The sequence below is a fragment of the Amia ocellicauda genome, chromosome 14 (assembly GCF_036373705.1).
Source record: "Amia ocellicauda isolate fAmiCal2 chromosome 14, fAmiCal2.hap1, whole genome shotgun sequence".
Classification (NCBI taxonomy): Eukaryota; Metazoa; Chordata; class Actinopteri; order Amiiformes; family Amiidae; genus Amia; species Amia ocellicauda.
The window spans coordinates 6,843,169-7,402,948 of NC_089863.1; the positions used below are offsets into that span (position 1 = coordinate 6,843,169).

Genomic DNA, 559,780 nt, shown 5'->3' on the forward strand with positions numbered 1-559,780 from the left:
AGAAGCTGAAAGTCTGGGAACATTTAAAAATAGACTGGATAGGATCCTTGGATCACTCAGTTATTAATGGACACCAAATGAGCACGATGGGTCGAATGGCCTCCTCTCGTTTGTAAACTTTCTTATGTTCTTATGATAGGAATTCAACGAAAAGCAGATAGTCTGCGAGGTTGACAGGATTATTTTAAACTGAGCGTAATTTTACCATATTTTACAGTAGCTCGTTGAGGACATGAAAAAAAGCCCCCATGGTTATCTAGTGATCACGACATAACGTGTTGTTTTGTCGTGATCACGAGTTAATGTTACCTCTCGCGATCAGAGAAAGCGGAAGTGATGTCATTTTCATGAGACAGTGCAGAGACTGCGGCGGTGCTGTCAACACATTGGGGTTTATTGAAGGACTACACATCAAAGCACTGCGACACAGGGGCTTTAAATACTCTATTCAATTAAACATCGAACTGCACGGGGACTGGAGGGGGACAACACAAAACGTGCAAATGTGATATAGGTGCATTTAATCAAAGTAATCAAAGTGAAAACGTACAGTGGACTGAGACAGCGACATATATAACCGTTAAAACTGTATAAACCCATACACATGCTTATCAAAAGGACCACTGTGCGGTGATTCAGACCACTCGGTCCATGTGGTCAGGACCTCAGCAAGTGTACAGCAGATGAAGGCTTAAAATATATCATTTCAAGCAGGCATAACTATAGTCAATGGTTAACAGACTTAACCCCACCATTGTACGGAATAATAATAACAGGAAAGGCATAAGTATTATAGTAATAACAATAAATACTAACAGCGCATTTGAAAAGCCCCAGTCGGGATTCAGCCCGCGGCACCACGACACATTACCTGTCTAGAAGCGCTTTAAAGCTGTTCTGAGGGGCTACGTCATTTGCAAAGTGTTCATTATGCAGAATGAGTGTATTTACGCATAGGCACACATAAAATATGCTAATATGAACATGTTAATGATTATTGTAATTTTAGTTTGGATCGTTTTTATGAGCAGTGCGCGGTGTCCCACTCGGCCGAACTACTGGCGCCGCGGACACTCAGTCACAGCGGCCACTTCTGAGAGACTATTAACCTGAACCGCATGTCTTTGCACTGGGTGGAAATGGCAGGAAAACACAATACACTTAGAAAAGAAGCGAGATACGCAGAGTAAGCAAACTTCTCAGAAGCTTAAATGCAGGCCAGTGGGTAGCCTATACATCAACCAAGAAGTTGTGTTGTAATGAAGTTCGCGACAGTTTCAGGATCACTTCAATTATTGAAAAGCATAAAACAATGTGTCTGCATTAGCCTTGTTGAAAATAAACCCCAATGTGTTGACAGCACCGCCGCAGTCTCAGCACTGCCTCATGAACATGACATCACTTCCGCTTTCTCTGATCGCGAGAGGTAACGTTATCTCGTGATCACGAGTTAACGGGAGTCAATTTATCTCACCGTACATATTAACAGAAACTGTTCTGTTTACCGATAACCTTTTATTAATGTTTTATGTACAATATGGCTATTTTTGATATAGCTATTTTATTATTCATTTATTTATACTACACCTCGTAACGTATGTTTACTAAATTAATAGAAAATCGGGTTGAATATATACACAAACACCCGTTAGATACATTTATTTCAGTTTAGAACAGTTGGTTTTTGCCATAAAGCAAGTTTGTTTAGAGGTACATGTACATACAACACAATCGATGATTATATGATAAATAGCTATAGCATAATTGATGAGAGAGAGAGAGAGACGTACACATAGTGTAGGATATATATATATACAGCGTGCTCTGTTCACCCGTCAATGCGCATATTTAAGCTGTTTTTTCTGGTTTGATCTTAAACAGTGTATTCTCCACCATCCCATATGTCAGCAAAAAGCACCCAGCGTTGTTACAGTGTTTCCCGTATACTGTGTATGTAAAAGTTACATTTCAAACGTATTTCTTTCTGTTCTTAAACCTGGGATAACTGTAATATATGCATGATTAAATAACACCACGTATTATCATTGTCTCAAAGATTTTGTTTTTTTATTTTCTTACAAAAAACAGTAAGGCAGTATATAAGGATAAACATTACTAAGAAGAAAAAAATACTGTGAACAGTTGAGCTGGAAGTGTGACAAATAAAAACGAATTCAATGCGGCTAACTGTATTTTCGATCTGCTGATATTGTATCAAGGAAAAATACAATTACATTGTTTCAAATTGCACTACATATGTTACTTTGAGAAATATACACAGCACTTGCATTAGTAAACTACCGAATATAAAAACAAAGAAAACTGCTCACAATAAATTAAACCCATTTACGCTCGCCGTTTGGAGTCTGGAATGGCAGCAAAACTATTATCTGTGTAATCACATGACAGCTCTACCTGTAAAACCCAGCCTTGAATCTATGATCGTTAGACAAGCTTCTGTGTTTTTAGGTCATGTAACGGGAGCGTTACAAGAACGTGCTATGATAACTTTACTTCCAGATCACGTCACAGTGAGGTTGGAATAACTAATTACGTTAGCCGAACGTTACCATAACGTTATCCGGGATAGCGGCCGCCATTACTGTAGTTACAATGTCAGAATGCAGACGAGCTGCGTCAGGACGTCACAGTACATGCCGTGTGACCAGTTTGGAACTCAGCCGATACGATATAGGAGACTGCGCTCCTGAAACTAGTCCGGCACAGGCGGAGGTGTAGCCACTTGTTAGAGACTCTTTTTTTCTTATTGTAAAAAAAAACAATGATTTACTCAAATGCATTTAACCATATATATATATATATATTTAAACATTACATTTAGATGTGTTGGATAAATAATGATAATGCTTCAAACTGTTGTTATCTCCAGGATAGTCAGACCAGTAATCCAGGCGGGAGAGGACCAGTGACTGGACGAGCAGCTGCGTCGAGTAGTCGGTGAGGAAGGGACGGATTCGGTGTATGTTGCTCAGGAAGAATCTACAGGTGTGTGTCAGTGTGGTGATGTGCTGGGTGTAGGAGAGTGCAGGATTGAGGGTGACTCCTAGGTTTTTAGCGGTAGAAGAAGGAGAGAGTGTGGTGGATTCCAAGGGGATCAAGATGGAGAGATCAGCAGAAGGTGAGGAAGAGTGGGGGAAAACAGGAGATCCGATTTGGAGAGGTTGAGCTTGAGGTGGTGCGAGTGCATCCAGGCGGAGATAGCAGACAAGCAGGAAGAGATATGAGATGGGATGAGACAGTCAGAAGAGGGAAAAGACAGGAAGATCTGGTTGGGGGGTGGATGAGGAGCCTTGCCATGTCACTTGGTTTGTCCGGTCGCTGAGGTAGGAGGGGAACCAGGTGAGAGCCGTCCCAGAGATTCCAAGGTCAGCGAGGCAGGAGAGGTCAAGTGCTGCGGAGAGGTCAAGGAGGATGAGGACTGAGGCCGCTCGAGCACAGCTGAGGGAGTCAGTGACTGTCAGGAGAGCCGTCTCAGTGGAGTGAGCTGTGCGGAAGCCAGATTGCAGAGGATCAAGGAGTGAGTGTTGGGACAGAAAGTCAGAGAGCTGACAGTGGACCGCCCGCTCGAGAGTCTTTGAGAGGAAGGGGAGTAGGGAGACAGAGCGGTAGTTCTGAGGAGTGGTGGCATCAAGGGTTGGTTTCTTCAGGAGTGGGATGACAGCAGCTTGTTTAAATGAAAAGGGGAAACAGACAGAGAGGAGTGAGGAGTTGAGGAGGGAGGAGATGAAGGGGAGAAGATCAGGAGCGGTCGCTTGGAGGAGGCAAGAAGGGAGAGGGTCCAGGGCACACGTTGTAGATTTGTGATGTAGAAGGAGAGCGGAAACATCAGAGTCCGAGAGAGGTGAGAATGAAGAAAAGGAAGCTTGATAGGTGGGAGGTTTGGGTGTGATGGGAGAAGAGGGGGGAGTGTTGATGAGCTTGCGGATGTCTGCAATCTTGGAGGAGAAGAAGGAGGTGAAATCATCAGCAGTGAGAGATGAGGGAGGAGGAGGGGGAGGGGGGCAAGGAGGGAGGAGAAGGTGGAGTAGAGTTTGTGGGGGTTGTTGACAGTGGATTCGAAGAGTGATTGAAAGTAAGACTTCTTGGCTGAGGTGAGTAAGGAGGAGAATGTAAACAGTAGAGAGCGTTAGAGTTTGAGGGCAGCTGGGAGTTTGGTCCTTTTCCACTTCTGTTTGGCGGCACGCAGATTAGTTCGGGTTGAGTGGAGAACAGCAGAGAGCCAAGGCTCAGGAGGGGAGGGACGGGCAGGACGAGACATGAGAGGACAGAGAGAGTCACGGGAGGAGGTGAGGGAGGAGAACAAACAGGAGGTAGGACAGTTGACAGATAGATGGGAAAAACAGTCACCGGAAGGTAAGAGTGAGGGCAGTGGAAGCAAGGGTGGAGGGGAAGACAGAGCAGAGATTACGGCGGAAGGTGACAGAGGGAGTGGGTGGAGTGGGAAGGGAGGGGAGAGAAAGGGAGAAGGAGAAGTGGTGGTCTGAGATGTCCATGGGTGTCATAGAGAGTGTCGAAGGGGAGCAGCCTCTAGAGAAGATGAGGCCTAGCTGTCGGCCGGCCCTGTGAGTCGGGGGAGACAGGGATAGAGAGAAGTTACTAAGGGAGAGGGAGTATAGGGGAAATCAAAATAAACAATACAATTGCTATTGTTTGGATGGAGAAAGTGAGGAGTCCATGTAGACTCCTAGGTCTTTCTCATGCGTTACTTCATCTAGTTCTATTCCTCCTATAGTGTAATTATAGTGGACATTTTTGTTACCTGCATGTTTTACCTTGCACTTGTCCACATTGAATTTCATCTGCCAGGTGTCGGCCCACAACTGAATATTATCTAAGTCCCTTTGAATAGCCTGTGCTGCCGAAATTGTATCTGCTGAGCCACCTATTTTAGTATCATCTGTAAATTTGACAAGTTTGCTAACTATCCCAGAGTCAAGATCATTAATATAGATTAGAAAAAGCAAAGGCCCTAGTACTGATCCCTGTGGAACTCCAATAACAACCTCACTCCAGTTAGAAGCGACTCCTCTAATCGACACCCTCTGTTTCCTAGACATCAACCAGTTCATAATCCATCTACTTACATTACCCTGAATGCCTACAGCTTCCAATTTGAGGATCAGTCTTTGGTATGGAACCTTATCAAAAGCTTGTTCAAAATCTAAGTATATCATATCATATGCTTTCACATGATCTATAGCTGCAGTTGCATGTTCAAAAAATTCTAATAAATTAGTAAGACATGATCTGCCTCATGTTGACTATCTCCAAGAATATGGTTTTCATTAAGATGCTCCTCTATTTTCTGTCTAATCATTTTCTCCAACATTTTACAGGTGATGCAGGTGAGACTGATTGGTCTGTAATTTCCTGCCTCAGTTTTGTCCCCTTTCTTGTGGATTGGTTTGACATTTGCTGTCTTCCAGTCAGTTGGCACATCCCCTGTTCTAAGTGTCATTTGGAACATTTGAGTTAGCGGCCTATAAATAATTTCCCTATTTCTTTAAGTACTGTTGGAAATATACCATCATATGATAGTCCTTCCTTGGTATGCGCTAAGGGGTGGGTCAGGCATAGGAAAATGTGCTGTAAAATGATAAAACTGCTAATGTTTACAGACAGGGCTTACTACCGTCCTCACAGTAACCATGGCAATATCAGCTATAGCAGAGGTATACAACCCAACTGCGGACTCCTGCGTTTCTCATTGTTGGCCACGAGACGTTTTGTTGATTGATTGATTCTGTTCTAATTCTTGAAGGATTGATATTATGTTTTGCAATTTTTCCATATGACAGAAAATACCAGCTTTCCATGCAGGACACACACCTTAAAGATCAGTAGCATTGCTGCGCAGATGTTGGACCAGTGCCACAGACTGGTGTTGTTGTGGAGGCTGTAGTTTTCAATCCAGTGTGGCAACTCTGTCTCTGCGTATAAAGAGCACACGGGTCAAAGGGCATGCTGGGAAAGACGAGGAGCGTTGCTAATGACGGGCAATTGTGGCATGGGTGGGGAGAGAGCGAGAGAGAAGGAGAGAAGAGTTTCTCACACTAGTGCCAAACACACAAACTGGAGTTTGGTAGATTCCTACATTTGTTTCGGCTGTGTCTCCCTACTTGCTTTAAAGGTGCAAACAGCACAATGGATTTTTAGTTCAGTCACTGGGCTCAGATAAAAAATAAATGCTTTATATTAAATAGGATGCTATTTAAATGGGCATTGTGTGACAAAAAGCAATGCAACTGGTAGGGTCATAAACTTTACCAGTCAGACAGTGAGCCATTGTGTAATTCATGATGTGAAACCAGAGCCCCCGTGGACGCTGCACAGCCGGGAAGAGAGATGTCATATGGGAAAGTGACAGGGTTTATTCACAGAGGTGAACACGCAGGGTCACAATAACAATAAGGGTAATTCCCTAGGAGGAAGTCTGTGAATAAAAAAAGTCAAACCAACTAAAAGAGAAGGAGCACTGTATGGAATGGCAAGCAAAGACACAGTAGGGTTTGGAGGAGCAAAGACTTGGCAACATGGGTTCCATGGGTTTGACCTGTTGTTATTACACGTCTGCCTTTATAATTACACAATTACCAACATTGTAAGTGTGGGTAATTGCACTGTTATTACACAATAAATACATATGTAATTACTATGTACTTATAGACCAAATGTGTGTCCGAATAATTAACTGTAGGACAAACACATAACTATTTCATAATTATAATAACTATTACTATTAATAATAATAATCTCTTCTCCATATTTTCTTTCCTTTGATAATGATACAAATCTATCTTCTTTACAATTGATTTTTCTTTGTTTTTGTTCCATTGTTTTCTTTCTTTCTTTCTTTCTTTCTTTCTTTCTTTCTTTCTTTCTTTCTTTCTTTCTTTCTTTCTTCTTTCTTCTCATCATAATACGAATTCTGGAACATTCTATCCTCTTTCCTTATTTTGTCTGTTTTTTTATATTATTATTATAGTTTACTGCTCCTTAATTATTTTATCCCTGTCTTATCTCCCGTTGTCTCATTACTCATTGATCCAGAGAGGGGGGGGCCTCCCTGGCAGGATAAGGAGAAGTAAATCTGAGACGTGGGATCCCTGCAGCCTGAGAATTCCACTCATAACTGGCAAGAATGCAAAACACAAGTCTGGGACAACGGGGCGATAATACCAGGTGGGAAGGCTGTCTATTCAAGCACATCTGGAATCTGTTATTGCATGAACTTCACAACTATCACTTACACTGGCCACTGTATGTGGACCTAATCACCAGCAGCACGGGTTCATGTCTCTCTTCATTCTGCCCCATGTTCCTTATATAAGGGTACTGTGTGAGAATCCTGTCTAATGGGGTACCTTGTTGCACTGCATGTTTGATTAACTGTATCCCCGCTGATATTCATTTACATTAAGAAAATCCTTGACCAGGTTGACTCCTGCAGAGACACAGTCCAATCCAGCAGGGTTTTGTGGAGGAACATTGAAATCATTTTGTGCTTCTGTGCTTTGTGTGCTTTGACCCTGGCAGTTTCGAGCAAGAACTATTAATTTGCCTGAATTCTTTCCAATGAATTATGAGAACCTGTTATTTTCTAACTTCTCAGTTACTCTTTTTAGTTAATCAGCAACTTACATTCTCTACTTGTTTCTTATTAAAGTTTAAGTATTTCAAACCTATCTTTGTTTTCTGCAAATGACCTTCCAAATGTAATTGTCAATTTAGAGGATAATAATTATTACTCATGAGAAATAATTGTAATAATATTGATGAGATGGGTAGACTTATTTTAGAATGCCAATGAAATTACGATCATAGTTATTTCAATGACCAATCAGACACTGTTTGTAAAATGTCAAACCACTTGAGAGTATGTCCCAGAATGCATATATAAGCTTTGTACTTCCTTGAAAATTTTGGAAAAACAACATTGTACTTGTTTAATACTTTCTGTTGCTGTGTTCTGCTGTTTTTCCCGTACACGTAATACATTTTGATTAGATCTGCCAACTCCAAATCTTTATTCCAGCAGGTTTTCCAGCCCTGGTCCTGCAGAGACACAGTCCAGTCCAGTAGGGTCTACAGTAGTGCTGGGCGGTATACCGGTTCATACCGAATACCGGTGTTTATTTTTGTTATGATATGAATTTTTAATATACCGCAATACCGGTGTATGTCGCTTAAACAACGTTCGGAACGCGGCGCTGGCTCCAATCTGGGCCCTATAGCACTGTCCACACAGCGCCAGCACCTGTCTTTACTATAGTCCAGATGGTGGGCCCTACAATCTGGGCCCTACAGTAGCCCTGCTCCTATAAATGCACCTTAAAGACCACAACAATAACACACACACACGTGACACGTGGACACGTACTGGCCCTTTTGTTTAGTTACTGATAATCTAAAAGGGAAAATAATAAGTGACTGATGTGCCCCCCCTCCACCCAACCACTCCACCACCCCACCACCCCACCACACACACCCAGTCCCAGCAGTCTATATAAGCCTCCCTCCTGCGATTCCTCTCCCTTCACTCTGCCTCCTCTCCGCTGACCCGCCTGACTCACTCGGTCTGTAGGCACTATGATTCTCTGGGACTCTCCCAGACTGATATTGGTTCTGGCCTGGATGTGTGGTGGTCTTTCAGCGCTGGGAAACAGGAATCGCAGGTATGGGGGAACACGAGGGGGTCCATTTGTGGACAACATGCAATAGAGTCTATCTAGCCTGAAAGTCAGCCCTACAGGCAGGTGCTATAGTTGAGCCAGTGCAGAATAATGTGTTTATAAGTACTGCACCGAGCTGGATAAGGTTTTACAGTGGAAGTGGATTAGTCTGTATAGCCCAGTCTGTAAGTTATGTTACTGAGGAATGTACACAATCTTTCTTTCCTTTTTGTATTAATATATACTTAACTACAGATTTAAACTGAAGGCACACACATTTTGTTGACTGTTATTGTTCAGGACAAGAATTCAAGCACCTTCACTCCCTTTAGATGCTTTAAATGATCATTTCATTTTTCATTTTCTATATGTATATGTATTTTGTTCACCCTGGCTCAGAGAGCAATGAGGAATATTGTCCTGAGTTCTTCTGTTTTGTCAACTGTACTTTCTAAACTTCTGAAGAGTAAAAACATCTGCATTTGACATCATACAGAGCAAGTACATTTAAAATAGTGTATAATATATATATATATATATATATATATATATATATATATATATATTGTAGCACGTAATGGGGTACACCTGTCTAATGTTCTGTACGGTGTTGAGACAGAGTCATAGATGATTAGTCTTTTTGGGGACCTTGTAGGAACATCTCAGTGTAATCGTGGGATGGACCTTGTCAAATGAAGGCCCTATCTTGCTCTTTTGTTAATATTTGATCGGGTTGTGTTTTATATCACCTAGGGTAGGGTCCCATACGTTTTTTTGCATTAACTGTGGGTTCACAATTAAAATTCTATTGTCTCTTTAAAGTGTTGAGTAAATTGTGTAAATCAAAGTGAAAATAATCCCATTTAAATGCATCAACTGTAGCACAACAAAATGTGAAAATGTCCGAGGCACTGTATAGCATGGGGTTTGAGATATCGCAGAATGCTGGGCTGGTTCACTTCTCTCATAGCAGGTGCCTAAATTACTCATATCATGCCATGTCTTTTTCCTCCACAGAAATGACTATGAAGGACAGACAGATGTTGACAGCAGTGAGTAGAAATCCCCTGTTCTTATCTCCTATCAGCTGATGTAGCTCACTGGGGAAAGCCATTATGATGCTCCATAAAAGTTCCCTCTGACCCTGGGGGAGTGAGAGCGCGGCCATCCCCACCTAACGGGGCAAAGACAGAAACGACCAATTTAGTGAATGCTTGGGACAGCCGCAGAACAACCCTGTTCAACCTGACAAAATCCTATAGAAATTAAATTGGATGAGGATTTAACTACCTTGAATTGAATCCTGGACTTTATTTTGTCCCATCTTGTACTTTAAATTACTTCAATTAGGACTTATAGTGCAAGTTCTGATTGATTACTATTGATTATGAATAATAATCATAATAATAATAACACACTGTTACTCACCTTCACTCCCTCTCTCTCTCTCTCTCTCTCTCTCTCCAGCAGTCCTGACTTCTTGTGACTTCAATGATGACGCTTCCCCGTTCTGTGACTTCCGGCAGGGGGGCGGCAACCACAGTGATTGGATACGGCACCGTGGCCCCACCCCCACCAATGGGACCAGTCCCAGTGGAGACTACCCCAGCGGCGGTGAGTGAGGGCTGCTGGGAGAGGACCACCTTGACGATGCCACCAGACACTGCTCTAACCCATTTTCTCGCCACTGCAATACAGCTGTGCAGGATTATAATAACACTTTACACAATTACAACACCAGTGTACTAGTATAGCTGCACTGTACAACATTTCAACAGCATTGCACTAGTATAGCTACACTGTACACAATTACAACAGCATTGCACTAGTATAGCTACACTGTACACAATTTCAACAGCATTGCACTAGTATAGCTACACTGTACACAATTACAACAGCATTGCACTAGTATAGCTACACTGTACACAATTTCAACAGCATTGCACTAGTATAGCTACACTGTACACAATTACAACAGCATTGCACTAGTATAGCTACACTGAACACAATTTCAACAGCACTGCACTAGTACAGCTACACTGTACACAATTACAACAGCATTGCACTAGTATAGCTACACTGTACACAATTACAACAGCATTGCACTAGTATAGCTACACTGAACACAATTTCAACAGCACTGCACTAGTACAGCTACACTGTACACAATTACAACAGCATTGCACTAGTATAGCTACACTGTACACAATTACAACAGCATTGCACTAGTATAGTTACACTGAACACAATTTCAACAGCATTGCACTAGTATAGCTACACTGAACACAATTACAACAGCATTGCACTAGTATAACTACACTGTACACAATTTTCATCAGCATTACACTAGTATAGCTACAGTGTACAGAATTACAACACCATCGTATACCAGTGTACCTACACTATGCACGACAACATATTGATATTACTACAGCTATCCAATAATAGGCCAAATAATTACATTTTTCACTATCACTATCTCTCTCTCTCTCTCTCTCTCACACACAGAAAGCTACTACATCTACCTCAAGGCTGACAACGTAAGCAACAGCCAGGGGGCTCGGCTGCTCAGCCCGGTTCTGCTGGCACCAGGCAGTGATCTGTGCGTGCAGTTCTGGTTCTACAAGTACGGGCTGGACTCCCAGAACAGCCTGGCGGTGCTGGTGCTGCAGCCTGGGGGGAAGCAGGAGAGCCTGTGGGAGGACATGGGCGCCCAGAGCCACTCCTGGCTGGCCAGTGCAGTCACGGTGCCCACCATCCCTGGGCAACAAGTCACTGTGAGTCTGACTGGGTGCAGGAGCGCTGCTAGTGTTCATGGGATTACTGCTACCAAGGCTAATATTACTACTGCTACTATTGGGCATTTACTGCTTCTGTTTCTAGCGTTACCTACTACTTCTTTTGTACAGCACTCCTCCTGTGTGAAGACCATAACATGGATGTGTGTGTCTGTGTGTGTCTGTGTCTATCTGTGTGTGTGTCTCTGTGTGTGTTTCTGCCTCGGCTTGCAGGTGGTGTTCGAGGCCATGCGTGGGATGAGTGCGTCATGTGACACTGCGCTGGACAACATCACCATCAGCAGTGGAGCCTGTCCCAGTAAGCCTCAGTGTGTCAGTCTGGCAGCCCGCTAGTGAATCAGCTTATAAGTCGGTTTAGTAGCCGGTTGGTGTGTCAGTTGGGTCACAGCTATATAGTGTGTTGAAACAGTGTGACTGCCCACCACAGGCATTGCCCATTGTGAGGCAACGGGGTCCCTGGCTGCTACCCCAAAGGTAGGGGGCGCTACTGCAAGTTCTCTCTGTCTCTCTGACAGGGCTGTGTGGATAACTGTCCTGACTGTAGAGTCCACTGCCTCGATACCAACAGACTCCCATCTCCCTCTCTGTCTCTCCCACTCCTCTCTCTGTAGGTAGGGAGTGCCAATGAGTCTCTCTTTCTCTCCATGTCGCCTCTCTCGCTCATCTCCCTCCCTCTCTCTCAGCTTCTTGCATGTTTCATGGCATTAATTTCTCCCTTTTCTGTCCAACCCAGCTCTGAAATGCTCACCAAACATCTCCCGGTTTCTTTTAAAACAGCTTCACCATCTACAACAACCAAACCTACTACAGCATCGACTGTGTCTACAGCCAAACCCTCCAGTACAACCACTAGTAAACCCCCAGGTAAGAGCAGCCTGTATTGCATGGCTCCAGGACCAGCACTGAGAGCCACTTGACTTATGAAACGCTGAGAACTTCTCCTGCTGCTTCTAGTCAGACAGTGTAGACGTCTGCTCAGTGTGACTTACTGGCTCAAAGATGGAGATAAAGTCCAGAATTAGCCCTGGAGAAACACAGTCCAGTCCAGTCCAGCTGGGTCTCCAACCCTGACTGTTGAGACCTTCAGCCCAGTTCTCAGTGATATAACTACCCACCACAGGCATTGCCCATTGTGAGGCAACGGGGTGCCTGGTTGCTATCCCAAAGGTAGGGGGCGCTACTGCGAGTTCTCTCTGTCTCTCTGACAGGGCTGTGTGGATAACTGTCCTGACTGTAGAGTCCACTGCCTCGATACCAACAGACTCCCATCTCCCTCTCTGTCTCTCCCACTCCTCTCTGTAGGTAGGGAGTGCCAATGAGTCTCTCTTTCTCTCCATGTCGCCTCTCTCGCTCATCTCCCTCCCTCTCTCTCAGCTTCTTGCATGTTTCATGGCATTAATTTCTCCCTTTTCTGTCCAACCCAGCTCTGAAATGCTCACCAAACATCTCCCGGTTTCTTTTAAAACAGCTTCACCATCTACAACAACCAAACCTACTACAGCATCGACTGTGTCTATAGCCAAACCCTCCAGTACAACCACTAGTAAACCCCCAGGTAAGAGCAGCCTGTATTGCATGGCTCCAGGACCAGCACTGAGAGCCACTTGACTTATGAAACGCTGAGAACTTCTCCTGCTGCTTCTAGTCAGACAGTGTAGACGTCTGCTCAGTGTGACTTACTGGCTCAAAGATGGAGATAAAGTCCAGAATTAGCCCTGGAGAAACACAGTCCAGTCCAGTCCAGCTGGGTCTCCAACCCTGACTGTTGAGACCTTCAGCCCAGTTCTCAGTGATATAACTACCCACCACAGGCATTGCCCATTGTGAGGCACAGGGCACATGTGGAGATTAAATGGCTGATGCAGTGTGTGTCTTGCAGTTTCATGTCTCCCTCTCTCCCCCTCTATAGGAGTGAAGATCACATTGTTACCCCCAGCACTCACTTTTTTTAATCACATTTCCTGTTTCATAAAGACAATTGGAGCTTTTAATACAAAGTTTGTGTTTCCTTACGCCTAACAAGAGAAAAATTACCAAATTGACTTTTGCAACGTAATGTACATTCTTTAGCCTTAGGCATCCTTAGGATTGATTTGTAAATTATTGTAATAATTATTATTATTATTATTGTCCTTCTTAAAAACTCTCTCTCTCTCTCTCTCTCCAGCTGAGACGACCGTCATCCTGATCGGAGTGCTGGTGCCGCTGGCAGTGATCAAGCTGGCGGTTTGTGTCTCCTCTGTCTGCCACTCTCCGTGTCTCCGCCATTAATCTTTGTTTCTCCTCTATGTCTGCCACTCTGTCGTTCTCATTCTGTCTCTGTCCTCCCCCTCTCTCTCTGTCCAGCGACTGTATTAAAGCCCCTCTCTCCCTCTCTCTCTACAGTAAGAAGCAATGGAGGTATCGCTCATCGGATATGGACTTGAGAGGAGTGGAGAGTGAGTGTCTTTCCCTGTGACTCTGACCATTCAGGGTAGGCAAGAATAGATTAAACACAGAGACAGAGCAGCGTTTGTGTGTGTGTTAGTGTGAACAACTGCAAAGACCATACAAAATGCTGAAGACACAATGAACGCAAGTGTATAAAATCTCCTCTCCTTGGCTCTGCAGATCTCAGCAATTTGCCAGAGAAAACCAATGTGTCCAGATTTTAAAGAGGCGGGGATCACGATCTCTCTTCAAGACCCCCAGCCAACGTCGCTCCTGGAATCCCCTTCCAAAACCACCGCGAAAAAGGACTGAAGAGGAGGCCAACGAGAAAAATCACATCATTGTACTGTATATTCACATGAAGTGGTGAATGATCAAATTATTAATGAGGAAACATTGATTTGAGATACCTGTTCTATGAAATAATGTTCTACACGGTTAACCTTACACCCTCTGATCCAATTCCTCCATTTGTTGTTTTATTTTATTAGTGCTATATTGTCGTTTAATTGTATGATGATTTATTCTGTATTAACTTAATCAGAAGCCATAGGGACATGTGACCAGACTGGGATCTGTGTACGTCAATACAGACCCTGGAGGATTATAACATGCGGATATTTATAAAAAAAGTTGTGTGCGTCTCATTGCCGCGAAGTGTCAGTGATTATTATTAGTCTCCACATGAGAACAGTCTTATTTCCTTGCCAAATCTTTAATATTCTTCTTATGTTCATCTAAATACTTCTCACAGTTCTACACAGACCCAGTGGGTCACCATGATCCGCAGCATGATGCCTGTGCCTTTTGGTATGGATATGATCCATAGTTATTTAAAATCGATGGAAAATCACATTGACAATGAAGGAACCCTCGCATATTCTATTCCAGGCTCAGCTCTTGGACTTTTGTCATCTCCTGGAATTCACTCTATACCATCTCTGATCTTTTTTCACCATGTGTCCAGTATATATAATGTATACCGAGAGAGACAGACAGAGAGACAGAGTCAAAGGAAGGGCCTGTGACCAGAGGAGATGGGAGGATGAGTTCAGGAGCTGTGCTGCCGGGCCAGGCGTTGGTAGATCAAAACAAGTACAAACATGTGGGGGAGGCCTTCATCCAGCAGTGGACCGGCAAAGACGGGTGATGAGGAGGAGGATGTAGAACAACTCCAGGATTATGCAAATTAGGTTGAGTCAGTCAGTCACAGGGGGGTAAAAAAAAGGACACAGAGATAGAGAGGTTTGACAAAAAACAACAGGCTGCCACCTGTCAGCCAATCAGCTTTATTCACCAGCCTGGGAGCTAACCAATCAACAAACAATACCCACAATGCCTCAGAGCTTTTCTCTTTTTTAAATTCTCCAGCATTTTCTTTTCTTGTGGAACAGAAATTGGCGACGACGCACAATAACAGGAATGCACAGTAATACAAAACAAACAAGACAAACTTCTCAAATAAGTTAAAATGGAAATAAAGTGCTTCAACGCAGACTGGCGCCGATTGTTAAAAACAAACGTACATCCTACACGAGGAAAATAAAACGCAAACGGACCGAGAGGTCGAAAGAACAGAATCCTTTTTCGTTGTTTCCTTTGCTTGTCCAGTGGAGTGCTACCCTGGTCTCAGCGGTGATGGATGCATTGTTTTAGAGCTCAGAACCAGGTCATGTTCTGGTCACACATGCAGAGACTTTTCCTACAGGGTCACGTGTCCCTGTCTGGAATGTTCAGTATCTCTGTACCCCCCACAATTTTCATATAAATCCTGTTGACGTACCCATGAGAGATAGAGAAAGGCAAGTAGAGTGGACATATAGGGGAAACACTATGGAGGTAATTTAAAACTGTGCAAGAGACTGTGATAGTACAAGACAGGGACAGTAAAGAGTGAAAGTGTGAGTGTAAGACAGCATGTACACTGTCAATTATCCCAGAGGAGTGAAATCGACCGTCTCCATCTTCCACGACAACACAAGCCATCATGACAGAGAGACAGACGTGCACATACGCACAAAGATACACAGGCACACACACGCACACATGCAGATACGCACGCACGCACTCAGACACGCACAAACTCACGGACAGGCATGCAGACAGTCCCACGCAGACACAGGCACGCACACGCCTGCTCACAAGCACGCGTGCAGATACACACAAAGACACAGGCACGTACACGCATGCTCACAGGCACACATGCAGACACGCACGCTCACAGACACACACTCGCACACACACAGAGATACTGAGGGATGAATCGGTATGAGGCTCGGAGGAGGAGAGTCTCGGTCTTAGCGTGTCTTTATCTCACCCTCATCGAAATCACGCCAACCCCCACAGTACAGCACAGGCACACGTATACAGCACTCCAATCAACAGCATGTCATTCTTAGCAGTATTATTATTATTGTTAATATGAATAGTAGTACTAATTAGTACTAGTTAGTACCATTTACTGGTGAAGTTGTGCTCCAATAAGTGTGTTCACTAGAGGTGTATATGTACAGTACAGTGTCTCAAATGAATGTCTCAACAAGAACAACAATAACTACCGTACAGACTCCAGCATGGTTTGTGTATTAGGACTGAACTGCGAACAGCCACAGGAACAAGTGGGGGCCCGTCTGGCTAACAAAACACACTGACTGCATCGGTACGAAACTCCACGTCTGTGAACCGACAGCATTTGTAAGAGCGAATCGTAATTCCAAGATGATTCGTCCCGTCCAGTCCGAGACACCTCCCCAAAACACAGCGGATGACGTCAAATAATAATACAAAAAAAACACATACAAAAAAATTAAATAAGTAAAAAAAAAAAAAAAAAAAACGCAATTTCCAGTTCGCACCTGGAGTCCACCCAGTCGATGAAAAGTCTGTGTCTGTTGGCTACTGATACCTGTCCGTCCGTCCCTGTCTCTGTCCGTCCTTAACTGACAGGCTCCAGCACCAATACTTTGCACTCCCTCTTGGCGATCTTGTCCAGCGAGAGGACAGCTTTCTCCTGGGGGTGGTACAGCGGCCGGCCAATGGGGGAGCCCACAGGGGGCGTGATGGCCCGGCGCTCCATAACACTGCCGGTCCTGCAAGGGACAGACAGACAGCAGGGGTCAGAGCTATACAGTCAGCTGTGCGGTGCGTGAACACTGAGGCATTGTGGGAGTCTGGAACAGTATTTATGGTACAGTGAATATACAGTTAGCAAAGTGTGTGTGTACAGTACAGTGTGTATGAAGTAAAAATAGTATACAGTACAGTGTGTATAGTAAGATTAGCATACAGTACAGTGTTTGCAGTGAAATTCATATGCAGTAGTGTCTAATAAAATGAGTATACAGTAAAGTGTGTGCAGTAAATGTAGCATACAGTACAGTGTGTGCAGTAAAATTTGTATACAATAGTGTGTGCAGTAAAATTAGCATGCAGTACAGTGTCCAGTAAAATTACTATGGAGTAGTGCATCCAGTAAAATTAGTATACACTGCAGTATGTCCAGTACAATTAGTATACACTACAGTGTCCAGTAAAATTAGCATGCAGTTCAGTGTGTCCAGTAAAATTAGCATGCAGTTCAGTGTGTCCAGTAAAATTAGTATACAATACCATTTAGGTATCAAGGTGAACCGCTGGTACCGGTACTACCGCCCACCACCAGTATATAGTACAGTACAGAGCAGTGCAGGTCGTGTGTCGGTACCTCATGAGGTGCGAGCGCGAGGGCTGCTGGTGGGAGAAGGACTGCGAGCGGCCCAGGCTGGCCTGGTGTCTGTCCAGCAGGTCCCGGACAGCCGGGGACGATGGGCTGCTCTTGCGGGACAGGGGCCGGGCCTCGGGTGGGGGGTTGGACACTGATGCTGTGAACTGCAGCTTTAGCTTCATGTGCTGACTGAGCTGGAGGAGGGGAGGAGGAGATGGAGGGGAGGGTAGAGAGAGAGAGAGGCAGCCAGGGGCAAAGGGAGGGAATCAAGGGGGAAATAAAGGCAGGAGAGAAAGGAGGAGGTGAGGAGTGAGAGAGAAAGGAGGGGGTAATTGGTTAGAGAGAGAGAAAGATTGAGGGGGAGCAAAAGAGAGAAAGAGAGAGGCATTTCAGATTTGAAATGTTAGTATCCATTCAGATGTGTTCATGCACTAGTTGTCTTTTTCAGGTTAAGAGCTTTGAGATACATTGAAAGTCATTATAGTGAATACAAAGCAATAGAGGACAGGGCTGTGGCAGCAGAGAGAGAGAGAGAGAGAGAGAGAGATGGATGGATGAGTAGATAGATGGAAAGAGGTGGGAGGGGGGAGGGTGGGATGGTACCTCGAAGAGCCCGGACCGCAGAATCTGGAAGGCCACTGTAAAGGACAGCGTGCTGCCGCGGCGACAGTAACCCAGGTTACTGAGGGGGGTGTGGCACACCACGGAGCTGACCGACTGACACTCGTCCGCACACTGAGCACGACCTGAGAGAGAGAGGGAGGGAGAAGGTGAGTGGAGGATTAGGGACATCAGTTTAAACAGACACACACACACACACACACACACACACACACACACACACACACACACACACACACACACACACACACAGGCAGCCCCCTCTAACTCTTCCTCACCCACTCTTTCCTATCCCTTGCTCCCTACCTCCCCTTCACCTTTAAACTTTGCACTTCTCTCTTCTTCTATCTCTACCCTACTTCCCTCCCTCTCTCTGGTCCCCTCTCTCTCTCACCACTGTGGGCTCCCTCGGGCGTCCACACCAGCCTGACCGCCAGGAAGTCCTGCAGGTTGTTGAGCAGGGTGTACCTGACCCGGAAGTGCTCCCTGACCTTGACCGGGGACTCGCAGCTTGCGGTCATCACAAAGCGCGGCCTGTCCAGACGGATACTGGGCAGCCTGGGAGAGGGGGAGACAGAGAGAGAGGGAGAAACAGTAAAAAAGGAAAATGGAGGGGCCAGAAGTTAATACAGACCCTGGGGATTACAATGCATAGAGAGGAGAGAGAGGGAGACAATATCACTATCAGAGAGAGACGGACTGACCTGTAGTGGGTGTAGATGCTGTTGGTGAAGGGCAGTTTTGGAGTGGACCACTGCAGCACAGCAACCAGGGGCACCTCCAGACCCTGAGAGAGGCACACACAAACACAAATATCACTGACACCGTTACTGAGACTCTCACACACTCAATGCACCTTCCAGAGAGAGCCAGCGACTGATCTGTGCCCCCACCCCTCCATCTCTCACCTCTTTGTTGTCCTCCTGGGCCTGCTCGTTCACCTGCAGCTGAAACAGGAAATTGTGCTCCTCCAGGGCGCTGAGCATGCTGGGAAGGCGGCAGGAGAGGCTGTCCATCCTATAGAAGGAGGCCATGGCCACCTCGCCCGATTGATGGCTGTACGGCGGACGGGAAACAGGAAGCAGGTGGAAACGTTACGATGGGTTTGGACTGACACACAGCCACCGACTGACACGTATGACAGGCAGACAGAGGGGGTGGGGGGGGGGAACTGACCAGACGTTGTCCACCAGCAGGACGGACCCGTCGGGCATCATGGGCAGGTAGGAGGCGTTGAAGTTGGGCAGGATGCGGACGTCCCGGACGCACACCTCCTCCTGGGATGAGGCGTTGAGCACTGGCACAGACACAGGGGGGCATTAGGACGGCAACACACACATGGCAGAGGCTGGGGTCTCTAGGTTTTCCGTTCGTCCAGTCCAAATATAATTAGTCTCTCTTTCAACACCCCCGCCCCGCTTTCCCACCCTGACGAATCCTTCAAAAATCTGTGTAAAAAGTGGGGACTTGAATCAAGTCTTCAAAATCATGAAAGGCATCGACCACATCAAACCAGAGGAGCTTTTCCAGATCAGCAGAGACACACGCACCCGGGGACACAAATGGAAATTGGGCTTCAAGGCATTCAAGACAGAAAACAGGAGACACTTCTTCACACAGAGAGTCGTTACAATCTGAATAAACTCCCCAGCGATGTGGTTGAAGTGACAATTTGGGAACATTTAAAAATAGACTGGATAGGATCCTTGGATCACTCAGGTAGTAATGGACACCAAATGAGAACAATGGGTCGAATGGCCTCCTCTCGTTTGTAAACTTTCTTATGTTCTTAGTGACATCACACACACACACACACACACACACACTCCTGTGCCATCCCCTACCTTTCAGCACGGTGAGGTGCTTCCCTGAGACGGTCATCTGCTGGCACTTTACGGAGGGCGGCGGCAGGACGGTCAGGGTGGTGCTCACTGCGGGGGACAGGTCAGAGGGGAGAGAGAGGTCAAAGGGCGTCCGTCGTCACCCCCGCACTGGCTACTTCCATCCCTTCTCACACTTCCTTGTCCTCCCGATTCCTTCAGTATTTCAACCCTTTTTATGATTGGACTGTAAGTACCTCTCTACCAATGGCTACCCTCCCCCTCGGCACACACAGGGTGTGGCTCCATTATGTGTGCACTTCCATCGGCTCGTTTGCTTGAGGTTGTGCGCTTATTGTGTTAACCGTGCTTTGAAAATGTCTCGTGACAAGTGTATGTCGCCCTTAACTGGGTATCTGCTAAAGAGTAATAATAATAAAATAAAATAATAATAATAATGGCGGTCAGTTATTCTGGTGTGTAGTTGGTTGGGATTGTGTATCCTGGTTCCTGCAGGGCTGGAGGCCGTGTGACAGAGTGGTGCATTGTGGGGACCTACACCGCACTGTGATTGGATAGGCTAACAGGACCGGCCCTGCAGTTGGAGGACTGTATGCTCAACTCTGCGCCGTGATTGGACAGCGCAACTAGAGCATGAGTTGACGCACAGTGTCCCGCTGAGACAGTATAAAAACAATCTTACAAATAAGGATCTGGAAATGTTTCGTTTTGTATATAAGCATCGTTTCATATTGTCTGGCTTCTTATTATAAAAATAAATGAATACATCGATAGATAGACAAATAAATAAATAAATAAATAAATAAATAAATAAATAAATAAATAAATGTAGTAGTCCCACTGAGTCCATTTTGGTTCATCTTACTATGCCTTGAGTGTGTACTGTATATAAAAGTTAACTAATTAAATGCCATTCTTAATTATATAGCTATAGATAGAACAATAACCTCAGCCTGTGTTTTGCAGCTGAGGTTGAGTATTGCAGATTACACTGAATTATGTACTTTTTCTTTTTTTTTTTTGCTATATGCGGGCCATTTCAACACATGGTTAAATCAATATTTTGGACATGTGGCCCAAGATAGAAGTTGAGCTGCACACCTTTGTCTTATTTGAATCACACTTCCTGTTTCTCAATGGTGTTTCTCATCTTTCAATTCAAAGTTTTACTTTCCATATGGCCCACAACAGAAAAATGCAAATTGCCCAAGTCTTTTGCACTGTAGTGTAGATACATGTATATATAAAGATTAATTGTATTATTAGCAAGAGGTGTTGCAACAAACTGTCTCTGTAACTGGGCTACTTGCCAGGAAGTAACTTGATCTTTTGACTGAGTGGTTGAGGTTTCCCTTCTCGGTACTAGTTTGAGAGTTGTTGTTTTTTCCTATCACTTTCCATATTAAGGGGAAGTCTGTCTCGCTTAGCTTGAGTTCAAACCACAAACGTGTCCGACAGCTGGAGGCGTCTGCAAGATCGCACATAAGGTTCTGCTTTGTCTGTAGTAAACAAGACAGGTGTGAGAGACAGAGTAAACTGTGGTGCTAAGGGACTTTCACAAAGGAGCATAAAGCCTTTAAATGTCATCAGTGTCTCAGTCCTGGGTATTTAAAACCCTACAGACTGCAGGGCTGTGATGGGGCATTGTAACAGAACTCCAACGCTGTGATTGGATGGTGAGACAAAAACCGGGTGGAGGGGTGAGACTAACCCTGTGCCTTGAAGGTGTTCAGGTCCTCACGGAAGGTGTGGGTGGGGCTGCGGTGCTGCAGGATGGTGAGGTAGCCGTGCTCCCGAACCTCGGCCTTCTCCACGTCGCGCTTCCACACCGTCACTATCACCTGAACACACACACAGAGAGCATTACCACACTGTCACTATCGCCCGAACACACACACCAAAAACATACTGGAAAAACTAAAGAAAAGAACACATAATAATGTATCTCTGATTACCTGACCCCTGACATTTGACCCTCACCTTGACCTTGAGCGTGTTGACCGGCAGCTTGTCCAGGGACACCGTAAGGGGGAAGATGACCTCATCGCTGAGGACCACCGGCTCGTCCAGGGGAGACTGCCAGACGGACACGCGCACACACACACACACACACACACACACACACACAGAGACAGACAGACACACAGTTAGTGCATCAATCACACAATCGCATCACTCCCAGGAGGGGGTCCCAAGGGTTTTCTAACACTGTGGCCCAGCGCTTTGTGGTATTGAGGCGTTGCAGACCACCATGATATGAATTATAGAAAATACACACACACGCCCTGATGAAATCCAATAAAACACAAATGTGTTTTTGTTAAAGAATAAAAATAAAGAATAAAACAATGACATTTAGACCTGCAGTGTTTGAAAGCGAGGCCCACAAATCAAAAAGAAGGAACGTCTGAAAAGAGAAATAAAGGAGAGAGAGACAGAAGGCACTTCACATTTCCTGACTGCAGCGGAGTCGGCCTGGGGAAGAACACGCTGTTTTTTTTAGCAGAGACACGCATCGCAACTCAGTCACCCAGCACAACGAGAGGCTGACTGACGTGTACATCCACCTCGGCACCGAGTCCCACCCACCGACTCCGTCAATAAAGGTGTGGGCTGAAGCCAGGATGTACACAGAGGAACTTCCCCAAGCCTGTTGACACAAGCCGCCACGGCAGCAGCACACAGGCGTGCTCCCAGCCGGCCCTATAGGCTGAACACGCCAGATAGAATCCCTATTCCGGGTCACATGAAAGACTGCACCCAAGCCCCTGTGGGTAACTTCTTATATCCTGATTATTATTAATGTTATTTATTTAACTTGTTTAACTCTCTTATCCAGGGAGACCGTTTACACAAGACGCATTTAAAAGCAGTATTACAATCAGTATAAAATACCATAAGCACACATCGCAACACAACATAAGAACATAAGAGCATAAGAAAGTTTACAATTGAGAGGAGGCCATTCAACCCATCGTGCTCGTTTGGTGTCCATTGATAACTAAGTGATCCAAGGATCCTATCCAGTCTGACTTTAAACATTCCCAAATTGTGGCTTCAACCACATCACTGGGGAGTTTGTTCCAGAGTGTGATGACTCTCTGTGTAAAGAAGTGTCTCCTATTTTCCGCTTTGAATGCCTTGAAGCCCAATTTCCATTTGTGTCCCCGGGTGCGTGTGTCCCTGCTGATCTGGAAAAGCTCCTCTGGTTTGATGTGGTCGATGCCCTTCATGATTTTGAAGACTTGAATCAAGTCCCCACGTAGTCTCCTCTGTTCCAGGGTGAAAAGGTTCAGTTCCTCAGTCTCTCAGTAGGACATTCCCTTCAGACCTGGAATAAGTCTGGTTGCTCTCCTCTGAACTGCCTCTAGAGCAGCGATATCTTTCTTGAAGTGTGGAGCCCAGAACTGTCCACAGTATCCAGATGAGCTCTAACTAGTGCATTGTACAGTCTGAACATCACTGCCCTTGTTCTCAATTCTACACGTTTGACAAAATACCCTAGGTACACAGAGAACAGTGTCTGTTGTCTTTCTGTACAGGATCACGTGTTCACGGAGTCCCGAGATCTTGAGCGTGACGGTGGGTGGCGTAACGGAACTGGAATTGAACGGGAGGCTAATTGATCAGATGTGTGACCGACCCCAGGGCTTCATGAGAACGATCCTCGGGATCACAAGTGGAGCCATTCAGGAGAAAAAGGGAAATGGGATTTTACGACAACAACAACTCTCTCCAACAAAGAGTTTATTCAAGCACCGCTCAGAATACGTGACTCCACACTGGGTTTGGTTTGCAATAGAACATCGCACAAAGTGCCGTCGCTGCACAGTGCACAGTGATGAACTGCACTGTGGTGTGGCATAGTGTTGTGTCAGTTACTAAAAGGACATCATATGCAAGACTAGAGCAGAGACACCCAAACTACAGGCCGCAGCCACACCAGGTTTGGTTGCACTGCAGAAAGGTACGGCATACATAATTTAGGAATAAATCAATCTTAATAATCAATCCTCTCATTACTAGTTTGGAAGTCTAAACACACAAAAAATACTTCTGATTTGGAAAGGTAGTGATGAAAACATTTTAAATGAGTTTGGTATGAAGTGTTCTGACTGAAGTTGCTTAATATGTCAAGAGTCCGGAGCCGTGATGAAGGAGTACGATGTCAGATGACATTACGAAACAAAACAAGTCTCGACACCCACCAAATCCCAGGCCTTGTTTGGCTTTCCCACGTTATTTCATTGGGCTAGAGATGAGTGTTGCCCTCCGGCTGGGGTCTAGCAAGGTTATTGGCCCTCCAGGCGTTCAAGTTTGGGCACCGTTAGACTAGAGTCATTCCCCATTGGGAAATATGTGTCAATAAAACAGCTAGTAAAACACTGCTCAATAATTGGAGTGCACTGAATCACCAAACAAAGCCCAATATTGCAAAACACAGACCACTTTCCAGGTGACTAATTGTGTGCAGTGTTTAACACCACATTGATACATAGAAAATCCATGAATAAGAAAAGCTGAATTCATTACCCGAACTTTATCTAACTGAGCTCAGCACAGTTCCTGGCTGAACAAGGCCAGATCACATTCATAATAAACATCCTCATATGTTCGCAGACAGGCAGACGCAGAGAAAGCAACTGCTGTGATTGCATTGCATTGTGTCCGTTTATTTATTTATGTATGCAAAAGCCATCCTCTCTACTCAAAGACACTCTGCATTGACAGCCTCACGGCCCGAAGCCATACATTTATCACAGTGCTTTTGTCAACCAAAACAAACATGATTTAGCAAAGCAATTGTGCGCAGGGCGTTTGCATGATCTCACGTACAGCCCTTCAATTGAACAACCCAACACTGTCATCATAACCGTCCGATACAGCGCCTGTTATTAACGGCACCTCTACTCTGGCGCCGCTACATTGTTACGCCCTCCGTGCGATCAATAGAGAGCAGACAGATGGACACAGTGGACAGTGGACAGACACAGAGACGGACACACGGCACAGACACAGACACAGTGGACAGACACAGAGACGGACACACGGCACAGACACAGTGGACAGACACAGTGGACAGACACAGAGACGGACACACGGCACAGACACAGTGGACAGACACAGAGACGGACACACGGCACAGACACAGTGGACAGACACAGAGACGGACACACGGCACAGACACAGTGGACAGACACTGCACAGACACAGATACAGAGACGGACACAGTGGACAGACACAGGGATGCTGTGTGAAACGCTGTGAAAGTGCGGTTTCTGAACACCAGCTACACAGGAAACGGCAACTTCCTAGTTGATAAACACTCAGCGTTGGGCTGCCTGTATTGTAAACACGCGTTATTACCATTAATATTGCCTGGTTTTGCATGCCGTGCTGGTTTGGGTATTTTAACCCCGCATACCTGCACTGGCGCCCGCCGGTACTCCCTCCCGCCGCTGCCGTTGTTGTTGTGGATGAGCAGCGGCTTGCACTCTCGGAAGCCCCGGCTACGGGCGTCCGCTCTCCCCGGCGCTGCCCCCTCGTCCTCGGCCTCCGCTGCCCCCTCGTCCCCGCTGCTGTGGTAGTCGTGGTGGGGCTGGGGCCGCGGTCGGCTCTCGCCTGGGCTCACGCTGGCCACCGCGCACAGAGAGCCGGCCAGCTCCTGCCAAGCCCGGCTGCTGGGGGGGTCCGTCCCGGAGCCTCCCACGCCGCCTCCAGCACCTCCACCCCCGCCGCCGCCGCCGCCGCCGCCGGTCCCCCCGTCTCGGCACCGCAGCACCAGCAGGAAGCGCACGGTCTCGCCGAGGTAGAGGTGGCTCCTGCGGGGGAGAGAGCGGTACCGCGCCGGGTCCGACAGGTCCGAAATGGGCACTGCGGGGAAATACATGAAATACTCGCACTGGGACTCCATCATCAGAACCATGATTACTGCCTTTTTATATAAAACTGTTAAAATTAAAATAACGTCCCCGGTTGATCGGTCTTCTCGCCCCCCGCATCACGGAGCAGCGCAGCCCGCCTCCCCGCTTTGACACATCTCACCTCCACAATGCAGCACCGCGCAGGCCGGAGCAGCCGAGCGCCGAGACAGCACAGGAGGTGGCTGCGGTAAAAAGGACAGGGCAGGGGAGAGCAATCTATCCCCGAGAAACAGCACATACATACATACACACACACACAAAGAAAAATCATAACACGTTTTGTTTATCGTTGAGGAGGATTTTGCCTATAGGGACATTTTCACTAGCTCTTTAGCAATATGATATTAAAGTAAATCAAGTAAAATTCATTGAAATAATAATGAAAACAAAATATATAAGATGGTGTTTTATTTCATTTTTCTTCCAAATTTTGCTTATCTTCTGGCGAGTGCTAAGAATGTGGTTGGTGCACTGTGCCACTTTATCTTGACGTGTATAATTCATATTTTTGTATTTAAAGTAGCTCATTTAAACATTCATTAACATATACAGACGGGTGACAAATTAAAGGACAAAACAACATATAGTGTCTCAGTAAGGTGTTGGGCCACCATGAGCTGCCAGAACAGCTTCAATGCTCTTGGCACAGATTCTACGAGTCTCTGGACTCTACTGGAGGGATGAACACCATTCTTCCAAAAGATATTCCCTCATTTGGGGTTTTGATGATGGTGGTGGAGAGCGCTGTCTAACACATCAGTTCAAAATCTCCCATAGGTGTTCAATTGGGTTGAGATCTGGTGACTGTGAAGGCCATAGCATATGATTCACATAATTTTCATACTCATCAAACCATTCGGTGACCCTCATGCCCTGTGGATGGGGGCATTGTCATCCTGGAAGAGACCACTCCCATCAGGATAGAAATGTGTCACCATAGGATAAAGGTGATCACTCAGAATAACTTTGTAATTATTTGCAGTGACCCTTCCCTCTAAGGGGACAAGTGGACGCAAACTAGGCCAGGAAAATGCCCCCCACAGCATAACAGAGCCTTCGGGGTCAGCAGTCAGGCCTGTACCGTTCTCTTGGTGTCGCCACTCATGCACTCACCCACTTGTCGAGAATATGGTGAAACGTGATCCTTTCCTCTTGCCATCTTGATTGAAAATCGAAGTCAACTGGGCCTTCTCAGCATTTGTATACATGCCACAGAGCATGATAGGATGTTAATTGTTAATTGTATCATGCATTACACCTGTTTTGAGGAATCTGCATTCGTTATGTTCCTCCACTCATTTACTCAGGTTTTTCCTTTAATTTGTCACCTGTCTGTACATTTGTCTAATAATAATAATACAGTTAATATTATGTGTTTGTATAATTAGTTTTTGTATTCTCAATTCACACACTCATGAAAAAGATGTACAGTTAAGTTCCCCTTTTTAGGCTCATAGAGCCATGTCATCCTGAAATGTGCGATTTTGACAGATCTGTTCCAAACAACTATGACAAAACACCAAACACACACTCTTTCTCTCACACACATACACATACACACACACACACACACACACATACACACACATGCACATGCATGTCTCTCTCGCTGGCATTTTCCACTTCAAACCATGTGGTAAAGACAGTAAAGAGCTTAGAATCATCAAGTGGGGTCAGGGTCAGGGTTTGGTGTTGGGGGGAGGGGGGTTATAGGTTTATAGTCAGGGTTTATCAGTGTCTTCATTCAGTGGCTAAAGAAACTGTCAATTTGGACTACTTTAGCTAATTAAGTAACTGACTCGGCTCACTTGGTATAAAAAACAGACCACTGTGTACTGTACTGAACAGAAGCTCTAATATTCAGATATGTGCAATATTTTCTGTCTGGCCTCGAGTGCTGCCAGCAGTAAAGTGCCCAGTGTCTCTGTCTCTCTCTGATACACACAGACACACACTATAGTTTCCCCTCTCTGTCTGTCTCTCCCACTCTCTTTCTGTTGCTTTAGATTCGCCATACTATATTATCTGTATTAGTGACCCCTCCCCCATCTCTGTCTCTCTCTCTCTCTTGCTCTCTTTCTCTCTCTCTCTTTAGATTCAATCTACTGTGATGTCTGCTGTGACTGGTAATGACCCTCCCATCTCTCTCTCTCTCTCTCTCTCTCTCTCTCTCTCGGTCAGTTTAGATTCACTGCACTATATTGTCTGCTGGGACTGCATTAATGACTCCCCATCTCTCTCGCGCTCTCTTGCCCCCAGTGCAGTCAGATTCAGCCCTGATTATAAAATGCAAATGTACCTTTGCCTTACAACATTGCACACACCATATCAATAAATAACCATCAGTGTACAAAACAATCTTCCCTTCTAGCGCACACACAACACAGCTGCAACACACGGCTGACCTGCCACATACCCTACTCCCTTACACACATACACACACCCACACAGACACACACACGGGTGGTGGGGGACAGTGACTAATAACATACAACTGTGTTTTTAGCACTGGATGTGTGTATAAGAGGCCAGTCTATACACCCCCCACCCACTTTGGTTTCCCAGCCAGAGGAGCTTTGAATCTTTGACTGTCACAAAACAAAACAAGGAACAGAGTGAATTTCCTCCTAAACTGCCTGACAATTGGAGCTATTCAAATTCCACATCTGGGGTGGCCATATGTCCTGTTTGATAGGCGACAGTTCTGCTTTCTTCTGCTCTGTCCCCTGTCCTCTATTTTGCATTTGAGATGTCCAACCAGCCAACTTTAATTTGTGGGCCTCCATTGGTGAATATATTGCCTCCAAAAATCCTGTCCTCCCTTCTACTGACCACCTTACCTTATTTGATATCACCCTAAATTCAAAAGATATGCACTTTCACTTCACGGTCCAACGAGTGCTGAATACAGGCCACAATTATAAACACTAGTTGTTCCTAAAATTGTGAGTAAATATGGAACTGTGTGGTAGTCTTTACAGCTGTGATTATGATGAATTAGCACTACATTTGGTTAAACAAATAGTCACTATGTACTAAATGCAAAAGTTCTCTATTAAAGGCCACCTTATACACAGCTCTTATCAGTAGATATGGCTGGCCATGAAGCAAGACTGAATTCAAACGGCTGGTCTCACTCATGAGCGAAAGCATTAATTATCTTTGGAATATCAGGCCCCTTCATTAATGCAAATCAGAATACAACTTCATAACCCTTTCTTCTCAGGTAGTGTGAAGTGTGTCCACAAGGGGGTGCTGTGGTGGGGATTTGTTTAGAGTTTTCCGTTTGGCATCTATAGCATCTTTATTATTATTATTTGATTTCTTAGCAGATTATTGATAATCCTACAATCACATCGGACATTTCTTTTTAAATGATCCCAATGAGTCCGGTTTTCACTTTTTTCATTTCTTTTTTATTAATTCATTTTTTAATTTCAATCTGTTACAGTGGTAGAAAACAAAACAAAACTTCACTCACTCACACGAGTTCAAAGGTCAGTTTTTCAAGTAATACAATACTATAAAATAAAACAAAGTCAAATAAACGTAAAACGTGCTTTGATGTGAGTTTCCTTTGAAGTACCTTCCCGGCGTATTCGAAACCGTTGAAACAGTTTGAAGGGGGAAGAAATAATCCCCTGATTGCTTTCAAGAAAATAGCGGGCCTACAGTTCAGTTAATCTTCTACCTGTAGTACACCATTCCAGATTCACTGCAGAATGTGTGACATTTGAAAACCACTTCCATTGCACTATCCATTTTTACAGATGTAGGTCTCAGTAAACGTAAAACATTCACAAAACAAATAATGAAAAATCTAAAACAAACGACAAATGCAGATGTCTAAATCTTACTCAACCCTCAAAGCTAAGACAACATAGTTCATTTGTTCAACCACCCGCTTCCCACGCACCCAATTTTAAATATAATTGTTAAAATCATCACAATCAATGAAAACCAACCCCGCCCTGCTAGCCCTTCTAGCAGCCACTGCTGTAGTCCCACGATTGTCCACTAGAGGGCAAGAGAAGACAACTCTTTGGTGACTGGACTGGGCTCTGACTTGACATATATATACGCCTTCATACACCTGGTGTGATCTGTTGTTTAATATATATAAACACCCCCTATACATTTCTTTCTGTACATTAAAACAAATAATTATAACAAAAATAAAATTTTCCACCAATGACACAAGAATGATGAATGGCTGACTGACTGTGATCGAGGCTTTAAACACATGCGATCCTATTGGACGTTGGATTTCATCTCCCATGGCTTCACACAGGTTCTGGCCAATTACTATAAAGTATGACATCAGTTTGTATAAGGGGCCTTCAGCTTATTTTTGCAGAACAGAATAAGTAAGGTAACACAGTCTTAGAACTACTACTAAAACTGAGCTAATGAGGGCAATTAACAATACTTGGTTCCCCAGTTTTAACACAGGCAGTGTGTTGATGTATTTAGACACACAGTAACCTACAGATATAAAAACTACACAAAATGTAGCAGTATGTTTTACATTTGATAAACCACTACTGTATATAGCACCAACAACTGCAATTTCATGAGAGTTTCAGCTGTGGTTGAAGTGACAAGCTGAAACAGGTAAGGGCTGAATTGCAAACAGCGCTGTGACACAGAGCAAGCCTGATACTTTTTGTCCAGATGGGCTTGCTGTAGTGCGTTCAGTATGAAGCCTACTGTGCTTTGATCAGCATCCAACATGTACAATGATTAGATCTGAAAATGTGGACACTAAAACACAATGAGTTTGTTTTCTGTTTGCTCTTCTGTCCAAGAGTGAGTGTTAAGTGTGGCTTTAAGACACCAACCTAATGTCACAATGAGTTTGCTTTATTTTGTTTCCTCTTCTGTCCGTGTGTGAGTCAGTAAGTGTGGCTCTGTGTGATGTGCTTCAATAAACATGCTTTAATAAAACCGCTTGCAACACGCTCTGAGAGAAACCTGTAGGACAATGGCAGAGCTTGGATAGCAACATAGTCTTTTAGGGACTATCTGGACAAAAAGGGCCGGGACTTGACTGTGTAGCACCACTGCTGTAATTCATACCCAGGTCAATTTGTTTCCGATAGCACAGCATTGTGAACGACTGAAACTTGCATGGAAACTGAGCCACTGACACACGAGGGGCCAAACAAGTCTTAATGCAAGCCACCTAATACTTGATCACAGAGCAGTCAGCCAAATAAATACAGACGCGCACACACTTAGAGAAAACAAACAAACCAACAAACGGGTGAATAAAAAACACCATAATAAATAAATCCAGTTGTTTTGAAGGTCCTGTGTTTGGCGTGTCTCTTTCTAAAGCACTGACCCCGTGACAAAATGTTATTATTAATTGAGTTCCCTGTTTTGTAGTGCATGTAATTCCACAAAGATTCCAACCCCCCAAACATTACATTATTTGTCATTTAGCAGACACTCTTATCCAGGGTGACTTACATTTGAACCCATTCATACAGCTGGGCATTTTACTGGAACAATCTAAGTGAAGCATCTTGCTCAAGTGTACAACAGCACTGCCCCACCCAGGATTAGAACCCACACCCTTCCAGTTATGAGTCCAGAGCCCTACTCCACAGTGCTGCCAAACCTATCAAAAGGCAAGTGTCCTCCTTGGATACTGGTTTCTTGCCCAGCTAGGAAGGCTGAGCTTCATAAATTGAGCGGTTTATAAAAGTACCTATAGCAGCTTGACTGTCACACAAAATGGGGGAATACAGTCACAGTCTTTCTCTGTCCTAGATTTTCCTAAAGTACATGCAGTTTCATCTGTAGATCTCTCCTCTTTAGATTAAACGACTACGCCAAAAGACCAGGTCTCCCAAAGCACGAGATGGACAATTTGGGAGATCTCCAGACCCAGGGGAGAACTGCTGCACCAACACAACACTATTCGGAGGTCCAACAGCCCTGGTACCGTTTAATACTGTGATACAACTTTATATCGAGGCTTATTCAAGGTCAGTTCGGCATTCAGCCCATTTGTCCGCTGTGGCAGTAAACTCCAAGGCGCGCCATATGTTGTCAGGACAGCTGCTGCACTTGTAAGACACAGGAAAGCTTGGATTAGAGCAGCTGCAAGATAATAGGAAGCATACTTCCCATGCATAAATTACAGCTGTGTGTTTCGAGTGTTATTTTTTACCACGTATTTGTAATAGGAGAAACACCCTCTAGTGGTTGAACTGGGGATTTTTAAATCAATTTTTTCTCACCCATCCACTTCAGATTTCTAGCAACCAAAGCTGTGTTACGGTTAGTGACGGCCAACGTCTATCTGTGTCTCAGCTGTATTATTATTATTATTATTATTATTATTTATTTCTTAGCAGATGCCCTTATCCAGGGCGACTTAGAAAATATAAGAGCATTATAAAAGTGCAATAATACAGCTGTACTAACCAGTATTGCAATATTGTATTCTACTCTGCGTTGTTTCAAGGGAATCCTGGGAATCGGCAGGAGGACAACGTTCAGGGTAAACGAGAGGGATGGTGCTGTCAAGTGCCAGAGTCACGCAGGAGCCTACAAAACTTGTGCCAACATAACCCCAATAGAGGGCTTAAGCAGATCGGGGGGTGGGGGTGGGGGTGGGGGTGAGGGGTAGGGGTAGGGGTAGGGGTCTCAAACTGGGCCCATCTCTAGACTATTGCCCCCATGGGCTTGCTCAGAGTCTGCGATCTCAAGGACGAAGAAGGCCAAAGCTTTGTTGCAAAAAACAGTTCCTTGTCCCGGGTTCCTGTAAATAATGAAAGTGGGATTTGTGTTCGCGATGAAGTGGTCTCCCCTGCCACCAGGCTTCTGCCCCATTGAAGTCAGTCCAGTACTCTAATTAAGGGACACCCGATCTCTCTAATACTGGAGTCACTGGATACTGAGCTCCCCCCACCCCCCCAAGGGCTCATTATCTCAGCTCACATTCCAGTCCGAGACTCAGATCCTCGCCTGCCGTTGTCTTGATCAGATTGCGCCTGGCTATCCGTCACTGCTCCCTTCCCCCCATCTCCGGACCCCTCTGGATTTGGAATGGCTCAGAACTGTTTCATTCAGGCAAGCTGCTTCAATTTGATAGGGGGAGAGAGTGAGTGAGGGGGTAAAAGAGCAAGTGAGGGGCTTACTTCCTTGTCTGGGCAAGCAGTACGATCCTGACCCTCATGCTGGTTCGGGGGGGGGGAGGGTGGTGGTTGGTATGACGTTGAGCTGAACACGGACGAACACTTCCGGAGACCTGCCCCCGGGTTGGGTTGGTTGTCCTCTGGTGTCTGTGTTGGGAGAGTAGGGATGCAGCCCTTGTTGGCAGAGCCCCCTAACCCAACCCCATTCCCCTTCACCTCCGTGGGGCTATGTTGGCACAACGTCAGGGCTAAAAGAGGGGGTGAGACTTGTAAATTCCCCATCATTGGATTTGATGGCACTTGCCAATAGGGGTTCACTACAGTACCAGTATACGCCATCTGCTGCCCTGCGCTGTTCCCAGCAGATGGCGCTAGCTATCTCTGTGCCACGCCCCCTCTCTTTTCCCCTTCCGCTTCCCCTGCCCGCAAAGTCCGATTGCTCTTCAGCTCCCCAGGCGCTGCCCCCACCTTGGGAATCTCCTTCTTGGGGCTCTGAGCTGGGGCCACCCCTGGGGGTGTGGGGAACTGCTTGGCATACAGTAGGTCTTTATACTGGATCTCCGGGCGCACCATGCGCAGACAGGACTCCCTCGTGGCATTGTCCAGGCCGGGGTTGAGTTCGTAACCCAGGATTTTAACCACACCACTCTGGAAGGGCCTGATGTTCTTGTCCTGGATGCGGCCGGCTTCCACGGGACGCCCCCCGTCCAGCAGGCAGAGGTGGGACAGCTGCTCTCGCCGGGCCCGCAGCTCGGCCACCTCGCGGTCCATCTTGGGCTGGCCGAGGCGCTCCACTTTCTCCCAGAAGGTCTTGTTGAAGGCCCTGTAGAGGTGCCAGTCAAGTGCATTCCACTCCCTCAGCTTCTGCTTCTGCTCCTCAGTTAACGCCAGCATGGCAGGCCTGCCCGATACGCTCGTCCTCTGCTGCTGGGCGTTCAGGCTGAAGGAGACAACGGCATCCAGGGGCCAGCAGAGGGCATGGCGCAGGAGGACCATGGACTGGTCGAAGTATTCCGACAAGAGGATCAGCTGGAAATTGTGGCGGACCTCCCTCTCTCCGGCACTGGCCAGCGAGACACTGTAGTTAGCGTCATGGGGCAGGCCAAAGTCGAACCACAGCAGGTTGCGGGCATAGTGGTTGTTTTGCAGGCGGGGCTCGTAGTAGTGCCAGGGATTGTCTGCAAAGTCACCCAGCCCCTTTGCCCGCTTGAAGGCTGGCGCCACCGCCTTGTAGTAGGTGTAGGACGACTCGGCAAGAGCTGCGGGGTCCCGGAGGATGGTGAAGTAGAAGGTGTCCCTGGGCATCACCTTCTCCACCTGTGGTAGGGAAAGGGGGAGGGGGGAGAGGGTGCGGTAAGGAGAGTGGTAAAGTGTGGGATTAGAAAAAGGCACAGAAAGAGAGAGAGGCAAAAGAGTCAGTTTACCAGCTGACCACTCCTCTGTACTGTTTTTGTGTCTCGATGACATGACATTTTGGGCTGTGTCTTGCACTGCACTGTAGCACAATATGTAACTACTGGACTCAGCTATAACAACCTCTACTACTACTAAAGCTACTAATAATAATAATGTCAGTAGCTGCAACTACTGTGATGAATCTACAACTTAAACCATTTGAATGACAAAGCAATCACAGTGCGAGACAATATGGACATATATTTGTACACACGTGACATCTAGAGGCCATCATTCAGGGGACTGGGAGCGGAGTCTACCTCCCTACGGCAATAATCCTATCAGAACCCCCTGCCCCCTTCGCAAATGTGTACCTCAGACTTTCTGAAGCGCATGTGGTTTCCCATGATGCTGAAATCCCGGGGCCCAGATTCCTTGTACCCCTTCACCCGGAAGGCTTTGAAGGGCAAGGGGTAGCCGAACTGGTATCTGGGGGGCAGGGCAAAGTGGAGCCCCCTCTCATCCCCGAAGCGGTACAGAATGTTGAGCACGGTGCTGCTGGCCGTCTTGTGGGTCTTCAGGAACATGATGTGGGTGTGCAGTCTGCAGGGGGCGCCCAAGGCCAGCTGCAGGGGGTTCCTGTGGTCGCTGCCCGGGAACAGGGATGCCCGCTCCAGCAGGAGACTGGAAACCAAGATGGGCCGTTTGTCATTAGGCAGGTTGCTTTCAAACGCATTAAAGAACATTTGCAAAGAGACGGTTCTGGACAGAGAGACACAGAGCAAATTTAAGGCCTTGACTATATTCACTGTATGCACTCGGTGGGCCTTATAGTACACTATAGACTAAAGAGACTGGAGCTGGCGCTGTGTGGACTATAGTACAGGGCCCGGACTGGAGCCAGCAGCAGATATAGACTGTGTGTTTTCACCTCTTATTGAAGTTGATGCCCAGCAGCTGCCCGGTGAAGACTATGACCATGAAGACCCCCAGGGCTTTCCACAGCAGACCCAGCCGGCAACAGCCAAACCAGCGCATCCTCCTGAGAGAGAGAGAGAGAGAGAGAGAGAGAGAGAGAGAAATTCAATTGTGTGTGTGTGTAAGAGGTGGGTGGGCAGGAATAAATACAGATACCCCGCAGTACATTAACTCTGAGTGAGAGAGATTAAAAAAGACAAAGAAAAAGAGTGAGAGAAAACCAAACTGAGAGAGAAAGAGAGAACGATGTAAAAAATGTATAAGGTATAATGGAATAAGGTATCAATATGGGAAATTACTGAGCAGTCAATCTGGCCATCTGTGACTCATAAAGAAGCCACTTCAGAGGATTCAAATGTAAGAGAGGGAGAAACAACGCAGAGAGAGAGAGAGAGAGAGAGCCCTGCATACAGACAGTCAATCTGATCAAATCCACAGTTAACGGTATCCCATTATTGTAGTGTCAAACAATTGAAAACAGCGCAATCAAAACGTTTGAAACCGTCGAAAAGGAGCCGTATAAAATTAACCAACCATTGAAACAAAGTGGCGAACAAATTGTCAACAGCATCATTCTGCCTAGTTCAAATGCATCTCCGATTCTCTTGTTCTCCCGTTTTCCTGTGTGCCTCTATTCCATGTATTCGAACAGAACCGCTGTCAATACAGGCAAAAAATGGCATCTGTCAGTGAGCCTTAAAGTCGATGGCAGAGTGATCGATTGTGTATACAGCCGCACACCTGCAAGAAGAAAATCCCAGATCTGACTCGTCTACTGCTTTCAATGTATAGGCGTACTACACCACTTTGAGTCCGACATCCTTAAATCACCTTACCCCCCCCCCCCAAAGTATGCACGATGCACATGGTTCAAATACCCCCGCAATGCCGACAGTCCCTAGACGAGGTGGCCGAGTGGTTAAGGCGATGGACTGCTAATCCATTGTGCTCTGCACGCGTGGGTTCGAATCCCATCCTCGTCGGTTCCCTTTTATCAACACATTCTAAACAAACATTCTATGTATCCATGCACTCTAAATGGTAGCTGTTTATATTGAAACAATGACTGTAACAAAATAAACCACCGATTTACTAATTCAACATCTATTATTATTTACAGAGGTAGAACTCCTCTACAAGGGATGACACGAGTTTACAAACCATAAAAGCGTAGGCATTCCCGTATTTATATGAAAATGCATGTATTTATCTAATTCATATACTGAATGTGTTTATGTTTTAAAAACCTGCTTAAAGGGGCGTCGTGTTCAAACGAATACTGTCAACAAGACGCGCTGACAACGATAACTGCACAAAGATGCATTATTATTGTTGTTATTAGCTTATTATTATTATTATTATTATTATTATATTTAGTGTTAATGGTAAGGATGCCGTGGCCACCCAGGCACCAGTTCACATGCCAATAATGGTACCACACCTGAACCGCTATAATAAACAATAGATGGATAGACAGAAGAAGACAAAAAAAATGCAATATGCTTGATCAGTGTCAGAGATGCCTGACTGAGAGCAGAAACCGCAGCAGATCTGCTTCCCCGCAGCCTCCTTCGGCACCGCCGCGGCCCCCTGTGGGCCACCCGAGCGGTCCGTCCCCTTACCTCGCCCTGCGTCTGAGCGCCATGGCAGTCCGCGGCCGGGGATGGAGACGCAGCGCATCCCGGAGGAGCGGCGCCGGGCTCCGAGAGCAGAGAGGCGGCGGGAGAGAGTGGATCGAGAGCGGTCCTGGGCTGAGGACGTGTGCGCCGCTGCTCTGGCTCTCTCCCCGGCTCTGTGTGTGCGCTTCAGCGGAGGGACAGAGAGGCGGGGGCTGAGCATGGTCGGGGCACACTTGGGCACGGATTGACGTCACGCAGCAGCCAGTCTCTGCGCTCGGTGGACTGCCGGAGAGATGCTAATAAGCCAGCACTCAATTCAAGAAGTGGAGAGAGAGAGAGCGGCAGTAACAGGAACTGTGTTACCAGACACGCACCCCCGCCCCCTCTCAACCGCAGAAGCACAAGCGCAGCACATACACGCACACCAAAACAGAAGGGTGCCACCTGAAACCAGTGCGACTTCAAAACTAATTTCCTGAAGCTCAGAAAGAACTTCTAAACAACATCGCGGTTTTGTGCTTATCTTTTTTTTAAGCAAAACTCAAGTCTAGCTGGCTACAGGAAATACGTTTAAAGTATGAGAATGAAGTTACATTTTTCCAGGGATCTTAACCTTCACATTCTACAATGCTCTGCAGACTCCAGCAGTGACCGTCTTTGCACGCACTTCAGTTCCTGCAGTGATAGCGTCTCTGTTCATCCCAGAGAGAAAAAAAGTAAAATATATTACTATAACTTTAAATATCAGAATTACTTTTTATACATGTTAACTTCTTAAGCGTTTGTTGCCTTTACCGGAATACGTACAAATAGATAACAGTATAATTGCACACAGGTACAGTCACAGAGCGCCTGGTGACGCATAAAGCTTCCCTGCGGCTATGGAGAGCTATTTTTATAAAGACTGGATCCTGAGATGTATTTGTAAGTAGTATTTGGTTATTTGTATTATTTCACCTATAGTTTTGTTTGGCCACTTGGGTATGTGTTTGGGACACCTCTCACAAACGGCCTCGTACAGTGGGTTTTGTTTCTCCTATCAACACACAAATTGGTACAGTTCTTGTTGAGACGCCACTGAAAGGAAAAAGTTGAGCTTCAGTGAGCTATACATAGAGGTGCCTTCTTTAGGTGATGTGAAACATGGCTTTGCATATTTAAACAACGTGCAGAAAAAAAACAACGTTTTTTTTATCTTGTGTTATGTGTATTGTGTTGCTCCAAGCGATGTTCTGAGCACAAAATAAGAAAATTTAAATTGGGCCAGTCCTTTTAGAGGGAAATTCCCATTTTTTAATGTCAGCTGAAGAAGTTAAACAGTAACAAAACACTGTATATTAAATAATCAATAAGAGTGAATCACACAAAATAAATGTGTATTACAGATTACCAGTTTATTTAGTGTTTCACCACTAAATTCAAGGGTGAGAAAATAAATGAGTTTGGCTTTCAATCGCTTATAAATATTGAAATCATAGCATTGGAAACACTTGTTGTTTTTGGTTCCAATAAAGCACATCAAAGTTTGAATGTGTGTGTCCAGAGAGAGAGAGAGAGAAAGAAAAAGAGAGTCTAAAACAGTCTCCAAAATAAAGAGACAGACACCAAATTAAATTAATTACAGTAATGACAGGTTGTCAAATTATTTATAAAAAAAAAGTTTTAGCTAGTTTGATATTGTTTCATATGCGCTGTATTACCTTTCTATTGCAGAACGTACCAGTACGTCAATACTCCCAGAGGACCACCTCACTGAGAACGTACCGGTACGCTCTTACTACTCAAAGGGTTATAAGGAGTCATGGTGAGGTGATGAGCATCGCAGTGGTTGGTTCAGGGCTGTCACACTCCTGGACACAGTCAGACATACAAACTGGACTCCACCCTGAGGTCTGGAAAATAAACAACACAAACCTGTAGTTGTGTGTGTGTGTGTGTGTGTGTGTGTGTGTGTGATACTGCTGCCCTACAATGGACTGGTCACCCAGCCAGGTCTGGCTCTGGCTCACTGTGACTCTGTACTGGATGAAGCAGTTACTGAAGACGTGGGAATGGATATTGATTTGCCAACCTTCATGAAACCGAAATTCCTAACTTCCCCATAGAAAAAGTACAGCTAACGTCAGTTCTGGTGGCAAAAGGCGCCACAATGCAGAAGCAGCATAAAGCAAAACAGTGAACACAGAGTTGGCATGACTGAAAATCACATGTTAATGCAGCTCCCCCCTCTCTGTCTCTCTCGCTCTGTCTCTCTCTCTCCCTCCTTTCCTGGGTGATTTGCGTGCCAATCAGAATGAAAGCCTTCTCCTTCAGAATGCCGCAAAATTGAATTGGGTACAAAAACACATAGCTGAAGAATGATGCGCTTTTATTGCTCTCTCTCTCGCTCTCGATATCTGCGAGCCTCTTAATTAGACAGCGCCATGCCAATAGGGGTTTGAATGGCAGGACGGGGGAGGCTGTAAACAATAAAAGGGTGGATTTAAAAAAGATAACAAATCCCAGTTCTGTAAACATCTGGCTCATTTCTTGCTGCTCGCTGCAGAAATCCATAGCACAGCCGTCAACTCTCAGGCATGTCACGGGAGACTCCCAGAATCTGAGCCCTGCTGCTGGACAGCCCCTGCAATAGAATCTCTCCTCTATTCATCCAGCAATCTATTCGATTCCCAGCCAAATATCTAAAGAAACTGTTGGCGTTTAGGACCCAGGGGGTGATACAGGGTGGAGGAAGTCATGCAGGGGACCCTGAAAGCTTCAGCAATTAATGCAGTAGGCAGAGATTTGTTTGGGTGATTTTTATTTTTCAAAAAATAGTATGGTCCTATAGTAAGAGTTTAAATAGTCTGGGCCCCTAAAGTATAGTCCACACACTGCTGGATCCAATCTGTGCCCTATGCTGCAGTTTCACTCAATAAACACACACACACACACACACACACACACACAATATGCCAGCTCACCTACAGTCACATTCACAGGGTGACAATTTGTAACCCATTTATATAAATATATCTCTGTATCTGTAGATAAATAGATATACAGATATGCATCTATATATAATCATCTCATCTGTGTGGGCGCATTATAAACTGACACTTTTCCCCCTGAACCCTAGGTTCATTAAATGCTAATACCAAACCCTAAAGGATAGGTTTGGACCGTGACCTCTCTGTTTGCTCAGTGCTCTTACAATGGCCGTCTCCTCTTAGCACAGTTGCCCTTGTCTGGTCTACACTGCCGGGTGGGGAGTAATTGCTAATAAGATCTTTATTCTCTTGCAGATATATTTAGCTTTAATGCTGCCTAATCGCGGGACAGGCAGCCACGGAGCATCGCTGACACAGACTCCACCTGCTGACGACAATGTATTTATGCATGTCAATCACTCATGCATGTCAGTTTTCCCTGTCAGCATTGGGATCCCGTGATGTTTGTGTGCTTTATCTGTGTTTTTTTTTTTAAAGAGTGAGAATCAGACTGCAGTCTCCACTGATGTTGTTTGGCTACGGTCACCTAATCACGTGTACACACTCTCCAAAGCACACCACATGGGGTGGATTTGGTTACAAGGTAGGAAAGAGGATTTAGTGCTGGCCAAATCAAGTTGGCAAATCGCAAATCGCAGTTGTACCCTTTGGTGTTTTGATTTATAAATAGTTGAAAGTGGCTTCTCACAAAAAAACAGGGTATAGCTTTTTGTTCTTTGCCGATCATGGGTAGGGCAAAGTTATGATGTGGTCTAGTCCTTAATCTGAAAATAAACCCCAAAACAGTGATGATAATGCCTCACGCAGGTGTTTCCAGTAAGAAAGGAAAACATATATATACATATATATATACATATAATATAATATCATATATAATAAAAACAGTTGTATGTATAACAAAGATATTTTGAGGTGCTGAAAGTGTGTGTGTGTTTATACTTGGTCGTTTATGCTACCTGCTGATGTCACACAAAACTTATTTGCATTTTGTTTTTCTAAACCAGTCACCAGTTTCTTAATAATAACAATAATAATAATAATAATAATAATAATAATAATAAATAGGCATTTGCTGGGCTGTTGCACTGTCCACTGTACTGTGAGCTGTTGTGCAGAGACTGAAGAAGTGTGTGCGTGTGTGTGTGCATGCCTGAGAGAGACAGACGAACACAGCAAGCTGTGAATCAGTACATGAACATCACACTGAGCAACAGAGAGCGAGGGAGAGAGAGGGAGATCATTAAAACAGTCACTACAGTACATTAAAACAGTAGTGTGGCTGAGAGCTAGACAGATAGATAGAGAGAGACAGTGAGAGGGGGGAAGGGAGAGAGAGAGAGAGAGGGCTGAATATAGTACATTAACACTGCACTGAGCCAGAGAGAGAAAAAGAAAGAAATAACTTATATTTTATGTGTGTGTGTGTGTGTGTGTCTGAGAGAGAGAGGGGGCTGAATACAGACACACATGACATAACAGTGAGACGCAGAGAGAGAGAGGGAGAGACAGAAATTCAATTTTGTGTATGTGTGACAGAGGGGGGTGGGCAGAAGTTAATATAGACACACTGGACTCTGCAGAAAATTAATCCTTCCCTGAATCTGAGAGAGAGAGAGAGAGAGAGAGAGAGAGAGAGAGTGATGAAGAAATGGAGAGAAAGAGAGCGAGATGCCCTGTTTGTATGTGTGTGAGAGCGACATAAGAGGTTGGGTGAGTGGGTTGTGGTAGGCTAAAAAAAAAATGTTTTTACAGCAGCTGTGGTTGCATACAGAGAGAAGAGAGAGAGAGAGAGAGAGAGAGGTGTATCAATCCTGGGAATGACAGAGCAGTCAATCGGGGCATCTGTGACTCATGCGAAGGCCACTTTCAGAGCTTTAATATTTGATAGGGCAGGAGGCCACTTTGTAGAATCAGGTTTGTATTATTCAACAGTGGCGGATAGTTAATCTTCACTGTGGTGGAGCCAGAGAGAGAGGGAGGGAGGGAGGGAGAGACGGAGTGAGAGTGAACTCTGAATGCAGACACAATGTTCAGTGCATTAACACCAAGCTAACAGGGTGAGGGAGAGATGGAGAGGTGGGGTACTAAGTAGAGACAGATTATGGGAGCTTAATGGTCATACATTGGCTACCAAAGACTATTAGAGAGAGAGAGAGAGAGAGAGAGAGCGAGAGAGAGGGGAACAAAAGCATGTTATACTTTTGGGTTTGTGCCTCAGATTTCAAGGAGGAATGATAATTATGTTGATCATGTTGATGATGATGTTTTTTTAAATTCTGGATGGCCCTGGAGTAGGAGAAGGAGAAAGAGATTGAATTCAATAGAAAGGGGGATAGATTTAAAAAGTAGAATCATACCACAAAGAGCAAAGAGAGAAGCAGAGAGGAAGGGGGGGCAAGGACAGAGATGAAAGAGAACTCAAAAGTAGAGAAGGATGAATGACGGAAATTAAAAAAAGAAAAAGAAAAAAAAAGAAAGAGGAGAATATAAAGTGGAAGACATAGATGTTACTAGCAGCTCCTCCTCCCACAGAGTCTGTGCAGTGGAGAAAGAGATGCCATTGTTTTTGTCTCGTCCTGTAGTGACCTGTACTGGATTGTAGTGGACTATTGATTGGTCCTGTAGTGACCAATAGTGTATTATGGTGGACTGCAGTGTCCTGTCCTGTAGTGACCGGTAATGGACTGCAGTGTGTGGTCCTGCCCTGATCTGTTGGATTGCTATATTAAGACTGAGGCAAGGCCAGACGGGACAAGGCCCAAATTCCATGACTTCATTATAAGTATTTGGAGAACAAACTAAAATATGCAAGTGCCTCTGGCTTTCAACGCCAAGGCTGCCTATCTCTGCTCCACATCACGGTCTTGGGAAATTTCAGTCCTGCAGCTTTCTGTTCCCACCCAGCTCTCCATGATGACTTAAACATGTCTTTAGCTGATCATCTGCGTCCTCGGGGCATATAAACAGTCCAGAGATTTCAAGGAAAAGGCACAATTGATAGGAGGCACATTAATCTTTCCAACCTTGTGGAAGTTTAAGCATTTATGCTCCTCCAACTTGCAATTAAGGGGTTCACGTAAAGAGAGAGGGGAAGAGGGAGAGGGGGAGAAGTAAACCCTACAATCTAAGTGTTGAGTGATTCCCTCAGTTCTTTCCAAGCACTGATTATTATGATGATGATTATGATAGCAATAGTAAAAGCAATAATAATGTAGCAGCTCCTCTGTTCTCTCTGTCACCGCAGCGTACGGATCTGCAGATCTTCAAATAAACAGTTGTGAATGCAAGACCACAGACGGGCTCGTTTCACTTTAATTACACTGCAAACCACGTAATTAGGAGCGTCTCGTTCACTTCAATCGCTTCCCTGAAAAACTGCTGTGCCAACTTGCAGGGCTCGGCACTTCTTGATGCCGAGTGGGGGATGGGGCTAGTGTTGGGGGGGAAATGAATGCCTTTATATAATCTAGTGTAATTACTCCCCTCTCCCATCCAATTAAGAGACAAGTGGTGGAGGTAGGCGTAGGACGCTGTAGTACTGCAAACCGCATGAACTCCGTGTGGATGCAATTTCTAAAGCTGTTAAAGTGCTCCAGTGACAGCTTCCGGCTCCCAGCAGCATTGGCACCCAAGGGAATGATGTCCTCTCCGTGTTAATGCCATTAAAAACTACGTCATTCTAAACTGATATACTTAACTTGGAAACTTGCATTTGCAACCTGTGTGTTACCAGGAGTTTTAAAGCATTCTGTCTGCTCATAATTAATATCTACATTTTATGGTAGCGTTTGAAAACCAACGTTGCTTTGGATAAAAAAACATATGAGTTATTTAATTATAATGTAGCAATCAATTATTATCATGTTTCTTAGCTGACGCTCTTATCCAGCCACACTTACAATTTATCACATTATTTTTACATGTACGATTACCCATTTATACATTTATTTTGGGGGCAGTTAGATGGGTAAAGGGCAATTTCCCCCACCTGGGATTGAGCCCCAATCAACACTCCTCAATGCTGCCCTGCTTATATACCTACAATATATAAATATATGTTTTTAAATACAGGTGGACAATGCGATGTACTATCCAGCATTATAATACATGAATAGTAGAAGAAATAAACCAATCAAAACAACATAGGACAACACTGATTTCTTTACTTATTAGTAGTGGTCTCTTATTCAGCCTTTTCTACTAGTTTCGGCCAGAGTCTGTCTTTGTGACGTAACTCTGCTGCTGAGTTATGTCACACAGGCAGACTTCAGCCCCCCCCCCCCCCCCCACACACACACACACACCATTCTTTGCGTATGTGTTATTTCGGTGGGAGGGGTGTGACCAGTCTGCTGGGAGTGACGTCACACAGACGCCTTGGCAAGATTAAATCAAGAATGTTGGCGCTGCGAGTCGCTCGCAGAAGCATTAGCGCATGTCTGCGAATGGAAATCGCGCTGCTAAACTATCGCGGTATTAAATCTGACCCGCAAAACGACCTTCTGGCAGCTCCTTTCTTGCACAACGCGAGAGAGTAACACAGCTTTCACACAGCCGCTACTACAACACTACACCACTGTACTCAGCCGCGCTTTCATTTTTAGTTAGATGCTACTCTCGTCTAAGTTTTAATGTAAACCCCATGATGTACAGTTGTGTAGTTTGCTATTAGCGGCTGGTTAAAATTGTAGTTAATCCCGCCCAACAATACAGTGGAAGTGGTTACATTTTCGCTGTATTAAATCAAGAAAATATCTGCCGAGAAAACTCCCTGACAATGCGCTCTCAGCTGCTCCAGTTTCAGACACTGCGGATTGTCTAAAACCTCTCGCTGTTAAGGCCCAGTGGAGAGAAAGCCCGTCCGGCACAGGTTTGCGCAGGCGCAGCTCCGGGTTCATTCACAGCCTCCACGGCTGTGTTCAGTGGAGATAACTGGTGTACAGTGCGCTAATAATACATTAGATGTTGCGCCCAACATCCACATAAACGATATGTTGCTTATTATTCGTGCACACAGAGAAAATATGTTGATATTAAATGTCATTTTATATTGTGTTTTGTTCAGGAATGTGTCAGTGTTCGATTCGTTTTGGTTTCATGACTTGTTTAACTCGTTTATCTGCCCTGGCTTTCTTCCTTTCTTTCCTGTCTTAACAATTGATTCCTTCTTATCAGATCTTTCGTGGGAAAAGTGCTACTATCGAGTGTATATTATTGCACCTCACTCGTACTCACTACAATGATGTATATTCAGCCTATACCCTATGTAAGGGGGGTCTTTCCATGCTTGATACATTTGGATACAACGCACTCACGGATTGAATGTGGATTTTGATGGATCATGTTGTAGCCGACGTTGGGACAGTACAGTATTTCTACAGTCACGCATCTCTCTCTATAGGCTGCTCGGGGGCGTTTCTCGACTGACAGTTATAAGGGCTGGAAAACGGTGTTTACAGACGCGTAATGGGGGGGAGTTTGGACGCTGTTCTCCGTCGCTTCGTACGTATTTGATCGTAATATTTTTACGGGGGCTGACAGAAAATACAGGGGGGCTGAAGCCCCACTGAATAGGGTCTAGCGACGCCCGTGGGCTATATGTATATTTGGGAGTGAAGGCGACTTTTAAGACACGAACACTGAATCGCTGTATAATTGCTCTTATGAATATGTACACAAAAAGGTAAAGCGTCTGGAGACTCTGGATGACATTTATAGAATATTGTTACAGGCATATATGGTTGTATAACTTGCAAGCCAGTACACATACAAGTGTGTGACGTTTATGCACTGCACGTTGGGTGGTTAAAAAACTCAAACCAAAAAAAAAAAAAACCTTTCACAATGTAGCGCAAACATTTAGGATTTTAAGAAAATATTATTCTAGAAAAATATGAACTATTTGAACAATCAATTATCTAGTAGCAGGTCACCAACGTTATGCCGTTATCCTAGACACAGTAGCCTATATAACATGGAAATGATAACGATACACTACTGTACCGTTCTGCACCGTTACATTGACACACACACAACAAGGTTGAAACAAGGTTGCAATGTTAATAGCAATTACCACTAATTGATCGATTTAATTGTCAGAAGAACCAGTAAAACTATTCAATGTAATGTTTCCTAGGTTTTCGAAGGGGAGATATGGCCAATTTCTTATATATATATATATATATATAACAACCGCAACAGCATAACGAAACCCGCAATGTAGCCTCAGTCAATCATTCATTACTAATCACAGATCACACACGCATGACGCAATTCTCTATACAAGAGGAAGTGGACTATTATGACAATTAAAATTATAATGGCAGATACCGATGCCCGCCCTACACTTTCAGATCCATCGGAACTTTCTAGACCTTCCAATCACCTTTTCAGGACGGGGGTCTGGGGGTCCTCCACCAGAAAATGTAAAAAATTAAATACCTGCAATGAGCGATTCTGAGTCATTTCGACAACTTATATCAATATCCCCATGAAATATAGATTTGCTTCACAACGACATATCACAATGGGACACATCCAGTGAACAATCACACATCAACCGACATTATACCGGCAAACTAGGGGCCGGATTTAATAAAATCTTTGACCCCCCCGCCAATACAAAACTACAGAACTGAACTCAGTTGTGGCTTCATTCTTCAGTTAATCGTTTATTCTAATAATTCATGTAACCACTATGATGTTCATTTGTATTAGCCAGTGAGTCAGTTTTTATTGAATGCACCGCGCTACACATATTATTATTATTATTATTATTATTATTATTATTATTTGTTTATTTATTGTCAGTCTTACAAAACAGAGCAATACAAAGTGCACATGGCCAGTAAACTCTGATTTAAAGCGGCCCTGAATAAGAGATTTGCATTGTTCTGGTATTCACATATAACAGAAGATATCAGCATTGATCCACCGGCTACAGATAACGCCTGGATAAGGTGACTTTGTTTTTATTTCATATTTTTTTCTCCTACTCATATTTGTAGCCGCTATACAGGTTTGTAATTGTGTTTCAGCCGGTAGATTCATGCTTTCGATTTACAGCGCGGAGCGGAAGATTTCTGTACCTTCAGGAGCCATCGCTGGGCCGAATTAAATCACAACTTTGACCCACCCGCTAATAGCAAACTACACACCTGTACATCACAGCGGTTACATTTCTGATTAGAAGAAAGGGTCATCTTACTGAAAATGAAGCCGCAACTGAGTAGTTGTGTAGTTTGCTATCAGCGGGTGGTTTTGATTGAATCCCGCTGTCTCTCCGCCTCTGTTTGATCTTGAGCAACAAGCGCCCTGATTGGCTCGCGGTTTCTCTCGCGCTGCCCGCCCATCCCAGAAGCCACGCCCCCAGGATCAGGCTCCTCCCCCTCGCAGCTCCTCATATTTTAGATTTTATTCAGCTGCGAGATTCCCTCCTGCGGCTCTTCCGCGACGTTTTGATTTAATTCTGCCCCTTTTCAAGACTACTACTGGCGATGGCGCAGCAGCCTGCCAGATCATTAGTTTGTTAAGAGTGCTATATGATACAGTCAGGCAGGACTCCGAGTTCATTTCGTATATGCCTTACTGGAAGTTCCCACACATTCTCACACACCGAGCAGGATACAGGGTGTATTTGAAAATTGCTTTACTTCTTTCTTTTTTCCCCAAAGTTCCTTTATAATGTTAGGAGCTCGCAAGTGCTTATTAACTAAGACAATTTAATTGCCTGCCTACACACACAACTGCAGTTGTATCACCCCCCCCCCCCCCTCCAAACTACTTAATCTTGGGTTGGGTTGGATTTTAAAGTGTCAATTTAGGATATAATAAGTAGGTCTCAGTTCCACGAAGAAATTCTGCAAAATTCTGCCAGTGCTCTGGCAACACAATCTTCCCGAGTAGACAGCAATGCTACAGCCTGTTACAGTTTCCAGGGGTGGGGGTGAAATGTGAGGCCTTTGATGTTCCGTCACACCTCAAATAAATTAAATGGTTTGAATAAATTATGGTTTGAACTCCAATAACTGTACCCCCTTCTAATACAAATATCAACTGTTGGGATGATAATAATAAATGCATTTTTGGAGATACTTGCCATTAGAAACTCTGCACACTCACTTGTTGGAAAGGTGGCATCCTATGATGGTGCGGTGTTGAAAGTCACTGAGCTCTTCAGTACAGCCCATTCTACTGCCAATGTTTGTCTATTGCTCTTATATTTTGTAAGTCGCCCTGGATAAGGGCTTCTGCAAATAAATACATAAATATAATAATAATAATAATAATAATAATATATATTTTTTTAACAAAAACTTTTTCCACAGGTCATAGCCTTTAGTTTGGTGGGTTAGTGTAGTACCAGAACACCTCTCTGCTACGGATATAACACATGTATTCCTTATTTGATGGTAAAACCCACTAAACTCTCTTTAAAGTGATCTGTCTAGTTGTGCTACATGTAATTTATGGAACTACACCATCCCAGCTCCTCCATCACCCCTGCTTATCTTTATCACATGCAGCTGGACCCTGATATCCACCGTTCCTAAGTATAGTGCTAGCTGCAATTAATTAATTAATTCAATGTAACAATGTACTTCTTTACACGCTTGAGTTTTTCAGGTGGAAGTTGAAAGCATTTATAGCCTTATATCTATGTGGATCAAGGCCCGCTTCTGACAGATACATAATTTATGTTATGATTTTATTGTAGTAAGTTAAAAAATTTAACTAATGAAACTGTAATATAAAAGCTCATCAGGATCTGAGACAATAAGATAAGATCTCCAGACTACACTCAGCAAAACCACTCTACAGGGTGAACACAGAGTGATCTAAAGAAACTTAAATCAAGCCTTATACATACACACACACACACACACACAAAACACTTGATCATTGTATTTACTTAATCTTACACTCATCTATTGTTTAATTTTTCTATTTGATATTGTCTCTAACTCATTTTAATTCATTGTATTGAGTAGTAGTAGATTACTGAGATTATACTGATTATTTGACTTTGTTGAATTTGTCTGCATTTCCATTTATTTTAATGTAATCTATGTTTGGGATATCTGGGGTATTAAAACAGTCAAGGTCTCAATGTGTTTCTCATTATTAGACATTTATAAGTAGCTCTGTGTGAAGAACAATACTGTTACAGATTTTATTTTTATTTATTAATTTTATTTTTCATTAAAGCATTTTAAAATCACTTGTTATTTCAACATTTTAAATTTGGACTGCTGAGATCTGGGAGCTCTTGGACGGTGCTAATACACAATGGTTGGAAAAGTAGCATATTACTCCAAAGGCCACGATACACTATGACATTTCCATGAAATCCGATTGCATGAAATCGCACGATTTCATCGGGTGAAATCAGATGAAATCGTGACGCAATCGCATGATATATAAATGGCGTTTTGTAGCGAGACTACGTGGTGAAGTTTGGAGTTTTGAAAGAGAATAGCAAGAAAGAAAATCGAGATTGTAAATACTTTCTGTACAGGCATATTTAGTTATGGCAGCTTCAGCCATGCTGTACATTGTGGCAAAAAGAAGACGGCTTCACTGAAGTCTATGTAAGTGTACACAGTGATCGAATTGGGTTAGAGTTTATGGGGGGTCCTCTAATCCTGTGGGGGTGGGGTATTGCCAAAAAAAATCTTTTCATAATGACATTATCCTTCAAGAAAAGACTATGGGCATAAATACGTAAATAAGTATTTTATAATCTCCCTTTAAAAAAACAACCATTACAATGATAACCTATTTTTTTGTTTTTAATGTTCCTAGAACTCGCAGTGATAAAATAAGGAAGATATGGTTTAGGCAACAATTACCAAAAAAAGTTGGTAACACATTTCTTCGCAGACGCGAACAGACTACATGCAAATAGGCTGACATTAAATGAAACAGTGTAAGCAGTATTTTCTGTTCAATCATAATGAGGAGAAATGAATAACTTAAATAATTTCATTCAGAATGAGGACGTTTGTTCCATGTAACCAAGTTTTTCAGAGTAACGTTAGCACAGCTACCTACAATTATCTGATAGATAAGATCAAACAAAACAAAACCAAAAATCAGCTAGAGGCTACCAATGAGCTGCTGTTCAGCACGAAGGTGAACAATGCGATAGTTATAGTAACTAAAGTTAAACAATGCTAACTCAGAGAAGAATGTGATGTCTACACTTACTCAGCTGGTGAAAACTCGAGAAGATCTGAGGTCCGGACCACAGCGACCTCTGAACAGTGGTCAGGACCTCGGAACCTGTATGCATATGAACACTTTAATACTATTTGATTTTGATTTTCTGTTTTTTTTTTTTTTTTTTTTTTATAAGAAATACCTATATCGGCTACTTAGTGATTAACATACTTAGGGCCGGATTAAATCAAAACTTTGACCCACCTGCTAATAGAAAACTACAGAACTGTACTCAGTTGCGGCTCCATTTTTATTAAGATGCCTCTTTCTTCTAATCATAAATGTCATCGGTATGATGTACAGGTTTGTAGTTTGCTATTAGCAGGTGGGTCGAATTTTTGATTTAATCCGACCCTTAATCACTTCCCCGTTATTGTACGGAATAATAACAGTAAACACATTATTATTATTATTATTATTATTATTATTATTATTATTATTATTATAACAGTAGGGCTAATAGTACTTGTAATAGTAATATTATATGTTTGTGATTATTATGATAGTTGTTTGGACATGTGCAAGTCGACAATATATTTTACAGTACATGGATTTTAGACGGTGTGTCCAAGAAAACAAAACAAAACATAAAACCCATCCCAGTTTGAGCTATGTGATCTGGACCACTACTTGGACCACAGTGCCGAGGTCCGGACCACTCGGTCGCTGTGGACCTCGGACCACAAAATGCTCCGCTGCCTCAGTCGCTGCTGTAACTGATTCCAAAACTGCGAGTTGTCGCACGAGTCAATGTCGGGAACGAATTGACCTGCTCCCTACTGCTTAGAACGTCTAAGAACGTCTTTAGAACGTCACTGAAGAAAAACAATCGATTCTGGAACACTGATGACATTCGGAAGAAGCCGACAAAGTCGTCTCGTGTCAGGGCATTAATTTCGACAAAACATAATATTTTTATTCAATGAAATATCGGGACCCCCCAAGTTTAAAGTTTTCACTCTTATGGGGGGTCTCTTACCCGTTATAGGGGGTCCCGGACCCCCCCAGCCCCCCCTCAATTCGAACACTGGTGTACACTCAGTATTTGTTGCAGAAATTAATTAAAGCAATACTAGTTTCAGTATTGTACTATGTAAAAATATATTTGCATGAACGAACGAAAAAACTAGCAGAAATTGAGTAATGTATTTAAATGGAAATTTGAACATAAAACATAAAAATGATTGTTATAAATGACATCAAAGTGTTAATTTGCGGGGTAATCGCTCCGTGTCCACTCAATCTGACTACAGTTGTAGACACTTGTAATACTACACAATGCCTGTGTTTTTCAAGCACATGAAAGACTGTAGACTGTAGGTGAGGTAGAGATTGCGACTTAAACGTGATTTGCGTTTATGCAGCTAAAACACTTTAGGCATATTTTATACATATATTCTGGAAAATCACGAACAAGTATCCACAGTGTATTGAGGAACACAGAGTAATCAAATTCGTTCAAACTGACCAGCTCTGCGCTTCTAGTGTTAAATTATAAAGGCGAATCACGCAAGAGATCACATCACAAGTAATGGTACAGTATATGCGCATTACTGCAGGATTACAGCCGCTAATGGGAAAACTAAACTGGATTCAAACTCGATTCCTAAAGAAATATTGAAGACAAAGGAAAGGGTTTCTGTTTGATTTGCATGCAATGCTTTTGTTACAAGGGCAGTGTGAGTAGGCCTACAGTATCATTTGTGAGCACAACACACGTTTGCTGTAGCAATTATAATTTTGTTTGCTGATTATAATTTGGTGTTTTATACAAAAAGTATACATTCCTATTTTATTTTTGACCGTTAACGTTACAGCATTGTTATACTGTAATATTAATGACTAGTTTTTATTAAATTGTGTGGCACAACCACTTAAAGTCTTAAAGTTACACTTATTTTAATTTTAATCAACCAATGTCCATTGATTAACTGATCAAATATTTGAATCGACTGACAACATATATATATATATATATATATATATATATATATATATATACACTCACCTAAAGGATTATTAGGAACACCATACTAATACTGTGTTTGACCCCTTTTCACCTTCAGAACTGCCTTAATTCTACGTGGCATTGATTCAACAGGGTGCTGAATTTTTATTTTATTTTTCATTAAAGCATTTTAAAATCACTTGTTATTTCAACATTTTAAATTTGGACTGCTGAGATCTGGGAGCTCTTGGACGGTGCTAATACACAATGGTTGGAAAAGTAGCATATTACTCCAAAGGCCACGATACACTATGACATTTCCATGAAATCCGATTGCATGAAATCGCACGATTTCATCGGGTGAAATCAGATGAAATCGTGACGCAATCGCATGATATATAAATGGCGTTTTGTAGCGAGACTACGTGGTGAAGTTTGGAGTTTTGAAAGAGAATAGCAAGAAAGAAAATCGAGATTGTAAATACTTTCTGTACAGGCATATTTAGTTATGGCAGCTTCAGCCATGCTGTACATTGTGGCAAAAAGAAGACGGCTTCACTGAAGTCTATGTAAGTGTACACAGTGATCGAATTGGGTTAGAGTTTATGGGGGGTCCTCTAATCCTGTGGGGGTGGGGTATTGCCAAAAAAAATCTTTTCATAATGACATTATCCTTCAAGAAAAGACTATGGGCATAAATACGTAAATAAGTATTTTATAATCTCCCTTTAAAAAAACAACCATTACAATGATAACCTATTTTTTTGTTTTTAATGTTCCTAGAACTCGCAGTGATAAAATAAGGAAGATATGGTTTAGGCAACAATTACCAAAAAAAGTTGGTAACACATTTCTTCGCAGACGCGAACAGACTACATGCAAATAGGCTGACATTAAATGAAACAGTGTAAGCAGTATTTTCTGTTCAATCATAATGAGGAGAAATGAATAACTTAAATAATTTCATTCAGAATGAGGACGTTTGTTCCATGTAACCAAGTTTTTCAGAGTAACGTTAGCACAGCTACCTACAATTATCTGATAGATAAGATCAAACAAAACAAAACCAAAAATCAGCTAGAGGCTACCAATGAGCTGCTGTTCAGCACGAAGGTGAACAATGCGATAGTTATAGTAACTAAAGTTAAACAATGCTAACTCAGAGAAGAATGTGATGTCTACACTTACTCAGCTGGTGAAAACTCGAGAAGATCTGAGGTCCGGACCACAGCGACCTCTGAACAGTGGTCAGGACCTCGGAACCTGTATGCATATGAACACTTTAATACTATTTGATTTTGATTTTCTGTTTTTTTTTTTTTTTTTTTTTTATAAGAAATACCTATATCGGCTACTTAGTGATTAACATACTTAGGGCCGGATTAAATCAAAACTTTGACCCACCTGCTAATAGAAAACTACAGAACTGTACTCAGTTGCGGCTCCATTTTTATTAAGATGCCTCTTTCTTCTAATCATAAATGTCATCGGTATGATGTACAGGTTTGTAGTTTGCTATTAGCAGGTGGGTCGAATTTTTGATTTAATCCGACCCTTAATCACTTCCCCGTTATTGTACGGAATAATAACAGTAAACACATTATTATTATTATTATTATTATTATTATTATTATTATTATTATTATAACAGTAGGGCTAATAGTACTTGTAATAGTAATATTATATGTTTGTGATTATTATGATAGTTGTTTGGACATGTGCAAGTCGACAATATATTTTACAGTACATGGATTTTAGACGGTGTGTCCAAGAAAACAAAACAAAACATAAAACCCATCCCAGTTTGAGCTATGTGATCTGGACCACTACTTGGACCACAGTGCCGAGGTCCGGACCACTCGGTCGCTGTGGACCTCGGACCACAAAATGCTCCGCTGCCTCAGTCGCTGCTGTAACTGATTCCAAAACTGCGAGTTGTCGCACGAGTCAATGTCGGGAACGAATTGACCTGCTCCCTACTGCTTAGAACGTCTAAGAACGTCTTTAGAACGTCACTGAAGAAAAACAATCGATTCTGGAACACTGATGACATTCGGAAGAAGCCGACAAAGTCGTCTCGTGTCAGGGCATTAATTTCGACAAAACATAATATTTGTATTCAATGAAATATCGGGACCCCCCAAGTTTAAAGTTTTCACTCTTATGGGGGGTCTCTTACCCGTTATAGGGGGTCCCGGACCCCCCCAGCCCCCCCTCAATTCGAACACTGGTGTACACTCAGTATTTGTTGCAGAAATTAATTAAAGCAATACTAGTTTCAGTATTGTACTATGTAAAAATATATTTGCATGAACGAACGAAAAAAACTAGCAGAAATTGAGTAATGTATTTAAATGGAAATTTGAACATAAAACATAAAAATGATTGTTATAAATGACATCAAAGTTTTAATTTGCGGGGTAATCGCTCCGTGTCCACTCAATCTGACTACAGTTGTAGACACTTGTAATACTACACAATGCCTGTGTTTTTCAAGCACATGAAAGACTGTAGACTGTAGGTGAGGTAGAGATTGCGACTTAAACGTGATTTGCGTTTATGCAGCTAAATCACTTTAGGCATATTTTATACATATATTCTGGAAAATCACGAACAAGTATCCACAGTGTATTCAGGAATACAGAGTAATCAAATTCGTTCAAACTGACCAGCTCTGCGCTTCTAGTGTTAAATTATAAAGGCGAATCACGCAAGAGATCACATCACAAGTAATGGTACAGTATCTGCGCATTACTGCAGGATTACAGCCGCTAATGGGAAAACTAAACTGGATTCAAACTCGATTCCTAAAGAAATATTGAAGACAAAGGAAAGGGTTTCTGTTTGATTTGCATGCAATGCTTTTGTTACAAGGGCAGTGTGAGTAGGCCTACAGTATCATTTGTGAGCACAACACACGTTTGCTGTAGCAATTATAATTTTGTTTGCTGATTATAATTTGGTGTTTTATACAAAAAGTATACATTCCTATTTTATTTTTGACCGTTAACGTTACAGCATTGTTATACTGTAATATCAATGACTAGTTTTTATTAAATTGTGTGGCACAACCACTTAAAGTCTTAAAGTTACACTTATTTTAATTTTAATCAACCAATGTCCATTGATTAACTGATCAAATATTTGAATCGACTGACAACATATATATATATATATATACACTCACCTAAAGGATTATTAGGAACACCATACTAATACTGTGTTTGACCCCCTTTCGCCTTCAGAACTGCCTTAATTCTACGTGGCATTGATTCAACAAGGTGCTGAAAGCATTCTTTAGAAATGTTGGCCCATATTGATAGGATAGCATCTTGCAGTTGATGGAGATTTGTGGGATGCACATCCAGGGCACGAAGCTCCCGTTCCACCACATCCCAAAGATGCTCTATTGGGTTGAGATCTGGTGACTGTGGGGGCCAGTTTAGTACAGTGAACTCATTGTCATGTTCAAGAAACCAATTTGAAATGATTCGACCTTTGTGACATGGTGCATTATCCTGCTGGAAGTAGCCATCAGAGGATGGGTACATGGTGGTCATAAAGGGATGGACATGGTCAGAAACAATGCTCAGGTAGGCCGTGGCATTTAAACGATGCCCAATTGGCACTAAGGGGCCTAAAGTGTGCCAAGAAAACATCCCCCACACCATTACACCACCACCACCAGCCTGCACAGTGGTAACAAGGCATGATGGATCCATGTTCTCATTCTGTTTACGCCAAATTCTGACTCTACCATCTGAATGTCTCAACAGAAATCGAGACTCATCAGACCAGGCAACATTTTTCCAGTCTTCAACTGTCCAATTTTGGTGAGCTTGTGCAAATTGTAGCCTCTTTTTCCTATTTGTAGTGGAGATGAGTGGTACCCAGTGGGGTCTTCTGCTGTTGTAGCCCATCCGCCTCAAGGTTGTACGTGTTGTGGCTTCACAAATGCTTTGCTGCATACCTCGGTTGTAACGAGTGGTTATTTCAGTCAAAGTTGCTCTTCTATCAGCTTGATTCAGTCGGCCCATTCTCCTCTGACCTCTAGCATCAACAAGGCATTGTCGCCCACAGGACTGCCGCATACTGGATGTTTTTCCCTTTTCACACCATTCTTTGTAAACCCTAGAAATGGTTGTGCGTGAAAATCCCAGTAACTGAGCAGATTGTGAAATACTCAGACCGGCCCGTCTGGCACCAACAACCATGCCACGCTCAAAATTGCTTAAATCACCTTTCTTTCCCATTCAGACATTCAGTTTGGAGTTCAGGAGATTGTCTTGACCAGGACCACACCCCTAAATGCATTGAAGCAACTGCCATGTGATTGGTTGGTTAGATAATTGCATTAATGAGAAATTGAACAGGTGTTCCTAATAATCATTTAGGTGAGTGTATATGTGCGTGTGTGTGTTATTGTAATGAAGTATGGTTTGTATTATTATTATTAGCAATGGTACGCTATCCTGAGACATCAAAACATTTGCATTTGACAACTTAAAAAGAAAAAGAAGTGAACAAAGACTAATCAAGGCTAACTTATCACTATACAGTGTACAGTATACACCACTTCAAAATGTTAATGCTTTTAGGGTCCCAGAACACACCCCTTCAGAATGTATCATCTTAAGTGCCCTAGATCACGCCCACTAGAAAGGGGCCCCTGTCAAGTGCAAGGTCTACTCATGGTCTAATCCCCCTCAGCCCTGCCTTTCAAAAAGGTTCCCCCTATTCTACTTCCAGCATTGTTAGTATGACCATTTTTATAGGCTTACCTATAAAACAGTGCTACTGGTGGTTGTTGCAACTTGTTACAACATGCCTATAAGATTACATCATAACCCTTCTGTAAACATCTGTAAATGGGCCATTGCTCACAGGATGTCCATACTTCTGCAAGGACTCAGTCCGAGCTTACAGATAACATTGGCCACCTCTAAACAAAGCTAACATAACTTTATTTATAAATGAGCAATAACAGCCCACAGGAGCGTTGTTAATGTAGGCGTACAGGTCTGTAAACTAATTGTCTGTCAAAAGTGACAGATCTAAAGCCAACGTATTACATGTACTGAATGCATTACAATCAGAAGATAAAATGTGTTATAAGCCATCAGACAACAAAGCTGAGATATTCATCTTCCTTTGAGCCTGTATCAGGTATATATATATATATATATATATATATATATATATATATATATATATATATATATATATATTATATTATATTACGGTTAAAAAAACACTTGCTAAAAATAACATAACTGCTTAGGCTGTTAATCACAAATCAATAATAAAGATTCATCATCAACTGCCATTGGTTAAAGTTGATCTATTTAGATAGGTCAGGTTATCATTCCATTATAAACAATCTGCAGTTCAAATAATTATGCACGTAAGGAGGGTGGGCATACTGGGAACAACGGACCACTTATTAGCACCACGCAGCTAATCAGTAATGGATGCCAGTTAGTGTCCGGTTTCTATCACCAACACTGATATGAATATGGTATCAAGGGAAAAGCATTTCTACAACAGCAATGTACAAATCCACACACGCCAGAGCTGGGGTCAATAGTAATTAGAGTCATTAACCATTTCAGCTAGTCTGAATGATAATTACTGTGATATTTCGCCGAATTACAATGATGCTGTATGATTGTAATGACAATTAAGATGACATGCATAGTTTTACAAACGGGGGAATGGCATTAGCTACCATGGGTTAGTAAGCTCAACCACGGTCTGATTTGTTTAAAATATAAAGTCCGTGTCCCCTTTTCTGCTCAGAATTATGTATGTAGTTACTCGATTTCTTAGCAGACCCCCTTATCCAGGGTGACTTAAAATTGTTACAAGATATCACATTATTATGTATGTAAGGAATCACACAGTTCTGTCTGAAGTAACATTCAGATTGTGCTTTCACACATTTACCAACCGTATGCTGTCATAGCCTCGGGCTCGTTGGCTTTGACTTTAAACTACCTAACGAGGGTCTCCTTCCACTCAACGCAACATTTTTTGCAATATATTAGTCATCTTGACAAATACACACACACACACACACACACACACACACACACACACACACACACACACACACACACACACACACACACACACACACACGATGAGGCTTGTTGATATGTTTTAGTATTACACTATCTATATATAGTACTAATACATCATATCAACGGTACTCAGCGACACGTCGTCGAAAAAGCATTCCTGGAAACTCAATTACCGACCCTACATCGTTCAGTGGCATTAGAGACGGGATCGGACTGAGTGGGCAGGAGTTTAAAGAACTTTCTGATCATTTTTAGGGGTTGGGGGAGAGAGGGAGAAAGCAATACACAAAAGACTGTCTGTCAAGTTATTTTCGGTGCAAGAAAACCGCACCGCTAAGTTCATACCATATTTGTTTTCCCCTCCCATCAAGTTAGGCCACTTACCCCAGTTTTGTCAACTTTCCTTCACTATACTGGTTCACACGGTCCGCTCTCTGCCCCAGGTCAGTCGCGATGAGCACCCCGCACACAGGGCACCACACGCCCGCATGACCGCCTCGCTGCGTCCGGAGCTGCTCCGGGGAGGTTCGCGTCTGAGATTTTTTGTTTTTCCGTCTGAGAAGTAGCTCGGTCCGTTTTTCTCCCAGTCACCCGTCCGCTCGCTTTTCCTTTCTTTCGTGTCTATGAAGGCAGCACAGCGGGTCCTGCCTGCTCCCCTCCACAATGTGTGCCTGGACAATCAATTACCCCGACAACCCTCCTCCCTCTCTCTCTCTCTCTCTCTCTCTCTCTCTCTCTCTCTCTCTCTCTCTCTCTCCTTCCCCTCCCATTTCTCCCCCGACTCCCCCTCTCCCTCCCTCCTGTACCGAATTAGGCTTGCTCCCCCCTCCTCTCTCTCTCTCTATTTATGGACTATGTACAAGGCTAGAACAGGGACAATGTATTCATCATATACCATTTCAAAGCAAACTTTCCCTCTTTGTAAAAAGCACATTCGTAATTCGTAGTAAGTGGTGCTTGTAATTTTAGAACAGCAACAAAGTTTGTTTTGTGCAACCAAAATAAAACAAAGTAAATCAAAACAACAATAACAGTAATATGCCTAATAATAATAATAATAATAATAATAATAATAATAATAATAATAATGACAGTCAAACTGGGCGGCCATTCAACCCATTTGCTTATAATTAAGTTGTTGGGAGTCTGCAGACCTGCTTAAGATCGAGTGTATTAACTGTAAAGCAAGTTATAGCTACTGCAGTATGTTTCAATATTAATTATGTTGAACTTTTAAACCAATATATAAAAGAAGCAGTTTGCCATTGGTTTCGGTTGACACCTTTGCAAGAGTTGTTTTGCATATTACACCCAGAACAGTGATCGTGGTGTGCTCACATGTTGACTCGCAGCTCGCTACTCGCTTTTCCCAGATGTGTTACAAACAACTCGTAACAGCCTCTAACACTCAAAGCATTGGCACTTTACTCTCATTTTTGTGCTGTATTCCTCTTGGACAATCCCGTGAAAACGAGTAGTCTATATAGTGTGTTTGTTCTCTTTCAAATGCATGTGCTGTGCCCTTAGGGACATTGTGCTAACGTACTTGGTTTGTTGAATGCGTATCTAATGTGTTCCTGACTCTAGGTGCTGCATGCTTATTGACAACACATGTTGTACCCATGCACTGGATTGTCATGTTTACAATACTTTAATGGGTTTTAAAAAATACTATAATTTAGATAAGATATGAAAGGTGCAGGTATAAATGCTTTACACTTGGAACATATTGATATATTAAAAAATAAAATACATGCCATATACACTACCGGTTGAAAGTTTTAGAACACCTATTTTTTTCATTTTTAATTGAAATTTATGCAGTTTAATGTCTCAATGTAATCTGAAATTAACACATACAACAAACAATCTCAAACAATTTGAGATAAAAAAAAATCATGGGATCATTTTGTTTAACAAAATTTAACCCCTTAAACTGACAAACCCCTCCGGTACCCTTAAAAGGGCACCAAATCTGTGTGATTCTCTTTAATCCCAATTTGTACTCTTCACTCTTGTGTTGTTTGCCAAGTGTTTGGTATCCCATGAAAGTTGAGACTCTCAGCTTTCTAACGATGTGAAGCATTCTCTGATGTGCAAATCTGATCTGTCCCCCCCCACCGGATTCTAAAATGGGGGGTGGCGGGATATACATAATTTCAGAAAATATTGACAATTATGACACATTCTGGAACCAGACAGTCCACTGATAAAAACAAGACCATCCACGTTTTGGTAGAAGCAACACACACCCATAGAGAGCTCAGAATGTCAAGATGGAAAACTCTGTTTACAGTGTACTAATACACAATGGTTTTACATAATTGGATCTGAACTTCTCTGTGTTTGATAGAACATCAAATAATATATACTGAATTAATTAATCGTTAGGTTGTTCTGAACAAAACAAGCCTATTTGAAATCCGATCGCTGTGCGCAACACTGCCAAATAATGCTTAACAGGGTGTAGTAACACAGTATATAACTGAAATGCACATTACTTTTCAGTTTTTGCTAACCTAAACTTAAAAAAAAAAAGTTTATTGCTTACCTTAGTACCATTTCAGGTTATTCACTTAAAGTTGATGATACTAAAACAGGTGGCTCAGCAGATACAATCTCTGCAGCACAGGTTATTCAAAGTGACTATTCAGTTGTGGGCCGACACCTGGCAGATGAAATTCAATGTGGACAAGTGCAAGGTAATACATGCAGGTAACAAAAATGTCCACTATAATTACACTATGGGAGGAACAGAACTAGATGAAGTAACGCATGAGAAAGACCTAGGAGTCTACGTGGACTCCTCACTTTCCCCATCCAAACAGTGTGGGGAATCAATAAAAAAGGCAAACAGAAAGCTAGGGTATATTGTCAAAAGTGTAGAATTGAGAACAAGGGCAGTAATGTTCAGACTGTACAATGCACTAGTTAGATCTCATCTGGATACTGTGGACAGTTCTGGGCTCCACACTTCAAGAAAGATATTGCTGCTATAGAGACAGTTCAGAGGAGAGCAACCAGATTTATTCCATGGGTAGAATGGCCTACACTTGTTTGTAAACTTTCTTATGCTCTTATGTTCTTATGATCACTTCAGAGTGTGGGGGAACCTCTCATTCATTGTCAAGATCATTAACACTTTAAACACAAACACATGGTTGCAATACAATCCTCCCTTAATGTTCTGCTAGTTGCTTTGATTTTTATCTATATAAGTGCTGGAACAACAGGAAATAAAGGGGGTGTCTGAGGGGGTGCAATTATTCTCAAAATGAGCCCAGAAGGCCAACATACTGCTGAAACTCCATTCTTCAAATTCCACTTTTTTGCCTTGGTCTACAAGCAGATATATATGGACACAAGTCTGACCGTAATATTGTGATCAACTGTGTGATCGTCTCTCTCTCTCTCTCTCTCTCTCTCTGTCTCTGTCTCTCTCACACACACACACGCACACACACTTTATTTAATAATAATAATAATAATAATAATAATAATAATAATAATAATAATAATAATAAATACATAAGGTTAAGAAATGTATGTAGAGTACTGTGCAAAAGTTTTTAGATTTATTCCTGATCAGTGCTTGTTATTTTCTTATGTGTACTTTATTATAATTATTTTTTAAATATATAATTTCCTGGAGTTAAACAGTTTCAGAGTAGAACGAACAATTAGAAGGCGATTAATAAGGATTTTAAATTCTCCTAATTAAAATTGCGTTTCAATAACACGATTCAAGGGAACATGAACTAGTAGCAAATCAGACAGCAAGGCAAATTCACTCATTAATATCCAGTTAGAGTGGATCTTTATTCGAATTCAGCCAAACTTAATGTAGGAAATCAATAATAAGTAAGCACTAATTGTTCGTTCTACTCTGATACCCAGGTGGCCAGGTTCACTGTGCTGTTCCCTAACCACAACAGCTATACAAGTATAAAATGAAACCTATTTTAAGTAGCCTTCAACTGTTGCTGCCAGCTGTCATGACTAATTGTATAAAACTTTAAACATACATAATAAATAATACAAAATAGTTGTGTGTATATATATATATATATATATATAGCCTGTACATTATATATACACATATGCATGTTCTTTGGCTCTACAATAAGTGAATGCACTCATGGTTACAAATGCTCAAGTGGAGAACGTATAATGAGGGGGGTGAATTGACACGAGGATGAACTGTTGCGGGACGAATTGACAGGGACGAATTGACATGGACCCCTGTGGGGGCCAACCATCACTTCCAGGACTCCTTGTTCTTCTTTATGCTGAAGATAGTTCTTAATGACTGTCGCTGTATGTTTGGGGTCGTTTTCATGCTGCAGAATAAATTTGGGGCCAATCAGATGCCTCCCTGATGGTATTACATGATGGATAAGTATCTGCCTGTACTTCTCAGCATTGAGGAGGCCATTCATTCTGACCAAATCCCCAACTCCATTTGCAGAAATGCAGCCCCGAGGAACCTCCACCATGCTTCACTGTTGCCTGCAGACACTCATTCATGTACCGCTCTCCAGCCCTTCGGCGAACAAACTGCCTTTTGCTACAGCCAAATATTTCACATTTTGACTCATCAGTCCAGAGCATCTGCTGCCATTTTTCTGCACCCAAGTTCCTGTGTTTTCGTGCATAGTTTATTTGCTTGGCCTTGTTGCCACGACAGAGTTATGGCTTTTTGTCTGCAAGTCTTCCATGAAGGTCACTTCTGACCAGACTTCTCCGGACAGTAGATGGGTGTACCAGGGTCCCACTGTTTTCTGCCAATTCTGAGCTGATGGCACATCCGATTGCGAAGGGAAGTAAGCATGATGTGTCTTTCATCTGCTGCAGTAAGTTTCCTTGTCCGACCACTGCGTCTACGGTCCTCAACATTGCCCGTTTCTTTGTACTTCTTCAAAAGAGCTTGGACAGCACATCTGGAAACCCCTGTCTGCCTTGAAATGTCTGCCTGGGAGAGACCTTGCTGATGCAGTATATCTACCTTGTGTCTTGTTGTTGTGCTCAGTCTTGCCATGGTGTATGACTTTTGACAGTAAACTGTCTTCAGCAACCTCACCTTGTTAGCTGAGTTTGGCTGTTCCTCACCCAGTTTTATTCTTCCTACACAGCTGTTTCTGTTTCAGTTCATGATTGTGTTTCAACCTACATATTGAATTGATGATCATTAGCACCTGTTTGGTATAATTGTTTAATCATACACCTGACTATATGCCTACAAAATCCCTGACTTTTACCTAGAAGAATTGATGCTGTTCTGAAGGCAAAGGGTGGTCACACCAATTATTTGATGTAGATTTTTCTTCTGTTCACTCACTTTGCATTTAGTTAATTGATAAATATAATCTATTAACATGTCTATTTTTGAAAGCATTGTTACTTTACAGCATTTTTTCACACTTGCCTAAAACTTTGGCACAGTACTGTATATATTTGTGGATTACATGTGCACAACTTTTCTCCTCTCCCTCTACTTTGTCTCTCTTTCTCAGTCTCAACTACTGTACAAAAAACAAAACTGTAGGCCTACTCATTACTGGTAATATTGCATCGCCTCCCCCCCCCCATCTCCTTTCCATTCTCTCTTATACATTTTGTTCCCCCTAAGAACAAAAGTGCCATTCATTCAGTGGCTCCCAGTGCTCAGGGGTCTCCAGTCACATCACGAGGCTACATGGACCCCCTCGGCTCAGCACAACAAAGTGACTCCGGCTTATCCTTCCTGCATCTGACTCCCCCCCCTTTCAACAGTTCAGCAGAGTGACATGAACACCCCCTGAAGAGACGGCAGCATGGGACCTGCTCAGGCTCCCCGCCAACAAACCTGGACCGTGGAAATAACTGCAAAGGTCTGAATTTCCCTTCACCTCCATCTCACCCGCACTGTGGAATTCGCTGCCTGGTTATTGTTGAAGAGGCTCAGACACTGTAGCAGGCCTGAACTATTGCCTGGTGCAAAAGCGAAGCCCCAGAAACGATTACCAAAGCCTTTTTTGTTGATTTGGATTCTAAAAAGTGTAAAGAATCTCCCAACTCCCAAAAACTAGAACTAAAACAAAACAAAGAAGCTGTCAGGTTCTCTTTTCCCTTCCATGCCCCTGAGTACAAAATATTTCCACAAAAAATGTTGATCCCCCATATTAGGGGGCCCCTTGCCTTATCGGGGCCCTAAGTCTGCTAATAGCTGGTGGTGATATCCTAACCCCCTGTAAAAATTGTGTGCATTGTGCAATGTTTGGGAAATTACGCGTGGCAACTTGGACTGTTAAATTACTTTACAATACTGAGCATCGGTTTCTGTTCAGTCTGAATGCAACGCCCGCCAGGCACGTTATGGCCCCTTTTCAGGACATTGCAACGCAGGACGTAACAGTTTGCGTAACTTTTACCCTCTCCGACAGCTAAAGGGTTGATCTGAAACCCCAATTAGGAGGAAATAACTGAGGGTCTGCTGGGAAACTGAGCGGCAGAACATGTGGAGATCAAGGGAAAGGTGCCGTGACCTTTTGAAACAGTGGCCCATTGTATCCACACAGTATTGTGTTGCGTCTCTGGGTCTGTTGCTGTAACTCAAGTCCTTCCTCTCTCTGATTAATTCATGCCCCCAACCCCCATCCGGTCCATTAGCTCGCCTTTTCCAGTGCAGGGCTATCAGTGCACACTGTCCAGCAGCAGCAATCTCAGGAAACTTTCCCTGCTGCCCGTATCCACATATCCAAGCCCTTGATATAATCTCTATGCCTCAGTGCATTCTCTGCTGCCCTCCCCACGTCCACTATAGCTGTTTTATAATCTGTGATCCACATAAAAAGGGGGACGCTTATTAGTCAGTCTAACTGAATCAGCCCCACCGAGGTCAATAGAATTAGCTCAATTGAATTACTTGGCCTTCGGGCCTCAGCCGAAGGAGGCGGGCAGCTTTATCAGATGTGCTCGTCTCATGGGTTCAGCTTTCAGCACTCTCATGCATTGGCTTTCTGCCTCAAGTGTTTCAGATCCCTGGGAGGTAATGTGGAGTAAACCAACCCGAGGGCTGCTGTGTGATACCGTTAGAAAATAAGGCATCTTTGGAAAGGAAGACTGGAGTTGCAATTTCTCAAACCCTTTCTATGTGGGACTGTCTCCAGGAAAGCAATACTATACTATAGCAAGTGTAGAGTAATACTATACTATATGATGATGATGATGATGATTATTATTTGTATTATTGTTGTAATAATAATAACAACAGCAACAACAACAACATTCCAATGTTTAGAACTTTGAACATGAGACGTAACAACGCATGTTACTTGCTATTAAAGACAATCTGCAAGGAATTGCAAAATGACTGAATGATTTTCAAACTGAGAAGTTGTTTTGCAGGGAAACGTAAAACCTCATTAAGGTAACTTAATTAATTTCATCCACAGGGGGTTTATTACAGTAAATGTAGTGAGTGTAGAAACGTAGAAAAACGTAGAAACATTACCACAGATTAATCACTTTGCAACCAACTTCCAATTTTTAAAATCATAACAATCAATTCATAACAATGTGTAAATGTAGCATTTTATTCCCACCACAAAATTAATAAAGAAAAAAACCTGATGCTCTTCTCTACCAAACAGCTACCCGTCCAGTGGTTCCGCTAGTACCAGAAGAAAGGTTGGCACCACACTTAGCATTGAGTGTATGTGTGGGGATTTCTGTGCAGTGTGCTTTTCTCCAGCCGAGTGTGTGTGACAGAGAAGGTGTGTGTGTGTGATTCTGTGTGTCAGGACTTGACTCTGTGGGTGTGTGTGATTCTAGTTGTCAGGATTTGACTCTCTGTGTGTCTGTGTGTCAGGACTTGCCTGTGTATGTGTTACTGGCCCGGGGTAATAGAAAGACTCAATAGCAGATGGGGCTGGATCGTGTTTCTAATGACTCTTCAACCAGACATCAGTGCAGCACATGTGTAAACTATTACCACCTCTCTAGAGTCTGTGCCCTCATCCCACCCGCCACTTACTGTTCCTCTCCTTCCTTCTTCCGGGTTCCCATCTGGCTGCCTGGCTAGTCCCGACTAATCCGTGCAACGTCGTCGACCTCTGTAATTAGCCAGGATTTATTGATTTGTGGCACGTAATTAAAAACAAATTGAGAAAGTGGTGCTTGGAGAGTGAGGCTCAAGGACTTTGCCAATTGGGGATGTTTGCGTGTATGAGGAGGTGAACTTGCTCCTCACGAAGCCATCTTAAACGCCTCATTTTATAATTAAAATTGGTCATTTCATTAAGTTTATTTGTGTTACATTTTAATTAAGATCTTGTTAAATCAGGTTCAAACAACAACATGTACATGTTTCCATTTATTTTCTTTAATTTATTTATGTTTACATTACAGAAGTTGACTTACTTGTCTTGGGGCTGTGCAATGCCAAGGGCATCATATTATATTTTATATTTAAAGGCAGGGGCAGGCAAGGGCAAATTTTATCTATGGGGAGTATAATTGTAAGCAGTGGAATATCGGTTATTGGGAGAATGTAATACTTTTAAGTTTAAGTTGATTTTATTTTAACATTACTTGTGATGTCTAGACGACTGGGTCAGAACATCTCCAAAACTGCAGCTCTTGTGGGGTGTTCCTGGTCTGCAGTGGTCAGTACCTTTCAAAAGTGATCCAAGGAAGGAAAAGCGGTGAACCGGCGACAGGGTCATGGGCGGCCAAGGCTCATTGATGCATGTGGGCAGCAAAGGCTGGCCCGTGTGGTCCGATCCAACAGACGAGCTACTGTAGCTCAAATTGCTGAAAAAGTGAATGCTGGTTCTGATAGAAAGGTGTCAGAACACACAGTGCATCGCAGTTTGTTGCGTATGGGGCTGCGTAGCCGCAGACCAGTCAGGGTGCCCATGCTGACCCCTGTCCACTGCCGAAAGCGCCTACAATGGGCACGTGAGCTTCAGAACTGGACCACGGAGCAATGGAAGAAGGTGGCCTGGTCTGATGAATCACAAGTTCAAGGTGTTGACTTGAACTCGTGATTCAATCGGCAACGATTTGTTGGCAATGACCCATTCACACAGACCTTGCCAGCAACAATATGCCGGCAAATTGCTGGCAATTGTTTCAGTGTGAATGGGGTTTAAGTGAGCTGGATGCTTCATTAAACTTCCTCCTTTATACAAACTACGCAGGTTTCTGTTAAGACTAAAGTATGTATCTGTTTACTGTTTTGTGAATGTATTTTCAGTTACATTTCGTTTTTTGTTACAGAGAGTCCTGAATATGTTTATATTTGTTCTGTAGTTTGTTTTGACTTATTTGTGCTTACTTTGATTTTTGGTGCATCCTGTTATATTACAACACTAATTTGGAATAAATCTACATGCCTACAATACTCCTTTGAGTTCCCACATAATTTTGTCTCTCCCCCATTGAGCAACTGGGAGGGCTCCGATACATTGTGCAATCACTGCTGACATTAGATGGTGACAGTGAAACACTTGTTTGGATTACTGTCCCCGTTGACTGCTTTAAGTAGACTCAACACACGGCAAGAAATACATAAACAATTATGCAAAATAAGACCTCTGAGTTGTAGGAGTAGTAGTAGGCCTTGTGGTAGCTGTAGAGCTGCAGCAGTAAAAGGAACAGCTGAAATCTGGATACACGTTAATAATAAAAAATCTGTACAGTTAAACAAAGCATTTTAAATCTTTGTAAAGAATCTCAACATGATTTTAAAGCGTTCCCAAAGTTTTGCACTGTGTTACTGTGTTAGTAGTTGCATTATTATGGTTATTATAATTATTATTAGGAGGAGGAGGAGGATAGTAGTAGTAGTAGTCATAGTAGTAATAATAATCATCACCAAAATCAATTAATATAACGAAACAAAAAACAATGTCTTTTTTATGGTTTCTCTCACCCCTGTACCTTTTTCCTGTTCCCCCTTCTCACCCTTCTTATATTTCCTCTCTTTCACTCATTTGCTTTATTTCTATACTCCTACCTTCTTTTTGCTTCCTTTATCTGACTTACTTATTTCCACCGGCCTGAGTTTGGCTCATTAATAAAGGCATTGTGATTGTTTAAGTGCCTCCCAGTGAAAGTAGATTCCCATCTTGTGTAAGTCATGCAACCTTATTTTGGAAAATATATACACAGATTCATGTACCTTCTTAACTGAGAAATGTAGGATTGTGGTAAAGGTCAGGAGACAGCTTTGAAGTTCTGTGTTTTACGACACAGGCCTGTGCTCACCAAAGTACGACAAACTGACATATGGACTGTCATGCCCCATCTCCACAGAGACTAGCACCAAATTCAAATTAAATATTTGTTTTGTGAAACACAGACAAGGTACTTTATACATTCCATAAACCAGAGCAACAAACTCAAATACAACTACATGCTGCTAAGAGAAGTGTTACCCAGCTTCTCCTTCAGTTTAATAACAAACAAGAAAAGGTGACTTAAACCTAACTTAATGACACTTAAGTAATTCTACCTCAGAACCAAAACATGCTCAAGCCATGTTTGGCCTTAAAAGAAAGAGCATTAGCTAAAACAACCATTGGACCATTTATATTTCACATACAACACAACATTAACATTCGGTAAGAGAATTATTCACACATCCTAATTGATCCTCCACTGACATGGGCATCAGACCAGCCCCCCGCCGGGATTCCTAAAATACTCAAATTTAACATTACCGAGAAAGAACACCTGGCTTGTTTGGTATCAACTGTAAGGTCATGCTTTAAGGGAATTGAAAATGTAATTGATAGAAGTAAAACTTGAAAATATAGAGAGTTAGAAACTCTAGGTAACATTTGAACCATTTTTCACATTCCTCAAAGCCATCACACCCCAATACACATCCTGTAGGAATCAAGGGAGAGGAATGGCAAAGACTGCTTCGGTTCAAATTTCATTTTATTACCCAAACCTGACCAATCAGAAGTTTCCACCAAAAACCTGAAAGCTTTGCAACTATCCTCAAGTCGACGCAGTCTGCCAGCCCTCCCCGCTTTTGACTATCTGCATAACTGAATCTCAGTAAACCACACAGGTAGTATATTTTGTGTACTAGTCAAGAATTAGCTAAATCACGGTTACATAAAACCTAGTGCATGAGATCTAACTTGTAGGAACGGCTAGTGTAATCATAATTCTTGTTTGTGATTTTACATGTTGTGTGCCTCAAAACTTGAGTATTGGATAGATCTCATCTCAATCTCACTTTTAATATGATCCACCCTGCTTTTCTCTGTCCTATCTTTGCAAATACATATTGTCTATTTACGTTTTGAATAAACCTATACAGTGAGGGAAAAAAGTATTTGATCCCCTGCTGATTTTGTATGTTTGCCCACTGACAAAGAAATAATCACTCTATAATTTTAATGGTAGGTGTATTTTAACAGTGAGAGACAGAATAACAACAACAAAATCCAGAAAAATGCATTTCAAAAAAGTTATAAATTGATTTGCATGTTAATGATTTTCTTGATTTTGTTGTTGTTATTCTGTCTCTCACTGTTAAAATACACCTACCATTAAAATTATAGACTGATCATTTCTTTGTCAGTGGGCAAACGTACAAAATCAGCAGGGGATCAAATACTTTTTTCCCTCACTGTATCTGTATAAAACAGCCTCAAGGTCAATTCATGCAGATCAACCTCACTGCTAATCTGAGTTTCTATTAGTTAAAGTATTGTGGTAACTTGACCGCTGTGGGTTATATGTATGGGGTCACTAGATAACACTACTTTATTCAGCAATTATTATTTCTTCTGATATCGATACCAGATAAACAAACCACACTTTAATGTCCTAGGTCAATCAAAAGTACTTACTAATAAAACAATAAGTGTAATTTCAAAATTTTGGCTGTATCTTATCAGATCAGCATCCTTTCATTTCAGTAAATTATTTACACATGTATACGGTGGAGTTTTTATTGTCAGAAGCCATATTCTACTACTTTGAAAGAAATCCTCAAGTGGGTAGAAGTTTGTAATTTGCAATTTGATGGTTGGTTGAATATTGGATTGGGTCTGGGCCACGGTTAACAAGCAGCAGACACCATATGTGTTAATCATCAACTGTATGCATGGTAAATCAACATACATCAAGTCTAATAAAAACATTGACCCTCCTGCTGTTTGCAATTTATAGCCTAATGCAGTACTTTATTTTATGTGTACAAGAATCAAATAAAAACAAAAATACAGAACTCATTACCATCCGGTGATTACATAGTGCTGTTGTGTAGTTCCTTGTTTTATCTACATTTTCTATGACTTAACAAAGCAGTACATGCAATTTCACTTCCACAGAGGTAGACTTTAATAATATGTATGTATTTATTCATAACAGACACCCTTATCATCAGCTTAATATCACAGTTTACATATACACATTTCAAAACCTTACACAGTACAGTAATACAATCAGTAAAACATACAATAAACAGACAACCTAGAGGACCAGAGAGGTCTGGACGGAGTGCAAGGAGAGATGAGAGTCTGTAGGTAGCTGGGTACAGTCTGGTCGAAGCAACTGTAGATTAGGGCCAAAGTCTGGACCTGGATGCCGGCCGAGATCTGGTGCCGGTGGAGGGAGCACAGTCGTGGGGCAGCATGTGGGACACCAGACCACCAGATCAGCAGCCCAGTTCTGGTTGAGCTGGAGCAGGCAGGGAGCAGATGCAGGCAGGACGGCCGGCCAGTAGGGAGCGGCAGTAATCCAGGCGGGTGAGGACCAGGGTCTGGACGAGCAGCTGAGACGAGTAGGTGGTAAGGAAGGGACAGAGAGTATAATATACTATACTATCAGAAGCCTGCTTAGGGAGCTCTGGAACTGCGTGCTTGTGGCTAATGAGGCACACGGTCATTTTCAATAAAGCTGACTTTATCTGAACCCCATAATTACCAATTAAGACATTCTCCCCATATGATGGAACATGGTGGATGACCTTCCCACTGAAGTCATAACAGCAGAGTCCTTGACCTCCTTCTGGTGCTTACTCAAAACACATATTTTCAGACTGTACCTGTAATTTAGTCATTCATTCTCCTGTAAGATAACACTGTACAATGTTTTATCATACTACTTGCCTTGCACTGCTAGTACTCATATTTTGATTTCCCCTCTGCTGCCTTTCCCTTTGCCCTTGACTGTGACCTAACATCTTGTCCACACTTGGCTTTTACAATCCAGGATGTAAGACTGATATATTGTATACACTTGGGCAAATTGGAATTCATAAAATCTATTATGCTTTGAATTGCACTGTATTATGTAAATTGAAATTTGTAATGTTTTATGCCTTGAACTGCACTGTATTTTTGCACTTTATATTGCGCTTATATTTTGTAAGTTGCCCTGGATAAGGGCGTCTGCTAATAAATAAATAAATAAATAAATAATAATAATGGCTAATAAACACAGACTAAACTTGGATGCCACAGTTATTATTAATAAATTGTGCTTAATATGATGGTAGTGTTTAAATGACAATAGAGCTATGCATTGTGGGAAATGTTTGTTTTAATACTCAAATTGGTTCAAACACCAATATAGAAAGACGGGCAACAGGCCTATTTGGGGCATTTTGTCCCATCATAGAAAACATCCACATTATTCAACCTTAACATTAAATCCAATTATCAATCTGTAAACTACTGGCATAAGATCTTGACTTTGCCCTTTCTGATACACTGACTTACAGTGGGGGAAAAAAATATTTGATCCCCTGCTGATTTTGTACGTTTGCCCACTGACAAAGAAATGATCAGTCTATAATTTTAATGGTAGGTGTATTTTAACAGTGAGAGACAGAATAACAACAACAAAAATCCAGAAAAATGCATTTAAAAAAACCTTATAAATTGATTTGCATGTTAATGAGGGAAATAAGTATTTGACCCCTTCGACTTAGTACTTGGTGGCAAAACCCTTGTTGGCAATCACAGAGGTCAGATGTTTCTTGTAGTTGGCCACCAGGTTTGCACACATCTCAGGAGGGATTTTGTCCCACTCCTCTTTGCAGATCCTCTCCAAGTCATTAAGGTTTCGAGGCTGACGTTTGGCAACTCGAACCTTCAGCTCCCTCCACAGATTTTCTATGGGATTAAGGTCTGGAGACTGGCTAGGCCACTCCAGGACCTTAATGTGCTTCTTCTTGAGCCACTCCTTTGTTGCCTTGGCTGTGTGTTTTGGGTCATTGTCATGCTGGAATACCCATCCACGACCCATTTTCAATGCCCTGGCTGAGGGAAGGAGGTTCTCACCCAAGATTTGACGGTACATGGCCCCGTCCATCGTCCCTTTGATGCGGTGCAGTTGTCCTGTCCCCTTAGCAGAAAAACACCCCCAAAGCATAATGTTTCCACCTCCATGTTTGACGGTGGGGATGGTGTTCTTGGGGTCATTCCTCCTCCTCCAAACACGGCGAGTTGAGTTGATGCCAAAGAGCTCGATTTTGGTCTCATCTGACCACAACACTTTCACCCAGTTCTCCTCTGAATCATTCAGATGTTCATTGGCAAACTTCAGACGGGCCTGTACATGTGCTTTCTTGAGCAGGGGGACCTTGCGGGCGCTGCAGGATTTCAGTCCTTCACGGCGTAGTGTGTTACCAATTGTTTTCTTGGTGACTATGGTCCCAGCTGCCTTGAGATCATTAACAAGATCCTCCCGTGTAGTTCTGGGCTGATTCCTCACCGTTCTCATGATCATTGAAACTCCACGAGGTGAGATCTTGCATGGAGCCCCAGACCGAGGGAGACTGACAGTTATTTTGTGTTTCTTCCATTTGTGAATAATCGCACCAACTGTTGTCACCTTCTCACCAAGCTGCTTGGCGATGGTCTTGTAGCCCTCATTAACATGCAAATCAATTTATAACTTTTTTGAAATGCGTTTTTCCTGATTTTTTTGTTGTTATTCTGTCCCTCACTGTTAAAATACACCTACCATTACAATTATAGACTGATCATTTATTTGTCAGTGGGCAAACGTACAAAATCAGCAGGGGATCAAATACTTTTTTCCCTCACTGTAAATGTAACAGATTTTACAGTATTGTAACTATGCTGCAGACATATTTACAGTACACATATAACAGAAAATCAGATTAAACACTGAATTAAATATGTTTATGTATTATTAACATGTCATATGAGTAAAAAAAACATGTCCGTCATCGTATTTTATAGCAATACTTTATACTGATTACAAATCCACACTAGATAAGATACCAGGTACCAGGTACGCAATAGATAATGTACCAGGTTTTGGTTTGGTCTCCCAGATGGCCCAGGATAACCTCCCCAGCATGAGCGGCTTAACGGCTCCCGGTTATAGCCCGGGACTGTGGATTAGGAGGGGGGCTGGCATTGGGATACACAAACCCGCATGGCACTGGGAGGAAGAGACTTTCTGCCGTTAGCAAAGCATGTGTTCAAGTAATCTCCCTCCATCTGCAACTAATGCTACTGGTATAACATCTTCGTGATCGTTATGATCTCTCAGCAGTCCCGAAGGCGATTAGCATGGGTCATAAAACACACACATGGCACGCAACACTTCACAAGGATCCAGGAGGACATTACAAACGTATAAGTGCTATTGGACATAAATTAAACTATCGCCAGGGTCAAAATACAGCGAGCTCCTGCTGAGGGATGATTCAAGTGCAGACGGGGCTGGGTGGGGGCTCAAAGCAGGCGATATTGACAGGCTTGATAGGTAAGTGCAAGTGAATAAAGAGAGGCTGGGGGTCATGGGGAATTTGGAAAAAATATATACTCCGGACTATTAAGAGGCGCAATAGTTTTAATAAATGCGCAGGTATCCATTCGACTCCCGATCAGAAATAATACCATTACTACTACTAAGAAATGCATACTAGTACTGTTTACTCTAATTCTACTACTCCATTCAAAATAGATCGTGCATTGTACTTAAAAGGGTTATTCTGAATGGTGTTTTTGTTATATTGTACTGGTTTTTTTCTATTGTCTATCGCTGATCACTGGTCGTCTTGATGTATTTGACGTGCGAAAAGTCGTGCGATTTAACAGCATTTGCTTAATTCCCCATTTTAAACAAAAGCGCCTGGTGTTCAATGGGAAGTGGTTAAGTATCTGGATCGCACAGACCGCAGAGATTGTTCACGGTCAGGGGAATAAAACAAGTGTCACCAGGGCTCAGACTGAGGAACATGAAGAGAGAGAGAGAGGGAGAGGGAGAGGGAAAGGGAGAGAGAATTTTCAATACATCGGTTGAGCGCTTTATTTTGCGAATAGTGCCATCTAGCGGCGAATGCTTATTTTATGCAATATAATCATTTGAATGTCCTTTAATCTCATACTGTTTGGAAGCATGGCCGTTTCGAAGTTTGAGACCCCCAGTAACCCCGACCCTCCAATTTTGATTTTAGTAAATTGTAGTTTATCTGTGATCCGTTAATTGATGTTAATCACAAGGTGTATACACCTGTATCACCTTTAAAACGTTTAACTGCGCTGAATATGTTAAATTAATCAACCATTAGAAAAAAAAAGAAAAATAATTTGCCCCTTTTGAAAGTCATGCTAATGTTGTACAGTGCGTATAGAAAGTCTACACCACCTTCAACTTTTTTCACATTTTATCGTGTCAGTGCCTCAGAGTTTCATGCATTCAAATGGCACCCCCCGTATCTACACACCATGCTCTGTCCACACTGGTGATAGAAATATGTTTTCAGTGAGGAAAAATAATAACTGATATAAGAAAAGAAGTAATCTTAAGACTACTGAATGTAAATGTAGTTACCCAGGACTAATGGAAACCGCACTCTGAGAAACCAGTTAACCTTTTAATAAAAAAATAATAATGCAAGAATGAAAATGAGAAAATATGATGGTAGCCTGCATGTAAATATATATCATAATGAAAATAATACAATTCAATTGTAGAATGATTGCAGCAGCTCTTTGGAAAATAGACCATGACTATTTAGATCTGTAAACACACACTGTAAAGTTGTGTTTGGAGTTTGATGTCGTGCAAAACGCAGATCCGCCGACGAGGATGGGATTCGAACCCACGCGTGCAGAGCACAATGGATTAGCAGTCCATCGCCTTAACCACTCGGCCACCTCGTCTGCTAAACTCTTCTTTAACTACAATTCATCTCCCGGTGCCTCTAAACAACAGACGTAAACTCCCCCCTCCACAGCATGGCATGTCTGATTGAATGCACACCTCTAGGTGCAGGTTTCTAAAAGCCCCGGGAAGCCTATAGGCTGCAGCAAACTTCCACCGATGGCGACACACATTCAATTTCCTGCACAATGCAGCGGCAACATAAAAACGTGCAAAACATGCATCAGTACCAAACGAACATCACCGCATACGGTTTATACGCGTTTCCCTTCAAGAGCCCGTCATTTATGAGCTAGTAGAGTGGAAGGACGCACCGCAGAGCAGCAACAATGAGCAGATGCAGTGCTCGAATTGGGTTAGAGCTCATGGGGGGTCCCCTAATCCTGATAGAGGGTGTGTTGCCGAAAACAAAAGTTGTATCTTCTTCGTAATGACATTTTCCTTCAACACTATAGACATGCATACGTTAATACATCTCTTATCATCTCACTTTAAAATAACAACCATTACAATGATAACCACTGACATGGCAACCTCTCAATACGACAGGAAACTATATTGCTTGTGCGAATCGTTCTAAAAATGCGTCTCATCAGTCAAAAGATTGATACATGTCACTGTGTTGTGTTGTCATTTACCAAAAAACGAATGCTGCCACAAAATATACTCATTAGAAAAAAGTACCAAAAAAGTAGTAATAGCGAACATAGCCGGACACCCTGCCCAGCCCCCGCGGCAGAGCAGTGCGAAAAGCCCGCTAAACATGAAAGACAAATGTGTCACACATTGTCCACTTTTACTTAAACCTTATGCAGAATAATACTGCGCAGTGGACTCGTAGTCTGTTTGCACGCAGACACAAGACTTCACCTGAATCGACGTCTTTTGACGAAACTAGATTAAATGCATAGGATTTGATCATTGAAATCATCATGACAATAACTTCATACATACAAGCATGCGTGCATGCATGCTTACATACATCCAGACATACAAAGCGGTAAGACAGGGCCCTTCCCCGGGTAGCGTGTGTAGCGGAGTGCAGGTGGACCCAGGGGCGTTGTGCGGCGCTGATTCCCTCAAACGAAAACAAATGATAATAAGGCACACGTGCAAGCTTAATAATAACAGTTGGGAATAAGAAATGAGACAATGAGGTGAAAGCAAATCAAAACACAAAATAAAAGGCAATATAATGCCAACCAAAATACACAACCATATTGAATAGAGAGAAGCGAATGATGAATGTAATAAAAATGAGAGATTAGAAGAGCTCATTAACACCGTCCGAAACATGAACTTTACATTCCTGATGCTATCTGGGCTGTACGTGCACCTTCCCCAAGGGTGAGAGCTTTGCCTCTTGTTTTATGGAGGTGTAGATCTTAATGTCATTGCTTTCGTTTCATTCCATGTTCTAATTGCACCAAGGTGTGGCTCTTTGGCTGCTGAAGTGCCCACCAGTAACTTGGGCTTTGCGGGGAATTGATTGAGGGTGGTGTGGTCACTTGAAATCTTGATAGTGGGGCCTTTTCTCATATACCTCGCCCCAGGACCAAAAATTCAGCGCTGGCATTTCAGCCACACCAGCCCCCACCCAAGACCCAAAGCAAGCAGACACGCCCTGCACCCTCGCAGGCCATCTCCCACCATGCACACCGCCACCCCGGCTATTGCACTCGAGGGTAATGACAACATTTTGAGACAGGACGGAACAGGATTGCAACGTAATGGAAAGAGATGAACACTTTATTGAGGCAGCATCATTGCTCTTCTGTAAAAGGCTGCCGTGATCCGACGAGGATGGGATTCGAACCCACGCGTGCACAGCACAATGGATTAGCAGTCCATCGCCTTAACCACTCGGCCACCTCGTCTGCCGACAGCGCTCCCCGTTGACATGCAAAGTACATTTCAAGAAAAGTAACGTGTGAAATGGAACGACGAGGTGCAACTAGGAAAGCACCATGACTTTAATGGCTAAAGGAAGCTGGCAACGGTGGGATTCTAACCCAGGCCTCCAAAGAGACTGGAGCTTAAACGAAGCGCCTTAGACCACTCGGCCACGTTACCACACACAGCACTATGTCTACGGTCACACCTGCTTCAGTCGTCTCACGTGGTGGACGCTTCTGCGTATCAACATTTTCAACAGCGCTGTTGACCTTTGCTGCTGTTGAAGATGCACCGAGTACATTAAGCATGAAAACATCCCAATCTGTACGGGCTCGAAAGGATTGTATTGTGACCCGCACATACTGCGCAGTGGACTCGTAGTCTGTTTGCACGCAGACACAAGACTTCACCTGAATCGACGTCTTTTGACGAAACTAGATTAAATGCATAGGATTTGATCATTGAAATCATCATGACAATAACTTCATACATACATGCATGCGTGCATGCATGCTTACGTACATCCAGACATACAAAGCGGTAAGACAGGGCCCTTCCCCGGGTAGCGTGTGTAGCGGAGTGCAGGTGGACCCAGGGGCGTTGTGCGGCGCTGATTCCCTCAAACGAAAACAAATGATAATAAGGCACACGTGCAAGCTTAATAATAACAGTTGGGAATAAGAAATGAGACAATGAGGTGAAAGCAAATCAAAACACAAAATAAAAGGCAATATAATGCCAACCAAAATACACAACCATATTGAATAGAGAGAAGCGAATGATGAATGTAATAAAAATGAGAGATTAGAAGAGCTCATTAACACCGTCCGAAACATGAACTTTACATTCCTGATGCTATCTGGGCTGTACGTGCACCTTCCCCAAGGGTGAGAGCTTTGCCTCTTGTTTTATGGAGGTGTAGATCTTAATGTCATTGCTTTCGTTTCATTCCATGTTCTAATTGCACCAAGGTGTGGCTCTTTGGCTGCTGAAGTGCCCACCAGTAACTTGGGCTTTGCGGGGAATTGATTGAGGGTGGTGTGGTCACTTGAAATCTTGATAGTGGGGCCTTTTCTCATATACCTCGCCCCAGGACCAAAAATTCAGCGCTGGCATTTCAGCCACACCAGCCCCCACCCAAGACCCAAAGCAAGCAGACACGCCCTGCACCCTTGCAGGCCATCTCACACCATGCACACCGCCACCCCGGCTATTGCACTCGAGGGTAATGACAACATTTTGAGACAGGACGGAACAGGATTGCAACGTAATGGAAAGAGATGAACACTTTATTGAGGCAGCATCATTGCTCTTCTGTAAGAGGCTGCCGTGATCCGACGAGGATGGGATTCGAACCCACGCGTGCACAGCACAATGGATTAGCAGTCCATCGCCTTAACCACTCGGCCACCTCGTCTGCCGAGAGCGCTCCCCGTTGACATGCAAAGTACATTTCAAGAAAAGTAACGTGTGAAATGGAACGACGAGGTGCAACTAGGAAAGCACCATGACTTTAATGGCTAAAGGAAGTTGGCAACGGTGGGATTCTAACCCACGCCTCCAAAGAGACTGGAGCTTAAACGAAGCGCCTTAGACCACTCGGCCACGTTACCACACACAGCACGATGTCTACGGTCACACCTGCTTCAGTCGTCTCACGTGGTGGACGCTTCTGCGTATCAACATTTTCAACAGCGCTGTTGACCTTTGCTGCTGTTGAAGATGCACCGAGTACATTAAGCATGAAAACATCCCAATCTGTACGGGCTCGAAAGGATTGTATTGTGACCCGCACATACTGCGCAGTGGACTCGTAGTCTGTTTGCACGCAGACACAAGACTTCACCTGAATCGACGTCTTTTGACGAAACTAGATTAAATGCATAGGATTTGATCATTGAAATCATCATGACAATAACTTCATACATACATGCATGCGTGTATGCATGCTTACATACATCCAGACATACAAAGCGGTAAGACAGGGCCCTTCCCCGGGTAGCGTGTGTAGCGGAGTGCAGGTGGACCCAGGGGCGTTGTGCGGCGCTGATTCCCTCAAACGAAAACAAATGATAATAAGGCACACGTGCAAGCTTAATAATAACAGTTGGGAATAAGAAATGAGACAATGAGGTGAAAGCAAATCAAAACACAAAATAAAAGGCAATATAATGCCAACCAAAATACACAACCATATTGAATAGAGAGAAGCGAATGATGAATGTAATAAAAATGAGAGATTAGAAGAGCTCATTAACACCGTCCGAAACATGAACTTTACATTCCTGATGCTATCTGGGCTGTACGTGCACCTTCCCCAAGGGTGAGAGCTTTGCCTCTTGTTTTATGGAGGTGTAGATCTTAATGTCATTGCTTACGTTTCATTCCATCTTCTAATTGCACCAAGGTGTGGCTCTTTGGCTGCTGAAGTGCCCACCAGTAACTTGGGCTTTGCGGGGAATTGATTGAGGGTGGTGTGGTCACTTGAAATCTTGATAGTGGGGCCTTTTCTCATATACCTCGCCCCAGGACCAAAAATTCAGCGCTGGCATTTCAGCCACACCAGCCCCCACCCAAGACCCAAAACAAGCAGACACGCCCTGCACCCTCGCAGGCCATCTCCCACCATGCACACCGCCACCCCGGCTATTGCACTCGAGGGTAATGACAACATTTTGAGACAGGACGGAACAGGATTGCAACGTAATGGAAAGAGATGAACACTTTATTGAGGCAGCATCATTGCTCTTCTGTAAAAGGCTGCCGTGATCCGACGAGGATGGGATTCGAACCCACGCGTGCACAGCACAATGGATTAGCAGTCTATCGCCTTAACCACGCGGCCACCTCGTCTGCAGAGAGCGCTCCCCGTTGACATGCAAAGTACATTTCAAGAAAAGTAACGTGTGAAATGGAACGACGAGGTGCAACTAGGAAAGCACCATGACTTTAATGGCTAAAGGAAGTTGGTAACGGTGGGATTCTAACCCACGCCTCCAAAGAGACTGGAGCTTAAACGAAGCGCCTTAGACCACTCGGCCACGTTACCACACACAGTACGATGTCTACGGTCACACCTGCTTCAGTCGTCTCACGTGGTGGACGCTTCTGCGTATCAACATTTTCAACAGCGCTGTTGACCTTTGCTGCTGTTGAAGATGCACCGAGTACATTAAGCATGAAAACATCCCAATCTGTACGGGCTCGAAAGGATTGTATTGTGACCCGCACATACTGCGCAGTGGACTCGTAGTCTGTTTGCACGCAGACACAAGACTTCACCTGAATCGACGTCTTTTGACGAAACTAGATTAAATGCATAGGATTTGATCATTGAAATCATCATGACAATAACTTCATACATACATGCATGCGTGCATGCATGCTTACATACATCCAGACATACAAAGCGGTAAGACAGGGCCTTTCCCCGGGTAGCGTGGCCGAGCGGTCTAAGGCGCTGGATTAAGGCTCCAGTCTCTTCGGAGGCGTGGGTTCAAATCCCACCGCTGCCAGCAGCCATGTTTTTGCCCGTCTTCAACGACCTGGTTGACGACTTTGCTAGGTTTCAGCAAGACTCCCAGGCGGCATCCAAATGAACCAAAAACACACAGTGGTCTGTATACAGTTGTGAATGTGGCCCCACAGGATCTTAATGCAGTGTTTCGTAGATGCAGGGTCAAGACCGGGGTCGTGGATGGACAAGCGGCGCACGCAACCTGGGAGCAGAAACACACAGACGCACACCTGACGTTCATTTCTTATGGCCCAAGTACCCGAGGAACGCTTGCTGATGGAGTGCAGGTGGACCCAGGGGCGTTGTGCGTCGCTGATTCCCCCAAACGAAAACAAATGATAATAAGGCACACGGGCAAGCTTAATAATAAAAGTTGGGAATAAGAAATGAGACAATGAGGTGAAAGCAAATCAAAACACAAAATAAAAGGCAATATAATGCCAACCACAATACACAACCAGCGCTGTTGACCTTTGCTGCTGTTGAAGATGCACCGAGTACATTAAGCATGAAAACATCCCAATCTGTACGGGCTCGAAAGGATTGTATTGTGACCCGCACATACTGCGAAGTGGACTCGTAGTCTGTTTGCACGCAGACACAAGACTTCACCTGAATCGACGTCTTTTGACGAAACTAGATTAAATGCATAGGATTTGATCATTGAAATCATCATGACAATAACTTCATACATACATGCATGCGTGCATGCATGCTTACATACATCCAGACATACAAAGCGGTAAGACAGGGCCTTTCCCCGGTTAGCGTGGCCGAGCGGTCTAAGGCGCTGGATTAAGGCTCCAGTCTCTTCGGAGGCGTGGGTTCAAATCCCACCGCTGCCAGCAGCCATGTTTTTGCCCGTCTTCAACGACCTGGTTGACGACTTTGCTAGGTTTCAGCAAGACTCCCAGGCGGCATCCAAATGAACCAAAAACACACAGTGGTCTGTATACAGTTGTGAATGTGGCCCCACAGGATCTTAATGCAGTGTTTCGTAGATGCAGGGTCAAGACCGGGGTCGTGGATGGACAAGCGGCGCACGCAACCTGGGAGCAGAAACACACAGACGCACACCTGACGTTCATTTCTTATGGCCCAAGTACCCGAGGAACGCTTGCTGATGGAGTGCAGGTGGACCCAGGGGCGTTGTGCGTCGCTGATTCCCCCAAACGAAAACAAATGATAATAAGGCACACGGGCAAGCTTAATAATAAAAGTTGGGAATAAGAAATGAGACAATGAGGTGAAAGCAAATCAAAACACAAAATAAAAGGCAATATAATGCCAACCACAATACACAACCAGCGCTGTTGACCTTTGCTGCTGTTGAAGATGCACCGAGTACATTAAGCATGAAAACATCCCAATCTGTACGGGCTCGAAAGGATTGTATTGTGACCCGCACATACTGCGAAGTGGACTCGTAGTCTGTTTGCACGCAGACACAAGACTTCACCTGAATCGACGTCTTTTGACGAAACTAGATTAAATGCATAGGATTTGATCATTGAAATCATCATGACAATAACTTCATACATACATGCATGCGTGCATGCATGCTTACATACATCCAGACATACAAAGCGGTAAGACAGGGCATTTCCCCGGGTAGCGTGGCCGAGCGGTCTAAGGCGCTGGATTAAGGCTCCAGTCTCTTCGGAGGCGTGGGTTCAAATCCCACTGCTGCCAGCAGCCATGTTTTTGCCCGTCTTCAACGACCTGGATGACGACTTTGCTAGGTTTCAGCAAGACTCCCAGGCGGCATCCAAATGAACCAAAAACACACAGTGGTCTGTATACAGTTGTGAATGTGGCCCCACAGGATCTTAATGCAGTGTTTCGTAGATGCAGGGTCAAGACCGGGGTCGTGGATGGAAAAGCGGCGCACGCAACCTGGGAGCAGAAACACACAGACGCACACCTGACGTTCATTACTTATGGCCCAAGTACCCGAGGAACGCTTGCTGATGGAGTGCAGGTGGACCCAGGGGCGTTGTGCGGCGCTGATTCCCTCAAACGAAAACAAATGATAATAAGGCACACGTGCAAGCTTAATAATAAAAGTTGGGAATAAGAAATGAGACAATGAGGTGAAAGCAAATCAAAACACAAAATAAAAGGCAATATAATGCCAACCAAAATACACAACCATATTGAATAGAGAGAAGCGAATGATGAATGTAATAAAAATGAGAGATTAGAAGAGCTCATTAACACCGTCCGAAACATGAACTTTACATTCCTGATGCTATCTGGGCTGTACGTGCACCTTCCCCAAGGGTGAGAGCTTTGCCTCTTGTTTTATGGAGGTGTAGATCTTAATGTCATTGCTTTCGTTTCATTCCATCTTCTAATTGCACCAAGGTGTGGCTCTTTGGCTGCTGAAGTGCCCACCAGTAACTTGGGCTTTGCGGGGAATTGATTGAGGGTGGTGTGGTCACTTGAAATCTTGATAGTGGGGCCTTTTCTCATATACCTCGACCCAGGACCAAAAATTCAGCGCTGGCATTTCAGCCACACCAGCCCCCACCCAAGACCCAAAGCAAGCAGACACGCCCTGCACCCTCGCAGGCCATCTCCCACCATGCACACCGCCACCACGGCTATTGCACTCGAGGGTAATGACAACATTTTGAGACAGGACGGAACAGGATTGCAACGTAATGGAAAGAGATGAACACTTTATTGAGGCAGCATCATTGCTCTTCTGTAAAAGGCTGCCGTGATCCGACGAGGATGGGATTCGAACCCACGCGTGCACAGCACAATGGATTAGCAGTCCATCGCCTTAACCACTCGGCCACCTCGTCTGCAGAGAGTGCTCCCCGTTGACATGCAAAGTACATTTCAAGAAAAGTAACGTGTGAAATGGAACGACGAGGTGCAACTAGGAAAGCACCATGACTTTAATGGCTAAAGGAAGTTGGTAACGGTGGGATTCTAACCCACGCCTCCAAAGAGACTGGAGCTTAAACGAAGCGCCTTAGACCACTCGGCCACGTTACCACACACAGTACGATGTCTACGGTCACACCTGCTTCAGTCGTCTCACGTGGTGGACGCTTCTGCGTATCAACATTTTCAACAGCGCTGTTGACCTTTGCTGCTGTTGAAGATGCACCGAGTACATTAAGCATGAAAACATCCCAATCTGTACGGGCTCGAAAGGATTGTATTGTGACCCGCACATACTGCGCAGTGGACTCGTAGTCTGTTTGCACGCAGACACAAGACTTCACCTGAATCGACGTCTTTTGACGAAACTAGATTAAATGCATAGGATTTGATCATTGAAATCATCATGACAATAACCTCATACATACATGCATGCGTGCATGCATGCTTACATACATCCAGACATACAAAGCGGTAAGACAGGGCCTTTCCCCGGGTAGCGTGGCCGAGCGGTCTAAGGCGCTGGATTAAGGCTCCAGTCTCTTCGGAGGCGTGGGTTCAAATCCCACCGCTGCCAGCAGCCATGTTTTTGCCCGTCTTCAACGACCTGGTTGACGACTTTGCTAGGTTTCAGCAAGACTCCCAGGCGGCATCCAAATGAACCAAAAACACACAGTGGTCTGTATACAGTTTTGAATGTGGCCCCACAGGATCTTAATGCAGTGTTTCGTAGATGCAGGGTCAAGACCGGGGTCGTGGATGGACAAGCGGCGCACGCAACCTGGGAGCAGAAACACACAGACGCACACCTGACGTTCATTTCTTATGGCCCAAGTACCCGAGGAACGCTTGCTGATGGAGTGCAGGTGGACCCAGGGGCGTTGTGCGTCGCTGATTCCCCCAAACGAAAACAAATGATAATAAGGCACACGGGCAAGCTTAATAATAAAAGTTGGGAATAAGAAATGAGACAATGAGGTGAAAGCAAATCAAAACACAAAATAAAAGGCAATATAATGCCAACCACAATACACAACCAGCGCTGTTGACCTTTGCTGCTGTTGAAGATGCACCGAGTACATTAAGCATGAAAACATCCCAATCTGTACGGGCTCGAAAGGATTGTATTGTGACCCGCACATACTGCGAAGTGGACTCGTAGTCTGTTTGCACGCAGACACAAGACTTCACCTGAATCGACGTCTTTTGACGAAACTAGATTAAATGCATAGGATTTGATCATTGAAATCATCATGACAATAACTTCATACATACATGCATGCGTGCATGCATGCTTACATACATCCAGACATACAAAGCGGTAAGACAGGGCCTTTCCCCGGGTAGCGTGGCCGAGCGGTCTAAGGCGCTGGATTAAGGCTCCAGTCTCTTCGGAGGCGTGGGTTCAAATCCCACTGCTGCCAGCAGCCATGTTTTTGCCCGTCTTCAACGACCTGGATGACGACTTTGCTAGGTTTCAGCAAGACTCCCAGGCGGCATCCAAATGAACCAAAAACACACAGTGGTCTGTATACAGTTGTGAATGTGGCCCCACAGGATCTTAATGCAGTGTTTCGTAGATGCAGGGTCAAGACCGGGGTCGTGGATGGAAAAGCGGCGCACGCAACCTGGGAGCAGAAACACACAGACGCACACCTGACGTTCATTACTTATGGCCCAAGTACCCGAGGAACGCTTGCTGATGGAGTGCAGGTGGACCCAGGGGCGTTGTGCGGCGCTGATTCCCTCAAACGAAAACAAATGATAATAAGGCACACGTGCAAGCTTAATAATAAAAGTTGGGAATAAGAAATGAGACAATGAGGTGAAAGCAAATCAAAACACAAAATAAAAGGCAATATAATGCCAACCAAAATACACAACCATATTGAATAGAGAGAAGCGAATGATGAATGTAATAAAAATGAGAGATTAGAAGAGCTCATTAACACCGTCCGAAACATGAACTTTACATTCCTGATGCTATCTGGGCTGTACGTGCACCTTCCCCAAGGGTGAGAGCTTTGCCTCTTGTTTTATGGAGGTGTAGATCTTAATGTCATTGCTTTCGTTTCATTCCATCTTCTAATTGCACCAAGGTGTGGCTCTTTGGCTGCTGAAGTGCCCACCAGTAACTTGGGCTTTGCGGGGAATTGATTGAGGGTGGTGTGGTCACTTGAAATCTTGATAGTGGGGCCTTTTCTCATATACCTCGACCCAGGACCAAAAATTCAGCGCTGGCATTTCAGCCACACCAGCCCCCACCCAAGACCCAAAGCAAGCAGACACGCCCTGCACCCTCGCAGGCCATCTCCCACCATGCACACCGCCACCACGGCTATTGCACTCGAGGGTAATGACAACATTTTGAGACAGGACGGAACAGGATTGCAACGTAATGGAAAGAGATGAACACTTTATTGAGGCAGCATCATTGCTCTTCTGTAAAAGGCTGCCGTGATCCGACGAGGATGGGATTCGAACCCACGCGTGCACAGCACAATGGATTAGCAGTCCATCGCCTTAACCACTCGGCCACCTCGTCTGCAGAGAGTGCTCCCCGTTGACATGCAAAGTACATTTCAAGAAAAGTAACGTGTGAAATGGAACGACGAGGTGCAACTAGAAAAGCACCATGACTTTAATGGCTAAAGGAAGTTGGCAACGGTGGGATTCTAACCCATGCCTCCAAAGAGACTGGAGCTTAAACGAAGCGCCTTAGACCACTCGGCCATGTTACCACACACAGCACGATGTCTACGGTCACACCTGCTTCAGTCGTCTCATGTGGTGGACGCTTCTGCGTATCAACATTTTCAACAGCGCTGTTGACCTTTGCTGCTGTTGAAGATGTACCGAGTACATTAAGCATGAAAACATCCCAATCTGTACGGGCTCGAAAGGATTGTATTGTGACCCGCACATACTGCGCAGTGGACTCGTAGTCTGTTTGCACGCAGACACAAGACTTCACCTGAATCGACGTCTTTTGACGAAACTAGATTAAATGCATAGGATTTGATCATTGAAATCATCATGACAATAACTTCATACATACATGCATGCGTGCATGCATGCTTACATACATCCAGACATACAAAGCGGTAAGACAGGGCCTTTCCCCGGGTAGCGTGGCCGAGCGGTCTAAGGCGCTGGATTAAGGCTCCATTCTCTTCGGAGGCGTGGGTTCAAATCCAACCGCTGCCAGCAGCCATGTTTTTGCCCGTCTTCAACGACCTGGTTGACGACTTTGCTAGGTTTCAGCAAGACTCCCAGGCGGCATCCAAATGAACCAAAAACACACAGTGGTCTGTATACAGTTGTGAATGTGGCCCCACAGGATCTTAATGCAGTGTTTCGTAGATGCACGGTCAAGACCGGGGTCGTGGATGGAAAAGCGGCGCACGCAACCTGGGAGCAGAAACACACAGACGCACACCTGACGTTCATTACTTATGGCCCAAGTACCCGAGGAACGCTTGCTGATGGAGTGCAGGTGGACCCAGGGGCGTTGTGCGGCGCTGATTCCCTCAAACGAAAACAAATGATAATAAGGCACACGGGCAAGCTTAATAATAAAAGTTGGGAATAAGAAATGAGACAATGAGGTGAAAGCAAATCAAAACACAAAATAAAAGGCAATATAATGCCAACCAAAATACACAACCATATTGAATAGAGAGAAGCGAATGATGAATGTAATAAAAATGAGAGATTAGAAGAGCTCATTAACACCGTCCGAAACATGAACTTTACATTCCTGATGCTATCTGGGCTGTACGTGCACCTTCCCCAAGGGTGAGAGCTTTGCCTCTTGTTTTATGGAGGTGTAGATCTTAATGTCATTGCTTTCGTTTCATTCCATCTTCTAATTGCACCAAGGTGTGGCTCTTTGGCTGCTGAAGTGCCCACCAGTAACTTGGGCTTTGCGGGGAATTGATTGAGGGTGGTGTGGTCACTTGAAATCTTGATAGTGGGGCCTTTTCTCATATACCTCGCCCCAGGACCAAAAATTCAGCGCTGGCATTTCAGCCACACCAGCCCCCACCCAAGACCCAAAGCAAGCAGACACACCCTGCACCCTCGCAGGCCATCTCCCACCATGCACACCACCACCCCGGCTATTGCACTCGAGGGTAATGACAACATTTTGAGACAGGACGGAACAGGATTGCAACGTAATGGAAAGAGATGAACACTTTATTGAGGCAGCATCATTGCTCTTCTGTAAGAGGCTGCCGTGATCCGACAAGGATGTGATTCAAACCCACGCGTGCACAGCACAATGGATTAGCAGTCCATCGCCTTAACCACTCGGCCACCTCGTCTGCCGAGAGCGCTCCCCGTTGACATGCAAAGTACATTTCAAGAAAAGTAACGTGTGAAATGGAACGACGAGGTGCAACTAGGAAAGCACCATGACTTTAATGGCTAAAGGAAGTTGGCAACGGTGGGATTCTAACCCACGCCTCCAAAGAGACTGGAGCTTAAACGAAGCGCCTTAGACCACTCGGCCTCGTTACCAGACACAGCACGATGTCTACGGTCACACCTGTTTCAGTCGTCTCACGTGGTGGACGCTTCTGCGTATCAACATTTTCAACAGCGCTGTTGACCTTTGCTGCTGTTGAAGATGCACCGAGTACATTAAGCATGAAAACATCCCAATCTGTACGGCTCGAAAGGATTGTATTGTGACCCGCACATACTGCGCAGTGGACTCGTAGTCTGTTTTCACGCAGACACAAGACTTCACCTGAATCGACGTCTTTTGACGAAACTAGATTAAATGCATAGGATTTGATCATTGAAATCATCATGACAATAACTTCATACATACATGCATGCGTGCATGCATGCTTACATACATCCAGACATACAAAGCGGTAAGACAGGGCCTTTCCCCGGGTAGCGTGGCTGAGCGGTCTAAGGTGCTGGATTAAGGCTCCAGTCTCTTCAGAGGCGTGGGTTCAAATCCCACCGCTGCCAGCAGCCATGTTTTTGCCCGACTTCAACGACCTGGTTGACGACTTTGCTAGGTTTCAGCAAGACTCCCAGGCGGCATCCAAATGAACCAAAAACACACAGTGGTCTGTATACAGTTGTGAATGTGGCCCCACAGGATCTTAATGCAGTGTTTCGTAGATGCAGGGTCAAGACCGGGGTCGTGGATGGAAAAGCGGCGCACGCAACCTGGGAGCAGAAACACACAGACGCACACCTGACGTTCATTACTTATGGCCCAAGTACCCGAGGAACGCTTGCTGATGGAGTGCAGGTGGACCCAGGGGCGTTGTGCGGCGCTGATTCCCTCAAACGAAAACAAATGATAATAAGGCACACGTGCAAGCTTAATAATAACAGTTGGGAATAAGAAATGAGACAATGAGGTGAAAGCAAATCAAAACACAAAATAAAAGGCAATATAATGCCAACCAAAATACACAACCATATTGAATAGAGAGAAGCGAATGATGAATGTAATAAAAATGAGAGATTAGAAGAGCTCATTAACACCGTCCGAAACATGAACTTTACATTCCTGATGCTATCTGGGCTGTACGTGCACCTTCCCCAAGGGTGAGAGCTTTGCCTCTTGTTTTATGGAGGTGTAGATCTTAATGTCATTGCTTTCGTTTCATTCCATCTTCTAATTGCACCAAGGTGTGGCTCTTTGGCTGCTGAAGTGCCCACCAGTAACTTGGGCTTTGCGGGGAATTGATTGAGGGTGGTGTGGTCACTTGAAATCTTGATAGTGGGGCCTTTTCTCATATACCTCGCCCCAGGACCAAAAATTCAGCGCTGGCATTTCAGCCACACCAGCCCCCACCCAAGACCCAAAGCAAGCAGACACGCCCTGCACCCTCGCAGGCCATCTCCCACCATGCACACCGCCACCCCGGCTATTGCACTCGAGGGTAATGACAACATTTTGAGACAGGACGGAACAGGATTGCAACATAATGGAAAGAGATGAACACTTTATTGAGGCAGCATCATTGCTCTTCTGTAAGAGGCTGCCGTGATCCGACGAGGATGGGATTCGAACCCACGCGTGCACAGCACAATGGATTAGCAGTCCATCGCCTTAACCACTCGGCCACCTCGTCTGCCGAGAGCGCTCCCCGTTGACATGCAAAGTACATTTCAAGAAAAGTAACGTGTGAAATGGAACGACGAGGTGCAACTAGGAAAGCACCATGACTTTAATGGCTAAAGGAAGTTGGCAACGGTGGGATTCTAACCCACGCCTCCAAAGAGACTGGAGCTTAAACGAAGCGCCTTAGACCACTCGGCCATGTTACCACACACAGCACCATGTCTACGGTCACACCTGCTTCAGTCGTCTCATGTGGTGGACGCTTCTGCGTATCAACATTTTCAACAGCGCTGTTGACCTTTGCTGCTGTTGAAGATGCACCGAGTACATTAAGCATGAAAACATCCCAATCTGTACGGGCTCGAAAGGATTGTATTGTGACCCGCACATACTGCGCAGTGGACTCGTAGTCTGTTTGCACGCAGACACAAGACTTCACCTGAATCGACGTCTTTTGACGAAACTAGATTAAATGCATAGGATTTGATCATTGAAATCATCATGACAATAACTTCATACATACATGCATGCGTGCATGCATGCTTACATACATCCAGACATACAAAGCGGTAAGACAGGGCCTTTCCCCGGGTAGCGTGGCCGAGCGGTCTAAGGTGCTGGATTAAGGCTCCAGTCTCTTCGGAGGCGTGGGTTCAAATCCCACCGCTGCCAGCAGCCATGTTTTTGCCCGTCTTCAACGACCTGGTTGACGACTTTGCTAGGTTTCAGCAAGACTCCCAGGCGGCATCCAAATGAACCAAAAACACACAGTGGTCTGTATACAGTTGTGAATGTGGCCCCACAGGATCTTAATGCAGTGTTTCGTAGATGCAGGGTCAAGACCGGGGTCGTGGATGGACAAGCGGCGCACGCAACCTGGGAGCAGAAACACACAGACGCACACCTGACGTTCATTACTTATGGCCCAAGTACCCGAGGAACGCTTGCTGATGGAGTGCAGGTGGACCCAGGGGCGTTGTGCGGCGCTGATTCCCTCAAACGAAAACAAATGATAATAAGGCACACGTGCAGGCTTAATAATAACAGTTGGGAATAAGAAATGAGACAATGAGGTGAAAGCAAATCAAAACACAAAATAAAAGGCAATATAATGCCAACCAAAATACACAACCATATTGAATAGAGAGAAGCGAATGATGAATGTAATAAAAATGAGAGATTAGAAGAGCTCATTAACACCGTCCGAAACATGAACTTTACATTCCTGATGCTATCTGGGGTGTACGTGCACCTTCCCCAAGGGTGAGAGCTTTGCCTCTTGTTTTATGGAGGTGTAGATCTTAATGTCATTGCTTTCGTTTCATTCCATCTTCTAATTGCACCAAGGTGTGGCTCTTTGGCTGCTGAAGTGCCCACCAGTAACTTGGGCTTTGCGGGGAATTGATTGAGGGTGGTGTGGTCACTTGAAATCTTGATAGTGGGGCCTTTTCTCACATACCTCGCCCCAGGACCAAAAATTCAGCGCTGGCATTTCAGCCACACCAGCCCCCACCCAAGACCCAAAGCAAGCAGACACGCCCTGCACCCTCGCAGGCCATCTCCCACCATGCACACCGCCACCCCGGCTATTGCACTTGAGGGTAATGACAACATTTTGAGACAGGACGGAACAGGATTGCAACGTAATGGAAAGAGATGAACACTTTATTGAGGCAGCATCATTGCTCTTCTGTAAAAGGCTGCCGTGATCCGACGAGGATGGGATTCGAACCCACGCGTGCACAGCACAATGGATTAGCAGTCCATCGCCTTAACCACTCGGCCACCTCGTCTGCAGAGAGCTCTCCCCGTTGACATGCAAAGTACATTTCAAGAAAAGTAACGTGTGAAATGGAACGACGAGGTGCAACTAGGAAAGCACCATGACTTTAATGGCTAAAGGAAGTTGGCAACGGTGGGATTCTAACCCACGCCTCCAAAGAGACTGGAGCTTAAACGAAGCGCCTTAGACCACTCGGCCACATTACCACACACAGCACGATGTCTACGGTCACACCTGCTTCAGTCGTCTCACGTGGTGGACGCTTCTGCGTATCAACATTTTCAACAGCGCTGTTGACCTTTGCTGCTGTTGAAGATGCACCGAGTACATTAAGCATGAAAACATCCCAATCTGTACGGGCTCGAAAGGATTGTATTGTGACCCGCACATACTGCGCAGTGGACTCGTAGTCTGTTTGCACGCAGACACAAGACTTCACCTGAATCGACGTCTTTTGACGAAACTAGATTAAATGCATAGGATTTGATCATTGAAATCATCATGACAATAACTTCATACATACATGCATGCGTGCATGCATGCTTACATACATCCAGACATACAAAGCGGTAAGACAGGTCCTTTCCCCGGGTAGCGTGGCCGAGCGGTCTAAGGCGCTGGATTAAGGCTCCAGTCTCTTCGGAGGCACGGGTTCAAATCCCACCGCTGCCAGCAGCCATGTTTTTGCCCGTCTTCAACGACCTGGTTGACCACTTTGCCAGGTTTCAGCAAGACTCCCAGGCGGCATCCAAATGAACCAAAAACACACAGTGGTCTGTATACAGTTGTGAATGTGGCCCCACAGGATCTTAATGCAGTGTTTCGTAGATGCAGGGTCAAGACCGGGGTCGTGGATGGAAAAGCGGCGCACGCAACCTGGGAGCAGAAACACACAGACGCACACCTGACGTTCATTACTTATGGCCCAAGTACCCGAGGAACGCTTGCTGATGGAGTGCAGGTGGACCCAGGGGCGTTGTGCGGCGCTGATTCCCTCAAACGAAAACAAATGATAATAAGGCACACGTGCAAGCTTAATAATAAAAGTTGGGAATAAGAAATGAGACAATGAGGTGAAAGCAAATCAAAACACAAAATAAAAGGCAATATAATGCCAACCAAAATACACAACCATATTGAATAGAGAGAAGCGAATGATGAATGTAATAAAAATGAGAGATTAGAAGAGCTCATTAACACCGTCCGAAACATGAACTTTACATTCCTGATGCTATCTGGGCTGTACGTGCACCTTCCCCAAGGGTGAGAGCTTTGCCTCTTGTTTTATGGAGGTGTAGATCTTAATGTCATTGCTTTCGTTTCATTCCATGTTCTAATTGCACCAAGGTGTGGCTCTTTGGCTGCTGAAGTGCCCACCAGTAACTTGGGCTTTGCGGGGAATTGATTGGGGGTGGTGTGGTCACTTGAAATCTTGATAGTGGGGCCTTTTCTCATATACCTCGCCCCAGGACCAAAAATTCAGCGCTGGCATTTCAGCCACACCAGCCCCCACCCAAGACCCAAAGCAAGCAGACACGACCTGCACCCTCGCAGGCCATCTCCCACCATGCACACCGCCACCCCGGCTATTGCACTCGAGGGTAATGACAACATTTTGAGACAGGACGGAACAGGATTGCAACGTAATGGAAAGAGATGAACACTTTATTGAGGCAGCATCATTGCTCTTCTGTAAAAGGCTGCCGTGATCCGACGAGGATGGGATTCGAACCCACGCGTGCACAGCACAATGGATTAGCAGTCCATCGCCTTAACCACTCGGCCACCTCGTCTGCCGAGAGCGCTCCCCGTTGACATGCAAAGTACATTTCAAGAAAAGTAACGTATGAAATGGAACGACGAGGTGCAACTAGGAAAGCACCATGACTTTAATGGCTAAAGGAAGTTGGCAACGGTGGGATTCTAACCCACGCCTCCAAAGAGACTGGAGCTTAAACGAAGCGCCTTAGACCACTCGGCCTCGTTACCAGACACAGCACGATGTCTACGGTCACACCTGTTTCAGTCGTCTCACGTGGTGGACGCTTCTGCGTATCAACATTTTCAACAGCGCTGTTGACCTTTGCTGCTGTTGAAGATGCACCGAGTACATTAAGCATGAAAACATCCCAATCTGTACGGCTCGAAAGGATTGTATTGTGACCCGCACATACTGCGCAGTGGACTCGTAGTCTGTTTTCACGCAGACACAAGACTTCACCTGAATCGACGTCTTTTGACGAAACTAGATTAAATGCATAGGATTTGATCATTGAAATCATCATGACAATAACTTCATACATACATGCATGCGTGCATGCATGCTTACATACATCCAGACATACAAAGCGGTAAGACAGGGCCTTTCCCCGGGTAGCGTGGCTGAGCGGTCTAAGGTGCTGGATTAAGGCTCCAGTCTCTTCAGAGGCGTGGGTTCAAATCCCACCGCTGCCAGCAGCCATGTTTTTGCCCGACTTCAACGACCTGGTTGACGACTTTGCTAGGTTTCAGCAAGACTCCCAGGCGGCATCCAAATGAACCAAAAACACACAGTGGTCTGTATACAGTTGTGAATGTGGCCCCACAGGATCTTAATGCAGTGTTTCGTAGATGCAGGGTCAAGACCGGGGTCGTGGATGGAAAAGCGGCGCACGCAACCTGGGAGCAGAAACACACAGACGCACACCTGACGTTCATTACTTATGGCCCAAGTACCCGAGGAACGCTTGCTGATGGAGTGCAGGTGGACCCAGGGGCGTTGTGCGGCGCTGATTCCCTCAAACGAAAACAAATGATAATAAGGCACACGTGCAAGCTTAATAATAACAGTTGGGAATAAGAAATGAGACAATGAGGTGAAAGCAAATCAAAACACAAAATAAAAGGCAATATAATGCCAACCAAAATACACAACCATATTGAATAGAGAGAAGCGAATGATGAATGTAATAAAAATGAGAGATTAGAAGAGCTCATTAACACCGTCCGAAACATGAACTTTACATTCCTGATGCTATCTGGGCTGTACGTGCACCTTCCCCAAGGGTGAGAGCTTTGCCTCTTGTTTTATGGAGGTGTAGATCTTAATGTCATTGCTTTCGTTTCATTCCATCTTCTAATTGCACCAAGGTGTGGCTCTTTGGCTGCTGAAGTGCCCACCAGTAACTTGGGCTTTGCGGGGAATTGATTGAGGGTGGTGTGGTCACTTGAAATCTTGATAGTGGGGCCTTTTCTCATATACCTCGCCCCAGGACCAAAAATTCAGCGCTGGCATTTCAGCCACACCAGCCCCCACCCAAGACCCAAAGCAAGCAGACACGCCCTGCACCCTCGCAGGCCATCTCCCACCATGCACACCGCCACCCCGGCTATTGCACTCGAGGGTAATGACAACATTTTGAGACAGGACGGAACAGGATTGCAACATAATGGAAAGAGATGAACACTTTATTGAGGCAGCATCATTGCTCTTCTGTAAGAGGCTGCCGTGATCCGACGAGGATGGGATTCGAACCCACGCGTGCACAGCACAATGGATTAGCAGTCCATCGCCTTAACCACTCGGCCACCTCGTCTGCCGAGAGCGCTCCCCGTTGACATGCAAAGTACATTTCAAGAAAAGTAACGTGTGAAATGGAACGACGAGGTGCAACTAGGAAAGCACCATGACTTTAATGGCTAAAGGAAGTTGGCAACGGTGGGATTCTAACCCACGCCTCCAAAGAGACTGGAGCTTAAACGAAGCGCCTTAGACCACTCGGCCTCGTTACCAGACACAGCACGATGTCTACGGTCACACCTGTTTCAGTCGTCTCACGTGGTGGACGCTTCTGCGTATCAACATTTTCAACAGCGCTGTTGACCTTTGCTGCTGTTGAAGATGCACCGAGTACATTAAGCATGAAAACATCCCAATCTGTACGGGCTCGAAAGGATTGTATTGTGACCCGCACATACTGCGCAGTGGACTCGTAGTCTGTTTGCACGCAGACACAAGACTTCACCTGAATCGACGTCTTTTGACGAAACTAGATTAAATGCATAGGATTTGATCATTGAAATCATCATGACAATAACTTCATACATACATGCATGCGTGCATGCATGCTTACATACATCCAGACATACAAAGCGGTAAGACAGGGCCTTTCCCCGGGTAGCGTGGCCGAGCGGTCTAAGGTGCTGGATTAAGGCTCCAGTCTATTCGGAGGCGTGGGTTCAAATCCCACCGCTGCCAGCAGCCATGTTTTTGCCCGTCTTCAACGACCTGGTTGACGACTTTGCTAGGTTTCAGCAAGACTCCCAGGTGGCATCCAAATGAACCAAAAACACACAGTGGTCTGTATACAGTTGTGAATGTGGCCCCACAGGATCTTAATGCAGTGTTTCGTAGATGCAGGGTCAAGACCGGGGTCGTGGATGGAAAAGCGGCGCACGCAACCTGGGAGCAGAAACACACAGACGCACACCTGACGTTCATTACTTATGGCCCAAGTACCCGAGGAACGCTTGCTGATGGAGTGCAGGTGGACCCAGGGGCGTTGTGCGGCGCTGATTCCCTCAAACGAAAACAAATGATAATAAGGCATACGTGCAAGCTTAATAATAAAAGTTGGGAATAAGAAATGAGACAATGAGGTGAAAGCAAATCAAAACACAAAATAAAAGGCAATATAATGCCAACCAAAATACACAACCATATTGAATAGAGAGAAGCGAATGATGAATGTAATAAAAATGAGAGATTAGAAGAGCTCATTAACACCGTCCGAAACATGAACTTTACATTCCTGATGCTATCTGGGCTGTACGTGCACCTTCCCCAAGGGTGAGAGCTTTGCCTCTTGTTTTATGGAGGTGTAGATCTTAATGTCATTGCTTTCGTTTCATTCCATGTTCTAATTGCACCAAGGTGTGGCTCTTTGGCTGCTGAAGTGCCCACCAGTAACTTGGGCTTTGCGGGGAATTGATTGAGGGTGGTGTGGTCACTTGAAATCTTGATAGTGGGGCCTTTTCTCATATACCTCGCCCCAGGACCAAAAATTCAGCGCTGGCATTTCAGCCACACCAGCCCCCACCCAAGACCAAAAGCAAGCAGACACGCCCTGCACCCTCGCAGGCCATCTCCCACCATGCACACCGCCACCCCGGCTATTGCACTCGAGGGTAATGACAACATTTTGAGACAGGACGGAACAGGATTGCAACGTAATGGAAAGAGATGAACACTTTATTGAGGCAGCATCATTGCTCTTCTGTAAAAGGCTGCCGTGATCCGACGAGGATGGGATTCGAACCCACGCGTGCACAGCACAATGGATTAGCAGTCCATCGCCTTAACCACTCGGCCACCTCGTCTGCCGAGAGCACTCCCCGTTGACATGCAAAGTACATTTCAAGAAAAGTAACGTGTGAAATGGAACGACGAGGTGCAACTAGGAAAGCACCATGACTTTAATGGCTAAAGGAAGTTGGCAACGGTGGGATTCTAACCCACGCCTCCAAAGAGACTGGAGCTTAAACGAAGCGCCTTAGACCACTCGGCCATGTTACCACACACAGCACGATGTCTACGGTCACACCTGCTTCAGTCGTCTCATGTGGTGGACGCTTCTGCGTATCAACATTTTCAACAGCGCTGTTGACCTTTGCTGCTGTTGAAGATGCACCGAGTACATTAAGCATGAAAACATCCCAATCTGTACGGGCTCGAAAGGATTGTATTGTGACCCGCACATACTGCGCAGTGGACTCGAAGTCTGTTTGCACGCAGACACAAGACTTCACCTGAATCGACGTCTTTTGACGAAACTAGATTAAATGCATAGGATTTGATCATTGAAATCATCATGACAATAACTTCATACATACATGCATGCGTGCATGCATGCTTACATACATCCAGACATACAAAGCGGTAAGACAGGGCCCTTCCCCGGGTAGCGTGGCCGAGCGGTCTAAGGTGCTGGATTAAGGCTCCAGTCTCTTCGGAGGCGTGGGTTCAAATCCCACCGCTGCCAGCAGCCATGTTTTTGCCCGTCTTCAACGACCTGGTTGACGACTTTTCTAGGTTTCAGCAAGACTCCCAGGCGGCATCCAAATGAACCAAAAACACACAGTGGTCTGTATACAGTTGTGAATGTGGCCCCACAGGATCTTAATGCAGTGTTTCGTAGATGCAGGGTCAAGACCGGGGTCGTGGATGGACAAGCGGCGCACGCAACCTGGGAGCAGAAACACACAGACGTTCATTACTTATTGCCCAAGTACCCGAGGAACGCTTGCTGATGGAGTGCAGGTGGACCCAGGGGCGTTGTGCGGCGCTGATTCCCTCAAACGAAAACAAATGATAATAAGGCACACGTGCAAGCTTAATAATAACAGTTGGGAATAAGAAATGAGACAATGAGGTGAAAGCAAATCAAAACACAAAAAAAAAGGCAATATAATGCCAACCAATATACACAACCATATTGAATAGAGAGAAGCGAATGATGAATGTAATAAAAATGAGAGATTAGAAGAGCTCATTAACACCGTCCGAAACATGAACTTTACATTCCTGATGCTATCTGGGCTGTACGTGCACCTTCCCCAAGGGTGAGAGCTTTGCCTCTTGTTTTATGGAGGTGTAGATCTTAATGTCATTGCTTTCGTTTCATTCCATGTTCTAATTGCACCAAGGTGTGGCTCTTTGGCTGCTGAAGTGCCCACCAGTAACTTGGGCTTTGCGGGGAATTGATTGAGGGTGGTGTGGTCACTTGAAATCTTGATAGTGGGGCCTTTTCTCATATACCTCGCCCCAGGACCAAAAATTCAGCGCTGGCATTTCAGCCACACCAGCCCCCACCCAAGACCCAAAAGCAAGCAGACACGCCCTGCACCCTCACAGGCCATCTCCCACCATGCACACCGCCACCCCGGCTATTGCACTCGAGGGTAATGACAACATTTTGAGACAGGACGGAACAGGATTGCAACGTAATGGAAAGAGATGAACACTTTATTGAGGCAGCATCATTGCTCTTCTGTAAGAGGCTGCCGTGATCCGACGAGGATGGGATTCGAACCCACGCGTGCACAGCACAATGGATTAGCAGTCCATCGCCTTAACCACTCGGCCACCTCGTCTGCCGAGAGCGCTCCCCGTTGACATGCAAAGTACATTTCAAGAAAAGTAACGTGTGAAATGGAACGACGAGGTGCAACTAGGAAAGCACCATGACTTTAATGGCTAAAGGAAGTTGGCAACGGTGGGATTCTAACCCACGCCTCCAAAGAGACTGGAGCTTAAATGAAGCGCCTTAGACCACTCGGCCACGTTACCACACACAGCACGATGTCTACGGTCACACCTGCTTCAGTCGTCTCATGTGGTGGACGCTTCTGCGTATCAACATTTTCAACAGCGCTGTTGACCTTTGCTGCTGTTGAAGATGCACCGAGTACATTAAGCATGAAAACATCCCAATCTGTACGGGCTCGAAAGGATTGTATTGTGACCCGCACATACTGCGCAGTGGACTCGTAGTCTGTTTGCACGCAGACACAAGACTTCACCTGAATCGACGTCTTTTGACGAAACTAGATTAAATGCATAGGATTTGATCATTGAAATCATCATGACAATAACTTCATACATACATGCATGCGTGCATGCATGCTTACATACATCCAGACATACAAAGCGGTAAGACAGGGCCTTTCACCGGTAGCGTGGCCGAGCGGTCTAAGGCGCTGGATTAAGGCTCCAGTCTCGTCGGAGGCGTGGGTTCAAATACCACCGCTGCCAGCAGCCATGTTTTTGCCCGTCTTCAACGACCTGGTTGACGACTTTGCTAGGTTTCAGCAAGACTCCCAGGCGGCATCCAAATGAACCAAAAACACACAGTGGTCTGTATACAGTTGTGAATGTGGCCCCACATGATCTTAATGCAGTGTTTCGTAGATGCAGGGTCAAGACCGGGGTCGTGGATGGACAAGCGGCGCACGCAACCTGGGAACAGAAACACACAGACGCACACCTGACGTTCATTACTTATGGCCCAAGTACCCGAGGAACGCTTGCTGATGGAGTGCAGGTGGACCCAGGGGCGTTGTGCGGCGCTGATTCCCTCAAACGAAAACAAATGATAATAAGGCACACGGGCAAGCTTAATAATAAAAGTTGGGAATAAGAAATGAGACAATGAGGTGAAAGCAAATCAAAACACAAAATAAAAGGCAATATAATGCCAACCAAAATACACAACCATATTGAATAGAGAGAAGCGAATGATGAATGTAATAAAAATGAGAGATTAGAAGAGCTCATTAACACCGTCCGAAACATGAACTTTACATTCCTGATGCTATCTGGGCTGTACGTGCACCTTCCCCAAGGGTGAGAGCTTTGCCTCTTGTTTTATGGAGGTGTAGATCTTAATGTCATTGCTTTCGTTTTATTCCATCTTCTAATTGCACCAAGGTGTGGCTCTTTGGCTGCTGAAGTGCCCACCAGTAACTTGGGCTTTGCGGGGAATTGATTGAGGGTGGTGTGGTCACTTGAAATCTTGATAGTGGGGCCTTTTCTCATATACCTCGCCCCAGGACCAAAAATTCAGCGCTGGCATTTCAGCCACACCAGCCCCCACCCAAGACCCAAAGCAAGCAGACACACCCTGCACCCTCGCAGGCCATCTCCCACCATGCACACCGCCACCCCGGCTATTGCACTTGAGGGTAATGACAACATTTTGAGACAGGACGGAACAGGATTGCAACGTAATGGAAAGAGATGAACACTTTATTGAGGCAGCATCATTGCTCTTCTGTAAAAGGCTGCCGTGATCCGACGAGGATGGGATTCGAACCCACGCGTGCACAGCACAATGGATTAGCAGTCCATCGCCTTAACCACTCGGCCACCTCGTCTGCAGAGAGCTCTCCCCGTTGACATGCAAAGTACATTTCAAGAAAAGTAACGTGTGAAATGGAACGACGAGGTGCAACTAGGAAAGCACCATGACTTTAATGGCTAAAGGAAGTTGGCAACGGTGGGATTCTAACCCACGCCTCCAAAGAGACTAGAGCTTAAACGAAGCGCCTTAGACCACTCGGCCACATTACCACACACAGCACGATGTCTACGGTCACACCTGCTTCAGTCGTCTCACGTGGTGGACGCTTCTGCGTATCAACATTTTCAACAGCGCTGTTGACCTTTGCTGCTGTTGAAGATGCACCGAGTACATTAAGCATGAAAACATCCCAATCTGTACGGGCTCGAAAGGATTGTATTGTGACCCGCACATACTGCGCAGTGGACTCGTAGTCTGTTTGCACGCAGACACAAGACTTCACCTGAATCGACGTCGTTTGACGAAACTAGATTAAATGCATAGGATTTGATCATTGAAATCATCATGACAATAACTTCATACATACATGCATGCGTGCATGCATGCTTACATACATCCAGACATACAAAGCGGTAAGACAGGGCCTTTCCCCGGGTAGCGTGGCCGAGCGGTCTAAGGTGCTGGATTAAGGCTCCAGTCTCTTCCGAGGCGTGGGTTCAAATCCCACCGCTGCCAGCAGCCATGTTTTTGCCCGTCTTCAACGACCTGGTTGACGACTTTGCTAGGTTTCAGCAAGACTCCCAGGCGGCATCCAAATGAACCAAAAACACACAGTGGTCTGTATACAGTTGTGAATGTGGCCCCACAGGATCTTAATGCAGTGTTTCGTAGATGCAGGGTCAAGACCGGGGTCGTGGATGGACAAGCGGCGCACGCAACCTGGGAGCAGAAACACACAGACGCACACCTGACGTTCATTACTTATGGCCCAAGTACCCGAGGAACGCTTGCTGATGGAGTGCAGGTGGACCCAGGGGCGTTGTGCGTCGCTGATTCCCTCAAACGAAAACAAATGATAATAAGGCACACGGGCAAGCTTAATAATAAAAGTTGGGAATAAGAAATGAGACAATGAGGTGAAAGCAAATCAAAACACAAAATAAAAGGCAATATAATGCCAACCAAAATACACAACCATATTGAATAGAGAGAAGCGAATGATGAATGTAATAAAAATGAGAGATTAGAAGAGCTCATTAACACCGTCCGAAACATGAACTTTACATTCCTGATGCTATCTGGGCTGTACGTGCACCTTCCCCAAGGGTGAGAGCTTTGCCTCTTGTTTTATGGAGGTGTAGATCTTAATGTCATTGCTTTCGTTTCATTCCATGTTCTAATTGCACCAAGGTGTGGCTCTTTGGCTGCTGAAGTGCCCACCAGTAACTTGGGCTTTGCGGGGAATTGATTGAGGGTGGTGTGGTCACTTGAAATCTTGATAGTGGGGCCTTTTCTCATATACCTCGCCCCAGGACCAAAAATTCAGCGCTGGCATTTCAGCCACACCAGCCCCCACCCAAGACCCAAAGCAAGCAGACACGCCCTGCACCCTCGCAGGCCATCTCCCACCATGCACACCGCCACCCCGGCTATTGCACTCGAGGGTAATGACAACATTTTGAGACAGGACGGAACAGGATTGCAACGTAATGGAAAGAGATGAACACTTTATTGAGGCAGCATCATTGCTCTTCTGTAAAAGGCTGCCGTGATCCGACGAGGATGGGATTCGAACCCACGCGTGCACAGCACAATGGATTAGCAGTCCATCGCCTTAACCACTCGGCCACCTCGTCTGCAGAGAGCGCTCCCCGTTGACATGCAAAGTACATTTCAAGAAAAGTAACGTGTGAAATGGAACGACGAGGTGCAACTAGGAAAGCACCATGACTTTAATGGCTAAAGGAAGTTGGCAATGGTGGGATTCTAACCCACGACTTCAAAGAGACTGGAGCTTAAACGAAGCGCCTTAGACCACTCGGCCACGTTACCACACACAGCACGATGTCTACGGTCACACCTGCTTCAGTCGTCTCATGTGGTGGACGATTCTTCGTATCAACATTTTCAACAGCGAGGGTGGACCCAGGGGCTTTGTGCGTCGCTGATTCCCTCAAACGAAAACAAATGATAATAAGGCACACGGGCAAGCTTAATAATAAAAGTTGGGAATAAGAAATGAGACAATGAGGTGAAAGCAAATCAAAACACAAAATAAAAGGCAATATAATGCCAACCAAAATACACAACCATATTGAATAGAGAGAAGCGAATGATGAATGTAATAAAAATGAGAGATTAGAAGAGCTCATTAACACCGTCCGAAACATGAACTTTACATTCCTGATGCTATCTGGGCTGTACGTGCACCTTCCCCAAGGGTGAGAGCTTTGCCTCTTGTTTTATGGAGGTGTAGATCTTAATGTCATTGCTTTCGTTTCATTCCATGTTCTAATTGCACCAAGGTGTGGCTCTTTGGCTGCTGAAGTGCCCACCAGTAACTTGGGCTTTGCGGGGAATTGATTGAGGGTGGTGTGGTCACTTGAAATCTTGATAGTGGGGCCTTTTCTCATATACCTCGCCCCAGGACCAAAAATTCAGCGCTGGCATTTCAGCCACACCAGCCCCCACCCAAGACCCAAAGCAAGCAGACACGCCCTGCACCCTCGCAGGCCATCTCCCACCATGCACACCGCCACCCCAGCTATTGCACTCGAGGGTAATGACAACATTTTGAGACAGGACGGAACAGGATTGCAACGTAATGGAAAGAGATGAACACTTTATTGAGGCAGCATCATTGCTCTTCTGTAAGAGGCTGCCGTGATCCGACGAGGATGGGATTCGAACCTATGCGTGCACAGCACAATGGATTAGCAGTCCATCGCCTTAACCACTCGGCCACCTCGTCTGCCGAGAGCGCTCCCCGTTGACATGCAAAGTACATTTCAAGAAAAGTAACGTGTGAAATGGAACGACGAGGTGCAACTAGGAAAGCACCATGACTTTAATGGCTAAAGGAAGTTGGCAACGGTGGGATTCTAACCCATGCCTCCAAAGAGACTGGAGCTTAAATGAAGCGCCTTAGACCACTCGGCCACGTTACCACACACAGCACGATGTCTACGGTCACACCTGCTTCAGTCGTCTCATGTGGTGGACGCTTCTGCGTATCAACATTTTCAACAGCGCTGTTGACCTTTGCTGCTGTTGAAGATGCACCGAGTACATTAAGCATGAAAACATCCCAATCTGTACGGGCTCGAAAGGATTGTATTGTGACCCGCACATACTGCGCAGTGGACTCGTAGTCTGTTTGCACGCAGACACAAGACTTCACCTGAATCGACGTCTTTTGACGAAACTAGATTAAATGCATAGGATTTGATCATTGAAATCATCATGACAATAACTTCATACATACATGCATGCGTGCATGCATGCTTACATACATCCAGACATACAAAGCGGTAAGACAGGGCCCTTCCCCGAGGAACGCTTGCTGATGGAGTGCAGGTGGACCCAGGGGCGTTGTGCGGCGCTGATTCTCTCAAACGAAAACAAATGATAATAAGGCACACGGGCAAGCTTAATAATAAAAGTTGGGAATAAGAAATGAGACAATGAGGTGAAAGCAAATCAAAACACAAAATAAAAGGCAATATAATGCCAACCAAAATACACAACCATATTGAATAGAGAGAAGCGAATGATGAATGTAATAAAAATGAGAGATTAGAAGAGCTCATTAACACTGTCCGAAACATGAACTTTACATTCCTGATGCTATCTGGGCTGTACGTGCACCTTCCCCAAGGGTGAGAGCTTTGCCTCTTGTTTTATGGAGGTGTAGATCTTAATGTCATTGCTTTCGTTTCATTCCATGTTCTAATTGCACCAAGGTGTGGCTCTTTGGCTGCTGAAGTGCCCACCAGTAACTTGGGCTTTGCGGGGAATTGATTGAGGGTGGTGTGGTCACTTGAAATCTTGATAGTGGGGCCTTTTCTCATATACCTCGCCCCAGGACCAAAAATTCAGCGCTGGCATTTCAGCCACACCAGCCCCCACCCAAGACCCAAAGCAAGCAGACACGCCCTGCACCCTCGCAGGCCACCTCCCACCATGCACACCGCCACCCCGGCTATTGCACTCGAGGGTAATGACAACATTTTGAGACAGGACGGAACAGGATTGCAACGTAATGGAAAGAGATGAACACTTTATTGAGGCAGCATCATTGCTCTTCTGTAAAAGGCTGCCGTGATCCGACGAGGATGGGATTCGAACCCACGCGTGCACAGCACAATGGATTAGCAGTCCATCGCCTTAACCACTCGGCCACCTCGTCTGCAGTGTGCGCTCCCCGTTGACATGCAAAGTACATTTCAAGAAAAGTAATGTGTGAAATGGAACGACGAGGTGCAACTAGGAAAGCACCATGACTTTAATGGCTAAAGGAAGTTGGCAACGGTGGGATTCTAACCCACGCCTCCAAAGAGACTGGAGCTTAAACGAAGCGCCTTAGACCACTCGGCCACGTTACCACACACAGCACTATGTCTACGGTCACACCTGCTTCAGTCGTCTCACGTGGTGGACGCTTCTGCGTATCAACATTTTCAACAGCGCTGTTGACCTTTGCTGCTGTTGAAGATGCACCGAGTACATTAAGCATGAAAACATCCCAATCTGTACGGGCTCGAAAGGATTGTATTGTGACCCGCACATACTGCGCAGTGGACTCGAAGTCTGTTTGCACGCAGACACAAGACTTCACCTGAATCGACGTCTTTTGACGAAACTAGATTAAATGCATAGGATTTGATCATTGAAATCATCATGACAATAACTTCATACATACATGCATGCGTGCATGCATGCTTACATACATCCAGACATACAAAGCGGTAAGACAGTGCCTTTCCCCGGGTAGCGTGGCCGAGCGGTCTAAGGCGCTGGATTAAGGCTCCAGTCTCTTCGGAGGTGTGGGTTCAAATCCCACCGCTGCCAGCAGCCATGTTTTTGCCCGTCTTCAACGACCTGGTTGACGACTTTGCTAGGTTTCAGCAAGACTCCCAGGCGGCATCCAAATGAACCAAAAACACACAGTGGTCTGTATACAGTTGTGAATGTGGCCCCACAGGATCTTAATGCAGTGTTTCGTAGATGCAGGGTCAAGACCGGGGTCGTGGATGGACAATCCGCGCACGCAACCTGGGAGCAGAAACACACAGACGTTCATTACTTATGGCCCAAATACCCGAGGAACGCTTGCTGATGGAGTGCAGGTGGACCCAGGGGCGTTGTGCGGCGCTGATTCCCTCAAACGAAAACAAATGATAATAAGGCACACGTGCAAGCTTAATAATAAAAGTTGGGAATAAGAAATGAGACAATGAGGTGAAAGCAAATCAAAACACAAAATAAAAGGCAATATAATGCCAACCAAAATACACAACCATATTGAATAGAGAGAAGCGAATGATGAATGTAATAAAAATGAGAGATTAGAAGGGCTCATTAACACCGTCCGAAACATGAACTTTACATTCCTGATGCTATCTGGGCTGTACGTGCACCTTCCCCAAGGGTGAGAGCTTTGCCTCTTGTTTTATGGAGGTGTAGATCTTAATGTCATTGCTTTCGTTTCATTCCATCTTCTAATTGCAGCAAGGTGTGGCTCTTTGGCTGCTGAAGTGCCCACCAGTAACTTGGGCTTTGCGGGGAATTGATTGAGGGTGGTGTGGTCACTTGAAATCTTGATAGTGGGGCCTTTTCTCATATACCTCGCCCCAGGACCAAAAATTCAGCGCTGGCATTTCAGCCACACCAGCCCCCACCCAAGACCCAAAGCAAGCAGACACGCCCTGCACCCTCGCAGGCCATCTCCCACCATGCACACCGCCACCCCGGCTATTGCACTCGAGGGTAATGACAACATTTTGAGACAGGACGGAACAGGATTGCAACGTAATGGAAAGAGATGAACACTTTATTGAGGCAGCATCATTGCTCTTCTGTAAAAGGCTGCCGTGATCCGACGAGGATGGGATTCGAACCCACGCGTGCACAGCACAATGGATTAGCAGTCCATCGCCTTAACCACTCGGCCACCTCGTCTGCAGAGAGCGCTCCCCGTTGACATGCAAAGTACATTTCAAGAAAAGTAACGTGTGAAATGGAACGACGAGGTGCAACTAGGAAAGCACCATGACTTTAATGGCTAAAGGAAGTTGGCAACGGTGGGATTCTAACCCACGCCTCCAAAGAGACTGGAGCTTAAACGAAGCGCCTTAGACCACTCGGCCATGTTACCACACACAGCACGATGTCTACGGTCACACCTGCTTCAGTCGTCTCATGTGGTGGACGCTTCTGCGTATCAACATTTTCAACAGCGCTGTTGACCTTTGCTGCTGTTGAAGATGTACCGAGTACATTAAGCATGAAAACATCCCAATCTGTACGGGCTCGAAAGGATTGTATTGTGACCCGCACATACTGCGCAGTGGACTCGTAGTCTGTTTGCACGCAGACACAAGACTTCACCTGAATCGACGTCTTTTGACGAAACTAGATTAAATGCATAGGATTTGATCATTGAAATCATCATGACAATAACTTCATACATACATGCATGCGTGCATGCATGCTTACATACATCCAGACATACAAAGCAGTAAGACAGGGCCTTTCCCCGGGTAGCGTGGCCGAGCGGTCTAAGGTGCTGGATTAAGGCTCCAGTCTCTTCGGAGGCGTGGGTTCAAATCCCACCGCTGCCAGCAGCCATGTTTTTGCCCGTCTTCAACGACCTGGTTGACGACTTTGCTAGGTTTCAGCAAGACTCCCAGGCGGCATCCAAATGAACCAAAAACACACAGTGGTCTGTATACAGTTGTGAATGTGGCCCCACAGGATCTTAATGCAGTGTTTCGTAGATGCAGGGTCAAGACCGGGGTCGTGGATGGACAAGCGGCGCACGCAACCTGGGAGCAGAAACACACAGACGCACACCTGACGTTCATTACTTATGGCCCAAGTACCCGAGGAACGCTTGCTGATGGAGTGCAGGTGGACCCAGGGGCGTTGTGCGTCGCTGATTCCCTCAAACGAAAACAAATGATAATAAGGCACACGGGCAAGCTTAATAATAAAAGTTGGGAATAAGAAATGAGACAATGAGGTGAAAGCAAATCAAAACACAAAATAAAAGGCAATATAATGCCAACCAAAATACACAACCATATTGAATAGAGAGAAGCGAATGATGAATGTAATAAAAATGAGAGATTAGAAGAGCTCATTAACACCGTCCGAAACATGAACTTTACATTCCTGATGCTATCTGGGCTGTACGTGCACCTTCCCCAAGGGTGAGAGCTTTGCCTCTTGTTTTATGGAGGTGTAGATCTTAATGTCATTGCTTTCGTTTCATTCAATGTTCTAATTGCACCAAGGTGTGGCTCTTTGGCTGCTGAAGTGCCCACCAGTAACTTGGGCTTTGCTGGGAATTGATTGAGGGTGGTGTGGTCACTTGAAATCTTGATAGTGGGGCCTTTTCTCATATACCTCGCCCCAGGACCAAAAATTCAGCGCTGGCATTTCAGCCACACCAGCCCCCACCCAAGACCCAAAGCAAGCAGACACGCCCTGCACCCTCGCAGGCCATCTCCCACCATGCACACCGCCACCCCGGCTATTGCACTCGAGGGTAATGACAACATTTTGAGACAGGACGGAACAGGATTGCAACGTAATGGAAAGAGATGAACACTTTATTGAGGCAGCATCATTGCTCTTCTGTAAAAGGCTGCCATGATCCGACGAGGATGGGATTCGAACCCACGCGTGCACAGCACAATGGATTAGCAGTCCATCGCCTTAACCACTCGGCCACCTCGTCTGCAGAGAGCGCTCCCCGTTGACATGCAAAGTACATTTCAAGAAAAGTAACGTGTGAAATGGAACGACGAGGTGCAACTAGGAAAGCACCATGACTTTAATGGCTAAAGGAAGTTGGCAACGGTGGGATTCTAACCCACGCCTCCAAAGAGACTGGAGCTTAAACGAAGCGCCTTAGACCACTCGGCCATGTTACCACACACAGCACGATGTCTACGGTCACACCTGCTTCAGTCGTCTCATGTGGTGGACGCTTCTGCGTATCAACATTTTCAACAGCGCTGTTGACCTTTGCTGCTGTTGAAGATGCACCGAGTACATTAAGCATGAAAACATCCCAATCTGTACGGGCTCGAAAGGATTGTATTGTGACCCGCACATACTGCGCAGTGGACTCGTAGTCTGTTTGCACGCAGACACAAGACTTCACCTGAATCGACGTCTTTTGACGAAACTAGATTAAATGCATAGGATTTGATCATTGAAATCATCATGACAATAACTTCATACATACATGCATGCGTGCATGCATGCTTACATACATCCAGACATACAAAGCGGTAAGACAGGGCCCTTCCCCGAGGAACGCTTGCTGATGGAGTGCAGGTGGACCCAGGGGCGTTGTGCGGCGCTGATTCCCTCAAACGAAAACAAATGATAATAAGGCACACGTGCAAGCTTAATAATAACAGTTGGGAATAAGAAATGAGACAATGAGGTGAAAGCAAATCAAAACACAAAATAAAAGGCAATATAATGCCAACCAAAATACACAACCATATTGAATAGAGAGAAGCGAATGATGAATGTAATAAAAATGAGAGATTAGAAGAGCTCATTAACACCGTCCGAAACATGAACTTTACATTCCTGATGCTATCTGGGGTGTACGTGCACCTTCCCCAAGGGTGAGAGCTTTGCCTCTTGTTTTATGGAGGTGTAGATCTTAATGTCATTGCTTTCGTTTCATTCCATCTTCTAATTGCACCAAGGTGTGGCTCTTTGGCTGCTGAAGTGCCCACCAGTAACTTGGGCTTTGCGGGGAATTGATTGAGGGTGGTGTGGTCACTTGAAATCTTGATAGTGGGGCCTTTTCTCACATACCTCGCCCCAGGACCAAAAATTCAGCGCTGGCATTTCAGCCACACCAGCCCCCACCCAAGACCCAAAGCAAGCAGACACGCCCTGCACCCTCGCAGGCCATCTCCCAGCATGCACACCGCCACCCCGGCTATTGCACTTGAGGGTAATGACAACATTTTGAGACAGGACGGAACAGGATTGCAACGTAATGGAAAGAGATGAACACTTTATTGAGGCAGCATCATTGCTCTTCTGTAAAAGGCTGCCGTGATCCGACGAGGATGGGATTCGAACCCACGCGTGCACAGCACAATGGATTAGCAGTCCATCGCCTTAACCACTCGGCCACCTCGTCTGCCGAGAGCGCTCCCCGTTGACATGCAAAGTACATTTCAAGAAAAGTAACGTGTGAAATGGAACGACGAGGTGCAACTAGGAAAGCACCATGACTTTAATGGCTAAAGGAAGTTGGCAACGGTGGGATTCTAACCCACGCCTCCAAAGAGACTGGAGCTTAAACGAAGCGCCTTAGACCACTCGGCCACGTTACCACACACAGCACGATGTCTACGGTCACACCTGCTTCAGTCGTCTCACGTGGTGGACGCTTCTGCGTATCAACATTTTCAACAGCGCTGTTGACCTTTGCTGCTGTTGAAGATGCACCGAGTACATTAAGCATGAAAACATCCCAATCTGTACGGGCTCGAAAGGATTGTATTGTGACCCGCACATACTGCGCAGTGGACTCGTAGTCTGTTTGCACGCAGACACAAGACTTCACCTGAATCGACGTCTTTTGACGAAACTAGATTAAATGCATAGGATTTGATCATTGAAATCATCATGACAATAACTTCATACATACATGCATGCGTGCATGCATGCTTACATACATCCAGACATACAAAGCGGTAAGACAGGGCCCTTCCCCGAGGAACGCTTGCTGATGGAGTGCAGGTGGACCCAGGGGCGTTGTGCGGCGCTGATTCTCTCAAACGAAAACAAATGATAATAAGGCACACGTGCAAGCTTAATAATAACAGTTGGGAATAAGAAATGAGACAATGAGGTGAAAGCAAATCAAAACACAAAATAAAAGGCAATATAATGCCAACCAAAATACACAACCATATTGAATAAAGAGAAGCGAATGATGAATGTAATAAAAATGAGAGATTAGAAGAGCTCATTAACACCGTCCGAAACATGAACTTTACATTCCTGATGCTATCTGGGGTGTACGTGCACCTTCCCCAAGGGTGAGAGCTTTGCCTCTTGTTTTATGGAGGTGTAGATCTTAATGTCATTGCTTTCGTTTCATTCCATCTTCTAATTGCACCAAGGTGTGGCTCTTTGGCTGCTGAAGTGCCCACCAGTAACTTGGGCTTTGCGGGGAATTGATTGAGGGTGGTGTGGTCACTTGAAATCTTGATAGTGGGGCCTTTTCTCACATACCTCGCCCCAGGACCAAAAATTCAGCGCTGGCATTTCAGCCACACCAGCCCCCACCCAAGACCCAAAGCAAGCAGACACGCCCTGCACCCTCGCAGGCCATCTCCCAGCATGCACACCGCCACCCCGGCTATTGCACTTGAGGGTAATGACAACATTTTGAGACAGGACGGAACAGGATTGCAACGTAATGGAAAGAGATGAACACTTTATTGAGGCAGCATCATTGCTCTTCTGTAAAAGGCTGCCGTGATCCGACGAGGATGGGATTCGAACCCACGCGTGCACAGCACAATGGATTAGCAGTCCATCGCCTTAACCACTCGGCCACCTCGTCTGCCGACAGCGCTCCCCGTTGACATGCAAAGTACATTTCAAGAAAAGTAACGTGTGAAATGGAACGACGAGGTGCAACTAGGAAAGCACCATGACTTTAATGGCTAAAGGAAGTTGGCAACGGTGGGATTCTAACCCACGCCTCCAAAGAGACTGGAGCTTAAACGAAGCGCCTTAGACCACTCGGCCACGTTACCACACACAGCATTATGTCTACGGTCACACCTGCTTCAGTCGTCTCACGTGGTGGACGCTTCTGCGTATCAACATTTTCAACAGCGCTGTTGACCTTTGCTGCTGTTGAAGATGCACCGAGTACATTAAGCATGAAAACATCCCAATCTGTACGGGCTCGAAAGGATTGTATTGTGACCCGCACATACTGCGCAGTGGACTCGTAGTCTGTTTGCACGCAGACACAAGACTTCACCTGAATCGACGTCTTTTGACGAAACTAGATTAAATGCATAGGATTTGATCATTGAAATCATCATGACAATAACTTCATACATACATGCATGCGTGCATGCATGCTTACATACATCCAGACATACAAAGCGGTAAGACAGGGCCTTTACCCGGGTAGCGTGGCCGAGCGGTCTAAGGCGCTGGATTAAGGCTCCAGTCTCTTCGGAGGCGTGGGTTCAAATCCCACCGCTGCCAGCAGCCATGTTTTTGCCCGTCTTCAACGACCTGGTTGACGACTTTGCTAGGTTTCAGCAAGACTCCCAGGCGGCATCCAAATGAACCAAAAACACACAGTGGTCTGTATACAGTTGTGAATGTGGCCCCACAGGATCTTAATGCAGTGTTTCGTAGATGCAGGGTCAAGACCGGGGTCGTGGATGGACAAGCGGCGCACGCAACCTGGGAGCAGAAACACACAGACGCACACCTGACGTTCATTACTTATGGCCCAAGTACCCGAGGAACGCTTGCTGATGGAGTGCAGGTGGACCCAGGGGCGTTGTGCGGCGCTGATTCCCTCAAACGAAAACAAATGATAATAAGGCACACGTGCAAGCTTAATAATAACAGTTGGGAATAAGAAATGAGACAGTGAGGTGAAAGCAAATCAAAACACAAAATAAAAGGCAATATAATGCCAACCAATATACACAACCATATTGAATAGAGAGAAGCGAATGATGAATGTAATAAAAATGAGAGATTAGAAGAGCTCATTAACACCGTCCGAAACATGAACTTTACATTCCTGATGCTATCTGGGCTGTACGTGCACCTTCCCCAAGGGTGAGAGCTTTGCCTCTTGTTTTATGGAGGTGTAGATCTTAATGTCATTGCTTTCGTTTCATTCCATCTTCTAATTGCACCAAGGTGTGGCTCTTTGGCTGCTGAAGTGCCCACCAGTAACTTGGGCTTTGCGGGGAATTGATTGAGGGTGGTGTGGTCACTTGAAATCTTGATAGTGGGGCCTTTTCTCATATACCTCGCCCCAGGACCAAAAATTCAGCGCTGGCATTTCAGCCACACCAGCCCCCACCCAAGACCCAAAGCAAGCAGACACGCCCTGCACCCTCGCAGGCCATCTCCCACCATGCACACCGCCACCCCGGCTATTGCACTCGAGGGTAATGACAACATTTTGAGACAGGACAGAACACGACTGCAACGTAATGGAAAGAGATGAACACTTTATTGAGGCAGCATCATTGCTCTTCTGTAAGAGGCTGCCGTGATCCGACTAGGATGGGATTCGAACCCACGCGTGCACAGCACAATGGATTAGCAGTCCATCGCCTTAACCACTCGGCCACCTCGTCTGCCGAGAGCGCTCCCCGTTGACATGCAAAGTACATTTCAAGAAAAGTAACGTGTGAAATGGAACGACGAGGTGCAACTAGGAAAGCACCATGACTTTAATGGCTAAAGGAAGTTGGCAACGGTGGGATTCTAACCCACGCCTCCAAAGAGACTGGAGCTTAAACGAAGCGCCTTAGACCACTCGGCCACGTTACCACACACAGCACGATGTCTACGGTCACACCTGCTTCAGTCGTCTCACGTGGTGGACGCTTCTGCGTATCAACATTTTCAACAGCGCTGTTGACCTTTGCTGCTGTTGAAGATGCACCGAGTACATTAAGCATGAAAACATCCCAATCTGTACGGGCTCGAAAGGATTGTATTGTGACCCGCACATACTGCGCAGTGGACTCGTAGTCTGTTTGCACGCAGACACAAGACTTCACCTGAATCGACGTCTTTTGACGAAACTAGATTAAATGCATAGGATTTGATCATTGAAATCATCATGACAATAACTTCATACATACATGCATGCGTGCATGCATGCTTACATACATCCAGACATACAAAGCGGTAAGACAGGGCCTTTCCCCGGGTAGCGTGGCCGAGCGGTCTAAGGCGCTGGATTAAGGCTCCAGTCTCTTCGGAGGCGTGGGTTCAAATCCTACCGCTGCCAGCAGCCATGTTTTTGCCCGTCTTCAACGACCTGGTTGACCACTTTGCTAGGTTTCAGCAAGACTCCCAGGCGGCATCCAAATGAACCAAAAACACACAGTGGTCTGTATACAGTTGTGAATGTGGCCCCACAGGATCTTAATGCAGTGTTTCGTAGATGCAGGGTCAAGACCGGGGTCGTGGATGGACAAGCGGCGCACGCAACCTGGGAGCAGAAACACACAGACGCACACCTGACGTTCATTACTTATGGCCCAAGTACCCGAGGAACGCTTGCTGATGGAGTGCAGGTGGACCCAGGGGCGTTGTGCGGCGCTGATTCCCTCAAACGAAAACAAATGATAATAAGGCACACGTGCAAGCTTAATAATAACAGTTGGGAATAAGAAATGAGACAATGAGGTGAAAGCAAATCAAAACATAAAATAAAAGGCAATATAATGCCAACCAATATACACAACCATATTGAATAGAGAGAAGCGAATGATGAATGTAATAAAAATGAGAGATTAGAAGAGCTCATTAACACCGTCCGAAACATGAACTTTACATTCCTGATGCTATCTGGGCTGTACGTGCACCTTCCCCAAGGGTGAGAGCTTTGCCTCTTGTTTTATGGAGGTGTAGATCTTAATGTCATTGCTTTCGTTTCATTCCATGTTCTAATTGCACCAAGGTGTGGCTCTTTGGCTGCTGAAGTGCCCACCAGTAACTTGGGCTTTGCGGGGAATTGATTGAGGGTGGTGTGGTCACTTGAAATCTTGATAGTGGGGCCTTTTCTCATATACCTCGCCCCAGGACCAAAAATTCAGCGCTGGCATTTCAGCCACACCAGCCCCCACCCAAGACCCAAAGCAAGCAGACACGCCCTGCACCCTCACAGGCCATCTCCCACCATGCACACCGCCACCCCGGCTATTGCACTCGAGGGTAATGACAACATTTTGAGACAAAACGGAACAGGATTGCAACGTAATGGAAAGAGATGAACACTTTATTGAGGCAGCATCATTGCTCTTCTGTAAGAGGCTGCCGTGATCCGACGAGGATGGGATTCGAACCCATGCGTGCACAGCACAATGGATTAGCAGTCCATCGCCTTAACCACTCGGCCACCTCGTCTGCCGAGAGCGCTCCCCGTTGACATGCAAAGTACATTTCAAGAAAAGTAACGTGTGAAATGGAACGACGAGGTGCAACTAGGAAAGCACCATGACTTTAATGGCTAAAGGAAGTTGGCAACGGTGGGATTCTAACCCACGCCTCCAAAGAGACTGGAGCTTAAATGAAGCGCCTTAGACCACTCGGCCACGTTACCACACACAGCACGATGTCTACGGTCACACTTGCTTCAGTCGTCTCATGTGGTGGACGCTTCTGCGTATCAACATTTTCAACAGCGCTGTTGACCTTTGCTGCTGTTGAAGATGCACTGAGTACATTAAGCATGAAAACATCCCAATCTGTACGGGCTCGAAAGGATTGTATTGTGACCCGCACATACTGCGCAGTGGACTCGTAGTCTGTTTGCACGCAGACACAAGACTTCACCTGAATCGACGTCTTTTGACGAAACTAGATTAAATGCATAGGATTTGATCATTGAAATCATCATGACAATAACTTCATACATACATGCATGCGTGCATGCATGCTTACATACATCCAGACATACAAAGCGGTAAGACAGGGCCCTTCCCCGGGTAGCGTGTGTAGCGGAGTGCAGGTGGACCCAGGGGCGTTGTGCGGCGCTGATTCCCTCAAACGAAAACAAATGATAATAAGGCACACGTGCAAGCTTAATAATAACAGTTGGGAATAAGAAATGAGACAATGAGGTGAAAGCAAATCAAAACACAAAATAAAAGGCAATATAATGCCAACCAAAATACACAACCATATTGAATAGAGAGAAGCGAATGATGAATGTAATAAAAATGAGAGATTAGAAGAGCTCATTAACACCGTCCGAAACATGAACTTTACATTCCTGATGCTATCTGGGCTGTACGTGCACCTTCCCCAAGGGTGAGAGCTTTGCCTCTTGTTTTATGGAGGTGTAGATCTTAATGTCATTGCTTTTGTTTCATTCCATCTTCTAATTGCACCAAGGTGTGGCTCTTTGGCTGCTGAAGTGCCCACCAGTAACTTGGGCTTTGCGGGGAATTGATTGAGGGTGGTGTGGTCACTTGAAATCTTGATAGTGGGGCCTTTTCTCACATACCTCGCCCCAGGACCAAAAATTCAGCGCTGGCATTTCAGCCACACCAGCCCCCACCCAAGACCAAAAGCAAGCAGACACGCCCTGCACCCTCGCAGGCCATCTCCCACCATGCACACCGCCACCCCGGCTATTGCACTCGAGGGTAATGACAACATTTTGAGACAGGACGGAACAGGATTGCAACGTAATGGAAAGAGATGAACACTTTATTGAGGCAGCATCATTGCTCTTCTGTAAAAGGCTGCCGTGATCCGACGAGGATGGGATTCGAACCCACGCGTGCACAGCACAATGGATTAGCAGTCCATCGCCTTAACCACTCGGCCACCTCATCTGCAGAGAGAGCTCATCGTTGACATGCAAAGTACATTTCAAGAAAAGTAACGTGTGAAATGGAACGACGAGGTGCAACTAGGAAAGCACCATGACTTTAATGGCTAAAGGAAGTTGGCAACGGTGGGATTCTAACCCACGCCTCCAAAGAGACTGGAGCTTAAACGAAGCGCCTTAGACCACTCGGCCACGTTACCACACACAGCACGATGTCTACGGTCACACCTGCTTCAGTCGTCTCATGTGGTGGACGCTTCTGCGTATCAACATTTTCAACAGCGCTGTTGACCTTTGCTGCTGTTGAAGATGCACCGAGTACATTAAGCATGAAAACATCCCAATCTGTACGGGCTCGAAAGGATTGTATTGTGACCCGCACATACTGCGCAGTGGACTCGTAGTCTGTTTACACGCAGACACAAGACTTCACCTGAATCGACGTCTTTTGACGAAACTAGATTAAATGCATAGGATTTGATCATTGAAATCATCATGACAATAACTTCATACATACATGCATGCGTGCATGCATGCTTACATACATCCAGACATAAAAAGCGGTAAGACAGGGCCCTTCCCCGGGCAGCGTGTGTAGCGGAGTGCAGGTGGACCCAGGGGCGTTGTGCGGCGCTGATTCCCTCAAACGAAAACAAATGATAATAAGGCACACGTGCAAGCTTAATAATAAAAGTTGGGAATAAGAAATGAGACAATGAGGTGAAAGCAAATCAAAACACAAAATAAAAGGCAATATCATGCCAACCAAAATACACAACCATATTGAATAGAGAGAAGCGATTGATGAATGTAATAAAAATGAGAGATTAGAAGAGCTCATTAACACCGTCCGAAACATGAACTTTACATTCCTGATGCTATCTGGGCTGTACGTGCACCTTCCCCAAGGGTGAGAGCTTTGCCTCTTGTTTTATGGAGGTGTAGATCTTAATGTCATTGCTTTCGTTTCATTCCATCTTCTAATTGCACCAAGGTGTGGCTCTTTGGCTGCTGAAGTGCCCACCAGTAACTTGGGCTTTGCGGGGAATTGATTGAGGGTGGTGTGGTCACTTGAAATCTTGATAGTGGGGCCTTTTCTCATATACCTCGCCCCAGGACCAAAAATTCAGCGCTGGCATTTCAGCCACACCAGCCCCCACCCAAGACCAAAAGCAAGAAGACACGCCCTGCACCCTCGCAGGCCATCTCCCACCATGCACACCGCCACCCCGGCTATTGCACTCGAGGGTAATGACAACATTTTGAGACAGGACGGAACAGGATTGCAACGTAATGGAAAGAGATGAACACTTTATTGAGGCAGCATCATTGCTCTTCTGTAAAAGGCTGCCGTGATCCGACGAGGATGGGATTCGAACCCACGCGTGCACAGCACAATGGATTAGCAGTCCATCGCCTTAACCACTCGGCCACCTCGTCTGCCGACAGCGCTCCCCGTTGACATGCAAAGTACATTTCAAGAAAAGTAACGTGTGAAATGGAACGACGAGGTGCAACTAGGAAAGCACCATGACTTTAATGGCTAAAGGAAGTTGGCAACGGTGGGATTCTAACCCACGCCTCCAAAGAGACTGGAGCTTAAACGAAGCGCCTTAGACCACTCGGCCACGTTACCACACACAGCATTATGTCTACGGTCACACCTGCTTCAGTCGTCTCACGTGGTGGACGCTTCTGCGTATCAACATTTTCAACAGCGCTGTTGACCTTTGCTGCTGTTGAAGATGCACCGAGTACATTAAGCATGAAAACATCCCAATCTGTACGGGCTCGAAAGGATTGTATTGTGACCCGCACATACTGCGCAGTGGACTCGTAGTCTGTTTGCACGCAGACACAAGACTTCACCTGAATCGACGTCTTTTGACGAAACTAGATTAAATGCATAGGATTTGATCATTGAAATCATCATGACAATAACTTCATACATACATGCATGCGTGCATGCATGCTTACATACATCCAGACATACAAAGCGGTAAGACAGGGCCTTTACCCGGGTAGCGTGGCCGAGCGGTCTAAGGCGCTGGATTAAGGCTCCAGTCTCTTCGGAGGCGTGGGTTCAAATCCCACCGCTGCCAGCAGCCATGTTTTTGCCCGTCTTCAACGACCTGGTTGACGACTTTGCTAGGTTTCAGCAAGACTCCCAGGCGGCATCCAAATGAACCAAAAACACACAGTGGTCTGTATACAGTTGTGAATGTGGCCCCACAGGATCTTAATGCAGTGTTTCGTAGATGCAGGGTCAAGACCGGGGTCGTGGATGGACAAGCGGCGCACGCAACCTGGGAGCAGAAACACACAGACGCACACCTGACGTTCATTACTTATGGCCCAAGTACCCGAGGAACGCTTGCTGATGGAGTGCAGGTGGACCCAGGGGCGTTGTGCGGCGCTGATTCCCTCAAACGAAAACAAATGATAATAAGGCACACGTGCAAGCTTAATAATAACAGTTGGGAATAAGAAATGAGACAGTGAGGTGAAAGCAAATCAAAACACAAAATAAAAGGCAATATAATGCCAACCAATATACACAACCATATTGAATAGAGAGAAGCGAATGATGAATGTAATAAAAATGAGAGATTAGAAGAGCTCATTAACACCGTCCGAAACATGAACTTTACATTCCTGATGCTATCTGGGCTGTACGTGCACCTTCCCCAAGGGTGAGAGCTTTGCCTCTTGTTTTATGGAGGTGTAGATCTTAATGTCATTGCTTTCGTTTCATTCCATCTTCTAATTGCACCAAGGTGTGGCTCTTTGGCTGCTGAAGTGCCCACCAGTAACTTGGGCTTTGCGGGGAATTGATTGAGGGTGGTGTGGTCACTTGAAATCTTGATAGTGGGGCCTTTTCTCATATACCTCGCCCCAGGACCAAAAATTCAGCGCTGGCATTTCAGCCACACCAGCCCCCACCCAAGACCCAAAGCAAGCAGACACGCCCTGCACCCTCGCAGGCCATCTCCCACCATGCACACCGCCACCCCGGCTATTGCACTCGAGGGTAATGACAACATTTTGAGACAGGACGGAACACGACTGCAACGTAATGGAAAGAGATGAACACTTTATTGAGGCAGCATCATTGCTCTTCTGTAAGAGGCTGCCGTGATCCGACTAGGATGGGATTCGAACCCACGCGTGCACAGCACAATGGATTAGCAGTCCATCGCCTTAACCACTCGGCCACCTCGTCTGCCGAGAGCGCTCCCCGTTGACATGCAAAGTACATTTCAAGAAAAGTAACGTGTGAAATGGAACGACGAGGTGCAACTAGGAAAGCACCATGACTTTAATGGCTAAAGGAAGTTGGCAACGGTGGGATTCTAACCCACGCCTCCAAAGAGACTGGAGCTTAAACGAAGCGCCTTAGACCACTCGGCCACGTTACCACACACAGCACGATGTCTACGGTCACACCTGCTTCAGTCGTCTCACGTGGTGGACGCTTCTGCGTATCAACATTTTCAACAGCGCTGTTGACCTTTGCTGCTGTTGAAGATGCACCGAGTACATTAAGCATGAAAACATCCCAATCTGTACGGGCTCGAAAGGATTGTATTGTGACCCGCACATACTGCGCAGTGGACTCGTAGTCTGTTTGCACGCAGACACAAGACTTCACCTGAATCGACGTCTTTTGACGAAACTAGATTAAATGCATAGGATTTGATCATTGAAATCATCATGACAATAACTTCATACATACATGCATGCGTGCATGCATGCTTACATACATCCAGACATACAAAGCGGTAAGACAGGGCCTTTCCCCGGGTAGCGTGGCCGAGCGGTCTAAGGCGCTGGATTAAGGCTCCAGTCTCTTCGGAGGCGTGGGTTCAAATCCTACCGCTGCCAGCAGCCATGTTTTTGCCCGTCTTCAACGACCTGGTTGACCACTTTGCTAGGTTTCAGCAAGACTCCCAGGCGGCATCCAAATGAACCAAAAACACACAGTGGTCTGTATACAGTTGTGAATGTGGCCCCACAGGATCTTAATGCAGTGTTTCGTAGATGCAGGGTCAAGACCGGGGTCGTGGATGGACAAGCGGCGCACGCAACCTGGGAGCAGAAACACACAGACGCACACCTGACGTTCATTACTTATGGCCCAAGTACCCGAGGAACGCTTGCTGATGGAGTGCAGGTGGACCCAGGGGCGTTGTGCGGCGCTGATTCCCTCAAACGAAAACAAATGATAATAAGGCACACGTGCAAGCTTAATAATAACAGTTGGGAATAAGAAATGAGACAATGAGGTGAAAGCAAATCAAAACATAAAATAAAAGGCAATATAATGCCAACCAATATACACAACCATATTGAATAGAGAGAAGCGAATGATGAATGTAATAAAAATGAGAGATTAGAAGAGCTCATTAACACCGTCCGAAACATGAACTTTACATTCCTGATGCTATCTGGGCTGTACGTGCACCTTCCCCAAGGGTGAGAGCTTTGCCTCTTGTTTTATGGAGGTGTAGATCTTAATGTCATTGCTTTCGTTTCATTCCATGTTCTAATTGCACCAAGGTGTGGCTCTTTGGCTGCTGAAGTGCCCACCAGTAACTTGGGCTTTGCGGGGAATTGATTGAGGGTGGTGTGGTCACTTGAAATCTTGATAGTGGGGCCTTTTCTCATATACCTCGCCCCAGGACCAAAAATTCAGCGCTGGCATTTCAGCCACACCAGCCCCCACCCAAGACCCAAAGCAAGCAGACACGCCCTGCACCCTCACAGGCCATCTCCCACCATGCACACCGCCACCCCGGCTATTGCACTCGAGGGTAATGACAACATTTTGAGACAAAACGGAACAGGATTGCAACGTAATGGAAAGAGATGAACACTTTATTGAGGCAGCATCATTGCTCTTCTGTAAGAGGCTGCCGTGATCCGACGAGGATGGGATTCGAACCCATGCGTGCACAGCACAATGGATTAGCAGTCCATCGCCTTAACCACTCGGCCACCTCGTCTGCCGAGAGCGCTCCCCGTTGACATGCAAAGTACATTTCAAGAAAAGTAACGTGTGAAATGGAACGACGAGGTGCAACTAGGAAAGCACCATGACTTTAATGGCTAAAGGAAGTTGGCAACGGTGGGATTCTAACCCACGCCTCCAAAGAGACTGGAGCTTAAATGAAGCGCCTTAGACCACTCGGCCACGTTACCACACACAGCACGATGTCTACGGTCACACTTGCTTCAGTCGTCTCATGTGGTGGACGCTTCTGCGTATCAACATTTTCAACAGCGCTGTTGACCTTTGCTGCTGTTGAAGATGCACCGAGTACATTAAGCATGAAAACATCCCAATCTGTACGGGCTCGAAAGGATTGTATTGTGACCCGCACATACTGCGCAGTGGACTCGTAGTCTGTTTGCACGCAGACACAAGACTTCACCTGAATCGACGTCTTTTGACGAAACTAGATTAAATGCATAGGATTTGATCATTGAAATCATCATGACAATAACTTCATACATACATGCATGCGTGCATGCATGCTTACATACATCCAGACATACAAAGCGGTAAGACAGGGCCCTTCCCCGGGTAGCGTGTGTAGCGGAGTGCAGGTGGACCCAGGGGCGTTGTGCGGCGCTGATTCCCTCAAACGAAAACAAATGATAATAAGGCACACGTGCAAGCTTAATAATAACAGTTGGGAATAAGAAATGAGACAATGAGGTGAAAGCAAATCAAAACACAAAATAAAAGGCAATATAATGCCAACCAAAATACACAACCATATTGAATAGAGAGAAGCGAATGATGAATGTAATAAAAATGAGAGATTAGAAGAGCTCATTAACACCGTCCGAAACATGAACTTTACATTCCTGATGCTATCTGGGCTGTACGTGCACCTTCCCCAAGGGTGAGAGCTTTGCCTCTTGTTTTATGGAGGTGTAGATCTTAATGTCATTGCTTTTGTTTCATTCCATCTTCTAATTGCACCAAGGTGTGGCTCTTTGGCTGCTGAAGTGCCCACCAGTAACTTGGGCTTTGCGGGGAATTGATTGAGGGTGGTGTGGTCACTTGAAATCTTGATAGTGGGGCCTTTTCTCACATACCTCGCCCCAGGACCAAAAATTCAGCGCTGGCATTTCAGCCACACCAGCCCCCACCCAAGACCAAAAGCAAGCAGACACGCCCTGCACCCTCGCAGGCCATCTCCCACCATGCACACCGCCACCCCGGCTATTGCACTCGAGGGTAATGACAACATTTTGAGACAGGACGGAACAGGATTGCAACGTAATGGAAAGAGATGAACACTTTATTGAGGCAGCATCATTGCTCTTCTGTAAAAGGCTGCCGTGATCCGACGAGGATGGGATTCGAACCCACGCGTGCACAGCACAATGGATTAGCAGTCCATCGCCTTAACCACTCGGCCACCTCATCTGCAGAGAGAGCTCATCGTTGACATGCAAAGTACATTTCAAGAAAAGTAACGTGTGAAATGGAACGACGAGGTGCAACTAGGAAAGCACCATGACTTTAATGGCTAAATGAAGTTGGCAACGGTGGGATTCTAACCCACGCCTCCAAAGAGACTGGAGCTTAAACGAAGCGCCTTAGACCACTCGGCCACGTTACCACACACAGCACGATGTCTACGGTCACACCTGCTTCAGTCGTCTCATGTGGTGGACGCTTCTGCGTATCAACATTTTCAACAGCGCTGTTGACCTTTGCTGCTGTTGAAGATGCACCGAGTACATTAAGCATGAAAACATCCCAATCTGTACGGGCTCGAAAGGATTGTATTGTGACCCGCACATACTGCGCAGTGGACTCGTAGTCTGTTTACACGCAGACACAAGACTTCACCTGAATCGACGTCTTTTGACGAAACTAGATTAAATGCATAGGATTTGATCATTGAAATCATCATGACAATAACTTCATACATACATGCATGCGTGCATGCATGCTTACATACATCCAGACATAAAAAGCGGTAAGACAGGGCCCTTCCCCGGGCAGCGTGTGTAGCGGAGTGCAGGTGGACCCAGGGGCGTTGTGCGGCGCTGATTCCCTCAAACGAAAACAAATGATAATAAGGCACACGTGCAAGCTTAATAATAAAAGTTGGGAATAAGAAATGAGACAATGAGGTGAAAGCAAATCAAAACACAAAATAAAAGGCAATATCATGCCAACCAAAATACACAACCATATTGAATAGAGAGAAGCGATTGATGAATGTAATAAAAATGAGAGATTAGAAGAGCTCATTAACACCGTCCGAAACATGAACTTTACATTCCTGATGCTATCTGGGCTGTACGTGCACCTTCCCCAAGGGTGAGAGCTTTGCCTCTTGTTTTATGGAGGTGTAGATCTTAATGTCATTGCTTTCGTTTCATTCCATCTTCTAATTGCACCAAGGTGTGGCTCTTTGGCTGCTGAAGTGCCCACCAGTAACTTGGGCTTTGCGGGGAATTGATTGAGGGTGGTGTGGTCACTTGAAATCTTGATAGTGGGGCCTTTTCTCATATACCTCGCCCCAGGACCAAAAATTCAGCGCTGGCATTTCAGCCACACCAGCCCCCACCCAAGACCAAAAGCAAGAAGACACGCCCTGCACCCTCGCAGGCCATCTCCCACCATGCACACCGCCACCCCGGCTATTGCACTCGAGGGTAATGACAACATTTTGAGACAGGACGGAACAGGATTGCAACGTAATGGAAAGAGATGAACACTTTATTGAGGCAGCATCATTGCTCTTCTGTAAGAGGCTGCCGTGATCCGACGAGGATGGGATTCGAACCCACGCGTGCACAGCACAATGGATTAGCAGTCCATCGCCTTAACCACTCGGCCACCTCGTCTGCAGAGAGCGCTCATCGTTGACATGCAAAGTACATTTCAAGAAAAGTAACGTGTGAAATGGAACGACGAGGTGCAACTAGAAAAGCACCATGACTTTAATGGCTAAAGGAAGTTGGCAACGGTGGGATTCTAACCCATGCCTCCAAAGACACTGGAGCTTAAACGAAGCGCCTTAGACCACTCGGCCATGTTACCACACACAGCACGATGTCTACGGTCACACCTGCTTCAGTCGTCTCATGTGGTGGACGCTTCTGCGTATCAACATTTTCAACAGCGCTGTTGACCTTTGCTGCTGTTGAAGATGTACCGAGTACATTAAGCATGAAAACATCCCAATCTGTACGGGCTCGAAAGGATTGTATTGTGACCCGCACATACTGCGCAGTGGACTCGTAGTCTGTTTGCACGCAGACACAAGACTTCACCTGAATCGACGTCTTTTGACGAAACTAGATTAAATGCATAGGATTTGATCATTGAAATCATCATGACAATAACTTCATACATACATGCATGCGTGCATGCATGCTTACATACATCCAGACATACAAAGCGGTAAGACAGGGCCTTTCCCCGGGTAGCGTGGCCGAGCGGTCTAAGGCGCTGGATTAAGGCTCCAGTCTCTTCGGAGGCGTGGGTTCAAATCCCACCGCTGCCAGCAGCCATGTTTTTGCCCGTCTTCAACGACCTGGTTGACGACTTTGCTAGGTTTCAGCAAGACTCCCAGGCGGCATCCAAATGAACCAAAAACACACAGTGGTCTGTATACAGTTGTGAATGTGGCCCCACAGGATCTTAATGCAGTGTTTCGTAGATGCAGGGTCAAGACCGGGGTCGTGGATGGACAAGCGGCGCACGCAACCTGGGAGCAGAAACACACAGACGCACACCTGACGTTCATTACTTATGGCCCAAGTACCCGAGGAACGCTTGCTGATGGAGTGCAGGTGGACCCAGGGGCGTTGTGCGTCGCTGATTCCCTCAAACGAAAACAAATGATAATAAGGCACACGGGCAAGCTTAATAATAAAAGTTGGGAATAAGAAATGAGACAATGAGGTGAAAGCAAATCAAAACACAAAATAAAAGGCAATATAATGCCAACCAAAATACACAACCATATTGAATAGAGAGAAGCGAATGATGAATGTAATAAAAATGAGAGATTAGAAGAGCTCATTAACACCGTCCGAAACATGAACTTTACATTCCTGATGCTATCTGGGCTGTACGTGCACCTTCCCCAAGGGTGAGAGCTTTGCCTCTTGTTTTATGGAGGTGTAGATCTTAATGTCATTGCTTTCGTTTCATTCCATCTTCTAATTGCACCAAGGTGTGGCTCTTTGGCTGCTGAAGTGCCCACCAGTAACTTGGGCTTTGCGGGGAATTGATTGAGGGTGGTGTGGTCACTTGAAATCTTGATAGTGGGGCCTTTTCTCATATACCTCGCCCCAGGACCAAAAATTCAGCGCTGGCATTTCAGCCACACCAGCCCCCACCCAAGACCAAAAGCAAGCAGACACGCCCTGCACCCTCGCAGGCCATCTCCCACCATGCACACCGCCACCACGGCTATTGCACTTGAGGGTAATGACGACATTTTGAGACAGGACGGAACAGGATTGCAACGTAATGGAAAGACATGAACACTTTATTGAGGCAGCTTCATTGCTCTTCTGTAAGAGGCTGCCGTGATCCGACGAGGATGGGATTCGAACCCATGCGTGCACAGCACAATGGATTAGCAGTCCATCGCCTTAACCACTCGGCCACCTCGTCTGCCGAGAGCGCTCATCGTTGACATGCAAAGTACATTTCAAGAAAAGTAACGTGTGAAATGGAACGACGAGGTGCAACTAGGAAAGCACCATGACTTTAATGGCTAAAGGAAGTTGGCAACGGTGGAATTCTAACCCACGCCTCCAAAGAGACTGGAGCTTAAACGAAGCGCCTTAGACCACTCGGCCACGTTACCACACACAGCACGATGTCTACGGTCACACCTGCTTCAGTCGTCTCATGTGGTGGACGCTTCTGCGTATCAACATTTTCAACAGCGCTGTTGACCTTTGCTGCTGTTGAAGATGCACCGAGTACATTAAGCATGAAAACATCCCAATCTGTACGGGCTCGAAAGGATTGTATTGTGACCCGCACATACTGCGCAGTGGACTCGTAGTCTGTTTGCACGCAGACACAAGACTTCACCTGAATCGACGTCTTTTGACGAAACTAGATTAAATGCATAGGATTTGATCATTGAAATCATCATGACAATAACTTCATACATACATGCATGCGTGCATGCATGCTTACATACATCCAGACATACAAAGCGGTAAGACAGGGCCCTTCCCCGGGTAGCGTGTGTAGCGGAGTGCAGGTGGACCCAGGGGCGTTGTGCGGCGCTGATTCCCTCAAACGAAAACAAATGATAATAAGGCACACGTGCAAGCTTAATAATAACAGTTGGGAATAAGAAATGAGACAATGAGGTGAAAGCAAATCAAAACACAAAATAAAAGGCAATATAATGCCAACCAAAATACACAACCATATTGAATAGAGAGAAGCGAATGATGAATGTAATAAAAATGAGAGATTAGAAGAGCTCATTAACACCGTCCGAAACATGAACTTTACATTCCTGATGCTATCTGGGCTGTACGTGCACCTTCCCCAAGGGTGAGAGCTTTGCCTCTTGTTTTATGGAGGTGTAGATCTTAATGTCATTGCTTTCGTTTCATTCCATCTTCTAATTGCACCAAGGTGTGGCTCTTTGGCTGCTGAAGTGCCCACCAGTAACTTGGGCTTTGCGGGGAATTGATTGAGGGTGGTGTGGTCACTTGAAATCTTGATAGTGGGGCCTTTTCTCACATACCTCGCCCCAGGACCAAAAATTCAGCGCTGGCATTTCAGCCACACCAGCCCCCACCCAAGACCCAAAGCAAGCAGACACGCCCTGCACCCTCGCAGGCCATCTCCCACCATGCACACCGCCACCCCGGCTATTGCACTCGAGGGTAATGACAACATTTTGAGACAGGACGGAACAGGATTGCAACGTAATGGAAAGAGATGAACACTTTATTGAGGCAGCATCATTGCTCTTCTGTAAAAGGCTGCCGTGATCCGACGAGGATGGGATTCGAACCCACGCGTGCACAGCACAATGGATTAGCAGTCCATCGCCTTAACCACTCGGCCACCTCGTCTACAGAGAGCGCTCATCGTTGACATGCAAAGTACATTTCAAGAAAAGTAACGTGTGAAATGGAACGACGAGGTGCAACTAGGAAAGCACCATGACTTTAATGTCTAAAGGAAGTTGGCAACGGTGGGATTCTAACCCACGCCTCCAAAGAGACTGGAGCTTAAATGAAGCGCCTCAGACCACTCGGCCACGTTACCACACACAGCACGATGTCTACGGTCACACCTGCTTCAGTCGTCTCATGTGGTGGACGCTTCTGCGTATCAACATTTTCAACAGCGCTGTTGACCTTTGCTGCTGTTGAAGATGTACCGAGTACATTAAGCATGAAAACATCCCAATCTGTACGGGCTCGAAAGGATTGTATTGTGACCCGCACATACTGCGCAGTGGACTCGTAGTCTGTTTGCACGCAGACACAAGACTTCACCTGAATCGACGTCTTTTGACGAAACTAGATTAAATGCATAGGATTTGATCATTGAAATCATCATGACAATAACTTCATACATACATGCATGCGTGCATGCATGCTTACATACATCCAGACATACAAAGCGGTAAGACAGGGCCCTTCCCCGGGTAGCGTGTGTAGCGGAGTGCAGGTGGACCCAGGGGCGTTGTGCGGCGCTGATTCCCTCAAACGAAAACAAATGATAATAAGGCACACGTGCAAGCTTAATAATAACAGTTGGGAATAAGAAATGAGACAATGAGGTGAAAGCAAATCAAAACACAAAATAAAAGGCAATATAATGCCAACCAATATACACAACCATATTGAATAGAGAGAAGCGAATGATGAATGTAATAAAAATGAGAGATTAGAAGAGCTCATTAACACCGTCCGAAACATGAACTTTACATTCCTGATGCTATCTGGGCTGTACGTGCACCTTCCCCAAGGGTGAGAGCTTTGCCTCTTGTTTTATGGAGGTGTAGATCTTAATGTCATTGCTTTCGTTTCATTCCATCTTCTAATTGCACCAAGGTGTGGCTCTTTGGCTGCTGAAGTGCCCACCAGTAACTTGGGCTTTGCGGGGAATTGATTGAGGGTGGTGTGGTCACTTGAAATCTTGATAGTGGGGCCTTTTCTCACATACCTCGCCCCAGGACCAAAAATTCAGCGCTGGCATTTCAGCCACACCAGCCCCCACCCAAGACCCAAAGCAAGCAGACACGCCCTGCACCCTCGCAGGCCATCTCCCACCATGCACACCGCCACCCCGGCTATTGCACTCGAGGGTAATGACAACATTTTGAGACAGGACGGAAAAGGATTGCAACGTAATGGAAAGAGATGAACACTTTATTGAGGCAGCATCATTGCTCTTCTGTAAGAGGCTGCCGTGATACGACGAGGATGGGATTCGAACCCACGCGTGCACAGCACAATGGATTAGCAGTCCATCGCCTTAACCACTCGGCCACCTCGTGCAGAGAGCGCTCCCCGTTGACATGCAAAGTACATTTCAAGAAAAGTAATGTGTGAAATGGAACGACGAGGTGCAACTAGGAAAGCACCATGACTTTAATGGCTAAAGGAAGTTGGCAACGGTGGGATTCTAACCCACGCCTCCAAAGAGACTGGAGCTTAAATGAAGCGCCTTAGACCACTCGGCCATGTTACCACACACAGCATGATGTCTACGGTCACACCTGCTTCAGTCGTCTCATGTGGTGGACGCTTCTGCGTATCAACATTTTCAACAGCGCTGTTGACCTTTGCTGCTGTTGAAGATGTACCGAGTACATTAAGCATGAAAACATCCCAATCTGTACGGGCTCGAAAGGATTGTATTGTGACCCGCACATACTGCGCAGTGGACTCGTAGTCTGTTTGCACGCAGACACAAGACTTCACCTGAATCGACGTCTTTTGACGAAACTAGATTAAATGCATAGGATTTGATCATTGAAATCATCATGACAATAACTTCATACATACATGCATGCGTGCATGCATGCTTACATACATCCAGACATACAAAGCGGTAAGACAGGGCCTTTCCCCGGGTAGCGTGGCCGAGCGGTCTAAGGCGCTGGATTAAGGCTCCAGTCTCTTCGGAGGCGTGGGTTCAAATCCCACCGCTGCCAGCAGCCATGTTTTTGCCCGTCTTCAACGACCTGGTTGACGACTTTGCTAGGTTTCAGCAAGACTCCCAGGCGGCATCCAAATGAACCAAAAACACACAGTGGTCTGTATACAGTTGTGAATGTGGCCCCACAGGATCTTAATGCAGTGTTTCGTAGATGCAGGGTCAAGACCGGGGTCGTGGATGGACAAGCGGCGCACGCAACCTGGGAGCAGAAACACACAGACGCACACCTGACGTTCATTACTTATGGCCCAAGTACCCGAGGAACGCTTGCTGATGGAGTGCAGGTGGACCCAGGGGCGTTGTGCGTCGCTGATTCCCTCAAACGAAAACAAATGATAATAAGGCACACGGGCAAGCTTAATAATAAAAGTTGGGAATAAGAAATGAGACAATGAGGTGAAAGCAAATCAAAACACAAAATAAAAGGCAATATAATGCCAACCAAAATACACAACCATATTGAATAGAGAGAAGCGAATGATGAATGTAATAAAAATGAGAGATTAGAAGAGCTCATTAACACCGTCCGAAACATGAACTTTACATTCCTGATGCTATCTGGGCTGTACGTGCACCTTCCCCAAGGGTGAGAGCTTTGCCTCTTGTTTTATGGAGGTGTAGATCTTAATGTCATTGCTTTCGTTTCATTCCATCTTCTAATTGCACCAAGGTGTGGCTCTTTGGCTGCTGAAGTGCCCACCAGTAACTTGGGCTTTGCGGGGAATTGATTGAGGGTGGTGTGGTCACTTGAAATCTTGATAGTGGGGCCTTTTCTCATATACCTCGCCCCAGGACCAAAAATTCAGCGCTGGCATTTCAGCCACACCAGCCCCCACCCAAGACCAAAAGCAAGCAGACACGCCCTGCACCCTCGCAGGCCATCTCCCACCATGCACACCGCCACCACGGCTATTGCACTTGAGGGTAATGACGACATTTTGAGACAGGACGGAACAGGATTGCAACGTAATGGAAAGACATGAACACTTTATTGAGGCAGCTTCATTGCTCTTCTGTAAGAGGCTGCCGTGATCCGACGAGGATGGGATTCGAACCCATGCGTGCACAGCACAATGGATTAGCAGTCCATCGCCTTAACCACTCGGCCACCTCGTCTGCCGAGAGCGCTCATCGTTGACATGCAAAGTACATTTCAAGAAAAGTAACGTGTGAAATGGAACGACGAGGTGCAACTAGGAAAGCACCATGACTTTAATGGCTAAAGGAAGTTGGCAACGGTGGAATTCTAACCCACGCCTCCAAAGAGACTGGAGCTTAAACGAAGCGCCTTAGACCACTCGGCCACGTTACCACACACAGCACGATGTCTACGGTCACACCTGCTTCAGTCGTCTCATGTGGTGGACGCTTCTGCGTATCAACATTTTCAACAGCGCTGTTGACCTTTGCTGCTGTTGAAGATGCACCGAGTACATTAAGCATGAAAACATCCCAATCTGTACGGGCTCGAAAGGATTGTATTGTGACCCGCACATACTGCGCAGTGGACTCGTAGTCTGTTTGCACGCAGACACAAGACTTCACCTGAATCGACGTCTTTTGACGAAACTAGATTAAATGCATAGGATTTGATCATTGAAATCATCATGACAATAACTTCATACATACATGCATGCGTGCATGCATGCTTACATACATCCAGACATACAAAGCGGTAAGACAGGGCCCTTCCCCGGGTAGCGTGTGTAGCGGAGTGCAGGTGGACCCAGGGGCGTTGTGCGGCGCTGATTCCCTCAAACGAAAACAAATGATAATAAGGCACACGTGCAAGCTTAATAATAACAGTTGGGAATAAGAAATGAGACAATGAGGTGAAAGCAAATCAAAACACAAAATAAAAGGCAATATAATGCCAACCAAAATACACAACCATATTGAATAGAGAGAAGCGAATGATGAATGTAATAAAAATGAGAGATTAGAAGAGCTCATTAACACCGTCCGAAACATGAACTTTACATTCCTGATGCTATCTGGGCTGTACGTGCACCTTCCCCAAGGGTGAGAGCTTTGCCTCTTGTTTTATGGAGGTGTAGATCTTAATGTCATTGCTTTCGTTTCATTCCATCTTCTAATTGCACCAAGGTGTGGCTCTTTGGCTGCTGAAGTGCCCACCAGTAACTTGGGCTTTGCGGGGAATTGATTGAGGGTGGTGTGGTCACTTGAAATCTTGATAGTGGGGCCTTTTCTCACATACCTCGCCCCAGGACCAAAAATTCAGCGCTGGCATTTCAGCCACACCAGCCCCCACCCAAGACCCAAAGCAAGCAGACACGCCCTGCACCCTCGCAGGCCATCTCCCACCATGCACACCGCCACCCCGGCTATTGCACTCGAGGGTAATGACAACATTTTGAGACAGGACGGAACAGGATTGCAACGTAATGGAAAGAGATGAACACTTTATTGAGGCAGCATCATTGCTCTTCTGTAAAAGGCTGCCGTGATCCGACGAGGATGGGATTCGAACCCACGCGTGCACAGCACAATGGATTAGCAGTCCATCGCCTTAACCACTCGGCCACCTCGTCTACAGAGAGCGCTCATCGTTGACATGCAAAGTACATTTCAAGAAAAGTAACGTGTGAAATGGAACGACGAGGTGCAACTAGGAAAGCACCATGACTTTAATGTCTAAAGGAAGTTGGCAACGGTGGGATTCTAACCCACGCCTCCAAAGAGACTGGAGCTTAAATGAAGCGCCTCAGACCACTCGGCCACGTTACCACACACAGCACGATGTCTACGGTCACACCTGCTTCAGTCGTCTCATGTGGTGGACGCTTCTGCGTATCAACATTTTCAACAGCGCTGTTGACCTTTGCTGCTGTTGAAGATGTACCGAGTACATTAAGCATGAAAACATCCCAATCTGTACGGGCTCGAAAGGATTGTATTGTGACCCGCACATACTGCGCAGTGGACTCGTAGTCTGTTTGCACGCAGACACAAGACTTCACCTGAATCGACGTCTTTTGACGAAACTAGATTAAATGCATAGGATTTGATCATTGAAATCATCATGACAATAACTTCATACATACATGCATGCGTGCATGCATGCTTACATACATCCAGACATACAAAGCGGTAAGACAGGGCCCTTCCCCGGGTAGCGTGTGTAGCGGAGTGCAGGTGGACCCAGGGGCGTTGTGCGGCGCTGATTCCCTCAAACGAAAACAAATGATAATAAGGCACACGTGCAAGCTTAATAATAACAGTTGGGAATAAGAAATGAGACAATGAGGTGAAAGCAAATCAAAACACAAAATAAAAGGCAATATAATGCCAACCAATATACACAACCATATTGAATAGAGAGAAGCGAATGATGAATGTAATAAAAATGAGAGATTAGAAGAGCTCATTAACACCGTCCGAAACATGAACTTTACATTCCTGATGCTATCTGGGCTGTACGTGCACCTTCCCCAAGGGTGAGAGCTTTGCCTCTTGTTTTATGGAGGTGTAGATCTTAATGTCATTGCTTTCGTTTCATTCCATCTTCTAATTGCACCAAGGTGTGGCTCTTTGGCTGCTGAAGTGCCCACCAGTAACTTGGGCTTTGCGGGGAATTGATTGAGGGTGGTGTGGTCACTTGAAATCTTGATAGTGGGGCCTTTTCTCACATACCTCGCCCCAGGACCAAAAATTCAGCGCTGGCATTTCAGCCACACCAGCCCCCACCCAAGACCCAAAGCAAGCAGACACGCCCTGCACCCTCGCAGGCCATCTCCCACCATGCACACCGCCACCCCGGCTATTGCACTCGAGGGTAATGACAACATTTTGAGACAGGACGGAAAAGGATTGCAACGTAATGGAAAGAGATGAACACTTTATTGAGGCAGCATCATTGCTCTTCTGTAAGAGGCTGCCGTGATACGACGAGGATGGGATTCGAACCCACGCGTGCACAGCACAATGGATTAGCAGTCCATCGCCTTAACCACTCGGCCACCTCGTGCAGAGAGCGCTCCCCGTTGACATGCAAAGTACATTTCAAGAAAAGTAATGTGTGAAATGGAACGACGAGGTGCAACTAGGAAAGCACCATGACTTTAATGGCTAAAGGAAGTTGGCAACGGTGGGATTCTAACCCACGCCTCCAAAGAGACTGGAGCTTAAATGAAGCGCCTTAGACCACTCGGCCATGTTACCACACACAGCATGATGTCTACGGTCACACCTGCTTCAGTCGTCTCATGTGGTGGACGCTTCTGCGTATCAACATTTTCAACAGCGCTGTTGACCTTTGCTGCTGTTGAAGATGTACCGAGTACATTAAGCATGAAAACATCCCAATCTGTACGGGCTCGAAAGGATTGTATTGTGACCCGCACATACTGCGCAGTGGACTCGTAGTCTGTTTGCACGCAGACACAAGACTTCACCTGAATCGACGTCTTTTGACGAAACTAGATTAAATGCATAGGATTTGATCATTGAAATCATCATGACAATAACTTCATACATACATGCATGCGTGCATGCATGCTTACATACATCCAGACATACAAAGCGGTAAGACAGGGCCTTTCCCCGGGTAGCGTGGCCGAGCGGTCTAAGGTGCTGGATTAAGGCTCCAGTCTCTTCGGAGGCGTGGGTTCAAATCCCACCACTGCCAGCAGCCATGTTTTTGCCCGTCTTCAACGACCTGGTTGACGACTTTGCTAGGTTTCAGCAAGACTCCCAGGCGGCATCCAAATGAACCAAAAACACACAGTGGTCTGTATACAGTTGTGAATGTGGCCCCACAGGATCTTAATGCAGTGTTTCGTAGATGCAGGGTCAAGACCGGGGTCGTGGATGGACAAGCGGCGCACGCAACCTGGGAGCAGAAACACACAGACGCACACCTGACGTTCATTACTTATGGCCCAAGTACCCGAGGAACGCTTGCTGATGGAGTGCAGGTGGACCCAGGGGCGTTGTGCGACACTGATTCCCTCAAACGAAAACAAATGATAATAAGGCACACGTGCAAGCTTAATAATAACAGTTGGGAATAAGAAATGAGACAATGAGGTGAAAGCAAATCAAAACACAAAATAAAAGGCAATATAATGCCAACCAATATACACAACCATATTGAATAGAGAGAAGCGAATGATGAATGTAATAAAAATGAGAGATTAGAAGAGCTCATTAACACCGTCCGAAACATGAACTTTACATTCCTGATGCTATCTGGGCTGTACGTGCACCTTCCCCAAGGGTGAGAGCTTTGCCTCTTGTTTTATGGAGGTGTAGATCTTAATGTCATTGCTTTCGTTTCATTCCATCTTCTAATTGCACCAAGGTGTGGCTCTTTGGCTGCTGAAGTGCCCACCAGTAACTTGGGCTTTGCGGGGAATTGATTGAGGGTGGTGTGGTCACTTGAAATCTTGATAGTGGGGCCATTTCTCATATACCTCGCCCCAGGACCAAAAATTCAGCGCTGGCATTTCAGCCACACCAGCCCCCACCCAAGACCCAAAGCAAGCAGACACGCCCTGCACCCTCGCAGGCCATCTCCCACCATGCACACCACCACCCCGGCTATTGCACTCGAGGGTAATGACAACATTTTGAGACAGGACGGAACAGGATTGCAACGTAATGGAAAGAGATGAACACTTTATTGAGGCAGCATCATTGCTCTTCTGTAAGAGGCTGCCGTGATCCGACAAGGATGTGATTCGAACCCACGCGTGCACAGCACAATGGATTAGCAGTCCATCGCCTTAACCACTCGGCCACCTCGTCTGCCGAGAGCGCTCCCCGTTGACATGCAAAGTACATTTCAAGAAAAGTAACGTGTGAAATGGAACGACGAGGTGCAACTAGGAAAGCACCATGACTTTAATGGCTAAAGGAAGTTGGCAACGGTGGGATTCTAACCCACGCCTCCAAAGAGACTGGAGCTTAAACGAAGCGCCTTAGACCACTCGGCCTCGTTACCAGACACAGTACGATGTCTACGGTCACACCTGTTTCAGTCGTCTCACGTGGTGGACGCTTCTGCGTATCAACATTTTCAACAGCGCTGTTGACCTTTGCTGCTGTTGAAGATGCACCGAGTACATTAAGCATGAAAACATCCCAATCTGTACGGCTCGAAAGGATTGTATTGTGACCCGCACATACTGCGCAGTGGACTCGTAGTCTGTTTGCACGCAGACACAAGACTTCACCTGAATCGACGTCTTTTGACGAAACTAGATTAAATGCATAGGATTTGATCATTGAAATCATCATGACAATAACTTCATACATACATGCATGCGTGCATGCATGCTTACATACATCCAGACATACAAAGCGGTAAGACAGGGCCTTTCCCCGGGTAGCGTGGCTGAGCGGTCTAAGGTGCTGGATTAAGGCTACAGTCTCTTCAGAGGCGTGGGTTCAAATCCCACCGCTGCCAGCAGCCATGTTTTTGCCCGACTTCAACGACCTGGTTGACGACTTTGCTAGGTTTCAGCAAGACTCCCAGGCGGCATCCAAATGAACCAAAAACACACAGTGGTCTGTATACAGTTGTGAATGTGGCCCCACAGGATCTTAATGCAGTGTTTCGTAGATGCAGGGTCAAGACCGGGGTCGTGGATGGAAAAGCGGCGCACGCAACCTGGGAGCAGAAACACACAGACGCACACCTGACGTTCATTACTTATGGCCCAAGTACCCGAGGAACGCTTGCTGATGGAGTGCAGGTGGACCCAGGGGCGTTGTGTGGCGCTGATTCCCTCAAACGAAAACAAATGATAATAAGGCACACGTGCAAGCTTAATAATAAAAGTTGGGAATAAGAAATGAGACAATGAGGTGAAAGCAAATCAAAACACAAAATAAAAGGCAATATAATGCCAACCAAAATACACAACCATATTGAATAGAGAGAAGCGAATGATGAATGTAATAAAAATGAGAGATTAGAAGAGCTCATTAACACCGTCCGAAACATGAACTTTACATTCCTGATGCTATCTGGGCTGTACGTGCACCTTCCCCAAGGGTGAGAGCTTTGCCTCTTGTTTTATGGAGGTGTAGATCTTAATGTCATTGCTTTCGTTTCATTCCATCTTCTAATTGCACCAAGGTGTGGCTCTTTGGCTGCTGAAGTGCCCACCAGTAACTTGGGCTTTGCGGGGAATTGATTGAGGGTGGTGTGGTCACTTGAAATCTTGATAGTGGGGCCTTTTCTCATATACCTCGCCCCAGGACCAAAAATTCAGCGCTGGCATTTCAGCCACACCAGCCCCCACCCAAGACCCAAAGCAAGCAGACACGCCCTGCACCCTCACAGGCCATCTCCCACCATGCACACCGCCACCCCGGCTACTGCACTCGAGGGTAATGACAACATTTTGAGACAGGACGGAACAGGACTGCAACGTAATGGAAAGAGATGAACACTTTATTGAGGCAGCATCATTGCTCTTGTGTAAGAGGCTGCCGTGATCCGACTAGGATGGGATTCGAACCCACGCGTGCACAGCACAATGGATTAGCAGTCCATCGCCTTAACCACTCGGCCACCTCGTCTGCCGAGAGCGCTCCCCGTTGACATGCAAAGTACATTTCAAGAAAAGTAACGTGTGAAATGGAACGACGAGGTGCAACTAGGAAAGCACCATGACTTTAATGGCTAAAGGAAGTTGGCAACGGTGGGATTCTAACCCACGCCTCCAAAGAGACTGGAGCTTAAACGAAGCGCCTTAGACCACTCGGCCACGTTACCACACACAGCACGCTGTCTACGGTCACACCTGCTTCAGTCGTCTCACGTGGTGGACGCTTCTGCGTATCAACATTTTCAACAGCGCTGTTGACCTTTGCTGCTGTTGAAGATGCACCGAGTACATTAAGCATGAAAACATCCCAATCTGTACGGGCTCGAAAGGATTGTATTGTGACCCGCACATACTGCGCAGTGGACTCGTAGTCTGTTTGCACGCAGACACAAGACTTCACCTGAATCGACGTCTTTTGACGAAACTAGATTAAATGCATAGGATTTGATCATTGAAATCATCATGACAATAACTTCATACATACATGCATGCGTGCATGCATGCTTACATACATCCAGACATACAAAGCGGTAAGACAGGGCCTTTCCCTGGGTAGCGTGGCCGAGCGGTCTAAGGCGCTGGATTAAGGCTCCAGTCTCTTCGGAGGCGTGGGTTCAAATCCCACCGCTGCCAGCAGCCATGTTTTTGCCCGTCTTCAACGACCTGGTTGACCACTTTGCTAGGTTTCAGCAAGACTCCCAGGCGGCATCCAAATGAACCAAAAACACACAGTGGTCTGTATACAGTTGTGAATGTGGCCCCACAGGATCTTAATGCAGTGTTTCGTAGATGCAGGGTCAAGACCGGGGTCGTGGATGGACAAGCGGCGCACGCAACCTGGGAGCAGAAACACACAGACGCACACCTGACGTTCATTACTTATGGCCCAAGTACCCGAGGAACGCTTGCTGATGGAGTGCAGGTGGACCCAGGGGCGTTGTGCGGCGCTGATTCCCTCAAACGAAAACAAATGATAATAAGGCACACGTGCAAGCTTAATAATAACAGTTGGGAATAAGAAATGAGACAATGAGGTGAAAGCAAATCAAAACATAAAATAAAAGGCAATATAATGCCAACCAATATACACAACCATATTGAATAGAGAGAAGCGAATGATGAATGTAATAAAAATGAGAGATTAGAAGAGCTCATTAACACCGTCCGAAACATGAACTTTACATTCCTGATGCTATCTGGGCTGTACGTGCACCTTCCCCAAGGGTGAGAGCTTTGCCTCTTGTTTTATGGAGGTGTAGATCTTAATGTCATTGCTTTCGTTTCATTCCATCTTCTAATTGCACCAAGGTGTGGCTCTTTGGCTGCTGAAGTGCCCACCAGTAACTTGGGCTTTGCGGGGAATTGATTGAGGGTGGTGTGGTCACTTGAAATCTTGATAGTGGGGCCTTTTCTCATATACCTCGCCCCAGGACCAAAAATTCAGCGCTGGCATTTCAGCCACACCAGCCCCAACCCAAGACCCAAAGCAAGCAGACACGCCCTGCACCCTCACAGGCCATCTCCCACCATGCACACCGCCACCCCGGCTATTGCACTCGAGGGTAATGACAACATTTTGAGACAAAACGGAACAGGATTGCAACGTAATGGAAAGAGATGAACACTTTATTGAGGCAGCATCATTGCTCTTCTTTAAGAGGCTGCCGTGATCCGATGAGGATGGGATTCGAACCCACGCGTGCACAGCACAATGGATTAGCAGTCCATCGCCTTAACCACTTGGCCACCTCGTCTGCAGAGAGCGTTCCCCATTGACATGCAAAGTACATTTCAAGAAAAGTAACGTGTGAAATGGAACGACGAGGTGCAACTAGGAAAGCACCATGACTTAAATGGCTAAAGGAAGTTGGCAACGCTGGGATTCTAACCCACGGCTCCAAAGAGACTGGAGCTTAAACGAAGCGCCTTAGACCACTCGGCCATGTTACCACACACAGCACGATGTCTACGGTCACACCTGCTTCAGTCGTCTCATGTGGTGGACGCTTCTGCGTATCAACATTTTCAACAGCGCTGTTGACCTTTGCTGCTGTTGAAGATGCACCGAGTACATTAAGCATGAAAACATCCCAATCTGTACGGGCTCGAAAGGATTGTATTGTGACCCGCACATACTGCGCAGTGGACTCCTAGTCTGTTTGCACGCAGACACAAGACTTCACCTGAATCGACGTCTTTTGACGAAACTAGATTAAATGCATAGGATTTGATCATTGAAATCATCATGACAATAACTTCATACATACATGCATGCGTGCATGCATGCTTACATACATCCAGACATACAAAGCGGTAAGACAGGGCCTTTCCCCGGGTAGCGTGGCCGAGCGGTCTAAGGTGCTGGATTAAGGCTCCAGTCTCTTCGGAGGCGTGGGTTCAAATCCCACCGCTGCCAGCAGCCATGTTTTTGCCCGTCTTCAACGACCTGGTTGACGACTTTGCTAGGTTTCAGCAAGACTCCCAGGCGGCATCCAAATGAACCAAAAACACACAGTGGTCTGTATACAGTTGTGAATGTGGCCCCACAGGATCTTAATGCAGTGTTTCGTAGATGCAGGGTCAAGACCGGGGTCGTGGATGGAAAAGCGGCGCACGCAACCTGGGAGCAGAAACACACAGACGCACACCTGACGTTCATTACTTATGGCCCAAGTACCCGAGGAACGCTTGCTGATGGAGTGCAGGTGGACCCAGGGGCGTTGTGCGGCGCTGATTCCCTCAAACGAAAACAAATGATAATAAGGCACACGTGCAAGCTTAATAATAACAGTTGGGAATAAGAAATGAGACAATGAGGTGAAAGCAAATCAAAACACAAAATAAAAGGCAATATAATGCCAACCAATATACACAACCATATTGAATAGAGAGAAGCGAATGATGAATGTAATAAAAATGAGAGATTAGAAGAGCTCATTAACACCGTCCGAAACATGAACTTTACATTCCTGATGCTATCTGGGCTGTACGTGCACCTTCCCCAAGGGTGAGAGCTTTGCCTCTTGTTTTATGGAGGTGTAGATCTTAATGTCATTGCTTTCGTTTCATTCCATCTTCTAATTGCACCAAGGTGTGGCTCTTTGGCTGCTGAAGTGCCCACCAGTAACTTGGGCTTTGCGGGGAATTGATTGAGGGTGGTGTGGTCACTTGAAATCTTGATAGTGGGGCCTTTTCTCATATACCTCGCCCCAGGACCAAAAATTCAGCGCTGGCATTTCAGCCACACCAGCCCCCACCCAAGACTCAAAGCAAGCAGACACGCCCTGCACCCTCGCAGGCCATCTCCCACCATGCACACCGCCACCCCGGCTATTGCACTCGAGGGTAATGACAACATTTTGAGACAGGACGGAACAGGACTGCAACGTAATGGAAAGAGATGAACACTTTATTGAGGCAGCATCATTGCTCTTCTGTAAGAGGCTGCCGTGATCCGACTAGGATGGGATTCGAACCCACGCGTGCACAGCACAATGGATTAGCAGTCCATCGCCTTAACCACTCGGCCACCTCGTCTGCCGAGAGCGCTCCCCGTTGACATGCAAAGTACATTTCAAGAAAAGTAACGTGTGAAATGGAACGACGAGGTGCAACTAGGAAAGCACCATGACTTTAATGGCTAAAGGAAGTTGGCAACGGTGGGATTCTAACCCACGCCTCCAAAGAGACTGGAGCTTAAACGAAGCGCCTTAGACCACTCGGCCACGTTACCACACACAGCACGATGTCTACGGTCACACCTGCTTCAGTCGTCTCATGTGGTGGACGCTTCTGCGTATCAACATTTTCAACAGCGCTGTTGACCTTTGCTGCTGTTGAAGATGCACCGAGTACATTAAGCATGAAAACATCCCAATCTGTACGGGCTCGAAAGGATTGTATTGTGACCCGCACATACTGCGCAGTGGACTCGTAGTCTGTTTGCACGCAGACACAAGACTTCACCTGAATCGACGTCTTTTGACGAAACTAGATTAAATGCATAGGATTTGATCATTGAAATCATCATGACAATAACTTCATACATACATGCATGCGTGCATGCATGCTTACATACATCCAGACATACAAAGCGGTAAGACAGGGCCTTTCCCCGGGTAGCGTGGCCGAGCGGTCTAAGGTGCTGGATTAAGGCTCCAGTCTCTTCGGAGGTGTGGGTTCAAATCCCACCGCTGCCAGCAGCCATGTTTTTGCCCGTCTTCAACGACCTGGTTGACGACTTTGCTAGGTTTCAGCAAGACTCCCAGGCGGCATCCAAATGAACCAAAAACACACAGTGGTCTGTATACAGTTGTGAATGTGGCCCCACAGGATCTTAATGCAGTGTTTCGTAGATGCAGGGTCAAGACCGGGGTCGTGGATGGACAAGCGGCGCACGCAACCTGGGAGCAGAAACACACAGACGCACACCTGACGTTCATTACTTATGGCCCAAGTACCCGAGGAACGCTTGCTGATGGAGTGCAGGTGGACCCAGGGGCGTTGTGCGGCGCTGATTCCCTCAAACGAAAACAAATGATAATAAGGCACACGTGCAAGCTTAATAATAACAGTTGGGAATAAGAAATGAGACAATGAGGTGAAAGCAAATCAAAACACAAAATAAAAGGCAATATAATGCCAACCAAAATACACAACCATATTGAATAGAGAGAAGCGAATGATGAATGTAATAAAAATGAGAGATTAGAAGAGCTCATTAACACCGTCCGAAACATGAACTTTACATTCCTGATGCTATCTGGGCTGTACGTGCACCTTCCCCAAGGGTGAGAGCTTTGCCTCTTGTTTTATGGAGGTGTAGATCTTAATGTCATTGCTTTCGTTTCATTCCATATTCTAATTGCACCAAGGTGTGGCTCTTTGGCTGCTGAAGTGCCCACCAGTAACTTGGGCTTTGCGGGGAATTGATTGAGGGTGGTGTGGTCACTTGAAATCTTGATAGTGGGGCCTTTTCTCATATACCTCGCCCCAGGACCAAAAATTCAGCGCTGGCATTTCAGCCACACCAGCCCCCACCCAAGACCAAAAGCAAGCAGACACGCCCTGCACCCTCGCAGGCCATCTCCCACCATGCACACCGCCACCCCGGCTATTGCACTTGAGGGTAATGACAACATTTTGAGACAGGACGGAACAGGATTGCAACGTAATGGAAAGAGATGAACACTTTATTGAGGCAGCATCATTGCTCTTCTGTAAAAGGCTGCCGTGATCCGACGAGGATGGGATTCGAACCCACGCGTGCACAGCACAATGGATTAGCAGTCCATCGCCTTAACCACTCGGCCACCTCGTCTGCAGAGAGCGCTCCCCGTTGACATGCAAAGTACATTTCAAGAAAAGTAACGTGTGAAATGGAACGACGAGGTGCAACTAGGAAAGCACCATGACTTTAATGGCTAAAGGAAGTTGGCAACGGTGGGATTCTAACCCACGCCTCCAAAGAGACTGGAGCTTAAACGAAGCGCCTTAGACCACTTGGCCATGTTACCACACACAGCACGATGTCTACGGTCACACCTGCTTCAGTCGTCTCATGTGGTGGACGCTTCTGCGTATCAACATTTTCAACAGCGCTGTTGACCTTTGCTGCTGTTGAAGATGCACCGAGTACATTAAGCATGAAAACATCCCAATCTGTACGGGCTCGAAAGGATTGTATTGTGACCCGCACATACTGCGCAGTGGACTCCTAGTCTGTTTGCACGCAGACACAAGACTTCACCTGAATCGACGTCTTTTGACGAAACTAGATTAAATGCATAGGATTTGATCATTGAAATCATCATGACAATAACTTCATACATACATGCATGCGTGCATGCATGCTTACATACATCCAGACATACAAAGCGGTAAGACAGGGCCTTTCCCCGGGTAGCGTGGCCGAGCGGTCTAAGGTGCTGGATTAAGGCTCCAGTCTCTTCGGAGGCGTGGGTTCAAATCCCACCGCTGCCAGCAGCCATGTTTTTGCCCGTCTTCAACGACCTGGTTGACGACTTTGCTAGGTTTCAGCAAGACTCCCAGGCGGCATCCAAATGAACCAAAAACACACAGTGGTCTGTATACAGTTGTGAATGTGGCCCCACAGGATCTTAATGCAGTGTTTCGTAGATGCAGGGTCAAGACCGGGGTCGTGGATGGACAAGCGGCGCACGCAACCTGGGAGCAGAAACACACAGACGCACACCTGACGTTCATTACTTATGGCCCAAGTACCCGAGGAACGCTTGCTGATGGAGTGCAGGTGGACCCAGGGGCGTTGTGCGTCGCTGATTCCCTCAAACGAAAACAAATGATAATAAGGCACACGGGCAAGCTTAATAATAAAAGTTGGGAATAAGAAATGAGACAATGAGGTGAAAGCAAATCAAAACACAAAATAAAAGGCAATATAATGCCAACCAAAATACACAACCATATTGAATAGAGAGAAGCGAATGATGAATGTAATAAAAATGAGAGATTAGAAGAGCTCATTAACACCGTCCGAAACATGAACTTTACATTCCTGATGCTATCTGGGCTGTACGTGCACCTTCCCCAAGGGTGAGAGCTTTGCCTCTTGTTTTATGGAGGTGTAGATCTTAATGTCATTGCTTTCGTTTCATTCCATCTTCTAATTGCACCAAGGTGTGGCTCTTTGGCTGCTGAAGTGCCCACCAGTAACTTGGGCATTGCGGGGAATTGATTGAGGGTGGTGTGGTCACTTGAAATCTTGATAGTGGGGCCTTTTCTCATATACCTCGCCCCAGGACCAAAAATTCAGCGCTGGCATTTCAGCAACACCAGCCCCCACCCAAGACCAAAAGCAAGCAGACACGCCCTGCACCCTCGCAGGCCATCTCCCACCATGCAAACCGCCAACCCGGCTATTGCACTCGAGGGTAATGACAACATTTTGAGACAGGACGGAACAGGATTGCAACGTAATGGAAAGAGATGAACACTTTATTGAGGCAGCATCATTGCTCTTCTGTAAGAGGCTGCCGTGATCCGACGAGGATGGGATTCGAACCCATGCGTGCACAGCACAATGGATTAGCAGTCCATCGCCTTAACCACTCGGCCACCTCGTCTGCCGAGAGCGCTCATCGTTGACATGCAAAGTACATTTCAAGAAAAGTAACGTGTGAAATGGAACGACGAGGTGCAACTAGGAAAGCACCATGACTTTAATGGCTAAAGGAAGTTGGCAACGGTGGGATTCTAACCCACGCCTCCAAAGAGACTGGAGCTTAAATGAAGCGCCTTAGACCACTCGGCCACGTTACCACACACAGCACGATGTCTACGGTCACACCTGCTTCAGTCGTCTCATGTGGTGGACGCTTCTGCGTATCAACATTTTCAACAGCGCTGTTGACCTTTGCTGCTGTTGAAGATGCACCGAGTACATTAAGCATGAAAACATCCCAATCTGTACGGGCTCGAAAGGATTGTATTGTGACCCGCACATACTGCGCAGTGGACTCGTAGTCTGTTTGCACGCAGACACAAGACTTCACCTGAATCGACGTCTTTTGACGAAACTAGATTAAATGCATAGGATTTGATCATTGAAATCATCATGACAATAACTTCATACATACATGCATGCGTGCATGCATGCTTACATACATCCAGACATACAAAGCGGTAAGACAGGGCCCTTCCCCGGGTAGCGTGTGTAGCGGAGTGCAGGTGGACCCAGGGGCGTTGTGCGGCGCTGATTCCCTCAAACGAAAACAAATGATAATAAGGCACACGTGCAAGCTTAATAATAACAGTTGGGAATAAGAAATGAGACAATGAGGTGAAAGCAAATCAAAACACAAAATAAAAGGCAATATAATGCCAACCAAAATACACAACCATATTGAATAGAGAGAAGCGAATGATGAATGTAATAAAAATGAGAGATTAGAAGAGCTCATTAACACCGTCCGAAACATGAACTTTACATTCCTGATGCTATCTGGGCTGTACGTGCACCTTCCCCAAGGGTGAGAGCTTTGCCTCTTGTTTTATGGAGGTGTAGATCTTAATGTCATTGCTTTTGTTTCATTCCATCTTCTAATTGCACCAAGGTGTGGCTCTTTGGCTGCTGAAGTGCCCACCAGTAACTTGGGCTTTGCGGGGAATTGATTGAGGGTGGTGTGGTCACTTGAAATCTTGATAGTGGGGCCTTTTCTCATATACCTCGCCCCAGGACCAAAAATTCAGCGCTGGCATTTCAGCCACACCAGCCCCCACCCAAGACCAAAAGCAAGCAGACACGCCCTGCACCCTCGCAGGCCATCTCCCACCATGCACACCGCCACCCCGGCTATTGCACTCGAGGGTAATGACAACATTTTGAGACAGGACGGAACAGGATTGCAACGTAATGGAAAGAGATGAACACTTTATTGAGGCAGCATCATTGCTCTTCTGTAAAAGGCTGCCGTGATCCGACGAGGATGGGATTCGAACCCACGCGTGCACAGCACAATGGATTAGCAGTCCATCGCCTTAACCACTCGGCCACCTCGTCTGCAGAGAGCGCTCCCCGTTGACATGCAAAGTACATTTCAAGAAAAGTAACGTGTGAAATGGAACGACGAGGTGCAACTAGGAAAGCACCATGACTTTAATGGCTAAAGGAAGTTGGCAACGGTGGGATTCTAACCCACGCCTCCAAAGAGACTGGAGCTTAAACGAAGCGCCTTAGACCACTCGGCCATGTTACCACACACAGCACGATGTCTACGGTCACACCTGCTTCAGTCGTCTCATGTGGTGGACGCTTCTGCGTATCAACATTTTCAACAGCGCTGTTGACCTTTGCTGCTGTTGAAGATGCACCGAGTACATTAAGCATGAAAACATCCCAATCTGTACGGGCTCGAAAGGATTGTATTGTGACCCGCACATACTGCGCAGTGGACTCCTAGTCTGTTTGCACGCAGACACAAGACTTCACCTGAATCGACGTCTTTTGACGAAACTAGATTAAATGCATAGGATTTGATCATTGAAATCATCATGACAATAACTTCATACATACATGCATGCGTGCATGCATGCTTACATACATCCAGACATACAAAGCGGTAAGACAGGGCCTTTCCCCGGGTAGCGTGGCCGAGCGGTCTAAGGTGCTGGATTAAGGCTCCAGTCTCTTCGGAGGTGTGGGTTCAAATCCCACCGCTGCCAGCAGCCATGTTTTTGCCCGTCTTCAACGACCTGGTTGACGACTTTGCTAGGTTTCAGCAAGACTCCCAGGCGGCATCCAAATGAACCAAAAACACACAGTGGTCTGTATACAGTTGTGAATGTGGCCCCACAGGATCTTAATGCAGTGTTTCGTAGATGCAGGGTCAAGACCGGGGTCGTGGATGGACAAGCGGCGCACGCAACCTGGGAGCAGAAACACACAGACGCACACCTGACGTTCATTACTTATGGCCCAAGTACCCGAGGAACGCTTGCTGATGGAGTGCAGGTGGACCCAGGGGCGTTGTGCGTCGCTGATTCCCTCAAACGAAAACAAATGATAATAAGGCACACGGGCAAGCTTAATAATAAAAGTTGGGAATAAGAAATGAGACAATGAGGTGAAAGCAAATCAAAACACAAAATAAAAGGCAATATAATGCCAACCAAAATACACAACCATATTGAATAGAGAGAAGCGAATGATGAATGTAATAAAAATGAGAGATTAGAAGAGCTCATTAACACCGTCCGAAACATGAACTTTACATTCCTGATGCTATCTGGGCTGTACGTGCACCTTCCCCAAGGGTGAGAGCTTTGCCTCTTGTTTTATGGAGGTGTAGATCTTAATGTCATTGCTTTCGTTTCATTCCATCTTCTAATTGCACCAAGGTGTGGCTCTTTGGCTGCTGAAGTGCCCACCAGTAACTTGGGCATTGCGGGGAATTGATTGAGGGTGGTGTGGTCACTTGAAATCTTGATAGTGGGGCCTTTTCTCATATACCTCGCCCCAGGACCAAAAATTCAGCGCTGGCATTTCAGCCACACCAGCCCCCACCCAAGACCAAAAGCAAGCAGACACACCCTGCACCCTCGCAGGCCATCTCCCACCATGCAAACCGCCAACCCGGCTATTGCACTCGAGGGTAATGACAACATTTTGAGACAGGACGGAACAGGATTGCAATGTAATGGAAAGAGATGAACACTTTATTGAGGCAGCATCATTGCTCTTCTGTAAGAGGCTGCCGTGATCCGACGAGGATGGGATTCGAACCCATGCGTGCACAGCACAATGGATTAGCAGTCCATCGCCTTAACCACTCGGCCACCTCGTCTGCCGAGAGCGCTCATCGTTGACATGCAAAGTACATTTCAAGAAAAGTAACGTGTGAAATGGAACGACGAGGTGCAACTAGGAAAGCACCATGACTTTAATGGCTAAAGGAAGTTGGCAACGGTGGGATTCTAACCCACGCCTCCAAAGAGACTGGAGCTTAAATGAAGCGCCTTAGACCACTCGGCCACGTTACCACACACAGCACGATGTCTACGGTCACACCTGCTTCAGTCGTCTCATGTGGTGGACGCTTCTGCGTATCAACATTTTCAACAGCGCTGTTGACCTTTGCTGCTGTTGAAGATGCACCGAGTACATTAAGCATGAAAACATCCCAATCTGTACGGGCTCGAAAGGATTGTATTGTGACCCGCACATACTGCGCAGTGGACTCGTAGTCTGTTTGCACGCAGACACAAGACTTCACCTGAATCGACGTCTTTTGACGAAACTAGATTAAATGCATAGGATTTGATCATTGAAATCATCATGACAATAACTTCATACATACATGCATGCGTGCATGCATGCTTACATACATCCAGACATACAAAGCGGTAAGACAGGGCCCTTCCCCGGGTAGCGTGTGTAGCGGAGTGCAGGTGGACCCAGGGGCGTTGTGCGGCGCTGATTCCCTCAAACGAAAACAAATGATAATAAGGCACACGTGCAAGCTTAATAATAACAGTTGGGAATAAGAAATGAGACAATGAGGTGAAAGCAAATCAAAACACAAAATAAAAGGCAATATAATGCCAACCAAAATACACAACCATATTGAATAGAGAGAAGCGAATGATGAATGTAATAAAAATGAGAGATTAGAAGAGCTCATTAACACCGTCCGAAACATGAACTTTACATTCCTGATGCTATCTGGGCTGTACGTGCACCTTCCCCAAGGGTGAGAGCTTTGCCTCTTGTTTTATGGAGGTGTAGATCTTAATGTCATTGCTTTTGTTTCATTCCATCTTCTAATTGCACCAAGGTGTGGCTCTTTGGCTGCTGAAGTGCCCACCAGTAACTTGGGCTTTGCGGGGAATTGATTGAGGGTGGTGTGGTCACTTGAAATCTTGATAGTGGGGCCTTTTCTCATATACCTCGCCCCAGGACCAAAAATTCAGCGCTGGCATTTCAGCCACACCAGCCCCCACCCAAGACCAAAAGCAAGCAGACACGCCCTGCACCCTCGCAGGCCATCTCCCACCATGCACACCGCCACCCCGGCTATTGCACTCGAGGGTAATGACAACATTTTGAGACAGGACGGAACAGGATTGCAACGTAATGGAAAGAGATGAACACTTTATTGAGGCAGCATCATTGCTCTTCTGTAAAAGGCTGCCGTGATCCGACGAGGATGGGATTCGAACCCACGCGTGCACAGCACAATGGATTAGCAGTCCATCGCCTTAACCACTCGGCCACCTCATCTGCAGAGAGAGCTCATCGTTGACATGCAAAGTACATTTCAAGAAAAGTAACGTGTGAAATGGAACGACGAGGTGCAACTAGGAAAGCACCATGACTTTAATGGCTAAAGGAAGTTGGCAACGGTGGGATTCTAACCCACGCCTCCAAAGAGACTGGAGCTTAAATGAAGCGCCTTAGACCACTCGGCCACGTTACCACACACAGCACGATGTCTACGGTCACACCTGCTTCAGTCGTCTCATGTGGTGGACGCTTCTGCGTATCAACATTTTCAACAGCGCTGTTGACCTTTGCTGCTGTTGAAGATGCACCGAGTACATTAAGCATGAAAACATCCCAATCTGTACGGGCTCGAAAGGATTGTATTGTGACCCGCACATACTGCGCAGTGGACTCGTAGTCTGTTTGCACGCAGACACAAGACTTCACCTGAATCGACGTCTTTTGACGAAACTAGATTAAATGCATAGGATTTGATCATTGAAATCATCATGACAATAACTTCATACATACATGCATGCGTGCATGCATGCTTACATACATCCAGACATAAAAAGCGGTAAGACAGGGCCCTTCCCCGGGTAGCGTGTGTAGCGGAGTGCAGGTGGACCCAGGGGCGTTGTGCGGCGCTGATTCCCTCAAACGAAAACAAATGATAATAAGGCACACGTGCAAGCTTAATAATAACAGTTGGGAATAAGAAATGAGACAATGAGGTGAAAGCAAATCAAAACACAAAATAAAAGGCAATATAATGCCAACCAAAATACACAACCATATTGAATAGAGAGAAGCGAATGATGAATGTAATAAAAATGAGAGATTAGAAGAGCTCATTAACACCGTCCGAAACATGAACTTTACATTCCTGATGCTATCTGGGCTGTACGTGCACCTTCCCCAAGGGTGAGAGCTTTGCCTCTTGTTTTATGGAGGTGTAGATCTTAATGTCATTGCTTTCGTTTCATTCCATCTTCTAATTGCACCAAGGTGTGGCTCTTTGGCTGCTGAAGTGCCCACCAGTAACTTGGGCTTTGCGGGGAATTGATTGAGGGTGGTGTGGTCACTTGAAATCTTGATAGTGGGGCCTTTTCTCATATACCTCGCCCCAGGACCAAAAATTCAGCGCTGGCATTTCAGCCACACCAGCCCCCACCCAAGACCAAAAGCAAGAAGACACGCCCTGCACCCTCGCAGGCCATCTCCCACCATGCACACCGCCACCCCGGCTATTGCACTCGAGGGTAATGACAACATTTTGAGACAGGACGGAACAGGATTGCAACGTAATGGAAAGAGATGAACACTTTATTGAGGCAGCATCATTGCTCTTCTGTAAAAGGCTGCCGTGATCCGACGAGGATGGGATTCGAACCCACGCGTGCACAGCACAATGGATTAGCAGTCCATCGCCTTAACCACTCGGCCACCTCGTCTGCCGAGAGCGCTCATCGTTGACATGCAAAGTACATTTCAAGAAAAGTAACGTGTGAAATGGAACGACGAGGTGCAACTAGGAAAGCACCATGACTTTAATGGCTAAAGGAAGTTGGCAACGGTGGGATTCTAACCCACGCCTCCAAAGAGACTGGAGCTTAAATGAAGCGCCTTAGACCACTCGGCCACGTTACCACACACAGCACGATGTCTACGGTCACACCTGCTTCAGTCGTCTCATGTGGTGGACGCTTCTGCGTATCAACATTTTCAACAGCGCTGTTGACCTTTGCTGCTGTTGAAGATGCACCGAGTACATTAAGCATGAAAACATCCCAATCTGTACGGGCTCGAAAGGATTGTATTGTGACCCGCACATACTGCGCAGTGGACTCGTAGTCTGTTTGCACGCAGACACAAGACTTCACCTGAATCGACGTCTTTTGACGAAACTAGATTAAATGCATAGGATTTGATCATTGAAATCATCATGACAATAACTTCATACATACATGCATGCGTGCATGCATGCTTACATACATCCAGACATACAAAGCGGTAAGACAGGGCCCTTCCCCGGGTAGCGTGTGTAGCGGAGTGCAGGTGGACCCAGGGGCGTTGTGCGGCGCTGATTCCCTCAAACGAAAACAAATGATAATAAGGCACACGTGCAAGCTTAATAATAACAGTTGGGAATAAGAAATGAGACAATGAGGTGAAAGCAAATCAAAACACAAAATAAAAGGCAATATAATGCCAACCAAAATACACAACCATATTGAATAGAGAGAAGCGAATGATGAATGTAATAAAAATGAGAGATTAGAAGAGCTCATTAACACCGTCCGAAACATGAACTTTACATTCCTGATGCTATCTGGGCTGTACGTGCACCTTCCCCAAGGGTGAGAGCTTTGCCTCTTGTTTTATGGAGGTGTAGATCTTAATGTCATTGCTTTTGTTTCATTCCATCTTCTAATTGCACCAAGGTGTGGCTCTTTGGCTGCTGAAGTGCCCACCAGTAACTTGGGCTTTGCGGGGAATTGATTGAGGGTGGTGTGGTCACTTGAAATCTTGATAGTGGGGCCTTTTCTCATATACCTCGCCCCAGGACCAAAAATTCAGCGCTGGCATTTCAGCCACACCAGCCCCCACCCAAGACCAAAAGCAAGCAGACACGCCCTGCACCCTCGCAGGCCATCTCCCACCATGCACACCGCCACCCCGGCTATTGCACTCGAGGGTAATGACAACATTTTGAGACAGGACGGAACAGGATTGCAACGTAATGGAAAGAGATGAACACTTTATTGAGGCAGCATCATTGCTCTTCTGTAAAAGGCTGCCGTGATCCGACGAGGATGGGATTCGAACCCACGCGTGCACAGCACAATGGATTAGCAGTCCATCGCCTTAACCACTCGGCCACCTCGTCTGCAGAGAGCGCTCATCGTTGACATGCAAAGTACATTTCAAGAAAAGTAACGTGTGAAATGGAACGACGAGGTGCAACTAGGAAAGCACCATGACTTTAATGGCTAAAGGAAGTTGGCAACGGTGGGATTCTAACCCACGCCTCCAAAGAGACTGGAGCTTAAACGAAGCGCCTTAGACCACTCGGCCATGTTACCACACACAGCACGATGTCTACGGTCACACCTGCTTCAGTCGTCTCATGTGGTGGACGCTTCTGCGTATCAACATTTTCAACAGCGCTGTTGACCTTTGCTGCTGTTGAAGATGCACCGAGTACATTAAGCATGAAAACATCCCAATCTGTACGGGCTCGAAAGGATTGTATTGTGACCCGCACATACTGCGCAGTGGACTCCTAGTCTGTTTGCACGCAGACACAAGACTTCACCTGAATCGACGTCTTTTGACGAAACTAGATTAAATGCATAGGATTTGATCATTGAAATCATCATGACAATAACTTCATACATACATGCATGCGTGCATGCATGCTTACATACATCCAGACATACAAAGCGGTAAGACAGGGCCTTTCCCCGGGTAGCTTGGCCGAGCTGTCAAAGGTTCTGGATCAAGGCTCCAGTCTCTTCGGAGGCGTGGGTTCAAATCCCACCGCTGCCAGCAGCCATGTTTTTGCCCGTCTTCAACGACCTGGTTGACGACTTTGCTAGGTTTCAGCAAGACTCCCAGGCGGCATCCAAATGAACCAAAAACACACAGTGGTCTATATACAGTTGTGAATGTGGCCCCACAGGATCTTAATGCAGTGTTTCGTAGATGCAGGGTCAAGACCGGGGTCGTGGATGGACAAGCGGCGCACGCAACCTGGGAGCAGAAACACACAGACGCACACCTGACGTTCATTACTTATGGCCCAAGTACCCGAGGAACGCTTGCTGATGGAGTGCAGGTGGACCCAGGGGCGTTGTGCGTCGCTGATTCCCTCAAACGAAAACAAATGATAATAAGGCACACGGGCAAGCTTAATAATAAAAGTTGGGAATAAGAAATGAGACAATGAGGTGAAAGCAAATCAAAACACAAAATAAAAGGCAATATAATGCCAACCAAAATACACAACCATATTGAATAGAGAGAAGCGAATGATGAATGTAATAAAAATGAGAGATTAGAAGAGCTCATTAACACCGTCCGAAACATGAACTTTACATTCCTGATGCTATCTGGGCTGTACGTGCACCTTCCCCAAGGGTGAGAGCTTTGCCTCTTGTTTTATGGAGGTGTAGATCTTAATGTCATTGCTTTCGTTTCATTCCATGTTCTAATTGCACCAAGGTGTGGCTCTTTGGCTGCTGAAATGCCCACCAGTAACTTGGGCTTTGCGGGGAATTCATTGAGGGTGATGTGCATGCAAAGTACATGTCCAGAAAAGTAACGTGTGAAATTGAATGACGAGGTGCAACTAGGAAAGCACCATGACTTTAATGGCTAAAGGAAGTTGGCAACGATAGGATTCTAACCCACGCCTCCAAAGAGACTGGAGCTTAAATGAAGCGCCTTAGACCACTCGGCCACATTACCACACACAGTACGATGCCTACGGTCACACCTGCTTCAGTCATCTCACGTGGTGGACGCTTCTGCGTATCAACATTTTCAACAGCGCTGTTGACCTTTGCTGCTGTTGAAGATGCACCGAGTACATTAAGCATGAAAACATCCCAATCTGTACGGGCTCGAAAGGATTGTATTGTGACCCGCACATACTGCGCAGTGGACTCGTAGTCTGTTTGCACGCAGACACAAGACTTCACCTAAATCGACGTCTTTTGACGAAACTAGATTAAATGCATAGGATTTGATCATTGAAATCATCATGACAATAACTTCATACATACATGCATGCGTGCATGCATGCTTACATACATCCAGACATACAAAGCGGTAAGACAGGGCCCTTCCCCGGGTAGCGTGTGTAGCGGAGTGCAGGTGGACCCAGGGGCGTTGTGCGGCGCTGATTCCCTCAAACGAAAACAAATTATAATAAGGCACACGTGCAAGCTTAATAATAACAGTTGGGAATAAGAAATGAGACAATGAGGTGAAAGCAAATCAAAACACAAAATAAAAGGCAATATAATGCCAACCAAAATACACAACCATATTGAATAGAGAGAAGCGAATGATGAATGTAATAAAAATGAGAGATTAGAAGAGCTCATTAACACCGTCCGAAACATGAACTTTACATTCCTGATGCTATCTGGGCTGTACGTGCACCTTCCCCAAGGGTGAGAGTTTTGCCTCTTGTTTTATGGAGGTGTAGATCTTAATGTCATTGCTTTTGTTTCATTCCATCTTCTAATTGCACCAAGGTGTGGCTCTTTGGCTGCTGAAGTGCCCACCAGTAACTTGGGCTTTGCGGGGAATTGATTGAGGGTGGTGTGGTCACTTGAAATCTTGATAGTGGGGCCTTTTCTCATATACCTCGCCCCAGGACCAAAAATTCAGCGCTGGCATTTCAGCCACACCAGCCCCCACCCAAGACCAAAAGCAAGCAGACACGCCCTGCACCCTCGCAGGCCATCTCCCACCATGCACACCGCCACCCCGGCTATTGCACTCGAGGGTAATGACAACATTTTGAGACAGGACGGAACAGGATTGCAACGTAATGGAAAGAGATGAACACTTTATTGAGGCAGCATCATTGCTCTTCTGTAAAAGGCTGCCGTGATCCGACGAGGATGGGATTCTAACCCACGCGTGCACAGCACAATGGATTAGCAGTCCATCGCCTTAACCACTCGGCCACCTCATCTGCAGAGAGAGCTCATCGTTGACATGCAAAGTACATTTCAAGAAAAGTAACGTGTGAAATGGAACGACGAGGTGCAACTAGGAAAGCACCATGACTTTAATGGCTAAAGGAAGTTGGCAACGGTGGGATTCTAACCCACGCCTCCAAAGAGACTGGAGCTTAAATGAAGCGCCTTAGACCACTCGGCCACGTTACCACACACAGCACGATGTCTACGGTCACACCTGCTTCAGTCGTCTCATGTGGTGGACGCTTCTGCGTATCAACATTTTCAACAGCGCTGTTGACCTTTGCTGCTGTTGAAGATGCACCGAGTACATTAAGCATGAAAACATCCCAATCTGTACGGGCTCGAAAGGATTGTATTGTGACCCGCACATACTGCGCAGTGGACTCGTAGTCTGTTTGCACGCAGACACAAGACTTCACCTGAATCGACGTCTTTTGACGAAACTAGATTAAATGCATAGGATTTGATCATTGAAATCATCATGACAATAACTTCATACATACATGCATGCGTGCATGCATGCTTACATACATCCAGACATAAAAAGCGGTAAGACAGGGCCCTTCCCCGGGTAGCGTGTGTAGCGGAGTGCAGGTGGACCCAGGGGCGTTGTGCGGCGCTGATTCCCTCAAATGAAAACAAATGATAATAAGGCACACGTGCAAGCTTAATAATAACAGTTGGGAATAAGAAATGAGACAATGAGGTGAAAGCAAATCAAAACACAAAATAAAAGGCAATATAATGCCAACCAAAATACACAACCATATTGAATAGAGAGAAGCGAATGATGAATGTAATAAAAATGAGAGATTAGAAGAGCTCATTAACACCGTCCGAAACATGAACTTTACATTCCTGATGCTATCTGGGCTGTACGTGCACCTTCCCCAAGGGTGAGAGCTTTGCCTCTTGTTTTATGGAGGTGTAGATCTTAATGTCATTGCTTTCGTTTCATTCCATGTTCTAATTGCACCAAGGTGTGGCTCTTTGGCTGCTGAAGTGCCCACCAGTAACTTGGGCTTTGCGGGGAATTGATTGAGGGTGGTGTGGTCACTTGAAATCTTGATAGTGGGGCCTTTTCTCATATACCTCGCCCCAGGACCAAAAATTCAGCGCTGGCATTTCAGCCACACCAGCCCCCACCCAAGACCAAAAGCAAGAAGACACGCCCTGCACCCTCGCAGGCCATCTCCCACCATGCACACCGCCACCCCGGCTATTGCACTCGAGGGTAATGACAACATTTTGAGACAGGACGGAACAGGATTGCAACGTAATGGAAAGAGATGAACACTTTATTGAGGCAGCATCATTGCTCTTCTGTAAAAGGCTGCCGTGATCCGACGAGGATGGGATTCGAACCCACGCGTGCACAGCACAATGGATTAGCAGTCCATCGCCTTAACCACTCGGCCACCTCGTCTGCAGAGAGCGCTCATCGTTGACATGCAAAGTACATTTCAAGAAAAGTAACGTGTGAAATGGAACGACGAGGTGCAACTAGGAAAGCACCATGACTTTAATGGCTAAAGGAAGTTGGCAACGGTGGGATTCTAACCCACGCCTCCAAAGAGACTGGAGCTTAAATGAAGCGCCTTAGACCACTCGGCCACGTTACCACACACAGCACGATGTCTACGGTCACACCTGCTTCAGTCGTCTCATGTGGTGGACGCTTCTGCGTATCAACATTTTCAACAGCGCTGTTGACCTTTGCTGCTGTTGAAGATGCACCGAGTACATTAAGCATGAAAACATCCCAATCTGTACGGGCTCGAAAGGATTGTATTGTGACCCGCACATACTGCGCAGTGGACTCGTAGTCTGTTTGCACGCAGACACAAGACTTCACCTGAATCGACGTCTTTTGACGAAACTAGATTAAATGCATAGGATTTGATCATTGAAATCATCATGACAATAACTTCATACATACATGCATGCGTGCATGCATGCTTACATACATCCAGACATACAAAGCGGTAAGACAGGGCCTTTCCCTGGGTAGCGTGGCCGAGCGGTCTAAGGTGCTGGATTAAGGCTCCAGACTCTTCGGAGGCGTGGGTTCAAATCCCACCGCTGCCAGCAGCCATGTTTTTGCCCGTCTTCAACGACCTGGTTGACGACTTTGCTAGGTTTCAGCAAGACTCCCAGGCGGCATCCAAATGAACCAAAAACACACAGTGGTCTGTATACAGTTGTGAATGTGGCCCCACAGGATCTTAATGCAGTGTTTCGTAGATGCAGGGTCAAGACCGGGGTCGTGGATGGACAAGCGGCGCACGCAACCTGGGAGCAGAAACACACAGACGCACACCTGACGTTCATTACTTATGGCCCAAGTACCCGAGGAACGCTTGCTGATGGAGTGCAGGTGGACCCAGGGGCGTTGTGCGTCGCTGATTCCCTCAAACGAAAACAAATGATAATAAGGCACACGGGCAAGCTTAATAATAAAAGTTGGGAATAAGAAATGAGACAATGAGGTGAAAGCAAATCAAAACACAAAATAAAAGGCAATATAATGCCAACCAAAATACACAACCATATTGAATAGAGAGAAGCGAATGATGAATGTAATAAAAATGAGAGATTAGAAGAGCTCATTAACACCGTCCGAAACATGAACTTTACATTCCTGATGCTATCTGGGCTGTACGTGCACCTTCCCCAAGGGTGAGAGCTTTGCCTCTTGTTTTATGGAGGTGTAGATCTTAATGTCATTGCTTTCGTTTCATTCCATCTTCTAATTGCACCAAGGTGTGGCTCTTTGGCTGCTGAAGTGCCCACCAGTAACTTGGGCTTTGCGGGGAATTGATTGAGGGTGGTGTGGTCACTTGAAATCTTGATAGTGGGGCCTTTTCTCATATACCTCGCCCCAGGACCAAAAATTCAGCGCTGGCATTTCAGCCACACCAGCCCCCACCCAAGACCAAAAGCAAGCAGACATGCCCTGCACCCTCACAGGCCATCTCCCACCATGCACACTGCCACCCCGGCTATTGCACTCGAGGGTAATGACAACATTTTGAGACAGGACGGAACAGGATTGCAACGTAATGGAAAGACATGAACACTTTATTGAGGCAGCATCATTCCTCTTCTGTAAGAGGCTGCCGTGATCCGACGAGGATGGGATTCGAACCCATGCGTGCACAGCACAATGGATTAGCAGTCCATCGCCTTAACCACTCGGCCACCTCGTCTGCAGAGAGCGCTCCCCGTTGACATGCAAAGTACATTTCAAGAAAAGTAACGTGTGAAATGGAACGACGAGGTGCAACTAGAAAAGCACCATGACTTTAATGGCTAAAGGAAGTTGGCAACGGTGGGATTCTAACCCATGCCTCCAAAGAGACTGGAGCTTAAACGAAGCGCCTTAGACCACTCGGCCACGTTACCACACACAGCACGATGTCTACGGTCACACCTGCTTCAGTCGTCTCATGTGGTGGACGCTTCTGCGTATCAACATTTTCAACAGCGCTGTTGACCTTTGCTGCTGTTGAAGATGTACCGAGTACATTAAGCATGAAAACATCCCAATCTGTACGGGCTCGAAAGGATTGTATTGTGACCCGCACATACTGCGCAGTGGACTCGTAGTCTGTTTGCACGCAGACACAAGACTTCACCTGAATCGACGTCTTTTGACGAAACTAGATTAAATGCATAGGATTTGATCATTGAAATCATCATGACAATAACTTCATACATACATGCATGCGTGCATGCATGCTTACATACATCCAGACATACAAAGCGGTAAGACAGGGCCTTTCCCCGGGTAGCGTGGCCGAGCGGTCTAAGGCGCTGGATTAAGGCTCCAGTCTCTTCGGAGGCGTGGGTTCAAATCCCACCGCTGCCAGCAGCCATGTTTTTGCCCGTCTTCAACGACCTGGTTGACGACTTTGCTAGGTTTCAGCAAGACTCCCAGGCGGCATCCAAATGAACCAAAAACACACAGTGGTCTGTATACAGTTGTGAATGTGGCCCCACAGGATCTTAATGCAGTGTTTCGTAGATGCAGGGTCAAGACCGGGGTCGTGGATGGACAAGCGGCGCACGCAACCTGGGAGCAGAAACACACAGACGCACACCTGACGTTCATTACTTATGGCCCAAGTACCCGAGGAACGCTTGCTGATGGAGTGCAGGTGGACCCAGGGGCGTTGTGCGTCGCTGATTCCCTCAAACGAAAACAAATGATAATAAGGCACACGGGCAAGCTTAATAATAAAAGTTGGGAATAAGAAATGAGACAATGAGGTGAAAGCAAATCAAAACACAAAATAAAAGGCAATATAATGCCAACCAAAATACACAACCATATTGAATAGAGAGAAGCGAATGATGAATGTAATAAAAATGAGAGATTAGAAGAGCTCATTAACACCGTCCGAAACATGAACTTTACATTCCTGATGCTATCTGGGCTGTACGTGCACCTTCCCCAAGGGTGAGAGCTTTGCCTCTTGTTTTATGGAGGTGTAGATCTTAATGTCATTGCTTTCGTTTCATTCCATCTTCTAATTGCACCAAGGTGTGGCTCTTTGGCTGCTGAAGTGCCCACCAGTAACTTGGGCTTTGCGGGGAATTGATTGAGGGTGGTGTGGTCACTTGAAATCTTGATAGTGGGGCCTTTTCTCATATACCTCGCCCCAGGACCAAAAATTCAGCGCTGGCATTTCAGCCACACCAGCCCCCACCCAAGACCAAAAGCAAGCAGACATGCCCTGCACCCTCACAGGCCATCTCCCACCATGCACACTGCCACCCCGGCTATTGCACTCGAGGGTAATGACAACATTTTGAGACAGGACGGAACAGGATTGCAACGTAATGGAAAGACATGAACACTTTATTGAGGCAGCATCATTGCTCTTCTGTAAGAGGCTGCCGTGATCCGACGAGGATGGGATTCGAACCCATGCGTGCACAGCACAATGGATTAGCAGTCCATCGCCTTAACCACTCGGCCACCTCGTCTGCCGAGAGCGCTCATCGTTGACATGCAAAGTACATTTCAAGAAAAGTAACGTGTGAAATGGAACGACGAGGTGCAACTAGGAAAGCACCATGACTTTAATGGCTAAAGGAAGTTGGCAACGGTGGAATTCTAACCCACGCCTCCAAAGAGACTGGAGCTTAAACGAAGCGCCTTAGACCACTCGGCCACGTTACCACACACAGCACGATGTCTACGGTCACACCTGCTTCAGTCGTCTCATGTGGTGGACGCTTCTGCGTATCAACATTTTCAACAGCGCTGTTGACCTTTGCTGCTGTTGAAGATGCACCGAGTACATTAAGCATGAAAACATCCCAATCTGTACGGGCTCGAAAGGATTGTATTGTGACCCGCACATACTGCGCAGTGGACTCGTAGTCTGTTTGCACGCAGACACAAGACTTCACCTGAATCGACGTCTTTTGACGAAACTAGATTAAATGCATAGGATTTGATCATTGAAATCATCATGACAATAACTTCATACATACATGCATGCGTGCATGCATGCTTACATACATCCAGACATACAAAGCGGTAAGACAGGGCCCTTCCCCGAGGAACGCTTGCTGATGGAGTGCAGGTGGACCCAGGGGCGTTGTGCGGCGCTGATTCCCTCAAACGAAAACAAATGATAATAAGGCACACGTGCAAGCTTAATAATAAAAGTTGGGAATAAGAAATGAGACAATGAGGTGAAAGCAAATCAAAACACAAAATAAAAGGCAATATAATGCCAACCAAAATACACAACCATATTGAATAGAGAGAAGCGAATGATGAATGTAATAAAAATGAGAGATTAGAAGAGCTCATTAACACCGTCCGAAACATGAACTTTACATTCCTGATGCTATCTGGGGTGTACGTGCACCTTCCCCAAGGGTGAGAGCTTTGCCTCTTGTTTTATGGAGGTGTAGATCTTAATGTCATTGCTTTCGTTTCATTCCATCTTCTAATTGCACCAAGGTGTGGCTCTTTGGCTGCTGAAGTGCCCACCAGTAACTTGGGCTTTGCGGGGAATTGATTGAGGGTGGTGTGGTCACTTGAAATCTTGATAGTGGGGCCTTTTCTCACATACCTCGCCCCAGGACCAAAAATTCAGCGCTGGCATTTCAGCCACACCAGCCCCCACCCAAGACCCAAAGCAAGAAGACACGCCCTGCACCCTCGCAGGCCATCTCCCACCATGCACACCGCCACCCCGGCTATTGCACTCGAGGGTAATGACAACATTTTGAGACAGGACGGAACAGGATTGCAACGTAATGGAAAGAGATGAACACTTTATTGAGGCAGCATCATTGCTCTTCTGTAAAAGGCTGCCGTGATCCGAAGAGGATGGGATTCGAACCCACGCGTGCACAGCACAATGGATTAGCAGTCCATGGCCTTAACCACTCGGCCACCTCGTCTGCAGAGAGCGCTCATCGTTGACATGCAAAGTACATTTCAAGAAAAGTAACGTGTGAAATGGAACGACGAGGTGCAACTAGGAAAGCACCATGACTTTAATGGCTAAAGGAAGTTGGCAACGGTGGGATTCTAACCCACGCCTCCAAAGAGACTGGAACTTAAATGAAGCGCCTTAGACCACTCGGCCACGTTACCACACACAGCACGATGTCTACGGTCACACCTGCTTCAGTCGTCTCATGTGGTGGACGCTTCTGCGTATCAACATTTTCAACAGCGCTGTTGACCTTTGCTGCTGTTGAAGATGCACCGAGTACATTAAGCATGAAAACATCCCAATCTGTACGGGCTCGAAAGGATTGTATTGTGACCCGCACATACTGCGCAGTGGACTCGTAGTCTGTTTGCACGCAGACACAAGACTTCACCTGAATCGACGTCTTTTGACGAAACTAGATTAAATGCATAGGATTTGATCATTGAAATCATCATGACAATAACTTCATACATACATGCATGCGTGCATGCATGCTTACATACATCCAGACATACAAAGCGGTAAGACAGGGCCTTTCCCTGGGTAGCGTGGCCGAGCGGTCTAAGGTGCTGGATTAAGGCTCCAGACTCTTCGGAGGCGTGGGTTCAAATCCCACCGCTGCCAGCAGCCATGTTTTTGCCCGTCTTCAACGACCTGGTTGACGACTTTGCTAGGTTTCAGCAAGACTCCCAGGCGGCATCCAAATGAACCAAAAACACACAGTGGTCTGTATACAGTTGTGAATGTGGCCCCACAGGATCTTAATGCAGTGTTTCGTAGATGCAGGGTCAAGACCGGGGTCGTGGATGGACAAGCGGCGCACGCAACCTGGGAGCAGAAACACACAGACGCACACCTGACGTTCATTACTTATGGCCCAAGTACCCGAGGAACGCTTGCTGATGGAGTGCAGGTGGACCCAGGGGCGTTGTGCGTCGCTGATTCCCTCAAACGAAAACAAATGATAATAAGGCACACGGGCAAGCTTAATAATAAAAGTTGGGAATAAGAAATGAGACAATGAGGTGAAAGCAAATCAAAACACAAAATAAAAGGCAATATAATGCCAACCAAAATACACAACCATATTGAATAGAGAGAAGCGAATGATGAATGTAATAAAAATGAGAGATTAGAAGAGCTCATTAACACCGTCCGAAACATGAACTTTACATTCCTGATGCTATCTGGGCTGTACGTGCACCTTCCCCAAGGGTGAGAGCTTTGCCTCTTGTTTTATGGAGGTGTAGATCTTAATGTCATTGCTTTCGTTTCATTCCATCTTCTAATTGCACCAAGGTGTGGCTCTTTGGCTGCTGAAGTGCCCACCAGTAACTTGGGCTTTGCGGGGAATTGATTGAGGGTGGTGTGGTCACTTGAAATCTTGATAGTGGGGCCTTTTCTCATATACCTCGCCCCAGGACCAAAAATTCAGCGCTGGCATTTCAGCCACACCAGCCCCCACCCAAGACCAAAAGCAAGCAGACATGCCCTGCACCCTCACAGGCCATCTCCCACCATGCACACTGCCACCCCGGCTATTGCACTCGAGGGTAATGACAACATTTTGAGACAGGACGGAACAGGATTGCAACGTAATGGAAAGACATGAACACTTTATTGAGGCAGCATCATTGCTCTTCTGTAAGAGGCTGCCGTGATCCGACGAGGATGGGATTCGAACCCATGCGTGCACAGCACAATGGATTAGCAGTCCATCGCCTTAACCACTCGGCCACCTCGTCTGCCGAGAGCGCTCATCGTTGACATGCAAAGTACATTTCAAGAAAAGTAACGTGTGAAATGGAACGACGAGGTGCAACTAGGAAAGCACCATGACTTTAATGGCTAAAGGAAGTTGGCAACGGTGGAATTCTAACCCACGCCTCCAAAGAGACTGGAGCTTAAACGAAGCGCCTTAGACCACTCGGCCACGTTACCACACACAGCACGATGTCTACGGTCACACCTGCTTCAGTCGTCTCATGTGGTGGACGCTTCTGCGTATCAACATTTTCAACAGCGCTGTTGACCTTTGCTGCTGTTGAAGATGCACCGAGTACATTAAGCATGAAAACATCCCAATCTGTACGGGCTCGAAAGGATTGTATTGTGACCCGCACATACTGCGCAGTGGACTCGTAGTCTGTTTGCACGCAGACACAAGACTTCACCTGAATCGACGTCTTTTGACGAAACTAGATTAAATGCATAGGATTTGATCATTGAAATCATCATGACAATAACTTCATACATACATGCATGCGTGCATGCATGCTTACATACATCCAGACATACAAAGCGGTAAGACAGGGCCCTTCCCCGGGTAGCGTGTGTAGCGGAGTGCAGGTGGACCCAGGGGCGTTGTGCGGCGCTGATTCCCTCAAACGAAAACAAATGATAATAAGGCACACGTGCAAGCTTAATAATAACAGTTGGGAATAAGAAATGAGACAATGAGGTGAAAGCAAATCAAAACACAAAATAAAAGGCAATATAATGCCAACCAAAATACACAACCATATTGAATAGAGAGAAGCGAATGATGAATGTAATAAAAATGAGAGATTAGAAGAGCTCATTAACACCGTCCGAAACATGAACTTTACATTCCTGATGCTATCTGGGCTGTACGTGCACCTTCCCCAAGGGTGAGAGCTTTGCCTCTTGTTTTATGGAGGTGTAGATCTTAATGTCATTGCTTTCGTTTCATTCCATCTTCTAATTGCACCAAGGTGTGGCTCTTTGGCTGCTGAAGTGCCCACCAGTAACTTGGGCTTTGCGGGGAATTGATTGAGGGTGGTGTGGTCACTTGAAATCTTGATAGTGGGGCCTTTTCTCACATACCTCGCCCCAGGACCAAAAATTCAGCGCTGGCATTTCAGCCACACCAGCCCCCACCCAAGACCCAAAGCAAGCAGACACGCCCTGCACCCTCGCAGGCCATCTCCCACCATGCACACCGCCAACCCGGCTATTGCACTTGAGGGTAATGACAACATTTTGAGACAGGACGGAACAGGATTGCAACGTAATGGAAAGAGATGAACACTTTATTGAGGCAGCATCATTGCTCTTCTGTAAAAGGCTGCCGTGATCCGACGAGGATGGGATTCGAACCCACGCGTGCACAGCACAATGGATTAGCAGTCCATCGCCTTAACCACTCGGCCACCTCGTCTGCAGAGAGCGCTCCCCGTTGACATGCAAAGTACATTTCAAGAAAAGTAACGTGTGAAATGGAACGACGAGGTGCAACTAGAAAAGCACCATGACTTTAATGGCTAAAGGAAGTTGGCAACGGTGGGATTCTAACCCATGCCTCCAAAGAGACTGGAGCTTAAACGAAGCGCCTTAGACCACTCGGCCATGTTACCACACACAGCACGATGTCTACGGTCACACCTGCTTCAGTCGTCTCATGTGGTGGACGCTTCTGCGTATCAACATTTTCAACAGCGCTGTTGACCTTTGCTGCTGTTGAAGATGTACCGAGTACATTAAGCATGAAAACATCCCAATCTGTACGGGCTCGAAAGGATTGTATTGTGACCCGCACATACTGCGCAGTGGACTCGTAGTCTGTTTGCACGCAGACACAAGACTTCACCTGAATCGACGTCTTTTGACGAAACTAGATTAAATGCATAGGATTTGATCATTGAAATCATCATGACAATAACTTCATACATACATGCATGCGTGCATGCATGCTTACATACATCCAGACATACAAAGCGGTAAGACAGGGCCTTTCCCCGGGTAGCGTGGCCGAGCGGTCTAAGGCGCTGGATTAAGGCTCCAGTCTCTTCGGAGGCGTGGGTTCAAATCCCACCGCTGCCAGCAGCAATGTTTTTGCCCGTCTTCAACGACCTGGTTGACGACTTTGCTAGGTTTCAGCAAGACTCCCAGGCGGCATCCAAATGAACCAAAAACACACAGTGGTCTGTATACAGTTGTGAATGTGGCCCCACAGGATCTTAATGCAGTGTTTCGTAGATGCAGGGTCAAGACCGGGGTCGTGGATGGACAAGCGGCGCACGCAACCTGGGAGCAGAAACACACAGACGCACACCTGATGTTCATTACTTATGGCCCAAGTACCCGAGGAACGCTTGCTGATGGAGTGCAGGTGGACCCAGGGGCGTTGTGCGTCGCTGATTCCCTCAAACGAAAACAAATGATAATAAGGCACACGGGCAAGCTTAATAATAAAAGTTGGGAATAAGAAATGAGACAATGAGGTGAAAGCAAATCAAAACACAAAATAAAAGGCAATATAATGCCAACCAAAATACACAACCATATTGAATAGAGAGAAGCGAATGATGAATGTAATAAAAATGAGAGATTAGAAGAGCTCATTAACACCGTCCGAAACATGAACTTTACATTCCTGATGCTATCTGGGCTGTACGTGCACCTTCCCCAAGGGTGAGAGCTTTGCCTCTTGTTTTATGGAGGTGTAGATCTTAATGTCATTGCTTTCGTTTCATTCCATCTTCTAATTGCACCAAGGTGTGGCTCTTTGGCTGCTGAAGTGCCCACCAGTAACTTGGGCTTTGCGGGGAATTGATTGAGGGTGGTGTGGTCACTTGAAATCTTGATAGTGGGGCCTTTTCTCATATACCTCGCCCCAGGACCAAAAATTCAGCGCTGGCATTTCAGCCACACCAGCCCCCACCCAAGACCAAAAGCAAGCAGACACGCCCTGCACCCTCGCAGGCCATCTCCCACCATGCACACCGCCACCCCGGCTATTGCACTCGAGGGTAATGACAACATTTTGAGACAGGACGGAACAGGATTGCAACGTAATGGAAAGACATGAACACTTTATTGAGGCAGCATCATTGCTCTTCTGTAAGAGGCTGCCGTGATCCGACGAGGATGGGATTCGAACCCATGCGTGCACAGCACAATGGATTAGCAGTCCATCGCCTTAACCACTCGGCCACCTCGTCTGCCGAGAGCGCTCAACGTTGACATGCAAAGTACATTTCAAGAAAAGTAACGTGTGAAATGGAACGACGAGGTGCAACTAGGAAAGCACCATGACTTTAATGGCTAAAGGAAGTTGGCAACGGTGGAATTCTAACCCACGCCTCCAAAGAGACTGGAGCTTAAACGAAGCGCCTTAGACCACTCGGCCACGTTACCACACACAGCACGATGTCTACGGTCACACCTGCTTCAGTCGTCTCATGTGGTGGACGCTTCTGCGTATCAACATTTTCAACAGCGCTGTTGACCTTTGCTGCTGTTGAAGATGCACCGAGTACATTAAGCATGAAAACATCCCAATCTGTACGGGCTCGAAAGGATTGTATTGTGACCCGCACATACTGCGCAGTGGACTCGTAGTCTGTTTGCACGCAGACACAAGACTTCACCTGAATCGACGTCTTTTGACGAAACTAGATTAAATGCATAGGATTTGATCATTGAAATCATCATGACAATAACTTCATACATACATGCATGCGTGCATGCATGCTTACATACATCCAGACATACAAAGCGGTAAGACAGGGCCCTTCCCCGGGTAGCGTGTGTAGCGGAGTGCAGGTGGACCCAGGGGCGTTGTGCGGCGCTGATTCCCTCAAACGAAAACAAATGATAATAAGGCACACGTGCAAGCTTAATAATAACAGTTGGGAATAAGAAATGAGACAATGAGGTGAAAGCAAATCAAAACACAAAATAAAAGGCAATATAATGCCAACCAATATACACAACCATATTGAATAGAGAGAAGCGAATGATGAATGTAATAAAAATGAGAGATTAGAAGAGCTCATTAACACCGTCCGAAACATGAACTTTACATTCCTGATGCTATCTGGGCTGTACGTGCACCTTCCCCAAGGGTGAGAGCTTTGCCTCTTGTTTTATGGAGGTGTAGATCTTAATGTCATTGCTTTCGTTTCATTCCATGTTCTAATTGCACCAAGGTGTGGCTCTTTGGCTGCTGAAGTGCCCACCAGTAACTTGGGCTTTGCGGGGAATTGATTGAGGGTGGTGTGGTCACTTGAAATCTTGATAGTGGGGCCTTTTCTCATATACCTCGCCCCAGGACCAAAAATTCAGCGCTGGCATTTCAGCCACACCAGCCCCCACCCAAGACCAAAAGCAAGCAGACACGCCCTGCACCCTCGCAGGCCATCTCCCACCATGCACACCGCCACCCCGGCTATTGCACTCGAGGGTAATGACAACATTTTGAGACAGGACGGAACAGGATTGCAACGTAATGGAAAGAGATGAACACTTTATTGAGGCAGCATCATTGCTCTTCTGTAAAAGGCTGCCGTGATCCGACGAGGATGGGATTCGAACCCACGCGTGCACAGCACAATGGATTAGCAGTCCATCGCCTTAACCACTCGGCCACCTCGTCTGCAGAGAGCGCTCCCCGTTGACATGCAAAGTACATTTCAAGAAAAGTAACGTGTGAAATGGAACGACGAGGTGCAACTAGGAAAGCACCATGACTTTAATGGCTAAAGGAAGTTGGCAACGGTGGGATTCTAACCCACGCCTCCAAAGAGACTGGAGCTTAAAGGAAGCGCCTTAGACCACTCGGCCATGTTACCACAAACAGCACGATGTCTACGGTCACACCTGCTTCAGTCGTCTCATGTGGTGGACGCTTCTGCGTATCAACATTTTCAACAGCGCTGTTGACCTTTGCTGCTGTTGAAGATGCACCGAGTACATTAAGCATGAAAACATCCCAATCTGTACGGGCTCGAAAGGATTGTATTGTGACCCGCACATACTGCGCAGTGGACTCGTAGTCTGTTTGCACGCAGACACAAGACTTCACCTGAATCGACGTCTTTTGACGAAACTAGATTAAATGCATAGGATTTGATCATTGAAATCATCATGACAATAACTTCATACATACATGCATGCGTGCATGCATGCTTACATACATCCAGACATACAAAGCGGTAAGACAGGGCCTTTCCCCGGGTAGCGTGGCCGAGCGGTCTAAGGTGCTGGATTAAGGTTCCAGTCTCTTCGGAGGCGTGGGTTCAAATCCCACCGCTGCCAGCAGCCATGTTTTTGCCCGTCTTCAACGACCTGGTTGACGACTTTGCTAGGTTTCAGCAAGACTCCCAGGCGGCATCCAAATGAACCAAAAACACACAGTGGTCTGTATACAGTTGTGAATGTGGCCCCACAGGATCTTAATGCAGTGTTTCGTAGATGAAGGGTCAAGACCGGGGTCGTGGATGGAAAAGCGCCGCACGCAACCTGGGAGCAGAAACACACAGACGCACACATGACGTTCATTACTTATGGCCCAAGTACCCGAGGAACGCTTGCTGATGGAGTGCAGGTGGACCCAGGGGCGTTGTGCGGCGCTGATTCCCTCAAACGAAAACAAATGATAATAAGGCACACGTGCAAGCTTAATAATAACAGTTGGGAATAAGAAATGAGACAATGAGGTGAAAGCAAATCAAAACACAAAATAAAAGGCAATATAATGCCAACCAAAATACACAACCATATTGAATAGAGAGAAGCGAATGATGAATGTAATAAAAATGAGAGATTAGAAGAGCTCATTAACACCGTCCGAAACATGAACTTTACATTCCTGATGCTATCTGGGCTGTACGTGCACCTTCCCCAAGGGTGAGAGCTTTGCCTCTTGTTTTATGGAGGTGTAGATCTTAATGTCATTGCTTTCGTTTCATTCCATGTTCTAATTGCACCAAGGTGTGGCTCTTTGGCTGCTGAAGTGCCCACCAGTAACTTGGGCTTTGCGGGGAATTGATTGAGGGTGGTGTGGTCACTTGAAATCTTGATAGTGGGGCCTTTTCTCATATACCTCGCCCCAGGACCAAAAATTCAGCGCTGGCATTTCAGCCACACCAGCCCCCACCCAAGACCAAAAGCAAGCAGACACGCCCTGCACCCTCGCAGGCCATCTCCCACCATGCACACCGCCACCCCGGCTATTGCACTCGAGGGTAATGACAACATTTTGAGACAGGACGGAACAGGATTGCAACGTAATGGAAAGAGATGAACACTTTATTGAGGCAGCATCATTGCTCTTCTGTAAAAGGCTGCCGTGATCCGACGAGGATGGGATTCGAACCCACGCGTGCACAGCACAATGGATTAGCAGTCCATCGCCTTAACCACTCGGCCACCTCGTCTGCAGAGAGCGCTCATCGTTGACATGCAAAGTACATTTCAAGAAAAGTAACGTGTGAAATGGAACGACGAGGTGCAACTAGGAAAGCACCATGACTTTAATGGCTAAAGGAAGTTGGCAACGGTGGGATTCTAACCCACGCCTCCAAAGAGACTGGAGCTTAAATGAAGCGCCTTAGACCACTCGGCCACGTTACCACACACAGCACGATGTCTACGGTCACACCTGCTTCAGTCGTCTCATGTGGTGGACGCTTCTGCGTATCAACATTTTCAACAGCGCTGTTGACCTTTGCTGCTGTTGAAGATGCACCGAGTACATTAAGCATGAAAACATCCCAATCTGTACGGGCTCGAAAGGATTGTATTGTGACCCGCACATACTGCGCAGTGGACTCGTAGTCTGTTTGCACGCAGACACAAGACTTCACCTGAATCGACGTCTTTTGACGAAACTAGATTAAATGCATAGGATTTGATCATTGAAATCATCATGACAATAACTTCATACATACATGCATGCGTGCATGCATGCTTACATACATCCAGACATACAAAGCGGTAAGACAGGGGCTTTCCCCGGGTAGCGTGGCCGAGCGGTCTAAGGCGCTGGATTAAGGCTCCAGTCTCTTCGGAGGCGTGGGTTCAAATCCCACCGCTGCCAGCAGCCATGTTTTTGCCCGTCTTCAACGACCTGGTTGACGACTTTGCTAGGTTTCAGCAAGACTCCCAGGCGGCATCCAAATGAACCAAAAACACACAGTGGTCTGTATACAGTTGTGAATGTGGCCCCACAGGATCTTAATGCAGTGTTTCGTAGATGCAGGGTCAAGACCGGGGTCGTGGATGGACAAGCGGCGCACGCAACCTGGGAGCAGAAACACACAGACGCACACCTGACGTTCATTACTTATGGCCCAAGTACCCGAGGAACGCTTGGTGATGGAGTGCAGGTGGACCCAGGGGCGTTGTGCGTCGCTGATTCCCGCAAATGAAAACAAATGATAATAAGGCACACGTGCAAGCTTAATAATAACAGTTGGGAATAAGAAATGAGACAATGAGGTGAAAGCAAATCAAAACACAAAATAAAAGGCAATATAATGCCAACCAAAATACACAACCATATTGAATAGAGAGAAGCGAATGATGAATGTAATAAAAATGAGAGATTAGAAGAGCTCATTAACACCGTCCGAAACATGAACTTTACATTCCTGATGCTATCTGGGCTGTACGTGCACCTTCCCCAAGGGTGAGAGCTTTGCCTCTTGTTTTATGGAGGTGTAGATCTTAATGTCATTGCTTTCGTTTCATTCCATGTTCTAATTGCACCAAGGTGTGGCTCTTTGGCTGCTGAAGTGCCCACCAGTAACTTGGGCTTTGCGGGGAATTGATTGAGGGTGGTGTGGTCACTTGAAATCTTGATAGTGGGGCCTTTTCTCATATACCTCGCCCCAGGACCAAAAATTCAGCGCTGGCATTTCAGCCACACCAGCCCCCACCCAAGACCCAAAGCAAGCAGACACGCCCTGCACCCTCACAGGCCATCTCCCACCATGCACACCGCCACCCCGGCTATTGCACTCGAGGGTAATGACAACATTTTGAGACAGGACGGAACAGGATTGCAACGTAATGGAAAGAGATGAACACTTTATCGAGGCAGCATCATTGCTCTTCTGTAAGAGGCTGCCGTGATCCGACGAGGATGGGATTCGAACCCACGCGTGCACAGCACAATGGATTAGCAGTCCATCGCCTTAACCACTCGGCAACCTCGTCTGCCGAGAGCGCTCCCCGTTGACATGCAAAGTACATTTCAAGAAAAGTAACGTGTGAAATGGAACGACGAGGTGCAACTAGGAAAGCACCATGACTTTAATGGCTAAAGGAAGTTGGCAACGGTGGGATTCTAACCCATGCCTCCAAAGAGACTGGAGCTTAAATGAAGCGCCTTAGACCACTCGGCCAGGTTACCACACACAGCACGATGTCTACGGTCACACCTGCTTCTGTCGTCTCATGTGGTGGACGCTTCTCCCTATCAACATTTTCAACAGCGCTGTTGACCTTTGCTGCTGTTGAAGATGCACCGAGTACATTAAGCATGAAAACATCCCAATCTGTACGGGCTCGAAAGGATTGTATTGTGACCCGCACATACTGCGCAGTGGACTCGTAGTCTGTTTGCACGCAGACACAAGACTTCACCTGAATCGACGTCTTTTGACGAAACTAGATTAAATGCATAGGATTTGATCATTGAAATCATCATGACAATAACTTCATACATACATGCATGCGTGCATGCATGCTTACATACATCCAGACATACAAAGCGGTAAGACAGGGCCTTTCCCCGGGTAGCGTGGCCGAGCGGTCTAAGGCGCTGGATTAAGGCTCCAGTCTCTTTGGAGGCGTGGGTTCAAATCACACCGCTGCCAGCAGCCATGTTTTTGCCCGTCTTCAACGACCTGGTTGACGACTTTGCTAGGTTTCAGCAAGACTCCCAGGCGGCATCCAAATGAACCAAAAACACACAGTGGTCTGTATACAGTTGTGAATGTGGCCCCACAGGATCTTAATGCAGTGTTTCGTAGATGCAGGGTCAAGACCGGGGTCGTGGATGGAAAAGCGGCGCACGCAACCTGGGAGCAGAAACACACAGACGCACACCTGACGTTCATTACTTATGGCCCAAGTACCCGAGGAACGCTTGCTGATGGAGTGCAGGTGGACCCAGGGGCGTTGTGCGGCGCTGATTCCCTCAAACGAAAACAAATGATAATAAGGCACACGTGCAAGCTTAATAATAACAGTTGGGAATAAGAAACGAGACAATGAGGTGAAAGCAAATCAAAACACAAAATAAAAGGCAATATAATGCCAACCAAAATACACAACCATATTGAATAGAGAGAAGCGAATGATGAATGTAATAAAAATGAGAGATTAGAAGAGCTCATTAACACCGTCCGAAACATGAACTTTACATTCCTGATGCTATCTGGGCTGTACGTGCACCTTCCCCAAGGGTGAGAGCTTTGCCTCTTGTTTTATGGAGGTGTAGATCTTAATGTCATTGCTTTCGTTTCATTCCATCTTCTAATTGCACCAAGGTGTGGCTCTTTGGCTGCTGAAGTGCCCACCAGTAACTTGGGCTTTGCGGGGAATTGATTGAGGGTGGTGTGGTCACTTGAAATCTTGATAGTGGGGCCTTTTCTCATATACCTCGCCCCAGGACCAAAAATTCAGCGCTGGCATTTCAGCCACACCAGCCCCCACCCAAGACCCAAAGCAGGCAGACACGCCCTGCACCCTCACAGGCCATCTCCCACCATGCACACCGCCACCCCGGCTATTGCACTCGAGGGTAATGACAACATTTTGAGACAGGACGGAACAGGATTGCAACGTAATGGAAAGAGATGAACACTTTATTGAGGCAGCATCATTGCTCTTCTGTAAAAGGCTGCCGTGATCCGACGAGGATGGGATTCGAACCCACGCGTGCACAGCACAATGGATTAGCAGTCCATCGCCTTAACCACTCGGCCACCTCGTCTGCAGAGAGCGCTCCCCGTTGACATGCAAAGTACATTAAAAGAATAATAACGTGTGAAATGGAACGACGAGGTGCAACTAGGAAAGCACCATGACTTTAATGGCTAAAGGAAGTTGGCAATGGTGGGATTCTAACCCACGCCTCCAAAGAGACTGGAGCTTAAACGAAGCGCCTTAGACCACTCGGCCACGTTACCACACACAGCACTATGTCTACGGTCACACCTGCTTCAGTCGTCTCACGTGGTGGACGCTTCTGCGTATCAACATTTTCAACAGCGCTGTTGACCTTTGCTGCTGTTGAAGATGCACCGAGTACATTAAGCATGAAAACATCCCAATCTGTACGGGCTCGAAAGGATTGTATTGTGACCCGCACATACTGCGCAGTGGACTCGTAGTCTGTTTGCACGCAGACACAAGACTTCACCTGAATCGACGTCTTTTGACGAAACTAGATTAAATGCATAGGATTTGATCATTGAAATCATCATGACAATAACTTCATACATACATGCATGCGTGCATGCATGCTTACATACATCCAGACATACAAAGCGGTAAGACAGGGCCCTTCCCCGAGGAACGCTTGCTGATGGAGTGCAGGTGGACCCAGGGGCGTTGTGCGGCGCTGATTCCCTCAAACGAAAACAAATGATAATAAGGCACACGTGCAAGCTTAATAATAACAGTTGGGAATAAGAAATGAGACAATGAGGTGAAAGCAAATCAAAACACAAAATAAAAGGCAATATAATGCCAACCAAAATACACAACCATATTGAATAGAGAGAAGTGAATGATGAATGTAATAAAAATGAGAGATTAGAAGAGCTCATTAACACCGTCCGAAACATGAACTTTACATTCCTGATGCTATCTGGGCTGTACGTGCACCTTCCCCAAGGGTGAGAGCTTTGCCTCTTGTTTTATGGAGGTGTAGATCTTAATGTCATTGCTTTCGTTTCATTCCATCTTCTAATTGTACCAAGGTGTGGCTCTTTGGCTGCTGAAATGCCCACCAGTAACTTGGGCTTTGCAGGGAATTGATTGAGGGTGGTGTGGTCACTTGAAATCTTGATAGTGGGGCCTTTTCTCATATACCTCGCCCCAGGACCAAAAATTCAGCACTGGCATTTCAGCCACACCAGCCCCACCACAAGCAGACACGCCCTGCACCCTCGCAGGCCATCTCCCACCATGCCCACCACCACCCCGGCTATTGCACTCGAGGGTAATGACAACATTTTGAGACAGGACAGAACAGGATTGCAACGTAATGGAAAGAGATGAACACTTTATTGTGGCAGCATCATTGCTCTTCTGTAAGAGGCTGCCGTGATCCGACAAGGATGTGATTCGAACCCACGCGTGCACAGCACAATGGATTAGCAGTCCATCGCCTTAAACACTCGGCCACCTCGTCTGCCGAGAGCGCTCCCCGTTGACATGCAAAGTACATTTCAAGAAAAGTAACGTGTGAAATGGAACGACGAGGTGCAACTAGAAAAGCACCATGACTTTAATGGCTAAAGGAAGTTGGCAACGGTGGGATTCTAACCCATGCCTCCAAAGAGACTGGAGCTTAAACGAAGCGCCTTAGACCACTCGGCCATGTTACCACACACAGCACGATGTCTACGGTCACACCTGCTTCAGTCGTCTCATGTGGTGGACGCTTCTGCGTATCAACATTTTCAACAGCGCTGTTGACCTTTGCTGCTGTTGAAGATGTACCGAGTACATTAAGCATGAAAACATCCCAATCTGTACGGGCTCGAAAGGATTGTATTGTGACCCGCACATACTGCGCAGTGGACTCGTAGTCTGTTTGCACGCAGACACAAGACTTCACCTGAATCGACGTCTTTTGACGAAACTAGATTAAATGCATAGGATTTGATCATTGAAATCATCATGACAATAACTTCATACATACATGCATGCGTGCATGCATGCTTACATACATCCAGACATACAAAGCGGTAAGACAGGGCCTTTCCCCGGGTAGCGTGGCCGAGCGGTCTAAGGCGCTGGATTAAGGCTCCAGTCTCTTCGGAGGCGTGGGTTCAAATCCCACCGCTGCCAGCAGCCATGTTTTTGCCCGTCTTCAACGACCTGGTTGACGACTTTGCTAGGTTTCAGCAAGACTCCCAGGCGGCATCCAAATGAACCAAAAACACACAGTGGTCTGTATACAGTTGTGAATGTGGCCCCACAGGATCTTAATGCAGTGTTTCGTAGATGCAGGGTCAAGACCGGGGTCGTGGATGGACAAGCGGCGCACGCAACCTGGGAGCAGAAACACACAGACGCACACCTGACGTTCATTACTTATGGCCCAAGTACCCGAGGAACGCTTGCTGATGGAGTGCAGGTGGACCCAGGGGCGTTGTGCGTCGCTGATTCCCTCAAACGAAAACAAATGATAATAAGGCACACGGGCAAGCTTAATAATATAAGTTGGGAATAAGAAATGAGACAATGAGGTGAAAGCAAATCAAAACACAAAATAAAAGGCAATATAATGCCAACCAAAATACACAACCATATTGAATAGAGAAAAGCGAATGATGAATGTAATAAAAATGAGAGATTAGAAGAGCTCATTAACACCGTCCGAAACATGAACTTTACATTCCTGATGCTATCTGGGCTGTACGTGCACCTTCCCCAAGGGTGAGAGCTTTGCCTCTTGTTTTATGGAGGTGTAGATCTTAATGTCATTGCTTTCGTTTCATTCCATCTTCTAATTGCACCAAGGTGTGGCTCTTTGGCTGCTGAAGTGCCCACCAGTAACTTGGGCTTTGCGGGGAATTGATTGAGGGTGGTGTGGTCACTTGAAATCTTGATAGTGGGGCCTTTTCTCATATACCTCGCCCCAGGACCAAAAATTCAGCGCTGGCATTTCAGCCACACCAGCCCCCACCCAAGACCAAAAGCAAGCAGACACGCCCTGCACCCTCGCAGGCCATCTCCCACCATGCACACTGCCACCCCGGCTATTGCACTCAAGGGTAATGACAACATTTTGAGACAGGACGGAACAGGATTGCAACGTAATGGAAAGAGATGAACACTTTATTGAGGCAGCATCATTGCTCTTCTGTAAAAGGCTGCCGTGATCCGACGAGGATGGGATTCGAACCCATGCGTGCACAGCACAATGGATTAGCAGTCCATCTCCTTAACCACTCGGCCACCTCGTCTGCCGAGAGCGCTCATCGTTGACATGCAAAGTACATTTCAAGAAAAGTAACGTGTGAAATGGAACGACGAGGTGCAACTAGGAAAGCACCATGACTTTAATGGCTAAAGGAAGTTGGCAACGGTGGGATTCTAACCCACGCCTCCAAAGAGACTGGAGCTTAAATGAAGCGCCTTAGACCACTCGGCCACGTTACCACACACAGCACGATGTCTACGGTCACACCTGCTTCAGTCGTCTCATGTGGTGGACGCTTCTGCGTATCAACATTTTCAACAGCGCTGTTGACCTTTGCTGCTGTTGAAGATGCACCGAGTACATTAAGCATGAAAACATCCCAATCTGTACGGGCTCGAAAGGATTGTATTGTGACCCGCACATACTGCGCAGTGGACTCGTAGTCTGTTTGCACGCAGACACAAGACTTCAACTGAATCGACGTCTTTTGACGAAACTAGATTAAATGCATAGGATTTGATCATTGAAATCATCATGACAATAACTTCATACATACATGCATGCGTGCATGCATGCTTACATACATCCAGACATACAAAGCGGTAAGACAGGGCCTTTCCCCGGGTAGCGTGGCCGAGCGGTCTAAGGTGCTGGATTAAGGCTCCAGTCTCTTCGGAGGCGTGGGTTCAAATCCCACCGCTGCCAGCAGCCATGTTTTTGCCCGTCTTCAACGACCTGGTTGACGACTTTGCTAGGTTTCAGCAAGACTCCCAGGCGGCATCCAAATGAACCAAAAACACACAGTGGTCTGTATACAGTTGTGAATGTGGCCCCACAGGATCTTAATGCAGTGTTTCGTAGATGCAGGGTCAAGACCGGGGTCGTGGATGGACAAGCGGCGCACGCAACCTGGGAGCAGAAACACACAGACGCACACCTGACGTTCATTACTTATGGCCCAAGTACCCGAGGAACGCTTACTGATGGAGTGCAGGTGGACCCAGGGGCGTTGTGCGTCGCTGATTCCCTCAAACGAAAACAAATGATAATAAGGCACACGGGCAAGCTTAATAATAAAAGTTGGGAATAAGAAATGAGACAATGAGGTGAAAGCAAATCAAAACACAAAATAAAAGGCAATATAATGCCAACCAAAATACACAACCATATTGAATAGAGAGAAGCGAATGATGAATGTAATAAAAATGAGAGATTAGAAGAGCTCATTAACACCGTCCGAAACATGAACTTTACATTCCTGATGCTATCTGGGCTGTACGTGCACCTTCCCCAAGGGTGAGAGCTTTGCCTCTTGTTTTATGGAGGTGTAGATCTTAATGTCATTGCTTTCGTTTCATTCCATGTTCTAATTGCACCAAGGTGTGGCTCTTTGGCTGCTGAAGTGCCCACCAGTAACTTGGGCTTTGCGGGGAATTGATTGAGGGTGGTGTGGTCACTTGAAATCTTGATAGTGGGGCCTTTTCTCATATACCTCGCCCCAGGACCAAAAATTCAGCGCTGGCATTTCAGCCACACCAGCCCCCACCCAAGACCCAAAGCAAGCAGACACGCCCTGCACCCTCGCAGGCCATCTCCCACCATGCACACCGCCACCCCGGCTATTGCACTCGAGGGTAATGACAACATTTTGAGACAGGACGGAACAGGATTGCAACGTAATGGAAAGAGATGAACACTTTATTTAGGCAGCATCATTGCTCTTCTGTAAAAGGCTGACGTGATCCGACGAGGATGGGATTCGAACCCATGCGTGCACAGCACAATGGATTAGCAGTCCATCGCCTTAACCGTCCATCGCCTTAACCACTCGGCCACCTCGTCTGCCGAGAGCGCTCCCCGTTGACATGCAAAGTACATTTCAAGAAAAGTAACGTGTGAAATGGAACGACGAGGTGCAACTAGGAAAGCACCATGACTTTAATGGCTAAAGGAAGTTGGCAACGGTGGAATTCTAACACACGCCTCCAAAGAGACTGGAGCTTAAACGAAGCGCCTTAGACCACTCGGCCACGTTACCACACACAGCACGATGTCTACGGTCACACCTGCTTCAGTCGTCTCATGTGGTGGACGCTTCTGCGTATCAACATTTTCAACAGCGCTGTTGACCTTTGCTGCTGTTGAAGATGCACCGAGTACATTAAGCATGAAAACATCCCAATCTGTACGGGCTCGAAAGGATTGTATTGTGACCCGCACATACTGCGCAGTGGACTCGTAGTCTGTTTGCACGCAGACACAAGACTTCACCTGAATCGACGTCTTTTGACGAAACTAGATTAAATGCATAGGATTTGATCATTGAAATCATCATGACAATAACTTCATACATACATGCATGCGTGCATGCATGCTTACATACATCCAGACATACAAAGCGGTAAGACAGGGCCCTTCCCCGGGTAGCGTGTGTAGCGGAGTGCAGGTGGACCCAGGGGCGTTGTGCGGCGCTGATTCCCTCAAACGAAAACAAATGATAATAAGGCACACGTGCAAGCTTAATAATAACAGTTGGGATTAAGAAATGAGACAATGAGGTGAAAGCAAATCAAAACACAAAATAAAAGGCAATATAATGCCAACCAAAATACACAACCATATTGAATAGAGAGAAGCGAATGATGAATGTAATAAAAATGAGAGATTAGAAGAGCTCATTAACACCGTCCGAAACATGAACTTTACATTCCTGATGCTATCTGGGGTGTACGTGCACCTTCCCCAAGGGTGAGAGCTTTGCCTCTTGTTTTATGGAGGTGTAGATCTTAATGTCATTGCTTTCGTTTCATTCCATCTTCTAATTGCACCAAGGTGTGGCTCTTTGGCTGCTGAAGTGCCCACCAGTAACTTGGGCTTTGCGGGGAATTTATTGAGGGTGGTGTGGTCACTTGAAATCTTTATAGTGGGGCCTTTTCTCACATACCTCGCCCCAGGACCAAAAATTCAGCGCTGACATTTCAGCCACACCAGCCCCCACCCAAGACCCAAAGCAAGCAGACACGCCCTGCACCCTCGCAGGCCATCTCCCACCATGCACACCGCCACCCCGGCTATTGCACTTGAGGGTAATGACAACATTTTGAGACAGGACGGAACAGGATTGCAACGTAATGGAAAGAGATGAACACTTTATTGAGGCAGCATCATTGCTCTTCTGTAAGAGGCTGCCGTGATCCGACGAGGATGGGATTCGATCCCTCGCGTGCACAGCACAATGGATTAGCAGTCCATCGCCTTAACCACTCGGCCACCTCGTCTGCAGAGAGCGCTCCCCGTTGACATGCAAAGTACATTTCAAGAAAAGTAACGTGTGAAATGGAACGACGAGGTGCAACTAGGAAAGCACCATGACTTTAATGGCTAAAGGAAGTTGGCAACGGTGGGATTCTAACCCACGCCTCCAAAGAGACTGGAGCTTAAACGAAGCGCCTTAGACCACTCGGCCACGTTACCACACACAGCACGATGTCTACGGTCACACCTGCTTCAGTCGTCTCACGTGGTGGACGCTTCTGCGTATCAACATTTTCAACAGCGCTGTTGACCTTTGCTGCTGTTGAAGATGCACCGAGTACATTAAGCATGAAAACATCCCAATCTGTACGGGCTCGAAAGGATTGTATTGTGACCCGCACATACTGCGCAGTGGACTCGTAGTCTGTTTGCACGCAGACACAAGACTTCACCTGAATCGACGTCTTTTGACGAAACTAGATTAAATGCATAGGATTTGATCATTGAAATCATCATGACAATAACTTCATACATACATGCATGCGTGCATGCATGCTTACATACATCCAGACATACAAAGCGGTAAGACAGGGCCCTTCCCCGGGTAGCGTGGCCGAGCGGTCTAAGGTGCTGGATTAAGGCTCCAGACTCTTCGGAGGCGTGGGTTCAAATCCCACCGCTGCCAGCAGCCATGTTTTTGCCCGTCTTCAACGACCTGGTTGACGACTTTGCTAGGTTTCAGCAAGACTCCCAGGCGGCATCCAAATGAACCAAAAACACACAGTGGTCTGTATACAGTTGTGAATGTGGCCCCACAGGATCTTAATGCAGTGTTTCGTAGATGCAGGGTCAAGACCGGGGTCGTGGATGGACAAGCGGCGCACGCAACCTGGGAGCAGAAACACACAGACGCACACCTGACGTTCATTACTTATGGCCCAAGTACCCGAGGAACGCTTGCTGATGGAGTGCAGGTGGACCCAGGGGCGTTGTGCGTCGCTGATTCCCTCAAACGAAAACAAATGATAATAAGGCACACGGGCAAGCTTAATAATAAAAGTTGGGAATAAGAAATGAGACAATGAGGTGAAAGCAAATCAAAACACAAAATAAAAGGCAATATAATGCCAACCAAAATACACAACCATATTGAATAGAGAGAAGCGAATGATGAATGTAATAAAAATGAGAGATTAGAAGAGCTCATTAACACCGTCCGAAACATGAACTTTACATTCCTGATGCTATCTGGGCTGTACGTGCACCTTCCCCAAGGGTGAGAGCTTTGCCTCTTGTTTTATGGAGGTGTAGATCTTAATGTCATTGCTTTCGTTTCATTCCATGTTCTAATTGCACCAAGGTGTGGCTCTTTGGCTGCTGAAGTGCCCACCAGTAACTTGGGCTTTGCGGGGAATTGATTGAGGGTGGTGTGGTCACTTGAAATCTTGATAGTGGGGCCTTTTCTCATATACCTCGCCCCAGGACCAAAAATTCAGCGCTGGCATTTCAGCCACACCAGCCCCCACCCAAGACCCAAAGCAAGCAGACACGCCCTGCACCCTCGCAGGCCATCTCCCACCATGCACACCGCCACCCCGGCTATTGCACTCGAGGGTAATGACAACATTTTGAGACAGGACGGAAAAGGATTGCAACGTAATGGAAAGAGATGAACACTTTATTGAGGCAGCATCATTGCTCTTCTGTAAGAGGCTGCCGTGATCCGACGAGGATGGGATTCGAACCCACACGTGCACAGCACAATGGATTAGCAGTCCATCGCCTTAACCACTCGGCCACCTCGTCTGCAGAGAGCTCTCCCCGTTGACATGCAAAGTACATTTCAAGAAAAGTAACGTGTGAAATGGAACGACGAGGTGCAACTAGGAAAGCACCATGACTTTAATGGCTAAAGGAAGTTGGCAACGGTGGGATTCTAACCCACGCCTCCAAAGAGACTGGAGCTTAAACGAAGCGCCTTAGACCACTCGGCCACGTTACCACACACAGCACGATGTCTACGGTCACACCTGCTTCAGTCGTCTCATGTGGTGGACGCTTCTGCGTATCAACATTTTCAACAGCGCTGTTGACCTTTGCTGCTGTTGAAGATGCACCGAGTACATTAAGCATGAAAACATCCCAATCTGTACGGGCTCGAAAGGATTGTATTGTGACCCGCACATACTGCGCAGTGGACTCGTAGTCTGTTTGCACGCAGACACAAGACTTCACCTGAATCGACGTCTTTTGACGAAACTAGATTAAATGCATAGGATTTGATCATTGAAATCATCATGACAATAACTTCATACATACATGCATGCGTGCATGCATGCTTACATACATCCAGACATACAAAGCGGTAAGACAGGGCCCTTCCCCGAGGAACGCTTGCTGATGGAGTGCAGGTGGACCCAGGGGCGTTGTGCGGCGCTGATTCCCTCAAACGAAAACAAATGATAATAAGGCACACGTGCAAGCTTAATAATAAAAGTTGGGAATAAGAAATGAGACAATGAGGTGAAAGCAAATCAAAACACAAAATAAAAGGCAATATAATGCCAACCAAAATACACAACCATATTGAATAGAGAGAAGCGAATGATGAATGTAATAAAAATGAGAGATTAGAAGAGCTCATTAACACTGTCCGAAACATGAACTTTACATTCCTGATGCTATCTGGGCTGTACGTGCACCTTCCCCAAGGGTGAGAGCTTTGCCTCTTGTTTTATGGAGGTGTAGATCTTAATGTCATTGCTTTCGTTTCATTCCATGTTCTAATTGCACCAAGGTGTGGCTCTTTGGCTGCTGAAGTGCCCACCAGTAACTTGGGCTTTGCGGGGAATTGATTGAGGGTGGTGTGGTCACTTGAAATCTTGATAGTGGGGCCTTTTCTCATATACCTCGCCCCAGGACCAAAAATTCAGCGCTGGCATTTCAGCCACACCAGCCCCCACCCAAGACCCAAAGCAAGCAGACACGCCCTGCACCCTCGCAGGCCATCTCCCACCATGCACACCGCCACCCCGGCTATTGCACTCGAGGGTAATGACAACATTTTGAGACAGGACGGAACAGGATTGCAACGTAATGGAAAGAGATGAACACTTTATTGAGGCAGCATCATTGCTCTTCTGTAAAAGGCTGCCGTGATCCGACGAGGATGGGATTCGAACCCACGCGTGCACAGCACAATGGATTAGCAGTCCATCGCCTTAACCACTCGGCCACCTCGTCTGCAGAGAGCGCTCCCCGTTGACATGCAAAGTACATTTCAAGAAAAGTAATGTGTGAAATGGAACGACGAGGTGCAACTAGGAAAGCACCATGACTTTAATGGCTAAAGGAAGTTGGCAACGGTGGGATTCTAACCCACGCCTCCAAAGAGACTGGAGCTTAAACGAAGCGCCTTAGACCACTCGGCCACGTTACCACACACAGCACTATGTCTACGGTCACACCTGCTTCAGTCGTCTCACGTGGTGGACGCTTCTGCGTATCAACATTTTCAACAGCGCTGTTGACCTTTGCTGCTGTTGAAGATGCACCGAGTACATTAAGCATGAAAACATCCCAATCTGTACGGGCTCGAAAGGATTGTATTGTGACCCGCACATACTGCGCAGTGGACTCGAAGTCTGTTTGCACGCAGACACAAGACTTCACCTGAATCGACGTCTTTTGACGAAACTAGATTAAATGCATAGGATTTGATCATTGAAATCATCATGACAATAACTTCATACATACATGCATACGTGCATGCATGCTTACATACATCCAGACATACAAAGCGGTAAGACAGTGCCTTTCCCCGGGTAGCGTGGCCGAGCGGTCTAAGGCGCTGGATTAAGGCTCCAGTCTCTTCGGAGGCGTGGGTTCAAATCCCACCGCTGCCAGCAGCCATGTTTTTGCCCGTCTTCAACGACCTGGTTGACGACTTTGCTAGGTTTCAGCAAGACTCCCAGGCGGCATCCAAATGAACCAAAAACACACAGTGGTCTGTATACAGTTGTGAATGTGGCCCCACAGGATCTTAATGCAGTGTTTCGTAGATGCACGGTCAAGACCGGGGTCGTGGATGGACAAGCGGCGCACGCAACCTGGGAGCAGAAACACACAGACGCACACCTGACGTTCATTACTTATGGCCCAAGTACCCGAGGAACGCTTGCTGATGGAGTGCAGGTGGACCCAGGGGCGTTGTGCGGCGCTGATTCCCTCAAACGAAAACAAATGATAATAAGGCACACGGGCAAGCTTAATAATAAAAGTTGGGAATAAGAAATGAGACAATGAGGTGAAAGCAAATCAAAACACAAAATAAAAGGCAATATAATGCCAACCAAAATACACAACCATATTGAATAGAGAGAAGCGAATGATGAATGTAATAAAAATGAGAGATTAGAAGAGCTCATTAACACCGTCCGAAACATGAACTTTACATTCCTGATGCTATCTGGGCTGTACGTGCACCTTCCCCAAGGGTGAGAGCTTTGCCTCTTGTTTTATGGAGGTGTAGATCTTAATGTCATTGCTTTCGTTTCATTCTATCTTCTAATTGCACCAAGGTGTGGCTCTTTGGCTGCTGAAGTGCCCACCAGTAACTTGGGCTTTGCGGGGAATTGATTGAGGGTGGTGTGGTCACTTGAAATCTTGATAGTGTGGCCTTTTCTCATATACCTCGCCCCAGGACCAAAAATTCAGCGCTGGCATTTCAGCCACACCAGCCCCCACCCAAGACCCAAAGCAAGCAGACACGCCCTGCACCCTCGCAGGCCATCTCCCACCATGCACACCGCCACCCCAGCTATTGCACTCAAGGGTAATGACAACATTTTGAGACAGGACGGAACAGGATTGCAACGTAATGGAAAGAGATGAACACTTTATTGAGGCAGCATCATTGCTCTTCTGTAAGAGGCTGCCGTGATCCGACAAGGATGTGATTCGAACCCACGCGTGCACAGCACAATGGATTAGCAGTCCATCGCCTTAACCACTCGGCCACCTCGTCTGCCGAGAGCGCTCCCCGTTGACATGCAAAGTACATTTCAAGAAAAGTAACGTGTGAAATGGAACGACGAGGTGCAACTAGGAAAGCACCATGACTTTAATGGCTAAAGGAAGTTGGCAACGGTGGGATTCTAACCCACGCCTCCAAAGAGACTGGAGCTTAAACGAAGCGCCTTAGACCACTCGGCCTCGTTACCAGACACAGCACGATGTCTACGGTCACACCTGCTTCAGTCGTCTCATGTGGTGGACGCTTCTGCGTATCAACATTTTCAACAGCGCTGTTGACCTTTGCTGCTGTTGAAGATGCACCGAGTACATTAAGCATGAAAACATCCCAATCTGTACGGCTCGAAAGGATTGTATTGTGACCCGCACATACTGCGCAGTGGACTCGTAGTCTGTTTGCACGCAGACACAAGACTTCACCTGAATCGACGTCTTTTGACGAAACTAGATTAAATGCATAGGATTTGATCATTGAAATCATCATGACAATAACTTCATACATACATGCATGCGTGCATGCATGCTTACATACATCCAGACATACAAAGCGGTAAGACAGGGCCTTTCACCGGGTAGCGTGGCTGAGCGGTCTAAGGTGCTGGATTAAGGCTCCAGTCTCTTCAGAGGCGTGGGTTCAAATCCCACCGCTGCCAGCAGCCATGTTTTTGCCCGACTTCAACGACCTGGTTGACGACTTTGCTAGGTTTCAGCAAGACTCCCAGGCGGCATCCAAATGAACCAAAAACACACAGTGGTCTGTATACAGTTGTGAATGTGGCCCCACAGGATCTTAATGCAGTGTTTCGTAGATGCAGGGTCAAGACCGGGGTCGTGGATGGAAAAGCGGCGCACGCAACCTGGGAGCAGAAACACACAGACGCACACCTGACGTTCATTACTTATGGCCCAAGTACCCGAGGAACGCTTGCTGATGGAGTGCAGGTGGACCCAGGGGCGTTGTGCGGCGCTGATTCCCTCAAACGAAAACAAATGATAATAAGGCACACGTGCAAGCTTAATAATAAAAGTTGGGAATAAGAAATGAGACAATGAGGTGAAAGCAAATCAAAACACAAAATAAAAGGCAATATAATGCCAACCAAAATACACAACCATATTGAATAGAGAGAAGCGAATGATGAATGTAATAAAAATGAGAGATTAGAAGAGCTCATTAACACTGTCCGAAACATGAACTTTACATTCCTGATGCTATCTGGGCTGTACGTGCACCTTCCCCAAGGGTGAGAGCTTTGCCTCTTGTTTTATGGAGGTGTAGATCTTAATGTCATTGCTTTCGTTTCATTCCATGTTCTAATTGCACCAAGGTGTGGCTCTTTGGCTGCTGAAGTGCCCACCAGTAACTTGGGCTTTGCGGGGAATTGATTGAGGGTGGTGTGGTCACTTGAAATCTTGATAGTGGGGCCTTTTCTCATATACCTCGCCCCAGGACCAAAAATTCAGCGCTGGCATTTCAGCCACACCAGCCCCCACCCAAGACCCAAAGCAAGCAGACACGCCCTGCACCCTCGCAGGCCATCTCCCACCATGCACACCGCCACCCCGGCTATTGCACTCGAGGGTAATGACAACATTTTGAGACAGGACGGAACAGGATTGCAACGTAATGGAAAGAGATGAACACTTTATTGAGGCAGCATCATTGCTCTTCTGTAAAAGGCTGCCGTGATCCGACGAGGATGGGATTCGAACCCACGCGTGCACAGCACAATGGATTAGCAGTCCATCGCCTTAACCACTCGGCCACCTCGTCTGCAGAGAGCGCTCCCCGTTGACATGCAAAGTACATTTCAAGAAAAGTAATGTGTGAAATGGAACGACGAGGTGCAACTAGGAAAGCACCATGACTTTAATGGCTAAAGGAAGTTGGCAACGGTGGGATTCTAACCCACGCCTCCAAAGAGACTGGAGCTTAAACGAAGCGCCTTAGACCACTCGGCCACGTTACCACACACAGCACTATGTCTACGGTCACACCTGCTTCAGTCGACTCACGTGGTGGACGCTTCTGCGTATCAACATTTTCAACAGCGCTGTTGACCTTTGCTGCTGTTGAAGATGCACCGAGTACATTAAGCATGAAAACATCCCAATCTGTACGGGCTCGAAAGGATTGTATTGTGACCCGCACATACTGCGCAGTGGACTCGAAGTCTGTTTGCACGCAGACACAAGACTTCACCTGAATCGACGTCTTTTGACGAAACTAGATTAAATGCATAGGATTTGATCATTGAAATCATCATGACAATAACTTCATACATACATGCATGCGTGCATGCATGCTTACATACATCCAGACATACAAAGCGGTAAGACAGTGCCTTTCCCCGAATAGCGTGGCCGAGCGGTCTAAGGCGCTGGATTAAGGCTCCAGTCTCTTTGGAGGTGTGGGTTCAAATCCCACCGCTGCCAGCAGCCATGTTTTTGCCCGTCTTCAACGACCTGGTTGACGACTTTGCTAGGTTTCAGCAAGACTCCCAGGCGGCATCCAAATGAACCAAAAACACACAGTGGTCTGTATACAGTTGTGAATGTGGCCCCACAGGATCTTAATGCAGTGTTTCGTAGATGCAGGGTCAAGACCGGGGTCGTGGATGGACAATCCGCGCACGCAACCTGGGAGCAGAAACACACAGACGTTCATTACTTATGGCCCAAGTACCCGAGGAACGCTTGCTGATGGAGTGCAGGTGGACCCAGGGGCGTTGTGCGGCGCTGATTCCCTCAAACGAAAACAAATGATAATAAGGCACACGTGCAAGCTTAATAATAAAAGTTGGGAATAAGAAATGAGACAATGAGGTGAAAGCAAATCAAAACACAAAATAAAAGGCAATATAATGCCAACCAAAATACACAACCATATTGAATAGAGAGAAGCGAATGATGAATGTAATAAAAATGAGAGATTAGAAGGGCTCATTAACACCGTCCGAAACATGAACTTTACATTCCTGATGCTATCTGGGCTGTACGTGCACCTTCCCCAAGGGTGAGAGCTTTGCCTCTTGTTTTATGGAGGTGTAGATCTTAATGTCATTGCTTTCGTTTCATTCCATCTTCTAATTGCAGCAAGGTGTGGCTCTTTGGCTGCTGAAGTGCCCACCAGTAACTTGGGCTTTGCGGGGAATTGATTGAGGGTGGTGTGGTCACTTGAAATCTTGATAGTGGGGCCTTTTCTCATATACCTCGACCCAGGACCAAAAATTCAGCGCTGGCATTTCAGCCACACCAGCCCCCACCCAAGACCCAAAGCAAGCAGACACGACCTGCACCCTCGCAGGCCATCTCCCACCATGCACACCGCCACCCCGGCTATTGCACTCGAGGGTAATGACAACATTTTGAGACAGGACGGAAAAGGATTGCAACGTAATGGAAAGAGATGAACACTTTATTGAGGCAGCATCATTGCTCTTCTGTAAGAGGCTGCCGTGATCCGACGAGGATGGGATTCGAACCCACGCGTGCAAAGCACAATGGATTAGCAGTCCATCGCCTTAACCACTCGGCCACCTCGTCTGCAGAGAGCGCTCCCCGTTGACATGCAAAGTACATTTCAAGAAAAGTAACGTGTGAAATGGAACGACGAGGTGCAACTAGAAAAGCACCATGACTTTAATGGCTAAAGGAAGTTGGCAACGGTGGGATTCTAACCCATGCCTCCAAAGAGACTGGAGCTTAAACGAAGCGCCTTAGACCACTCGGCCATGTTACCACACACAGCACGATGTCTACGGTCACACCTGCTTCAGTCGTCTCATGTGGTGGACGCTTCTGCGTATCAACATTTTCAACAGCGCTGTTGACCTTTGCTGCTGTTGAAGATGTACCGAGTACATTAAGCATGAAAACATCCCAATCTGTACGGGCTCAAAAGGATTGTATTGTGACCCGCACATACTGCGCAGTGGACTCGTAGTCTGTTTGCACGCAGACACAAGACTTCACCTGAATCGACGTCTTTTGACGAAACTAGATTAAATGCATAGGATTTGATCATTGAAATCATCATGACAATAACTTCATACATACATGCATGCGTGCATGCATGCTTACATACATCCAGACATACAAAGCAGTAAGACAGGGCCTTTCCCCGGGTAGCGTGGCCGAGCGGTCTAAGGTGCTGGATTAAGGCTCCAGTCTCTTCGGAGGCGTGGGTTCAAATCCCACCGCTGCCAGCAGCCATGTTTTTGCCCGTCTTCAACGACCTGGTTGACGACTTTGCTAGGTTTCAGCAAGACTCCCAGGCGGCATCCAAATGAACCAAAAACACACAGTGGTCTGTATACAGTTGTGAATGTGGCCCCACAGGATCTTAATGCAGTGTTTCGTAGATGCAGGGTCAAGACCGGGGTCGTGGATGGACAAGCGGCGCACGCAACCTGGGAGCAGAAACACACAGACGCACACCTGACGTTCATTACTTATGGCCCAAGTACCCGAGGAACGCTTGCTGATGGAGTGCAGGTGGACCCAGGGGCGTTGTGCGTCGCTGATTCCCTCAAACGAAAACAAATGATAATAAGGCACACGGGCAAGCTTAATAATAAAAGTTGGGAATAAGAAATGAGACAATGAGGTGAAAGCAAATCAAAACACAAAATAAAAGGCAATATAATGCCAACCAAAATACACAACCATATTGAATAGAGAGAAGCGAATGATGAATGTAATAAAAATGAGAGATTAGAAGAGCTCATTAACACCGTCCGAAACATGAACTTTACATTCCTGATGCTATCTGGGCTGTACGTGCACCTTCCCCAAGGGTGAGAGCTTTGCCTCTTGTTTTATGGAGGTGTAGATCTTAATGTCATTGCTTTCGTTTCATTCCATGTTCTAATTGCACCAAGGTGTGGCTCTTTGGCTGCTGAAGTGCCCACCAGTAACTTGGGCTTTGCGGGGAATTGATTGAGGGTGGTGTGGTCACTTGAAATCTTGATAGTGGGGCCTTTTCTCATATACCTCGCCCCAGGACCAAAAATTCAGCGCTGGCATTTCAGCCACACCAGCCCCCACCCAAGACCCAAAGCAAGCAGACACGCCCTGCACCCTCGCAGGCCATCTCCCACCATGCACACCGCCACCCCGGCTATTGCACTCGAGGGTAATGACAACATTTTGAGACAGGACGGAACAGGACTGCAACGTAACGGAAAGAGATGAACACTTTATTGAGGCAGCATCATTGCTCTTCTGTAAGAGGCTGCCGTGATCCGACTAGGATGGGATTCGAACCCACGCGTGCACAGCACAATGGATTAGCAGTCCATCGCCTTAACCACTCGGCCACCTCGTCTGCCGAGAGCGCTCCCCGTTGACATGCAAAGTACATTTCAAGAAAAGTAACGTGTGAAATGGAACGACGAGGTGCAACTAGGAAAGCACCATGACTTTAATGGCTAAAGGAAGTTGGCAACGGTGGGATTCTAACCCACGCCTCCAAAGAGACTGGAGCTTAAACGAAGCGCCTTAGACCACTCGGCCACGTTACCACACACAGCACGATGTCTACGGTCACACCTGCTTCAGTCGTCTCATGTGGTGGACGCTTCTGCGTATCAACATTTTCAACAGCGCTGTTGACCTTTGCTGCTGTTGAAGATGCACCGAGTACATTAAGCATGAAAACATCCCAATCTGTACGGGCTCGAAAGGATTGTATTGTGACCCGCACATACTGCGCAGTGGACTCGTAGTCTGTTTGCACGCAGACACAAGACTTCACCTGAATCGACGTCTTTTGACGAAACTAGATTAAATGCATAGGATTTGATCATTGAAATCATCATGACAATAACTTCATACATACATGCATGCGTGCATGCATGCTTACATACATCCAGACATACAAAGCGGTAAGACAGGGCCTTTACCCGGGTAGCGTGGCCGAGCGGTCTAAGGCGCTGGATTAAGGCTCCAGTCTCTTCGGAGGCGTGGGTTCAAATCCCACCGCTGCCAGCAGCCATGTTTTTGCCCGTCTTCAACGACCTGGTTGACCACTTTGCTAGGTTTCAGCAAGACTCCCAGGCGGCATCCAAATGAACCAAAAACACACAGTGGTCTGTATACAGTTGTGAATGTGGCCCCACAGGATCTTAATGCAGTGTTTCGTAGATGCAGGGTCAAGACCGGGGTCGTGGATGGACAAGCGGCGCACGCAACCTGGGAGCAGAAACACACAGACGCACACCTGACGTTCATTACTTATGGCCCAAGTACCCGAGGAACGCTTGCTGATGGAGTGCAGGTGGACCCAGGGGCGTTGTGCGGCGCTGATTCCCTCAAACGAAAACAAATGATAATAAGGCACACGTGCAAGCTTAATAATAACAGTTGGGAATAAGAAATGAGACAATGAGGTGAAAGCAAATCAAAACACAAAATAAAAGGCAATATAATGCCAACCAAAATACACAACCATATTGAATAGAGAGAAGCGAATGATGAATGTAATAAAAATGAGAGATTAGAAGAGCTCATTAACACCGTCCGAAACATGAACTTTACATTCCTGATGCTATCTGGGCTGTACGTGCACCTTCCCCAAGGGTGAGAGCTTTGCCTCTTGTTTTATGGAGGTGTAGATCTTAATGTCATTGCTTTCGTTTCATTCCATCTTCTAATTGCACCAAGGTGTGGCTCTTTGGCTGCTGAAGTGCCCACCAGTAACTTGGGCTTTGCGGGGAATTGATTGAGGGTGGTGTGGTCACTTGAAATCTTGATAGTGGGGCCTTTTCTCATATACCTCGCCCCAGGACCAAAAATTCAGCGCTGGCATTTCAGCCACACCAGCCCCCACCCAAGACCAAAAGCAAGAAGACACGCCCTGCACCCTCGCAGGCCATCTCCCACCATGCACACCGCCACCCCGGCTATTGCACTCGAGGGTAATGACAACATTTTGAGACAGGACGGAACAGGATTGCAACGTAATGGAAAGAGATGAACACTTTATTGAGGCAGCATCATTGCTCTTCTGTAAAAGGCTGCCGTGATCCGACGAGGATGGGATTCGATCCCACGCGTGCACAGCACAATGGATTAGCAGTCCATCGCCTTAACCACTCGGCCACCTCGTCTGCAGAGAGCGCTCATCGTTGACATGCAAAGTACATTTCAAGAAAAGTAACGTGTGAAATGGAACGACGAGGTGCAACTAGGAAAGCACCATGACTTTAATGGCTAAAGGAAGTTGGCAACGGTGGGATTCTAACCCACGCCTCCAAAGAGACTGGAGCTTAAATGAAGCGCCTTAGACCACTCGGCCACGTTACCACACACAGCACGATGTCTACGGTCACACCTGCTTCAGTCGTCTCATGTGGTGGACGCTTCTGCGTATCAACATTTTCAACAGCGCTGTTGACCTTTGCTGCTGTTGAAGATGCACCGAGTACATTAAGCATGAAAACATCCCAATCTGTACGGGCTCGAAAGGATTGTATTGTGACCCGCACATACTGCGCAGTGGACTCGTAGTCTGTTTGCACGCAGACACAAGACTTCACCTGAATCGACGTCTTTTGACGAAACTAGATTAAATGCATAGGATTTGATCATTGAAATCATCATGACAATAACTTCATACATACATGCATGCGTGCATGCATGCTTACATACATCCAGACATACAAAGCGGTAAGACAGGGCCCTTCCCCGGGTAGCGTGTGTAGCGGAGTGCAGGTGGACCCAGGGTCGTTGTGCGGCGCTGATTCCCTCAAACGAAAACAAATGATAATAAGGCACACGTGCAAGCTTAATAATAACAGTTGGGAATAAGAAATGAGACAATGAGGTGAAAGCAAATCAAAACACAAAATAAAAGGCAATATAATGCCAACCAAAATACACAACCATATTGAATAGAGAGAAGCGAATGATGAATGTAATAAAAATGAGAGATTAGAAGAGCTCATTAACACCGTCCAAAACATGAACTTTACATTCCTGATGCTATCTGGGCTGTACGTGCACCTTCCCCAAGGGTGAGAGCTTTGCCTCTTGTTTTATGGAGGTGTAGATCTTAATGTCTTTGCTTTCGTTTCATTCCATCTTCTAATTGCACCAAGGTGTGGCTCTTTGGCTGCTGAAGTGCCCACCAGTAACTTGGGCTTTGCGGGGAATTGATTGAGGGTGGTGTGGTCACTTGAAATCTTGATAGTGGGGCCTTTTCTCATATACCTCGCCCCAGGACCAAAAATTCAGCGCTGGCATTTCAGCCACACCAGCCCCCACCCAAGACCCAAAGCAAGCAGACACGCCCTGCACCCTCGCAGGCCATCTCCCACCATGCACACCGCCACCCTGGCTATTGCACTCGAGGGTAATGACAACATTTTGAGACAGGACGGAACAGGATTGCAACGTAATGGAAAGACATGAACACTTTATTGAGGCAGCTTCATTGCTCTTCTGTAAGAGGCTGCCGTGATCCGACGAGGATGGGATTCGAACCCATGCGTGCACAGCACAATGGATTAGCAGTCCATCGCCTTAACCACTCGGCCACCTCGTCTGCCGAGAGCGCTCATCGTTGACATGCAAAGTACATTTCAAGAAAAGTAACGTGTGAAATGGAACGACGAGGTGCAACTAGGAAAGCACCATGACTTTAATGGCTAAAGGAAGTTGGCAACGGTGGAATTCTAACCCACGCCTCCAAAGAGACTGGAGCTTAAACGAAGCGCCTTAGACCACTCGGCCACGTTACCACACACAGCACGATGTCTACGGTCACACCTGCTTCAGTCGTCTCATGTGGTGGACGCTTCTGCGTATCAACATTTTCAACAGCGCTGTTGACCTTTGCTGCTGTTGAAGATGCACCGAGTACATTAAGCATGAAAACATCCCAATCTGTACGGGCTCGAAAGGATTGTATTGTGACCCGCACATACTGCGCAGTGGACTCGTAGTCTGTTTGCACGCAGACACAAGACTTCACCTGAATCGACGTCTTTTGACGAAACTAGATTAAATGCATAGGATTTGATCATTGAAATCATCATGACAATAACTTCATACATACATGCATGCGTGCATGCATGCTTACATACATCCAGACATACAAAGCGGTAAGACAGGGCCCTTCCCTGGGTAGCGTGTGTAGCGGAGTGCAGGTGGACCCAGGGGCGTTGTGCGGCGCTGATTCCCTCAAACGAAAACAAATGATAATAAGGCACACGTGCAAGCTTAATAATAACAGTTGGGAATAAGAAATGAGACAATGAGGTGAAAGCAAATCAAAACACAAAATAAAAGGCAATATAATGCCAACCAAAATACACAACCATATTGAATAGAGAGAAGCGAATGATGAATGTAATAAAAATGAGAGATTAGAAGAGCTCATTAACACCGTCCGAAACATGAACTTTACATTCCTGATGCTATCTGGGGTGTACGTGCACCTTCCCCAAGGGTGAGAGCTTTGCCTCTTGTTTTATGGAGGTGTAGATCTTAATGTCATTGCTTTCGTTTCATTCCATGTTCTAATTGCACCAAGGTGTGGCTCTTTGGCTGCTGAAGTGCCCACCAGTAACTTGGGCTTTGCGGGGAATTGATTGAGGGTGGTGTGGTCACTTGAAATCTTGATAGTGGGGCCTTTTCTCACATACCTCGCCCCAGGACCAAAAATTCAGCGCTGGCATTTCAGCCACACCAGCCCCCACCCAAGACCCAAAGCAAGCAGACACACCCTGCACCCTCGCAGGCCATCTCCCACCATGCACACCACCACGCCGGCTATTGCACTCGAGGGTAATGACAACATTTTGAGACAGGACGGAACAGGATTGCAACGTAATGGAAAAAGATGAACACTTTATGGAGGCAGCATCATTGCTCTTCTGTAAGAGGCTGCCGTGATCCGACTAGGATGGGATTCGAACCCACGCGTGCACAGCACAATGGATTAGCAGTCCATCGCCTTAACCACTCGGCCACCTCGTCTGCCGAGAGCGCTGCCCGTTGACATGCAAAGTACATTTCAAGAAAAGTAACGTGTGAAATGGAAAGACGAGGTGCAACTAGGAAAGCACCATGACTTTAATGGCTAAAGGAAGTTGGCAACGGTGGGATTCTAACCCACGCCTCCAAAGAGACTGGAGCTTAAATGAAGCGCCTTAGACCACTCGGCCACGTTACCACACACAGCACGATGTCTACGGTCACACCTGCTTCAGTCGTCTCATGTGGTGGACGCTTCTGCGTATCAACATTTTCAACAGCGCTGTTGACCTTTGCTGCTGTTGAAGATGCACCGAGTACATTAAGCATGAAAACATCCCAATCTGTACGGGCTCGAAAGGATTGTATTGTGACCCGCACATACTGCGCAGTGGACTCGTAGTCTGTTTGCACGCAGACACAAGACTTCACCAGAATCGACGTCTTTTGACGAAACTAGATTAAATGCATAGGATTTGATCATTGAAATCATCATGACAATAACTTCATACATACATGCATGCGTGCATGCATGCTTACATACATCCAGACATACAAAGCGGTAAGACAGGGCCTTTCCCCGGGTAGCGTGGCCGAGCGGTCTAAGGCGCTGGATTAAGGCTCCAGTCTCTTCGGAGGCGTGGGTTCAAATCCCACCACTGCCAGCAGCCATGTTTTTGCCCGTCTTCAACGACCTGGTTGACGACTTTGCTAGGTTTCAGCAAGACTCCCAGGCGGCATCCAAATGAACCAAAAACACACAGTGGTCTGTATACAGTTGTGAATGTGGCCCCACAGGATCTTAATGCAGTGTTTCGTAGATGCAGGGTCAAGACCGGGGTCGTGGATGGACAAGCGGCGCACGCAACCTGGGAACAGAAACACACAGACGCACACCTGACGTTCATTACTTATGGCCCAAGTACCCGAGGAACGCTTGCTGATGGAGTGCAGGTGGACCCAGGGGCATTGTGCGTCGCTGATTCCCTCAAACGAAAACAAATGATAATAAGGCACACGGGCAAGCTTAATAATAAAAGTTGGGAATAAGAAATGAGACAATGAGGTGAAAGCAAATCAAAACACAAAATAAAAGGCAATATAATGCCAACCAAAATACACAACCATATTGAATAGAGAGAAGCGAATGATGAATGTAATAAAAATGAGAGATTACAAGAGCTCATTAACACCGTCCGAAACATGAACTTTACATTCCTGATGCTATCTGGGCTGTACGTGCACCTTCCCCAAGGGTGAGAGCTTTGCCTCTTGTTTTATGGAGGTGTAGATCTTAATGTCATTGCTTTCGTTTCATTCCATCTTCTAATTGCACCAAGGTGTGGCTCTTTGGCTGCTGAAGTGCCCACCAGTAACTTGGGCTTTGCGGGGAATTGATTGAGGGTGGTGTGGTCACTTGAAATCTTGATAGTGGGGCCTTTTCTCATATACCTCGCCCCAGGACCAAAAATTCAGCGCTGGCATTTCAGCCACACCAGCCCCCACCCAAGACCCAAAGCAAGCAGACACGCCCTGCACCCTCACAGGCCATCTCCCACCATGCACACCGCCACCCCGGCTATTGCACTCGAGGGTAATGACAACATTTTGAGACAGGACGGAACAGGATTGCAACATAATGGAAAGAGATGAACACTTTATTGAGGCAGCATCATTGCTCTTCTGTAAGAGGCTGCCGTGATCCGACGAGGATGGGATTCGAACCCACGCGTGCACAGCACAACGGATTAGCAGTCCATCGCCTTAACCACTCGGCCACCTCGTCTGCAGAGAGCCCTCCCCGTTGACATGCAAAGTACATTTCAAGAAAAGTAACGTGTGAAATGGAACGACGAGGTGCAACTAGGAAAGCACCATGACTTTAATGGCTAAAGGAAGTTGGCAACGGTGGGATTCTAACCCACGCCTCCAAAGAGACTGGAGCTTAAATGAAGCGCCTTAGACCACTCGGCCACGTTACCACACACAGCACGATGTCTACGGTCACACCTGCTTCAGTCGTCTCATGTGGTGGACGCTTCTGCGTATCAACATTTTCAACAGCGCTGTTGACCTTTGCTGCTGTTGAAGATGCACCGAGTACATTAAGCATGAAAACATCCCAATCTGTACGGGCTCGAAAGGATTGTATTGTGACCCGCACATACTGCGCAGTGGACTCGTAGTCTGTTTGCACGCAGACACAAGACTTCACCTGAATCGACGTCTTTTGACGAAACTAGATTAAATGCATAGGATTTGATCATTGAAATCATCATGACAATAACTTCATACATACATGCATGCGTGCATGCATGCTTACATACATCCAGACATACAAAGCGGTAAGACAGGGCCCTTCCCCGGGTAGCGTGTGTAGCGGAGTGCAGGTGGACCCAGGGTCGTTGTGCGGCGCTGATTCCCTCAAACGAAAACAAATGATAATAAGGCACACGTGCAAGCTTAATAATAACAGTTGGGAATAAGAAATGAGACAATGAGGTGAAAGCAAATCAAAACACAAAATAAAAGGCAATATAATGCCAACCAAAATACACAACCATATTGAATAGAGAGAAGCGAATGATGAATGTAATAAAAATGAGAGATTAGAAGAGCTCATTAACACCGTCCAAAACATGAACTTTACATTCCTGATGCTATCTGGGCTGTACGTGCACCTTCCCCAAGGGTGAGAGCTTTGCCTCTTGTTTTATGGAGGTGTAGATCTTAATGTCTTTGCTTTCGTTTCATTCCATCTTCTAATTGCACCAAGGTGTGGCTCTTTGGCTGCTGAAGTGCCCACCAGTAACTTGGGCTTTGCGGGGAATTGATTGAGGGTGGTGTGGTCACTTGAAATCTTGATAGTGGGGCCTTTTCTCATATACCTCGCCCCAGGACCAAAAATTCAGCGCTGGCATTTCAGCCACACCAGCCCCCACCCAAGACCCAAAGCAAGCAGACACGCCCTGCACCCTCGCAGGCCATCTCCCACCATGCACACCGCCACCCTGGCTATTGCACTCGAGGGTAATGACAACATTTTGAGACAGGACGGAACAGGATTGCAACGTAATGGAAAGACATGAACACTTTATTGAGGCAGCTTCATTGCTCTTCTGTAAGAGGCTGCCGTGATCCGACGAGGATGGGATTCGAACCCATGCGTGCACAGCACAATGGATTAGCAGTCCATCGCCTTAACCACTCGGCCACCTCGTCTGCCGAGAGCGCTCATCGTTGACATGCAAAGTACATTTCAAGAAAAGTAACGTGTGAAATGGAACGACGAGGTGCAACTAGGAAAGCACCATGACTTTAATGGCTAAAGGAAGTTGGCAACGGTGGAATTCTAACCCACGCCTCCAAAGAGACTGGAGCTTAAACGAAGCGCCTTAGACCACTCGGCCACGTTACCACACACAGCACGATGTCTACGGTCACACCTGCTTCAGTCGTCTCATGTGGTGGACGCTTCTGCGTATCAACATTTTCAACAGCGCTGTTGACCTTTGCTGCTGTTGAAGATGCACCGAGTACATTAAGCATGAAAACATCCCAATCTGTACGGGCTCGAAAGGATTGTATTGTGACCCGCACATACTGCGCAGTGGACTCGTAGTCTGTTTGCACGCAGACACAAGACTTCACCTGAATCGACGTCTTTTGACGAAACTAGATTAAATGCATAGGATTTGATCATTGAAATCATCATGACAATAACTTCATACATACATGCATGCGTGCATGCATGCTTACATACATCCAGACATACAAAGCGGTAAGACAGGGCCCTTCCCTGGGTAGCGTGTGTAGCGGAGTGCAGGTGGACCCAGGGGCGTTGTGCGGCGCTGATTCCCTCAAACGAAAACAAATGATAATAAGGCACACGTGCAAGCTTAATAATAACAGTTGGGAATAAGAAATGAGACAATGAGGTGAAAGCAAATCAAAACACAAAATAAAAGGCAATATAATGCCAACCAAAATACACAACCATATTGAATAGAGAGAAGCGAATGATGAATGTAATAAAAATGAGAGATTAGAAGAGCTCATTAACACCGTCCGAAACATGAACTTTACATTCCTGATGCTATCTGGGGTGTACGTGCACCTTCCCCAAGGGTGAGAGCTTTGCCTCTTGTTTTATGGAGGTGTAGATCTTAATGTCATTGCTTTCGTTTCATTCCATGTTCTAATTGCACCAAGGTGTGGCTCTTTGGCTGCTGAAGTGCCCACCAGTAACTTGGGCTTTGCGGGGAATTGATTGAGGGTGGTGTGGTCACTTGAAATCTTGATAGTGGGGCCTTTTCTCACATACCTCGCCCCAGGACCAAAAATTCAGCGCTGGCATTTCAGCCACACCAGCCCCCACCCAAGACCCAAAGCAAGCAGACACACCCTGCACCCTCGCAGGCCATCTCCCACCATGCACACCACCACGCCGGCTATTGCACTCGAGGGTAATGACAACATTTTGAGACAGGACGGAACAGGATTGCAACGTAATGGAAAAAGATGAACACTTTATGGAGGCAGCATCATTGCTCTTCTGTAAGAGGCTGCCGTGATCCGACTAGGATGGGATTCGAACCCACGCGTGCACAGCACAATGGATTAGCAGTCCATCGCCTTAACCACTCGGCCACCTCGTCTGCCGAGAGCGCTGCCCGTTGACATGCAAAGTACATTTCAAGAAAAGTAACGTGTGAAATGGAAAGACGAGGTGCAACTAGGAAAGCACCATGACTTTAATGGCTAAAGGAAGTTGGCAACGGTGGGATTCTAACCCACGCCTCCAAAGAGACTGGAGCTTAAATGAAGCGCCTTAGACCACTCGGCCACGTTACCACACACAGCACGATGTCTACGGTCACACCTGCTTCAGTCGTCTCATGTGGTGGACGCTTCTGCGTATCAACATTTTCAACAGCGCTGTTGACCTTTGCTGCTGTTGAAGATGCACCGAGTACATTAAGCATGAAAACATCCCAATCTGTACGGGCTCGAAAGGATTGTATTGTGACCCGCACATACTGCGCAGTGGACTCGTAGTCTGTTTGCACGCAGACACAAGACTTCACCAGAATCGACGTCTTTTGACGAAACTAGATTAAATGCATAGGATTTGATCATTGAAATCATCATGACAATAACTTCATACATACATGCATGCGTGCATGCATGCTTACATACATCCAGACATACAAAGCGGTAAGACAGGGCCTTTCCCCGGGTAGCGTGGCCGAGCGGTCTAAGGCGCTGGATTAAGGCTCCAGTCTCTTCGGAGGCGTGGGTTCAAATCCCACCACTGCCAGCAGCCATGTTTTTGCCCGTCTTCAACGACCTGGTTGACGACTTTGCTAGGTTTCAGCAAGACTCCCAGGCGGCATCCAAATGAACCAAAAACACACAGTGGTCTGTATACAGTTGTGAATGTGGCCCCACAGGATCTTAATGCAGTGTTTCGTAGATGCAGGGTCAAGACCGGGGTCGTGGATGGACAAGCGGCGCACGCAACCTGGGAACAGAAACACACAGACGCACACCTGACGTTCATTACTTATGGCCCAAGTACCCGAGGAACGCTTGCTGATGGAGTGCAGGTGGACCCAGGGGCATTGTGCGTCGCTGATTCCCTCAAACGAAAACAAATGATAATAAGGCACACGGGCAAGCTTAATAATAAAAGTTGGGAATAAGAAATGAGACAATGAGGTGAAAGCAAATCAAAACACAAAATAAAAGGCAATATAATGCCAACCAAAATACACAACCATATTGAATAGAGAGAAGCGAATGATGAATGTAATAAAAATGAGAGATTACAAGAGCTCATTAACACCGTCCGAAACATGAACTTTACATTCCTGATGCTATCTGGGCTGTACGTGCACCTTCCCCAAGGGTGAGAGCTTTGCCTCTTGTTTTATGGAGGTGTAGATCTTAATGTCATTGCTTTCGTTTCATTCCATCTTCTAATTGCACCAAGGTGTGGCTCTTTGGCTGCTGAAGTGCCCACCAGTAACTTGGGCTTTGCGGGGAATTGATTGAGGGTGGTGTGGTCACTTGAAATCTTGATAGTGGGGCCTTTTCTCATATACCTCGCCCCAGGACCAAAAATTCAGCGCTGGCATTTCAGCCACACCAGCCCCCACCCAAGACCCAAAGCAAGCAGACACGCCCTGCACCCTCACAGGCCATCTCCCACCATGCACACCGCCACCCCGGCTATTGCACTCGAGGGTAATGACAACATTTTGAGACAGGACGGAACAGGATTGCAACATAATGGAAAGAGATGAACACTTTATTGAGGCAGCATCATTGCTCTTCTGTAAGAGGCTGCCGTGATCCGACGAGGATGGGATTCGAACCCACGCGTGCACAGCACAACGGATTAGCAGTCCATCGCCTTAACCACTTGGCCACCTCGTCTGCAGAGAGCCCTCCCCGTTGACATGCAAAGTACATTTCAAGAAAAGTAACGTGTGAAATGGAACGACGAGGTGCAACTAGGAAAGCACCATGACTTTAATGGCTAAAGGAAGTTGGCAACGGTGGGATTCTAACCCACGCCTCCAAAGAGACTGGAGCTTAAACGAAGCGCCTTAGACCACTCGGCCACGTTACCACACACAGCACGATGTCTACGGTCACACCTGCTTCAGTCGTCTCACGTGGTGGACGCTTCTGCGTATCAACATTTTCAACAGCGCTGTTGACCTTTGCTGCTGTTGAAGATGCACCGAGTACATTAAGCATGAAAACATCCCAATCTGTACGGGCTCGAAAGGATTGTATTGTGATCCGCACATACTGCGCAGTGGACTCGTAGTCTGTTTGCACGCAGACACAAGACTTCACCTGAATCGACGTCTTTTGACGAAACTAGATTAAATGCATAGGATTTGATCATTGAAATCATCATGACAATAACTTCATACATACATGCATGCGTGCATGCATGCTTACATACATCCAGACATACAAAGCGGTAAGACAGGGCCTTTACCCGGGTAGCGTGGCCGAGCGGTCTAAGGCGCTGGATTAAGGCTCCAGTCTCTTCGGAGGCGTGGGTTCAAATCCCACCGCTGCCAGCAGCCATGTTTTTGCCCGTCTTCAACGACCTGGTTGACGACTTTGCTAGGTTTCAGCAAGACTCCCAGGCGGCATCCAAATGAACCAAAAACACACAGTGGTCTGTATACAGTTGTGAATGTGGCCCCACAGGATCTTAATGCAGTGTTTCGTAGATGCAGGGTCAAGACCGGGGTCGTGGATGGACAAGCGGCGCACGCAACCTGGGAACAGAAACACACAGACGCACACCTGACGTTCATTACTTATGGCCCAAGTACCCGAGGAACGCTTGCTGATGGAGTGCAGGTGGACCCAGGGGCGTTGTGCGGCGCTGATTCCCTCAAACGAAAACAAATGATAATAAGGCACACGTGCAAGCTTAATAATAACAGTTGGGAATAAGAAATGAGACAATGAGGTGAAAGCAAATCAAAACACAAAATAAAAGGCAATATAATGCCAACCAATATACACAACCATTTGAATAGAGAGAAGCGAATGATGAATGTAATAAAAATGAGAGATTAGAAGAGCTCATTAACACTGTCCGAAACATGAACTTTACATTCCTGATGCTATTTGGGCTGTACGTGCACCTTCCCCAAGGGTGAGAGCTTTGCCTCTTGTTTTATGGAGGTGTAGATCTTAATGTCATTGCTTTCGTTTCATTCCATCTTCTAATTGCACCAAGGTGTGGCTCTTTGGCTGCTGAAGTGCCCACCAGTAACTTGGGCTTTGCGGGGAATTGATTGAGGGTGGTGTGGTCACTTGAAATCTTGATAGTGGGGCCTTTTCTCATATACCTCGCCCCAGGACCAACAATTCAGCGCTGGCATTTCAGCCACACCAGCCCCCACCCAAGACCCAAAGCAAGCAGACACGCCCTGCACCCTCGCAGGCCATCTCCCACCATGCACACCGCCACCCCGGCTATTGCACTCGAGGGTAATGACAACATTTTGAGACAGGACGGAAAAGGATTGCAACGTAATGGAAAGAGATGAACACTTTATTGAGGCAGCATCATTGCTCTTCTGTAAGAGGCTGCCGTGATCCGACGAGGATGGGATTCAAACCCTCGCGTGCACAGCACAATGGATTAGCAGTCCATCGCCTTAACCACTCGGCCACCTCGTCTGCCGAAAGCGCTCCCCGTTGACATGCAAAGTACATTTCAAGAAAAGTAACGTGTGAAATGGAACGACGAGGTGCAACTAGGAAAGCACCATGACTTTAATGGCTAAAGGAAGTTGGCAACGGTGGGATTCTAACCCACGCCTCCAAAGAGACTGGAGCTTAAACGAAGCGCCTTAGACCACTCGGCCATGTTACCACACACAGCATGATGTCTACGGTCACACCTGCTTCAGTCGTCTCATGTGGTGGACGCTTCTGCGTATCAACATTTTCAACAGCGCTGTTGACCTTTGCTGCTGTTGAAGATGCACCGAGTACATTAAGCATGAAAACATCCCAATCTGTACGGGCTCGAAAGGATTGTATTGTGACCCGCACATACTGCGCAGTGGACTCGTAGTCTGTTTGCACGCAGACACAAGACTTCACCTGAATCGACGTCTTTTGACGAAACTAGATTAAATGCATAGGATTTGATCATTGAAATCATCATGACAATAACTTCATACATACATGCATGCGTGCATGCATGCTTACATACATCCAGACATACAAAGCGGTAAGACAGGGCCCTTCCCCGGGTAGCGTTTGTAGCGGAGTGCAGGTGGACCAAGGGGCGTTGTGCGGCGCTGATTCCCTCAAACGAAAACAAATGATAATAAGGCACACGTGCAAGCTTAATAATAACAGTTGGGAATAAGAAATGAGACAATGAGGTGAAAGCAAATCAAAACACAAAATAAAAGGCAATATAATGCCAACCAAAATACACAACCATATTGAATAGAGAGAAGCGAATGATGAATGTAATAAAAATGAGAGATTAGAAGAGCTCATTAACACCGTCCGAAACATGAACTTTACATTCCTGATGCTATCTGGGGTGTACGTGCACCTTCCCCAAGGGTGAGAGCTTTGCCTCTTGTTTTATGGAGGTGTAGATCTTAATGTCATTGCTTTCGTTTCATTCCATCTTCTAATTGCACCAAGGTGTGGCTCTTTGGCTGCTGAAGTGCCCACCAGTAACTTGGGCTTTGCGGGGAATTGATTGAGGGTGGTGTGGTCACTTGAAATCTTGATAGTGGGGCCTTTTCTCACATACCTCGCCCCAGGACCAAAAATTCAGCGCTGGCATTTCAGCCACACCAGCCCCCACCCAAGACCCAAAGCAAGCAGACACGCCCTGCACCCTCGCAGGCCATCTCCCACCATGCACACCGCCACCCCGGCTATTGCACTCGAGGGTAATGACAACATTTTGAGACAGGACGGAACAGGATTGTAACGTAATGGAAAGAGATGAACACTTTATTGAGGCAGCATCATTGCTCTTCTGTAAGAGGCTGCCGTGATCCGACAAGGATGTGATTCGAACCCACGCGTGCACAGCACAATGGATTAGCAGTCCATCGCCTTAACCACTCGGCCACTTCGTCTGCCGAGAGCGCTCCCCGTTGACATGCAAAGTACATTTCAAGAAAAGTAACGTGTGAAATGGAACGACGAGGTGCAACTAGGAAAGCACCATGACTTTAATGGCTAAAGGAAGTTGGCAACGGTGGGATTCTAACCCACGCCTCCAAAGAGACTGGAGCTTAAACGAAGCGCCTTAGACCACTCGGCCTCGTTACCAGACACAGCACGATGTCTACGGTCACACCTGTTTCAGTCGTCTCACGTGGTGGACGCTTCTGCGTATCAACATTTTCAACAGCGCTGTTGACCTTTGCTGCTGTTGAAGATGCACCGAGTACATTAAGCATGAAAACATCCCAATCTGTACGGCTCGAAAGGATTGTATTGTGACCCGCACATACTGCGCAGTGGACTCGTAGTCTGTTTGCACGCAGACACAAGACTTCACCTGAATCGACGTCTTTTGACGAAACTAGATTAAATGCATAGGATTTGATCATTGAAATCATCATGACAATAACTTCATACATACATGCATGCGTGCATGCATGCTTACATACATCCAGACATACAAAGCGGTAAGACAGGGCCGTTCCCCGGGTAGCGTGGCTGAGCGGTCTAAGGTGCTGGATTAAGGCTCCAGTCTCTTCAGAGGCGTGGGTTCAAATCCCACCGCTGCCAGCAGCCATGTTTTTGCCCGACTTCAACGACCTGGTTGACGACTTTGCTAGGTTTCAGCAAGACTCCCAGGCGGCATCCAAATGAACCAAAAACACACAGTGGTCTGTATACAGTTGTGAATGTGGCCCCACAGGATCTTAATGCAGTGTTTCGTAGATGCAGGGTCAAGACCGGGGTCGTGGATGGAAAAGCGGCGCACGCAACCTGGGAGCAGAAACACACAGACGCACACCTGACGTTCATTACTTATGGCCCAAGTACCCGAGGAACGCTTGCTGATGGAGTGCAGGTGGACCCAGGGGCGTTGTGCGGCGCTGATTCCCTCAAACGAAAACAAATGATAATAAGGCACACGTGCAAGCTTAATAATAAAAGTTGGGAATAAGAAATGAGACAATGAGGTGAAAGCAAATCAAAACACAAAATAAAAGGCAATATAATGCCATCCAAAATACACAACCATATTGAATAGAGAGAAGCGAATGATGAATGTAATAAAAATGAGAGATTAGAAGAGCTCATTAACACCGTCCGAAACATGAACTTTACATTCCTGATGCTATCTGGGCTGTACGTGCACCTTCCCCAAGGGTGAGAGCTTTGCCTCTTGTTTTATGGAGGTGTAGATCTTAATGTCATTGCTTTCGTTTCATTCCATCTTCTAATTGCACCAAGGTGTGGCTCTTTGGCTGCTGAAGTGCCCACCAGTAACTTGGGCTTTGCGGAGAATTGATTGAGGGTGGTGTGGTCACTTGAAATCTTGATAGTGGGGCCTTTTCTCATATACCTCGACCCAGGACCAAAAATTCAGCGCTGGCATTTCAGCCACACCAGCCCCCACCCAAGACCCAAAGCAAGCAGACACGACCTGCACCCTCGCAGGCCATCTCCCACCATGCACACCGCCACCCCGGCTATTGCACTCGAGGGTAATGACAACATTTTGAGACAGGACGGAACAGGATTGCAACGTAATGGAAAGAGATGAACACTTTATTGAGGCAGCATCATTGCTCTTCTGTAAAAGGCTGCCGTGATCCGACGAGGATGGGATTCGAACCCACGCGTGCACAGCACAATGGATTAGCAGTCCATCGCCTTAACCACTCGGCCACCTCGTCTGCAGAGAGCGCTCCCCGTTGACATGCAAAGTACATTTCAAGAAAAGTAACGTGTGAAATGGAACGACGAGGTGCAACTAGGAAAGCACCATGACTTTAATGGCTAAAGGAAGTTGGCAACGGTGGGATTCTAACCCACGCCTCCAAAGAGACTGGAGCTTAAACGAAGCGCCTTAGACCACTCGGCCATGTTACCACACACAGCACGATGTCTACGGTCACACCTGCTTCAGTCGTCTCATGTGGTGGACGCTTCTGCGTATCAACATTTTCAACAGCGAGGGTGGACCCAGGGGCTTTGTGCGTCGCTGATTCCCTCAAACGAAAACAAATGATAATAAGGCACACGGGCAAGCTTAATAATAAAAGTTGGGAATAAGAAATGAGACAATGAGGTGAAAGCAAATCAAAACACAAAATAAAAGGCAATATAATGCCAACCAAAATACACAACCATATTGAATAGAGAGAAGCGAATGATGAATGTAATAAAAATGAGAGATTAGAAGAGCTCATTAACACCGTCCGAAACATGAACTTTACATTCCTGATGCTATCTTGGCTGTACGTGCACCTTCCCCAAGGGTGAGAGCTTTGCCTCTTGTTTTATGGAGGTGTAGATCTTAATGTCATTGCTTTCGTTTCATTCCATGTTCTAATTGCACCAAGGTGTGGCTCTTTGGCTGCTGAAGTGCCCACCAGTAACTTGGGCTTTGCGGGGAATTGATTGAGGGTGGTGTGGTCACTTGAAATCTTGATAGTGGGGCCTTTTCTCATATACCTCGCCCCAGGACCAAAAATTCAGCGCTGGCATTTCAGCCACACCAGCCCCCACCCAAGACCCAAAGCAAGCAGACACGCCCTGCACCCTCGCAGGCCATCTCCCACCATGCACACCGCCACCCCGGCTATTGCACTCGAGGGTAATGACAACATTTTGAGACAGGACGGAACAGGATTGCAACGTAATGGAAAGAGATGAACACTTTATTGAGGCAGCATTATTGCTCTTCTGTAAGAGGCTGCCGTGATCCGACGAGGATGGGATTCGAACCCATGCGTGCACAGCACAATGGATTAGCAGTCCATCGCCTTAACCACTCGGCCACCTCGTCTGCCGAGAGCGCTCCCCGTTGACATGCAAAGTACATTTCAAGAAAAGTAACGTGTGAAATGGAACGACGAGGTGCAACTAGGAAAGCACCATGACTTTAATGGCTAAAGGAAGTTGGCAACGGTGGGATTCTAACCCACGCCTCCAAAGAGACTGGAGCTTAAATGAAGCGCCTTAGACCACTCGGCCACGTTACCACACACAGCACGATGTCTACGGTCACACCTGCTTCAGTCGTCTCATGTGGTGGACGCTTCTGCGTATCAACATTTTCAACAGCGCTGTTGACCTTTGCTGCTGTTGAAGATGCACCGAGTACATTAAGCATGAAAACATCCCAATCTGTACGGGCTCGAAAGGATTGTATTGTGACCCGCACATACTGCGCAGTGGACTCGTAGTCTGTTTGCACGCAGACACAAGACTTCACCTGAATCGACGTCTTTTGACGAAACTAGATTAAATGCATAGGATTTGATCATTGAAATCATCATGACAATAACTTCATACATACATGCATGCGTGCATGCATGCTTACATACATCCAGACATACAAAGCGGTAAGACAGTGCCTTTCCCCGGGTAGCGTGGCCGAGCGGTCTAAGGCGCTGGATTAAGGCTCCAGTCTCTTCGGAGGCGTGGGTTCAAATCCCACCGCTGCCAGCAGCCATGTTTTTGCCCGTCTTCAACGACCTGGTTGACGACTTTGCTAGGTTTCAGCAAGACTCCCAGGCGGCATCCAAATGAACCAAAAACACACAGTGGTCTGTATACAGTTGTGAATGTGGCCCCACAGGATCTTAATGCAGTGTTTCGTAGATGCACGGTCAAGACCGGGGTCGTGGATGGACAAGCGGCGCACGCAACCTGGGAGCAGAAACACACAGACGCACACCTGACGTTCATTACTTATGGCCCAAGTACCCGAGGAACGCTTGCTGATGGAGTGCAGGTGGACCCAGGGGCGTTGTGCGGCGCTGATTCCCTCAAACGAAAACAAATGATAATAAGGCACACGGGCAAGCTTAATAATAAAAGTTGGGAATAAGAAATGAGACAATGAGGTGAAAGCAAATCAAAACACAAAATAAAAGGCAATATAATGCCAACCAAAATACACAACCATATTGAATAGAGAGAAGCGAATGATGAATGTAATAAAAATGAGAGATTAGAAGAGCTCATTAACACCGTCCGAAACATGAACTTTACATTCCTGATGCTATCTGGGCTGTACGTGCACCTTCCCCAAGGGTGAGAGCTTTGCCTCTTGTTTTATGGAGGTGTAGATCTTAATGTCATTGCTTTCGTTTCATTCCATCTTCTAATTGCACCAAGGTGTGGCTCTTTGGCTGCTGAAGTGCCCACCAGTAACTTGGGCTTTGCGGGGAATTGATTGAGGGTGGTGTGGTCACTTGAAATCTTGATAGTGGGGCCATTTCTCATATACCTCGCCCCAGGACCAAAAATTCAGCGCTGGCATTTCAGCCACACCAGCCCCCACCCAAGACCCAAAGCAAGCAGACACGCCCTGCACCCTCGCAGGCCATCTCCCACCATGCACACCGCCACCCCGGCTATTGCACTCGAGGGTAATGACAACATTTTGAGACAGGACGGAACAGGATTGCAACGTAATGGAAAGAGATGAACACTTTATTGAGGCAGCATCATTGCTCTTCTGTAAGAGGCTGCCGTGATCCGACAAGGATGTGATTCGAACCCACGCGTGCACAGCACAATGGATTAGCAGTCCATCGCCTTAACCACTCAGCCACCTCGTCTGCCGAGAGCGCTCCCCGTTGACATGCAAAGTACATTTCAAGAAAAGTAACGTGTGAAATGGAACGACGAGGTGCAACTAGGAAAGCACCATGACTTTAATGGCTAAAGGAAGTTGGCAACGGTGGGATTCTAACCCACGCCTCCAAAGAGACTGGAGCTTAAACGAAGCGCCTTAGACCACTCGGCCTCGTTACCAGACACAGCACGATGTCTACGGTCACACCTGTTTCAGTCGTCTCACGTGGTGGACGCTTCTGCGTATCAACATTTTCAACAGCGCTGTTGACCTTTGCTGCTGTTGAAGATGCACCGAGTACATTAAGCATGAAAACATCCCAATCTGTACGGCTCGAAAGGATTGTATTGTGACCCGCACATACTGCGCAGTGGACTCGTAGTCTGTTTGCACGCAGACACAAGACTTCACCTGAATCGACGTCTTTTGACGAAACTAGATTAAATGCATAGGATTTGATCATTGAAATCATCATGACAATAACTTCATACATACATGCATGCGTGCATGCATGCTTACATACATCCAGACATACAAAGCGGTAAGACAGGTCCTTTCCCCGGGTAGCGTGGCTGAGCGGTCTAAGGTGCTGGATTAAGGCTCCAGTCTCTTCAGAGGCGTGGGTTCAAATCCCACCGCTGCCAGCAGCCATGTTTTTGCCCGACTTCAACGACCTGGTTGACGACTTTGCTAGGTTTCAGCAAGACTCCCAGGCGGCATCCAAATGAACCAAAAACACACAGTGGTCTGTATACAGTTGTGAATGTGGCCCCACAGGATCTTAATGCAGTGTTTCGTAGATGCAGGGTCAAGACCGGGGTCGTGGATGGAAAAGCGGCGCACGCAACCTGGGAGCAGAAACACACAGACGCACACCTGACGTTCATTACTTATGGCCCAAGTACCCGAGGAACGCTTGCTGATGGAGTGCAGGTGGACCCAGGGGCGTTGTGCGGCGCTGATTCCCTCAAACGAAAACAAATGATAATAAGGCACACGTGCAAGCTTAATAATAAAAGTTGGGAATAAGAAATGAGACAATGAGGTGAAAGCAAATCAAAACACAAAATAAAAGGCAATATAATGCCAACCAAAATACACAACCATATTGAATAGAGAGAAGCGAATGATGAATGTAATAAAAATGAGAGATTAGAAGAGCTCATTAACACCGTCCGAAACATGAACTTTACATTCCTGATGCTATCTGGGCTGTACGTGCACCTTCCCCAAGGGTGAGAGCTTTGCCTCTTGTTTTATGGAGGTGTAGATCTTAATGTCATTGCTTTCGTTTCATTCCATGTTCTAATTGCACCAAGGTGTGGCTCTTTGGCTGCTGAAGTGCCCACCAGTAACTTGGGCTTTGCGGGGAATTGATTGAGGGTGGTGTGGTCACTTGAAATCTTGATAGTGGGGCCTTTTCTCATATACCTCGACCCAGGACCAAAAATTCAGCGCTGGCATTTCAGCCACACCAGCCCCCACCCAAGACCCAAAGCAAGCAGACACGACCTGCACCCTCGCAGGCCATCTCCCACCATGCACACCGCCACCCCGGCTATTGCACTCGAGGGTAATGACAACATTTTGAGACAGGACGGAACAGGATTGCAACGTAATGGAAAGAGATGAACACTTTATTGAGGCAGCATCATTGCTCTTCTGTAAAAGGCTGCCGTGATCCGACGAGGATGGGATTCGAACCCACGCGTGCACAGCACAATGGATTAGCAGTCCATCGCCTTAACCACTCGGCCACCTCGTCTGCAGAAAGCGCTCCCCGTTGACATGCAAAGTACATTTCAAGAAAAGTAACGTGTGAAATGGAACGACGAGGTGCAACTAGAAAAGCACCATGACTTTAATGGCTAAAGGAAGTTGGCAACGGTGGGATTCTAACCCATGCCTCCAAAGAGACTGGAGCTTAAACGAAGCGCCTTAGACCACTCGGCCATGTTACCACACACAGCACGATATCTACGGTCACACCTGCTTCAGTCGTCTCATGTGGTGGACGCTTCTGCGTATCAACATTTTCAACAGCGAGGGTGGACCCAGGGGCTTTGTGCGTCGCTGATTCCCTCAAACGAAAACAAATGATAATAAGGCACACGGGCAAGCTTAATAATAAAAGTTGGGAATAAGAAATGAGACAATGAGGTGAAAGCAAATCAAAACACAAAATAAAAGGCAATATAATGCCAACCAAAATACACAACCATATTGAATAGAGAGAAGCGAATGATGAATGTAATAAAAATGAGAGATTAGAAGAGCTCATTAACACCGTCCGAAACATGAACTTTACATTCCTGATGCTATCTGGGCTGTACGTGCACCTTCCCCAAGGGTGAGAGCTTTGCCTCTTGTTTTATGGAGGTGTAGATCTTAATGTCATTGCTTTCGTTTCATTCCATGTTCTAATTGCACCAAGGTGTGGCTCTTTGGCTGCTGAAGTGCCCACCAGTAACTTGGGCTTTGCGGGGAATTGATTGAGGGTGGTGTGGTCACTTGAAATCTTGATAGTGGGGCCTTTTCTCATATACCTCGCCCCAGGACCAAAAATTCAGCGCTGGCATTTCAGCCACACCAGCCCCCACCCAAGACCCAAAGCAAGCAGACACACCCTGCACCCTCGGAGGCCATCTCCCACCATGCACACCGCCACCCCGGCTATTGCACTCGAGGGTAATGACAACATTTTGAGACAGGACGGAACAGGATTGCAACGTAATGGAAAGAGATGAACACTTTATTGAGGCAGCATCATTGCTCTTCTGTAAGAGGCTGCCGTGATCCGACGAGGATGGGATTCGAACCCATGCGTGCACAGCACAATGGATTAGCAGTCCATCGCCTTAACCACTCGGCCACCTCGTCTGCCGAGAGCGCTCCCCGTTGACATGCAAAGTACATTTCAAGAAAAGTAACGTGTGAAATGGAACGACGAGGTGCAACTAGGAAAGCACCATGACTTTAATGGCTAAAGGAAGTTGGCAACGGTGGGATTCTAACCCACGCCTCCAAAGAGACTGGAGCTTAAATGAAGCGCCTTAGACCACTCGGCCACGTTACCACACACAGCACGATGTCTACGGTCACACCTGCTTCAGTCGTCTCATGTGGTGGACGCTTCTGCGTATCAACATTTTCAACAGCGCTGTTGACCTTTGCTGCTGTTGAAGATGCACCGAGTACATTAAGCATGAAAACATCCCAATCTGTACGGGCTCGAAAGGATTGTATTGTGACCCGCACATACTGCGCAGTGGACTCGTAGTCTGTTTGCACGCAGACACAAGACTTCACCTGAATCGACGTCTTTTGACGAAACTAGATTAAATGCATAGGATTTGATCATTGAAATCATCATGACAATAACTTCATACATACATGCATGCGTGCATGCATGCTTACATACATCCAGACATACAAAGCGGTAAGACAGGGCATTTACCCGGGTAGCGTGGCCGAGCGGTCTAAGGCGCTGGATTAAGGCTCCAGTCTCTTCGGAGGCGTGGGTTCAAATCCAACCGCTGCCAGCAGCCATGTTTTTGCCCGTCTTCAACGACCTGGTTGACGACTTTGCTAGGTTTCAGCAAGACTCCCAGGCGGCATCCAAATGAACCAAAAACACACAGTGGTCTGTATACAGTTGTGAATGTGGCCCCACAGGATCTTAATGCAGTGTTTCGTAGATGCAGGGTCAAGACCGGGGTCGTGGATGGACAAGCGGCGCACGCAACCTGGGAGCAGAAACACACAGACGCACACCTGACGTTCATTACTTATGGCCCAAGTACCCGAGGAACGCTTGCTGATGGAGTGCAGGTGGACCCAGGGGCGTTGTGCGGCGCTGATTCCCTCAAACGAAAACAAATGATAATAAGGCACACGTGCAAGCTTAATAATAACAGTTGGGAATAAGAAATGAGACAGTGAGGTGAAAGCAAATCAAAACACAAAATAAAAGGCAATATAATGCCAACCAATATACACAACCATATTGAATAGAGAGAAGCGAATGATGAATGTAATAAAAATGAGAGATTAGAAGAGCTCATTAACACCGTCCGAAACATGAACTTTACATTCCTGATGCTATCTGGGCTGTACGTGCACCTTCCCCAAGGGTGAGAGCTTTGCCTCTTGTTTTATGGAGGTGTAGATCTTAATGTCATTGCTTTCGTTTCATTCCATGTTCTAATTGCACCAAGGTGTGGCTCTTTGGCTGCTGAAGTGCCCACCAGTAACTTGGGCTTTGCGGGGAATTGATTGAGGGTGGTGTGGTCACTTGAAATCTTGATAGTGGGGCCATTTCTCATATACCTCGCCCCAGGACCAAAAATTCAGCGCTGGCATTTCAGCCACACCAGCCCCCACCCAAGACCCAAAGCAAGCAGACACGCCCTGCACCCTCGCAGGCCATCTCCCACCATGCACACCGCCACCCCGGCTATTGCACTCGAGGGTAATGACAACATTTTGAGACAGGACGGAACAGGATTGCAACGTAATGGAAAGAGATGAACACTTTATTGAGGCAGCATCATTGCTCTTCTGTAAGAGGCTGCCGTGATCCGACAAGGATGTGATTCGAACCCACGCGTGCACAGCACAATGGATTAGCAGTCCATCGCCTTAACCACTCAGCCACCTCGTCTGCCGAGAGCACTCCCCGTTGACATGCAAAGTACATTTCAAGAAAAGTAACGTGTGAAATGGAACGACGAGGTGCAACTAGGAAAGCACCATGACTTTAATGGCTAAAGGAAGTTGGCAACGGTGGGATTCTAACCCACGCCTCCAAAGAGACTGGAGCTTAAACGAAGCGCCTTAGACCACTCGGCCTCGTTACCAGACACAGCACGATGTCTACGGTCACACCTGTTTCAGTCGTCTCACGTGGTGGACGCTTCTGCGTATCAACATTTTCAACAGCGCTGTTGACCTTTGCTGCTGTTGAAGATGCACCGAGTACATTAAGCATGAAAACATCCCAATCTGTACGGCTCGAAAGGATTGTATTGTGACCCGCACATACTGCGCAGTGGACTCGTAGTCTGTTTGCACGCAGACACAAGACTTCACCTGAATCGACGTCTTTTGACGAAACTAGATTAAATGCATAGGATTTGATCATTGAAATCATCATGACAATAACTTCATACATACATGCATGCGTGCATGCATGCTTACATACATCCAGACATACAAAGCGGTAAGACAGGTCCTTTCCCCGGGTAGCGTGGCTGAGCGGTCTAAGGTGCTGGATTAAGGCTCCAGTCTCTTCAGAGGCGTGGGTTCAAATCCCACCGCTGCCAGCAGCCATGTTTTTGCCCGACTTCAACGACCTGGTTGACGACTTTGCTAGGTTTCAGCAAGACTCCCAGGCGGCATCCAAATGAACCAAAAACACACAGTGGTCTGTATACAGTTGTGAATGTGGCCCCACAGGATCTTAATGCAGTGTTTCGTAGATGCAGGGTCAAGACCGGGGTCGTGGATGGAAAAGCGGCGCACGCAACCTGGGAGCAGAAACACACAGACGCACACCTGACGTTCATTACTTATGGCCCAAGTACCCGAGGAACGCTTGCTGATGGAGTGCAGGTGGACCCAGGGGCGTTGTGCGGCGCTGATTCCCTCAAACGAAAACAAATGATAATAAGGCACACGTGCAAGCTTAATAATAAAAGTTGGGAATAAGAAATGAGACAATGAGGTGAAAGCAAATCAAAACACAAAATAAAAGGCAATATAATGCCAACCAAAATACACAACCATATTGAATAGAGAGAAGCGAATGATGAATGTAATAAAAATGAGAGATTAGAAGAGCTCATTAACACCGTCCGAAACATGAACTTTACATTCCTGATGCTATCTGGGCTGTACGTGCACCTTCCCCAAGGGTGAGAGCTTTGCCTCTTGTTTTATGGAGGTGTAGATCTTAATGTCATTGCTTTCGTTTCATTCCATGTTCTAATTGCACCAAGGTGTGGCTCTTTGGCTGCTGAAGTGCCCACCAGTAACTTGGGCTTTGCGGGGAATTGATTGAGGGTGGTGTGGTCACTTGAAATCTTGATAGTGGGGCCTTTTCTCATATACCTCGACCCAGGACCAAAAATTCAGCGCTGGCATTTCAGCCACACCAGCCCCCACCCAAGACCCAAAGCAAGCAGACACGACCTGCACCCTCGCAGGCCATCTCCCACCATGCACACCGCCACCCCGGCTATTGCACTCGAGGGTAATGACAACATTTTGAGACAGGACGTAACAGGATTGCAACGTAATGGAAAGAGATGAACACTTTATTGAGGCAGCATCATTGCTCTTCTGTAAAAGGCTGCCGTGATCCGACGAGGATGGGATTCGAACCCACGCGTGCACAGCACAATGGATTAGCAGTCCATCGCCTTAACCACTCGGCCACCTCGTCTGCAGAGAGCGCTCCCCGTTGACATGCAAAGTACATTTCAAGAAAAGTAACGTGTGAAATGGAACGACGAGGTGCAACTAGAAAAGCACCATGACTTTAATGGCTAAAGGAAGTTGGCAACGGTGGGATTCTAACCCATGCCTCCAAAGAGACTGGAGCTTAAACGAAGCGCCTTAGACCACTCGGCCATGTTACCACACACAGCACGATGTCTACGGTCACACCTGCTTCAGTCGTCTCATGTGGTGGACGCTTCTGCGTATCAACATTTTCAACAGCGAGGGTGGACCCAGGGGCTTTGTGCGTCGCTGATTCCCTCAAACGAAAACAAATGATAATAAGGCACACGGGCAAGCTTAATAATAAAAGTTGGGAATAAGAAATGAGACAATGAGGTGAAAGCAAATCAAAACACAAAATAAAAGGCAATATAATGCCAACCAAAATACACAACCATATTGAATAGAGAGAAGCGAATGATGAATGTAATAAAAATGAGAGATTAGAAGAGCTCATTAACACCGTCCGAAACATGAACTTTACATTCCTGATGCTATCTGGGCTGTACGTGCACCTTCCCCAAGGGTGAGAGCTTTGCCTCTTGTTTTATGGAGGTGTAGATCTTAATGTCATTGCTTTCGTTTCATTCCATGTTCTAATTGCACCAAGGTGTGGCTCTTTGGCTGCTGAAGTGCCCACCAGTAACTTGGGCTTTGCGGGGAATTGATTGAGGGTGGTGTGGTCACTTGAAATCTTGATAGTGGGGCCTTTTCTCATATACCTCGCCCCAGGACCAAAAATTCAGCGCTGGCATTTCAGCCACACCAGCCCCCACCCAAGACCCAAAGCAAGCAGACACACCCTGCACCCTCGGAGGCCATCTCCCACCATGCACACCGCCACCCCGGCTATTGCACTCGAGGGTAATGACAACATTTTGAGACAGGACGGAACAGGATTGCAACGTAATGGAAAGAGATGAACACTTTATTGAGGCAGCATCATTGCTCTTCTGTAAGAGGCTGCCGTGATCCGACGAGGATGGGATTCGAACCCATGCGTGCACAGCACAATGGATTAGCAGTCCATCGCCTTAACCACTCGGCCACCTCGTCTGCCGAGAGCGCTCCCCGTTGACATGCAAAGTACATTTCAAGAAAAGTAACGTGTGAAATGGAACGACGAGGTGCAACTAGGAAAGCACCATGACTTTAATGGCTAAAGGAAGTTGGCAACGGTGGGATTCTAACCCACGCCTCCAAAGAGACTGGAGCTTAAATGAAGCGCCTTAGACCACTCGGCCACGTTACCACACACAGCACGATGTCTACGGTCACACCTGCTTCAGTCGTCTCATGTGGTGGACGCTTCTGCGTATCAACATTTTCAACAGCGCTGTTGACCTTTGCTGCTGTTGAAGATGCACCGAGTACATTAAGCATGAAAACATCCCAATCTGTACGGGCTCGAAAGGATTGTATTGTGACCCGCACATACTGCGCAGTGGACTCGTAGTCTGTTTGCACGCAGACACAAGACTTCACCTGAATCGACGTCTTTTGACGAAACTAGATTAAATGCATAGGATTTGATCATTGAAATCATCATGACAATAACTTCATACATACATGCATGCGTGCATGCATGCTTACATACATCCAGACATACAAAGCGGTAAGACAGGGCATTTACCCGGGTAGCGTGGCCGAGCGGTCTAAGGCGCTGGATTAAGGCTCCAGTCTCTTCGGAGGCGTGGGTTCAAATCCCACCGCTGCCAGCAGCCATGTTTTTGCCCGTCTTCAACGACCTGGTTGACGACTTTGCTAGGTTTCAGCAAGACTCCCAGGCGGCATCCAAATGAACCAAAAACACACAGTGGTCTGTATACAGTTGTGAATGTGGCCCCACAGGATCTTAATGCAGTGTTTCGTAGATGCAGGGTCAAGACCGGGGTCGTGGATGGACAAGCGGCGCACGCAACCTGGGAGCAGAAACACACAGACGCACACCTGACGTTCATTACTTATGGCCCAAGTACCCGAGGAACGCTTGCTGATGGAGTGCAGGTGGACCCAGGGGCGTTGTGCGGCGCTGATTCCCTCAAACGAAAACAAATGATAATAAGGCACACGTGCAAGCTTAATAATAACAGTTGGGAATAAGAAATGAGACAGTGAGGTGAAAGCAAATCAAAACACAAAATAAAAGGCAATATAATGCCAACCAATATACACAACCATATTGAATAGAGAGAAGCGAATGATGAATGTAATAAAAATGAGAGATTAGAAGAGCTCATTAACACCGTCCGAAACATGAACTTTACATTCCTGATGCTATCTGGGCTGTACGTGCACCTTCCCCAAGGGTGAGAGCTTTGCCTCTTGTTTTATGGAGGTGTAGATCTTAATGTCATTGCTTTCGTTTCATTCCATGTTCTAATTGCACCAAGGTGTGGCTCTTTGGCTGCTGAAGTGCCCACCAGTAACTTGGGCTTTGCGGGGAATTGATTGAGGGTGGTGTGGTCACTTGAAATCTTGATAGTGGGGCCTTTTCTCATATACCTCGCCCCAGGACCAAAAATTCAGCGCTGGCATTTCAGCCACACCAGCCCCCACCCAAGACCCAAAGCAAGCAGACACGCCCTGCACCCTCGCAGGCCATCTCCCACCATGCACACCGCCACCCCGGCTATTGCACTCGAGGGTAATGACAACATTTTGAGACAGGACGGAACAGGACTGCAACGTAATGGAAAGAGATGAACACTTTATTGAGGCAGCATCATTGCTCTTCTGTAAGAGGCTGCCGTGATCCGAATAGGATGGGATTCGAACCCACGCGTGCACAGCACAATGGATTAGCAGTCCATCGCCTTAACCACTCGGCCACCTCGTCTGCCGAGAGCACGCCCCGTTGACATGCAAAGTACATTTCAAGAAAAGTAACGTGTGAAATGGAACGACGAGGTGCAACTAGGAAAGCACCATGACTTTAATGGCTAAAGGAAGTTGGCAACGGTGGGATTCTAACCCACGCCTCCAAAGAGACTGGAGCTTAAACGAAGCGCCTTAGACCACTCGGCCACGTTACCACACACAGCACGATGTCTACGGTCACACCTGCTTCAGTCGTCTCACGTGGTGGACGCTTCTGCGTATCAACATTTTCAACAGCGCTGTTGACCTTTGCTGCTGTTGAAGATGCACCGAGTACATTAAGCATGAAAACATCCCAATCTGTACGGGCTCGAAAGGATTGTATTGTGACCCGCACATACTGCGCAGTGGACTCGTAGTCTGTTTGCACGCAGACACAAGACTTCACCTGAATCGACGTCTTTTGACGAAACTAGATTAAATGCATAGGATTTGATCATTGAAATCATCATGACAATAACTTCATACATACATGCATGCGTGCATGCATGCTTACATACATCCAGACATACAAAGCGGTAAGACAGGGCCTTTCCCCTGGTAGCGTGGCCGAGCGGTCTAAGGTGCTGGATTAAGGCTCCAGTCTCTTCGGAGGCGTGGGTTCAAATCCCACCGCTGCCAGCAGCCATGTTTTTGCCCGTCTTCAACGACCTGGTTGACGACTTTGCTAGGTTTCAGCAAGACTCCCAGGCGGCATCCAAATGAACCAAAAACACACAGTGGTCTGTATACAGTTGTGAATGTGGCCCCACAGGATCTTAATGCAGAGTTTCGTAGATGCAGGGTCAAGACCGGGGTCGTGGATGGAAAAGCGGCGCACGCAACCTGGGAGCAGAAACACACAGACGCACACCTGACGTTCATTACTTATGGCCCAAGTACCCGAGGAACGCTTGCTGATGGAGTGCAGGTGGACCCAGGGGCGTTGTGCGGCGCTGATTCCCTCAAACGAAAACAAATGATAATAAGGCACACGTGCAAGCTTAATAATAACAGTTGGGAATAAGAAATGAGACAATGAGGTGAAAGCAAATCAAAACACAAAATAAAAGGCAATATAATGCCAACCAAAATACACAACCATATTGAATAGAGAGAAGTGAATGATGAATGTAATAAAAATGAGAGATTAGAAGAGCTCATTAACACCGTCCGAAACATGAACTTTACATTCCTGATGCTATCTGGGCTGTACGTGCACCTTCCCCAAGGGTGAGAGCTTTGCCTCTTGTTTTATGGAGGTGTAGATCTTAATGTCATTGCTTTCGTTTCATTCCATATTCTAATTGCACCAAGGTGTGGCTCTTTGGCTGCTGAAGTGCCCACCAGTAACTTGGGCTTTGCGGGGAATTGATTGAGGGTGGTGTGGTCACTTGAAATCTTGATAGTGGGGCCTTTTCTCATATACCTCGCCCCAGGACCAAAAATTCAGCGCTGGCATTTCAGCCACACCAGCCCCCACCCAAGACCAAAAGCAAGCAGACACGCCCTGCACCCTCGCAGGCCATCTCCCACCATGCACACCGCCACCCCGGCTATTGCACTCGAGGGTAATGACAACATTTTGAGACAGGACGGAACAGGACTGCAACGTAATGGAAAGAGATGAACACTTTATTGATGCAGCATCACTGCTCTTCTGTAAGAGGCTGCCGTGATCCGAATAGGATGGGATTCGAACCCACGCGTGCACAGCACAATGGATTAGCAGTCCATCGCCTTAACCACTCGGCCACCTCGTCTGCCGAGAGTGCGCCCCGTTGACATGCAAAGTACATTTCAAGAAAAGTAACGTGTGAAATGGAACGACGAGGTGCAACTAGGAAAGCACCATGACTTTAATGGCTAAAGGAAGTTGGCAACGGTGGGATTCTAACCCACGCCTCCAAAGAGACTGGAGCTTAAACGAAGCGCCTTAGACCACTCGGCCACGTTACCACACACAGCACGATGTCTACGGTCACACCTGCTTCAGTCGTCTCACGTGGTGGACGCTTCTGCGTATCAACATTTTCAACAGCGCTGTTGACCTTTGCTGCTGTTGAAGATGCACCGAGTACATTAAGCATGAAAACATCCCAATCTGTACGGGCTCGAAAGGATTGTATTGTGACCCGCACATACTGCGCAGTGGACTCGTAGTCTGTTTGCACGCAGACACAAGACTTCACCTGAATCGACGTCTTTTGACGAAACTAGATTAAATGCATAGGATTTGATCATTGAAATCATCATGACAATAACTTCATACATACATGCATGCGTTGCATGCATGCTTACATACATCCAGACATACAAAGCGGTAAGACAGGGCCTTTACCCGGGTAGCGTGGCCGAGCGGTCTAAGGCGCTGGATTAAGGCTCCAGTCTCTTCGGAGGCGTGGGTTCAAATCCCACTGCTGCCAGCAGCCATGTTTTTGCCCGTCTTAAACGACCTGGTTGACCACTTTGCTAGGTTTCAGCAAGACTCCCAGGCGGCATCCAAATGAACCAAAAACACACAGTGGTCTGTATACAGTTGTGAATGTGGCCCCACAGGATCTTAATGCAGTGTTTCGTAGATGCAGGGTCAAGACCGGGGTCGTGGATGGACAAGCGGCGCACGCAACCTGGGAGCAGAAACACACAGACGCACACCTGACGTTCATTACTTATGGCCCAAGTACCCGAGGAACGCTTGCTGATGGAGTGCAGGTGGACCCAGGGGCGTTGTGCGGCGCTGATTCCCTCAAACGAAAACAAATGATAATAAGGCACACGTGCAAGCTTAATAATAACAGTTGGGAATAAGAAATGAGACAATGAGGTGAAAGCAAATCAAAACATAAAATAAAAGGCAATATAATGCCAACCAATATACACAACCATATTGAATAGAGAGAAGCGAATGATGAATGTAATAAAAATGAGAGATTAGAAGAGCTCATTAACACCGTCCGAAACATGAACTTTACATTCCTGATGCTATCTGGGCTGTACGTGCACCTTCCCCAAGGGTGAGAGCTTTGCCTCTTGTTTTATGGAGGTGTAGATCTTAATGTCATTGCTTTCGTTTCATTCCATGTTCTAATTGCACCAAGGTGTGGCTCTTTGGCTGCTGAAGTGCCCACCAGTAACTTGGGCTTTGCGGGGAATTGATTGAGGGTGGTGTGGTCACTTGAAATCTTGATAGTGGGGCCTTTTCTCATATACCTCGCCCCAGGAACAAAAATTCAGCGCTGGCATTTCAGCCACACCAGCCCCCACCCAAGACCCAAAGCAAGCAGACACGCCCTGCACCCTCACAGGCCATCTCCCACCATGCACACCGTCACCCCGGCTATTGCACTCGAGGGTAATGACAACATTTTGAGACAAAACGGAACAGGATTGCAACGTAATGGAAAGAGATGAACACTTTATTGAGGCAGCATCATTGCTCTTCTTTAAGAGGCTGCCGTGATCCGATGAGGATGGGATTCGAACCCACGCGTGCACAGCACAATGGATTAGCAGTCCATCGCCTTAACCACTTGGCCACCTCGTCTGCAGAGAGCATTCCCCATTGACATGCAAAGTACATTTCAAGAAAAGTAACATGTGAAATGGAACGACGAGGTGCAACTAGGAAAGCACCATGACTTAAATGGCTAAAGGAAGTTGGCAACGGTGGGATTCTAACCCACGCCTCCAAAGAGACTGGAGCTTAAACGAAGCGCCTTAGACCACTCGGCCATGTTACCACACACAGCACGATGTCTACGGTCACACCTGCTTCAGTCGTCTCATGTGGTGGACGCTTCTGCGTATCAACATTTTCAACAGCGCTGTTGACCTTTGCTGCTGTTGAAGATGCACCGAGTACATTAAGCATGAAAACATCCCAATCTGTACGGGCTCGAAAGGATTGTATTGTGACCCGCACATACTGCGCAGTGGACTCGTAGTCTGTTTGCACGCAGACACAAGACTTCACCTGAATCGACGTCTTTTGACGAAACTAGATTAAATGCATAGGATTTGATCATTGAAATCATCATGACAATAACTTCATACATACATGCATGCGTGCATGCATGCTTACATACATCCAGACATACAAAGCGGTAAGACAGGGCCTTTCCCCTGGTAGAGTGGCCGAGCTGTCTAAGGTGCTGGATTAAGGCTCCAGTCTCTTCGGAGGCGTGGGTTCAAATCCCACCGCTGCCAGCAGCCATGTTTTTGCCCGTCTTCAACGACCTGGTTGACGACTTTGCTAGGTTTCAGCAAGACTCCCAGGCGGCATCCAAATGAACCAAAAACACACAGTGGTCTGTATACAGTTGTGAATGTGGCCCCACAGGATCTTAATGCAGAGTTTCGTAGATGCAGGGTCAAGACCGGGGTCGTGGATGGAAAAGCGGCGCACGCAACCTGGGAGCAGAAACACACAGACGCACACCTGACGTTCATTACTTATGGCCCAAGTACCCGAGGAACGCTTGCTGATGGAGTGCAGGTGGACCCAGGGGCGTTGTGCGGCGCTGATTCCCTCAAACGAAAACAAATGATAATAAGGCACACGTGCAAGCTTAATAATAACAGTTGGGAATAAGAAATGAGACAATGAGGTGAAAGCAAATCAAAACACAAAATAAAAGGCAATATAATGCCAACCAAAATACACAACCATATTGAATAGAGAGAAGTGAATGATGAATGTAATAAAAATGAGAGATTAGAAGAGCTCATTAACACCGTCCGAAACATGAACTTTACATTCCTGATGCTATCTGGGCTGTACGTGCACCTTCCCCAAGGGTGAGAGCTTTGCCTCTTGTTTTATGGAGGTGTAGATCTTAATGTCATTGCTTTCGTTTCATTCCATCTTCTAATTGCACCAAGGTGTGGCTCTGTGGCTGCTGAAGTGCCCACCAGTAACTTGGGCATTGCGGGGAATTGATTGAGGGTGGTGTGGTCACTTGAAATCTTGATAGTGGGGCCTTTTCTCATATACCTCGCCCCAGGACCAAAAATTCAGCGCTGGCATTTCAGCCACACCAGCCCCCACCCAAGACCAAAAGCAAGCAGACACGCCCTGCACCCTCACAGGCCATCTCCCACCATGCACACCGCCACCCCGGCTATTGCACTCGAGGGTAATGACAACATTTTGAGACAGGACGGAACAGGATTGCAACGTAATGGAAAGAGATGAACACTTTATTGAGGCAGCATCATTGCTCTTCTGTAAGAGGCTGCCGTGATCCGACGAGGATGGGATTCGAACCCATGCGTGCACAGCACAATGGATTAGCAGTCCATCGCCTTAACCACTCGGCCACCTCGTCTGCCGAGAGCGCTCATCGTTGACATGCAAAGTACATTTCAAGAAAAGTAACGTGTGAAATGGAACGACGAGGTGCAACTAGGAAAGCACCATGACTTTAATGGCTAAAGGAAGTTGGCAACGGTGGGATTCTAACCCACGCCTCCAAAGAGACTGGAGCTTAAATGAAGCGCCTTAGACCACTCGGCCACGTTACCACACACAGCACGATGTCTACGGTCACACCTGCTTCAGTCGTCTCATGTGGTGGACGCTTCTGCGTATCAACATTTTCAACAGCGCTGTTGACCTTTGCTGCTGTTGAAGATGCACCGAGTACATTAAGCATGAAAACATCCCAATCTGTACGGGCTCGAAAGGATTGTATTGTGACCCGCACATACTGCGCAGTGGACTCGTAGTCTGTTTGCACGCAGACACAAGACTTCACCTGAATCGACGTCTTTTGACGAAACTAGATTAAATGCATAGGATTTGATCATTGAAATCATCATGACAATAACTTCATACATACATGCATGCGTGCATGCATGCTTACATACATCCAGACATACAAAGCGGTAAGACAGGGCCTTTCCCCTGGTAGCGTGGCCGAGCGGTCTAAGGTGCTGGATTAAGGCTCCAGTCTCTTCGGAGGCGTGGGTTCAAATCCCACCGCTGCCAGCAGCCATGTTTTTGCCCGTCTTCAACGACCTGGTTGACGACTTTGCTAGGTTTCAGCAAGACTCCCAGGCGGCATCCAAATGAACCAAAAACACACAGTGGTCTGTATACAGTTGTGAATGTGGCCCCACAGGATCTTAATGCAGAGTTTCGTAGATGCAGGGTCAAGACCGGGGTCGTGGATGGAAAAGCGGCGCACGCAACCTGGGAGCAGAAACACACAGACGCACACCTGACGTTCATTACTTATGGCCCAAGTACCCGAGGAACGCTTGCTGATGGAGTGCAGGTGGACCCAGGGGCGTTGTGCGGCGCTGATTCCCTCAAACGAAAACAAATGATAATAAGGCACACGTGCAAGCTTAATAATAACAGTTGGGAATAAGAAATGAGACAATGAGGTGAAAGCAAATCAAAACACAAAATAAAAGGCAATATAATGCCAACCAAAATACACAACCATATTGAATAGAGAGAAGTGAATGATGAATGTAATAAAAATGAGAGATTAGAAGAGCTCATTAACACCGTCCGAAACATGAACTTTACATTCCTGATGCTATCTGGGCTGTACGTGCACCTTCCCCAAGGGTGAGAGCTTTGCCTCTTGTTTTATGGAGGTGTAGATCTTAATGTCATTGCTTTCGTTTCATTCCATATTCTAATTGCACCAAGGTGTGGCTCTTTGGCTGCTGAAGTGCCCACCAGTAACTTGGGCTTTGCGGGGAATTGATTGAGGGTGGTGTGGTCACTTGAAATCTTGATAGTGGGGCCTTTTCTCATATACCTCGCCCCAGGACCAAAAATTCAGCGCTGGCATTTCAGCCACACCAGCCCCCACCCAAGACCAAAAGCAAGCACACACGCCCTGCACCCTCGCAGGCCATCTCCCACCATGCACACCGCCACCCCGGCTATTGCACTCGAGGGTAATGACAACATTTTGAGACAGGACGGAACAGGACTGCAACGTAATGGAAAGAGATGAACACTTTATTGAGGCAGCATCATTGCTCTTCTGTAAGAGGCTGCCGTGATCCGAATAGGATGGGATTCGAACCCACGCGTGCACAGCACAATGGATTAGCAGTCCATCGCCTTAACCACTCGGCCACCTCGTCTGCCGAGAGCGCGCCCCGTTGACATGCAAAGTACATTTCAAGAAAAGTAACGTGTGAAATGGAACGACGAGGTGCAACTAGGAAAGCACCATGACTTTAATGGCTAAAGGAAGTTGGCAACGGTGGGATTCTAACCCACGCCTCCAAAGAGACTGGAGCTTAAACGAAGCGCCTTAGACCACTCGGCCACGTTACCACACACAGCACGATGTCTACGGTCACACCTGCTTCAGTCGTCTCACGTGGTGGACGCTTCTGCGTATCAACATTTTCAACAGCGCTGTTGACCTTTGCTGCTGTTGAAGATGCACGAGTACATTAAGCATGAAAACATCCCAATCTGTACGGGCTCGAAAGGATTGTATTGTGACCCGCACATACTGCGCAGTGGACTCGTAGTCTGTTTGCACGCAGACACAAGACTTCACCTGAATCGACGTCTTTTGACGAAACTAGATTAAATGCATAGGATTTGATCATTGAAATCATCATGACAATAACTTCATACATACATGCATGCGTGCATGCATGCTTACATACATCCAGACATACAAAGCGGTAAGACAGGGCCTTTCCCCGGGTAGCGTGGCCGAGCGGTCTAAGGCGCTGGATTAAGGCTCCAGTCTCTTCGGAGGCGTGGGTTCAAATCCCACTGCTGCCAGCAGCCATGTTTTTGCCCGTCTTCAACGACCTGGTTGACCACTTTGCTAGGTTTCAGCAAGACTCCCAGGCGGCATCCAAATGAACCAAAAACACACAGTGGTCTGTATACAGTTGTGAATGTGGCCCCACAGGATCTTAATGCAGTGTTTCGTAGATGCAGGGTCAAGACCGGGGTCGTGGATGGAAAAGCGGCGCACGCAACCTGGGAGCAGAAACACACAGACGCACACCTGACGTTCATTACTTATGGCCCAAGTACCCGAGGAACGCTTGCTGATGGAGTGCAGGTGGACCCAGGGGCGTTGTGCGGCGCTGATTCCCTCAAACGAAAACAAATGATAATAAGGCACACGTGCAAGCTTAATAATAACAGTTGGGAATAAGAAATGAGACAATGAGGTGAAAGCAAATCAAAACATAAAATAAAAGGCAATATAATGCCAACCAATATACACAACCATATTGAATAGAGAGAAGCGAATGATGAATGTAATAAAAATGAGAGATTAGAAGAGCTCATTAACACCGTCCGAAACATGAACTTTACATTCCTGATGCTATCTGGGCTGTACGTGCACCTTCCCCAAGGGTGAGAGCTTTGCCTCTTGTTTTATGGAGGTGTAGATCTTAATGTCATTGCTTTCGTTTCATTCCATGTTCTAATTGCACCAAGGTGTGGCTCTTTGGCTGCTGAAGTGCCCACCAGTAACTTGGGCTTTGCGGGGAATTGATTGAGGGTGGTGTGGTCACTTGAAATCTTGATAGTGGGGCCTTTTCTCATATACCTCGCCCCAGGACCAAAAATTCAGCGCTGGCATTTCAGCCACACCAGCCCCCACCCAAGACCCAAAGCAAGCAGACACGCCCTGCACCCTCACAGGCCATCTCCCACCATGCACACCGTCACCCCGGCTATTGCACTCGAGGGTAATGACAACATTTTGAGACAAAACGGAACAGGATTGCAACGTAATGGAAAGAGATGAACACTTTATTGAGGCAGCATCATTGCTCTTCTTTAAGAGGCTGCCGTGATCCGATGAGGATGGGATTCGAACCCACGCGTGCACAGCACAATGGATTAGCAGTCCATCGCCTTAACCACTTGGCCACCTCGTCTGCAGAGAGCATTCCCCATTGACATGCAAAGTACATTTCAAGAAAAGTAACATGTGAAATGGAACGACGAGGTGCAACTAGGAAAGCACCATGACTTAAATGGCTAAAGGAAGTTGGCAACGGTGGGATTCTAACCCACGCCTCCAAAGAGACTGGAGCTTAAACGAAGCGCCTTAGACCACTCGGCCATGTTACCACACACAGCACGATGTCTACGGTCACACCTGCTTCAGTCGTCTCATGTGGTGGACGCTTCTGCGTATCAACATTTTCAACAGCGCTGTTGACCTTTGCTGCTGTTGAAGATGCACCGAGTACATTAAGCATGAAAACATCCCAATCTGTACGGGCTCGAAAGGATTGTATTGTGACCCGCACATACTGCGCAGTGGACTCGTAGTCTGTTTGCACGCAGACACAAGACTTCACCTGAATCGACGTCTTTTGACGAAACTAGATTAAATGCATAGGATTTGATCATTGAAATCATCATGACAATAACTTCATACATACATGCATGCGTGCATGCATGCTTACATACATCCAGACATACAAAGCGGTAAGACAGGACCTTTCCCCGGGTAGCGTGGCCGAGCGGTCTAAGGTGCTGGATTAAGGCTCCAGTCTCTTCGGAGGCGTGGGTTCAAATCCCACCGCTGCCAGCAGCCATGTTTTTGCCCGTCTTCAACGACCTGGTTGACGACTTTGCTAGGTTTCAGCAAGACTCCCAGGCGGCATCCAAATGAACCAAAAACACACAGTGGTCTGTATACAGTTGTGAATGTGGCCCCACAGGATCTTAATGCAGTGTTTCGTAGATGCAGGGTCAAGACCGGGGTCGTGGATGGACAAGCGGCGCACGCAACCTGGGAGCAGAAACACACAGACGCACACCTGACGTTCATTACTTATGGCCCAAGTACCCGAGGAACGCTTGCTGATGGAGTGCAGGTGGACCCAGGGGCGTTGTGCGTCGCTGATTCCCTCAAACGAAAACAAATGATAATAAGGCACACGGGCAAGCTTAATAATAAAAGTTGGGAATAAGAAATGAGACAATGAGGTGAAAGCAAATCAAAACACAAAATAAAAGGCAATATAATGCCAACCAAAATACACAACCATATTGAATAGAGAGAAGCGAATGATGAATGTAATAAAAATGAGAGATTAGAAGAGCTCATTAACACCGTCCGAAACAAGAACTTTACATTCCTGATGCTATCTGGGCTGTACGTGCACCTTCCCCAAGGGTGAGAGCTTTGCCTCTTGTTTTATGGAGGTGTAGATCTTAATGTCATTGCTTTCGTTTCATTCCATCTTCTAATTGCACCAAGGTGTGGCTCTGTGGCTGCTGAAGTGCCCACCAGTAACTTGGGCATTGCGGGGAATTGATTGAGGGTGGTGTGGTCACTTGAAATCTTGATAGTGGGGCCTTTTCTCATATACCTCGCCCCAGGACCAAAAATTCAGCGCTGGCATTTCAGCCACACCAGCCCCCACCCAAGACCAAAAGCAAGCAGACACGCCCTGCACCCTCACAGGCCATCTCCCACCATGCACACCGCCACCCCGGCTATTGCACTCGAGGGTAATGACAACATTTTGAGACAGGACGGAACAGGATTGCAACGTAATGGAAAGAGATGAACACTTTATTGAGGCAGCATCATTGCTCTTCTGTAAGAGGCTGCCGTGATCCGACGAGGATGGGATTCGAACCCATGCGTGCACAGCACAATGGATTAGCAGTCCATCGCCTTAACCACTCGGCCACCTCGTCTGCCGAGAGCGCTCATCGTTGACATGCAAAGTACATTTCAAGAAAAGTAACGTGTGAAATGGAACGACGAGGTGCAACTAGGAAAGCACCATGACTTTAATGGCTAAAGGAAGTTGGCAACGGTGGGATTCTAACCCACGCCTCCAAAGAGACTGGAGCTTAAATGAAGCGCCTTAGACCACTCGGCCACGTTACCACACACAGCACGATGTCTACGGTCACACCTGCTTCAGTCGTCTCATGTGGTGGACGCTTCTGCGTATCAACATTTTCAACAGCGCTGTTGACCTTTGCTGCTGTTGAAGATGCACCGAGTACATTAAGCATGAAAACATCCCAATCTGTACGGGCTCGAAAGGATTGTATTGTGACCCGCACATACTGCGCAGTGGACTCGTAGTCTGTTTGCACGCAGACACAAGACTTCACCTGAATCGACGTCTTTTGACGAAACTAGATTAAATGCATAGGATTTGATCATTGAAATCATCATGACAATAACTTCATACATACATGCATGCGTGCATGCATGCTTACATACATCCAGACATACAAAGCGGTAAGACAGGGCCCTTCCCCGGGTAGCGTGTGTAGCGGAGTGCAGGTGGACCCAGGGGCGTTGTGCGGCGCTGATTCCCTCAAACGAAAACAAATGATAATAAGGCACACGTGCAAGCTTAATAATAACAGTTGGGAATAAGAAATGAGACAATGAGGTGAAAGCAAATCAAAACACAAAATAAAAGGCAATATAATGCCAACCAAAATACACAACCATATTGAATAGAAAGAAGCGAATGATGAATGTAATAAAAATGAGAGATTAGAAGAGCTCATTAACACCGTCCGAAACATGAACTTTACATTCCTGATGCTATCTGGGCTGTACGTGCACCTTCCCCAAGGGTGAGAGCTTTGCCTCTTGTTTTATGGAGGTGTAGATCTTAATGTCATTGCTTTTGTTTCATTCCATCTTCTAATTGCACCAAGGTGTGGCTCTTTGGCTGCTGAAGTGCCCACCAGTAACTTGGGCTTTGCGGGGAATTGATTGAGGGTGGTGTGGTCACTTGAAATCTTGATAGTGGGGCCTTTTCTCATATACCTCGCCCCAGGACCAAAAATTCAGCGCTGGCATTTCAGCCACACCAGCCCCCACCCAAGACCAAAAGCGAGCAGACACGCCCTGCACCCTCGCAGGCCATCTCCCACCATGCACACCGCCACCCCGGCTATTGCACTCGAGGGTAATGACAACATTTTGAGACAGGACGGAACAGGATTGCAACGTAATGGAAAGAGATGAACACTTTATTGAGGCAGCATCATTGCTCTTCTGTAAGAGGCTGCCGTGATCCGACGAGGATGGGATTCGAACCCATGCGTGCACAGCACAATGGATTAGCAGTCCATCGCCTTAACCACTCGGCCACCTCGTCTGCCGAGAGCACTCATCGTTGACATGCAAAGTACATTTCAAGAAAAGTAACGTGTGAAATGGAACGACGAGGTGCAACTAGGAAAGCACCATGACTTTAATGGCTAAAGGAAGTTGGCAACGGTGGGATTCTAACCCACGCCTCCAAAGAGACTGGAGCTTAAATGAAGCGCCTTAGACCACTCGGCCACGTTACCACACACAGCATGATGTCTACGGTCACACCTGCTTCAGTCGTCTCATGTGGTGGACGCTTCTGCGTATCAACATTTTCAACAGCGCTGTTGACCTTTGCTGCTGTTGAAGATGCACCGAGTACATTAAGCATGAAAACATCCCAATCTGTACAGGCTCGAAAGGATTGTATTGTGACCCGCACATACTGCGCAGTGGACTCGTAGTCTGTTTGCACGCAGACACAAGACTTCACCTGAATCGACGTCTTTTGACGAAACTAGATTAAATGCATAGGATTTGATCATTGAAATCATCATGACAATAACTTCATACATACATGCATGCGTGCATGCATGCTTACATACATCCAGACATACAAAGCGGTAAGACAGGGCCCTTCCCCGGGTAGCGTGTGTAGCGGAGTGCAGGTGGACCCAGGGGCGTTGTGCGGCGCTGATTCCCTCAAACGAAAACAAATGATAATAAGGCACACGTGCAAGCTTAATAATAACAGTTGGGAATAAGAAATGAGACAATGAGGTGAAAGCAAATCAAAACACAAAATAAAAGGCAATATAATGCCAACCAAAATACACAACCATATTGAATAGAGAGAAGCGAATGATGAATGTAATAAAAATGAGAGATTAGAAGAGCTCATTAACACCGTCCGAAACATGAACTTTACATTCCTGATGCTATCTGGGCTGTACGTGCACCTTCCCCAAGGGTGAGAGCTTTGCCTCTTGTTTTATGGAGGTGTAGATCTTAATGTCATTGCTTTTGTTTTATTCCATGTTCTAATTGCACCAAGGTGTGGCTCTTTGGCTGCTGAAGTGCCCACCAGTAACTTGGGCTTTGCGGGGAATTGATTGAGGGTGGTGTGGTCACTTGAAATCTTGATAGTGGGGCCTTTTCTCATATACCTCGCCCCAGGACCAAAAATTCAGCGCTGGCATTTCAGCCACACCAGCCCCCACCCAAGACCAAAAGCAAGCAGACACGCCCTGCACCCTCGCAGGCCATCTCCCACCATGCACACCGCCACCCCGGCTATTGCACTCGAGGGTAATGACAACATTTTGAGACAGGACGGAACAGGATTGCAACGTAATGGAAAGAGATGAACACTTTATTGAGGCAGCATCATTGCTCTTCTGTAAAAGGCTGCCGTGATCCGACGAGGATGGGATTCGAACCCACGCGTGCACAGCACAATGGATTAGCAGTCCATCGCCTTAACCACTCAGCCACCTCATCTGCAGAGAGAGCTCATCGTTGACATGCAAAGTACATTTCAAGAAAAGTAACGTGTGAAATGGAACGACGAGGTGCAACTAGGAAAGCACCATGACTTTAATGGCTAAAGGAAGTTGGCAACGGTGGGATTCTAACCCACGCCTCCAAAGAGACTGGAGCTTAAATGAAGCGCCTTAGACCACTCGGCCACGTTACCACACACAGCACGATGTCTACGGTCACACCTGCTTCAGTCGTCTCATGTGGTGGACGCTTCTGCGTATCAACATTTTCAACAGCGCTGTTGACCTTTGCTGCTGTTGAAGATGCACCGAGTACATTAAGCATGAAAACATCCCAATCTGTACGGGCTCGAAAGGATTGTATTGTGACCCGCACATACTGCGCAGTGGACTCGTAGTCTGTTTGCACGCAGACACAAGACTTCACCTGAATCGACGTCTTTTGACGAAACTAGATTAAATGCATAGGATTTGATCATTGAAATCATCATGACAATAACTTCATACATACATGCATGCGTGCATGCATGCTTACATACATCCAGACATAAAAAGCGGTAAGACAGGGCCCTTCCCCGGGTAGCGTGTGTAGCGGAGTGCAGGTGGACCCAGGGGCGTTGTGCGGCGCTGATTCCCTCAAACGAAAACAAATGATAATAAGGCACACGTGCAAGCTTAATAATAACAGTTGGGAATAAGAAATGAGACAATGAGGTGAAAGCAAATCAAAACACAAAATAAAAGGCAATATAATGCCAACCAAAATACACAACCATATTGAATAGAGAGAAGCGAATGATGAATGTAATAAAAATGAGAGATTAGAAGAGCTCATTAACACCGTCCGAAACATGAACTTTACATTCCTGATGCTATCTGGGCTGTACGTGCACCTTCCCCAAGGGTGAGAGCTTTGCCTCTTGTTTTATGGAGGTGTAGATCTTAATGTCATTGCTTTCGTTTCATTCCATCTTCTAATTGCACCAAGGTGTGGCTCTTTGGCTGCTGAAGTGCCCACCAGTAACTTGGGCTTTGCGGGGAATTGATTGAGGGTGGTGTGGTCACTTGAAATCTTGATAGTGGGGCCTTTTCTCATATACCTCGCCCCAGGACCAAAAATTCAGCGCTGGCATTTCAGCCACACCAGCCCCCACCCAAGACCCAAAGCAAGCAGACACGCCCTGCACCCTCGCAGGCCATCTCCCACCATGCACACCGCCACCCCGGCTATTGCACTCGAGGGTAATGACAACATTTTGAGACAGGACGGAACAGGATTGCAACGTAATGGAAAGACATGAACACTTTATTGAGGCAGCATCATTGCTCTTCTGTAAGAGGCTGCCGTGATCCGACGAGGATGGGATTCGAACCCACGCGTGCACAGCACAATGGATTAGCAGTCCATCGCCTTAACCACTCGGCCACCTCGTCTGCCGAGAGCGCTCATCGTTGACATGCAAAGTACATTTCAAGAAAAGTAACGTGTGAAATGGAACGACGAGGTGCAACTAGGAAAGCACCATGACTTTAATGGCTAAAGGAAGTTGGCAACGGTGGAATTCTAACCCACGCCTCCAAAGAGACTGGAGCTTAAACGAAGCGTCTTAGACCACTCGGCCACGTTACCACACACAGCACGATGTCTACGGTCACACCTGCTTCAGTCGTCTCATGTGGTGGACGCTTCTGCGTATCAACATTTTCAACAGCGCTGTTGACCTTTGCTGCTGTTGAAGATGCACCGAGTACATTAAGCATGAAAACATCCCAATCTGTACGGGCTCGAAAGGATTGTATTGTGACCCGCACATACTGCGCAGTGGACTCGTAGTCTGTTTGCACGCAGACACAAGACTTCACCTGAATCGACGTCTTTTGACGAAACTAGATTAAATGCATAGGATTTGATCATTGAAATCATCATGACAATAACTTCATACATACATGCATGCGTGCATGCATGCTTACATACATCCAGACATACAAAGCGGTAAGACAGGGCCCTTCCCCGGGTAGCGTGTGTAGCGGAGTGCAGGTGGACCCAGGGGCGTTGTGCGGCGCTGATTCCCTCAAACGAAAACAAATGATAATAAGGCACACGTGCAAGCTTAATAATAACAGTTGGGAATAAGAAATGAGACAATGAGGTGAAAGCAAATCAAAACACAAAATAAAAGGCAATATAATGCCAACCAAAATACACAACCATATTGAATAGAGAGAAGCGAATGATGAATGTAATAAAAATGAGAGATTAGAAGAGCTCATTAACACCGTCCGAAACATGAACTTTACATTCCTGATGCTATCTGGGGTGTACGTGCACCTTCCCCAAGGGTGAGAGCTTTGCCTCTTGTTTTATGGAGGTGTAGATCTTAATGTCATTGCTTTCGTTTCATTCCATCTTCTAATTGCACCAAGGTGTGGCTCTTTGGCTGCTGAAGTGCCCACCAGTAACTTGGGCTTTGCGGGGAATTGATTGAGGGTGGTGTGGTCACTTGAAATCTTGATAGTGGGGCCTTTTCTCACATACCTCGCCCCAGGACCAAAAATTCAGCGCTGGCATTTCAGCCACACCAGCCCCCACCCAAGACCCAAAGCAAGCAGACACGCCCTGCACCCTCGCAGGCCATCTCCCACCATGCACACCGCCACCCCGGCTATTGCACTCGAGGGTAATGACAACATTTTGAGACAGGACGGAACAGGATTGCAACGTAATGGAAAGAGATGAACACTTTATTGAGGCAGCATCATTGCTCTTCTGTAAAAGGCTGCCGTGATCCGACGAGGATGGGATTCGAACCCACGCGTGCACAGCACAATGGATTAGCAGTCCATCGCCTTAACCACTCGGCCACCTCGTCTGCAGAGAGCGCTCCCCGTTGACATGCAAAGTACATTTCAAGAAAAGTAACGTGTGAAATGGAACGACGAGGTGCAACTAGGAAAGCACCATGACTTTAATGGCTAAAGGAAGTTGGCAACGGTGGGATTCTAACCCACGCCTCCAAAGAGACTGGAGCTTAAACGAAGCGCCTTAGACCACTCGGCCATGTTACCACACACAGCACGATGTCTACGGTCACACCTGCTTCAGTCGTCTCATGTGGTGGACGCTTCTGCGTATCAACATTTTCAACAGCGCTGTTGACCTTTGCTGCTGTTGAAGATGCACCGAGTACATTAAGCATGAAAACATCCCAATCTGTACGGGCTCGAAAGGATTGTATTGTGACCCGCACATACTGCGCAGTGGACTCGTAGTCTGTTTGCACGCAGACACAAGACTTCACCTGAATCGACGTCTTTTGACGAAACTAGATTAAATGCATAGGATTTGATCATTGAAATCATCATGACAATAACTTCATACATACATGCATGCGTGCATGCATGCTTACATACATCCAGACATACAAAGCGGTAAGACAGGGCCTTTCCCCGGGTAGCGTGGCCGAGCGGTCTAAGGTGCTGGATTAAGGCTCCAGTCTCTTCGGAGGCGTGGGTTCAAATCCCACCGCTGCCAGCAGCCATGTTTTTGCCCGTCTTCAACGACCTGGTTGACGACTTTGCTAGGTTTCAGCAAGACTCCCAGGCGGCATCCAAATGAACCAAAAACACACAGTGGTCTGTATACAGTTGTGAATGTGGCCCCACAGGATCTTAATGCAGTGTTTCGTAGATGCAGGGTCAAGACCGGGGTCGTGGATGGACAAGCGGCGCACGCAACCTGGGAGCAGAAACACACAGACGCACACCTGACGTTCATTACTTATGGCCCAAGTACCCGAGGAACGCTTGCTGATGGAGTGCAGGTGGACCCAGGGGCGTTGTGCGTCGCTGATTCCCTCAAACGAAAACAAATGATAATAAGGCACACGGGCAAGCTTAATAATAAAAGTTGGGAATAAGAAATGAGACAATGAGGTGAAAGCAAATCAAAACACAAAATAAAAGGCAATATAATGCCAACCAAAATACACAACCATATTGAATAGAGAGAAGCGAATGATGAATGTAATAAAAATGAGAGATTAGAAGAGCTCATTAACACCGTCCGAAACATGAACTTTACATTCCTGATGCTATCTGGGCTGTACGTGCACCTTCCCCAAGGGTGAGAGCTTTGCCTCTTGTTTTATGGAGGTGTAGATCTTAATGTCATTGCTTTCGTTTCATTCCATCTTCTAATTGCACCAAGGTGTGGCTCTTTGGCTGCTGAAGTGCCCACCAGTAACTTGGGCATTGCGGGGAATTGATTGAGGGTGGTGTGGTCACTTGAAATCTTGATAGTGGGGCCTTTTCTCATATACCTCGCCCCAGGACCAAAAATTCAGCGCTGGCATTTCAGCCACACCAGCCCCCACCCAAGACCAAAAGCAGGCAGACACGCCCTGCACCCTCGCAGGCCATCTCCCACCATGCAAACCGCCAACCCGGCTATTGCACTCGAGGGTAATGACAACATTTTGAGACAGGACGGAACAGGATTGCAACGTAATGGAAAGAGATGAACACTTTATTGAGGCAGCGTCATTGCTCTTCTGTAAGAGGCTGCCGTGATCCGACGAGGAAGGGATTCGAACCCATGCGTGCACAGCACAATGGATTAGCAGTCCATCGCCTTAACCACTCGGCCACCTCGTCTGCCGAGAGCGCTCATCGTTGACATGCAAAGTACATTTCAAGAAAAGTAACGTGTGAAATGGAACGACGAGGTGCAACTAGGAAAGCACCATGACTTTAATGGCTAAAGGAAGTTGGCAACGGTGGGATTCTAACCCACGCCTCCAAAGAGACTGGAGCTTAAATGAAGCGCCTTAGACCACTCGGCCACGTTACCACACACAGCACGATGTCTACGGTCACACCTGCTTCAGTCGTCTCATGTGGTGGACGCTTCTGCGTATCAACATTTTCAACAGCGCTGTTGACCTTTGCTGCTGTTGAAGATGCACCGAGTACATTAAGCATGAAAACATCCCAATCTGTACGGGCTTGAAAGGATTGTATTGTGACCCGCACATACTGCGCAGTGGACTCGTAGTCTGTTTGCACGCAGACACAAGACTTCACCTGAATCGACGTCTTTTGACGAAACTAGATTAAATGCATAGGATTTGATCATTGAAATCATCATGACAATAACTTCATACATACATGCATGCGTGCATGCATGCTTACATACATCCAGACATAAAAAGCGGTAAGACAGGGCCCTTCCCCGGGTAGCGTGTGTAGCGGAGTGCAGGTGGACCCAGGGGCGTTGTGCGGCGCTGATTCCCTCAAACGAAAACAAATGATAATAAGGCACACGTGCAAGCTTAATAATAACAGTTGGGAATAAGAAATGAGACAATGAGGTGAAAGCAAATCAAAACACAAAATAAAAGGCAATATAATGCCAACCAAAATACACAACCATATTGAATAGAGAGAAGCGAATGATGAATGTAATAAAAATGAGAGATTAGAAGAGCTCATTAACACCGTCCGAAACATGAACTTTACATTCCTGATGCTATCTGGGCTGTACGTGCACCTTCCCCAAGGGTGAGAGCTTTGCCTCTTGTTTTATGGAGGTGTAGATCTTAATGTCATTGCTTTCGTTTCATTCCATCTTCTAATTGCACCAAGGTGTGGCTCTTTGGCTGCTGAAGTGCCCACCAGTAACTTGGGCTTTGCGGGGAATTGATTGAGGGTGGTGTGGTCACTTGAAATCTTGATAGTGGGGCCTTTTCTCATATACCTCGCCCCAGGACCAAAAATTCAGCGCTGGCATTTCAGCCACACCAGCCCCCACCCAAGACCAAAAGCAAGAACACACGCCCTGCACCCTCGCAGGCCATCTCCCACCATGCACACCGCCACCCCGGCTATTGCACTCGAGGGTAATGACAACATTTTGAGACAGGACGGAACAGGATTGCAACGTAATGGAAAGAGATGAACACTTTATTGAGGCAGCATCATTGCTCTTCTGTAAAAGGCTGCCGTGATCCGACGAGGATGGGATTGGAACCCACGCGTGCACAGCACAATGGATTAGCAGTCCATCGCCTTAACCACTCGGCCACCTCGTCTGCAGAGAGCGCTCATCGTTGACATGCAAAGTACATTTCAAGAAAAGTAACGTGTGAAATGGAACAACGAGGTGCAACTAGGAAAGCACCATGACTTTAATGGCTAAAGGAAGTTGGCAACGGTGGGATTCTAACCCACGCCTCCAAAGAGACTGGAGCTTAAACGAAGCGCCTTAGACCACTCGGCCATGTTACCACACACAGCACGATGTCTACGGTCACACCTGCTTCAGTCGTCTCATGTGGTGGACGCTTCTGCGTATCAACATTTTCAACAGCGCTGTTGACCTTTGCTGCTGTTGAAGATGCACCGAGTACATTAAGCATGAAAACATCCCAATCTGTACGGGCTCGAAAGGATTGTATTGTGACCCGCACATACTGCGCAGTGGACTCCTAGTCTGTTTGCACGCAGACACAAGACTTCACCTGAATCGACGTCTTTTGACGAAACTAGATTAAATGCATAGGATTTGATCATTGAAATCATCATGACAATAACTTCATACATACATGCATGCGTGCATGCATGCTTACATACATCCAGACATACAAAGCAGTAAGACAGGGCCTTTCCCCGGGTAGCTTGGCCGAGCTGTCAAAGGTGCTGGATTAAGGCTCCAGTCTCTTCGGAGGCGTGGGTTCAAATCCCACCGCTGCCAGCAGCCATGTTTTTGCCCGTCTTCAACGACCTGGTTGACGACTTTGCTAGGTTTCAGCAAGACTCCCAGGCGGCATCCAAATGAACCAAAAACACACAGTGGTCTATATACAGTTGTGAATGTGGCCCCACAGGATCTTAATGCAGTGTTTCGTAGATGCAGGGTCAAGACCGGGGTCGTGGATGGACAAGCGGCGCACGCAACCTGGGAGCAGAAACACACAGACGCACACCTGACGTTCATTACTTATGGCCCAAGTACCCGAGGAACGCTTGCTGATGGAGTGCAGGTGGACCCAGGGGCGTTGTGCGTCGCTGATTCCCTCAAACGAAAACAAATGATAATAAGGCACACGGGCAAGCTTAATAATAAAAGTTGGGAATAAGAAATGAGACAATGAGGTGAAAGCAAATCAAAACACAAAATAAAAGGCAATATAATGCCATCCAAAATACACAACCATATTGAATAGAGAGAAGCGAATGATGAATGTAATAAAAATGAGAGATTAGAAGAGCTCATTAACACCGTCCGAAACATGAACTTTACATTCCTGATGCTATCTGGGCTGTACGTGCACCTTCCCCAAGGGTGAGAGCTTTGCCTCTTGTTTTATGGAGGTGTAGATCTTAATGTCATTGCTTTCGTTTCATTCCATGTTCTAATTGCACCAAGGTGTGGCTCTTTGGCTGCTGAAATGCCCACCAGTAACTTGGGCTTTGCGGGGAATTCATTGAGGGTGATGTGCATGCAAAGTACATGTCCAGAAAAGTAACGTGTGAAATTGAATGACGAGGTGCAACTAGGAAAGCACCATGACTTTAATGGCTAAAGGAAGTTGGCAACGATAGGATTCTAACCCACGCCTCCAAAGAGACTGGAGCTTAAATGAAGCGCCTTAGACCACTCGGCCACATTACCACACACAGTACGATGCCTACGGTCACACCTGCTTCAGTCATCTCACGTGGTGGACGCTTCTGCGTATCAACATTTTCAACAGCGCTGTTGACCTTTGCTGCTGTTGAAGATGCACCGAGTACATTAAGCATGAAAACATCCCAATCTGTACGGGCTCGAAAGGATTGTATTGTGACCCGCACATACTGCGCAGTGGACTCGTAGTCTGTTTGCACGCAGACACAAGACTTCACCTGAATCGACGTCTTTTGACGAAACTAGATTAAATGCATAGGATTTGATCATTGAAATCATCATGACAATAACTTCATACATACATGCATGCGTGCATGCATGCTTACATACATCCAGACATACAAAGCGGTAAGACAGGGCCCTTCCCCGGGTAGCGTGTGTAGCGGAGTGCAGGTGGACCCAGGGGCGTTGTGCGGCGCTGATTCCCTCAAACGAAAACAAATGATAATAAGGCACACGTGCAAGCTTAATAATAACAGTTGGGAATAAGAAATGAGACAATGAGGTGAAAGCAAATCAAAACACAAAATAAAAGGCAATATAATGCCAACCAAAATACACAACCATATTGAATAGAGAGAAGCGAATGATGAATGTAATAAAAATGAGAGATTAGAAGAGCTCATTAACACCGTCCGAAACATGAACTTTACATTCCTGATGCTATCTGGGCTGTACGTGCACCTTCCCCAAGGGTGAGAGTTTTGCCTCTTGTTTTATGGAGGTGTAGATCTTAATGTCATTGCTTTTGTTTCATTCCATCTTCTAATTGCACCAAGGTGTGGCTCTTTGGCTGCTGAAGTGCCCACCAGTAACTTGGGCTTTGCGGGGAATTGATTGAGGGTGGTGTGGTCACTTGAAATCTTGATAGTGGGGCCTTTTCTCATATACCTCGCCCCAGGACCAAAAATTCAGCGCTGGCATTTCAGCCACACCAGCCCCCACCCAAGACCAAAAGCAAGCAGACACGCCCTGCACCCTCGCAGGCCATCTCCCACCATGCACACCGCCACCCCGGCTATTGCACTCGAGGGTAATGACAACATTTTGAGACAGGACGGAACAGGATTGCAACGTAATGGAAAGAGATGAACACTTTATTGAGGCAGCATCATTGCTCTTCTGTAAAAGGCTGCCGTGATCCGACGAGGATGGGATTCTAACCCACGCGTGCACAGCACAATGGATTAGCAGTCCATCGCCTTAACCACTCGGCCACCTCATCTGCAGAGAGAGCTCATCGTTGACATGCAAAGTACATTTCAAGAAAAGTAACGTGTGAAATGGAACGACGAGGTGCAACTAGGAAAGCACCATGACTTTAATGGCTAAAGGAAGTTGGCAACGGTGGGATTCTAACCCACGCCTCCAAAGAGACTGGAGCTTAAATGAAGCGCCTTAGACCACTCGGCCACGTTACCACACACAGCACGATGTCTACGGTCACACCTGCTTCAGTCGTCTCATGTGGTGGACGCTTCTGCGTATCAACATTTTCAACAGCGCTGTTGACCTTTGCTGCTGTTGAAGATGCACCGAGTACATTAAGCATGAAAACATCCCAATCTGTACGGGCTCGAAAGGATTGTATTGTGACCCGCACATACTGCGCAGTGGACTCGTAGTCTGTTTGCACGCAGACACAAGACTTCACCTGAATCTACGTCTTTTGACGAAACTAGATTAAATGCATAGGATTTGATCATTGAAATCATCATGACAATAACTTCATACATACATGCATGCGTGCATGCATGCTTACATACATCCAGACATAAAAAGCGGTAAGACAGGGCCCTTCCCCGGGTAGCGTGTGTAGCGGAGTGCAGGTGGACCCAGGGGCGGTGTGCGGCGCTGATTCCCTCAAACGAAAACAAATGATAATAAGGCACACGTGCAAGCTTAATAATAACAGTTGGGAATAAGAAATGAGACAATGAGGTGAAAGCAAATCAAAACACAAAATAAAAGGCAATATAATGCCAACCAAAATACACAACCATATTGAATAGAGAGAAGCGAATGATGAATGTAATAAAAATGAGAGATTAGAAGAGCTCATTAACACCGTCCGAAACATGAACTTTACATTCCTGATGCTATCTGGGCTGTACGTGCACCTTCCCCAAGGGTGAGAGCTTTGCCTCTTGTTTTATGGAGGTGTAGATCTTAATGTCATTGCTTTCGTTTCATTCCATCTTCTAATTGCACCAAGGTGTGGCTCTTTGGCTGCTGAAGTGCCCACCAGTAACTTGGGCTTTGCGGGGAATTGATTGAGGGTGGTGTGGTCACTTGAAATCTTGATAGTGGGGCCTTTTCTCATATACCTCGCCCCAGGACCAAAAATTCAGCGCTGGCATTTCAGCCACACCAGCCCCCACCCAAGACCAAAAGCAAGAAGACACGCCCTGCACCCTCGCAGGCCATCTCCCACCATGCACACCGCCACCCCGGCTATTGCACTCGAGGGTAATGACAACATTTTGAGACAGGACGGAACAGGATTGCAACGTAATGGAAAGAGATGAACACTTTATTGAGGCAGCATCATTGCTCTTCTGTAAAAGGCTGCCGTGATCCGACGAGGATGGGATTGGAACCCACGCGTGCACAGCACAATGGATTAGCAGTCCATCGCCTTAACCACTCGGCCACCTCGTCTGCAGAGAGCGCTCATCGTTGACATGCAAAGTACATTTCAAGAAAAGTAACGTGTGAAATGGAACGACGAGGTGCAACTAGGAAAGCACCATGACTTTAATGGCTAAAGGAAGTTGGCAACGGTGGGATTCTAACCCACGCCTCCAAAGAGACTGGAGCTTAAATGAAGCGCCTTAGACCACTCGGCCACGTTACCACACACAGCACGATGTCTACGGTCACACCTGCTTCAGTCGTCTCATGTGGTGGACGCTTCTGCGTATCAACATTTTCAACAGCGCTGTTGACCTTTGCTGCTGTTGAAGATGCACCGAGTACATTAAGCATGAAAACATCCCAATCTGTACGGGCTCGAAAGGATTGTATTGTGACCCGCACATACTGCGCAGTGGACTCGTAGTCTGTTTGCACGCAGACACAAGACTTCACCTGAATCGACGTCTTTTGACGAAACTAGATTAAATGCATAGGATTTGATCATTGAAATCATCATGACAATAACTTCATACATACATGCATGCGTGCATGCATGCTTACATACATCCAGACATACAAAGCGGTAAGACAGGGCCCTTCCCCGGGTAGCGTGTGTAGCGGAGTGCAGGTGGACCCAGGGGCGTTGTGCGGCGCTGATTCCCTCAAACGAAAACAAATGATAATAAGGCACACGTGCAAGCTTAATAATAACAGTTGGGAATAAGAAATGAGACAATGAGGTGAAAGCAAATCAAAACACAAAATAAAAGGCAATATAATGCCAACCAAAATACACAACCATATTGAATAGAGAGAAGCGAATGATTAATGTAATAAAAATGAGAGATTAGAAGAGCTCATTAACACCGTCCAAAACATGAACTTTACATTCCTGATGCTATCTGGGCTGTACGTGCACCTTCCCCAAGGGTGAGAGCTTTGCCTCTTGTTTTATGGAGGTGTAGATCTTAATGTCTTTGCTTTCGTTTCATTCCATCTTCTAATTGCACCAAGGTGTGGCTCTTTGGCTGCTGAAGTGCCCACCAGTAACTTGGGCTTTGCGGGGAATTGATTGAGGGTGGTGTGGTCACTTGAAATCTTGATAGTGGGGCCTTTTCTCATATACCTCGCCCCAGGACCAAAAATTCAGCGCTGGCATTTCAGCCACACCAGCCCCCACCCAAGACCCAAAGCAAGCAGACACGCCCTGCACCCTCGCAGGCCATCTCCCACCATGCACACCACCACCCCGGCGATTGCACTCGAGGGTAATGACAACATTTTGAGACAGGACGGAACAGGATTGCAACGTAATGGAAAGAGATGAACACTTTATTGTGGCAGCATCATTGCTCTTCTGTAAGAGGCTGCCGTGATCCGACAAGGATGTGATTCGAACCCACGCGTGCACAGCACAATGGATTAGCAGTCCATCGCCTTAAACACTCGGCCACCTCGTCTGCCGAGAGCGCTCCCCGTTGACATGCAAAGTACATTTCAAGAAAAGTAACGTGTGAAATGGAACGACGAGGTGCAACTAGAAAAGCACCATGACTTTAATGGCTAAAGGAAGTTGGCAACGGTGGGATTCTAACCCATGCCTCCAAAGAGACTGGAGCTTAAACGAAGCGCCTTAGACCACTCGGCCATGTTACCACACACAGCACGATGTCTACGGTCACACCTGCTTCAGTCGTCTCATGTGGTGGATGCTTCTGCGTATCAACATTTTCAACAGCGCTGTTGACCTTTGCTGCTGTTGAAGATGTACCGAGTACATTAAGCATGAAAACATCCCAATCTGTACGGGCTCGAAAGGATTGTATTGTGACCCGCACATACTGCGCAGTGGACTCGTAGTCTGTTTGCACGCAGACACAAGACTTCACCTGAATCGACGTCTTTTGACGAAACTAGATTAAATGCATAGGATTTGATCATTGAAATCATCATGACAATAACTTCATACATACATGCATGCGTGCATGCATGCTTACATACATCCAGACATACAAAGCGGTAAGACAGGGCCTTTCCCCGGGTAGCGTGGCCGAGCGGTCTAAGGCGCTGGATTAAGGCTCCAGTCTCTTCGGAGGCGTGGGTTCAAATCCCACCGCTGCCAGCAGCCATGTTTTTGCCCGTCTTCAACGACCTGGTTGACGACTTTGCTAGGTTTCAGCAAGACTCCCAGGCGGCATCCAAATGAACCAAAAACACACAGTGGTCTGTATACAGTTGTGAATGTGGCCCCACAGGATCTTAATGCAGTGTTTCGTAGATGCAGGGTCAAGACCGGGGTCGTGGATGGACAAGCGGCGCACGCAACCTGGGAGCAGAAACACACAGACGCACACCTGACGTTCATTACTTATGGCCCAAGTACCCGAGGAACGCTTGCTGATGGAGTGCAGGTGGACCCAGGGGCGTTGTGCGTCGCTGATTCCCTCAAACGAAAACAAATGATAATAAGGCACACGGGCAAGCTTAATAATAAAAGTTGGGAATAAGAAATGAGACAATGAGGTGAAAGCAAATCAAAACACAAAATAAAAGGCAATATAATGCCAACCAAAATACACAACCATATTGAATAGAGAGAAGCGAATGATGAATGTAATAAAAATGAGAGATTAGAAGAGCTCATTAACACCGTCCGAAACATGAACTTTACATTCCTGATGCTATCTGGGCTGTACGTGCACCTTCCCCAAGGGTGAGAGCTTTGCCTCTTGTTTTATGGAGGTGTAGATCTTAATGTCATTGCTTTCGTTTCATTCCATCTTCTAATTGCACCAAGGTGTGGCTCTTTGGCTGCTGAAGTGCCCACCAGTAACTTGGGCTTTGCGGGGAATTGATTGAGGGTGGTGTGGTCACTTGAAATCTTGATAGTGGGGCCTTTTCTCATATACCTCGCCCCAGGACCAAAAATTCAGCGCTGGCATTTCAGCCACACCAGCCCCCACCCAAGACCAAAAGCAAGCAGACATGCCCTGCACCCTCGCAGGCCATCTCCCACCATGCACACCACCACCCCGGCTATTGCACTCGAGGGTAATGACAACATTTTGAGACAGGACGGAACAGGATTGCAACGTAATGGAAAGACATGAACACTTTATTGAGGCAGCATCATTGCTCTTCTGTAAGAGGCTGCCGTGATCCGACGAGGATGGGATTCGAACCCATGCGTGCACAGCACAATGGATTAGCAGTCCATCGCCTTAACCACTCGGCCACCTCGTCTGCCAAGAGCGCTCATCGTTGACATGCAAAGTACATTTCAAGAAAAGTAACGTGTGAAATGGAACGACGAGGTGCAACTAGGAAAGCACCATGACTTTAATGGCTAAAGGAAGTTGGCAACGGTGGAATTCTAACCCACGCCTCCAAAGAGACTGGAGCTTAAACGAAGCGCCTTAGACCACTCGGCCACGTTACCACACACAGCACGATGTCTACGGTCACACCTGCTTCAGTCGTCTCATGTGGTGGACGCTTCTGCGTATCAACATTTTCAACAGCGCTGTTGACCTTTGCTGCTGTTGAAGATGCACCGAGTACATTAAGCATGAAAACATCCCAATCTGTACGGGCTCGAAAGGATTGTATTGTGACCCGCACATACTGCGCAGTGGACTCGTAGTCTGTTTGCACGCAGACACAAGACTTCACCTGAATCGACGTCTTTTGACGAAACTAGATTAAATGCATAGGATTTGATCATTGAAATCATCATGACAATAACTTCATACATACATGCATGCGTGCATGCATGCTTACATACATCCAGACATACAAAGCGGTAAGACAGGGCCCTTCCCCGAGGAACGCTTGCTGATGGAGTGCAGGTGGACCCAGGGGCGTTGTGCGGCGCTGATTCCCTCAAACGAAAACAAATGATAATAAGGCACACGTGCAAGCTTAATAATAACAGTTGGGAATAAGAAATGAGACAATGAGGTGAAAGCAAATCAAAACACAAAATAAAAGGCAATATAATGCCAACCAAAATACACAACCATATTGAATAGAGAGAAGCGAATGATGAATGTAATAAAAATGAGAGATTAGAAGAGCTCATTAACACCGTCCGAAACATGAACTTTACATTCCTGATGCTATCTGGGGTGTACGTGCACCTTCCCCAAGGGTGAGAGCTTTGCCTCTTGTTTTATGGAGGTGTAGATCTTAATGTCATTGCTTTCGTTTCATTCCATCTTCTAATTGCACCAAGGTGTGGCTCTTTGGCTGCTGAAGTGCCCACCAGTAACTTGGGCTTTGCGGGGAATTGATTGAGGGTGGTGTGGTCACTTGAAATCTTGATAGTGGGGCCTTTTCTCACATACCTCGCCCCAGGACCAAAAATTCAGCGCTGGCATTTCAGCCACACCAGCCCCCACCCAAGACCCAAAGCAAGCAGACACGCCCTGCACCCTCGCAGGCCATCTCCCACCATGCACACCGCCACCCCGGCTATTGCACTCGAGGGTAATGACAACATTTTGAGACAGGACGGAACTGGATTGCAACGTAATGGAAAGAGATGAACACTTTATTGAGGCAGCATCATTGCTCTTCTGTAAAAGGCTGCCGTGATCCGACGAGGATGGGATTCGAACCCACGCGTGCACAGCACAATGGATTAGCAGTCCATGGCCTTAACCACTCGGCCACCTCGTCTGCAGAGAGCACTCATCGTTGACATGCAAAGTACATTTCAAGAAAAGTAACGTGTGAAATGGAACGACGAGGTGCAACTAGGAAAGCACCATGACTTTAATGGCTAAAGGAAGTTGGCAACGGTGGGATTCTAACCCACGCCTCCAAAGAGACTGGAGCTTAAATGAAGCGCCTTAGACCACTCGGCCACGTTACCACACACAGCACGATGTCTACGGTCACACCTGCTTCAGTCGTCTCATGTGGTGGACGCTTCTGCGTATCAACATTTTCAACAGCGCTGTTGACCTTTGCTGCTGTTGAAGATGCACCGAGTACATTAAGCATGAAAACATCCCAATCTGTACGGGCTCGAAAGGATTGTATTGTGACCCGCACATACTGCGCAGTGGACTCGTAGTCTGTTTGCACGCAGACACAAGACTTCACCTGAATCGACGTCTTTTGACGAAACTAGATTAAATGCATAGGATTTGATCATTGAAATCATCATGACAATAACTTCATACATACATGCATGCGTGCATGCATGCTTACATACATCCAGACATACAAAGCGGTAAGACAGGGCCCTTCCCCGGGTAGCGTGTGTAGCGGAGTGCAGGTGGACCCAGGGGCGTTGTGCGGCGCTGATTCCCTCAAACGAAAACAAATGATAATAAGGCACACGTGCAAGCTTAATAATAACAGTTGGGAATAAGAAATGAGACAATGAGGTGAAAGCAAATCAAAACACAAAATAAAAGGCAATATAATGCCAACCAAAATACACAACCATATTGAATAGAGAGAAGCGAATGATGAATGTAATAAAAATGAGAGATTAGAAGAGCTCATTAACACCGTCCGAAACATGAACTTTACATTCCTGATGCTATCTGGGCTGTACGTGCACCTTCCCCAAGGGTGAGAGCTTTGCCTCTTGTTTTATGGAGGTGTAGATCTTAATGTCATTGCTTTCGTTTCATTCCATCTTCTAATTGCACCAAGGTGTGGCTCTTTGGCTGCTGAAGTGCCCACCAGTAACTTGGGCTTTGCGGGGAATTGATTGAGGGTGGTGTGGTCACTTGAAATCTTGATAGTGGGGCCTTTTCTCACATACCTCGCCCCAGGACCAAAAATTCAGCGCTGGCATTTCAGCCACACCAGCCCCCACCCAAGACCCAAAGCAAGCAGACACGCCCTGCACCCTCGCAGGCCATCTCCCACCATGCACACCGCCAACCCGGCTATTGCACTTGAGGGTAATGACAACATTTTGAGACAGGACGGAACAGGATTGCAACGTAATGGAAAGAGATGAACACTTTATTGAGGCAGCATCATTGCTCTTCTGTAAAAGGCTGCCGTGATCCGACGAGGATGGGATTCGAACCCACGCGTGCACAGCACAATGGATTAGCAGTCCATCGCCTTAACCACTCGGCCACCTCGTCTGCAGAGAGCGCTCCCCGTTGACATGCAAAGTACATTTCAAGAAAAGTAACGTGTGAAATGGAACGACGAGGTGCAACTAGAAAAGCACCATGACTTTAATGGCTAAAGGAAGTTGGCAACGGTGGGATTCTAACCCATGCCTCCAAAGAGACTGGAGCTTAAACGAAGCGCCTTAGACCACTCGGCCATGTTACCACACACAGCACGATGTCTACGGTCACACCTGCTTCAGTCGTCTCATGTGGTGGACGCTTCTGCGTATCAACATTTTCAACAGCGCTGTTGACCTTTGCTGCTGTTGAAGATGTACCGAGTACATTAAGCATGAAAACATCCCAATCTGTACGGGCTCGAAAGGATTGTATTGTGACCCGCACATACTACGCAGTGGACTCGTAGTCTGTTTGCACGCAGACACAAGACTTCACCTGAATCGACGTCTTTTGACGAAACTAGATTAAATGCATAGGATTTGATCATTGAAATCATCATGACAATAACTTCATACATACATGCATGCGTGCATGCATGCTTACATACATCCAGACATACAAAGCGTTAAGACAGGACCCTTCCCCGGGTAGCGTGGCCGAGCGGTCTAAGGCGCTGGATTAAGGCTCCAGTCTCTTCGGAGGCGTGGGATCAAATCCCACCGCTGCCAGCAGCCATGTTTTTGCCCGTCTTCAACGACCTGGTTGACGACTTTGCTAGGTTTCAGCAAGACTCCCAGGCGGCATCCAAATGAACCAAAAACACACAGTGGTCTGTATACAGTTGTGAATGTGGCCCCACAGGATCTTAATGCAGTGTTTCGTAGATGCAGGGTCAAGACCGGGGTCGTGGATGGAAAAGCGGCGCACGCAACCTGGGAGCAGAAACACACAGACGCACACCTGACGTTCATTACTTATGGCCCAAGTACCCGAGGAACGCTTGCTGATGGAGTGCAGGTGGACCCAGGGGCGTTGTGCGGCGCTGATTCCCTCAAACGAAAACAAATGATAATAAGGCACACGTGCAAGCTTAATAATAACAGTTGGGAATAAGAAATGAGACAATGAGGTGAAAGCAAATCAAAACACAAAATAAAAGGCAATATAATGCCAACCAAAATACACAACCATATTGAATAGAGAGAAGCGAATGATGAATGTAATAAAAATGAGAGATTAGAAGAGCTCATTAACACCGTCCGAAACATGAACTTTACATTCCTGATGCTATCTGGGCTGTACGTGCACCTTCCCCAAGGGTGAGAGCTTTGCCTCTTGTTTAATGGAGGTGTAGATCTTAATGTCATTGCTTTCGTTTCATTCCATCTTCTAATTGCACCAAGGTGTGGCTCTTTGGCTGCTGAAGTGCCCACCAGTAACTTGGGCTTTGCGGGGAATTGATTGAGGGTGGTGTGGTCACTTGAAATCTTGATAGTGGGGCCTTTTCTCATATACCTCGCCCCAGGACCAAAAATTCAGCGCTGGCATTTCAGCCACACCAGCCCCCACCCAAGACCAAAAGCAAGCAGACACGCCCTGCACCCTCGCAGGCCATCTCCCACCATGCACACCGCCACCCGGGCTATTGCACTCGAGGGTAATGACAACATTTTGAGACAAGACGGAACAGGATTGCAACGTAATGGAAAGAGATGAACACTTTATTGAGGCAGCATCATTGCTCTTCTGTAAAAGGCTGCCGTGATCCGAAGAGGATGGGATTCGAACCCACGCGTGCACAGCACAATGGATTAGCAGTCCATCGCCTTAACCACTCGGCCACCTCGTCTGCAGAGAGCGCTCCCCGTTGACATGCAAAGTACATTTCAAGAAAAGTAACGTGTGAAATGGAACGACGAGGTGCAACTAGGAAAGCACCATGACTTTAATGGCTAAAGGAAGTTGGCAACGGTGGGATTCTAACCCACGCCTCCAAAGAGACTGGAGCTTAAACGAAGCGCCTTAGACCACTCGGCCATGTTACCACACACAGCACGATGTCTACGGTCACACCTGCTTCAGTCGTCTCATGTGGTGGACGCTTCTGCGTATCAACATTTTCAACAGCGCTGTTGACCTTTGCTGCTGTTGAAGATGCACCGAGTACATTAAGCATGAAAACATCCCAATCTGTACGGGCTCGAAAGGATTGTATTGTGACCCGCACATACTGCGCAGTGGACTCGTAGTCTGTTTGCACGCAGACACAAGACTTCACCTGAATCGACGTCTTTTGACGAAACTAGATTAAATGCATAGGATTTGATCATTGAAATCATCATGACAATAACTTCATACATACATGCATGCGTGCATGCATGCTTACATACATCCAGACATACAAAGCGGTAAGACAGGGCCTTTCCCCGGGTAGCGTGGCCGAGCGGTCTAAGGTGCTGGATTAAGGCTCCAGTCTCTTCGGAGGCGTGGGTTCGAATCCCACCGCTGACAGCAGCCATGTTTTTGCCCGTCTTCAACGACCTGGTTGACGACTTTGCTAGGTTTCAGCAAGACTCCCAGGCGGCATCCAAATGAACCAAAAACACACAGTGGTCTGTATACAGTTGTGAATGTGGCCCCACAGGATCTTAATGCAGTGTTTCGTAGATGAAGGGTCAAGACCGGGGTCGTGGATGGAAAAGCGCCGCACGCAACCTGGGAGCAGAAACACACAGACGCACACATGACGTTCATTACTTATGGCCCAAGTACCCGAGGAACGCTTGCTGATGGAGTGCAGGTGGACCCAGGGGCGTTGTGCGGCGCTGATTCCCTCAAACGAAAACAAATGATAATAAGGCACACGTGCAAGCTTAATAATAACAGTTGGGAATAAGAAATGAGACAATGAGGTGAAAGCAAATCAAAACACAAAATAAAAGGCAATATAATGCCAACCAAAATACACAACCATATTGAATAGAGAGAAGCGAATGATGAATGTAATAATAATGAGAGATTAGAAGAGCTCATTAACACCGTCCGAAACATGAACTTTACATTCCTGATGCTATCTGGGCTGTACGTGCACCTTCCCCAAGGGTGAGAGCTTTGCCTCTTGTTTTATGGAGGTGTAGATCTTAATGTCATTGCTTTCGTTTCATTCCATGTTCTAATTGCACCAAGGTGTGGCTCTTTGGCTGCTGAAGTGCCCACCAGTAACTTGGGCTTTGCGGGGAATTGATTGAGGGTGGTGTGGTCACTTGAAATCTTGATAGTGGGGCCTTTTCTCATATACCTCGCCCCAGGACCAAAAATTCAGCGCTGGCATTTCAGCCACACCAGCCCCCACCCAAGACCAAAAGCAAGCAGACACGCCCTGCACCCTCGCAGGCCATCTCCCACCATGCACACCGCCACCCCGGCTATTGCACTCGAGGGTAATGACAACATTTTGAGACAGGACGGAACAGGATTGCAACGTAATGGAAAGAGATGAACACTTTATTGAGGCAGCATCATTGCTCTTCTGTAAAAGGCTGCCGTGATCCGACGAGGATGGGATTCGAACCCACGCGTGCACAGCACAATGGATTAGCAGTCCATCGCCTTAACCACTCGGCCACCTCGTCTGCAGAGAGCGCTCATCGTTGACATGCAAAGTACATTTCAAGAAAAGTAACGTGTGAAATGGAACGACGAGGTGCAACTAGGAAAGCACCATGACTTTAATGGCTAAAGGAAGTTGGCAACGGTGGAATTCTAACCCACGCCTCCAAAGAGACTGGAGCTTAAACGAAGCGCCTTAGACCACTCGGCCTCGTTACCACACACAGCATGATGTCTACGGTCACACCTGCTTCAGTCGTCTCATGTGGTGGACGCTTCTGCGTATCAACATTTTCAACAGCGCTGTTGACCTTTGCTGCTGTTGAAGATGTACCGAGTACATTAAGCATGAAAACATCCCAATCTGTACGGGCTCTAAAGGATTGTATTGTGACCCGCACATACTGCGCAGTGGACTCGTAGTCTGTTTGCACGCAGACACAAGACTTCACCTGAATCGACGTCTTTTGACGAAACTAGATTAAATGCATAGGATTTGATCATTGAAATCATCATGACAATAACTTCATACATACATGCATGCGTGCATGCATGCTTACATACATCCAGACATACAAAGCGGTAAGACAGGGCCCTTCCCCGGGTAGCGTGGCCGAGCGGTCTAAGGTGCTGGATTAAGGCTCCAGACTCTTCGGAGGCGTGGGTTCAAATCCCACTGCTGCCAGCAGCCATGTTTTTGCCCGTCTTCAACGACCTGGTTGACGACTTTGCTAGGTTTCAGCAAGACTCCCAGGCGGCATCCAAATGAACCAAAAACACACAGTGGTCTGTATACAGTTGTGAATGTGGCCCCACAGGATCTTAATGCAGTGTTTCGTAGATGCAGGGTCAAGACCGGGGTCGTGGATGGACAAGCGGCGCACGCAACCTGGGAGCAGAAACACACAGACGCACACCTGACGTTCATTACTTATGGCCCAAGTACCCGAGGAACGCTTGCTGATGGAGTGCAGGTGGACCCAGGGGCGTTGTGCGTCGCTGATTCCCTCAAACGAAAACAAATGATAATAAGGCACACGGGCAAGCTTAATAATAAAAGTTGGGAATAAGAAATGAGACAATGAGGTGAAAGCAAATCAAAACACAAAATAAAAGGCAATATAATGCCAACCAAAATACACAACCATATTGAATAGAGAGAAGCGAATGATGAATGTAATAAAAATGAGAGATTAGAAGAGCTCATTAACACCGTCCGAAACATGAACTTTACATTCCTGATGCTATCTGGGCTGTACGTGCACCTTCCCCAAGGGTGAGAGCTTTGCCTCTTGTTTTATGGAGGTGTAGATCTTAATGTCATTGCTTTCGTTTCATTCCATCTTCTAATTGCACCAAGGTGTGGCTCTTTGGCTGCTGAAGTGCCCACCAGTAACTTGGGCTTTGCGGGGAATTGATTGAGGGTGGTGTGGTCACTTGAAATCTTGATAGTGGGGCCTTTTCTCATATACCTCGCCCCAGGACCAAAAATTCAGCACTGGCATTTCAGCCACACCAGCCCCCACCCAAGACCCAAAGCAAGCAGACACACCCTGCACCCTCGCAGGCCATCTCCCACCATGCACACCGCCACCCCGGCTATTGCACTCGAGGGTAATGACAACATTTTGAGACAGGACGGAACAGGACTGCAACGTAATGGAAAGAGATGAACACTTTATTGAGGCAGCATCATTGCTCTTCTGTAAGAGGCTGCCATGATCCGACTAGGATGGGATTCGAACCCATGCGTGCACAGCACAATGGATTAGCAGTCCATCGCCTTAACCACTCGGCCACCGCGTCTGCCGAAAGCGCTCCCCGTTGACATGCAAAGTACATTTCAAGAAAAGTAACGTGTGAAATGGAACGACGAGGTGCAACTAGGAAAGCACCATGACTTTAATGGCTAAAGGAAGTTGGCAACGGTGGGATTCTAACCCACGCCTCCAAAGAGACTGGAGCTTAAATGAAGCGCCTTAGACCACTCGGCCACGTTACCACACACAGCACGATGTCTACGGTCACACCTGCTTCAGTCGTCTCATGTGGTGGACGCTTCTGCGTATCAACATTTTCAACAGCGCTGTTGACCTTTGCTGCTGTTGAAGATGCACCGAGTACATTAAGCATGAAAACATCCCAATCTGTACGGGCTCGAAAGGATTGTATTGTGACCCGCACATACTGCGCAGTGGACTCGTAGTCTGTTTGCACGCAGACACAAGACTTCACCTGAATCGACGTCTTTTGACGAAACTAGATTAAATGCATAGGATTTGATCATTGAAATCATCATGACAATAACTTCATACATACATGCATGCGTGCATGCATGCTTACATACATCCAGACATACAAAGCGGTAAGACAGGGCCCTTCCCCGGGTAGCGTGTGTAGCGGAGTGCAGGTGGACCCAGGGGCGTTGTGCGGCGCTGATTCCCTCAAACGAAAACAAATGATAATAAGGCACACGTGCAAGCTTAATAATAACAGTTGGGAATAAGAAATGAGACAATGAGGTGAAAGCAAATCAAAACACAAAACAAAAGGCAATATAATGCCAACCAAAATACACAACCATATTGAATAGAGAGAAGCGAATGATGAATGTAATTAAAATGAGAGATTAGAAGAGCTCATTAACACCGTCCGAAACATGAACTTTACATTCCTGATGCTATCTGGGCTGTACGTGCACCTTCCCCAAGGGTGAGAGCTTTGCCTCTTGTTTTATGGAGGTGTAGATCTTAATGTCATTGCTTTCGTTTCATTCCATGTTCTAATTGCACCAAGGTGTGGCTCTTTGGCTGCTGAAGTGCCCACCAGTAACTTGGGCTTTGCGGGGAATTGATTGAGGGTGGTGTGGTCACTTGAAATCTTGATAGTGGGGCCTTTTCTCATATACCTCGCCCCAGGACCAAAAATTCAGCGCTGGCATTTCAGCCACACCAGCCCCCACCCAAGACCCAAAGCAAGCAGACACGCCCTGCACCCTCGCAGGCCATCTCCCACCATGCACACCGCCACCCCGGCTATTGCACTCGAGGGTAATGACAACATTTTGAGACAGGACGGAACAGGATTGCAACGTAATGGAAAGAGATGAACACTTTATTGAGGCAGCATCATTGCTCTTCTGTAAAAGGCTGCCGTGATCCGACGAGGATGGGATTCGAACCCACGCGTGCACAGCACAATGGATTAGCAGTCCATCGCCTTAACCACTCGGCCACCTCGTCTGCAGAGAGTGCTCCCCGTTGACATGCAAAGTACATTTCAAGAAAAGTAACGTGTGAAATGGAACGACGAGGTGCAACTAGGAAAGCACCATGACTTTAATGGCTAAAGGAAGTTGGCAACGGTGGGATTCTAACCCACGCCTCCAAAGAGACTGGAGCTTAAACGAAGCGCCTTAGACCACTCGGCCATGTTACCACACACAGCACGATGTCTACGGTCACACCTGCTTCAGTCGTCTCATGTGGTGGACGCTTCTGCGTATCAACATTTTCAACAGCGAGGGTGGACCCAGGGGCTTTGTGCGTCGCTGATTCCCTCAAACGAAAACAAATGATAATAAGGCACACGGGCAAGCTTAATAATAAAAGTTGGGAATAAGAAATGAGACAATGAGGTGAAAGCAAATCAAAACACAAAATAAAAGGCAATATAATGCCAACCAAAATACACAACCATATTGAATAGAGAGAAGCGAATGATGAATGTAATAAAAATGAGAGATTAGAAGAGCTCATTAACACCGTCCGAAACATGAACTTTACATTCCTGATGCTATCTGGGCTGTACGTGCACCTTCCCCAAGGGTGAGAGCTTTGCCTCTTGTTTTATGGAGGTGTAGATCTTAATGTCATTGCTTTCGTTTCATTCCATGTTCTAATTGCACCAAGGTGTGGCTCTTTGGCTGCTGAAGTGCCCACCAGTAACTTGGGCTTTGCGGGGAATTGATTGAGGGTGGTGTGGTCACTTGAAATCTTGATAGTGGGGCCTTTTCTCATATACCTCGCCCCAGGACCAAAATTTCAGCGCTGGCATTTCAGCCACACCAGCCCCCACCCAAGACCCAAAGCAAGCAGACACGCCCTGCACCCTCGCAGGCCATCTCCCACCATGCACACCGCCACCCCAGCTATTGCACTCGAGGGTAATGTCAACATTTTGAGACAGGACAGAACAGGATTGCAACGTAATGGAAAGAGATGAACACTTTATTGAGGCAGCATCATTGCTCTTCTGTAAGAGGCTGCCGTGATCCGACGAGGATGGGATTCGAACCCATGCGTGCACAGCACAATGGATTAGCAGTCCATCGCCTTAACCACTCGGCCACCTCGTCTGCCGAGAGTGCTCCCCGTTGACATGCAAAGTACATTTCAAGAAAAGTAACGTGTGAAATGGAACGACGAGGTGCAACTAGGAAAGCACCATGACTTTAATGGCTAAAGGAAGTTGGCAACGGTGGGATTCTAACCCACGCCTCCAAAGAGACTGGAGCTTAAACGAAGCGCCTTAGACCACTCGGCCACGTTACCACACACAGCACGATGTCTACGGTCACACCTGCTTCAGTCGTCTCATGTGGTGGACGCTTCTGCGTATCAACATTTTCAACAGCGCTGTTGACCTTTGCTGCTGTTGAAGATGCACCGAGTACATTAAGCATGAAAACATCCCAATCTGTACGGGCTCGAAAGGATTGTATTGTGACCCGCACATACTGCGCAGTGGACTCGTAGTCTGTTTGCACGCAGACACAAGACTTCACCTGAATCGACGTCTTTTGACGAAACTAGATTAAATGCATAGGATTTGATCATTGAAATCATCATGACAATAACTTCATACATACATGCATGCGTGCATGCATGCTTACATACATCCAGACATACAAAGCGGTAAGACAGGGCCCTTCCCCGAGGAACGCTTGCTGATGGAGTGCAGGTGGACCCAGGGGCGTTGTGCGGCGCTGATTCCCTCAAACGAAAACAAATGATAATAAGGCACACGTGCAAGCTTAATAATAAAAGTTGGGAATAAGAAATGAGACAATGAGGTGAAAGCAAATCAAAACACAAAATAAAAGGCAATATAATGCCAACCAAAATACACAACCATATTGAATAGAGAGAAGCGAATGATGAATGTAATAAAAATGAGAGATTAGAAGAGCTCATTAACACTGTCCGAAACATGAACTTTACATTCCTGATGCTATCTGGGCTGTACGTGCACCTTCCCCAAGGGTGAGAGCTTTGCCTCTTGTTTTATGGAGGTGTAGATCTTAATGTCATTGCTTTCGTTTCATTCCATGTTCTAATTGCACCAAGGTGTGGCTCTTTGGCTGCTGAAGTGCCCACCAGTAACTTGGGCTTTGCGGGGAATTGATTGAGGGTGGTGTGGTCACTTGAAATCTTGATAGTGGGGCCTTTTCTCATATACCTCGCCCCAGGACCAAAAATTCAGCGCTGGCATTTCAGCCACACCAGCCCCCACCCAAGACCCAAAGCAAGCAGACACGCCCTGCACCCTCGCAGGCCATCTCCCACCATGCACACCGCCACCCCGGCTATTGCACTCGAGGGTAATGACAACATTTTGAGACAGGACGGAACAGGATTGCAACGTAATGGAAAGAGATGAACACTTTATTGAGGCAGCATCATTGCTCTTCTGTAAAAGGCTGCCGTGATCCGACGAGGATGGGATTCGAACCCACGCGTGCACAGCACAATGGATTAGCAGTCCATCGCCTTAACCACTCGGCCACCTCTTCTACAGAGAGCGCTCCCCGTTGACATGCAAAGTACATTTCAAGAAAAGTAACGTGTGAAATGGAACGACGAGGTGCAACTAGGAAAGCACCATGACTTTAATGGCTAAAGGAAGTTGGCAACGGTGGGATTCTAACCCACGCCTCCAAAGAGACTGGAGCTTAAACGAAGCGCCTTAGACCACTCGGCCATGTTACCACACACAGCACGATGTCTACGGTCACACCTGCTTCAGTCGTCTCATGTGGTGGACGCTTCTGCGTATCAACATTTTCAACAGCGAGGGTGGACCCAGGGGCTTTGTGCGTCGCTGATTCCCTCAAACGAAAACAAATGATAATAAGGCACACGGGCAAGCTTAATAATAAAAGTTGGGAATAAGAAATGAGACAATGAGGTGAAAGCAAATCAAAACACAAAATAAAAGGCAATATAATGCCAACCAAAATACACAACCATATTGAATAGAGAGAAGCGAATGATGAATGTAATAAAAATGAGAGATTAGAAGAGCTCATTAACACCGTCCGAAACATGAACTTTACATTCCTGATGCTATCTGGGCTGTACGTGCACCTTCCCCAAGGGTGAGAGCTTTGCCTCTTGTTTTATGGAGGTGTAGATCTTAATGTCATTGCTTTCGTTTCATTCCATGTTCTAATTGCACCAAGGTGTGGCTCTTTGGCTGCTGAAGTGCCCACCAGTAACTTGGGCTTTGCGGGGAATTGATTGAGGGTGGTGTGGTCACTTGAAATCTTGATAGTGGGGCCTTTTCTCATATACCTCGCCCCAGGACCAAAAATTCAGCGCTGGCATTTCAGCCACACCAGCCCCCACCCAAGACCCAAAGCAAGCAGACACGCCCTGCACCCTCGCAGGCCATCTCCCACCATGCACACCGCCACCCCGGCTATTGCACTCGAGGGTAATGACAACATTTTGAGACAGGACGGAACAGGATTGCAACGTAATGGAAAGAGATGAACACTTTATTGAGGCAGCATCATTGCTCTTCTGTAAGAGGCTGCCGTGATCCGACGAGGATGGGATTCGAACCCATGCGTGCACAGCACAATGGATTAGCAGTCCATCGCCTTAACCACTCGGCCACCTCGTCTGCCGAGAGCGCTCCCCGTTGACATGCAAAGTACATTTCAAGAAAAGTAACGTGTGAAATGGAACGACGAGGTGCAACTAGGAAAGCACCATGACTTTAATGGCTAAAGGAAGTTGGCAACGGTGGGATTCTAACCCACGCCTCCAAAGAGACTGGAGCTTAAATGAAGCGCCTTAGACCACTCGGCCACGTTACCACACACAGCACGATGTCTACGGTCACACCTGCTTCAGTCGTCTCATGTGGTGGACGCTTCTGCGTATCAACATTTTCAACAGCGCTGTTGACCTTTGCTGCTGTTGAAGATGCACCGAGTACATTAAGCATGAAAACATCCCAATCTGTACGGGCTCGAAAGGATTGTATTGTGACCCGCACATACTGCGCAGTGGACTCGTAGTCTGTTTGCACGCAGACACAAGACTTCACCTGAATCGACGTCTTTTGACGAAACTAGATTAAATGCATAGGATTTGATCATTGAAATCATCATGACAATAACTTCATACATACATGCATGCGTGCATGCATGCTTACATACATCCAGACATACAAAGCGGTAAGACAGGGCCCTTCCCCGAGGAACGCTTGCTGATGGAGTGCAGGTGGACCCAGGGGCGTTGTGCGGCGCTGATTCCCTCAAACGAAAACAAATGATAATAAGGCACACGTGCAAGCTTAATAATAACAGTTGGGAATAAGAAATGAGACAATGAGGTGAAAGCAAATCAAAACACAAAATAAAAGGCAATATAATGCCAACCAAAATACACAACCATATTGAATAGAGAGAAGCGAATGATGAATGTAATAAAAATGAGAGATTAGAAGAGCTCATTAACACCGTCCGAAACATGAACTTTACATTCCTGATGCTATCTGGGGTGTACGTGCACCTTCCCCAAGGGTGAGAGCTTTGCCTCTTGTTTTATGGAGGTGTAGATCTTAATGTCATTGCTTTCGTTTCATTCCATCTTCTAATTGCACCAAGGTGTGGCTCTTTGGCTGCTGAAGTGCCCACCAGTAACTTGGGCTTTGCGGGGAATTGATTGAGGGTGGTGTGGTCACTTGAAATCTTGATAGTGGGGCCTTTTCTCACATACCTCGCCCCAGGACCAAAAATTCAGCGCTGGCATTTCAGCCACACCAGCCCCCACCCAAGACCCAAAGCAAGCAGACACGCCCTGCACCCTCGCAGGCCATCTCCCACCATGCACACCGCCACCCCGGCTATTGCACTTGAGGGAATGACAACATTTTGAGACAGGACGGAACAGGATTGCAACGTAATGGAAAGAGATGAACACTTTATTGAGGCAGCATCATTGCTCTTCTGTAAAAGGCTGCCGTGATCCGACGAGGATGGGATTCGAACCCACGCGTGCACAGCACAATGGATTAGCAGTCCATCGCCTTAACCACTCGGCCACCTCGTCTGCCGAGAGCGCTCCCCGTTGACATGCAAAGTACATTTCAAGAAAAGTAACGTGTGAAATGGAACGACGAGGTGCAACTAGGAAAGCACCATGACTTTAATGGCTAAAGGAAGTTGGCAACGGTGGGATTCTAACCCATGCCTCCAAAGAGACTGGAGCTTAAACGAAGCGCCTTAGACCACTCGGCCACGTTACCACACACAGCATTATGTCTACGGTCACACCTGCTTCAGTCGTCTCACGTGGTGGACGCTTCTGCGTATCAACATTTTCAACAGCGCTGTTGACCTTTGCTGCTGTTGAAGATGCACCGAGTACATTAAGCATGAAAACATCCCAATCTGTACGGGCTCGAAAGGATTGTATTGTGACCCGCACATACTGCGCAGTGGACTTGTAGTCTGTTTGCACGCAGACACAAGACTTCACCTGAATCGACGTCTTTTGACGAAACTAGATTAAATGCATAGGATTTGATCATTGAAATCATCATGACAATAACTTCATACATACATGCATGCGTGCATGCATGCTTACATACATCCAGACATACAAAGCGGTAAGACAGGGCCTTTACCCGGGTAGCGTGGCCGAGCGGTCTAAGGCGCTGGATTAAGGCTCCAGTCTCTTCGGAGGCGTGGGTTCAAATCCCACCGCTGCCAGCAGCCATGTTTTTGCCCGTCTTCAACGACCTGGTTGACGACTTTGCTAGGTTTCAGCAAGACTCCCAGGCGGCATCCAAATGAACCAAAAACACACAGTGGTCTGTATACAGTTGTGAATGTGGCCCCACAGGATCTTAATGCAGTGTTTCGTAGATGCAGGGTCATGACCGGGGTCGTGGATGGACAAGCGGCGCACGCAACCTGGGAGCAGAAACACACAGACGCACACCTGACGTTCATTACTTATGGCCCAAGTACCCGAGGAACGCTTGCTGATGGAGTGCAGGTGGACCCAGGGGCGTTGTGCGGCGCTGATTCCCTCAAACGAAAACAAATGATAATAAGGCACACGTGCAAGCTTAATAATAACAGTTGGGAATAAGAAATGAGACAATGAGGTGAAAGCAAATCAAAACACAAAATAAAAGGCAATATAATGCCAACCAAAATACACAACCATATTGAATAGAGAGAAGCGAATGATGAATGTAATAAAAATGAGAGATTAGAAGAGCTCATTAACACCGTCCGAAACATGAACTTTACATTCCTGATGCTATCTGGGCTGTACGTGCACCTTCCCCAAGGGTGAGAGCTTTGCCTCTTGTTTTATGGAGGTGTAGATCTTAATGTCATTGCTTTCGTTTCATTCCATGTTCTAATTGCACCAAGGTGTGGCTCTTTGGCTGCTGAAGTGCCCACCAGTAACTTGGGCTTTGCGGGGAATTGATTGAGGGTGGTGTGGTCACTTGAAATCTTGATAGTGGGGCCTTTTCTCACATACCTCGCCCCAGGACCAAAAATTCAGCGCTGGCATTTCAGCCACACCAGCCCCCACCCAAGACCCAAAGCAAGCAGACACACCCTGCACCCTCGCAGGCCATCTCCCACCATGCACACCACCACCCCGGCTATTGCACTCGAGGGTAATGACAACATTTTGAGACAGGACGGAACAGGATTGCAACGTAATGGAAAAAGATGAACACTTTATTGAGGCAGCATCATTGCTCTTCTGTAAGAGGCTGCCGTGATCCGACTAGGATGGGATTCGAACCCACGCGTGCACAGCACAATGGATTAGCAGTCCATCGCCTTAACCACTCGGCCACCTCGTCTGCCGAGAGCGCTCCCCGTTGACATGCAAAGTACATTTCAAGAAAAGTAACGTGTGAAATGGAAAGACGAGGTGCAACTAGGAAAGCACCATGACTTTAATGGCTAAAGGAAGTTGGCAACGGTGGGATTCTAACCCACGCCTCCAAAGAGACTGGAGCTTAAATGAAGCGCCTTAGACCACTCGGCCACGTTACCACACACAGCACGATGTCTACGGTCACACCTGCTTCAGTCGTCTCATGTGGTGGACGCTTCTGCGTATCAACATTTTCAACAGCGCTGTTGACCTTTGCTGCTGTTGAAGATGCACCGAGTACATTAAGCATGAAAACATCCCAATCTGTACGGGCTCGAAAGGATTGTATTGTGACCCGCACATACTGCGCAGTGGACTCGTAGTCTGTATGCACGCAGACACAAGACTTCACCAGAATCGACGTCTTTTGACGAAACTAGATTAAATGCATAGGATTTGATCATTGAAATCATCATGTCAATAACTTCATACATACATGCATGCGTGCATGCATGCTTACATACATCCAGACATACAAAGCGGTAAGACAGGGCCTTTCCCCGGGTAGCGTGGCCGAGCGGTCTAAGGCGCTGGATTAAGGCTCCAGTCTCTTCGGAGGCGTGGGTTCAAATCCCACCACTGCCAGCAGCCATGTTTTTGCCCGTCTTCAACGACCTGGTTGACGACTTTGCTAGGTTTCAGCAAGACTCCCAGGCGGCATCCAAATGAACCAAAAACACACAGTGGTCTGTATACAGTTGTGAATGTGGCCCCACAGGATCTTAATGCAGTGTTTCGTAGATGCAGGGTCAAGACCGGGGTCGTGGATGGACAAGCGGCGCACGCAACCTGGGAACAGAAACACACAGACGCACACCTGACGTTCATTACTTATGGCCCAAGTACCCGAGGAACGCTTGCTGATGGAGTGCAGGTGGACCCAGGGGCATTGTGCGTCGCTGATTCCCTCAAACGAAAACAAATGATAATAAGGCACACGGGCAAGCTTAATAATAAAAGTTGGGAATAAGAAATGAGACAATGAGGTGAAAGCAAATCAAAACACAAAATAAAAGGCAATATAATGCCAACCAAAATACACAACCATATTGAATAGAGAGAAGCGAATGATGAATGTAATAAAAATGAGAGATTAGAAGAGCTCATTAACACCGTCCGAAACATGAACTTTACATTCCTGATGCTATCTGGGCTGTACGTGCACCTTCCCCAAGGGTGAGAGCTTTGCCTCTTGTTTTATGGAGGTGTAGATCTTAATGTCATTGCTTTCGTTTCATTCCATCTTCTAATTGCACCAAGGTGTGGCTCTTTGGCTGCTGAAGTGCCCACCAGTAACTTGGGCTTTGCGGGGAATTGATTGAGGGTGGTGTGGTCACTTGAAATCTTGATAGTGGGGCCTTTTCTCATATACCTCGCCCCAGGACCAAAAATTCAGCGCTGGCATTTCAGCCACACCAGCCCCCACCCAAGACCCAAAGCAAGCAGACACGCCCTGCACCCTCACAGGCCATCTCCCACCATGCACACCGCCACCCCGGCTATTGCACTCGAGGGTAATGACAACATTTTGAGACAGGACGGAAAAGGATTGCAACATAATGGAAAGAGATGAACACTTTATTGAGGCAGCATCATTGCTCTTCTGTAAGAGGCTGCCGTGATCCGACGAGGATGGGATTCGAACCCACGCGTGCACAGCACAACGGATTAGCAGTCCATCGCCTTAACCACTCGGCCACCTCGTCTGCAGAGAGCCCTCCCCGTTGACATGCAAAGTACATTTCAAGAAAAGTAACGTGTGAAATGGAACGACGAGGTGCAACTAGGAAAGCACCATGACTTTAATGGCTAAAGGAAGTTGGCAACGGTGGGATTCTAACCCACGCCTCCAAAGAGACTGGAGCTTAAACGAAGCGCCTTAGACCACTCGGCCACGTTACCACACACAGCACGATGTCTACGGTCACACCTGCTTCAGTCGTCTCACGTGGTGGACGCTTCTGCGTATCAACATTTTCAACAGCGCTGTTGACCTTTGCTGCTGTTGAAGATGCACCGAGTACATTAAGCATGAAAACATCCCAATCTGTACGGGCTCGAAAGGATTGTATTGTGACCCGCACATACTGCGCAGTGGACTCGTAGTCTGTTTGCACGCAGACACAAGACTTCACCTGAATCGACGTCTTTTGACGAAACTAGATTAAATGCATAGGATTTGATCATTGAAATCATCATGACAATAACTTCATACATACACGCATGCGTGCATGCATGCTTACATACATCCAGACATACAAAGCGGTAAGACAGGGCCTTTACCCGGGTAGCGTGGCCGAGCGGTCTAAGGCGCTGGATTAAGGCTCCAGTCTCTTCGGAGGCGTGGGTTCAAATCCCACCGCTGCCAGCAGCCATGTTTTTGCCCGTCTTCAACGACCTGGTTGACGACTTTGCTAGGTTTCAGCAAGACTCCCAGGCGGCATCCAAATGAACCAAAAACACACAGTGGTCTGTATACAGTTGTGAATGTGGCCCCACAGGATCTTAATGCAGTGTTTCGTAGATGCAGGGTCAAGACCGGGGTCGTGGATGGACAAGCGGCGCACACAACCTGGGAACAGAAACACACAGACGCACACCTGACGTTCATTACTTATGGCCCAAGTACCCGAGGAACGCTTGCTGATGGAGTGCAGGTGGACCCAGGGGCGTTGTGCGGCGCTGATTCCCTCAAACGAAAACAAATGATAATAAGGCACACGTGCAAGCTTAATAATAACAGTTGGGAATAAGAAATGAGACAATGAGGTGAAAGCAAATCAAAACACAAAATAAAAGGCAATATAATGCCAACCAATATACACAACCATATTGAATAGAGAGAAGCGAATGATGAATGTAATAAAAATGAGAGATTAGAAGAGCTCATTAACACTGTCCGAAACATGAACTTTACATTCCTGATGCTATTTGGGCTGTACGTGCACCTTCCCCAAGGGTGAGAGCTTTGCCTCTTGTTTTATGGAGGTGTAGATCTTAATGTCATTGCTTTCGTTTCATTCCATCTTCTAATTGCACCAAGGTGTGGCTCTTTGGCTGCTGAAGTGCCCACCAGTAACTTGGGCTTTGCGGGGAATTGATTGAGGGTGGTGTGGTCACTTGAAATCTTGATAGTGGGGCCTTTTCTCATATACCTCGCCCCAGGACCAAAAATTCAGCGCTGGCATTTCAGCCACACCAGCCCCCACCCAAGACCCAAAGCAAGCAGACACGCCCTGCACCCTCGCAGGCCATCTCCCACCATGCACACCGCCACCCCGGCTATTGCACTCGAGGGTAATGACAACATTTTGAGACAGGACGGAAAAGGATTGCAACGTAATGGAAAGAGATGAACACTTTATTGAGGCAGCATCATTGCTCTTCTGTAAGAGGCTGCCGTGATCCGACGAGGATGGGATTCAAACCCTCGCGTGCACAGCACAATGGATTAGCAGTCCATCGCCTTAACCACTCGGCCACCTCGTCTGCCGAAAGCGCTCCCCGTTGACATGCAAAGTACATTTCAAGAAAAGTAACGTGTGAAATGGAACGACGAGGTGCAACTAGGAAAGCACCATGACTTTAATGGCTAAAGGAAGTTGGCAACGGTGGGATTCTAACCCACGCCTCCAAAGAGACTGGAGCTTAAACGAAGCGCCTTAGACCACTCGGCCATGTTACCACACACAGCATGATGTCTACGGTCACACCTGCTTCAGTCGTCTCATGTGGTGGACGCTTCTGCGTATCAACATTTTCAACAGCGCTGTTGACCTTTGCTGCTGTTGAAGATGCACCGAGTACATTAAGCATGAAAACATCCCAATCTGTACGGGCTCGAAAGGATTGTATTGTGACCCGCACATACTGCGCAGTGGACTCGTAGTCTGTTTGCACGCAGACACAAGACTTCACCTGAATCGACGTCTTTTGACGAAACTAGATTAAATGCATAGGATTTGATCATTGAAATCATCATGACAATAACTTCATACATACATGCATGCGTGCATGCATGCTTACATACATCCAGACATACAAAGCGGTAAGACAGGGCCCTTCCCCGGGTAGCGTGTGTAGCGGAGTGCAGGTGGACCCAGGGGCGTTGTGCGGCGCTGATTCCCTCAAACGAAAACAAATGATAATAAGGCACACGTGCAAGCTTAATAATAACAGTTGGGAATAAGAAATGAGACAATGAGGTGAAAGCAAATCAAAACACAAAATAAAAGGCAATATAATGCCAACCAAAATACACAACCATATTGAATAGAGAGAAGCGAATGATGAATGTAATAAAAATGAGAGATTAGAAGAGCTCATTAACACCGTCCGAAACATGAACTTTACATTCCTGATGCTATCTGGGGTGTACGTGCACCTTCCCCAAGGGTGAGAGCTTTGCCTCTTGTTTTATGGAGGTGTAGATCTTAATGTCATTGCTTTCGTTTCATTCCATCTTCTAATTGCACCAAGGTGTGGCTCTTTGGCTGCTGAAGTGCCCACCAGTAACTTGGGCTTTGCGGGGAATTGATTGAGGGTGGTGTGGTCACTTGAAATCTTGATAGTGGGGCCTTTTCTCATATACCTCGCCCCAGGACCAAAAATTCAGCGCTGGCATTTCAGCCACACCAGCCCCCACCCAAGACCCAAAGCAAGCAGACACGCCCTGCACCCTCGCAGGCCATCTCCCACCATGCACACCGCCACCCCGGCTATTGCACTCGAGGGTAATGACAACATTTTGAGACAGGACGGAAAAGGATTGCAACGTAATGGAAAGAGATGAACACTTTATTGAAGCAGCATCATTGCTCTTCTGTAAGAGGCTGCCGTGATCCGACGAGGATGGGATTCAAACCCTCGCGTGCACAGCACAATGGATTAGCAGTCCATCGCCTTAACCACTCGGCCACCTCGTCTGCCGAAAGCGCTCCCCGTTGACATGCAAAGTACATTTCAAGAAAAGTAACGTGTGAAATGGAACGACGAGGTGCAACTAGGAAAGCACCATGACTTTAATGGCTAAAGGAAGTTGGCAACGGTGGGATTCTAACCCACGCCTCCAAAGAGACTGGAGCTTAAACGAAGCGCCTTAGACCACTCGGCCATGTTACCACACACAGCATGATGTCTACGGTCACACCTGCTTCAGTCGTCTCATGTGGTGGACGCTTCTGCGTATCAACATTTTCAACAGCGCTGTTGACCTTTGCTGCTGTTGAAGATGCACCGAGTACATTAAGCATGAAAACATCCCAATCTGTACGGGCTCGAAAGGATTGTATTGTGACCCGCACATACTGCGCAGTGGACTCGTAGTCTGTTTGCACGCAGACACAAGACTTCACCTGAATCGACGTCTTTTGACGAAACTAGATTAAATGCATAGGATTTGATCATTGAAATCATCATGACAATAACTTCATACATACATGCATGCGTGCATGCATGCTTACATACATCCAGACATACAAAGCGGTAAGACAGGGCCCTTCCCCGGGTAGCGTGTGTAGCGGAGTGCAGGTGGACCCAGGGGCGTTGTGCGGCGCTGATTCCCTCAAACGAAAACAAATGATAATAAGGCACACGTGCAAGCTTAATAATAACAGTTGGGAATAAGAAATGAGACAATGAGGTGAAAGCAAATCAAAACACAAAATAAAAGGCAATATAATGCCAACCAAAATACACAACCATATTGAATAGAGAGAAGCGAATGATGAATGTAATAAAAATGAGAGATTAGAAGAGCTCATTAACACCGTCCGAAACATGAACTTTACATTCCTGATGCTATCTGGGGTGTACGTGCACCTTCCCCAAGGGTGAGAGCTTTGCCTCTTGTTTTATGGAGGTGTAGATCTTAATGTCATTGCTTTCGTTTCATTCCATCTTCTAATTGCACCAAGGTGTGGCTCTTTGGCTGCTGAAGTGCCCACCAGTAACTTGGGCTTTGCGGGGAATTGATTGAGGGTGGTGTGGTCACTTGAAATCTTGATAGTGGGGCCTTTTCTCACATACCTCGCCCCAGGACCAAAAATTCAGCGCTGGCATTTCAGCCACACCAGCCCCCACCCAAGACCCAAAGCAAGCAGACACGCCCTGCACCCTCGCAGGCCATCTCCCACCATGCACACCGCCACCCCGGCTATTGCACTCGAGGGTAATGACAACATTTTGAGACAGGACGGAACAGGATTGCAACGTAATGGAAAGAGATGAACACTTTATTGAGGCAGCATCATTGCTCTTCTGTAAGAGGCTGCCGTGATCCGACAAGGATGTGATTCGAACCCACGCGTGCACAGCACAATGGATTAGCAGTCCATCGCCTTAACCACTCGGCCACTTCGTCTGCCGAGAGCGCTCCCCGTTGACATGCAAAGTACATTTCAAGAAAAGTAACGTGTGAAATGGAACGACGAGGTGCAACTAGGAAAGCACCATGACTTTAATGGCTAAAGGAAGTTGGCAACGGTGGGATTCTAACCCACGCCTCCAAAGAGACTGGAGCTTAAACGAAGCGCCTTAGACCACTCGGCCTCGTTACCAGACACAGCACGATGTCTACGGTCACACCTGTTTCAGTCGTCTCACGTGGTGGACGCTTCTGCGTATCAACATTTTCAACAGCGCTGTTGACCTTTGCTGCTGTTGAAGATGCACCGAGTACATTAAGCATGAAAACATCCCAATCTGTACGGGCTCGAAAGGATTGTATTGTGACCCGCACATACTGCGCAGTGGACTCGTAGTCTGTTTGCACGCAGACACAAGACTTCACCTGAATCGACGTCTTTTGACGAAACTAGATTAAATGCATAGGATTTGATCATTGAAATCATCATGACAATAACTTCATACATACACGCATGCGTGCATGCATGCTTACATACATCCAGACATACAAAGCGGTAAGACAGGGCCTTTACCCGGGTAGCGTGGCCGAGCGGTCTAAGGCGCTGGATTAAGGCTCCAGTCTCTTCGGAGGCGTGGGTTCAAATCCCACCGCTGCCAGCAGCCATGTTTTTGCCCGTCTTCAACGACCTGGTTGACGACTTTGCTAGGTTTCAGCAAGACTCCCAGGCGGCATCCAAATGAACCAAAAACACACAGTGGTCTGTATACAGTTGTGAATGTGGCCCCACAGGATCTTAATGCAGTGTTTCGTAGATGCAGGGTCAAGACCGGGGTCGTGGATGGACAAGCGGCGCACGCAACCTGGGAACAGAAACACACAGACGCACACCTGACGTTCATTACTTATGGCCCAAGTACCCGAGGAACGCTTGCTGATGGAGTGCAGGTGGACCCAGGGGCGTTGTGCGGCGCTGATTCCCTCAAACGAAAACAAATGATAATAAGGCACACGTGCAAGCTTAATAATAACAGTTGGGAATAAGAAATGAGACAATGAGGTGAAAGCAAATCAAAACACAAAATAAAAGGCAATATAATGCCAACCAATATACACAACCATATTGAATAGAGAGAAGCGAATGATGAATGTAATAAAAATGAGAGATTAGAAGAGCTCATTAACACTGTCCGAAACATGAACTTTACATTCCTGATGCTATTTGGGCTGTACGTGCACCTTCCCCAAGGGTGAGAGCTTTGCCTCTTGTTTTATGGAGGTGTAGATCTTAATGTCATTGCTTTCGTTTCATTCCATCTTCTAATTGCACCAAGGTGTGGCTCTTTGGCTGCTGAAGTGCCCACCAGTAACTTGGGCTTTGCGGGGAATTGATTGAGGGTGGTGTGGTCACTTGAAATCTTGATAGTGGGGCCTTTTCTCATATACCTCGCCCCAGGACCAAAAATTCAGCGCTGGCATTTCAGCCACACCAGCCCCCACCCAAGACCCAAAGCAAGCAGACACGCCCTGCACCCTCGCAGGCCATCTCCCACCATGCACACCGCCACCCCGGCTATTGCACTCGAGGGTAATGACAACATTTTGAGACAGGACGGAAAAGGATTGCAACGTAATGGAAAGAGATGAACACTTTATTGAGGCAGCATCATTGCTCTTCTGTAAGAGGCTGCCGTGATCCGACGAGGATGGGATTCAAACCCTCGCGTGCACAGCACAATGGATTAGCAGTCCATCGCCTTAACCACTCGGCCACCTCGTCTGCCGAAAGCGCTCCCCGTTGACATGCAAAGTACATTTCAAGAAAAGTAACGTGTGAAATGGAACGACGAGGTGCAACTAGGAAAGCACCATGACTTTAATGGCTAAAGGAAGTTGGCAACGGTGGGATTCTAACCCACGCCTCCAAAGAGACTGGAGCTTAAACGAAGCGCCTTAGACCACTCGGCCATGTTACCACACACAGCATGATGTCTACGGTCACACCTGCTTCAGTCGTCTCATGTGGTGGACGCTTCTGCGTATCAACATTTTCAACAGCGCTGTTGACCTTTGCTGCTGTTGAAGATGCACCGAGTACATTAAGCATGAAAACATCCCAATCTGTACGGGCTCGAAAGGATTGTATTGTGACCCGCACATACTGCGCAGTGGACTCGTAGTCTGTTTGCACGCAGACACAAGACTTCACCTGAATCGACGTCTTTTGACGAAACTAGATTAAATGCATAGGATTTGATCATTGAAATCATCATGACAATAACTTCATACATACATGCATGCGTGCATGCATGCTTACATACATCCAGACATACAAAGCGGTAAGACAGGGCCCTTCCCCGGGTAGCGTGTGTAGCGGAGTGCAGGTGGACCCAGGGGCGTTGTGCGGCGCTGATTCCCTCAAACGAAAACAAATGATAATAAGGCACACGTGCAAGCTTAATAATAACAGTTGGGAATAAGAAATGAGACAATGAGGTGAAAGCAAATCAAAACACAAAATAAAAGGCAATATAATGCCAACCAAAATACACAACCATATTGAATAGAGAGAAGCGAATGATGAATGTAATAAAAATGAGAGATTAGAAGAGCTCATTAACACCGTCCGAAACATGAACTTTACATTCCTGATGCTATCTGGGGTGTACGTGCACCTTCCCCAAGGGTGAGAGCTTTGCCTCTTGTTTTATGGAGGTGTAGATCTTAATGTCATTGCTTTCGTTTCATTCCATCTTCTAATTGCACCAAGGTGTGGCTCTTTGGCTGCTGAAGTGCCCACCAGTAACTTGGGCTTTGCGGGGAATTGATTGAGGGTGGTGTGGTCACTTGAAATCTTGATAGTGGGGCCTTTTCTCACATACCTCGCCCCAGGACCAAAAATTCAGCGCTGGCATTTCAGCCACACCAGCCCCCACCCAAGACCCAAAGCAAGCAGACACGCCCTGCACCCTCGCAGGCCATCTCCCACCATGCACACCGCCACCCCGGCTATTGCACTCGAGGGTAATGACAACATTTTGAGACAGGACGGAACAGGATTGCAACGTAATGGAAAGAGATGAACACTTTATTGAGGCAGCATCATTGCTCTTCTGTAAGAGGCTGCCGTGATCCGACAAGGATGTGATTCGAACCCACGCGTGCACAGCACAATGGATTAGCAGTCCATCGCCTTAACCACTCGGCCACTTCGTCTGCCGAGAGCGCTCCCCGTTGACATGCAAAGTACATTTCAAGAAAAGTAACGTGTGAAATGGAACGACGAGGTGCAACTAGGAAAGCACCATGACTTTAATGGCTAAAGGAAGTTGGCAACGGTGGGATTCTAACCCACGCCTCCAAAGAGACTGGAGCTTAAACGAAGCGCCTTAGACCACTCGGCCTCGTTACCAGACACAGCACGATGTCTACGGTCACACCTGTTTCAGTCGTCTCACGTGGTGGACGCTTCTGCGTATCAACATTTTCAACAGCGCTGTTGACCTTTGCTGCTGTTGAAGATGCACCGAGTACATTAAGCATGAAAACATCCCAATCTGTACGGCTCGAAAGGATTGTATTGTGACCCGCACATACTGCGCAGTGGACTCGTAGTCTGTTTGCACGCAGACACAAGACTTCACCTGAATCGACGTCTTTTGACGAAACTAGATTAAATGCATAGGATTTGATCATTGAAATCATCATGACAATAACTTCATACATGCATGCATGCTTACATACATCCAGACATACAAAGCGGTAAGACAGGGCAGTTCCCCGGGTAGCGTGGCTGAGCGGTCTAAGGTGCTGGATTAAGGCTCCAGTCTCTTCAGAGGCGTGGGTTCAAATCACACCGCTGCCAGCAGCCATGTTTTTGCCCGACTTCAACGACCTGGTTGACGACTTTGCTAGGTTTCAGCAAGACTCCCAGGCGGCATCCAAATGAACCAAAAACACACAGTGGTCTGTATACAGTTGTGAATGTGGCCCCACAGGATCTTAATGCAGTGTTTCGTAGATGCAGGGTCAAGACCGGGGTCGTGGATGGAAAAGCGGCGCACGCAACCTGGGAGCAGAAACACACAGACGCACACCTGACGTTCATTACTTATGGCCCAAGTACCCGAGGAACGCTTGCTGATGGAGTGCAGGTGGACCCAGGGGCGTTGTGCGGCGCTGATTCCCTCAAACGAAAACAAATGATAATAAGGCACACGTGCAAGCTTAATAATAAAAGTTGGGAATAAGAAATGAGACAATGAGGTGAAAGCAAATCAAAACACAAAATAAAAGGCAATATAATGCCAACCAAAATACACAACCATATTGAATAGAGAGAAGCGAATGATGAATGTAATAAAAATGAGAGATTAGAAGAGCTCATTAACACCGTCCGAAACATGAACTTTACATTCCTGATGCTATCTGGGCTGTACGTGCACCTTCCCCAAGGGTGAGAGCTTTGCCTCTTGTTTTATGGAGGTGTAGATCTTAATGTCATTGCTTTCGTTTCATTCCATCTTCTAATTGCACCAAGGTGTGGCTCTTTGGCTGCTGAAGTGCCCACCAGTAACTTGGGCTTTGCGGAGAATTGATTGAGGGTGGTGTGGTCACTTGAAATCTTGATAGTGGGGCCTTTTCTCATATACCTCGACCCAGGACCAAAAATTCAGCGCTGGCATTTCAGCCACACCAGCCCCCACCCAAGACCCAAAGCAAGCAGACACGACCTGCACCCTCGCAGGCCATCTCCCACCATGCACACCGCCACCCCGGCTATTGCACTCGAGGGTAATGACAACATTTTGAGACAGGACGGAAAAGGATTGCAACGTAATGGAAAGAGATGAACACTTTATTGAGGCAGCATCATTGCTCTTCTGTAAAAGGCTGCCGTGATCCGACGAGGATGGGATTCGAACCCACGCGTGCACAGCACAATGGATTAGCAGTCCATCGCCTTAACCACTCGGCCACCTCGTCTGCAGAGAGCGCTCCCCGTTGACATGCAAAGTACATTTCAAGAAAAGTAACGTGTGAAATGGAACGACGAGGTGCAACTAGGAAAGCACCATGACTTTAATGGCTAAAGGAAGTTGGCAACGGTGGGATTCTAACACACGCCTCCAAAGAGACTGGAGCTTAAACGAAGCGCCTTAGACCACTCGGCCATGTTACCACACACAGCACGATGTCTACGGTCACACCTGCTTCAGTCGTCTCATGTGGTGGACGCTTCTGCGTATCAACATTTTCAACAGCGCTGTTGACCTTTGCTGCTGTTGAAGATGCACCGAGTACATTAAGCATGAAAACATCCCAATCTGTACGGGCTCGAAAGGATTGTATTGTGACCCGCACATACTGCGCAGTGGACTCGTAGTCTGTTTGCACGCAGACACAAGACTTCACCTGAATCGACGTCTTTTGACGAAACTAGATTAAATGCATAGGATTTGATCATTGAAATCATCATGACAATAACTTCATACATACATGCATGCGTGCATGCATGCTTACATACATCCAGACATACAAAGCGGTAAGACAGGGCCTTTCCCTGGGTAGCGTGGCCGAGCGGTCTAAGGTGCTGGATTAAGGCTCCAGACTCTTCGGAGGCGTGGGTTCAAATCCCACCGCTGCCAGCAGCCATGTTTTTGCCCGTCTTCAACGACCTGGTTGACGACTTTGCTAGGTTTCAGCAAGACTCCCAGGCGGCATCCAAATGAACCAAAAACACACAGTGGTCTGTATACAGTTGTGAATGTGGCCCCACAGGATCTTAATGCAGTGTTTCGTAGATGCAGGGTCAAGACCGGGGTCGTGGATGGACAAGCGGCGCACGCAACCTGGGAGCAGAAACACACAGACGCACACCTGACGTTCATTACTTATGGCCCAAGTACCCGAGGAACGCTTGCTGATGGAGTGCAGGTGGACCCAGGGGCGTTGTGCGTCGCTGATTCCCTCAAACGAAAACAAATGATAATAAGGCACACGGGCAAGCTTAATAATAAAAGTTGGGAATAAGAAATGAGACAATGAGGTGAAAGCAAATCAAAACACAAAATAAAAGGCAATATAATGCCAACCAAAATACACAACCATATTGAATAGAGAGAAGCGAATGATGAATGTAATAAAAATGAGAGATTAGAAGAGCTCATTAACACCGTCCGAAACATGAACTTTACATTCCTGATGCTATCTGGGCTGTACGTGCACCTTCCCCAAGGGTGAGAGCTTTGCCTCTTGTTTTATGGAGGTGTAGATCTTAATGTCATTGCTTTCGTTTCATTCCATGTTCTAATTGCACCAAGGTGTGGCTCTTTGGCTGCTGAAGTGCCCACCAGTAACTTGGGCTTTGCGGGGAATTGATTGAGGGTGGTGTGGTCACTTGAAATCTTGATAGTGGGGCCTTTTCTCATATACCTCGCCCCAGGACCAAAAATTCAGCGCTGGCATTTCAGCCACACCAGCCCCCACCCAAGACCCAAAGCAAGCAGACACGCCCTGCACCCTCGCAGGCCATCTCCCACCATGCACACCGCCACCCCGGCTATTGCACTCGAGGGTAATGACAACATTTTGAGACAGGACGGAACAGGATTGCAACGTAATGGAAAGAGATGAACACTTTATTGAGGCAGCATCATTGCTCTTCTGTAAAAGGCTGCCGTGATCCGACGAGGATGGGATTCGAACCCACGCGTGCACAGCACAATGGATTAGCAGTCCATCGCCTTAACCACTCGGCCACCTCGTCTGCAGAGAGTGCTCACCGTTGACATGCAAAGTACATTTCAAGAAAAGTAACGTGTGAAATGGAACGACGAGGTGCAACTAGGAAAGCACCATGACTTTAATGGCTAAAGGAAGTTGGCAACGGTGGGATTCTAACCCACGCCTCCAAAGAGACTGGAGCTTAAACGAAGCGCCTTAGACCACTCGGCCATGTTACCACACACAGCACGATGTCTACGGTCACACCTGCTTCAGTCGTCTCATGTGGTGGACGCTTCTGCGTATCAACATTTTCAACAGCGAGGGTGGACCCAGGGGCTTTGTGCGTCGCTGATTCCCTCAAACGAAAACAAATGATAATAAGGCACACGGGCAAGCTTAATAATAAAAGTTGGGAATAAGAAATGAGACAATGAGGTGAAAGCAAATCAAAACACAAAATAAAAGGCAATATAATGCCAACCAAAATACACAACCATATTGAATAGAGAGAAGCGAATGATGAATGTAATAAAAATGAGAGATTAGAAGAGCTCATTAACACCGTCCGAAACATGAACTTTACATTCCTGATGCTATCTTGGCTGTACGTGCACCTTCCCCAAGGGTGAGAGCTTTGCCTCTTGTTTTATGGAGGTGTAGATCTTAATGTCATTGCTTTCGTTTCATTCCATGTTCTAATTGCACCAAGGTGTGGCTCTTTGGCTGCTGAAGTGCCCACCAGTAACTTGGGCTTTGCGGGGAATTGATTGAGGGTGGTGTGGTCACTTGAAATCTTGATAGTGGGGCCTTTTCTCATATACCTCGCCCCAGGACCAAAAATTCAGCGCTGGCATTTCAGCCACACCAGCCCCCACCCAAGACCCAAAGCAAGCAGACACGCCCTGCACCCTCGCAGGCCATCTCCCACCATGCACACCGCCACCCCGGCTATTGCACTCGAGGGTAATGACAACATTTTGAGACAGGACGGAACAGGATTGCAACGTAATGGAAAGAGATGAACACTTTATTGAGGCAGCATTATTGCTCTTCTGTAAGAGGCTGCCGTGATCCGACAAGGATGGGATTCGAACCCATGCGTGCACAGCACAATGGATTAGCAGTCCATCGCCTTAACCACTCGGCCACCTCGTCTGCCGAGAGCGCTCCCCGTTGACATGCAAAGTACATTTCAAGAAAAGTAACGTGTGAAATGGAACGACGAGGTGCAACTAGGAAAGCACCATGACTTTAATGGCTAAAGGAAGTTGGCAACGGTGGGATTCTAACCCACGCCTCCAAAGAGACTGGAGCTTAAATGAAGCGCCTTAGACCACTCGGCCACGTTACCACACACAGCACGATGTCTACGGTCACACCTGCTTCAGTCGTCTCATGTGGTGGACGCTTCTGCGTATCAACATTTTCAACAGCGCTGTTGACCTTTGCTGCTGTTGAAGATGCACCGAGTACATTAAGCATGAAAACATCCCAATCTGTACGGGCTCGAAAGGATTGTATTGTGACCCGCACATACTGCGCAGTGGACTCCTAGTCTGTTTGCACGCAGACACAAGACTTCACCTGAATCGACGTCTTTTGACGAAACTAGATTAAATGCATAGGATTTGATCATTGAAATCATCATGACAATAACTTCATACATACATGCATGCGTGCATGCATGCTTACATACATCCAGACATACAAAGCGGTAAGACAGGGCCCTTCCCCGAGGAACGCTTGCTGATGGAGTGCAGGTGGACCCAGGGGCGTTGTGCGGCGCTGATTCCCTCAAACGAAAACAAATGATAATAAGGCACACGGGCAAGCTTAATAATAAAAGTTGGGAATAAGAAATGAGACAATGAGGTGAAAGCAAATCAAAACACAAAATAAAAGGCAATATAATGCCAACCAAAATACACAACCATATTGAATAGAGAGAAGCGAATGATGAATGTAATAAAAATGAGAGATTAGAAGAGCTCATTAACACCGTCCGAAACATGAACTTTACATTCCTGATGCTATCTGGGCTGTACGTGCACCTTCCCCAAGGGTGAGAGCTTTGCCTCTTGTTTTATGGAGGTGTAGATCTTAATGTCATTGCTTTCGTTTCATTCCATCTTCTAATTGCACCAAGGTGTGGCTCTTTGGCTGCTGAAGTGCCCACCAGTAACTTGGGCTTTGCGGGGAATTGATTGAGGGTGGTGTGGTCACTTGAAATCTTGATAGTGGGGCCATTTCTCATATACCTCGCCCCAGGACCAAAAATTCAGCGCTGGCATTTCAGCCACACCAGCCCCCACCCAAGACCCAAAGCAAGCAGACACGCCCTGCACCCTCGCAGGCCATCTCCCACCATGCACACCGCCACCCCGGCTATTGCACTCGAGGGTAATGACAACATTTTGAGACAGGACGGAACAGGATTGCAACGTAATGGAAAGAGATGAACACTTTATTGAGGCAGCATCATTGCTCTTCTGTAAGAGGCTGCCGTGATCCGACAAGGATGTGATTCGAACCCACGCGTGCACAGCACAATGGATTAGCAGTCCATCGCCTTAACCACTCAGCCACCTCGTCTGCCGAGAGCGCTCCCTGTTGACATGCAAAGTACATTTCAAGAAAAGTAACGTGTGAAATGGAACGACGAGGTGCAACTAGGAAAGCACCATGACTTTAATGGCTAAAGGAAGTTGGCAACGGTGGGATTCTAACCCACGCCTCCAAAGAGACTGGAGCTTAAACGAAGCGCCTTAGACCACTCGGCCTCGTTACCAGACACAGCACGATGTCTACGGTCACACCTGTTTCAGTCGTCTCACGTGGTGGACGCTTCTGCGTATCAACATTTTCAACAGCGCTGTTGACCTTTGCTGCTGTTGAAGATGCACCGAGTACATTAAGCATGAAAACATCCCAATCTGTACGGCTCGAAAGGATTGTATTGTGACCCGCACATACTGCGCAGTGGACTCGTAGTCTGTTTGCACGCAGACACAAGACTTCACCTGAATCGACGTCTTTTGACGAAACTAGATTAAATGCATAGGATTTGATCATTGAAATCATCATGACAATAACTTCATACATACATGCATGCGTGCATGCATGCTTACATACATCCAGACATACAAAGCGGTAAGACAGGTCCTTTCCCCGGGTAGCGTGGCTGAGCGGTCTAAGGTGCTGGATTAAGGCTCCAGTCTCTTCAGAGGCGTGGGTTCAAATCCCACCGCTGCCAGCAGCCATGTTTTTGCCCGACTTCAACGACCTGGTTGACGACTTTGCTAGGTTTCAGCAAGACTCCCAGGCGGCATCCAAATGAACCAAAAACACACAGTGGTCTGTATACAGTTGTGAATGTGGCCCCACAGGATCTTAATGCAGTGTTTCGTAGATGCAGGGTCAAGACCGGGGTCGTGGATGGAAAAGCGGCGCACGCAACCTGGGAGCAGAAACACACAGACGCACACCTGACGTTCATTACTTATGGCCCAAGTACCCGAGGAACGCTTGCTGATGGAGTGCAGGTGGACCCAGGGGCGTTGTGCGGCGCTGATTCCCTCAAACGAAAACAAATGATAATAAGGCACACGTGCAAGCTTAATAATAAAAGTTGGGAATAAGAAATGAGACAATGAGGTGAAAGCAAATCAAAACACAAAATAAAAGGCAATATAATGCCAACCAAAATACACAACCATATTGAATAGAGAGAAGCGAATGATGAATGTAATAAAAATGAGAGATTAGAAGAGCTCATTAACACTGTCCGAAACATGAACTTTACATTCCTGATGCTATCTGGGCTGTACGTGCACCTTCCCCAAGGGTGAGAGCTTTGCCTCTTGTTTTATGGAGGTGTAGATCTTAATGTCATTGCTTTCGTTTCATTCCATGTTCTAATTGCACCAAGGTGTGGCTCTTTGGCTGCTGAAGTGCCCACCAGTAACTTGGGCTTTGCGGGGAATTGATTGAGGGTGGTGTGGTCACTTGAAATCTTGATAGTGGGGCCATTTCTCATATACCTCGCCCCAGGACCAAAAATTCAGCACTGGCATTTCAGCCACACCAGCCCCCACCCAAGACCCAAAGCAAGCAGACACGCCCTGCACCCTCGCAGGCCATCTCCCACCATGCACACCGCCACCCCGGCTATTGCACTCGAGGGTAATGACAACATTTTGAGACAGGACGGAACAGGATTGCAACGTAATGGAAAGAGATGAACACTTTATTGAGGCAGCATCATTGCTCTTCTGTAAGAGGCTGCCGTGATCCGACAAGGATGTGATTCGAACCCACGCGTGCACAGCACAATGGATTAGCAGTCCATCGCCTTAACCACTCAGCCACCTCGTCTGCCGAGAGCGCTCCCCGTTGACATGCAAAGTACATTTCAAGAAAAGTAACGTGTGAAATGGAACGACGAGGTGCAACTAGGAAAGCACCATGACTTTAATGGCTAAAGGAAGTTGGCAACGGTGGGATTCTAACCCACGCCTCCAAAGAGACTGGAGCTTAAACGAAGCGCCTTAGACCACTCGGCCTCGTTACCAGACACAGCACGATGTCTACGGTCACACCTGTTTCAGTCGTCTCACGTGGTGGACGCTTCTGCGTATCAACATTTTCAACAGCGCTGTTGACCTTTGCTGCTGTTGAAGATGCACCGAGTACATTAAGCATGAAAACATCCCAATCTGTACGGCTCGAAAGGATTGTATTGTGACCCGCACATACTGCGCAGTGGACTCGTAGTCTGTTTGCACGCAGACACAAGACTTCACCTGAATCGACGTCTTTTGACGAAACTAGATTAAATGCATAGGATTTGATCATTGAAATCATCATGACAATAACTTCATACATACATGCATGCGTGCATGCATGCTTACATACATCCAGACATACAAAGCGGTAAGACAGGTCCTTTCCCCGGGTAGCGTGGCTGAGCGGTCTAAGGTGCTGGATTAAGGCTCCAGTCTCTTCAGAGGCGTGGGTTCAAATCCCACCGCTGCCAGCAGCCATGTTTTTGCCCGACTTCAACGACCTGGTTGACGACTTTGCTAGGTTTCAGCAAGACTCCCAGGCGGCATCCAAATGAACCAAAAACACACAGTGGTCTGTATACAGTTGTGAATGTGGCCCCACAGGATCTTAATGCAGTGTTTCGTAGATGCAGGGTCAAGACCGGGGTCGTGGATGGAAAAGCGGCGCACGCAACCTGGGAGCAGAAACACACAGACGCACACCTGACGTTCATTACTTATGGCCCAAGTACCCGAGGAACGCTTGCTGATGGAGTGCAGGTGGACCCAGGGGCGTTGTGCGGCGCTGATTCCCTCAAACGAAAACAAATGATAATAAGGCACACGTGCAAGCTTAATAATAAAAGTTGGGAATAAGAAATGAGACAATGAGGTGAAAGCAAATCAAAACACAAAATAAAAGGCAATATAATGCCAACCAAAATACACAACCATATTGAATAGAGAGAAGCGAATGATGAATGTAATAAAAATGAGAGATTAGAAGAGCTCATTAACACCGTCCGAAACATGAACTTTACATTCCTGATGCTATCTGGGCTGTACGTGCACCTTCCCCAAGGGTGAGAGCTTTGCCTCTTGTTTTATGGAGGTGTAGATCTTAATGTCATTGCTTTCGTTTCATTCCATGTTCTAATTGCACCAAGGTGTGGCTCTTTGGCTGCTGAAGTGCCCACCAGTAACTTGGGCTTTGCGGGGAATTGATTGAGGGTGGTGTGGTCACTTGAAATCTTGATAGTGGGGCCTTTTCTCATATACCTCGACCCAGGACCAAAAATTCAGCGCTGGCATTTCAGCCACACCAGCCCCCACCCAAGACCCAAAGCAAGCAGACACTACCTGCACCCTCGCAGGCCATCTCCCACCATGCACACCGCCACCCCGGCTATTGCACTCGAGGGTAATGACAACATTTTGAGACAGGACGGAACAGGATTGCAACGTAATGGAAAGAGATGAACACTTTATTGAGGCAGCATCATTGCTCTTCTGTAAAAGGCTGCCGTGATCCGACGAGGATGGGATTCGAACCCACGCGTGCACAGCAAAATGGATTAGCAGTCCATCGCCTTAACCACTCGGCCACCTCGTCTGCAGAGAGCGCTCCCCGTTGACATGCAAAGTACATTTCAAGAAAAGTAACGTGTGAAATGGAACGACGAGGTGCAACTAGAAAAGCACCATGACTTTAATGGCTAAAGGAAGTTGGCAACGGTGGGATTCTAACCCATGCCTCCAAAGAGACTGGAGCTTAAACGAAGCGCCTTAGACCACTCGGCCATGTTACCACACACAGCACGATGTCTACGGTCACACCTGCTTCAGTCGTCTCATGTGGTGGACGCTTCTGCGTATCAACATTTTCAACAGCGAGGGTGGACCCAGGGGCTTTGTGCGTCGCTGATTCCCTCAAACGAAAACAAATGATAATAAGGCACACGGGCAAGCTTAATAATAAAAGTTGGGAATAAGAAATGAGACAATGAGGTGAAAGCAAATCAAAACACAAAATAAAAGGCAATATAATGCCAACCAAAATACACAACCATATTGAATAGAGAGAAGCGAATGATGAATGTAATAAAAATGAGAGATTAGAAGAGCTCATTAACACCGTCCGAAACATGAACTTTACATTCCTGATGCTATCTGGGCTGTACGTGCACCTTCCCCAAGGGTGAGAGCTTTGCCTCTTGTTTTATGGAGGTGTAGATCTTAATGTCATTGCTTTCGTTTCATTCCATGTTCTAATTGCACCAAGGTGTGGCTCTTTGGCTGCTGAAGTGCCCACCAGTAACTTGGGCTTTGCGGGGAATTGATTGAGGGTGGTGTGGTCACTTGAAATCTTGATAGTGGGGCCTTTTCTCATATACCTCGCCCCAGGACCAAAAATTCAGCGCTGGCATTTCAGCCACACCAGCCCCCACAGCAAGCAGACACGCCCTGCACCCTCGCAGGCCATCTCCCACCATGCACACCGCCACCCCGGCTATTGCACTCGAGGGTAATGACAACATTTTGAGACAGGACGGAACAGGACTGCAACGTAATGGAAAGAGATGAACACTTTATTGAGGCAGCATCATTGCTCTTCTGTAAGAGGCTGCCGTGATCCGAATAGGATGGGATTCGAACCCACGCGTGCACAGCACAATGGATTAGCAGTCCATCGCCTTAACCACTCGGCCACCTCGTCTGCCGAGAGCACGCCCCGTTGACATGCAAAGTACATTTCAAGAAAAGTAACGTGTGAAATGGAACGACGAGGTGCAACTAGGAAAGCACCATGACTTTAATGGCTAAAGGAAGTTGGCAACGGTGGGATTCTAACCCACGCCTCCAAAGAGACTGGAGCTTAAACGAAGCGCCTTAGACCACTCGGCCACGTTACCACACACAGCACGATGTCTACGGTCACACCTGCTTCAGTCGTCTCACGTGGTGGACGCTTCTGCGTATCAACATTTTCAACAGCGCTGTTGACCTTTGCTGCTGTTGAAGATGCACCGAGTACATTAAGCATGAAAACATCCCAATCTGTACGGGCTCGAAAGGATTGTATTGTGACCCGCACATACTGCGCAGTGGACTCGTAGTCTGTTTGCACGCAGACACAAGACTTCACCTGAATCGACGTCTTTTGACGAAACTAGATTAAATGCATAGGATTTGATCATTGAAATCATCATGACAATAACTTCATACATACATGCATGCGTGCATGCATGCTTACATACATCCAGACATACAAAGCGGTAAGACAGGGCCTTTCCCTGGGTAGCGTGGCCGAGCGGTCTAAGGCGCTGGATTAAGGCTCCAGTCTCTTCGGAGGCGTGGGTTCAAATCCCACTGCTGCCAGCAGCCATGTTTTTGCCCGTCTTCAACGACCTGGTTGACCACTTTGCTAGGTTTCAGCAAGACTCCCAGGCGGCATCCAAATGAACCAAAAACACACAGTGGTCTGTATACAGTTGTGAATGTGGCCCCACAGGATCTTAATGCAGTGTTTCGTAGATGCAGGGTCAAGACCGGGGTCGTGGATGGACAAGCGGCGCACGCAACCTGGGAGCAGAAACACACAGACGCACACCTGACGTTCATTACTTATGGCCCAAGTACCCGAGGAACGCTTGCTGATGGAGTGCAGGTGGACCCAGGGGCGTTGTGCGGCGCTGATTCCCTCAAACGAAAACAAATGATAATAAGGCACACGTGCAAGCTTAATAATAACAGTTGGGAATAAGAAATGAGACAATGAGGTGAAAGCAAATCAAAACATAAAATAAAAGGCAATATAATGCCAACCAATATACACAACCATATTGAATAGAGAGAAGCGAATGATGAATGTAATAAAAATGAGAGATTAGAAGAGCTCATTAACACCGTCCGAAACATGAACTTTACATTCCTGATGCTATCTGGGCTGTACGTGCACCTTCCCCAAGGGTGAGAGCTTTGCCTCTTGTTTTATGGAGGTGTAGATCTTAATGTCATTGCTTTCGTTTCATTCCATGTTCTAATTGCACCAAGGTGTGGCTCTTTGGCTGCTGAAGTGCCCACCAGTAACTTGGGCTTTGCGGGGAATTGATTGAGGGTGGTGTGGTCACTTGAAATCTTGATAGTGGGGCCTTTTCTCATATACCTCGCCCCAGGAACAAAAATTCAGCGCTGGCATTTCAGCCACACCAGCCCCCACCCAAGACCCAAAGCAAGCAGACACGCCCTGCACCCTCACAGGCCATCTCCCACCATGCACACCGTCACCCCGGCTATTGCACTCGAGGGTAATGACAACATTTTGAGACAAAACGGAACAGGATTGCAACGTAATGGAAAGAGATGAACACTTTATTGAGGCAGCATCATTGCTCTTCTTTAAGAGGCTGCCGTGATCCGATGAGGATGGGATTCGAACCCACGCGTGCACAGCACAATGGATTAGCAGTCCATCGCCTTAACCACTTGGCCACCTCGTCTGCAGAGAGCATTCCCCATTGACATGCAAAGTACATTTCAAGAAAAGTAACATGTGAAATGGAACGACGAGGTGCAACTAGGAAAGCACCATGACTTAAATGGCTAAAGGAAGTTGGAAACGGTGGGATTCTAACCCACGCCTCCAAAGAGACTGGAGCTTAAACGAAGCGCCTTAGACCACTCGGCCATGTTACCACACACAGCACGATGTCTACGGTCACACCTGCTTCAGTCGTCTCATGTGGTGGACGCTTCTGCGTATCAACATTTTCAACAGCGCTGTTGACCTTTGCTGCTGTTGAAGATGCACCGAGTACATTAAGCATGAAAACATCCCAATCTGTACGGGCTCGAAAGGATTGTATTGTGACCCGCACATACTGCGCAGTGGACTCGTAGTCTGTTTGCACGCAGACACAAGACTTCACCTGAATCGACGTCTTTTGACGAAACTAGATTAAATGCATAGGATTTGATCATTGAAATCATCATGACAATAACTTCATACATACATGCATGCGTGCATGCATGCTTACATACATCCAGACATACAAAGCGGTAAGACAGGGCCTTTCCCCGGGTAGCGTGGCCGAGCGGTCTAAGGTGCTGGATTAAGGCTCCAGTCTCTTCGGAGGCGTGGGTTCAAATCCCACCGCTGCCAGCAGCCATGTTTTTGCCCGTCTTCAACGACCTGGTTGACGACTTTGCTAGGTTTCAGCAAGACTCCCAGGCGGCATCCAAATGAACCAAAAACACACAGTGGTCTGTATACAGTTGTGAATGTGGCCCCACAGGATCTTAATGCAGAGTTTCGTAGATGCAGGGTCAAGACCGGGGTCGTGGATGGACAAGCGGCGCACGCAACCTGGGAGCAGAAACACACAGACGCACACCTGACGTTCATTACTTATGGCCCAAGTACCCGAGGAACGCTTGCTGATGGAGTGCAGGTGGACCCAGGGGCGTTGTGCGTCGCTGATTCCCTCAAACGAAAACAAATGATAATAAGGCACACGGGCAAGCTTAATAATAAAAGTTGGGAATAAGAAATGAGACAATGAGGTGAAAGCAAATCAAAACACAAAATAAAAGGCAATATAATGCCAACCAAAATACACAACCATATTGAATAGAGAGAAGCGAATGATGAATGTAATAAAAATGAGAGATTAGAAGAGCTCATTAACACCGTCCGAAACAAGAACTTTACATTCCTGATGCTATCTGGGCTGTACGTGCACCTTCCCCAAGGGTGAGAGCTTTGCCTCTTGTTTTATGGAGGTGTAGATCTTAATGTCATTGCTTTCGTTTCATTCCATCTTCTAATTGCACCAAGGTGTGGCTCTGTGGCTGCTGAAGTGCCCACCAGTAACTTGGGCTTTGCGGGGAATTGATTGAGGGTGGTGTGGTCACTTGAAATCTTGATAGTGGGGCCTTTTCTCATATACCTCGCCCCAGGACCAAAAATTCAGCGCTGGCATTTCAGCCACACCAGCCCCCACCCAAGACCAAAAGCAAGCAGACACGCCCTGCACCCTCGCAGGCCATCTCCCACCATGCACACCGCCACCCCGGCTATTGCACTCGAGGGTAATGACAACATTTTGAGACAGGACAGAACAGGATTGCAACGTAATGGAAAGACATGAACACTTTATTGAGGCAGCATCATTGCTCTTCTGTAAGAGGCTGCCGTGATCCGACGAGGATGGGATTCGAACCCATGCGTGCACAGCACAATGGATTAGCAGTCCATCGCCTTAACCACTCGGCCACCTCGTCTGCCGAGAGCGCTCATCGTTGACATGCAAAGTACATTTCAAGAAAAGTAACGTGTGAAATGGAACGACGAGGTGCAACTAGGAAAGCACCATGACTTTAATGGCTAAAGGAAGTTGGCAACGGTGGAATTCTAACCCACGCCTCCAAAGAGACTGGAGCTTAAACGAAGCGCCTTAGACCACTCGGCCACGTTACCACACACAGCACGATGTCTACGGTCACACCTGCTTCAGTCGTCTCATGTGGTGGACGCTTCTGCGTATCAACATTTTCAACAGCGCTGTTGACCTTTGCTGCTGTTGAAGATGCACCGAGTACATTAAGCATGAAAACATCCCAATCTGTACGGGCTCGAAAGGATTGTATTGTGACCCGCACATACTGCGCAGTGGACTCGTAGTCTGTTTGCACGCAGACACAAGACTTCACCTGAATCGACGTCTTTTGACGAAACTAGATTAAATGCATAGGATTTGATCATTGAAATCATCATGACAATAACTTCATACATACATGCATGCGTGCATGCATGCTTACATACATCCAGACATACAAAGCGGTAAGACAGGGCCCTTCCCCGGGTAGCGTGTGTAGCGGAGTGCAGGTGGACCCAGGGGCGTTGTGCGGCGCTGATTCCCTCAAACGAAAACAAATGATAATAAGGCACACGTGCAAGCTTAATAATAACAGTTGGGAATAAGAAATGAGACAATGAGGTGAAAGCAAATCAAAACACAAAATAAAAGGCAATATAATGCCAACCAAAATACACAACCATATTGAATAGAGAGAAGCGAATGATGAATGTAATAAAAATGAGAGATTAGAAGAGCTCATTAACACCGTCCGAAACATGAACTTTACATTCCTGATGCTATCTGGGGTGTACGTGCACCTTCCCCAAGGGTGAGAGCTTTGCCTCTTGTTTTATGGAGGTGTAGATCTTAATGTCATTGCTTTCGTTTCATTCCATCTTCTAATTGCACCAAGGTGTGGCTCTTTGGCTGCTGAAGTGCCCACCAGTAACTTGGGCTTTGCGGGGAATTGATTGAGGGTGGTGTGGTCACTTGAAATCTTGATAGTGGGGCCTTTTCTCACATACCTCGCCCCAGGACCAAAAATTCAGCGCTGGCATTTCAGCCACACCAGCCCCCACCCAAGACACAAAGCAAGCAGACACGCCCTGCACCCTCGCAGGCCATCTCCCACCATGCACACCGCCAACCCGGCTATTGCACTTGAGGGTAATGACAACATTTTGAGACAGGACGGAACAGGATTGCAACGTAATGGAAAGAGATGAACACTTTATTGAGGCAGCATCATTGCTCTTCTGTAAAAGGCTGCCGTGATCCGACGAGGATGGGATTCGAACCCACGCGTGCACAGCACAATGGATTAGCAGTCCATCGCCTTAACCACTCGGCCACCTCGTCTGCAGAGAGCGCTCCCCGTTGACATGCAAAGTACATTTCAAGAAAAGTAACGTGTGAAATGGAACGACGAGGTGCAACTAGAAAAGCACCATGACTTTAATGGCTAAAGGAAGTTGGCAACGGTGGGATTCTAACCCATGCCTCCAAAGAGACTGGAGCTTAAACGAAGCGCCTTAGACCACTCGGCCATGTTACCACACACAGCACGATGTCTACGGTCACACCTGCTTCAGTCGTCTCATGTGGTGGACGCTTCTGCGTATCAACATTTTCAACAGCGCTGTTGACCTTTGCTGCTGTTGAAGATGTACCGAGTACATTAAGCATGAAAACATCCCAATCTGTACGGGCTCGAAAGGATTGTATTGTGACCCGCACATACTGCGCAGTGGACTCGTAGTCTGTTTGCACGCAGACACAAGACTTCACCTGAATCGACGTCTTTTGACGAAACTAGATTAAATGCATAGGATTTGATCATTGAAATCATCATGACAATAACTTCATACATACATGCATGCGTGCATGCATGCTTACATACATCCAGACATACAAAGCGGTAAGACAGGGCCTTTCCCCGGGTAGCGTGGCCGAGCGGTCTAAGGCGCTGGATTAAGGCTCCAGTCTCTTCGGAGGCGTGGGTTCAAATCCCACCGCTGCCAGCAGCCATGTTTTTGCCCGTCTTCAACGACCTGGTTGACGACTTTGCTAGGTTTCAGCAAGACTCCCAGGCGGCATCCAAATGAACCAAAAACACACAGTGGTCTGTATACAGTTGTGAATGTGGCCCCACAGGATCTTAATGCAGTGTTTCGTAGATGCAGGGTCAAGACCGGGGTCGTGGATGGACAAGCGGCGCACGCAACCTGGGAGCAGAAACACACAGACGCACACCTGATGTTCATTACTTATGGCCCAAGTACCCGAGGAACGCTTGCTGATGGAGTGCAGGTGGACCCAGGGGCGTTGTGCGTCGCTGATTCCCTCAAACGAAAACAAATGATAATAAGGCACACGGGCAAGCTTAATAATAAAAGTTGGGAATAAGAAATGAGACAATGAGGTGAAAGCAAATCAAAACACAAAATAAAAGGCAATATAATGCCAACCAAAATACACAACCATATTGAATAGAGAGAAGCGAATGATGAATGTAATAAAAATGAGAGATTAGAAGAGCTCATTAACACCGTCCGAAACATGAACTTTACATTCCTGATGCTATCTGGGCTGTACGTGCACCTTCCCCAAGGGTGAGAGCTTTGCCTCTTGTTTTATGGAGGTGTAGATCTTAATGTCATTGCTTTCGTTTCATTCCATCTTCTAATTGCACCAAGGTGTGGCTCTTTGGCTGCTGAAGTGCCCACCAGTAACTTGGGCTTTGCGGGGAATTGATTGAGGGTGGTGTGGTCACTTGAAATCTTGATAGTGGGGCCTTTTCTCATATACCTCGCCCCAGGACCAAAAATTCAGCGCTGGCATTTCAGCCACACCAGCCCCCACCCAAGACCAAAAGCAAGCAGACACGCCCTGCACCCTCGCAGGCCATCTCCCACCATGCACACCGCCACCCCGGCTATTGCACTCGAGGGTAATGACAACATTTTGAGACAGGACGGAACAGGATTGCAACGTAATGGAAAGACATGAACACTTTATTGAGGCAGCATCATTGCTCTTCTGTAAGAGGCTGCCGTGATCCGACGAGGATGGGATTCGAACCCATGCGTGCACAGCACAATGGATTAGCAGTCCATCGCCTTAACCACTCGGCCACCTCGTCTGCCGAGAGCGCTCATCGTTGACATGCAAAGTACATTTCAAGAAAAGTAACGTGTGAAATGGAACGACGAGGTGCAACTAGGAAAGCACCATGACTTTAATGGCTAAAGGAAGTTGGCAACGGTGGGATTCTAACCCACGCCTCCAAAGAGACTGGAGCTTAAACGAAGCGCCTTAGACCACTCGGCCATGTTACCACACACAGCACGATGTCTACGGTCACACCTGCTTCAGTCGTCTCATGTGGTGGACGCTTCTGCGTATCAACATTTTCAACAGCGCTGTTGACCTTTGCTGCTGTTGAAGATGCACCGAGTACATTAAGCATGAAAACATCCCAATCTGTACGGGCTCGAAAGGATTGTATTGTGACCCGCACATACTGCGCAGTGGACTCGTAGTCTGTTTGCACGCAGACACAAGACTTCACCTGAATCGACGTCTTTTGACGAAACTAGATTAAATGCATAGGATTTGATCATTGAAATCATCATGACAATAACTTCATACATACATGCATGCGTGCATGCATGCTTACATACATCCAGACATACAAAGCGGTAAGACAGGGCCTTTCCCCGGGTAGCGTGGCCGAGCGGTCTAAGGTGCTGGATTAAGGCTCCAGTCTCTTCGGAGGCGTGGGTTCAAATCCCACCGCTGCCAGCAGCCATGTTTTTGCCCGTCTTCAACGACCTGGTTGACGACTTTGCTAGGTTTCAGCAAGACTCCCAGGCGGCATCCAAATGAACCAAAAACACACAGTGGTCTGTATACAGTTGTGAATGTGGCCCCACAGGATCTTAATGCAGTGTTTCGTAGATGAAGGGTCAAGACCGGGGTCGTGGATGGAAAAGCGCCGCACGCAACCTGGGAGCAGAAACACACAGACGCACACCTGACGTTCATTACTTATGGCCCAAGTACCCGAGGAACGCTTGCTGATGGAGTGCAGGTGGACCCAGGGGCGTTGTGCGGCGCTGATTCCCTCAAACGAAAACAAATGATAATAAGGCACACGTGCAAGCTTAATAATAACAGTTGGGAATAAGAAATGAGACAATGAGGTGAAAGCAAATCAAAACACAAAATAAAAGGCAATATAATGCCAACCAAAATACACAACCATATTGAATAGAGAGAAGCGAATGATGAATGTAATAAAAATGAGAGATTAGAAGAGCTCATTAACACCGTCCGAAACATGAACTTTACATTCCTGATGCTATCTGGGCTGTACGTGCACCTTCCCCAAGGGTGAGAGCTTTGCCTCTTGTTTTATGGAGGTGTAGATCTTAATGTCATTGCTTTCGTTTCATTCCATCTTCTAATTGCACCAAGGTGTGGCTCTTTGGCTGCTGAAGTGCCCACCAGTAACTTGGGCTTTGCGGGGAATTGATTGAGGGTGGTGTGGTCACTTGAAATCTTGATAGTGGGGCCTTTTCTCATATACCTCGCCCCAGGACCAAAAATTCAGCGCTGGCATTTCAGCCACACCAGCCCCCACCCAAGACCAAAAGCAAGCAGACACGCCCTGCACCCTCGCAGGCCATCTCCCACCATGCACACCGCCACCCCGGCTATTGCACTCGAGGGTAATGACAACATTTTGAGACAGGACGGAACAGGATTGCAACGTAATGGAAAGAGATGAACACTTTATTGAGGCAGCATCATTGCTCTTCTGTAAAAGGCTGCCGTGATCCGACGAGGATGGGATTCGAACCCACGCGTGCACAGCACAATGGATTAGCAGTCCATCGCCTTAACCACTCGGCCACCTCGTCTGCAGAGAGCGCTCCCCGTTGACATGCAAAGTACATTTCAAGAAAAGTAACGTGTGAAATGGAACGACGAGGTGCAACTAGGAAAGCACCATGACTTTAATGGCTAAAGGAAGTTGGCAACGGTGGGATTCTAACCCACGCCTCCAAAGAGACTGGAGCTTAAACGAAGCGCCTTAGACCACTCGGCCATGTTACCACACACAGCACGATGTCTACGGTCACACCTGCTTCAGTCGTCTCATGTGGTGGACGCTTCTGCGTATCAACATTTTCAACAGCGCTGTTGACCTTTGCTGCTGTTGAAGATGCACCGAGTACATTAAGCATGAAAACATCCCAATCTGTACGGGCTCGAAAGGATTGTATTGTGACCCGCACATACTGCGCAGTGGACTCGTAGTCTGTTTGCACGCAGACACAAGACTTCACCTGAATCGACGTCTTTTGACGAAACTAGATTAAATGCATAGGATTTGATCATTGAAATCATCATGACAATAACTTCATACATACATGCATGCGTGCATGCATGCTTACATACATCCAGACATACAAAGCGGTAAGACAGGGCCTTTACCCGGGTAGCGTGGCCGAGCGGTCTAAGGTGCTGGATTAAGGCTCCAGTCTCTTCGGAGGCGTGGGTTCAAATCCCACCGCTGCCAGCAGCCATGTTTTTGCCCGTCTTCAACGACCTGGTTGACGACTTTGCTAGGTTTCAGCAAGACTCCCAGGCGGCATCCAAATGAACCAAAAACACACAGTGGTCTGTATACAGTTGTGAATGTGGCCCCACAGGATCTTAATGCAGTGTTTCGTAGATGCAGGGTCAAGACCGGGGTCGTGGATGGACAAGCGGCGCACGCAACCTGGGAGCAGAAACACACAGACGCACACCTGACGTTCATTACTTATGGCCCAAGTACCCGAGGAACGCTTGGTGATGGAGTGCAGGTGGACCCAGGGGCGTTGTGCGTCGCTGATTCCCTCAAACGAAAACAAATGATAATAAGGCACACGGGCAAGCTTAATAATAAAAGTTGGGAATAAGAAATGAGACAATGAGGTGAAAGCAAATCAAAACACAAAATAAAAGGCAATATAATGCCAATCAAAATACACAACCATATTGAATAGAGAGAAGCGAATGATGAATGTAATAAAAATGAGAGATTAGAAGAGCTCATTAACACCGTCCGAAACATGAACTTTACATTCCTGATGCTATCTGGGCTGTACGTGCACCTTCCCCAAGGGTGAGAGCTTTGCCTCTTGTTTTATGGAGGTGTAGATCTTAATGTCATTGCTTTCGTTTCATTCCATCTTCTAATTGCACCAAGGTGTGGCTCTTTGGCTGCTGAAGTGCCCACCAGTAACTTGGGCTTTGCGGGGAATTGATTGAGGGTGGTGTGGTCACTTGAAATCTTGATAGTGGGGCCTTTTCTCATATACCTCGCCCCAGGACCAAAAATTCAGCGCTGGCATTTCAGCCACACCAGCCCCCAGCCAAGACCCAAAGCAAGCAGACACGCCCTGCACCCTCGCAGGCCATCTCCCACCATGCACACCGCCACCCCGGCTATTGCACTCGAGGGTAATGACAACATTTTGAGACAGGACGGAAAAGGATTGCAACGTAATGGAAAGAGATGAACACTTTATCGAGGCAGCATCATTGCTCTTCTGTAAGAGGCTGCCGTGATCCGACGAGGATGGGATTCGAACCCACGCGTGCACAGCACAATGGATTAGCAGTCCATCGCCTTAACCACTCGGCCACCTCGTCTGCCGAGAGCGCTCCCCGTTGACATGCAAAGTACATTTCAAGAAAAGTAACGTGTGAAATGGAACGACGAGGTGCAACTAGGAAAGCACCATGACTTTAATGGCTAAAGGAAGTTGGCAACGGTGGGATTCTAACCCATGCCTCCAAAGAGACTGGAGCTTAAATGAAGCGCCTTAGACCACTCGGCCAGGTTACCACACACAGCACGATGTCTACGGTCACACCTGCTTCTGTCGTCTCATGTGGTGGACGCTTCTCCCTATCAACATTTTCAACAGCGCTATTGACCTTTGCTGCTGTTGAAGATGCACCGAGTACATTAAGCATGAAAACATCCCAATCTGTACGGGCTCGAAAGGATTGTATTGTGACCCGCACATACTGCGCAGTGGACTCGTAGTCTGTTTGCACGCAGACACAAGACTTCACCTGAATCGACGTCTTTTGACGAAACTAGATTAAATGCATAGGATTTGATCATTGAAATCATCATGACAATAACTTCATACATACATGCATGCGTGCATGCATGCTTACATACATCCAGACATACAAAGCGGTAAGACAGGGCCTTTCCCCGGGTAGCTTGGCCGAGCGGTCTAAGGCGCTGGATTAAGGCTCCAGTCTCTTTGGAGGCGTGGGTTCAAATCACACCGCTGCCAGCAGCCATGTTTTTGCCCGTCTTCAACGACCTGGTTGACCACTTTGCTAGGTTTCAGCAAGACTCCCAGGCGGCATCCAAATGAACCAAAAACACACAGTGGTCTGTATACAGTTGTGAATGTGGCCCCACAGGATCTTAATGCAGTGTTTCGTAGATGCAGGGTCAAGACCGGGGTCGTGGATGGAAAAGCGGCGCACGCAACCTGGGAGCAGAAACACACAGACGCACACCTGACGTTCATTACTTATGGCCCAAGTACCCGAGGAACGCTTGCTGATGGAGTGCAGGTGGACCCAGGGGCGTTGTGCGGCGCTGATTCCCTCAAACGAAAACAAATGATAATAAGGCACACGTGCAAGCTTAATAATAACAGTTGGGAATAAGAAATGAGACAATGAGGTGAAAGCAAATCAAAACACAAAATAAAAGGCAATATAATGCCAACCAAAATACACAACCATATTGAATAGAGAGAAGCGAATGATGAATGTAATAAAAATGAGAGATTAGAAGAGCTCATTAACACCGTCCGAAACATGAACTTTACATTCCTGATGCTATCTGGGCTGTACGTGCACCTTCCCCAAGGGTGAGAGCTTTGCCTCTTGTTTTATGGAGGTGTAGATCTTAATGTCATTGCTTTCGTTTCATTCCATCTTCTAATTGCACCAAGGTGTGGCTCTTTGGCTGCTGAAGTGCCCACCAGTAACTTGGGCTTTGCGGGGAATTGATTGAGGGTGGTGTGGTCACTTGAAATCTTGATAGTGGGGCCTTTTCTCATATACCTCGCCCCAGGACCAAAAATTCAGCGCTGGCATTTCAGCCACACCAGCCCCCACCCAAGACCCAAAGCAGGCAGACACGCCCTGCACCCTCACAGGCCATCTCCCACCATGCACACCGCCACCCCGGCTATTGCACTCGAGGGTAATGACAACATTTTGAGACAGGACGGAACAGGATTGCAACGTAATGGAAAGAGATGAACACTTTATTGAGGCAGCATCATTGCTCTTCTGTAAAAGGCTGCCGTGATCCGACGAGGATGGGATTCGAACCCACGCGTGCACAGCACAATGGATTAGCAGTCCATCGCCTTAACCACTCGGCCACCTCGTCTGCAGAGAGCGCTCCCCGTTGACATGCAAAGTACATTTCAAGAAAAGTAACGTGTGAAATGGAACGACGAGGTGCAACTAGGAAAGCACCATGACTTTAATGGCTAAAGGAAGTTGGCAATGGTGGGATTCTAACCCACGCCTCCAAAGAGATTGGAGCTTAAACGAAGCGCCTTAGACCACTCGGCCACGTTACCACACACAGCACTATGTCTACGGTCACACCTGCTTCAGTCGTCTCACGTGGTGGACGCTTCTGCGTATCAACATTTTCAACAGCGCTGTTGACCTTTGCTGCTGTTGAAGATGCACCGAGTACATTAAGCATGAAAACATCCCAATCTGTACGGGCTCGAAAGGATTGTATTGTGACCCGCACATACTGCGCTGTGGACTCGTAGTCTGTTTGCACGCAGACACAAGACTTCACCTGAATCGACGTCTTTTGACGAAACTAGATTAAATGCATAGGATTTGATCATTGAAATCATCATGACAATAACTTCATACATACATGCATGCGTGCATGCATGCTTACATACATCCAGACATACAAAGCGGTAAGACAGGGCCTTTCCCCGGGTAGCGTGGCCGAGCGGTCTAAGGCGCTGGATTAAGGCTCCAGTCTCTTCGGAGGCGTGGGTTCAAATCCCACCGCTGCCAGCAGCCATGTTTTTGCCCGTCTTCAACGACCTGGTTGACGACTTTGCTAGGTTTCAGCAAGACTCCCAGGCGGCATCCAAATGAACCAAAAACACACAGTGGTCTGTATACAGTTGTGAATGTGGCCCCACAGGATCTTAATGCAGTGTTTCGTAGATGCAGGGTCAAGACTGGGGTCGTGGATGGAAAAGCGGCACACGCAACCTGGGAGCATGCATGCGTACAAAGCGGAAAGACAGGGCCCTTACCCGCGTAGCTTGGCCGAGCTGTCAAAGGCGCTGGGTTAAGGCACCAGTCTCTTCGGAGGCGTGGGTTCAAATCCCACCGCTGCCAGCAGCCATGTTTTAGCCCGTCTTCAACGACCTGGTTGACGACGTTGCTAGGTTTCAGCAAGACTCCCAGGCGGCATCCAAATCAAACAAAATAACACAGTGGTCTGTATACAGTTGTGAATGTGGCCACACAGGATCTTAATACAGTGTTTCGTAGATGCAGGGTCAAGACCGGGGTCATGGATGGAAAAGCGGCGCACGCAACCTGGGAGCAGAAACACACAGACGCACACCTGACGTTCATTACTTATGGCCCATGTACCCGAGGAACGCTTGGTGATGGAGTGCAGGTGGACCCAGGGGCGTTGTGCGGCGCTGATTCCCTCAAACGAAAACAAATGATAATAAGGCACACGTGCAAGCTTAATAATAACAGTTGGGAATAAGAAATGAGACAATGAGGTGAAAGCAAATCAAAACACAAAATAAAAGGCAATATAATGCCAACCAAAATACACAACCATATTGAATAGAGAGAAGTGAATGATGAATGTAATAAGAATGAGAGATTAGAAGAGCTCATTAACACCGTCCGAAACATGAACTTTACATTCCTGATGCTATCTGGGCTGTACGTGCACCTTCCCCAAGGGTGAGAGCTTTGCCTCTTGTTTTATGGAGGTGTAGATCTTAATGTCATTGCTTTCGTTTCATTCCATCTTCTAATTGTACCAAGGTGTGGCTCTTTGGCTGCTGAAATGCCCACCAGTAACTTGGGCTTTGCAGGGAATTGATTGAGGGTGGTGTGGTCACTTGAAATCTTGATAGTGGGGCCTTTTCTCATATACCTCGCCCCAGGACCAAAAATTCAGCACTGGCATTTCAGCCACACCAGCCCCACCACAAGCAGACACGCCCTGCACCCTCGCAGGCCATCTCCCACCATGCACACCGCCGCCACCCCGGCTATTCCACTTGAGGGTAATGACAAAATTTTGAGACAGGACGGAACAGGATTGCAACGTAATGGAAAGAGATGAACACCTTTTCGAGGCAGCATCATTGCTATTCTATAAAAGGTTCCCATGATCTCACGAGGATGGGACTCGAACCCACGCGTGCATAGCACAATGGATTAGCAGTCTATCGCCTTAACCACTCGGCCACCTCGTCTGCAGAGAGCGCTCCCCGTTGACATGCAAAGTACATTTCAAGAAAAGTAACGTGTGAAATGGAACGACGAGGTGCAACTAGGAAAGCACCATGACTTTAATGGCTAAAGGAAGTTGGCAACGGTGGGATTCTAACCCACGCCTCCAAAGAGACTGGAGCTTAAATGAAGCGCCTTAGACCACTCGGCCACGTTACCACACACAGCACGATGTCTACGGTCACACCTGCTTCAGTCGTCTCATGTGGTGGACGCTTCTGCGTATCAACATTTTCAACAGCGCTGTTGACCTTTGCTGCTGTTGAAGATGCACCGAGTACATTAAGCATGAAAACATCCCAATCTGTACGGGCTCGAAAGGATTGTATTGTGACCCGCACATACTGCGCAGTGGACTCGTAGTCTGTTTGCACGCAGACACAAGACTTCACCTGATTCGACGTCTTTTGACGAAACTAGATTAAATGCATAGGATTTGATCATTGAAATCATCATGACAATAACTTCATACATACATGCATGCGTGCATGCATGCTTACATACATCCAGACATACAAAGCGGTAAGACAGGGCCCTTACCCGGGTAGCTTGGCCGAGCTGTCAAAGGCGCTGGGTTAAGGCACCAGTTTCTTCGGAGGCGTGGCTTCAAATCCCACCGCTGCCAGCAGCCGTGTTTTTGCCCGTCTTCAACGACCTGGTTGACGACTTTGCTAGGTTTCAGCAAGACTCCCAGGCGGCATCCAAATGAAACAAAAACACACAGTGGTCTGTATACAGTTGTGAATGTGGCCACACAGGATCTTAATGCAGTGTTTCGTAGATGCAGGGTCAAGACTGGGGTCGTGGATGGAAAAGCGGCGCACGCAACCTGGGAGCAGAAACACACAGACGCACACCTGACGTTCATTACTTATGGCCCAAGTACCCGAGGAATGCTTGCTGATGGAGTGCAGGTGGACCCAGGGGCGTTGTGCGGCGCTGATTCCCTCAAACGACAACAAATGATAATAAGGCACACGTGCAAGCTTAATAATAACAGTTGGGAATAAGAAATGAGACAATGAGGTGAAAGCAAATCAAAACACAAAATAAAAGGCAATATAATGCCAACCAAAATACACAACCATATTGAATAGAGAGAAGTGAATGATGAATGTAATAAAAACGAGAGATTAGAAGAGCTCATTAACACCGTCCGAAACATGAACTTTACATTCCTGATGCTATCTGTGCTGTACGTGCACCTTCCCCAAGGGTGAGAGCTTTGCCTCTTGTTTTATGGAGGTGTAGATCTTAATGTCATTGCTTTCGTTTCATTCCATCTTCTAATTGTACCAAGGTGTGGCTCTTTGGCTGCTGAAATGCCCACCAGTAACTTGGGCTTTGCGGGGAATTCATTGAGGGTGATGTGCATGCAAAGTACATGTCCAGAAAAGTAACGTGTGAAATTGAATGACGAGGTGCAACTAGGAAAGCACCATGACTTTAATGGCTAAAGGAAGTTGGCAACGATAGGATTCTAACCCACGCCTCCAAAGAGACTGGAGCTTAAATGAAGAGCCTTAGACCACTCGGCCACGTTACCACACACAGTACGATGCCTACGGTCACACCTGCTTCAGTCATCTCACGTGGTGGACGCTTCTGCGTATCAACATTTTCAACAGCGCTGTTGACCTTTGCTGCTGTTGAAGATGCACCGAGTACATTAAGCATGAAAACATCCCAATCTGTACGGGCTCGAAAGGATTGTATTGTGACCCGCACATACTGCGCAGTGGACTCGTAGTCTGTTTGCACGCAGACACAAGACTTCACCTGAATCGACGTCTTTTGACGAAACTAGATTAAATGCATAGGATTTGATCATTGAAATCATCATGACAATAACTTCATACATACATACATGCGTGCATGCATGTATGCGTGCATGAATGCTTACATACATCCAGACATACAAAGCGGTAAGACAGGGCCATTCCCCGGGTAGCGTGGCCGAGCTGTCAAAGGCGCTGGGTTAAGGCACCAGTCTCTTCGGAGGCGTGGCTTCAAATCTCACCGCTGCCAGCAGCATTGTTTTTGCCCGTCTTCAACGACCAGGTTGACGACGTTGCTAGGTTTCAGCAAGACTCCCAGGCGGCATCCAAATGAAACAAATACACACAGTGGTCTGTATACAGTTGTGAATGTGGCCACACAGGATCTTAAAGCAGTGTTTCGTAGATGCAGGGTCAAGACTGGGGTCGTGGATGGAAAAGCGGCGCACGCAACCTGGGAGCATGCATGCGTACAAAGCGGAAAGACAGGGCCCTTACCCGGGTAGCTTGGCCGAGCTGTCAAAGGCGCTGGGTTAAGGCACCAGTTTCTTCGGAGGCGTGGCTTCAAATCCCACCGCTGCCAGCAGCCGTGTTTTTGCCCGTCTTCAACGACCAGGTTGACGACGTTGCTAGGTTTCAGCAAGACTCCCAGGCGGCATCCAAATGAAACAAAAACACACAGTGGTCTGTATACAGTTGTGAATGTGGCCACACAGGATCTTAATGCAGTGTTTCGTAGATGCAGGGTCAAGACTGGGGTCGTGGATGGAAAAGCGGCGCACGCAACCTGGGAGCAGAAACACACAGACGCACACCTGACGTTCATTACTTATGGCCCAAATACCCGAGGAACGCTTGGTGATGGAGTGCAGGTGGACCGAGGGGCGTTGTACGGCGCTGATTCCCTCAAACGAAAACAAATGATAATAAGGCACACGTGCAAGCTTAATAATAACAGTTGGGAATAAGAAATGAGACAATGAGGTGAAAGCAAATCAAAACACAAAATAAAAGGCAATATATAATGCCAACCAAAATACACAACCATATTGAATAGAGAGAAGTGAATGATGAATGTAATAAAAACGAGAGATTAGAAGAGCTCATTAATACCGTCCGAAACATGAACTTTACATTCCTGATGCTATCTGGGCTGTACGTACACCTTCCCCAAGGGTGAGAGCTTTGCCTCTTGTTTTATGGAGGTGTAGATCTTAATGTCATTGCTTTCGTTTCATTCCATCTTCTAATTGCACCAAGGTGTGGCTCTTTGGCTGCTGAAGTGCCCACCAGTAACTTGGGCTTTGCGGGGAATTGATTGAGGGTGGTGTGGTCACTTGAAATCCTGATAGTGGGGCCTTTTCTCATATACCTCGCCCCAGGACCAAAAATTCAGCGCTGGCATTTCAGGCACACCAGCCCCCACCCAAGACCCAAAGCAAGCAGACACGCCCTGCACCCTCACAGGCCATCTCCCACCATGCACACCGCCACCCCGGCTATTCCACTCGAGGGTAATGACAACATTTTGAGACAGGACGGAACAGGATTGCAACGTAATGGAAAGAGATGAACACTTTATTGAGGCAGCATCATTGCTCTTCTGTAAAAGGCTGCCGAGATCCGACGAGGATGGGATTCGAACACACGCGTGCACAGCACAATGGATTTGCAGTACATCGCCTTAACCACTCTGCCACCTCGTCTGTGGAGAGCGTTCCCCGTTGACATGCAAGGTACATGTCAAGAAAAGTATTTCGATTTAAATCAAGCGAGGGTGATTGCGTGGGTTGGAAGTGCGTGAATGGACTCTTTCAGCAACACCTCATACACGAGTAACATGTGAAATTGAACGACGAGGTGCAACTAGGAAAGCACCATGGTTTAACGGCTAAAGGAAGTTGGCAACGGTGGGATTCGAACCCACGCCTCCAAAGAGACTGGAGCCTAAATCCAGCGCCTTAGACCGCTCTGCCACGTTACCACTGCGCAGTGAACTCGTAGTCTGCTTGCACGCAGAAAGAAGACTTCACCTGAATCGAAGTCTTTTGACGAAACTAGATTAAATGCATAGGATTTGATCATTGAAATCATCATGACAATAACTTCATACATACATGCATGCGTGCATGCATGTATGCGTGCATGAATGCTTACATACATCCAGACATACAAAGCGGTAAGACAGGGCCATTCCCCGGGTAGCGTGGCCGAGCTGTCAAAGGCGCTGGGTTAAGGCACCAGTCTCTTCGGAGGCGTGGTTTCAAATCCCAACACTGCCAGCAGTCGTGTTTTTGCCCGTCTTCAACGACCTGGTTGACGACTTTGCTAGGTTTCAGCAAGACTCCCAGGCGGCATCCAAATGAACCAAAAACACACAGTGGTCTGTATACAGTTGTGAATGTGGCCCCACAGGATCTTAATGCAGTGTTTCGTAGATGCAGGGTCAAGACCGGGGTCGTGGATGGACAAGCGGCGCACGCAACCTGGGAGCATGCATGCGTACAAAGCGGAAAGACAGGGCCCTTACCCGGGTAGCTTGGCAGAGCTGTCAAAGGTGCTGGATTAAGGCTCCAGTCTCTTCGGAGGCGTGGGTTCAAATCCCACCGCTGCCAGCAGCCATGTTTTTGCCCGTCTTCAACGACCTGGTTGACGACTTTGCTAGGTTTCAGCAAGACTCCCAGGCGGCATCCAAATGAACCAAAAACACACAGTGGTCTGTATACAGTTGTGAATGTGGCCCCACAGGATCTTAATGCAGTGTTTCGTAGATGCAGGGTCAAGACCGGGGTCGTGGATGGACAAGCGGCGCACGCAACCTGGGAGCAGAAACACACAGACGCACACCTGACGTTCATTACTTATGGCCCAAGTACCCGAGGAACGCTTGCTGATGGAGTGCAGGTGGACCCAGGGGCGTTGTGCGTCGCTGATTCCCTCAAACGAAAACAAATGATAATAAGGCACACGGGCAAGCTTAATAATAAAAGTTGGGAATAAGAAATGAGACAATGAGGTGAAAGCAAATCAAAACACAAAATAAAAGGCAATATAATGCCAACCAAAATACACAACCATATTGAATAGAGAGAAGCGAATGATGAATGTAATAAAAATGAGAGATTAGAAGAGCTCATTAACACCGTCCGAAACATGAACTTTACATTCCTGATGCTATCTGGGCTGTACGTGCACCTTCCCCAAGGGTGAGAGCTTTGCCTCTTGTTTTATGGAGGTGTAGATCTTAATGTCATTGCTTTCGTTTCATTCCATGTTCTAATTGCACCAAGGTGTGGCTCTTTGGCTGCTGAAGTGCCCACCAGTAACTTGGGCTTTGCGGGGAATTGATTGAGGGTGGTGTGGTCACTTGAAATCTTGATAGTGGGGCCTTTTCTCATATACCTCGCCCCAGGACCAAAAATTCAGCGCTGGCATTTCAGCCACACCAGCCCCCACCCAAGACCCAAAGCAAGCAGACACGCCCTGCACCCTCGCAGGCCATCTCCCACCATGCACACCGCCAACCCGGCTATTGCACTCGAGGGTAATGACAACATTTTGAGACAGGACGGAACAGGATTGCAACGTAATGGAAAGAGATGAACACGTTATTGAGGCAGCATCATTGCTCTTCTGTAAAAGGCTGCCGTGATCCGAACCCACGCGTGCACAGCACAATGGATTAGCAGTCCATCGCCTTTACCACTCGGCCACCTCGTCTGCAGAGAGCACTCCCCGTTGACATGCAAAGTACATTTCAAGAAAAGTAACGTGTGAAATGGAACGACGAGGTGCAACTAGGAAAGCACCATGACTTTAATGGCTAAAGGAAGTTGGCAACGGTGGGATTCTAACCCACGCCTCTAAAGAGACTAGAGCTTAAACGAAGCGCCTTAGACCACTCGGCCACGTTACCACACACAGCACGATGTCTACGGTCACACCTGCTTCAGTCGTCTCACGTGGTGGACGCTTCTGCGTATCAACATTTTCAACAGCGCTGTTGACCTTTGCTGCTGTTGAAGATGCACCGAGTACATTAAGCATGAAAACATCCCAATCTGTACGGGCTCGAAAGGATTGTATTGTGACCCGCACATACTGCGCAGTGGACTCGTAGTCTGTTTGCACGCAGACACAAGACTTCACCTGAATCGACGTCTTTTGACGAAACTAGATTAAATGCATAGGATTTGATCATTGAAATCATCATGACAATAACTTCATACATACATGCATGCGTGCATGCATGCTTACATACATCCAGACATACAAAGCGGTAAGACAGGGCCCTTCCCCGGGTAGCGTGGCCGAGCGGTCTAAGGCGCTGGATTAAGGCTCCAGTCTCTTCGGAGGCGTGGGTTCAAATCCCACCGCTGCCAGCAGCCATGATTTTGCCCGTCTTCAACGACCTGGTTGACGACTTTGCTAGGTTTCAGCAAGACTCCCAGGCGGCATCCAAATGAACCAAAAACACACAGTGGTCTGTATACAGTTGTGAATGTGGCCCCACAGGATCTTAATGCAGTGTTTCGTAGATGCAGGGTCAAGACCGGGGTCGTGGATGGAAAAGCGGCGCACGCAACCTGGGAGCAGAAACACACAGACGCACACCTGACGTTCATTACTTATGGCCCAAGTACCCGAGGAACGCTTGCTGATGGAGTGCAGGTGGACCCAGGGGCGTTGTGCGGCGCTGATTCCCACAAATGAAAACAAATGATAATAAGGCACACGTGCAAGCTTAATAATAACAGTTGGGAAGAAGAAATGAGACAATGAGGTGAAAGCAAATCAAAACACAAAATAAAAGGCAATATAATGCCAACCAAAATACACAACCATATTGAATAGAGAGAAGCGAATGATGAATGTAATAAAAATGAGAGATTAGAAGAGCTCATTAACACCGTCCGAAACATGAACTTTACATTCCTGATGCTATCTGGGCTGTACGTGCACCTTCCCCAAGGGTGAGAGCTTTGCCTCTTGTTTTATGGAGGTGTAGATCTTAATGTCATTGCTTTCGTTTCATTCCATCTTCTAATTGCACCAAGGTGTGGCTCTTTGGCTGCTGAAGTGCCCACCAGTAACTTGGGCTTTGCGGGGAATTGATTGAGGGTGGTGTGGTCACTTGAAATCTTGATAGTGGGGCCTTTTCTCATATACCTCGCCCCAGGACCAAAAATTCAGCGCTGGCATTTCAGCCACACCAGCCCCCACCCAAGACCCAAAGCAAGCAGACACGCCCTGCACCCTCGCAGGCCATCTCCCACCATGCACACCGCCACCCCGGCTATTGCACTCGAGGGTAATGACAACATTTTGAGACAGGACGGAAAAGGATTGCAACGTAATGGAAAGAGATGAACACTTTATTGAGGCAGCATCATTGCTCTTCTGTAAGAGGCTGCCGTGATACGACGAGGATGGGATTCGAACCCACGCGTGCACAGCACAATGGATTAGCAGTCCATCGCCTTAACCACTCGGCCACCTCGTCTGCAGAGAGCGCTTCCCGTTGACATGCAAAGTACATTTCAAGAAAAGTAACGTGTGAAATGGAACGACGAGGTGCAACTAGGAAAGCACCATGACTTTAATGGCTAAAGGAAGTTGGCAACGGTGGGATTCTAACCCACGCCTCCAAAGAGACTGGAGCTTAAAAGAAGCGCCTTAGACCACTCGGCCATGTTACCACACACAGCATGATGTCTACGGTCACACCTGCTTCAGTCGTCTCATGTGGTGGACGCTTCTGCGTATCAACATTTTCAACAGCGCTGTTGACCTTTGCTGCTGTTGAAGATGTACCGAGTACATTAAGCATGAAAACATCCCAATCTGTACGGGCTCGAAAGGATTGTATTGTGACCCGCACATACTGCGCAGTGGACTCGTAGTCTGTTTGCACGCAGACACAAGACTTCACCTGAATCGACGTCTTTTGACGAAACTAGATTAAATGCATAGGATTTGATCATTGAAATCATCATGACAATAACTTCATACATACATGCATGCGTGCATGCATGCTTACATACATCCAGACATACAAAGCTGTAAGACAGGGCCCTTCCCCGGGTAGCGTGGCCGAGCGGTCTAAGGTGCTGGATTAAGGCTCCAGACTCTTCGGAGGCATGGGTTCAAATCCCACCGCTGCCAGCAGCCATGTTTTTGCCCGTCTTCAACGACCTGGTTGACGACTTTGCTAGGTTTCAGCAAGACTCCCAGGCGGCATCCAAATGAACCAAAAACACACAGTGGTCTGTATAAAGTTGTGAATGTGGCCCCACAGGATCTTAATGCAGTGTTTCGTAGATGCAGGGTCAAGACCGGGGTCGTGAATGGACAAGCGGCGCACGCAACCTGGGAGCAGAAACACACAGACGCACACCTGACGTTCATTACTTATGGCCCAAGTACCCGAGGAATGCTTGCTGATGGAGTGCAGGTGGACCCAGGGGCGTTGTGCGGCGCTGATTCCCTCAAACGATAACAAATGATAATAAGGCACACGTGCAAGCTTAATAATAACAGTTGGGAATAAGAAATGAGACAATGAGGTGAAAGCAAATCAAAACACAAAATAAAAGGCAATATAATGCCAACCAAAATACACAACCATATTGAATAGAGAGAAGTGAATGATGAATGTAATAAAAACGAGAGATTAGAAGAGCTCATTAACACCGTCCGAAACATGAACTTTACATTCCTGATGCTATCTGTGCTGTACGTGCACCTTCCCCAAGGGTGAGAGCTTTGCCTCTTGTTTTATGGAGGTGTAGATCTTAATGTCATTGCTTTCGTTTCATTCCATCTTCTAATTGTACCAAGGTGTGGCTCTTTGGCTGCTGAAATGCCCACCAGTAACTTGGGCTTTGCGGGGAATTCATTGAGGGTGATGTGCATGCAAAGTACATGTCCAGAAAAGTAACGTGTGAAATTGAATGACGAGGTGCAACTAGGAAAGCACCATGACTTTAATGGCTAAAGAAGTTGGCAACGATAGGATTCTAACCCACGCCTCCAAAGAGACTGGAGCTTAAATGAAGCGCCTTAGACCACTCGGCCACATTACCACACACAGTACGATGCCTACGGTCACACCTGCTTCAGTCATCTCACGTGGTGGACGCTTCTGCGTATCAACATTTTCAACAGCGCTGTTGACCTTTGCTGCTGTTGAAGATGCACCGAGTACATTAAGCATGAAAACATCCTAATCTGTACGGGCTCGAAAGGATTGTATTGTGACCCGCACATACTGCGCAGTGGACTCGTAGTCTGTTTGCACGCAGACACAAGACTTCACCTGAATCGACGTCTTTTGACGAAACTAGATTAAATGCATAGGATTTGATCATTGAAATCATCATGACAATAACTTCATACATACATACATGCGTGCATGCATGTATGCGTGCATGAATGCTTACATACATCCAGACATACAAAGCGGTAAGACAGGGCCATTCCCCGGGTAGCGTGGCCGAGCTGTCAAAGGCGCTGGGTTAAGGCACCAGTCTCTTCGGAGGCGTGGCTTCAAATCTCACCGCTGCCAGCAGCATTGTTTTTGCCCGTCTTCAACGACCAGGTTGACGACGTTGCTAGGTTTCAGCAAGACTCCCAGGCGGCATCCAAATGAAACAAATACACACAGTGGTCTGTATACAGTTGTGAATGTGGCCACACAGGATCTTAAAGCAGTGTTTCGTAGATGCAGGGTCAAGACTGGGGTCGTGGATGGAAAAGCGGCGCACGCAACCTGGGAGCATGCATGCGTACAAAGCGGAAAGACAGGGCCCTTACCCGGGTAGCTTGGCCGAGCTGTCAAAGGCGCTGGGTTAAGGCACCAGTTTCTTCGGAGGCGTGGGTTCAAATCCCACCGCTGCCAGCAGCCGTGTTTTTGCCCGTCTTCAACGACCAGGTTGACGACGTTGCTAGGTTTCAGCAAGACTCCCAGGCGGCATCCAAATGAAACAAAAACACACAGTGGTCTGTATACAGTTGTGAATGTGGCCACACAGGCTCTTAATGCAGTGTTTCGTAGATGCAGGGTCAAGACTGGGGTCGTGGATGGAAAAGCGGCGCACGCAACCTGGGAGCAGAAACACACAGACGCACACCTGACGTTCATTACTTATGGCCCAAATACCCGAGGAACGCTTGGTGATGGAGTGCAGGTGGACCGAGGGGCGTTGTACGGCGCTGATTCCCTCAAACGAAAACAAATGATAATAAGGCACACGTGCAAGCTTAATAATAACAGTTGGGAATAAGAAATGAGACAATGAGGTGAAAGCAAATCAAAACACAAAATAAAAGGCAATATATAATGCCAACCAAAATACACAACCATATTGAATAGAGAGAAGTGAATGATGAATGTAATAAAAACGAGAGATTAGAAGAGCTCATTAATACCGTCCGAAACATGAACTTTACATTCCTGATGCTATCTGGGCTGTACGTACACCTTCCCCAAGGGTGAGAGCTTTGCCTCTTGTTTTATGGAGGTGTAGATCTTAATGTCATTGCTTTCGTTTCATTCCATCTTCTAATTGCACCAAGGTGTGGCTCTTTGGCTGCTGAAGTGCCCACCAGTAACTTGGGCTTTGCGGGGAATTGATTGAGGGTGGTGTGGTCACTTGAAATCCTGATAGTGGGGCCTTTTCTCATATACCTCGCCCCAGGACCAAAAATTCAGCGCTGGCATTTCAGGCACACCAGCCCCCACCCAAGACCCAAAGCAAGCAGACACGCCCTGCACCCTCACAGGCCATCTCCCACCATGCACACCGCCACCCCGGCTATTCCACTCGAGGGTAATGACAACATTTTGAGACAGGACGGAACAGGATTGCAACGTAATGGAAAGAGATGAACACTTTATTGAGGCAGCATCATTGCTCTTCTGTAAAAGGCTGCCGAGATCCGACGAGGATGGGATTCGAACACACGCGTGCACAGCACAATGGATTTGCAGTACATCGCCTTAACCACTCTGCCACCTCGTCTGTGGAGAGCGTTCCCCGTTGACATGCAAGGTACATGTCAAGAAAAGTATTTCGATTTAAATCAAGCGAGGGTGATTGCGTGGGTTGGAAGTGCGTGAATGGACTCTTTCAGCAACACCTCATACACGAGTAACATGTGAAATTGAACGACGAGGTGCAACTAGGAAAGCACCATGGTTTAACGGCTAAAGGAAGTTGGCAACGGTGGGATTCGAATCCACGCCTCCAAAGAGACTGGAGCCTAAATCCAGCGCCTTAGACCGCTCTGCCACGTTACCACTGCGCAGTGAACTCGTAGTCTGCTTGCACGCAGAAAGAAGACTTCACCTGAATCGAAGTCTTTTGACGAAACTAGATTAAATGCATAGGATTTGATCATTGAAATCATCATGACAATAACTTCATACATACATGCATGCGTGCATGCATGTATGCGTGCATGAATGCTTACATACATCCAGACATACAAAGCGGTAAGACAGGGCCATTCCCCGGGTAGCGTGGCCGAGCTGTCAAAGGCGCTGGGTTAAGGCACCAGTCTCTTCGGAGGCGTGGCTTCAAATCCCAACACTGCCAGCAGTCGTGTTTTTGCCCGTCTTCAACAACCAGGTTGACGACGTTGCTAGGTTTCAGCAAGACTCCCAGGCGGCATCCAAATGAAACAAAAACACACAGTGGTCTGTATACAGTTGTGAATGTGGCCACACAGGATCTTAAAGCAGTGTTTCGTAGATGCAGGGTCAAGACTGGGGTCGTGGATGGAAAAGCGGCGCACGCAACCTGGGAGCATGCATGCGTACAAAGCGGAAAGACAGGGCCCTTACCCGGGTAGCTTGGCCGAGCTGTCAAAGGTGCTGGATTAAGGCTCCAGTCTCTTCGGAGCCGTGGGTTCAAATCCCACCGCTGCCAGCAGCCATGTTTTTGCCCGTCTTCAACGACCTGGTTGACGACTTTGCTAGGTTTCAGCAAGACTCCCAGGCGGCATCCAAATGAACCAAAAACACACAGTGGTCTATATACAGTTGTGAATGTGGCCCCACAGGATCTTAATGCAGTGTTTCGTAGATGCAGGGTCAAGACCGGGGTCGTGGATGGACAAGCGGCGCACGCAACCTGGGAGCAGAAACACACAGACGCACACCTGACGTTCATTACTTATGGCCCAAGTACCCGAGGAACGCTTGCTGATGGAGTGCAGGTGGACCCAGGGGCGTTGTGCGTCGCTGATTCCCTCAAACGAAAACAAATGATAATAAGGCACACGGGCAAGCTTAATAATAAAAGTTGGGAATAAGAAATGAGACAATGAGGTGAAAGCAAATCAAAACACAAAATAAAAGGCAATATAATGCCAACCAAAACACACAACCATATTGAATAGAGAGAAGCGAATGATGAATGTAATAAAAATGAGAGATTAGAAGAGCTCATTAACACCGTCCGAAACATGAACTTTACATTCCTGATGCTATCTGGGCTGTACGTGCACCTTCCCCAAGGGTGAGAGCTTTGCCTCTTGTTTTATGGAGGTGTAGATCTTAATGTCATTGCTTTCGTTTCATTCCATGTTCTAATTGCACCAAGGTGTGGCTCTTTGGCTGCTGAAGTGCCCACCAGTAACTTGGGCTTTGCGGGGAATTGATTGAGGGTGGTGTGGTCACTTGAAATCTTGATAGTGGGGCCTTTTCTCATATACCTCGCCCCAGGACCAAAAATTCAGCGCTGGCATTTCAGCCACACCAGCCCCCACCCAAGACCCAAAGCAAGCAGACACGCCCTGCACCCTCGCAGGCCATCTCCCACCATGCACACCGCCACCCCGGCTATTGCACTCGAGGGTAATGACAACATTTTGAGACAGGACGGAAAAGGATTGCAACGTAATGGAAAGAGATGAACACTTTATTGAGGCAGCATCATTGCTCTTCTGTAAGAGGCTGCCGTGATACGACGAGGATGGGATTCGAACCCACGCGTGCACAGCACAATGGATTAGCAGTCCATCGCCTTAACCACTCGGCCACCTCGTCTGCAAAGAGCGCTTCCCGTTGACATGCAAAGTACATTTCAAGAAAAGTAACGTGTGAAATGGAACGACGAGGTGCAACTAGGAAAGCACCATGACTTTAATGGCTAAAGGAAGTTGGCAACGGTGGGATTCTAACCCACGCCTCCAAAGAGACTGGAGCTTAAAAGAAGCGCCTTAGACCACTCGGCCATGTTACCACACACAGCATGATGTCTACGGTCACACCTGCTTCAGTCGTCTCATGTGGTGGACGCTTCTGCGTATCAACATTTTCAACAGCGCTGTTGACCTTTGCTGCTGTTGAAGATGTACCGAGTACATTAAGCATGAAAACATCCCAATCTGTACGGGCTCGAAAGGATTGTATTGTGACCCGCACATACTGCGCAGTGGACTCGTAGTCTGTTTGCACGCAGACACAAGACTTCACCTGAATCGACGTCTTTTGACGAAACTAGATTAAATGCATAGGATTTGATCATTGAAATCATCATGACAATAACTTCATACATACATGCATGCGTGCATGCATGCTTACATACATCCAGACATACAAAGCTGTAAGACAGGGCCCTTCCCCGGGTAGCGTGGCCGAGCGGTCTAAGGTGCTGGATTAAGGCTCCAGACTCTTCGGAGGCATGGGTTCAAATCCCACCACTGCCAGCAGCCATGTTTTTGCCCGTCTTCAACGACCTGGTTGACGACTTTGCTAGGTTTCAGCAAGACTCCCAGGCGGCATCCAAATGAACCAAAAACACACAGTGGTCTGTATACAGTTGTGAATGTGGCCCCACAGGATCTTAATGCAGTGTTTCGTAGATGCAGGGTCAAGACCGGGGTCGTGAATGGACAAGCGGCGCACGCAACCTGGGAGCAGAAACACACAGACGCACACCTGACGTTCATTACTTATGGCCCAAGTACCCGAGGAATGCTTGCTGATGGAGTGCAGGTGGACCCAGGGGCGTTGTGCGGCGCTGATTCCCTCAAACGACAACAAATGATAATAAGGCACACGTGCAAGCTTAATAATAACAGTTGGGAATAAGAAATGAGACAATGAGGTGAAAGCAAATCAAAACACAAAATAAAAGGCAATATAATGCCAACCAAAATACACAACCATATTGAATAGAGAGAAGTGAATGATGAATGTAATAAAAACGAGAGATTAGAAGAGCTCATTAACACCGTCCGAAACATGAACTTTACATTCCTGATGCTATCTGTGCTGTACGTGCACCTTCCCCAAGGGTGAGAGTTTTGCCTCTTGTTTTATGGAGGTGTAGATCTTAATGTCATTGCTTTCGTTTCATTCCATCTTCTAATTGTACCAAGGTGTGGCTCTTTGGCTGCTGAAATGCCCACCAGTAACTTGGGCTTTGCGGGGAATTCATTGAGGGTGATGTGCATGCAAAGTACATGTCCAGAAAAGTAACGTGTGAAATTGAATGACGAGGTGCAACTAGGAAAGCACCATGACTTTAATGGCTAAAGGAAGTTGGCAACGATAGGATTCTAACCCACGCCTCCAAAGAGACTGGAGCTTAAATGAAGCGCCTTAGACCACTCGGCCACATTACCACACACAGTACGATGCCTACGGTCACACCTGCTTCAGTCATCTCACGTGGTGGACGCTTCTGCGTATCAACATTTTCAACAGCGCTGTTGACCTTTGCTGCTGTTGAAGATGCACCGAGTACATTAAGCATGAAAACATCCCAATCTGTACGGGCTCGAAAGGATTGTATTGTGACCCGCACATACTGCGCAGTGGACTCGTAGTCTGTTTGCACGCAGACACAAGACTTCACCTGAATCGACGTCTTTTGACGAAACTAGATTAAATGCATAGGATTTGATCATTGAAATCATCATGACAATAACTTCATACATACATACATGCGTGCATGCATGTATGCGTGCATGAATGCTTACATACATCCAGACATACAAAGCGGTAAGACAGGGCCATTCCCCGGGTAGCGTGGCCGAGCTGTCAAAGGCGCTGGGTTAAGGCACCAGTCTCTTCGGAGGCGTGGCTTCAAATCTCACCGCTGCCAGCAGCATTGTTTTTGCCCGTCTTCAACGACCAGGTTGACGACGTTGCTAGGTTTCAGCAAGACTCCCAGGCGGCATCCAAATGAAACAAATACACACAGTGGTCTGTATACAGTTGTGAATGTGGCCACACAGGATCTTAAAGCAGTGTTTCGTAGATGCAGGGTCAAGACTGGGGTCGTGGATGGAAAAGCGGCGCACGCAACCTGGGAGCATGCATGCGTACAAAGCGGAAAGACAGGGCCCTTACCCGGGTAGCTTGGCCGAGCTGTCAAAGGCGCTGGGTTAAGGCACCAGTTTCTTCGGAGGCGTGGCTTCAAATCCCACCGCTGCCAGCAGCCGTGTTTTTGCCCGTCTTCAACGACCAGGTTGACGACGTTGCTAGGTTTCAGCAAGACTCCCAGGCGGCATCCAAATGAAACAAAAACACACAGTGGTCTGTATACAGTTGTGAATGTGGCCACACAGGATCTTAATGCAGTGTTTCGTAGATGCAGGGTCAAGACTGGGGTCGTGGATGGAAAAGCGGCGCACGCAACCTGGGAGCAGAAACACACAGACGCACACCTGACGTTCATTACTTATGGCCCAAATACCCGAGGAACGCTTGGTGATGGAGTGCAGGTGGACCGAGGGGCGTTGTATGGCGCTGATTCCCTCAAACGAAAACAAATGATAATAAGGCACACGTGCAAGCTTAATAATAACAGTTGGGAATAAGAAATGAGACAATGAGGTGAAAGCAAATCAAAACACAAAATAAAAGGCAATATATAATGCCAACCAAAATACACAACCATATTGAATAGAGAGAAGTGAATGATGAATGTAATAAAAACGAGAGATTAGAAGAGCTCATTAATACCGTCCGAAACATGAACTTTACATTCCTGATGCTATCTGGGCTGTACGTACACCTTCCCCAAGGGTGAGAGCTTTGCCTCTTGTTTTATGGAGGTGTAGATCTTAATGTCATTGCTTTCGTTTCATTCCATCTTCTAATTGCACCAAGGTGTGGCTCTTTGGCTGCTGAAGTGCCCACCAGTAACTTGGGCTTTGCGGGGAATTGATTGAGGGTGGTGTGGTCACTTGAAATCCTGATAGTGGGGCCTTTTCTCATATACCTCGCCCCAGGACCAAAAATTCAGCGCTGGCATTTCAGGCACACCAGCCCCCACCCAAGACCCAAAGCAAGCAGACACGCCCTGCACCCTCACAGGCCATCTCCCACCATGCACACCGCCACCCCGGCTATTCCACTCGAGGGTAATGACAACATTTTGAGACAGGACGGAACAGGATTGCAACGTAATGGAAAGAGATGAACACTTTATTGAGGCAGCATCATTGCTCTTCTGTAAAAGGCTGCCGAGATCCGACGAGGATGGGATTCGAACACACGCGTGCACAGCACAATGGATTTGCAGTACATCGCCTTAACCACTCTGCCACCTCGTCTGTGGAGAGCGTTCCCCGTTGACATGCAAGGTACATGTCAAGAAAAGTATTTCGATTTAAATCAAGCGAGGGTGATTGCGTGGGTTGGAAGTGCGTGAATGGACTCTTTCAGCAACACCTCATACACGAGTAACATGTGAAATTGAACGACGAGGTGCAACTAGGAAAGCACCATGGTTTAACGGCTAAATGAAGTTGGCAACGGTGGGATTCGAACCCACGCCTCCAAAGAGACTGGAGCCTAAATCCAGCGCCTTAGACCGCTCTGCCACGTTACCACTGCGCAGTGAACTCGTAGTCTGCTTGCACGCAGAAAGAAGACTTCACCTGAATCGAAGTCTTTTGACGAAACTAGATTAAATGCATAGGATTTGATCATTGAAATCATCATGACAATAACTTCATACATACATGCATGCGTGCATGCATGTATGCGTGCATGAATGCTTACATACATCCAGACATACAAAGCGGTAAGACAGGGCCATTCCCCGGGTAGCGTGGCCGAGCTGTCAAAGGCGCTGGGTTAAGGCACCAGTCTCTTCGGAGGCGTGGCTTCAAATCCCAACACTGCCAGCAGTTGTGTTTTTGCCCGTCTTCAACAACCAGGTTGACGACGTTGCTAGGTTTCAGCAAGACTCCCAGGCGGCATCCAAATGAAACAAAAACACACAGTGGTCTGTATACAGTTGTGAATGTGGCCACACAGGATCTTAAAGCAGTGTTTCGTAGATGCAGGGTCAAGACTGGGGTCGTGGATGGAAAAGCGGCGCACGCAACCTGGGAGCATGCATGCGTACAAAGCGGAAAGACAGGGCCCTTACCCGGGTAGCTTGGCCGAGCTGTCAAAGGTGCTGGATTAAGGCTCCAGTCTCTTCGGAGGCGTGGGTTCAAATCCCACCGCTGCCAGCAGCCATGTTTTTGCCCGTCTTCAACGACCTGGTTGACGACTTTGCTAGGTTTCAGCAAGACTCCCAGGCGGCATCCAAATGAACCAAAAACACACAGTGGTCTATATACAGTTGTGAATGTGGCCCCACAGGATCTTAATGCAGTGTTTCGTAGATGCAGGGTCAAGACCGGGGTCGTGGATGGACAAGCGGCGCACGCAACCTGGGAGCAGAAACACACAGACGCACACCTGACGTTCATTACTTATGGCCCAAGTACCCGAGGAACGCTTGCTGATGGAGTGCAGGTGGACCCAGGGGCGTTGTGCGTCGCTGATTCCCTCAAACGAAAACAAATGATAATAAGGCACACGGGCAAGCTTAATAATAAAAGTTGGGAATAAGAAATGAGACAATGAGGTGAAAGCAAATCAAAACACAAAATAAAAGGCAATATAATGCCAACCAAAATACACAACCATATTGAATAGAGAGAAGCGAATGATGAATGTAATAAAAATGAGAGATTAGAAGAGCTCATTAACACCGTCCGAAACATGAACTTTACATTCCTGATGCTATCTGGGCTGTACGTGCACCTTCCCCAAGGGTGAGAGCTTTGCCTCTTGTTTTATGGAGGTGTAGATCTTAATGTCATTGCTTTCGTTTCATTCCATGTTCTAATTGCACCAAGGTGTGGCTCTTTGGCTGCTGAAGTGCCCACCAGTAACTTGGGCTTTGCGGGGAATTGATTGAGGGTGGTGTGGTCACTTGAAATCTTGATAGTGGGGCCTTTTCTCATATACCTCGCCCCAGGACCAAAAATTCAGCGCTGGCATTTCAGCCACACCAGCCCCCACCCAAGACCCAAAGCAAGCAGACACGCCCTGCACCCTCGCAGGCCATCTCCCACCATGCACACCGCCAACCCGGCTATTGCACTCGAGGGTAATGACAACATTTTGAGACAGGACGGAACAGGATTGCAACGTAATGGAAAGAGATGAACACTTTATTGAGGCAGCATCATTGCTCTTCTGTAAAAGGCTGCCGTGATCCGAACCCACGCGTGCACAGCACAATGGATTAGCAGTCCATCGCCTTAACCACTCGGCCACCTCGTCTGCAGAGAGCACTCCCCGTTGACATGCAAAGTACATTTCAAGAAAAGTAACGTGTGAAATGGAACGACGAGGTGCAACTAGGAAAGCACCATGACTTTAATGGCTAAAGGAAGTTGGCAACGGTGGGATTCTAACCCACGCCTCTAAAGAGACTAGAGCTTAAACGAAGCGCCTTAGACCACTCGGCCACGTTACCACACACAGCACGATGTCTACGGTCACACCTGCTTCAGTCGTCTCACGTGGTGGACGCTTCTGCGTATCAACATTTTCAACAGCGCTGTTGACCTTTGCTGCTGTTGAAGATGCACCGAGTACATTAAGCATGAAAACATCCCAATCTGTACGGGCTCGAAAGGATTGTATTGTGACCCGCACATACTGCGCAGTGGACTCGTAGTCTGTTTGCACGCAGACACAAGACTTCACCTGAATCGACGTCTTTTGACGAAACTAGATTAAATGCATAGGATTTGATCATTGAAATCATCATGACAATAACTTCATACATACATGCATGCGTGCATGCATGCTTACATACATCCAGACATACAAAGCGGTAAGACAGGGCCCTTCCCCGGGTAGCGTGGCCGAGCGGTCTAAGGCGCTGGATTAAGGCTCCAGTCTCTTCGGAGGCGTGGGTTCAAATCCCACCGCTGCCAGCAGCCATGTTTTTGCCCGTCTTCAACGACCTGGTTGACGACTTTGCTAGGTTTCAGCAAGACTCCCAGGCGGCATCCAAATGAACCAAAAACACACAGTGGTCTGTATACAGTTGTGAATGTGGCCCCACAGGATCTTAATGCAGTGTTTCGTAGATGCAGGGTCAAGACCGGGGTCGTGAATGGACAAGCGGCGCACGCAACCTGGGAGCAGAAACACACAGACGCACACCTGACGTTCATTACTTATGGCCCAAGTACCCGAGGAATGCTTGCTGATGGAGTGCAGGTGGACCCAGGGGCGTTGTGCGGCGCTGATTCCCTCAAACGACAACAAATGATAATAAGGCACACGTGCAAGCTTAATAATAACAGTTGGGAATAAGAAATGAGACAATGAGGTGAAAGCAAATCAAAACACAAAATAAAAGGCAATATAATGCCAACCAAAATACACAACCATATTGAATAGAGAGAAGTGAATGATGAATGTAATAAAAACGAGAGATTAGAAGAGCTCATTAACACCGTCCGAAACATGAACTTTACATTCCTGATGCTATCTGTGCTGTACGTGCACCTTCCCCAAGGGTGAGAGCTTTGCCTCTTGTTTTATGGAGGTGTAGATCTTAATGTCATTGCTTTCGTTTCATTCCATCTTCTAATTGTACCAAGGTGTGGCTCTTTGGCTGCTGAAATGCCCACCAGTAACTTGGGCTTTGCGGGGAATTCATTGAGGGTGATGTGCATGCAAAGTACATGTCCAGAAAAGTAACGTGTGAAATTGAATGACGAGGTGCAACTAGGAAAGCACCATGACTTTAATGGCTAAAGGAAGTTGGCAACGATAGGATTCTAACCCACGCCTCCAAAGAGACTGGAGCTTAAATGAAGCGCCTTAGACCACTCGGCCACATTACCACACACAGTACGATGCCTACGGTCACACCTGCTTCAGTCATCTCACGTGGTGGACGCTTCTGCGTATCAACATTTTCAACAGCGCTGTTGACCTTTGCTGCTGTTGAAGATGCACCGAGTACATTAAGCATGAAAACATCCCAATCTGTACGGGCTCGAAAGGATTGTATTGTGACCCGCACATACTGCGCAGTGGACTCGTAGTCTGTTTGCACGCAGACACAAGACTTCACCTGAATCGACGTCTTTTGACGAAACTAGATTAAATGCATAGGATTTGATCATTGAAATCATCATGACAATAACTTCATACATACATACATGCGTGCATGCATGTATGCGTGCATGAATGCTTACATACATCCAGACATACAAAGCGGTAAGACAGGGCCATTCCCCGGGTAGCGTGGCCGAGCTGTCAAAGGCGCTGGTTTAAGGCACCAGTCTCTTCGGAGGCGTGGCTTCAAATCTCACCGCTGCCAGCAGCATTGTTTTTGCCCGTCTTCAACGACCAGGTTGACGACGTTGCTAGGTTTCAGCAAGACTCCCAGGCGGCATCCAAATGAAACAAATACACACAGTGGTCTGTATACAGTTGTGAATGTGGCCACACAGGATCTTAAAGCAGTGTTTCGTAGATGCAGGGTCAAGACTGGGGTCGTGGATGGAAAAGCGGCGCACGCAACCTGGGAGCATGCATGCGTACAAAGCGGAAAGACAGGGCCCTTACCCGGGTAGCTTGGCCGAGCTGTCAAAGGCGCTGGGTTAAGGCACCAGTTTCTTCGGAGGCGTGGCTTCAAATCCCACCGCTGCCAGCAGCCGTGTTTTTGCCCGTCTTCAACGACCAGGTTGACGACGTTGCTAGGTTTCAGCAAGACTCCCAGGCGGCATCCAAATGAACCAAAAACACACAGTGGTCTGTATACAGTTGTGAATGTGGCCACACAGGATCTTAATGCAGTGTTTCGTAGATGCAGGGTCAAGACTGGGGTCGTGGATGGAAAAGCGGCGCACGCAACCTGGGAGCAGAAACACACAGACGCACACCTGACGTTCATTACTTATGGCCCAAATACCCGAGGAACGCTTGGTGATGGAGTGCAGGTGGACCGAGGGGCGTTGTACGGCGCTGATTCCCTCAAACGAAAACAAATGATAATAAGGCACACGTGCAAGCTTAATAATAACAGTTGGGAATAAGAAATGAGACAATGAGGTGAAAGCAAATCAAAACACAAAATAAAAGGCAATATATAATGCCAACCAAAATACACAACCATATTGAATAGAGAGAAGTGAATGATGAATGTAATAAAAACGAGAGATTAGAAGAGCTCATTAATACCGTCCGAAACATGAACTTTACATTCCTGATGCTATCTGGGCTGTACGTACACCTTCCCCAAGGGTGAGAGCTTTGCCTCTTGTTTTATGGAGGTGTAGATCTTAATGTCATTGCTTTCGTTTCATTCCATCTTCTAATTGCACCAAGGTGTGGCTCTTTGGCTGCTGAAGTGCCCACCAGTAACTTGGGCTTTGCGGGGAATTGATTGAGGGTGGTGTGGTCACTTGAAATCTTGATAGTGGGGCCTTTTCTCATATACCTCGCCCCAGGACCAAAAATTCAGCGCTGGCATTTCAGCCACACCAGCCCCCACCCAAGACCCAAAGCAAGCAGACACGCCCTGCACCCTCGCAGGCCATCTCCCACCATGCACACCGCCACCCCGGCTATTGCACTCGAGGGTAATGACAACATTTTGAGACAGGACGGAAAAGGATTGCAACGTAATGGAAAGAGATGAACACTTTATTGAGGCAGCATCATTGCTCTTCTGTAAGAGGCTGCCGTGATACGACGAGGATGGGATTCGAACCCACGCGTGCACAGCACAATGGATTAGCAGTCCATCGCCTTAACCACTCGGCCACCTCGTCTGCAGAGAGCACTCCCCGTTGACATGCAAAGTACATTTCAAGAAAAGTAACGTGTGAAATGGAACGACGAGGTGCAACTAGGAAAGCACCATGACTTTAATGGCTAAAGGAAGTTGGCAACGGTGGGATTCTAACCCACGCCTCTAAAGAGACTAGAGCTTAAACGAAGCGCCTTAGACCACTCGGCCACGTTACCACACACAGCACGATGTCTACGGTCACACCTGCTTCAGTCGTCTCACGTGGTGGACGCTTCTGCGTATCAACATTTTCAACAGCGCTGTTGACCTTTGCTGCTGTTGAAGATGCACCGAGTACATTAAGCATGAAAACATCCCAATCTGTACGGGCTCGAAAGGATTGTATTGTGACCCGCACATACTGCGCAGTGGACTCGTAGTCTGTTTGCACGCAGACACAAGACTTCACCTGAATCGACGTCTTTTGACGAAACTAGATTAAATGCATAGGATTTGATCATTGAAATCATCATGACAATAACTTCATACATACATGCATGCGTGCATGCATGCTTACATACATCCAGACATACAAAGCGGTAAGACAGGGCCCTTCCCTGGGTAGCGTGGCCGAGCGGTCTAAGGCGCTGGATTAAGGCTCCAGTCTCTTCGGAGGCGTGGGTTCAAATCCCACCGCTGCCAGCAGCCATGTTTTTGCCCGTCTTCAACGACCTGGTTGACGACTTTGCTAGGTTTCAGCAAGACTCCCAGGCGGCATCCAAATGAACCAAAAACACACAGTGGTCTGTATACAGTTGTGAATGTGGCCCCACAGGATCTTAATGCAGTGTTTCGTAGATGCAGGGTCAAGACCGGGGTCGTGGATGGAAAAGCGGCGCACGCAACCTGGGAGCAGAAACACACAGACGCACACCTGACGTTCATTACTTATGGCCCAAGTACCCGAGGAACGCTTGGTGATGGAGTGCAGGTGGACCCAGGGGCGTTGTGCGTCGCTGATTCCCGCAAATGAAAACAAATGATAATAAGGCACACGTGCAAGCTTAATAATAACAGTTGGGAATAAGAAATGAGACAATGAGGTTAAAGCAAATCAAAACACAAAATAAAAGGCAATATAATGCCAACCAAAATACACAACCATATTGAATAGAGAGAAGCGAATGATGAATGTAATAAAAATGAGAGATTAGAAGAGCTCATTAACACCGTCCGAAACATGAACTTTACATTCCTGATGCTATCTGGGCTGTACGTGCACCTTCCCCAAGGGTGAGAGCTTTGCCTCTTGTTTTATGGAGGTGTAGATCTTAATGTCATTGCTTTCGTTTCATTCCATCTTCTAATTGCACCAAGGTGTGGCTCTTTGGCTGCTGAAGTGCCCACCAGTAACTTGGGCTTTGCGGGGAATTGATTGAGGGTGGTGTGGTCACTTGAAATCTTGATAGTGGGGCCTTTTCTCATATACCTCGCCCCAGGACCAAAAATTCAGCGCTGGCATTTCAGCCACACCAGCCCCCACCCAAGACCCAAAGCAAGCAGACACGCCCTGCACCCTCGCAGGCCATCTCCCACCATGCACACCGCCACCCCGGCTATTGCACTCGAGGGTAATGACAACATTTTGAGACAGGACGGAAAAGGATTGCAACGTAATGGAAAGAGATGAACACTTTATTGAGGCAGCATCATTGCTCTTCTGTAAGAGGCTGCCGTGATACGACGAGGATGGGATTCGAACCCACGCGTGCACAGCACAATGGATTAGCAGTCCATCGCCTTAACCACTCGGCCACCTCGTCTGCAGAGAGCGCATCCCGTTGACATGCAAAGTACATTTCAAGAAAAGTAACGTGTGAAATGGAACGACGAGGTGCAACTAGGAAAGCACCATGACTTTAATGGCTAAAGGAAGTTGGCAACGGTGGGATTCTAACCCACGCCTCCAAAGAGACTGGAGCTTAAAAGAAGCGCCTTAGACCACTCGGCCATGTTACCACACACAGCATGATGTCTACGGTCACACCTGCTTCAGTCGTCTCATGTGGTGGACGCTTCTGCGTATCAACATTTTCAACAGCGCTGTTGACCTTTGCTGCTGTTGAAGATGTACCGAGTACATTAAGCATGAAAACATCCCAATCTGTACGGGCTCGAAAGGATTGTATTGTGACCCGCACATACTGCGCAGTGGACTCGTAGTCTGTTTGCACGCAGACACAAGACTTCACCTGAATCGACGTCTTTTGACGAAACTAGATTAAATGCATAGGATTTGATCATTGAAATCATCATGACAATAACTTCATACATACATGCATGCGTGCATGCATGCTTACATACATCCAGACATACAAAGCGGTAAGACAGGGCCCTTCCCCGGGTAGCGTGGCCGAGCGGTCTAAGGCGCTGGATTAAGGCTCCAGTCTCTTCGGAGGCGTGGGTTCAAATCCCACCGCTGCCAGCAGCCATGTTTTTGCCCGTCTTCAACGACCTGGTTGACGACTTTGCTAGGTTTCAGCAAGACTCCCAGGCGGCATCCAAATGAACCAAAAACACACAGTGGTCTGTATACAGTTGTGAATGTGGCCCCACAGGATCTTAATGCAGTGTTTCGTAGATGCAGGGTCAAGACTGGGGTCGTGGATGGAAAAGCGGCACACGCAACCTGGCAGCATGCATGCGTACAAAGCGGAAAGACAGGGCCCTTACCCGCGTAGCTTGGCCGAGCTGTCAAAGGCGCTGGGTTAAGGCACCAGTCTCTTCGGAGGCGTGGGTTCAAATCCCACCGCTGCCAGCAGCCATGTTTTTGCCCGTCTTCAACGACCTGGTTGACGACGTTGCTAGGTTTCAGCAAGACTCCCAGGCGGCATCAAAATCAAACAAAATAACACAGTGGTCTGTATACAGTTGTGAATGTGGCCACACAGGATCTTAATACAGTGTTTCGTAGATGCAGGGTCAAGACTGGGGTCATGGATGGAAAAGCGGCGCACGCAACCTGGGAGCAGAAACACACAGACGCACACCTGACGTTCATTACTTATGGCCCATGTACCCGAGGAACGCTTGGTGATGGAGTGCAGGTGGACCCAGGGGCGTTGTGCGGCGCTGATTCCCTCAAACGAAAACAAATGATAATAAGGCACACGTGCAAGCTTAATAATAACAGTTGGGAATAAGAAATGAGACAATGAGGTGAAAGCAAATCAAAACACAAAATAAAAGGCAATATAATGCCAACCAAAATACACAACCATATTGAATAGAGAGAAGTGAATGATGAATGTAATAAAAATGAGAGATTAGAAGAGCTCATTAACACCGTCCGAAACATGAACTTTACATTCCTGATGCTATCTGGGCTGTACGTGCACCTTCCCCAAGGGTGAGAGCTTTGCCTCTTGTTTTATGGAGGTGTAGATCTTAATGTCATTGCTTTCGTTTCATTCCATCTTCTAATTGTACCAAGGTGTGGCTCTTTGGCTGCTGAAATGCCCACCAGTAACTTGGGCTTTGCAGGGAATTGATTGAGGGTGGTGTGGTCACTTGAAATCTTGATAGTGGGGCCTTTTCTCATATACCTCGCCCCAGGACCAAAAATTCAGCACTGGCATTTCAGCCACACCAGCCCCACCAAAAGCAGACACGCCCTGCACCCTCGCAGGCCATCTCCCACCATGCACACCGCCGCCACCCCGGCTATTCCACTTGAGGAAAATGACAAAATTTTGAGACAGGACGGAACAGGATTGCAACGTAATGGAAAGAGATGAACACCTTTTCGAGGCAGCATCATTGCTATTCTATAAAAGGTTCCCATGATCTCACGAGGATGGGACTCGAACCCACGCGTGCATAGCACAATGGATTAGCAGTCTATCGCCTTAACCACTCGGCCACCTCGTCTGCCGAGCGTGCTCCCCCTTGACATGCAAAGTACATTTCAAGAAAAGTAACGTGTGAAATGGAACGACGAGGTGCAACTAGGAAAGCACCATGACTTTAATGGCTAAAGGAAGTTGGCAACGGTGGGATTCTAACCCACGCCTCCAAAGAGACTGGAGCTTAAATGAAGCGCCTTAGACCACTCGGCCACGTTACCACACACAGCACGATGTCTACGGTCACACCTGCTTCAGTCGTCTCATGTGGTGGACGCTTCTGCGTATCAACATTTTCAACAGCGCTGTTGACCTTTGCTGCTGTTGAAGATGCACCGAGTACATTAAGCATGAAAACATCCCAATCTGTACGGGCTCGAAAGGATTGTATTGTGACCCGCACATACTGCGCAGTGGACTCGTAGTCTGTTTGCACGCAGACACAAGACTTCACCTGAATCGACGTCTTTTGACGAAACTAGATTAAATGCATAGGATTTGATCATTGAAATCATCATGACAATAACTTCATACATACATGCATGCGTGCATGCATGCTTACATACATCCAGACATACAAAGCGGTAAGACAGGGCCCTTACCCGGGTAGCTTGGCCGAGCTGTCAAAGGCGCTGGGTTAAGGCACCAGTTTCTTCGGAGGCGTGGCTTCAAATCCCACCGCTGCCAGCAGCCGTGTTTTTGCCCGTCTTCAACGACCTGGTTGACGACGTTGCTAGGTTTCAGCAAGACTCCCAGGCGGCATCCAAATGAAACAAAAACACACAGTGGTCTGTATACAGTTGTGAATGTGGCCACACAGGATCTTAATGCAGTGTTTCGTAGATGCAGGGTCAAGACTGGGGTCGTGGATGGAAAAGCGGCGCACGCAACCTGGGAGCATGCATGCGTACAAAGCGGAAAGACAGGGCCCTTACCCGGGTAGCTTGGCCGAGCTGTCAAAGGCGCTGGGTTAAGGCACCAGTTTCTTCGGAGGCGTGGCTTCAAATCCCACCGCTGCCAGCAGCCGTGTTTTTGCCCGTCTTCAACGACCAGGTTGACGACGTTGCTAGGTTTCAGCAAGACTCCCAGGCGGCATCCAAATGAACCAAAAACACACAGTGGTCTGTATACAGTTGTGAATGTGGCCACACAGGATCTTAATGCAGTGTTTCGTAGATGCAGGGTCAAGACTGGGGTCGTGGATGGAAAAGCGGCGCACGCAACCTGGGAGCAGAAACACACAGACGCACACCTGACGTTCATTACTTATGGCCCAAATACCCGAGGAACGCTTGGTGATGGAGTGCAGGTGGACCGAGGGGCGTTGTACGGCGCTGATTCCCTCAAACGAAAACAAATGATAATAAGGCACACGTGCAAGCTTAATAATAACAGTTGGGAATAAGAAATGAGACAATGAGGTGAAAGCAAATCAAAACACAAAATAAAAGGCAATATATAATGCCAACCAAAATACACAACCATATTGAATAGAGAGAAGTGAATGATGAATGTAATAAAAACGAGAGATTAGAAGAGCTCATTAATACCGTCCGAAACATGAACTTTACATTCCTGATGCTATCTGGGCTGTACGTACACCTTCCCCAAGGGTGAGAGCATTGCCTCTTGTTTTATGGAGGTGTAGATCTTAATGTCATTGCTTTCGTTTCATTCCATCTTCTAATTGCACCAAGGTGTGGCTCTTTGGCTGCTGAAGTGCCCACCAGTAACTTGGGCTTTGCGGGGAATTGATTGAGGGTGGTGTGGTCACTTGAAATCCTGATAGTGGGGCCTTTTCTCATATACCTCGCCCCAGGACCAAAAATTCAGCGCTGGCATTTCAGGCACACCAGCCCCCACCCAAGACCCAAAGCAAGCAGACACGCCCTGCACCCTCACAGGCCATCTCCCACCATGCACACCGCCACCCCGGCTATTCCACTCGAGGGTAATGACAACATTTTGAGACAGGACGGAACAGGATTGCAACGTAATGGAAAGAGATGAACACTTTATTGAGGCAGCATCATTGCTCTTCTGTAAAAGGCTGCCGAGATCCGACGAGGATGGGATTCGAACACACGCGTGCACAGCACAATGGATTTGCAGTACATCGCCTTAACCACTCTGCCACCTCGTCTGTGGAGAGCTTTCCCCGTTGACATGCAAGGTACATGTCAAGAAAAGTATTTCGATTTAAATCAAGCGAGGGTGATTGCGTGGGTTGGAAGTGCGTGAATGGACTCTTTCAGCAACACCTCATACACGAGTAACATGTGAAATTGAACGACGAGGTGCAACTAGGAAAGCACCATGGTTTAACGGCTAAAGGAAGTTGGCAACGGTGGGATTCGAACCCACGCCTCCAAAGAGACTGGAGCCTAAATCCAGCGCCTTAGACCGCTCTGCCACGTTACCACTGCGCAGTGAACTCGTAGTCTGCTTGCACGCAGAAAGAAGACTTCACCTGAATCGAAGTCTTTTGACGAAACTAGATTAAATGCATAGGATTTGATCATTGAAATCATCATGACAATAACTTCATACATACATGCATGCGTGCATGAATGCTTACATACATCCAGACATACAAAGCGGTAAGACAGGGCCATTCCCCGGGTAGCGTGGCCGAGCTGTCAAAGGCGCTGGGTTAAGGCACCAGTCTCTTCGGAGGCGTGGCTTCAAATCCCAACACTGCCAGCAGTCGTGTTTTTGCCCGTCTTCAACAACCAGGTTGACGACGTTGCTAGGTTTCAGCAAGACTCCCAGGCGGCATCCAAATGAAACAAAAACACACAGTGGTCTGTATACAGTTGTGAATGTGGCCACACAGGATCTTAAAGCAGTGTTTCGTAGATGCAGGGTCAAGACTGGGGTCGTGGATGGAAAAGCGGCGCACGCAACCTGGGAGCATGCATGCGTACAAAGCGGAAAGACAGGGCCCTTACCCGGGTAGCTTGGCCGAGCTGTCAAAGGCGCTGAGTTAAGGCACCAGTTTCTTCGGAGGCGTGGCTTCAAATCCCACCGCTGCCAGCAGCCGTGTTTTTGCCCGTCTTCAACGACCAGGTTGACGACGTTGCTAGGTTTCAGCAAGACTCCCAGGCGGCATCCAAATGAAACAAAAACACACAGTGGTCTGTATACAGTTGTGAATGTGGCCACACAGGATCTTAATGCAGTGTTTCGTAGATGCAGGGTCAAGACTGGGGTCGTGGATGGAAAAGCGGCGCACGCAACCTGGGAGCAGAAACACACAGACGCACACCTGACGTTCATTACTTATGGCCCAAGTACCCGAGGAACGCTTGCTGATGGAGTGCAGGTGGACCCAGGGGCGTTGTGCGGCGCTGATTCCCTCAAACAAAAACAAATGATAATAAGGCACACGTGCAAGCTTAATAATAACAGTTGGGAATAAGAAATGAGACAATGAGGTGAAAGCAAATCAAAACACAAAATAAAAGGCAATATAATGCCAACCAAAATACACAACCATATTGAATAGAGAGAAGTGAATGATGAATGTAATAAAAATGAGAGATTAGAAGAGCTCATTAACACCGTCCGAAACATGAACTTTACATTCCTGATGCTATCTGGGCTGTACGTGCACCTTCCCCAAGGGTGAGAGCTTTGCCTCTTGTTTTATGGAGGTGTAGATCTTAATGTCATTGCTTTCGTTTCATTCCATCTTCTAATTGTACCAAGGTGTGGCTCTTTGGCTGCTGAAATGCCCACCAGTAACTTGGGCTTTGCGGGGAATTGATTGAGAGTGGTGTGGTCACTTGAAATCATGATAGTTGGGCCTTTTCTCATATACCTCGCCCCAGGACCAAAAATTCAGCGCTGGCATTTCAGCCACACCAGCCCCCACCCAAGACCCAAAGCAAGCAGACACACCCTGCACCCTCGCAGGCCATCTCCCACCATGCACACCGCCACCCCGGCTATTCCACTCGAGGGTAATGACAACATTTTGAGACAGGACGGAACAGGATTGCAACGTAATGGAAAGAGATGAACACTTTATTGAGGCAGCATCATTGCTCTTCTGTAAAAGGCTGCCGTGATTCGACGAGGATGGGATTCGAACCCTCGCGTGCAGAGCACAATGGATTAGCAGTCCATCGCCTTAACCACTCGGCCACCTCGTCTGCCAAGAGCGCTCCCCGTTGCCATGCAAAGTACATGTCATGAAAAGCATTTCGATTTAAATCAAGCGATGGCGTGAATGGACTCTTTCAGCAACACCTCATACACGAGTAACGTGAAATTGAACGACGAGGTGCAACTAGGAAAGCACCATGATTTAACGGCTAAAGGAAGATGGCAATGGTGGGATTCGAAACCATGCCTCTAAAGAGACTGGGGCCTAAATCCAGCACCTTAGACCGCTCGGCCACGTTACCACTGCACAGTTGACTCGTAGTCTGTTTGCACGCAGACACAAGACTTCACCTGAATCGACGTCTTTTGACGAAACTAGATTAAATGCATAGGATTTGATCATTGAAATTATCATGACAATAACTTCATACATACATGCATGCGTGCATGCATGTATGCGTGCATGCATGCCTACATACATCCAGACATACATTGCGGTAAGACAGGGCCCTTACCCGGGTAGCTTGGCCGAGCGGTCAAAGGCGCTGGGTTATGGCACCTGTCTTTTCCGAGGCGTGGGTTCAAATCCCACCGCTGCCAGCAGCCGTGTTTTTGCCCGTCTTCAACGACCAGGTTGACGACGTTGCTAGGTTTCAGCAAGACTCCCAGGCGGCATCCAAATGAAACAAAAACACACAGTGGTCTGTATACAGTTGTGAATGTGGCCACACAGGATCTTAATGCAGTGTTTCGTAGATGCAGGGTCAAGACTGGGGTCGTGGATGGAAAAGCGGCGCACGCAACCTGGGAGCAGAAACACACAGACGCACACCTGACGTTCATTACTTATGGCCCAAGTACCCGAGGAACGCTTGGTGATGGAGTGCAGGTGGACCCAGGGACGTTGTGCGGCGCTGATTCGCTCAAACGAAAACAAATGTCTGGAGCCTAAATTACACAGGGGCCAACATCTGGTAGGGGGGTCCAGGGGCATGCCCCCCCGGGCTGCTTTTTTTTGTAAAATGATTAAAAAAAACTAAAATTTTAAGATAGGATTGAAGCAATTTACAAGGATGAGGAGGGCAATTAATAAAAATACAGCACAAATGAACACATAATTTCTACAGTTTGCTATTTACAAAATATATACATCTTCTCCACCCCCCTCACCCCCAAAAGTGCTTCATTATGGATACATGAGCGTTTGTTCTGTGTAAAAGGGAATGGTGTTGGTAAACTAAATATGCAAAAATAAAGAAAATGCATGATTGGACAGAATTGGTACACATTTCCTAAAGAGCACCTACCCATATGCCCTTGCCTGCCTAATCATATCTCTCTCTCTTCCTTCCTTTTTTTTTCTTCAATCTATCTGTATATTTGCACTCACCCTCTCTCTCTCTCTCCTGAACAGATTAAAATAGTTCAATTCTACAGTTGTAATGGGTGTTGCTAAAACGTTTAACAAACTCATCCATTTCTAAAGACTTTGCCCTCCTTGATTCAATGCTCAAAGCTCCAAGATGACTCAAACGGTCATCTCCCATTGTTGTTCTTAGGTGTTTTTTAATAAGCTTGAGTGCAGAGAAGCTTGTTTCACATGCTGCACTGCTGACTGGTGTCACAATGGCTATCTTACACAATTGGAAAAGGTAATGGAATACCTCTTTAAAATGTTCCAGAAATACCACAAACTCAAGATCGATGGTCATACTCTGCATTCATTTTTTTTCTTTCCTTTCCAAAAGCCTCCTAGTTTCATATAGCTCATGTTTCAGATCTACAGCTCTTGATTCAAAAATCTCTGCAAATGTAAACAGAGGGTCCTCATCTAAAAATATGCTGCTTTTAGGGTGAAGTGCTTGGATTCCTTTCATTATTGTGCTGTTTGTTTTTGAGTAGTTCAAACTTTTGCAGTTCACCAATCATGATGTTGAGTTGAGGACCTGAAAGAATATCCTTCTTCTAAAGACTTCCAAGTCACCTTGCCCAATTCTACACTCACCAGTTGGAGAAGTGATTACAGATCCATAAAGCCTACTGCATGTCTTCTGTTGTCTTTTTTGTATTGTTTACAAATTGACATTACATTTCTGAGCAATGTCCTCCAGCTCTCTCCACAGGTCTTCAAAAAAAGCCTTATTTCTTTACTGTTGCAATGTATCAAGTAGAGCCTGAACAAGATCAGCAGCTGCTGCCAGGTCCAATGAAAGAGACTGAAACACGTCAGACAAGAACTTGGACTGGCCAAGCACTTTACAGAAGGTTACCAGAAGCCAAATGAAAGTCAGATCAATTTGTGCAAGTAGTCCCCGTGCTTCCACTGACCGGTCACCACTGTTTTCAAGAATGATCTCCTGAAGAACGCGTAATACTGCAGGGAGCCTATCTGTAAGTTTACGTCAGGCTGAATGTCTGCATGCCCACCTAGTGTCATTCTGGATAATTGTACTAGTGTACTTGGCATTACCACATCCACATTCGTTTCTGTATTAGAGGGTTATGTTTAGCTATTTCCTGCAAGATGGCTAAAAAGTTACATTTGTTGTGAGAATTCTCACATTCTCTATGACCTCTTTTTGCAATATTCTGTGGGGCGGTTAGTCGGAGCACATCTGCAATAGTTTTGATGTATGTAAGGATTTCAGTAATGTTTTCCCCCCTCTCCTTGTTGATTGAATTGAGCATGGATGAACTGGTTTGCTCACGAATTTGGTGCACTTTACATGAAAAATTGCATTACAATGGTGCTCAGATTTATAATGATATCTAAAGCCATCATCCCAACACAAGGCTTTTTTCCAGTTACAGTAGCCTGACATGGACATGAAAAGAGATTCTGGAACATTGGGAAAGGAAAAATGACAGCATGCATAGCAATAAACAGAGTCTTTGCTTATAGAGTACTCAAGTCAGGGATTGTCTCTGTACCAGGACTCATTAAATGCCCTCCTCCTGGTTCCATGCATTGTTCTGTGGAAGATCTTCAGCTGAGGTCTGTCTGCTCTGGATTATGAAATGTCGCGAAAGAAGTAAGGACAGTATAAAAATCAATCCTCCCAGTAGCCCATGTAGACTCGCAACCTAGTAATGCATTTATATGGCATATTCTCAAAACCTTGACATGCTTAGCTATATTTCAGATTTACAGAATGTAAACAGTGGCATACCGTCAGATCCCGAGGGAACAGAAAAACTGCTTGATGGGGTTGGAAGGGTCTCAGGGTTGTTGGTTCCTTGTTCATCATTGTGGCTGTCTTCTTCTGAATAATACCATACCATATAATGTACGGTACATTAAACTTAACCACAAGCCCAGTTTTACATCACAAGATCATGACACTGTCATACATTTACTACATTTGTACAATTACATATATTGCTGTCAGACATATACCTATTATGCATTTCTCAGCTGTGCCTATACCTGCTACTAACCTGGTGAAGGATGATAAGAGTTGCTCTGACTCTGACCTCCACTGGCCTCTGTTATCTCAGTTGTGGTGAAGAGATGATCAGAGCTCCTCTGACTGTGGCCCTGACTCTGATTTGCCTCAGTACACACAAGAGAGGAGATGCCCTCAGTAGACTGGCTCCCACTGTCTGGCTGGCTGGGCTACCTATTTGCAAGGAAGCTCTGAATATCTTGTGGTGTTTTAATGTCTAATCTCTGACATCAATGTGTTCCCTAATATGTCTGTAAACAAATACAATTGCAGAACTCAAAATTAACTTGATGGAGATCATTAATGGCATGACATGACCTTCTGTAAATAACATTAGCAAAGCCTAGTTACCCACGGCAGCTGTTGTCTGTTTTTCAACTCTGACCCCTTCTAAAACCAATAACCAAGAATGCATCACCCTGTCTGTATGTTTACATGGGGTGTGAAACACAGACTTAAGTCATTCTCTATGCAGAATCTGACCATATAGCCAATGAATGCTCAAACATTCTGCAGATTCTTTGCAGAATGACTACGTGTCGCACCCCATGTAAACACAGATTTAATATTTTGGAATCATTGTAGGACATTAAAAACTAGGCAGTAAGTGACTGGGTTTTATTTATGTAGTTACTGAATTGAATAGGTACTCTAGGTATGTGACAAAATTTAAATGTCACCAATTACTCCGGTTTAAAAAATGAAATTTGGCACAAAAACCATGCCTGTACCTTCATTATTAAGGAAGTTATAACCAATTAACACTCAGATAATTCTACTATTTTCTTCCATTTATTTACCATTGAACTTAAATAACTGATCGAAAAAAATTTAAAATCTCCATTAAAATTAAAGATAATTAAATGAAACTTTCAGCAATACCAGACTAAAGCATCTTAAACAGAATGAGACAGTGAACTTTTTGGTAGACAGAGGAATTAATTTAATTGAATAATTAACTGACGTCAGTTTGTCAAAAAGCAAAACAAAAAAACAGGTATTCGCTTTATGTTCCCGATTCCAATAAATAAACAGCTAAAACAGCTAAACTGGATCGTTTGTTGTGTGGACATATTTCAACCTCGACTCCAAAATATAAAAGTGCATACACGTGACCGGGGGGTGCACGGTGCCATACTTTGTATTCAACTAGAAACTCCTACCTTATCGGCGGAAACATGATTTCCAATGAAGATGCATATTTCTAGCATGCCCACAAATTGAGAATTGTGCATCCTCACCAGTTTCACTTACAGAGACCCACCGACATAGAGCTTTGATTGACAAGCACCAGAAACCTAGTCTAGTTTTAATGTATAATATCAGGTGATATGTAATTTTCACTGGCGATATGTGGTTGTGAAGCAAAGATATGTTTGAGTCCAAATCTTCCTTGATTTCATGGAGATTTTGAGCTATGTTTTTTGACATCAAAATGATTCAGAATCGTCAGAGCAGTCCTTGGAGGTGTGACAACTACTGAAGCAGTGGAAGAGGTTGCACTTAAGAGAAGGGCTATTATGTCAAGATTAAAAGGACCCAAGAACCTTGGCGACCAACAAGTGTCAGGGTCTCTCAGGGGAGGCCCGCAGGGTAAGGGAGTTAGGACCCAGGTGCAGTTTATGTAGAGTGGGCAGACAAGACAAAGGGGCTAGGCAAAGACATGGTCGAGGAAACAAGCAATGGTCGTGGGATTGGGCAGACAGACTAGCAAAGGCAAGATGGAATCATAAAATGTAAAGACAGGCAATGATAATCAAAGAGCCGAGGAGACAAGGAGCAAGGAGACAGCTTGGAATTGTAGCAAATGCTGAAGAGATTTCCCCCGAGTGAGCGCAGTGAGGGGTTTAAGACAGGGAGCAGGAACTGGGAAGAAAGGTGCAGAGCCAATGAAAACAGAGGAAGAGTGAACCAGTGCACATGGGAGACCGGAATGTTAATAGGGTGATTGATAGGTGAACAAAGAGGAGAAAGGAAAGAGAGGGAGACAGCAGCCTCCAGCGGAGAGAGAGGGCAAGGGCCCAGAACCATGACAACAACACGTTGTGCTCCCCACTACGTTTAAGATTTTTGTATTGGGACAATTACATGACCATACTGGCCATTTTTGGGTTGAGAAGACATGTGGAGGTGGTTTTATTGGACTACAATGCAGGCTACAACTGGTTTCCATGGACTGACTTTCCTTGGAGCGAGCTGCTAATGGTCATGAACATACAGTGAGGGAAAAAAGTATTTGATCCCCTGCTGATTTTGTACCTTTGCCCACTGACAAAGAAATGATCAGTCTATAATTTTAATGGTAGGTGTATTTTAACAGTGAGAGACAGAATAAAAACAAAAAAATTCAGAAAAACGTATTTAAAAAAAGTTATACATTGATTTGCATGTTAATGGAGGGAAATAAGTATTTGATCCCCTATCAATCAGCAAGATTTCTGGCTCCCAGGTGTCTTTTATAGAGGTAATGACCTGAGATTAGGAGCACTCTATTAAAGGGAGTGCTCCTAAGCTCAGCTCGTTACCTATATAAAAGACACCTGTCCACAGAAGCAATCAATCAATCAGATTCCAAACTCTCCACCATGGCCAAGACCAAAGAGCTGTCCAAGGATGTCAGGGACAAGATTGTAGACCTACACAAGGCTGGAATGGGCTACAAGACCATCACCAAGCAGCTTGGTGAGAAGGTAACAACAGTTGGTGTGATTATTCGCAAATGGAAGAAACACAAAATAACTGTCAGTCTCCCTCGGTCTGGGGCTCCATGCAAGATCTCACCTCCTGGAGTTTCAATGATCATGAGAACGGTGAGGAATCAGCCCAGAACTACACGGGAGGATCTTGTTAATGATTTCAAGGCAGCTGGGACCATAGTCACCAAGAAAACAATTGGTAACACACTATGGTGTGAAGGACTGAAATCCTGCAGTGCCCGCTAGGTTCCCCTGTTCAAGAATGCACATGTACAGGCCCGCTGAAGTTTGCCAATGAACATCTGAATGATTCAGAGAACTGGGTGAAAATGTTGTGGTCAGATGAGACCAAAATCGAGCTCTTTGGCATCAACTCAACTCGCTGTGTTTGGAGGAGGAGGAATGACCCCAAGAACACCATCCCCACTGTCAAACATGGAGGTGGAAACATTATGCTTTGGAGGTGTTTTTCTGCTAAGGGGACAGGACAACTGCACCGCATCAAAGGGACGATGGACAGGGCCATGTACTGTCAAATCTTGGGTGAGAACCTCCATCCCTCAGCCAGGGCATTGAAAATGGGTCGTGGATGGGTATTCCAGCATGACATTGACCCAAAACACACAGCCAAAGCAACAAAGGAGTGGCTCAAGAAGAAGCACATTAAGGTCCTGTAGTGGCCTAGCCAGTCTCCAGACCATAATCCCATAGAAAATCTGTGGAGGAAGCTGAAGGTTCGAGTTGCCAAACGTCAGCCTCAAAACCTTAATGACTTGGAGAGGATCTGCAAAGAGGAGTGGGACAAAATCCCTCCTGAGATGTGTGCAAACCTGGTGGCCAACTACAAGAAACGTCTGACCTCTGTGATTGTCAACAAGGGTTTTGCCACCAAGTACTAAGTCGAAGGGGTCAAATACTTATTTCCCTCATTAACATGCAAATCAATTTATAACTTTTTTGAAATGCGTTTTTCTGGATTTTGTTGTTGTTATTCTGTCTCTCACTGTTAAAATACACATACTATTAAAATTATAGACTGATAATTTCTTTGTCAGTGGGCAAACATACAAAATCAGCAGGGGATCAAACTTTTGTCACTCACTGTATAATTTCTACTATGTTTGATCTGTAATTTTAGATTGTATTGCACTTTTATAATGCTCCCCCATGAAGTCACACTGGATATGGGTGTCTGCTAAGAAATTAATAATATAATTTATCCCAGACTGATGCAGATATTACGTAGAGCTCTGTGCTGGCCAACAGTATACCATATAGAAATATATATTCATAATTTAGCCATCTATATTATTTCTAAGCTGTTGGAATGTACTGTGTTTGATCTTGCTTACAGCCTATTTGAATTACAGTTCCTTAAAGATGAGGAAGGTGAAGAAGGACAAAGGAGTTGTTGGATAAGATGCTGTCTGTGATTGTGAACTTGAATATTTGTTAACATGTCTACACTTGAATATCAAGGTTTCAAGCATATGGTGTTAATCTGGATCTGATTATTTCTATTCATAGGCTGATCCCTGATGCCTTTGGTGCAATACACTTATTTCTGAAAAGAAAAGACCCCCCTCACTGGCTCGGTAGCGCAGCCACACAGAGGGTCTGCGGCTCTGTGTCAATGCATGACAGCGGCGGGCAGGAATACTGATGTTCGATCCTAAAAAATCAATTAGACAAATAATTCCTTTGCTGCCCGAACTGTAGCTCTCAGTTTAAATAATCTCTTTAATCTCTAAGAATTCGTTCTCTCCGAAAGCCTGCCTTATTAAGATCGCTCCACCTCTACTGGATCTGCTTGGAACAGCACTGTCATTGTTGGGGGCATGTCCACTGTCATTTCATTGGGTGGAATAAAGTATATTCAGATTCTTAGCCAGCTAACTTCAGGTTAACCTGCCAGGGAGTAGGTTTGAGATGCTGGATGTGTTGCTGTGATAACACAGTTGGCTGAACTTTAAGCTCACTTCAGAGAAACTTAGCTGGCTAACCTACTACTGACGTTTGGAGACTTTCAGTGGGAGACAGTGAGTCAACCGTATGAAGAAGCTTCAGTTTAATGGATCTAATGAAAGAATAAACTCACACATACACTTTTGACCACACAGAAACACTCAAATATTCACGCATACAGTTAGGTCCATAAATATTTGGACAGTGACACATTTGTACACCACTACAATGGATTTGAATGGAAACAATCAAGATGTGCTTCAAGTGTAGACTTTAATCTTAAATTTTAGGGGTAACATTGAAATTGGGTGAAAGGTGTAGGAATTACACTGATTTTTATATGTGGTCCCCCCAATTTTAGGGGCTCAAAAGTAAATGGACAATTGGCTGCTCACATGTCTCAGCTGTTATTCCCTCATTAGTTCAATTACAGGTAAGCAGATAAAAGGTCTAGATTTGGTTTCAAGTATGGCATTTGCATTTGGAATCTGTTGCAGTTAACCCTCAATATGAAGTCCAAAGAGCTGCCACTGCGAGTGAAACAAGCCATCATTAGGCTGAGAAATCAAAACAAACCAATCAGAGAGATAGCAAAAACATTAGGTGTGGCCAAATCAACTATTTTATACATTCTTAAAATAAATAACACACTGGTGAGCTCAGGAACACCAAAAGGCCCAGAAGACCACAGAAAACAAATGTGGTGGATGACAGAATAATTATTTTCCTGGTGAAGAAAAACCCCTTCACAACAGTTGACCAGATCAAGAACACCCTCCAGGAGGTAGGCGTATCTGTGTCAAAGTCAACAATCAAGAGAAGACTTCACCAGAGTAAATACATAGGGTTTACCACAAGATGTAAACCATTGGTAAGCCCCAAAAACATGAAGACCAGAATAGAGTTTGACAAAAAAACATCTAAAGAACCTTGTACAGTTCAACATCATATGGACAGATGAGACAAAAATCAACTTTTCCAGAATGATGTTAATAGAAGAGTTTGGAGAAGGGAAGGAACTGCTCATGATCCGAAGCATACCACCTAATCTGTGAAGCATGGTGGAGGTAGTGTTATGGCATGTATAGCTGCCCAGGGAACTGGTTTCCTTATTTATTGATGATGTGACTGCTGACAAAAGCAGCAGGATGAATTTTGAAGTGTTTATGGCTATATTCACAGTGCAGATGGACAATGACCCGAAGCATACTGTGAAAGCAACCCAAGACTTTTTTAAGGTGAAGAAGTGGAAAGTAGTAATATAGGGCACTTTTTCGAAAGGGGGGACTGCGGTGGGGGCCCTTCCTAGGGGGGTTAAGGGGGATTTGACCTTTTGACCTTGAACTTGAGTTGAACTCGGGGGGTCACTTCCTAGGGGGTGCGGGGGTGCTTGTACCGCGTCACAGAATAATTACCATATTGATGGGTTCCAAAGGAATGTGCAGGGTGGTGGGGGTCTTCAACTGTTTTTCAAACCCTCCAAAAGATTTGTCTTTAAGCCAGACTGATTCTTTAGTAAAATTGCTATTTTTCTCTATACGTGTGAAGCTCCAAAAGAACGCTATGTATACCCCTCAGATTCTTTAGAAAACATAGATATTTTTCCCTACGCTAGTGAAGCTCCAAAAGAGTTCTATTAAAGCCCTCCCGATTCTTTAGTAACATAGATACTTCCACTTAAGCGAGATTCGCGAGGCTGTCTTCAACAGGGCCAAAGCTGTTACCTCTTTCAAATGGACAAGGGTTATGTCAGTCTGGAGCTTTTTGAGCAAGTGGGGGTAGCGAGGAGATGTCTACATCTTTAGTAACCTCGGATCGGTGAAGAATTAGTATATTTGGGGGCGGAGTTGACAGGGCACTGAAGAAATAGCCTATCACGTTAGAGTTTGGTTTGAATAATTTAAATATTTGGGGGCGGGGTTAACAGGGCACTGATGACAGGTGGGGTCTGTTTTCAATTTAAGAAGCGGCTCTGTTTACATTTGAGGCGATGGGCCCCCCTAACCCCGGATAATGAAATGTGGCGAGAGATAGCGATCTGTAGAAGCGGTGGGGCTGTGGGCAGCTTGAGAGACACAAGATGGACTGAACTTTAGAAAATCCTGAATATAAGCAAAATGAAAAGAAATGTAATACAGAAAATGTAAATTAAAACTTTCAGTAGTCGGTATAATCTCAGTAAATACTACACCTATCCAAGACCAATATTTTCCAGCATATATCAAACATATTATTTAAAGAACAGATACAATGTAAAGATTGAATAAATGTGTGTGTGTGTGTGTGTGTGTGTGTGTGTGTGTGTGTGTTCACCTGGTGATGTAAAAGCAATGTAACGTTAAGTTAAGTTAAGAAATCCTTAACTATAGAAGAGTTATAGAATATATATGTTATATAAGAAGCATATACTATATATGTAGAAACTGGGACATTTCAATACAACTCAATAAAAGCAGCATTTGTAATAATATTAGTAATCAAACATCAAATTATTATGTAATATAAACCATTCACGCATTAAGATTAAGTAAATACACTCTATACGATCTCAGCACATCCTGTGTGTGTGTGTGTGTTTGTGTGTGTGTGTGTGTGTGTGTGTTTACACATATACCGAGTGCAGGCTGGAACGCTTATTTCAAGGGCTCAGATTCTGATGAGAACGAGCTGTTATCTAGCCGCTTGTATTAAAAAAAAAAAAAGTTTAACTTAACACAATAATGTGATAAAGAACGATGTTGGAAACCTGTAACTATAAGGCTATCAAAATATAAGAGTTATTCTTAACCATTAGGCTGTATGAAGATATAAAAACATGATAACGATTTAATTAACGAATGATGGTTACCACAAAACATTTAGGAATCTGGAGGTACATACAGCCGCTATGGTGTTAAAAGATAACACGTGTGGTAGTGGTGGGGGATGTTGTAACATCAATCACGCGTAGAGAGAGAGAGAGAGATTTTGGTTCTAAAATGTAATAAAATATAATAAGAGATGTATACAAACCTAGAAAAGACAACTTTATTTATTTCATTTTAAACGTGTGTATTTAATGTTGATGTCACAATGTTTAGGCTCGACTGTTTATATAAATATATTCTTTACACAGTTTTAAACACGTAGGGATATATATTATATATCCAAATAAATGGAAAGACCTACAGAAAACTTTATTAAACATGTCAATAACAAGCGTTGTACATGATGTACAACATACGATAGATATGTGTAATTTACAGAACATTTGAAGATATTAAGGTTAAATAAATCTAATAAGCCCGATATTTTCATGAACAAACTTAGATAACTTATCCTCGAGCGCCACCCTACGGATTGTCAAAGACATTTTTTCAAGCGCGTGAACGGAAAGTTTGCGGGGATTGCGGTGGTCATCAGCACATTCACGCGCACAGCGCAGTGTTTAAATGCGGGTCGCCGGCGGAGATTCAGTCCATTTGGTCAACACGCTGCCTGCACGGACCAGAACACACAAAGAGACATCAGGATGCCCGGCCACGACCAGTTGATGGAGATTTGTGGGATGCACATCCAGGGCACGAAGCTCCCGTTCCACCACATCCCAAAGATGCTCTATTGGGTTGAGATCTGGTGACTGTGGGGGCCAGTTTAGTACAGTGAACTCATTGTCATGTTCAAGAAACCAATTTGAAATGATTCGACCTTTGTGACATGGTGCATTATCCTGCTGGAAGTAGCCATCAGAGGATGGGTACATGGTGGTCATAAAGGGATGGACATGGTCAGAAACAATGCTCAGGAAGGCCGTGGCATTTAAACGATGCCCAATTGGCACTAAGGGGCCTAAATTGTGCCAAGAAAACATCCCCCACACCATTACACCACCACCACCAGCCTGTACAGTGGTAACAAGGCATGATGGATCCATGTTCTCATTCTGTTTACGCCAAATTCTGACTCTACCATCTGAATGTCTCAACAGAAATCGAGACTCATCAGACCAGGCAACATTTTTCCAGTCTTCAACTGTCTAATTTTGGTGAGCTTGTGCAAATTGTAGCCTCTTTTTCCTATTTGTAGTGGAGATGAGTGGTACCCGGTGGGGTCTTCTGCTGTTGTAGCCCATCCGCCTCAAGGTTGTACGTGTTGTGGCTTCACAAATGCTTTGCTGCATACCTCGGTTGTAACGAGTGGTTATTTCAGTCAAAGTTGCTCTTCTATCAGCTTGAATCAGTCGGCCCATTCTCCTCTGACCTCTAGCATCAACAAGGCATTTTCGCCCACAGGACTGCCGCATACTGGATGTTTTTCCCTTTTCACACCATTCTTTGTAAACCCTAGAAATGGTTGTGCGTGAAAATCCCAGTAACTGAGCAGATTGTGAAATACTCAGACCGGCCCGTCTGGCACCAACAACCATGCCACGCTCAAAATTGCTTAAATCACCTTTCTTTCCCATTCAGACATTCAGTTTGGAGTTCAGGAGATTGTCTTGACTAGGACCACACCCCAAAATGTTTTGAAGCAACTGCCATGTGATTGGTTGGTTAGATAATTGCATTAATGAGAAATTGAACAGGTGTTCCTAATAATCCTTTAGGTCAGTGTATGTCTGACAATCATAACATCTTGACCAGACATGCTTTGAATTATGGCGAGGTTAGAATGGGTCCCTACTTTCTGGATGGTTTTTCAGAGAAAAATGGGGTTCGTACGGCTTATGAGTTTGCCGGTTGTATTTACCACGGTTGTCCTCGGTGCTTTGACGCAAATACTTTTAATCCTGTCACTCATCAAATCTGTGGAGATATGCACTTTGATTTCTTACAAAGAATCGAGACTCTAAAAAACACCTATGGTTTAACTGTGAAAGTGATGTGGGAACATGATGTGGACGGCTATGAAAAAACAGGACGGTAGTGTACGAACGTTTATGAAAACCTTTGATTTTCCTGAACGTCTCGAACCGAGAGATGCTTTGTTCGGAGGGCGCACTAACGCAATCTGTTTACATTACGAGGCGAAGGCTGAGGAGAGAATAGATTACTATGATTTCACTAGCCTGTATCCCTTTGTCAACAAGACAAAAATTTACCCCGTAGGACACCCCACCATAATTTATCGTGACTTTCTCAATCTCTTAATCAAGGTCACGATGTATCCACCCAGGGGGCTTTTCTTGCCAGTTTTGCCTTATAGAGCTTCGGGAAAATTGATGTTTCTGCTATGTAGAACGTGCATTGAAACTGAAAACCAGACGGTGGAGTGTCCGCATGAGGATGATGAGAGGTCATTGACAGGGGTGTGGTGCAGCGTGGAGCTTAATAAAGCTATTGAGAAAGGATACAGTGTCGGTAAAGTGTATGAGGTCTGGCATTTCTCTGAAAAATCTGACACGCTTTTTGTCGATTACATCATGACACACCTTAAAGGGAAGCAGGAGGCTTCCGGCTACCCTTCATGGTGTACTGATGAAACCAGTAAAGAGAGCTATATTCAGAAATATCTTGAAAAAGAGGGAATCAGGTTGGATCCGAGCAACATAACTGTAAACCCAGCAAAGAGACAGATATCAAAACTGATTCTAAATAGTCTGTGGGGTAAATTTGGAGAGCGGTCTAATAGAATAAACACTACCTTGATTAAAGATCCGCCACAGTTTCTTAAATTTCTGTTTTCCAAAGAGCATGATGTGTCACACTTTAGCTTTGTAACTGACAGAGTAGCTCAGGTTCAGTGGCGATGACCTCAAGATTTCCCGACCAAGCCGGGGAATGTCAACGTTTTTATAGCTGTTTTTACAACAGCTTATGCTAGATTAGAATTGTATAGTTTAATGGAGCGTCTGCATGAGCGAACTTTATATCACGATACGGACTCTGCAGTCTTTGTCACCAGACCGGGTGATTGGATGCCGCCGCTTGGAGATTATCTGGGCGAGTTAACAAATGAGCTAGACCCCCAAGATCACATCGTAGAGTTTGTTTCTGGGGGTCCAAAGACATACGCTTATAAAACAGCTTCAGGAAAGAGCTGTATGAAGGTGAAAGGTATAACTTTGAATCACACTAACAAGAAACTGATCAATATCAAGTCTAACGACTTTGGTTCAAAATTGTGTTGCAGGCCTAGATCAAGGAATTCAACCTCAAGAGGTGATTACTTCCGGAAATCAGATCGTCCGAAATAATAAGGTGTACACTCTCGAAAACAGGCCACTACAGAAAAGGTTTCGGGTAGTGTACAACAAAAGAGTTCTTTTGCCAGACTATAATACGCTACCCTATGGATATTGATGGGGGATTCGATAACAGACTTCAACACCCCTTTTCATGTATTATATCAGGTCCTTCCAATTCTGGTAAAAGTTTTTTTCTTAAAAGGCTTTTAGAGAATTCTGAAACGGCTATAACACAAACTCTCGATAACATAGTTTGGTGTTACTCATGTTGGCAACCTCTATACGATGAGCTAATGGTTAAAATTAAAAAATGTAATTTGTGGAAGGTGTCCCCGCATCGCTTTGTGATGATGATTTGTTACCCAGTGACAATTTAATAGTGATAGACGATCTCATGGAAACGGCTAGTGACAATAGCAAAGTGGAGAAAGCTTTTACAAAATATACACACCATAGAAATTTGAGCATCGTCTATCTAGTCTAATTATTTTTTTCAAGGTAAAAAGAGTCGAACGATCAATTTAAATGCTAATTATATTATTCTTTTCAAAAATCCTAGAGATAAGCTGCAGGTGAACACTTTGGCCCGGCAAATGTACCCCAGACAATCTAAATTCTTTTTGGAATCATTCGAAGACGCAACTAAAAACCCTTACGGATACTTGCTAGTGGATTTAAAAGCGCAAACTCCCGAAGACTATCAACTCGGGTTTGCTGCCCCCAGATTGGCCTGTAGTCTACGTGCTAAAGAGAAGAAATAAAAAATAGAATGTCAGCTAGGATAAGAAGAAACCTACCGCTTTTAAAGATATTATATGAGGGTAATCCTCGTCAGAGGAAAGCTGTGTTGTTGGCCGCCCCTTCTGATCTGATAGAAACTGTAGAACTGTCTCAGAAATAAGTGGAGAAGTCGCGGAGATAAAGCAAATAGAACTTTAATCGAGCTGGCTCGGAAGCTCCACGTCAGAAATAATTCCTTCAGTGAGACTTAATGTTTACAAACATGAGTACAACTTTATAGGAAAAATGACGTAACATCTTATGGCCATTCATCCAATCAGAAGATACAGGTCCGGGTCTGTTTTACGATCTGTCCTCCCGTGAAGAGGTGATGGATCCAAAGCAGATGTCCGTCTTTGATGTGCACTAGGAAGATGCGATCCCACAGTCATCATTTACCTAGTGTCAATCGTTCTTTAACAGAAACAATTCCTGCCTATCTGGAGAAATGATTAAGTCATAAACAAATTCTCAGCAGACATCTGTAGGCTATTTCAGCAACTGTGTAATCTTTCATTAGTGACAGGAGTTTCTATCAAATCGACCTTGTTGACCCTTTACTTGTCCTGCTAAATCGAATCTGCTCAGTCTGTATACAAAACTACTTCTACTGCTAGTATTAATATAAAACATTATATAATAATCACAAAAACACTTTCTTCAACTTCATATACAGAGTCTTCAGAAACTTTATGTGAAATCGCCTTAAACGTTCTATGGGGCAATATACCTTTAACAGCTTTTCAACTGGGTGAACTAAAACAACAAAAGTCTGTTATAAAGATCCTCACTAACAAGAAGTTATCCGTTAAAAAGAAGAGAAAGGCTGTTAACCAGAAAGGTGGTTTTATTGGACCCCTCTTGAGCATAGCCTTGCCTTTCTTAACCAACCTTCTAGCTTCCAGATCTGTATAGTAGCGATGAAATACACCCAAAAAATGTTTTTGGTACCTCAAGAACAACTTGACAAACTAACAAAAACCCCGCCGCCTCCAGAATCCCTCCGACAGACTGTGGAAAATAATCTAGACTCTGAAATGAAGTCTATATTATCGCGATGCAATTTAAACCCTTATGAAAAAGTACAGCTTTATACAGCCGCCTTACAGAGATATCTGAGTATCGTTAAACAGGGTGCAAAAAGCCAGAGTACTCTAACTTTAATGTTGCCTTCGGAGAAAGAGCAGCTTTCTGAAAGTAGTGCGGTTATTGAAACAGAAGAAGAACACCCTGTAGAAGCAGATATGGTTTTATCAGATGTATTGAAAAGCATGCCTGTAAGAAGTCAAAGAAATGCAAAATATATTCTACATAAAATGTTTAACACCCCTCGGGTGACCTCCTGGAATAACCAAGGTGAATTTATTTTTAAAGGTCGGGTGATTAAAGGATCGCACATGTTTGATCTGATCAAGAATGTAACGAGTTCTAATAAGATTCTGGATAGTAGGAGGCCTACGGGGTGGAGAGATTTCCTCCAAGCTTTGGCGTGTCTGAACATGCCTCAATCAACAATCCCTAACCAAACCACCCGTAACAAAATCTGCCTCTATAAGGCCAGTGAAAGTGATTGGGTTGAACCCCCCGCCAGAAAGAAAAGAATGAAACCTGCATCAAAACATAGATGGACACCTTATTAATGGTATAAATGTATACTTGCAGTTGGAAAGGGGAAAGCAAAGTCTTTGTATGTAACGTTTGATACTTTTATTGTATATCCATATTTTGACATGTATTACACAATTTTTACAACATGATATATTCTTATTCTGTAATGTTTTTTTTAACATTTTATAATGTAATGATTATATCGGATTATGTCAAATAAAAATGCTTTTGTATTAAGCTTTTCTTTTCTTTAACACGCATGACATTTTTTTAAATCTTTACAAGAACAGACATTCTGTATACATGTTAGGTATTTAACATAGTTATTATTAGGACACAATGTTTGAACAAACCAGGGCCATACAGCATCATAACATTTGTGTAGGGGAGACCTTTAGCTCTATGATATAAGAAAAACACACAGTGTTGACCGCAGTTTGTAGTCTGTAGACTTTGCACTTGGCGACAGTTATAAACCGGTTCTTTACAATTGTTAATTAAAAAGTTGTTGATTATAGCTGGAAAATGAATAAAATCTGGAGGGTTTCCGTAAGAATCAAAAAATTCGCCACGATGATCTTCCGTCAGATAAATAGCCAGCCACTTCTCTCCAGGCATGGTTTCAGGGTGAGTGTTAATTATAAACATGGCAGGTAAGTTCTTTAGCTTCAATTCAGGTAACTGATTGCAGGCATAGACTCAGAAACAGAAACAGAAACAGCTTCTTAGTGTAGGGGTTACAGTTCATGAGAGCCATGAGCTCTCTGGTGTTCATGGTTAATAATAATCATAGAGCACATTCCTTCTCTGATTCACTTCTATAATATTGTCAAACACGGCGTACACAACCATATTTACAGTACCGGCTAGGGGTTGCTTAAAACATATTTCCAGTATCATGTTTCCTGTTATCACCAGGGAGAAATGTTGCCCGCATTCTTCATCGGGGGTTAGGTTGAAGGCATACAAAGTGTAGCCGTTGCCATCAACGTACAAAGCTATAAATTCTGCATTATAATGTTTAAAATTAAATTGATTCTTTGTATATGACCCTGTAAATGCGTCATTATCCACCAGCCCGATAATGACATGTTTTGGGAGCTGTCCGAGGAAGAGGTTTTCCTGATTCATAACACGAGTTCCTGCCGCGATGCTGTGCACTTTCATATAGACTCTTTCAATGGGGTACTTGGCGTTAGTGGTCATTAGAGCCTGAGCGTGGCCTAGTTTATCTGCCGGTGAAACAGACACCTTTTTAACAAACAGAGATGCCGATAAAATAATGAGTTTATATTTTTCATCATCATCGCTCATCAGACAAAATTCATTTTTGTTCCGAATCATTTTTATCTTAATATCAACCCGGTTGAGCATCAGTTTCTCTTGAAAAAATATGTCTGAGTGAACATGACCAAAAAGCTCAATTGTTTTACTTGCTGTAGAAAATGTTGCTCTTTTTTTCAGACCCGCGTTGGTGCCACCTGGATCCTTGACATCCATGGCGGCCGGTGTGTCTTTGGCAAACAGCCCGGGGCTGAACTGTTTGTTTAGAGTCTCCTCGCTATAATTAAGTATACACTCCATCAGTGCTCTATAGGGGTATGTATTACTGCTTTGACTTATCAGTCTATCCCCCAGGGTTACATCCACTTGCGAGAAGATGGTGGCCACCGGGTAGTTGATAACCCCCACTTTGGCCTCCCTCTCGATAGCCTGTCCTTCTTCAGTCACAATTTTACAAGTGAGTAAAATAAGGGTATTATTCAAATCTAAATAATCTTCACCATTACCGGTAATGAAAAATTCCAGAGGGGCGGATTCTGAAATGGCCGAAAGAGGCGGAATCTCCACATAGATGCTTTTATCGATACTTGTTTGTGTGTAAGGGACCATAAACAGATCCGGTTCTGATTTCACACATTCTTCCGACATGTTGTGTACAAAAGCCATGATTAAAATAAATATCCCGAACAGGTTCTTGACTTTCTTTTAGGTTTTCTTTTAATGGTCTTCTTCTTCTTCTTCTTTTTTGACTGCCTACTCTTACGAGTTCTACTACGGTCTGTCCCTGAATAAGTAAGTCTCTGTCTTTTGTTAGCTACCACTCTCCACCCTCTGGGTGGGCGTCGTCTTTTACGAGAGCCTCTGGCCAGGACCATTAGACCCGAACCCTCCTGATTATCATTGTTGTTGGATCTGGCCATAGCGCTGCTGATCACATCGCTTACGATGTGTTTGGCGGCTGATTTAAGATGCGGTTTCGCTATATCAAAACCTCTCCTGAGAAGAGGCATAGCCATCCTGAAAAGTCCTCGAAAGAGTCCACCTATTCCGCTCCCATACATCACATTAGCCCCAGCGAACCCTGGCAAACCGTTACTGGCCTGCATTTTGTAATAGTTCACATAGTCTTTAGGATCGACATAATCCCTCATGATAGTCATTTTAGCCGTGTACACAATGTTTCACAGGTCGAAAATGTAGTTTGCTTATAACCTTACCAAAACGGAAGGGTATGTCAATATTCTGATCCGATTTCACTTCAATCGTAATATTGTCAAAATGAGTCTTGGAGACAGGTACGTAGTGTGGCTTGTCATAAGTAATTGTGATCACATCATTGTTTTTACCCTTAATATGTACATTTCTTAAAGGGGGGACGTAACTGTCCCCCACCCTCTGGTGTGAAATTATGTCCGTGTAGATATAAAGGGTGTAAAATCCTGCGTGGATATCCGTGGGGTATGGAGCTATTATATCCTTAAATTCATCCTCCTTGTTGGCGTAAAACCCTAAAATCCGGCCTAGGTTACCGCTGGTTTTAATTCTTATCGTAGATGCGGACTCCATGTAAACTTTATTTTTAATCGAACTGTAATGTAATCTGACAGGTTGTTTCCCTCCAGAGATCTGTTTGTTCATATCTTCTAATAATTTTTCAATATTTTCATAATAACCGTTTTGTAATGTGAAAGTCCACTGTTTTTTAATTCCGACGTCCAAAATTGAAAAGACCGAGTCTTCATCGCGTACTACAGCCCAAGTGTGGGGGTACTGTATTTCCGTCAATCCCACCTCCCAGGGCCCCCGCAGTTCTATAGGTTTTACAAGTTTGACCGTAAAACTAGAAATGGTGTTGTTAGGATAAATGTCGAGGGACGTGTTACTAGGCAGCGTCACATAGAATCTTCCCTCTTCCATCTTCATGACCCATAATGAAAGATCCTCAATGAGCTTTCACTTGTATACCGGCCGTATATCCCGCACCGCACTAGCCAAAACCCAGTTATTGAACTTTGCAGGCCACCCCGCCCATTTTACCAACACATATTTTTTCCTGTTTTCATTTTTTTTCCCTAAAATCTTTTCTACTCTGAATACACTATCATTCCCCACTACAATATTTTGTAACTCCTCCTCAAAAAAAGTACCTTCTATAGACTCCCCGTCGTAGTCTTTTAACCTGTACACCGGCGGGGTTCGAGGCACACGTTCGGTAATGGTGAAATATTCATCCGAAAAAGTTTGCTCATAACCTTTTACAAAGGGTCTCCGTAGCTTTGAAACTCTTACAACATCTCCTACTTTGAACTTGTAAACCTGTTTCTTTGAGGCTTTAAACGGACCATAGACATTTTTAAAGACCTTAAAAGAATTACTCTTATCCACCTCTACAGGTCTCATTTTAATACTTCTATGATAACTGTGGTTGTAAGCATTCACAAACTCTTGAACTCTATCGAGATACGTTCGAGTACTGTTAGCTGTGAAGTATCTCCACATTTTTGTCTTTATAGTTCTGTTAAATCTCTCCACAATCGAGGCCTTAAGCTCGTTTCCTGTGGTGAAATTATGTATTTTGTGTCTTTTCAAAAGATTCTAGAATTCCCTATTGAGAAACTCTTTACCTTTATCAGACTGTAGTTTTTTAGGACAGCGCCCCTGCAAGAGTATATCTTTAAAGGCCTGCATAACAACAACGCCGGTTTTATTCCTCAACACTCGCACCCACGCATATTTTGATAATATGTCTATACACGTCAACATGAATGTGTGCCCTTTATTATGTTTTGATAAATTTGACATATCCACTAGATCCACCTGCCATTGTGAATCTATGTCTGAAACATACACACGATTTCTTTTAAAGTTAATTCTAGCCGGTTTATGTAGGGTGTAAGCATCTTGCGCAGACAACCACTCGTCCACACTTATCTTATCTGCCTTAATACCCTGCTCTGATAGCCCTCTCCGGCTGACCCGACCCCCCAAACTCCCTACTTTGGCGGGGTTGTAGTACAAATCCTTCATCCTAGGAGCTTGTCGAGACATTCTGTAAGAGCACACAAAAACAATGACCAAAGTATTTAAAAAATGGCTCTTTTATTCATTTTCAGAGTACAAACCCATTTTTAAGCAATTGAGAAAAGTATAACACATACAGCAATTTTTCCCATTGTTTAAACAGATATCAACTGATTGGTTACTTGCTCTATTTCCACTACTACACCAGCTTTTATTTATAAGTACACACATCGATTACATACATGTATAAAACAATGATATGTGCTATTTTAAAAATAAACAACCATTCATTAAACATGACTTGTAAAAGATTATATAAATGTTGAGGAAATGGTCTAACATCGTTCCTTGCAACAGCGATCATAGCCGCCCAGTTTTCATACCCCTCAGTCTTTTTCACATCATCCATTAAATGCTCCAGGTTTGAAAGTTGAGCATCGTCGACATTCAAAGCTGTAGAGAAAAGGCGCTAGTCGGCCACTTTCTTTTCCAATACTTTGTACAATAGGGCCGTCAGATTTGTCACGGTTTGTTGGCGACAAATCCGGTTACAGAAACAATCCAGAGCATTCCCCATCTTCAGGTGCTTTCAGTTGCTTTCAGCCTCTGAGTCGGTTTCGTATAGATCAAATTCCTTCTCCTTTACTTTCTTTATGGAAGAAATATTCCTTCAGCTTGCCGGAGGTTTTTCTGCTGCTCTCATCCAACTCGTCAAACAGCTGGTTGAGTTTCTCTCTGATGTATGGCTCCTTTTTCAGCTCCAACAAAATTTCATCTACAATTTTCTGGACCTGCACGGGACAGACATGCAGATGATGATAAGATAATGCTTTGACTAGCGCTGGTTTCAACCAAGGTTTGTTCAGTTTTTTGTAAATATCCTTGAAATAGAGATGGAAATAATATGTTTCTGGTTCAAACAGACAGCTGTGTCTCATCTGGCTAGGATGATTCACTTCACACCCCAGGCAGACTTCTTTCAGGGCTCGATCGATGAGAGCATTCAGTATATACACCAGGGCGTTCTTAATAATTCTACTTACTTCAGCGCGGACCTCTGGTCTAAAACCGTCGCCTTCGTCACGCCCCCCGGCAGGTTTGATGATCATTGGTTCGCTCAGCGCTGGTTGAGGTGTTTCTAGAGCCATAGTACAGCTCTCCTGAGACGTCGCCACAAAATCAGCGATGTTCGGGGTCTCTTGAGCCGGGGAGTCGGTGGTGTTAGTCGTTACTTCCATTGAACAGCGGGCTGTTTCGTCTTGAGGTAGTGGCGGGTAGCCGCGGTAAGAGCGCTCAGGCTGGTATAAAATGTCAGGATTGTAGGACCAAGGGAGGTCCTCGTTCGTAAGAGGGCTGTAGAGTCTCGTAACAGACATGCTCTTTTAATCTAAACCAAGAGCAAGGGGGGTGGCTACTTTCATACAATATTTTTACTACGTCATGTATTACATCACAGTTAGACGGGTGGGGGCGTGGGGGTAATGTCGACAAAGTCCTTGTCGATGTCTTTGGCAGCATGCAACCAACCCCCGCCACATTTTTGCCCGTCCTTGCTGTTGAAATAAAGTCAAACTCTACATATTTCCTCAAGACCTCAAAACCCTCATTAATTTCTTTTATGACCGTTTTCATTTTCCACCAATCCTGGGCGTAGAAATCAATTTCAGTAACATATTCATTTTCATCCTCAGGATCCATAAAAATAGGTTCAGCATCGTAAAAAAAGCTAATTTGTTTGGCATAGCGTGTTTTCCTAAACACTATTCTGTTGTACCCTGTCATAGTTAGAGTCATTACAGTTCTACTATGATTCACAGATAGAGCGCTTTCCCAGTCGTGACTTTCAAACATCAGAGGCAGCGGTGCAGTTTCACGATCTCTATTCCACTGTTTCAACGCCTCTAACGCTTTATCCACATCCCCTTCCCTTGTCCAGTCCTTTACATGCATCCAATCCTCGTAAGCGTACTCAATTCTGGTTACAAAAGGCGTAGACATCTCCTCACCAGCTCTTAACTCAAAAAGCTCCAGACTGACATATCCCTTGTCCATTTTAAAACAGTATCCATGCCTTTTCTCATCATCCTCCAGAACCCAGATTCGGTCGAGTCTCACATCATATCGTGAAGGAACCCTAGCCCGGGTTTTCCTCTCGGGTGTTTTCTCGTAGATACAGTCGGACATGCTGAAGACCCAGAATCACTTCACACGTGTAAAGAGAAAAACATCTATTTTACTAAAGAATCAGTCTGGCTTAAAGACAAATCTTTTGGAGGGTTTGAAAAACAGTTGAAGACCCCCACCACCCTGCACATTCCTTCGGAACCCATCAATATGGTAATTATTCTGTGACGCGGTACAAGCACCCCCGCACCCCCTAGGAAGGCCCCCCACCCCCTAGGAAGGGACCCCCCGAGTTCAACTCAAGTTCAGGTCAAAGGTCAAATCCCCCACAGCCCCCCCTTTTGAAAAATTACCCTATAGTACTACTGTGGAATGTTCTGCAATGGCCAAGTCAATCACCTGACCTGAATTCATTTGAGCAGCATTTCACTTGCTGAAAGCAAAACTGAAGGCAAAATGCCCCAAGAACAAACAGGAACTAAAGACAGCTGCAGAACACACTTGGCAGAGCATCACCGGGAAGAAACCCAGCATGTGGTGATGTTTATGGGTTCCAGACTTCAGGCAGTCATTGACTGCAAATGACTTCCAACCAATTATTGAAACTCACAATTTAATTCATGATTATGTTAATTTGTCCAATTACTTTTGAGCCCCTAAAATTGTGGGGGACCACATATAAAAATGGTTGTAATTCCTACACTGTTCACCCAATTTCAATGTAACCCTCAAATTAAAGATGAAAGTCTACACTTAAAGTACATCTTGATTGTTTCAAATCCATTATGGTGGTGTTCAGAGCCAAAATGATGTCAATTGGGTCACTTTCCAAATATTTATGGACCTAATTCTATGTAACCCAATACTTCACTTTTCTTTAGTGTAAGTAGAGCTTCTAATATTATTTCCAAAAACTAAATTAATCATATAGGTTTAAAGGAGACTGGTTATGTAATTCATATGCACCCTTTGGTTTCAATACTTTAGGAAAAATTGGTAGAATAACATTAAATTAGATAACAAGACTCATGTGATCAGTTGGCCAAACTTTGCTATGTATTTCAGTACAATTTCACAATGTGCAATTACAACAATGGTTATGATATCTCATCAGAGGCGATGGTAGGAATTGATGACATTGGGGCTTAGCCCAGAGTCCCAGCCCAGTTTGGGAACATCCAAAAAAAACAAGATTTTCAACAGCTAAATACATCAATCTGGTGCACTTTTTTGCACCTCTCAGCCACCACACAAGACAGTTATTTTAACAAAACTGCTTAGACATGTCTACTTTAGAATATGTACACTATTGGAGACTTGTCCTATTAAACAATCATGTTATTTTATTGCTTCATTGTAACCCCCACCCCCCGGCCTTAAATTTATTTCATCTGTATGCATACCGCCCGATTTTAACTGGCAAGATGGGGAAAAACGACTCTCACTTATGTATCGGGGATTTATGCCAGTGACAGACAAAAATTAAATACCATGGCGGATCATTCCACATGGTTACACCAAAGTTCTTTAAAATATACACTGTCATTAATTATTATTACCCATATCCCCCACCCTTTTTTTAATTTAAAATGTTCCATTGGTTTAAATGTATTATATATATATGAAAGGACTTTTTATCAAAATATTTTAGAAAGTTTATTCTTTTATCCTTTTTTCACGCATTTCTAGCTTAATTATCACCGTCATTGTATGAAGCACAATTTACATATTTTTGAAAGGTAAATTATAGAAAAATAAATCCAAAAATGTAAAAGAATAAAACAGATTTTATACGGCCCTACATATAACTAGCAAGATAACTCTGTGTTGCATTTGCAAGGAGGGGCTGAAGTCCTGGAAGCCCACCCCTAACGACGCCACTGGATCTCATACCAATTTGTTTTTTGTAAAGTATCAAATAAAAGAGAGGAAAAAAAAAATAATCTCTGTACACTTTTGTCAATAGTTCCTACCACCCGCAGTGTGGAGGAGTTCTCTCCAAGATTTGTTTCTGGTCAGTGAAGCAGGAATGACACAGTAGACCGTTAAAGTAATCTTCTAGAGTCTTGTAGAATGTCTCCAAAGGGGGAAACAAAAAACAGCCTGTACACAATTGTACAGGACAGTTGTTTAATTACAGAACACAAATCAAAACGATGGCATCATTTTTTAATGAAATTAATCCTTGTATAAGGAGCACATGGTTTACTTTTTTCTTAACCACATTACAAAACGCGTCCAAACAGTTACACAGTACTACATGTTTTTCACATAAATTCTGTTTCTAGGAAAATAAAACATAAAATAAAACGTATCTCTTGTTTCTTCCCCTTGTACTCATATCGATCATAAATTCCTGACTGGTTTTATTATGGATTTTGTTTTTCATTAGGCTTATACTTTTTACAGAAAAAAGGTGGGATATAGGCCTATAGGCCTAACTCACAAGGATTCTTAATTTCTTTTCCACAAATTATACAACCATCTGACCTTTATTCAGTTTCCAATTCTCCCCAAATTTCTCAGTAATCTGCTTTTGTTTATATATTTTATATATATTCTTTGAGAGATGCCTTTCTGTTGTGTCAAAATCTAGACCTTCTCTTTCGATTCACAACCCGCTCAGGAAAAGGAAATTAATTAACATAACGCATTGTCTTTAAGGGACCGTCAATAAAGTGCGGACTGCAATGAAACCTGGTGTTACTTAGGGATCATCCCACAAGAACAAAAGATAACCAGGGTTACATTCTCTCCCTCTAAACTGCATGAGTTTCACCATGCAACTTTACTTTTGTAGTCTGAAACTGGGGTTCACTTGGTTCAAGAGTTGTATAAGATCTTTTCCTAATCCTTCAAAAAAATGAATTGACGATTAACAGCAAGGGTTTACCAAGCTCATCATCAAATGTTTAGGTTGGTGTCTTTCTCTACTGGATTTTCCAACTTCAGTATGGTCACTTGCATTCAACTCCTGTTGAGGCTCTTCTTCAACTTGAGACTTGGAATCAAAAATTGGAACTTCCTCTAACTCTGTGATTTTGTCCTGTGCCATGGGTGCGTTGGCACAAGAAAAAATACCAACATTTTTAATTTCCAATATGCCACTCTGATTTAAATATTTATTAAGAAGAACACAGATAAAAAAAAAACAGCAACAATTATCACAACAAAACAGTACATCAAGGGACATATATTAATAAACTAAAGCCAGTTTAAAATGCCTTTAAGCCCGGGCCATATATTTTATTTATTTATTTATTTATTTATTTATTTATTTATTTATTTATTTATTAGCAGACACCCTTATCCAGAGCAATACAAAGTGCAATAATACAGTACAGTTCAAAACATGATGCAATTTACAAATTCCAGTTTACACAAGTGTATAGGAAATATACAGTAAACAATACAAGTCCTACATCCTAGATTGTAACAGCTGATAAGTGCAGACAAGATTTGAAGTCATCAAGGGAAAGGGGGCATAGGGGAAATCAAAATAAACAATGAGTACTAGTAATGTAAAGCAAGAAGTATGACAAAACATTGAATAAGTGAAATTTTACAGGAGAGTAAATTACAAGTACAGTCTGAAAAGATGCATCTTGAGTAATCACCGGGAAGGAGGTCAGCTGTCTTGACTTCAAAGGGAAGGTCGTTCCACCACTTAGTAGCCAGAGATGTAAAGGAGCAGCTCTGGGGGAAGGGGAGTGGAGAGGAGGCAAGGTTGCTGTTGTTGTCGTTCGCCACAGGACATCTACACAAGCCAGCACAGCAGTTGCCAAGCTCAGCTCAGCTAAGAATTTGTTGTTTGAAGGCTATTATTATTTAGCATTGTTGTGAGCTATTGATCAGTGTAACTGCATGTCTGTCACTGTCTGTATTCAGATCAAAAGCGAACATTAATTGTGACATTAATAGCATTCCTGTCTGGGAGGGACTTGCAAGATCCTGACAGAATTGTGTAATTCAATGCAACACAGGTGTATACCCTCATAATTAGTTACAGGTATATTATGTAACAGCCCCCAGGACCTCTGTGCCAGCAGTCAGTGCCAGCAGCCTTCAGTGCCCCCTTTCGAAGGGCCCCATCTTCAAAGGGCAGGGACTTTAGCTGTGGGACTCCAGCAAGGAGAAGACTGCGAGGTGACACCGCACATCAATGATGATCTCTCCAATTCCAGTCTTGTTCTCTCCTTCCTCTCGGCGTGCACCTGCTCGCCATTGCCTCCCTAATCCCTCTAAACTCATCTCACTGCCTCTCCCCTCCTCCAGTCTCTGGAGGCCTGTGGAACTGCCACTTAGCTTCCAACAAGGCCGACTTCATCTCCGCTTTTGCCTTCCTCCACTCTCTGCATTTCCTGGCTCTCACTGATACATGGATCTCCCCTGAGAACTCAACCACCCCTGCCACCCTATCCTCTCTGTTCGTCCTGTCCCACTCCCCTCATCATACTGGGCGGGGAGGAGGGGCAGGGTCCCTACATTCCCCTTCTCTCCTCATCTCTGTCCCCTCCCTTCCCTCTTCTATCACAACTAACAGCTTTGAATTCCATCCAGTGGAACTCACCTCTCCCTTGTAGTTCTCTACCACCTTCCTGGTCCACTAGCCTTCTTCCTGGATGAACTGGACTTCCTTCTTTCCATCATTGTCCTCACCTACCATCCTCCTGGATGACTTCAACATACACCTCTCCAACTCTGCTTGATCTCTTCCGCTCCTCCACTCTTTCCACTGCTCTCCTTCCCCATCTCCCCCAACTCACAGGGCAGGCCGCCAGCTAGATCTCATCTTCTCTAGAGTCTGCTCCCCTTCGACGCTCTCCATGACATCTCTGACCACCACTTAATCTCCTTCTCCCTTTCCCTCCCACTAAATCTCCTACTAATCAACCTTCCTTTTCTTCATTCTCACTTCTCTCCTCCTAGGTCACAAACCCAGGACGTGTGCCTTGAACCCTCTCCCCACTTACCTACTCTAAGCGACTGCTCCTGATCTTCTACACTTCATCTCCCCCCTCACTCCTCTCTGGCTGTTTCCCCTCTGCATTTAAACAAGCTGCTGTCATCCCACTCCTCAAGAAACCAACCCTTGACCCTACATCTCCCCAGAACTATTGTCCTGTCTCCCTACTCCCCTTCCTCTCAAAGACCTTACAGCGTGCTGTCCACTGTCAGCTCTCTGCAACTCTTTCCCATCACTCTCTTCTTGATCCTCTGTTTGTCTGCTATCTCCGCCTGGATGCACTCACAGCACCTCAAGCTCAACCTCTACAATTTGGATCTGCTAATTTTCCCCCACTCCTCCTCACCTTATGCTGACCTCTGGGTTTGAAGGGGATGTACGAGGGTCTGAAGGCAGCTTGGTGCAGTCTGGTCCAGAAATCGGTAGGTGAGGGACAATGTCTTGAACTGAATGCGTGCTGGGATCGGGAGCCAGTGGAGGGAGTGGAGCAGTGGAGTAGCGTGTGCGAATCAGGGCAGAGAGAATACCAGACAAGCTGCAGGGTTCTGGATGAGCTGGAGCGGGTGGGTAGTAGTTGCAGGCAGGACAGCCAGGAGGGAGTTTACAGTTTACAGTTGATTACAGTATTACAGTACTGTACGATATACACATCAGGAGTTTTTCTGTCATCTTCCTTGACCTTTTAATTATCTCCATTTATAGAAGTGTAAGACAACCCTTCTCTGGTGGTTAAGGAAGAGTCAGGAGGCTGCCATTGTAGATACAGTGGTTTCAAACAACTCAGTGTGTTTGAGGGAGATCCAGAGTACAAATATACAAGAAAATCAAATATTTCAGAATGTACAAAGTGTCAGTCTGGCAACTACTGACAAGGTCTTGAATCAACACCAACTAAGGATGAAACACCTGTACAGTGACAGAGTGAAGGAGATCAGGTTCCAGTCTGTACAGGTCTGTGCTCATCACAGTAATACATTTCTAATACAAATGTGTTAAATCCAGAGTGAGCAGACGTGGTAGGAGCTTATCGGTCACAGAGCCACAGTCAGTGTTCAGGCCAGAGAGGTAGGATATTGCCATGTGTGCAGCCATCTCAAGAGAAGGTGTTCTTCACTGTTGGCCCATACAATACATCTCACCTAACTGCATTCCCGACCTCTTGTACAATATAATTGTACACCCTGAAGAGAGAGAGATGATAAGGCCTGATATATCAAACTTTTTAACAATTACATTTTTTTGCTTATTTATGTAAAAAAAAAAAATGTTCTTGTTGTGACCAGCTGGGTCCTGACTATCTTGATTCATATTTACTGTAAAGTATTTCCAGCTTCACTCTATCTATCAAGAACACTAATGTAACTGAATATAGTAAAATCTTTCCTCAAAGTATTTTTTGATATGAGTCACTCAGAGAGCATGAGTTCAGCTCTTGCTGTGATGAAAATATGTACTGACTATCTATGCTTTATTTTACAAACAATCAGAAGAAGACAAGCAGAGCATGTGCAGGACTGACCATGTCATATTGATGCTCATAAATAGTGTTTATTGTGCCATTGTGAAATGACTGGTGGAAAGAACTTTTCATTAGATGACAGATGATACTGTTTCGATGGACTGATTTGATTTTGTGACTTAGACTGATTTGATTTGCTGTTTAGCTAATGATTTGTGTCATTTGGGCCAAACATGCTTCAGTTTGGGGTGTGTGTTAATTGTTTTGAAAAAGTTGTAAAGTGGGGTGACTTTGGTCAGATAACAGGTGAAGCATTGATGTAGAGGAAATGTTTGTTGTTTTTAGTTTGAGTTATTGTGAAGTATGTTTTTTCGTAAAGGTTTTTCCATTATAATGTATTATGTAAACAAATTCTTAAAAACTAAACATAACATACACTCCTTAATTCAGATGAATGAGTTTCCTTTCTTTGTGAGGTTGTGCATCTCCCTTACTATACATGCACAGCTCCTATAGTCTCCTATAGAGCTAGGAGGGTAGGCTCGATTTAAATGACCTTGTACACATCACTTGTATTTGTATTACCCCATTCACACTGAAACAATTGCCGGCAAGGTCTGTGTGAATGGGTCATTTCCGACAAGGGTCCTTGTCACAACACTGGCAGCACTGGGGAGTATAGGCAACACTGTGAAGTAGTGGTTAGGGCTGTGCCCTCATAACTGGATGGTTGTGGATTCAGATCCTGGGTGAGGCATTGCTGTTGTACCCTTGAGCAAGACACTTTGTTTAGATTGCTCCAGGAAAATGCCCAGTTGTATAAATAAGTTGCCCTGGATAAGAGTGTCTGCTAAGTGATGATAATGTAGCTATGATGTGATTGGGTCAAATTCAGTATAGAAACTGCACCCATATCCAGAAGCAGTTCAGCGTGGTGCTCCAGAAGGTGATGTCAAAGAGGGTCTTAATGCAGTATTTCAGAGATGCAGGAACAAGGAACAAGACTGGGTTCATAAATGGGATAGACCCACACACAACCTGGGAGAAGAAACACACAAACACACACGTGACTTTCATTATTGTGTCCTGCAAGCTAAAATAATCTTACAGATAGATTGTTGACATTGTTTGTCAGTTGTGTCAGTTCTAGTAAAATAATAATACAGATTTAATCTTTCTCAGTTATATGAATTAAGGGATTCATGCTTTAATGAAAGTCATGTGTGTAAGCGTGAGATCCAGATGTTCTGATTAATAACATGTTAATTCAAGTCCTGCGATTATTTTGCTTTTTTTGAGGGCACCAGTCAAAAACTAGGAGACAACTGAAATCAGTTTCAGTGACAGCTATCCAGACCACTAGTAAAGAATTTCAGTTCCACAATGATCGAAATTATTGCCTACCCTGGGTATGCATTTGTACACCATGGCTGTAACAGGAAGTGTGTGATTAATGATTAATGGTTATTTAAAATATTATGGTTATGGGGTGAAAGCAGGATCCCTTAGTATTGGGGTATACATGGCAACCTGGACTCCAAGTTGGGTTACCTATAAAAATGATAATACCCAAACAGACATTTATATGGCACAAGAAAGTGTACAAACTGAAATAAATATTGAATGTCCATTGAAACAAGTGTGACATATTAGTAGTAGAATATGTATCAAGAATTTCCTTTTTAATTTTGGCCCTATCTTTTCCCCTTTATATTTCTTCCTGGCGTCAATCATTCTCGAAGAGGGGTGAAGTGACTACATGATCTACTAACTTTGCCTAGTGTTGGTGTCGAGAGGTCAGCGTATGGGAGCAGCTCACTTCATCCCTGTTAATATGCCCCACGACCAGGCTCGTATTAAGGTATTTGGAGGCCCAGTGCTACTGACATTTCAGGGGTCCCCCTTGGAGACCCCCTCTCCAATAATACTGTACAATCAGCTGACAGTCCCGCACTCTACGCTCATGCACAATCTCATACAAAACCAACACAATCACCAATCATGTCATTCCAATAGGCAGAGCACAGCGGTGCCACTCACATCACAGTAGCTATGGCATGCAAAATAGTATGGTCGGCCCTACCACTAGCTCTCATTACTGACCGCAGTATTTCCAATTAAATCAACACTAGTTGTAGTTGATGGGAGCACGTCATCAGGCAGCGCAGCATGATCTGACATTAGACAGAAACACAGTGTATTCAGCGCTACACTAATCGTGTGGCCTACAGCAGGCAAATATTTGGCACTACTCTCAAGCCTCCCTAACATTACAAAGTATAAAAACACATTTGACTTAACCATTGCTAGATTTTATGCCTTCTTGCCTTCAAACTACCGCGGAAAAAGTTAGCTTGACGTTTGATACTAGTTTGATTTTTGACTCGCACTACCCGACATGAATGAAAAGAGCTGTATCTCCCCGTCTTCAAACCAACTTTCACATGAAGAGGACTAATTGTGAATTCTTTCACAGCCTTTATTTTACTTGTGAATCATAAGAATAATTTGTGAAAATCAATAACATCACATATATGCAACCAAACTCCCGGAATCATTGAAAATAATCTGTATCTCCCTAACCACAGCAGATACAGGGTTAAAATATATTATTATTTAAAAAATACCAATTGTGAATTGTTTCACAGTCTCTGTTTTACCTGTGAATACTAAGAATAATTTGTGACATGCCTGAAATTGCTTGATATCCCTAAGCACCACTAACAATAGTGTATCATCGGGTGCTCCCATAGTCACTAGCATTTTAAAAATAACTTTATGTGAAGAAGACCAGTTGTTAATTGTTTCAGAATGTTTTGTACCTGTAAATAGTATGGATTTAAAATTAAAATCAATAATACAAACAAAAATCATAAGAGACACTTTGGGAATCTTCACAGTCTGTTTTATTTATGCCTAGTAATATGCTGTGAAAATAAATAACATCTCTCACACATATAAGTCTTCATTATTATTTTTGTCATTTAGCAGACGCTCTTATCCAGGGCAACTTACATTTGTACCAATGTATACAGCTGGGCATTTTACTGGAGCAATCTAAGTGAAGTACCTTGCTCAAGGGTACAACAGCACTGCCCCACCCAGGATTAGAACCCACAATGCTGCGAATACTGATCATGAATAACAAAGACAATAAGAACAATAACAAAACATATTCGTAAACACAACTTTTCCATAGACATTTGAAAGAAACCTAACATAAAAAGTACCCTAATAAAGCAACTTATTGATTTAAATTATTCTAGTTGTTGTGGTTGGGGAGATACAGCCATTTATAGGCTATGTGTGTGTCATCCTCACTCACCCATTCCACTGTTTGCCACCAGAGGTCGTCATCTCCCGAGTTCAAAACCATTCTCTCCATTCCATTTGCATCAGTCACTCCAGTTACCATGTGCACATGCTAACTTCTATCTTCAACACTATTGACTCCGCACCTCACATCCCTGTCCTCTGCTTCATCCAGGTCTCTATTTAAACCCCTGCATCTCCACAAATCAATGCTCAGTTTTGTTCTTCCTCGTGTAGTCAATTCTAAGTATTCCAGATCTCTTTTCTTGCTCCTTGTTCTCAACTCTTGCTTGTTTCTCGGATTTTCCCTAAGGACTTGTTTGCTCATTCGCCTGACTCATCGCCTGCCTTTTGACTATTCTCTTGCCTGTCTCTTCGGATCCTGTCTGCCTGCCCTCGACACTTCTTCTCTCTGCGCCTGGGTTCTCTAGTCTGGTGTACCGGTCACCCGTGACAATCTGCAGTGTGTTATTGATTTTCACAAATCACTCTTATGATTCACAAGTAAAACAAAGGCTGTGCAAGAATTCACAATTGGTCTTCTTTACATTGCAGTTGATTTCAAAATGCTAGCTATTATGGTTGGGGAGATACAGCCATTTTACGCATGGCTATGTGCACATATGTGGTATGTTATTGATTTTCACAAATTATTCTTATGATTCACAAGTAAAATAAAGGCTGTGAAAGAATTCACAATTGGTCCTCTTCATGTGAAAGTTGGTTTGAAGACGCTAGCTGTTGTGGTTGGGGAGATACAGCCATTTATAGGCAATGTGCAGTGTGTTATTGATTTTCCCTACAAGGCAAGGTGAGGAACATCCTCAGTGCAATATTCACATTTGGAAATACAAATTGCAGCTGTTTCTTCCGCAGCATTTGGAGCAAGTTCCTTGGAGATGTGTCACTTGTGTCCTTTGAGAAATTAATGAACTGTATCAATTCATCAACAAAGTCCTCCTGTAGATCAGGGGTTCCCAAACTGTGGGGCGCAGGGAAAGAGTGTAAAAAGTCAAGACGAGACTCAAGAAATCCCCGAGGGGATCTGACAACTGTTGATTGCTGCGCCGCTGAAATCGAATTGGATAAACTGATCTCTTTTGCATCGACCTCTCTCTGTGAAATTACTTTTTCTACACTTACACATATTAAAACAAACTGTTCTGTCCGACTCACAAGAGTGGAAACTTGGTCTCGGTTATTTATTGGATTCTTCCATATCCAGTCCTGGCCAATCAGAGTAGAGGATTGTCAGGCAGCAGCGTCTGTAAAAACCGCTGATTGGTAGCTTCAGATCAAAATACACAGCAGTTTATATGAGGTGATAATTACGGTAAAATAAATACATTAGAATAACTTGCAGCCCCAAAATGTCATTGAGTGAGAACGAGCTCACCAGAACTCTCTGCTGCAATATTTTGGAAACGCATTAACAAAAAATACATTAAATGCAAAATAATTCAATGTGACAATTTTTGCAATTGCAAGAAGTTCTGAACTTTATATTAAAATACTCATCTAACACAACAACTTTATTAAATACATTCAGAAATATACCTGTGCATTCAATTTCCAGTGAAAACAAAATATACAGCAATAGCTGGCTGTGTGTGTTTTAATAATATTAGTTTGTTTGTTGCTCCTCTTCCTTTTCTGTCATTACTAGTTTTGCAGAAGGGTGTTTGGCTTTTAGGTGGGTTAATATACCAGCTGTAGATTTCTGGTATATTAATTGCACTGCACATATTATACACTTAACAGTGTTTTAATTTACTTTGTCAAAGTATTTCCATGCAGAAATTATCTGAGACAAAACCATTGGTCGCGCTCTCGTAGCGCCACAGATCTGCAGAATTCCACCGATCCCATTGGCGGAGTCGAGCAGATCTGTGATTGTCAGCCAATCACAGACAAAAAATAACAAATCCCACCCTCCTGTCAATCTTCATTACAGCTTCATAGAGAGCCAATCAACCATTCGGGTGGGGATGGCGGGGGGTGGGCGCAAGCTGTAACACAAACACCAGTGGGTATAGATAGCATAAGATTTTTTTATTGCGTCACATAACTACGGCATGCCACAAGGACAAAAAATGTTTTACAAAAAGGCAAATTGTTTAGTTTAGTCATGCTTTTTTTTTTATTATCCAACCATTATCAGTTTGAGTTTACAGGGAGGGCGGGGTGCCCCTAGGAGGCGGGGCCCTGGGCTTCAGCCCATGTAGCCCATTGGCTTAACGGGGGCCTGCCCGCAACAACATTTGTAACCCAGAGCGCATTAACGTATTGTAGACCCATTGAACATATGACTTAAATACATTTTACCACCTTCCGCCTCCTCTCCAACTTATATTTTTTATGTTGCGCATTTCACTCTCAGCGCCCTACTTGCGATGAACCAGCAGAAGATGAAGAGCTGTATCACTACATGACAGATGGTACATGCAGTACCCTGCAAGCATCCACCCTCATGATTGATGGGAGATATGCACGACACAAAGGTAGATGGGGATGTAGGGCTGGACGGGGCAGTCATGCATTTACATGGAACCTGGCACAGAGGATGGAGGGAGGGGGTATAGAGGGTCAAAGAAAAGGAGACAGTATCTCGGAGGTACTGATTTCACTATAGCTTCTAATTCAATGAGACAAAATTTGTTTTTGTATTTTACTGGTCATCATCTGTAATGCTCTGTGTTGTTGGTATGGTGGGACCAATAGCTTCCACTTTAAATATCAAGTCACACAGCCAACAGGTCACAGTAAACTGACATGCTAATACATTGAATATTAGCAAGATACCTGTCCTGAAAACTGTGAAGAAGGTATGTTTTACAAAAGGAGTATTGTATTTATTTGATACTTCCAGTAAAATTTGTCACATTATTAAGTATAGCAAGCTAAATGATGGGCGTGTTATTTACAGTGAGGGAAAAAAGTATTTGATCCCCTGCTGATTTTGTACGTTTGCCCACTGACAAAGAAATGATCAGTCTATAATTTTAATAACATAATAACAACAAAATCCAGAAAAATGCATTTCAAAAATCAGCAGGGGATGAAATACTTTTTCCCCTCACTGTAGCTGCAGCAGGAGGTGATCAATTGTAGTGCCTTTATTTACCTAAATTGAGGTCCAAAATTAGTATGACAGACATGGCACAGAAAAAGTGACCACGAGACAAAATGTGTGCATGATTTTATGTGCATGTGTGCACATGTGCGTCTTGGTGTGTCTGTACATGTGGGTATTGTGCATACATGTACAAATGTGCATCTACATACTCACCTACAATGATCTGAGCAAATGGCATGAGAGTTATGATAATACTGAAGCCCACTGTGGAGAGAGAGATAGAGAGAGAGAGAAAAACATAGAGGAAGAGAGAGAGAGAGAGAGAGAGAGAGAGAGAGAGAGCGAGAGAAAGAGAGAGAGAGAACACACTGAGTAAGGTCCTGGCCTATATCTAATATATAACTGTATACATTTCACAGTGAGAAAAGTGTGATCACTTTTAGTGCAATGCAATGTTGTGGCCAGACAAGACATTTTTGCACATGAATTGTAAATAATGTTCACCCGACGATTACACTAATACAATTACAAATAGCAAAACTGACAAATTGGAAGTACTGTGTAAAACCACTAGCGTGTTTAAGAACATTACCGTAGTTTCATGGTATAAACAAATATGTTGTACACCAATACATAGTTTCAAGTGATTTGTTGAGTTCTGTGTATAACCCCTTTTCTTATTATGTGTGTTGAGGTGAAGAACTCACAATTAATGTTATTGATTCAGACCCACAATATTCATTGAATCACACTGGAAACAAATAATACATGAAGCCTAAAGCTGAGATATTACAGGATGTCACAGAGAAGCGTAGACATAATTCCTACTACTTTGCCCACTGAAAGCCTTGATAAGGACTTTTAAATTATGTACAATTCTGAATAAATCCAGAGATGTACCAAGATAGGGCACTGTTTCAAATCCACAGTACAGGATTATTCCCAGGAGAATATCGTAACACACAGCCGGTGTTAAGTAGGCATGTTTCTTACAGTTTCCTCTACAAATATCAGTTACAGTTTAGATTGAGTGGCATAAATAGATATTTAATAGGTATTTAACTATTAATCTTTATGTGTCCAACAAACACGCTATTGCATTCTCTTGGTGAACAGGGGCGTCGCAAGGGGGTAGGCATCCTAGGCAATTGCTCTGCTCTTGAATGGTTATTAGCTATATCTATACATGTCCCATATGGAAAAAACATTGCACTCAATGTATCACTTATTTCTTTCTCTTGACCTTTTAATCGAACATTTAGTGCAGTCTGGAGCAATTTAATGTAACAAAGCCTAAAAAGGTCACATGGTGTTTTACTGTAAAGAACACAGTAATATACAGGCGACAACACGTGGAGTAACATAGTGTAATGTGTGAGGTACTTCACTGTAAATTATATGGTAAATTAGAGGGATATTTACAGAATTTATTTACAATATACTTATGCTTTCCTTTGTGCTTCATCTCCATTTTTGTGCTGATTAGGCAAGGTTATATATATATATATATATCTCACATTACATTATTTGTCATTTGGCAGACACTCTTATCCAGGGCAACTTACATTTGTACCCATTTAAACAACTGGGTATTTTACTTGAGCAATCTAAGTGAAGTACAGGTTACAACAGCACTGCCCCACCCAGGATTTGAACCTTCCAGTTATGAGCCCAGAGCCCTAATCACTACTCCACAGTGCTGCCTATATACATAAATTAGGTCCAGTTGTATTGGTTTTGCATATTCATGTTGTGACTGTAACAACATGTAAAGATGTGATTAAATAACAGTCATATATATATATATATATATATATATATATATATATATACACTCACCTAAAGGATTATTAGGAACACCTGTTCAATTTCTCATTAATGCAATTATCTAACCAACCAATCACATGGCAGTTGCTTCAATGCATTTAGGGGTGTGGTCCTGGTCAAGACAATCTCCTGAACTCCAAACTGAATGTCTGAATGGGAAAGAAAGGTGATTTAAGCAATTTTGAGCATGGCATGGTTGTTGGTGCCAGACGGGCCGGTCTGAGTATTTCACAATCTGCTCAGTTACTGGCATTTTCACGCACAACCATTTCTAGGGTTTACAAAGAATGGTGTAAAAAGGGAAAAACATCCAGTATGCGGCAGTCCTGTGGGCAAAAATGCCTTGTTGATGCTAGAGGTCAGAGGAGAATGGGCCGACTGATTCAAGCTGAAGAGCAACTTTGACTGAAATAACCACTCGTTACAACCGAGGTATGCAGCAAAGCATTTGTGAAGCCACAACACGTACAACCTTGAGGCGGATGGGCTACAACAGCAGAAGACCCCACCGGGTACCACTCATCTCCACTACAAATAGGAAAAAGAGGCTACAATTTGCACAAGCTCACCAAAATTGGACAGTTGAAGACTGGAAAAATGTTGCCTGGTCTGATGAGTCTCGATTTCTGTTGAGACATTCAGATGGTAGAGTCAGAATTTGGCGTAAACAGAATGAGAACATGGATCCATCATGCCTTGTTACCACTGTGCAGGCTGGTGGTGGTGGTGTAATGGTGTGGAGGATGTTTTCTTGGCACACTTTAGGCCCCTTAGTGCCAATTGGGCATCGTTTAAATGCCACGGCCTACCTGAGCATTGTTTCTGACCATGTCCATCCCTTTATGACCACCATGTACCCATCCTCTGATGGCTACTTCCAGCAGGATAATGCACCATGTCACAAAGGTCGAATCATTTCAAATTGGTTTCTTGAACATGACAATGAGTTCACTGTACTAAACTGGCCCCCACAGTCACCAGATCTCAACCCAATAGAGCATCTTTGGGATGTGGTGGAACGGGAGCTTCGTGCCCTGGATGTGCATCCCACAAATCTCCATCAACTGCAAGATGCTATCCTATCAATATGGGCCAACATTTCTAAAGAATGCTTTCAGCACCTTGTTGAATCAATGCCACGTAGAATTAAGGCAGTTCTGAAGGCGAAAGGGGGTCAAACACAGTATTAGTATGGTGTTCCTAATAACCCTTTAGGTGAGTGTACATGTTACCAGAGGGTGGAAGAAACACAGAATGGTATTAGTATTGTCCACCTCCCTGCACTATGGCCTACTAACCTGTCATTCCATGCTCTTGCTTCTTGGATGGATTAAACTGCAACGATTCATACGTGTCTTCTGTCTTGAGTCCTGCCAAGTCCTCATACTCGTTGAGCTCAGCTCGCTTTGGTGGTTCAGTCTGTGCCATTCTTAGCACTTCCTCTCAGTACAAAATGAGACTTGAAAATATGTCTGTCCTGCTCTTGCTTTCTCTGCAGGATGAAGTAAGGGATGCGCTGGTGGTACTAAGGGTAAGTGGTGGGTGGACGGCCCCTCCTGATTTTAGGAAGAATTTAAATCATGATGATGACGTCTGTTACTTTCCAAATCTTGTTGCTGTTGCAGCCTACTTATCTTCTGTATTTCTCCTTTTTTAGAGATACAAATTAATTCAATTCATGGCATTTTTGAGAGAGTGGAGGTGGAGGCAATGTCTCTCAAAAACACCATGAATTGAATTAATTTGTACTTGCTTTATATCAGCATCTGTTGAGTCTAACTTTTTATATTGTACTTTGCTGGCAGTGTTATCACTGAAGGGCAGTTTGTTGATTCAAGTATTTATTTTTATTTCTTGGAAGACACCCTGATCCAGGGTAACTTACAAAATATAAGCACGAAATTGTTATTTCTCCCAGTTACTGTAAATATCTTAAACTCTGGACCCTGCAGAGTAAATCAACTTCTGAGTTTTGGGATTTTTCTTTATGAAAGACATGCCTTAATTCAGGATTTGACATACAGCATCATGGGCAGACTGGGACCAAAAATCAGCCCAGGAGATTTAAGTGGACCGGACCACATTTCTGCAAAAAAAAAAAAAAATCAACATACTGAAATAATGAAGTCAGCCCATGCAGTGTTCCGTCATGATGAAGTATCAGTTTGTAAAACTTTTTTTTAATTGTTAGGGCAAACTTTTCTAAATTGTAAGCTATAACAACTACCAGGTTTTCACATATTATAGTCAAGTTAGGTATGGCAAAGTATAGGCTTGCCATGATTTAGAAGTCACAAATAGGCAAATATCCTATTAAACATATCAATCTTTTCCATCAACTAAATATTGTTCTATTCATGTGACAATGACAAAGAGGGGAACAATTGCCACCATCATATGACCACACCACCCCCCATGTTATTCAAGTGAGGAGGGGGCCTATTTCCCCCTCTCCCCACACAGGACAGGACAGGCTTCCTTGGCAGCACAGGGTCCCCCCATCCATGGCATCAGCCTCTGAACCAGGCTCTGCATTGCCACCAATCCTGGTGAGGGAGAGAAACCAAAGGAAATTCAGGAGGATCATTTGAGGCCGGGTAAGTGAAACCACACTACAGATGTGGTCTCATTCACTTCCGTCTGCCATCCTTTTCCCCCAGCAGGTCTCTCCACAGGTGCACTACTCTCCGTCTCAGGCCCAGCTGACTGCAGGGGACACACAGCATTTCTACCAGCCCTGCAAGATAAGTATAAGTAGTATGAAAATCAGTCCATTATCTATACTTTGATTTAACTTTTCCTCAGGATGCTATATTCAGATTACGAAGAAACAGCCAGCAGCCAGGAAATGTGCAGCAAACATCAACTAAAACAAGAGTTTTCCACAGAATCAGGGTACTTATCCAGCTGTGAACAATTCCCCTGTTCCAATCAGCAGCTTCCTCTGTTCCTCAAGGCTCCCTCTTCCTGGCCGCCCTTCGATTGCAGTGATGATGTGTGTGTGTGAGGGAGCCAGATGCCCAGTTAATAACAAGTGTGTCATTCTAAGCATGTAATGGGCAGAAAAAAACAAAAAAACTATAAATAAAGCATAGACCAGCGACCCACGCAGGTCCAAACAGACTGGCCCACCGGGGATTCTCCCCAAATCTTGGGAATTACATCAATCCATTATCACCAAACCAAGCTAAAAAAAGTGTGACATTCATCAGATCATTGATATATACTGCAGCTGTGCTGTATGTGGTCATCCATTCATCCATCCATTATCAATAACCTGCTTCATCTAGTAGACAGTCGAGGCGAGCTGCAACCCAGTCTAGCAGGGCCTGCATGGTCTTGGTAACAACTCCACTCAAGTATTAGCTCATGCATTTGAAGAAGAGTAAATAGAAAATATGTGTTTGTTGTTTTAAACTGTTTGAGCACCAGCTCAATTAAAATTTACTGATTTACTCATCTATGCATCTGTTCATGTATTTAAACTTAGCTGGGAGGGCATTTTATAACATTCATTTTATTTTAAATACATATTTTTTGCTTAATTCTTATTGCATAATTGTTTGGTGTTTACACTAAAATTAAGAGCTAGACCAAATCAAAACTTTGACCTTTCTGTGAATTGCAAAGTACAAACCTGTTCCCTATCCTGTTGTTAGATGCCACTTTCCACTACATATACATGCAGAGACATGATAGGGGTATAAGTCTGCAAATTTCAATACACGGGTAGGTCAAAGTCTTCGTTTGGTCTAACCCTATCTAATATCTTAAAAAACAGGAATTCCAAAGAAAAACCTAGAAAAAACAGGATGTTTAAAAAACATGGATATATACTTGCACTATGTTTTCTCTCTGAGCCACAAAGGTAAATGAAATAAAATAGAAATAGGAATTAAAGAAAATAAACAAAATTTTAATTCTCTCGTAAGAGTTTTGTCGTTTAGTGCCAGGGAAACATGTCATGCAGTCGATATGCTTTGTTCTTCTGGCAAATCCAGCGGTAGTCTCCGGCACAGCTTTGTGTAGGTGTGGGGGTGGCCTCTGTGGTGACACATGGACAGGGGGTTACAAATTCATATTCATCTTCATCTTCTTCCTGACAGAGAATGTGAGAGGAGATCAAGTGAAGTAAAGATAAATAAAAATGAAATGAAAATAAATGAAATAAAAATATATTTATGAAGAAAGAGAGGAAAATAGAGATCCTTTGCCATCAATGCAAACACACACAAAGAAACAAAGTCTAATATTAAATTTTTTAAATTAAACTTGCAGCTGGCCTTGCTGGCCTTGCAGCCAGACACCTGATAATAATCTAGCTGCAAGGCCTCTGTGACTTATGCTGACATGGCTATGCTAATGACATGCATATGTAGCATATGCATGTTGGAGCCCTCGTTCGGATTGTAACTGCATTGATACAAGCGCTCTGCAGCACATAGCTCCACCAGCAAAGCGAAAAAGCAGCTATGCCAAAAGAGCCGACAGAGGGATTATGTCATTGCAATTAGGTTATTGTACAAGCAGGTGCCTTCATTTCTGTGGGAAATGGGAAAATTAAACAATAAACTAATGTTCCGATGATTACAGCAGCTTTACCCCAAATGTGTAATTCGAAAACTCAGGAAACTTCATGACAGGGAAAAGATCTCTCATGTCCTCATCCTAGGGGGTTTAATCCAGAATTTGCCATCATTTGCTTGCAATTCCAGCCAGTCCTGGTATAAAACAGTCACCGGAGGAACTCAATTTTAGTGACATATTATGAACCCTTTTACAATACTGTTGCAAAAAGCATGAATGATTTGTATGGCGGTTGCTGAGTGGGGTAAAGTATGATACTGATTAGGGTGTTTGATACTGAAGGGCAGCCAGGAGAGACTCTACTGATTCATCAGCACAGTGGGGGATATATATAAGAGAAATGGATTCACTGGGTGAGAGAGATGGGTAAACACTGCAGAAACGGTGATGTGAAGAATCCCGTTCATCATGGACCAGATGAAAGAGAATAAGGAGACGGGGGCCAGGTCACATACTCTGCCTTCAGTTTCAAATGCAATTCACAGCACAAACACTAGAGGGCAAAGTTCCTTCACTTGCCATTTCTTCTTCAGCAGAGGCAAGTGTAGCATTTCTTTGGTCACAGAAGTCAATGGCAGACTGGCAGCTGCCCCTCTCCTCAGAGAAGAAATAAAACGTATTCTCGTGGAGTAGCCAGCTTTCCTTACTGGATGAACATCCTACAGACACAGAAGGAGATTATGCATCAAGGGGTGTACACCTACATTTCCAACACTTTCTCCAAACTGAATGAAATGGTAAAAGCTAGCCCACACAAAGAAGAGCAATAGTGTTTGAAGGGTGTGAGGCAGAACACTTTTCTCACCAGCTCACTTGTTAGTTAATTAAATCTATACCTGAAACACTGACCAATTTACAGTATGATGTTTTGCTGTGTACAGTTTAATAACATATGATAATGATGATTGATTATTATTATTATTAACATCCATCCATGTTAATCCATGCTTCATGCAGTACAGGGTCACTATGATTACAAAATAATTCACATAAACGCTCACCAGCAACTGACACCTTTGCGCTCAGGAACTCTCGACTGAAATTAAAGTCTGGGGAGAAAAGCAAAGGGCAAACCATTCAGTTCTTCAGATTTTGAATATGAATATCCTGCTTAGTCTTAAATCCAGTGTATCATGTTGGGATCAGTGCAGGGGAAGTATTCCCATATTCAAATCAGCCTCTGTCTGGAATAGCACAAAGAGATACAGAAATAAATGAGTGTATCTGCAAACAAACGAAGAATACGTGAGGTCAGGGAAAGAGTGAAAATGTTCAAATGACAATGGGCGAAATGAAGGCAAAACCAGAAGATGGCCACATAGAAGATGGGAAGATGAAATAATAACATTTACAGATGTGGCAAAATTCAAGCCTGAAGAACCCCGAAACACGGAAATTTCAATCAAAACTCAAAATAAAATATATATATGTAATAAACCAAAGATGGGTCGGTCTGGCTTTGTGTATGTTCATCAGTCTTTTTGTGTAAATGTCATGTGTTAAAGTATTCAACACATAATAAATTAATGTTTGTTTTTTACTTCGTTGACAGTGTTCAGTACAGTACTTTTATGGATACTGTAAACCTGTTTCATCAATACCATATCTGGATGATTTTAATTTTAATTAAATATATATATTAATGCAACTTATTATTTATTTAATTATTTCTCAGAGGAGGTAGCAGAAGGAAAAAAACAGATGAGCCGTTTGCAGGTTCTGATTTGAATTCTCCTATATGGAAAACATATTGGTCCACACTGTATCATGAGAGTAAAGTCCTCTTATTTGAAGGGTGGCTATCAAATGTGTATGATACAGGTTCACACTCACTGTTGAGTTCCCATTTCATACTTTTAACTGGGACTGTCAGATGTCATCATGCTGCAAATTGAAAAAGTAGATCTCGTGTCAAGAAAAGGTTGGGCACCCCCCATTTACAGCATCCAAGCTGTTTTGAGCAAGTTTTGACAGCACACGTACAGCTGAGGCTCTCCAAATCTATCCACTCACCGCTCTGAAGCTGTTGACCAATGACATGGATTTATGAGGCTAGAATACACCCCTAGCAGAAACGGGGCATGGTTTTGGCATAACTGCGTTAGGAAAAAAAAAGTCACCCTCCAAACACTGGCTTTTTAATGATGCTCACCTTCCTGTTCTGGGTTAGAGGGCAACTGCCACAGAGCTGTTGTGCCAGCTTCTAGAGTTGGGTTTCAGGTCTCTGAGCAGGACTGAGAACAACGCCACCTCCCTGTAGTGGTCACACTATGTAATTACGCCATATATAAGCTGGCAATACCCACCACCCATAAATTACAGCATCGAAATGCTACCATTTACCCGTGATAGAGTCATAGTACCCCCACTGTACGCCAACTGTACCTTCTTATAACAGAACCAGTACTATCTGCTACAATAGATTTTGCTTATTGTATTTAACACAGAGAGTGTCTATATGCAATGCCCTGAAGAAGAAACAAGAAAACAAACAAACAGCAGAAGTGAAGATGGTTTAATTCTCACAGTGGACCGCCACCAGCACCAGAATGATCCCCAGCAGCACAGCATTGAGGAGGAGCAGGAGGAGGAAAAGCAGCTGCCTGTGCTTCAGCCTTCCAGGAAACAAGTCTGCAACACAAGAAATCAGAAATGAGTGGAAATCACAAGTCCATGATGGTGCAGGTCTATAGTGTATGGCCTTTATGTTATATCTCTTTACATTTCCTTACAAGGACTGCAAGTCACCTTGAACCATAAGCTTCAGCCAATCATATTAATATGTCTGTTCCTGCTGAGTAAAACACAATAAGGAAGATGTTAATCTTTTACAGAACACCACGCACCCCGACCCTCACTCTATCTCTCTCTCTCCCTATCTCTCTCTCTCTCTCTCTCTCTCTATCTCTCTCTATCTCTCTCTCTCTCTCTCTCTCCCTTTCTCTCACACACATGCACTTGAAGAAGTTCAAAATTTAGCAAGATAGTTAAAGCTGCTAACAGTTGCTGCTCCTCAGAAGAATGTGGCTACTTCTGCTTCCTCAAATTAGAAACAAAATCATTTTGGAAGCCCACACTTTCTATAGTTCAAACCTGATAGAGAAAACAATGGGATTTCTTTATTTTCTTTATTGTAATGTACTTTTTTTTTTACCAAATAATGTTATGCACTAATAAATAATGATTGTGTGTTTTCAAGATGATTGATGAAGACCAAACATTATTGAATGTGAAGTTTTAGTAAATGGTTTCAGAGGGGACAGGCAGAGAATAAGTGACTGAAAGACCAAGCACATCAGAGTGAAGGACAAACCATACAACCACCCATGCAGTGAGTGAGTGCTTGTGTGTGTTTCAGAGAGAGGGAATTATGGGAATCTCTTATGAATACACATTTAATGCAGGTGAATCTGTATATTCATAATTTTTAATGAATTAGGACCTGTTAGGACTAATTGATAAATTATTGTGTGTTTAGTTACAGTGTTATTATATGTGTTATTACAATCTTATTGCAGCTTTACTGATATTAGTTTATTTGACAGGTATCAATTTATAAACTCCACTTTACAGTTTTTTTAGATTCTAGTTTTTTATTTTAGCAACAATACATGTTACCAAAGGATGGAAGGAACACAGAATGGTATTATTACTGTCCCCCTCCCTGTACTAAGACCACTAACCTGTCATTCCATGGTTGTGCTTCTTGGCTGGATTAAAATGCAATGATTCGTACATGTCTTCTGTCTTGAGTCCCGAGGAGTCCTCATAATCGTTAAGCTTAGGGGGTTCAGTGTGTGCCATTCTTAAAGAACCCAGTAGTATCTAGCAGTAACTCCTACTTAGACCTGAACCAAACTGAGAGACAAACTGAGTGCTGAACAAAATGCGCGACTCATTTACCACTGCGATAAGTCTCCTTCTCCTATTCTAGAAATTAAACTGATTAAATCCACCATTTCCATTTTTTTTTTCTTTTTTTTTTTTGATTTTCTGGAAATGCATACTTACTTTAAGATGTAATGAAAATGTTAGAATTGATATCCTTAGAGTTCTGATTGGTAGGGCCAGGGTTGGGGGTTATGGCTGGAGTTAGGGCTTATACGTAGTCAACATCAGAAGTCTAGTGCATGATATCCCTTTGATATTCATAAATGAATGCAATGGTAGCTATGTTCATTATTGTAAAGTGTCACCAATAAGTCATGCATCCTTTTCACTTGCATTAGTTTTCCTTTCAGGACAATGCTTACAAACCTCACTGGCGTCAAACACAGAGAAATATATGAGAAGATTTTTTGGTTTGTTTTAGTTTATGGTTTAATTTTATTAATTTTCCTTTACAAGCAGTAAACATAAAAACTGTTGTTATCTGACACGTTATTCAAGAATGACAGCAGTAGAGATATGTGTTGAGTGGCTTAGCACTGCTTCACCATAAACCCCTTAAAATGCTTTCCATGTAAAAATCAAAGCATGTCAATGTATTTTGTATCAATTCTCTGGGAACTCCTTTACGTCGACACCTGTATATATGGACTGTCAGAAACTGAATGTGTATTTGAAGCTGTGGACTGACCAGGGTGCCTAGATGCATGTTTTGTGACAGTAATTACAAGACAAAAGAACCATCATTTATTTGAGAAGGCAGTTATTGACTGTGGTGGAAGATATTTCTCTGGCAGATCCAACGGTGGTCTCCATCACAGCCATCTGGTCGAGGGGGGACCCGCCCTGTGGAGAGGAGGGCACAGGGGCAGGGGGCTGCTTGGCCCGAAGACTCCTGAAAGGAAGGGGCGGGTGGGGGGTGGGAGAGAGAGTGCATGTTAAGTAGCATCTGTTCTTGCAAATATACTGTAAATGCTGTACCTGTGACTAACTTTTGTTCTCTTTCTGTAGAAGCTTTGCACTTTGTATTTTTGACCTTTGTTTGCACTTATGTTGTAAGTCGCCCTGGATAAGGGCGTTTGCCAAGAAATAAAAATAATAATAATAACAATAGAAGCTGTATGTGCATAAGGGTTCTGTCTGTCTGTCTGTCCTACCGCTTGCCCGTTGGCATAGTCTGCTTTCCTGACATTGCCATGCCTGTCCCCTGGCCGTGTTTCCTCCTGACTCTGTGGACTTCATTTACACTGTTCTCTCTATCTCCTCCTGTGGCGTGGAGCTCTCTCCACCCTGTCTGAAGGGAATACGTTATGAATATTTAAAAACAGAGGGCTCTACTCCAGAGTGTATTTGTGTACTATACCCTTTATACAGATATCTCTTATGAAGTAAACACACACATATGGGTCTTGCCAGCTTAGAGTACATCAGGGTATTTTTGAAAAAAGAATGCTCGAGACACCAGTATGGTAGTATTTTTTCCTGCTTTGACAAATGTCTTGTGACATAGGAAGACTGGGTGAATCACCACAAGACATTCTATTTTGGGCACCTCCAGTTCCACCGAGATTGAGAAATGCTCCTTTAACCATTGCAGAGATTGGCGAACTGGCAAAACAAGCCAAACTGATCAAAATGAACCCATTCAGTGGCACATGGAGGCTTACCTCAGGTTCTCCGTTCAGAGTGTCTTCGTCATCAGATAGAGAGTCTACAAAATGTGTACGGTCCATGTCCTCAACCCAGAAATCCTTCCCTCCGGCCTGTGACACCCACCAGCCCTGCTACAAACACAGCCACAGCAAGAACTGGCATTTAGGGATGCATTCAGGAATGGTCTCCACTGCTGACCTTCGTGATGTGAATGAGATTCCAAAAATGTCATTTTAAAAAGGCACCACTGGGATTTGAACCCAGGATCTCCTGTTTACTAGACAGGCGCTTTAACCAACTAAGCCACGGCACCACTACATCCTGGCATCAGGTAAATCTGCTTACATTAGAGAAACAGGCTGCATGGGGAGGGCAGGTCTTACAAGAGAAGTGTTGGAAAGTACTTTCAGTGGGAGTGTACCTTCCAAAAAACAATGCAGTACACTCCTGTCACTCATTGTCCCCACTGCAGTGCACTAAACACTGTATTTGTGTTAGGACTGAGGTGCTGGATGAAAGTCATAAGCAAATAACTGATTTAGCAAAGAGCAAATGAGAGCTTAGTGGAATGGAAACTGGATATTCCAGTTACTCTACAGGACTATTATAGACTGGGTAGCATTACTGTATGTAAAGCATAGGCATTTGGCATTTGTTTCCAGTAATGCGCAGTGTATGTATGTATTAACATCACTAATCCTGGATTTAAAACAAGCTGGGATGTACCCGGTTTTGGGAAGACCCAAAACCAAGATGCATCCGGACATTACACAGAGGTGATATATCTAGTATTGTAAACAGACAAAGGTGTAGTAAATCAGCACATCCAGTTCGAGGTCGGCCGGGAAATAAATCCACAAAGAAATCACTTTGGTTCTGCAGGATCATGGTTCCAGATCCCTGTGTTTGTGTCACTTTCCACTCTGACATCCTCCGCTTTCTGGTTTAAAATGCAATTCTACGTGTGCACACTAGAGGACCCTACTACTGTACTTACTTTTGACTCCAGCATGGCATGGGCAAGCGTGGCATTTCTCTCAGCACAGAAGTCCTTGGCAGACTGGCAGCTGCCCCTGCCAGCAGAGAAGTGATAAAAGGCATTCTGATAGATGAGCCAATATTCCTCAGTGCGTAAAGAGGAAATTCCTACAGACACAGAGAAAGAAATAGACAGTGAAGTGTGACATCATCATCATCAGAATGCAAGGTTATGGGCAAGCAGAACATGAAGTGGCACTTAGATCTTCCGGATATTTATACACCCTAATGATTTCACAGAGGTGTTACATCACCGTAACGTACACCATGAGTCCCTTTCGCACTGGCAAGGGCTATTACATGGGCATTACAAGTAATATGTGTATACCGATGGATTTTAGTTATTAATAGGAACTTGATTGATCACACCTGAGAGGTTACATTAATTGCCCCTGAATCGACTATTTGAATGAGGTGCTTTGTGCATTCGAGAGAGCGAGGAGTGTGGTGCTGTTACTGGCAGATCGTTTACGGTGGAGCGTCTGGCATGGTGACTGTGACGGTGCCAAGTGGGGTTTGTCATTTTGGACTCCAGGGTGCTGTTTGTGGAAGTTGGATAAAAACTGATGTAGCTGAGCTCTCTCGGACATGAGAAACTGGGCCCTCCCCCTCAGCTTTTGCACTTCGATAAGTCCCCTTGATTGAATTGCTAATTACTAGAATAGATTATTATTATTGCTTATCCAGGTTTATTTCTCAATATTAATATACCTATAACTACATCTTGATATCAACTAAACATTGTAGTTGTAGCTGTTCCCTGTACAACCCCCCAGAGCAATTGTCAGGGCCGTTTCTAGCTTTTTGGAGGCCCTAAGCAGGATTTGATTTGGGGACCCCTTCCTCACTGTAGCCCACTTGGTACAAAATCAAACTAACATAGGCTTAAGCCTATATGAACAAACATACAATATACACATATACATGTCAAGACTTAATAGGGACCTGTTAGCAGCAACATCTTTTATTAACAAAAGTCTGGAACAAAATTAGAAGAGCATAAATGCATTATGATATTTAGCCACTAGATGGCACTGTATGGAACTGTAACAAAATACAAACACTAACCCGAAGAAATGACAAGGTAACAAAAAAGCTTTTAAAAACGTAATAGCTTAAAAGCATAAAATATTTAAAACTTTATGGACACAGCATGTTGTGAACTAGAAATGTTGTTGACCTAAGCTGTATTATACACAATTGCGTGCAGACTAGGTTTCTCTGTAGTTCTTAATTACAGTAATAATCTACCTGAGCCTAAATTAATTATTTTGTGAAATAATCCAGTAGACCTGTATTTCCAAAATCCCATTTTTTACAATGACATACAATTAGTGGTTCACAATTTTTTGCCCCAGGCTTAGTCATTGTCAGCAGAATCCCATCATGTGTAGTCTGAAGACTGTCAGTCAACAAAGGTCCTGACTGGTATTTATTACACACTTTGCAGGTTGAAATTAGACTTTCTAGACCAAGCTACAATTGCCAAAATCCCATTTGCTGATTGTAACTTACTAGCTAATTAGCTAACTTGATCATTGATGCTGCAGAACTAGGTAGCAGTGTTTGAGGCAAAAGGGTTAAACAAACCTCTTGCAGATCCTATTCATGGTGAAACTCGCTATAGATGCAATTACACAGACACCATGTTATAATAAAACGCTATTTGGTGGCAGGTAAAGTGAACTTAGACTGTCCAGTTAAAGTAACAAGAAAAAAAAAAGTGTTATGAGAATGTGTGTATGAGTGCCTGTGGCTTTATTTATAAATAATGTGCAGTCGTACTATGTTTATTACTGCCCTCAGGAGTACTAGGAGTATGAGATGTGAAGAGTCACACACAAACAATGTTATGTTATCACAACTCTTAATATAGATCAGGGATATGTGCTTGTTATATTCTGTTGTATTTATAGTGTTTTTGTCTTCTTATTAGTTTATTTATCTATTTTATAATCTCATTTTCTTTTATTTTTATTTATTTATTCTTGTATTTTCTTTAATTACTATGTTCCTTCCACCCCCTGTTCCCAGGGTGATACATGGTACACTGTGTTGTAGTTTGAAGCTTTTGGCAACACCTAGTGCACTCCTATCGTGCCAATAAAGCCTCTTTGAATTTGGGAGTAGGTGAAGAAGACTGATTGAACTGAGATTAGGATTTCAATGGAACAGCAGTCAAAACTTGACCAATTAAATAATAACAAAAAAACACACACACTTACCATTCAGTGTATTATGAACGCCGCGGGTAGAATGAGAATCTGAAAAATGCACAAAGCAGGACAAACAAGACATTTAGATAATCTGTCAGTTTACATTTGAATGACTATACTAGATTTGGATATAGTGCAGGGGGGGGGGTATTGGGGACAACGGTGGCCCTATTGGCTCCTGGCAACTGACCACTTTTTACAGTATGGTGATGAGCCGTGGTTCTGACAACAACTAAGTTATAGCAGGATCACAAATACAGAAGTGTATATTTCATCAGTGGAGCACACACAACATGCTCTGGAATCCCCTGGCAAGGGATCAAACCCAACGAGAGAGAGAAAGAGAAGTGAGGCACGGCGCAAGTCTTACAGTGAACTGCCACCAGAACCAGAATGATCCCGAGCAGAACACCATTCACAACGACCAGGAGGAGGAAAATCTGCCTTCTGTCCTTAGAGCTCCGAGGAGGAGAGTCTGCAACACCTGAGTCTGCAATCACAAGTTGGAGTCAGGTCAGGCTGAAGGTGCTATGACAGTCTCTGTTCTAGGCAGAAGCCATGAGCTAAATTTATCCCTTGACTAATTCTGTGCGGGTGACATTCATAACCAACCATTTCATTTTCTGAACTGCAATTAAGTTCATTATAAGTAGTAGTAGTAATTTAGTTTGAAATGAAAATATGTCATCACTGGATGACAACTCTGCATAAAACATTTGTTGATATCCTTCAATAAAGAACTTCTTGTTTTAAACAGACGGGCTTGCATTGAATGTAGGAATTGGACTGCCTTTTCAAAAACCCTTTCAAAGTGTTTTGTAAGGGAAAGAACACATACTGTTATCATACACCATCATATTCATATATACACTACTGACCTGCCTTGCCATGGTCTGGGCCTCTGCGCTCAGTGAACTCCATAATTTCGTATGTTGCATCAGCCTTCAGATCTGAGTTTTCGTACCCACTGGAGTCGGCTCGATTTTTCTGGGACATCCTCTCCTGAAAACCCCACTTTTGTAATAAATCAGACCCCGAAGTAGCACGCCACTTGGAAACTGCCTGCTCTTTTTCCGATTGTAATGACTGAAAAGAATGACTGAAAGAAGACTTCTCTTCCTCAGCTTGATGTATGTCGTTATTTTTGTATGCACAACAAGGGCAAAAAAATATATTAATCATACAGTTTCAAGACTGTTGATGATGTTGACCACAGTCTTTCAAGTGTGGTTGATTTTCAGAGTGGCTTGCGTATTTCTCTTCCTCTATTTAATACTGAACTTACAATTGAAGAGACAAGTATAGTCAAAAGTCACACCATATTCAGTCTCTACAGCACACTTTCTGTCGTTAACATGCAGTAATCTGTGAAAATTAAGGCATGTTTTCCTATCAAAGAAAGTAATAAACTCAAACTGTAACTGTAATTCAGTACTTAAAGAAATGAGGGAAACGAGTACTTAAAGAAATGAGGGAAATTATTTATAGGCCGCTAACTCAAATATTCCAAATGACACTTAGAACAGGGGATGTGCCAACTGACTGGAAGACAGCAAATGTCATACCAATCCACAAGAAAGAGGACAAAACTGAGGCAGGAAATTACACCTGCATCACTTGTAAAATGTTGGAAAAAATAATTAGACAGAAAATAGAGGAGCATCTTAATGAAAACCATATTCTTGGAGATAGTCAACACGGGTTTAGACGAGGCAGATCATGTCTTACTAATTTATTTGGTTCCACACCAAAGACTGATCCTCAAATTGGAAGCTGTAGGCATTCAGGGTAATGTAAGTAGATGGATTATGAACTGGTTGATGTCTAGGAAACAGAGGGTGTCGATTAGAGGAGTCACTTCTAACTGGAGTGAGGTTGTTAGTGGAGTTCCACAGGGATCAGTACTAGGGCCTTTGCTTTTTCTAATCTATATTAATGATCTGGACTCTGGGATAGTTAGCAAACTTGTCAAATTTACAGATGATACTAAAATAGGTGGCTCAGCAGATACAATCTCGGCAGCACAGGCTATTGAAAGAAACTTAGATAATATTCAGTTAGGGCCGACACCTGGCAGATGAAATTCAATATGGACAAGTGAAAGGTATTACATGCAGGTAACAAAAATGTCCACTATAATTACACTATGGGAGGAATAGAACTGGATGAAGTAACGCATGAGAAAGACCTAGGAGTCTATGTGGACTCCTCACTTTCTACATCCAAACAATGTGGGGAAGTAATAAAAAGGCAAACACAATGTTAGGGTATATTGTCAAAAGTGTAGAATTGAGAACAAGGGCAGTGATGTTCAGACTGTACAATGCACTAGTTAGAGCTCATCTGGATACTGTGGACAGTTCTGGGCTCCACACTTCAATAAAGATATCGCTGCTCTAGAGGCAGTTCAGAGGAGAGCAACCAGACTTATTCCAGGTCTGAAGGGAATGTCCTACTGAGAGACTGAGGACCTGAACCTTTTCACCCTGGAACAGAGGAGACTACATGGGGACTTGATTCAAGTCTTCAAACTCATGAAAGGCATCGACCACATCAAACCAGAGGAGCTTTTCCAGATCAGCAGGGACACACGCACCCGGGGACACAAATGGAAATTGGGCTTCAAGGCTGCAAGACGGAAAACAGAGAGTTGTCACAATCTGGCACAAACTCACCAGCAATGTGGTTGAAGCTGAAAATGTGGAAAACATTTTAATCACACTGGATAGGATCCTTGGATCACTCAGTTTTTAATGGACACCAAACGAGCACGATGGGTCGAATGGCCTCCTCTTGATTGTAAATTTCTGTATGTTCTTATGTTCTTATGTAACAGTTTTGTTACTTTTAGTAGGGTTCAATAAAGCATGGCTCAACAGTTTCAACAGGGACACTCTTTATTGCAACACAGCAATACACGACTTACAAGAGCTTTAGGTCTGGCACAGACAAGCACACAGTGGAATGGGGAAGAGGGCTGTGACAGTCACTCACTGCACAGCCTGGCGGACAAATACAGGAACACAAGCGGGATAGAGAATTGTCAGGATGGCAATATAGTTCCTCACACATTTATTTACAGGCAACGCTGACTGCTGCCCCTGGCCGCAGAGTCCACCCAAAGTCATTCCCATCAAGTTCAAGTTCACACTATTCACATGTTATACTGTCCTCTTCTCAGTGGGAGCCACTGAACAGCCTCCTCTCCAAGGCTGCTGCCAGGGCCTCTGGTAGCAGGAAAGCCGCCGAGCTCTATGGGCTCAAATTAGTTCCATAAGTAACGAATTCAAAATATACAATATTGTAAACCAAAAAAATAGAAAAAATTGATACTGTGATAGTTTCTTTCGATTGTTTTATTTTTGATCTCAACATCAATTTTTTCTCAATTTTCTTTTCTTTGTTTACAATCTTTTTTATATCAGCTCCGGCTTTCCCACAACCGTCACCAGGATAAGCGGTTTCGAAGATGGATGGATGGATGGATATTTTTTATTTTGAATTCGTTACTTATGGCACTAATTATGTCCTCTCCTGGGGGGCTCGAAGGCGGGTGTTCCTGGTTGCTGGACGGGTTGTGGGCTGGCTGGTAAGCGATCGGCTGCTTCTGGGGGGTCGTGGGTGCTTGCATGTGCATTCCGTGCATGTGGAGCGAAGGCAGGGATAAGGCTGTGGTGTCATCCTCTGCACATACGTGAGAGCACTGCACTATGGGCTCCCCCTGATAGTGACAGGGTGGGCTATGGGGGAATGCAGGCAGGCTCTTGCTCACCGTTGGGAGGACTAGTTCCCTGGTGGTGGTGGTGGTAGTGGCGGCTTCCCCTCTTTCTCATAGTCAGGCTTTTTCGGCCCCGTGGCTCTCAATCAGGCACCTGTATCAGTTTCCCCTTTGCCACATGCCAGGCTGTCTCTTTCGCCCCCCCCTACACTAACTATAGCCGCTGTTAGTCCAGGCACCCCCCTATTCACTACAGGAAGTCTAGCAGCTCAAGGGTACAATAACACCAAGCCCGGCCAGTCTGCGGGAGGCAATCCCCTCATTTACCCGCTGTCATGTTGGCTTCCCGTAGGTGTGCCTTCACTGGGTTGTAGTTCTGGAGCTTGGCAGAGCCTGGTGATAGGGCACCATTCTCAACAGTGGCAGCAGACCCAGTGGTCCTGCACTCCTTCCATGGGGGCCTTCTCTTCCTCAGCTGCTGCCCCGTCGGTGGCAAGGGCTCAGTAGAAGCTCTGTAAGGCAAACTCTGCTTGGACCGCAGTACTCCCCAGCTCGCTCAGGTAGCTCTCCCTGGTCATACCTAAACCGCAGCAGAGATAGAGTACTGCTGCCAGGCATAATTGCATTATCCTTTGAACTGTACTGTAGTATTGCACTTTGTATCGCTCTCATATTTTGTAAGTCGCCCTGGATAAGGGCATCTGCTGAGAAATAATAATAATAATAATAATAATAATAATAATAATAATAATAATAATAATAATAATAATACAATTGATTGACATTCCCTGTAACTAATTAAATAACAGTGAAGACGGTTCAGCCATTTGATTGGCTATTAAATTAAGTCCCAGAAAAAAATACACTGATACCTGATACTAAATTCGAGTGATCTCTAATACAGAAAACGAGTGATTCCTGATACCTGACACAAAATGTGACTGAAACCTGATATTACATTTGCGTGACACCTGATAACTGACATTACTTTCGAGTGATATTAAATTGGAGTGATGCATGAGACCTGACATAAAATATGAATGCTGCTTGATTCCAAATAAGACTGACACCCGATGGTTGACATCAAATATGAGTGATAACTGTATCATATTGTATTGAGCAAAATAACTTGTTGTGATGTTACAGACCACTGGAGACGGACAGAAATAATAGTGTTCAGCTCGGTGCAGCTACGATCTAAAGAAGACACGGGAGGCTTTCTAATTGATAACGTCACGCGCAAAATAATTAATTAATTAATTAATTAGATGCTATATATGCGATTTGTGAATTGAGTTCTGAATAGCTGAGATAAAATAAACTGTCACGGTCTCCCCTGCTTGTACCTTAGTTCACCACCAGAGGTCTCCCTCTCCCGAATACTAACTCTAGTGCTTCTCCTTTCCTTTGTCCAGTTCAACCAGTTCTTCCACATTCTTTCCTTCCAGGTGCACCTGTTCTGTCCTCCTCTCCTGTCATTGGTTAGTCATTCATTCACCTAGTTCAAACCCTCTTTGCTACACAGTATTTAAACCCCTCTGTTTCCTAGCTTCTTTGTGAAGTCTTGCCTTCTCTTTTGGATCAATGCTAAGCCTTGTTTCTTGTTTGCGCAACCATGTATTTGACCTTTTGCTACCCTCTCTCGTTTACCCCTTTTTGGATCTCCCTACTAGCCTGTTTGCCTGATTGATTGACCTTGGATTGTCCTTGTTATCTCTCTCTTGTTTTGCCCTTATCGGATTATCTGCTTCATATCTAAGCCTGCACTTGGATCCTTTCCTTTGGTCCTGGAGGATGTCACATAAACTTTTTGGTATGCAACATAGTCTAGTATTTCTCTGTGTGCCCTCTCTACCTGGATGTTGACAGCACCAGAGAGGACTGCTTGCTCTAGTCCAGTATTTCAGAAGCTTCTGTGATTCTTTAATCATGCTATCAGAAAATGTGTAAATACCTGGACACAGTGCATTAAAACATAACAGGACTAATATTTACACTGAGAAAACAAAACTGTTTGCATTTTTCTTTGGGTGGCGATAATGATGGACTGCGCCTCTTGGCAGCAGTGATGTTGCTAAGGCAGGAATAAAGTGTTTTCAAACGCGATGGAAGCACACGCGTGAATATCTGTCGACAACGTTTTACTGTCACAGCATTTTAGTGATTTAAAGGTGTGCAAATAGTATCACTTGAACAGCAGGGATTCTTGCGTTTCCTGATATTTTTCATATTGACTTTTCTACCGCTAGGATCCATGGTGCTAAGGAGGGAACTGTGCAGGGATGGAATAAACGCAGTGTATATTTTACTCCCAATATTGTTGATTCTTTTACTTTTGGAAGTCCCTTGTGTGAAATCGAAAGAACAAGAAGGGGTGACAGCTGGGGCTGGTGGGGTGTAGGGGCTGTTTGTGGGTGATGTTGGGAGAAATAATTTAACGTATGGTTGTCCGTAATTTATTCCAAGAGTTTAATCAGATGGTTTCCTATAGGTTGGTGCAGGGGTTAGCACTGCTGCCCCCCCATCTCCCAAGACCCGGGTTTGCTTCTGGCCTTATTTGTCAGCCTGTTTGGTGTTTGTCCATTTTCCCTGTGGCTGTGTGTGCTCTGGTTTCCTCCAACTATTGCAGGTTGATATGTGGTTGTTCTGTGTGAGAACTAACAGTGCCAGAGAGGACTGCTTGTTCTAGTCTAGTATTTCAGAAGCTTCATGGTTGTGAAATGTACTGCTCGGCTTTAAGCTGAATACTACAGTTACTAGCATGTAGGTCTCCCCCCACACACGTCTCTCTCTTCACATTTTTGACTAAGCTGTGCAGTGGAATTTGGTTGAGTGTCTCTCTCTCTCTCTCTCTCTCTCTCTGTCTGTCTCTCTGTCTCTCTATATATTGTGAGCCGCCACCCATGAGGCAGGAGGCAGAAACAGAATTAATGAAAAGAAAATACTAAATAAAATACAAAAAAACAAAACCACCAGCTCATGGGCCTGAAATAACACAACTTACAATGGTTGTTGTGATTCCTCTCCCAGTGTTTCTCAGTCCCTCCAAACTTGGGAGCAGGAGGATAGCTGACCGATTGGCCAAACACTTTTAACAGGTCCAGCCTCTGAACCCGTGAACGATGCAGTTCAGAGCGCAGGTGAAGGGAAAACCATTAGGAAATTGACAAGTTTGTTTTGAGGAAAATGGTTGGTGGTTGTGCTGGATTCAAACAACAGCCTGCAGACAGTCAGCTTTTCCATCGCTGTTAATGTTCTTTTTTCTCTTTTTTTTCCAAATCATTTTGAACCTCCCTCAATCTCTGTTCATGTTTGGTTTTCTGAGTGCAGTAACCACAAGAAACCATTGACTGCTCACTAATTGGCTACACAGGAATTTCTGACTAACTCAGGCATTGTATAACCGTGTACCACAGAGGCCAATTTTCACATGGCACCGCACCAGACTTCTCCACTGCTTGGCTTAATGGGAAACCCTACTTTAGCATCCACCCTTCCTTGGAAAACTGAAGCAAAGAGTAGATGCTAGATGCTTTTTGCATCTAAGATTTTGGTGTTTGAACAGTTGAAAGGAGTTCAAAGGTGTATGTAGCAATGAAACATTGACTTGGTTGATGAGAAAAACATGTATTGCATTTTGTGTATTTTTTTTATATATAATTTATAAAACATGCTGTTCCACTGTGCAATGAGGTTGCTTACAACTGAACACATTTTAACTTTGAGCAAGGGGGGAAAAAAAAGATTGCAGTTGCATTTCTGCTTTTAAATAATCTCTTTGTTTTCGCAAGGGTGTGGCAGCCACAGTATATATCTTTTCCAGGAAGTTATTTGTTGGTGTAGAACTTATTTGTTTTTTATTTGGAAAAACATAGCATGCAATGTCCACTGGACTCAAAATACAGTACCCACATGCCTTCATTTTCAGGGGTTTCCTATGAAAGAGGAACCAAAATCCCTAAGCTCTGAATTACATAAATAGGAACAAACATGTGCCAAACAGATTAAACTTGCTTCTAGGTTGCAATGTGTTATTTCAAAATGTTTATTCAATCCTGTAGGCCCACTCCCCTGTTGTTGCCAGAGTTACATAACACTGGCTTTTAACTATGGGGGGATGTGATGTAGCATTGATTCTCATGTGTGCTATCAGAATTATTTTTAAAATAAGAGCTGTAAATGAATGTGGCTTTTGAAGGCTGATTTAAGCATTTTGAATCCCTAACAAAATACCCAGCTGCATTTGTACTTTTAAAGCTGCAAATGATACATTCTGAAGAAAAAACATGTAGAGTTTGAGTGAATTTCATGTGTTTTAAGAAATTATTTTTTAGACAGCCTCTTATGTTATCTTTTGAAAAAGCGGGTGGTGGGTACTGGCGTGACCAGAGTGGTGTACGTTGTATTTGTGCTTGGTTGTCCCTGTGTGTCTGCCTTCAGAACAACATGGGCAGTGTAGCTAAAGTTATAGATTTGTTGCAGGTGTTCCCTTTTTACACCACTTGTGCAACACTCCTGTGAAATTCCATACTGGCTGGAGTACCATGAGCGCAGAGAAAAGACAGGCCCAATGTCTATGAGAAATAGAGACTGTTACAGTTTTTCTTGATTGCTTGAGCACATTTATCCAAACAGAATTCACTTTTTCAAAACAATTAACACACAGCCACAAACTGAAACATGCTGGCCAAAATGTCACATTTAATTTGCAACATGCACTAAGACTCTCAAAACATTAAACACATGACACAAAATCAACTAACTCCATCAAAACATACAACTTATGATCTAATGAAAAGATATTTCAATCATTCATTACATAATTGCCCAATAAATACCAACTACAACTTTCACTATCCCCTAAAATGGTTAACCCACTTTGACATGTCTGTGCCATTTATTTATACTATAATTATAGTATGTACCATACATGCAAACATGTTATCACAGGATGCGAGGAACAAATCTTGCATGGCACATCCACACTTGGCTGGCCGCTGCAGTGATTTCCAGACAACTGTCATTCATTGCATCTAGGAGAAACATCTGGTTATGTGGACAGAAATCACTTTCCACCTCCAAGCAGAGAAAAATTCCTCGACTGGATTGAGGAAAGGAGAGTATGGTGGGAGACATTGCATCACAATTCCTGGGTGGGCAGCAAACCATTCAGTACCCAGATGGGAGATGTGGAAAGCAACATTGTCACATATGATGAAGAAGCAGGACATGTCAGGTATCACCAACCCTCTCTCGCCTGGTGGAACCACTCTCTGGTGCATCAAGAATTGTGAGGAGACATTCTGTATTGTATGGGCCAGTTGTAGGGATGTGGTATAGAACCCCACTGCTGGTGATGTGTGCTCCCCTTTGCACATTCACAGTTGCCCTCTTACCAGTGGTGTTCCTCCCTCGACTCCTTACAGGCGGCTTCACTCACATAAATTGCAGTAATGTATGGGGAGCCTCTCTCATGGAAAGGCCATGATTGACAAAATGGTCAATAATTGTGGCACAAATGTACTCTGAAACATTAGCTCTTTGTATTCCCTTTTGAGCTACTCCACCACCACACATCTGATCCCCTCTTCCTTTATGGGTAGCTTTACCTCTTTACTTTACCTTTGTCCTTGCCCTTGTGCATGTACTTGCCCTCGCCCTCAGCCTCTTACTTGTTCCATCCTTGCAAACAGCTCAAATGTGAGCTCTTTTATGCATGAATAAGGACTGCTTGCTGAATGAACAATTTTGCAAAGAAGTTTTGCATACGTGCAGAAGAGGTTTACATTCATGGGAGTAATTTGTAGTAGATGTGACCAAATGTTTTAATTTTGTTTTACATGATTTACTCAACTGAGTTTTTGTGTCTTTTGTAGAGAGTTGTGTTTACTGTTTTGCAAAACTGTGCTTAACATTTGCATTATGTGTGAAAGCTATGAGAAATTACTTAGTGTAATGAATACTGTTTTGCTCATTAGGTTAAGATGGAGATCAAGTTGACCACAGTTTCATTAAAAGTGTCTTAGCAATCGAGAAACACTGTATTGTAAAGCCACAGTGGATGTGTGCCACAAGTTGTTTTGTTCTGTTTTCTAATTGAGTTAAGGATTCAGTAGGGTGGGGCCAGTATGAAACCTAATAGCCTCTGCACTAATACTGTTGATACTGCTGAAAGTGCTGGAGGGTGTGTTGAGGTGAAGTACAGTGTATACAGTGTGGGAGTTCCTTCACAATGCCCTTACAAGTTCCTTTCTCATTCCTGCCACACCGATTTATTGTTATTATATTTCTTAGCAGACACCCTTATTCAGGGTGATTTACAATTGGTAAAATATATCACCTTATTTTTATCTACAATTACCCATTTATACAGCTGAGTTTTTATTGGAGCAATCTAGAATTCCAGCAGCCAGCAGCCTGTAATATATGATGCTGCACATGATAATTAAGCAACACTGTTCTTAATGAAGGTGTAATGCTTTTTTTTCATCTTCATTTTAGTTTGAAGGTACTAGTACGGGGCAACACACTTTCTAATACACACACACAGTATAATCAATGAATGAGTATTTAAAATATACTTGTTTATTTTAATATTGTATGAAGAACAAATACAATTTGCTCATACTTGAAAATAAATAAAGGGTTATACCCTTTTTAATTAAATAAACACATTTACAAAAATTAAAACAATAATAAAATATAAAACAAACATTGACAAAACAGATTGACCAAATAAGACAGAGGACCAATATTGTGGAAATGAAATTCCACAATAAAACAGAGAACAAAACAATACATTATTTTTTCTTTTCACAATAATACTTTTGCGATCTTTCACATTTGATTGACGTTTATTGCAGCTAGTGTCGATTGCAGAGGATCTCTACCTCAATCTCTGTATGATACACTCTCAACAGCTGTGTATTCAATTTGATTTAGTTTCCCATAGGAAAACTTAGAACAACATTGAAAATATGGAAAATAACACTTGAAATCCGTTGCCAGTCTGGCGTGTAGAGTATAAGGACAAAGTCTTCACCCATAACTTCGTTTGCTCTTTTTCCAGATTTGTAAAAGTCAGTGAGATGTGATTCTGTGTCTGATGTCGCATATGCAGCGCAGGTCTCTTGGGGGCAGAGCAGACCATGACTTCATGTCCGACGAGTCTCACATCATGTAACACGTCATGAGCGCAATGTCCCTCAGATCCTCAGAGTTGCACTCTGTCAAAAAGGAGAAAAGGATGCTGTGAGTTTGATGCAAACACTGTGTTCATTTATCAGCATCTTTCATCAAAAGAGACTGCAGTCTGGATCTGGAAGAACCCAGGCTTATCTAGATCATGTTTGTTAAGCTGTACAAACCTATGCCCTATATCCTTTATAAATGGAGATTGTGTTTAGTCTGACAACTAGAGAGTAATTACATGAACTCCAACTGTATATGATATCTAGCGACTTGAACATGTGGTATGCATTTACATGTCATGTCAAAACGCTTTGGGAATGTCAAGTAGGAAACGTGACGTGATCTCTAGAATATAGTGCAGCTTACTAACTGAATGGTCTGTTTGCAAATGCTAATGCTTCACGTATTGATCGTATCAATACACTTCATAGGTTAAACTGAAATATTGTATAGGCGACTTACGGATGACACTGCTCCGGCGTGCGTTACTGCTGCCTCCGCCACACTTCTTCCAAAAGCGCTTGATAGCTCTCCAGAGTTTGCCTTTCCGAGACCCCGCAGCCTCCTCCTCCTCCTCCTCCTCCTCCTCTCGGGCTGGGACACAGGAGGACCCGTCCGATGGACCATCGCACTTGCCCTCACTCTCCTCGTCCTCTTCCTCGCTGTCCCCGGCGGACCCGTCCAGCAACCCGGCAGCCTGCATGCGCTCCAACACCGCCTCGTCCACGGGGAGACACCGCCGGACCTCCGTGGACGCGGACACCGAGGTGGAGCAGCGGCACAGCGGGCAGACGATGTCCGCCGCCTCGCCCTCCGAGCCCCGCAGCCTCTCGTCCTCACCTGCGGGGCTGGCGCAGGTCCGGGCTAAGGTCACCAGGCATCTCTGGCAAAACGTGTGGCCGCAGCTCAGCTCTCTGGGGCAGCGGTGCCCGGTGTTGTACGTCCTGTAGCAAATCCCGCACTCCAATTCAGTACACATGTTACCAACAAATGACACTTTTCAGCCTGTAAAAAGATCAGCCACTGTTCTCAGATGACCCTCTAAAAGCTGTATGGGTTGCTGTCTTGGGGCAGCTTTATATGTTGTGCTAGTATCGATGAGAGCGTGGGAGGGGTTTTCACACCATGCTGTACAGCAGGCACGTATGCCTGGCGCCGTGCAAACTCCCACATATTCAAACAAGAAAAAAAGAGAGAAAGAAAGTCCCCAAACATGATGACCTCATCCTCTTACAACCCTCCTCATTAGTTTGCACTGAAAAGACTCTGCTTTCATCATTTAAGGTGGAACTTATTTTAGCCCTACTTAAAAATTAGCGATATACCGAATGATAGACAGATAGGAATACTGATTTTGAAAGTTTATGTTTGCGTGTCAAGAAAAGCTTTACATGTAAAGCATTTATTCTTCTTTGCATGTGTGCCGCCAAATGTAAAACTGCACACACTTTTTTCACGGATTTAACTTAAATATTGTGTTTTTTTCCCACATTTAGTAAATACTTAAGACGTTTTTTCACAATCATAAATATTTCGATTTTTTAACTAAAGACAAATAAATGCTAAATCTACGTTTTTGCATAAATAAATATTAATAATTTGATTAAATATTTAACTAAATCCTGAATCTCTGAGTCACAAGATAAATATATAGCTTTTAAATAAACATTTTTCAAAAACGGGGACAAATTAGCATGTATTTAAATATTTAATTTAAAAAAACGACATATTTATAAATGAGAAATGTATTTACTAAATCTGGAAAAAAAAGACAAGTCTGTGAAAAATGACACGAAAAAAAAGTGTGTTGTTTTACATTTGGCGCCCCATATTAGTACAATAGTTTATCATTATCATTATTATATTATATGCAATCATATGTTAGTGTATGATAATTGTGAGGGCCTTCTTGGCATATGGACAACTGCACAATGTTTAAAACTTTTCTGGACAAAAATGTATTTAGACTAGAGTAAAGATGATGACGTCAACAACTCCACAGACACTGGGAAAAGAAAATAGCGATTCCTAATCACAATATCACAGTAGTATTTTTCAGGATGACAATCTGTTATACACTGGTGCAAAACAGGGAACAATTATATAAGATCAGATGTGTTTGTGGACGGTACAGTAACACCGCACAGTACACAGTACGTCAAGATAACAAATAAGACGCAGGAGTATTGCGCCAGCACTGAGACTCAAACGTGCTGGAGATCTGATCTGTCGTACTGCAAAAGATGAAGTGCTGCTGATACCAGTTTTACGTAAGTCCCCTTGCGGTGCCTTTGAAGCCCTGCGTGGGACTGAGATCTTTCCACCTGCTCAAGTGATCTCCATCGCCAGTGAAATATGAGGAAAGGGGTTGACAGCTCAGCTGCAGCATCGATAGCAGACAAAGCTAGGCGGGGCCGGGACGCATTTGAAAACGTCCACACTCTTCATTGGAAACAATTTGCGCAGTGCTTCATTTGGTTTAATTTATTTAAAAAACTTTTTTCAAAGTTACTCAAATACTCAGAGGAGCTACAATCCTGCAGTCTCTCCAGAGCTCTGTAAGTTAGGAAATATCTTGAATACGTGGTCATCTAGAACATAAGAACATAGGACAGTTTACAAATGAGAGGAGGCCATTCGACTCATCGTGTTCGTTTGATGTTCATTAATAACTGAGTGATCCAAGGATCCTATCCAGTCTGATTTTAAATGTTCCCAAATTTTCAGCTTCAGCCACATCGCTGGGAAGTTTGTTCCAGATAGTGACGACTTTCTGTGTGAAGAAGTGTCTCCTGTTTTCTGTCTTGAATGCCTTGAAGCCCAATTTCCATGTGTTTCCCCGGGTGCGTGTGTCCCTGCTGATCTGGAAAAGCTCCTCTGGTTTGATGTGGTCGATGCCCTTCATGATTTTGAAGACTTGGATCAAGTCCCCACCTAGTCTCCTCTGTTCCAGGGTGAAAAGGTTCAGTTCCTCAGTCTCTCAGTAGGACATTCCCTTCAGACCTGGAATAAGTCTGGTTGCTCTCCTCTGAACTGCCTCTAGAGCAGCGATATCTTTCTTGAAGTGTGGAGCCCAGAACTGTCCACAGTATCCAGATGAGCTCTAGTGCATTGTACAGTCTGAATATTACTGCCCTTGTTCTCAATTCTACACTTTTGATAATATACCCTAACATTGTGTTTGCCTTTTTATTGCTTCCCCACATTGTTTGGATGGAGAAAGTGGGGAGTCCACATAGACCCCTAAATCTTTCTCATGCGTTACTTCATCTAGTTCTATTCCTTCCATAGTGTAATTATAGTGGACATTTTTGTTACCTGCATGTAATACCATCCACATTGAATTTCATCTGCCAGGTGTTGGCCCACAACTGAATATTATCTAAGTCCCTCTGAATAGCCTGTGCTGCCAAGATTGTATCGGCTGAGCCACCTATTTTAGTATCATCTGTAAATTTGACAAGTTTGCTAACTATCCCAGAGTCCAGATCATTAATATAGATTAGAAAAAGCAAAGGCCCTAGTACTGATCCCTGTGGAACTCCACTAACAACCTCACTCCAGTTAGAAGCGACTCCTCTAATCGACACCCTCTGTTTCCTAGACATCAACCAGTTCATAATCCATCTACTTACATTGCCCTGAATGAATACAGCTTCCAATTTGAGGATCAGTCTTTGGTGTGGAACCTTATCAAAAGCTTTTAGAAAATCTAAGTATATCATATAATATGCTTTCACATGATCTACAGCTGCAGTTGCATGTTCAATAAATTATAATAAATTAGTAAGACATGATCTGCCTCGTCTAAACCCATGTTGACTATCTCCAGGAATATGGTTTTCATTAAGATGCTCCTCTATTTTCTGTCTAATCATTTTCTCCAACATTTCCAAATACTTTTGAGCCCCTAAAATTGGGGGGACCAAATATAAAAATAGGTGTAATTCCTACACCGTTCACCCAATTTGGATGTAGCTACCCTCAAATTATAGATGAAAAGCACATCTTGATTGTTTCCTTTCACATCCATTGTGGTGGTGTACAGAGTCAGAATTATGACAATTGTGCCACTGTCCAAATTTTTATGGACCTAACTGTCTATAAATATATATAATATACACACATACATACCAACAATTTCTTCTCATGATTAATGTGGTTTGTATTTTATTTCTCTCTCCCTCACAGGGCATGTGGATGTGTGTGAGTTTGCAGACCAGATGCAGGGTCCTGATTATAGCAAGCCCCCCTGCCTTGACAAGCTGCTGGGCATGGATCCTGCCAATCAGGAGGTCCAGCTGAAGCACTCCTGGAACAATGACGATCGCTCGAACAACATCACCGTCATGGAGGACAACCTAACCTTCCGCAGAAATGGTGGAACAGGCAGTACCGACTGCATCAGGGGTAAGGTGGGCTACACGAGAGGCCTGCATGTCTGGGAGATCAACTGGCCCAGGAATCAGAGGGGCACATACCCAGTGGTGGGGGTGGCCACAGCAGATGCCCCTATTTTCTCCATGAGTTATGAATCCCTGGTGGGCAGCAACAACAAGTCATGGGGCTGGGACATGCGACGCAACAAACTGTACCACAACCAACAGGAATGCACTTACCCTAAGATTCTGCAGGAAGACGAGTCTTTAGTGGTGGCAGATTCTTTCAGGGTGGTGCTGGACATGGACGAGGGAATGCTGAGCTTCATAGTGAATGGGCAATATTTGGGAGTGGCCTTCAAGTAAGTTGATTTTGTGTTTATCATTCACAATTCAAACTGTGTCAATTCCTGGTTGTTTATCCAAAGTCTAAACATTGTCACATTTATTTTCTGACAAAATAGCTTTTCTCAAATAAATTAGTAAGACAAGAGATTAGTAAGATTTATTTATATATGTATTTATTGGCAGACGCAAATAATATAGTCCATATAGAACCGCAGTCCAACTGTAATCCACCTTAAAAAGATAAGTGTAATAGTATCTGAGCGCAGTGACGTCAACTTCCGATCCTGTCTTTTTTTAGAAAAATCTAAACCGTCCACCCGCCCACTTCAACAGCACTGTGACGTGTCAGGGACAAAGACAGGTTAAAAAAAAATGTTTACAACACTAGTATTATAGTATAGTAACTAGTAACACTGCAGACTATCATCGAAACTCCATAAATATTATGATTACTCCTTGATATTCGGGCTTCCTAGCAAATGAACATCGTTGTTTTGTAATCTAATCTGAGCCGCAGTGAAGCAGTGCTAAAGGTGTGCTGTGGTGGTGATAACAATGTTTAATTTATCAAGTTGAGAGACGTAGGGGTAGAGTCTACAGGTGTGGAGTGAATTGGGGATTTCTCGGGACGTGGCCAAAAAACGGAATGTGCCCGATTCCTTTCAGCTAATGAAAGTCTAGTATCGAGTCTGTTTCCTATTTATTTTACTGTCCTCTCCTCACAAATAAAATTGATTTTGTGTAGCCCAGTGTTTCCAAGCCGGTCCTGAATGACCCCTTGTTCTGCTGTTTTTGCTCCAACCGAGCTCTTAATTATATAATCGAGCCTTATATTGCATTGTTAGTTCACTTAAGGAATCAATTAAGCAATTAAGAAATCGGTTGGAACAAAAAAACAGCAGGACAGGGGGTCCTCCAGGACCAGTTTGGGAACCCCTGGTGTAGCCTACAGGTGTGCTTGTATGAGTCCAGGTTTTGATGTCATCCAGGAGAGGAGTTTAAGTGCTGCAAAGTGTTCTGGCCTGAACCGCACTAGGTCAATTCACCAATGTTCCTTGCATTGTTATTTTAACGTACACGTTATTTACGGTTGTTTCATAGATCATGTGCAACATGTAATTACTTATGCTATAGCATTTATTAGTATTTAAATTAAATTTGGAGCAAACTATAAATATATTTTTTATATTTCCCCAGAGAAAAACAGTGCTGTCTCTGTGTGTGAATTCAGAACCAGTTATGACTGCCCCTTGGCAATAACAAAGGTCAGCTAGTATATAAAAACAAGGTATAAGGGGAAATAAAAAAAAAAAACATATCCCATACGTTTGGGAAGGGTAGTGGTAGGAATTCCAGGAAGTAATAAGAACATACCAGGAAATATTATCCAGGTAAACAGGAAATTAAATGCTGAGCCAGGGAGAAGATTATTATTTTAATATTTAAGCGTATCTGCATTACGGAAAGTTATTTCTTAGTAGTAGATTTTCCCATAAATAATGAATGTGGAAGGATATGAAAGGATAAAAGCACAGAATAGTAGTTCTTTGTTGACATACAGACTCACGAACACTTGGCAAGCTTTCTGTCTGAGTCACAGGAAATATTGTGTGCTGTAAATCACATACTCACTGGGCTTACCGAATACCTGGCCTTCTGCTAACACAGGGGTGAAGTGCCTTGATCTTGACTGATTGATTGATTCTTTAGGGACACAGAATAGACACCAACACATTATCGCTTAAGAAGAAGCAGATGGATTCAGATGTTTTATTACTGATATGATATGTATTTTAGTCTTCACTATTAACTTGAATTAGATTAATGAATTCAGCTATATTGTTTTGAAGGAGAAATCTTAAGTCTTTAGCTCTCTCTGCTGAATTATTGGAATTTAAAAACTTCACCTCAGATTAGCTTTTGGAACTTGAGAATATGCTACCTAATAATAAAAAAAATCACAGCAGTAAATCTGTGTGCTGTACTTTATAGCTTCTAGGCTTTAAGGAGACAGTCGCCTGGACCACTGGTTTTCAAACCGGTCCTGGAGTACCCCCTGTCCTGCTGGTTTTTGTTCCAACTGAGGTCATAATCGCGTAATTGAATCTTTAATTGACCTAACAAAGCAATATACCATTAAATTAAATAATTAAGACCTAGGTTGGAACAAAAACCAGCAGACCAAATCAAAAATTTGACCTACTCATGAAATGCAAATTACAAACCTGTATCCTTTCTCGTTTGTATTTTGTGACATAATTCACGTGGGACAACTCATTTTTAAATATCCACATGTGCATTAGACTCTTCACTGACATCTAAAGCAGGGGTCCAAACTCTTATTCAAGGGTGCCAAGGTGATATCCCCTAGAAAACCAGATCCAGACAAATGAAAATGTGATCTCTCAACTGGTGCTGTGGTCTTAACCAGGCTCTGTGAGTTTAGTGAGTGTTTGGGAGTAATGCATGCTACCCTGCCCTGCATAGCACTGGAGCCCCATCCTAGGTGTAACCTGCCTTGGGCCTGGTGCGGTCCAGTTAGGCTCACTGTGACCCTGTACTGGATGACGCGGTCATTCATAATGGATGGGTGGATGCTTTTGTCTTGTCCACATCCCAGAGGTTACTAGACCTTTTCTGCTTGTGACCAACTCTGATTTGTAGCCTGATGCTGATTATACTTATCACATATCACAGAATTACTTTCCTCACTTGAAGACAGTTCGGTAGCCTTCAGATCCACACCAGTTTGGGAACTGCGGAAGTATAATCAGCAGTCTTTTTTCATCATTTGGGTTTTGGCCGGCAGACAGACGCGCATGATAGGTCATGTCTGATTTGCAACAGGGGGTGGATCTCCAGGAGCACACCCAACCTGAGGCTATATCCTCATTTGTATCTGTTTAAGCTGTGTTTGCCATTTTAGGAAGCAAGCTTTCACAGGCTTCATTGAAGCGCCAACAGCTATAGAATTACTCCCACATATGTCAATCGAAGTCCAGGAATGTAGGAAAGGAAAACCCAGGGAATTTTACTGCTCCTTTTAAGTGGTAGACTCTCACTTTCCTGCGGCAAGTTTTCCCAAAACAGCAGGGATAATTGAGTTTAAAAAGTTAAGCAAATTAAGGATTCCCCTTTTCTCTACCCTGGTCCTGGAGTTCATTCGTGTTTCAAATCTGCTCTGAATGAATTGAACTGAAACTTTATACAATTCTCCACTGATCAACAAAGGGAGATTTTTCAGCTCCGGTTTGAAACAATGAAAGCTGAGCTGGAAGGAAAAAACAGTAAAAGAACTGGCTGTATAAATCACACTATTGCCAGTGTGCACGAAAATGATACCTATCTTTCTTAAAAGAAGTGCTAACTTCAGCTAATAAAGTCAATGACGTGCTTCACGTGACTTACTTTACAGCATTGGGAGTCTGTTTCCCTTATTATAAAAAGGGGGTTACATATAACATACTATTGATGTGTTTTGAGGAAATGGAACTGTGATGGAAAAAGTAGCATTTGTGACAAAATGCTTATTCAGAGTTTCTTTCTTGTGTTGTATATATATAACATTTTATGTAACTGCAGACGAATAGTAAATATAGTTCAATCACAATTTATTCAACTAAATGAATCACTACATAACATACATGGTTTCTAAGGAAAGGCATGAATGCATTAAGCTACAACTGTTTTAATAACAGTATGAAAGAATGAGACTCTTTTCTGGGATTTAAGCTTTTGTTGCAGTTTTCTCCTATAAGAGTTCCTTTCACAGGTCAACACGAAAACATCAATTTCAGAAGACTGAGACTACATTCCTGGGAAACATTCCGGGAAACTGCGGGACCCCCTGCTGTCAAGTCACATCAGTCAGGGAGTGCAGAGAGTTTTTTCCCCCCCACAGAACGAGTTGGAGTTGTGTCATCTGACCTCCTGAAATCCCCTGACTTTCCAAGCACTACAGATCTTATGATAGGCTGTACAATGTAAGGTTCAACAAGCTGTTCATTAACAGATTGCAGGTTAACTCTGTATTTATGCCTTTTTGATTTTCTAGTTTCTGAAGCAATGGGCTCTGACGCTGCCCCTGGCATAAACATGTGTGGAACGGGAGGTTGGCATCTTGCCCAGGCAACAGCCTGGAACAGGACTGAGCCGGCTGACCCTCTATCCTCCCTTTGACTCGGAAATGTGCTGACTAAGGCTGGCACAGGAGGAATTCAAGGAAACCACATAACGTCACCAGGCAGAGGCCACGTCAGTTGTTGACTTTGTAATTAGCTTGATTAATCTGCGTGTGTGTAAGAGTGTGTGAGAGCATGTGAGAGTTTGAGAGTGTGTGTGAGAGTGTGAGAGAGTGTGTGTGTGTGAGAGAGTATGTGAGAGACAGAGAGAGAGTGTGAGAGTGTATGTATGTGAGCGAGAGAGTTTGTGTGTGTGTGTGCGTGTGAGAGAGTTTGTGTTTGTGTGTGTGTGCGTGTGTGAGAGTTTGTGTGTGTGTGTGTGTGGGTGGGTGTGTGAGAGAGAGAGTTTGTGTGTGTGTGTGTGTGAGACGAGCACGTTAGTCAATCGGCCTGTTATTGTAAACTGGAGGAAGTGTTCGATTATTTCTCCATTTTACTAAACCTATCTACTCTGTGTATTTTGAATTTGTCGTCTGTGAATATTTTTCTCTGCAATGTAGCTCTATGTGTCCATTTATAATGTAATGTTGCCATAACTTCACTTCACTGTGTCTTCACTCTGCTGCAGTGTGGCCCCAGCATAGTTTGCTTGGGTGGGTGTGTGAACAGTAATCTCCAGTCTGGCTCCTAGAGAGACTGGTTTCCAGTTTGGTATATAAATCCCTCCTAGATCCACCATTTCTAAAGACAGGGAGGCAAGTGCCGAGTGACCTCTGACCTCTGAAATTGTGCTCATGACAGCTGACCTTGGTGGCAGCTTGTGGCCCACATCACTGGCTCCCACAACATTTAACTCAAAGCTGAGGTTAAAAGCGACATTGCATTTCAACCATAGTGGTCATCCGTTAGGTTTCCCTGTTTGTCATATCGCAGCTTACATCACACGAGGGGCTCAGATCGTCCCTCACTTGGAAACCACATGGCCCCAGCTCTCCAGCACCAGGGTTACTGCTCCCCTCTGTGCCTCAGCCACGGAGATCAAACAGTCAGGGGATGTGAGTCTGCCGAAACCGTGCAAAGAAGCCTTAGTCACTAGGAATGGAAAGCGTCCGGTGGACATCTGACATTATATGGGGCAAGAAGATGCACCTGTGACACTGTGCTGGTGAAGGGGGTAAGTGATTGCATCTGATTCCCACTCTTCCACCTGCACCCAGGCTTTGGTGGTGATCCTGGAAAGCCACAATCTAGCAGGAGTTACTTCCACAAAAACAACCACCTGACCGTGTCTCTGGTGTATTTATTTATCATCTTTGTATTTGTCTGAAAACAACAATGTTTTTTTACCTTCTTTAATATAATTTCAGTCAAAAGAATGAAACTGAGATCAAGAGAAAGATAAAAATACACATGCTTTTAAAGTATAAGCTGTTTGTACACTGATTCTTACTGTGCATAAGACTGCAATGCATAGATGTGCTCTGCTTCAGACAGATAATGATAATTTGGTTTTTAATATTTTTCTTGAAGTGTGAATCAAAATTGGAGTATATTATTTTGTATTTTTATTTATTATTATTACTTCTACTACTACAACAAAAATTATGACAACAATAATATGACCACTACTTTTTTTTCTCGTTGTCCCTTTGTGTTAACATCTTCATGGTTTGGGATCTTATGTGAAAGATAATATTTCTAAGGACTCAAAGAATCTTTTTTTGACCAGAGAAGATCAGGTTGGATTAGACTTGAATGTCCTGCAAGTGTTAGAAATTAACCTATACAAAAGTAGTGTGTGTGCAAGATGCCTCTTGCTACAATGTTTTGAATTATTGCAACACAGGGTGTGGAATTTCTCTTCCTGTGCCCTGTTTATATTCTAGAAATAAACCATTTTGTCTTACATTTGAGTTCTAAGAATTCTACCCAGGTTCAAAAATGGCCTCTTTCATATATATATATATATATATATATATATATATATATATATATATATATATATATATATATATATATATGTGTGTGTGTGTATGTATGTATATATGTATATACATGCACACCAGTTAAATAGAACACCAGGACTAAGCAGTCAAGACATTTAAGGTCCTCTGAGTTCAATTTTACAAAGACAAACCATAAATAAGGAGCAAAGTGATTCTGAACATTCTGAGCTGAGTGTAAAAGTGTACTCTGTTGCAGCTACTGGAGTAGTAAATTATGCCCAGGTCTTTTACTAGAACTTATTCTACCTTTCAGAAAATGGGGGACCAGGGGCATGGCATAGTTTCAATAGCCCTTGGCCTTTTCAAGATACATAAACCTTCACAGCTACACGCCAGTGGCATACTACAATACTCAAACAGCAAACTAACAATGCCACAAAGCGGTGTGTTAGTGGGCACTGTGAAGTCTACTGGTGAGATAAGGCTATATATTAATAAGTTACAGGGTATATCTGTGTAGGGTTGTACAGAGTGCTGTGTTTTTGTTCCTGTTTTAGTTAACTGTTAACTGCGCCATGTAGTCTTGCCCTAGAAGAGGAAACGTATTGTACCAATCTCATTGGTGATCTCTGGCCTTACAAAATGATTTGTCTCTATGAAAGTCGGGAAAAGATAGGGATCACAGCAGACATGATGCTGCGCCACGTATCTCACATCACCACTCACATAAAATCTCACATACACAGAGATAACATGCAGAAATCCGCAAAGGGGGCAAAAGTTCAGTTCTGCCTCACAGCTTATATGCCTTATATGCTAAGCTATTCAGGCTACTTGATACCTTGGGAGAGAAAAAAAAAAGTGTAAATCGCTATTGTGAAACCGCCAGTTAGTGCTCTTGTAGGAGAAAACATGACAAGGCAGATGAAATTACAGCTGGGAGGAAATTATTAAGTGCCATTTCAAAAGTCATTGCACATCAAGAGGAAACTGAACTCCCATATCAGTACCATATATGGAATACAGGGCATTGAATCGTTTTTATTTACTACAATCCAATCCAATAATCCATTTATTAATATATATATATATATATATCCTTATCATGAATCGCCGTTATCGATCCATTGCAGGATGACGGCCTTTACATGATGTTTCCTCTTAGACCTTGAAGATTAAGACAGAGAAGAGGGAAGATGAAATAATAAACATTACAGGCATGACGTGGAAAAGGAAAACTAGTACATCATCTTCATCTTCCCTCTTCTCTGTCATCATCTTCAAGGTATTTTTTAATTTAGATTCGATAGCTTCCTGTGTTCATCTCTGATCTGTGCTTCTTGCAAGGTGTCCACACCATTTTAATATTTTCACTCTGGTAATGATGCCACATATTTTAATTTGTACACAGATCTTAACATATACATTGTTTTTTTCATTTGTTTGCTTGTCTGTTTCAACATGACTGCAAGACTTTGTATGTGAATATTATGGAAGGAATGTGAAATTGTCATCAACATCGCAACTGAACGCCAGAGTAGCTAAATATAATACAACTACTGCGTACTCTCTCTGGGTCTGTGTTTACGCTAACCATGTGTAGGCCAAAAGCATATGGGATGCTGGTTGCTAGGTTATGTTGTTCCCAGGCTATGTTTGTACTCTGTGTAGCTGTGATGAGAGAGTGGGGACAACGGTGTTGCACAAGTGACTGGTAACTCACTGTGAGACGAGAAACCTAGCAACTTACTAAAATATACATAAGTTCTAATGAGGTGTACAGATTTTAGTCAAATATACACAGGTCCCTCAAGTTAGTCAGGCTTGCTAATAATGATTATACCTAATGTGCATATACATTACTGTACTGTATTCACACAATAACGAACAGGTAAAATAACGTCTACATATTGTGGAGTGGAAAGTAGCATAAAATATATAATGGAACACAGAATTCGGCCAATAAACTGAAACAAAATTCTGTAAAGCATGGAGCAATATATTAAATATGATGGAGTGCAACAGTATGCATGAAAAGTGGTGCTGGGTATAAATGTGTATATGTATTCTTAACTTTTAAGTGGTTATTGATTGTCCATCTAAACATAACCACGAGTCCTGCCTGTTCAGAGTTTGGGATTTGCAGCCATTGCCAGAAAGACTACAATTGGATGCTGGGTTCCCCATTTTCTTTAAGTCTGTCACATGTCTTCCATGGTCGCTCACCCTCACCAGTTCAAGTGTAACATTTTAAAACAGGCCAACAGTTTGTTCCCCTCAGCTTCAACCTCTGAAAATCTCATATGCCAAGACTGTTTGTGATCACTTTCTTAGTGCTCATGAAATCCCTGCTTTCTCTTTCATTTGCAGGCCTCCTTTCGGACCCGGAACAAAAACTTTGGCAGGCAACTTGAAACCTACAGCCGCGGTAAATCTAATTGCACCCTCCCTCTCTCCCAGCCAAGAATGGCGGACCTCCCTGGCACAGTTCAGCCTCCCGAGGGCACAGGGGAGACGGCTGAGCTGGAGTGCCCCGTTTGCTACCAGGAGTACAACCAGGGCACCAAATGCCCAAGAATGCTGGAGTGCCTGCATGTCTTCTGCACCGAGTGCCTACAGAGGATCCAGCTGACCCTCCCGTACCCTCCAAACGCCAATGCCACCCCGGCAATCTCCTGCCCCCTGTGCCGCCACCCCACGCCTCTGGAGACAGGGGGCCCGCACTCCTTGCCCTGCCAGTCGCGCATCCTGTCTCAGCTCCCACCTCTAGCTTTTCGGATGCCCATGTCGGCCCACCTGGCCACCGTCACGCAACGGGTGGTGCTCTCCCTGGAGCCTCAAGAGACCCGCTTCATCATCCTTCCCACCGTCAGCCTGCGGGTGGAGCAGATGGGCACCGAGAGGGCGGAGGGCAGGCTCGGCCTCTCCCCCGGCGAGAACCAGGAGCTGCAGCAGCGGCGGCGCGCCCTGGTGTGCGTCCAGCTGCTCTCTGTGGTTTTCTGGATCTTATTCATCATGACGTGTGTCGTGGGCGTGGTGTTCGGTCCCAAATTCTTCCACCAGTAGCCAGGTTTTTGTTTTTATTGTTCTACCCAACCCTTTCCCATCCTGCCCAGCTGTTCATATCAAAATAAAGGCTTAAGCAGGGCCCCTGAACTCAATTCCAAAAGGGCCACAGTGGCTCTTATTTCAGCTGATCTCTCAGCTAGAGTCCAATTAGCGGATTAATGGGATGAATGTAATACTTTTCTCTGGGCTGTAGATTCTTCTAGTGGCAGGTAATCAAATCATCTTTTTAAAGCCAGTCCCCAACCCTGGTGCTGCAAGGCTGCATTGTCTCCGCTTTTGTGGCCCAGCTGAGCTGTACATGTCTAGTTTGAACAATTAACTTGACAAATCCAGTTTCTTGAGCCCCTCTTTGTTCTGGTCAGCTGTTGAGCTGTTGAAATCGTTTTGATTAGTAACTGTGTCATACCTTCCTGGATAGGAACAGGAAACGGCAACAAAACTACAGAAGCAGCACATTTGTCATTGCTGCGGCAACTGCCAGGAAGTTATGAGACGACACATCCTGAAGCCTTGAAAGAGGATACAAGCCAACAGGAGTTTGATGTCTGCCATTATTTGAAAGTTGCCTATATAATCAAATCAAATCATGCAAGTTCCCCGTTAACATCAATGTAAGAAAGGATTAATGCTCAGTTTAACTATTCTCTTCTTGCTCTTGGGGCCAACTTACTTGACAAGCACAGGATCACGTGATTCATCTACTCAATTGGCCGTACCTTTGTCAGGAGGCTGAACTATCACCATGTCTTTGTTAACATAACGTAGAGACCCGGCAGGCGACTTACAGACTTTACAAACTAACAATGTTACACATAAACACAAACATTACACTGGCAAAAGCATTGCTCTACAAATCATAATAAGACTGGTGTGCAAGTGTAGATTCAGCAGTTATGGCTTACGATACACACAGTACCATATACTAATAAAAAATCACAACCACCGCAATGGGGAGATTCTGTTATTGATTTCCATGTATCCTGTTTGTATGTTTGTTTTTCCCTGCCTATGGGAAGCTGTTTGAAATCTGCATCTCCGGCAAGCAAAGTTTATCTTGGCACAAAGGGCTTGCCAAATAAAGTCGCCTGGCTCTCCTCCAGGAAAATGTATGAGAAGCTCATATAATGTGAGTGTCAGATACCTCAGTTGACCTCACCCCGTTGTTCAGATTGATCTTCTCGGATTCCTCAATTGACTCTCACTTCCTCTTTCCCAGTGTGATCTGAGAGTGAGTCCACTATTTGGCTTAAAGACATAGGTACCAGATAGCTGTTGATTATAAAAATAAATAAATACATACATCTTATTAGTAGTAGCAGTCATGTTAGTAGTATTAATATTAGTAGTAATATTTTGACACTTTTATCTAAGGCATTTAAACATAGTGAAAAGGGGATACAAATGCTAACAGTTTGAATAATGGTGTTCTCTGCTTTAAGAGTAGATGTGCCTTATTGAAAAAAAACCTACCTAAAAAAGTCAATTTAAAATTAGTAGAAAAAAGACAGCATATCAGAAACATATGAAAGATTTGTAGTGAGAGGAGACCTTTGGTCGCATCTTGGCTTGTTGTATTTGCTGGTGATTCGCAAATCCAAGGATGGCCCTCATGCTTAATGAAGGATCTCAATAGGATCATCTGGAACAATGTGACTGGAGAGCTTGATCCAGACCCCCACAACTCTTTGTGTAGATAAGCACATCATATTTTGACCAGACCTAACATCACTCCTCATTTCCACCAGTGACCTGGGAACCTTGTTGATTCACACACACACATACACACACACACACACACACACACATTTAAACTGTATATTATTATTTATTTATTAGCAGATGCCATTATCCAGGATGACTTAACTTCCAGTAAAACATTTTAAAGCATTAAGAAAGTGCAGTAATATGATCTGTACAAATTACTATAAGCATGTATCCTACTACAATAAGCTAACAAGTGCAGACACAGTTAAGTCCTAGCTTTGTGCTAAAAGGAGGGGCGTAGGAGAGGTTGCGGTAAAACAATAGAAGTGCTAACAGTACATAAGTACTGGAAATAAAGTTAAATAAAGTGCTGAGCAGTTAGGGGTTGTAGGGTGCTGTACATACAACAGAAACATAGTGCAACAGAAAATACATAAGATGTCATATATTTTTGAGAAACAAAGTACTCGTGACAGTGATTTGCGGACAGTGGTCTTAACAACTTTCAGGAAGAAGTTAATGGAGGAATGTGGGAAATTCACTAATTTCACACAGCCTTTGAAAACCCCTTCTGGACTTCTTGACCCCTCTCGTATCTGTTGGCGGGATAGGAGTGTTATGCAATAATCTGGGAAACCCATAGACAGGGCGAGTGAGTGTGCTGAGTTGCTGGATGAAGGGAAATCGAAGGATAAGCTTTATTCGGTGACCTGTGCTCTACATGGCCGCGAAGATGCATTCATCAGAGATGCCTCTGACATCAAATTCATTGTGACTGTGATCTGTCCTGAAACGGAACTGACGTTCGTTAGTCATCCATACTGTGGTCGTACACCTCAGTTGCAGGGAGATTTACTTCACTGTGTGCATTAGTGTCCAACATACTGGGATTGATCTGCCACCGCACCCTACAGTCCACAGCACACAAATGCAGCTACACACCTTGTGCTCCGTACATTGCTTTATCTCTGTCTAACTATTTGTCTGTCTGTCATTATCTCTCTATCTCATCTAGCATGCCTGTACATCTGTTGGCAATCTGCGTACTATTGTTTGAAAGAGTGGTATATTGATATTGTCTGTAGGGAATATTCATCTATTGATCTATCTGTCTGTCTGTCTCTCTCTCTATGCAGGGTACCCACATAATCTGTGGTCTGTGAGGGTTAAAAGCCAATTTTAGGCCCTATACGTGCTGTTTTTCAACATCACATATACTCAACCATGGTTCCTATACACTGCCTGGGTGGTGGGGGGGGTGAGTGTTGTTATTTTAATGTATTCTATATTTTAATTTGGGGGGGGCGATTCTGTATTCATAACAATAATAAGATTAAATTCAATAAATGAGTGAAATAATATACACAATTAATCAAGAATGGTGGCACATTATTCCAACAGAAATAAAGCAATTCTGACAATTGTACACATGTGGCATCCTTTTTTTTTTGGGGGGGGGGGGGGGGAGGGGCTGGTGGTTCTGAAGTGAAGAAATGGCCTCCAGGTTTGTGTCTGTTTCAATGGTGGGTGTGGGGAGGAGCATGATATTTGGTGCCGGTACAGATTAAGATTGCATGGTATGAAAGCATTACCATGATAGATCTACACTTATGAATATTAAGGAAATAGAATTTGCCCAAAGATCCAAAGCAGAAAAGAGGAGTGCAGAGATGGGCTTTTTTGTGTAATTACTGACAGGAAGGATGCTGGAGTATTCTGTGCAAAGTTTTATTATAGAAGAGAAATCAAACAAGCAGACCATACATTGTTTCCAGATTTACTTTCCAGATATAGTTTAAACAAGACAAAAAGAAAACAAAAAACAAAATAAATGAGCTCACTCTTGGTTTACCCCTTTAAAAGAATATATGAATATAATATTTTAGTTTGCTCACTTATAATTTAGTATAATGAATAGTTCTCTGCAGCCACCTTCACTGCAACTTGAACTTCAGAGACCTCTCCTTCTGCCCCACGCCTCATATGGGTGGGTACAACATGCGAAAATAGGTGAGCTTACATTATGGCAATACATAATTATAGTGCTTTACATTACAAAATTATACCAGAAAATATGGGGTGCCAAATGTAACACATATAAATATTTATTTTTCAAAAGAGTTTTAGCATTTATTTAAATAGGTTATTTATTTTTAAATTTAGAGGAAAAAGGATGAATTATTTACCAAATCTGGAAAAACAAACAAGTTTTAAGTTAAATCTGTGAAAAATGACAAACGAAAAAAGTGTGAGCTGTTTAACATTTGGTGCCCAATAAGAAAAACGGTTTTACTTATACAAATGCATATTCATTCTAGACATGTTTCATAGGGCCTTGCTTGTACTTGTGAATTAACATCTCCCCTGCTAACAAATAATGTTTAGAATTTTTGCCCGTGGGAAAGCGTCAGACAGCAGTTAAGCCATGTGTTTTGTGTTGTTTTTTCAATTTGACCAAAAATATCGGCAGTGTTCTCGTGAGATCTTTCATTGGAAGATTGGAAAACTAATATATACCCCCATGATCTTAAATTGTACTATTGCGCTTGAGATGCTAGACGCTAAACTGGTTTCTTAATGTGGGGAAGCAATAAAAAAGGCAAACAGGATGCTAGGGTATATTGTCAAAAGTTTAGAATTGAGAACAAGGGCAGTGATGTTCAGACTGTACAATGCACTAGTTAGAGCTCATCTGGATACTGTGGACAGTTCTGGGCTCCACACTTCAAGAAAGATATCGCTGCTCTAGAGGCAGATCAGAGGAGAGCAACCAGACTTATTCCAGGTCTGAAGGGAATGTCCTACTGAGAGACTGAGGAACTGAACCTTTTCACCCTGGAACAGAGGAGACTAGGTGGGGACTTGATCCAAGTCTTTAAAATCATGAAAGGCATCGACCACATCAAACCAGAGGAGCTTTTCCAGATCAGCAGGGACACACGCACCCGGGGACACAAATGGAAATTGTGCTTCAAGGCATTCAAAATGGAAAACAGGAGACAATTCTTTACACAGAGAGTCGTCACAATCTGGAATAAACTACCCAGCGATGTGGTAGAAGCTGAAAGTTTGGGAACATTTAAAAATAGACTGGATAGGATCCTTGGATCACTTAGATATTAATGGACACCAAACGAGCACGATGGGTCGAATGGCCTCCTCTCGTTTGTAAACTTTCTTCTTATCTTATCTAGTCTATTTTTAATTGTATTGAGCTAACTGAGATATTTCTCCTTGCCAAATAAGCACAGCAGAACAATATTTATTAAAATCAATCATTCACCGAAGAGCACTGTTGTAAACTCTGAATAAAAACTTTGTATTCGTCATGTGCAGTCCTATTGGGAGATTTCAGCTCAGCTGTAAGTAAATGACGCTCTGGTGACTCTTGTACTTGATCTCCTCTTTGGCTGTGCAGAACTGTGCAGAGCAAAAGCATTGTATTGCCACCTACTGGAGCATATCGGCACAGCATCACAGCCCAAAAGAACTCAAACCTGTAAAGGAAGATCTTCTGCAAGAACCAGCAAAGTGCCCAGAATCAGTGGCGATGCTAGAGTCTGTGGGGGCCCCAGGCACAACAATCGATCGGGTCCCATTTGGAGTTGGGGGGGCTGACAATGCTGTGGCTTCAATTTAGTTTCCCCTCGGGGGCCCCCTTCAGTCTTGGGGCCCCAGGCAGCTGCCTGGCTTGCCTTGTCATAAGCTGCGCCTCTGCCCAGAATGAACATATAGTCAGTCACATGGCCTTCTGTGTGTCCAACAGCCAGCTGAAGACATCATACAGTGTGGGAGAATCGCCGTTGGGTGTGTCTGTTTGATTTATTATTATTATTTTCCCTGTTACATGCTGAGAATTATGCTGTTATTAATCGGGTAGTCTTGTGTGTACACATTACAACACCGTCATCTCTTACAATATAGCAATACCTAATGGGGGTGAGGAGTGGCCACTCCCTGATTGGACTTTTTATGTTTATGTTAGAATATGACTGGTTAACCAGGGACAGGTGAGGCTGTATTGGATTAAATTGGGGAGGGGCTGGGATGGCAAGGGGCTTGATGACCCAGACACAATTTTAAGCACTGGAAGAACAACACAAATGCACTGGACAAATGTCTGGAGTTCTCCAAGGAGAAGCACGACGGCAGCTTCCTGGACACCCAGCATACCCAGTTCAGCTCCTCGGTGAAATGCGTGGTGAAAGAGCTGAGCAGCCAGATCCACTACCTCACCCAGGTCAGAGGAGGGGGGAGACAGAGAGAGTCAGACTGAGAGTAATAATGCAGAGGCTTGATGCTAAGCCATTGGTTGGTTCTCTCAGTGAGGGACAGGGATGCTGTCATGCGGCTCACACACACAGAGAAAGAGAACCAGTCAGAGACCTGCACTGACACACCCTGCCACTCCCTTTCTCTCCCACGAGGGCTCCACCTACTCGGCCCGGAAGGACTGCCAGATGGCTTTTTTTTTTAAATTGTCATTTGTTTTTGGTATATGGGGGTGGAGCATAACATAACCTTAAGAGTTGCAGCTGGGGAGACCTCAAAGGAAAAGAGGGGGAGGAAGAAGGAGAATCGTGAAAAGAATATAGAGGTCTTTTGGGCTCTGAGAAATTTAGCAACCTTTATATACAAATTAATGCAGGGGCCTGAGCTGTGACCAGGCTGTCACCTCCACGGTAGCATGATGTAACAGGAAGAGCACCTAGGCATGCCCCCTTTGCCAGTGCAGTTTAGTGACAAAGCGCAAAGGCAGAGAGGCTAAGCCTATTACATTACATTACATTATTTGTCATTTAGCAGACACTCTTACCCAGGGTGACTTACATTTGTACCCATTTATACAGCTGGGCATTTTACTGGAGCAATCTAAGTGAAATAGCTTGCTCAAAAAAATCCCACCTGGGATTTGAATCCACAACCTTCCAGTTATGAATCCAGAGCCCTAACCACTACTCCTCAGTACTGCCAGTTGGAGAGTCAAGCTCTGCTTGAACAGCATAAGGCACATCTCCAATGACCAGATCTTGTCTTCTGACAGATAGTCTCCTGAGTAGAACCGTGCTTGGGCCTCCTCTCTGTCCACTAGTTGTATCACTCATTTCTCCAGCATCACTGCGATTTCCAGCGACGGCTTTTGCCCTTTCTAGGCATCCAACAGTAGTGGTCAGCACTCCCCTGAAGAGGGGAGGGCCAGAGTGGAATTGGAGGGCGTATCCTTGAGTCATCGTTGTTCACACCCAGGAGTCCTGGGTGCAAGCCTGCCATTGGTCGAGTCCGGTGTGGGTTTGGGGATGATAACCACACTCTTTCAGAGATGATCCCCCTGTGGCCAGAAGCGCAGTTCTCACTGTGGCAGTGAAGAAGAAATGGCAGGCTGCAGCTGGCAGGAAGAGACTTTTCACAAATGCCGGGGGTGAGTCGTCTTTCCTGCCAGCAGGGCCCCTATTGGAAGGCTTTGGTACAAGCTTCACTGATTGGCAGTCAGAAGGCTCTTCCCATTCGGTAATGACTGCCTTTGATTTGAAAGGGAACTAGTTGTCTACACAATTACAGCACCATTGATCAACCCACCACCTGTGTATGATTGGCTCAAAACTGGTGCCTCATGAACATCAAAACCCGCCCCCTCGGGTGATTGACAAGCATTAAAAAGAAGTTTGTTTGCCCAATGAACTTGAAAGATCACTTGGCAAACAGCTAAATAAGTTACTGAATTAATTTATGAATTAATGATTTACAAATTGACACAGCTTTAAATTAAATGGTTGACAGTTGACAGTTGACAATAGAGACAGTTGTCTTTTCTACCACTCATGGAGCTATATTGATCATTACATTAAATCACCATTAACGCTGTTTACAACCCATTCTCCAACTGCAACAAACCAAATCCCAAAAGTGTGACATGGTAATTAAAGTAAATTAAGCTGGTCAAATAAAAGTATAAAGTAAAGTGGAGCAAACAATAAATCAAATATAAAATTAACATTTAAATGACAGTGTTACAGATTAATGGAACACTTCCCCACAGACTACAGGAATAATGCTACAGGCAGTTGCATCTGGGATATACACCTAGCTTTAAAAAATAATAGGATAATTAAGTCATTGAAGAGGGCTGCAGCTGGACTGAAAACCAGAGCACACCGTGGGCCTCCAGGGACTGGGTTTGAGGACCCTGCATTAAAGAGAGCAGCTAAACTCACTGAAAATACTGCTGGTCTGTGATGGGGAAAGACCCAGATTGTGGAGTCTTGTGTGAAACTTTTTTTTTTTAATAAATACTTTAATACCTACCTTTTAAGTTGTCTGGGGTTGAGCTGAGCATGGCTCTTGGTGTAATGTTAAAGTTAAAAAAAAACACGTTTCATGCACAAGTGTGAGTGTGTTTATGTGTGTGTTGTTTGAGGTTATCCGAACACAATTATAATCGTGATCTTCAAAAACATGAAGGACCTGGGTCACACTGCTGCATTACATTTACAGTGGGTGTATTGTAGAGCACTATATCCATATTGTACTGTACTATACTACAATACACTTTGTTTATTACACTACTGAAGAAACCAGTGTAATGATTTATATAAACAGCACTACAAATAATAATGTTAAGGGTCAAGCCAATTTAGCTGATCTGCAAACAGCTTTTCTATGAGATAAACTTCTCCACAAACTTCCTCTCTCGGAGTCCGTTTGTGTTTTTCATGTTTTTAACAAGGCCAGACATGCACTGAAGATAACGGTGCATCTGTTTCCTCGGGAGGATCCCGGCGCTCATACAGCGCAGAGCTCACTCTTGTGCCGGTGATGGGACACAAGCTGCGGAGCAGCTCATCTGATCCTGAAAAGCGGCAGCAACCTGCTGTTCAGAGAGACTCGGCCGCGACTCCACAAAGCGCCTCTGAGGCTCGTAATACAGAGAGAGTCCGCACTGCGCGACCGAGCGCTTCATCCGCGTCCGCCCAGCAGCCCGAGCAGCATGTCTCTGTCCCAGCGCTTCACACAGCGCCTGTCCTCGGCTCTGGCCGAGCTGATGAGAGCCGCTCAGTGTGCGGCGCGGAAGGCGCTGGCAGAGACGCTGGCGGAGCACCGAGAGGAGATGAGCCGAAGGCGGCGAGAGACCGAGAGGCTGCGCTGGAGGCTGCGGGAGCTGCGGGCGGCGAAGCGGAGTTTGAGAAGCGGCGGACACGGAGGAGGAGAGACCCCGGGAGCTGCCCTAGGTAACTTGTTCATTGTGTTCATGTCCGCTGGTTAAAGAGACGCGATGCGCAGACGCGATGGGCTGGATCTTATTCTGTGACGCATCTGTGCGGCTTCTCATCAGGGCTGAAAATGCGCATCCGCATGTGCAGTGATAAGTGCATCTGCTAATAAATACATAAATTATATAAACAATAGCCTATGTTTAGATTTTTAGGGGGGCGTTAAAATGAGTACTCAGCATGTTTGGAAAAATGTTGAACTGCCCCTTAGTGAAACCAACTTTACTCTTCAATTGTTTTGCACATTATTGGGATTCTGTGAATTCCATCTCTTCTTCAAACTGTACATCATGCGCCCTATTTGCTATGATGTATAACTGTAACAATATGAAGTTTAAATGGTACAGTTTCAAACAGACTGATCTCAATGCCATTCATTAGTATTGTAACAACTCAGGATTTCTTCTTTGTCACAGCAAATAATGGAGGGGACACAGGATTCGAAAAAGAGGAACTTTAATCTAAAAAGTTAATCTCGGGCTGGAGCGACCCTCTCTAACTCCCACTCACCTCTAACACTACTCTACCCATTTGCGCGGGAACCAGGCACCCCTATTTATACCTTCTGGCCCCGTGACTGGCTCCTCCTCCTCGGGGCTGACCCTTAACCCCAGAACTAACCCTGCTGTAACACAAGCAGGCGCGCCACATGAACACAAAACACAGGCTGTGTCCCGAATCGCGCACTCGCTCCCTTGTTCCCTTCCCTTGCAGGGCAGAAGTACTATGGTGGCAATCTTAAGGTCTGTCCCAATAGGGAATGAGTGAAGGGAGCCTAATTGAGCTTTTTGTGCCCTTCAATGCTCCTTTCGGCGGAGTGTACAAAAGCGCGCACTTATGCGGAAGTGTTTTAGCGCTGAAGTCCCAGAACTCTGTGCGTTAAAGGCGGAGACAAGTCCATTGGGAAAATATGGCAGCGGTGGGTGCATATAAATGTAATGCTAGCTAGACAGTTGTAGATATTGTTAAATTATGTATCAAGGAAATTATAATACATAGATAATATAAAATTATTATATAATCATGATTTAAATATATGATTAGAACTGTAAGTATAAGTATACTCAAAGCATGGTCAAATGTTGCTCCAGCCCCAACTAATCTCACATAGTGAGAAGCTATTCCTATGTCAGTAAACAGTTAATTGCAAACACATTTATTTTCCTTGTCTGTCACTACCATAAACTGATTTCCATTGAATATCTCAAAAATCCATTGTGTACATTTATGATTGATAATATCTAATTATAAACAAGAGCAGGTGATTATGGCAAATCAGTGTCTGCCCCAGACATAAAAAAATCCTTCACTATATTAAAGACTGTAGTGCCCAAAAATCTACTAAACCAGGTCAAGATTATGACCATATATGGCATATAAAATGTCTGAGTAAATGTTCAAATTAGATAAGAATTGAGGAAAGGTTTTTTGGCTAGCTTGCTTATAATCTAAAATAGTGTAAATTTAAATACAAAAATAAAGCTAACAAGTACAGTTATGGACCACATTTCACCAAAATGAAATCAAAATTCAAATCAGGTCTTCAATAGGACCCCATAAACATCATGGCCAAATATGAAAAGGATAGCTTCACCAGTTTTCTGGCTGGCTAGCTCACTAACAAACAAAACATATGTAATATAAAAATCAATGTAGCAAGCACATTGTACCAATTCTGGACCAAAGTGCATCTAATCAGGTCATCATCACACCCATATAAATGAAATAGCCAAGAATAAAATCAGTATGCTTAATACTTTTGGAGAAATTGTGTTTTTCACAGACACCAAAGCTGAAAGAGGTGAAACCGAAATGTCTCCTCCCCAGATCATACTCTAATCATGTGCATTGCAAAGGCAATACCAAAGATCCTCTATTTAAACAAGATAGTCAACCCCCCCCTTTTCTTCCATCTTTGAGCCGCAATGCATTATGGGAGTAACACAGTTCCGGTGGGGCTTTTCTCCTTTTCTATATATTTGAAAACCTGCCTCATTTCGTATTCAAAGCTTTCATCTTAAAAAAACAAATGCATTTTTTTACATGATGTGCCTGGATTGTATTAGAGACACCCTTCTTAACATATTCTAGTTATTATTTGAACACAAAATATTTTAACCTGGATTAACGAGTGCTTTATGTTCAAAGTGCTGTGTCTAGTATGAATATTCATGAGCACATCAGGCCTGAGGCAGAGAGTCTTGATCTAGGAGGCGGGGTTTGTTATCGAAGACAAGTGACAGAGATTGGTGACGATTAAAAAATAATAGATAGCGTGTGAATTATTATAATAATTATTCATAATAGATAGCTTGTGGATTATAATAATACTTATTATCATTGTAAGTAGCAGTAGATGTCGTATTTTGAAGGCATTCAGTATTTAATTGTGGATGATATTCTGTACATTTGACTTCATATATTTGCATACATATACAACTCTGGAAAAAATTAAGAGACCACTCCAAGTTCAGAAATTAATGTTAAGTGGTCTATTTATTTTTTCCAGAGCTGTATATATATATTGAATGTAAGGAAAGTCTTGTGGTACAAAAGACACACGCAGAGGCTCTTACATAAGAGGACTCCAGAGGCGAAAAGAGCAAAGAGGAAGTCCCTGTGTGCGTGTCACTTTATATATTACAAACAGGAAGGGGAATGTTTGAGTGACTCCCACAGAGGCCAATAGGCAGCTTTGATAGAAAAGCATGCTAAACCCCTCCCCATTGGGCAGTGCTTTGGACTCGAAAGATAACTTGAACTGCGTTCTTTGTATGTTTATTTGAAATTAATTTTGTTGTAAGATCTCAGAGAATTGTTAGTTCTGAATGTTTTATATTAAATTAATTACGGATATAATGTAATAACATTTTCTGGTATTTATGTTGTGTCATAAGATCAAATTCACAGCTCAAATTGGTATCATGAAGGCTGTAATTCACTGCATTATTATTATTATTATTATTATTATTATTATTATTATTATTTATTTTTTATTTTTTCTCTTGGCAGACGCCCTTATCCAAGAGCGACTTACAACATGAGTGCAAAACAAAGTGCAAAAATACAGTTCAGTAAAGGCATCAATCATTACAAATTCAATTTACATAAAACATAGCAATTCAAAATATAATATAATACATTTTACAACTAAGTACAGTAAGTGAGGTCCTACATCCTGGATGGTAAAAGCGCTGTCAAGATGTAGGGTCACAGTCAAGGGCTACGGGAAAGGGAGCAAGGAGGAAACAATCAAAAATGCAAGAAGCATAATAAAACTCTGTGAAGTGCTATCTAACAGGGGTAAAAAGTACTGTCTGAAAAGATGTGTCTTGAGTAAGCGCCGGAAGGAGGTCAAGGACTCTGCTGTTTTGACTTCATGCATTCATTCTTCTATTTAAATACACTGTTACATTGCACATTTGCATCACAGAAATACTACATACACTGAAAATATTATTGCCTAAGGTTACACTAGATGCATATTAATTATTTGAAATTAATACACGTACTTACAGTGATGACAATATCATTTGGACAAAATTAATTAAAAAAAAAAAAAATCAAAATTATTCCACATTGACATACAATATGTGTTGCAATGCATCCTGGATCTCTCATGACATGACATATATTTGGGAGTTCAGGCTGCAGGAGCCCAGTGGGGAAGAGGAGTAATGGCTGGGGGTGAACTCCTTAGTTCACACTGTTTCAGCCCTACATAAGAGAAAAAACTGTAAACTTTGAAATCCTTTTTTGGTCAAACAACCCCTCCACCCCCACCCTCATGCTTGCAACATTCGTTTTAGGTTAAGACGGTGTGAACTAAGGAGTAACTAATTGATATCAAACTATTATCAATTGACATGATATATACTTATTATATACCCCCTTATATGAACATCTGACCGAGTCATATAAAAATGTGCTTTGAACTTTTGAACAAAGTGTGCTTTTGAACAAACTTGGTATTTTATCTAATTAATATTTTTGGTTTGTTGTGAATTTAAACCAGAGTTGTAACCGAAGCACTAAAAGTTGAGTTGAGTTGAGTCATTTAGGAGTACAGACTCACAAGCTCAAGCTCACAAATTCAGTGACATGCAGAGTCACTGAATTTGTTGAGTCAAGTCACCTACCTGGCTTGATTCACTTTGAGTCATTAGTTCAATTGTTCAAGACAATCAGCAATATATATATACTAAGTCAGACCGCAGGTGAACCAAAACAATCGTTTTATTAAAGAAACGGGTACGAGCGCCAAACCAAAGGTGCACAAAACATAAACAAACCATACACCGGCTGTTCCCTGACTTCCACAGTGTAACAAACCCCAAAACAAAATGGCAAACACACCTCTTGCTTCCTAAGCTCCCCGTCCCCTAATGTGAGGCTGAGGCCTCCTTTTCTAGTAGGTGCCTGGGGTTGATTGATTAATCAGTGTCAATAAACCCCAAGCATCTGCAGTCCATGACCAGGCAGGGAGGGGGTTAACAGTACTGTATCTGTTATATATGATTTATTAACAGCTCTATTAGGGTTTTATTTATGATGTAGGACATTAAGAAATATTTGATCTAAAAAGTTTTTTTTTCCAATTGTTAATAGAAACAGACATTAACCATATTCCCCCACCCTCTCAGCTGTATTTAAATCAGTAAAATAAACTTAAAATAGCTGTCAACAGAGTGTAGTCGAGCTGTGGATCTTTCTAAAATAATAATATCATAAAAGTAATCAAGCCATATAGAAGAAAATTAAATAGATGGTTCCACCCATCCCTTCTGAATAGTTTTTTGGCCGCCTTCATCCCTGCCAGGAACAGCTTCCTAGAATGGATGATAAAACTAATTCAGCCTGTTGGAGGACTCTGGCTGATTTTAATATTTCCACCACTCTGTCTGGCAGTTTCATCACCTCTAGATGGAGCCTTTCAGGGGCCAAACCCAGGAGTCCGTCCACCTGGCTGAGCAAGTCTTTGCATTGTGGGAGCTGCCAGGGTTCTGCACTGAGCATCTGCACATTAGATTTACTGTATTACAAAAATAAATTACATTACTTCACCTCTTTTTGCAGGGCTGCCGCATCTTTCACAAAACTTACACTTCATTTTGAAAAATTAGGAGGAGTCTCTGATGTGACATCACAAGTGCAAGGTCTTAATGTAAGGCAACAACATTTGTTTGTTGTCCTAGGAACAACAGCAACACAGCAAAAACAGGTTGTGCCTGCAGATGGCATGGGTGAAGGGGAATCCACCTCGCCCGTCAAGGCCTTGAGGGCATGCTCTGTGCCAAGACAGCATGCGCAGAGTTCATGCCCGTCATCTGGGGGCACCTTCCTCTGGCACCTGACACAGCGATGGAAAGCCCCTCTGGGGGTTGGAGGCATGGTGGGCACAAGGAGGTCCGTCAGGATGTCCTCCTCTTGGAGACCTGTCAGGAAGGATGTGAGATCCTGGGGTATGAGCAACTCCTCCAATATCTCGCGGACGATGATGTCAGCACCCGTGAAGTCGGCGATATTACCATCGATGGACCTCAAATGAAATCCCGCAATGTAATAGTGGATTCCTGTGGTCGATCGATGTCGATGCCCGCGGTCAAGAGGCGATGGTGCATTCCCTGTTGACCTTGGATGTAGTCCCATTGGTGGTATCCCATTCGAGATCAAACTTGGAGTTCCAATCAAAGTGTAAGGACAGCTGGACTATTTGGAGCCATTGGAATAGGCTCTGTGAGCTCTGTTCAACTCCAGTAATGGCTGATCGCCTTTCGGTTGCACATCTGGGAACCAACGAGGGATTTCTTGTTGAAGAAAACAAGCCAGGTCATCGCCCTCCACACCACACCAGGCCAACTAACTTCACTTTGCAGCGACGTTTTCAGTCCTCAATATCCACTAACTTGTCTTGCATTGCGTCAATGTGAGCATTGTATTGATTAAGATCAGATTTTTGCTGAAGGAGATCTGCTCTGGTCTTGTCATACTTTGTCATTAACTTATTAACTGTGGAAGCAATATCAGTTACTCTTGTGAGAACTCAGCAAATATATAAAACAGCAGTATTGGCAACAGATTAAAGGATAGGCTGCAAGACCACATCAATTGCTTCCTGGACTGGCGAGCTTCCCAATCATTGGGGCCCGGTGACTTCTTTAAGTGTTTCCCTCCAGTGTTGATTGGGGAGAAACAATGGGTGCCTTGCATGAAGTAGCCATGGTAAATAAACTGTATTTATACTTAAAATAAGGTAATATATATTTAAAAATTGGAAAATAAGTAGTTCAAATTACTTTAAAAGGCAAAGTGTTTTCAGGAGCTCCACTAGCAAGCTGCCATCGACTTGGGATGGTCACCTGATCTCCAGATTTTATTTTCTTAATTGAATATGTACTGTATCTGTTATGTATGATTTATTAAGAGCTCTATTGGGGTTTTATTTATGTAATTTGCAAGTTAATGTGCAACATGTAAGTCACTTATATTTGGTGATTAATTGCCAGGATGCCCCTTTGTGATCTGATTGTCTTATCCTCCCCCAGGAGCTGTAGAGACCAGTGCTCTCCCTGACTCTCTGGCTCCCACTGAGCAGCAGTCCTGTGAGCAGGAGTGGGGCTCCAGTCTGAGGCAGGACACAGAGCCCACAGCTACTGAAGACAACAAGAGTCTATCTGAGCAGCACAGGAGCAGACACGGTGAAATGGAGCTAAGTGGACTGGAGTCTGGCCACATGGTGGAGCCACAGACTGTGGGTTTAACACAGGGACTCAGGGCACTGGGATCTGAGTGTGGACCCAGTGCAGCTGGAGCTGAGCCAGACTCTGCCAGTACACAGTGTGAGCCCAGTGTTGCGTCTGTTCACATTAAGACAGAGGACAATGAGCTGCAGAGGGAAATGCATACGGATTTGAAAGATGAACCCTGTGATCTTAGAATAGAGATTATTTCAGGAGGCCTCTGTAAACTGGAACCACAGCTTGCAGAAGATGGACTGTGTGACACTGACTCTGGTGCCTTGAGGACGGGGCTCAGTGGAGGCAGTGACAGTGCAGTGAGGGGTGAGAGCCCATCTTCACAGGGCAGACAGCTGTGACCTGGACCCTCCAGCTCTGACTCTCTTCCCTCAAACACAACTTGGAAACATCAGGGCTGCCATCGCTGCCCCCAGTGTGAGAAAACGTAGAGGAACTCTGCAAGCTTAAAAAACATCAATGCATAATTACAAGGAAAAGAGTGCACTGCTGCACCCTGTGTGGGAAGTGCTTCAGTCATGCAACAAGTCTGACAATTCACCAGCGCATTCACACAGGAGAGAAACCATACAGCTGCACCCAGTGTGGGAAGGTCTTCACTCATGTAAACAGCCTTAAATCTCACCAGTGCATTCACACAGGGAAGAAACCGTACAACTGCTCCCATTGTGGAAAGAGTTTCAGTCATGTTTCAAACCTTAATACTCACCAGCGCATCCATATGGGGGAGAAACCGTACAACTGCTCCCATTGTGGAAAGAGCTTCAGTTATGCAACAAGTCTGACAAATCACCAGCTCATTCACACAGGGCAGAAACCATACAGTTGCACCCTGTGTGGGAAGGGCTTCACTCAGTCAGCAAACCTTAAACTTCACCACCTCTCTCACACAGGGAGGAAACCATACAGCTACCCCCAGAATGGGAAGAGCTTAATTTAGGCAAGCAAACTTAAATCTGTATTAGATTGGATTTGTTAATAAAAATTTCACAGTTATGTTAATAGTTCTTTGTATTAGTGCAATGTATATTTGTATTGTAGCACTCAGTCAGCTCCTACTGTTTTCTTTATGGTCACCAGAGTCATGACGTGGTGGGGGTGTAATTTACACTACATCTCAATTTTACTCCCCAAAAAAGGAAGTCCAAATCAAACCACTAGTCACTACCACAGTAGTCCATGCGAATTTACCTTAGCGCTGATTGTAAGCATTTTTAAGAACTTCCTGAAGACAGCTGCTGACTTTGACACAAATGTGACTGCAGGAAAGGTAAGCCTTGAAACAATGTTTTTTTGGTCATATATGTTAGTCATTTTTTTGCTTGTGAAGATTTTTTTTAATTTCATCTTCTGATCACATCAGAAACCCTGATCAGCTGCCCATTCAGTCTGCTGAGTGACAGGAGTGTGAAGCAGCTGATCAGAGTAGATCTTCATCAGTGTTTGTCTGGAAATTCACACAGTTCTGTCTGACTCCATTCTCCAGCAGTGAACGTCACTAATCTGTACCACACATTAAGTACACCACTTTGTGAAATACTGTTGTAGTTCTTGATACTTTATTATTATTATTATTATTAGCTTAATCTTTACTCAGGACTACATAGTTGTCAGATTTTCCAGTTTATTGTGTTCTAGTCATGTTTGTATTCTAATCTGAATTGTTACCATGTTGTGTGCAACTCTGCTGCAGTTCTTTATCTTGGGTGTGTGAATAAACTCTTGTAAGTCAATGTTATTGCTTGTTTGTGAGTTAAGTGTTAAGTGTTAATTTTGTCACAGGAAAACTAAGACGAAAAATGTACGTCAATGACCTTTTTTCAGTGATGATATCTATGACAATAATGAGAGGAAATACACTGGATAAAAACGATAACTAAAAATTAAAGACTTCTAATTTTAGTTGACTAAAATGTGACACAAGACTAATGGACATACATTACAGTGTTTTGTGAGGCAGACGGTCAGGGAGCGGTTTCATGGTCCAATCATAAGTGTGCATGCGTAGACTCAGTCATCGTGTTTGTGTAGCGCAGCTAATCGCAGTTCTGCGCAGAAATGCGCTGCTCCACCAATTGGATCGGTAATATTCTGCACAGAACCGCGGAAATCTGCTCAACAGAATGGGAACCGCTCTGAACATGAATGTGGTTTGATGTATTTGACTTAACACGAAGTTGATGCAGATTGTGTGAAGTTAAATGCCTGTTCTTTTTAATACAAGACTGGTAAGTGTGGGTCTTGTAATTAGTCAAAATTTGACTGAATTTACATTGACTAAAACGAGACTAAACTGACAGGAGTTTTCATCAACTAATATTAACTAAAGCTAATGAAAGATTAAATGACTGAAATGTGACTAAAACTGATAAGCATTTTAGTCAAAAGAGTAAGATTAAAACTAAATCTAAAATAGCTGCCACAATTAACACTGGTTTGGCAAGCAGCAGTGAATATGTGAAGAAAATAGGAATCTAATCTTTATTTAATTTGACTAGAAAACATTGCAAGTTTTCTTTGTCTCTGAAATTAACTGCAAAATAGATGTGATGAGACGATGCAAGAAGCTGAAATGAACTCTTGTATTTTCACACAGATACTTTAGACTTGCAATTGGTGAACTCCCAGAGTTCATTTAGGTTTACAATTTTTGCCTTACAAAGCAAGGTGATTAGTTAATATAAATTTAATGGTAAGTTTGGATAATTAAACATTTCATCAGGTCTCCTGATTTACACATACAAACATACACTTTGACATGACTTTAATGTATATAAATCTGAAGACCAATTTTGTATTATTATTATTAATAATAATAATAATAATAATAATAATAATAATAATAATAATAATAATATTTTATTTTTTTATTGGCAGACGCCCTTATCCAGGGCGACTTACAACATAAGTGCAATACAAAGTGCAAGAATACAGTTAAGTACAAGGCATCAACATTACAAATTCAAATTTACATTTAAACAAAGCAATTCAAGATATAATACATTTTACAACTTCCAATTTATACAGTTAAGTACAGTAAGTGCGGACATACATCCTGGAAAGTAAAGCTAAGTGCTGTCCAGATGTAGGGTCACAGTCAAGGGTTATGGGAATGGGAGCAAGGAGGAAATCAATTAATAGTGCAAGAAGCATGATAAAATGCTATGAAGTGCTATCTAACGGGAATTAAAAAGGACTAATTTTACAAGTACTGTCTGAAAAGATGTGTTTTGAGTAAGCTCCGGAAGGAGGTCATGGACTGTTTTGACATTGGTGGGAAGGTCGTTTCACCATTTAGGGGCCAGGGATGAAAAGGAGCGGCTCTGGAGGAAGGAGAGTGGAGAGCAGGTTTAGAGTTAGTCTTCTGGCACTGGAGGAGCGCAGTGGTATGGAGGGGATGTATGGAGAGACGAGGGTCTGAAGGTAGCTTGGTGCAGTGTGGTTGAGACAGCAGTAGGTGAGGGTCAGTGTCTTGAACTGAATGTGTGCCGGTATTGGGAGCCAGTGGAGGGAGCGGAGCAGTGGAGTAGCGTGTGCGAATCGGGGCAGAGAGAAAACCAGACAAGCCGCAGAGTTCTGGATGAGCTGGAGCGGCGGGTAGTAGTTGCAGGCCGGCCGGCCAGAAGGGATTTGCAGTAGTCCAGGCGGAAGAGGACCAGTGATTGGACAAGCAGCTGAGTCGAGTAGTCGGTGAAGAGTGGAAGGATTCGGCGTATGTTGCTAAGGAAGAATCTACAGGTGCGTGTCAGCGTGGTGATGTGCTGGGTGTAGCAGAGCGCAGGATCGAGGGTGACTCCTAGGTTTTTAGCGGAAGAAGTAGGAGAGAGTGTGGTGGATTCCAAGGGGATCGAGATGGAGAGATCAGCAGAAGGTGAGGAAGAGTGGGGGAAAAAACAGGAGATCCGATTTAGAGAGGTTGAACTTGAGGTGGTGCGAGTGCATCCAGGCAGAGATAGCAGACAAACAGGAAGAGATACGAGAGGGGATGAGGCCAGAAGAGGGAAAAGACAGGAAGATCTGGGCATCGTCAGCATAGAAGTGGTAGGAGAAACCATGGGATGCGATGAGGGGGCCCAGGGAGCGAGTGTAGAGAGAGAACAGGAGGGGGCCCAGGACGGAGCCTTGGGGTACACCTGTGAGGTGAGATTGGGGGGTGGATGAGGAACCTTGCCATGTCACTTGGTAGGACCGGTCACTGAGGTAGGAGGAGAACCAGGTGAGAGCAGTCCCAGAGATTCCAAGGTCAGCGAGGCAGGAGAGGAGGATGAAGTGATCGACGGTGTCAAATGCTGCGGAGAGATCAAGGAGGATGAGGACTGAGGAGAGGGAGGCCGCCAGAGCACAGCTGAGGGAGTCAGTAACTGCCAGGAGAGCCGTCTCAGTGGAGTGAGCTGTGCGGAAGCTGGATTGCAGGAGTGAGTGTTGGAACAGAAAGTCAGAGAGCTGACGGTGGACCACCCGCTCGAGAGTCTTTGAGAGGAAGGGGAGTAGGGAGAGAGGGCGGTAGTTCTGAGGAGAGGTGGTGTCAAGGGTTGGTTTCTTGAGGAGTGGGATGACAGCAGCTTTTTTAAATGCAGAGGGGAAACAGCCAGAGAGAAGTGAGGAGTTGAGGAGGGAGGAGACCAAGGGGAGAAGATCAGGAGCAGTCGCTTGGAGGAGGCGAGAAGGGAGAGGTTCCAGGGCAAATGTTGTAGGTTTGTGATGTAGAAGGAGAGAGGAAGCATCAGAGTCTGAGAGAGGGGAGAATGAAGAAAAGGAAGTTTGGTCTGTGGGAGGTTTGGGTGTGATGGGAGAGGAGGGGGACTGTTGAAGAGCTTGTGGATGTCTGTTTTCTTGGAGCAGAAGAAGGAGGCAAAATCATCAGCAGAGAGAGATGAGGGAGGAGGAGGGGGAGGGGGGGCAAGCAGGAAAGAGAAGGTGGAGAAGAGATAGCAGGGGTTATTGACAGTGGATTCAAAGGGCGATTGGAAGTAAGATTTCTTGGCTGAGGTGAGTGAGGAGGAGAATGTAGACAGTAGAGAGCGGTTGAGTTCAAGGGCAGCTGGGAGTTTGGTCCTTTTCCAACTCCGTTCGGCGGCATACAGACTAGTTTGGGTTGAGCGGAGAACACCAGAGATCCAAGGCTGAGTAGGAGAGGGATGGGCAGGACGAGACGTGAGAGGACAGAGAGTCAAGGGAGGAGGTGAGGGAGAAGAACAAAGAGGAGGTAGTACAGTTGACAGATAGATGGGAAAAACAGTCAATGGAAGGTAAGAGAGTGAGGGCAGTGGAAGCAAGGATGGAGGGGGAGACAGAGTGGAGATTACAGTGGAAGGTGACAGAGGGAGTGGGTGGGGTGGGGAGGGAGGGGAGGGAAAGAGAGAAGGAGATTAAGTGGTGGTCTGAGATGTCCATGGGTGTCACGGAGAGTGTTGAAGGGGAGCAGCCTCTAGAGAAGATGAGGTCTAGCTGGCGGCCAGCCCTGTGAGTGGGGGGAGACAGGGAGAGAGAGAAGTTAAAGGAGTGAAGGAGACGAAGAAATCCAGCACAGTGGGAAGGATTGGAGAGGTGGATGTTGATATCTCCCAGGAGGATGGTAGGGGAGGACAGCGAGGGGAGGGAGGAGAGAAGAAAGCCGAGTTCATCCAGGAAGGAGGTGAGTGGACCTGGGGGACAGTAGAGAACTAGAAGGAAGAGGCGAGAGGGAGAGGTGATTTCCACTGCATGGAATTCAAAGCTGTGGGTCGTGATAGAGGAGAGAGAGGGGGGGACAGAGAAGAGGAGAGCAGGAGCCCTGTTCCTCCTCCCCGCCGGTAAAGCGATGGGAGTGGGATAGGGCAGCAGGGGTGGTTGAGTTGTATGGGGAGATCCATGTCTCGGTTAGAGCGAGGAAATCCAGGGAGTGGTGGGAAGCGAAGGCAGAGATTAAGTCAGCCTTGTTGGAAGCTGAGTGGCAGTTCCACAGGCCCCTAGAGAGTGGAGTAGAGGCGAGGGAGGAGGAGGGGAGAGGCAGGGAGATGAGGTTTAGAGGGATTAGGGAAGCAATGGTGTGCAGGTGCACGCCAAGAAGACGGAGCGAGCAGGATGGGAATCGGAGAGATTGTCATGGCTTCTTGCTGTTGCAGTTGCTGTGCGGCATCTCCTCACAGTCTTCTCCTCGCTGGAGTCCTGCAGCTAGAGTCCCTGCCCTTTGGAGATGGGGCCCTTGGTAACATGAAATGGAGACAGCACTTAACTCGCTTAGGCATTTTGCAGAGGTGATTGCCAGCAAGAACACAGTCTTAAGTGACACTAGCTTCAGCTCAGCTGAGTTCAGTGTCTCAAATGGCACTTGGGAAAGTGCATCCTGCATTACAACAAGGTGCCATGCAGGCAGTGAAGTTGGGCGAGCAGGTCGTAGCCATTGAGTTCAGTTCAGAAACTGCACAGCCAGGAAATGAGACCCAGGGGCCTCGCCATCAGTCCGGACATGACATGCGGAGATGCCTGCCAAATACACTTTGAGCGTATTCGGACTGTGTTATTAATAGAGTTATAGGGCTGTCCTAAAATGTATTAGAAATTAATGAAAGCTTAGGTAGGAGACAGTATAGGGTTTTAAAGTAGCTACATTTACTAAATTAACAACTGTACTTAATTATTACAAGGCAGTGTGACGGTGCTTTAGTGAAAACATAAATCATATATTTGAATTATTATTCTTAAGCACTAACAGTAAACATCCGTTAACAATTCCATCAGAAGGAGCAGTTTACTGATTTAATAGACAAGAGCATGAGCTAATTTGGGAAATGCAAAATTAGAGAGAAGGCTTTAACAAATATGAATAACACCAAAAAATCTAAGAAACAATAATAACAAATATATATATTATTAAGGACTTTTGCATAATCTCTCTAACTTATCTTAATTCTACATGTGTTTTATACTGAATGTACTTTTCTGCTTAGCTTTAACTTTAAAACCATGTCCTGTCTGTAGTGATCTGTACAAAGCCTGTTGGGAACCTTAACCTTTGTTGTATTGCCTACTTCAAATAAACCATTTACACATTTGCCTGCACAATATACATTATAAAGCAAACATTATTATTATTAATGAGTGTTATTCTATCTTTTGGAATTGCTCTCAAATTAGCCTGCCCCACTTAATTGTTTGCAAGGAACCTTGGTAAAAGGTTCTAATAAGAACCTTAAGGGTTCCTCCACAGTATCAACCCTGGGAATCCAAAAAGGCTATTAGAACCTTCACTTCTTAGTTTACTTCTTAGAGAGTACTGTAATTGTATAAGAAAAAATACCATTTACCATAATCTTTCATTAATTTATGTTCGCTCTCGTATTAATATTAAAATGCTGTGGCTGTGTTCACGACACTTCTCTGCGGCGGGAGTGCAGACGGGAGTCTGTGCGTGACGTCACGGTATGCGCAGACGGAGTGTGCACAGCTGCGTCAGCGCAGCTGCAGTCTGGGCAGAACAGTGTGTGTCGGAGCTGAGAGGTCAGTCCTGATGAAGAGGAAGATCCTGCTGCACCAGCTTCACACTTCACAGTGTAATCAGATTGTAATCAATTGGCCATTTAATCAGTTCATATCACGTTAAGTAGCTTTACGATGCTTTAATACATTTTCATTTGTATAACGTTTTATTCCTGGACACGTTAAATATTAACGTACTGATCAAATTAATTACAACTTTTTTGGTGTACAATATTATATTTACAATGGTTTTGAATCTACATTAAATGTGTGATTTGAAAGAAATACATATTTTGTATGTATTATTACGGATTTCCTTGCCAGGTGTGCAACTTACAAATGCACATAATACGTGAAAATTGATTTAATGCATACGTACACCACTAACACATGCATGATATTTTATTATTGAACTGACAATCTTTAAAATATTGTATTTCTGTTGGTCTTTGCCATATCTAACATGAAATTCTAGAACTTAATGACATGACTGAAGGGCGATTCGTATCCACACCCCCTGACTAGGTGGCGCTGCCCATGCAGGGAGCCCTGTCTCTGGCAGAAACACGTCTTTGCAGGTAGAAGGTAGTTTGACCTCTTTGTTATTTACGATGAGCATCTTGGAAACAATGTCAAACAGTATGTTTTAAGTGTTTGCGCCCTAATCCATGTATTGACCTATGAACTATTACCTATAATGATATATTCAGTTTTGCTAGCTTTTAAGATAACATAGTAATTACGTGTCAATTATAACCAGATATTTGCCTCTCACTTTTAGTATGGCGTCAGAGCAAGTTTGTCATCTTGACTCACTGCTCCTCTCCGCGCTGTAATAAAGGCATTGCAATGAGCGCTGCAACCTGATTGAAGGCCGAGTTTCTTCCACGCCAGCAGAACAGCAGCCACTTCACCCTCAGAGCGGGACTACAGCCGGGCCTACAGCCGGGCCAGTCCGCCGCTGCGCGCCGCCCCTTTTGCGTTGCACTGGGGACTGACTTTACTACGTAGCTGGGGATGGTGCTGATATAGTACCGTCCTAGCAAGTGCGCAGCTGCGTACAGAGCCCCGTACTGACTGCGAGTGCGCTGCCATTGACCAGAGACCCGGAGAAAGACACTGAGCCGCCCAGCAGCCCGAGCAGCATGTCTCTGTCCCAGCGCTTCACACAGCGCCTGTCCTCGGCTCTGGCCGAGCTGATGAGAGCCGCTCAGTGTGCGGCGCGGAAGGCGCTGGCAGAGACGCTGGCGGAGCACCGAGAGGAGATGAGCCGAAGGCGGCGAGAGACCGAGAGGCTGCGCTGGAGGCTGCGGGAGCTGCGGGCGGCGAAGCGGAGTTTGAGAAGCGGCGGACACGGAGGAGGAGAGACCCCGGGAGCTGCCCTAGGTAACTTGTTCATTGTGTTCATGTCCGCTGGTTAAAGAGACGCGATGCGCAGACGCGATGGGCTGGATCTTATTCTGTGACGCATCTGTGCGGCTTCTCATCAGGGCTGAAAATGCGCATCCGCACGATATGTCCGCTCGTTTCATATTAAAAGCGCTTGTAAAATAATGAACACGAAGAAAACGAAAGCAATATCGGCGCGCCTGCGCAGTGAAGTGCGCTGCTCTGTATTTCCTCAGACAGACAGTCCGCTCAGCGACACAGTGATGTAACGTGATATTGTAATGTGATATTGGCTGCTTAACAGTCGTGCAGGGAGATCGATGGAGTATGTCATACTGACATGCCATGCAGTCTTTTAGTGGAATAATAGTTTATTCCCCTGTGTAGCTCAGTTCTCTGGTAAATCACTTACTTATACTTCTTGCTTTTGCAATGCTAGTACTCGTGTTCTTTATTTTTATTTCCACCACGCCCCCTTCACCTTAGTAACTATGACTTCACATCTTGTCTGCACTTATTAGCTATTACAATCTAGGATGTAGGACTTATTTTGTTTACTGTGTATTTTCCTTTACAATTTGTACCTTGTAATTGCATTATGCTTTGAACTGTACTGTATTATTGCACTTCTGTATTGTTCTTATATTTTGTAAGTCGCCTTGGATAAGGGTGTCTGCTAATAAATATGAATAATAATAGTTTGTATAAACCTCTTTGAAATTCTCATTTAGAACATTTGCCCAAATAATAAAAATGGCACTGAGCACTTACCATTTCAGTGAGAGGGGTGAGCCTGTTTTGACGAGGAAAGCCTTGCAATGTCAGGGACGAGGGAAGTGAGCTTCAAGCAACTTCTCCTGTTCAGCACAGGACAGATCCTCGGGTATTCCCGTGACATCAACAGTAAAGGGGTTCCTGATCCACTTCAGTGTGGCCTCTACTGGAAAATACTCTGAGAACCGTTCTTCCAGTGACAAGAGGTGCACAACAATCACATCACAAACTGCAGCATCAAGTGCCACACCATGTGTGTGCAGATGGTTCTTCAGAGTTGGATCATTTTATTAAAACGGCTGCAGTTTTTCCTTAATAGCAGTGATTTTGTCAGACTCATCAAAATTTGTTAAAGAGAGTCCCTGCAGTCCCATATTCAGCTCATTCAAATGTGAGAATATATCAGCCAGGTAGGCTAATTGTACCAGCCATACTGGATCATCAAAAAGGAGATTTCTGGTCATGCAGAGACATCTGTACCTCGGAGTGCAGTTCAAAGAGCCTTGTCCCCTTGATAACCATCTCACTTCAGTATGTAGCAAAAGCTGCACATGTTCACTGCCCATTTCATTATAAAGCACACTGAACAGATGTGAATTCATTGGTCAGACTTTGATAAAATTCACTACTTTGACAGCAGTCTTTTCTTGACTGCTAGTGCCTCGCAGTGGATGCTGCAGTGCATCCACTTCATATCCAGAGCGATGTCTCTAATCCATGCAACTACACCGCTGTGATGGCCTAATGCCGTTTACTTTAAAATATGTTGTTCGCTTGCAGCTAATGCCATTTACTGTAAAATATGTTGTTCGCTTGCACATATCCAAACTACAATCATAATAATAATCGTAAACATAATTATTATTAGCCCTACTGTTATAATGATGATGATGATAATAATGTGTTTACTGTTATTATTCCGTACAATAACAGGGAAGGGATTAAGTATGTTAACCACTAAGCCTATATAGTTATGTCTGTATAGTTATATATATATATATTTTATTTTTCAAATAAACCTTCATCTTTAATAATGGATTACATAATTCCATCCTTATTCTACAAAACTGAATGTTGTGATGACTGCTGTACAAATCTTTGTATAAACATTATTACCTATAATTTCCCAAAAGTTAAAACCAAAATGGCACTGCTCTAATGCAAATTCTATCGCCCAATACACTTATGCTGTAAAACCTTTTTAACTAGAGCAAATATGTATAATTTGTTCAGTACAAAGCATTGGCTTTGTTACCACATACAATTTTAGAACTAGTTTTCACACAATTCCCATATACAAATACACCATTATTAGTATTATTCAGTGTGTACCTACTTACAGTTACATTGAAACATTACATATCATTTCACATTTCAGTCATACAGCCAAACAGCACAATTCTCTAAATCCAGTAGTCATTCTATTAAACTATGGAAAGGATAGTTAATGAAATACCCATAGTCCCACCAGACTGTATCCTTCAGTTGTGCTTATTTAAAAGATTTAAAATACGTTGGAGTTGTATGACTATTCGTGTTTCCTTTTAATCTATTTCCATATTATTTCTTCAGGCCTTTCTCAATTTTTTTTCTGAAAGATAAAATTGTTATGTTCCACACCCATGGATAAATTAATTGTTAATGCTCTGTCCATCTATTCCTGGACATCGCCACCCTCCTGTTGTCTGTTGGAATCAGCAGAGTTAGTTTCTTTTATTACTTTCACAATAGTATGGTATGCGTCCCCCTCCCTCCTCCTCACGCACACTGGCAACAGTGGCCATGAGGACGCATTATGGGCAACACCACTAAGAGCAGAGGCCAATGCGAGAGTGGAGAATATGCACTTTGATGTGTCATGGCATGGCATGAACCTGTGGGAGAAATGCAAGAGAGATTCATTGTTGCTGGTTCCTGCGAAGACCGATAATAGTACTTATTTTTCTATTCGTCTGTATCAGCATCAGTATTAGCATTTGTAATGTAACTATTCTTATTTATTTATGGACATTACTGTTGGTCGACACTTTTGCTCTTTTTGTAGTAGAACACTTGCATTTACTTATAAGGCAGCTCTCTTATCTATCTCTCAATTTTTAAAACCTTTTTTCTTCCTCTGTGAAAGTGTTTTCTGACAGACGAGCAGGAAGAGCTCAGGTCACCGACAGTTTCACACCCCTACCCCCCCTTTTCTGGGGGGTGGATCCCTTCCTGATTGATAGGACTATTTCTATATTGCTATGACTATATTGCTAAAAGTGGCAGCACATTTTTTCTCACGCATCAAACTCTCTTTTTCCAGGTTCTCAAGCCTGATCAACTTAAGTTAACATCGCTCTGCATCCTAACAACTGTTCTTTCTCCTATTCCTAATTTCTTACAAGAAAATTCAAGTTATATTGATCAATTTGTATTACTATTTATACATATATTTCACTCCATTATTAATTAAAATATATACTTAACAAAATATCTTCGGAAAATAAGCCTTTTCATTGATTTCAATAATGATTCCCAGGTACCTCAGGAAAACAAATTTTCAAAAATGTGTTCAGTCAGTGATTTCCCCAACGAAGAGACTGCATGGGCACTAAGACTGTCCGCCTGTGTGGCTCGTAAGTCTTTATTGTGTCAACTTCCTCTTATTGAAGTCCAATCTACACCAGTACAGGTACAGAAGAACTGTTCCAGATTTAACTGATCAATAGTTTATTTCTTACCTACTCAGTGTATTTAGGGATCTCGTGTTATTTCTGGGGATTTCAAAAACTCTTCATTGTGGAACTTATAGCTACCAAATGACCACATTTTTAATTTCCTGGAGCACCTGGTTATCTATTTATCCATATCTAGGAAACCTTCACCAAATTTTTGCAGTTTGTAAAACCTATTCTAATAATATTTTTGATTTTTCCTATTCTCCTTTAAATTTGATTTATTGATTGATTTGGCTCACTTTTATACTTCTATAGTATCCTTAAAATTCTTACCCTTTGACTACTTCACTCATCTTAAGTCCAGGGTCTAATTTTAACTTTTATTTCAGGTATTTTATGCTAGGCACTAATAACCAAACATTTCTGAAAATTAGACTATAATATGTCACTATACTGTTTGCATTCTCCTGCCTGGATTTGACATCAGGCTGTCTGTCTCATATTTCCTGTTTTCACAGGCTGTCAGGTCTGTCAGTCTCTCTGCGTGGTGCTGCTCATGTGGATTCCAGCCTTTCGTTTCCTATAATTTGACTTTATAGAATTTGTCCATAATATGATTTTTAACATACAAATCCTTGTCCTTCTGGGTCTTAGAGGACACCATGACTATTTATTTATTTATTTATTTATTTATTTATTTATTTATTTATTTTTGATCTATTTATGTAGTGTTTGTTTATTATGTATTACTTTAACATTATTCTTATAATAGAATATATTATTTATTTATTATTTATGATGCCTTATGCACTCTGTATACAGTTAAATGTTTAGATCCTCATTAATCTGTTGTTAAAACATTAACTGCGTAATTTTAAATATAATTCTGAAATTATTTGTTAATCTGTTCTTAGTCTTATTCTGGGCTATGCACAATATAAAAATACAATTTACATTGTATTTACCTTATTTCTGTTATTTATTTATTAAGCTTCTTATTATTTAGAATAAGATGTAAAATAATCTCTCAATTATTTCACTACTTTTAGGTTTTCTTGATCCATAATGATACATTTTTTCTCTAAATTCTTATTATTCTGACAAAGAATTAAATAAACTTTGTCGCCTTTTATCTTGTTTTTACCTGGAAGTTCAGTCAGGATTTCACTCTGTCTTTACCATTTTAAGTTTAACATTTTTAAACTTCTCTTGTAGGAATTCACATACAGACATGTCTTGTAATGCCATTATGTCAATCCTGTCTTTTGCCAGCGATGGGGCTAATCGTTGGTCTTACAGTATCTCGGGTTCGGTTTGGCTATTGACCGCCACTAACACTGGCCTTAGCATACAAGGATTTCCTTGCGTAACATAGGACTCAGTAGGCCTTGCCATTCCATTCAGTTCCCTTGCCATCAATCCCCGCAGATCTGTCTCAACCTGGAGTTCTCTATACTGAGAACCTCTGCTGCGCAGTCAATAACACACAACACACATAACAAACAAACTGTACAGTCACACATTTACTCTTTATCCTCTGTGCCTCTCGTACTATATAAGTTCAATTTTAAATGACACTCTGAGAGCCCATAAAAAATCTAATCTAAATATACAGGGTGTTTGTGGTGGTCTTCCTGAGGAGGGGGGTTATCATGGAAGCAGGTGTTTTCCTGTTATGGCATACAAACTGCCCAATCTCACAGTTTTCTTTAACGATGGAAGATGAAGTAATCAATCACTATAATGTAACATATTCAGCCTTCAGAGAAGAACAGAAAACCACAAACAAACACTAAGTAAACTGGTAACTGTGGGCTATTTATCTGTTTGGGTGTTCCTCTTATCATAATAAACAGAAGTCAAAGTGGAGAGAAGAATGTATAGAGGGTAGGACCTGAACAACTGCCTGTCGCTAGCTCGATAAATCTAATTTGCTCAGTCTGCATACTATTATTAATATAAAACATTAATACCGGCTCTTCAGTGACAATTCTGTCATTGTCCAAATATTTATGGACCTAACTGTATCACAATTGTATGGAATATCTAATGTATAGATATAGTTATCTAATGTATAATAGGGTATTTGTAATTCAACACAGATCGCATTGTGATCTGTTTCAATGTATATTACCTTCAAGATTAGATCTCATAATGTGGTCCATACATTTGCATGGACTAAAAGCAAGGCTACCGATTTTATATTGGCTTTTTTTAATTATTATTATTAATATATTTATTAATACCGAGAAATACAAGAAAGGTCAAAGCAGGACGTTGCAAGTCACCCCTTGCAAGGCCCGTTCAGCTATTATTAAACAAATGTCAAAGACCTTGGTCCCAATTTAATAAATCTTACCGTATTAATACATTAAACTGCACTGCAATCTCAACTTGACCATGTCTTTTTAATGATTAGTAGAACTATAATTTGATTTAAAAATGTTAATGATTGTCATCCTGATCTCTTTAAGCAAACTGCACTGCACATAAATGGATGAGGAATAGATAACATAATACTTATAAGACAAAACTTTATTTAAACACATTATGGAGACTGTAATGCTGGTTGGTTAAATATTATAATGTAATTTGGAGACATGAATTACTGTTATGGTTTGAGCATATTCTCATTTTACTTTTATTTTTGTTGTAGGAGAAGCTAACGGCATCAGTAAGTGATGCAGTACATCACTGTGGCAGAACCTTGTTTTAAATATTAAGTTTCTTTTTAAAATACATAACAGGAAGGAAACATTGTGTGGGAAGGAATAGGAAAGATCAATAATTTTAATTCAAAGTATATTTAATAACGGAATTATAATAAATATTTTAAAAGTATAAAGGTGCTAATACGTTACAGCAACTAAAAATATTAGGGTTAGGGTTAGTTACTACTTTTCCAGCAGTCTTCGATTTGTATGATCATATTGCGTGCTGCTTGTCTGACAGATGAAACTGGAACTATGCAGAAAAGACAGCCTCTCGAGGTACCAGGATGAAATACCATACCATCTCCGCTGCTTTCTTCGCTCCTTGTATTCTGACTTATGATTCGTCTGCAGCAGTTTTTTGGCATTGTCTGCTTTGTTTGTTATAGCATTGTTGCCTCCACCTTCACACGCCTCCTCTATTTCCTGATGTCCTACCAAGTGTGCCTCAGGGCACAGCATCCTTTGTACCTTTCTCTCCTGTGTCCTTTCTTCTCCTCTGTCCCTGTTGACGTCCCACCCATGCCATTGGGGGCCTTTTCCTGTGCACAAGACCCAACCCTCACTGCTGCAAGCGTCCTACCCTCGGCCCCCCAGCTGTCGCTACCCTGTCCCTGTCCCTGTCCTTGTGTTTTTTGCTGGTGTTTCCACGTGGCTCGGCTTCAGTCTGGCAGCCATTTCAGCTTGACGTCATCCGCTGGCATCCCACACAACCCAGTTTTAGCCTCTACATGCATTAAAGCTATGGATGCACTGAATGTTCGTCAACCTAAATTATTCGGCTGAAAATAGCAAAAATAAATGTATAATGAATAAATAATAAATTTTACTGAACAATGACGTTTTTGATGACGCGATCAAATAGCAACCAGCTATTGCTATTTTTCTGTATTCGCTGGAACTCGAACGCACAGTTCTATTGTGTGGTTTGGAGAGGAAAAGCCAATCGTTTAGTCAAGTAGACTGTATAAATTAGTTAGGTAGATCGGTCTTATACATTTTGTATTTCACTGTTGCGACCGGAAAACATTGCCACAAGGATGCTATTGTTAAGGCATTTTCGTTGCAGCTCACATTGCTAACCTGGTAATTGAATGAAAATGTATAAAAAATGAAATGGAAACAAATATTGTTTGGTCAATTACAGCTGTAATTGCAAAATATTCATTTATAAAACAAATAGTCACAACTTTGTTAGTTAATTTGAAATTGTGACAAACAGTTGTGATAATGTCGGGACAATAATACAAGAGTCTCCGAAACGATGTGTGATATTTATGTAACAGAGTTGTTGTGTTAGATAAGTATTCATCAATTACAACGTATTAATTTATGGGGAAACGATTTGCGATAGAGACATGTATGTTTTGCTATATAGAGGAGATTCTGCTGAAGAGAAGCATGTAGTTTGTTTACATTGCGTCTTTGGTGGCATGCGGTACTGACCAATGGAAAGGACGTTACTGTTTGTCATCATTCCTAGTGATTGTATATTTTTACCCAACCACAGACCGTGACTCTATGAATATCTAGCTAATCCAATTAAATCCTTTATATGATGTGCAGAGACCCAGAGAAGGGAGTAGCACCGAAGAGGAAGAGTAGTATGAAGAGCAATAATGTGTCACCATATAACACCCCTTCTCATGTGTTAGTGTGTTTACAGATCCCCATTAGCTGCTATGTTATTGCATATGTGATTAATTTGAAAACGATGCTCCCACCTCTACTAGCAAGTGTTATAATTCAATAGAATGCAATGTTTTGATCAAAGGCCTTATAACACCTTCAAGTAGAAACTGTGTGGGAGCATGTTTTTTGCTATCCAGATCCTTTTCCCTCATACACACCTGTCTAGTCTATACAGGTGTGCAGTTATCTTTTGTTTTGATTAATTACCTGAATAATTACAATGTTTTAACATGTTCAACACACATTTATGCACCCTCAGTCAGATATAGGCCTAATATAGGCTATTCAAGAAGGGGGGCACAAAGATGGCCAAATAAATAAATTAGTAAAATACAAATATTTTTATTTTAAGTTATATTTTGCTTTGTTGGTATAATGCCTGCTGGAATGTTAAACAAATGTTCAGTGTTAAATATTTTTAAATTGTAGTTTTGTGATTGATTGATTTTGTCTTTGAAAAGCAAGACAAAATAGTAAAAAAACACATTTAGACTTTTTAATTTATGCAACGGTGAAAACATTTGCAAAATAAATGGAAAAAAAATCGAAAAACTGCGTTCGGTATTCGGCCTTCGGCCAAGTGTTTAATTATATTCGGCTTTGGACAAGAATTTTCATTTCGGTACATCCCTAATTAAAACACTTATTCATCAAAGCATTATTCACGTTCAGTTGAAGTGCCTGAGAGTGTAATAATGATAAACCTCGATGAAGGTGTAATAATGAAATGTGAGCTTTTTTGAGGAAATATGTACGATTTTGCATAATACAGCACGCATAGGTGTTTATTTTATTAATGAATGAAAGTAGCGAAAAAAGAAACAAAATTCTGCCAAATAAAGAAAGTTGCTGCAACCAGATCAAAAAGATATAATAAGCAACTTGATTTTACTTTTTATTCGCTTTGGTTCAGACAGGGTGCATGAGAGACTCAGATTAAATCAGGGAGATTTTCAGTTATGCATGTCTTGTATAAAATTCAGCTACTGGTAAGGTACATTGGGTTCTCACAACTAATCATCCATTGCTGGTTTGCGGAAAGCAGCCAGGCAGGAGAAATGTAGTAGGAAATGCATTTTATGTAGTCTACAGTTTGAGTACTTACAGATATTGTTCAACGGTTTCCCTAACTTTGTTTTAGAAGGACATACCTTACGACCAAAACGCTACAGTAATTTATTTATGATAAGAATAAATCTAGTAAGAAAGAAAGTAATGATCCTAGACTCTCATTGGCCCAGACTTATTACATATTTTTCAACCCTAGCCTGGTTGGATCCTAGCTTGACATATTAAAGAAATTAGTCAACAATTTCCCAATGATGTGGCTCAACTTCCACTAAGTGCTCAATTCACACATAGTAAGATAAGTGTCCTAACCGTCAATGTAGTTCAACACACGGAGAAGCAGAAACCACATCAAACATTTAGCAGTTAAAGTGTTAAATAACAGAAGGAAATTAAGTATTCGAAGATAGAATTTATTGGCTAGATCAATTTTTCAAACTTGTGAGCAGTGGCCAGTTTTAGAGCATTTGATGGCACAAGACTGAATGGAAATGGGGATTTAAATACGCTGTTTTAAAAAGTTTTGGTTTCAATTGCTGATTAGAAAGTGACGATGTTTCCTGATTCTAGGTAGGCCATTGTAAATAATCGCCCAGGCAATGTTGCAGGGTATGTTGGAGATGGCGTTCTTCAGATTGCTGGTAATCAATCATGGTTTGATGAATGAGGCTTGGCATGAAGATACAGTCTAACACATACAGCAATAAAATACAGCAATAATATGGTTTATTTTAGTAGACTCCCCCGAATATCCCATCCAAAGCCTTTCAGTGCAGTTTATCATTAAGCAATTTACTTGTTGGGTGAAAGTTATGCTTAGTCAGGCTTTTACAATGTCGTTTTTTAGTGGCCGATGCAGCCACGCACCATGCAAGAATCTGAATGCTGTGATGAATCTGAAGAGCAGACCATCGCAAATTTATAAATTAGATTAATCCTGGTGCAGATTGTTGCATGTATGGGAGTATGCACACATTTCAGGTGGTTTAGTGACAAAATATACTAGGAATTGTACCAGACAATCTAAGGCAGTGGTCCGCATAGTCGTGCTGAGGTGTCTGCTGTGCCCATGCTTATTCTAAATTTTAAATAAACTACATTTCTTGAGGGGGGGAAAGCACCAAAAGATTGTAATTGTCGGAAAAATTATTCCAATAATGCACTGCAAAACTTAAACAAAAATAGTTGTCAGTGTAGTGACAGATAGAGCAGATGGTTTAAGAATGACGTGTCTGTGGAACAGGTGCTCAAGTCCAGCAAAATAATGGACTTTTGCCTAAGTGCCTTATTGGTCCTAACCGCACCTCCTGCACTGTGTCAGCCTGCACGGACCGTATTTAAATACCTGCACTGGACTGATCCCTTGAAGGCCACTGCTGGCAAGGCGAGAGTCCCAATCATCAGGGCCCAGTGACAACTTTAAGCACATTACTTCTGGTGTTCATTGGTAAAAAAAAAAAAGGTAATCTATCAAAAATGGGAAAATAAGTTGTTCAAATTACTTTAAAAGGTGAAGTGTTTTTATGAGCTTTACTAGTAGGCTGCCATCAGCATGAGATGGTCACAGGTTTTATTTTTTTAATTGAATACATACTGTACAGGGGTGGGGGGGGTTGGGCACAGAGGCCCCTGCTGAAATCTGATTGGCCCCCCGAGTGCCCCCAGTCCCACCAGTCCCCCCCCACCAGTCACTCAAAAATGTGTTTATATTTCATAGTCAGTTTCCCGTTCATATTGTGGACGATGGGGTATGTTTGTTTCTTTTGCAAAAGTTGTCCTTTTGTTCTGTGTAAACTGCTCGGCAAGAATCCAGGTGAGAGGAGTTATGAATTGAACACATGCACACAGACACAGTACAGCTTAGTTTCAAGACAGTTTGTAGTAAGTTGATCGTTTAAATACTCTTGCTGTGCTGAATTTTATTTCTGCTATGACATGGACAATTTAATTAATGGTGATAGCTAAGATACACTAGTTTAGGGTTACCATACATCCAATTTTAACCAGGCTTTTCCTTTTTTCCGGTCCTTTGATCTCTGTCTGGCCTGATTATTTGAAATATCTAGATCTGCCTGCTCCTCCTTTTTCCAGCACTGAGCAACAGTCCTGGTGCGTGTTTAACCCTTTGGCTGTGGCAGCGCTGCAAATCAGTCGGACAATATTGATGTGTGAGGCGTTAGTGTTAGTCTTAGTGACAAGACTTTTTAAACAACTGATGGCTGTAAAGCTTTCACCAACCAATCAGGTTTTATTTCGTTGGGGCATTAACAATTAATAAAGCAGGTTAGGTTGAGATCAGAAGGCAGAGTGTGAGTGAGAGGACAGAAATGACAGGGCAAAGACAGGACTGCGGGGGGGCGATTAATAACAGAAAATCAACAGCAGACTGAGCATATTCTCATACCTTCTCAAATCAAATCACTAGTGTTTAGTTGTTGTTACTTTTTTTTCATAGTTTTATATTTGTACTATATTACCTTGTTATAGTGTTAAAATGTATTTCATATAACCGTGTTTTGATTATGAAAAGTGAATACTAAAATAAAACATGCAAATATATATATATATATTTTTTAAATACCAATCGTTCATGTTATTGATTCTTATAAGTTATGTTTTAGCACACCATTGTTTTTTTTGTTTTTTTGGTAAAGCATGTTGCACCTTTTTCCCATACAGCCATGTATTGAACATTTTAATTTTATTTGACCTATTTGTATATAGTTGCACTGTACATAATGTTACATAAGGGTCCAGGGATTTAATGTTACACTCGTAACTTCTTGTTCAGACATTAATAAATAGCATTTTTTTGCATTGAAATATTTCATAACACTGTATTTACACCTCCAGCCCCCCCGCCTTTTGGAGTGTCCTCTTTATTGACAGTTCAGAAATGGTAGCCCTAGCTAGCTCTGGTTATCTCAACTCATTATCAGTGGAGCAGTAACTTTAGCTAATGTGTTAAAATGCGCTTCTTAATGTACAGTGTTGAAGATACATTTCAGTGATGTTGGGGTGTTGTGTACCCATTGTGTCCAATCATGCATTTTCTTTATTTATTTTGGCATATTAAGGGGACCCTATTTTGCTCACTAAATACCATTCCATCTTGTACTGAACAAATGCTCAGGGATGTATCTGCACTGAAGCACTTTTGGGGGGCGAGTGGAGAAGTTGTCTGTAGTGTAAATGGCAATACAGTATCACTGTCTATTGTGTTAATTTAATTTTTAAAATAATTTTGTCACTAGCAAATGGTAGCAAATATGGTGGTACATTTTGCTGGATTTGTATTAATTGCCCAGCTTTTCCTTGTAATTTGTGTCAATCTTAGTTTACAAACTGAGATTTTAAAAGCCATTTTGCAAAAAAAATATGCCCGGGGGAGCATGCCTCCGGACCCCCCTAGCACATGTAGGCTTCTGTGTAATAATCATGCCCCCTTATGGCTTCCCCATTTTCAAAACCCTACAATCACCCCGGTACTGTATCTGTTATGTATGATGTATTAAGAGCTCTATTGGGGTTTTATTTATGTAAATTGCAAGTAAATGTATAAAATATTGGTCGGTGACTTATTGTCCGTGATGAATTGCCGGGATGCCCCTATTCTGATCTGCTCTCCTGTCCTGTCCTCCCTCAGGAGCTATAGAGACCAGCGCTCTCCCTGACTCTGGGGAAAGGGCTCCCACTGGGCAGCATCCCTGTGAGCAGGAGTGGGGCTCCAGTCTGAGGCAGGACACAGAGCCCACAGCTACTGACGACAACAAGAGTCTGTCTGAGCAGCACGAGAGCAGACATGGTGAAATGGAGATCAGTGGACTGGAGTCTGGCCACATGGTGGAACCACAGACTGTGGGTTTAACGCAGGGACTCAGGGCACTGGGATCTGAGTGTGGACCCAGTGCAGCTGGTGCTGAGCCAGACTCTACCAGTACACAGTGTGAGCCCAGTGTTGCGTCTGTTCACATTAAGACAGAGGACAGAGAGCTGGAGTGGGAAATGCATACAGTTGTGAAAGATGAACCCTGTGATCTTAGAATAGAGAATATTACAGGAGGCCTCTGTAAACTGGAACCACAGCTTCCAGAAGATGGACTGTGTGACAGCGACTCTGGTGCCTTGAGGACGGGGCTCGGTGGAGGCAGTGATCTGGAGTGGGAAATGCATACAGGTTTGAAAGATGAACCCTGTAATCTTAAACTAGACAATATTACAGGAGGCCTCTGTAAACTGGAACCACAGCTTCCAGAAGATGGACTGTGTGACAGCGACTCTGGTGCCTTGAGGACTGGGCTCAGCGGAGGCAGTGACAGTACAGTGAGGGGTGAGAGCCCATCTTCACAGGGCAGACAGCTGCGTCCTGGACCCTCCAGCTCTGACTCTCCCCCCTCAAACACAACTAGGAAACATCAGGGCTGCCATCGCTGCCCTCAGTGTGAGAAAACGTACAGGAACTCTGCAAGCTTAAAAAAACACAAATGCATTCCTACAAGGAAAAGAGTGCACTCCTGTAGCCTGTGTGGGAAGAGTTTCACTCGTGGAAGAAGTCTGATAATTCACAAGCGCATTCACACAGGAGAAAAACCATACAGCTGCACCCAGTGTGGGAAGAAATACAGTCGGGCAGATCACTTTAAATTACACCAGCGCATTCACACAGGACAGAAAATGTACAGCTGCACCCTGTGTGGAAAGATTTATAGTAGCACAGAGAGCCTTAAATCTCACCAGCGCATTCACACAGGGGAGAAACCCTACAGCTGCTCTAAGTGTGGGACAAGCTTCTCTCTGAAAAAACACCTTAAATCTCACCAGTACACACACACAGAGAAGAAACCTTTCAGCTGCACCCTGTGTGGGAAGGGCTTCAATCATGTAACAAACCTTAGACGTCACCAGCACTGTCACACGGGGGAGAAACCATACAAATGCACCCTGTGTGAGAAGAGCTTCGCTCGGGAATCAAACCTTAAAGATCACACGCGCATTCACACTGGGGAGAAACCGTACAGCTGCTCTCATTGTGGGAAGAGCTTCCGTCAGGCATCAAACCTTAAACGTCACCACCTCTCTCATGTGGGGGAGAAACTTCAGTTAGGCAAGCAACCTTAAATCTCAGCAGTGTATTCATACTAGAGAGGATCTGTACTAGATTGTATTTTTAAATTAAAATTACCCAATCATGTTAATAGTTATTTGTATCAGTGCTCTATGTATCTTTGTATTGTACCAGTCAGTCCGCTCCTACTGTTTTGTTTATGGTCACCAGAAAAAGTCATGACATGGTGAGGGTGTGATTTATGGATGACTACATCTCCATTTTACACCCCCAAAAAGGCAGTCCAAATCAAACCACAAAGTAGTCACTACCATAGTAGTCCATGCAAATTTTCCTTAGCTCAGATTATAAACATTTTTAAGAACTTCCAGAAGACAGCTGCTGACTTTGAAATACTTGTGACTGCAGGAAACTGCAGGAGTAGATCTTTGTCAGACACAGCAGTTAGACATCAGTGTTTGTCTGGGAAATTCACACAGTTCTGTGTCTGATTCCATTCTCCAGCAGTGAACGTCACAGATCTGTACCACACATTAAGTACATTACTATGGTGAAATACTGTTGCAGTTCTTGACTTTATTATTAGCAGAATCCTTACCCAGAACTACGTAGTTGACCGATTTTCCAGTTTGTGTTCTGATGTTTTTTTAAATGATTAGTAACTGTTCGTTTTAGTTTCTAACACTGCTGTTAAAATGTGACTAACTTTAGTGTTTATATTTGAGTCATGCTTGTATTCTAATCTGAATTGTTGCCATGTTGTGTAGATTTCACATCTATGACAATAATCACTTATCTAAAATCTAAAATAAAAAATATGCCTTAACTCTGCTGCAGTTCTTTATGTTGGGTGTGTGAATAAGCTCTTGTAAGTCAGTGTTATTGTTGTTTGTTTGTGAGTGGCAAGCAGCATTGACTATGTGAAGAAAAAAGGAAGCCAATCTTTTTTTAATTTGACAAGAAAACATTGCAACTTTTCTATGTCTATATAATAGATGTTTTGAGGTGATGCAATAAGCTGAAATGAACTTGGGGAGTTGTATTTACTCAACTCACACTCAGCTACTTTAGACTTGTGTTTGGTGTGTAATTTTAAATCAACTTACAGAGTTAATTTAGGTTCACAATTTTTGCTTTACAAAATAAGGTGATTAGTTCATATACATTTAATTTGGTAAGTTTGGACAATTAAACATCGCATCAGGTCTCCTGATTTACACAGACAAACATACACTTTAATTTATATAAAACTGAATGGTCTGGTCTGAAGAATGAAAGTTTTTGTAGTTGAGATTAATATTTGAGGATCAAAATGCTGGGACAGATGTAGCTTTATGATATTCTAATTAAATCCATCTGCTTATTTTCTTTATTTGTGTTAAGTTGTATTTAAGTCTAAGGAAAGGTTAATTGGCTTGCAATCAATCAGATAAAAAAAAATCTCTCTTTCTTGATATAGATGTATTCGATGGTATAGATGGTTCGACCACTTTTGCCGGGAGCTAGGACTCTAACAGTAACTATCTGCTTCGCCTCAAGAAAATATTGCAAGATATTATTTGTTAGCATAGAATTTTCCATAGAAAAATACAATCCATCTGGTTTGGTACAAGAAACAGACTTCTCTCCTTTTACTTAGTTCCCTAAATTCCAAGGAGCCCTGCTAGACCCTAGCTTATCTATGTGTCCAGAGTCCAAAAGATACCTGTCCTCTGATTGGCTCCTAGCCAAATGTCAAAGAGACCCAGGAGTTAGGTTTCATCTTGATTTATTTATATCACACACCCAACTCATGGTGCTGGCAAGATGTGATTGGGTAAAAAGAAGCTTTATCAAACTAGGGACAGACAAAGAGAAGTGGGAATAGTTGGAATGGAAGAAGAAAGCAACAAAGGAAGAGAGAGCGAGACACCCGCTGCCTGCCTGACCACACTGACCTGTGAGGAGAAGAGGAAGTCGGGTATTATCTGTTTCTTTCTGTAATCCATCAGAAGCTTAATATTACTTGTTTCCAGTAATATAAGTGAATGATATTAGTTTTCTATGTTTGTCATAAATAAATAAATATTGCACACCTGTGACTTCTCCACATCTTCCCTCCAATGTTATGATACAAATTGGCATATGACTCTCCTAAATATATATGTATTTGTTTTTATAAACGGTAGTAGTAGTCCTGCAGTTAGGTCCATAAATATTTGGAAAAGGACACAATATTCATCATTTTGGCTCTGTACGCCACCACAATGGCTTTAAAAGGAAACAAGATGTGCTATAAGTGTAGACTTTCATCTTTAATTTGAGGGTAGTTACATCCAAATTTGATTAATGGTGTAGGAATTACACCCATTTTTATATGCGGTCCCCCCCAATTTTAGGGGCTCAAAAGTATTTGGACAAACTAACATAATCATGAATTGAAACTCACAGTTTAATAATTGGTTGCAAATCCTTTGCAGTCAATGACTGCCTGAAGTCTGGAACACTTAGACATCACCAGATGATGGGTTTCTTCCCTGGTGATGCTCTGCCAGGCCGGTACTGCAGCTGTCTTTATTCCCTGCTTGTTCTTGGGGCGTTTTGTCTTCAGTTTTGCCTTCAGCCAGTGAAATGCTGCTCAATTGGATTCGGGACAGGTGACTGACTTGGCCATTGCAGAACATTCCACTTCTTCACCTTAAAAAAGTCTTGGGTTGCTTTCACAGTATGCTTCGGGTCATTGTCCATCTGCACTGTGAAGCGCCGTACAATGACTTTTGAAGCATTTGGCTGAATCTGAACAGATAATATAGCCCTACACACTTCAGAATTCATCCTGCTGCTTTTGTCAGCAGTCACATCATCAATGAATACAAGGGAACCAGTTTCATTGTCAGCCATACATGCCCATGCCATAACATGCTTCACAGATGAGGTGGTATGCTTTGGATCATGAGCAGTTCCTTCTCTTCTCCATACTCTTCTCTTCCCATCATTCTGGTAAAAGTTGATCTTTGTCTCATCTGTCTGATGTTGCTCCAGAACTGTACAAGCAGTCATTGACTGCAAAGGATTTGCAACCAAGTATTGAAACTCACAATTTAATTCACGATTGTTAGTTTGTCCAAATACTTTTGAGCCCCTAAAACTTGGGGGGGGGGGGACCACATATAAAAATAGATGTAATTCCTACACTGTTCACACAATTTGGGTGTAACTACCCTCAAATTAAAGATGAAAGTCTACACTTAAAGCACATCTTGATTGTTTCCTTTCAAATCCATTGATGACAATTGTCTCACTGTCCAAATATGTATGGACCTAACTGCTGTGATTTTAATTAAACTGGATTCAATATGGTCGGTATTCGTGTATTTTGGGATATGCTAATTATTATGTTAATTATTATTTTGACACTGATTGGACAATTAAATTATATTTTTTATGTATTAAATAACTACGCTGTTATGCCACCATTAATTGTAAACAGCAACAGCATGCATTTCTGTTACATTAATATCTATGGAAAGTAAACTAGTTTACTCCTACTATGAAATATATTTTAAGTTGCACTACGTTGCACTGTTGATTTTGTCTCTGTATTTTTTTTAGGCCAGGACAGGAGTTCCCAATTACTTAATTGAACCCTTAATTGAAGTAACAATCTGCTTAGATTTTTTCAGCATTTTTTTTTAAGTATACTAAAACACTTGGTTATTTCATACGTTATTTATACAATTCTATACTTGGTGAGGAACCCTGAATAATGTTTTATATAAACTGTATAATGTTTTATATTCATAATAATAATATGCAGACTGAGCAAATTAGATTTATCGAGCTAGCGACAGGCAGTTGTTCGGGGCATAGCCTCTGGACATTGTTCTCTCCACTTTGACTTCTGTTTATTATGATAAGAGGAACACCCAAACAGATAAATAGCCCACAGATACCAGTTTGCTTAGTGTTTGTTTGTGGTTTTCTGTTCTTCTCTCAAGGCTGAAGATGTTACATTATAGTGATTAATTACCTCATTGTCCATCATTAAAGAAAATAGTTAGATTGGGCAGTTTGTATGCCATAACAGGAAAACACCTGCTTCCATGATAACCCCCCTCCTCAGGAAGACCACCACAAACATTACAAGGGCCAGGGACCTGACCTCAAGACAATACTTTAGGAAACCTGTGACTGACCCTGCCCACAGACCCACATGTCATGGATTGTATAAAAGCGGTTCACTTCTGCTGTTCAGAGAGAGACTCTGCTCAGGTGCAGAGCTTCCATGTCAGGGTCTCTCAGGCCTGGCATGTAAAATAAATACATTTATCATCTGTGCATCAAGACTGGGTTCTTCACTTAGCTTACAACCCCTACTGTTTAAAATGATTTAAATGCTCTGATTTAGGAAATTATTAGTTAAATCAAGGGTTAAATTAAGTAATTGAGAGCTCAGTTGAACCAGAAACCAGCACCAGAACTGAGAACCACTGTCCTAGAAGAACACATGGTGCGCAACAATAACTTTTTCAATGCTGTTTTTAATGATGGTACGGTACAAAACATGGATTGACACATTTAAACTTCTTCCTATTTACATTTAGGTTCATTGACATGTTTATTTGCTATTATTATAATATTGCCTAAGAATACATTATTAAAAATACTGGTATACATTACATTTTCATATAATTGGCTACCCATAAACATTCTAAATTCTCTACACAGTAAAGACTGGTGTCGCATATTGCATATTTTAGCTAAATGTAGACTGGGTTCCAGTCAGCTTTAGTGTACAACCATAGCTCAGTGTGGTATTAGGGGCTGGTGTGTGAACATGTGTGCGCTGGTAGGGCGGGGTGTTGGATCCCCAGCTGGTTGTGGTGGGACGGTCTGGGTTAAAGTCAAGGGCCGGTGTTTAGTCGAAGTCCATCCCTGCGTTTGCCTCAACTCTCATATGTACGGGTCCAAAATGAGAAATGAATACTAGTGCTTTCCCGACAACACAAACATGATTTGTAGATAATAAAACTTATGAATGCTTTATTCAATTATTTTCATGTATCTGTATTTTAAGTGTCTGCACACACCATTTATTGAGATTATTATAACTGTTTAACGGTCTTAGCTGATTGAGTAATTCTAAAGACAATAGTTGATTGAAAAAATGAAAAGACAATGCTTGATTGAAGACAGACAGAAATGCATTAAGAATTAATAGTTAAAGTAGTTCCCATGAAGGGGTAAATACAAGCAAATGATTGTTTCATAGACGAAACTGAAACAATTAATAATATTATACAGAAAGATAAAAGTAAATTTTCCCACTACAGTAAGATAGTGTTATCCTGGGGAACTATTTGTGGAACTGGGATTTCACACCCGAATTGATGTCCTCTATGCCACAATTTTGTGTCTTAAATTGCATCGGGGGGTATGCAGAAGACCCCCCTGGCCACAAACTAGATGAGGAGAAGGTTATCGTGAAGCTGAAAAAACTGTGTAGAGCTGTATTGAACTGAAATATAGGTATAAAAGGGAATTATCTATTGGGTTGGGTTCAGCGTCAGTGTTACAAGGGTTACTTTCTCCCATGAAAAATCAACTCCCAAAATTGATCATAGTTCATTTCAAGGTACAGTCATTTGTTTTCTGGGGAGCGCTTTCTGGAACTGGAAACATAAGACAAATAGTGAAGACTATTTTGGGTGTATTTGGTCCGTTTGTGGTTTTCCTGTTTTTAGCTTAAGACCAGATATGGAGTGATGATAACGGATGCATCTGTTTCCTCGACGGTGGAGACATGACCGAGAGCACACTAGTGCCGGTGATGGGACACAAGCTGCGGTGCGTCATTTGATCCTGAAAATACTGTTTATTGGTTTTAGTATTTTACATTTCAAAATAATAAAAACATTCAAAAAATTGTAATACTTGTGATACATTTTGTTTTTAAAAACAATCTTCTAAAATCACTTAAAATGTTTAAAATCTTAAAGTGATTAACTTAAACAAAATACATGAACTCAAATAAACCTGTGCTTAAATCAGTAAAACAATAAACTTGTGATAAAAGGCAAACTGCCAAACCAACAAAAAAGGTCAAATACATTGAAATTAACTGAAAATGCATCAGATAAATCAAAAAATAAATAAAACCATAAAATAAAAAACAAAAACAAAACAATCTGATGAATTTAAAATTAAAAACCAAACAGCCAATGTATTTGACAAAATAACAAAACAGAAGTGCATTTAAAATCAACAAATTATTTAAAAATCATATTTGTAAAAACAATAATTCATTAAAAGTGGTTAAAAGATCTTGGACTCGGGCTCCAGCAGGGGGAGATGGCCGTCCCCGGAGGTGGGTCCCATCGCAGGATCCTGAGCTCCCCCAGATCTTGTATATGCCAGTTCTTAAAGGCTTCATCCTTGCCCCTCTGGTGGACCTCCAGATTGACATAATCCCTAACTAGTACAATGCCCCTCCGCGTGACGACAATTGGGTCCAGCTCCTGCTTGTTGAATAGACATATGTTCCGTCCCTCCCACAGGGCCTGTTTCACTGCTCAGACGACACGCCACCAGCACCTCAGGGTTGTCAATGTAATTCCCTTGGCTGGTCCATAGAGGATCTGCTGGGCGGTCGCCCGCACAGGAACGGCAAACCTGTGGAGGAACGTAGAAAACAGGAGCCAGACCCTGCAGGCGGAGGGGCAATCCCTAAAGATATGAGCCTCCATCTCCTTCCCCAGGCAACCCTTGTAGGGGCAGATGTCATAAGGGGCCAGGCCCCTTCTGTGCATGAACACTCGGGTGGGGAGACACCGCAAAAGCTCGGAGCGCCCTGTAGAACGGCGGGGGATCCCACGAGTGCGACCTGGTGTTATCCATGGCGCAGAGGCCGAATGGTCTCAGGCTGCTGGTGAAATAAAAGCGGTTCATAAAACTCACTTTCTTGCCAGCAGCCTGGATGTTCTTGACCACATAGGCCAGCCCCTGTGCCTTTATAAGCCGCACAACGTCCGGGACCCCCCTGCCTCCATCCAGGGTACCCTTCACCATCTGCACTCTTTTCAGCCTCTCCATTTTGCTCCCCCAGACAAACCGAAATATAATTCTGGTCACTAGTTTTGCGATGACCTTGTCTGGGGGGAAGATCATTCCTACGTAGAGAAGTATCGGGAAGAGGATGGCCTTTACGACCAGCACCTTACCAGCCATCGTCAAGGTCCTTGTACTCCAGCCTTGGATCTTCCTTTGGACCTTGGATAAGGCCTCCTCCCAGCTCCGGGTTCCTGTGTTGGTCCCGTCGATCATGATCCCCAGAACCTTGATAGACGGCTTCACAGGGAACACGGTCGGCGGGCCCCAGCCAACAGGCCATGCCCTGGTAGGTAGAAATGTACTTAGTTTAATGTCTCAATGTAATCTGAAATTAAAGCATAGAACAAATAAACAATTGGAGATAAATAATAAATCATGGAATAATTTTGTTTAACAAAATGTAACCCATTAAGCTGACAAACCCCTCTGGTACATTTAAAAGTGCACGAGCTTCTCTTCAATCCCATGTCTACTCTTAAGAACATAAGAACATAAAAAAAGTTTACAAATGAGAGGAGGCCATTCAACCCATCATGCTTGTTTGCTGTCCATTAATTGGATTAATAAGTGATCCAAGGTTCCTATCCAGTCTGATTTAAAATTTTCCCAAATTTTCAGCTTCAACCACATTGCTGGGGAGTTTGTTCCAGATTGTGACAACTCTCTTTGTGAAGAAGTGTCTCATATTTTAAGTCTTGAATGCCTTTGTGTCCCCGGGTCTATGTGTCCCTGCTATCTGGAAAAGCTCCTCTGGTTTGATGTGGTCGAAGCCTTTCATGATTTTGAAGACCTGGAATAAGTCTGGTTGCTCTCCTCTGAACTGCCTCTAGAGCAGCGATATCTTTCTTGAAGTGTGGAGCCCAGAACTGCACACAATATCCAGATGAGCTCTAACTAGTGCATTGTACAGTCTGAACATCACTGCCCTTGTTCTCAATTCTACACTTTTGACAATATACCCTAACATCCTGTTTGCCTTTTTTATTGCTTCCCCACATTGTTTGGATGGAGAAAGTGAGGAGTCCACATAGACTCCTAGGTCTTTCTCATGCGTTACTTCATCCAGTTCTATTCCTCCCATAGTGTAATTATAGTGGACATTTTCTAAGTCCCTTTGAATAACATGTGGTGCCGAGATTGTATCTGCTGAGCAACCTATTTTTGTATCATCAAGTTTGCTAACTATCCTAGAGTCCAGATCATTAATATAGATTAGAAAAAGCAAAGGCCCTAGTACTGATCCCTGTGGAACTCCACTAACAACCTCACTCCAGTTAGAAGTGACTCCTCTAATCGACACCCTCTGTTTCCTAGACATCAACCAGTTCATAATCCATCTACTTACATTACCCTGAATGCCTACAGCTTCCAATTTGAGGATCAGTCTTTGGTGTGGAACCTTATCAAAAGCTTTTAGAAAATCTAAGTATATCATATCATGTGCTTTCACAGCTGCAGCTGCAGTTGCATGTTCAAAACATTCTAATAAATTAGTAAGACATGATCTGCATCGTCTAAACCAAGAATATGGTTTTCATTAAGATGCTCCTCTATTTTCTGTCTAATTATTTTTTCCAACATTTTACAGGTGATGCAGGTGAGACTGATTGGTCTGTAATTTCCTGGCTCAGTTTTGTCCTCTTTCTTGTGGATTGGTATGACATTTGCTGTCTTCCAGTCAGTTGGCACATCCCCTGTTCTAAGTGTCATTTGGAATATTTGAGTTAGCGGCCTATAAATAATTTCCCTCATTTCCTTAAGTACTGTTGGAAATATACCATCTGGCCCAGGTGATATGTTTGATTTTAATTCTGCTAGTCCCTTTAGTACCTCCTACTCATTTATCCTGATCTCTCTAACGGTTTGACTGGACTGGTTGTTAACCTGTGGCATGTCATCTGTTTTTTCTTTTGTAAAAACCTCTGTGAAATACTCATTTGCCACATCTTGTTCATTTTCTAAGATACTTCAATTTTTGCCCTTTATCTGTTTCACATCCTCTTTTATTTACCTCTTGCTGTTGTAATATTGAAAAAAGCTCTTTGCATTAGTTTTAGCTCCAAGAGCTATGTTTCTTTCTATTTCCCTCTTTGCTTTCCTGATCCCTTCCTTAAGATATCCTTGCAGTATTTTGTATTGTCTCTATACTTTTTGTATGTGCTATACAACATTTTCTTTCCCTTGATATTTTTTTGCATACTTCTATGAAACCGTTTTGGCCAATGTTTTTTCCAATGTCCTCAATTTGCTAAGTTTTGGTACAAATTTCTCCTGAGACTCAAAGAGTATATTCTGAAAATATAACCATCCATTTTCAACTGAATCTGTATCCAGTGTGCTCCAGTCTACCTCTATGTTCCACCTCATACCTTCAAGGTTTGCTTATCTAAAATTGTAGACCATTGTTTTAGACTTGTGTTATGTCTTCACCAATTCGCCACCAGAGGTCATCATCACCTGAGTACTAAACCCTGTCTTTCACATTCCCCAGCACCATCATTCATTATCCTATTAACATTCCTCAACACCCAGGTGCACTTATTCTCCTCCTCTTCACATTGGTTTAGCACTCAGCCTCTGTTACCTGCTTCCCCCTGCCCAATGTATATATATACTCATTTGTTCCTTATACACTGTGAAGTCTCTTTGAGCTGCATTACTTAGTGTTTCTAGCATCTGTCAGTTTATTTGTGTTTTGACCCTTGCCTCCCTTTTTGACATGTCTTTTGGATTTCCTGCCCTACTACTTGTGCCTGTGATCTGACCTTTTGCTTGTGACCTTGACTATGTTTCCTGGATCTCCTTCTTGACTCTGTTTGCCGGTTCTTGACCCCTTGCCTGTTCCTGACCACGCATTTTTTCCTCTGTGCAACCGCACTTGGGTTCACTCCTCTAGTCCATGTTCTGGTGTTACACTTGGTCCTTGTTTTTGAAAGAATGCCTCAAAGCTAACCATATTGTGATCACAGTTTGCCATTGGTTCTCTAACTAGTGTCCCTCTGACTCTATCTTGGTCATTTGAAAAGATCAAGTCAATACATGCTCTCTCCCTAGTTGGTTCCCTCACAAATTGAGTTAGAAAGCAGTCATTTACCATCTCAACCATTTCTATTTCTGCCTCTGTAGTCCCAACCGGGCTTTCCTAGTCTATGTTTGGGAAATTGAAATCCCCCATTATAACGGCCGTGTTACATGCAGTCCTGATTCCATTGTACAATGCAACATCTTTCTGAATATCTGAGTTGGGTGGTCTGTAACACACTCCTACCACTAATCATATTTTTAACATATAATGCTACCCCACCACAGTGGCGGTTCTAGGATTTTTCTGTAACAGGGGCCATTAAGGGGCCACATGTTACATTCAGGGGCCAAGTACAGGGTACATTCAAACACACAAAATAATTTATTCAGTACGGTGCAAATACACTTCGGCAGTCATTCCTTTTTCAAATGCTCTAATAAAAAAATATGTGCCAGTAAAGTTCTTAATGATTTTTTTTCATTTATTTATACTGTGCATAAAGGACACAATGCATAAATCACACAATAAGGTAAAGTGCAGCAGAGCACAGCAAATTCAGAACAGAAAAATAGGTATTTTAACATGTACGTATGTTACCATAACACGGTTTCCAAATACAATTCACAGTGTGGATATTTTTACCTAAACATTTGTTTCTTATTTCTCATCTTTTTCACATTGTCAGATTCACGCCTGACAAATTCATCCAAATCTAATGACCTGGCCCATCGGGATTCAACGTTAGGACACCCAAGTGACTCAAACGGGCATCACCCATGGTTGTCCTCAAGTGGTTTTTAATAAGTGCTAGAGCTGAAAAGCTTCTCTCACAAGAAGCACTGCTTACCGGTATTAGTACAGCAATCTTGCAAAGCCTGAAAAGCTCATGGAACACCTCTTTGAAAGGCTCCAGAAAAGCAACAAACTCAAGGAGCGTGGTCAATCTCTGCATTCCACTTTTCTCTTTCCTATCCAGCACTCTCTTGATCTGATACATCTCATTTGACAAGTCCTCAACATTTGAGTCAAAAATCTTTGCAAAGGAAAAAAGAGCCTCTTCCTGTAAAAAGGTAACACTTTGTGGGTGAAGTGCTTGAATTCCCTTCATAATTTTGCAGTTGGGTTTAGAGAACCGTCTTTGTAACTCACCAGCCATTGAATCAAGCACCGGGTAGTACACATGTCTCTTAAAGCTTTCCCCATCATCTTTATTGACTCTACGCTCACCAGATGGTGCAGTTATTATGTAATCACACAATCGTGTGTTCATCTTTGGCTGCCTCTTCTCAGTCTTGTCCAAGCCGAGGTCACATTTTACAGCCATTTCCTCAACCTCTTTCCTCAAAATAGGCCTCACTCCTGTATTGCTCTAATGTGTCCAGCAATGATTCTACAAGAGTGACTGCTGCTGCTAGATCCAGTGAGGGGGACTGTAACATGTCCAACAAAAATTTGGACTGTCCCAGGACTTTGTTGAATGTCACTAGAACACCAATGAAACTAACATCAAGTTGAGCTAATAAACCACGAAAAAACACATTTTCAGACCCTCAGCAAGCAGTACATTTCTCCTCGTTGCAATTTCAATGAATACCATTTAATACATTGCATTGTGTCTATCATCTGGCTTTGCCTACATGATGTTTTCTCTGACCTGGTGAAGAGGGGTTTGGGCTACCCTGGTCCTCAGCTGCCTTCTGGTTGATTCTGTCCTCTGACCTCTCCTTGCTTAAACCCTCACTTTCAGTGGTATCATCGGTTAATTTTGTAAAAAACCTCTGAATGGCTCCCTGTGTCTGTCCCTTTTTCTTCATGCTCACTATATCTGCCAAACACGATAATTAACAAAGGTATAATTACATAGAAGGCGGTTAGTGCATGCAAAAACCCTAAAGTTAGTGCCACAGTACTTCGACAGTGCTTCTTCCACAATTTAGTTAACAAACCTAAAATAAGTAAGAGCAGCAGCTAAATATCCTTTCATATTTTAATGACAACCAACATGAGGATTTGTGACTCACCAAGAATTGTTTTCAAGTTGGATAACTGTTCTCCCGCATACTGGCATAACGTCAGAGAAGAATATTCTGGTATCACTCAAGCCAAAGCACTTCTTCTTCTTCCTTTTTTTGGCGATTCCCATCGATTTCGCGCATTAGTTTCAAGCACTGCTTCTTCTCCCAAGTTACATCAACACATTACTGCCGCAGTGCCGCCAATTGTTTGGGGGTGGAATTGCATCTGTGATCGTTGTGAAGAATTCTCCGGTTGCTCTTCTCGTCGACGATTGATGGAACGGGGGCCAATCAGGGGCCAATCAGATTTCAGAAGGGGCCAGGGGCCCCGTGGCCCCGCCTCTAGAACCGCCTCTGCCCCACCACCTCTTTGATTTTGCCTGTCTCTCCTAAACTGTGTGTATCCTTTCAACTTGTATTGCAGAACCTCTTTTGTCTTCCGTTTGGGGAGATCTACAACCTGAACACCACTAGAACACACTGTGTGATCTACATCTCGAAGGATCAGGTCTACTATAACTATTTCTTAGCAGACACTTACAATTATTACAAGATATCACATTGTTTTACATTTAGTAGGTAAAGTACCTTGCTCAGGGGTACAATAGCAGTGCCCCCATCTGGGATTGAACCCATGACCCTGTGTTCAGAGTCCAGAGCCCTATAACTGCTTCCCTATAACTACCTCCCTGTTCTGGGGGTGAATGGTCACCATGGTGCTCTGGTGTTCAGCTGCCCTCCCATCACCCTCGGAGCTGTCACTGTCCAGCAGCTATAACCTGTTGGGCATTTCTAGCTCTTTGGATGTCTCTAAGGGATGTTTTCTGCAGTTAAGACCTACTGTAACCCAGCAGTTCTCTATGCTGTCCTGCTCTAAGGTCCTGCTCCAAGGTCGTGCACACCATCTCTCTCATGGGCTGATTGACCAATTCTTCTGTATCCCTAATACAGCGCAGATCAACAAGCTGAGCCTCAAGATCACAGACCTTGATACCGACAACGTTCACAGATTAAATCTTCTTGGATGAATTCATCCAGAAAGGCAATCATTCTGCACACCTGACACTGTAGTGGCCACATACTTCTAAATGTTAGTTTGTCTACCCTTAATTGAACTAATAATTTCCTAAATCAGACACTTTTAATTATTTTAAACAGTAGGGGTTTTAAGTTAAGTATAGAATTATATTAAAAAAATGTATTGAAGAAACAACTATTTTCTTACACAATTTAAAAAGTAAAATCTAAGCAGATTGTTACTTCAATTAAGGTTAAATTAAGTAATTGAGAGCTTGGTTAGAACAAAAACCAGCAGGGTAGGGGGTCCCCCAGGACCGGTTTGGGAACTACTGATCTAAAGTAAGGCCTATACATACCTTATACATAATGTACTAATCATTAGTGGGAATACTGTAGATTTTTTACATATGTATTATTATTTTTTATTAATTCCGCCTCCTCTACAGCTTAAATAATTTAAGCTATTCATTGTGATTCTGAATTAAAACAAAATAGTGAAATGTCCCCACTGTCCCTAATGTAGGGGGAACTGAGTAAGAAGAAATGAAGGTTGATAGAGAAGGAAATGAGGAAGACTGAGAAGACATTCAGGATAATGTAGGCCTAAACCAGGACGAGAGAGATCACATTCAGGATAGTATACGGGGAATTGAGGAACAGAGAGAAGAAATACAGGACAAAAGTTATGGAAATGAGGAAGATAGAAAAGACATTCATGATAATGTAGGCGTGAATGTGGCAGATAGAAAAGACATTCAGGATAATGTAAGGGGAAATGAGAGAGAAAGAAATCAGGATGATGACCTACAAGAGAAAAAGGGTGAAAATAATGAGTACATCAAGAACAAACAAGGACCCCTTTACTATTCAAATACAAAAGAAAACATGTGAGAAACTTAAACCATTGTCTGGTACCTACCAGCTGAAGAAGGCATATGGACAGATATATAGTATAGACAATTCAGGAAAGTAAATCCAAAATGCACTCTGATATTCAGATTTCAGCACAAGGTTATAGCCATAAGAAACGGTGCCCATATTTATTTATCAAGGCAGTCTGTTCATTCAAGGCCTGCAAAGCTCTTTACCACATCCAAATCCAGAAAAAAAACATCAAAAGGTGTTGAAATGGTAGATGTACATGTAACACATGTTGGTGATGTCAAACATAACAGAAGTGAGGTGAAATCATCCCCTGCCACCTACCCGAAGAGATATAAAATCGTAAAGCCCTGCAAAAAGGCGTGAGTAATGAGTACTACTCAAAACTCAGAGACAGCCCTGTGAATGAGTTGCTAGCAGGGAACATCACTCACATCAGTCTGCCTAAAGAGGTTTTAAAAGTTATCAGTTCAGAGGTCCACCGCAGCACACGCCTACATGATGTTGCCTGTGTAAATTGTAAATTGGAAGTTGTAAAATCTATTATATTTTGAATTGCTGTTTTATGTGAATTGAATTTGTAATGATTGATGACTTACCAAACTGTATTTTTGCACTTTTTTTTGCATTTATGTTGTAAGTCTGGCTGATGCAGACTGCGACCAAAATAAAAAAGGTAACAGTGACCCGGGTCCAACAGGTAGAGATGGACTACAGTTGGCCATTAATCCAAGGTGTACTTCTAGCCTTTAACAAATAGAGCATCAGTGCACACATCGAGAAAGCCCAACTATCTTCGCAAGGTCTCCCTTCACAATACAATTCCAGGTGGTGTTTGACAAGGCCAAAGATGCACTTGAAACAGTTAAGAGGGAGCTACTGAATGTCATTTTCTCTGACTACCTGGGGATCTTTCCTCTTTGGAGTGGGGTACTGCAGGATGACCTCACTAGATATGCCTTGGTTACAGATTAAACAACGACTTTTCAGAGCATGAAACCAGAAAACCAACTGCCATGCTGAAATCTGGTTTGGTATTGTGAAGAATTCTATTCTTCAGAAGGAGAGAGGTCTTCGGCCTGCTTGTTTCATACAGAAACTGTATGCTTCCCTATGAGGGCGAAACCGTGAGCATGTAATCCTGAATGGTTTGCCAGAAACCATGCTAGAAAGGCTACTGAAGCCTAAGAAGCACAAGCTCGAGCATACTGAGGAGCAGTGGGCCAAAAGAGCAGACTCAATCCCCCAACCCCCCCCAAAAAAATAGTTTTTCGATGCACCCGTCACAATACCAAACCCAAAAGGTTCCTCCAGAAGAACAAAGCCAAGGGTCAAGTGAAAATATATATTTAATTGGAATTCACAATTTTTTACATTCTATTAATGTCATAATGTGAATTAATTGGATTATAACTACGTTAAATGTGTTTGATCTTTCATATATTGAAAAATAAATAATTAACTTGTTTAAAAAAGAGCACTAAATGAAAAATCTCTGGCAAAGACAGCACAACTATCACGACTGTCATAGATGTTGCTGGAGTAACAGATAGGGCTATATACTGTATTTAAATAGAAAGACATTAGTGATTATTATTTACAACTATAAGATGATGTAATATAATACTGGTACACTTGCATTCCAGGTCTCCCAAAATGACGACATGTCTCAAAAGACTGAACAAGACAAAACAAGAACAAAAGCATCAACAAGACAGAACGCTACAGAAACAGAAAAGCAGGTATGGCACCTTCACAGATATACATTTTAAATGTCCATGTGAATGAAGTTTCACTATTTTCACTATTATGTTGTCAACAAAAAACATTTATGTTCATTCATGCTTTCCAGATAAAGTCTCTTTGGACAGAAGAAAAACATGGGGTTGCTGTGGCTGTATTTCAGTCAGAAGACAGAAAAACTACTTACACTCTGCACCATGCTCTTATATTTTCTTATAAGTCACTCTGAACAAGGGTGTCTGCTAAGAAATAATAATAATAATAATAATAATAATAATAATAATAATAATAATAATAATGCTACTAAGTTCAACTCTCTGAAACCACATGAGTGGCTTGCAGGGGAGGTAAGTATTCCCTGTTTTATTAGGCAGGGTTAGCCATAACATGGTGTAGGGAATAAAACTGAATCTGGGGAAATTCAACCCTGGTAATATTCCTCAGTTTAAATTATTCTCCTAATTCTGTTCTAATGCAAAGGAGGTAAATGCAGATGACTGAGGAAGGGGGGTCTCTGGTATCAATAGGATAACAAATGGTTAGTGAGGAGAGTTTGCTTACCAGGCTTGTATCAATAGCATATCAAAAGCTATTGATAAAGATGAGAAAGGAGACAGTCTGTCTCTGTTGGGAGGGGTGAGTTAATCACCTCTGAGAGAGGTACGGGTGTGGGGAACGGGCGAGTCACTACACTGGAATGTGGGAGAGCAGGATTAGGGCTCCATTGTCACCTATGCTAATAGTGCAAAAATAGTCCCAGTGTTTAACATCAAAACACTGCAACACAACCCAGCAACACCTAGTTTAACTACCAATCTCAGCAGGCAACCTCTCCTCCACCAAACTGTCCTTTTCACCCATCAGTTATATTGGTTGGAAGGAGTCCAGCACAGCCCCCCCCCCCCGCCTTTCCTCCCTGTCCGTGTCTTGTCAGTACACTGCTGTTCTTTTAAGAACGCAAGAGCCAACACTTTTAATAAAGAGCTGTTTCTGCATTTGAATTGGAGTCTGCACATACTCTGTACACACAAACACTCAAAAGCGTTACAGTATTTATTGAGGCACTACAATGGCAGAATGGATGTGAGAAGCCAAGGGCTGCAGATGAAGGATCCAGAGGGTGGACGCTGTAGAGTTAGGCTTGTGAAAGAACTGTAGAGTAGCATTTTGAGTAAAACACTGTGGTAAATAGTCAGTGGAAATCCACAAGGCCCTGCAGACAGGGTTCCAGATGGCCCACTCACCTGGACTGCTCTTTAAGTTCAATATAGTAATTTAACAGATTGAACAGATAGTTAAGTCTTGGACCTAACAAATAAGGATTGTTTATTCGATGAGGGGTGTTGCCCCTCTGTTTTAGTGCCATGTTGTATTTGTTCTGCCTCTCTCTCACAGACTGTGTGCTGTGGCCAAACATTATTCTGTGAGTTCTTGTTAACAAACTATTTAATTCGAGATGTCAATCCTGTGTGATGGAATTATTTTGTTATCTAGCAAGGCCATTAAAATATCTAGTGTTGAAGACAAGCAATTGCTCTGTTTTTTGTCCTTTGTATTATAATTTCACTTCCACTAATAAACAATAATGTAATTTTATAGATTACAATGCTGACATGATCTTAAAACAATAACGCTTTTCCCAAACAGCACAGTGTCTGGGAATGAGCAACAGAGGCTTCATCACAGCAAGAGAAGATGAACAGTGGAAGGGGCATCTTTGCCGTAACAATCACAATCAGTAAACTATTTTATTTTACAGTGCATGTAAATGTATGCCATGTGACAATAATTCAACTTCTGACCAACAAGATACATTTTATTTGATCTTTTGATTTTTGTAATTACCAGTATAGTTATGCTTTATGGAAAACCAAGAGAGGGGTGAGAATAGCGGTGTAACGTTCAGAATTCTTGCTTAGATTCTTTCCCACGAGAATCAGGTGAGATGGCATGATATGCTGAATTAACTGTGTAACTGTGACATTCACTGAATTAGTTATTGTTTTTTTACGGCCTTAAATGGCTTAAATATTGATATTATTTGTTTATATTAAATCAAATGTAGAATTTTGATTTAAAACAAAGGTTGTAAAAGTATGCCAGACATTTTTAGAATAAATCACATCTAGTTTGAGGTTTCTGTGACAATCAGTGAATTAATTTTGTTATGCTTTAAATGGCTATAGGTAAGTGTCCATTGAATGTCTGTTGAATGTCTGAATGTCTGAATATAAAAACATCTTTACTTCCATATAAAATGTGCCAAATCACAATGTATTGACAGATTTTGTAACTGAACTACTCATAACTAGATTAATAACAACTAATCGTTGTTTTACATATTAGTTACGTTTTTGTTTTTGACTTTGACAACATGTAATGTATTAATAATGCTCTGGTGTACACTGGTGAAATTGACACCAGAGCTAACAAAACACATAATTAAAATAAGAACCAGTGTACACATTGTCGGTTGAAAGGTTTTATTAAATACTATGAAATAACTGAGAATATATTGAAAGCTCTACAGTAATTATTACCCAGCTGGAATTGTAATGCAATATTATATTAATAATATGGAGTTATAATACAATTGCGCTTCATGTAGCCTACAGCCGACTTCGTGTATTAAACTATGCCAATAGCCTACAGTATATTAGTGCAGGTCCGAGCCTCCCCCTGTGCATTCAACCGGTTATTCTGTTAAAAGTATTAAATGTTTTGTCTAGAATGATAATGCTTTTGCGTCTCGTTTGGGGAAATAAACTGCAATGGGAAATGCAATTTAGCTTTATATTTGTGTGCCAGATACGTGTTGAGTTTAAATGATTATATAAACATCACACACACACACAATGTATTATCGATTATGCAACTAAAATAAATGTATCATTATATCGTGTTATATGGCATTAGCATTTGAACTGGATCAGCATGTCAGCAGGGCGCTCTGCTCAGGTCTGCATAGAGCCGAGGCCTCCGCCCTGACTTCCCTTCCCGCCGGCAGCGCGGCAGCGCAGCAGCGCATCCTCAGAGCGGGATACAGCCGGAGCAGCTCGTCCGCAGCTCTGCGCCAGTGCGACCAACTTCAGTCCGCCGCTGCGGATCAGACAGTACCGTCCTAGCAAGTGCGCAGCTGCGTACAGAGCCCCGTACTGACTGCGAGTGCGCTGCCATTGACCAGAGAGTCGGAGTTTCGGACGGACGGGCGGCCTTTGAGAAGCGGCGGACACGGAGGAGGAGAGACCCCGGGAGCTGCCCTAGGTAACTTGTTCATTGTGTTCATGTCCGCTGTTTAAAGAGACGCGATGCGCAGACGCGATGGGCTGGATCTTATTCTGTGACGCATCTGTGCGGCTTCTCATCAGGGCTGAAAATGCGCATCCGCTCGTTTCATATTCTCGGCGCGCCTGCGCAGTGAGGTGCGCTGCTGCGCATTTCCTCAGACAGACAGTCCGCTCAGCGACACAGACTCTGTTGAACCCGTTCATTGCAGACGACATTGCGCAGCTTCCGACCTCATCTATAATGGACATCGATCTAGTATTAGATCTGAGCACCGCAGCGATATGAGTTCATTTACATGCGATATTTGATACTGACGTGCCATGCAGACTATTAGTGTAATAGTAGTTTATTCCCCTGTGTGGCTCAGCTGTCGTGTAAAATTGCACTTGTATAACGTTTTCGTCATACTTCTTGCTTTTTCATTGCTAGTACTCGTGTTGTTTATTTTGATTTTCCCCTTCACATCTTGTCTGCACTTATTAGCTATTACAATCTAGGATGCAAGACTTGTATTTTGTGTTTACTGTATATTTTCCTATATACTTGTGTAATTTGGCTATGTTTAGATATTATTTTATATATAAATAAAATCGAGTAGACAATAGATCAACATTTATCTGTACACTGTGCGTATTAAAATAGTCTCCTGTATGTTTGGAAAAATGTTGAACCGTCCCTTAGTGAAACCAACTTTACTCTTCAATTGTTTTGCACATTATTGGGATTCTGTGAATTCCATCTCTTCTTCAAACTGTACATCATGCGCCCTATTTGCTATGATGTATAACTGTAACAATATGAAGTTGAAATTGTACAGTTTCAAACAGACCTACTGAAAAAAAAGACGACAGGAATATGGACTTTAAAAAAGCTGATCACAATGCACTTCGTTAGTGTATCTAGATTCACTTATTTGACAGATATTACATTAAAACAACTCAATTTAAAAAATGTTTAGCAATGTTTATGATTAATTGGATTTTTTAGGTAAATATTTGTGTGGTTAAAACAACTTTCAACCTGCAAATGGCCTGATGAATGCAGGTTCAGCACCAAAACAAACAGCGCAGTGCATTTTTCTTTTTTCATATACACCGGTTTTGGAACACCCCCAGTTTTTATTGAAATTTAAGCAGTTTAAGTCCAATGAATAACTTGAAATGGTACAAAGGTAAGCGGTAAACTGCCAGAGGTTTAAAAAAACGGAAAAATAATGTATACTTCAGCGTTATATACTGTGTTACTACACCCTGTTACGCATTGTTTGGCAGTGTTGCGGACTGTGCACAGCAGTCGCTCTGTATTTATTCCTCCAATGCGCGTTTCTTTCTCAAACGCATCCGATTCATCCAGAGGAACCGCGCAGTCTGCTCATTCTCAGCTGAAATACCAGTAAAGTTTTTGTTTTGTTTTTTGTTTTGCAACAATCTGCAAATGCTGGTGTTCACTGAACCACTGATATTACATATTAACTTCCATATCCGTGTCTTTGAATAAGGTTTAAATGTCTAAGATAAGTTGGTGTAGATGTTATTTCAGTTCCTGTTAAATGGTTGCTTTATTTCACGAAGAAAACAACATTGGAATAACTATTTGTTTTCGTGTATAAATCTCTGGTGTACGTATGTAGACAGTGGTCTTAACAAGTATGCATTTATACGAAAAGCGCCCGGAGATCACATACTAAAACCTGCCCGGAGGCGCCCGGTGGCACTAGTTGACGCCCGGAGATCAAATACAATAACTTTCTTTTTATTTAAGTCCAGTTGGCGACAGCAAAACATGATTAAGCCAGGAGATCAGCAGACATGATCAAGGACATATCAAGGCGATTTACAATACAAAGCATCCCGGCTAATCCACAGAATCTCGAAAATTGGAGTGAGGAGAGGTGGGGGCAGTAGGGTGGCCAAGCTTCATGGCGGGGTAACTGTGTCCCCCGGGAAACGCCCCTGTACTGGGATTTAAATGTTTTAATTGTTACAGACAGTGAGTTGTGGGAGCTTTGCAAGGCTACCCTGTGCGCCCTGAACGGTTCTGGACTTCACTGGCGCAGCTAAACCGCAGAGCTTTGCTCCGGTTGCCCCTGCCGCCTCTTGACGTATTTAAAAGTGAATTCGCGGTTAATTATGATTAGTCTTTGTATTGATGTCACGGGTGGTCTTGTGAGGGTCTCTCTCATACACCCCCACGCAGGCTCGGGCACAAGGAATTGCGGTAATAACAGATTTATTGATTTCACACACAAAGGGCGAGAAGTCTGCGTGATTACTTAACATATAACATATCTACTAAAATAATGCTTTATTTTCCCAGTCAAGATAATAGCAGCAAGTTAATGTGCAAAGACAGAATACGGTTCACTCTCGGACGTTATTAATCCGTATCCTGGCTTGTGTAAGAAACAAAATGGGATTAAACAATCAAACAATAATTAGTGAAGCAAACGGTCAAACAAGCAGTGCAAAGTATTTTGAAAAACAAACCCACAATAATAAGTAAATCACACCTACTACTACTACTACTACTACTACTACTAATCATAATAAAAGAAAATAAAAGAACATAATTAGGCCTAATATATCATAGACCATCCTTGACAATTATATACATATATGGTGCACCGCTTACCCCCTTACATGACATATACAGCAACAGCACAAGGGATATTATTATTAATGATTATTATTGTTTTTATTACAATACTATACTGGCTTTGATTGCATTGTGTATTGTCAAACTACATTTAAGTACAGTGTAAATCCCTGCTTACACACAATGTTGCCATCGTTGTGTGTTAGCTGGGATGTGACTGCTTTGTATTGTAAATCGCCTTGATATGTTCTTGATCATGTCGGTTGATCTCTTGGCTTAATCGCGTTTTGCTGTCGCCAACTGGAATTAAATAAAAAAAAAAAGTTATTGAATTTGATCTCCGGACGTCACTTAGTGCCACAAGGCGTCTCCGGGCAGGTTTTAGGACGACCCCTTATTACATGGGTTTCCAAACCGGTCCTGGAGTACCCCCTGCCCTGTTGGTTTTTGTCCCAACCGAGGTCTTAATTACTTAATTGAATGGTATATTGCTTTGTTAGGCCAATTAATGATTCAATTAGGCAATTAAGAAGACCTCAGTTGGAACAAAAACCAGCAGGGCAGGGGGTACTCGAGGACCGGTTTGAAAACCACTGTCTTATTAGATATTACAATTTAGGATGCAGGTGCACTTTTGTAATGCTATTATATTTTGTAAGTCCCCCCGGATAAGGGCGTCTCCTAAGAAATACATAATCTATCCAGGCTGAATCATTTTTAACCTCATCATTGGGCGAGTTATGGAAATACATTCTTTGCCTGAGGATTTTTAGACGGATTTGCCTTTGCTGACCTTGATCATGCTGTTGTATATGGATGATGCATTGTTCCATATAAATAAATCAAGAACGAAATAAAAAAAAATAGGCATAACTAAATAGATAAATATAAAGGGACATAAATGTAAATGTATTTATCTAATTTATATCTATTTTATATATGTATTTCGTATTATATTTACCAGGGTTCCCACGCAAATCAGATTTTTTTTCCCATGTCTTTTGCATGATAATTTTCTGATTGTCCATGAATAAATTATTTATTCGTTTACAACAAAAATGCTGGAAAATTGGAAATGCACACAGAAAATAATGAGGATATTGATAAACACAATAGGAAAGAACCACATAATCAGCTTTTGTCATGACAGCCTCCTCCTCCCTTACAGCTACTAACTTTAATAAAACATGCTACCATCAACTAATAAAGAGTACACGAAGATGTAAATGCAAAATTAAACCTAATCCTATCTGATCCATGTATATGTAGTATAAATGTTAATTAGAAACTATACTGTAGAACCGTCTCGGAAATAAGTGGAGAGTCGCGGAGACAAAGCAAACAGAACTTTAATCGGGCCGCTCGGAAGCGCCACGTCAGGAAAATTCCTTCAGTGAGAATTAATGTTTACAAACATGAGTGCAGCTTTATAGGAAAATGACGTAACATATTATGGCCGTTCATCCAATCAGAAGATACAGGTCCGGGTCCGTTTACGATCTGTCCTCCCGTGAAGAGGTGATGGATCCATAGCAGATGTCCGTCTTTGATGTGCACTAGGAAGATGCGATCCCACGGTCGTCATTTACCTAGTGTCAATCGCTCGTTAACAGAAACATTCCTGCCTATCTGGAGAAACGATTAAGTCACAAACAAATTCACAGCAGACATCTGTAGGCTATTTCTGCACTGTGTGATCTTTTATTAGTGACAAGAGTTTCTAACAAATCAACCTTGTTGACCCTTTACTTGTCCTGCTAAATCTAATCCGCTCAGTCTGTATACAAAACTACTTCTAATGCTAATATTAATATAAAACATTATATAATTATCACAAAACACTTTCTTCAACTTCCTATACAGAGTCTTCATATACAAAACATTAAGTCTGTATTTTAATGATTTTAGCAGTAATTCTGAATTGCCTTGAATATAAACTACTATAAATCAGCTAAATTAATAAAAACATACATTCAAACATTAACTTTTACATTTAACATTTATATTTATATTTAACATTTATATTTATATTTAACATTTATATTTATTTAAAATTTACATTTATATTTAACATTTATATTTAGACTAAATATTTATTTTGTGACTTAGTTTAGGATTTAGTTAAATATTTAATCAAACGATAAATATTTATTTTTCAAAAACGGAGATTTAGCATTTAAGTATTTATTTAAATAAACTAAATATTTATAAATGTTGGAAAAAAAAAGTTAAATGTGTGAAAAAAGACACTCGAAAAAAAAGTGTGCGCTGTTTTACATTTGACGCCCCATATTTCTGTCATCTTCGCACACAACGCCTGTACTTAATGAAACCGAATCACTGAAGAAAATACAATGCGAAGACAATGTGAACACTTCTGTCTCTCACTTCTGACAAATTAGTTACAAATTGAAACACATTCGCTACATAATGAATTACCCAACTGCCTGTATATTGTCATTTACATTCACTTTAAACCATTCCGTGATAGAGGAAATATCATTTGATATTTTAAAACTGATATTCTGAAAACAACCACAGTCATACATACAACCGTGCACTTCATACAATTAAATATTTTACTTTTCAGTACATTTAAACATTTTAATAAGTCGGCTCTCCGCTGTGACGTCACTTGAGGACAAGCCTCTGTGGAATACTGAAGCTGCACAGTGTTGGCAGTGTCAAACACAGTTATAATGATTATTATTCATACGAATACGTATTTTAAAGTTGTATAGGTCCATTTAGTAAAATACCTTCCACTGATATCGCATCTGTCAGCATTTAGTCGGACAAGAAATGGTATTTTTTCGGTCAAAGGCAAAGGTGCTGAATGCTGGCGCTGAAGTGTGTCTCATTGAGCACCTTTAGCTTCACCTACACCCTACACCACTGGTTCCCAAACCGGTCTTGGGGGACCCCCTACCCTGCTGGTTTTTGTTCCAACAGAGCTCTCGATTACTTCATTAAACCTTAATTCAAGTAACAATCTGCTTCGATTTTACTTTTTAAATTGTGTTAGAAAATAGTTGTTTCTTCAAAACGTTTTTTAATATAATTCTACACTTAACTTAAAACCCCTACTGTTTAAAACAATTAAAAGTCTCTGATTTAGGAACTTATTAGTTAAATTAAGGTTTCAATTAAGTAATTGACAGCTCGGTTGGAACAAAAACCAGCAGAGTAGGGGATCCCCCAGGACCGGTTTGGGAACCACTGCCCTACACCCTCCTCACTCAGGTCCACACTCTGTGACGTCAGCACAACGTCACGCAAAGTGTACACTTGTCGAAGGGTGTAGGGAGCAAGTGTGCGATCTGGGACACAGCCATAGATAGTGAATTAAAACCATGGCGCAGTCTCCTCACTAGCACTGCCTAGCGGTTGTTATATAAAGTTCTCCTAAGATACTATACACCCCCATTTTCTGCCAGCGCAGCAGCCCCGTTTGTGTTTTGTCCGTGTCTGATTTATGCTTCTGCGTCTGCGTCTCTGCGTACATGCGCGGGTGTCGTATGTACAACTGTCTGCCAACAGACTTGCAGTAAGGTCGACGCGTCCATAGGGGGCAGTGTCGCATTAACACATCGCAATCTACAGAAAACCAATCCCATTTTCTATGGTGCACCTACGATTGTATGGATTAACACATACTGTTAATGACATGTTACAGAAATTACACGCACACACACACACATACAAATTGCATCATGTATGTGCAGAACTATAGTGTCTTGCTATAGTTGGATAGACTTAACACTAGAACATACACAAATCTCTGCGTGTGTGAATTTCTACTGCATATCTGTTCTTATATGTTACTCAATATTTGAATTAAATACATATGACGTTTCAGCTGTTAAACTCCTCAAAATTAATGAACTATAAATATGTACTTCTCCAACCGCCATACCCGCAGTTTGTGATATAAATGTGACTGAATATAATAAATATAGCCAGCAATATGGGCTTTGTAATCAATTTAGTAATTGTGAAAGATTCATAATCATGTTGATTGTTGAAACATATGATTTTCTACACATCATATATTAATTATTATCATTATTGTATTAGATTTGCACCTGATATAGCTCTTGTCTGATCGGCTCAGCAAGTTTCTAACTTTCCTTCGTAATTCAATCCTGATCATGTTGTAAACCTGGGTCTCTGGATCAATGTCTTGATCTGTCACTGTCTGATCCTGATGCTAATTGTTCATTCCGTCCACGGAAAGCAAAGTACATTTTACCTTTCGTCCAAAATTGCCAAGCACGAAATACGTGGGCATTTCGTGGGATAAAATGTGAATTATGTTCACGAAATGTGCAGTTTGAGGGACAAAATACTCATTATGTCCACAAATGCGTTTCGTGGATGAGGAGATGCATTTTAAATACTTTCCTATGTCACCACATTATTTCTCTGACCTGCTGCAATGCCTACAGACAGACAGACTGGCAGTGTTGCCAGGTCCTCTCCTTAATTTCCCCCCAAACTGGGAATCAGCCAAATCCCCAAAATAACAGATTTTCCCCACAAATTTTGAAACAAAGTGATGTCCGGGGGTGCTGCTGGTGAAGTGAGGTGGGGGAGGGGGGCTCATGAAGTGAGGTGGTGGTGGTGGTGGTGGGGGTTCCCCCTGTGCACTTAAAAGTCCCCCAATTTGGCAACAGTGACTTAACTACAGAGACCAATATTATTGGGGAGTGGCGTAGTCCATTTTCACTGTTAAAGGGTAGGCTTAATATTTTAAAACTTAATGAAATGAGACCACTGTTGGAAAATTAAAATGAGGAAAAGAACCCCCTGTTTTGTACTTTAGGTCCCCCGTTTGGTATCCTTTTCCCCCCAATCTGGGAACTTGACTCACAGGACACGGTGTTGAGATTTCGGAGGAGTGACGTCAGCTCCTCTGCGAGCCTCTGCGGGCTGTGCTTACCCAGAAACCCCTGCTCTGCATCGCTACGCTGAGACGCATACGTGGTTTATGAACTGGTGGGGCACGAAAAGACCTATGAACACGTGACATAATGTATATTTGCACTCCAGTTGTTGCAATCCCGCAAAAACCTATAAGAAGTTTAAAAGGTCATTATGACATAGCGGTAGGTCAAGGATACAATTCAGTTTATGTGTACCAATAATCATGAGAGAGCATAATTAAAACAAGAAATGCAAATAAATTGTGATTTGCCATTTTTTGTTTTAAAGAAATTCAAATTGTTACATTATAGTAAAAAAAAATCAACTATGTGCTGAAGCGCCTTGTGTATGTATGTGTGTGTGTGTATACACCAATCAGCCATAACATTATGACCACTGACAGGTGAAGTGAATAACACTGATAATCTCGTTATCATGGCACCTGCCAGTGGGTGGGATATATTAGGCAGCAAGTGAACATTTTGTCCTCAAAGTTGATGTGTTAGAAGCAGGACAAATGGCCAAGCGTAAGGATCTGAGCGACTTTGACAAGGGCCAAATTGTGATGGCTAGACGACTGGGTCAGAGCATCTTCAAAACTGCAGCTCTTGTGGGGTGTTCCCGGTCTGCAGTGGTCAGTACCTATCAAAAGTGGTCCAAGGAAGGAAAAGCGGTGAACCGGCGACAGGGTCATGGGCGGCCAAGGCTCATTGATGCACGTGGGGAGCGAAGGCTGGCCCGTGTGGTCCGATCCAACAGACAAGCTACTGTAGCTCAAATTGCTGAAAAAGTGAATGCTGGTTCTGATAGAAAGGTGTCAGAACACACAGTGCATCGCAGTTTGTTGCGTATGGGACTGCGTAGCCGCAGACCAGTCAGGGTGCCCATGCTGACCCCTGTCCACTGCCGAAAGCGCCTACAATGGGCACGTGAGCATCAGAACTGGACCACGGAGCAATGGAAGAAGGTGGCCTGGTCTGATGAATCACGAGCTCAAGGTGTTGACTTCCAAATTCCCCAGATCTCAATCCAATCGAGCATCTGTGGGATGCGCTGGACAAACAAGTCTGATCCATGGAGGCCCCTCCTCGCAACTTACAGGACTTAAAGGTTCTGCTGCGAATGTCTTGGTGCCAGATACCACAGCACACCTTCAGAGGTCTAGTGGAGTCCATGCCTCGACGGGTCAGGGCTGTTTTGGCGGCAAAAGGGGGACCTACACAATATTAGGCAGGTGGTCATAATGTTATGGCTGATTGGTGTGTATATATATAATATGAAAATAATACATGTGGTAGATTTACATTCTAAGTAATAAAGCTGCAATGCTATAAACAATAATTATCACAACTCCTATGACACAAAAATACCAATATGAGTAAGCTATAGCATAGAATACAAATAAATGTCAAAAACAAATATCTCCACGATTGTAATACAGCATGCTCCCCAAATTCGTCTATAGTTAGTACTGCAGCAGTATAATAAATAATTGAAAATAACACTCACTGATAGCTGACTTTGTTTATTCATGTCCGTTGTAGCTGTCTGCGCAGCAGCGAGTGCACTTTGAGAGCACCCTGTACACTTGACACAAGCAATCAACAGCTCAATCTGGATTGTTTTGGATGTCCCTTTAAAATACTTTAATGTTTGCCTGGTCTCTCTGACAAGTGTTTTTAAGTCCTTGTAACCAGAGTTTGTCCACACGGTCTCTCCCCTGAAAAAACTTAAACAAAAAAACAATTTTCCAATAACTTTTTTTTTACCATTCTGTATTAAAAGCCCTGTTTTTTTATTTTCCCTTTGGGCGAACAAAAGATCTGTCACTTGATGGAGATCTAATCATTGGAGTTCAATATTTTCTTCAAATGACAACAAAGAAAAACTATTTTCTAATATGGAATCCAGATCACATTTACAGTCCCCAAATAGCAGTAACTCAGGTTGTGTTCTGGTCATGCAGATTTCAGCAGCTGTGTGCAGATCTGCGCTTCACCATGATTTGGATTGGTGTAATCCTGCAGATCTGTGCAGAACTGCTGACATCTGTGCTACAAGAACGTGACCTCACTGACAAGCGGAAAATGAGATCTACAGAACACAGACTGAATTGTCATATCGATGTCTGTCATATCGATGTCTGTGTACCTCTCTGCCCTGCTCCTCATTGCCTACTGCTTTGCCAGCAGCCGTGGCACTGACCTTGCTTATGCTGCTAAATTCACCTCCCTCCTGCCAGCAGGGCCCCTATTGGGCAGCTTTGGTATAAGCTTTCACTGATTGACGGGTCAGAAGGCTCTTCCCATTCAACTTGAAAGGGAACCTCATTGCAATAATCGTAATAATCTTGAATATGTCTGTATCTGTTATGTATGATTTATTAAGAGCTCTATTGGGGTTTTATTTATTTAATTTGCAAGTGAATGTGTAAAATGTTAGTGACTTATTTTCCGTGATTAATTGCTGGGATGCCCCTATTCTGATCTGCTCTCCTGTCTTCTCCTCCCCCAGGAGCTGTAGAGGCCAGTGCTCTCCCTGACTCTGGGAAAAGGTCTCCCACTTAGCAGCAGCCCTGTGAGCAGGAGTGGGGCTCCAGTCTGAGGCAGGACAAAGAGCCCACAGCTACTGAAGACAAAAAGAGTCTGTCTGAGCAGCACGAGAGCAGACACAGTGAAATGGAGCTCAGTGGACTGGAGTCTGGCCACGTGGTGGAGCTACAGACTGTGGGTTTAACACAGGGATTCTGGGCACTGGGATCTGAGTGTGGACCCAGTGCAGCTGGTATTGAGCCAGACTCTGCCAGTACACAGTGTGAGCCCAGTGTTGCGTCTGTTCACATTAAGACAGAGGACAGTGAACTGGAGTGGGAAATGCATACAGATTTGAAAGATGAACCTTGTAATCTTAAACTAGAGAATATTACAGGAAGCCTCTGTAAACTGGAGCCGCAACTTCCTGTAGATGGACTGTGTGACACTGACTCTGTTGCCTTGAGGACGGGGCTCAGTAGAGGCAGTGCAGTGAGGGGTGAGAGCACATCTTCACAGTCCAGACAGCGTCCTGGACCCTCCAGCTCTGACTCTCCTCCCTCAAACAAAACTGGGAAACATCAGAGCTGCCATCGCTGCCTTCAGTGTGAGAAAACTTATAAAACTTTAGGAAACTTTAAAAAACATAAATGCATTCCTAAAGGGAAAAGAGTGCACTGCTGCAGCCTGTGTGGGAAGAGCTTTGATCGTTTAAGAATTCTGACAATTCACCAGCGCACTCACACAGGAGAGAAACCATACAGTTGCTCCCAGTGTGGGAAGAGCTTCACCCAATCATCAACACTTAATTCTCACCAGCGTATTCACACAGGGGAGAAACCGTACAGCTGCACCCAGTGTGGGAAGTGCTTCACTCGGGCAGATCACCTTCGTTCTCACCAGGGTGTTCACACAGTTGAGAAACCATACAAATGCTCCCAGTGTGAGAAGAGCTTCCATCGTGCAGAGAGCCTTAAATATCACCAGCGCACTCACAAGGAGGAGAAACCCCACAGCTGCTCCCAGTGTGGAAAGTGCTTCACTCAGAAAGCAAGCCTTACATATCACCAGCGCATTCACACAGGGGAAAAACCCTACTGTTGCTCCCAGTGTGGAAAGAGCTTCACTCAGAAAGCAAGCCTTAATAATCACCAGCTCATTCACACAGGGGAGAAAAATTACAGCTGCTCCCAGTGTGGGAAGAGTTTCAATCAGGCAGGACACCTTAAATCTCACCAGCGCATTCACACGGGGGAGAAACCCTACAACTGCATGCTGTGTGGGAAGGGTTTCAGTCAGGCAGGACACCTTAAAGAACACCAGCGCACTCACACAGGAGAGAGACCCTATGTCTGCTCCCAGTGTGGGATGAATTTCACTCTTGCAGATAGCCTTAAATCTCACCAGCGCATTCACACAGGGGAGAAACCCTACAGCTGCACAATGTGTGGGAAGAACTTCAGTCGGGCTACACACCTTAAAGATCACCAGCGCATTCACACAGGAGAGAGACCCTACTTCTGCTCCCAGTGTGGAAAGAGCTTCACCCATGCAGCAAACCTTAATTCTCACCAGCGGATACACACGGGGGAGAAACCTCACAGCTGTTCCCAGTGTGGGAAGATCTTCCGTCAGCCAGGCGGCCTTAAATCTCACCAGCGCATTCACACAGGAGAGAAACCATACAGTTGCTCCCAGTGTGGAAAGAGTTTCAGTCATTCAAGTAGCCTTAAATATCATGAGCGCATTCACACAGGGGAGAAACCATACAGCTGCTCCCAGTGTGGAAAGAGTTTCAGTCATTTAAATTGCCTTAAATGTCACCAGCGCATTCACGCTGGGGAGAAACCGCACAGCAGCTCCCAGAATGGGAAGAACTTCAGTTAGGCTAGTTGGTGAAACACCCCATTTTACCCCCCAATTCAGCCCATTCAGTCTGCTGTGTGACAGGAGTGTGAAGCAGCTGATCAGAGTAGATCTTTGTCAGGCACAGCAGAAATGCACACAGTTCTGTGTCTGACTCCATTCTCCAGCAGTGAACGGCCCAAATCTGTATCATTTATTAAGTACACTACTATGGTGAAATACTGTTACAGTTATTGATATTTGTATATGATTATTAGCAGAATCCTTACACTGGATGACTTGGTTAACTGGGATTTTCTAGTTTGTGTTTTGATTGAAACAATCATTAAAAAAACTGCACTCTAACAGTGCTGTTAAAATGTGACTGATAAGTCTCTGATAGTGTTGATATTTGAGTCATATTTGTATTCTAATTTGAATTGTTTACATGTTGTGTAGATTTCACATCTATGGCATTAATCAATTAATTTTCTAAAATCTAAAATAAAAACATACTATAATTTGCCTGCAGGTCTTTTTGGGTGGGTGAATAAGCTCTTGTATTACAAGATTTAAAAACATTTAAAACCTCAAAGTGATTAAAAACCAAATTCCAAATAAACTCTCAAGTGAAACGTGCATTAAAGCATGAAAACAATTACATTTGTGTTAAGTTTTTAACAATTTAACAATTTAACAAAAACAGTCAAATGTATTGAAATTGACAGACAATGCACCAGATAAATAAAAAAACAAGCAAAAACTTCAAAGGAACAAAACCAAAACAATCTGATGCATTAAAATGAATAAGAACAGTCAATGCATTTGACAAAATAAATAAACACCAATAACCAATAAATCTAAAAAAAATGTTTTAAAAAACACAAATAAAAACATTCATTTTCAAATATAAAAGTTCTTGGACTCAGGCCCCAGCAGGGGGGGTATACGTCCCCAGAGGTGGTTTCTCATCATGGGATTCTAAGCTCTCCCAGATCCTGAATCTTCCAATTCCTCAAGGCTTCCTCCTTGCCCCTCTGGTGGATCTCCAGATTGACATGGTCTCATACTCGGGTCCAGCACCTTCTTTTTGAACAGACGGATGTTCCGTCCCTCCCACAGGGCCTGTTTCACCGCACAGACGACATGCCACCAGCACCTCTGTCTCCCTTCCCAGGCAGCCTTTGTAGGGGTAGGTGTCAAACCGGGCTAAACCCCTTCCATACATGAGCACTCGAGTTGGGAGACACCGAGTACATTAAGCATGAAAACATCCCAATCTGTACAGGCTCGAAAGGATTGTATTGTGACCCGCACATACTACGCAGTGGACTCGTAGTCTGTTTGCACGCAGACACAAGACTTCACCTGAATCGACGTCTTTTGACGAAACTAGATTAAATGAATAGGATCTGATCATTGAAATTATCATGACAATAACTTCATACATGCATGCATGCGTGCATGCATGCGTGCATGCATGTATGCGTGCATGCATGCCTACATTCATCCAGACATACATAGCAGTAAGACGGGGCCCTTCCCCGGGTAGCTTGGCCGAGCGGTCTAAGGCGCTGGATTAAGGCTCCAGTCTCTTTGTAGGCGTGGGTTCAAATCCCACCGCTGCAAGCAGCCATGTACAGGCTTGAAAGGATTGTATTGTGACCCGCACATACTGCGCGGTGGACTCATAGTCTGTTTGCACGCAGACACAAGACTTCACCTGAATCAACGTCTTTTGACGAAACTAGATTAAATGCATAGGATTTGATCATTGAATTTATCATGACAATAACTTAATACATACATGCATGCGTGCATGCATGCCTACATACATCCAGACATACATAGCGGTCTAAGGCGCTGGATTAAGGCTCCAGTCTCTTCGGAGGCGTGGGTTCAAATCCCACCGCTGCCAGCAGCCATGTTTTTGCCCGTCTTCAACGACCAGGTTGACGACGTTGCTAGGTTTCACCAAGACTCCCAGGCGGCATCCAAATGAAACAAAAACACACAGTGGTCTGTATACAGTTGTGAATGTGGCCACACAGGATCTTAATGCAGTGTTTCGTAGATGCAGGGTCAAGACTGGGGTCGTGGATGGAAAAGAGGCGCACGCAACCTGGGAGCAGAAACACACAGACACACACCTGACGTTCATTACTTATGGCCCAAGTACCCGAGGAACGCTTGGTGATGGAGTGCAGGTGGACCCAGGGGCGTTGTGCGGCGCTGATTCGCTCAAACGAAAACAAATGATAATAAGGCACACGTGCAAGCAATCATAATAATAACAGTTGGGAATAAGAAATGAGACAATGAGGTGAAAGCAAATCAAAACACAAAATAAAAGGCAATATAATGCCAACCAAAATACACAACCATATTGAATAGAGAGAAGCGAATGATGAATGTAATAAAAATGAGAGATTAGAAGAGCTCATTAACACCGTCCGAAACATGAACTTTACATTCCTGATGCTATCTGGGCTGTACGTGCACCTTCCCCAAGGGTGAGAGCTTTGCCTCTTGTTTTATGGAGGTGTAGTTCTTAATGTCATTGTTTTCGTTTCATTCCATCTTCTAATTGCACCAAGGTGTGGCTCTTTGGCTGCTGAAGTGCCCACCAGTAACTTGGGCTTTGCGGGGAATTGATTGAGGGTGGTGTGGTCACTTGAAATCTTGATAGTGGGGCCTTTTCTCATATACCTCGCCCCAGGACCAAAAATTCAGCGCTGGCATTTCAGCCACACCAGCCCCCCCCAAGGCCCAAAGCAAGCAGACACGCCCTGCACCCTCGCAGGCCATCTCCCACCATGCACACCACCACCCCGGCTATTGCACTCGAGGGTAATGACAACATTTTGAGACAGGACGGAACAGGATTGCAACGTAATGGAAAGAGATGAACACTTTATTGAGGCAGCATCATTGCTCTTCTATAAAAGGCTCCCGTGATCCGATGAGGATGGGATTCGCCTTAACCACTCAGCCACCTCGTCTGCCGACAGCGGTCCCCTTTGACATGCAAAGTACATGTCAAGAAAAGCATTTTGATTTAAATCAAGCGAGGGCGATTGCGTGGGTTGGAAGATCGTGAATGGACTCTTTCAGTAACACCTCATACACAAGTAACGTTGCAATGGCAATACTTAGTTAATTAGTCAAATACACACAGGTCATTAAAAACACTAACTATTCAATCTCATTAATGAGAGTTAATACACTTCTTGCCACAATTCCATCACAATACCTGCTAACATTGTCTCATTGATCATTTTTAATTTGATAAATACCACAAGACACAGGTTTAAGTACTGAAGTCATGGCACAGGAGATCACACATGAATAGATACAAATAAGATTCATGCAATTTCATATCAAACAAAAACCTGTTCAACATCAGCAAGGGTTATTTTCTTGTAGATGAATCGTATTCCTAATAAAAACCATACAAGTTTACACATATTTCCCTCATTAAGTCCTTTGGGAGACATTGTATTTAATGAATGTGTTAATGAAAGGACTTAATGAAGAATTTGATTTAAAACCTTTTTGTGAGGGAAAATATATGTAAACGTCTGAAGTTTGCCAATGAACATCTGAATGATTCAGAGGAGAACTGGGTGAAAGTGTTGTGGTCAGATGAGACCAAAATCGAGCTCTTTGGCATCAACTCAACTCGCCGTGTTTGGAGGAGGAGGAATGACCCCAAGAACACCATCCCCACCGTCAAACATGGAGGTGGAAACATTATGCTTTGGGGGTGTTTTTCTGCTAAGGGGACAGGACAACTGCACCGCATCAAAGGGACGATGGACAGGGCCATGTACCGTCAAATCTTGGGTGAGAACCTCCTTCCCTCAGCCAGGGCATTGAAAATGGGTCGTGGATGGGTATTCCAGCATGACAATGACCCAAAACACACAGCCAAGGCAACAAAGGAGTGGCTCAAGAAGAAGCACATTAAGGTCCTGGAGTGGCCTAGCCAGTCTCCAGACCTTAATCCCATAGAAAATCTGTGGAGGGAACTGAAGGTTCGAGTTGCCAAATGTCAGCCTCGAAACCTTAATGACTTGGAGAGGATCTGCAAGAGGAGTGGGACAAAATCCCTCCTGAGATGTGTGCAAACCTGGTGGCCAACTACAAGAAACGTCTGACCTCTGTGGAAGAGGAGTAATGAGAGGAGACCAAAGCAGCAGGTGTGTGGAGTTTGTTAATACAGTCTGTTACAACTACCAAAGAGTATAGAAGCACAAGAGACGGAGGCTAATAGGACGTTCCATTGCAACATCTGCACGCAGCAGCAGAGCTACGCCATTTTGGACTGTGAATCCAGTAAAACATCCCTCCAATAAATTGCCGTATAAAAGTACAAACAAAGTTATCAATATTTTATCGACATACACTCACCTAAAGGATTATTAGGAACACCATACTAATACTGTGTTTGACCCCCTTTCGCCTTCAGAACTGCCTTCATTCTACGTGGCATTGATTCAACAAGGTGCTGAAAGCATTCTTTAGAAATGTTGGCCCATATTGATAGGATAGCATCTTGCAGTTGATGGAGATTTGTGGGATGCACATCCAGGGCACGAAGCTCCTGTTCCACCACATCCCAAAGATGCTCTATTGGGTTGAAATCTGGTGACTGTGGGGGCCAGTTTAGTACAGTGAACTCATTGTCATGTTCAAGAAACCAATTTGAAATGATTCGACCTTTGTGACATGGTGCATTATCCTGCTGGAAGTAGCCATCAGAGGATGGGTACATGGTGGTCATAAAGGGATGGACATGGTCAGAAACAATGCTCAGGTAGGCCGTGGCATTTAAACGATGCCCAATTGGCACTAAGGGGCCTAAAGTGTGCCAAGAAAACATCCCCCACACCATTACACCACCACCACCAGCCTGCACAGTGGTAACAAGGCATGATGGATCCATGTTCTCATTCTGTTTACGCCAAATTCTGACTCTACCATCTGAATGTTTCAGCAGAAATCGAGACTCATCAGACCAGGCAACATTTTTCCAGTCTTCAACTGTCCAATTTTGGTGAGCTTGTGCAAATTGTAGCCTCTTTTTCCTATTTGTAGTGGAGATGAGTGGTACCCGGTGGGGTCTTCTGCTGTTGTAGCCCATCCGCCTCAAGGTTGTACGTGTTGTGGCTTCACAAATGCTTTGCTGCATACCTCGGTTGTAACGAGTGGTTATTTCAGTCAAAGTTGCTCTTGTATCAGCTTGAATCAGTCGGCCCATTCTCCTCTGACCTCTAGCATCAACAAGGCATTTTCGCCCACAGGACTGCCGCATACTGGATGTTTTTCCCTTTTCACACCATTCCTTGTAAACCCTAGAAATGGTTGTGCGTGAAAATCCCAGTAACTGAGCAGATTGTGAAATACTCAGACCGGCCCGTCTGGCACCAACAACCATGCCACGCTCAAAATTGCTTAAATCACCTTTCTTTCCCATTCAGACATTCAGTTTGGAGTTCAGGAGATTGTCTTGACCAGGACCACACCCCTAAATGCATTGAAGCAACTGCCATGTGATTGGTTGGTTAGATAATTGCATTAATGAGAAATTGAACAGGTGTTCCTAATAATCCTGTAGGTGAGTGTATATTTAATGCCTCTACCAAAATAGCATGTGTTAAACAATTATATATATAGATATATAAAATACTTTATAAATATTCATACAAATTAGTTACTTGCTTATTACATTTGTATCAAAGCAGAAATGTGTAAACCATTCATTCAGAATTTCATTTATTACACAACAAAAATGACAAACATCACATGATTTACTGATGACTTATTTTGAGAAATTTTCTATTGCGCTTCTGATTTGGCTCTGAGATTCTGCGATTTTGGGTGTGTAAAATGTGATGAATTCTGATCCGTATATATAGTGTAACCATGTAGATAAGTGACTTTTTGCACTTCTCCTTGTCACACACCACTCCCCTGCACTCACTCACAATCTCCATACAACCGATAAACAGCTTCCTTCCCAGGCCAACCCACACATATTTGAACAAATATTAACTAAAATCACTTTACAGCAATTCAACAAGGTATTACTATCAATTAACAGACAATAAGACTCACTCCTAAATGGATAATGTGATAGGCACTCAGTATCCCTGTATTTATACAATGAAAATCTTACGTACTTAACTCCTGATGTTTCTTTGGTGGCTTTCTCCTTAACTCCAAGTCCAGTGGCGGTGGTGGGTTAGGGGCTTTAACCCTTGTGGGCACTGCATTCCATTTCAATCCAGCATGGCTACAAGATAATCAAAAATAAATTCATACCCTTTATTGGCAGATTTTTTTCTAAAAGCATTTTCTATTTGATTGTGATATTTGTTCCAGTATATACATACACATCAGATGGCCTCTTGAACTGGCTAGGGTGAAAATGTGCGCTGCACACCCTGTAGCTCTGATGAGCCGCTGAGAGCTCATCCCCATCAAAGACACATTCCTGAGATTCTGCACCCACCTTGCACACCTGTAAATTCATTCATTCATTTAACTTGTAGCTACATTACAATTTCGATATTACAACTAACAAGAACTACTGAGAAGAAAAAACAAGGCTGCATTCATTCTAAAGCAGGAGGGAAAGTTTAGGCTACAGGCAGACTATGTAGTCTCCCATTTTTTTAAGACTGATTTTGTGCATTTGGGTTGGGTACTGTAAGTTATAATTCTTTACCACCTTATAACAAAGTGGTGTCCTCCCGCCATAGCATGTCTTACAGACAATAATGGGTTATCAATTAATTGAATTCGGCCACTGTATTTAATTTAATAACCCCATTCTTACTTAGAGGCATATCCATATAAATTGAAATGAATATTATTTTTTATGGCTACTGTAGGACCTGCAGTTTCTAAAAGGAAGACTACAGTACAGTAGTAGCAAAATAAACTTTAATGTTAGCAGGTGTAGTAGCTAGAGCTAGCATCACTCACACTCGAAAATACTTTCTACACTTTGGTGAATAATTACCTGTCAGGGTCTTTAGGGAAATGGTAAAAGGCAAGACTATGTTTAATATCGAACTGATAGTTGTTGCAGTTAATTGATGAAAATAACTTTCTGTTGCTTTTCCACTTCGACTTCGCTTTCGAGCTCATGGTGTCGGGACAGGTTGTGTGCTGTAACTGTTGTCCAACAGTCCAAAATGGCGGCAGCGCTACCGCTGCGCCATCTAGCGGTGGTTGTCAAAAAAGCACCAGAGCTTCGTCTCTTGTGCTTCTATACTTTTGCAACTACTGTAGCCAGCAGTAGAGGAGCCAGGATACAGTTACTTCTGAAAAAATAAAAATTGATCAGGAGAACCGTGTATTCCAGCCAAGATGGGAGACAGATTATCTTTTTACCGAATTCGATGGCAAACCAATGTGTTTAGTTTGCTTGGAGATGAAAGCGGTAATTTCAACTTAAGTCGCCATTACAACACCACTCACAAAGAAAATATGATGAGTACACCAGAGCTGCTCGAGCTGCCATCATCACTGACTTGAAGGGCAAAATACAACGACAGCAATTTTTTTTTTACCAAAGCCGCAACTGTGCAAGAGTCCTCTCTAAAGGTAGAGTGGTCCTTCCCAGTTTTCATCCCTGCAGCAGTGCCTCCACACAGCAAGAGGGCGGCACCGTAATTTTCGGCTCCTCCCTTCATAAAAGGGCTCAAGCCTGGTTGGGCGTTCACCGCTGACCTACAGCGACAGCAGGATCTGATAGGTTACAGCCTCAGGTAGCTGAGGTTGCTGGAGCTCTAAGGCATCCTTTGCTGTTTCGCTCGAGCTTGCTAAAACTAAAAAGTCACTCTCAGAGGGTGAAATTGTAAAAAAATGTGCAATAGAAATGGTGAAAGCTTTTGGAAATGATTAAATGGCTAAGCACTTTGAATCAGTGTCTTTGTCTCGCCGAACAGACACGTAGAATTTGTGACATTCAAAATCATGTTCAAGCAAAGGTAAAGCAAGCTATGCGCGACTGCAGGTACTTTTCCCTGGTGCTAGATGAGAGTACAGATGTGACGGATGTTAACCAGCTTTTCATTTACACGAGAACCATTAACAGGTCGTTTGAAGTTAACGAGGAGTTGCTGAAGTTGGTCTCTTTGCATGGCAACGTAAAGGGCGAGGACATTTTCAAAGCTGTCCAAAGTGCTGTAAATTAGCATGAGGGCTTTGGTAAGCTGACGGCTGTTGTTACCGATGGCGCACCGTCAATGCAAGGAAGGCGCACTGGATTTGCCGGGCTTCTCCAACAGAATGGTGTTAACTGCCCGATTCTACACTGCATCTTACATCAGGTGCGTATTTTTAATCTTGCCTGCAAACAAATTATTAGTGATACTGGGCTACTGTGGAAATTCAGCGTGAATGTACAGTAGCCTGTGATTAATCAGTCTCATGCTAAGAGCCTTCACTTGAGCCATGTCATGGATTTGGTGACTAAGGTTACCAATCTCATTCCAGGTGGAAACAGGTCGCTTAGTCTTAGGAAGTTCATGCCCTTTTTGGAAGAGGTGAGCGCTGCTTATGGAGATTTACTGATGCATACTGAGATCAGATGGATGAGCCGTGGGAAGTGTTTAGAGGTTCTTTGCACTTCGGAATGAAATCCCTTTGTTCTTGGAGGACAGCATCAGATGTGCAAGTGCTTACAAGTGCTAACTGTAGAAAACGAAGGGATACAGAATTTCTCTGTGACATGGCCTTTCTGACAGATATTACTTTGCATCTGAATCATCTGAATTTGCAGTTGCAAGAATGAAATCAACCTGTGTCAGACCTCTATGCGCATGTGAACGCGTTCCAATGTAAACTTTTACTTTTCAAGAACGGCTTTTCATCTGATCACCCGAATTTGATGCACTTCCCTGCCTGTGAGGAGATGTGCAAAGATGTCCCTGAATGCGAGAAAATACTTCTCAAATACAGAAGAGACATAGAAACGCTCGAGGAGCAATTCAGAGACCGCTTTAAAGATTTCAATGTAATGCAGCCACGTATCCCAATCTCGGGATTCTCCGCCTGCTGGCTAGCCAGCTCCTCCAGGCTCACCTCCAGCAGTTCCTCCACAGTGACAGTGGCAGAACATACCCTCTCATCCAGGGAGCTAGCCTGACTCCTCTCCTCCATCCGGTTGCAGTGCCTGCACTCCACCTCCAGGCAGGGCCACCGGGAGAGAGCGTCAGTGTTCATGTGGTACCTCGCTGCCCTGTGTTCCACTGAAAAGTCCAGGTAGGGGCGGAAGTGGTGGATGGCCATGACTACAACCAGGAGCTCCCGCTGGGTCATGCAGTAATTGCGCTCCGTCCAGCTGAGGGCCCTGCAAAAATAGGCCACCACTTGTTCTCCCTCCGTCCTCTCCTGTGACAGCATAGCCCCAACTCCCGTGTTGCTGGCATCCGTGTCCAGAACAAAAGGCTGCCTGGGTTCCGGGAAGGCCAGGACGGGGGCGTGGGCCAGGGCCTCCCGGAGCTGATTGAAGGCAGCTTCACAGTGTGGTCCCCAAGTGTACGGCCGTCCTTTATCGGTGAGGCGGTGCAGAGGGCTGGCGATGGTGGCCAAGTCAGGGGGTAGAGAGCGTGGGGTCACGTTGTGGCAACGCCGCTGCTGGATGCTGGTTGGGCTATCATCTGCTTCTGGGGAGTGCGGGGCCCCCGAGGGTGGCTTTCATGCAGCTTTCATTAATATCCACTAGCCAGAAACAATGTCTCCAAGTCTGTGAGCCTATCTTGACCAATAGTTCCTTTCTGCCCCGCATGGTGGCATGCTACCCTGTTACAGTCCTAAGGGCTAGTGTAGTGGCCTCCCAGCCAGGAGGACGGGTGTCAGTGGTCTCCGGCAACACCCCCGGTCAAAGCAGTGTGATAGTAGAGCCGGTATCAATCAAAGCCTTGCATTGTGTGCCTTCTAGTTCGCAGGTAATGTACATGCTGCGTGGCTCCTGCAGCGGCTGCACCTAACTGTCACAGCCGATTGATTGATTGGGGCCCGTGTGATTGACGGACTCTTCCCCCTCACTCTCGTACTCCATCAGTATCTCCTCTGCCGCACAGCATGGAAGGGCTCTCTTCACTTTACTCCTACCATCCATAAACACAGGTTCTGCCAGCATAGCAATATTCATGGCTTGGTCTAGTGTGGCTGGGGCTGCTAAGTACACATGTGGGCGTAAATCCTCGGGGGACAGTGCTTTTAAAAATGCCTGCAGCGCTAACTCACCTTGAACGTCGGGTGGAAATGCCCCCCCGCACGAAGAAATGGATAGCCCCCCCGCACGAAGTACATGATATCTGCCGTTAGCAGCCCCAAACGTTCCCCAGCTCCCCTTTTCCTTTGACACAGTCTCTCCTTTGGGGCACACACCCGCTCCGAAGCAGCACTGGAGGGCAGCTGTCAGCATTCCATAGTTCCTTCGTTCAGCCTCTGGCACATCCAGTAAGGCTTGACAGGCCCAAGGCCAAGGCCAGCTGTCCTGCTTGCTCCTGTTGTGTCCAACCTTTGGCCCTGGCAGCTATCTGAAACTGGGCCTTGTAGGTCTCCCAGAGGGCGTCTCCATTGTAGCGGGCCACCTTGATCGGCACAGAGGGGTGTGTTGGCTGTGAGTAGCGCCGAGTCGGCTCCAAAACAAACTCCTCTTGGGTGGCCCAGGAGGATGCAAACAGGACTTACTTTAACTGTGTTATACAAATTATACATGCAGTACCACTTAAAATAATGTTTTACAGAATGGGGTATATGGCTTTGGCACGAAATTACTCATAGAAGTCTGGCTTTCTGGGATGCAACAGGTGGAATGATTAAACCCAAATGTGCAATAATAATAATAATAATAATAATAATTACTAAATATCAATATGTAGTCCTGTTGCACCCCATGTATCTGTCCCAATTTCTTTTAATATTAGTGAAGAGCACACACAAAGTGCAATGGAACATTTCCTAAGGGTTATTAGAGACCATGAAAGAAAGAAAAAATTATCAACATAACACTTCACCTGTATAAATTAACAGCGACACGTCTATAGTGCTCCTACAAGCATCTGCAGAATCATCTTGTTTTAAATGTTTTGGCAGATTCTGTTACATCATTAGACTGCGGGTAGACGAAGATTATAAACTGCCGTTTTAGACTAAAGTAGTTAATTATATACATTTGAAATCATGCTAAAATCACTAGCATGATTGCACACACCAACATACACTTTGATATTATCCTGCAGCTCCAGAGCCAAAGCTGTCCACGCTCCGTCTGCACAGACGCACACGCAGACTCCCGTCTGCAATCTAGCCGCAGAGAAGAGTCGTGAACGCGACCCTAATCTCCAGCTCCGCGCCGCCCCTTTCTCCTTACAATGGCTACTAACTTCAGTCCGCCGCTGCGGATCAGACAGTACCGTCCTAGCAAGTGCGCAGCTGCGTACAGAGCCCCGTACTGACTGCGAGTGCGCTGCCATTGACCAGAGACCCGGAGAAAGACACTGAGCCGCCCAGCAGCCCGAGCAGCATGTCTCTGTCCCAGCGCTTCACACAGCGCCTGTCCTCGGCTCTGGCCGAGCTGATGAGAGCCGCTCAGTGTGCGGCGCGGAAGGCGCTGGCAGAGACGCTGGCGGAGCACCGAGAGGAGATGAGCCGAAGGCGGCGAGAGACCGAGAGGCTGCGCTGGAGGCTGCGGGAGCTGCGGGCGGCGAAGCGGAGTTTGAGAAGCGGCGGACACGGAGGAGGAGAGACCCCGGGAGCTGCCCTAGGTAACTTGTTCATTGTGTTCATGTCCGCTGGTTAAAGAGACGCGATGCGCAGACGCGATGGGCTGGATCTTATTCTGTGACGCATCTGTGCGGCTTCTCATCAGGGCTGAAAATGCGCATCCGCTCGTTTCATATTAAAAGCGCTGTGAGAGGATCTCGGCGCGCCTGCGCAGTGAGGTGCGCTGCTGCGCATTTCCTCAGACAGACAGTCCGCTCAGCGACACAGTGATGTAACGTGATAGGGAGGGAGATCGATACAGTGTCATACTGACGTGCCATGGAGACTATTAGTGTAATAGTAGTTTATTCCCCTGCGTGGCTCAGCTGTCGTGTAAAATTGCACTTGTATAACGTTTTCATCATACTTCTTGCTTTTTCATTGCTAGTACTCGTGTTGTTTATTTTGATTTTCCCCTTCACATCTTGTCTGCACTTATTAGCTATTACAATCTAGGATGCAGGACTTGTATTTTGTGTTTACAGTATATTTTCCTATATACTTTTGTAATTTGGCTATGTTTAGATATTAAATTGGTCTATAAATAAAATCTAGTAGACAATAGATCAACATTTAGTTGTACACATTCGGAGAGGTGTGTGTAATAAAATAGTCCTCTGTATGTTTGGAGAAATGTTGAACCGTCGCTTAGTAAAAACAATGTTACTCTTCAATTGTTTTGCACATTATTGGGATTCTGTACATGCGCCCTATTTGCTATGATGTATAACTGTAACAATATGAAGTTGAAATGGTACAGTTTCAAACAGACCTACTTGACAAAAAAAAAGTAATATCAGGAATATGCACTTCATAATGCAGTTCTTTAGTGTATCTGGATTCACATATATTTGACAAACATGACATTAAAACAACTCAATTTAAAAATGTTAGCAATGTTTATGATTAATTGTATTTTTGTGGGTAAAACAACTTTCAACCTGAAAATGGCCTGATTTAATGCAGGCTCAGCACCAAAACAAACGGCGCATTGCATTTTTAATTTTTTCTTGATATACACTAGCGGTCATAAATTTTGGAACACCGCCATTTTCCCAGTTTTATTAAAATTTAAGCAGTTTAAGTCCAGTGAATAACCTGAAATGACACAACCCCAGATAGCACAGCAGCGTTGGGCCAACGTCGGCCTGACTGATCATTAGTTGTTGGACCGATGTTGGAAGACGACATTGGGCCGTCATCTTTTTGCTTATCAGGCCAACGTTGGCCCGACGTCATCGTGCCCACATTGGCCCAATGTTTAAAACGACGACGGCCTGACGATGACAGGCAACCAGGTATTGACTGGCACATTTTAACTCCAAAGTATCCTTGGCTCTTATCCTGTATCCAGTGTTGCTCGTTCCTTCGCTGTCCTTGTCCTGTAACCCTGCGTGCTTTTACAACCCATTCTTGAGCTTGTACAAATATATTAGAACAACCTTAAAAAAACTTTACACCTTTTCAATGGTATTGCTATGTTTTAGCTTTTCCTGGTCATATGGGAATGCGGGATCTGGAGAGAGAATTTCTGAAATTAGTATTTTCCAATGCCTATACCCAGTTATTTAAAAAGATGAATTAAATGTGTAAACTGCCCAGATAGCACCATCGTCGGCCCGACGGACCATGAGTTGTCGGACCGACGTTGGAAGACCCCATCGTCCAGACCACGACCACCGTCGTCTTTTTTCTCATCAGGCCAACGCTGAATACAATGACGGCCCGATGACGGTCCAGCGTCGGTCAGTTAATCTGTGTTTTGACCTGCAAATGTTAATTCCCAAAAGTATCCTTTGCTCTTCTCCTGTATCCAGTGTTTCTTGTTGCTTCGCTGTGCTTGTCCTGTAGCCTCAGTGTTTCAGAGCCGCTCTTGATCTTGTAGAAATATATTGCAGGAGAGCAGAACTGCAGTCACACTGTGTCAATGCGGCTTCATTCTCTCTCCTTGTGAGGTACTGATGGGGGAAGCTTGACACAGTATTTCTAAAAATTGTAGACTACAAAACCTCTCCTCCAAGACTCCAAACCCCAGAAGCCAGCAGGGCTCCTGATGGCCATAGCCCCACCCACCACTTCCCCTATAAAAGGAGGAAGGAAACGAACCAGGGTGTGCATGCTTGGCTGGGGTAGCAAGGTGCACAGGAGGGCGAGCAAGAGAGCAAGAGAGCAAGAGAGCAAGAGAGCAAGAGAGCAAGAGAGCAGGAGAGCAGGAGAGCAGGAGAAGAAGGGTGAAGTTCACAGCTGATGGATTCACTGGCTTGCGACCCTTTTTCTGGACCTGGACCATTCTCCCTCTTGAATTCCGGACTGTCTGACAACCTCCCACCGGTAACGAACTTTGATTACGGACTTTGACTACGAACCTGCCTTACCCCTGTTGTACTTCTGTCTGCCCAGTGTTCGGCTCTGCCGACCCAGTCATTTACTGTTATTATTGTTAGTAGTGTTTGTTTTGTAGTTAGGGATTGTTTAAGTTTAGTTATTGCTCGAACAGAGCTAGGTTTTGTTTTGCTTGTTTTGACACTTGACACTGCCATTGAGGGAAGAAATAAAACAACAGCGAGCCTTTTTTTTACCCTGATCCTGCATCCCTACTGTGTGTTTCAAGACCAGACCCCGCCTACATACAGCCCTTTCTTGTGACAGGCCCCCCAACCTGCTACAATTGGTGGAGAATGCAGGCATAGGCTGTGCGGTCTGGGTCAAGAAAAGGGACACACACACTCAAGGTTGTTTTTGGAAATTAAAAAAAAAAAATGGGATGAAAATCCAAAGGCAAACAACAAAGGCAGGCAAACAATATGGCGGCGGTGGAAAGCACAATGGAGATTGGTGCTGACTGGTTGTTTAATCCCAGCTCTCCACTATGGCTGCAGACAAAAGGCCTCAAACACCTGCACCTAACCATTTGCTCCTTACTGTTGGAGTTTCTGTACCTGTCTGTTCCTGACAAACTGGAGGTTATCCAAGGAGGTCAGTCTGAAATTAAGATGGCTGTGCAGGAGTTGCTGAATTTCATGCAGAAACGGAGCCAGCAACAGCAGGAGGACAAGGCCATGCAGCCAGAGGAGGCAAAGCTCTTGCCGGTGCCCCGCTTCCAGCCTGCAGTTGAAGAGGCCCTTCCTCTTCTCCTTCTGTCTTCCCCAACCACTGATTGCAAGGTCTGTCCAGTATGCCATGCGGGGGAAGAGTGTTGTTTTCAGGTTGGACAACCTGGGCATGTTTCGCCTGACGGATAGGAATACTGGGAAGGGGGAAGAGCATTACCAGTAGAATGCTGTCTGGAGCCTGAGAAGGAAGAGTAGAAGCCTCTGTCTGTCCCTGAGCTGGAGACCGAGCAGGAGACGTCGCTGACGTCCTGCATGGAGGAGGAGGTTGAGCTTCTCTTCCTCTCCACCCCAGAGAGAGGGGTGGAGTTAAATGCCCTCCCTGAGCCTGAGGATGAGGTTTAGTTTCCCTCCCTCACAGAGCTGCAATGGGAGGAAGAGTACTGTCTGGAGCCTGAGGAGGAAGAGGAGAAACCTCTGTCTGGTTCTGAGCTGGAGACAGAGCAGGAGACGTCGCTGACGTCCTGCATGGAGGAAGAGAACTTGCAATGCGAGGAACTGGTGCCTTGGCAAAAGACACCAGGAGAAGATGAGGAACTGCTTCTTCCACCATGGCTGGTACAAGAGGAAGACCTGCCAGGGAGAGAGGAAGAAGAGGACCTGCTGTGGCTAGAGCAAGAGAGCCTCTGGCCGTGTCTGCCGCCGGAGCCACAGAGGACCGAGGTTTTCCTGCTGCCGGAGCCACAGAGGGAGGAGCCCGAGTCTCCTGTGTCCGAGAGGGAGGAGCCCGAGTGTCCAGAGCCCCGGAGGGAGGAGCCCGAGTCTCCAGTGTCCAAGAGGGAGGAGCCCCGAGTGTCCCGAACCCCAGAGGGAGGAGCCCGAGTGTCCCGTGTCCAAGAGGGAGGAGCCCGAGTGTCCCGTGTTCAAGAGGGAGGAGCCCCGAGTGTCCCGAACCCCAGAGGGAGGAGCCCCGAGTATCCAGTGTCCGAGAGGGAGGAGCCCGAGTGTCCCGTGTTCAAGAGGGAGGACCCCGAGTGTCCAGAGCCCCGGAGGGAGGACCCCGAGTGTATGTATGTTTTATTATGACGGTGAAGTACAACAGTTATTATTATAACTATTTTGTATTAACACGTGCTGTACTGGTAAGCAGAATCGAAATGCGACAGTCAGAAGAAATGTCCCTGTATAGCACCACTTTAAACCTGGATGTGGTAAATCTACCTGAATCTATGCCATTTTACAGCGCATGTGTTGCATGATTACTATTACTTGTATTATTGTTGTTAAGTGACAGTAAATCATACTGTGTATTTGTGTACATATATATCCCATAACAACATAACGCATGTAATAATAATAATCACAACACTTGCGCTGTAATGTGTTGCATTCTGCATTTTACCATGACAGCCTGCATGTGGTATTTGTCAGTTTTGCATATTTAATGATTAAATAAAGACTTGTTGTTTAAATGTCCTTGGTCTTATTTTGTAGCTTGATTGGATGAAAACAAGAAATATCGATATATACATTGTGTATCGCCCAAACTTCTTAAAATATCGAGATATTATTTTTAAGTCATATCGCCCAGCCCTAATTGGCCCCCTGAGTGCTCCCCAATCACTCAAACATTTTTGTATAATTCATAGTCAGTTTCCCATGTCCATATTCTGGACAGTGGGGTACGTTAGTTTATTTGACCAAAGTTCCTTTTCCCAGCACTGAGCTACAGTCCCGGATGCAAGTTTAACCCTTCCGCTGTGGCAGCGCTGCAGCTCGATCAGACATGAGTGATGATGTGTGAGATGATAGTAATCGGTCTATGTCAAGCCTTCGTGAACAACTATTGGATGTTAATAAATGACTGGTGCCTGTAAAGACTTCATCAACCAATCAGGAAGGTTTATTTCGTTGGGGCGTTAACAATTATAAAAAGGAAAAGGTTATGTTGAGATGTGAAGTGAGTGTGTGAGTGAGACGGACCTTGTTATAGTGTTAAAATGTATTTTCATATAATTTCATTTTTGTTTCTCCAAAGTTAATACTTTTTTTTTTTATATACATTATATACAAGAATATACATGCAAATATAAATATATATATATATATATAAATAATACTAATCATTCAGGTTGTTTATTGTTTGTTATTGATTGTTATAAGTTATGTTTTAACACAACGTTTTGTGTTTTTTTTTCTTGGTAAAACATTTTTGCACCTTTGTTCATACAACCATTTATTGAACAAATACGTTTTTTATTTGACATATTTTTATATATTTGCACCATATACAATGTTACATATGGGTCCAGGGATTTAATTTTACACTCATAACTTCTTGTTCAGACATTAATACATTTGAATTTATTTGCATTTCATTATTTTTTGAGATCATAACACTTTCTTATTTACACCTCCAATCCCCCACCTTTTGGAGTGTCCTCTTTATTTAAAGTTCAGGTGAGATAACCAGAGCTAGCTAGGGTTACCATAACTAAGTATCAGTGGAGCAGTACATTTAGCTAATGGGTTAATACTGGGGGGGGGGGGGGCAAAGTATGGTACTTCAATCCGGCCCACGAGACATTTTTTAAATTAATGAAATCTCATTATCTTTGAGTTGCGATTTGTTTGTTGAAAAATGATTTTTGCATTCTGTGCTATACAAACAACATCCGATAGACGGTGCTTTACCATAGAAGCCGCTGTATTAAGCCCACATTCAGTCACTCAGTCAAAAAGCGCTCACTGTCACCTCGGTGCTTGACAACGTTGATGTGAAAGATGAGTCAGCGAAAATTGGACTCGGAATGTCGTGTGTTCAAGGAGGAATGGACACCAAAATACTTATTTGCTAATGTTGGACAGAAGGCGGTGTGTCTGATATGCCAAGACAGTATTGCAGTTTTTAAGGAATACAACTTCAGTCCTCGTTTTTCAACCAAGCATGCTAACTACGCATGTAATCTGTCTTCCCAGGAAAAGGCAAGCAAGGTCTCTAAACTTGCCACGAACTTAAAAGGACAACAACATATTTTTACTAAACAGTGCTCTACCTCTATTCAATTGCAAAGCATAGCAAGCCTTTTGCTGAAGGGGAGTTTGTGAAAGACTGTATGATGGAGACTGCTAGCATACTTTGTCCCGATAGTAAAAGTCAATTTGAGAAAATGAGCTTATCACACCGAATCATCACTATGCGTGTAGAGGTGATGGGAGAGGAGCTAACCTCCTAGCTGAAAAAAAAAAAAAAAAAAAGCAGATGGCTTCAGTCTTTTTCTATCGCACTGGATGAGATTACTGACATCAGAGACACTGCTCAACTTTTAATTTTTGTCAGAGGAATAAACGATTTAATTTGAAATAACAGAGGAACTTCTTGGAATGGAATCGATGATGGGAACAACCAGGGGATCAGACTTATATGACGGTGTCTGCCTGCTTGGAAAAAATGCCAGTTTACGCCATGGAAAATTCAAACGTCACAACAGACGGATTACCAAATCTAACTGGTAAGAACACTGGACTACTAAAAAGAGTACAAGACAAAGTAAAAGAAGAAAGCCCAAACCCCCAGGAATTTATATTTCTTCACTGTATTATTCACCAGGAAGCCATGTGCAAAAGTGTTTTAAAGCTCGAACATGTCGTCAAAGTGGTCGTGAAACTTGTAAATGTGATACGGGCAAGGGGGCTTAACCATCGTCCGTTCATTCAGCTGCTCAATGACACAGAAGCAGAGCTCTGTATGTTCCTGGATACTATTGGTAAAGCTGACGACTTCCCCGACTTACAAGACACAGACTGGCTGGCTGTTTTCGGTGTGGACATACTTGGGCATCTGAATGATCTAAATGTGAAACTCCAGGGAAAGGGTGTTTTTGTGCATGAACTGTATTCAAATGTGAAAGCATTCAAGGCCAAACTTATGTTGTTCTCCAGACAAATGAGCAGCCGCTCACTTCCCAACACTGGCAGCACTGGACGTGCCCCCATCACAGTGCCGCACTGAGACGTACAGCAGCACTTTGATTGATCTGCATGGCGAGTTTTCCCGCCTCTTCTCAGACTTCACTAAGATTGAGACTGAGCTGGAGCTTGTATCATGCCCCCTGTCTTTCGACAGAGAGAGCACCACCAGACGCACAACTGGAGCTCATCAACATCCATGACAGTGTTTTGAAGGAGAAGTACAAAACAGCCACAATAGACCAATTTTATGGCTCACTGAATGAAACACAGTTTCCAAACATTAAAAAGCACGCCCAAAGGATGCTTGTTTTATTTGGGTCCACATATATATGTTAACAAGCGTTCTCTGTCACGAACTACAACAAATCCCGTCACGGGTCAAATTTAACAAATGACCACTGTTCTGAGGATCTCGACATCAAAAATGACACCTGACTTTGATGCCATTGCCAAGAGAGGTGACTAGACCCATTGTTCACATTTAAGTCTTAGGCAAGACTTATGCTTGTTTTCTCTGCAATGCATTTGTATACTGGCCTTTCCTTAATCTGCTGTCAAAAACAGGCCATTCATTATGAACTGAATGCTCTTACTATTTCTAACTCAAATTGTAATTTTAGAAATGTAGGTGTTTTTTTTTTTTTTTTTTTTTTTTTTTACAGTGCTGTATATCAGGCATTTGCTGCCATATACAGTACATCATATATGCCTACTTTTGTTTCCAGTCTAAATAACATTCCTTTCTTAAGTATGCACTTACTTTTTGTGGCTGTGAGTTTAATTGTACTTTAAAATGTTAGAGATGTTGTTTCATTTGTCAGTGTTGTGCTTTTCTGCATACTCTTGGAAAATAAAAACAAATAAACAAGGGTAGAGATGGTTCAGCGACAGAAGTGTACATGTACTGTACAGCAGAAGTTGTGTGTCAATGTGAAAAGGACAAAGGCTTCTCATGTTTTTCATGCATATAGTATGTGGCCCTTCACTTGGTTTCAAAAACTCAATGTGGCCCTCGAGCCAAAAAGTTTGCCCACCCCTGGGTTAATACGTCTTCTTAATGTACAGTGTTAAAGATGCATTCCAGTGATTTTGGGGGGCTGTGTACCCATTCTGTCCAATCAGGCATTTTTGCATATTAAGGGGACCCTATTTTGTTCACGAATACCGTTCCCTCTTGCACTGAACAAATGCTCAGGGATGTGTCCATATTGAAGCACTTTTGGGTGGGTGTAGAATGTCTATATTGTCTATTGTGTTAATGGCCATAAGGTATCACTGTTGTCTATTGTGTTAATGTCAATTTAAAAATATTTGTTTAATTCGCAAATGGTAGCAAATATGGTGGTACATTTTGTGCTGTATTTTTATGAATTGCCCAGTTTTTCCTTGTAATTTGCTTCAATCGTTGCTTACAAACTGAGATTTTAAAAGCAATTTTACAAAAAGATCTGTCAGGGGGAGCATGCCCCCGGACCCCTCTAGCAGATGTTGGCCCCTCTGTAAAAATCATGGCACCCTTGTGGCCCCCCATTTCCAAAATCCTTGAATCGCCACTGAGTATGTACAAATACTTTACCACAAATGCTTTGTACTTTACCCCAAGCAAATAATGGTAGACGTCCAGGTATGTAATTTCAGTAAGCCTTTTATTTAAAGTTACTGGAGGATCTTAATCTAATATTGTTGTCAAGTGGATCGGATAGTGTGTTTTTACCAACAATCAGTTTATTAAGATAGCGATTTCTCTCTGACTTTCGTAAATGTGAGAAATAACTGGTATATTTTTTTCTGTGCAATGTTGTAAGATGGGAAAGGCATACACAATACTTAATGTTTAATTAAAGATGTTAATTTATTCTTTGCACATTAGTTTTTAGATTTATTGATTAGAATTTCACAATTTGTCAAAATACTCTAAACATGCACTTCTTTAATACAGAAAGCGGTTACAGATTTGCCTTGAAATCTTAAAAAGCAGTTTGGAAGAAGCCTGGAAAAAGTCTTGAATTTGTCTGAGAAAAGGGCAAGAACCATGTTTTAGACGGATTTGCCTTTGCTGACCTTGATCATGCTGTTGTATATGGATGATACTTTGTTCCAAAGAAGTAAATAAAGTATGAAATAAATAAGTATAAATAAATAGATAAATATAAAATATGTATATGTATTAATTTTGTAACTTATTTCTGTATTTCATATTTCTGTCTTTATTTTAAAATGTTGTCACAAATTATTCTCCATAGTTATGTAGCAGCCATTATAATGTAATTTGCTGCGTGGCTACCATTGAAATGCATTGCACCCTGTGGTGTTTTGGGTATTGAAGAGCCGTTATTAATGTTTTATATAAACTGTATTATGTTTTATATTAATAATGATATGCAGACCAAGCAAAGTAAATGTATTATGGTAGCAACAACCATTTTGCAAGTTGTTCAGGGCATACCCTCTAGACATTTCTGTCAATAATAGAAAAGATCAAACTGCAGAGAGATCTTTTCTCCAGATAGGCAGGAACTGTTTTTGTTAATGAGCGATTGACAGTTGTTAAATAAGATCCGTGGGATCGGACCTTTCCTAGTATATCAAAGGAAGACATCTGTTCTTTGGATCCCACACCTCTTTCAAGGAAGACTACCATGAACATTACCAGGGTCAGAAATCTGACCTCGAGATAACACTCTGGCAGACTCCAGCCACTGAAACGCATGTCCTGCAATGTATATAAGGCTGACCACTTGTGCTGTTCTATAAGTCTCAGCTGAGGTAGAGTGCTTCCACGTCGGGCCCCTTCCAGGCCTGGCATGTTAAATAAATACATTTACCATCTATGCATCCAGACTGGGTTCTTCAGGTATAAAAAGGAGAAACCACGATGGATGTCTTAGGACTATATTTATTGCAAGTTATTAATACACACTAGCTGACATTACCGGAGCTTACTATACACCCGCGCAGAGGGTCTCTTCAGTCTACTCCCTCCTAAGATACTATACACCCCTATTTTCTGCCAATGCAGCAGCCCCGTTTGCATTTTGTCCATGTCAGGACCTCTTCAACATGTTGTTAAACTAGGACAGAAAACGGTCCTTCTTTGCACATGAAATGTTTGATGAATCGCTCCCCTACCCCTGCTTGCATAGGCCATGATATCAGTGGCGGCCGGTGGGTTTATGAACTGGTGGGGCAGGAAAAGACCTATGAACACGTGTGACATAATGTATATTTGCACTCAGGTCATTACAGTCCCGCAAAAACCTTTAAGAAATTTAAAAGGTCACTATGCCATAGTGGTAGGTCAAGGATACAGTTTAGTTTTCAAGTTACTGCCATTTTTGAGCACCAATAATCATGAGAAAGCATAATTAAAACAATAAATGCAAATAAATTGTGATTTGCCAGTTTATTATTATTATTATTTTATTTTATTTTTTTTTAAGAAATTCAAACTTACATTATCGTAAAAAAATAATAAATTGTAAATTGTGCTGAGGCGCCTTGTGTGTATGTATGTGTGTGTATATATATATAATATATATATGAATATAATACAAAGGGTAGATTTACATTCTAAGTAATTAAGCTGCAATGCTATAAACAACAATTATCACAACTCCGATCACACACACATACCAAACGAGTAAGCCATAGCATAGAATACAAATAAATGTCAAAAGCAAATATCTATACGATTGTAATACAATCATATTCATCTATAACTAATTCTGTAGTAGTATAATTAATTGAAAATAACTCTCACTAATAGCTGATGTCTGTTGTAGCTGTCTGCGCAGCAGCGAGTGCACTTTGAGAGCACCCTGTATACTTGACACAAGCAATCAACAGCTCAATCTGGATTGTTTTGGATGTCCCTTTAAAATACTTTCATGTTTGCCTGGTCTCTCTGACAAGTGTTTTAAGTCCTTGTAACCAGAGTTTGTCCACGCTGGCTCTACCCCGAAAAGAAACTAATACATAACAACAATTTTCCATTAGCTTTTTTTAACCACATTTATTTTCGCTTTTTGGAGATCTAATCATTGGAGTTAAATATTTAAATGACCACAAAGAAAAACTATTTTCTAATAAGGAATCGACATCCTGATCACATTTGTACAGTCCCCAAATAGCAGTAACTCAGGTTGTGTTCTGGTAGTGCAGATTTCAGCAGCTGTGCACAGATCTGCGCTTCTCCACCATTGGGATTGGCGGAATTCTGCAGATCTGCGCAGAACTGCTGACATCTGTGCTACAAGAACATGACCTCACTGACAAGTGGGAAATGAGAAGATCATGCGCAGTAAGGCGAGGGGCCGAAGCTGAAGTGCCCCTTCTGTACTAATTACAACTCGTGAGCTTATTAAAAGTGGAAGCCATATCAGTTACCTCTTGCTTAAGAAAACTCTAAACCACAGCAGTATCGGCATCATTTGCTTCCTGGACTGTTCACTTGAAAGCCACTGTAATTTTGGCAAGGCAAGCTTCCCAATTATCGGGGCCCGGTGACTTCAAATGCTTTCCCTCCAGTGTTGATTGGGGAGACCATGGATGCCTTGCGTTAAGTAGTCATGGTATATAAACTGTATATACTTAAGGTAATATATTAAAATAGAAATAGGAAAATAAGTTGTTCAAATTACTTTAAAAGGCGAAGTGTTTTTAGGAGCTCCACTAGCAAGCAGCCATCGATATGAGATGGTCACAGGATCTCCGGTTTTATTTTCTTAATTGAATACATACTGTATCTGTCCATCGATCAGACATGAGTGATGATGTGTGAGATGATAGTAATCGGTCTATGTCAAGCCTTCGTGAACAACTATTGGATGTTAATAAATGACTGGTGCCTGTAAAGACTTCATCAACCAATCAGGAAGGTTTATTTCGTTGGGGCGTTAACAATTATAAAAAGGAAAAGGTTATGTTGAGATGTGAAGTGAGTGTGTGAGTGAGACGGACCTTGTTATAGTGTTAAAATGTATTTTCATATAATTTCATTTTTGTTTCTCCAAAGTTAATACTTTTTTTTTTTATATACATTATATACAAGAATATACATGCAAATATAAATATATATATATATATATATAAATAATACTAATCATTCAGGTTGTTTATTGTTTGTTATTGATTGTTATAAGTTATGTTTTAACACAACGTTTTGTGTTTTTTTTTCTTGGTAAAACATTTTTGCACCTTTGTTCATACAACCATTTATTGAACAAATACGTTTTTTATTTGACATATTTTTATATATTTGCACCATATACAATGTTACATATGGGTCCAGGGATTTAATTTTACACTCATAACTTCTTGTTCAGACATTAATACATTTGAATTTATTTGCATTTCATTATTTTTTGAGATCATAACACTTTCTTATTTACACCTCCAATCCCCCACCTTTTGGAGTGTCCTCTTTATTTAAAGTTCAGGTGAGATAACCAGAGCTAGCTAGGGTTACCATAACTAAGTATCAGTGGAGCAGTACATTTAGCTAATGGGTTAATACTGGGGGGGGGGGGGGCAAAGTATGGTACTTCAATCCGGCCCACGAGACATTTTTTAAATTAATGAAATCTCATTATCTTTGAGTTGCGATTTGTTTGTTGAAAAATGATTTTTGCATTCTGTGCTATACAAACAACATCCGATAGACGGTGCTTTACCATAGAAGCCGCTGTATTAAGCCCACATTCAGTCACTCAGTCAAAAAGCGCTCACTGTCACCTCGGTGCTTGACAACGTTGATGTGAAAGATGAGTCAGCGAAAATTGGACTCGGAATGTCGTGTGTTCAAGGAGGAATGGACACCAAAATACTTATTTGCTAATGTTGGACAGAAGGCGGTGTGTCTGATATGCCAAGACAGTATTGCAGTTTTTAAGGAATACAACTTCAGTCCTCGTTTTTCAACCAAGCATGCTAACTACGCATGTAATCTGTCTTCCCAGGAAAAGGCAAGCAAGGTCTCTAAACTTGCCACGAACTTAAAAGGACAACAACATATTTTTACTAAACAGTGCTCTACCTCTATTCAATTGCAAAGCATAGCAAGCCTTTTGCTGAAGGGGAGTTTGTGAAAGACTGTATGATGGAGACTGCTAGCATACTTTGTCCCGATAGTAAAAGTCAATTTGAGAAAATGAGCTTATCACACCGAATCATCACTATGCGTGTAGAGGTGATGGGAGAGGAGCTAACCTCCTAGCTGAAAAAAAAAAAAAAAAAAAGCAGATGGCTTCAGTCTTTTTCTATCGCACTGGATGAGATTACTGACATCAGAGACACTGCTCAACTTTTAATTTTTGTCAGAGGAATAAACGATTTAATTTGAAATAACAGAGGAACTTCTTGGAATGGAATCGATGATGGGAACAACCAGGGGATCAGACTTATATGACGGTGTCTGCCTGCTTGGAAAAAATGCCAGTTTACGCCATGGAAAATTCAAACGTCACAACAGACGGATTACCAAATCTAACTGGTAAGAACACTGGACTACTAAAAAGAGTACAAGACAAAGTAAAAGAAGAAAGCCCAAACCCCCAGGAATTTATATTTCTTCACTGTATTATTCACCAGGAAGCCATGTGCAAAAGTGTTTTAAAGCTCGAACATGTCGTCAAAGTGGTCGTGAAACTTGTAAATGTGATACGGGCAAGGGGGCTTAACCATCGTCCGTTCATTCAGCTGCTCAATGACACAGAAGCAGAGCTCTGTATGTTCCTGGATACTATTGGTAAAGCTGACGACTTCCCCGACTTACAAGACACAGACTGGCTGGCTGTTTTCGGTGTGGACATACTTGGGCATCTGAATGATCTAAATGTGAAACTCCAGGGAAAGGGTGTTTTTGTGCATGAACTGTATTCAAATGTGAAAGCATTCAAGGCCAAACTTATGTTGTTCTCCAGACAAATGAGCAGCCGCTCACTTCCCAACACTGGCAGCACTGGACGTGCCCCCATCACAGTGCCGCACTGAGACGTACAGCAGCACTTTGATTGATCTGCATGGCGAGTTTTCCCGCCTCTTCTCAGACTTCACTAAGATTGAGACTGAGCTGGAGCTTGTATCATGCCCCCTGTCTTTCGACAGAGAGAGCACCACCAGACGCACAACTGGAGCTCATCAACATCCATGACAGTGTTTTGAAGGAGAAGTACAAAACAGCCACAATAGACCAATTTTATGGCTCACTGAATGAAACACAGTTTCCAAACATTAAAAAGCACGCCCAAAGGATGCTTGTTTTATTTGGGTCCACATATATATGTTAACAAGCGTTCTCTGTCACGAACTACAACAAATCCCGTCACGGGTCAAATTTAACAAATGACCACTGTTCTGAGGATCTCGACATCAAAAATGACACCTGACTTTGATGCCATTGCCAAGAGAGGTGACTAGACCCATTGTTCACATTTAAGTCTTAGGCAAGACTTATGCTTGTTTTCTCTGCAATGCATTTGTATACTGGCCTTTCCTTAATCTGCTGTCAAAAACAGGCCATTCATTATGAACTGAATGCTCTTACTATTTCTAACTCAAATTGTAATTTTAGAAATGTAGGTGTTTTTTTTTTTTTTTTTTTTTTTTTTTACAGTGCTGTATATCAGGCATTTGCTGCCATATACAGTACATCATATATGCCTACTTTTGTTTCCAGTCTAAATAACATTCCTTTCTTAAGTATGCACTTACTTTTTGTGGCTGTGAGTTTAATTGTACTTTAAAATGTTAGAGATGTTGTTTCATTTGTCAGTGTTGTGCTTTTCTGCATACTCTTGGAAAATAAAAACAAATAAACAAGGGTAGAGATGGTTCAGCGACAGAAGTGTACATGTACTGTACAGCAGAAGTTGTGTGTCAATGTGAAAAGGACAAAGGCTTCTCATGTTTTTCATGCATATAGTATGTGGCCCTTCACTTGGTTTCAAAAACTCAATGTGGCCCTCGAGCCAAAAAGTTTGCCCACCCCTGGGTTAATACGTCTTCTTAATGTACAGTGTTAAAGATGCATTCCAGTGATTTTGGGGGGCTGTGTACCCATTCTGTCCAATCAGGCATTTTTGCATATTAAGGGGACCCTATTTTGTTCACGAATACCGTTCCCTCTTGCACTGAACAAATGCTCAGGGATGTGTCCATATTGAAGCACTTTTGGGTGGGTGTAGAATGTCTATATTGTCTATTGTGTTAATGGCCATAAGGTATCACTGTTGTCTATTGTGTTAATGTCAATTTAAAAATATTTGTTTAATTCGCAAATGGTAGCAAATATGGTGGTACATTTTGTGCTGTATTTTTATGAATTGCCCAGTTTTTCCTTGTAATTTGCTTCAATCGTTGCTTACAAACTGAGATTTTAAAAGCAATTTTACAAAAAGATCTGTCAGGGGGAGCATGCCCCCGGACCCCTCTAGCAGATGTTGGCCCCTCTGTAAAAATCATGGCACCCTTGTGGCCCCCCATTTCCAAAATCCTTGAATCGCCACTGAGTATGTACAAATACTTTACCACAAATGCTTTGTACTTTACCCCAAGCAAATAATGGTAGACGTCCAGGTATGTAATTTCAGTAAGCCTTTTATTTAAAGTTACTGGAGGATCTTAATCTAATATTGTTGTCAAGTGGATCGGATAGTGTGTTTTTACCAACAATCAGTTTATTAAGATAGCGATTTCTCTCTGACTTTCGTAAATGTGAGAAATAACTGGTATATTTTTTTCTGTGCAATGTTGTAAGATGGGAAAGGCATACACAATACTTAATGTTTAATTAAAGATGTTAATTTATTCTTTGCACATTAGTTTTTAGATTTATTGATTAGAATTTCACAATTTGTCAAAATACTCTAAACATGCACTTCTTTAATACAGAAAGCGGTTACAGATTTGCCTTGAAATCTTAAAAAGCAGTTTGGAAGAAGCCTGGAAAAAGTCTTGAATTTGTCTGAGAAAAGGGCAAGAACCATGTTTTAGACGGATTTGCCTTTGCTGACCTTGATCATGCTGTTGTATATGGATGATACTTTGTTCCAAAGAAGTAAATAAAGTATGAAATAAATAAGTATAAATAAATAGATAAATATAAAATATGTATATGTATTAATTTTGTAACTTATTTCTGTATTTCATATTTCTGTCTTTATTTTAAAATGTTGTCACAAATTATTCTCCATAGTTATGTAGCAGCCATTATAATGTAATTTGCTGCGTGGCTACCATTGAAATGCATTGCACCCTGTGGTGTTTTGGGTATTGAAGAGCCGTTATTAATGTTTTATATAAACTGTATTATGTTTTATATTAATAATGATATGCAGACCAAGCAAAGTAAATGTATTATGGTAGCAACAACCATTTTGCAAGTTGTTCAGGGCATACCCTCTAGACATTTCTGTCAATAATAGAAAAGATCAAACTGCAGAGAGATCTTTTCTCCAGATAGGCAGGAACTGTTTTTGTTAATGAGCGATTGACAGTTGTTAAATAAGATCCGTGGGATCGGACCTTTCCTAGTATATCAAAGGAAGACATCTGTTCTTTGGATCCCACACCTCTTTCAAGGAAGACTACCATGAACATTACCAGGGTCAGAAATCTGACCTCGAGATAACACTCTGGCAGACTCCAGCCACTGAAACGCATGTCCTGCAATGTATATAAGGCTGACCACTTGTGCTGTTCTATAAGTCTCAGCTGAGGTAGAGTGCTTCCACGTCGGGCCCCTTCCAGGCCTGGCATGTTAAATAAATACATTTACCATCTATGCATCCAGACTGGGTTCTTCAGGTATAAAAAGGAGAAACCACGATGGATGTCTTAGGACTATATTTATTGCAAGTTATTAATACACACTAGCTGACATTACCGGAGCTTACTATACACCCGCGCAGAGGGTCTCTTCAGTCTACTCCCTCCTAAGATACTATACACCCCTATTTTCTGCCAATGCAGCAGCCCCGTTTGCATTTTGTCCATGTCAGGACCTCTTCAACATGTTGTTAAACTAGGACAGAAAACGGTCCTTCTTTGCACATGAAATGTTTGATGAATCGCTCCCCTACCCCTGCTTGCATAGGCCATGATATCAGTGGCGGCCGGTGGGTTTATGAACTGGTGGGGCAGGAAAAGACCTATGAACACGTGTGACATAATGTATATTTGCACTCAGGTCATTACAGTCCCGCAAAAACCTTTAAGAAATTTAAAAGGTCACTATGCCATAGTGGTAGGTCAAGGATACAGTTTAGTTTTCAAGTTACTGCCATTTTTGAGCACCAATAATCATGAGAAAGCATAATTAAAACAATAAATGCAAATAAATTGTGATTTGCCAGTTTATTATTATTATTATTTTATTTTATTTTTTTTTAAGAAATTCAAACTTACATTATCGTAAAAAAATAATAAATTGTAAATTGTGCTGAGGCGCCTTGTGTGTATGTATGTGTGTGTATATATATATAATATATATATGAATATAATACAAAGGGTAGATTTACATTCTAAGTAATTAAGCTGCAATGCTATAAACAACAATTATCACAACTCCGATCACACACACATACCAAACGAGTAAGCCATAGCATAGAATACAAATAAATGTCAAAAGCAAATATCTATACGATTGTAATACAATCATATTCATCTATAACTAATTCTGTAGTAGTATAATTAATTGAAAATAACTCTCACTAATAGCTGATGTCTGTTGTAGCTGTCTGCGCAGCAGCGAGTGCACTTTGAGAGCACCCTGTATACTTGACACAAGCAATCAACAGCTCAATCTGGATTGTTTTGGATGTCCCTTTAAAATACTTTCATGTTTGCCTGGTCTCTCTGACAAGTGTTTTAAGTCCTTGTAACCAGAGTTTGTCCACGCTGGCTCTACCCCGAAAAGAAACTAATACATAACAACAATTTTCCATTAGCTTTTTTTAACCACATTTATTTTCGCTTTTTGGAGATCTAATCATTGGAGTTAAATATTTAAATGACCACAAAGAAAAACTATTTTCTAATAAGGAATCGACATCCTGATCACATTTGTACAGTCCCCAAATAGCAGTAACTCAGGTTGTGTTCTGGTAGTGCAGATTTCAGCAGCTGTGCACAGATCTGCGCTTCTCCACCATTGGGATTGGCGGAATTCTGCAGATCTGCGCAGAACTGCTGACATCTGTGCTACAAGAACATGACCTCACTGACAAGTGGGAAATGAGAAGATCATGCGCAGTAAGGCGAGGGGCCGAAGCTGAAGTGCCCCTTCTGTACTAATTACAACTCGTGAGCTTATTAAAAGTGGAAGCCATATCAGTTACCTCTTGCTTAAGAAAACTCTAAACCACAGCAGTATCGGCATCATTTGCTTCCTGGACTGTTCACTTGAAAGCCACTGTAATTTTGGCAAGGCAAGCTTCCCAATTATCGGGGCCCGGTGACTTCAAATGCTTTCCCTCCAGTGTTGATTGGGGAGACCATGGATGCCTTGCGTTAAGTAGTCATGGTATATAAACTGTATATACTTAAGGTAATATATTAAAATAGAAATAGGAAAATAAGTTGTTCAAATTACTTTAAAAGGCGAAGTGTTTTTAGGAGCTCCACTAGCAAGCAGCCATCGATATGAGATGGTCACAGGATCTCCGGTTTTATTTTCTTAATTGAATACATACTGTATCTGTCCATCGATCAGACATGAGTGATGATGTGTGAGATGATAGTAATCGGTCTATGTCAAGCCTTCGTGAACAACTATTGGATGTTAATAAATGACTGGTGCCTGTAAAGACTTCATCAACCAATCAGGAAGGTTTATTTCGTTGGGGCGTTAACAATTATAAAAAGGAAAAGGTTATGTTGAGATGTGAAGTGAGTGTGTGAGTGAGACGGACCTTGTTATAGTGTTAAAATGTATTTTCATATAATTTCATTTTTGTTTCTCCAAAGTTAATACTTTTTTTTTTTATATACATTATATACAAGAATATACATGCAAATATAAATATATATATATATATATATAAATAATACTAATCATTCAGGTTGTTTATTGTTTGTTATTGATTGTTATAAGTTATGTTTTAACACAACGTTTTGTGTTTTTTTTTCTTGGTAAAACATTTTTGCACCTTTGTTCATACAACCATTTATTGAACAAATACGTTTTTTATTTGACATATTTTTATATATTTGCACCATATACAATGTTACATATGGGTCCAGGGATTTAATTTTACACTCATAACTTCTTGTTCAGACATTAATACATTTGAATTTATTTGCATTTCATTATTTTTTGAGATCATAACACTTTCTTATTTACACCTCCAATCCCCCACCTTTTGGAGTGTCCTCTTTATTTAAAGTTCAGGTGAGATAACCAGAGCTAGCTAGGGTTACCATAACTAAGTATCAGTGGAGCAGTACATTTAGCTAATGGGTTAATACTGGGGGGGGGGGGGGCAAAGTATGGTACTTCAATCCGGCCCACGAGACATTTTTTAAATTAATGAAATCTCATTATCTTTGAGTTGCGATTTGTTTGTTGAAAAATGATTTTTGCATTCTGTGCTATACAAACAACATCCGATAGACGGTGCTTTACCATAGAAGCCGCTGTATTAAGCCCACATTCAGTCACTCAGTCAAAAAGCGCTCACTGTCACCTCGGTGCTTGACAACGTTGATGTGAAAGATGAGTCAGCGAAAATTGGACTCGGAATGTCGTGTGTTCAAGGAGGAATGGACACCAAAATACTTATTTGCTAATGTTGGACAGAAGGCGGTGTGTCTGATATGCCAAGACAGTATTGCAGTTTTTAAGGAATACAACTTCAGTCCTCGTTTTTCAACCAAGCATGCTAACTACGCATGTAATCTGTCTTCCCAGGAAAAGGCAAGCAAGGTCTCTAAACTTGCCACGAACTTAAAAGGACAACAACATATTTTTACTAAACAGTGCTCTACCTCTATTCAATTGCAAAGCATAGCAAGCCTTTTGCTGAAGGGGAGTTTGTGAAAGACTGTATGATGGAGACTGCTAGCATACTTTGTCCCGATAGTAAAAGTCAATTTGAGAAAATGAGCTTATCACACCGAATCATCACTATGCGTGTAGAGGTGATGGGAGAGGAGCTAACCTCCTAGCTGAAAAAAAAAAAAAAAAAAAGCAGATGGCTTCAGTCTTTTTCTATCGCACTGGATGAGATTACTGACATCAGAGACACTGCTCAACTTTTAATTTTTGTCAGAGGAATAAACGATTTAATTTGAAATAACAGAGGAACTTCTTGGAATGGAATCGATGATGGGAACAACCAGGGGATCAGACTTATATGACGGTGTCTGCCTGCTTGGAAAAAATGCCAGTTTACGCCATGGAAAATTCAAACGTCACAACAGACGGATTACCAAATCTAACTGGTAAGAACACTGGACTACTAAAAAGAGTACAAGACAAAGTAAAAGAAGAAAGCCCAAACCCCCAGGAATTTATATTTCTTCACTGTATTATTCACCAGGAAGCCATGTGCAAAAGTGTTTTAAAGCTCGAACATGTCGTCAAAGTGGTCGTGAAACTTGTAAATGTGATACGGGCAAGGGGGCTTAACCATCGTCCGTTCATTCAGCTGCTCAATGACACAGAAGCAGAGCTCTGTATGTTCCTGGATACTATTGGTAAAGCTGACGACTTCCCCGACTTACAAGACACAGACTGGCTGGCTGTTTTCGGTGTGGACATACTTGGGCATCTGAATGATCTAAATGTGAAACTCCAGGGAAAGGGTGTTTTTGTGCATGAACTGTATTCAAATGTGAAAGCATTCAAGGCCAAACTTATGTTGTTCTCCAGACAAATGAGCAGCCGCTCACTTCCCAACACTGGCAGCACTGGACGTGCCCCCATCACAGTGCCGCACTGAGACGTACAGCAGCACTTTGATTGATCTGCATGGCGAGTTTTCCCGCCTCTTCTCAGACTTCACTAAGATTGAGACTGAGCTGGAGCTTGTATCATGCCCCCTGTCTTTCGACAGAGAGAGCACCACCAGACGCACAACTGGAGCTCATCAACATCCATGACAGTGTTTTGAAGGAGAAGTACAAAACAGCCACAATAGACCAATTTTATGGCTCACTGAATGAAACACAGTTTCCAAACATTAAAAAGCACGCCCAAAGGATGCTTGTTTTATTTGGGTCCACATATATATGTTAACAAGCGTTCTCTGTCATGAACTACAACAAATCCCGTCACGGGTCAAATTTAACAAATGACCACTGTTCTGAGGATCTCGACATCAAAAATGACACCTGACTTTGATGCCATTGCCAAGAGAGGTGACTAGACCCTTTGTTCACATTTAAGACTTAGGCAAGACTTATGCTTGTTTTCTCTGCAATGCATTTGTATACTGGCCTTTCCTTAATCTGCTGTCAAAAACAGGCCATTCATTATGAACTGAATGCTCTTACTATTTCTAACTCAAATTGTAATTTTAGAAATGTAGGTGTTTTTTTTTTTTTTTGTTTTTTTTTTACAGTGCTGTATATCAGGCATTTGCTGCCATATACAGTACATCATATATGCCTACTTTTGTTTCCAGTCTAAATAACATTCCTTTCTTAAGTATGCACTTACTTTTTGTGGCTGTGAGTTTAATTGTACTTTAAAATGTTAGAGATGTTGTTTCATTTGTCAGTGTTGTGCTTTTCTGCATACTCTTGGAAAATAAAAACAAATAAACAAGGGTAGAGATGGTTCAGCGACAGAAGTGTACATGTACTGTACAGCAGAAGTTGTGTGTCAATGTGAAAAGGACAAAGGCTTCTCATGTTTTTCATGCATATAGTATGTGGCCCTTCACTTGGTTTCAAAAACTCAATGTGGCCCTCGAGCCAAAAAGTTTGCCCACCCCTGGGTTAATACGTCTTCTTAATGTACAGTGTTAAAGATGCATTCCAGTGATTTTGGGGGGCTGTGTACCCATTCTGTCCAATCAGGCATTTTTGCATATTAAGGGGACCCTATTTTGTTCACGAATACCGTTCCCTCTTGCACTGAACAAATGCTCAGGGATGTGTCCATATTGAAGCACTTTTGGGTGGGTGTAGAATGTCTATATTGTCTATTGTGTTAATGGCCATAAGGTATCACTGTTGTCTATTGTGTTAATGTCAATTTAAAAATATTTGTTTAATTCGCAAATGGTAGCAAATATGGTGGTACATTTTGTGCTGTATTTTTATGAATTGCCCAGTTTTTCCTTGTAATTTGCTTCAATCGTTGCTTACAAACTGAGATTTTAAAAGCAATTTTACAAAAAGATCTGTCAGGGGGAGCATGCCCCCGGACCCCTCTAGCAGATGTTGGCCCCTCTGTAAAAATCATGGCACCCTTGTGGCCCCCCATTTCCAAAATCCTTGAATCGCCACTGAGTATGTACAAATACTTTACCACAAATGCTTTGTACTTTACCCCAAGCAAATAATGGTAGACGTCCAGGTATGTAATTTCAGTAAGCCTTTTATTTAAAGTTACTGGAGGATCTTAATCTAATATTGTTGTCAAGTGGATCGGATAGTGTGTTTTTACCAACAATCAGTTTATTAAGATAGCGATTTCTCTCTGACTTTCGTAAATGTGAGAAATAACTGGTATATTTTTTTCTGTGCAATGTTGTAAGATGGGAAAGGCATACACAATACTTAATGTTTAATTAAAGATGTTAATTTATTCTTTGCACATTAGTTTTTAGATTTATTGATTAGAATTTCACAATTTGTCAAAATACTCTAAACATGCACTTCTTTAATACAGAAAGCGGTTACAGATTTGCCTTGAAATCTTAAAAAGCAGTTTGGAAGAAGTCTGGAAAAAGTCTTGAATTTGTCTGAGAAAAGGGCAAGAACCATGTTTTAGACGGATTTGCCTTTGCTGACCTTGATCATGCTGTTGTATATGGATGATACTTTGTTCCAAAGAAGTAAATAAAGTATGAAATAAATAAGTATAAATAAATAGATAAATATAAAATATGTATATGTATTAATTTTGTAACTTATTTCTGTATTTCATATTTCTGTCTTTATTTTAAAATGTTGTCACAAATTATTCTCCATAGTTATGTAGCAGCCATTATAATGTAATTTGCTGCGTGGCTACCATTGAAATGCATTGCACCCTGTGGTGTTTTGGGTATTGAAGAGCCGTTATTAATGTTTTATATAAACTGTATTATGTTTTATATTAATAATGATATGCAGACCAAGCAAAGTAAATGTATTATGGTAGCAACAACCATTTTGCAAGTTGTTCAGGGCATACCCTCTAGACATTTCTGTCAATAATAGAAAAGATCAAACTGCAGAGAGATCTTTTCTCCAGATAGGCAGGAACTGTTTTTGTTAATGAGCGATTGACAGTTGTTAAATAAGATCCGTGGGATCGGACCTTTCCTAGTATATCAAAGGAAGACATCTGTTCTTTGGATCCCACACCTCTTTCAAGGAAGACTACCATGAACATTACCAGGGTCAGAAATCTGACCTCGAGATAACACTCTGGCAGACTCCAGCCACTGAAACGCATGTCCTGCAATGTATATAAGGCTGACCACTTGTGCTGTTCTATAAGTCTCAGCTGAGGTAGAGTGCTTCCACGTCGGGCCCCTTCCAGGCCTGGCATGTTAAATAAATACATTTACCATCTATGCATCCAGACTGGGTTCTTCAGGTATAAAAAGGAGAAACCACGATGGATGTCTTAGGACTATATTTATTGCAAGTTATTAATACACACTAGCTGACATTACCGGAGCTTACTATACACCCGCGCAGAGGGTCTCTTCAGTCTACTCCCTCCTAAGATACTATACACCCCTATTTTCTGCCAATGCAGCAGCCCCGTTTGCATTTTGTCCATGTCAGGACCTCTTCAACATGTTGTTAAACTAGGACAGAAAACGGTCCTTCTTTGCACATGAAATGTTTGATGAATCGCTCCCCTACCCCTGCTTGCATAGGCCATGATATCAGTGGCGGCCGGTGGGTTTATGAACTGGTGGGGCAGGAAAAGACCTATGAACACGTGTGACATAATGTATATTTGCACTCAGGTCATTACAGTCCCGCAAAAACCTTTAAGAAATTTAAAAGGTCACTATGCCATAGTGGTAGGTCAAGGATACAGTTTAGTTTTCAAGTTACTGCCATTTTTGAGCACCAATAATCATGAGAAAGCATAATTAAAACAATAAATGCAAATAAATTGTGATTTGCCAGTTTATTATTATTATTATTATTATTTTTTTTTTTTTAAGAAATTCAAACTTACATTATCGTAAAAAAATAATAAATTGTAAATTGTGCTGAGGCGCCTTGTGTGTATGTATGTGTGTGTATATATATATAATATATATATGAATATAATACAAAGGGTAGATTTACATTCTAAGTAATTAAGCTGCAATGCTATAAACAACAATTATCACAACTCCGATCACACACACATACCAAACGAGTAAGCCATAGCATAGAATACAAATAAATGTCAAAAGCAAATATCTATACGATTGTAATACAATCATATTCATCTATAACTAATTCTGTAGTAGTATAATTAATTGAAAATAACTCTCACTAATAGCTGATGTCTGTTGTAGCTGTCTGCGCAGCAGCGAGTGCACTTTGAGAGCACCCTGTATACTTGACACAAGCAATCAACAGCTCAATCTGGATTGTTTTGGATGTCCCTTTAAAATACTTTCATGTTTGCCTGGTCTCTCTGACAAGTGTTTTAAGTCCTTGTAACCAGAGTTTGTCCACGCTGGCTCTACCCCGAAAAGAAACTAATACATAACAACAATTTTCCATTAGCTTTTTTTAACCACATTTATTTTCGCTTTTTGGAGATCTAATCATTGGAGTTAAATATTTAAATGACCACAAAGAAAAACTATTTTCTAATAAGGAATCGACATCCTGATCACATTTGTACAGTCCCCAAATAGCAGTAACTCAGGTTGTGTTCTGGTAGTGCAGATTTCAGCAGCTGTGCACAGATCTGCGCTTCTCCACCATTGGGATTGGCGGAATTCTGCAGATCTGCGCAGAACTGCTGACATCTGTGCTACAAGAACATGACCTCACTGACAAGTGGGAAATGAGAAGATCATGCGCAGTAAGGCGAGGGGCCGAAGCTGAAGTGCCCCTTCTGTACTAATTACAACTCGTGAGCTTATTAAAAGTGGAAGCCATATCAGTTACCTCTTGCTTAAGAAAACTCTAAACCACAGCAGTATCGGCATCATTTGCTTCCTGGACTGTTCACTTGAAAGCCACTGTAATTTTGGCAAGGCAAGCTTCCCAATTATCGGGGCCCGGTGACTTCAAATGCTTTCCCTCCAGTGTTGATTGGGGAGACCATGGATGCCTTGCGTTAAGTAGTCATGGTATATAAACTGTATATACTTAAGGTAATATATTAAAATAGAAATAGGAAAATAAGTTGTTCAAATTACTTTAAAAGGCGAAGTGTTTTTAGGAGCTCCACTAGCAAGCAGCCATCGATATGAGATGGTCACAGGATCTCCGGTTTTATTTTCTTAATTGAATACATACTGTATCTGTTATGCATGATTTATTAAGAGCTCTATTGGGGTTTTATTTATACACATTCACTTGCAAATTACATAATGTCGGTGACTTATGTTTATTGTATGCTGTACGTTTGTTGTATGTTTACCAGTCTGTAAAGCACTCTGTGGCTACTCTGCGAAGGGCGTTATACAAATAAAAATTAATTGATTGATTGACTTATTTTCTATGATTAACTGCTGGGATGCCCCTATTCTGATCTGCTCTCCTGTCTTGTCCTCCCCCAGGAGCTGTAGAGACCAGTGCTCTCCCTGACTCTGGGAAAAGGTCTCCCACTGGGCAGCATCCCTGTGAGCAGGAGTGGGGCTCCAGTCTGATGCAGGACACAGAGCCCACAGCTACTGAAGACAAAAAGCGTCTGTCTGAGCAGCACGGGAGCAGACACGGTGAAATGGAGCTAAGTGGACTGGAGTCTGGCCACATGGTGGAACCACAGACTGTGGGTTTAACGCAGGGATTCAGGGCACTGGGATCTGAGTGTGGACACAGTGCAGCTGGTGCTGAGCCAGACTCTACCAGTACACAGTGTGAGCCCAGTGTTGCGTCTGTTCACATTAAGACAGAGGACAGTGAACTGGAGTGGGAAATGCATACGGTTGTGAAAGATGAACCCTGTGATCTTAGAATAGAGAATATTACAGGAGGCCTCTGTAAACTGGAACCGCAGCTTCCTGTAGATGGACTGTGTGACACTGACTCTGTTGCCTTGAGGACGGGGCTCAGTGGAGGCAGTGACAATGCAGTGAGGGGTGAGAGCCCATCTTCACAGTCCAGACAGCATCCTGGACCCTCTGGCTCAGACTCTCCCCCCTCAAACACAACTGGGAAACATCAGGGCTGCCATCGTTGCCCCCAGTGTGAGAAAACGTATAGGTACTTTGGAAACTTAACAAAACACAAATGCATTCCTAGAAGGAAAAGAGTGCACTGCTGCAGCCTGTGTGGGAAGAGCTTTGATCGTTTAAGAATTCTGAAAATTCACCAGCGCACTCACATAGGAGAGAAACCATACAGCTGCTCCCAGTGTGGGAAGAGCTTCACCCAATCATCAACACTTAATTCTCACCAGCGTATTCACACAGGGGAGAAACCGTACAGCTGCACCCAGTGTGGGAAGAGCTTCACTCAGAAAGCAAGCCTTTATCATCACCAGCACATTCACACAGGGGAGAAACCATACAGCTGCTCGCAGTGTGGGAAGAGCTTCAGTCAGGCAGTACACCTTAAATCTCACCAGCGTATTCATACAGGGGAGAAACCATACAGCTGCACACTGTGTGGGAAGGGTTTCAGTCGGGCAGGACACCTTAAATCTCACCAGCACATTCACACAGGAGAGCGACCCTACATCTGCTCGGAGTGTGGAAAGAATTTCACTCATGCAGATAGCCTTAAATCTCACCAGCGCATTCACACGGTGGAGAAACCCTACAGATGCACACTGTGTGGGAAAGGTTTCAGTCGGGCAGGAAACCTTAAAGAACACCAACGCATTCACACGGGGGAGAAACCTCACAGCTGCTCCCAGTGTGGGAAGACCTTCCGTCTGGCAGGCAGCTTTAAATCTCACCAACGCATTCACATGGGGGAGAAACCCCACAGCTGCTACCAGTGTGGGAAGTGCTTCAGTCTGGCAGGCAACCTTAAATCTCACCAGCGGATTCACACAGGGGAGAAACCATACAGCTGCTCCCAGTGTGGGAAGAGTTTCCGTAATTCAAATTGCCTTAAATATCACGAGCGCATTCACACGGGGGAGAAACCATACAGCTGCTCCCAGTGTGGGAAGAGTTTCAGTCATTTAAATTGCCTTAAATGTCACGAGCGGATTCACACGGGGGAGAAACCGCACAACAGCTCCCAGAGTGAGAAGAGCTTCAGTTAGGCTAGCTCAGTGGTTCTCAACCTTTTTTTAGGGAAGGCACACCCAGAACCTTGGAATTATTCTGAGGCACACCACATGATATAATCACAGATTGTATTGCTTTTATATTGCTAACTGTAAATAGGCAATCAGTGCACCATGCACTCCCAACAGGCAAATAATTACTGACCAAAATACATAACAGGCCTACCATTATAAACTTATCGGTGCAATTGCAATGGCCAGTCTGAAACCAACTGAGGTTTAGACTGGATTTTTAGAACAGATTTTCTGTGCAATTGCACCATTTTGTTTCAAGATAAACAATGTATCCATGTTTTTGACTGAAATTTTGGACTAAAATGTAACAAGTGATATCTTAAACATTGCAATGAGCATTCCTATTCAAATTGAATTAAGCTTATATAGCATTGTATTCATTTTAAAGTATTAATCAAATTTTTAATTCAATAAAAAATAGTTTAACCTTATTTTGCTAAATAGGCAATATAAAAGCCAAGAAAAATCATGTCAGAATACTCATAACTGAAACCACTGTCTTTAACACTGTAAACTATTATATATAAAGTGTGTGTGTGTGTTAATATAACTTATTTAATTGGAATAATTAATAACAATTAGTTCATAAATACTGTGTGTACTGCTATTCATAGACTGTTATGAAAAGTAAAAAACAATTACAAAAATTAGTGCGATACCTGTGCCTGTTTTGTGGCACAGAGATATTACTCCTTGGGGGAATTGAACATTGACACTCTGAGCTCTTGTTCCACAGATTGCAGCCTCTCTTTGTTCTTCATGTTTTAACACCTTATTTGCTCACCTGTAACAGTTTGGTTGTTTTCAAAAGTCATGTGCTGTTGTGGAGCTTTGCCATTTATTCAGCTGTATGGCAGTTCCTTTTTAGAGGCTGGCTGACATTATTTCCTTTCAGACCTTATATACAAAATAAATGCCATATAAATAAGTATGAAGAATAATATATTTCTAAAAAGTTGTCTCTTATTATTATAAAATCAGTGTTTTAATCAATGTTTGCAAGACTTGAAAAGTCAATGTTGGAGGGAGGAGACTTATTATGAATGCAAACGACGTTGTAAGTCACTTACATATATAAAGTATAGCTTATCTATTTAAATATATATTTAAAATGACCTCAAAAGTGTAATTTATTTACTATGTAAGTTAAAAATATTGCAATACAAATCATAGCCAAAACACTTACGATGTAGGATTTTAAATTTCATAAATATCGGGTATAGTTTTATCCAACATTGTCTGAGAGGTCTGTTTTCTTTAGCATTTTTTTTTTCTTTTTCACTGTGTTCTCCAGTCAATGGCTGATATTTAGTCAACGTCATCAGCAAACATTTACCGTTGTTTTATTTATTTTGTGAATTTTGTAAAGTTTTAGTAAAAATGCGCTTCTGTGCCACGGTATACGTTAATCTGCATAACAAGAATAAACACTAACCGAAGCATACTCAAATGCAGCATTGCTTTAAAAAATACTTTGTTGGTTTAGAGGGTTTTAGTAAAACATGTTGTATTGGTTTATAAGCCATATGTTTGTCAATTGTATGAGTTATGAGCAACATTGTATTAGCTAACTTTAGTTTAGTATTTCAAATGTTAATAGTGTTTAATTGAAGTATAACATTAGCTAGTAACACTTATTTTCTCCTTTTTTCATGGAACACCTGCACCCATCCTACGGAACACCACTGTTCCGCGGAACACCGGTTGAGAAACACTGGGCTAGCTGGTGAACCCTTAATTCAGCCCATTCAGTCTGCTGTGTGACAGGAGTGTGAAGCAGCTGATCAGAGTAGATCTTTGTCAGACACAGCAGTTAGACATCAGTGTTTGTCTGGGAAATTCACACTCCTGTGAATTCTGTGTCTGACTATGTCATTCTCCAGCAGTGAACGTCTCAGATCTGTATCATATTATTAAGTACACTACTATGGTGACATACTGTTGCAGTTCTTGATATTTGTATATGATTACTAGCAGCATCCTTACCCTGGATGACTTGGTTAACTGGGATGTTCTAGTTTATTGTGTTGTAGTGAGAATTTATTTTTATTATTTCCTTTATATTCTCTATATATTATTAATGGTTTCATGTTGCTAATTCAGTCTGGTCTATAAAGCAATCATTAGTTTGTATTTACTCTGCTCTAGGGGCTACTTTAATTAGTTCTTAATGCCTTTCTGTCCAAGGGGTTACTTCAATCAAGCATTGTCTTCTCATGATTTAATTCAGCCACTGTCTTCTAGGATATTCAATCAGCTGAAACAGTTAAACAGTATAGAGATTGTGTGTTTTGGGGCACAGGTATTTGGTTAAGGACTTACAACAATGTCTCTGATAAACATCTGCTGCCTAAGAATGCTGACTATCACCAATCAACTCATCAAACACTTCAACAACAGTAACAAACTTAGGTCTGTGTTAATTATTATGTATGTAGTAAACTATTTTGTACAACTGTATTTTAATGAGATGTAATTACTTCTGACAAAGAAGACTGTAACCCATTGTCTATCTGAAGATACAAAAAGGCTTCTCCAACTCACATCCTCAGTTATTTTCTTCACCTCATGTGCAAGGAGAGCTCCGGGTTAACATGTATTTATGTTTTCTGTAATAAACTTGTTACTTCTTCATCTGTGAATCCTGGGATAGTGTTCTGATGTTTTTTTTTTATGATTAACCGTTTCAGTTTAACAGTGCTGTTAAAAAGTGAAGCGCTGTGAAGCACTTTCTGGATGCACTGTATAGATCTAATTGGTAAGTTTTAATAATTTAACATTGCATCAGGTCTTCTGATATACACACATACTTTTATTTATATAAAATTTAATGATCTGATTAAAAAAAAGATGTATTAAAACTACTACAATTTGGCGACGAGGATGGGATATTGACCAGCCAGCGGACTGAGCAAAGGGGCATCCAATTAATCTGTCTTTGTAGGAGTGAGTATGTTGAAATTACCACCTTCCATAGAATAGGAGACAGGATTGGGGGACCGTTTTTATTCAGTCTAAGGCACTTTTTGTCAATGTTAATGAACTATAAGTGGAGTAAAAATGTCTCTTTACAAGTAGTGGCTGGGAGAAAGAAAATAAATCCTACGGGTCACACAGTACAGTATAAAGCACATCTGTGCGTGTGTTAAGTGTGCATCCGGGGGTTTGCCTGGAATTGATTGTGGGATACTGTCCGTGTATGTAAAGTTATGTGTGAGTAAATAGTTTAGTGAAATGAAAGGATGCTGATCTCATAAGATATAGCCAAAATGTTGCAATGGACAAATTGTTTTACATTAAATTGTTTTAATTTATCATTACAGTTATTGTTTTATTAGTAAGTACTTTTGATTGTTTTAGGACTTTTATCTCGTATCAATATCCGAAGAAATAATATTTGCTGAATAAAGTCTGTAAAACTAGTGACCCCCCACACATACAACCCACAGCGGTCAAGTCCTCTGAAAACGAGACTGGGTTGATATGCAAGTTACCACAATACTTTGCTAAAATGAATTCAGATTAGCAGTGAGGTTGATCTGCATGAATTGACCTTGAGGCCGTTTCGTTCAAATAGGATATATGTTTATTACAATGTGAATAGACAACATGTATTTGCAAAGATAGGATAGAGACAAGCAGGGTGGATAATATTAAAAGTGAGAGTGAGAGGAGAATCTATCCAATACTCAAGTTTTGACTCGAGGCACAAAACATGTAAAATAACAAAGTATTATGATTGTGTTGCCCGTCCTACAATTTAGATCTCATACACAACTATAGGTTTCATGTAATTGTGGTTTACCTAATTCTTGACTAGTACACAAAATATACACTCACCTAAAGGATTATTAGGAACACCATACTAATACTGTGTTTGACCCCCTTTCGCCTTCAGAACTGCCTTAATTCTATGTGGCATTGATTCAACAAGGTGCTGAAAGCATTCTTTAGAAATGTTGGCCCATATTGATAGGATAGCATCTTGCAGTTGATGGAGATTTGTGGGATGCACATCCAGGGCACGAAGCTCCCGTTCCACCACATCCCAAAGATGCTCTATTGGGTTGAGATCTGGTGACTGTGGGGGCCAGTTTAGTACAGTGAACTCATTGTCATGTTCAAGAAACCAATTTGAAATGATTCGACCTTTGTGACATGGTGCATTATCCTGCTGGAAGTAGCCATCAGAGGATGGGTACATGGTGGTCATAAAGGGATGGACATGGTCAGAAACAATGCTCAGGTAGGCCGTGGCATTTAAACGATGCCCAATTGGCACTAAGGGGCCTAAAGTGTGCCAAGAAAACATCCCCCACACCATTACACCACCACCACCAGCCTGCACAGTGGTAACAAGGCATGATGGATCCATGTTCTCATTCTGTTTACGCCAAATTCTGACTCTACCATCTGAATGTCTCAACAGAAATCGAGACTCATCAGACCAGGCAACATTTTTCCAGTCTTCAACTGTCCAATTTTGGTGAGCTTGTGCAAATTGTAGCCTCTTTTTCCTATTTGTAGTGGAGATGAGTGGTACCCGGTGGGGTCTTCTGCTGTTGTAGCCCATCCGCCTCAAGGTTGTACGTGTTGTGGCTTCACAAATGCTTTGCTGCATACCTCGGTTGTAACGAGTGGTTATTTCAGTCAAAGTTGGACGGTCGAAAGTGGGGAGGGCTGGCAGACTTGAGGACGGTTGCAAAGCTTTCAGGTTTTTGTTGGAGAAGTTCTGGTTCCGTTCAGTCTTCGTGGATTTCGACTCCTTGGTTTCTTCTTCCAGGTTGTTCCACTCCACTCCAAATTGTGCCACTCCAAATTGCTAGTTTTAACTTTAGTTTTTTATACATTTGAGACAAAGAGATTCTAATCTCTTTCCTTCCAAACTTCTGATTGGTCAGGTTTGGGGTAATAAAATGGAAATTCAAATTGAAGTAGTCTTTGCCATTCCTCTCCCTTGATTCCTACAAGATGTGTATTGGGGTGTGATGGCTTTGAGGAATGTGAAAATGGTTCAAATGTTACCTAGAGTTTCTAACTCTCCTATATTGTCATGTTTTAGTTCTATCAATTACATTTTCAAGTCCCTCAAAGCATAACCTTACAGTTGATACCAAACAAGCCAGGTGTTATTTTTTGGAATGTTAAATTTGAGTCTTCTTAGAATATATGAGGTCTGTTTTTGTAATGTTTTATACACATAAAACATTTTGCGCAATTTATGATTAATACTTGCAGTCATTTTGAAGTAAATCTACAAAATGGCCTATAATAATCATTATTAATATTAATAATAATTTAGATACACCTATGCATAAGACATTTATGTAACGATATTATTATTATTATTATTATTATTATTATTATTATTATTATTATTATTACTTAGCAGACGCCCTTGTCCAAACAATATATTTAAATGTAATTAGATATATCATGTTGGCTAAATAATGTTAACTTCAAACTGTTGTTATCTCCGGGATTTTAAATATATATTTGTCACAACTGTATTTATTTTACCGCAGTCAAATATACACATTTCCTAGCTTTTGTGGTGTGCATTGAACAACCAGTTCCAGTTCAAGTCTATCTAACCAGTCCTGATTCGCGCTGCATTGGTACGAGTCACTGAATCAGTGAACGACAAGAACGATATGAACGAAATTAATCGATTCACCAAACTGAACTGAATCAAATGAATCGAGTCACTAAAAAGAATTGAACTGCCCATCACTAGTTTCCATGCCTGACTCTGACTCAGCTGCTGATCCTGGCTCTTCAGTTTGTAGCTCATCTTTGCTACCCTCTGCAAAACCATGAAATAAACTTAAATTAGACTCATAATAAGATATCCTACGTACCTAGTGCAACATATATGCTTACACAATGTTTTTTTTACCTACATGTTAAAGTACAATGCTGTGACATAATGTTTTTTATTTGTATTACCTGACGAGTGTCGAGAGCTAGTAGCTGGTCGATAATGGGTCCCCTTAGGCTAAATAGCCAGCTAGCCAAAGCTTGACCAACAGTTGAACTGACTATGATGATGGTTAACTTTTGTTTGTTTGCCTGTAAAATGAATTAGACGTTTCCATTTTAGTTTGTTTTATGGAAATATGATTTATTTACGACGAGAGAAACCCTGCTAAAAGACAATGGTCTATAAAGTTAAGTTTAGCCTGTTACAGTAGCTAGCTACAGTAGTCTAGCTACAATTATAACGGTGGCAATCATGATGAGCTATGTACAGGGCCGGTTCTAGACATTTGGAGGCCCTAGGCAAAATGTATGTTGGAGGCCCCCGTCTTGATTGGTGGACTAGCACAGTGGTTCCCAAACTTTCTGGGTGGCGCCCCACCAAAAACAGAGAAACATTTGGGTCACAGGTCGACCCCACCCCCCCCTTCAAGGATGAATATACTTTAAAACTTCTTTCATTTCACTTTTCACAATTTTATTTGTCCATTTAAATTGGAAACTCTCTATGCATGAACCTATTCTTACTCCATCTAGTACGGATGAGCCTGAATCAATTACAGAAGATACAGTAACGCTCTCTTTCCATTTTATACAATTTTACTAGTTATATAGGATGAGACCGAGTATTCTAAAATTCAACTATTCGTTAAAGATGACCACTATCGACAAGTGAATCCAACATTCGATAGTTAAAATAATAATAATAATAATAATAATAATAATAATAATAATAATAATAATAATAATTTTATTTTAAAGCCTGTACGGATGATTGGCTGTCTATGAGCTGTAATGAAGATTGACGGGAGGTGGGATTTGTTATTTCTTGTCTGTGATTGTCTGACAATGACAAATCTGCGCGACTCCGCCAATGGGATCGGTGCAATTCTGCAGATCTGCGCAGATCTGCGGAAATCTGCGGCGCTACAAGAACACGACCAATGGCTTCCTCTCAGAGAATTTCTGCGTGGAAATACTTTGACAAAGTAAATTAAAACACTGTGAAGTGTATAATATGTGCAGTGCAATTAATATACCACTAATCTACAGCTGCTATGTTAACCCACCTAAAAGCCAAAAACCCTTCTGCGAAACTAGCAATGACAGAAAAGAGAAGAGAAGCAACAAACAATATAATATTATTAAAACACACACAGCCAGCTATCGCTATATATTTTGTTTTCACTGGAACTTGAACGCACAGGTATGTTTCCGTATTTATTTAATAAAGTTGTTGTGTTAGATCAGGATTTTAAAAAAAAGTTCAGAACTTCTTGCAATTGCAAAAAATGTCACGTTGCATTTCGCATTTTATGTATTTTTTGTTAATGCGTTTCCAAAATATTGCAGCAGAGAGTCCTGGCGAGCTCGTTTCTCACTCGATGACATTTTGGAGCTGCAAGTTATTCTTATGTATTTATTTTTACCGTAATTATCACCTCATATAAACTGCTGTGTATTCTGCTCTGAAGCTACCAATCAGCGGCTCACAGACACGCTGTCTGACATCCTCTATTCTGATTGGCCAGGACTGGAGGTAAAGAATCCAATAACGGGACCCAGTTTCCACTCCTCTGAGTCGGACAGTACAGTTTGTCTTTAATGTGTGTAAGTGTAGAAAAATATATCAGTTTATCCAGTGCGATTTCAGCGGGGCGGCAATCAACAGTTGTCAGTATTCATTAAGAGCATGTGATGTTCCAGTTTATGCTTAGGTAAGAAACACACACACACACACACACACACACACACATACATACATATACACTCACCTAAAGGATTATTAGGAACACCTGTTCAATTTCTCATTAATGCAATTATCTAACCAACCAATCACATGGCAGTTGCTTCAATGCATTTAGGGGTGTGGTCCTGGTCAAGACAATCTCCTGAACTCCAAACTGAATGTCTGAATGGGAAAGAAGGTGATTTAAGCAATTTTGAGCGTGGCATGGTTGTTGGTGCCAGACGGGGCCGGTCTGAGTATTTCACAATCTGCTCAGTTACTGGGATTTTCACGCACAACCATTTCTAGGGTTTACAAAGAATGGTGTGAAAAGGGAAAAACATCCAGTATGCGGCAGTCCTGTGGGCGAAAATGCCTTGTTGATGTTGGAGGTCAGAGGAGAATGGGCCGACTGATTCAAGCTGATAGAAGAGCAACTTTGACTGAAATAACCACTCGTTACAACCGAGGTATGCAGCAAAGCATTTGTGAAGCCACAACACGTACAACCTTGAGGCGGATGGGCTACAACAGCAGAAGACCCCACCGGGTACCACTCATCTCCACTACAAATAGGAAAAAGAGGCTACAATTTGCACAAGCTCACCAAAATTGGACAGTTGAAGACTGGAAAAATGTTGCCTGGTCTGATGAGTCTCGATTTCTGTTGAGACATTCAGATGGTAGAGTCAGAATTTGGCGTAAACAGAATGAGAACATGGATCCATCATGCCTTGTTACCACTGTGCAGGCTGGTGGTGGTGGTGTAATGGTGTGGGGGATGTTTTCTTGGCACACTTTAGGCCCCTTAGTGCCAATTGGACATCGTTTAAATGCCACGGCCTACCTGAGCATTGTTTCTGACCATGTCCATCCCTTTATGACCACCATGTACCCATCCTCTGATGGCTACTTCCAGCAGGATAATGCACCATGTCACAAAGGTCGAATCATTTCAAATTGGTTTCTTGAACATGACAATGAGTTCACTGTACTAAACTGGCCCCCACAGTCACCAGATCTCAACCCAATAGAGCATCTTTGGGATGTGGTGGAACGGGAGCTTCATGCCCTGGATGTGCATCCCACAAATCTCCATCAACTGCAAGATGCTATCCTATCAATATGGGCCAACATTTCTAAAGAATGCTTTCAGCACCTTGTTGAATCAATGCCACGTAGAATTAAGGCAGTTCTGAAGGCGAAAGGGGGTCAAACACAGTATTAGTATGGTGTTCCTAATAATCCTTTAGGTGAGTGTATAATGGCTGCAGACAGGCATGTGGGAAGTATGGGTAGAGTCTGTAATGTATTAATAAGGTCACATTGTATTTGATTGCATTGACAAAACCTCAACAAATATCATTCTTTTACACATCATATACACCACATATAATTTTAAAATTTAAATTGGAGTATAAAAAACAAACCCGTTAAATAAATAATCTAACATCAACGTGTATTCGTTTTACAAATACTCATAGTATATCTTATTTAATAATCAGCATCCACCATATCGCTGGGAAATCATTATTCTACTTTAAAACGTAAGTTTCCTGGCAGTTTCCTTGCAGTTTTCCAAAGTATTCGTGGTCAATGCGCAGTGGCCGCTGGGAAATGAAGTTTGCTCAGATGAGTTTTCGTGTTTAAAAATGCGCATGTGCAACATTGCGGAAATTGGGCCGGGAAGTTTTGTACGACCGGGAACTATTGTATCCAACAGCGGAACTACAGCCGCATCGGCTCGTCTGCAGCTCCGCGCCGCCCCTTTCTCCTTACAATGGCTACTAACTTCAGTCCGCCGCTGCGGATCAGACAGTACCGTCCTAGCAAGTGCGCAGCTGCGTACAGAGCCCCGTACTGACTGCGAGTGCGCTGCCATTGACCAGAGACCCGGAGAAAGACACTGAGCCGCCCAGCAGCCCGAGCAGCATGTCTCTGTCCCAGCGCTTCACACAGCGCCTGTCCTCGGCTCTGGCCGAGCTGATGAGAGCCGCTCAGTGTGCGGCGCGGAAGGCGCTGGCAGAGACGCTGGCGGAGCACCGAGAGGAGATGAGCCGAAGGCGGCGAGAGACCGAGAGGCTGCGCTGGAGGCTGCGGGAGCTGCGGGCGGCGAAGCGGAGTTTGAGAAGCGGCGGACACGGAGGAGGAGAGACCCCGGGAGCTGCCCTAGGTAACTTGTTCATTGTGTTCATGTCCGCTGGTTAAAGAGACGCGATGCGCAGACGCGATGGGCTGGATCTTATTCTGTGACGCATCTGTGCGGCTTCTCATCAGGGCTGAAAATGCGCATCCGCACGATATGTCCGCTCGTATTAAGAGACATGCCATGCAGTATTTTGGGGTTTGGGGCGGGGGACGTGCACCGGCTCCAGGACCCGGACAGTTTTTGTTAGTTGTGCTCTGCAGCCGGAGCTGAGTTCATGGAGCTGCTCCACTCCTTTCCCCTTCATTAAACTCACCCAGATATTAAGTCCAGTTTTCTTAAATTATAAAAATATGTAACTTCATAGGTATAGTTGTGAGTTAGGGGTTATAAAATAAGATCAGTTCTCACTCCAGCTATTAGTACATAATACGTTATTTTTTATTAACTGTAATTATGTGACACCTTCACTTTCTCACTCTGTTCAAGAAGTGATTCTATAATCTCAGGGCATGTCTCTCATAAACCACTTGCAAAAGAAGTAAAGTCCATTTTCACTCTAAAGTTTTAAGTATTTCCAAAATGTTGTATTCCAACCAAATTCTTAATTTGCCTAAATGAACCTAATTTTATAGCCATCTGTGATCTGAAATGTCCCAACTAGTTTGTCCAAAAGGCCAATTTTGAAATACGAAAATACCAGACCCCTGCTTGGGGGTGGGTTGTGAAATGCCAACCTAGGAGGGATGCTGGCAATTAGATGACGATGGAGGGGGGTGTTGAGGGCACATTGTACACAGATAACATTTTTAATGATATATTCAATAGATTACAGTACTTAAAATAACCAGAGATCTTCCAAAAATACTGGACAGAGGGTCAAAGTACATACACTACATGGCCAAAAGTATGTGGACACCTGCTCGTCAAACATCTCATTCCAAAATCATGGTCATTAATATGGAGTTGGTCTCCACTTTGATGCAATAACAGCCTCCACTCTTCTGGGTAGGCTTTCCACTAGATGTTGGAACATTGTTGAGGGGATTTCAGCCACAAGAGCATTAGTGAGGTTGGGCACTGATGTTGGACGATCAGGCCTGACTCACAGTTGGCTTTTCCATTCCTCCCAAAGGTGGGATGGGGTTGAGGTCAGGGCTCTGTGCAGGCCAGTCAAGTTCTTCCACACCAATCTCAACAAACTATTGCTGTATGGACCTAACTTTGTGCACGGGTTGTCATGTTGAAACAGGAAAGGGCCTTCCCCAAACTGTTTCCACAAATGCAAAATCACCTAGAATGTCATTGTAGGCTGTAGCATTAAGATTTCCCTTCAGTGGGACTAAGGGGCCTAGCCCTGAGACCGTTATTCCTCCTCCAGTCTTTACAGTTGGTCTATGCATTCGTGCAGGTAGCGTTCTCCTGGCATCTGCCAAACAAAGATTAGTCTGTCGGACTGCCAGATGGTGAAGCATGATTCATCGCTCCAAAGATCGCATTTCCCCTGCTACCAGGTCAAATGGCGGCGGGCTTTACTCTACTTCAGCCGACGCCTGGCATTGCACATGGAGATCTTAGGCTTGTGCGGCTGCTCGGCCATGGAAACTAATTAATTTTCTTAAGCTCCCGACAAACAGTTCTTCTGCTGACGTTGCTTCCAAAGGCAGTTTGGCACTCTGAAGTGATTGTTGCAAACAAGGAAAGACTATTTTTATGCGCTATGTACTGCAGCACTCAACAGTCCTGTTCTGTGAGCTTGTGTGGCCGACCACTGAGGTCAGGTCAGGTCAGGTCTCTCTCCTCATGTCTGTTTGTGTTTCTGATGCACATTTCTACCTGTATCCGGCACGTGTGGAAGAACCGTGAAGAACGCAAAGCGTCCTAATGACGAAAAATATTGCCGTAAAGAGTGGGATTTGCAACACCACGATATAAATGATAGAGCATAATATGAAACGAAAGACGTTTTTCTATCGTCATATGATATATATCGTCATATCGCACAGCCCTACTTTGGCTGTATGTTTGTGGTCATTGTCCTGCTGGAAGATTAATCTTCTCCCAAGTCCCGGGTCTCTTGCAGCAGGTTTTCTTCCAGGATTTATCTGTACTTTACGCAAAGTGGATGCAGCAATGCTGCCACCACCATGCTTCACGGTAGGGATGGTGTTCTCAGGATGATGTGCGCTGTTAGGCTTGCACCAAATGTAGTGCTTAGCGTTGAGGACAGAAAGCCCTATTTTGGTCTCATCAGACCATAGAATCTTCCTCTACTTGGTCTCAGAGTCTCCCACATGCCAAATACACTAATTAGAAGGGGTTTCCACATACTGTTGGCCATGTAGTGTACAAATACCAGACAGTCCGCTAAAATACTGGCCTGCTGGCAACCCTAATTGCCACAGACATCTTTACAATTAAACAGATGTTTGTTATTAATATATTGGTTTTGTTAAACAGTTATTTACATAAAAGAAGTAAAAAAGGAAACGTTATAAATAATGATCGCATCCTAGTTTGCACTGTTTTTTGTGGTTTTTGTGGTTAAAAGCAGCCGGAGCTGGAGCAGCAGTGTGGAGCTGCACCGGAGCTGCTCCGGAGCAAGCAAGCCCAGAGCACTGCCAACCCTACTCTGTTGAACCCGTTCATTGCAGACAACATCTATAATGGATATTGATCTAGTATTAGATCTGAGCCACTGCAGCAATATGAGCTTCATTTGCAATGTAACGTGATATTGGCTGCTTAACAGTCGTGCAGGGTGATCATTAAAATATGTCATACTGACATGCCAGGCAGTCTATTAGTCTAATAATAGTAGTTTATTCCCCTTTGTGGCTCAGCGCTCGTGTAAAATTTCACTTGTATAACGTTTTCCTCATACTTCTTGCTTTTACAATACTAGTACTCGTGTTGGTTATTTTGATTTTCCACTTCACAGCTTGTCTGCAGTTTACAAGGCTATCGTAACTATTACAATCTTGGATGTAGGACTTATATTTTGTTTACTGTATATTTTCCTATATACTTGTGTAATCGGGCTATGTTTAGATATTAAATTGGTCTTTTTATATATAAATAAAATCTAGTAGACAATAGATCAACATTTAGTTGTACACTTTCGGAGAGGTGTGTGTAATAAAATAGTCGTCTCTATGTTTGGAGAAATGTGGAACTGCCCCTTAGTGAAACCAATTTTCCTGTTCAATTGTTTTGCACATTATTGGGATTCTGTGAATTCCGTCTCTTCTTCAAACTGTACATCATGCGCCCTATTTGTTATGATATAACTGTAACAATATGAAGTTGAAATAGTAGTTTCAAATAGGGATAGCTCGATACCACTTTTTATTTTCCGATACCGATACCTTGACTATCTGCCGATACCGATCCAATATTTTTTTTTTTTTACTACTAAGCTGTTAATATGCCATATGTATGGATGCAATGTGAAACAAATTCTCTATTTCCCTAAAGGAAAAAATGCAAAGCCCACAACAACATGACTTATGCAATAATGCTGCTTCCTTTTATTTAGTGAAACTCTTTTAAATTAAAAAAATATATTTAAGCAGCATTTAAACATTCAAAATGAATACTGAAATATCACTGAAAACTGTGCAAAATTCAAATTGCAACATTTAGTTAACACAATATATATATAATTCTAGTGTCATACACTGGATTAAAAGATGACAATATAAATAACTCAAACCTCAATATATATATATCTAAAAATAAAAGCATTTCCGGTAAAAGATAACTCTTAGCATCCTTGTTGCAATGTTTTCCGGTCATAACAGCGTAATACAAAATGTATTGGACTATCTATGTAACTAATTTATACAATCTACTTAACTAAACGATTTACTTTTCCACATTTCCAAACACACTCAACATATAGACTACCGCTCTACGTTTGGTAACATACCTGTGCGCTCGAGCTGCAGTGAATACAATATAAATGGCAATAGCTGGCTGTGTGTATGCAGCTTAATAATATGAATGTGTTTGTTGCTCCTGTTCCCTTTTTTGTCAATGCTAGTTTTGCAGAAGGGTGTTTTCCACATCCTTAACCTGCAGGAACCTTGCTCTAATGTGACTGTTATGCCCTCTATGTGACTGAGGTTTCCTGAGGGCAAAAAATATATATACGTCGCTATTATTTGACATGATTATTTTATTCGGGGGCGGTTGATGTGTGCCTCCAACTAAGTGCAGTCTCGTGGAGAACACGCATACGCAGTTTGCACTGCGCTGGAGCCACACGGCGGTACCTGGAATAAAATAATCATGTTCAATAATAGCGACAGTTCTGGTTGGTGAAATACACTTTTTATGACTACAAACCGATGGTTTTCCGGAAAAATAGGGTGATGGGTCCAGTCGAACGTGCATAAAATGTAATTTTTTAATGATTTTCGTGAATTTTCTGATTTCCCCTTTGACTCTCAGGAAAGCGTCACCGGGGTCCTAACTCTGGTGCTGTCACGGTATATTTCTCAATCTCTGATTTCTGGTTCATAGAATAAACTGGATATGAAAAACTCACTCCACAGAATGTTTCTACTTATAGAATAACCTGGGAAAATATGGATTTTCAGTGGAGTTTCCCTTTTAAGGCGAAGGTTCAAGATAGATTTGTCGGTGGATCGTATCAGATTACAACATCTATTATTTCCGATATCTGATCCAGTGTTTTTGGCCTGTATCGGACTGATACCGATACAGATTATCGGATCGGCACATCTCTAGTTTCAAACATACCTACTGTAAAAAAAAATTAAAATAAAAAACCAGGAACACGTCAGGTCAGGAATATGCACTTTAAAAAAGCTGATCACAATGCAGTTCGTTAGTGTATCTAGATTCACATAATATTTGACGGACATGACATTATAACAACTCAATTTAAAAAATGTTAGCAATGTTTATGATTAATTGTATTTTTGAGTTAAATATTTTTGTGGGTAAAACAACTTTCAACCTGCAAATGGCCTGATGAATGCAGGTTCACCACCAAAACAAACAGCGCATTGCATTTCTTTTTCTTCATATACACTACACGTCAAAAGTTTTGGAACACCCACATTTCCCAATTTTTTTATTTTTGTATTTAAGCTGTTTAAGTCCAGTGAATAACCTGAAATGGCACAAACCCAGATAGCACAGCAGCATTGGGCCAACGTCGGCTGTTGATCCTGTGCTCTCCTACACCCAGCACATCACCACGCTGACACGCACCTACAGATTCTTCCTGAGCAAAATACGCCGGATCCGTCCCTTCCTCACCGACTACTCGACTCAGCTGCTCGTCCAGTCACTGGTCCTCTCCCGCCTGGACTACTGCAACTCCCTCCTGGCCGGCCTGCCTGCATCCACTACCCGCCGCTCCAGCTCATCCAGAACTCTGCGGCTCGTCTGGTATTCTCTCTGCCACGATTCGCACACGCCTCCACTGCTCCGCTCCCTCCACTGGCTAAGTATTCAGTTCAGGACTTTGACCCTCACCTACCGCTGTCTTGACCACACTGCACCAAGCTACCTTCAGACAGTCGTCTCTCCATACGTTAGAAGACTAACTCTGCCTCCTCTCCACTCTCCTTCCTCCAGAGCCGCTCCTTCTTATCCCTGGCCCCTAAATGGTGGAACGACCTGCCCACCGAAGTCAAAACAGCAGAGTCCTTGACCTCATTCTGGCGCTTACTGAAGACTCATCTTTTCCGACAGTACTACTTGTAATATTAGTCCTCTATCCCTGCTAGATAGCACTTCACAGTTTTATTATGCTTCTCGCGTTCTTGATTGTTTTCCTCCTTGCTCCCTTTCCTGTAGCCTTGTCTGTGACCCTACATCTTGACAGCACTTAGCTTTCACCATCTAGGATGTAGGACCTCACTTACTGTACTTGCCTGTGTAAATTGTAAATTGGAAGTTGTAAAATGCATTATATTTTGAATTGCTATGTTTTATGTAAATTTAATTTGTAATGATTGATGCCATTACCGAACTGTATTTTAGCACTTTGTTTTGCACTTATGTTGCACTTAAGTCTCCCTGGATAAGGGCGTCTGCCAAGAAATAACAACAATAATAATAATAATTAACCACAACCCAGCACACTACGAATTACGAGCAGCTTGACTTGCCCCGACTCCTGCGTATGCAACACAAACAGCCCTGTCTTCAGACCAGTATGTACAGGAAGAGCCAGGGGCTGAACCAGAGGGCCACTGGCCCCTAGTGAAATATGAGTGGCCCCCAGTCATTCAAACATTTTTGTATAATTCATAGTCCGTTTCCTGTGTCGATGTTATCGATTGTTACAAGTTATGTTTTAACACAGTGTTTTTGTGTTTTTTTTTCTTGGTAAAGCAGTTTTGCACCTTTGGTCATACAACCAGTTGTTGAACAAATACATTTTTTATTTGACCTATTTTTATATATTTGCACTGTATACAATGTTACATAAGGGTCCAAAGATTGAATGTTACACTCATAACTTTTTGTTCAGACATTAATACATTGCATTTCTTTGCATTTCAATATTTTTTTGAGATCATAACACTTTGTTTACACCTCTAATCCCCCACCTTTCGGAGTGTCCTCTTTATTTAAAGCTCAGGTGAGATAACCAGAGCTAGCTAGGGTTACCATAACTAAGTATCAGTGGAGCAGTACATTTAGCTAATGGGTTAATAGGTATTCTTAATGTACAGGATTAAAGATGCATTCCAGTGATTTTGGGTGTACCCATTCCTTCCAATCAGCCATTTTACAAAAACATCTGCCCAGGGGAGCATGCCCCCGGACCCCCCCCCCTAGCAGATGTTGGCCCCTCTGTAACAATTATGTCACCCTTGTGGCCCCCCATTTCCAAAATCCTTTAAACGCCCCAGACTATGTACAAATACTTTACCACAAATGCTTTGTACTTTACCCCAATCAAATAATGGTAGAAGTCCGGGTATGTAATTTCAATAAGTCTTTTATTTAACGTTACTGGAGAATCTTAATCTAATATTGTTTTCAAGTGGATCGGATAGTGTGTTTTTACCAATGATCAGTTAAGATAGCGATCTTCTCTCTGACCTTTGTAAATGTGAGAAATGACTGCTAAACTGGTATATTTTCTCCTTGCAATGTTGTAGGATGGGAAAGGCATACACAATATTGAATGTTTAATTAAATATGTTAATTTATTCTTTGCACATTAGTTTTTTTATTTATTGATTAGAATATCACTATTTGTCAAAATACACTATAAACTTTAACACAGAAAGTGGTTACAGATTTGCCTTGAAATCTTAAATAGCAGTTTGGAAGAAGTCTGGAAAAAGTCTTGAATTTGTCTATGAGAAAAGGGCAAGAACCATGTTTTGCGGATTTGCCTTTGCGGACCTTGATCATGCTGTTGTATATGGATGATACTTTGTTCCAAATAAATAAATCAAGTACAAAATAAATAAGTATAAATAAATAGATAAATATAAAGGGAAATGTACACTCACCTAAAGGATTATTAGGAACACCATACTAATACTGTGTTTGACCCCCCTTCGCCTTCAGAACTGCCTTAATTCTACGTGGCATTGATTCAACAAGGTGCTGAAAGTAGCCATCAGAGGATGGGTACATGGTGGTCATAAAGGGATGGACATGGTCAGAAACAATGCTCAGGTAGGCCGTGGCATTTAAACGATGCCCAATTGGCACTAAGGGGCCTAAAGTGTGCCAAGAAAACATCCTCCACACCATTACACCACCACCAGCCTGCACAGTGGTAACAAGGCATGATGGATCCATGTTCTCATTCTGTTTACGCCAAATTCTGACTCTACCATCTGAATGTCTCAACAGAAATCGAGACTCATCAGACCAGGCAACATTTTTCTAGTCTTCAACTGTCCAATTTTGGTGAGCTTGTGCAAATTGTAGCCTCTTTTTCCTATTTGTAGTGGAGATGAGTGGTACCCGGTGGGGTCTTCTGCTGTTGTAGCCCATCCACCTCAAGGTTGTACGTGTTGTGGCTTCACAAATGTTTTGCTGCATACCTCGGTTGTAACGAGTGGTTATTTCAGTCAAAGTTGCTCTTCTATCAGCTTGAATCAGTCGGCCCATTCTCCTCTGACCTCTAGCATCAACAAGGCATTTTCGCCCACAGGACTGCCGCATACTGGATGTTTTTCCCTTTTCACACCATTCTTTGTAAACCCTAGAAATGGTTGTGCGTGAAAATCCCAGTAACTGAGCAGATTGTGAAATACTCAGACCGGCCCGTCTGGCACCAACAACCATGCCACGCTCAAAATTGCTTAAATCACCTTTCTTTCCCATTCAGACATTCAGTTTGGAGTTCAGGAGATTGTCTTGACCAGGACCACACCCCTGAATGCATTGAAGCAACTGCCATGTGATTGGTTGGTTAGATAATTGCATTAATGAGAAATTGAACAGGTGTTCCTAATAATCCTTTAGGTGAGTGTATATGTATTCATTTTGTAATTTATGTATTTCATATTATATTTGTCTTTATTTTAAAATGTTGTCACAAATTATTCTCCATAATTATGTAGCAGCCTTAATAAAGTCATTTGCTGTGTGGGCTACCATTGAAATGCATTGCACCCTGTGGTGTTTTGGGTATAAGAAGGAGAAACCACGATGGATGTCTTAGGACTATATTTATTGCAACTTATTAATACACACTAGCCGACATTACCGGAGCTTACTATACACCTACGCACAGGGTCTCTTCAGTCTACTTCCGCCTACAGCATAGTGAACTAAACCATGGTCCTTACTAGCACTGCCTAGTGATTGCCATATAAAGTCCTCCTAAGATACTTTACACCCCCATTTTCTGTTTGTGTTTTGTCTGTGTCAGGACCTTTTCAACGTGTTGTTAAACTAGGACAGAAAACGGTCCTTCTTTGCACATTAAATGTTTGATGAATCGCTCCCCTTCCCCTGCTTGCATAGGCCATGATATCAGTGGCGGCCGGTGGGTTTATGAACTGGTGGGGCACGAAAAGACCGATGAACACGTGTGACAATGTATATTTGCACTCCAGTCGTTACAGTCCTGCAAAAACCTTTAAGAAGTTTGAAAGGTCACTATGCCATAGCGGTAGGTCAAGGATACAGTTCATTTTTTGAGTTACTGACATATTTGTGCAATAGTAATAATGAGAAAGCAGCATAAGTTAAACAATAAATGCAAATAAATTGTTATTTGCCAGTTTTTAATTTTTTTAAGAAATTCAAACTGTTACGTTATCGTAAAAAAAAATCAATTGTAAATTGTGCTGAGGCACCTTGTGTATATGTATGTGTGTATGTGTGTGTATATATATAATATGAAAATAATACATATGGTAGATTTACAGTGCATCTGGAAAGTATTCACAGTGCTTCACTTTTTCCACATTTTGATATGTTACAGCCTTATTCCAAAATTGATTAAATTAATTATTTTCCTCAAAGTTCTACAAACAATACCCCATAATGACAACGTGAAAGAAGTTTGTTTGAAATCTTTGCAAATTTATTAAAAATAAAAAACAAAAAAAGCACATAAGTATTCACAGCCTTTGCCCTGACACTCAAAATTGAGCTCAGGTGCATCCTGTTTCCACTGATCATCCTTGAGATGTTTCTACAACTTGATTGGAGTCCACCTGTGGTAAATTCAGTTGATTGGACATGATTTGGAAAGGCACACACCTGTCTATATAAGGTCCCACAGTTAACAGTGCACGTCAGAGCACAAACCAAGCCATGAAGTCCAAGGAATTGTCTGTACACCTCCGAGACAGGATTGTATCGAGGCACAGATCTGGGGAAGGGTACAGAAAAAATTCTGCAGCATTGAAGGTCCCAATGAGCACAGTGACCTCCATCATCTGTAAATGGAAGAAGTTTGGAACCACCAGGACTCTTCCTAGAGCTGCCCACCCAGCTAAACTGAGCGATCAGGGGAGAAGAGCCTTAGGGAGGTGACCAAGAACCTGATGGTCACTCTGACAGAGCTCCAGTGTGTCTCTGTGGAGAGAGGAGAACCTTCCAGATGAACAACCATCTCTGCAGCACTCCACCAATCTGGCCTGTATGGTAGAGTGGCCAGACGGAAGCCACTCCTCAGTAAAAGGCACATAACAGCCTGCCTGGAGTTAGCCAAAAGGCAATTGAAGGACTCTCAGTCCATGAGAAACAAATGTATGTACATGTGCTTCTTGTTTTTTATTTTTAATAAATTTGCAAAGATTTCAAACAAACTTCTTTCACGTTGTCATTATGGGGTATTGTATTTTGAGGAAAATAATGAATTTAATTCATTTTGGAATAAGGCTGTAACATAACAAAATGTGGAAAATTTAAGTGCTGTGAATACTTTCCGGATGCACTGTACATTCTAAGTAATTAAGCTGCAATGCTATAAACAACAATTATCACAACTTCATGACACAAAAATACCAATACGAGTAAGCCATAGCATAGAATACAAATAAATGTCAAAAACAAATATCTCCACAATTGTAATACAGCATGCTCCTCAGATTTGTCTATAGCTAGTACTGCAGCAGTATAATAATTAATTGAAAATAACACTCACCGATAGCTGACTTTGTTTATTCATGTCCGTTGTAGCTGTCTGCGCAGCAGCGATTGCACTTTGAGAGCACCCTGTACACTTGACACAAGCAATCAACAGCTCAATCTGGATTGTTTTGGATGTCCCTTTAAAATACTTTTATGTTTGCCTGGTCTCTCTCCTTGTAACCAAAAAAAACAAAAACACAATTTTCAAATAACTTTTTTTAAACCATTCCGTATTAAAAGCCGTTTTTTTATTTTTCCTTTGGGTGAACAAAAGATCTGTCGCTTGATTGGAGATCTAATCATTGGAGTTAAATATTTTCTTCAAATGACAACAAAGAAAAACCTATTTTCTAATAAGGAATCAACATCCTGATCACATTTGTACAGTCCCCAAATAGCAGTAACTCAGGTCGCGTTCTGGTAGTGCAGATTTCAGCAGCTGTGTGCAGATCTGCACTTCTCCACCAATGGGATTAGGTGGAATTCTGCAGATCTGCTCAGAACTGCTGACATCTGTGCTACAAGAATGCGACCTCACTGACAAGTGGGAAATGAGAAGATCATGCGCAGTAAGGTGAGGGGCCGAAGTTGAAATGCCCCTTCTGAACTAATTACAACTCGTGAGCTTATTCAAAGTGGAAGCCATATCAGTTACCTCTTGCTTAAGAAAACTCTAAACCACAGCAGTATCGGCATCATTTGCTTCCTGGACTGTTCACTTGAAAGCCACTGTAATTTTGGCAAGGCGGGATTCCCAGTTATCGGTGCCCGGTGACTTCTTTATGCGCTTTCCCTCCCCTCGACATGGCCACAGCATCACTGGGTTTTATTTTCTTAATTGAATATGTACTGTATCTGTTATGCATGATTTATTAAGAGCTCTATTGGGGTTTTATTTATGTAATTTGCATGTGAATGTGTAAAATGTCAGTGACTTATTTTCTATGATTAACTGCTAGGATGCCCCATTCTGATCTGCTCTCCTGTCTTGTCCTCCCCCAGGAGCATTAGAGACCAGTGCTCTCCCTGACTCTGGGAAAAGGGCTCCCACTGAGCAGCAGCCCTGTGAGCAGGAGTGGGGCTCCAGTCTGAGGCAGGACACAGAGCCCACAGCTACTGAAGACAAAAACAGTCTGTCTGAGCAGCACGGAAGCAGACACAGTGAAATGGAGCTCGGTGGACTGGTGTCTGCCCACATGGCGGAGCCACAGACTGTGGGTTTAACGCAGGGACTCGGGGCACTGGGATCTGAGTGTGGACCCAGTGCAGCTGGTGCTGAGCCAGACTCTACCAGTACACAGTGTGAGCCCAGTGTTGCGTCTGTTCACATTAAGACAGAGGACAGTGAACTGGAGTGGGAAATGCATACGGTTGTGAAAGATGAACCCTGTAATCTTAAACTAGAGAATATTACAGGAGACCTATGTAAACTGGAGCCGCAGCTTCCTGTAGATGGACTGTGTGACTCTGACTCTTTTGCCTTGAGGATGGGGCTCAGTGGAGGCAGTGACAGTGCAGTGAGGGGTGAGAGCCCATCTCCACAGTCCAGACAGCATCCTGGACCCTCCAGCTCTGACTCTCCCCCCTCAAACACAACTGGGAAACATCAGGGCTGCCATCGTTGCCCCCAGTGTGAGAAAACGTATAGGTACTTTGGAAACTTAAAAAAACACAAATGCATTCCTAGAAGGAAAAGAGTGCACTGCTGCAGCCTGTGTGGGAAGAGCTTTGATCGTTTAAGAATTCTGAAAATTCACCAGCGCACTCACACAGGAGAGAAACCGTACAGCTGCTCCCAGTGTGGGAAGAGCTTCACCCAATCATCAACACTTAATTCTCACCAGCGTATTCACACAGGGGAGAACCCGTACAGCTGCTCCCAGTGTGAGAAGAGTTTCCATCATGTAGAGAGCCTTAGATCTCACCAGTGTATTCACACAGGCGAGAGGAATTACAGCTGCTCCCAGTGTGGGAAGTGCTTCAGTCGGGCAGGACACCTTAAATCTCACCAGCGCATTCATACAGGGGAGAAACCATACAGCTGCACACTGTGTGGAAAGGGTTTCAGTCGGGCAGGAGACCTTAAATCTCACCAGCGCATTCACACAGGAGAGCGACCCTACATCTGCTCCCAGTGTGGAAAGAGCTTCACCCAAGCAGCAAGCCTTAATTCTCACAAGCGGATTCACACGGGGGAGAAACCCCACAGCTGCACACTGTGTGGGAAAGTTTTCAGTCGGGCAGGAAACCTTAAATCTCACCAGCGAATTCACACAGGAGAGCGACCCTACATCTGCTCCCAGTGTGGCAAGAATTTCACTTACGCAGATAGTCTTAAATCTCACCAGCTCATTCACACGGCGGAGAAACCCTACAGCTGCACACTGTGTGGGAAAGGTTTCAGACGGACAGGAGGCCTTAAAGAACACCAACGCATTCACACGGGGGATAAATCCCACAGCTGCTCCCAGTGTGGGAAGAAATTCCATCTGGTAGGCAGCCTTATATCTCACCAGCGCATTCACACGGGGGAGAAACCATACAGCTGCTCCCAGTGTGGAAAGAGCTTCCGTCTGGCAGGCAACCTTAAATCTCACCAGCGGATTCACACGGGGGTGAAACCGTACAGCTGCTCGCAGTGTGGAAAGAGCTTCATTCAGGCAGGACACCTTAAACGTCACTACCTCGCTCACACGGGGGAGAAACGGTATAGCTGCTCCCTGTGTGGGAAGGGCTTCAGTCGGAGAGCAAGCCTTTATCATCACCAGCGCATTCACACAGCTGAGAAGAATTACAGCTGCTCCCAGTGTGGGAAGAACTTCAGTAATGCTGGACACCTTAAATCTCACCAGCGCATTCATACAGGAGACCGACCCTACATCTGCTCCCAGTGTGGGAAGAATTTCACTTACGCATATACCCTTAAATCTCACCAGCTCATTCACACGGGGGAGAAACCCTACAGCTGCACACTGTGTGGGAAAGGTTTCAGTCGGGCAGGAAACCTTAAAGAACACCAACGCATTCACACGGGAGAGAAACCGTACAGCTGCTCCCAATGTGGGAAGTGCTTCCGTCTGGCAGGCAGCCTTCAATATCACCAGTGGATTCACACGGGCGTGAAACCGTACAGCTGCTCCCAGTGTGGAAAGAGTTTCGGTCTGGCAGGCAGCCTTAAATCTCACCAGCGGATTCACACGGGTGTAAAACCGTACAGCTGCTCGCAGTGTGGAAAGAGCTTCACTCAGGCAACACACCTTAAATTTCACGAGCGCATTCACACAGGAGAGAAACCATACAGCTGCCCCCAGTGTGGAAAGGGCTTTGCTCGGGCAGAAAACCTTAAATCTCACAAGCGCATTCACACAGGAGAGAAACCATACTGTTGCTCCCAGTGTGGGAAGGGCTTTGCTCTGGCAGCAAACCTTAAATCTCACGAGCGCATTCACACAGGAGAGAAACCATACAGCTGCTCCCAGTGTGGGAAGGGCTTTGCTCTGGCAGCAAACCTTAAATCTCACAAGCGCATTCACACGGGAGAGAAACCATACAGCTGCTCCCAGTGTGGGAAGGGCTTTGCTCGGGCAGAAAACCTTAAATCTCACAAGCGCATTCACACGGGAGAGAAACCATACAGCTGCACACTGTGTGAGAAGAGATTCAGTCAGGCAAGCACCCTTAAATCTCACCAGCACAGTCACACAGGGTAGAAACTAGGCAGCTGCTCCCAGAGTGGGAAGAGCTTCAGTTAGGCAGGCAACATTAAATCTCAGCAGTGTATTCATACTAAAGAAAATCTGTACTAGATTGGATTTTTATATTTAAAATTACACAAATAGTTATGTTAATAGTTCTTTGTATTATTGCTCTATGTATCTTTGTATTGTAGCTCCTACTGTTTTCTCTATGGTCACCAGAAACATACAATTCTGAGTCATGACATGGTGGGGGTGTAATTTATGGACCACAAGAAGTAGTCATTACCAGAGCCGTTTCTAGGCATAAGTGACTGCTTAGGGCCCCCAGGCGCTAGGGGTGCCCCTAGCAAAAACTAATAATAAATTGAATATATTTTAAATTATTTTCTATAATTGATCACAGTGATCAGTTTTCAGATTTGGATTTTATGTTTGATCATGGAAACAAATATAAGTTATGCTTTAGAGTCAAACTGGATTCGTAAGGAAACATTGAAGACAAAGGAAAAGTTTTATGTTTCATTTGCCAGCAGTGCTTTTCTGACGAGGGCAATGTGAGTAGTTTTATCATTTGTGAGCGAAACATCCGTTTGGTGTAGCGTTTATAATTCAGTTTGCTGAATATAATTATTTGGTGTTTTTTCAAATATACATGTCTTTTACATTTTACATATACATTTTTTACCATTCCCGTTCAGAGTTGTTATATGTCTGCCTAGTTTTTATTAAAGTATTACTGTGTGGCACAGCCACTTAAAGACTGTTATACTTATTTTAATAAAGTCACGATTAATCTACAAATTGAAATACAATTTAAATAAAATAGAATTTAAAATATGAAGGGGATGTCTCCACCAATCATGAATTGGTTGTGTTCATTCATTCAGTTTGGCAGTAAGAGAAAGAAACAAACCACATTTACCTGGAGGTTCCCCTTTTGCTACTCAATAAGGCATACTTGATCTGAAAATGAAAGATATTTCACAGATTAGGTCAACTATATATACATTATCTAATGAGGCTCTGCAGAGGAGATAATATTCTCATTATTATCATGGACTTTTCTGTGGCAAATACACAGCTGGTGTGAATGTCTATGATTATGATTAAATGTCAAATGTGATGTCTAAAATCCATTATTTTTGTTTCCTCTGAATAAAAAATATATAGTTTATTCCATTTGGTCCCAGTTTCAAGAAGCTGATTATTATTTATATTATTTATTTATTTATTAGCAGATGCCCTTATCCAGGGTGACTTACAAAACATAAGAGCATTATAAAAGTGCAATACAGTCTAGAATTACATATCAAAGCATAGTACAAATTACAAGTTCAAAAGTGCATAAGAGAAATATACAGTTAATACAAGTCCTACATCCTAGATTTGTGAGCTAATAATTGCAGACAAAATGTGAAGTCATAGTTAATAGCTAAGGGGAAGGGGACATAGGGGTAAACAATATAAACAACACGAGTACTAGCAATGCAAAAGCAAGTTGTGCCATACAGTGCAATTTAACAGGAGATCTGAGCCCCACAAGGGAATAACAGCTAAGTTACAGGTACAGTCTGAGTAATCACCGGAAAGTGGTCAGAGACTCTGCTGTCCTGAGTTCATCCTGAGGGATGAGAAGGAGCAGCTCTGGAGGAAGGGGAGCGGAGAGGATAACTGACGGGAGCTTTTCCTAAGTTGTATCTCATTGTGACCAAAATGTGTTCCATGATAACATTTATAGATTTTAATGATATATATATATATATACTACCGGTCAAAAGTTTTAGAACGCCTAAATTTTCCACTTTTTATTGAAGTTTACACAGTTTAATGTCTCCATGGATTTAATTAAAGCATATAACAAATAAACAATTGGAGATAAAAAATAAATCATGGAATCGTTTTGTTTAACAAAATGTAACCCCTTAAACTGACAAATCCCTCTGGTATTGTTAAAAGTGCAACAAATCCATGCGCTTCTATTTAATCCCATGTGTGCTCTTCACTGTTGTGTTGTTTGCCAAGTATTTGGTATCCCATGAAAGCTGAGACTCTGATGTGAAAAATGTGTTTTTTATACCCCCCTGCATTCTGAAATGGGGGGGTATGGGGGTCTGAGTAGGAATACAAAATCTGAGAAAATATTGACAATCATGACATATTCTGGAACCAGACAGTCTACTGATCAAAACAAAACCATCCATGTTTTGGTAGAAGCAACACATACCCGTAGAGAGCTCAAAATGTCAAGATGGAAAACTGTTTACAGTGTACTAATCCACAATGATTTTACATAATTGGATCTAAACTTCTCTGTGTTTGATAAAACATCAAATAATATTATTGTTCTGAACAAAACAAGCCTATCTGCAAAGAAATCCGATCGAAACTAAGTGATCTGTGACCGTCTGAATGAGACTCCCCCCCCCTCGGGCTCTGAATGATGGCGGGCGACATGGAAACTGTAAATCGGATGTGTTTCAAACGATATGCGCATTGTAGGAATAAATACAGTGTAACTTCTACGTACAGGAGCTGCGCATAACACTGCCAAATAATGCTTAAGAAGGTGTAGTAACACAGTATATAACTCTGAAATATCCATTATTTTTCAGTTTTTGGTAACCTAATTTATTTATTTTTTACCTCTGGCAGTTTTCTGCTTACCTATGTACTATTTCAGGTTATTCATTGGATTGGAACTGCTTAAATTTCAATACAAACTGGAAAAATGGGGGTGTTATAAAACTTTTGACTGGTAGTGTATATACACTCACCTAAAGGATTATTAGGAACACCATACTAATACTGTGTTTGACCCCCTTTCGCCTTCAGAACTGCCTTAATTCTACGTGGCATTGATTCAACAAGGTGCTGAAAGCATTCTTTAGAAATGTTGGCCCATATTGATAGGATAGCATCTTGCAGTTGATGGAGATTTGTGGGATGCACATCCAGGGCACGAAGCTCCCGTTCCACCACATCCCAAAGATGCTCTATTGGGTTGAGATCTGGTGACTGTGGGGGCCAGTTTAGTACAGTGAACTCATTGTCATGTTCAAGAAACCAATTTGAAATGATTCGACCTTTGTGACATGGTGCATTATCCTGCTGGAAGTAGCCCTCAGAAGATGGGTACATGGTGGTCATAAAGGGATGGACATGGTCAGAAACAATGCTCAGGTAGGCCGTGGCATTTAAACGATGCCCAATTGGCACTAAGGGGCCTAAAGTGTGCCAAGAAAACACCCGCCACACCACCACCACCAGCCTGCACAGTGGTAACAAGGCATGATGGATCCATGTTCTCATTCTGTTTACGCCAAATTCCGACTCTACCATCTGAATGTCTCAATAGAAATCGAGACTCATTAGACCAGGCAACATTTTTCCAGTCTTCAACTGTCCAATTTTGGTGAGCTTGTGCAAATTGTAGCCTCTTTTTCCTATTTGTAGTGGAGATGAGTGGTACCCGGTGGGGTCTTCTGCTGTTGTAGCCCATCCGCCTCAAGGTTGTACGTGTTGTGGCTTCACAAATGCTTTGCTGCATACCTCGGTTGTAACGAGTGGTTATTTCAGTCAAAGTTGCTCTCCTATCAGCTTGAATCAGTCGGCCCATTCTCCTCTGACCTCTAGCATCAACAAGGCATTTTTGCCCACAGGACTGCCGCATACTGGATGTTTTTCCCTTTTCACACCATTCTTTGTAAACCCTAGAAATGGTTGTGCGTGAAAATCCCAGTAACTGAGCAGATTGTGAAATACTCAGACCGGCCCGTCTGGCACCAACAACCATGCCACGCTCAAAATTGCTTAAATCACCTTTCTTTCCCATTCAGACATTCAGTTTGGAGTTCAGGAGATTGTCTTGACCAGGACCACACCCCTAAATGCATTGAAGCAACTGCCATGTGATTGGTTGGTTAGATAATTGCATTAATGAGAAATTGAACAGGTGTTCCTAATAATCCTTTAGGTGAGTGTATATGCTGTTGAATTATAAAACTGTGGGAAGTTGTGGAAATATTGATTTGAATATATCAGTGACTGGCCTCTTATTTCTTGACACTTGTTTGGCTGTCATTGAACAGACTCGTCTTATTTATTTTGTATTTGTCATTCTTGTTCACTAAGATTAAATATGAATTATGTCACTCCATCTTCAAATAAATCATCAGGATAATGCTGAAGGCCAACATTAAATTCATTACCTAGCATTGAATGAAACAGAAATGTTTGGTGGAATTTATGGTCCCGGACATTGAGACTGGAGAACAATGCCTCTGTTGCAGATTGTCCTTTCAGGCACACAGTGCGTATGAGGCCGGCCGCCTGTACCCGCGTGTCCCTCAGTGACATCACTTCCTCTGCCTCCTCTGCACTGAGAGCTCCACTTCGCTGTAGATCCTCAAGCAGCCCGTCAATCACTTCCTCGGTCACATTGTTTACGAACACCACCTGTTTCCAGAACACCATGGCTGAAAAATCACAAAGAGAGAGTGAATGAAAATGGCAAATTGAATCAGCCCATTTACAACTCATTTATATGAAAGGGACAATATTTTAATGAGACCGATGATCTCCCCTGAACAGCCCAAGGAAATATACTGTATTGAGTACTAGTATGGATGAAACACATCACAATTGTAGGGCTGTGAATTAGATTAACACCCCTGTGTACGTGTTACAATGGGAGAGACAAACGCTGCTGCACAAGAAGAACCTGAGATTCTAAGAAAGGTCACACGCTTTCTTCAAAGTTAAAGGGTGTATTTGAGCTGATAGATCTTATAATTATTATTAATTTTCCTTTTTCTAGCTGTCCAACCCATAGCCAACCCAACCCATGTCACTCAAACTTTTGAGTGAATTTCTTGCACAAGTGAATAGCTTTGTGTAAAATGGACATATTCCTTCATCTGTCACTTGGTGGAGCTGTGTTCATCATAGACCTGTAGCAGAAACAGGCTCCCGGGCTACTACTGGCGCTATACATGGAAATTCGTGCAGAAAAAATCTAAAAAATAAAGAAGTATCGTATTAAAGACAACAAGTGATAATATACATCAGTACAATTCCTAATAATGATATGCATTATATTTTAGTTTAATACATTTCACATTGGCCAATATACACTTTTCAACATTAATTTTGATCGATAACACTAACAGTAGGCTATAGGCTACATTATAGATTCACTATAAAACATGATCAGGTGTCTATATTGGTAGGCTTACAGGAAAACATGTAGTTACGTCTTAACTAAACTCGGTAACGAAATGGAAAACAAAAATAATTATTAATAATAATTAAATTAGGTTATGGGCCTATGTGTGTATGTGTGTGTGTGTATGCGATAATTAGGCTACATACTAGAGGTTGATCGATAGTGTATTTTCAAAACCGATACCGATAACAATAATTAGGGTGGGGGGAAAAGCTGATTTCCGATTAATGGCCGATAATTTTTCTCTATCAATAAAATCAATATACTGTATAAAATATATAGCACTCAATGTAAAATTGCAACAATTAAAATAAATCAATTCAAATTCTGGCAAATTTTGAAAATTGGAAAACAAATGAGGGAGTTATGAAGAATGAATTCATTGGAAAGTTTTTGATAAAATGACAGCATTAATTCAACATTACCCTTTTTAAATCATTGATGAAAAAAAAATACACATAATGAAATTCCAGTAAAAGCAACCTTTGGGTACTTTACTTATGTTCAGATGTAACTGCTCGCTGTGGAATGTGTAGCTGCGGTCAGCGGTGCCGGTCAAACAGGTTCTGCGGATGCGCTGCTGTCTCTGCTAAAACAGAGACCAGACAGTATTTCACGCTTTCCATTTGTAGATTTGTGTGGTAAAACTCCTTTCTTATTTCTCAAACAATTGCAATAAACGTGTTGCATTTGCAAGTAATAAAGGCGGCTGCTGTTATTTTACAACCGGATTAGCAAGGAAACATTAGAAAATTCTGGAATCATATAAGGACGTCACCATGTACACAAACGCCTAATTTTTGTAATCCACATTACACAAATAAATACGATAACTCAATAATAAATAAATAACTCAGTAGGAATAAGATCCAAATGTGAACAAATGTAATGCCCTGATTTAAATCCAGTCATCATTTTCACAGAAATGCCTAAATGTGCTGTTGATGTTTCTCTAGTCAGACTGGGATGGAAGTGAATATGGCCGCTGTCATCAATTAGTTTGTGAGTGAAATGAATGACAGATGCACATATATGCACATTTTTTTTTCATTAGTATGCTTCTGTTGTGTAGGTTGAATGCAATAGGTTACACAAGTATAGTTGCAGCCTGTGAACTACGCACTGACATTAATGGCAACACGTCTCTTTGGGCAATGTGTGAGTTGACTCTATGCCCCCCACTTCTGAAGATGCGCTCAGCCGTCCATGCTTGTGTTGCTCTTGCTGTGTTGGTTGTGAATGATGTTATAAATGTTGCAGATCAAATGTTGATGCTGCATAATTTGTTTACTGGTAACTAAGAAGTGTGTCCTCTGCTATGCCCTGGCATAGAAATGATGTTACTTAACTTTTTCAGTTGGCTTATGTCAATCAGACTATCAACAGAAGTGAGGAGGCTGCCAGCACCTAACCAGTATATCTCTGAGCTGCAGTGATTTGCTGACCAAATCCACTTCTCTTGTATTGAGAATTCTACATTCAGTGAAAGCAATACAATTAGCTTCAGAAATATAGGTAATCGACTATCTATCAGAATAAATTAATAGTGAGGAAAACGTTTAAGTGAGTTAAAATAGAAATCTCATTTTATGTAGGAGGTATCTGAAGATATTGAGATTGTAGTTGTTTTAAATGTACACAGTTTCAATTTCAGCATGGTGTGTCCGACCGTGCCAGAGACATTTCGAAAAATGGGGCCTATATACAGTGAGGGAAAAAAGTATTTGATCCCCTGCTGATTTTGTATGTTTGCCCACTGATAAAGAAATTATCAGTCTATAATTTTAATGGTAGGTGTATTTTAATAGTGAGAGAATAACAACAAAAAAATCCAGAAAAACACATTTCAAAAAAGTTATAAATTGATTTGCATGTTAATGAGGGAAATAAGTATTTGATCCCCTATCAATCAGCAAGATTTCTGGCTCCCAGGTGTCTTTTATACAGGTAACGAGCTGAGATTAGGAGCACTCTCTTAAAGGGACACCTGTCCACAGAAGCAATCAATCAATCAGATTCCAAACTCTCCACCATGACCAAGACCAAAGAGCTGTCCAAGGATGTCAGGGACAAGATTGTAGACCTACACAAGGCTGGAATGGGCTACAAGACCATCACCAAGCAGCTTGGTGAGAAGGTGACAACAGTTGGTGCGATTATTCGCAAATGGAAGAAACACAAAATAACTGTCAGTCTCCCTCGGTCTGGGGCTCCATGCAAGATCTCACCTCGTGGAGTTTCAATGATCATGAGAACGATGAGGAATCAGCCCAGAACTACACGGGACCATAGTCACCAAGAAAACAATTGGTAACACACTACGCCGTGAAGGACTGAAATCCTGCAGCGCCCGCAAGGTCCCCCTGCTCAACAAAGCACATGTACAGGCCCGTCTGAAGTTTGCCAATGAACATCTGAATGATTCAGAGGAGAACTGGGTGAAAGTGTTGTGGTCAGATGAGACCAAAATCGAGCTCTTTGGCATCAACTCAACTCGCCGTGTTTGGAGGAGGAGGAATGACCCCAAGAACACCATCCCCACCGTCAAACATGGAGGTGGAAACATTATGCTTTGGGGGTGTTTTTCTGCTAAGGGGACAGGACAACTGCACCGCATCAAAGGGACGATGGACGGGGCCATGTACCGTCAAATCTTGGGTGAGAACCTCCTTCCCTCAGCCAGGGCATTGAAAATGGGTCGTGGATGGGTATTCCAGCATGACAATGACCCAAAACACACAGCCAAGGCAACAAAGGAGTGGCTCAAGAAGAAGCACATTAAGGTCCTGGAGTGGCCTAGCCAGTCTCCAGACCTTAATCCCATAGAAAATCTGTGGAGGGAGCTGAAGGTTTGAGTTGCCAAACGTCAGCCTCAAAACCTTAATGACTTGGAGAGGATCTGCAAAGAGGAGTGGGACAAAATCCCTCCTGAGATGTGTGCAAACCTGGTGGCCAACTACAAGAAACGTATGACCTCTGTCACCAAGTACTAAGTCGAAGGGGTCAAATACTTATTTCTCTTATTAACATGCAAATCAATTTATACCTTTTTTGAAATGCGTTTTTCTGGATTTGTTTGTTGTTATTCTGTCTCTCACTGTTAAAATACACCTACCATTAAAATTATAGACAGATCATTTCTTTGTCAGTGGGCAAACGTACAAAATCAGCAGGGGATCAAATACTTTTTTCCCTCACTGTACATGGGAGGACTATGAGTGCAGCTGGACAGCTAGTTCAACCCAACCTAAGCCGTTACACGGTTGCATCCATTGTCTGAACTTTCAGAAGGGAAAACAGGTAATTTGCCTTGTTACTGTGATACATGTAATGGTGTAGTGCATATAGACTGAATCTCCACTTTGTTCTCAGTGTAGTTTTTACCACAGTAATGGATGACCATAGGTCAGTAATGGTCAAATTTCATTTTTGCAGAACTGAGAGGCGGCCATCTATTGGAGGTAGATGGAGACTTGTCACAGTTGAGCAGGAGACTGCCCTGGTGAATATGGTGATTGCCAATAATGCCATCCGTTTGAGGGAAATTCAAACCCAAATAGTTGAAGACCAGGTAGTCTTCCAAGGAATTGACAGCATCAGCATTTCCACCATTGACCGGATCATTCAGAAGAACCACATAAGGACAAAGCAGCTGTACCATGTGCCCTTGTGAAAGGAATTCAAACAGAGTTAAGGAGCAACGATTACAATATGTGCAGGTAATTACTATACTGTACAGAATTTGTACAGTATGTAGAGTATGGCCCATCTCTCCAACATATCAATACAGTACTGTATATTAATGTGTTTTGCAGTAACTGCAGTACACACTCTTTCATTCCAGTACAGTAGTACACTGTGTTTGTAGTACAGTAAAATGTGTGTTTTTTTACTTCTGTAGAGAATCTTTGAGCTGGATGCCATGGCTGACCCACATGAGTAGATCCTCATTGATGAGGCAGGGTTCAACCTAACAAAAAGGCACAAAAGGGGGCGCAACATCCTTGGTCACCATGCCATCATACAAGTTCCTGGCCAGAGGGGAGGCAATGTCACACTATGTGCAGCCATCAGCAATCGTGACGTCCTCCACCACCATGTCAAAGTGGGTCCATACAAAATGGCACAACTTCAATTTCTAGATCAGCTGCACAAGAACATTCTTCAACAGGATGGGAAGCCCAATATGTTGTCATTTGGGATAAAGTGAGTTTCCATCGGGCTGCTTTGGTTCACGCCTGGTTCAATGACCATCCCAGATTCACCGTTCTTTTTTTGCCAGCATACTCCCCATTTCTGAATCTGATTGAGGAATTTTTCTCAGCATGGCGGTGGAGAGTGTATGACCGCAAGCCCTACGCACAGCAAAACCTCCTGGAGGCAATGGTGGACGCCTGTGGTGATGTGTCTGTGGAGTCTATCCAGGATTATCTAAGGCACACAAGGGCATTTTTCCCATGCTGCCTGGCAAGAGCAAACATAATGTGTGACATTGATAAGATATTATGGCCTGACCCAGGCCTGAGACGAGATGAAGAGAATGCTGATGCTGATGCTGTGTAACCTGTACATTTGCTGCATTTGGAAATAAAGCTTTTGGAAATTGGGTATTTTACTGTGCATGGATTCTCCCTTACATGTTTTGTCAGTGTGACATTTCAAAAGTCAGGTTTTTGACCAAAACAGCATATACAGTAGTATTCCCTTATCCACTAATGTAAGAGGTATTTATTACAGTACTGTTTTGAATTTCTCTCGCCAGGGTATTCCTGAAAGGGTTATCTGGATAGTCAGTGCTGTGATTTTACAAAGTTCCAAATTATTTCTCTGAAAACCTATTCTAAACATTTTGGTAGCAGTGTTTTGAATTAATCCCTCCAGTCATGTAGTCTGTGTTTTTGACAGCTTGTGTGTGTTTTCTGAGGGCAAAGTTTGAACATTGGACCCAGAAGTTAGATGTTTGTACCATTGGGTGTGAGTTTTTAAAATTGTGTGTGAAGATTTGAGAAAATGGCGAGTTGTTCCAGGAATTGTGTCTAAGCAATTGAGAAACTGTAATACAAGGTTTAGTACTTTAATACATCAAATACCCATTGTGCCATATCTGCAGCATCTGCCTGCCATCACAAGACACAATAGTATGTTGCTTGTCTTGTGTCAGTATACAGCTATACCTGTCATCCACAATGTCTTCAGGATTGAGCACTGCCAGGTGCAGATGTAATTTAAGAAATTCAAATAATTAATTAAATTGTAAAGGAAACAAACGAGCATTTTCATTGTATTATGCTGTATACAATGTCTCATCTATGCGTATTAAATATGATACAATTACGTAGCACAACACTGCATGTGCACATGGAGTGTGTACTATTTTACATTCAGTCGTTTTAGTAGATTGATTTATTTAAACTCAATGTTGAAGCAGATATTATCTGAAATATCTTGCTATCTGTTATTAATTACATGCATATCTGACATTAAATACATACACCCAGAATCACAGTCAAATCATCAACTTCTTACAATACAATTACTACTACTGAGAAGAAAGTACTTACAATCGCTTAGACGTCCGGAAGTCTCATAAAATATGCGTTTTGTTTCAGAGTCCAGATTTATATTGACTTCAACACCATTGACTTCCTAAGGTGCAACCCACTGTAGATTATTATGGACCTAATTAAGCCCCCTGAGATAACAAACAAGACGTGACGGGAACAGGACTAGTATCTCATTGATCAGACACTTACTGTTGGCTCTCGTTGCCGATCTCCTATTGGCAGCTTGAATCTCTTTCCATTTCCACTTACAAATCACTAGCCTTCTGTCAACGTATCCTATTAGAAAAAAAAGTATATTATCTTTCATTGAAAATACAGTACAATTAGCGATTAGCTACGTTCTGTTTGGAAAAAGTAACATCCACAGTTTCTTTAAAATATGTTTTACTGGTTTCAGATGCAAGCTATCAACCACTGCATTTAATATAAAACAAAAACAGATCTCTTGCAGGTTGCAATATTTTCTGCATGACTTTTGGAAATTAACTAGCAGGTAATTGTGTTTACTGTTTATTCCGTGTGTGTTTATCATTATTGCTAAATATCAGTGTGCAGGCTGCATGTTCTCCCTGTGTTTTCTCCGGTTCTTCCCTTTTCATCCCACTGTCCAAAGGTATGTTGTGTGTAAGATTACCATACACATATGTGAATCATGTAGTGTTTATGTACACACACACAGACATATATATATATATATATGTTAATCTGTCTTTATAGTATTATACTTTGCCCTGACAGGGACAGGGATACGGTGATTCCAGACACATTTCCCCCATTTCAATCAGAATCCCCCCATTTAAAACCACGAAACCTTCACCCCTATTGTTTCCCTCATTTTCATTCCCCCTCCAGTCTGGCTACCCCAATTAAACCCTTAATTGAACTATTTGCTTTGTAAGACATTAAAACAATGTTCAGATCTTCATCATCTAATCTGGCATAAATAAAATAACATTAACCACTATGGGCTAGGGGTTTCAAAACTCTAAGTGTCTATGACCTGCCTCAAGTAAGCACCTGGGCAAATAAATAATTAGCCATGTTTATTAGGGAAGTGTTCGATATCGAAGTATGGTGTATACTTAAGTATGGTGTAGGATTACAAAAGTCCCCAGCCCCATTTCTGGTTCTGTCTCTTAATGTTGCGAATGTGTGTTTTTATAAAGACAAGGACTCCTATGAGTTAACTTCATTTCCCAGCGGCAATTGTATATTGAACTTGAAGCTCCGGGAAGGTTATTGCTAAGAAGACTATACTCCTGAACTGGAAAAGCAGACACAGACTTAGCATCACACAATGGCTAAATCTGTTAACAGATTATATTACACAGGAAAAAGAAACACAACCACCAACAATAACCAGGAAAATAGATGTAATGAAACTTGGGCACAATTTCTATTTTATTTCCATTTACCATTGTAACTAATGGTTCATGCACACACACACACATGCACACACATACACACACACACAACCCCAAACAGTGTATTAAAATCTTTTCCATTTATTTATTTATTTATTTATTTATTTATTTATTTTCTTTCTTTATTTATTAATGTTGTGTGTTTGTGTTGTTTTATGTTTGCATTGACATGAAGGATACACCCAACTGGTCTCCTATATGCACCCAATATTATGTTTATATCTTAGTTTGTCGACGTGTCATCGGTCCGTCTGTCTGTCTATCTGTCTAAATTGTCCACCTGTTGATTTAATTGTTTTTTTATTCTGTTGGTTGTTTGTCTGGCCATCTGTCTCCTGGCCACGGACGGTCTTGGATGGGTAGGGAAGGGTAGTACGGGAGGGAGGGTGGGTGGAAGAGGGTGAGGTGGGGTTAGAGGGGTTATTAGTGGTAGGGAGGGGTAAATAAACTGTTATTCCTTGCAAAACACAGTCTGATGTCTACTGCTGTCAGTCATGCACACTGCAGGAGTACATAAACACAAAGTTGGTTTTCCCATGAAGGATTGACAGGTCCAAGCTTAGGAAATGATACAGAATACACCTGGATTGGTTTAATTGCAATATGATTATTTATTATTTAGAATTATACATTGAAGCTGAAGAGATAGGGAAGCAGAAGTCAAAACCCCTATTATCCTCTCAGCTGCATGATGTGGTCACACCAATGGGATGACTCCATTCTGGCTGACACCACATTCGTCACCTTGGTCCTTGGCCAGAAGAAGGTAGCCGTTCTCTCCCCAGTTGGTGCCCCAGCTAGAAAAGATCAGAGCAATGAGTCTGTGGGGCAGTGCTGTAGTCAAGAGAAGACAACCTTGATCTTCCTTGGCATGGCCCTTCACCATCACAAAACTGGGACCAGAAGACAAGTCAGAAGAAGTGAAGTGACAGACTGAAATTAGAAGACACCTGGAGATGCAGACCAAGAAGACCAAGACTCAGATCCTAAAAAAGCAGCTTGATGATGTCTTTGGATGAATAAGAAAAATGCATGATTTCTCAAGTATCCCAAGCTTTGCAAGCCTAAATGGATTTCAATTGTTAAGGATATAGAAGAACAGTCTATGTCTCTCAGGCTCAAAGTGTATCTGAATTTCACAAGCTAACACTGCCACGGCATTGATCTGTCATTGACCAAGAGTAAACGCCAAGACAGAAAACTCTACTTAAGCTACAATATGTTTCAATCTTATTCCTATCTCTATCCTCACGAATTCAATACATCTTTGCTTGCGTATGTTTTACTATTCACACTGCTGATTCAGTGATGCATTCCAAATCCAGTTCCCACCCCATTGAATTGTGTTAACTTATTTCATCATTCAGACCATCTGATCACAGAGTCATTGATGTTTGCCCAAGGTCTTCTGCTTATCAATGCTTCAAGGATTACCTTGAGAATACCTGGCATTCGGGAATCCCACTTTAATGAAACCTAAAGACCTAAAGTAGGAAATTGGGTGTACATATAACCTCAACATATAAGACTGATTTATCACAATGAGTGCTGGAGGACAGAATTTTGTTAAGGGAATACAGTTAAAGCCTTTGTGGGCATACACTTATTTTGAAGTCAATGACAGCTCACCTGTTCTTGATGATCCAGTAATTGTCAGTTCCTTCAGTGCCGAATCCAACCACGACCATGGCGTGATTCTGTTTCCAGTTGGTACACTGGGGGTCATAGAAGACTCCTGCAAGAGAATCAAGGAGAGAGCTGCAGTGCTAGAGGGGAGTTTAGGTGTCAGTTAAATAAAAGCTCATGAATCAGAGTGATCAGTCTTTCCAGCTTGCTCACAATAATGTCTCAATAGGAGACTGCATGCAGGTTCGTCCTCGCAGAGATGGCCCCGATACTGGGATACACAACAGCAAGAGTCTATGGCAAGAACGGACCTCAATACCTCCCAGAAATTCCAAAGTATTAACCACACTCTGCCTCCCAGATTCCCCCCTCCATTCATCTATTTGTGCAGAGATCCAGACTGAAAAGGCAGCTCACCACTCTGGTAGAACTGGAAACTGGGGGTTGTGGAGTCAATGGTGATTGCGACAGGCCCAATGGTGACCAGTGCATCTTCCAGGGCCTGTTCATTACCACTGGGGAGGGACATCCAGTCCTTCACTGTGGCGACGAACTTGCTCTGGTCAGCAGCACAGACTTGTTTCTGGATGTGGAGATAGAGAATTGTGTCATTATACAATTCGTATCCATTCATTAGTCCTTATGACTTGATCTGTGCTTTCTGAGCACTGTCTCTCTCTTGCTTCATGTGTGAGCAGCCTCAGTACACCTGTGACTCCCCGATCCCTCACCGTCGTGGCGTAGGGGTAGGTGGCCTCAGCCTGGATTCCTCCAATGCTTTGAATGTATTCATAGGCCACAAAAGGCAATCCTCCATTGCAACCCCTATTTCCAAAGTCCCCGGAGCAGTCCACCAGCTGCTGTTTGCTCAGAGGGATCAGTTGTTTTGTTTTGTTCATCCACTGGGCTTCCAGAGCTCCTGCAGCGCTGAAGGCCCAGCAGCATCCACATGAGCCCTGGGAGGGAAAGAGAGGAAACACAAGCGGTGAGTCGGGCAGGAGGCAAGGGACTTCAAGCCTCTTGTAATTGTCCTTCAGGCAGCCATTGCTAAGGTTTGGAAAAGGAAAGCAACCTGGTTAGACCTACCTGATTCTCAACTGGAGTGACGTAGCCCAGGGTCCTGTAATCAATACTTGTAACGCTGAGACTGCTGGCCGCCTTGCGGAGCTCTTCACCTGTCAGCTGATTGTTGCTTCTCGTGTTTGGCCTGGACATGGTCATCTGTGTCAGGTTCAGAAACTCTTCTGGGGTCTGAAGGACAAGAGAGAAGAAAGAAAGAGTGAGAGAGAGACACAAGCTCAGCAGGGAGAGGAATGCACAATTGAGATGCAAGACATCAAGAAGAAAGGAGGTGCTCACCAGGTCTCCAAATTGGTTCATGCCCATTTTGTACGTTGCATTGCCCTCTTGGAATCTCTGATTGTGCTCCTCAATGGCTCTGTAGTTTGCTTCCCAGATTTCTCTTCTCTGCACATCCCCAACCTGAAACAAAGCAACCCCTTCAGAAGGAGCTCATAGGGAATACATTCCCAAACTCCTGCTTCAGCTCCCCCTACTGACTGCAGAGAGACACCTGCCAGTGTCTCCATCTCCACACCCAGCGGCATCTGCCATCAGAGCAGGAGAGTTACATTCAGTGCAATTAAAGTCCTGTGCACTAAATTTGAATTCAATGTAAAGTGAATTATGCAGTGCTCTATTTTACACTCAATCAACGGAGAGCCAGCTTGATGTTTGGGCTTGTAATGTTCAGTACCCACAGACTGAAGTACAGTCATTTCGCTGCAGTCATACAGTAGGTATGACAAGCAGATAAGTTACACACATCAGTCTTGACAGAAATATTTCCTTACAGAGTTAGAGCGTGACATCTCAACACCAGGGGATCACCACATCCTACTGTACTGTACAGGTGAGGACATTTACACAGTATACCGAGGGCTCTGCGTAAGCACGTGAACAGTCTGCACCAGTTGCCATCGACAATCTAATTCAAGGCACACAGTTTCATGGCACACAGTTGAAATTATAGTGTGAAGGTTGACACTATTCCAGTCTGAAGTCTTCACTATCAATGACAATTCTCCACACTGTCTGCCTCTCTCACTCACCCTTGTCCCTTGTTTCTGGAATTTGATTCTCCAGTTCTCCCACTCAGAGTCCAGCTGAGGGTCCAGGCAGGTGAGCACATTGATGTAGAGAGCCACAGAGGCCAAGACATAGACAGCTTTCATGATCTACCTGCTGTGGAGGAACAGAGAGACACAGACACATGCTGTCTTAGATGAATCCATCTGACATTGCTCAGATATTTCATTTGGGTTTACTTTGACTGCAGAGATGAATATTTATTGATGGCATGAGAGACACAAAATCTGATTTTGCTCACACTTAAGCAAGACAGGGTCCCATTGAGCTTCTTCACTATTAAGATCATTTCAAACATGAGATGAATACAGATCCAGCCTTTAGCAAATGCTTGAAAAAAAATCTCACAGCATTATCCAGGGCATTACAGTGGACCCTGCATATGTGACTTGTACCCACAATCCTACACTGCCCAAACACAAGGTAACCATACTAGTCCAGTTCAAAAATGTGTTACCATTAATTTGCACTGCAACAGAAATGAGTTTCTGAAATTGAAGATAAAGCAGAAGAGTGCAAGGATCTCTCACCTGCGTGTAGTCACAGTGCGTGCAGTGTCTTCTCTTCAAGTGAGTGTCTTCTAGTTCTGAGGTGTCTCTGCTGCTGGATGCTGACACTTTCCAGGGTTGGACTTTTATACAGTTTTGGAGGAGCCCAGTTAAGTCACAAATTCATCCAAAACAAACATTTTAGTCAAAGAGACAATGACTTGACTTAGTGACAACCTCAGGAAGGGTGTAGATAGTTTTAGGGGCTTGATTACTTTTTAAAAGCCAACTCATCACAAACGGAATGGTCTTAGGGCCACCCAGAATCAGTTCTTCCTTAATGAAGTATTGCATGTTTTCTTGGGATGAACTACTAATAAGTTAAAATTAAAGTCTATAGAATGTGTACATTTGTAATATGGGCTGTGAATCAGAGACAGGTTCATTTGTGAGGGAACTTATCAGAACAGAGCAAGAGAAATAATTAATTGAAATTGAAAAGAAGCAACAGGATTGGTAGTTCAAGCTTTGCTGAAACAGATGGAGAACACTTTTATCAATCTGATATCGTTCTGGATTTCGAGGAAGGTCTAACAAAATGACTCAGGACTGAACCTAGAATTACTTTTCAGTTTTCTTTTTTGTTGCATTAGTGATTTATTGTGATCAACTTTTCAAATTGATGCTTTGAAATGATTTCTGACACTGTCTGGCACTCTGTGGTTTGGTAGAACTTTGATGCAATTTGGTTTTAGACTGCTGTGCTTGGACTTTACATTTCAACTGTCTTTGTAAAAGTACACGTTCACACAGCTGTGTTCAATTTCATCCATATGAATCCTACTTGTGTTATAATTCTCACAGGTATTTATTGAAATGGACTTTTAATTTAATCCATATGTCCCTGTATTTTAATTGTTTGGGTGATTCATTTCATATTCTTTTTTGTTTGTATTTTTGACGTTACAGCAGAAGAAACATGGACAGACAGGAATGAGATGACCACGTTCCAGGGGAAATCTGTAAGAGTTACATGATAGCAGAAAACCTCATCAGTGGAGTTTTGTGACTTCAACTTGCTTATGCAACACTAACTTCCTGTTGAAAAGTTTTGAGTATCTTTTTATACGTTTACTCTTTTTCTTAAACAGTTACGCACGAGTCTTGCAGGCCACATACAATATGAAGTGCATCAGGAAATAAATCAATCATTTTTGGAAGAGGAACATGCCACTGCTCCATTCACATTGACTCTTAATAGCATACTTAGCAGTATGACGAGTTTACTGTGCCGTCTTAACAGCTTTACTTTGCAATCAATGACTTCTGGTAAGACCATTACCAAGCAGAAGACCCATATTTGCAACAAATCTCAAAGATCAAACCCTCCCTTTAAACACATATCGAGGACAACTTGGATTTACTTGGTGTACTGGTCTGTGCATTACTTGAATAAACAGCCCACCTGTCTGACGTGCCTGGATTAGCAATCGTACACTGATTTGGCTTCAATCCTTGAAGAAAAACATAGGAACTTAAAAACTTGTAGTTTTAATAATCAGAATAATCCATATCTTATTATGGAATTAGTTGAGTTTGAAATTCAAGATGTTCCCAGACATCTGTTTCTAAACCTGAACACTTGCTTCATTTGTTGAGAAAGGCCATCGTAACAAGTCTTGGAAGGCTCATATCTGCATCCATAACAATTACATAATTTCTGCCTATAATGAATGTAAATACAGTGTGCTTATGAACTCACAATTAGGCACCAATCTATTTCATCCCATTCATTCCATACCAATGATCATTCCTTAGTCCTGATATTAGTGTAGCTCAGCTGGAACTGATGTGGAGCCACCCAGTGATGACATTTTGCAAAGAAAAAGGTGGTTTAAGTTTTGGTGTAGGAAGAGAAGTGGAGACAATTGATTTCAGACAAAATATGTATCTAATAAAATCATATTTTATTTTTAAATAGATACACACATGCTGGAGAGAAGTCTGTATGAATAAAAACAACTGTGAAATTCTTATTCATCTCAATCATTACATCATTGGTGGTGGATCTGATTCAGTGAGCTTCAATTTGTTTCCAGCATTCTCTTTGAGACATATGTTCTGCAGAAATGTAGGTGAAGCTAAAGATGAATCTGCTTCAATCTAGTGGGATAGGAGTTTGCACATTTAAGAGTCCTTATCTAGAATTCTTACAGAGAAATGACTTGAGACTGAGGACAATGTCAAGGATCCCACTAAGTTTTATTTCAGTGTTGAAGTATGTGGTGCAAACCTTGCTGGGTTACAGTTAGCTGATTAAGGTTGGGTTGGAGAGGGAAGATAAACATTGTTAGTTTTTGTGACACAAGCTGAGGAGCTCAGGACAAAAGTCTGAAGTGATCCACCATCTTGGCACTTTCTACTAGACTCACAAGCATCTAAAACATCTGCCAGCACAATCATTTTCTCTTCTGTATACATACACAACAAGATAAGCATGTGTTCAGGTTTAGAAACAGATATCTGGGAACATCTTGAATTTCAAACTCAACTAATTCCATAATAAAATATGGATTATTCTGATTATTAAAACTACAAGTTTTTAAGTTCCTATGTTTTTCCTCAAGGATTGAAGCCAAATCAGTGTATGATTGTTAATCCAGGCGTGTCAGACAGGTGGGCTGTTTGTTCAAGTAATGCACAGACCAGTACACCTGTCATAGTCCCCTAGCACTCCCCCTCTATCCCCACTAGGGGCCGCCAATTCCCTGCCTTCTCCCTGCTTTCTTCACATTGTCAAATAACATTCCGGTCACCCATGTGCACTCCTGTTCCTTCCCTCTGTTTTCATTTGCCCTGCACCTCCCAAGCCTGGTTCCTTCTCCCCCTTATAAACCCCTCACTGCCTTCACTCAAGGTGAAGTTTCGTCAGTTCTGCCTGCGACTCCGAGCCCTTGTTCCTCCGAGCCCTTGTTCCTCCGACCATGGCCCGTGACCACGGCCACGTCTTCGCCCAGACCTTGTTTGCCCTGATCCGCCGGTACCCGACCCACGCCTGTCCGACCATCCCGCGATCCAGCACTGCACTTGGGTCCCCTGTTCTCGAGCTCCCCGAGGCAATCATGACAGAAAACTTCGCCTCAAAATGGACCCAGCAGCAATTATTTTCGAGACACGCCAGGGCAACCTGAATATAGAGGAATATGTGGAGGACTTCTGCGCTCTGGCTGCCGAGGTGGACTTCAACGAAAGTTCCCTCAAGGACCTTTTTCGTTGGGGGCTAAACGAGCCCATAGCATTCTTGCTGCCTGAGGGCAAGTGCAGCTGGACCCTGGTCATGTATATTGACATGGTGCTGTGGTTGAGTGGCTCAGCCTTCACTGTGGGAGAGACAGAGGAGGTCCCGGCTGCCGCCCAACCAGAGGTCCCGAAGAAAAGAAGGAAAAAGAAAAAGGTCCCGATCCCGGCCGCCGAACCAGAGGTAGCGGTCTCGATCCTGGCCACCGCCGCCGAACCAGAGGTCCCGGTCCCGATCCCGATCCCAGCAGCCGCCGCCACCACCCTGCCCGAGTGTCCAGCCCGAGTGCCCAGCAGTTGCCTTCGCCACCGCCCAGCAGCCCAAGCAGCCAGCGGTCGTCGACTTCGCCGCCGCCCAGCAGCCGGCATTGCCGTCTCCGCCTCCCACGCCTCCGCCTCAGATGGTCTGCATGATAAAATAAGTTAACGCAATTCAGTGGGGTGGGAACTGGATTTGGAATGCGTCACTGAATCAGCAGTGTGAATAGTAAAACATACGCAAGCCAAGATGTATTGAATTCCTGAGGATAGAGATAGGAATAAGATTGAAACATATTGCAGCTTAAGTAGGGTTTTCTGTCTTGGCGTTTACTCTTGGTCAATGACAGATCAATGCCGTGGCAGTGTTAGCTTGCGAAACTCAGATACACTTTGCGCCTGAGAGACATAGACTGTTCTTCTATATCCTTAACAATTGAAATCCATTTAGGCTTGCAAAGCTTGGGATACTTGAGAAATCATGCATTTTTCTTATTCATCCAAAGACATCATCAAGCTGCTTTTTTAGGATCTGAGTCTTGGTCTTCTTGGTCTGCATCTCCAGGTGTCTTCTAATTTCAGTCTGTCACTTCACTTCTTCTGACTTGTCCTCTGGTCCCAGTTTTGTGTTGGTGAAGGGCCATGCCAAGGAAGATCAAGGTTGTCTTCTCTTGACTACAGCACTGCCCCACAGACTCATTGCTCTGCTCTTTTCTAGCTGGGGCACCAGCTGGGGAGAGAACGGCTACCTTCTTCTGGCCAAGGACCAAGGTGACGAATGTGGCATCAGCCAGAATGGAGTCATCCCATTGGTGTGATCACATTATGCAGCCGGGAGGATAATTGGGGCTTTGACTTCTGCTTCCCTATCTCTCCTTCAATGTATAATTCTAAATAATAAATAATCATATTGCAATTAAACCAATCCAGGTGTCTTCTGTATCATTTCCTAAGATTGGTCCTGTCAATCCTTCATTGGAAAATCAACTTTGTGATTCTGTACTCCTGCAGTGTGCATGACTGACAGCAGTAGACATCAGACTGTGTTTTGTAAGGAATAACAGTTTCTTTACCACTCCCTACCCCCCAATAACCCCTCTAACCCCACCCCACCCTCTTCTACTACCCTACAACAAAAATCCGATCATGTTTTATAGTGTATACATGTTCTATACTGTAGCCTATAGCCATTCGGGTCGTGTACAATCAAAATTAATGTTGAAAATTGTATATTGGAACAACGAAAACACAATGGAAATGCCATACATGCAGGTTGTTAATGCCTGTATTTATTCAATGCAAAATTGTAAATGTATAAAATGGTATCTTAGTTTCGATCGCTAATTGCAAACTCCAAACTGCAGTATTATATTTTTACAGTGTTTTTGTGTTTAGAATAATTCTAATCTGTCACAAGCTCCATGACGTCTGAATGGTTACATGCCTTTTTGGAGGCAGTACATATATGACTCGTCTGATTGGGTAATTTACTTCTTGAAGGCAGGACTCAGCACAGTGACGGCACCAGGAGCATAATTAGGCAATGTGACATGTAATAAATGGAAATAGAATGCATGACATTATTAGGCATAGTGCTGATATAGATCATCACTTGTTTTTCTCCACAAATTTCCATGTATAGCGCCAATAGTAGCCCGGGCCCGGTCGGCCCACTGCTTCCACTGTCCATACACCAATCACAATCAGATTTTTTTACCCTGGCCAGTAGGAAATCAACCTGCCCAGATCAAACTCTCTGCCCCAAGGCAACACAGGCTGGCAGGCGGCACAGACACAGGGTTGCGCACACACAAGAGCAAACCCGACCAGGTGCAAAGACAACATAGATACATACTTTGTTACAATTTTTCTCCAAGTCACATGGGCCCCTTTACTGGCTCGAGCCCCAGTAATAACCCCTTGCATTAAGTAGGGCCTGCTCACTGCTCCAAGACTTGTATAAGCAATATAAACAAGTGTCCTACAGAAGTAAGGGGCAAAGCAATAAATGAATGTATAATTAAATTATTCCACTATTAAAATAATTCATGGATGCATGGTTCATAGGGTTCATCTGACATGTGTGTGTCAAGAGATAGACTACACAAGTCAAGTTCATTTTCATATAAAGTTCGTGCTCTAATACTATTTAAATAATATGTAAAACCTGGCCTATTTAAATGCCCTGGATCCATTTGCCATTCAAAGCATGCAAATATAATAATCATGTTATAAGAAGGATCATTTTAATTTGAATTAAATACGTTCCTTCAAAATCAATGCCACTGTGACATCTATGGACTATGGACAATGATACTACTCATCAGGGCGTAGCATAGGTTTGCATACTATATACAGGCATGATAAATGCATCTCATAGAGTCACAGTGCATTTCCAACTATATCATATTTTGAACAGGAAAGATAAAGCCATCAGCCACTGTTTATTCTTGGAGCAGTTATTTATTTATTTATTTTACAATTTTTTACAATGAATGTGATATGCTGTGATCTAGTTTAATCTTTGCTAATTTACTACCTTCACATAATTGTTCCATTATTGTGTGATGGATGATTAAGTTACCTTACACCCTATACCTGCCGGGATCAGCTCCGGCTTCCCCGCGACCCTTGCCAGGATAAACAGTTTCGAAAATGGAATGATGGATGGATGGATGGATGATGAAGTTAAATTTGTAATGTGTTATTCCTTCAAACATGTTACCAGATCAGTGGGTTGTGTGTTTCTGTCCTATATTGTAAATAATTACTGTATATTCCCCTGACTGTATTATTTAAAGTAAAATACCTCAGATTGTTTTTACAGCACATAAAATTTGAAAATATCTAGGATTTCTATAGCCCCCATTGTCTCATAAGGAAGCAAGTATTTAGCAGCAATATTTGTTTAGTTGTGTTTTGTTTTGTTTGTTTTATTTTAATTCATTTAGTTTGCTCAGTTGCATACAGAAATATGATACTATTATAACATATTGACACAAATATCCTACATGAGCAGGAAAAGTGAACTAATTCAAACCCATTCACCCCTCTCCAAAAAAAGGAGAAAGGAGGAGAGAACAGAGAAAGTAATGTATATGAATTGATAGAAAATTGAGAGTTAATTGATAATTGATAGTGATTATAGTTTCCATAAACAACATGAAGTTTGCTGTGTCCTTAATCTATAAAATCCACAAGGAAAGAAGATGACCACTACTTAAAATCAAGGAAAATAAAACTCTTGTCCCGAACTGGTGAGCAAAATCAAGTTGTTTACAAAACCAAACATGTTTATCTTCCAAGAAAGACAAAATATAGGTCATCAACACACATGCCAAGATACTTTGAATCTTCAGTTTATGTAGGCTTGGAAACTTCCAGTCCTAATCACTCAGCAGTGAAGCACGACAGATCCCTTCATTGGACAAATGAGTGACCGAACACAATCAGTCAATGGCTTACATGTATTCCCACTGCTTAGAAAGTGGAGATTTAGGGAGGTGAGCTGTAAGACTGGACTGTGGCCAGTGTCTGTACAGGAAATGGGTCAGAGGACCATGCAACAGTATGATTGTTTTTTTTTCCACACAGCCTCTATAAGACTCTGCAATCGCCTCACATGTAAAAATGGTACCTATGTATTCAAATGCAGATTTCCATTGCATTTGATCCATTCAAACAATTAAGTATTTCACCCACAACATTCTTCTTCTATGGTGTTATTATTGTTAATATTATGATGATGATGATGATGATGATGATGATGATGATGATGATTAAACCTTACTCAGGGTGACTGCCTACAGATTCCTCAGGAAACATTTTCAAAGCATGACAAAGTGCAGTAAATGCAATCCATTAAAAACACAACAAGCACACACCATAGCACAAATGAGCTAACAAGTGCTAAGGGGTGGGGAGGAGGGCATAGGTTGCAGTAAATGATAGAAGTGCTACAGATACAGTCATCAGGAGCCTCAGGGAGCAGAGTTATGAATTCCCCTTCTTTGAAAGATAAATACCCTGTGTACATCTGTTTGGATATCAGACAGATTCCAGGGAGTCTTCTTCCACAAGATCATGCGAAACGTGTTGGATTCCCACACCTTCGAACACTTCCTGAACTTCTGCGTTCCAGAGTCTCGTTTCACAACTGATCCCAAAAGCGTCCTTTGTTTGAACTTACCTACTTAATGCCTTATGTGTTTTCCCCATTAGATTAAACCTACATTTTAAGTATCTTTTGTGCTAAGATACATTGTCATGTGTTTGCATGTTTTTCAATGATTAACCTGCTGTGTTTACTTAAGTTGTGACCAGTTGAAGCACAGTCTGAGTGCTTAGTACAAGCTGTACTTTCAAACAGTCTGGGGTTATGCTAAGCATCTTTAAGGAGCTGGTGTTATGCCAAGAGTAAAGGTTTAGACAAGATTCAAAGTAGTGTTGAATATAGTTTTTTTAATAGTAGGTCCAATGATTACACAGTCAAACCACTGGTGAACCCGAATCAGTTAAGATCTCAAACAGCAGAACA

General features: G+C 44.4%; 14 protein-coding genes, 3 long non-coding RNA genes and 235 other non-coding genes across 257 annotated transcripts in view; 96 read left to right on the plus strand and 156 right to left on the minus strand.

Annotated features, from left to right (window-relative positions):
• The first annotated feature begins 8,534 nt into the window (after positions 1–8,534).
• Positions 8,535–14,568, plus strand: LOC136768488 (MAM domain-containing protein 2). Of its 2 annotated transcripts, none has more exons than XM_066722719.1 (10): positions 8,535–8,696; positions 9,711–9,745; positions 10,161–10,307; positions 11,202–11,470; positions 11,705–11,789; positions 12,269–12,355; positions 12,960–13,046; positions 13,659–13,717; positions 13,877–13,929; positions 14,102–14,568. In XM_066722719.1, the coding sequence occupies exons 1-9, from the start codon at positions 8,611–8,613 to the stop codon at positions 13,877–13,879; spliced, it is 858 nt and encodes a 285-aa protein (XP_066578816.1). In that variant the 5' UTR covers positions 8,535–8,610; the 3' UTR covers positions 13,880–13,929; positions 14,102–14,568. The 2 variants fall into 2 exon arrangements, with proteins under 2 accessions (XP_066578816.1, XP_066578817.1); XM_066722720.1 differs by having other exon boundaries at positions 10,164–10,307.
• A 2,158-nt stretch (positions 14,569–16,726) lies between these two features.
• trappc14 (trafficking protein particle complex subunit 14) lies at positions 16,727–26,153 on the minus strand. Its single transcript, XM_066722718.1, has 11 exons — positions 25,512–26,153; positions 22,067–22,162; positions 21,798–21,927; positions 20,090–20,176; positions 19,422–19,542; positions 19,154–19,301; positions 18,950–19,032; positions 18,640–18,803; positions 18,228–18,370; positions 17,625–17,818; positions 16,727–17,010 (listed from the first exon to the last, which is right to left on the minus strand). The coding sequence occupies exons 1-11, from the start codon at positions 26,010–26,012 to the stop codon at positions 16,857–16,859; spliced, it is 1,821 nt and encodes a 606-aa protein (XP_066578815.1). The 5' UTR covers positions 26,013–26,153; the 3' UTR covers positions 16,727–16,856.
• A 3,250-nt stretch (positions 26,154–29,403) lies between these two features.
• gal3st4 (galactose-3-O-sulfotransferase 4) lies at positions 29,404–59,114 on the minus strand. Of its 2 annotated transcripts, none has more exons than XM_066722722.1 (4): positions 58,780–59,114; positions 35,488–35,598; positions 34,931–35,240; positions 29,404–34,478 (listed from the first exon to the last, which is right to left on the minus strand). In XM_066722722.1, exons 2-4 carry the CDS (start codon positions 35,592–35,594, stop codon positions 33,537–33,539), a joined length of 1,359 nt encoding a protein of 452 aa, XP_066578819.1. In that variant the 5' UTR covers positions 35,595–35,598; positions 58,780–59,114; the 3' UTR covers positions 29,404–33,536. The 2 variants fall into 2 exon arrangements, with proteins under 2 accessions (XP_066578819.1, XP_066578818.1); XM_066722721.1 differs by lacking the exon at positions 58,780–59,114 and adding an exon at positions 37,157–37,460.
• On the plus strand, positions 36,436–36,517 carry trnas-gcu (transfer RNA serine (anticodon GCU)). The gene has a single exon. It is a non-coding gene; the product is annotated as a tRNA-Ser (tRNA).
• On the plus strand, positions 37,534–38,956 carry LOC136768491 (uncharacterized). Its single transcript, XR_010821982.1, has 3 exons — positions 37,534–37,869; positions 37,989–38,077; positions 38,867–38,956. It is a non-coding gene; the product is annotated as an uncharacterized LOC136768491 (long non-coding RNA).
• A 16,355-nt stretch (positions 59,115–75,469) lies between the features above and the next one.
• Positions 75,470–75,551, minus strand: trnas-gcu (transfer RNA serine (anticodon GCU)). Its single transcript has one exon. It is a non-coding gene; the product is annotated as a tRNA-Ser (tRNA).
• Positions 75,552–77,347: 1,796 nt separating this feature from the next.
• Positions 77,348–77,429, minus strand: trnas-gcu (transfer RNA serine (anticodon GCU)). The gene has a single exon. It is a non-coding gene; the product is annotated as a tRNA-Ser (tRNA).
• Positions 77,430–78,783: 1,354 nt separating this feature from the next.
• On the minus strand, positions 78,784–78,865 carry trnas-gcu (transfer RNA serine (anticodon GCU)). Its single transcript has one exon. It is a non-coding gene; the product is annotated as a tRNA-Ser (tRNA).
• Positions 78,866–80,219: 1,354 nt separating this feature from the next.
• On the minus strand, positions 80,220–80,301 carry trnas-gcu (transfer RNA serine (anticodon GCU)). Its single transcript has one exon. It is a non-coding gene; the product is annotated as a tRNA-Ser (tRNA).
• A 580-nt stretch (positions 80,302–80,881) lies between these two features.
• On the plus strand, positions 80,882–80,963 carry trnal-aag (transfer RNA leucine (anticodon AAG)). The gene has a single exon. It is a non-coding gene; the product is annotated as a tRNA-Leu (tRNA).
• A 764-nt stretch (positions 80,964–81,727) lies between these two features.
• On the plus strand, positions 81,728–81,810 carry trnal-aag (transfer RNA leucine (anticodon AAG)). The gene has a single exon. It is a non-coding gene; the product is annotated as a tRNA-Leu (tRNA).
• Positions 81,811–82,575: 765 nt separating this feature from the next.
• Positions 82,576–82,657, plus strand: trnal-aag (transfer RNA leucine (anticodon AAG)). Its single transcript has one exon. It is a non-coding gene; the product is annotated as a tRNA-Leu (tRNA).
• Positions 82,658–83,696: 1,039 nt separating this feature from the next.
• Positions 83,697–83,778, minus strand: trnas-gcu (transfer RNA serine (anticodon GCU)). Its single transcript has one exon. It is a non-coding gene; the product is annotated as a tRNA-Ser (tRNA).
• Positions 83,779–84,358: 580 nt separating this feature from the next.
• On the plus strand, positions 84,359–84,440 carry trnal-aag (transfer RNA leucine (anticodon AAG)). The gene has a single exon. It is a non-coding gene; the product is annotated as a tRNA-Leu (tRNA).
• Positions 84,441–85,205: 765 nt separating this feature from the next.
• Positions 85,206–85,287, plus strand: trnal-aag (transfer RNA leucine (anticodon AAG)). The gene has a single exon. It is a non-coding gene; the product is annotated as a tRNA-Leu (tRNA).
• Positions 85,288–86,326: 1,039 nt separating this feature from the next.
• Positions 86,327–86,408, minus strand: trnas-gcu (transfer RNA serine (anticodon GCU)). The gene has a single exon. It is a non-coding gene; the product is annotated as a tRNA-Ser (tRNA).
• Positions 86,409–86,988: 580 nt separating this feature from the next.
• trnal-aag (transfer RNA leucine (anticodon AAG)) lies at positions 86,989–87,070 on the plus strand. The gene has a single exon. It is a non-coding gene; the product is annotated as a tRNA-Leu (tRNA).
• Positions 87,071–88,109: 1,039 nt separating this feature from the next.
• trnas-gcu (transfer RNA serine (anticodon GCU)) lies at positions 88,110–88,191 on the minus strand. Its single transcript has one exon. It is a non-coding gene; the product is annotated as a tRNA-Ser (tRNA).
• Positions 88,192–88,770: 579 nt separating this feature from the next.
• Positions 88,771–88,852, plus strand: trnal-aag (transfer RNA leucine (anticodon AAG)). Its single transcript has one exon. It is a non-coding gene; the product is annotated as a tRNA-Leu (tRNA).
• Positions 88,853–89,891: 1,039 nt separating this feature from the next.
• On the minus strand, positions 89,892–89,973 carry trnas-gcu (transfer RNA serine (anticodon GCU)). Its single transcript has one exon. It is a non-coding gene; the product is annotated as a tRNA-Ser (tRNA).
• Positions 89,974–90,553: 580 nt separating this feature from the next.
• trnal-aag (transfer RNA leucine (anticodon AAG)) lies at positions 90,554–90,635 on the plus strand. Its single transcript has one exon. It is a non-coding gene; the product is annotated as a tRNA-Leu (tRNA).
• Positions 90,636–91,674: 1,039 nt separating this feature from the next.
• On the minus strand, positions 91,675–91,756 carry trnas-gcu (transfer RNA serine (anticodon GCU)). Its single transcript has one exon. It is a non-coding gene; the product is annotated as a tRNA-Ser (tRNA).
• Positions 91,757–92,336: 580 nt separating this feature from the next.
• On the plus strand, positions 92,337–92,418 carry trnal-aag (transfer RNA leucine (anticodon AAG)). The gene has a single exon. It is a non-coding gene; the product is annotated as a tRNA-Leu (tRNA).
• Positions 92,419–93,457: 1,039 nt separating this feature from the next.
• Positions 93,458–93,539, minus strand: trnas-gcu (transfer RNA serine (anticodon GCU)). Its single transcript has one exon. It is a non-coding gene; the product is annotated as a tRNA-Ser (tRNA).
• Positions 93,540–94,118: 579 nt separating this feature from the next.
• trnal-aag (transfer RNA leucine (anticodon AAG)) lies at positions 94,119–94,200 on the plus strand. Its single transcript has one exon. It is a non-coding gene; the product is annotated as a tRNA-Leu (tRNA).
• A 1,039-nt stretch (positions 94,201–95,239) lies between these two features.
• Positions 95,240–95,321, minus strand: trnas-gcu (transfer RNA serine (anticodon GCU)). Its single transcript has one exon. It is a non-coding gene; the product is annotated as a tRNA-Ser (tRNA).
• A 580-nt stretch (positions 95,322–95,901) lies between these two features.
• trnal-aag (transfer RNA leucine (anticodon AAG)) lies at positions 95,902–95,983 on the plus strand. The gene has a single exon. It is a non-coding gene; the product is annotated as a tRNA-Leu (tRNA).
• A 1,039-nt stretch (positions 95,984–97,022) lies between these two features.
• trnas-gcu (transfer RNA serine (anticodon GCU)) lies at positions 97,023–97,104 on the minus strand. The gene has a single exon. It is a non-coding gene; the product is annotated as a tRNA-Ser (tRNA).
• A 580-nt stretch (positions 97,105–97,684) lies between these two features.
• trnal-aag (transfer RNA leucine (anticodon AAG)) lies at positions 97,685–97,766 on the plus strand. The gene has a single exon. It is a non-coding gene; the product is annotated as a tRNA-Leu (tRNA).
• A 1,029-nt stretch (positions 97,767–98,795) lies between these two features.
• Positions 98,796–98,877, minus strand: trnas-gcu (transfer RNA serine (anticodon GCU)). The gene has a single exon. It is a non-coding gene; the product is annotated as a tRNA-Ser (tRNA).
• A 579-nt stretch (positions 98,878–99,456) lies between these two features.
• trnal-aag (transfer RNA leucine (anticodon AAG)) lies at positions 99,457–99,538 on the plus strand. The gene has a single exon. It is a non-coding gene; the product is annotated as a tRNA-Leu (tRNA).
• A 1,039-nt stretch (positions 99,539–100,577) lies between these two features.
• On the minus strand, positions 100,578–100,659 carry trnas-gcu (transfer RNA serine (anticodon GCU)). The gene has a single exon. It is a non-coding gene; the product is annotated as a tRNA-Ser (tRNA).
• A 580-nt stretch (positions 100,660–101,239) lies between these two features.
• trnal-aag (transfer RNA leucine (anticodon AAG)) lies at positions 101,240–101,321 on the plus strand. The gene has a single exon. It is a non-coding gene; the product is annotated as a tRNA-Leu (tRNA).
• Positions 101,322–102,360: 1,039 nt separating this feature from the next.
• trnas-gcu (transfer RNA serine (anticodon GCU)) lies at positions 102,361–102,442 on the minus strand. The gene has a single exon. It is a non-coding gene; the product is annotated as a tRNA-Ser (tRNA).
• Positions 102,443–103,475: 1,033 nt separating this feature from the next.
• On the minus strand, positions 103,476–103,557 carry trnas-gcu (transfer RNA serine (anticodon GCU)). Its single transcript has one exon. It is a non-coding gene; the product is annotated as a tRNA-Ser (tRNA).
• Positions 103,558–104,912: 1,355 nt separating this feature from the next.
• trnas-gcu (transfer RNA serine (anticodon GCU)) lies at positions 104,913–104,994 on the minus strand. Its single transcript has one exon. It is a non-coding gene; the product is annotated as a tRNA-Ser (tRNA).
• A 580-nt stretch (positions 104,995–105,574) lies between these two features.
• Positions 105,575–105,656, plus strand: trnal-aag (transfer RNA leucine (anticodon AAG)). The gene has a single exon. It is a non-coding gene; the product is annotated as a tRNA-Leu (tRNA).
• Positions 105,657–106,684: 1,028 nt separating this feature from the next.
• On the minus strand, positions 106,685–106,766 carry trnas-gcu (transfer RNA serine (anticodon GCU)). The gene has a single exon. It is a non-coding gene; the product is annotated as a tRNA-Ser (tRNA).
• A 580-nt stretch (positions 106,767–107,346) lies between these two features.
• trnal-aag (transfer RNA leucine (anticodon AAG)) lies at positions 107,347–107,428 on the plus strand. The gene has a single exon. It is a non-coding gene; the product is annotated as a tRNA-Leu (tRNA).
• A 1,039-nt stretch (positions 107,429–108,467) lies between these two features.
• On the minus strand, positions 108,468–108,549 carry trnas-gcu (transfer RNA serine (anticodon GCU)). Its single transcript has one exon. It is a non-coding gene; the product is annotated as a tRNA-Ser (tRNA).
• Positions 108,550–109,904: 1,355 nt separating this feature from the next.
• Positions 109,905–109,986, minus strand: trnas-gcu (transfer RNA serine (anticodon GCU)). The gene has a single exon. It is a non-coding gene; the product is annotated as a tRNA-Ser (tRNA).
• A 1,355-nt stretch (positions 109,987–111,341) lies between these two features.
• trnas-gcu (transfer RNA serine (anticodon GCU)) lies at positions 111,342–111,423 on the minus strand. The gene has a single exon. It is a non-coding gene; the product is annotated as a tRNA-Ser (tRNA).
• Positions 111,424–112,003: 580 nt separating this feature from the next.
• Positions 112,004–112,085, plus strand: trnal-aag (transfer RNA leucine (anticodon AAG)). Its single transcript has one exon. It is a non-coding gene; the product is annotated as a tRNA-Leu (tRNA).
• A 1,039-nt stretch (positions 112,086–113,124) lies between these two features.
• On the minus strand, positions 113,125–113,206 carry trnas-gcu (transfer RNA serine (anticodon GCU)). Its single transcript has one exon. It is a non-coding gene; the product is annotated as a tRNA-Ser (tRNA).
• A 580-nt stretch (positions 113,207–113,786) lies between these two features.
• Positions 113,787–113,868, plus strand: trnal-aag (transfer RNA leucine (anticodon AAG)). Its single transcript has one exon. It is a non-coding gene; the product is annotated as a tRNA-Leu (tRNA).
• Positions 113,869–114,907: 1,039 nt separating this feature from the next.
• Positions 114,908–114,989, minus strand: trnas-gcu (transfer RNA serine (anticodon GCU)). Its single transcript has one exon. It is a non-coding gene; the product is annotated as a tRNA-Ser (tRNA).
• A 1,354-nt stretch (positions 114,990–116,343) lies between these two features.
• trnas-gcu (transfer RNA serine (anticodon GCU)) lies at positions 116,344–116,425 on the minus strand. Its single transcript has one exon. It is a non-coding gene; the product is annotated as a tRNA-Ser (tRNA).
• A 1,354-nt stretch (positions 116,426–117,779) lies between these two features.
• On the minus strand, positions 117,780–117,861 carry trnas-gcu (transfer RNA serine (anticodon GCU)). The gene has a single exon. It is a non-coding gene; the product is annotated as a tRNA-Ser (tRNA).
• A 580-nt stretch (positions 117,862–118,441) lies between these two features.
• On the plus strand, positions 118,442–118,523 carry trnal-aag (transfer RNA leucine (anticodon AAG)). The gene has a single exon. It is a non-coding gene; the product is annotated as a tRNA-Leu (tRNA).
• A 1,039-nt stretch (positions 118,524–119,562) lies between these two features.
• Positions 119,563–119,644, minus strand: trnas-gcu (transfer RNA serine (anticodon GCU)). The gene has a single exon. It is a non-coding gene; the product is annotated as a tRNA-Ser (tRNA).
• A 580-nt stretch (positions 119,645–120,224) lies between these two features.
• On the plus strand, positions 120,225–120,306 carry trnal-aag (transfer RNA leucine (anticodon AAG)). Its single transcript has one exon. It is a non-coding gene; the product is annotated as a tRNA-Leu (tRNA).
• A 1,039-nt stretch (positions 120,307–121,345) lies between these two features.
• Positions 121,346–121,427, minus strand: trnas-gcu (transfer RNA serine (anticodon GCU)). The gene has a single exon. It is a non-coding gene; the product is annotated as a tRNA-Ser (tRNA).
• A 1,354-nt stretch (positions 121,428–122,781) lies between these two features.
• On the minus strand, positions 122,782–122,863 carry trnas-gcu (transfer RNA serine (anticodon GCU)). Its single transcript has one exon. It is a non-coding gene; the product is annotated as a tRNA-Ser (tRNA).
• A 1,354-nt stretch (positions 122,864–124,217) lies between these two features.
• Positions 124,218–124,299, minus strand: trnas-gcu (transfer RNA serine (anticodon GCU)). The gene has a single exon. It is a non-coding gene; the product is annotated as a tRNA-Ser (tRNA).
• A 580-nt stretch (positions 124,300–124,879) lies between these two features.
• On the plus strand, positions 124,880–124,961 carry trnal-aag (transfer RNA leucine (anticodon AAG)). The gene has a single exon. It is a non-coding gene; the product is annotated as a tRNA-Leu (tRNA).
• A 1,039-nt stretch (positions 124,962–126,000) lies between these two features.
• On the minus strand, positions 126,001–126,082 carry trnas-gcu (transfer RNA serine (anticodon GCU)). The gene has a single exon. It is a non-coding gene; the product is annotated as a tRNA-Ser (tRNA).
• A 1,354-nt stretch (positions 126,083–127,436) lies between these two features.
• Positions 127,437–127,518, minus strand: trnas-gcu (transfer RNA serine (anticodon GCU)). Its single transcript has one exon. It is a non-coding gene; the product is annotated as a tRNA-Ser (tRNA).
• A 1,354-nt stretch (positions 127,519–128,872) lies between these two features.
• trnas-gcu (transfer RNA serine (anticodon GCU)) lies at positions 128,873–128,954 on the minus strand. The gene has a single exon. It is a non-coding gene; the product is annotated as a tRNA-Ser (tRNA).
• Positions 128,955–129,532: 578 nt separating this feature from the next.
• Positions 129,533–129,614, plus strand: trnal-aag (transfer RNA leucine (anticodon AAG)). Its single transcript has one exon. It is a non-coding gene; the product is annotated as a tRNA-Leu (tRNA).
• Positions 129,615–130,653: 1,039 nt separating this feature from the next.
• Positions 130,654–130,735, minus strand: trnas-gcu (transfer RNA serine (anticodon GCU)). The gene has a single exon. It is a non-coding gene; the product is annotated as a tRNA-Ser (tRNA).
• A 1,354-nt stretch (positions 130,736–132,089) lies between these two features.
• On the minus strand, positions 132,090–132,171 carry trnas-gcu (transfer RNA serine (anticodon GCU)). Its single transcript has one exon. It is a non-coding gene; the product is annotated as a tRNA-Ser (tRNA).
• A 1,354-nt stretch (positions 132,172–133,525) lies between these two features.
• trnas-gcu (transfer RNA serine (anticodon GCU)) lies at positions 133,526–133,607 on the minus strand. The gene has a single exon. It is a non-coding gene; the product is annotated as a tRNA-Ser (tRNA).
• A 578-nt stretch (positions 133,608–134,185) lies between these two features.
• On the plus strand, positions 134,186–134,267 carry trnal-aag (transfer RNA leucine (anticodon AAG)). Its single transcript has one exon. It is a non-coding gene; the product is annotated as a tRNA-Leu (tRNA).
• A 1,039-nt stretch (positions 134,268–135,306) lies between these two features.
• Positions 135,307–135,388, minus strand: trnas-gcu (transfer RNA serine (anticodon GCU)). The gene has a single exon. It is a non-coding gene; the product is annotated as a tRNA-Ser (tRNA).
• Positions 135,389–135,967: 579 nt separating this feature from the next.
• Positions 135,968–136,049, plus strand: trnal-aag (transfer RNA leucine (anticodon AAG)). The gene is given in 2 exon segments: positions 135,968–136,005; positions 136,015–136,049. It is a non-coding gene; the product is annotated as a tRNA-Leu (tRNA).
• A 1,039-nt stretch (positions 136,050–137,088) lies between these two features.
• On the minus strand, positions 137,089–137,170 carry trnas-gcu (transfer RNA serine (anticodon GCU)). Its single transcript has one exon. It is a non-coding gene; the product is annotated as a tRNA-Ser (tRNA).
• Positions 137,171–137,750: 580 nt separating this feature from the next.
• Positions 137,751–137,832, plus strand: trnal-aag (transfer RNA leucine (anticodon AAG)). The gene has a single exon. It is a non-coding gene; the product is annotated as a tRNA-Leu (tRNA).
• Positions 137,833–138,871: 1,039 nt separating this feature from the next.
• trnas-gcu (transfer RNA serine (anticodon GCU)) lies at positions 138,872–138,953 on the minus strand. Its single transcript has one exon. It is a non-coding gene; the product is annotated as a tRNA-Ser (tRNA).
• A 580-nt stretch (positions 138,954–139,533) lies between these two features.
• On the plus strand, positions 139,534–139,615 carry trnal-aag (transfer RNA leucine (anticodon AAG)). Its single transcript has one exon. It is a non-coding gene; the product is annotated as a tRNA-Leu (tRNA).
• A 1,039-nt stretch (positions 139,616–140,654) lies between these two features.
• trnas-gcu (transfer RNA serine (anticodon GCU)) lies at positions 140,655–140,736 on the minus strand. Its single transcript has one exon. It is a non-coding gene; the product is annotated as a tRNA-Ser (tRNA).
• Positions 140,737–141,316: 580 nt separating this feature from the next.
• trnal-aag (transfer RNA leucine (anticodon AAG)) lies at positions 141,317–141,398 on the plus strand. The gene has a single exon. It is a non-coding gene; the product is annotated as a tRNA-Leu (tRNA).
• A 1,039-nt stretch (positions 141,399–142,437) lies between these two features.
• trnas-gcu (transfer RNA serine (anticodon GCU)) lies at positions 142,438–142,519 on the minus strand. Its single transcript has one exon. It is a non-coding gene; the product is annotated as a tRNA-Ser (tRNA).
• A 580-nt stretch (positions 142,520–143,099) lies between these two features.
• trnal-aag (transfer RNA leucine (anticodon AAG)) lies at positions 143,100–143,181 on the plus strand. Its single transcript has one exon. It is a non-coding gene; the product is annotated as a tRNA-Leu (tRNA).
• A 1,039-nt stretch (positions 143,182–144,220) lies between these two features.
• Positions 144,221–144,302, minus strand: trnas-gcu (transfer RNA serine (anticodon GCU)). The gene has a single exon. It is a non-coding gene; the product is annotated as a tRNA-Ser (tRNA).
• Positions 144,303–145,656: 1,354 nt separating this feature from the next.
• On the minus strand, positions 145,657–145,738 carry trnas-gcu (transfer RNA serine (anticodon GCU)). The gene has a single exon. It is a non-coding gene; the product is annotated as a tRNA-Ser (tRNA).
• A 580-nt stretch (positions 145,739–146,318) lies between these two features.
• trnal-aag (transfer RNA leucine (anticodon AAG)) lies at positions 146,319–146,400 on the plus strand. Its single transcript has one exon. It is a non-coding gene; the product is annotated as a tRNA-Leu (tRNA).
• Positions 146,401–147,439: 1,039 nt separating this feature from the next.
• trnas-gcu (transfer RNA serine (anticodon GCU)) lies at positions 147,440–147,521 on the minus strand. The gene has a single exon. It is a non-coding gene; the product is annotated as a tRNA-Ser (tRNA).
• Positions 147,522–148,875: 1,354 nt separating this feature from the next.
• trnas-gcu (transfer RNA serine (anticodon GCU)) lies at positions 148,876–148,957 on the minus strand. Its single transcript has one exon. It is a non-coding gene; the product is annotated as a tRNA-Ser (tRNA).
• Positions 148,958–150,311: 1,354 nt separating this feature from the next.
• Positions 150,312–150,393, minus strand: trnas-gcu (transfer RNA serine (anticodon GCU)). The gene has a single exon. It is a non-coding gene; the product is annotated as a tRNA-Ser (tRNA).
• Positions 150,394–151,747: 1,354 nt separating this feature from the next.
• trnas-gcu (transfer RNA serine (anticodon GCU)) lies at positions 151,748–151,829 on the minus strand. Its single transcript has one exon. It is a non-coding gene; the product is annotated as a tRNA-Ser (tRNA).
• Positions 151,830–154,570: 2,741 nt separating this feature from the next.
• On the minus strand, positions 154,571–154,652 carry trnas-gcu (transfer RNA serine (anticodon GCU)). Its single transcript has one exon. It is a non-coding gene; the product is annotated as a tRNA-Ser (tRNA).
• A 1,354-nt stretch (positions 154,653–156,006) lies between these two features.
• Positions 156,007–156,088, minus strand: trnas-gcu (transfer RNA serine (anticodon GCU)). Its single transcript has one exon. It is a non-coding gene; the product is annotated as a tRNA-Ser (tRNA).
• Positions 156,089–156,668: 580 nt separating this feature from the next.
• On the plus strand, positions 156,669–156,750 carry trnal-aag (transfer RNA leucine (anticodon AAG)). The gene has a single exon. It is a non-coding gene; the product is annotated as a tRNA-Leu (tRNA).
• Positions 156,751–157,789: 1,039 nt separating this feature from the next.
• trnas-gcu (transfer RNA serine (anticodon GCU)) lies at positions 157,790–157,871 on the minus strand. Its single transcript has one exon. It is a non-coding gene; the product is annotated as a tRNA-Ser (tRNA).
• A 580-nt stretch (positions 157,872–158,451) lies between these two features.
• trnal-aag (transfer RNA leucine (anticodon AAG)) lies at positions 158,452–158,533 on the plus strand. Its single transcript has one exon. It is a non-coding gene; the product is annotated as a tRNA-Leu (tRNA).
• Positions 158,534–159,572: 1,039 nt separating this feature from the next.
• trnas-gcu (transfer RNA serine (anticodon GCU)) lies at positions 159,573–159,654 on the minus strand. The gene has a single exon. It is a non-coding gene; the product is annotated as a tRNA-Ser (tRNA).
• Positions 159,655–161,009: 1,355 nt separating this feature from the next.
• On the minus strand, positions 161,010–161,091 carry trnas-gcu (transfer RNA serine (anticodon GCU)). The gene has a single exon. It is a non-coding gene; the product is annotated as a tRNA-Ser (tRNA).
• Positions 161,092–161,671: 580 nt separating this feature from the next.
• On the plus strand, positions 161,672–161,753 carry trnal-aag (transfer RNA leucine (anticodon AAG)). Its single transcript has one exon. It is a non-coding gene; the product is annotated as a tRNA-Leu (tRNA).
• Positions 161,754–162,792: 1,039 nt separating this feature from the next.
• On the minus strand, positions 162,793–162,874 carry trnas-gcu (transfer RNA serine (anticodon GCU)). The gene has a single exon. It is a non-coding gene; the product is annotated as a tRNA-Ser (tRNA).
• Positions 162,875–164,228: 1,354 nt separating this feature from the next.
• trnas-gcu (transfer RNA serine (anticodon GCU)) lies at positions 164,229–164,310 on the minus strand. Its single transcript has one exon. It is a non-coding gene; the product is annotated as a tRNA-Ser (tRNA).
• Positions 164,311–164,890: 580 nt separating this feature from the next.
• On the plus strand, positions 164,891–164,972 carry trnal-aag (transfer RNA leucine (anticodon AAG)). The gene has a single exon. It is a non-coding gene; the product is annotated as a tRNA-Leu (tRNA).
• Positions 164,973–166,011: 1,039 nt separating this feature from the next.
• Positions 166,012–166,093, minus strand: trnas-gcu (transfer RNA serine (anticodon GCU)). Its single transcript has one exon. It is a non-coding gene; the product is annotated as a tRNA-Ser (tRNA).
• Positions 166,094–167,447: 1,354 nt separating this feature from the next.
• trnas-gcu (transfer RNA serine (anticodon GCU)) lies at positions 167,448–167,529 on the minus strand. The gene has a single exon. It is a non-coding gene; the product is annotated as a tRNA-Ser (tRNA).
• Positions 167,530–168,109: 580 nt separating this feature from the next.
• trnal-aag (transfer RNA leucine (anticodon AAG)) lies at positions 168,110–168,191 on the plus strand. The gene has a single exon. It is a non-coding gene; the product is annotated as a tRNA-Leu (tRNA).
• Positions 168,192–169,230: 1,039 nt separating this feature from the next.
• Positions 169,231–169,312, minus strand: trnas-gcu (transfer RNA serine (anticodon GCU)). The gene has a single exon. It is a non-coding gene; the product is annotated as a tRNA-Ser (tRNA).
• Positions 169,313–169,892: 580 nt separating this feature from the next.
• Positions 169,893–169,974, plus strand: trnal-aag (transfer RNA leucine (anticodon AAG)). The gene has a single exon. It is a non-coding gene; the product is annotated as a tRNA-Leu (tRNA).
• A 1,039-nt stretch (positions 169,975–171,013) lies between these two features.
• trnas-gcu (transfer RNA serine (anticodon GCU)) lies at positions 171,014–171,095 on the minus strand. Its single transcript has one exon. It is a non-coding gene; the product is annotated as a tRNA-Ser (tRNA).
• Positions 171,096–171,675: 580 nt separating this feature from the next.
• On the plus strand, positions 171,676–171,757 carry trnal-aag (transfer RNA leucine (anticodon AAG)). Its single transcript has one exon. It is a non-coding gene; the product is annotated as a tRNA-Leu (tRNA).
• Positions 171,758–172,796: 1,039 nt separating this feature from the next.
• Positions 172,797–172,878, minus strand: trnas-gcu (transfer RNA serine (anticodon GCU)). The gene has a single exon. It is a non-coding gene; the product is annotated as a tRNA-Ser (tRNA).
• A 1,343-nt stretch (positions 172,879–174,221) lies between these two features.
• Positions 174,222–174,303, minus strand: trnas-gcu (transfer RNA serine (anticodon GCU)). The gene has a single exon. It is a non-coding gene; the product is annotated as a tRNA-Ser (tRNA).
• Positions 174,304–174,883: 580 nt separating this feature from the next.
• On the plus strand, positions 174,884–174,965 carry trnal-aag (transfer RNA leucine (anticodon AAG)). The gene has a single exon. It is a non-coding gene; the product is annotated as a tRNA-Leu (tRNA).
• Positions 174,966–176,004: 1,039 nt separating this feature from the next.
• trnas-gcu (transfer RNA serine (anticodon GCU)) lies at positions 176,005–176,086 on the minus strand. Its single transcript has one exon. It is a non-coding gene; the product is annotated as a tRNA-Ser (tRNA).
• A 580-nt stretch (positions 176,087–176,666) lies between these two features.
• Positions 176,667–176,748, plus strand: trnal-aag (transfer RNA leucine (anticodon AAG)). Its single transcript has one exon. It is a non-coding gene; the product is annotated as a tRNA-Leu (tRNA).
• A 1,039-nt stretch (positions 176,749–177,787) lies between these two features.
• Positions 177,788–177,885, minus strand: trnas-gcu (transfer RNA serine (anticodon GCU)). Its single transcript has one exon. It is a non-coding gene; the product is annotated as a tRNA-Ser (tRNA).
• Positions 177,886–179,239: 1,354 nt separating this feature from the next.
• trnas-gcu (transfer RNA serine (anticodon GCU)) lies at positions 179,240–179,321 on the minus strand. Its single transcript has one exon. It is a non-coding gene; the product is annotated as a tRNA-Ser (tRNA).
• Positions 179,322–179,901: 580 nt separating this feature from the next.
• On the plus strand, positions 179,902–179,983 carry trnal-aag (transfer RNA leucine (anticodon AAG)). The gene has a single exon. It is a non-coding gene; the product is annotated as a tRNA-Leu (tRNA).
• A 1,039-nt stretch (positions 179,984–181,022) lies between these two features.
• Positions 181,023–181,104, minus strand: trnas-gcu (transfer RNA serine (anticodon GCU)). Its single transcript has one exon. It is a non-coding gene; the product is annotated as a tRNA-Ser (tRNA).
• A 1,355-nt stretch (positions 181,105–182,459) lies between these two features.
• Positions 182,460–182,541, minus strand: trnas-gcu (transfer RNA serine (anticodon GCU)). The gene has a single exon. It is a non-coding gene; the product is annotated as a tRNA-Ser (tRNA).
• A 580-nt stretch (positions 182,542–183,121) lies between these two features.
• Positions 183,122–183,203, plus strand: trnal-aag (transfer RNA leucine (anticodon AAG)). Its single transcript has one exon. It is a non-coding gene; the product is annotated as a tRNA-Leu (tRNA).
• A 1,039-nt stretch (positions 183,204–184,242) lies between these two features.
• On the minus strand, positions 184,243–184,324 carry trnas-gcu (transfer RNA serine (anticodon GCU)). The gene has a single exon. It is a non-coding gene; the product is annotated as a tRNA-Ser (tRNA).
• A 579-nt stretch (positions 184,325–184,903) lies between these two features.
• trnal-aag (transfer RNA leucine (anticodon AAG)) lies at positions 184,904–184,985 on the plus strand. The gene has a single exon. It is a non-coding gene; the product is annotated as a tRNA-Leu (tRNA).
• A 1,039-nt stretch (positions 184,986–186,024) lies between these two features.
• On the minus strand, positions 186,025–186,106 carry trnas-gcu (transfer RNA serine (anticodon GCU)). The gene has a single exon. It is a non-coding gene; the product is annotated as a tRNA-Ser (tRNA).
• Positions 186,107–186,686: 580 nt separating this feature from the next.
• trnal-aag (transfer RNA leucine (anticodon AAG)) lies at positions 186,687–186,768 on the plus strand. The gene has a single exon. It is a non-coding gene; the product is annotated as a tRNA-Leu (tRNA).
• Positions 186,769–187,796: 1,028 nt separating this feature from the next.
• trnas-gcu (transfer RNA serine (anticodon GCU)) lies at positions 187,797–187,878 on the minus strand. Its single transcript has one exon. It is a non-coding gene; the product is annotated as a tRNA-Ser (tRNA).
• Positions 187,879–188,458: 580 nt separating this feature from the next.
• trnal-aag (transfer RNA leucine (anticodon AAG)) lies at positions 188,459–188,540 on the plus strand. The gene has a single exon. It is a non-coding gene; the product is annotated as a tRNA-Leu (tRNA).
• A 1,039-nt stretch (positions 188,541–189,579) lies between these two features.
• Positions 189,580–189,661, minus strand: trnas-gcu (transfer RNA serine (anticodon GCU)). Its single transcript has one exon. It is a non-coding gene; the product is annotated as a tRNA-Ser (tRNA).
• A 580-nt stretch (positions 189,662–190,241) lies between these two features.
• Positions 190,242–190,323, plus strand: trnal-aag (transfer RNA leucine (anticodon AAG)). Its single transcript has one exon. It is a non-coding gene; the product is annotated as a tRNA-Leu (tRNA).
• Positions 190,324–191,362: 1,039 nt separating this feature from the next.
• trnas-gcu (transfer RNA serine (anticodon GCU)) lies at positions 191,363–191,444 on the minus strand. Its single transcript has one exon. It is a non-coding gene; the product is annotated as a tRNA-Ser (tRNA).
• Positions 191,445–192,798: 1,354 nt separating this feature from the next.
• On the minus strand, positions 192,799–192,880 carry trnas-gcu (transfer RNA serine (anticodon GCU)). Its single transcript has one exon. It is a non-coding gene; the product is annotated as a tRNA-Ser (tRNA).
• A 1,354-nt stretch (positions 192,881–194,234) lies between these two features.
• Positions 194,235–194,316, minus strand: trnas-gcu (transfer RNA serine (anticodon GCU)). The gene has a single exon. It is a non-coding gene; the product is annotated as a tRNA-Ser (tRNA).
• Positions 194,317–194,896: 580 nt separating this feature from the next.
• Positions 194,897–194,978, plus strand: trnal-aag (transfer RNA leucine (anticodon AAG)). The gene has a single exon. It is a non-coding gene; the product is annotated as a tRNA-Leu (tRNA).
• A 1,039-nt stretch (positions 194,979–196,017) lies between these two features.
• On the minus strand, positions 196,018–196,099 carry trnas-gcu (transfer RNA serine (anticodon GCU)). Its single transcript has one exon. It is a non-coding gene; the product is annotated as a tRNA-Ser (tRNA).
• A 1,354-nt stretch (positions 196,100–197,453) lies between these two features.
• On the minus strand, positions 197,454–197,535 carry trnas-gcu (transfer RNA serine (anticodon GCU)). The gene has a single exon. It is a non-coding gene; the product is annotated as a tRNA-Ser (tRNA).
• Positions 197,536–198,889: 1,354 nt separating this feature from the next.
• On the minus strand, positions 198,890–198,971 carry trnas-gcu (transfer RNA serine (anticodon GCU)). The gene has a single exon. It is a non-coding gene; the product is annotated as a tRNA-Ser (tRNA).
• Positions 198,972–199,551: 580 nt separating this feature from the next.
• On the plus strand, positions 199,552–199,633 carry trnal-aag (transfer RNA leucine (anticodon AAG)). The gene has a single exon. It is a non-coding gene; the product is annotated as a tRNA-Leu (tRNA).
• A 1,039-nt stretch (positions 199,634–200,672) lies between these two features.
• On the minus strand, positions 200,673–200,754 carry trnas-gcu (transfer RNA serine (anticodon GCU)). Its single transcript has one exon. It is a non-coding gene; the product is annotated as a tRNA-Ser (tRNA).
• A 580-nt stretch (positions 200,755–201,334) lies between these two features.
• On the plus strand, positions 201,335–201,416 carry trnal-aag (transfer RNA leucine (anticodon AAG)). The gene has a single exon. It is a non-coding gene; the product is annotated as a tRNA-Leu (tRNA).
• Positions 201,417–202,454: 1,038 nt separating this feature from the next.
• trnas-gcu (transfer RNA serine (anticodon GCU)) lies at positions 202,455–202,536 on the minus strand. The gene has a single exon. It is a non-coding gene; the product is annotated as a tRNA-Ser (tRNA).
• Positions 202,537–203,890: 1,354 nt separating this feature from the next.
• On the minus strand, positions 203,891–203,972 carry trnas-gcu (transfer RNA serine (anticodon GCU)). Its single transcript has one exon. It is a non-coding gene; the product is annotated as a tRNA-Ser (tRNA).
• A 579-nt stretch (positions 203,973–204,551) lies between these two features.
• On the plus strand, positions 204,552–204,633 carry trnal-aag (transfer RNA leucine (anticodon AAG)). The gene has a single exon. It is a non-coding gene; the product is annotated as a tRNA-Leu (tRNA).
• Positions 204,634–205,672: 1,039 nt separating this feature from the next.
• Positions 205,673–205,754, minus strand: trnas-gcu (transfer RNA serine (anticodon GCU)). The gene has a single exon. It is a non-coding gene; the product is annotated as a tRNA-Ser (tRNA).
• A 1,033-nt stretch (positions 205,755–206,787) lies between these two features.
• On the minus strand, positions 206,788–206,869 carry trnas-gcu (transfer RNA serine (anticodon GCU)). Its single transcript has one exon. It is a non-coding gene; the product is annotated as a tRNA-Ser (tRNA).
• Positions 206,870–207,449: 580 nt separating this feature from the next.
• Positions 207,450–207,531, plus strand: trnal-aag (transfer RNA leucine (anticodon AAG)). Its single transcript has one exon. It is a non-coding gene; the product is annotated as a tRNA-Leu (tRNA).
• A 1,039-nt stretch (positions 207,532–208,570) lies between these two features.
• On the minus strand, positions 208,571–208,652 carry trnas-gcu (transfer RNA serine (anticodon GCU)). The gene has a single exon. It is a non-coding gene; the product is annotated as a tRNA-Ser (tRNA).
• Positions 208,653–209,231: 579 nt separating this feature from the next.
• On the plus strand, positions 209,232–209,313 carry trnal-aag (transfer RNA leucine (anticodon AAG)). The gene has a single exon. It is a non-coding gene; the product is annotated as a tRNA-Leu (tRNA).
• Positions 209,314–210,352: 1,039 nt separating this feature from the next.
• trnas-gcu (transfer RNA serine (anticodon GCU)) lies at positions 210,353–210,434 on the minus strand. The gene has a single exon. It is a non-coding gene; the product is annotated as a tRNA-Ser (tRNA).
• Positions 210,435–211,467: 1,033 nt separating this feature from the next.
• Positions 211,468–211,549, minus strand: trnas-gcu (transfer RNA serine (anticodon GCU)). Its single transcript has one exon. It is a non-coding gene; the product is annotated as a tRNA-Ser (tRNA).
• Positions 211,550–212,129: 580 nt separating this feature from the next.
• Positions 212,130–212,211, plus strand: trnal-aag (transfer RNA leucine (anticodon AAG)). The gene has a single exon. It is a non-coding gene; the product is annotated as a tRNA-Leu (tRNA).
• Positions 212,212–213,250: 1,039 nt separating this feature from the next.
• Positions 213,251–213,332, minus strand: trnas-gcu (transfer RNA serine (anticodon GCU)). The gene has a single exon. It is a non-coding gene; the product is annotated as a tRNA-Ser (tRNA).
• Positions 213,333–213,911: 579 nt separating this feature from the next.
• Positions 213,912–213,993, plus strand: trnal-aag (transfer RNA leucine (anticodon AAG)). The gene has a single exon. It is a non-coding gene; the product is annotated as a tRNA-Leu (tRNA).
• Positions 213,994–215,032: 1,039 nt separating this feature from the next.
• trnas-gcu (transfer RNA serine (anticodon GCU)) lies at positions 215,033–215,114 on the minus strand. The gene has a single exon. It is a non-coding gene; the product is annotated as a tRNA-Ser (tRNA).
• Positions 215,115–216,147: 1,033 nt separating this feature from the next.
• trnas-gcu (transfer RNA serine (anticodon GCU)) lies at positions 216,148–216,229 on the minus strand. The gene has a single exon. It is a non-coding gene; the product is annotated as a tRNA-Ser (tRNA).
• A 580-nt stretch (positions 216,230–216,809) lies between these two features.
• Positions 216,810–216,891, plus strand: trnal-aag (transfer RNA leucine (anticodon AAG)). The gene has a single exon. It is a non-coding gene; the product is annotated as a tRNA-Leu (tRNA).
• Positions 216,892–217,930: 1,039 nt separating this feature from the next.
• On the minus strand, positions 217,931–218,012 carry trnas-gcu (transfer RNA serine (anticodon GCU)). Its single transcript has one exon. It is a non-coding gene; the product is annotated as a tRNA-Ser (tRNA).
• Positions 218,013–218,592: 580 nt separating this feature from the next.
• Positions 218,593–218,674, plus strand: trnal-aag (transfer RNA leucine (anticodon AAG)). The gene has a single exon. It is a non-coding gene; the product is annotated as a tRNA-Leu (tRNA).
• A 1,039-nt stretch (positions 218,675–219,713) lies between these two features.
• On the minus strand, positions 219,714–219,795 carry trnas-gcu (transfer RNA serine (anticodon GCU)). Its single transcript has one exon. It is a non-coding gene; the product is annotated as a tRNA-Ser (tRNA).
• A 581-nt stretch (positions 219,796–220,376) lies between these two features.
• trnal-aag (transfer RNA leucine (anticodon AAG)) lies at positions 220,377–220,458 on the plus strand. The gene has a single exon. It is a non-coding gene; the product is annotated as a tRNA-Leu (tRNA).
• Positions 220,459–221,497: 1,039 nt separating this feature from the next.
• trnas-gcu (transfer RNA serine (anticodon GCU)) lies at positions 221,498–221,579 on the minus strand. Its single transcript has one exon. It is a non-coding gene; the product is annotated as a tRNA-Ser (tRNA).
• A 580-nt stretch (positions 221,580–222,159) lies between these two features.
• Positions 222,160–222,241, plus strand: trnal-aag (transfer RNA leucine (anticodon AAG)). Its single transcript has one exon. It is a non-coding gene; the product is annotated as a tRNA-Leu (tRNA).
• A 1,039-nt stretch (positions 222,242–223,280) lies between these two features.
• trnas-gcu (transfer RNA serine (anticodon GCU)) lies at positions 223,281–223,362 on the minus strand. Its single transcript has one exon. It is a non-coding gene; the product is annotated as a tRNA-Ser (tRNA).
• Positions 223,363–223,942: 580 nt separating this feature from the next.
• trnal-aag (transfer RNA leucine (anticodon AAG)) lies at positions 223,943–224,024 on the plus strand. The gene has a single exon. It is a non-coding gene; the product is annotated as a tRNA-Leu (tRNA).
• Positions 224,025–225,063: 1,039 nt separating this feature from the next.
• trnas-gcu (transfer RNA serine (anticodon GCU)) lies at positions 225,064–225,145 on the minus strand. Its single transcript has one exon. It is a non-coding gene; the product is annotated as a tRNA-Ser (tRNA).
• A 579-nt stretch (positions 225,146–225,724) lies between these two features.
• On the plus strand, positions 225,725–225,806 carry trnal-aag (transfer RNA leucine (anticodon AAG)). Its single transcript has one exon. It is a non-coding gene; the product is annotated as a tRNA-Leu (tRNA).
• A 1,039-nt stretch (positions 225,807–226,845) lies between these two features.
• Positions 226,846–226,927, minus strand: trnas-gcu (transfer RNA serine (anticodon GCU)). Its single transcript has one exon. It is a non-coding gene; the product is annotated as a tRNA-Ser (tRNA).
• Positions 226,928–227,507: 580 nt separating this feature from the next.
• trnal-aag (transfer RNA leucine (anticodon AAG)) lies at positions 227,508–227,589 on the plus strand. The gene has a single exon. It is a non-coding gene; the product is annotated as a tRNA-Leu (tRNA).
• A 1,039-nt stretch (positions 227,590–228,628) lies between these two features.
• trnas-gcu (transfer RNA serine (anticodon GCU)) lies at positions 228,629–228,710 on the minus strand. The gene has a single exon. It is a non-coding gene; the product is annotated as a tRNA-Ser (tRNA).
• A 1,354-nt stretch (positions 228,711–230,064) lies between these two features.
• On the minus strand, positions 230,065–230,146 carry trnas-gcu (transfer RNA serine (anticodon GCU)). Its single transcript has one exon. It is a non-coding gene; the product is annotated as a tRNA-Ser (tRNA).
• Positions 230,147–231,500: 1,354 nt separating this feature from the next.
• On the minus strand, positions 231,501–231,582 carry trnas-gcu (transfer RNA serine (anticodon GCU)). Its single transcript has one exon. It is a non-coding gene; the product is annotated as a tRNA-Ser (tRNA).
• Positions 231,583–232,936: 1,354 nt separating this feature from the next.
• On the minus strand, positions 232,937–233,018 carry trnas-gcu (transfer RNA serine (anticodon GCU)). Its single transcript has one exon. It is a non-coding gene; the product is annotated as a tRNA-Ser (tRNA).
• Positions 233,019–234,372: 1,354 nt separating this feature from the next.
• Positions 234,373–234,454, minus strand: trnas-gcu (transfer RNA serine (anticodon GCU)). The gene has a single exon. It is a non-coding gene; the product is annotated as a tRNA-Ser (tRNA).
• A 580-nt stretch (positions 234,455–235,034) lies between these two features.
• trnal-aag (transfer RNA leucine (anticodon AAG)) lies at positions 235,035–235,116 on the plus strand. The gene has a single exon. It is a non-coding gene; the product is annotated as a tRNA-Leu (tRNA).
• Positions 235,117–236,155: 1,039 nt separating this feature from the next.
• On the minus strand, positions 236,156–236,237 carry trnas-gcu (transfer RNA serine (anticodon GCU)). Its single transcript has one exon. It is a non-coding gene; the product is annotated as a tRNA-Ser (tRNA).
• A 1,354-nt stretch (positions 236,238–237,591) lies between these two features.
• trnas-gcu (transfer RNA serine (anticodon GCU)) lies at positions 237,592–237,673 on the minus strand. The gene has a single exon. It is a non-coding gene; the product is annotated as a tRNA-Ser (tRNA).
• Positions 237,674–240,414: 2,741 nt separating this feature from the next.
• On the minus strand, positions 240,415–240,496 carry trnas-gcu (transfer RNA serine (anticodon GCU)). Its single transcript has one exon. It is a non-coding gene; the product is annotated as a tRNA-Ser (tRNA).
• Positions 240,497–241,850: 1,354 nt separating this feature from the next.
• Positions 241,851–241,932, minus strand: trnas-gcu (transfer RNA serine (anticodon GCU)). Its single transcript has one exon. It is a non-coding gene; the product is annotated as a tRNA-Ser (tRNA).
• Positions 241,933–243,286: 1,354 nt separating this feature from the next.
• Positions 243,287–243,368, minus strand: trnas-gcu (transfer RNA serine (anticodon GCU)). Its single transcript has one exon. It is a non-coding gene; the product is annotated as a tRNA-Ser (tRNA).
• Positions 243,369–243,948: 580 nt separating this feature from the next.
• On the plus strand, positions 243,949–244,030 carry trnal-aag (transfer RNA leucine (anticodon AAG)). The gene has a single exon. It is a non-coding gene; the product is annotated as a tRNA-Leu (tRNA).
• A 1,039-nt stretch (positions 244,031–245,069) lies between these two features.
• On the minus strand, positions 245,070–245,151 carry trnas-gcu (transfer RNA serine (anticodon GCU)). Its single transcript has one exon. It is a non-coding gene; the product is annotated as a tRNA-Ser (tRNA).
• Positions 245,152–246,506: 1,355 nt separating this feature from the next.
• trnas-gcu (transfer RNA serine (anticodon GCU)) lies at positions 246,507–246,588 on the minus strand. The gene has a single exon. It is a non-coding gene; the product is annotated as a tRNA-Ser (tRNA).
• A 1,354-nt stretch (positions 246,589–247,942) lies between these two features.
• On the minus strand, positions 247,943–248,024 carry trnas-gcu (transfer RNA serine (anticodon GCU)). Its single transcript has one exon. It is a non-coding gene; the product is annotated as a tRNA-Ser (tRNA).
• A 580-nt stretch (positions 248,025–248,604) lies between these two features.
• Positions 248,605–248,686, plus strand: trnal-aag (transfer RNA leucine (anticodon AAG)). Its single transcript has one exon. It is a non-coding gene; the product is annotated as a tRNA-Leu (tRNA).
• Positions 248,687–249,725: 1,039 nt separating this feature from the next.
• On the minus strand, positions 249,726–249,807 carry trnas-gcu (transfer RNA serine (anticodon GCU)). Its single transcript has one exon. It is a non-coding gene; the product is annotated as a tRNA-Ser (tRNA).
• Positions 249,808–250,387: 580 nt separating this feature from the next.
• Positions 250,388–250,469, plus strand: trnal-aag (transfer RNA leucine (anticodon AAG)). Its single transcript has one exon. It is a non-coding gene; the product is annotated as a tRNA-Leu (tRNA).
• Positions 250,470–251,508: 1,039 nt separating this feature from the next.
• On the minus strand, positions 251,509–251,590 carry trnas-gcu (transfer RNA serine (anticodon GCU)). The gene has a single exon. It is a non-coding gene; the product is annotated as a tRNA-Ser (tRNA).
• Positions 251,591–252,170: 580 nt separating this feature from the next.
• Positions 252,171–252,252, plus strand: trnal-aag (transfer RNA leucine (anticodon AAG)). Its single transcript has one exon. It is a non-coding gene; the product is annotated as a tRNA-Leu (tRNA).
• A 1,039-nt stretch (positions 252,253–253,291) lies between these two features.
• Positions 253,292–253,373, minus strand: trnas-gcu (transfer RNA serine (anticodon GCU)). Its single transcript has one exon. It is a non-coding gene; the product is annotated as a tRNA-Ser (tRNA).
• A 1,354-nt stretch (positions 253,374–254,727) lies between these two features.
• trnas-gcu (transfer RNA serine (anticodon GCU)) lies at positions 254,728–254,809 on the minus strand. Its single transcript has one exon. It is a non-coding gene; the product is annotated as a tRNA-Ser (tRNA).
• A 1,033-nt stretch (positions 254,810–255,842) lies between these two features.
• On the minus strand, positions 255,843–255,924 carry trnas-gcu (transfer RNA serine (anticodon GCU)). The gene has a single exon. It is a non-coding gene; the product is annotated as a tRNA-Ser (tRNA).
• A 1,355-nt stretch (positions 255,925–257,279) lies between these two features.
• Positions 257,280–257,361, minus strand: trnas-gcu (transfer RNA serine (anticodon GCU)). Its single transcript has one exon. It is a non-coding gene; the product is annotated as a tRNA-Ser (tRNA).
• A 1,033-nt stretch (positions 257,362–258,394) lies between these two features.
• On the minus strand, positions 258,395–258,476 carry trnas-gcu (transfer RNA serine (anticodon GCU)). Its single transcript has one exon. It is a non-coding gene; the product is annotated as a tRNA-Ser (tRNA).
• A 1,354-nt stretch (positions 258,477–259,830) lies between these two features.
• trnas-gcu (transfer RNA serine (anticodon GCU)) lies at positions 259,831–259,912 on the minus strand. Its single transcript has one exon. It is a non-coding gene; the product is annotated as a tRNA-Ser (tRNA).
• A 580-nt stretch (positions 259,913–260,492) lies between these two features.
• Positions 260,493–260,574, plus strand: trnal-aag (transfer RNA leucine (anticodon AAG)). Its single transcript has one exon. It is a non-coding gene; the product is annotated as a tRNA-Leu (tRNA).
• Positions 260,575–261,613: 1,039 nt separating this feature from the next.
• On the minus strand, positions 261,614–261,695 carry trnas-gcu (transfer RNA serine (anticodon GCU)). Its single transcript has one exon. It is a non-coding gene; the product is annotated as a tRNA-Ser (tRNA).
• A 580-nt stretch (positions 261,696–262,275) lies between these two features.
• Positions 262,276–262,357, plus strand: trnal-aag (transfer RNA leucine (anticodon AAG)). Its single transcript has one exon. It is a non-coding gene; the product is annotated as a tRNA-Leu (tRNA).
• Positions 262,358–263,396: 1,039 nt separating this feature from the next.
• Positions 263,397–263,478, minus strand: trnas-gcu (transfer RNA serine (anticodon GCU)). Its single transcript has one exon. It is a non-coding gene; the product is annotated as a tRNA-Ser (tRNA).
• A 580-nt stretch (positions 263,479–264,058) lies between these two features.
• On the plus strand, positions 264,059–264,140 carry trnal-aag (transfer RNA leucine (anticodon AAG)). The gene has a single exon. It is a non-coding gene; the product is annotated as a tRNA-Leu (tRNA).
• Positions 264,141–265,179: 1,039 nt separating this feature from the next.
• Positions 265,180–265,261, minus strand: trnas-gcu (transfer RNA serine (anticodon GCU)). The gene has a single exon. It is a non-coding gene; the product is annotated as a tRNA-Ser (tRNA).
• A 1,354-nt stretch (positions 265,262–266,615) lies between these two features.
• trnas-gcu (transfer RNA serine (anticodon GCU)) lies at positions 266,616–266,697 on the minus strand. The gene has a single exon. It is a non-coding gene; the product is annotated as a tRNA-Ser (tRNA).
• A 1,354-nt stretch (positions 266,698–268,051) lies between these two features.
• On the minus strand, positions 268,052–268,133 carry trnas-gcu (transfer RNA serine (anticodon GCU)). The gene has a single exon. It is a non-coding gene; the product is annotated as a tRNA-Ser (tRNA).
• A 580-nt stretch (positions 268,134–268,713) lies between these two features.
• trnal-aag (transfer RNA leucine (anticodon AAG)) lies at positions 268,714–268,795 on the plus strand. The gene has a single exon. It is a non-coding gene; the product is annotated as a tRNA-Leu (tRNA).
• Positions 268,796–269,834: 1,039 nt separating this feature from the next.
• Positions 269,835–269,916, minus strand: trnas-gcu (transfer RNA serine (anticodon GCU)). Its single transcript has one exon. It is a non-coding gene; the product is annotated as a tRNA-Ser (tRNA).
• Positions 269,917–271,270: 1,354 nt separating this feature from the next.
• trnas-gcu (transfer RNA serine (anticodon GCU)) lies at positions 271,271–271,352 on the minus strand. Its single transcript has one exon. It is a non-coding gene; the product is annotated as a tRNA-Ser (tRNA).
• A 567-nt stretch (positions 271,353–271,919) lies between these two features.
• Positions 271,920–272,001, plus strand: trnal-aag (transfer RNA leucine (anticodon AAG)). The gene has a single exon. It is a non-coding gene; the product is annotated as a tRNA-Leu (tRNA).
• A 1,039-nt stretch (positions 272,002–273,040) lies between these two features.
• Positions 273,041–273,122, minus strand: trnas-gcu (transfer RNA serine (anticodon GCU)). Its single transcript has one exon. It is a non-coding gene; the product is annotated as a tRNA-Ser (tRNA).
• A 580-nt stretch (positions 273,123–273,702) lies between these two features.
• On the plus strand, positions 273,703–273,784 carry trnal-aag (transfer RNA leucine (anticodon AAG)). Its single transcript has one exon. It is a non-coding gene; the product is annotated as a tRNA-Leu (tRNA).
• Positions 273,785–274,823: 1,039 nt separating this feature from the next.
• On the minus strand, positions 274,824–274,905 carry trnas-gcu (transfer RNA serine (anticodon GCU)). Its single transcript has one exon. It is a non-coding gene; the product is annotated as a tRNA-Ser (tRNA).
• A 1,033-nt stretch (positions 274,906–275,938) lies between these two features.
• Positions 275,939–276,020, minus strand: trnas-gcu (transfer RNA serine (anticodon GCU)). The gene has a single exon. It is a non-coding gene; the product is annotated as a tRNA-Ser (tRNA).
• A 1,355-nt stretch (positions 276,021–277,375) lies between these two features.
• trnas-gcu (transfer RNA serine (anticodon GCU)) lies at positions 277,376–277,457 on the minus strand. The gene has a single exon. It is a non-coding gene; the product is annotated as a tRNA-Ser (tRNA).
• Positions 277,458–278,036: 579 nt separating this feature from the next.
• On the plus strand, positions 278,037–278,118 carry trnal-aag (transfer RNA leucine (anticodon AAG)). The gene has a single exon. It is a non-coding gene; the product is annotated as a tRNA-Leu (tRNA).
• Positions 278,119–279,157: 1,039 nt separating this feature from the next.
• Positions 279,158–279,239, minus strand: trnas-gcu (transfer RNA serine (anticodon GCU)). The gene has a single exon. It is a non-coding gene; the product is annotated as a tRNA-Ser (tRNA).
• Positions 279,240–279,818: 579 nt separating this feature from the next.
• trnal-aag (transfer RNA leucine (anticodon AAG)) lies at positions 279,819–279,900 on the plus strand. The gene has a single exon. It is a non-coding gene; the product is annotated as a tRNA-Leu (tRNA).
• A 1,039-nt stretch (positions 279,901–280,939) lies between these two features.
• trnas-gcu (transfer RNA serine (anticodon GCU)) lies at positions 280,940–281,021 on the minus strand. The gene has a single exon. It is a non-coding gene; the product is annotated as a tRNA-Ser (tRNA).
• Positions 281,022–282,043: 1,022 nt separating this feature from the next.
• Positions 282,044–282,125, minus strand: trnas-gcu (transfer RNA serine (anticodon GCU)). The gene has a single exon. It is a non-coding gene; the product is annotated as a tRNA-Ser (tRNA).
• A 580-nt stretch (positions 282,126–282,705) lies between these two features.
• trnal-aag (transfer RNA leucine (anticodon AAG)) lies at positions 282,706–282,787 on the plus strand. Its single transcript has one exon. It is a non-coding gene; the product is annotated as a tRNA-Leu (tRNA).
• Positions 282,788–283,826: 1,039 nt separating this feature from the next.
• trnas-gcu (transfer RNA serine (anticodon GCU)) lies at positions 283,827–283,908 on the minus strand. Its single transcript has one exon. It is a non-coding gene; the product is annotated as a tRNA-Ser (tRNA).
• Positions 283,909–284,488: 580 nt separating this feature from the next.
• Positions 284,489–284,570, plus strand: trnal-aag (transfer RNA leucine (anticodon AAG)). Its single transcript has one exon. It is a non-coding gene; the product is annotated as a tRNA-Leu (tRNA).
• A 1,039-nt stretch (positions 284,571–285,609) lies between these two features.
• Positions 285,610–285,691, minus strand: trnas-gcu (transfer RNA serine (anticodon GCU)). The gene has a single exon. It is a non-coding gene; the product is annotated as a tRNA-Ser (tRNA).
• Positions 285,692–287,045: 1,354 nt separating this feature from the next.
• Positions 287,046–287,127, minus strand: trnas-gcu (transfer RNA serine (anticodon GCU)). Its single transcript has one exon. It is a non-coding gene; the product is annotated as a tRNA-Ser (tRNA).
• Positions 287,128–287,707: 580 nt separating this feature from the next.
• Positions 287,708–287,789, plus strand: trnal-aag (transfer RNA leucine (anticodon AAG)). The gene has a single exon. It is a non-coding gene; the product is annotated as a tRNA-Leu (tRNA).
• Positions 287,790–288,828: 1,039 nt separating this feature from the next.
• Positions 288,829–288,910, minus strand: trnas-gcu (transfer RNA serine (anticodon GCU)). Its single transcript has one exon. It is a non-coding gene; the product is annotated as a tRNA-Ser (tRNA).
• Positions 288,911–289,490: 580 nt separating this feature from the next.
• On the plus strand, positions 289,491–289,572 carry trnal-aag (transfer RNA leucine (anticodon AAG)). The gene has a single exon. It is a non-coding gene; the product is annotated as a tRNA-Leu (tRNA).
• A 1,039-nt stretch (positions 289,573–290,611) lies between these two features.
• Positions 290,612–290,693, minus strand: trnas-gcu (transfer RNA serine (anticodon GCU)). Its single transcript has one exon. It is a non-coding gene; the product is annotated as a tRNA-Ser (tRNA).
• Positions 290,694–291,273: 580 nt separating this feature from the next.
• On the plus strand, positions 291,274–291,355 carry trnal-aag (transfer RNA leucine (anticodon AAG)). The gene has a single exon. It is a non-coding gene; the product is annotated as a tRNA-Leu (tRNA).
• A 1,039-nt stretch (positions 291,356–292,394) lies between these two features.
• trnas-gcu (transfer RNA serine (anticodon GCU)) lies at positions 292,395–292,476 on the minus strand. Its single transcript has one exon. It is a non-coding gene; the product is annotated as a tRNA-Ser (tRNA).
• A 580-nt stretch (positions 292,477–293,056) lies between these two features.
• On the plus strand, positions 293,057–293,138 carry trnal-aag (transfer RNA leucine (anticodon AAG)). Its single transcript has one exon. It is a non-coding gene; the product is annotated as a tRNA-Leu (tRNA).
• A 1,039-nt stretch (positions 293,139–294,177) lies between these two features.
• trnas-gcu (transfer RNA serine (anticodon GCU)) lies at positions 294,178–294,259 on the minus strand. Its single transcript has one exon. It is a non-coding gene; the product is annotated as a tRNA-Ser (tRNA).
• A 580-nt stretch (positions 294,260–294,839) lies between these two features.
• trnal-aag (transfer RNA leucine (anticodon AAG)) lies at positions 294,840–294,921 on the plus strand. The gene has a single exon. It is a non-coding gene; the product is annotated as a tRNA-Leu (tRNA).
• A 1,358-nt stretch (positions 294,922–296,279) lies between these two features.
• trnas-gcu (transfer RNA serine (anticodon GCU)) lies at positions 296,280–296,366 on the minus strand. Its single transcript has one exon. It is a non-coding gene; the product is annotated as a tRNA-Ser (tRNA).
• Positions 296,367–299,805: 3,439 nt separating this feature from the next.
• trnac-gca (transfer RNA cysteine (anticodon GCA)) lies at positions 299,806–299,887 on the minus strand. Its single transcript has one exon. It is a non-coding gene; the product is annotated as a tRNA-Cys (tRNA).
• A 196-nt stretch (positions 299,888–300,083) lies between these two features.
• trnal-uag (transfer RNA leucine (anticodon UAG)) lies at positions 300,084–300,165 on the minus strand. The gene has a single exon. It is a non-coding gene; the product is annotated as a tRNA-Leu (tRNA).
• Positions 300,166–302,481: 2,316 nt separating this feature from the next.
• On the plus strand, positions 302,482–302,563 carry trnal-aag (transfer RNA leucine (anticodon AAG)). Its single transcript has one exon. It is a non-coding gene; the product is annotated as a tRNA-Leu (tRNA).
• A 1,039-nt stretch (positions 302,564–303,602) lies between these two features.
• Positions 303,603–303,684, minus strand: trnas-gcu (transfer RNA serine (anticodon GCU)). Its single transcript has one exon. It is a non-coding gene; the product is annotated as a tRNA-Ser (tRNA).
• A 580-nt stretch (positions 303,685–304,264) lies between these two features.
• Positions 304,265–304,346, plus strand: trnal-aag (transfer RNA leucine (anticodon AAG)). Its single transcript has one exon. It is a non-coding gene; the product is annotated as a tRNA-Leu (tRNA).
• A 2,776-nt stretch (positions 304,347–307,122) lies between these two features.
• On the minus strand, positions 307,123–307,204 carry trnac-gca (transfer RNA cysteine (anticodon GCA)). Its single transcript has one exon. It is a non-coding gene; the product is annotated as a tRNA-Cys (tRNA).
• A 196-nt stretch (positions 307,205–307,400) lies between these two features.
• trnal-uag (transfer RNA leucine (anticodon UAG)) lies at positions 307,401–307,482 on the minus strand. Its single transcript has one exon. It is a non-coding gene; the product is annotated as a tRNA-Leu (tRNA).
• A 1,670-nt stretch (positions 307,483–309,152) lies between these two features.
• trnas-gcu (transfer RNA serine (anticodon GCU)) lies at positions 309,153–309,234 on the minus strand. Its single transcript has one exon. It is a non-coding gene; the product is annotated as a tRNA-Ser (tRNA).
• Positions 309,235–309,814: 580 nt separating this feature from the next.
• Positions 309,815–309,896, plus strand: trnal-aag (transfer RNA leucine (anticodon AAG)). The gene has a single exon. It is a non-coding gene; the product is annotated as a tRNA-Leu (tRNA).
• A 2,777-nt stretch (positions 309,897–312,673) lies between these two features.
• On the minus strand, positions 312,674–312,755 carry trnac-gca (transfer RNA cysteine (anticodon GCA)). The gene has a single exon. It is a non-coding gene; the product is annotated as a tRNA-Cys (tRNA).
• A 196-nt stretch (positions 312,756–312,951) lies between these two features.
• trnal-uag (transfer RNA leucine (anticodon UAG)) lies at positions 312,952–313,033 on the minus strand. The gene has a single exon. It is a non-coding gene; the product is annotated as a tRNA-Leu (tRNA).
• Positions 313,034–315,349: 2,316 nt separating this feature from the next.
• trnal-aag (transfer RNA leucine (anticodon AAG)) lies at positions 315,350–315,431 on the plus strand. The gene has a single exon. It is a non-coding gene; the product is annotated as a tRNA-Leu (tRNA).
• A 2,777-nt stretch (positions 315,432–318,208) lies between these two features.
• On the minus strand, positions 318,209–318,290 carry trnas-gcu (transfer RNA serine (anticodon GCU)). The gene has a single exon. It is a non-coding gene; the product is annotated as a tRNA-Ser (tRNA).
• A 580-nt stretch (positions 318,291–318,870) lies between these two features.
• Positions 318,871–318,952, plus strand: trnal-aag (transfer RNA leucine (anticodon AAG)). Its single transcript has one exon. It is a non-coding gene; the product is annotated as a tRNA-Leu (tRNA).
• Positions 318,953–319,991: 1,039 nt separating this feature from the next.
• On the minus strand, positions 319,992–320,073 carry trnas-gcu (transfer RNA serine (anticodon GCU)). The gene has a single exon. It is a non-coding gene; the product is annotated as a tRNA-Ser (tRNA).
• A 580-nt stretch (positions 320,074–320,653) lies between these two features.
• trnal-aag (transfer RNA leucine (anticodon AAG)) lies at positions 320,654–320,735 on the plus strand. Its single transcript has one exon. It is a non-coding gene; the product is annotated as a tRNA-Leu (tRNA).
• A 1,358-nt stretch (positions 320,736–322,093) lies between these two features.
• Positions 322,094–322,180, minus strand: trnas-gcu (transfer RNA serine (anticodon GCU)). The gene has a single exon. It is a non-coding gene; the product is annotated as a tRNA-Ser (tRNA).
• A 2,036-nt stretch (positions 322,181–324,216) lies between these two features.
• Positions 324,217–324,298, minus strand: trnac-gca (transfer RNA cysteine (anticodon GCA)). The gene has a single exon. It is a non-coding gene; the product is annotated as a tRNA-Cys (tRNA).
• A 196-nt stretch (positions 324,299–324,494) lies between these two features.
• trnal-uag (transfer RNA leucine (anticodon UAG)) lies at positions 324,495–324,576 on the minus strand. Its single transcript has one exon. It is a non-coding gene; the product is annotated as a tRNA-Leu (tRNA).
• Positions 324,577–326,230: 1,654 nt separating this feature from the next.
• trnas-gcu (transfer RNA serine (anticodon GCU)) lies at positions 326,231–326,312 on the minus strand. Its single transcript has one exon. It is a non-coding gene; the product is annotated as a tRNA-Ser (tRNA).
• A 41,578-nt stretch (positions 326,313–367,890) lies between these two features.
• LOC136768003 (uncharacterized) lies at positions 367,891–370,724 on the minus strand. The gene is made up of 4 exons (XR_010821931.1): positions 370,596–370,724; positions 369,584–369,631; positions 369,102–369,241; positions 367,891–368,094 (listed from the first exon to the last, which is right to left on the minus strand). It is a non-coding gene; the product is annotated as an uncharacterized LOC136768003 (long non-coding RNA).
• Positions 370,725–372,876: 2,152 nt separating this feature from the next.
• LOC136768004 (uncharacterized) lies at positions 372,877–378,556 on the minus strand. Of its 2 annotated transcripts, XM_066722066.1 has the most exons (7): positions 378,256–378,556; positions 377,748–377,867; positions 377,387–377,425; positions 375,121–375,269; positions 374,138–374,254; positions 373,628–373,764; positions 372,877–373,365 (listed from the first exon to the last, which is right to left on the minus strand). In XM_066722066.1, the coding sequence occupies exons 1-7, from the start codon at positions 378,371–378,373 to the stop codon at positions 373,218–373,220; spliced, it is 828 nt and encodes a 275-aa protein (XP_066578163.1). In that variant the 5' UTR covers positions 378,374–378,556; the 3' UTR covers positions 372,877–373,217. The 2 variants fall into 2 exon arrangements, with proteins under 2 accessions (XP_066578163.1, XP_066578164.1); XM_066722067.1 differs by lacking the exon at positions 373,628–373,764 and having other exon boundaries at positions 378,256–378,548.
• trnat-agu (transfer RNA threonine (anticodon AGU)) lies at positions 374,363–374,436 on the minus strand. The gene has a single exon. It is a non-coding gene; the product is annotated as a tRNA-Thr (tRNA).
• Positions 378,557–387,658: 9,102 nt separating the features above from the next.
• On the minus strand, positions 387,659–389,438 carry LOC136768492 (RING finger protein 227). Its single transcript, XM_066722724.1, has 2 exons — positions 388,749–389,438; positions 387,659–388,321 (listed from the first exon to the last, which is right to left on the minus strand). The coding sequence occupies exons 1-2, from the start codon at positions 389,263–389,265 to the stop codon at positions 388,266–388,268; spliced, it is 573 nt and encodes a 190-aa protein (XP_066578821.1). The 5' UTR covers positions 389,266–389,438; the 3' UTR covers positions 387,659–388,265.
• Positions 389,439–392,509: 3,071 nt separating this feature from the next.
• On the plus strand, positions 392,510–393,031 carry LOC136768092 (SPRY domain-containing SOCS box protein 1-like). The gene has a single exon (XM_066722147.1). The coding sequence runs from the start codon at positions 392,510–392,512 to the stop codon at positions 393,029–393,031; it is 522 nt and encodes a 173-aa protein (XP_066578244.1).
• Positions 393,032–397,307: 4,276 nt separating this feature from the next.
• LOC136768006 (E3 ubiquitin-protein ligase RNF183) lies at positions 397,308–403,157 on the plus strand. The gene is made up of 2 exons (XM_066722068.1): positions 397,308–398,308; positions 401,451–403,157. The coding sequence occupies exon 2, from the start codon at positions 401,547–401,549 to the stop codon at positions 402,144–402,146; it is 600 nt and encodes a 199-aa protein (XP_066578165.1). The 5' UTR covers positions 397,308–398,308; positions 401,451–401,546; the 3' UTR covers positions 402,147–403,157.
• Positions 403,158–410,671: 7,514 nt separating this feature from the next.
• Positions 410,672–419,201, plus strand: LOC136768501 (uncharacterized). Its single transcript, XM_066722735.1, has 2 exons — positions 410,672–411,079; positions 417,667–419,201. Exons 1-2 carry the CDS (start codon positions 410,839–410,841, stop codon positions 418,215–418,217), a joined length of 792 nt encoding a protein of 263 aa, XP_066578832.1. The 5' UTR covers positions 410,672–410,838; the 3' UTR covers positions 418,218–419,201.
• Positions 419,202–425,862: 6,661 nt separating this feature from the next.
• Positions 425,863–441,516, plus strand: LOC136768495 (zinc finger and SCAN domain-containing protein 22). Of its 2 annotated transcripts, XM_066722729.1 has the most exons (3): positions 425,863–425,919; positions 426,116–426,720; positions 439,272–441,516. In XM_066722729.1, the coding sequence occupies exons 2-3, from the start codon at positions 426,480–426,482 to the stop codon at positions 440,741–440,743; spliced, it is 1,713 nt and encodes a 570-aa protein (XP_066578826.1). In that variant the 5' UTR covers positions 425,863–425,919; positions 426,116–426,479; the 3' UTR covers positions 440,744–441,516. The 2 variants fall into 2 exon arrangements, with proteins under 2 accessions (XP_066578826.1, XP_066578825.1); XM_066722728.1 differs by having other exon boundaries at positions 425,912–426,720.
• A 17,741-nt stretch (positions 441,517–459,257) lies between these two features.
• On the plus strand, positions 459,258–472,170 carry LOC136768494 (zinc finger protein 678-like). Its single transcript, XM_066722726.1, has 2 exons — positions 459,258–459,728; positions 469,788–472,170. Exon 2 carries the CDS (start codon positions 469,952–469,954, stop codon positions 471,689–471,691), a length of 1,740 nt encoding a protein of 579 aa, XP_066578823.1. The 5' UTR covers positions 459,258–459,728; positions 469,788–469,951; the 3' UTR covers positions 471,692–472,170.
• A 37,197-nt stretch (positions 472,171–509,367) lies between these two features.
• On the plus strand, positions 509,368–513,695 carry LOC136768496 (zinc finger protein ZFP2-like). The gene has a single exon (XM_066722730.1). The coding sequence runs from the start codon at positions 509,453–509,455 to the stop codon at positions 511,019–511,021; it is 1,569 nt and encodes a 522-aa protein (XP_066578827.1). The 5' UTR covers positions 509,368–509,452; the 3' UTR covers positions 511,022–513,695.
• A 6,802-nt stretch (positions 513,696–520,497) lies between these two features.
• Positions 520,498–536,393, plus strand: LOC136768493 (zinc finger protein 585A-like). The gene is made up of 2 exons (XM_066722725.1): positions 520,498–520,941; positions 532,519–536,393. Exons 1-2 carry the CDS (start codon positions 520,701–520,703, stop codon positions 535,224–535,226), a joined length of 2,949 nt encoding a protein of 982 aa, XP_066578822.1. The 5' UTR covers positions 520,498–520,700; the 3' UTR covers positions 535,227–536,393.
• A 7,219-nt stretch (positions 536,394–543,612) lies between these two features.
• LOC136768506 (uncharacterized) lies at positions 543,613–545,046 on the plus strand. Its single transcript, XR_010821985.1, has 2 exons — positions 543,613–544,157; positions 544,340–545,046. It is a non-coding gene; the product is annotated as an uncharacterized LOC136768506 (long non-coding RNA).
• A 2,967-nt stretch (positions 545,047–548,013) lies between these two features.
• LOC136768500 (cathepsin K-like) lies at positions 548,014–551,815 on the minus strand. Of its 2 annotated transcripts, none has more exons than XM_066722733.1 (8): positions 551,731–551,815; positions 551,164–551,296; positions 550,412–550,534; positions 550,139–550,303; positions 549,784–550,008; positions 549,470–549,635; positions 549,056–549,161; positions 548,014–548,223 (listed from the first exon to the last, which is right to left on the minus strand). In XM_066722733.1, exons 2-8 carry the CDS (start codon positions 551,284–551,286, stop codon positions 548,124–548,126), a joined length of 1,008 nt encoding a protein of 335 aa, XP_066578830.1. In that variant the 5' UTR covers positions 551,287–551,296; positions 551,731–551,815; the 3' UTR covers positions 548,014–548,123. The 2 variants fall into 2 exon arrangements, with proteins under 2 accessions (XP_066578830.1, XP_066578831.1); XM_066722734.1 differs by having other exon boundaries at positions 551,164–551,293; positions 551,731–551,795.
• A 7,878-nt stretch (positions 551,816–559,693) lies between these two features.
• Positions 559,694–559,780, minus strand: part of LOC136768093 (adhesion G protein-coupled receptor E2-like) — a 6,108-nt gene continuing 6,021 nt past the window's right edge. Inside the window, exon 5 of the mRNA XM_066722148.1 lies at positions 559,694–559,780. This exon is cut by the window's right edge and continues 795 nt beyond it. The gene's annotated coding sequence lies outside the window, so the exon portion shown is untranslated.

Excerpts from the sequence above, each read along its gene's own strand:
- LOC136768488 (XM_066722719.1), top strand. The coding sequence starts at position 8,611 with ATGATTCTCTGGGACTCTCCCAGACTGATATTGGTTCTGGCCTGGATG. Across the intron at positions 11,790-12,268 it reads CAGCAGTGGAGCCTGTCCCA|CTTCACCATCTACAACAACC; the intron begins GTAAGCCTCAGT and ends CTTTTAAAACAG. Across the intron at positions 12,356-12,959 it reads AACCACTAGTAAACCCCCAG|CTTCACCATCTACAACAACC; the intron begins GTAAGAGCAGCC and ends CTTTTAAAACAG.
- trappc14 (XM_066722718.1), bottom strand. The coding sequence starts at position 26,012 with ATGGTTCTGATGATGGAGTCCCAGTGCGAGTATTTCATGTATTTCCCC. Across the intron at positions 22,163-25,511 it reads ACCGGCGGGCGCCAGTGCAG|TCTCCCCTGGACGAGCCGGT; the intron begins GTATGCGGGGTT and ends TCCGTCTGGCAG. Across the intron at positions 19,033-19,153 it reads CCCAGGAGGACAACAAAGAG|GGTCTGGAGGTGCCCCTGGT; the intron begins GTGAGAGATGGA and ends TGCCTCTCTCAG.
- gal3st4 (XM_066722721.1), bottom strand. The coding sequence starts at position 37,179 with ATGGCGCTCAGACGCAGGGCGAG. Across the intron at positions 35,241-35,487 it reads GGCATCAACTTCAATAAGAG|TCTCCTGCTGGAGCGGGCAT; the intron begins GTGAAAACACAC and ends CTTGGTTTCCAG. Across the intron at positions 34,479-34,930 it reads TGCGCTTCAGAAAGTCTGAG|GTGGAGAAGGTGATGCCCAG; the intron begins GTACACATTTGC and ends TCCCTACCACAG.
- LOC136768004 (XM_066722066.1), bottom strand. The coding sequence starts at position 378,373 with ATGTCCCAGAAAAATCGAGCCGACTCCAGTGGGTACGAAAACTCAGAT. Across the intron at positions 377,868-378,255 it reads CCCAGACCATGGCAAGGCAG|ACTCAGGTGTTGCAGACTCT; the intron begins GTCAGTAGTGTA and ends TTGTGATTGCAG. Across the intron at positions 374,255-375,120 it reads ATGCCATGCTGGAGTCAAAA|CAGGGCTGGTGGGTGTCACA; the intron begins GTAAGTACAGTA and ends CTGTGTTTGTAG.
- LOC136768492 (XM_066722724.1), bottom strand. The coding sequence starts at position 389,265 with ATGTGTACTGAATTGGAGTGCGGGATTTGCTACAGGACGTACAACACC. Across the intron at positions 388,322-388,748 it reads ACGCCGGAGCAGTGTCATCC|AGTGCAACTCTGAGGATCTG; the intron begins GTAAGTCGCCTA and ends CCTTTTTGACAG.
- LOC136768092 (XM_066722147.1), top strand. The coding sequence starts at position 392,510 with ATGCAGGGTCCTGATTATAGCAAGCCCCCCTGCCTTGACAAGCTGCTG.
- LOC136768006 (XM_066722068.1), top strand. The coding sequence starts at position 401,547 with ATGGCGGACCTCCCTGGCACAGTTCAGCCTCCCGAGGGCACAGGGGAG.
- LOC136768501 (XM_066722735.1), top strand. The coding sequence starts at position 410,839 with ATGTCTCTGTCCCAGCGCTTCACACAGCGCCTGTCCTCGGCTCTGGCC. Across the intron at positions 411,080-417,666 it reads GACCCCGGGAGCTGCCCTAG|GAGCTGTAGAGACCAGTGCT; the intron begins GTAACTTGTTCA and ends ATCCTCCCCCAG.
- LOC136768495 (XM_066722729.1), top strand. The coding sequence starts at position 426,480 with ATGTCTCTGTCCCAGCGCTTCACACAGCGCCTGTCCTCGGCTCTGGCC. Across the intron at positions 426,721-439,271 it reads GACCCCGGGAGCTGCCCTAG|GAGCTATAGAGACCAGCGCT; the intron begins GTAACTTGTTCA and ends GTCCTCCCTCAG.
- LOC136768494 (XM_066722726.1), top strand. The coding sequence starts at position 469,952 with ATGGAGCTCAGTGGACTGGAGTCTGGCCACGTGGTGGAGCTACAGACT.
- LOC136768496 (XM_066722730.1), top strand. The coding sequence starts at position 509,453 with ATGCAGGACACAGAGCCCACAGCTACTGAAGACAAAAAGCGTCTGTCT.
- LOC136768493 (XM_066722725.1), top strand. The coding sequence starts at position 520,701 with ATGTCTCTGTCCCAGCGCTTCACACAGCGCCTGTCCTCGGCTCTGGCC. Across the intron at positions 520,942-532,518 it reads GACCCCGGGAGCTGCCCTAG|GAGCATTAGAGACCAGTGCT; the intron begins GTAACTTGTTCA and ends GTCCTCCCCCAG.
- LOC136768500 (XM_066722733.1), bottom strand. The coding sequence starts at position 551,286 with ATGAAAGCTGTCTATGTCTTGGCCTCTGTGGCTCTCTACATCAATGTG. Across the intron at positions 550,304-550,411 it reads TGAACCAATTTGGAGACCTG|ACCCCAGAAGAGTTTCTGAA; the intron begins GTGAGCACCTCC and ends CTTGTCCTTCAG. Across the intron at positions 548,224-549,055 it reads TACTGGATCATCAAGAACAG|CTGGGGCACCAACTGGGGAG; the intron begins GTGAGCTGTCAT and ends GATCTTTTCTAG.